Source organism: Drosophila teissieri, chromosome 2L, assembly GCF_016746235.2.
Source record: "Drosophila teissieri strain GT53w chromosome 2L, Prin_Dtei_1.1, whole genome shotgun sequence".
Taxonomy (NCBI): Eukaryota; Metazoa; Arthropoda; class Insecta; order Diptera; family Drosophilidae; genus Drosophila; species Drosophila teissieri.
In genome coordinates this window covers 20,145,259-20,631,050 of record NC_053029.1, presented here as the reverse complement: position 1 = coordinate 20,631,050, position 485,792 = coordinate 20,145,259, and the positions used below count along the sequence as shown (strand labels likewise).

The following is a 485,792-nucleotide window of genomic DNA, read 5'->3' as shown; positions in this document are numbered from 1 at the left end:
AACTTCAAATCTCAGCATCAATACCAAATCCCCCGGTCAAACCATCCGCACACCACTGTGTGTTCACATACACAGCACGCAGGGAATGCGTGAAACATTTGAAATGAGTGTTTTCATTTGTGAGAATTGCTTGGACGCATTCGCATCTATAGAAATGCATTTCAATATTTGGAGACACCTATTACTATTACACTACTGGAAAAAAACACTTTAAATAATATTGTTTCTGTTATATGTTTTGGATAATTTCTGATAGCAATCTAAAAATCCTTTGGCCTTTAGAGCTTCTGTCATTAATGTGCACATATCCTACAGGCGCACATAGTTGCCCCAATTTTCTAGCAGTGTACTACAACGAGTTTATTGTTTATCTTTTGTTTACACATTCGAATTAACACTGAGGACGCAGAAAAACAAGCCACAAGCACAGCAATCAAAACAATTTAATAAAGAACAACAAATGCATTACTCCAACGCGTGCGACAGATTTATGGCCAAAACAAAGTCCAGGTGCTGGCCAAATCTCTCTGAGAACAAGAACGGAAGCCATATCTAGACCTCGTTGCCGGGTGGTCATCGGACCCGATTATAGAACTTTCGATGACAAAATGTTCTAAGAAAGCTGCGACGCGGGTCGGTGGATGCCCCATTAGTCACGTCACGATTCTCGGCGGCTAGTAACAGATAGTCTAGTCGCAAGCAAAGCGATGGGCTTCAGTGGAAAGTGGAAATTTATGAAATGCCTCCAAAATACAATTAAAATCCGTCGTGCGGCCTTCACTTGAAAGCAAAGTAAACAAACAACTTACATATGCGTTGCATGGATAAATAGAAACAGTGCTACCTATTCACTTTTTATCGACTTTTGGGGACTGAGATAAGCCTTTTATTTGGTATCTTTATCTTAATCAGTGATCACTCTAATCCCAATGCGCTCCGCGGTGAAGTGCATCAAACGGTGAGCGTGCTGTATCCATGTGTATATGTATCTATGTATCTTTGTAAATATGTACCTATGTGTGCACCTCTAACCGCTTGCGATAGGCTGTGGTTGTTTGTGTTTGCGAAGCGAGGAACGGTGGATGTTTGCATGGTAATGAAACGGTGAGAAGAAACTGATAGGGGAGGGGGCAGGGGCAAACAAAACAAATCCAAAGTCATGTGCACGTGCTCGCTGCATGATAATCACGCACTCGCTGAGTGGCATGTCTTTCTGTCTCACTCGCTCCTTGGCGCAGCAGAAATTCATAAAATGCAACGCAAGATGGAATTGGGCATCCTTCCTGCGTTTTGTTGTTGTTCTTTGTCCGACCCACACAAAAATAATGCGTAAATAGGCCGCTATTAATACACCGCATATTTACGCAGTTACGTTTTACACTTTACATCCTGACACCAACAAAATCATGTGTAAATACTTTTTGCTGTCAATTAACGGCCACAAACACTGAGGAAAATTATTTTCATAACAAGCCACAACTTCTTCAAACGGTCAAAACTAGATATTTATTAGGTTTAGCTACTCATTTATCTATCAATTTATATAAATATCACTCTTTATAGTATGTTCTCATTAAGAAAAGCACGGCAAGAAACCGCAAATAATGATAATAATGATAATGAAACAAATTATTTTATGTATGTATATATATGACTTATAGATGCTATAACATGTGCATCGTTTAACTTTACATTTTACATTTACATTTAAAGAGTTCGTAGAGATATTTCAGTATTAACCATCTGGTCGAAGGTGAAAGCGAAAGTGGCATAACACTCGTTAAGCAAAATGCCATAATTAAAAACAATATGTGTTCAATTAAAAGCTGCGACTGGACTCTTGTTCGACCAATTAATATCAGTCCCTCGAAAATATGTACAATATCTCCGACCCCCCGGTTCGCCATCGCATGATCAAAAGATCATCGAGCAAGCAAAATATTTACTGAATTATTTATTTATTAATTTTTTGTTGGCCAAGAGCAGCGAAAACATTCGTTGCTCAATTCCAGTCAATTGTATTTAATAGCGGAATCAATAAAGTCTAATGATGCATTGGAAATGCAAATGAAGTGGCACTGTCGCGCCAAGGAAATGTGAACCACTGTCGTTTTCCCATCCCGGGTCGAAAAATGTCGCCAATTATGCAGCAATGACACATAAAATTTAATTGAGTGAACTCTCTGTGTAAAAAGAAGCAGGGACAGGGCTATTTTTAGACCCTTTGTGTGAGTGGAAATAATGGCTTCGATCGCAATCCAGATCTGAGTTCCGACTTTGTTTTTCTTATTTTCCTCTTGTCCTCAGCCACACGACGCGTGTGGTATACAAATTTACAATCGCCGATTGCGTTTAAATGGTTTTTAATGCGAACCATGTACATACATACATATGTATAACTGTAGGAGCATGTGGGAGTAATTTCGACTGTAAATGAAACAACGCCACACTTAATTTCAACATTACATGTACTCCTTGTTTGAATACTATTCTAACACAATACGCCTACCTCAAGAACTACCCATATAGCTGGCCATAATGGACACATAAATCGCTTTTATATCGGTTATTGGGTCGAGCTGTGGTCCTAACACTTAATCACAGGTATCCCCCCGCCTGGTAAGTGTTTACTGCCCAGTCAACTCTCCAGGTGCTGATAACCCAGCAGAAGCGTGATACGGGAGCCTATTTTGATACTTGTGAAGACACAAACAATCTGAATGATTTACAGACCACTCGACTGAGTTTTGGATTGTCCCCCATAAGAGTTGTTTACCCTCGGGGCTCCAAAGCACGCGTACATTGGGCTTCAAGGGCATGATTGAAGTTGGAAAAAACTTTAAAATAACTCGTTTCTCAACTCTGTTTGGTCTGCGTAAATTGCAGCACTTACGCATCAGAGCAAAAGGAGAGGAATGCGAAGAGGATGTATAACCCCAAAAGGAAGTCGGACCCAAGAAAATGGCTACCGCACGTAGGCCGCTCCAGGATGACAATTGCGTAATAAGGACTCGTCTGAAACTTACCCTTGTAAAAAAGCTAAAAGGGCAGCGTATCAAAAGCACTCCCGCCGTCACTTATCAATATATTTATGTTTAGTTTGCTGTTAACTTTAATTATGGTAGTTGAAAACGCCTGGACAGCGCTGTAGCTTTTGGATAACTCTTCACGATGCGTGTCTACTGTTTTTATTGAAGGAGCACCGCAGCCGCACGGCTTACAGCAGGATACGTTTGACTTTGAAGTCTCCTTTGCCGAGTATGAAATAAAGGCAGGGCTCAAGTGTAAATATAAGATCTGAGTCTGCGCACTCGTCGCTGGTAGAGAAAATGATTTTTTTTGTTGCGGCTGAACCAGTTTGCTGGGGTAGCTCTTTAAATACAGTTTTATTAAGTGAATGGTATACAAAATTATTTTCGCTCTCGAATTTTGTTCGTAAATTACGTTGCAATCGATTGTTTGTTTTACCTAAGGGGTTTCCTACATTTTCAAATGGGCGCCAAAATAAATAAGGTATTTGTGAGCACTGGTACTATCGCACCCAAAATTATGCAGCATTTTCTGCATGTCGATAGGCAAATAGCGGGGATCCACTATATAGTCATCGCGTATCTACCGCTTGAAATCCGCGGTTTTTGGGTGGTGCAAACAAATTATAAGCTAGATAAATAAAAACACTAATCAAGTAATTAATCTATTATGTATTGCAGTAAATACAAGTTCATACCACAAACACTCTGCCTAGTCTAAACGGCCTCTGTGCGATATTGTTAGGCAGTCGATATCAATATGCATTGGTGTAAACAATCCATCTTGCTTCGCGCCAGTGTGACCGCCGGCCACCACTTTTGTGAGACCGTGCGCCGTAGAGAAAGAGTGCGAGGCTGGACAGATAGTTTTTCCGTGACGCAAATCAAACGCGCAGTAGAAATCAACAAGTGATCACCATGTCGAGCGAGGAAACAAAGACTTTCACGCGGGCCGAGGTCGCCAAGCACAACACGAACAAGGACACCTGGCTGCTCATCCACAACAACATCTACGACGTCACCGCCTTCCTGAACGAGGTGAGAATCGCACGAAACACGTCGCAGCTGAATGCCACCGCTCCGCACCCGCTCCTGCTCCGTCCCTAAATGGGGGTCATCGGGTGTTATTAGGCGTTATCTGGGTTCCACTTCTCCCGCTGAGCTCATGGCGGCGATGGGCCCAGCCCAGCCCAGCCCAAGCCCACGTAGCCACATGTAGCGGCTCTACTCGCGTGTGAAACTTGCATCGCAGGGCAATTAGGTCTGTACTTTGACCCTCGGAGAGTAGTTTGACCTGCGTCCGGATTTCGCAGATTCACTGCGACGTCGCAACTTCCAGCAGCCACTTTCGCCTGTCGAAACTGTCGAAAGAGCTCCACATGGCGAAACTATCCATTTGCATACATACATATGTAGGTACGCATGTGTGTGTATGGGCGACGAGGGTCAAGTGTTAAGCAAAATTCGCGTCTGCATTTGCATCTCATTTGATTTATGGACTCCGATTTGAATTTTGATTCTTATGCAAGTGCACCGAGTGCCGCTGGCTCTGAAAAGTGGATCACCCTGACGCAGCAGTAGGGTCATCACCAAATCTATATATGTATTCATATGTATGCTACGGCGGAATCGCGTACTCTTATAAGATAAGCTCCGTGAAAATTCCGTTCTAACGATGACGTTGCACTTTCGGTACCTGAAAATAACAATAGTGAGGGTGACCAAGCGTCTCATTTATAATACCATTCCAAAGTTTCAGTCGCCTATCGACCGAAGCCATCCAGTCCATGTTTTAAACATGCCCCTAATCTTATCCGCTTGGTCTTCTGTCTTTTTAAGAATATCATTAGGTACTGCTACCTTGCTATCTGCGTACAGCATCACCAGACAAATCGCAAATTAGACTTCCAGATTTAAGAGTGTTTGCTGGATCTAAAGAGATTTTAGCGGTTTATACTGCTCAATATGACCAGTATATTTTGAAGAATGTTTTTTCAATGAGGCAATATTTTTCTACATATGTATATTCTGATTTGGCATATAGTGAGTTATTCGTCTAAATAAGAACAGCAATAACCAAATAACCCTAAAAAATGTTATAGAGCTTAGTAACACTATGTATAAGATTAAAGAATTGTCATCGATTCAATTGCACTCGACAATCTTTCAAAGGCCGGTTAAAATTATTTTGTCTTATTATTCAGCACATAGTTTGCGTTTAGAAGTAGTTAATAACAATAATTACACCATACTTGGCTCGCGTCCATAGTACAATGTTTCTACAAATTTTATTGGTACACCAAAAACGTAATTGAGCTCGACTTTTTAAGATCAAAGCTTCTGTAACTTTATTTGCTTATAAAAGCGAAAATATATCTGTAACTAGAATTAGTTGTGATATTTTCAGTACTCTTGTTAGAACTTTAACTATATTATTTTTACTTTCAACGTAACGGAAGTACAAAATATTACCATGTAGCTTCCGCATTTACGGATCTTTCGAATACTACAAAGCACTCCCGACCTCATACCTTGAACAAACTTCCTTCGCTGTCTGGTGCATAAAATTCAGGGTCAGACGTCCATTAGCATTCTTTCAATCAAAGCCAACAGTTATTTATGCGAATATTTATCTGGTTCTTTTCCTTCACAACAGCATCCCGGTGGCGAAGAGGTGCTCATCGAGCAGGCCGGCAAGGATGCCACGGAGAACTTTGAGGACGTTGGCCACAGCAACGATGCCCGCGACATGATGAAGAAGTACAAAATCGGCGAGCTGGTGGAGAGCGAAAGGACAAGCGTGGCCCAGAAGTCTGAGCCGACCTGGAGCACGGACCAGCAAACCGAGGAGAGCTCTGTGAAGTCGTGGCTGGTGCCCCTAGTGTTGTGCTTGGTGGCCACGCTCTTTTATAAGTTCTTCTTTGGCGGTGCCAAGCAGTAGGAGGAGCCCCAATGCCCAGCAAAGACTTTCCAACTCGCCCCGGAGTCACTTAGTTAATGTACGAAAGCTCAAAAGTCACATGAGGAGCGGGACAGTGGAGCGGGAAAGATTTTTATAGTGCTAAGTTTTAACGATAATTTTGGCATTTGGCGTTTTTGTACAACCCTCTACACTTGTAATTCCTTCAGACGGCGGGTCTAGACTCTAAAGTAATTTATCCCATTGATATTCCAACATTTGAGGCACGAACGAAAACAGAAAGTTTTTATTCACATGTATGTACATTAAACATATTTCCAAAAGCAAGCAAACTCGTTCAAATTTTTTTGGTTCCGTCAGATGTCAGATATATTGTCTGCCAACGCAGATATAGTCCAAATTCGTTGTGTATAGCAGGGGGTAATACCATGGCCAAGGTCCTTCAGATGGCGGTGATGCTGGGCAGCTCCAAGCTAGGCCACGGCGCCTTTGGATTTGATGAAAGGCAAACGGACTCGACTCCAGTGCCGCAGATGAAGCGGGAGCTGCCCACGCGAAAGATGTGCCTGGAGGCCCTTAAGCGGACCCACTACGACATCCTCATCATTGGCGGCGGTGCCGTGGGTTCCGGTTGTGCTCTTGATGCTGCTACGCGGGGCTTAAAGACCGCCCTGGTGGAAGCGAATGACTTCGGCAGCGGCACTTCCTCCAAATCGAGCAAACTGTTGCACGGCGGCCTAAGGGATCTGGAGCAGGCTATCTCGCGTCTGGACGTGGCTGCATTTCGGAGGGTTCGCAGATCCTTGCTGGAGCGCAGCCACATTGGCAATCTGGCGCCGCATCTCAGCCAGCCAGTTCCCATCCTGCTGCCCGTTCACCACTGGTGGGAGGCCCCGCTTTACTACATGAAGCTAAAGATTTACCACCTGATGGCGCCCAAGACCACAAGGAGTTTTCAGTATCTGAGTGCGAACGAGGCGTTGGAAGTATTTCCAATGTTGCGACGCCAGGAACTGTTTGGCGCCTTCGTCTTTTACGAAGGCCAGCACGATGATGCCAGGATGTGCCTGTCGGTTGCTCTTACAGCGGCTCGTTACGGAGCAGATATCTGCAACCACATGAAGGTCTCGAGACTTATCAAGAACAAGGAGGGCAATGTGGCGGGTGCGGAGGCGGTGGACCAGCTGACGGGCAAGAAGTACAGTATCCGGGCGAAGGTGGTGGTGAACGCCACTGGCCACATGAGCGACAGCCTCCGCCAGATGGAAGATTCGGAAGCCAAGCCACTCTGCACGCGCAGCTGGTCCTCGATCATCGTCATGCCCCGCTTCTACTGTCCTGAGGAGGTGGGTGTCTTTGATCCACACACGCCCAGTGGCCGATCGATCTTTTTCCTGCCCTGGCAGGGCCATACGCTAGTGGGATCCAGTGATGAGCCTCTTAATCTGCCTGAACAGGACACGGAGCCCACGGAGACGGATGTCCAGTCTCTACTAGATTGCGTTAAGCACTTTGTAACGCCAAATTTCGATGTGCGAAGATGCGATGTACTGGCCGTTTGGGGTGGTTACAAACCTCTGCCCGTGCAATCCGATTCCCTGCACCATACTCTTTTCAAGAACCATGTAATCCAGCTAGGGCCCCGAAATATGCTTTCCATTGTTGGTGGCACCTGGTCGTCGTTTCGGGTTCTGGCTGAGAAAACCGTCAACGCAGCCATACGGTATGGAGATCTTTCACCGCTGCGCAGAGAATCAGTGACCGCCGAGTCCTGCAAACTGGATGGAGCCATTGGCTGGGGTCCGAAGATGTTTATCCGGCTGGTGCAGGACTTTGGAATAGAGCGGGACGTGGCTGAGCACCTGTCCAACACGTACGGATCAAATGCCTTCAAAGTGGCTGTGAGTGCGGACAGCAGTGGAAAGGCATGGCCCATTGTGGGCAAGCGACTTCATTCGGAGTTCCCGTACATCGAGGCGGAGATAAAGCAGGGCGTTCGGGACTTCGCTTGCACTTTGGAGGACATGGTGGCTCGCCGACTACGAGTGGCCTTTCTAAATGTCCAGGTGGCCGAGGAGATACTACCGCAAGTGGCAAACATTATGGCCAAGGAGCTAAGCTGGTCGCGAGACCAAATTAAAAAGCAGATCCGCAAGACGCGAACTTTTCTAAGCTCCCAGATGGGCCAGCTGACCAAAGAGAGTGCCTCGCAATTGAACATTCCCATCAGGATGAGTGTGGGCCAAGTGCGAAAGTTTGCTGGGCAGTTTAGGCAAATGGATAAGAACAAAACGGGGTACGTGTCGATTGCAGACTGTTGCAGGGCCATGAAAACGATGGGCGTAAAGGAGGTGCCTGTCGACCTGATGCACAACGTCTTGCGAGACATTGATGTCCATGCCCAGGGCAAGGTCAACCTGTACGAGTTCCTTTTGCTCATGTCGGCTATTGTGCAGGGCAACACCGAGTACCTGCGGTACGCACGGCTGTATTTGGACCACAAAAAGCAGATGAAAGGCAGTAACTTTCCTATCGTAATGCAAATGGAGCGGGCCGGGGGCGGCCTTTGAAAATAGTCTTCGTTGTCACCCTCTCTTTGGAATACAGCATCCGCTATCGTCTACGCATTACACGTCGAAGCAGTTTCCTTCGGGGAACGCTACCTCAACTTTAATTTATTTTACGCACTTTCTGTTTACACAAGGACTAAGGAAGAAACTTACAAACGGATGGGTAAAGGGTTGGGCGGTCTATCCTATTTCTTGGGCTTTCCCTTTGGCTCGTAGGGCTTCATAAGGTTCTCGGAGAAGGAACGGATGCTCTCTGGACCGCGCACCTCTTTCTCGAGGAGCGGCAACTTGGTTACATGGAAGTCTTCATACAGGTCGGCAATCTGGTCCAGGTACTTCTCCTGAATCTTAAAGCGGGAGGCGCACATGCTGCACGAGTCGTGTGAGTTCTGCAAAAACAGCAACTGGTTTACAATTATGTTATGGACGTCGATCCCGCACTTGGTTAGCTCTTGGACCAGCCGTTCTGTCTCGTACAGCGAGAAGAACTCTGCTATGCAAACGCAGACAAATGTGGTTTGATCCTGTCAAAGAAATAATGCCGATTAGGAGTTGTAAGAGCTAAATAAATGTTTCTACGCACAGGGTTTTTGAACTGCTCGTTGACCTGGGTTATTACGCGCAGCATGTCGTCTAGCTTCTGGGAGAGTGTGTCCGCGTTTACATCAGCCATGCCCAGCATGGAGACGAACTGTGACAGCAGAGGAGCCACCTTCATCTTAAGCCGCAGCAGCTTGCCCAGCCCCTTTTCCACCACTTGGGGAAACGCAATCAGACGCAGCGTGTGTCCTGTGGGCGCCGTGTCGAAGACGACTACCGAGAAGTTCATGCCCTTGACCAGCTTCATCACCTCCGCATAGCTCATCGCCTCGTCGATACCGGGTAGGGCGTTAATCATCTCCTGCATGACGCCCTTGCTCACGCGCAGCGCCTCGTTTTCGCCCTCGAAGTACTCCTCGGGCAGCTCGTTAAGACCGGCATTGGGGTCGATTTCCATGGCGAACAGGTTGTCGAAGCCATTAACCTGGGTGTGAAAAAGGAATTCGGATGTTTTAGCTCAGTTTACCCAATGGTAAATGACTTCATTTTGGGAGTCTTCCACCAACCTTTGTGGGCACCTTGGTGAACTTTTGATCGAATGCATCCGATATGTTGTGGGCCGGATCTGTGGAAATGATCAGAACCGATTCGCGCACTTTCGACAGCTGAACGGCCAGGCTGGAACTATAAAACAGACATTAACAGAGATCGGCCAAGAAAGCGGCCTTGTTGTTGCTGTATCACCTGCAAGTCGTCTTGCCCACGCCGCCTTTTCCGCCAACAAAGATCCACTTCAGGGAGTCCTGCTCAACGAGATTCTGCAGGCTGGGCTCCAAGGGCTCCAAATTGTCGACCATAATGCCCACTAATGTGAGACACGTAGGAAATTAGTTGAAATTATAAGCAATGAATATGAACTCTGGCGAGCAGAGTGACCGTCCAATGCCAATATGCTGAAAAAGCGCCAAAGCTGTAATCGATAGACATGTAAGTGGATGGGCACTCGAATCAGCTGATCACGGGGCACTACTAGGGATGGATTGGTCATTTGGCGCCAAAAGAAGTTTATTTAAAGTGGAAATTTTGCACATCTAAATAAATATGGTCCAATGAGTCCAAACTGCTTATGCTGCGTTTTCACTAATTGTATAGCAACAGCAAAATATCGCTTTATTGTTGTTGCTGCGTAAATGCTCAAAGCTCCACTGTATCGTGCCTATTAAATGCACAAAGCGCGCTCGCAACCCAAGAAAATCACAATAAGTGCCGCGGATGCTTGACCCGTCTCCGCGTCTCCCGTGCCGTCACAGCCCGCCACTGTTAATTCTGCAAATCGCAAGCTTATCAAAGCCCAAGTGTCGGCGAGAAAATGCGAGCAACAAGGGAACACAAAACCGTATGGCTATGGACTACTAAAAATAGTTGTGAAAACCCCTCCGTCGTTGGGCGTCCGCGTTAAATAGCTTCGATTTTCGGTATCTTCGTTTCATTGTGTTGCACCCCAAAACCCCACCGATTTCCGTCCATTACTAAGTTTTGTCGTTTACTGAACTCCTATATTTCTTCTTATCGCGGAATACGGAAGCTGTGCTGTAAACTAACTTATTCGAAGAGCTAGACCATTTTTTAGTGTCTGTCAATTATTGTGAGTGGAGTGCTTATTAGATAAAACAAATTCAAAATAAATTTCTTCTGTATTTTAATCAAGTATGTTTAATGTTGGTACAAAAACGATATTTCAATTGATTTAATAAGCCTAGTATTGCATATATGTATGTACACTGATAATGGATAAAAACAGTTTTCTAATATATCCTTAAAAATGAGTAGTATTTAAATTAATATTCAGTTGGAAGAGATTTTGTATATATTACATAGGCTTGTGCAAAGACATTAGAATAGTGAATTATAGTGAATTGGTCTCTGGTTTGTTCCTAATTATGTACATTAAAAGAGAATACAAGATTCGTTGAAAAGTTTGTAATATTGGAAAGGACGTTTTTCTAATCCTATTAATTGTATACATAGCCGAGTCGATGCATTCATGTCCGTCTGTCAGTTTAATGAATGTTGAGGTCTTAGGAGCTATTTAAATAACCTAGGAATTTGTGTAGGTCTGTGTAAACCGTCAACACTTTTTAAAAATATTTAGGTTTGCAAATATAAATATACACCTACAGATGTGTGAAAAAAAACAAGAGAGAACGCTATAGTCGAGTTCCCCGACTATCTGATACCCGTTACTCAGCTAGTGGAAGTGCGAAGGAGAAATTTCAACACTGACAGTTTTTGGTGTTTTGTGGGCGTTAGAGTGGGCGTGGCAAAAAGATTTTTGGCAAATCGAGAGATTTATACAAGACTTACAAAAATGTAGAAAAATATCAAAACCATTTTCAAAAGAGTGGCCGTGGGAGCTTTGGGCGGTTTGTGGGCGTTAGAGTGGGCGTGACAAAAAGATTTTGGGAAATCGAGAGATATTTATAACTCTTACAAGAAAATGAAAAAATATCGTAACATTTTTCAAAAGCGTGGGCGTGACAGTTTTGGGCAGTTTGTGGGCGTTAGAGTAGGCGTGGCAACATGAATCGACAAACTTGCGCTGTTTCTATGTATGTCTCTGGAGACTGCATGCTGAATCTCAACATTCTAGCTTTTGTAGTTCCTGAGATCTCGACGTTCATATGGACGGACAGACGGACAGACGGACGGACAGACGGACAGTCGGACGGACAGACGGACAGTCGGACGGACAGACGGACAGTCGGACGGACAGACGGACATGGCCAGATCGACTCGGCTATTGATCCTGATCAAGAATATATATACTTTATATGGTCGGAAACGCTTCGTTCTGCCTGTTACATACTTTTCAACGAATCTAGTATACCCTTTTACTCTACGAGTAACGGGCATAAATATGGGCTATACATAACTGTAATCGCCGCCAGGTGGAAAAAAATCATTTTATCGCTTTGCTGCTGTATATTAAAGGGTATCTAACGGTCGGGACAGTTAACTGTATCATTTGTGGGCCCTGACGCGTATAGAGTTTATTATAATCGATATGGAATGCGAAAAATATTATCAATGTTATCTATCGCCGTTTAAGCAGCTAAATTAGAAACAGATTAATTATCGGAAAAGTGACACACGCTTGACGGTTTTAAGATATCAACTTATCGCCAAGCTGAAAATAAATTGTACAACCAAAATTACCTTTTATTTTGATACAGAAAAGCTTATTGAAATCCCATTTATGGCTGTAAAAAGTTTAACTGAATAAATGGAAAACCAATCGCTTCGGGAAACAACAAGAGTGTTTTTGCTTCATATGAGTGTAAACCCGTTTCAGGCGACTAAAACGTTTTAATCATTCTGGCAGGGCGTTTAAAAATAAAGCGATAAAGTTGGCTGGATGATTTATTTATTTGCCCAGCCCTGGGTTTTCGAGATCCGCTTTTTGCAAGTCTGTGCGTGCGTGCGTTTGTTGGCTCATGAAATATGAGCGCATTAAATATTATTATATTGTTTGGGCCATTCTCGGCTTTGGTCCAAAGCACACACCCACACACACACTGTCACTGGCGCAAGGACAGCAAACAAGCGGAAAGTTCAAAGTCAAACAATAACACTTTCCATAAACAAAAAACCCAGCTCACACACACTGGCACACACATGGACGGCCAATTTGCTTGAAATCTGCGATGGCAACGTTTCAGTTACCGTTACCTGAGTTTCCCCGCCCCCGGCACCTATTCACACAATTTCCCATACGAAAATTCAACGGGAAACTTTGCTCTGCGATGGGGAAAAGAGAGGAAAAGACATTTCGCTTTTGTTTATGCGGTTTTAAATCTGGAAACTGATTTATTGTCCAAGACATGGGTTACGGCTCTACGCTGGTTGGAGATTTTAATTTTTAATATTATAAATATTATATTAATATAAAAGGTAATATTGGTTATTTTCTTGTATTGTAAACATATAAATGGTGTCAAATTAAGTTCGTTTTTGATAACAATGTGTTAGAAATGCATTCATACGTGTAACTAAATCAAATATTAATTCCAAAGACATCGTTTTTTATTAAAAAAATTTTCAAAGTTCATGCAACGACGTATTAGCAATTGTCTTAGAATTCATTTAAATTTATTTACTGGCACCATGTTTAAAGGGTATATTTTTTTGCTATTGTCTTGTGCATTGTCATTTTAATCAAAAACAGATTGAGGTACATACATATGTAGAAAGTGCTATCTATAAACTTTATTTATATTATCTCAAAATCAGTCTTCGCATAAACGTAGAATGTATGTTTTTGCATGCGAAGAAAAACAAACATTGAAAGGAGCACTCCCGGGGCGCGTTTAATAAATGTTTCTGTCTGCATTTGGCTTGGGCTTTTTCCCCGAATTTCACCTGGCCGAGCTTAGCTTTTTATTCATTGTCCTTCAAGTCCTCCGAGTCCTTCGAGGGCGCACTTTATCAAAGCTTAGCACCTGACAATTTGCCGCGCGACATGCGGCTATCTGCCCACTTGTTCTGACAAAATGTAATGAAAAAGTACTTTGTCTTTGCACTTCTTGCAACTTTCGTCGCCGCCGGTGTTTTCCACTTTCCGCAGCTCGCTGCCTTTGAGCAACTAATTAAATTAAATCCGATTAGTTTGGCGTGGAAAGTGGAAAGTTTTGGAGTCCTTATGGCATTTATCGTTGCCTGCTGCACTCTCAACAAGCCGGAGCTCCAAAATGAGAGAAAGAAAAAAGGATTTACTTGAGTCCTAAAATTCTCTACGGAACATTACACTAGGGACATTCTAAAAACCAAGTTTCAAATAATAAGGTCATTACCATAAAGCCTTCAATATCACATGCTATTTCAAAAGGACTGGAACTTATAAATAAAATTAGTAATAAAACTTAACAAGAAACACAAAAAAAGAAAAAAAAAAAATTAATTAAAACATTTTTCAAAATAGTTTGCGTGGCAGATTATGGACGACTTGCGGGCAATGCGTTACTAGAATCTGTCTGTTTATCTCAACTTTCTAGCTTTTTAATAGTTCCGAAAATTACAGCTGATAGTAGAGGATTTCTATAAACGAAAATCCCAATACGTCAATTTTAAAAATATCTGTGACGGATAATTAAATCCATTGTATTAGAAAACCTTTTCATTTGTGGTCTAAAATGCAAAGTACCGCTTTAAATGAATTATTCTCTATAAAATATATTAAATGATTAATTTGTCCAAAATCTGAGCTGTAAACTCAAAATACATATTTCTCCAACCGTAAAGAATATATTTAAAAATTTGATTTGAAACTTTGTTTGAAAATAGTTAGAACTTAAATAGTTAGTTAGAATAGTTAGAACTATTACGTGAGAAATAATGCTTGAAACAACCTACAAATGTACAAAAAGGTACAAAATTAAAAGAGGCCTGAAGCGCTCACTGTGCTTTAAGGCCGAGTAATTTGGTCTCTTGTGCTGGGCCGTTTGGGTTTTTCAACGGTCAAAACGTTTGCTTAGACTCAAACCTAATGGACATCCTGTGATGAAAGCTTTCATTAAACAACAGCATAGTGGGCACTCCTGATTCAAGTGGCTCTTGGGGGGATTTGCGTGGGAAATGGCGCTTATTAACGCCACGCCGAGCTGCCACTCATCCGAAGTGGGTTGTGGGTGCTGGGCTGTGGGTGGTCGTCGGGTGGCATGCAACAGGCTGTCCTGCCAACGGAGTTTTCCGAGCTCCGCCGACAGCGCGTCACACAGTTTTCCCTCGCAGAAATCCCGCTGACTCACAGCTCGCATTTCTGCATAAATTTTCACTGTAAGCGACACTCCGTTGCAGAATTTCGATTAGCGGCCGCTCTGGGCCGTCGCTTTTAGCCGTGACTTTGAATTGGACCCTAACCGTCGAGCTGTGCACTTCGAGGACCTCGGCGCTCCTGTTGCAGCAGAATTGCAAGGATTTGGCGGTGAGTAGGCCCCGTCTTGATAAATTGAGCAAGGTTCGGCGGAAGGTATAGCTGCTGCCGTTGCGTTGAATATGATTGATCTGCTGGGGATATTTACCGCATTAGTAGATAAGTAAAAAAATCAGACAAGATCCGTCCACCGTTTCAGGAATAAGTTTTCCGGGTATCTCGATGCTATATAACCATTAGATAACTTTTTTCTAGGACTCTTGTACTTTGTAGCGCAAGCCTGTGCATTTATCTGCCTCTAAAGGCGAACATTTCAATTGCACCTGTTAACCGCTGGCTAAATTTATGACTTTCTTACTTGTTGTTGCGTTCTCCTTTGTCTTTAGTTGTTGCTCAGCTGGAAGTGCGATACTAGAAAGAGAGGACGAGTGAAAGAGAGGGTTAAGCGCATTAAGGGAAGCAAACAAAACAAAATGCAAAGAAAAAAAAAAAAAAAAAAAAAAAAAAAAAAAAAAAAAAAAAAAAAAAAAAAAAAAAAAAAAAAAAAAAAAAAAAAAAAAAAAAAAAAAAAAAAAAAAAAAAAAAAAAAAAAACACACAAATGCAAAGAAAATACACCACACAGTAGTAGGAGCCAACAACATGGAATCTTAATTCGCACTCAAATCGCATTATTGGAGCAGAAGTGAAGGGGGAATGGTAACCCCGCAAGCCACCTCATCACCGACTTGCTTATTCACCTTGACAGGGGGTGGTGGGCGGAGATTCTGAGGAGGGGAGGAGGGGAGCTGTCAGCCGGCAAATGGCTTTCACTTTCCTTTCACAGCAATCCGAGTGTGGTGAGTTCCGTGCTCGCTTTCTATCTCTTCGCCTTTAACTCTCTTTTGCTTCAAGAGAGAATATTAAGGAAATCTATCTTTGGTAAATAATATATACCAGATGAGGTTTTAGAAAATGATCTTGTAATGTTTCAGTGAAATAGATGCGTCTTCAGACAAATTTTTAAATCATAAAGATGTTTACAAAAAAATGTCTTGCATGTAGAGCTGTATTAAAATATTTCATGATATGTTCATATGTACATACATATGTATGTATATATCTATGTATATGTACATATATCATAATTCTGAAATTTTCGTAATTATGTTGAAGACTTTACTTCAACATATTATAACCGTTGATAATAGTCTTCAATAGTCTTTATGAATACCTTTAAGGTTACCTAGACTTCATGTCATTATTATTTAGCTAGACTGCAAGGTGCAACTAGTCGTATACTTAATTTTGCAAAATATTTAATGTTCTTTCATAAGGAAAGCATGACATTCCATTTTTTTAAATCAGTTTACACATTTACTATTAATATTAATAAAAGTATTAATATTTTTAAATAACTAAAAACCTTCAAAATGCAATAATGTACAAAAGGTAAAATTTTGTGGATGTTACCTCGAGTATAGCTTTCTTTAAAGGTACTTAACCAAAACATTTGGCAATTACTTTTAACTGTAAGTGAAAGTAATAAGCTTTTAAGTAATCCACTTATCTGTTGCAAAAACTTCGGATGCCTTGGAAATTAAGCTACATGCTCAGCTTAAAGTGCTCTCTTTCTACCGGCAAACTCACCACGCCCCAAGAGCGGGACATATAGCCAAAGAGAGAGAGAGGCTGTCTGAGTCTGTGAAAATTGTAATTGAAATTCCAGCGTCGCTGATTCGGCGCCTGCAGTGCGTAGGCGGTTGTCGTTGACTGACGTCGTGGCCAACAGCACGTGCTAACCGAGGCGGCGCGTGCAGCAAAAAGGAGTAGCAGCAGCTGTAGTGGCCCACAACAACAACAACGACGGCAGCAGAAGCATCAGCAGCCAAGCACCCAGTTGAAAAGCTACACACAGAGTATACAACACACAGCGCTAGTATCACAACAACAAGCTCTTTGGGCTAGGCCGAGAGAAGGGAGGTGACGAGCGGGGAGAGATTTTAACTTGAGTGAAATACAAGCAGCTGAAGAAGAAGCAGCAGGACAATCCACCAAATTGCAAATGTGTAAGCAAAATGTGTGAGCAAGAGGGATGGAGAAAGGAACTGGGATAGAGAGTGAGTTAGTGGGAATGACAATGAAAACGCGACAATAAATTAGCTGTAAACTGCACCTTGTTATTTGCACATGAATCGAAAGTGGATTATATATTTTGCTATTATATTAATAACAACACACAAAAGGATACCAGAACAAGCAGCAGTAATCAAAGTTAATTTACCAACACAAGAAACGTAAACGTGAGTTCTATTTACGCAAATAATGTTCCGCAATTGACGCGGAGGAGGAAGAAGATCGGGCGAATAAGTAGGCAACATAAGAATTAGGGGCAGCAGCCGGAGAAGCAAGCAGCGCGCAAACAGGATACTTAAAATATCAAGGCAAACTTACACACAAACACGAGTACCCACACACACGCACTTGCCTGAAGGAGGTTCATATTTTTGGCGAAAAAACACAAAACCACTGCACGAAATAAATAGAATATAAACCCAACCAACCCAACGCTGAGGTGTATGGCCCAAAGGCAAGGCAAACAAACAGAGCCCAAAAAAAGGAAAAGAAGAAGCGAAACATAAAGATGCCAAAATGCTGGACGGAGATTGATGCTGGCTGCCAACGAACAGCACCCACTACAACAACCACAGCAGCAGCAGCAGCAACAACTGCAACACAAATAATAAGGCCGAGACAAACGACAACCAAGAACAACAGCAACAAGAGCAACAGCAGCAGTGACAACCGCCAAATGTGAGCAGACAAACGTCAGCAATTGAGATATGTAAGTAACGCATACAGACACACGTCCGACAGTGAAGCTTCCATAAATGCCACCTTTAAAGCTTTTACTTAATAAATACATAAATACATAACGTTGACATCCTATTTTTTTACAAATTAGTGCATTCTTTTATGTGGCAATTGTGCCGAGAAATTTTCAAAGCTGTAAGGATTATTTGCAAATATGAAAGAATATAATCGTAACATTCTTTAATACTTATACCACAATCGATTTTTTGATTTATTAAATACTGTTGCGCCCGTTCGTGCACGTTTTGTAGGGGGTGTACAAGATTCGTTAAAAAGTATGTAACAGGCAGAAGAAAGCGTTTCCGACCATATAAAGTATATCCGTCCGTCTGTCTGTCCGTATGAACGTCGAGATCTCAGGAACTATAAATGCTAGAAAATTGAGATGGAGCATGCAGACTCCAGAGACATAGACGTAGCGCAAGTTTGTTGCCACGCCCACTCCAACGCAAATAAAACCGCCCACACTTTTGAAAAATGTATTGATATTTTTTCACATTTTTGTTAGTCTTGTAAATTTCTATCGGATTGCGAAAAAATTCTTTTGATACGCCCACTCTAACGCCAAAAACTGTCAGTGTTGAAGTTTCTCTTCGCACTTCCACTAGCTGAGTAAAGGGTATCACATAGTCGAAGAACTCGGCTATAAAGTTCTCTCTTGTTTTATTTTATATTAGGTGCCCTTTTTTTGCGATGTGTAAGATTTTGCAGGGCATAAGGTTTACTAATCTGAAGGGGAATTCTACTCTACTTGTATAGTTTGCTTATAGACAAGAGCTTGGACCAAGAGCTTTATGCTTCTTTTTACAGCATTTAAGTGTGAAATGATGTGTTAGCGAATTATTTGACTTAGGCACGAACATTCTAAGCTTCCAGGAGGAGAGAGAGGAGGAGCGCAAGAGACAACGGGAAAAAAGAGAAAAAAGGACGAAGAGTGAGGTGAGAGAATAAATTGGTTGAACCTTAGACCCAGGCGAGTTGAAGTGGAAAACAAACAGGACAACAAGGCAGATACACACACACTGACTCACTATACACACTCACACACCTATGTGTGTCTCTGCCGCACGCACACACACACAGCCTACAGGGAATCACACTTAAGCGCCACGTTGCTCGCTACCCAAGTTGTATCAACTTGTGCTATCCCAAGAACCTCGGCCAGTCGCGCAGCATTTGAACTCAATTTGGAAGGACCAAATACCAACACACTAGCACTCACACTCACACTCACACTTACAATCCCACTCACACCCGCACATAGGACAAAAATCGATGGGACGAAAAGAACTGCGAAAAGCGGACAGAGGCAAATACAACAATTTCCCTATTCGGGCCTTGGCTGGCATTAGCTCATCAGGTTTTCCTCTGTATGCCTCAAATCTGAATGGTGTTATACGGGCACTCGGGCTTGGGGTCTTAAATACTAAATAACTAAGCAACGCTTTGACCAAGCTCTGAATAATAATTTTTCGCATAAATTCCGATTCACGGTAATGAGAAATCAATTAAAAGAGTCTGTATCCTGAAAAAAAATGAAAAGAAGACAGTGGATTTTGGAGTTCAGCGGACGGGCCAAATTGCATTTAAATGAGTCATACGACATTTTATTAATTCATAAATCGTGGGTTATCATCACAACAGTTTTAGGATACTCAGTCAGGAATTTTCTTAAAAACAATAAAATTTAGGTACTTATTAAACATAAATCACGCCACTAACCAAAAACTTGTATAAAAAGTTGTCTACATAAATTTGTTGTACTTTAATTTGCTTTGCATCCCAAAAGAACAGATAATACAATTAAATTGGGAAACGATATCTTACTGGAAACTGGTTTAACCTTATTTGTGTTTAGCAATAAACACACTTTGCATACATGTAGTATTTTTTTCGTGAACTCGCTTTTTTGCAATTAACACAAAAGCTTTATTAATTTTTGCTAAATTTTTCTATGTTCATCAAAGTTTTGTTTTATTACATTTAATTGTTTAACTTGGACTCCTATTAATATGCAAATATTTTATCTTTTGCCTACGCAAAAGGTAAATTGCCGAGGAATTTACAACAAATGTATTATCCTGGCAGCCCAGATGCAGGGAATGTTCCCTGTCGTGCGGAGCGTGAAATCGCCCCAATCTAATGGCACAGATAAATTGCTGAATTCGACTGCTTTGATATGATTTTAATGAATCTGAATCTTAGGCACCAGTCTGGTAGATTTTAATTCAAAATGGGGTGGTATAATTAAATGCCTCCGAACAACCGACTTCTTCTTGAAGAAGCAGCTGCAGCTGCTCTGTGGCTTGTATGTGTCCTTGAAAAGTGAACCCAGTTGCCACCCAGCCACCTCCCTTTTTAAAGGCTTCACTAGGATGTCAACTGATTGCTTTTGCAATTTCAAAGACGTTGGTCGAAGCATTAATTGAAAGGCGGTGCGAGTGCAGTCCCCAGTTGGATAACACACAAACATGTGTGGAGGTTGGAGGTTGTCTGCCGAGAAACACTCATAAATTACTACCCACAGGTAGGGAGGTATGCCGGTTGAGGCGTCGAAGTACGAAAATCAATTTCCGCTTAAACCGTCGACAATTCAGACAGTCGGACAGCAAAACGGCTAGCTGGATTCAAAAGGGGCTGGCTCCACGATTGTGAATTGTTTCTCCGTTTCACTACATTGCCCGTCCTTCCTTATGATAACTACGGACAGCATATGGCCCCTGCTGTGTGGCTGCTCCACTGCTTCACTGTACGGCTGCTCCTCTACGCGACTGTCTGCCGTAAACGGTTTGATGCACACGATACGGGGGTTAGGTACCCACTCCCAGCTAGGGACCTTCTACACTTAACTAAAAGTGCGATGATTAAAACTTATTCTTATTTTAAATTTACTGTTAATTATCACTGTGGACGGCAGTCCACGTAGAGCATCAGGAGAGATGTGCCAAAAGCGAACAAAAAATAAGCGGTGTGGTTGTCCGATCGGAATACAGCAAAACTATAATTGTTGATCTAGAAGAATGAGCGGACAAAAATCCTAAAGTAATAATGAAATATCCCCACAGAAAAACGTTCGATAAATATAATAACAAGTTAAGTCTATACATAGAAACTCTCAAACGGTACAATGAAATATTTTGATAAAGCGTGCTGAATGAGTAAACGTGGTTTTAATTAGGTCTAATATAAAAACAAGAGAGAACGCTATAGTCAAGTTTCCCGACTATATGATACCCGTTACTCAGCTATTCGAAGTGCAAAGTCGAGTCTTCAGCACATACAGTTTTTGGCGGTTTTGTGGGCGTTAGAGTGGGCGTGGCAAAAAGTTGTTTGCCAAATCGATAGAAATTTACAAAACTAATACAAAAATAAAAAAATATCAAAACATTTTTCAAAAGTGTGGGCGTGGCAGCTTTGGGCGGTTTTTGGGCGTTAGAGAGGGCGTGGCATCATGAATCGACAAACTTGCGCTGCGTCTATGTCCCTGGAGTCTGTATGCTTAGTCTGAACTTTCTAGCTTTTGTAGTTCCTGAGATCTCGACGTTCATACGGACGGACAGACGGACGGACAGACGGACGGACAGACGGACGTGGCCAGATCGACTCGGCTACTGATCCTGATCAAGAATATATATACTTTATATGGTCGGAAACGTTTCCTTCTGCCTGTTACATACTTTTCAACGAATCTAGTATACCCTTTTACTCTACGAGTAACGGGTATAACAATCTCATCTTGATCTGAATATTCTTCCTTTGGTGGCCTTAAGTTATCGGGAAGGTAGTAAACAACGAACGTAGTAAAAACCTTTTAAAACTCTCTATCATCTTTAATTTCGTTAACGAACTTGTATTTTGTCAAAGTTCAATAGTCAAAGTTCCATCTAGGCCCAAAACTTAAAATTTCCGTCTAACCATAGTGATTATATGTACACCCTGCCCTGCTTTATTTAAATTTCTGAGAGAAAAGACGGACATGGTTAAGTAGATTCGGCTAGTGGTTCTAAGCAAGAAAGTATACTTCTTGTACTTATTATTACTTATTCTTTTCGGCGAGTATGTTGATACTTTCACAATTGTTCAAAAGTTAATATTTTTGCACTAGCTTTGTATCAAAGATTAAGTGAGAAAAAGAATTAGTAAATGTTAATAATTAATTTTCTCTATCAATCAGATAAAAATTTTACAATTTCTCAGAAATTTCACTTTATAGATATTTTTAAATATGGGACTATCCTCCAAAGCCCGATTTAAAATAAGCTAGTCATGATTTTTTTGAATGCCTGGAAGCAGTCCCAACCTCCGCTGTACTTCCGCTTGCGTGGTTCCATCTATTTGCACACACATCGCCAGCACCACTGGCTGACAGACAGGCAGCCATCAGTGCTCGGCCAGGCATCATAAGCCGCACCACATCGCATGACGCCACATCTGCTGGCCTCCACACCCGTTGCCCACCGAGGACATTGCGAGGAACGCCACGTGCGCCCATTGGGATGTCAGAAACAAAGCGCCAGCACTGGCGCATTGACTAATGAAAGTGGGGCTGGCGACCCAGCTCCACACCAGACCAGACTTGGGCAACCAGAGGCTGGATGGAGCAGGCTCTGGCTCTGGCTCTGGCGGACAGGGGGACAGGGGGACAGGGGCCGACCATCCTTGATCGGAACGTAAGTTGACAAAGAGGACAATGGCGTTGACGATGACAGTAAATCCTGTTCGTTCAATGTATCCGTACACAAATACTCGTACAGAGAATTGAGCGAACGCACCCAGCAAATTGCTCAATGCCCACCATTGTTATCGCCTATGGGGCTGTGAGTTGTGGCAGTTGCAATCCTGATTGACTGACTAACTCAGTGACATACTAACTGACAATTTGACTGACAGAATATGCATGTAAGCGAAAAAACTGTGTATAACTTTCATTTATATATGTCATGTTTAGTACACAGAAGAAAAGTGTCTAACAGCTGGTATCGAATTAATATTTATTTTATTAATATTATTTATTTTTCTTAATATAATATTTATTATTTTGGGGTTCAGGAATACTCGTGAGTGGAGACAACTGGGCAAGCATGTGCACATTTTGGAATTTACTTGCAGATTTATGCAAAGCTGTGTCACTTCAGTTTAGTTGAGCCTTGCAAATTCAGAAGACTAGAACTGGAGGGCATTATTCAAACAGGGAATCTGATTGGCTGGCAAGCCCGCTATTTGATTACCAGAGTCCCAATGCAGTTTTTTTCTTTTCTAGTGCCAAGTGCTATTTGAGTGTTGATATATTATACAATTAACTGAAAGAACTTCGTACAACTGAAAATCATGAAAATATTGTCTCGAACCAAATAAAAGGACATGTTATCGAACATTTGTTTTCTATTCTGGCTGCATTGCATGTGACCGATTGACTGGTGCCGGAAATGAGACTCAATGAAGTGGATGCGAAGAGATTGGACTGCGGTGCCTCGCTGGCACCGCCGATAAGCAGGCAATAGTAAACAGACACCCATCGCTGATGATTGTCAGTCGACGGAACGCCCTATGAATGTGAGATGGAAATGGAAATCGAATCGGGCGTCGAGCGGAAGTGGGCAAAGCTGGAGGCCCTCCTGCGCGTAACCAGCTTAAGCTCTTGCGCTGCCCCCAGCTCCGCCTTTTTATGTTCCCCTCTCAGCCTTTCACTTACTTTAAAGCCATTCGGAGCACGCGCTGGCTAACACACACGCACTCACGGCACACAATCGCATTATGGCGCAGACTATCGCATTGCTGATTGCACAATTACCAACAATGGCACTCTTGTTCTGCGCGAGTGTGTGTGTAGGTCTCTAATATTTTGTTTGTTAATTGTATGGGCGTGCCAGTCGCCACGCCCTTCGCCCAACATCTTCTTTGTTCCTGCCTTAGGAACAACAATTCTGCATCTAACTCCCTCGAATGTGTTCTGAGTGCGTTACGCAAGACCAGTGGAAAAATCCAAGAAGGTCGGATGTACGTGCATGGGAGATATTATTATGTAGTCCTTTTTAACAAATCAGGTGTGGAGCCTTTATTCATCATTCTATGTCAAATTTGCATAGGCTGTTTGTTTTTTTTTTAGGAATCAGAAAACATAAATGACTATAAACAAATGGGAATCTAGTGTTGGTAATTTTTCTGGACTATATTTACGTTTATCTTGTTAAAGTTCTTATATCTAATTATTATACCCGTTACTCGTAGAGTAAAAGGGTATACTAGATTCGTTGAAAAGTATGTAACAGGCAGAAGGAAGCGTTTCCGACCATATAAAGTATATATATTCTTGATCAGGATCAATAGCCGAGTCGATCTGGCCATGTCCGTCTGTCCGTCCGTCTGTCCGTCCGTCTGTCCGTCTGTCTGTCCGTATGAACGTCGAGATCTCAGGAACTACAAAAGGTAGAAAGTTGAGATTAAGCATACTGACTCCTGAGACATAGACGCAGCGCAAGTTTGTCGATTCATGTTGCCACGCCACTCTAACGCCCACAAACCGCCAAAGCTGCTACGCCCACACTTTTGAAAATGTTTTGATATTTTTTCATTTTTGTATTAGTCTTATAAATTTCTATCGATTTGCCAAAAAACTTTTTGCCACGCCCACTCTAGCGCCCACAAACCGCCAAAAACTGTCAGTGCTGAAGACTCCTTCGCACTTTCACTAGCTGAGTAACGGGTATCAGATAGTCGGGGAACTCGACTATAGCGTTCTCTCTTGCTATAATATCTACACTCGTAGTATTTGTTTACTTAGTTACGATTGGTTGTAAAATTTGTAACTATTTTATGTTTTAGCTAATAAGAAGGTTAAAGTGCCTTTTTCGTAATCTTCTTAAGGGGATTATGTTGTGTAGATATCAGGCAAGTCTGCTTCAATGGGACTTTAATCTTTCGTTGTATCTGCTGGAATGGAACAATATCTGTTCTTCGACAGCAGACAGACTGAAATCATGGTGCAGCGCTTTATTACTGACTTTCCATTCACAGCCAGTAATAAGCCTCATGGTCTTGTTTTGTACCGTTTGGAATTTTTTGCGATGTGACGCTGCGGCAATGCCCCATATTTGGGCTCCAATATCGCCAAGTTTGAGCAATAATTTGCTGGTAAGTTAGAAGCCTGCATCGGAGCGGTAGCTTGCTTCTCTTATTGAGCAGGTAGTATATGTAGCTTCCTTCGTTCCGCGTTGCACATCGCGACAATATTAGCTAAGTGGTCGCAGGAATCTACCGTGAGGCCAAGGTATTTAGTTTTCGTTGACTGCTCATTAGAAATGCATGAATGCCGTCAGCTGCCTCGTATTCGCATTCTGACGCGTGTGGTACGTTGTACGTACATCGGTTGATTGTTGTTAGCTCGTAGTAATGCTGTCTCCGAGAACGCAAGGAAGTATGCTACACAACTAGAAATCTAACTGGCCTGACGATGCACTTTTTATGCCCGTTACTCGTAGAGTAAAAGGGTATACTGCATTCTTTGAAGAGTATGTAACCGGCAGAAGGAAGCGTTTCCGACCATATAAAGTACATATATCCTTGATCAGAATCAATAGCCGAGTCGATCTGGTCATGTCCGTCTGTTCGTATGAACGGCGAGATCTCAGAACATAAGAGCCGTTAGCAAATTAACTTCACATTCTAACGCGGGTTTGCGACCGATCCCGTTTTCGCCGCTAAGACCTTCCGACCCAACAATGACCTTCCTCAGGTCCTTTTTTGTTAGGCTCATAATTTCTGAGATCCTATAAATAAATAAATAATAAAAAAAGAAAGCAAACTTATATAAAAAAAAGACGTAATTTATGTGTGCGACAGACAAATGTGGACGCAACCGGTGAGGGGCCATAAATTTAAATTATACCCGCCTAAAAGTGAATGCGCAATATGGAAGGCCAAGTGCGTGCAATAATTGCCGCCAACAAAAATTTAAGGAAGCAGCTCGAGGGTCTCACACGCTCCTTTTACTTCTGCCTGACCAGAATGTTTTGGTAATGAAATTCCTAGGACTCCGTCTTGGAATTTGAATTTGGCCGGCACCATACCATGGGGCTGATTGGGTGACTGGAAAGAGCGAAAGATGTCCGGCAGACGTACTGTAATTGGCTCAAGCCTTATATAACTAGGACTCATGTGGCGCATTTTTAATGATTTCCTTTCAATTTAGTATGTGTGTGCCTGGGCTACATCGACTTATAAAAGATTGATTATGCCCAATCCTCTATTTTTGATATTGACGGGGGAGGCCAAGTGGTTGCCTAGCTGAATTCATTGCGTAATGCGAGGAATTCAAAAGCAAACTGCTTAAGGGGAGTGCCAGCCGCAAGTTCAGGAATCTAGAATGGTCTTTGACTGTCCAGTTCAAATTGACTGTGCTAATCTTGTGGGAAAACTCTGAAGTCCTGAAGGCCTGTATTTAACTGTGTCCTGATTAACTCGAAATGTCAATGCCATTGCTATTGCCATTTCCATTGCCATACGCAATGTGTAGGTAATTTTGTGCGCCAGCATTGGACAAATATTTATATGGACCACCGGTCGTATATATATAATACTGTTTACCAAAGCAATCAGCAGGCGTACACGGGAACCAGTACTCGGACTGGACAGGATTGGAATTCTAACCTTTTTTTCCATGTGACAGGGCCGAGATTTCAGATTTGTGATTGGAATTTGAGCGGCTGACACTTGGCAAATGCGCCAACAATTTAGGTAATAACCTTAAATTCAAATGCTGTTGCCGGGACTACTCGGCGACGGCCTTCGACCTAATACAATTTAAAAGCGCCGTAGACCCATTTTTGATTTCCCCATTCCTGTACCCGAGTGGGTTTGCTTTTGCGTTGCGAATTTGCTGCTGAATTTGCTGGCGAAGCGAAGATGGGGATTGGGCCGACACAAAAGCAAACAATTTATGGTTCATATGAGTTTGGAATTGGTGTTCAGCATACAAATGCCGAGCAAATAGAATTTGTGTGTTTATTCAGTCCTCGACGGTCCCCCGGAAACGTGGACCCTAATAGGAGCACTCTATGCATAACCATCTGCGGCTGGATATTTGCCCTGTTTAAGTGGTGGAAGGTCAAATGCCTGATTGTTAGCACAGTCGCGTAAGTATAATTGCCATAAACGATTATGATCTCGGCAAGAGGTTGAAAACAATTTAGGGCCATCGTTTGTTAACTGGCGAACGTGATTTTCTCTCCAATAATGTCAGTATTCAATTGTGATATGAATTGTTTAATAATAATTTTAAGTTTAATTATAAAAATTTATTTAATTCTCTTTCCATTTCTTATTACCGCGCATGTTCGTTCTCTGCAGATAATAGTTCATTTATATTTGAATCGAAACAATATGTAAGATTTTGCTCCTGAAGAAAAACCTTTAGGTAATCAAGGGCAATTATGTGGATTTGGCATGTGGTTCAGTTCCATAAGGTTACTGATGATTGAACACTCAAATTGACAAGACAAACCGTTTTCATATTGAATTAACTCTAGTGTAGAACTATACAAAAGTAATCGTTAAGGTTAATTTTACTGAAGAGCATTAATGTATGGAGAATTATTACAGAGGTGTCAAGAAAAATGTTACCAATAAATATACAACCTTAGTTAGCATTAGAAAATAAATTGAGTTCTCTCAAGTTAGAAGCCACTTAAGATCCGCTTTGGCCAACCTTACAGGATGATTGATATAGATATATATGTATATGTATATGTATATGTATATCCGCTTTTCTGGGAAACATGCTCACTTGCAAACCTGCCCTTATGCTCACAAGCCTCACCTCTCCGAACTGATTGGATAAGACTAGGGTCAATATACGTCCTTGACACATTGTGATCTCCGGTGCCTGACCTCTGTCCTCTGCCGCCGACCACGTGAGGTTCGTCGGTGGGCGTGGCGCTTGTGGGGGGTGAGAGCTTTTATTTTGCTCGGTAACTTTGCGATGCGGTTTTCAACCTGTTAGACAACAGCAGTCGCCTTCTCTCTCACGCCCGAAACATTACGCTCGCATCCATGCAGCCGATCGAAGTAGGTCATAGTAGCACGCTCTTGAATGTGACTCCATAAGCTGATAAGTTGCAGGCAAAATGCGTTTTAAAGTTGTTGATCAGCCCTCGCTTTAAAGTAATAAGAAAATTTATAGTGTTCTATTTATACCTTATCGTAAGTAAAAATATAATCGTTAAAAGTATGTAACAGCAGAAGAAGCGTTCGACATATAAAGTATATATATTTGATCAGATCAGTAGCGAGTCGATCTGCATGTCGTCGTCTGTCTGTCGTCCGTCTGTCCGTCTGTCCGTCTGTCTGTCCGTCCGTATGAACGTCGAGATCTCAGGAACTACAAAAGATAGAAAGTTGAGATTAAGCATACAGACTCCAGGGACATATAGACGCAGCGCAAGTTTGTCGATTCATGTTGCCACGCCCACTCTAACGCCCACAAACCGCCTAAAACTGCCACGCCCACACTTTTGAAAAAGGTTTTGATATTTTTTCATTTTTGTATTAGTCTTGTAATTTTCTATCGATTTGCTAAAAAACTTTTTGCCACGCCCACTATAACGCCTACAAACCGCCAAAAACTGCCACGCCTACACTTTTGAAAAATGTTTTGATATTTTTTCATTTTTGTATTAGTCTTGTAAATTTTTATCGATTTCCCGAAAAACTTTTTGCCACGCCCACTCTAACGCCCACAAACCGCCAAAAACTCTCCTTCGCACTTCCAGTAGCTGAGTAACGGGTATCAGATAGTCGGGGAACTCGACTATAGCGTTCTCTCTTGTTTAAACTAAACACAAAAACAACAGGAAGAGAACTAAGATCCAAAATCCGTGATGCTCATTTCATTGTATTCAGTACGGTTAATGTATATTATTTTAGTTAAGACTCAACGGTTTCTGCACAGTATTTACCACTTCTGATTCACTAACTTAATTTGACCGTGCAGGGAAACTCAGGGGTAGTCAACTCGCTTCCAATTGTCCCGTCTATGGTGCAGTGTGGCTAAGTTCGGTTCGAATCGGCTTTTGGACACATTTTATAAGCATTGGGATGGGGAGAGCCGCGCGCGGGGTCCATTGTGCTGTGAGCCGACTAATGGCATCCATTAGACACAAAAGACCAAATTGCTTGGCCCGATTCCGATGGCATCAATATGCCAACCACACATATTATACGCACGTATGTATATCCCGGCACAAAGGCACACAGACACACTGCATTTATTTCAACTTTTGTGGCATCTATTGTCACGTGCCGGACTGCGAGTGTGTGAGTGGGGGCCATTGAGCAATTGATTTGGATTCCTGTGGCCAATAGGCCCCGCAGCTATTTGCATCAACGGTATTATTCTGGTCTGTGGGAAATTTCATGTTCCGCATGGAGCAGTTCTCTTTCGATATGCATGGCATGTACAACGCCGGCGAAAAACAAAACCTGACAAATCCTATCCGGTTCTCCATTGCAGACTGACTTCGAAATACCTCGCGATTAAGCCATGAACGCACTCGATATGGATAAACAATTTCTGAGCGTCTCCCAGGACCATCATCATCAGACCTCGGTGGCGGACCAGCGGAGTCGCTCAAGGTGAGTTTGCCACACCATTCAAATGCCAGATGATGCATACTGAACCTTCTTTCCAGATCGGAGCGCGCCTCCAGCCTGGCGCTGCCGCTCAACTCGCTGTTGGACTTCTACGACAAGCAGCAGGAGCAGTGCAAGTCCGTTACCCTGCTGCCGTTGCCCAGCAACTCCGGCAGAATCAGTGAGAGCAGCGACCCCACCAGCAGCAACAGCATCGTGCGGCGACACTCCTCCCACTACTATCCAATGCTCGAGGACAAGCAGAAGCCGTCGCAGCTGCCCCAGGCAGCCACCGAAATGCTTGTGAGTAAGAGATTTATGTTGAAAGTCATAAAACTAAAAGGACTTCCCAAAAAATGGTCTATTCTAGTAATACTAGAATACTTTACCAGGATAGGGAACGATATGTTCCAAATTTAAGAACAAATACTTTAAGCCATAAAGATGATCCAGAGCATGTTTGGGGAAATTAGTCTTAAAATTAGTACTTCAAGCTTAGTTGAACAAGCAACACCGGAAGGTGATGGTTACATTTTTACTTGGCTCAGAATTCTTTAAGACAGATTTTTACGGAAAAAATTATATTTTGTAAGGAAGTGGAGAAGCAATCAGTTTAGATTTATATTCTTATTTACCAATATATTCACCGAAATTAAGATAAAAAGGTGGTGGCTGGAATAAAAAAGATTATAGCAGGTCTGTTGAATTCTTTTTCTACATTTCAAGCACACAGAACTTTTTAAGAATTTGGTACGTAAGGAAATAAAGATACTTTAACTTAAACTTCGAGTTTTTCCTTCACAATACCCTTTCATTTTTAAGAAAGTTAAGGAAATGCAGCACATTATAATTTGCTGTAGAAATGGGAGCTGCTGAAAGACAAAAGAAAATGGGACTATGTATTTACATAAAAATGATTTCAAATGAGAACTTTGCTCTTCTGCGTCTGCAAAAATAAATAATCCTGCTATTGCTCTTTTCACGGCAAAGTAAACAAAGCCAAAAGAGTCAATAGTTTTGCAACCTTCAAGGATACAGTATTCAGATTTAATTACATGCTCATCCATGTTTGGGTTATTCGACTGGCGGTCCACAGTAGGGCGTTTCGAGTGATGGGCAGGGGAGAGATTAGCTATAGTTGGGCTTTGCATGCCTCAGGAGATCGATGTGGACGGCAGCCAAAACCACTTGCCTCTAACTGATTCATTTTGAAGGAGAACCTGGCATAAAATCCCCCCGAGTTATTTCCTGCGCGTCAGAATTTCTGCGCTCGGCTTAGCGAGGGCTTAGTCCTCCCCCACTTCATCCTCAGCACCTGGATGAGGCTTAAGTTGCAGAATATTGCTGCTGGATAATATTGCCACAGAGGATGATCAAAGTGGTAAATGATTACCACAGTGGAAAATGGTTTCTACCACCATGGACCTGGAATATTATACTTGCTTTTAATTATTAGTTAACAAATTATATTTCCTTTATCCTTATAAGAGCATTTTTGAGTTACAGCATCGTTTGTTTTAACTATCTTACCTTAATATTTTATAATTTAATCGTCATAGAACATTTTTTACACACATTCATTATATTATATTATATTATATTATACACATTCACTCATGCGATTTTCCACTGTTTTCTGTGGGTCCTTTTACCTCGAATTTCCTCATTTTTCGCTGGCAGGTAAACATGACGGAGCTAAAATATGGCCAGTCAGCGCACCAGAGGGCCATCGCGGGAGGAAGGCAGGTTCATCAGCACCAGCAGCACTTAGTGCGGGTGGACACCCCAGTGACACCCCCGCCTCCCATTCCGAAGCGTCTTCTGCGCGGCAAGTCCTCCTGGCAGACGTCGAGTCACCCACTTCCACTCTCGGCTGGCGGACAGGATGGCGCCCACGGCACGGGCACAGTATTTGTTTATCCGCAGCCAGAAAACGTGACCGCAGAGGCAGTAGTCCGGGGATCAAGCGACGGACAAGGAGGAGGTGCCGGGCTGCAATCAGCACTGCTTGTTGACATAGCCACACGTCCGGCGTCCGGATATGCGGATGCCGATGGGATTTCCGATGATGACCGCATGAGTCTGGAGAACTCCGTGTTCGACGAGTCGCTAACATCCACGCCCGTCAAGGTCGCCGGCTATTTGACCGGGCGCTATACCGGGCTAAGTCACATGGCCAAGCGGGCGCAGCGCTCCTCCAGCAGCACAGTGGATTCCGCCTACGGCTCATCGCTGGGCGGCCACAGTGAGCGGTTCGCCAGCAGCTCGACTAGCGTGGACTTTCGTAGTCGCTTTTCCTCGGTGGACACCCAGTCCTCGCTCGATGAGAAGCCTCTGTCTAGTTCGATTGACACGCCAATGGCCAGAGATCCCAGGGAGGCGTACAGGGAACGTGCTGTGCTTAACGATGCCATGCATAAGCTAAATAACAATAACACCAGTCTGGGACTTGCCCTTTACACGGCCAGCAATAACAACAACAGCAGTAGTGTGGGAAGCGATGGTTCCAAGCTACCAGTGGTTCCCGTCCGGAAGCAGCCGCCGTCAGCGAAGGGCTGCAGCAACAGCAACCACTCGACCGGCGAAACTCAGTCCCAGAGCTCCAAAGAACCCAGCAGCGTCTCGGCCTCGGCCTCCACTTCGTCCGCCGCCTCAGCAGGATCCAGCACTATCTCCAGCGGCACCATGTCATCTTTGTCTGGGCCATGTCCAGCTGTTGTGCCGCCCACAGATTTTATTACCAAACGTCCAGGGCCCCCAGAACCACCATTGCGGCAGGCAAACGTATTTGATCCAGTGGAAGCGGGATCGCGGGTTCATCCGCCGCCTCCTTTAACTGTGCGGAATAAGCTCGTGCGCAATAAACCGCCTCCAATTACGTACCCTCGGATGCAACAGCGACAGGACTCCACGCTGTCCAGCGATAGCTACTCAATCAGCTCCAGTCCGGGCTACAACTCCAAGCTTATGGAAGCGCCACTGCTGGGTTCCCAGCAGGGGGGACGTAAGTCCAACGCACCCGGCACCGCGCAGCGCCAAACTCCGCTCATGGATTTGGCTCCCACTCGTTTTCTGGGCGGCGGCGGAGGACGCGGAAGTGGCAAGCAAGCTCCCGTAATGCCGCCACCAAGGAGCAAGATCAACTTTCGCCAGGACTCGACTATCTCGAGCGACAGCTTTAGCCAGACCTCCAGTCCGGGATACAATTCCAAGCAAATGGAGGCGCCGCTGCTGCCCTCGTTGTCCGCCAAGCGACTGTGCAGTGGTGAGTACAAGTCCTTCCAATTCCCCGGGCTTTGTCACAGGGCTCCTCTGCCTTTTCAGCGCCAGCCCCGATCGTGTGCCGTCAGGGAGTACAGCACGAGCCCATCGAGGAGCTAGAACCGCCGCAGACGATCTCTCCGCTTCATAAGGCGGCTGGCCAGCCCAGCAGTCTGCAGACCATCGTCCGCTTTCAAAATGGAGCACCGCACACCATGTCCTTACAGCATCAGGTAAAACTTTCATTTTACAAAAATATTGCATAATATTGTAATGATTACATCCTACCTACCATTACAGATTATTAACCGGCGCAAAAGCTCCAATCCGTACATCACGAACGGCCGCTTAAAGTTCCGCCTGTTTCAGATCCTTATCAACGCCTTTGCCCTGCTGGCTATCGCCGGAGGTTTGGCTGCCTACTTTAATGCATATCCGACTATAAAGTTCGTAAACAAGACTATCATCAACACTATTCACGTGGAGGACACCACTAGTTTTGGCAAGAATCCAGCCCCAGGCACATGCCTTCCAATTATTGTGCGATTTTGCCAAGGCCCCCAGATTCCCTACAACTACACCGTGTTCCCCAACTATATCGGGCACTTCGGCCAGTTGGAAACGCAAACGGTAATTATGTGGGTATACAGAATAGCCCTTTATTTCACTAACTTCAATCGATTGCAGGACTTGGATTCCTATGAGGCCCTGGTGGATGTGAGATGCTACGAGCTGGTGTCCCTGTTTCTCTGCACGCTTTTCGTGCCCAAGTGCGGACAGAGCGGGTAGGCTCTACTACATTTTTCTCCTTTTTTCTTTTTACTCATTAATGATGGTCACAAATAAATACGCATAGGGCCACCGTGCCACCTTGCAAAACCCTCTGTACGGAGACGATGCGCCGCTGCGGCTTCTTCTTCGACGTTTTCGGACTGAGTCTGCCCGAGTACCTAAACTGCAAGCTCTTCAAGGACTTTCCGAGTTCCGAGGACTGTGTGGGGTTGGATGAGGTTCGTGAGGTGATGAGAGCCGCTACGCATCCTAAGTGCGATGGCTTCCAGTGCGACCAGAACCGTTGTCTGCCGCAGGAGTACGTGTGCGATGGCCATCTGGACTGTATGGACCAGGCAGACGAGGCCAAGTGCGAGCGGTGCGGACCAGACGAGATCTACTGCGGCGACAGCCAGTGCATTGGAACCAAGCACATATGCGACGGTATCACTGACTGTCCCTATGGCCAGGATGAGCGCAACTGCTGTAAGTAAAGGGTTATTGGTTCTTGCTATGACCTAACTAGTTTCACCAATCACTTTTAGTGAGGCTAAGTGAGCGGAACGGCGATGTGGGCACCGGGGTTCTGGAGGTCTACCGCATCGGTCAGCGGCAGTGGATGCCCGCGTGTGTAAAGAACTGGGATCGAGCAGTATCGCCCAGCGCAGTGTGTTCCATTCTGGGCTACTCGGCCGTGAATGCCACCAGTGTCCTGACCCAACTTACTCACCGCCCACTACTAGCCACGGTAAATGTGTCCACAGACATTTGGAAAATGTACGCCAAAAGAAAGTCGACATTGATGCAAGAGTTTGCCAACTGCAAGAAGACGGAGGATTATCCTATGGCCGATCTAACGTGCTCCAATTATGGTGAGTGGCTCTGGGTGGAAAATCCGCATCAGGCTTTTACTATTTCATTATCTATTTCAGAGTGCGGCCGAGTAAAGCGGGGTAGACACAAGCCATCAAGACGCATCATTGGAGGAACCCAAGCCAATCCCGGCAACTGGCCATTCCTGGCTGCAATTTTGGGCGGTCCGGAGAAAATTTTCTACTGCGCAGGCGTCCTAATATCGGATCAATGGGTGCTCACAGCCTCACACTGCGTGGGAAAGTTAGTTTAATTTTAGGCATGATAATATGTTGGCCACTAATTGAGCTACTTGTCTGACAGCTATAGCGTGATCGACTTGGAGGACTGGACTATTCAGCTGGGCGTAACGCGTCGTAATTCTTTCACCTACTCGGGTCAGAAGGTCAAGGTCAAGGCTGTAATTCCGCATCCGCAATACAACATGGCTATTGCCCACGACAATGACATAGCTCTCTTCCAAGTGAGGAAATCTAAAATCTGAATGTGTCCTTTCTCTAATATATTTATATACATTTTCAGCTTGCCACGCGCGTTGCCTTTCATGAACACCTATTGCCCGTATGTTTGCCGCCGCCGAGCGTGAGGAATCTGCATCCTGGCACCATGTGCACCGTCATCGGATGGGGAAAGCGGGAGGACAAGGACCGTGAGTCTACTTGACGTAATTTCCGGGTTCCGCAAGATAGATCAGTTTACTTTGTTTCACAGCCAAGTCGACGTATGAGTACATAGTAAACGAGGTGCAAGTGCCCATCATCACGCGTAATCAGTGCGACGAATGGCTGGACAACCTGACGGTGTCGGAGGGCATGATCTGTGCCGGGTTCGATGACGGAGGCAAGGATGCCTGTCAGGTAAGCGATATTATTCCCTATACTGACCGTATATTTGAGAGGAACTGTAACCCAAACACCAGGGAGATTCGGGCGGTCCGCTGCTGTGTCCGTATCCAGGGGAGAAGAATCGCTGGTTCGTGGGCGGCATAGTCTCCTGGGGCATTATGTGTGCGCATCCCCGTCTGCCGGGAGTATATGCGAACGTGGTGCAATATGTGCCTTGGATACAGGAGCAGATCGCGAAGCATTCACGTCCCATTAAAGAGGACCGCGTTAACAAGTACGACCTGCATCCAGGAGGACCCGACATACTATCCAAAATAGCCACTGATCCAATGCGTGAGGGTACTCACCACTACACTCATTCCAGGACGTCGTCCAAAAATTAATCCCTACCACGGCTCTGAAAGACTCTACAAAAAGAGCCACAGTCAGACCTAACTGGAAAAGAGCATATCCATGAAACGATTGCACAAATTACGAAATCCACATGGAACCCATGGATCCTGTAGGATACATACATATATTTTGCTATTGAACTTACGGTATTAGCCAACCGACTATTACCGATTTGGGCAACATAATCATATGTCAATTTGCCGAATTTATTTGTCAATTTTTTTACAAAAAAAATTTGTATGAGCATAAACCCCAGACAATTTATAATCCAGACAAACCGAAAAGAGGGTGCGAACATATGTCAATACATATTGCAAACGCGATTTATATATTAACAAGTAAAAGGAAAATAGCTGTCATGTACCCGATATCTAACTATTTCATAATTGTGTCTAAATACCCCGAAACCCAGAATAGAATTCAATTCTGTAGCTGAATTTTGTGTTGAAAGGTTCCGGTCAAAATGAATCCTTTACTATTATAAGTATTACTCGCAACAGGAAAAATTATGATTATCGAAGAAGAATGCAGAAAAATATTGTGAAGTATTGCTATTGAGTGTTGAAAATTAAAACAGGAAATAAGCAAATCAATTGTAGAAAATGTAACTATAACCGAACAAAAGAAAACAAGGAATCATTGCTGATCTTGGGCATTTGATAGATGTAGCAGTAGACTCTTCACCAAACCCAAATATGCTGTCTTACAACAATGAATCTAAAAAAAACAACAATAAGAAAGTGCAGTTGACAATAATGAGAAATGCACAATAAGCACCTAAATGCGTTTAGATATAAGTCATGAAAATAATAACTACAATGCGTGGGTTTCAGCTTTAAAGAACACAAACGAAAGGAAGAAAACGAATGGAAAATCGTTTCGTCTGACAGATGTCAGATTACAGAGGGGAGTGGAAGGAATATACTTATACACATAGCATACGAATCGACTATTTACGTGGTGATCTACAGAAGGTATACACCCTTCTATAGTAGAAATGTCAATGTAACTTAATATTTAGAACTATTTACACGCCAACGCACCTCGTTTGTCAAGCCCACTTAGACTGGCCGCTCAAGTCGAAGCTCGAGGTATTGCCCTGATTTCGATATCTACTCATCCATAACCCAGGTGTGTCATCTGGAAGATATAATGCTTGAGTGCAGACATTCGTAGGCACGACTGTTTTGCAAAGGAATCGCTCCTAAGAAATGTAAAATACGCGTAACAAAAGACTCAAAATCGGTTGTTTCAACACACAAAACACATAAACACACCGGAGCATCGTGATGTGTACAGCTTTGATATTGTTTTTGAGTCGGAACCGCAACAGCAACCCGAAGTGGATCGGAATTCCAGGAGCTCCATGTTATTGACTTATCGTTTCTAGTTTCTAGCTAAAACCTGTTGAAATGCTTTAAGAGATTGCAAATGTATAACCGATCACTACTAGATCTAGTTGGACATATTATGCCTATCAATATATATGCATGTTTTGTACAATCAGTTTACAAGTGGAAAAGTATTATTAGTCTTAATGGGGGGGTTAAATGAAGCGCATATTACACAAGGCACACAATGTTTTAGGCGGAACATGAACACAAACCAATATGTAACTGAATTATATACAAGAAATATACATATAACGGATACATACATATATTCTATATATATATTGTAGTGCTAGCTTTTAAGCAGATGTGATGGTGTCTAAATTTATACATGCATATTATCAAGCGAAAAGTGGAAAGCTTAGATTATACTCGAGACAAATCTGTGGGCTGTTGTAGATCGAGCATACTAGCTATAATAGCAGAGGACAGATCCAGGACAATAAAAACTTAAAAAGATATACCCATATCATAGAAACTATGCTTACTTCGATATCGTACAGTGCATCAAGACATGTCCGTCTTTTCCTGGAACTCGCAGAGGTTTTACTACCAAACGAGTCTGAAATAGTAAAGTAAAGTTTTTTATAAGCTTCAGATGCAATGGCGTGAAATCACTGCAGATTTCAGGATCGCATCGGATAAATATAGTTTGTGTTTGAACTCAGGCAAGACTCTTTTTGCTGTTGCCTTGAACAGTAAGCAACCCTTTCACCCTTTCAGTTTTCTGGTGTTCACTCTCCCTGAGCATTTACGATCACACGGATCATGGCGAGCTATTTTTATACACCCCATGCTCCGGGCTACTATCAAAACGCTTAGCTTTATGTACATTTAGACTAAATCGAAACACAACCCATATATTATATATATTGTAGATGTAAAATGCTTAGCATTGGCGATTGGAGTGAGTGAAATAATTTACACGCGTCATAAATAGCAGACTAGATAATTACTAAGTACAATACGCAAACAGTTGATACTCAAACTCAGAATCGCACATCCTAGTTGAAATTCTGCGCTTAACGGGGATCGCCCCCAAGGATTCGATTCAGTTTCTCATGCTCCATGTGAATGGAGGGACACTACATAAAAACAAGCCCTAAAAAACAAAGAACACAAGAATTTGTAGCGAAAATGTTATGTGTAGCAAAACCAAAAAACCAGGAGCTGATTAAAAAACTAGTTGAATTTATATGTTTCGCGCATAATCAGGCATGAATAATGAATCATAGTATATGTACTCACGTATCAGAATATTATATGTAAATGTTTAAAGACGATCATTTGATGAAAAGCACTTGTTATCTATGCACAGACGAAACTTTGTGAAGAATTTACAATAACAAACTTTGACAATAAAGACAAACTGAATCTTTTCCTGTGGCTGGACCAGCGCATCGGAGGCATTGAGAATTTATGAAAAGTTTTACATTCAGATCTTAAAGTTTTGACGCGAATCGAATATTGTTACAAATTTATTTTTGAAAACACAGGGAGGAATACCATGACAATAAAGCCGGCATTTGACCAATGTCCGACAATAACTGGGGAAGTGCAGTAACCTTAATGTAACTACATAACGTACATGCAGACACGTATAACCAACTAAAAGCTAAAAGCAACATGTCATACCAAACATGATATATACCTACAAACATATATTATATAAATGTTAATAAATAAATGTATAAAACCATATACGGTTGTAAATTTGTTTTATTAGAAGTATTCTGAAGGAACTGCAATCAATTATTTTCTCAAAACTTTTCGCCTATCTAATAAATTCTTCGTTAAGCTATCGATCGTTAAGCTGGTAAATGCACCTCTATTTGAGGTAGGTGTGCACCACATCGCGCATCTCCTTGATCACCTGCGCCTGATCGGAGGCACCCACCACGGCGGTTCCCGAGACGATCATGTTGGCTCCGGCCTCGGCACAGCAGTGTATGGTCTTGGGTCCCACACCTCCGTCTACCTCGATGTCCAGGCTAGGGTAGTTATCGCGCAGCCACTTTACCTTGGGCATCATATCGTCCATGAAGGATTGTCCGCCAAAACCAGGCTCAACGGTCATCACCAGCACAACGTCGGCAATGCTCACGTACTTCTCCAGCTCTTGTACCTATAAGGTAAGTGCATCATGTGGTTAATCATTTAATATTTTGAAAATTATTTTAGAAAAACAGACCTAGCTTGTGTTAACATTAAAGTGTAGCTAGTAGAATTATCAAAATTATGTATATTTTAAAATAAATAAAATTAGGCAAGCCAACATATGAAAGGAAGTACATACCAAGTAGCAAAAGTGATATAACTCTAACCTTAACTTACCTCAGTGCCCGGCTTAATGGCAAGGCCCACCTTCATACCGGACTCCTGCACTTGGCGACAGACCCTGACCACATCCTGCACCGGCTCGACGTGAAAGGTGTAGAGATTGACACCAGCATCGGCCATGGGCTCTATCCACTGCTCCGGTTTCTGGACCATCATGTGCGTCTCGAAAAAAGCCGTCTATATGAGGTAGTGGAATGGGTAATCGGATATCTGGCTCAGAGGACCGCAAACTCACCTTGATCTTGTTGCGCAAGCTCTTGACCATGGGGTGACCAAAGGTAAGATTCGGCACGAAAGTGCCGTCCATCACGTCCAGATGCAGGTAGTCTGCTCCATTATCCAGTAGCTTTTGGGACTCCGCCGCTAGGTTGGAGAGATCCGCGTTGAGAATGCTGGGACCGATCTTGGCTTGAACGGGCATCTTCTTGGAACAGCTACTCAGCAGGCGGAGCAAGTGGAGCACGTCGCGGTTCGCTGGCGGCGTCTTGTTGACTTAAGGTCACACAGAGGGGAGCTGGAGCTCGGAACATTTGAAAGGCGATACGATAACTCTGCAGATGGCACCGTGAGTCTTCGTGTTTGTTAGCACAACACTTAGATGTCGTTTAATTTAGGGTCTTGTTAAAATTGATAATTTATTTTGTGTTGGGTTTGACAAAAAAAAACAGGGTAAATAAATCCTTTAATAAAAATAAAAATTCTATATATATTTTATGTTCATAAAAATATTCATAATCTTACAAGTCACGTTTTTTTTTTCCATCCCTAGTTATTGGCAAAAAGAAGCGCCGTTTCTATGTGAATGGCCAAGCGAAATAACTTCTTAAATAAGTTCGTTTTATTTGATTTTGTTCAACTTTGAGCTTAATTAGTGAATACTTGAGAGCATGAGAATGTTTTGAAGAAGTTGTGCAACTGGCCTACAGTTCGTCCTTCTTGGCGTGGACGCCCGGGTACTCCTTGTTCTCGATGGTTACGCCCTTGCAGCGTTCCTGTTCGATGAGAAAGTCCTTGGCGTCCCAGGCTTGTGTGCCATCCTTGAAGAGGAAGATGGCGCGGTTATCATCGACCATATAGCGCTCCGCCTGAATGTGGTTGTTCCAGAGACTGGTCTGCCACAGCTTGGTTATGGTGTCACTCTCCTCCCGGGTTGGATTGCCGGTCACCGAAACGAAGGTCATCAGAGTGCGTCCTTTTTTGGATACCTTGAGCAGGTCTTCGGGGCTCTTGCTGTCCAGATTGTTCAGATCTAATTTGGTCGGGCGCAGGTGCTCAGGCAGCTCATCATCTTCAAGGGGCTCTTCATCTTCCTGACAGATTTAAATAGGGGTTTTTAATTGTCTGTCTCCACAAATGATAAAGAATAATTTCTTTGATAGGAGGGAGGGTTGGGTTTAAAGTGTCGCTTCCCGATCGCAGTGCTACCCACCTCCCACTGATCCAGCAGGCGCTCCAGGTCCGCCTCGCTGTAGTCTCGTATATCCTTCTTGGCCCAAGCCGGTTTTTCCTCCTCCTTGAACTTCTTGGCAAGGACGAGCGGAGCCAGGGCTAGCAGTACCAAAACAAGACGTGTTTGCATGTTTTATAAATATTCGTTTTATAGCTCAGTTTGCACGGCCAAACACGTCACCTAACAATTTGCCATTCGCCCGGAAACGCAAGCAAACAGCTGATTCAGCGTCCAGGTGATGAACGTAAACTCAAAACACAACAGCTGTTAGTTTCGGGCGAGCATTCAAAGAACGCGCATCGCACGAGTTACTTCTTTTCGTTGGGTGGAAATGCCGCTGGTAATTGGGTGCAGTAAATAAAGATAAGACCAGGCGATGCACACGTGCACCGGAGTGGAGTTATAAATTAATCTGAACAACTGCAGTTCGCCCTGGACAGTGGTTTTGCTTCTTTGTTTTTTGAAACAATGATTAAAACACAATGCAGATTGTGCCAAAACATACGAACTGCGTTCTACGATGACATCATCGACATTGTGTTTTAATTTGATTCTCCGTTCCATCTGTTTGGTTTCTGTGTTTACATGTGCATGTATTTTAGAACAACTATAGACCGCACAGCGAACGCCAGATTGTTTGAAGCACACACTACGACCACATCAATTGGAATAACCACCACAAACTTGGAGGAAAATCAATAGGAGCAACTTCTAGGACACAATGGTCTTCGAGGCGGTGGTTGCGGATGTGCTGAACAAGGTGCTTGGTGACTACATCGAGAACTTGGATCGCAACCAGCTAAAGATTGGCATTTGGGGAGGTGAGTTCCAGTTCCCCGGAGAGGATGACACCATTCTGCTCCACCCTTACGCATTGCGTGCAAATAGCCAAAAAAAATATGATGGCGGTGACCTTATCCTTGGCATTTTACTATTAATGACCTAATTCCGTCGAGGCAATCGTATAAGTACTTTTCTAAATAAGACATTCGCAAGCTTATGCGAACCCAATGAATTCTTCGGAGAGAGAAAAGCGAGGAGTATTCGCGTGGGACAACTGTTGCATCTTGCTGTGCGATAGAGCAATTCGTGTGGTTACTCTTTGCTCACCATGAGCTCATTTCCTCACTGCCCTAAATGGGGCCCTAAATGGGGCATGTATAAATTTACATACATATGTATATGTATTACATAGATGTCTGTGGAAAACGTAAACAATTCTACGGTCTTTAATCTTCAAGTACTCACATTACTTCAGACTTCGCACCAATGGAATCTCGGCATTTCATATCATATGTACAAGTGTATACCCCTTTTTAAATACGAAGACGAAGACGGACTTGGGACAAACCAAGTAAACGGGTTTGTTCAGAGATAACTGACTGAGGTCGCGGTTGACACTCGGCAACAAAAGCCTGTTTTATATTGCCTGATCGTGAACTTGGTGACATAATGCTTCGCGTTCAAAAATCATATTAATTAGCATTTTGTTTTAGACCATTTCATTCAGATAAGGTTTAGGTAAGGAAGACTGGGCTCATTCTTCGTTAGATGCATATATGTACATATACATATACATATAAGCATTTGTTTACTATTTTTATACCTGTTACTCGTAGAGTAAAAGGGTATACCAGATTCGTTGAAAAGTATGTAACAGGCAGAAGGAAGCGTTTCCGACCATATAAAGTATATATATTCTTGATCAGGATCAATAGCCGATTCGATCTGGCCATGTCCGTCTGTCCGTCCGTATGAACGTCGAGATCTCAGGAACTACAAAAGCTAGAAAGTTCAGATTAAGCATACAGACTCCAGAGACATAGAAGCAGCGCAAGTTTGTCGATTCATGTTGCCACGCCCACAAACCGCCCAAAACTGTCACGCCCACATTTTTTAAAAATGTGTTGATATTTTTTCATTTTTGTTTTAGTCTTGTAAATTTCTATCGATTTGCCAAAAAACTTTTTGTCACGCCCACTTTAACGCCCACAAACCGCACAAAGCTGCCACGCCCACATTTTTAAAAAATGTTTTGATATTTTTTCATTTTTTAATTAGTCTTGAAAGTTTCTATTGATTTGCCAAAAAACTTTTTGCCACGCCCACAAACCGCCAACAACTGTCAGTGCTGAAATTTCTCCTTCGCACTTCCACTAGCTGAGTAACGGGTATCAGATAGTCGGGGAACTCGACTATAGCGTTCTCTCTTGTTTATACTATTAGATTACATGAACATATACATATATATATAATTATTTGTTTTGTTTTTGTTTACTTAGAATAAGGTGCGATATTCTAAGTAATGATTCATATTTGTCTTCACTTTGCATCCGATAACGTGTTATATACATATTTGCAATTTAATGTCACAATTTAAAATACAATCAGGTGAATGACTCTACTTGTTAATTAAAGCTATCTATTTTAATCAGTTGTTACAACACTGTTATCAGAGAGACTTATAATAAATACTATTGTATTAAATGTTGATAATTGAACACCACTTGTCGAATTTCTTATTATTGGCCCGATATGAAGTTCGCAAAGTAAGGCCAGTGCCATGAGTCAACTTTCCTAAAATGTTAATGGGGTGACTTTGTCGTTAAACTATTGACCCACATGCGTAATTCAATATATATTTACTAATTGTGATGCCCATTTTGCATTCCAAGCATAACAAACACTTAACAACTAAAAGGCCGCATGCCCAAAATGCCAAACGCTTGTAAACAGTACTGACATATTGCTGCGCCTGCTGCTTTTTCCCTTTGTGTACTCAATACAGTGCTTTCCAAAGCCAGCAGACTTCGTCATATAAAAATTTTGCTATTGCGCTCTCCTTTTGTAATTAATCAACAATTAATTAATGGGCATTTGCGCACACTTCTGCAAATGACTGATTACTGAAACTGATAAGACTAATGGAAGCAACTTCTGTCTTTGTTTGGCAGGCGATGTGGTCTTGCAGAACCTCAAAATACGGGAGAATGCCCTGGACAAGTTGGACCTGCCTGTACAGCTTATCTACGGTTACCTGGGTAAGTAAAGCATTAGTTTTCAATAGAATTGGATTCTCATACAGTGTCAATTTAATCAATTTGCAGGAAAACTAGTGCTTAAGATCCCCTGGAAGAATCTGTACAGCCAGCCGGTAATTGTCAACATCGAGGATCTTTATGTCTTAGTTTCACCCAACAACAATGTCCAGTACGACGCCGAAAAGGAGGCCAAATATGAGATGGACCTCAAGAAGGCGGCTCTTGATGCCCTGGAGGCAGCTCGCAAGAAGGAGTTGGAAAAGGGTAAACGAAACTTCCTTTGTATTCTTTGAATTATCTATAATATTTTTTTATTTTACAGATCAGCCCAAGGCAGATGCAGGGTTTGCGGAAAAGCTAACGGCACAGATCGTTAACAATCTGCAGGTGCAGATAACGAATGTTCACCTGCGATACGAGGACACCACAACTACGGGCAGTCCCTTCTCCTTCGGCATATCCCTACATGAGCTGGAACTTTACACTACCAATTGCGACTGGGAGAAGAGCTACATGGCCCAGCAGGCGTCAGAGGTCTTCAAAATAGCGAATCTCTCATGTCTCTCCGCATATTTGAACTGTGGTGGACAACTGTACGCAAACAATAAAAGTGACCTTTCAAATCAGTTCCAAACGAATATTGCTCGCAAGGAGTCGAAACCCAACTACAACTATGGTAATATTTTACAACTCTGTACGGGAAACCGCTAAATCTTTTCTTGTGGTTATAGTGCTGGGTCCTATTTCATGCAATGCCAAGCTAAAGCTAAACATGAACCCGGAGCTCGATGATCCGCCATTTGAAAAGCCTAAAATCGATCTCACGCTGGAAATGGAAAAGCTTAATGTCGGCATGACAAACACACAGTTCGACAATCTTATGAAGCTTGGAGATGCTATGAACCGTCAGCAGTTAGGCATACCCTACCGGAAATATCGTCCCCACAATATACGTAAGTATTGTTCACCATCTGATTTTTGCTGTAGGTATTATAAATTGATGTATTATTTTATAGCCTACAAAGGCCACGCCAAGGACTGGTGGCACTTTGCAATAAATTCTGTTCTAGAGGAGGAAGTAAGAAAACCCAGAGAGAGCTGGACTTGGGGACACATAAAAACCCACAGAGAACGATGCAACACTTATGCACAGGTGTGTAGAATGTCTTAACCAAAGAAACTAGAAACTTCACAATTCCCATTCTTTTTAGAAATATAAAGAGCAGTGCTTAAGCAAAAAACCTTCAGCTGTGCTTACGGAAACATGCCGTTTGCTAGAAACGGAGCTGGACATATTTAACTTGCTTCTGATCCGGCAGAGGGTCAACATCGAGATTGCCAAGCATCGGGAGGCAGTGCCTGAACAAAAGTCGGGTTGGTTCAGCGGTTGGGGATGGGGTGGCGGAGCCAAGAAGGATGACCAAACTGCAAGTCAAAAGCTGGGCAAGTAATTAATTATTTTACTGAGGAATGATTTTTCAATTCGATTTTTCAGTTGAGAAGTTCGAAGCGGCAATGACTAGCGAAGAGAAAGAGAAGATGTACAGAGCCATTGGTTACCAAGAGAACGCAAAGCCCACAGACCTTCCTGAAAGCTACGAGGCAATCAGGATGAACTTTAAACTAATAGCTTTAGAAGTCGGCCTTTACAAGGATGAGCGTGATAGTTCCGCTGCAAAGAACGACTTCCATGACCTGCCGTCGCTGGTCCTTCTTAACTTTTCCATGGCCACCGCGTCGGTCACCCAACGACCGGCTGCCGAAGCCATTAGCATAAACGCTGGTATGAAGGAGCTCAAGGTGACAGGGCTTTCGCGCAAAGAATACACGCCTTTGTTGGTGGAGTCAAAAATCACTGACGAGTTTAACCTGCTGGAAGTGTTTTTCGAGACAAACCCACTGGACAAGTTGTGTGACCAGCGAGTAAAGGTTGTTGCGCGCCCGTTGCAAATAACGTATGATGCGCCAACCATACTGGCCCTGATCAGTGCATTCCAGCCGCCTGGTGATGTCACGCTCTCCAAGTTTGAGGATGCGGCCAGTACGAAAATCTCGAACTTCAAGGAGCGCTCAGCCACTGGAATGCAGTACATGATCGACAAGAAGGCAGTGCTGGATGTGGACATCCTGTTAATGCCAAACATCCTAGTCGTACCCCATAAGGGAGTCTACGAGGCGGACAATACATCCCTGCTAGTAGTAAGCATGGGTCAGGTTCACCTCTCCAGCCAATCACGTACGGAGGCGACTAAGCTGCATAATCTTTTCTCAGCCGGCGAGGATAAGGAAGAGATTCTCAAGACGGTGATGGAAAATGCCTATGACAGGTTTACAGTGGCAGTTGACGATGTGCAGATGCTAGTGGTGCGAGCTGGAGAGCCATGGCAAAATGCGCTAACAGAAGTAAACTCAACAGAGATGCACGTCTTGCGCCCCGTCTCCTTGAAAGTAACTGCCGCACTTTGTGTGGTTGACAATGATCCGCGTCTTCCAAATGTTAAGGTGGACATCGACTTGCCTGCGATCCTGGTAAATGTCTCAGAGGATCGCATTTTCCTCGCCATAAGGGTGGCCACAAGTATTCCCCTGCCGGAGCAAAAGGAACCGGCGGCTAGACTTACACAGACGAACTCGCGCAGCTCAATGTCCATATCCAATTTCATCAACAAGGAAGTGAAAAAGATTGGGTCTGCGGCATCGGCGAGCTCTACCACTAAGGACCCGCTGCTGGACGAGATCATCCAGTACACCAGTGTCGATGTAAATTTCTCTCTTGGAGAAATATACTTCGTTTTGTTCCAGTCTAGTAAAAATTGCGAAACAAACTCCGATGTTTCTATTGAATTTCTCACTCCTGATGGTGATGTCGCTACTTCTCAGTTGCTAGAGAGAATTCAAGAGCCTATTGAACAGCTTCCGCGAACGCCACCTCATCAGATTCTCTCAATCGACATTCGTCGTCTAGAGGCCCATTTTGTATCCAAAACCTATGAATCGGTGGCCACGATCAAGTACGGATATTACAAAATCTATCTTTAAACTATCTTTTTACCATACTTTCTTTGTTTTTAGACTTGGAGATATCAACCTGCGACAGTATGGCTGCCAGGACATTGACATGGATGTACTAGATGTTATCTACACACCGAAACAGGAGAACAGTTCTAATTACCTGTTCACCGTCTCGTGCACAATTGCAGACAAGGCGTCGCCAGAGTTCAGCACCAAGTACAACTCCACCGAGCAGTTGGTCGTGGCTAATTTCGAGGTACTTCAAATCGTGCTGCACCAGGAATGCCTACAAAGGATTTTGGAGGTCGTAAACAATTTTCAAAGAAGTCTGGATGTTGTACTATCAAGTAGCCGACCACGGGATCGGGTGGGCTCCATTGGGGGAGGAGATGGCATTAAACGAACGCTTAATGTTATTCTTGAAGACACAGAGGAAATAATGACCACCAAACAGATGAATCGGCGCAAGAAGACGCGCCGCACTCACGTCGTAGAGACTGTAAAAGTTCGTGTTATCGCTAATTTGGACCAAGTGGGTCTGGTGCTGACCAGCCGAAGCCGACCGATAGCAGAAATGAATGTGAAAAAATTCGTGACCAGTCTAATCATAAAGTCATCCTACACGGAAGTCAACATTGGCCTTAAAGATATACAGGTGTTGGACCTAAATCCTCACACTATTCACAAGAATGTAAGTAATTTAAGCGGCCAAGAACCAGAACTAAAAATGTTATTTCTCCTCAGACTCTGAGTATTGTTGGCAAGGACGCATTTAACTGCCAGGTAGTGCTCTACAACAAGGAGGAGACCCAAGACTACAATTCCGATGATATGAAAATAACTGTGGATATTGGCTGCATGAAGATCATTTTTCTTAATTGGTTTGTGGCAGGTGTTATGGTAAGAACTATTACTGTGAAATAGATTTGTATGTTTTAATACCTGACGCCTTTGCAGAACTTCCTGAACAACTTCACAGCGGCCCAAGCAACCATATCGCAGGCTAGTGCTGCGGCTGCAGAGTCCGCTCGCCAGAAGGCAATGGATGCATACGAAACGGCAACGCGTATGAAACTAAATATCCGCATCAAGGCGCCCATTATCATTGTGCCAATAGGCTCACAGGACAGAAATGCCCTGCTGCTCGATTTGGGCTTGCTGGAGCTAACAAATAACACGGTGGAGGTGGCGGTGACCGATGAGGAACGGTTAGCTGTCATAGACGAGATTAAGTTGCAAATATGCGATGTGAAGATTTCCAAAATTGTCTTATTAGATGGCAACGAGTCAACAGTTGATGGTAAGATAAATAATTTCAACATATTTCAAATGTTCAACATATTTCAAACATCTAATTAAACACTAATTTAGAAGTGGACGCTGAAGTGGGTTTCCTCTCTAAATTCAATATGATGAATCCCATGAGTTGCACCTTATCAATCACGCGTAATTTGTCATACACTTGGTACCGAGATGTGCCCGAACTTAATCTTTCTGGTCGATTAAAGTCCATTGAGGTGAGATATAATCGTAATAATAATTTTTAAAATAATAATTTTATCTTTTCCTATAGCTCACTCTCTTCTCTGATGATTATGCGTTGGTAATGCTTGTTCTCAATCGCAATTTGAACGAGGGCTTGGAGGAGTTCCCTCCAAGCGAAGAGGCACCGCAGGAGCCACATACCAGATCCGAAAGGCGTAACTCTCGTGTGGGACGTTCACCTCGTACCGTTCAAGCTTCTCCAAAAAGGGAAAAGATTCATGAATCGATCAAGTTTAACTTTCAGTTTGACGGTGTGGTCATAAATTTAATGGAGGGTAAGTAACTACACGGAGATAAGCTGAGCTTAGGATTAACCAGCTTTGCCCTTAGCTGAAGGCGCAGGACTCGCCAGGTTTGGAATATATTTTCTCTCCGTGAAGGGCACCAAACTTGACAACGGCACACTGAGCACATCAGTTGTTTTGTGCAATATCCAGATGGATGACATGCGGAGAAATTCCAAAAGCCAAATCCGACAGTACTTAAGTCGCAAAGATTGGGTTCAGCCCAAGTTGGATACAGACGAGATCATCGATGCCTGTTACAACGAACGCAACTTTATGGTCGATGTGACAGCTATAATAAAAGAAGATGATACGTTTGGTAGGTGATACCATTTCCTTATAAGCTCTGCCAAATACAACACTAAACCACTATTGCAGCTGAGATCCGAGTGCGCGGCTTCGATCTGATCGTCTGCATCGACTTCCTGCTTAAGCTGACTACGTTTCTTACTTTGCCGCCTGAGGAGACGCCTCGCGAGTCTGTTATTATAAGGCCCGCACCTGTTTCGGAAACAGTTCGGGATACCAAACACTCTATTCGTTCCTCCGCCTTGTTAGCTGCCCGCGAGCTTGTTCCTGTCGAGATACCCAGTAAGTCCCAAATGTAATTAAATCTTACCGACTTCATGACGCACCTATGTTCATTTCAGGTCATGAAGTTCCAAACCGAAAAATGAATTTAATACTGCACATCGACGAACCAGATATAATATTAGTGGAAAATCTCGATGACCTTAATACCAGTTGTATTATTTTCAATGTAAGTAATCCAAAAAGTTATAATCATAATTCCTATCGGAGTAATTGTTCTCAATTTTTATTCAGGCTCAAGTCCATTTGAATTACCGCAGCATAAACGACAAACAGATTGTAAACGGACAGATCGATGCTCTCAAGATGTACATGTGTGCTTTTCTACCAGAGCGCCGGGAGATGACGCGTCATTACATCCTTCACCCCTGTGTTATTAGTCTGCAAGGATCCACTCCTGAGGAAGAGGGCATGCACATTAGCCTAAAGCTGAGTGATATTATCATCAACGTGTCGCCAGCCACCATCGAGCTGCTGAACAAGGCAATGCTGAGCGTCACCAGTGGCACCATGACCAAGTGCGCTATTGCCGAGGAGTCGCGAAACTATTCGAATCTGTGGCATCAGCACCACTTTCATAGCCGGAGCTATTGGTTCACCAAGGTGGAGCAGGGCGTCGATGCCTTGGAGGCTGAGCAGATAAACATCAGCACCGACATCGAAAAGCAAAAGACAGAAAAGTGTGTAATTGAAATTCCCAGCATTACGCTCGTGATCGAGTCCGGTGTAGGCTACTACACGAAACCACTAATATCACTAGACACCCGCATTACTGCTGTTTTCAACAATTGGAGTCGCAGTCTCACCGCTCATGGCTCCTTGACACTAAATATGGTAAGTTACAAAATGTTGATATAGATTAATATACGCTTTTTTTTTTGAGAGTTCTGACAATCCCAAATGGATACGTTTTTTTCTTCTAATTTTTAAATGTAATATTTTACTTATTTTGTAGAATTATTATAACCAAGCCCTTGCCGAATGGGAGCCTATTATTGAGCTGAACGAGGTCGTTGGTCGCAACGGAGTTCGTGAGTACACGCCATGGGAGCTTAAGTTTGAAATGGGCATGGAGAAGGTGCAGAGCGAAGTGGAAGACGATATTGAACAGCAGGCAATGCACATGAACATCCACTCGGCAGAGACGCTTGAAATTACGTTGAGCAAGACGTGCCTGGGTCTACTGAGCGAACTAGCCGAGGCTTTCTCGCAGGCTATTGACCAGAACGGTTTGACCAAGCCAGACATCGTGGCTCCTTACGTGTTGGAGAACGACACTGGCTTCGATGTTAATCTGAATCTGCGGAAGGGCATCTTTACACTGCACGAAGTACACCGCGGCGGCACACCTGCGGGTACGAGTAGTACCCTACTTTTGTTTACCCAATCCGAAGAGGTCAATCCCAGCGTAATAAAAACATGCACAATTTCTTCGGGCGGAAAGGCGTATCTGCAGACTAAGGATCTGAGCACGTTATCAGAGGAGGACTCCGAGGACTACACTCTTTATGTGACGGTAGGAGAAAATGTTGTTCTGTCCTCAGTTCTTTTAAACTGTTTCTTTTATAGATTGGGGATATCAACAAGGAGATTGCACTGCCTGTTTCCAAGTCGGATACGCGTTTCTTCAACCTGATGCGTAGTACTTCTCATGAGGCTTGGGGAATTATTTCGGAAGTAAAGCAGGAGTATGGCACAACAAAAGTCAATATACACGGTGTTGTTAGTGTAAGTACTAGCTTAAAACTTCGGTACCATATTCTAAATTCCATTTCCATTCATCGCAGGTTCATAATCACTTTACGACTGGAGTGAATATTTATCGACGCAATCCTGCACCTACTGCAGAGTGTTTTGAGGATATTTTCGTCGGACGGGTACGTCCCGGTGATGTGTTCCATATACCTCTGCACGCCATCTACGCGGAATCCAAGGAGCTATATTTTTCAATGCACGGATACAGAAGATCGGTGCAGGGCATTTCGTGGGCTTCCAATCCCTCGGACCTTAATTATTCGCATCAGTTGCATTGTGATCCGACACAGACGTTTGAGCCGCTTATCATAAACGCTCGACGAACAAAATCGGAGGTGTACTTCGAAAACACCAACAAGTATACATTGCTAAGCGCTTTCTACACGATTCACCTGCGCCCGCCACTCTATCTGCGCAACTCTCTGCCAATTAATATCCAAGTATCAGTTGCTGGCTGCTCTGTCCGAAAAGAGGATGGATTGGATGCTCAATCGTCGCAGCGCATGGTTGACAGAGGGTACAGTAAGGAAGATTTTCTGGACTACGGAGAAAAGCCTGTAGATTCCGGTGATGTGCTTCACCTGCCGACCGTTCGATTGGCCTCAAAAGGCAAGGAATCCAAAAGTTTTCTAGTTGTGCGGGTAAGTATCTCTCAATTTATAAAAATTAATCACAACCAAAAAACACTTGTCTACTTAGCTGGTTCAATATCTTGAAAAAGACTGGTCTTGCGCTACCGAGATCTGGGATTACCCTGATGATGTTATTACCTGGACGTTTTCATCCTATGACTCGGAAATGAAGGTGGACATGGATCTATATGTGAAGTAAGTACTAATTTTCACATTTTCAAATTCACATTGACACTCAAGATATTTCTCAGGACAGAAAACCGACATGGCAGCTTAATGCTTACGCTTTTTAGCCCTTTTTGGATGATAAATAAGACCGGAATGATGCTTACTTACAAGTCGGACACGACCTCTGTGGAAGTTCTGTACCATCCTCCCGAATATTCTGGACCCATTTTGTTCACTTTTCGGGATAAGTTGTTCTTCGACAAGAAAAAAGCTTCAATTCGCATAGATAATGGTCAATGGAGTGAAAAGATCCCATTGGATGTGGCGGGTTCCGTAGGCGAAGTGATCTGCTTCGCGAACAATCAGAAATACCCTGTCGGTGTTCACAACCACTTGACTCAGAACTCTTTGACCAAGCAGATCACGTTCATCCCCTTTTATATTGTGTGCAACAAGTGTCACTTTGACATAGAGCTGCAGGAGCAGAGTCGTCCAGCCGACCCATGGCTCCACCTCGAGCCAAATCAGATGGAACCTCTCTGGCCGAGGAACGACACCAAGAACAATTTAGTGGTGCGCGTGGATGGCAAGATGACTCCGGCCTTTGACTTCACAGAGGTGATCTGTACACTCCTCAAACTGGAGGACAGCAAGTATGGCGGCATCAATGTAGACGTTCAGACAACGGAGGGCGGTGTCTATATCACTTTTACGGATTATAAGCCAGCCGATGCTCCCGGCCTGCTGATTAATCACACTGGCAAGCAGATTGTTTACTACGAGAAGGGAAGTAAAATCGAGCATACCCTGAATGCAAAGAGCACTATAATGTATGCCTGGGATGACCCTACAGGTCCAAAAATTCTTGTCTTTGGCACAAACAAAGAAGAGACGGATCTGAAACGAGACGGAATTGGCGAAGTAATGTAAGTATCTTCTAAAAGCAAGTCAATTACTTACAATATCTATTTCATAATTAACAATTCAAACTCATAGAATGCAAGACGGCGAAAAGGTTTTGTGGGTATCTTTTCTCGACGGTCTGCAACGTATGCTGCTTTTTACGGAAAATGAATCGATCGCCAATCGTACGGAGAGCACTGCCTCGTTACAGTCTATTACCCAAAGCATTGATCTGCGTATTCACGGTATTGGCTTGTCAGTGATTAACAATGAGACGGGCCTAGACATACTTTATTTGGGAGTTACCAGCTCTGGCATTATATGGGAGTCAAAGAAAGTGTCCAAGAATCGCTTTAAGGAGTTCACCATTAACGAGAACGCACTTATGGAAATTGAGTATCAGAAATATCTAGTTCACAAGAGTGTCAACGATCTGCAGACCTATAAGCTTGATAACAAGTTCCCGGTAAGAAAAATCGAAAAGGAGATCCTAAGAATTCGGAGATTTTATCGTATTTTTTTAGATCGACTTTGACCTTATGATCCTTAAAAAGACGGTGGAGAGGAACATTAGACGCAGCTTCTATCCAGCGATTTGGCTGTCCCGCAACTCGTCACCATTCCAAAACCAGCTGCATGTGAAAATTAATCGTATTCAGGTGGATAATCAGTTCCTGGATCCAATATTTCCCGTAGTTTTGGCGCCAATTCCGCCGCCGAAGAGTGTGGCGAGTACCACCAGTCTGAAACCATTTATCGAGTGTAGCATGGTGCAACGCATTATGCCAAACTCAACTGTGCGTCAGTTTAAATACGCTAGGATACTGATCCAAGAGTTCCTTTTCAAAGTCGATTTGAACTTCCTTACTGCTATCGCAGATATGTTTGCCAAGGAAGTCTCAGACGAGACAGCAGCTAAACAGTTTCGCCAGGACGTAGAATCTATTGAGCTACCGCTTTCAGCCTTCTTTGAAGAGCACTCGTTGGAGGAGCAGAAGAGCTTTTACGATAACCTGCATTTGGGTCCGCTCAAGATCCATGTCAGCTTCTCAATGGCCGGGTCTGACACAAAGGCGCTGCCCGGTTTCTTGGGCTCATTGGTCCAGGGCGTAGGTGTGACTCTAACGGACGTAAACGATGTCGTTTTTCGACTAGCTTTCTTTGAGCGCGAGTATCAATTCTTCACCCAGCAGCAGTTAATCAATGAGATTACCTCACATTACACTGGCCAAGCGTTAAAGCAGCTGTATGTTCTCGTCCTCGGACTTGATGTCCTTGGAAATCCCTATGGCCTAGTGGTTGGTCTTAAAAAGGGCGTCGAAGACTTGTTCTACGAACCGTTCCAGGTAAATCAAACTTCATTATTTTTATTTAATTATGTATATCACTCACCTATTTGGTTTATCATTTTAAAGGGGGCAATCCAAGGTCCTGGAGAATTCGCTGAGGGTTTGGTTCTGGGCGTAAAGTCTCTTTTCGGTCATACTGTAGGTGGTGCTGCTGGAGCTGTGTCCAAGTAAGCTGTGCCATATTCAAAATGTGGTCAGCCTTTTAATATAAAGTTTTCCTTTAACCATTAGAATAACTGGGGCTATGGGAAAGGGTTTGGCTGCGCTGACCTTTGACGAGGACTATCAAAAGAAAAGACGACAAGGTATTCAAAACAAACCGAAGAACTTCCACGAAGGATTGGCCCGCAGCAGTAAGGGCTTAGTAATGGTAAATAGGACTCCTCAAATTTGAATCCTTATTACTTATAATTTTCTCAGGGCTTCGTGGACGGTGTCACCGGCGTTGTAACCAAACCAGTGACTGGGGCTCGCGATAACGGAGTCGAGGGCTTCTTCAAGGGCCTGGGTAAAGGTGCAATTGGCCTGGTTGCTCGCCCCACCGCTGGCGTGGTTGACTTTGCCAGTGGCAGCTTCGAGGCTGTGAAACGGGCGGCGGATGCAAGCGAGGATGTGAAGCGTATGCGACCGCCGCGTTTCCAGCATTACGACTTCGTGTTGAGGCCCTATTGCTTTATGGAGGCGACAGGAAATAAAATAATGAAGTAAGTGTCTATAGCTACTCAATATTTAGCACAAATACAATTACTAACAAATCTTCTCGTTTCGCAGGGAGACCGACAAGGGTAAATTTGCCACCACAGACAACTTTATTCACTGTGAGGAGATTATCCAGAAGTGCGAGTACTTGGTGGTGACCAATTACCGGGTGATGTACGTGCAACGTAACGAGATGTTTGGCGTTTGGACGGTGAGTTTCACTGTTAACTTTTAGTGGTTGGATTTTACTTATAAGTCTTTTGCACACAGTCTCTTTGGTCCTACCTATGGAACGAAATTAGCTCCGTGGCTGCAACTGCTCGCGGTATTCAGTTCACCGTAAAGACGGAAGGCAAGAAGGTACTTGGTCTATTTAGTAGTAAGGAGTCACCTCGAAAGTTAGTACTCGTGGCAGATGAGCGCAAACGTACGGCTCTCGTGGACATTATAGAATCTCAGCGCTCCGATCCTAATCCTTTAAGGACCACCATCGCCTATCCGGCTAATAATTGACAATAGAACTGAATTTATTTCCCCACTGTATTATAATCCAATCACATCCCCACGACACTGGCAACGACATGGAAATCTACCTCGATCATCAAGATTTTTTCTGTCCAAGCACCATGCGCCCAATTGAAAAACTCACACTCACGTGTCGAACTTTTACGTATGTTAACAACCATTGTTTTGATATTAAAACTTTTTCATAGTTATGTGACATCCGGAGAGTGGTTTTCACTAGCCTAAGGATTAAATCTACAATACAGAGACGAACGAGCTCTCCAAGACGTCGGATGTAAAATAGCAGATGACGGATGTGCGGCAGTCTACACCTTCTTCAGAAAACTGCTGGGAGTCGTGGCTAGGGGCATGATTGGCTCGTAATTGTTGCAACCATCATTTTCGCAAAAGGATGTCAGCGAGGCGAGTGCATTGGCGGCCAACGCTTCCACGCTAAACATGGTGGACAAGTGACCGCTGCTCTCAAACTGGTTGATAATCATGTTCACCTTGCTCTTGGTCTCCGCCTTCAGGCACGGCGACGTTGGCGGGCTGCCCGGCAGGCCGTGATCCCGATCACCCGGACTTGCATCATAACCCTCGCCAAGCTCCGTTTCCGTCAGCAGGTTCTCCTTCTCGCTCTGCTTGCACTTGACGTTGTTGGGTGATGCACTGCCTGCGTTGGTCGCTTTCAATCCGGTGGTCTTGTTCAGGCGACTGAGGAACCAGTTTCGAGCCAGCTTGTCGCAGTCCTTGCTGGCCGGACTGGATTGCGGTGAGGTGGTTGACTTGCGCTGCTTCTTCTGATCCTTGGTGGGCGTATAGGCGGGGCTGGTCAGGGGAGAGAGCATTTCCGGTTCAGTGCCATTCGAGTAGCTCTTTTTCAATGCCTTTTTCAGACGATCCGGACTGGGACCGGCCGTTGACAACTGAGTGGAGAGCTCGCTGTGCACTGATTTCACCCTTGCCTGAAAGTCCATCGATATGTTTCCGTGCAAGCTGGAAGGCTGCGGTTGCACCTTAATATCTCCCTCGTGGAGAAGTCCCAGGGATTCCAACTCACCACTTACAGTTAATACTCCGGCGGAGGCGTCTTGCAGCGGCTGAGCCGGACATTTGGGCACATCGTACTCGAGACGCCGGGCGAGGGCGCTTGGACTGTTGTTCTTCTCCGGCAGCTTTGGTAGAGCCATGGAGGAGGAGTCCATGAGGCCATACACAGGCGAGGGCTCCTCGTAGATGATATCCGCTGCTGTATAGGTGGTTTTTTTCTGGACCGGTGGCGTGGGCAATTTCCGGGGCGGTGGACTTTTCAGGGCTGACTGAGCACCGGCATCTCCGCGGATGGCCGCCTCAATGGCATGTATCCACTCTTTGGCATCGACTTCGTTGTTGGCCTGGTACACAAACTTCTTGTTGGGATCGTCTGTGGTGATCTGGAAGCAGATATCACGCCGCTTTCCCTCTCCAAAATGCTCTATCTCGATGGAGGAGCTCTTCAAGTAGAGAGTGCTGCTGGGTCGACAGGCGGTCGGGCCGTCGGCATAGCACAGCATCCAGTCGTTCAGGATGCCACAGTAGCACTTGCGGGTCTGGTCGAAGAACAGACGTTTTGGAACAATCCTCTGCAGCTGTCCGTATTTTGTGGATTTCTGCAGGGACAAGTGGCCAGCTGGCAGATCAGCGTAAGGACAATCAATGAACACCTCGTGCGTGAAGGTTATCGCCTGATGCGCCTCGTCCTCGTCCTGACTCGATCCCTGGCCTTGGCCCTGGCAAATCTCGTAGAGCTGCTGATTTGGCTCCTTGTCCTTCGCTCCCGGAATCGGTTGATTAACAGAGCAACGATCCTGGGATCCGCTGCTGCCCAAATCAATGTACTCCCGCGAAGCGGACACTGCAATTACGGGTAATAAGTGCGAATAGTATACATTAGGTACAGCTGTTCATTTAAAGTCTGGCTATTTCAACAATAAAACTTACTAATAGAAGTTAACTTTTAGCTTAAAGTTACGATACGCAAACTAGCATCGAGATATAAGCGGTCAAAAAGATGTAAGAATTTTTTGACGTTTTTATTGTCCAAGGGACCAGAACTATCTTTTAGGATTTTGAATATTCTAAACATATACGATAATAAAGTTTTACATCCTCTCTTATTGTTGTATTGTGGATTTGAGTTAGGGACGCATGACTGTTTATAATATTTATGAGTAGTGTTCAGCACTCACGGGAGCTTTTTGAGGGAGACGAGGAGGCAATCATCTCCAGATAGCCGCTGGGACCGGTATCCGCGCCCACCTTGCTGTCGACGCAGTCTACCAGGCAGGAACGGTGGTTTACTGCCGCCTGCTCGTCTGCGCATCCCAAGCCCGATCGCAGTTCCAGTCCCGATCCAGAACTGGCTGCAGCCAGCAGGATCTCGCAGCGGGCCAGAAGCGCAGCGGTCTGCTCGGCGGCCGTCACGTGGAATAGGTTCGAGGTGTTCTCGTACTCCGAGGTCTCCAACGAGGCTCGGAAGTGGGCGCGGACATCTGAAATGCAAGCAGAGGGGAGGATCGTAAGTTCTAATGTTCGCTCTTGGCTCTTCAGCTGGCTAAAAAAGGCGGCGGGCCCATCAGCTATTATTTTTAAACGCCTCATTGGGCTTAATGGCGGGACAGTTGAGCAACAGAGTAACTTTCTTGGGGACAATTAGTGGGACAGTGGAGCGGTAGTGTTTCTTCTGCAGCCGTGACTCACTGGTCGGGAAGTGAAGTGCTGGTTCTGCCGTTCCCAGTCAGAAGTCCGGCCACAAACGCATGTACATGTATACATACATACATAAGTGACCTCATAAGCTCTCGCTCAAGAGTCAACTGCGAATTGACCGGGGCAATTAAAAATAATTTCACTGGCCAAGAAAGTTAACTCTGGTGTCTGCTACTCTGTTTCCCCGCCCTCTGCCAGTAGTGCCCACATCCACAGAAAATCAGAAGATACTGAAATTTGCCCGAAATCTTGTTAAAACTTAAGCACGCAAAGCTCCGGAGAATTGCTCTTGAAGGTAAGATGTCCGAATATGGAAATAAGCAAAATATCCAAAAGTCGTGCTGGCAAATGCGAACTGGAAATGCCCTTAAAAATGCGAAGGCGCTCTAAAGAACTTGACAAGAGTCTATGAGCAGAAAAGCTTGATCACTAGGGATTTTTTTACTATTTTGGCTTTTTAACAACGCCGTGGAAGCCCAATTTTAATTAGATATAGTTGTTTGTTTTTGCTAAAAATTTTACCTGTTGCCATTTAAATTTTAATTTTCTTGAAATAAGCTTTCTACGTTCTAAGGAAATGTAAACAAAACTAATTCAGTACATCGTTTTGTATTTATGGATAATTGGGGGTCTTGACAGTGCATATCTTACTACCCAAATGAATAAAAGAAAAGGGCATTAAAAGTACATATTTGTTTTTTCAGTATGCAAAATCAGCACTAGGTCTTCGGCTCTTAGGTCTACAGCCGGGGAAAGATAGTTAGGTTCAAAATAACACTACGGCATTTTATCTAGCATTATATATTTATATATATATATATTTTCTTAAAAAGCTTGGCTCACTGTAAAAAAATAAACGTTAAAGAAAGCATCTGGTAAATTGATAACTGTAGCTTAATCAGGATCGTTGGAAACTCCCCAGCAACTCATTCGTAAAATATTTCAATATGAGGCCTACCAAAGAAAACAAGAGTCATCGGAGGAGGGTAGACATATATGCTCCTATTCCCGTCATCTTGCCCAGAGCCACTGAACCGCGACCTGAGAAAGTTAAACCAACTAAGGAAGGGCCAAGATGGGCTGAAACATGCGCTTTGGGCTAAGTTTTGCGGCATGTCCAATTCTCTGTTTAATATCTACCCTGTCCACATACACACATAGAACGATTTAACGACATACTACATATACATACATATGTGTATAAACGATTCGGGAGAACAGCGTTTCAAAGAGGAGCCCATTTTGGACTCGATAAAGTGTACGAAATATACGCGGGACAGAGGAGGAGGGCCACTAAAATAACCAGAAGAGTCCGATGGTCTGGGCTTAAGCCAGAACCAGAACAAAAGAGTATTAAGCTTGAACGCCTGCGGAATGAGTCAATAATACTCGGGCACTGTGTTATTGTTAATGGTTATGTTTCGGAACGGAGGCTCCTCAGCTTCGAATCGGATTGTAATATTTTGTTGGCGCTGTTTGCCTGGCGAAATTAACAAAGTTTCTGTTGATCTATCTCACACTAACTGGCACCAATATTGCTGTTTTGATTTTAGCAACACGCAGAAAAATAGGTATGAAAATCAAGTAAACTGCCATAAATAAAGTTTTGCTTGTATGAAAATGTTTTCTTTATGAGATAGGAGCATTTTTAATTGAAAAATACGAATTTTTTGGGAAATATCGGATTGAATATTGTAAACTAAAGATTTATAATTTAAAAACCAATTGCTATTTTTGAGTTTTGATTTAGGGGCTACGAACCAACGGCTTTTAAACAGTTGTCATAAACAAACATCCCATAAGCACTTGTATCGATTTAAATAGCTACTTAGATGATTAGCACCCACGATCGTTTCATTGTGTTACTAGGCATAGAAAAAAACCAGGCTTACCCAACAAAAACTGCTCAATTTCGGCCAGCTTGGTAGTTGGCTTCGAATTCATGGCTTGTAGATCGTATTATATCCGCACTTTTGTATTCTGATTTAAGTGTTCAGTGTTAATTTGAGGCGATTTGCGTTAATGTGCGTTGAGAGCTAGTTGTTGTTTCGCCGATCGCTCGATTTCTCGGGCTTTATTGTGGCTTCTCTCCGATCTGGATCTGAATAGTCATCTGTATCTGGCATATCCACCAACTGCACACACGGTGTTTTGCCTTAGAAATTAACAGTTTGCTGTCAAAAGTGGATAACACATTTGTATTTTTATTAGATCACATGCACAACAGATACCGGGATGCACTGTCTTTGATTGGAGAGTGGAGCGCGGGATACGACCGGAGTGCTACTAAAGATATTCCCATACCCGGGCTATCAGATGGCCGACGCCGTGTCACGGCAACAACCTCCCCCGCTGAGGAGCCGTCCTATAAATAGATGGGCCATCGATGCAGCACGGATATCCAGACACCAAGATATCCAGACATTAGTACACGTCGAATTACGATGCAATCTCTATTGCGCTCTACTCGTTTTGTTTTTACTACTGTCTGCTATGTATTTTCGCTTTTTCGGTTGCACGCTTCGTTTGGCGCCCCATGGAAAATCAAGCGATGACGTTATGTACATATCTGGGTATCTGACGGCTAGTGTATCTAGATTCGCTGTTGGGGAAACAGTGTGTGTTTGCCATTAAGCGTCATTACGAAATACCCGTCCTTCGGCCTCTGCACTTGTCGGGTGTCTCCGTTTTTGTTTATAATTTTCATTTTTCGCTCCTCTGGGGTGTCTGTCATTTGCGGTTTCCACTGTTTCCACTGTGTTGCGGCCGAGAACCGCATACAAATCGGGGGCCACACGCAGAGGAGCTCGGACCCGGGACTTGGGACCTGTGCCTTCGACTGGGCCCATGGTTTTGGGCCAAGCCTTTTAATTATGACTCATCTGCAGGCGACGCGTGTCACCACAAAGAACCGACCGTATGTCCGGCGAGATGCAAAACACTATCGAGCTTCTGCTACACAAATTGTATCTGCTGCAAAGAATATTTGCTTAAGCTGACCTTTCTGAATAACTGCCTAATTGGATATGATTTCAATCCCCATATATGTATGTACCAATGTGTACTATCTAACAACTTCTATTATTGTCGGTTTTCGAAATCCGCTAGTCAGCGAGCTTTTCGAACTTAAGAAGAAGTTCTACTGTATATCCAAACTGCTGACCATTTCTCTGGGCCCCATTATACACCTGCCATATGTACGTGTCCAGAGATTGCTTTTACTTTTCGGTTCTTTATTTTTTATCGTGACCATAAAACAGAAATGTAATTTGATTTGCACCGAGCGCCCTGGCTATTTGCTTCCTTTATGCCTGCCGTTGAAAATATTTATATTTATTGATTTAGAACATTTGCAATTCGACACTGAGACACCTTTGTTTGCAATTGATAAACGAATGGCGAGTTTCCAACTGGCCGTCGTTCCGCGGAAAAGCCAAACAAACTGTTCACCAGCTGCTTTGGCCGCGCAAAACTTTTCCGGCAACGAAAAATTTGTGCGCAGGCGTATCCGACACCTCACGGCCATCGTTCTACCCGCCCTCCCCGATCTCCTTGCGCACTTCCGGTCATTTCCGCCACGACTGCCTGGCTTCCTACCCCAGAGGAGCCCACAATTACGAATAACGAAATTACGAATGCATCCACGCACCGAGTTCGGTCTTGCATCCGGTTTTCCACTGCGTTCTGACTACGTTGACACCTTTTCGCTCGCGGGCGAACTTTTCATCGCCGGAGCCAACAAGCGAGCGCGACTTTCCGGCTGGTGCGCCACCATGAATCACTCGAGCTTAACTGCCCGACTTGGGGCTCTGCCGCTCTGGGAGCTCCAGCTTGGGCAGCCAGCCGAAGGCCACCCGAATGCAACCGAAGTGCCCTCGGATTTTTGCTCTCTCTACACGGCGCGAAAATATAGCCCCAAACATGGTACTCAAAATTTATATGAAGTATATTACTTATTCACGAATAATATGAAAAGCCAAAACAATTTTGCTTAATATGATTACCATCCAAAAATGATTCGCTTAGAAGTACTGCGATTTGTATGACCAACTGCTATCCTGTTCATGTAGTCCTATCAAAATGTAAATGATATTTTTTATCGTGTAATGGGCTATGTGTTGCAGTGAAAGATTATACGTTTTCACTGTGCTTTTTCGGAAGAATAAACAGCCGGCCGGCTTGGTGAAGTAGGGGCCCACGCCCAACCGGCGTGTCCCATTCGGATGCCCCATCCTTCAGTTGGCACCCGAAAATTGTATCGCTCTTGCCACATTTAGAGAGCCGATCACGCTGCTGATATCATATTTTAGAGAGCATGATGCCCATTTTGGCAATGGCAAAACAGGCCGATCAACTACGGTCGAGCTTCCATAAGAAGAACGTCTTACAGATATTATATGTGCCATCAAATACATTGTTGTGTACAATATAAACTCGCTAGTCGATATTCTGACTCCACTATATTCGACATTTATAATATTATTCGAGTTAATAATCAGTTTATTCTATTCTGTTTCAATGAAATTGACGAATTATTGTACATATTAATATTATATTATAACTTTTCTTAATGTAGACAAGCAATTCTTAAAAATTACATCATTTATGTAAACTAAACTTCCTTTTGCTCACTCTGAATATGACACAAGAAGTTCGTGCCCAGAGGCTAGTCTGTGGAACCAGAAATCTTCTAACGTGGCAGACAGATGTTGTTGCCGCAGCTGCCGAGAAATCTGAGTCTTCCGCGCAGAAGGGGAGAAGTAGAGGCATGGGTCGAAGACGAAGACAATCCGAGACTGGAGACTTCTCCTGTGCGTGTGCTCTTTGCTATCCGCGGCAGATAAAGCAGGCTGTCCAGAGCCGATCGGCTGCCCTTTTTGGGGGCAGCTTTGAAGGACGCGTACATAGGACACTGTGGCAAACAACTCAATTTTAATTAAACGTTGCGCTCCGAGAAATAAATTAAGCATGCTGACCAGGTTGGCTGCGCAATATCTGGACAACCTTGAATCCCCCCGCCTGGTCTTGTCTCGGGAAGCTGTGATAAGTGCATGCCCGTTGCGTGTTTCGACCCAGAAGACCGGGCGACTGGATAACAGGTTCCCACCTTGGCTGCCTTTATCAAGCGGCACAAAGAGTCTGTTTCTAGTATTGTGCTAACGCTTAATTATGTGCCATAACAAGTATTTTCATTCTTTGTACTTTAATGCATGGCCGGGGCTGTTTACGCCGCTACTTGAGGAACTCTTGCAGGCGGTTGTGCTGCGATTTGCTGGCGTCTTTAAACGCGTTCGACTTTAGCTGGGCGGCTAGTTGCAATAGTACGTTCTGTTTCTGGGTTTTGGACTGAGTTTTGGGTGCGGCTGGCTTCTTCTTTTTCTTATTCGACGTCTGACTTGGGTTTTGGGCAACTATTCCGACTGGTTGGGATGCCTTTTTAGACGGCGCTGACGATTTGGGAGGCTGTTGCTGCGGTGCTTTTTGCTGCAGCCGAATTTTCAGGCCTGCATTAATATCTTTATTCGGCGCCTGAGACTTCTTCCTTTTAGCTTTCTTATCATTTTGGACCGCTGGCGCAAGTTGTGTGGCTGCCATTGTCCTCTCCGTGTCTTTAACTTTGGCGCGTTTTCGACCCTTCTCCAAATCCAACATCGTCTTGTGATGGCAAACGTCACAGTCCACGGCCTGCAAAAAGAAATTGGGCTATGGTTACAGTGGAAGGATTGGGTTCATATGGTCATACCAAAGACATTAGAATGTTTCAGATTCCTTTGTTTTCATTTACATATATTGATCATTCACCCAGAAACTGAATTCTTATTTTCATTTTCTCTAATAATGAACTAAACTATCCATTTATACTGGAACCATAAATATTTTATATGAAAAATAGGTAATAATGGTTTAAGTGTCTAAGGTTTAGCAATATATTTGGAATTAATAAGAATGTAAATTAGTTTAAGCCCTCGAAACAAATTTTTGTACTATATTTACATTTCTTCTATAAGATGCTAGCTCTCACCATTTTGCTGGCCATTCGCTTTTTCAGCCACTTGCCCCGTTTCCTGGCTCCGCTTGTCATCTCGCCCTTTGCTAGCTTGCTATTCACGGCTTCTAGCCGTGCAATAAGTCTCCGGTTTTTGGCACTTTGCTTCAGTTCTTGTGGCTGGAGGTGGAGTTGGTAGCGACCATCCGTCCACTGGTTCCCGCAGCGGGAGCACATGCGTGCGGATCCAAAGCTGTCATCGGGCAACTGGACATTGTGCCGGGCCAGTTTCTTGCAGGTGGTTCTGTGTTGTTTTATAAACGCAAGTTTAGTAGGTGTATGAGGAATTCACAGCGGACTCACATGTAATAAGATTTGAGAATCCGTACTGTGTGGGCTTGGTCGGTTAGTTTGGAGGCACAGTTCCACAGCAAATCAACTGTTTTTTGATCACCCATGACGAAATCCTACAAATGTCTGGAAAAACAAATTCTATGTCTTAAAGTATATTGTATTGTATTTTAAAATACAATTCAATTTAAAATAAAAACTAGACTAAAAACAAACGAAACACTAACCTTTAAATAAAAATAAACATGACAAAATTCAAGCCAAAACAGACAGCACTGACGGCACAACGTGCACAGCTCACCAGTAAAACAAAGGTGAATTTTATGCTTAATTCCAGGATTTTAACTTACCAAAAATGTTAGTTAAATATTGAATGTGATACGTGGTATATTAAACTATGATTTTAATTTAAAACAATAATAAATATGTCCTTTTTTTTATAATCTTTTAAGAAACGTAAACAGCTGTCAGACTAAATTTATTCGGTAAATATGCGCGATTGGTGAACCGGTTTAACAATCGATGTGACAGAGCTGCCACCCTGCGAAATCCGATAGGGTGGCAGCTAATGGAAACTCACCACGAGCATTTTCTACCCAAATTCGGTATTTCACCGTGGTCAGTTGAGGGTCCTACGGCATTTGCGCGTCGTTTTAAAATTATTCAACACATCTGAAAAGCCAACCGCCGAAACGGGCAGAAGCGACGCGCATAATTTCGAATGCAAACGGACGCGAAGCCCGCCAGTAATAAACAAACACCCGTCGAATATTGCCAACGTTGAGTGTGGAGCTGTACAGTGAATTTAATAGCATAGTGCGCGCAATAACGATTCGCATTTGCATTTGCAGCTGCAGCAAGAACAATGGACCCGTTTACTCAGGTACGATTCAGGCCAATTCGCACACAACGAAGCCCTTTGTCTGGGATTGCAAAGTTATTAGTGCTGGCACACGCGGATTTTCATTGGCATTTCCCATGTTCACTTGCAGCACATGCTTGAGAAGGCGGAACAGCGCAGTCGCGCCCTCGGCATCAGCAACGCCAGTAAATTTCCGCTCGCCGAGTGTAGCGTTCCGAGCTCCTCCGCCGCCTCCTCTTCAGGCGGGGATGCTGGGGTCCAGGCCCCGAGGAGCCGGTCGCCTGGAGCCCAGAGCACGGCCAGCGGCGGCGGAAAGGTTATAATGTTGGGGAAGGCCACGCTGGAGGCTTCGCCGGCCAAGCCGCTGCGTCATTATACAGCGGTAAACAAGGAAAACTTGGACATGGGCATCGAAATAAACATAACCACGGACAAGCCAATTGGTGTAAGTTCTCTCTCTTGAACTTAGTTTTTTCCTCTTGTTTATCCTTGCTGCACATCCTTCAGGTGCAAGTTGAAATCCAAGAGCAGGAGGTGACGGATGACGAAGAGCAGGAGGAAGGAGGTGCTCTAAATCCTCTTCTGGAGGCGGAACCAATAAACCAGCCCCTAGCCAGACTAAGGGACACTTCCCGCAGCAGACTGCAACGCATGGGTGCCCTGTACTCAAACACGGATGATCTATCGTCGCCAATCCACCGAACCGAGGGGCAGTTCCATGTGACAACGGGTGAGGAAGATGACTGTGGTAACCGTAGCAGCAGACAACCCAAACAACGGTTGGGCAAACTGGCCGCCTTGGCGGACACCATTAACCAGTGGGAGGATGACACGTCGCACCACGAAGTGCACAGACCCCTCGAAGCACCTCCACCGAAACCGCATTTGTCCAGCCGTAGGGCCGAGAAGGGTCCAGCTCCACTGCCACCCAAGAAGGACGAAGTCGACGAGGCTACCAGGACCAAGCAGCTGAAGTGGGATCCCAAGGTATTAAGCTCTCTGGAGGCACAAGGTTTTCAACGCCGCGAATCATCAACCATTAAACACACATATGATTATGCCAAACAGGAAGAGGCTGCACCAGCCTCCAAAGTGGAAGTGGCGGTAATAACTGCCAAGCCACCAGTGCTGCAGAAATCAACTACGGTCAGCCAGGTCGCCAAGAATTTTGTCTCTTCTGCACCAGCGCCCAAGCCAACACCAGCGCCTGCGGTTAGTGTAAAATCCGGCTTGGTTTCCGGACGGGCGGCTCTTTTTGAAAACAAGGGAACCGGTGGACAGTCGCAAGGCCTGCGCAACCAAAAGGATCCTTGTGAGCTGTCGCTGAAGGAGCGCATGAAGCTATTCGAAACGGGCAATAACAAAGCGATGTTGCCGATGGCGCCCATAGGATCTGGTCCCAGTATTACACAAATCCGAGCGGAAGAGGTGAAACGTAAGTTTAGCGGGCCTTTCCTTTTTTAATAATAGCGACAATACTAATTTTCCTTTGTTAACAGAACATTTAGCTGCAGTACATCCGGTGACAGCTGCCGCTGCTACTAACGTGGTTGCATCGACCAAGCCAAAACCTGAAAGCAAGTTGCGTGACAAGGTGGCCGCTTTGGTGGCAAATGCGCAATCAAGTGCAGAGACGCGAATCAAGGACATTGATCGCCAACGGCAGGAAGACATGCAGATTATTTCAAATCGCTTTAACAAACAAAAGGAGCTCTTTGACATTCAACCATCCGTCAGTTCGGGGGCTGTTCAAGCTCGACCTCCCGCTCCAGCTCCTAGCAAAGTAGTGCGGCCCATGCCACCGCCTCCACCGCCGCCTATCGCTGGTCTCTCACCCGCCAGCAGCAAGAGGCGATCACGTAAGAAATAACTAAACCCTTATTCTAAGGACTTGTCCTTATACATCGGCAATTTCAGCTGGTGATGCGCCCATCACTGACGAGGATTCGAAGCGAGCCCGCAAATCGCATTCGGATCGACTCTATCCAGCCCTGTCCGACCTCGACTCCAGCGGTGACAACTGCTGCGCCGCGGAAACTGCCTCAGCTACGGATAACAGCCATCAACTGGATGAGGAGGAAACCGAAAGGTGCGCTGACAAATGTTACTCCTGCTTGCTATTTCTACTTTGCATCGAGTAGCACTCTAAGACTGATAGGCATATGACACATAGCTTTAAACCCAATCCCCTAGACAAGACCAACAATAAAATCGCTTTTTTAACTAACCGTTTATCTTTGATTCGTGCAGTTGCATGGATGAGTCCGAAGACCAGTCGCAGACTGAGGACAGTAGCGCCGGCATGTGCAATGGCAGTCTTGGCCGCGAGATAATGAGTGCAGTGCAGCGCAACGAAGCGGAGATGCAACAGCAGCCGGGCAAGAAGGTAAGTGCAGGTAGAAACTGGCAACACAGGGGGTGGTCTCCATTAACAAGATTTCACACCTTTCTAGACTGTGCGCTATGCGGACCAGGACATGTATTACGACGACAGCTCTTTGAACTCGTCGCAGGTCTCTGCGGGCATCGATGATTATCTGGATGAAGCACTTGTCGAGGATTACGGCAGCACTCAGGATGACCAGAGCGACAGCGGGGATGAGCCAAATGGCAGTCGTCTGTCCTTGGGCGTGAGTACTTACTAAATCAGTTTCTTTGCCTATCAATTCAATAAAATTATACATACGTCTTTTCTTAAATTAAATTGGCAGAGCAAAGGAACCACGGCCTCAAACAGCTTTTCCTTCCGAAAGAATCCTGCCTCTTCTTGCACGCCTATCGATGAGCATCATGAGATGATAGACCTGCAGACGCCGCTGCTCAGTGGTGCCCAGCCGGTCAAGTCGGAATTAAGTGTTAACCAGGACAACGACAACCTCGTTACCCTGGTGCACACGGTCAGCTTCTATCGCCGCCAGCAGAGCGCCAACGTAAGTTAACTAATTATATTTAAAAAAAATTCTAAGTAATAGTTTATTATAGAGCTCCAGCTCCACACCGGTTCGCAAGATCTGTCGAGAGCAGCAGGTAATGCGATCAGCCCTAGCTGGCGATTGTCATGCCAAGCACAGACTGGAGTACGACTCTCCTCAGCAGGTTGGTTACGCCGGTGCAGCAACTGACATAGATGACCAGACCGACGAGGACGATGCAGAGATGCAAAATGCGCGGGAAGTAAACGATGCCTCACAGGCACAAGACAAGATCAAAAAGCTGTTGAGCGAGGTGTGCAAGCAGCAGCAGGTGATAGGGCAAGCGAGTCAGGCCCTGAACCTTTGCGCTGCCACCGTAGAGTTCTCCGGCTCCACAGAGTCCGTGGAGGGAGAGCGATATCTGCTTCTTGCAAGTAAGTTTGTTACGTTCATTTGTCCGTATTGTATTCGAGTATTTTGCCTGGAAATATATTAAATTTTACACGTGCTCATGCTCGTTGATTTCCAAACCGAATTGGCAATTTGAAATAGGACCCTAAAGTCCCAATGTCAAATGTAGCTTATATCTCATACCCTTGCAGCCCATCGACGCCAGGCATGTTTAGATGAAGTTCAGCGTTTAAGAGTTGAGAACAGTATTCGTCCGGTGGGTGCACCAAAAGAAAAGGGCCTACTGACGGTCAAGGACATAACCATTCCTTTGCGTCAGGAGTACGTGCGTAAAATGGCCTCTAACAACATTAACGGCCATCATCTTGTGTGCCTTCTGAAGTACAATGAGCACGTGCTGGCCACCAAGACGGTACCCACAATGCCTGGTTTGCTATCAGTCAAGTTTCCCGATGTCTTGCAAATAAATAATGTATATGCTGACTTCAGGGTAAATATTGAAACACTTTTTAAAGCAAATATTCTTTCTAATTGTAAAAAATTCGCCTGCAGATCACACTAGAAATTTATGGCATGTTAGCCCAACGCGATCAGCTGCCGCACGAGCTTAAGTACCACATCAACTTGAACAAGAAGGGAGTCATTAAGACCCCAAAGAAAAAGGGAGGCGAGAATCGACTGGTGATGCCACCAGTACAAAGTCCGGCGGGACCACATGTGGTACGGACGCCGCAGCTGGTGCAATACGGCTTTGCAATTTTCTCCCTGCGTGAAATTCAACGCACTACGTGGACGCTGACCCAGGTGCTGGGCGTTAGTCCCCTGGAGGGTGTGGTTCATATGAAGGTCAACTGTGAACTATCCGTTAGTGTGGAGTACAAAGGATTCCTTACCATGTTCGAAGACATCTCTGGATTTGGCGCATGGCATCGTCGTTGGTGCTATCTGAATGGCTCCGTAATCAACTACTGGAAGTACCCGGATGATGAGAAGCGCAAGACGCCAATGGGCAGCATAGATCTGAATTCTTGCAGTTCCCAAAAGGTGACCACTGCACCGCGGGACATTTGCGCCCGTCTCAACACCATGCTGCTGGAGTGTGAACGACCGGCGCTGGAGACGGACCAAGAGTCATTAATAATTGTACCCAACGGACGTACCACCACGGTACGCCATCTTCTCTCAGCCGACACAAAGGAGGAGCGCGAGGAATGGTGCGCCTACCTAAACAAGGCACTGACACTGCTGCGCGCTTGGGGAACCACCCACTGACATGCTGACCCATTGCAATCTTGTCAGCAGAACGGACAATGACAACAAACGGGAGGGTTGTTAAAAGTTTTCTCTTTTTAAGTTACTCAATTTACTATTTTAATCGCGTTCGCATTGGCATTAATTTTGTTTTGTTTCCGATTCAAATTATTCGTGTCCATCTTGGAGTGGGACACGTTCGTGTTCGTCTATATCGACAAAGTATTGTCTAAATAACTTTTTACATATGTACATTAAATTTAGGATGTCACGCTAAATATATAATATGTGTAAAACCCATTAGAAAACTAACGCCAGTTCGACACTGATTATTTAATATTTTATTGAATACTTTTATACACGTACACATTTACATACACATATATCGATTTGCAAGAACTCATGGTTATGAAGAAATCGCTACGTGGCTTCCGCATGTTAACTATCTTTCTATCTCTGACCATTCGAAATCTAACAACAAGTGAGAGTTAAAGCTTGCGTGTTATCACGACGCCGGTTGTTCTAGTGCTTATCTCGGCTTCGGCGCCAGGTTGTTCCGCATCCGTTTCAGATAAACGTCTCGCGCGGTTTTCTGTACTGTGTAGGTGGTTCATGTCAGGTAGTTCAGTGTGTCTGCTCCTTGGCCATCTGAATTGACTTTAAGTCGAAGATAACTTCCTTACGTTTGTCACTTGGCCGTCGGCCTAAAGGCTATCTACAAAAGTGGATTACGCATTGCCGTCGGCGGAGTGTTTAGTGTGGGTTTCCTCTAGTTCACAACGCTATCAAATGTATAGATATATATATTTCGTATAGGTATGTATATATTTTGACTTGAATCTGCTGTTTGTTGTAAATCCTCCAAAATATTACAGTTTGCCAGATATGCAGGATATACTTGTGCTTTGTACAACAGTAGCAGCGCCCTCGGTGGATCAGGTTCGAAATACAATTATGTATATTATGTACACACTCTGTTGCGGAAGGAGGGAACAATCGAAGACGAGAGCAGCTACTGTTCGGTAATGCATTCGCTGGATTCGGATACACTGCCTCAAACTGCTTTGGATACTCCGTTTAGCAATAAAACTGTCAACGTTCTCTAGAATATTAGGGGTATAATACTGGGCATATTTCCATATAACACTTGTCTGTACTGTGTGACTTGGCTGTGGTTGGTGGTGCAGTAGCAACACAAAGATAAAGCTCAATTTCGATGCAAGTTTCGGGGCTGCTGAATTTAAATTCATCTAACCTAAAGACTAAACCGTAATCGGTGGCCAATATAAAATTGAAAAAATAACTGCTTAAGCTTACTCATATTGGTATGTGGTGTGCGTGTCGTGTTCGTGTGTATGTTGCTATGCACCTTTAATGAACATTTTAAAATTCAACACTTAAGACTACAACGGAATGTACAGTAAACAATCAAATAAATTAATCAGTAAAACGATATGCGTAGAATACTATACATAAAAGACTGTCGCCGGATCGGCCTAAGTTTTCTATGGGTTTCCAGCCCCGTTGGCCGGCACCTGGGCGTTCTGGCGCCGCAGATCCGACTGGGTGATGGCCGTGATTATCGTGCCCACAATCAGCATTACGGCCATGGTTATGTTGGCGGCGATGTCGCCAAACGTGGTGAACAGCTCCGAGTAAAAGAGCGTGAAGCATATGCCGAAGGTTTGGGCAGAGGCGTTAAGCAGTCCGGAGGAGGTGCCCTCAGGCTCCGGGAAGGTCAGCTCGGCTCCGAACTCAAAGCCCACAGGCAGGTAACCAGTCATAAAGAAGCTGTGAGGGATTAAGCCACAGAGTAATCATTAAGAGTTGTCTGCGTGTAGTTTGATCACAATTATATAATATATAATATACAAATTGAAACAACTACTGATCTCAATTCCTCTTCCAAAAGGAAATCAAGGAGAAATATGAAACCTAGCTAAACCTATTTGCCTGACTGGACTTACCCCAGCAGCGATGCCGTCAGATAGACCACCGCGATGTGACCTGTGTCCAAGGTGAAGGTGAAGATCCACATGCCCACCATTGATAGCGCGTAAACCGCCAGCGTCGTTTCCCTGGATGAAATGGAGGTTAACCGCATAGAGTTTCGCATATTAAGCATTGAGAGCCCCTCATTCAATTAATAACAACTTCTGCAAGTGCTATGCTAAAGTTTTCTTAAGCAGCCCCTTCTCAGCGGGGCCACAATTCGTATGCTTAATGAGTTTCGAACATGCTCAGGAAAGCCCTCGAAAGCTGCTTGCGGCTATACTCACTTGAACTTGTGCGTCTTATCCAGCACAATGCCCGATACCACGGAGCCCAGCATCCCGGCTAGCACAATGCTAAGGCCAATACGTCCGGCGTCCACCTCGTGGCCGGGATAATACTTCAGCACCACCTGGAAACAAATCGCAGAAATAAGACCCCATTAGCTGTTCATTAATCGAGTGAGAGTATACGCTCGTACCGGATTCAGGAGCGTGGAAATGGCGTAAAAGACGCCCACATTGATGCCGTAGGAGAGGAGCAGGAAGATGAAGTTTCGGTTGGTCATCAGGTTCTTCAGCGACTGCATGAAGCTGACTTGCTCCGCTCCGGAACTTTCCAAGAGTTGGGCTGCCTCCTGTGCGGCGGATGGAGGAGTGGGTGGTTTGTCCTGGAAAACTGACGAAAGTAGAGATTTATTATGGGATTATTATTTTGTATGAGTAAAGATCGAATGATAACGATGGTAAATATTTTGAAGGCACTTTAGCCGTTTAAAGTGTTTAGCGCATTGAAGACTTAAACTTACATATCACCATTAGGACGAGCAGGATGGAGGTGAGTCCGGCCACCAAGTAGAACATCATCTGCAGATCACTGCCCACCGTCTCGAGATCCGGTGAATTTGGCACCAGCATAGGGGGCAGCACGAAGCCCACGGCCACACCCAGCTGGAAAAAAGAGGGCGAGTTTCTCGATAGTACGGAAGTTGCTCAAAGGGAAATCTGTTTCCGGTTCCGACGCTGTCTCTAAATCCGCTCATTTTTTTGCCCCGCTTCCGTACTTTCCTCTCCGCCCCAACCCTTTGGACTGGTGTTATTTACGCTGCAACTGTGAAATTGATTTATGGTGGGCCTGGCCCGGATAGATGCATACTACTGCCCTTATGGTATGGTGGATTCCCTAGTAACTGCTTTTCGGTTGCCTCTCTGTTTTTGCTTGCGTCAAAGTTTGTGCTGTTCCAGGGGAAAAAATAGATGTACACCCGGGTCGGCTGCGACAGCTCCGTTTTTTCCGCACACACCAATGCACAAACGTTGAGCCATGCTATTTTTTGTTTGTTTCCAGGACTGACGGGGTATCATGTGGGTTATGTAACGGATGAGAAACGAGCATTTTCTTTATCACAAAATGTATTCGCTCAAGTAGTTTGAAATGAATAAAACCGTTTTTAACGCCAAGAAGCTACTACTTCTTATTTATTTTCGAAAGGATACTCATGATTTTAGGGTGTCCTCCAGTCGAGCTCCTCAGGTGATAATGGTATTTTATTAAACATTTTTTTCATTTCCTTAAATCGGTTTAGGCGGTGAACTATAAATCGGCAGTGGCGGTATGTAACATTTGACAGTCAGGAAAATAAATTGGACCGTAAAAGCGCTATTAGTGGCGTAAAATTAAATTAATATGTCCTCGAAACTGAAGATTAAATCCAGTCGCATATCAGGATTATTTTATTAGCGAAAGCCTTCGGCGAATGTTTATATTTTAATTGAATTGAAACATCAGACTTCTGTACAAAAATAATCACCTGACTCCCGATTGTTTTCATTTGGAAGACAAAGGAAATGTCAGCCGGTTGAACTGCTCAGCTCCACACACAATAAACTCAGCAGAGCTTTACTTTTTGGCAATAGCTTTTGGTTTTCCCAAACAAAGAAAAACCTATGGTGGTTAGGGGAAAACTCAATTCCCACTGACCTTTGGCTTTATCGTGGCCAAACAGACACCGATTCCGAAGCTGCAGGTGGTCCGTGTTTCGGATGGGGACACCGTTTAATGGAGCACGCAAACATAATCAGTTTTTCCTGTGCCAACTTTACTTATGAGATTGCCATTCTACTTTATGGCAGCGCAACTATAAGAATCAAGATTATTCCGGGTAAGCCAAATATTTCGCATTAATCTGGGTTTACCTCGGAAAATTTTCGCAAATTACGTTGCAATTGGTGGGACTTATCTTTATGGAAACCCTTTTCAGGTAGAAAATCATAGTTTGCCGTCCTGCAACTTCTTAAAAGGAGTTCCAGATGTATATTTAATATGACATGGCAATTCAAACGTTATGAAGAGAAATGTAAGTCCAATTTTTCAATGAAAATTTTCCCGCGATAAATGTTAAGGTTCCAGTTTGTTGGGACGTATAAATTTATTCAGGTCCGCTTGATTCGGCAATGAAACTATGGATTGGTATAATCAAGTGAAAAATAAATGTGATTTTGAAATACTTTGCTAAAGTGAGTCCGAGCAAATTCATAGAATTGCAGCCATTTGCATAAATGTATTCGAGAGGTTGGCCATAAACCAGACAGATGCCAAGAGCTCATCTCCATCTCCATCGCCCAGTGCCCGCCCGTTCCATATACCCTTTGTTTCGGCCATTTGGGATTTTACGAGTGAACGCAAAAGGACATTCAATTGGGACCCTAGGCTGCAGTCTGAGCCCCTCCATGGCATCGGGAGTAAATATTTGATACGGCTGGAGACAGATCGAACGTCTGAGCCTCGTTTGGAGGAACTGCCGGTTCGCCAATCCGGCGAAATGTTCGCTGGCGGCCCTGGAGAACGTTATTTTCGACTTGGTGGCACAACTTGTTCCGGCCGTGCTTACATGGCCATCCGGAAAAAAAGCAGCGTGAGGGGATAAAAAAGCGGAGGGATAAGAAACTGTGTTTGCTCAGCACTCTTGCAACAATGCTCCTCATTCCGTCAAATCCGTTTCAGCTCGGCTCAGCCAGTCAGAAATCAGAGATTTGGGGTGACGGGATGCTCCAAGAGCGTGTGGTGCGTCGTCCTTGCCAGATAAGGCTGCCAAGGCGATTGAGTGGGTGGCTGGGCGTTCGCTTTCAATGTCACTCGGTATGTGGGCCATCTACGTGGCCCCACGCTGCGTTTTTTAGAAGGCTCTTCTTTTCGGGCACAAGTTTGGCTTGGCATTTCGGCAAGAGATTACCCGGACTGGCTTTAAGTCCTTCGCCTTCCGGCCCACTGTTCCACATCATCGCCCCATCCTCGTCATCATCACGTAGCCCCACAATGGCACATCCCATTGTGACTTCCTACCTGGGAACGGAAATTATAAGCCTTTTCATCTGCATTCGAGTGAAAGACAAATATGACACACAGGTGCGTTTAGGATGCAATGTGTCTTGTCGGGATGTCAGTGGATGTTGAGGTGGAGGAGGAAGTGGAGGTGGAGGTGGGTGCAAGCCAGCTCTGGATATTTGAACCCCATATTTGCACTTTCAGTCCTCCTGCCCGACGCGCTCGTAAATCAACATAAAAGCAAACTGCTCCACATCCTTCATACCCTCCACTTTTCCATTCCCATTTCCAGGCACCCTCTTCCGTCCTTCACGCAGCAGCGCCATTGTCATTCATCACCGGCGCACCTGACACTGTTGGCTGATGGCTAAGCAAGCGGCCTAATTGTTTTGCGGTGTTTAAGCCCATAACCGGCCGAAACAAAAAGTACACCCAATCTGCCATGCCGTGGCATGTGCATGTTCAGTTTTGTGTAAATAATAATTCAAATTTTAAATCACACTATCTAAGGTATACAAAATTTTACATTTTACAATTAAATTATTATACCCGTTACACCTATAGTAAATGGGCTTACTATCATATAAAGTAATATCTATTCCTAAACAGGATTAATAGCCGAGTTGATCTGGCCAAGTTCGTCTGTCTGTCCGTATGAATAGCAAGATCTCAGAAATTATAAAAGCTAGGAAGTTAAGATAAAACATGCAGACATAGATTTAGATTTAGGTTTTTTTTCGTTTTATTATTTGCCTGTCCAATTTCTTTCGATATGCCAAAAGGAATGTTGAAATTTCTCTTTCGTACTCCCAATAGCTGAGTAACGGGTATCTGATAGTCGGGGAACTCGACTATAGGAAACGCTTTAGTTTATATCTAAAATTGACGTTACTTTTTGAGCCAATGTAGCTTTAAATAAAACAAATGAATAAATAATTATCTTTAAAAACGTCCTTGATTTTAAAACGGTTCAGTTTATACATAACACTACTTCTGATCCAAAAAAAATAGTTGTACATTTGAACTGGGAATTTGCAGTGGAACGAGGAAAATGCATCTAATGGCTGCAACTACAGATTGGCCTTAATTCGGGAAACATCTAAATAAATATCGTTTCCAGACACATTCCCAATTCGTTTTTGGTTAATAAAAAAGTCCTCGTCACTGGTTTACGGAATTCGCTTTCCCGTTATCATGCAGTTCAAAAGTCAAGAACTCGGTTGGCCACTAGCTCGAATTGTGCACTTGCAACCGCATAATGCATGTTACCCCACCGCAGTCTAACCCACCTTAGTCCACCCCAGCCCATCTCGTCCAGCCTCCTCCTCCCCTTACGGCGACATTTCAATTGTCAAGTCCCATTGGAAGATGACGACAATGAAGGTACTCAGGCAATCACTTAAGCTCGGCGAATTTCGGTGAGGTAATTTCGTTTGTTTGTCGCTGCTGAATAAATTGAACCTCTTGCCGCTGGCCAGAGATGCGGATGCAGTGCGCCAAATTGCATCCACTCAAAGAGTCTTGCGCATGCATCACCAACGGGAGCCATTGAGGCGGAAAGAGGCGTGGCACGGGTCGTCCCTGCCGTTGTCGGTTTTGTTTAACTTGTGCGGCAGTTCGCAACTCTTTTGGGCAATTTCATGATTGACTGGCCAGGATTCACAGGCCAGCCGACTCGAAAATGTCCGAGTGAGCCACTTTCGCCTCTCCGGAAGTGGGCTAGGCCCTCGCCCCAACTTGGCCTTGCCCGACTTGCTGCATCAATCCAGCAAAATGGGTCGGAGGCGGGCCACTGCCTTTTCGGTGTTAATGCAAATTCAACGGCTCACTAAATCACAAGACAATGCTGAAGCGGCTTACATGGCATTACAGTATCCTATAGATAACGACGGCAACGCGTCGTATGCGTGTTCCGGGTGCCCACTCACCTGGTTGCCAAAAACTCCCACGCTGGTGGCCGAGGACACCTGGTCCGGACCGAACCACACGGCAGCCAATCGCGCGGGTAGCGACAGGATGCACACCTGGGCCAAGGCCACGATCGACTGGCCGATGAAGCTCACATAGAAGAGCGACGGGTCCACCGAGAACACCTTGATCCAGGCCCCCACACAAGTGCCCACGATTCCAACTAGGGCGGTGATGCGAAGACCCTGTTGATGAAACGCAAATGAAACAGTGGGGGTATTACTAACAGGAATCGCAACTGCTAGGGTACTTTTAAGTGTGATTGAGACCTTACAAATTGTAGAACGCGCTAAACCTTTCTATAATTGCATCAGCAGCTCCGCACTTACCACTTTATCCAAAAACCAACTGCCGGGGAAAATGAGCGGTATGTACAGGATCATATAAATCATGGACGTCCAGTCCACCCACTTGTCGCTGATGCCATAGTAGCTGCAGGATAGGACCAAATGACTATTATAGGGGCATTTCATGGGCGAGAGAAGCTAATTTAAGCAGCCCCAAAGTCAAGTGGTTAAATGGGCTTTTCGAAAACTTTTAACGAAAGATGCCGGAACCGCACGACCCGCCCTCGCAACCCGTTTACTCACCGGGTTATTATGTTGTTGATGATGGTGTATTGTATCCACTGCATGGCATTCGAGGATGAGTAGAACACAAAGAGGATGAGCACCGCCCAGCGTCGGGCGTATACTTTGTAGCCTGAGAAATAGAAAGTGGAAATTGAATGCCAGCCAGGTGAAAGCCACTTCAGAGTGCTCGTGACGCGGCCCAAGGCTTCCCATCCCACCATTAAGCACCGGAGGACCCCGTGTAGCTGCAGCGGATTAACTGGATCAGAGGACAGGATTACACTACTCACTAGTTCACTTCCTCCACTCCGGCCTAAGGTCTACTCCGAAGCTAATATCCATGCAAATGATGGTGCCCACCTTCGCCCCATTATCGTAACAAGTTAATCCGCCCTTTCTGCTTTGTTAGTGACAGCGCTGCCTTGAATCTTTTTCGGTACTTCTCTAAATGTGGATCTTAAAGGCCTCCAGTGTCAGTTTTGTAAGTCATACCATACGGTCTATAAGTTTATACGGGGTGTAAAATCTTTGGTATATAGAAATAGCTGTTGAATTCATAAATTACTTCCCATTAACTGTCGAGCTTAATAAATATTTTTTTTTCGTTATTTCCGATTCGTGGACTCCATGATTTTTGCAAATGACGTTCATTTAACGAACTATTTTTGCTTTGACCTAAATGAAACTTGAACAACACGAAAAGTTGTGTTTAAATTAGGTTTGGATATAAAGACTATTCACGCACTCGTGACACTCGCTTTTAATTCGTTCATTTTTAAGAACTTTTAGTTTTTCCAGGAGATCCACGAAACACCAGCAAATACTTATGATTAAAATGTTTGATTATAAATAGAACGGGCAAACTACATACACCGCTAGCGAAATGTACTTGGTTTGCACCTCGAATTAAATGGCTTTTTGCAGTATATCGTATGCATCGGCTTTTGTATATATATACATAGACTTCGGTTCTATTTATATTCATCTTTTTTGTTCCAATTTGTGACAATTCAGAGGGGACGTCACTAACTTTTCGGCTTGCATGGCATTGAAAGTACAAAACGCTTTGATGCCGTGCTTTGTTTGTATTTTTCAGTTAAAGCACGTGTATGCACAAACACATTCAGGTACAATGGCCACACATATGTATGTTTACAGTGCACCGGAAAAATATGAAGGAATATATTACAACAATAATTATTCAATGTGTTTTTGTATTTAAAAATGAAAAGGGTAATAAACAATTATTTTGGTTCAAACAAGAGTCAGAGCTCGATTTTAAATAAATTATTTCTTTTTGTAATTATTTTATTTTAAAGATCATAGTTTAATTAAAAAAAGGTGTATCTTATATAAGGTAACAGTTTTTTCTTGCTGTGCTTGCAGCAGGCTTGCTTTTAAGTGAATGTGCGGCTGTGGCTTTGGCAGGCTTGCCAGGTGCATTTGGGTGTGGTGGTTGTGAGATGCCTCGATTGCAATGCATACAAATGCCAGCTCTGCGCACAGCCTTTCCACTCTTCATACGCCCACACACCCACTCACACACCCACAATCACAATCCACCCGCACCACAATCACAAACACGGCGATACTATTGCCTACCTGGAGGCGCAGTTAGGCCAAAATGCTCGTTCGTGTCCGACATGCAAAGTGCAGGTGCACATTCAGCTGCAGCGGCAAGGCAACTGCGCGACTGTCTGGCATGAAATGCCAACTAGGCAAGTGCTTAAGTAATGCCAGGTTGCTCCCACATTGTCTCAGATGAGCGAGCGGACTGCAGGACTTATAAGATTGGGCTCAGATTGCGATCGCAGGTATGCAAATTGTTGCCAAAAATAAATACGCAGAAGGTACAGGAATTTATTCGAAAGTATATAATATCTATGAAGCACGTCAAGTGATCTTTTAAAGCATATTACTAGTCACTAGTAGGATTCGCAGAAAAACTGATTTCATTTTGACGTTTTCAAGTGCTTGAGAGATCGAACTATTTTGATTCGAAACTATCTGTATTTGAGTTCTCAAGTTCTCAAGTACATAGCCATACCTTAGTCTTGCAAGTTTAACTTTTCCACCGATCAGTGTTGCTACCTTTCCTCTGCCAAAGCACATTTTTTGATCCGTTTCTAAAAAACGTTATAGCATACGGTATTGATAACTGACCTAGTTGCTAAGATGACTAATCTGTTTGGGGATATCTTAAATTTAATATAGTTTTGCTTCCTTTTGAAAACATGCTTCTTTGTCAAAAACATATTGAGCTAAGTAAAGGTACCATTTGTGAAAGAATGGTATCTGAAGTGAGGATAGAGGATGAGGATATGCGAATGTGAATGCAATGGGATCCTTTGCATAAAAGACTTTGTGGATAAAGAGAATTGCATATGACTTACCTTCGGCTGGAGGGTTTTGCCCACCCACCGCCTTGACCCCCTTGCCTTCCTTCTCCTTGGGCGTGATCATTTCTGTGGACTTGCTGGTTGCAATGAAGGTCTCGCTGTTCTCGCCAGCTCCACCCGCACTGTGCTTCAGATCCATCTAGCGGGCGCTGGTGGTTTGTGTGCGTTGGGTGGTGGAGGGAGGTGTTGCTTGCAGCTGGGACAGGAGGTGGTTGTGGGCGGTGGTTCTGTGGCAGAGATTTCCTGATCGGTGGTGTCGTTGAGCTTCTGGGTGGATAGCTCTCTGTTCTTTCGGGCAGTTGTGATAGCTTACAGCTGATGTTCAAAAGCGGTTCTGCAAGCGGGCAAAAAAAATTAATATTCAGGAGTCAGCGCGAAAGCGGGCAGCAAATTCAGTTAAATTGTGGCATCAACAGGCTTAATTTGGAAATTAGCTAACCACCGGTGTTTGTATAGAACATGCATGTTCTTTGCGGTCGAAATAAGTTACTTAGCATTGTGGCTTACAATCCGTTTGCTTTTATGGATTAGCGTGAAATGATACTGCTAACGAGGCTATTGTGTGTCGACCATGAACTTGAATGTTCTGGTTTTCGCATCACAAAAGACAGAGACATGTCTTTAATGTGAGATTGTTTTGAGCTAGAACAGCTGGCATTCAATTTAAGTTCAGTTGACACCAGACATCACCAGAACAGCACATTCTACTAAAATAATAACCAGATGTGTGGAATAGTTCAGATTAAACTGCTTAGGTAAATGGGAAAACAAATTAATAAATTGTAGTGTAATGTATAACCTTTCAGCTATAAATCATATGACTACACTCGTATCGTTTTTTGTCACCAATCTACTTAAATTTGATGTCCCATTTTATTGGTTAACCAGTTGTTAAGCAAGCAAAAAGCTCCATAAATTAAAATCTATACCCTTTAGCACCAGGCACTTTGAATAATTTCCATTGGATTTCGGTGGCCGATATCTTTCAGCCCCAACCAAAATGCTGTGGTTGTGGATAAACCAAACAAACGTAAAGCCCGATATTAATATGCCTTAATTAGCTTGTTGACTGGAATGATTACACGCGAATTTCCATCTGCTGCTGTTGTGACATTGCAATTTGCTTTAATAAAGCCATTGAGTTAAATTTAAGCACGGCATTCACCCACAATGCCACTTGTTGCTCTGCCCTGACTTTCAAGCACGGATTTTCAAATTTTTTAGCTTTAGCTTTGCTTGAGCTTTGGGCTTAACGACGGATTTAGCTTTGGATTTGGCTTCGAATTCGGCGTCGGGCCTTGGCAAATGCAATCTGCCTCAGTTGACTGACTGTGAGTGAGTGCGTCGCTAAATAATTTGAGTGGATGGGCGAATTGGAATGCCGGATTCCGGTTCGGATTCCGATTGCATTTGGGCCACTATTTTGGGGCTTTATATACCGCTGATAGTTTCGCCGCCTCATTTGGCACGTGCTTTTCGATGGCTTATTGCCATTTGCCGCACCGAGATGAAACTGATTTTCGTAAAAAACATGTCGTGTGCAAACAGTTTTTCCTCATTTCCATATCGGCTAATTAGATCGCTCGTTCTGGCGCTGATAGCGCATGCCAGCCAATTGAATTTAAAATGCCTAATCACTGCTTTTAAATCAATTTGCCTCTTTAAGTGCAAATTACGGGAGATTTCCCATTGAGTTTTGGTTTCGCACAACCGGAGGTCGTTTGGCACAACCGCCAGTGATAATGGCCGACAGTCGAAGACCCCGATCTTTCCGAGCACCACGGATCGCAATGAATCGCAAGAACTTGATTATCCGAGGGCCTCTCAAACACTCGAGATTGGCGTCACAGTTGCTGGTTGCCCAACACAATCGACGGGGGGTGGGTGTTTCTTAGTCCAGATAAATACTTGTTAATGGAGAGGGTATATCGCTTTATTCGATGAGTGTTCAAACTGCGATAAGACGAGTTCTAGACAGCGGTTTCACAGCTCATTTAAAAGCAGCCACATAATTGTGGGAGCTCACAGCTTTAAAGAAAATGTTTCATTGAATGGTTTGCTCAAGACTCATTAACGTTGAAAATGTATTCATGCATTGATTTTTGTTTCGGACTTTTATAATATTATTAAAATTGTACGGTAATACAAATTTTAAATCAATTTTGGTGATTTCTACATAAATAAGTTGAATGATATAAAATTGCATTGACATACTAATACAACATTTTATAATTTGGTGTCAGTAACCTTCAAAGCAGCATGTGATTAATTTAAAAATGCAAGCTAATAATTATGGAGAAATATTCTTCTTTTTATATTTTTCTAATTATAAGTTGTTAGTTTCAAAGGAAGGCCAGATACAGCAGCCCATTACTAAATATTTGAAATGTCTGTAATTCTGTTTTTGTTAAAGTAGCTTGCTACAAATGTTGTTCATTTACTAATCTGTTTTTCACGCACTTCACCTTTATAGTGATCGTTTTTAAAGATTAACACCACTCCGATGCTTCTAGCATCGTTTATTAGGAACTTGCAGTTGGGTTGGTTACGAGTATTTCCCTCAGTGCACCTGCAAATTCAGCGGTTCCGAATCACCGTAAATAACTTCCCGAATTGCCTGGCATCGGAAATTGACTTTCAACCGCCCCCGCTCTTAAAGACACGCACGTATGTACATTTCGAAGAGGATTTCTACGGAGCCAATAGTTGGGGCCGAAACCGATGGCCTTAACGTGGGTCGGCGCCCGCTTTGAACCACCGCTGTACGAGCACACTTCACCCACTTGGACACAACCACGGAGGCTTCCGAGCCGAGCAGCTGATGGAGGTGGTGTTGCTGGGCCGCCGGAGAGAAGACTACGGAGCACGCAATCGCGAACGGACAAAGTGGTACTGAAAGTGATTTCGAAACGCTTGACGCTCCGCCAAGAGCGCAAATGTTGGTGTGCAAAACGCTTTCGGCTCGTTCACTTGTTATTGATGCCAACAGCTGATTCGACTTCACCATGTCGATGACAACTAAGTAACCCAAACACACTCGCCTCGAGTGCCCTGCGCTTCGGGCCCGGAGTGATAAATGATTGCGAACTGGTTAAGAACAGCGACTCGCAGGCGTTTGATTGTTTTACGAGGGCCTAGCCCGCCACGCAGGGCATTTCGCAGTCAGAGTTTACGAGTATTGCTGTTTTCTTTTCGAATTATCGCCGAATCGAGTGACACATTTGAAACACGTTTGCCAGACCTCAGCTGTAAATCCGCAGTCAAGCAGGTGACCGACTTTTGGCGGGCACCGTGGGATCTACGTCTGTGCCCGGCGCACGGACACTCATTTCTGGCATCGCCTCCTCATCGAAAACAAGTCCAGCTGTCGTGATTCAGCGCAGCACAGGGAACGTCCGCTGGATTGAACCGACAATCCCACACATACATATGTATGTACATATGTACATACATGAGCACTTTGCTTTCTAAATGGAACTTTCTCAATATATTGAGATATATTGATATTGATATATATTGTCTGATTAGAATAAAAAATTGTTAAAAGAATAATTTATTATTACAAGTAAAAAAAAACTAGGGTAGCGAAAACAAATTAACCCATTTATTTTAATAAGTAATGTAGTTGTATTGGATGGAACACATTTAGAATGTATTGTTGACAGCTTTAGAATTTTAAATACTTATAAAAACACATTTTAACAAAAGGTAGTTTTTATTTATCCAACTAATTCCGCCTAAGCTGAAGAGTATTATTAGAACGGCTTAAGTATGCAAAAAGGCCTAATACGCTGTGGACAAACCGTAAACAATTAGTTATTCCTCAATGCCAAATGCTCCGCTTTGCAGTTCACCTTACCGCTGTCCCCCTGTACCTGGCACACAATTGCATTTGCAATACATTTTAAATTGTCTGTTATTCGCTGGCGCAACCCGCTCCTCTGGTGAGCTCCCCACTTTTTTTTAGCGACTGAAGCACGTGGATTTCTGGCTACCCTCTACTACGTATGCACCTCTCTTCTTTCGGGGGACAGGTCTCCATATTTTTCACTTTGCTCTTATTGTGGCTTTTATTGAATAATTTGCCTGCGAGAACTTCCACTTCCCACTTACCACATCCCCGGTTCACGTCGGCGTCTCCGTCCCCCGCTCTCCATACTGGTCTTGAAGTCCGGACGACGGAACTGGCGGATCTGGCGGATCCGACGGTGCCCGCAGCGTGGTGACGACGCCATCGCCGTGGTTGGGGGTCATTATTCGATTAAGGAAAATTATTATGTTTTATTATTTATAATGCAAATATCAGCACAGACACGGCGGTGCGGTGGACAGAGATTCGCTGTGAGGGTGGTCTGGAAGCCCGTTCATTTGTTTTGAGTGGCTATAATCAGACCATTCACTGGGAGAAAAAACCACTGGCTGTCATATAATTAATGTGTTTTAGAAAATGTATTATTGCTTATACTTTTGTATACCTTCCGAATTTCATTAAAAGTTTAAAGAAAATAGTAAGAGGTCATTATAATACATCATCTTCTTTGATTGAAACCTTTCGAAAAATATGTTCTAAATCTTTACTGGTACCTTTTCAGTGAACATTATTTGTGATAGTCATAAAGCATTTATGCATTTATATATGCATGCTCAAAACCCCCTAATCGAATATAGCCAGGTATTATGGATAAAGAGTTTAATTATGTTTAGGTGTTCTTGAAGATTTAAAACTTTAAAAACCTTCATTTAATTTATTGCAGTGCCACGTTCGGATTCCGGACTTATCACCGATTTGTACTTTGTCACCCGGCTATGCGAATATTTTGTGCGGCCCCATCAGTTTCTTCAACTCATTCGCCGATGATAAGCTCGTAATTTAAGTGCTGATAAAAATTTAACGAGATATTAGGCCGATTAGTGTATTAGGGGATTACTATTATTGACATATATCAGCGCCTCTGTGCTCGTACATCCCGTTGATCGGATGATTTCCACCGATTTCCCTGTCATGTGGAGTGGTCACGATTCATTGCCTTCATGACCTTACGAGTATGGAAAACCATCCAAGGTTTTGCCCCAACCAGTCCGGGTACCCATTAACATATATTAACGTGTTTACTTAGAGCCTTTAATGGATGAATCTTAATCGGGTATTAAAACTGTAATTTATTTACCTACTCTATAAATAAACTACATCTCCACTAAAAAAAAATTTACATCACATTATACTTAGAATACAGATAGTAGGTTTTCTTTATCTGAATGGGTTTGATTTGATTAAAAAGAATTGTAGTTAAGAATATGGTTTAAATTTTTCCTAGCACTTTCCTTTTTTAAGAACATAACGACAAGACGTTATTCTGTCATTATTCACAAAAAAGGAAAAGGGCAAGAAAAGGGCAGGGGAATACGTATCTGCAAACGAGCTAACAAGTTCTTTCAATTCCACGTAGAGCTTAAGTCAATCTTTTTTCTGCTGACGATCGGCCAATAAAATAGATGATATGGCCAACTGTGAACAGAAGAGTTCACGTTAGATTCCCCACCACCCAGCTGGTCGCTGCTCACACAGTGGCACCTGGCTGTTGCGAGAAGGCGTGAGTGCGAGCCACACTCTTTGGCGGAATCAACAACCGTATACGCTACTAATGGATTCTCACTGCGCCGCCCGCCCGTAATCCTTTTAAGTCCCACCCACCACCTAACCCACTTCCACCCGTCCAGTTGCTCCCAGTTCCACCCACTTACCCACTTGAGAAGTGTGCAAAGCTGCGCCCGAGGGGCGATTGCAACATTTCTCATGCGACTCGCTGGAAACAATTGCATTCGAGTTCCGCCGGCTTTTGTCTCGATTTCACTTTAGTCGGCCAGCTGAATTCGAAATGCAATTTGTTGCTGACAAGTGGCCGGCGGACACAATGAATCGCAAATTCCAGCGCAATCCTTGGGCCAATTAGGCAAAGGACCCAGGGAAAGGGAAATATTTATGCACCCAATTTGAGCGTAAGCGCGAACGCGAAGGCAAACGCGTCCCACACCTTTGGGCCATTTGTGGCCGAGCTCATCTAATGTCGGTCTTCAAATCATAAGCATATTCAACATCCCTCCGAGGATTACGTTTTCACGCTTCCATGAAACGGAAGTGACAGGAAGAATCATGGCCCAATATTAAGGGTTCACGGTGAAGGCCCCTCGAAATGAATCTTAGATTAAGTTATTTCGTTTTTGTTGTGGAATCTTGGAATACTACTAACTTTTAACATTTTTAGAATATTTCAATACTATAACAAGATAGAACGCTATAGTCGGGTTCCCCGACTATCTGATACCCGTTACTCAGCTGGTAAAAGTGCGAAGAGAAATTACAACAATGACCGTTATTGGCGGTTTGTGGGCGTTAGAGTGGGCGTGGCAAAAAGTTTTTTGGTATAGAGAGTTAAATTTACAAGACGAACAAAAATGTGAAAAAAAATTCACAACATTTTTCAAAGGTATGGGCGTGGCAGTTTTGGGCGGTTTGTGGGCTTTGGAGTGGGCGTGGCAACATGAATCGACAAACTTGCGCTGCGTCTATGTCTCTGGAGTCTGTATGCTTATTCTCAACTTTCTAGCTTTTATAGTTCCTGAGATCTCGACGTTCATACGGACGGACAGACAGACAGACAGACGGACAGACAGACGGACAGACAGACGGACAGACAGACGGACGGACAGACGGACATGGTCAGATCGACTCGGCTATTGATCCTGATCAAGAATATATACTTTTATGGTCGGAACTCTTCTGCTGTTACATACTTTTCAACGAATTAGTATATTTACTCTACATAACGGTATAAAAATATAAAAATTAAAGCTGCTTTTAGAATGCCTTTTGCTGATATTAGAGTCATTAAAACTATTGTGCTTTTGTGTTTCCCTGTAAAACAAGTTGCCGTTTTCCTCAAAATGCACATTAATTTCGATTAGGGCCACTGCCGTTTAGTTCCTTCAAGTTTAGAATACTAACGACTTGGGAAGCCTCACTGTATTCGTTCTTGTGTCTGTATGTGTGCTCGCTTTGAGGAATAAGTGGTATCCGGGAATCCTGGTGCTTTGTGAGACCAAATCGCTCATTAATGCCTCCTCGGTGGGGCAGGCACAGCATTTGTCAGGCCCACTTAATCCTCGGTAAATCGCGTAATTATGTATGTACGTGCACAATGGCAGCGCCTAGCTGCGATATAATTTCCGCAACATTTATTTATTAATTAAAAAATTTGTGCCATTGATGACGGGGCTTTGGAGTAAGCTAGATAAATTACCATAAATTGTATTTTATTGCCTCAGTTCTGTTCACAAAGAGAATGGACGACGAGCTTTAGCAGCAGGCCGCCGAGTACCGAAAAGACCGAAAATTTGTAGCATACTTTCCAACGCTCTGCGATTTTGCCATTATCAGGGAAAAAGTTTCGGCCGCAGCAGCTGGAGCAAGTCTGGTACCCTTTTTTATGCCCAAGCAACCACATTCTGTGGCTGGTCCTTTATACGATTAGGGGAGGAATGGGGTCTAGTTGCGGCCCAGTTATGCAATTCTCGGCTGCCTCCTGCGATTAGTATGCAGTTTTGTTCGGCTTTCGCTCACTGCGGGCAGATGCGTTTTTAATTGCATCAAAGAGGACTTCCGCTCCTGGACAGCCCGGCCTTGTCAGCTTCCTAATTGGACATTTGTAATTAACTTCACTGGCAGTCTCTGGCGCTTCATTTTTTGTTCCTTCCGCCTCGCACTTGGCTCATTTCTCACCATGCAGTTAGTATTTAATGCAGTTGACCCTTTTGCACCGTTTTTTCTGGGTTATTTATGTATCGCTCGTTAGTTTTCGGCGGACGCTTATTTATCGGCTGCCCTGGAGATTTGGACAAGGTCGGATTTAGTTTACCCAAGTCCAGCGTGGGAGTGGTCTGCGGGGGCACCCCCTGACCACCTGACAAATGGCTGGCAACAAAGGGGCTTAATTGCCAGGGCGAGTGTCTCCGGTTTGTCATAATTAACCCAGCTCGAGCACACTGCAAATGCATTTGCTGGCCAAATGGCGACTTTCGAATTCATTTGTGCAGCCCGCAGGAAGTGGCCTACTTTCCTCCCGATCCAAATCAATAATTTTCTTGGGCGCCCTGCTGGCCATTAAAGTTGCATGTCTTCGGCTGTGGCGCAGCTCTCGAGCACTCAATTAGGTCTTGGAAAGGTCGGACCCTCTCCGGTTTACCTTAGTTTCAGTTCTAAGTTACGGCCTTGAACGTTGGCAATTGACCTATGCGAGCGATAAATAGTTTGCGGCTGGCTGGAGAGACTGATAAATGCACGTTGTCAAGTCTGGCAAATAAAACTCGACCACGCAGTTAACTAATATTTTGAAATTGAGTGCAAAAAATAATTGGCATTTTTAATCTATGTAATATGCCAATGCTTTTATATTAAGCTAGCGAATTGAACTGGCCGACACTTCTACTTTAATAGAGCTGGTTGTAAGGAAAAATACTTCAGCGAATGGTGAACTTTAAACTGATAGTTTTGGAAATTACAAGTAATTTATAAAAAAGCTTGGTGCAACATTACACAAAACCCCTAAAGAAATGTATACTTTGAATGCAGCCACTCTTGACAAGGACTGAATTCATCCGCCAAATCAAGAGGTCGGCACATTATTTAAGACGAGTTCACAAAAATATTATTTGAGCATTGAACAATGCGTTAACTAGGATCTGCATGCCAGCCAGTTTACTTGGAGTCCTTTCCGTTAAAAGTCAGAATAGATGGCCCTGGGCAAAGTGGCAATTAAAGCTGAAGCTGTAATGGGCTTAAGCATTCAATGCTTTTGGTTCTGGGGCATGGGTGTACCTGTGTGCGTGCCCGCGTGTTTGTGAGAGTGCTTCAGTTCAAAAACCTCCAAACATTACGTCACAAGCTGGAATCCACACAGACGGGGAGGTAGTGGCACACATTGAAAAGTGCTGCGGGCCAGACACCAACACACCGACACGGTGGTGTGGCATGGCATTCAAGTTGCTCTCGTACATCCTTGCCGCGCCGGAGCTTTGGATAGGGCTAGCTGTGTGGGTTAAGAGCGGGAACCGGGGTTAAGAATGATGTCTCTGCGTCTGTGTTTTGCAATTGTCTAGCTCTGTTCAACTGGGGTTGGCTTGGCTGGCCAAAGTGGAAAGGAGAAAAATGTTAAGACACCTGGACCCGGATCTGGGCAACACTTTTGTCTGTTGTTGCAGTCGTTTTCTGCTCTTGCTGGCGAAAAAATCAATTTATGGATTTTAGTTTCGTTCACGTTTGTTTTTATTTGCCTCAGCCTCATCTCTCATATCTCTTTGGCACGTTTGCAGCTCTCAAGTCTTTCAGAGCGTCTGGCAGCTTGTTGATGCCTCGGCGAATCGGAATCCATCAAATGTAAGGTCCCTGCTCGGGCGCCATCGCACCACTTACCACTCACAACTCGCAATTACAGCAATTTTTTTAATTGCAATCAAATGAGACGAAAAAGCTTGCCGCATTACTTACCCTTGCCTCAAGCCCCTTTCTTCGCGTTTTTCAATCTACCTTGGCAGGATGCAGGATATAGCGGATATCTTCGGTTGGCGCGCCAAAATGAGTTACCGTCGTTTACAGCCAGAGCCTTCAGCTGCGATTGTGCGTTTGCTTTTGTTTGTGTTTGCGTTAGTTTTAGCGCAAGGGACAGCAGTGCGAAACGTAATTAATTTATTAGAAGGGGAGGGAAACTGGTACAATTCACGGCACTGCCAGAACACTTTCGATTCGAGCTAAGCTTGGAACCACACTGGAACCACGTACTTGGTCACTTTAAATATTTGCTCTGCACTGCAAAAGTTCCCTCCTCTTCTGCGGATACTGCTGCTGCTACCTCGGCCTTTGCTTCTCTAAGGACCAATACTTTGGGGAGGAATCGCTGAACAGGACTACTGGAATCCTATTGCCTCGGTCCCTTTTATACGTGGTGCGCTTGCGATCCACTCGCAGCAATCAGCTGGCGCGGATGCTGTGGATGCTGGTGGCTCTCCGGGATTTCCACTGCGCAGGTACAAACAAGAAGCGGTTGCAGGCAACTGACCGAATCATAATTAATATTTAGTGGTAATTTTGGTAACTAATTGAATTTCATTTTCAATAAGAAGCCTTTCCTTATTCAGTACATACATCAGCTGCCTCCTGAAAGTGTGCAACGTTTTCTGTCTGCAGTTGCCGCTGAATTGGGGTGGCCCGTGCTCAGCTGCGGAATTTTAAGTCAGCCACTTGTTGCTTTTTTAAAGATGCGTGCCAGGATTGAACTGAAGTTTACAAAGCTTTTACAGAATTATATGATTATTTGTAAACACTTTTACAAAATATTTGAGTAGTTGGTAACGTCTGTATAAATATTTTAATGTTTCTATGTAATGACAAAATATATTATTGTTAGAAAATGTCAACAATCTAAAGTCGTTATAATAATTCACCAATGTTTTGATAGTTTTGATAATTATAAACTCTTGCAGTTTTGGGGAACCATTAATTTATTACAACTTAGCTCCGTTAATGTTTAAGGCAATTCTATTAGAGTGAAAACTTAAATCGTAAATATTGTCGTATCAATTCTCTAGACCTAATTCTCAAGGCTGAAAGTTTAGAAATTTGCATGAAAGCAACAAATTAGCTGCCACATTTGATTGATGCAAAGAAATAAATCAACGGGGCCCTGTTCAACGAAAGTAGTTGAAGAAATGCTTTCACCGATGGAAGCGCCAGCTAATTTAATTGGCCACTGAATAAACTTCTTTGACATGGCAGATTGGTCCCACACTTGGTCCAAAAAAGAACTGAATCCATGCGATACAAACAACGGAAAGCGAGGTGCCGAACTGTTTATTCGCTCAATTCAACACATTCACCCATTCGCGCATTCATTGATGATTATCTTAACGGTTTACAGAGGTTCTGCGCATTTTATCACCTGGGATGATGGCGAGGAATTTTGATGTGAATGTTGAGCAGAACGGAAAGACATCTGGTAATGCTGCATTATTTCCCCTTCCTGTCCTCGCTGGCCTATCCATAGCAGAACTCAAAGAGTGCGAAAAATGAGAAACATAAACCAAGTGTACAAAACGCTGGAGATAAGACTTACAGGTCTATTGTTATGCTATACACTTAAAATAAATATTATATATCTAATTTATCGTGCAACTACTTATGTCTACAATAAAATGTTACCTATTTGTCAATCTATCGGCGTATCTAATGACAGCAGAATTTTAAAATATTTATATACACATTTGAAATTAGAAGCTCTTGAGTTCAAGTTGTCTCACCATGGAGATGTCTTACTGAGATGGAAACCCCTTTTCCAGTGCACCGCATGTTGTTCCTCCATCTTAGGTGAGTGTGTCAGGTGCATGGGGCTGCTTTGGATGGCATGGTGGCGGAGCGCGATAGTCGGCGAAAAGCACATAAAGCGAAAAGAAAACGCAGACGAAAATAAACTCCGCAAAACTCGACTTCGCCATGTATCAAATGTCTTTCAAAGGTAGTTAAATGCTTCCTACTCCACGCAGAGCCAAGTACCACGTCGTATACCTGGTTGGGTCAGAGTGAGGCAATAAACATAAACCAGGCCCAGCACTCCTCTTTCTCTCTTTCTCACTACAAAGCCACCGAGGTAGGGTACTATCAAAACCGACTGGCCGGCCCATAAACTATTTATAGCTGTTGCTGTCCGTCGCTGCTTTCGCGAGACTTCCTTCTAGCTGAATTCGTGTAACCGAATCTTCAGTGGTCAGTCCCAGTCACCAGTCCTCCTCAGTCTCCTCTATCTTCTGCCTCTTTCTCCGGCTGCCAGTCCCTCTCTTTCGCGCAATCTCCCACCTCCAATCGCTTCCCTATGCATACAAATTAACGATTTAGCACACATCGCGTTAAGTGGATAAGTTTTGAGAGAGCAAAAAGGATGACATGAAGAAAGAATCAAAGAGCCGGAGAGCAGAAGACAAAACAAATGGAAAGAAAGCAGGAAAAAGTTAAGTACTTGGGACAACAATTCTAAGTAATGCAAATGGTTAACCCATTTAGACCGGGAAAAGCTTAAAAATGATTATATTGAACTTGAAATGGTATTAGAACAGAATTATTATTAAAGTTTTACAGTGTAGAGGAAAAAGTTGTATTACAATTTTTAATTAAAATGTTATTTTGTATCAGTTGCGTCGGAAAAAGGTTGCTACCTTTCGATAATTGCTTTTTTAAAAAATTCCATGACATATTAACCCTTTCTGGGGTTAATATTGCACTTTCCATGCCCTAGACTAAACCCTAGTCGAACTTGGAATCGGAACCCGTTTGCCAACCCCTCCCGAAAACAAGTTCTACCCCCAAAAGCCGACGCAAAATGTGGAAGACGACGACTGGCGAAGAGTGCAGAACAAAATTTTGCCGCTAAATTTTCGTGACAGCTGTTGAGCAGCAACAATAAAGAGAGCAGCGAGAGATAATGCCAGTAAGAGAACCGGAGAGAACCGACAACAAACGGTAAAGCTAAAACAGCACAACTTCGGCAAACCAGACTCAGACTCGCGGCTCAAAGCATGCGACTCTCCTCTCATTCGCGTTTCAACCTTCTGCACAAGCGGAGTGGCGCTCGAAATCGAGGAGTACGTGAACACCACCGTTTGGTGTACGAACATACAAACGTCGGCGATAAACTCGACCCCGATCCCCGCTTCCCGATCTCCAAACCCCTAATCACGAACCTCGAATCACAAAATACGAACCTCGAACCGTTGAAGCGGGACCTCGAAGGGCAGCCCTTTGAGCCTTGTCTAAAAACCCGAAACATTTAGTGCGATTGTGTTGGTGGGAGCCCTGCACTCCTGCCATACTTAACAGACTTTATATGCATATATTCGTGTGTATATAATGGGTCACTGGAGCGTGCGATATGCCCAAAGTGACAGAAGCACCAACTACGGCGACTAAACGTGCGACTCATGCGCAAAGCAACTGACAGAAGCACAAAGGCGACAAACGAAAAACGGAAAGAACGAACGGCAGTGGGGGCCAAAGGGGTGATAGGTGCCAGGGTGCACAGGTGAACAGGTGTCAATGTCAGCCAAAACTAAACAAGGCTGATACAGTGCGAGATCCAAAAAGGGAAGCATTAGGTGAACATTAGGTTAACCATCTCGCCTCGCCGTTCAATCGAAAGAGAAAAACATAATACAAAATAAAGGGCTGAAATTTCTGTTGATAATATTGAAAGTTTAAGTAAAGATCTCTTGGGACCCTAAAAAATAATGTAATGGCGAACTAAGCAATATAATAATGATTAAGCTAAATTAAAGCGTTGGTAAAAATTTTAATCAGTCTAGAATTTGTGACTAATTACTAAAACTATTACTATTAATCAACAATATGCTGAGTGGATGATGGAAAAAGAAAACAAAATACAAAACAAATGACGTAGAATATTATGTACTACATGAACTTATAACGATCTTATGTTTAAGTGAACCTCTAAAATATTTAAAACAATCAAAATTAAATGAAAATAGAGATAAATAATATCAAGTGTACCCGCCACATACTACTTTCTAACATATTATGCATGTGAAATTACAGACTCGAACATTCACCTAAATCCCGAGTCCGCTCTTTCGATTGAACACTGTAGTTAACATGCACTTGGAATCGAACCCTGTGCAACCCCCTATTGTGAGGAATGGCCACAGGTTGCACTTCCGCTGGCGACCAATCGTTGCCATTGATTTTCTTCGTGTGTGCTTTAATGTGTTTGTTCATTATTTTCTAGTTATTCATGGCTGTGAAAACAACTTTTACAAACCAAAAAAAAAGGGGAAAATAAATATCAGAAATAACAGCCATTTCACCCGTAAATTGAAAACGAACAAAAGTGAGCAAGTAACAGCGGGAAATTGAGAAAACTGAGATAACCGAAACCAATCGGACAGCATCGGTTAACAGTATTAACCAGCGACCGGCGTCTTACTGCCGACTTCCGTTCATTTAAGCAGATTTTTGTTGCAGTCCCAAGGGGCAAGAGGCCCCCCTTTTGAGGGGGACAGCAGCTCAATTTACCACAAAAAGAAACTCTACAAAACGCATCATTGGCGTGGAGTTGCGTTGACTAATTTCCCAATGAATCGGCAGATGCGGTTGCGCCCTGTGGCTGCAATATATACACATATGTATACATATTTATGGGCTCATGTGTGTGGCATGGCTATTAAAGTTGGCCGGGAAGAGTGTGTGAAACCGTTAGTAAGAGCTACTCTGACTGCGGGTCACCCGCTTCTCACCCGCAGCTTGATAAATAGTTTCCCTTCAGATACTCGCAAATGTGCACTGAGGAAAAATAGTATCAGACTTGCCCCACTTTCGGCCGCAACATGGTCTACTTTAGTGTCATATCATAGAAATCAATTGATTATAGAAAGAATCATGAGAATCTTTAAGGTTCAATGATACAGTATTACCAAAGTACAGCGATTTGTAAATTTATAACATTACTTGACTGTTATAAATAAATCAATTCAATGAACTTAACTGTGTCTTAACGCAAATTTCAAATGCGTTTAATCAATAATTTGAATTCCGCGACATGTCTTGACTTTATATTTTGATGTGCAAATTTTCGAGGTGTTGCAAATATTGTCAATGTAAAACTTAACACTATTTTTCCCTCTGTACAAATGAGCTGTCATAATTAATTGAGCTATCAGGCAGGCAAAGCTTAAGCGCGGCCTTCTGGTCAGCTCGCCGGATGGAGTTGACCCATTTTACGGCGACCCAATTGCATCTGAAATTGTTGTCTACTTAATCATCAGATTAGTTACTGTAACAACTTAATTCGACATGCCATGCGAATGCCGCAAACAATTGTGTGAAAATTGCACAAATCCAACTTGCAGATACAAAAACCGGCACACTAAAAATATGTGCAGGTAAATCTGATGCATGTTGGGTAACACACTTGGAATGGAAATCAATTTCAATTGACCAACCTCAACGAAAATGATATGCAAAACGCCGGATTTAGTTTGATATGCATGCAAATGCACTTTTAATTGCCGCATTGTTTGGGGAACTGCATATCATGCTGTTGCACAGCCTAAATTATCTTTCAAATCCCAGCAAATCCAATTCAGAGAATTTCCACACATCCACCCGGGCTTCACTCAAAACTCAAAAGAAATGACTTCGGAGGCCCGCAGGCCTTTCTTTTTGTTTCCCTTGTCCAAAACCATCAACAATCACTGAACACTGAACAACGAACTTTGAAAACCGAACAACAAGTGCGTCGAATACGAAATCGTAGTCATCTTGGTACCTCGACCATCCATCCATCTATCCACGTATCTGTCTATCCATAGATACTTCGCCAGACGCACTGTCAGCGTTTCAAGTCTACCATTTAACTGGGAAAGAGAAGAAATGCTGGCGACCGAGAATTTCTCTTTTCCAATTTGTGCGCATTTTTGTTTCGGCCAGTTTCGCTTGCCTATATTTGCCAAATTGTGTTTGGGAGCCTGGGGCCTTTGGCTTCTTCCAAAATTTACCACTGAGCCACTTAACCCATTGCGAGCCAAATGGGTTAACCGGCCTGAGTCGAAGCACTCTGCGTAATTACGTGCCAGAAATTAACATATTTGGGCGTGCGAACTGAGGCTGCAAGTGCACATTTCACTGTGGGTGCAGCAACACAGAACCCGAAGCCAGACACAATCATGTACCTCGTGAATATATGAAGTCGAAGGTGACAGACCAACGCAGCGAAGTCGCAGAGCTTTCTTAAGATGTGTAGCGATGAGACATTGCCAGATTCTGGTTATCTGGACCTGGGCGGGGTTCGTTATCTGCCGCCGCATTTGTTTATGGGTCTCTGCCGTAAAAATAAACCAAAATTCCTTTCATTGCAGTACGAAAGCAAACGCTCCCAGGCACAAAAACACCATACCAACACCACCAGCACCCCGCATGGGAAGTCTTGAATTTGTGTATCACGCCGTCTGATAAGCTGCTCCGTAAGCGATTTTTATTTTCGGTGGCCCAAGTGGAGGCAGTGCGGCAGTGCGGCAGTGCTCGCTTCCAGAGGCAAAACAATGCTCGTAACTGGCGCGTAATTAACACACAAAAGCTAAATAACCAAAAACAAGCAGTAAGGCGAATTTGTTTGCCAAAAGTGTTTCATGTGCGTGAGAGTAAAACAGTGCCTGCATAAGACACTCAGTGCGAAATGGAAATGGCCAAGGGCCGCTCACAATTCACAAGCAAACTACACACACCGCCCATCGGCGACAGCAGCAACATGGCAAGTGAAGTGCCAGCAGCAACACCGCCAGCAGGATGCAACGCCATCAACGTCGACAACAACAGCCAGGATAGCAGTCCCGATCCCGCCCAGCAGCAGCTGAACTCCAGCGTGGACAGCGGGATTGCGGTGCTCGAGGCGGAATCTCCCACCATGAGGAGGCGCCAGCGACTGCACCAGTGCCAGAGGATCCTCCAGGTGTTGAAGCGGGACCAGCTTACCCACCAGCAGCTGCGCGATAGATTAAGGTGAGTGAAGCTAGAGGTGATGTAAATTCCTGAGCTCTTTCGTGTCATAACTTTTATTGGTCATATTGGTCACATTGTCTTAACATTTTATTTTACCCAAACTAGCACTTTTTTCTCTCTTCAATTTGATTTGAAAGTACAGGGGAACACCCATATTTCGATCTTTTAATTAATTCAATGGGTTTAATTTTAATGACAATAAATCAAAGCCGTGGAAATTTGACAGTATATGGACGCTGATTTCGCCATGCGGCCAGAACGGAAGCCACTGGCATCTGGGATTGGCCTGAACCGAATTGAGTGCCCATAAAGCCCACAATCTTACTGCACACTGCACTGGGTACATGCATCTGCATCTCCCAGACTGCGGGCGGATATCAATTTATGCAAATGTGCCGACCTCAAAATGGAAATGACAATATCTCGGGCGCAGTCAGTCACTGAGCCATGTCATTCGTACAGCCAGAAGTCATTCCGTGAGCAGTCTGAGTCTTCTGGGAATTCTTTTCGACAATTGCCATAGAGAAACCCGCTGAAATAACCGTTCGATTTGGACACATTTAGTTACCATTAGAGCACTGGAATCTACTCGCTATGGAGCCCCAAAATCTCGAACCCATTCCATGATAATTTCATGTTTCCATACAAGCTTCGTTGGCTGGGGAGTGGAGCGGCAATCTTATCGAATATTTCATAATTAAGTTGATTAATGCCAATTAATTGCCGTAAGCTTTGCCATTGGCATGGCCATTGGCAGGGCCAATCGATTTCGGACGTTTTTTCTTTTGGCCACCAACTCTTGCACCCATTCAAGCGGCGGACATGTGACTGGCAGCTGCCAAGTGGCGTTTGCAATTGCATTTGCAAAAGGTCCGTTGGACAATGTGGAATGCCAGAGAATATTGGACGGGGTGTGGTTATAAGTGTCCATATTTCTGGGGCTCAATGGGGATTTGCCTTCCACCACCTAGTTGCATAGCCATCAATGCTCTGACCCAGTGCGACACTAGGGGCCAGTTCCATTTTGGTTACTCGCCCGCAACGCACACAAATCCTAAAACAAAAGCAACACAAATATTAACAAAATAAAAAAATCGGGAAACATTTGGCCGTATAGTAAACCCAATCGAAAAAAGTGTACACCCGTTTGCAACCTCACATCCCAAATAGTCTTGACACTTATCTGCGAGTTTTTCGTCGCATACCGAGATATATATTTATATGTACATCTTATCAAATCAACGCTCGGTCGGCTATATACGCGATCCGCCATAACGAAGTGGGCAAACAAAATCCAATATAATGCCCATATACCTCAGTTATATATTGTGCAAAAAAGTAAACAAAACCGAATACAATTTTGCTAAAACAAACCTGTCGGCGCTCCAGTCGCAGTCGGAGTCAGCTGCTCCATTCGTTAAGTTAACTTGAAGATCGTTGGCTCTGGAGGCCCTTATCCACGTGATTTTAATCAGCTTGGTGTATGTTCCGGCGAATATATAGCCAAGACTTGTTTCAATTTGTGCGTCATGCATTCGGGATTGTTTTCGGTGTTGACGGTTTGGGTTTTTTAAAGATGGAGTAAGGTTATCGGCTGAACGGACGATGGCAATTAGCGGCCTCAGTTCGTGTGGCAGACACCCCAGAAGCATATTGCTTACAAACTTAACGAAAAATCAAATTTTGCGGTAATTATTTATTCAGATATTCCGCCGGTGAGGTTCAGTTCGATTCAGTGGGAAGATTCCACAACTACTAAAAATAAATTCATAAATAAATCCCACACCTTAAATGCCAACTGAAGTGAATAGCACGATAATTAAATACATATTTCTTAGAACCACACACACACACACACACACAACGGAAGCTAAAATTTTTGTAAATAATAAATGCAAAATCAAAAGAAATTATGCAACTAACAACTACATGTATATCTATTGAAGATCTCGCTAGAAAAAATACATACTGTCGATAGGAGCTTTGCAAAAAGCACATACTGACATTTATCAAGTTTAATTAGTGCTAATCGCAATGTGCAAAAATAAACACAAAGGAAAACACTTAAGCAAATAAATTAATGAATAAATAACTGCCAGTACGTGATTCAAACAGTAGACAACGTATTCTAAGTTTTTCTAAGTTTCTCTAAAGTGATTGCATCTAAACTACGAGATTTGCATACTTAAATGAATAATGTTCTTGAAGTGATATATGACAGCAATTTCAGTTATCGTTCTTTGCATTATGTTGGAAATTATTTACCTCTAATAGTCACGAATTGAAGTGTGACCAATTGCAATGAGTTGTACTTAAAAATATTAATTTACGTAATTTACGTTTTCTCTGGGAACTAACTGTATTACAGTCATACCTATTTCCAATTTGACTAAAAATTCGAAACTTTAATGCCCTGCAAAGGCTATTCACCCATACAAGTTCAGGTCAAAATCTAGGCAATTTAAACTGAACAAACAAAAAAATGTTTGATAAGGCTAAGGCCAAAGTATGTATTGGCCGAAACCTACTGAGTAGGCACATGGGGAATTTTTGGTTCTGATAAGTAGTAAAAAATAGTTAAGTGGAGTATTGTTCTGGCGATTTTATTGATTTAGTCTAGTTGGGGGTTTCACTTGAGGTGGAATTAAATCAGAGGTGCTTCCGATAAGTGTGTGTGTTTGTGTGCTTCTAATGCGAATGCCACGGAATCAAAATCAATATCGAAATCGATATCGTAATTGAATTCAATGCGAACTCCACAGTGCCTGAAGCGCTGGATGCGCCCCTACATCTGCCTCATGGAGTTGCCAATCAACCGACCTGGAAGCGGGAACCTGCTGCTGGGACTTACCTCCGTGGTGGGTCTTATTGGAAGCGCCTATCTGCTGCAGTGTGGCGCCCAGCAACTCTTAGGGTGAGTTAATCAAATGGAGATAAATCAAAATATGGCATCCGATGGATACAAGTTCGGATACGTGAGCTAAGCTCCGGACCCGCACGTGCAGATGCACTTTCATATATGTACATATATGCTGCAGTGGCAGATACAAATGCAGCGCGAGATAAATCCGAATAGAAACTGAAACTAAACTTTCTTGACTGCAGCTCCAGCCTGGTTACGTGGCCATCGTTTCGCATGACTTGATTGCGTTTGCGTGTGGGAAATGGCCAAGCTGAGGAGATTTGACATAATTGTTGCCATTTCTCCAGTCGCCGTTTTCCAACTGCTATTTTGCCACTTGTTTCTTGCCCCGAAAATGGCGATGGCGATGCAGTTACTCACTTTGGGCATCGAGTGCGTAGCTTCGCCTTAATTAAGGATTGCGCAATCTCCGCCACCTGCCTCCAATTTATGCGGCACCTGTTGAGCCTCGCCGATGGCCCCCCGGTCCGTTAGACGTTTTATAACATTCTCAGTCCAGACAAACTGTCATTGACTTATCGCGAATCCGGTCACAAGCACAATAGAATCTCAAAGAATGGCCAGCGGAAGTCGTTGGCCAACAAAGGGAACGACTTTCCACCGCCCCCTCCACCAGTTTTTTCCTTAAAAAGCGTCACAAATTGGCAATAACAATTGGCCATGCCTAACAACGCCCCTCATTTGTTTTCCTTTCGTCACCTTTTCAATGGCAACTTAATTAGCCGCTTTGTTGACAATATTATTTGTATTATTACTGCGGCGGCAGTTACACATAACTTTTCAGTGTATTAGGGAACTATGCGTATCGAAACTATAAGACTTAAAGTTATGCAAAAATAATGCAATTTTTTAATTTTATATTTAGAAAGTCTTCTTACATATTTTATATTTAAAAAAGACAAAAACAAGAACAGGTAAAATGGAGCTTACTGTTTGAAGTCACATATGTATATGTCAATTTCTAAGTACACAAAAGAGAATTTCACTTCGCTTTTAATTCAGTTCTTAAATTCTGGGTCTAAAAGACGACATTTTATAAACGTCTCTGAAAAGCCAAACGAGTTGTGGAATTATGGAAAGTCAGCTAAATGCAATTAACTCTGGCCGATGGCACAGCTCAGATATGCACAGAAATTCTGGGTTTTATACGCTATTAAAGTGTGAACAAACCAGTTATGTTGGCTTTATGGCAAGTGAAAAGCCGCAAAAAGTTATGACCGAAGTATTTTCAGTGTTTAAAAGTGCGATTAAAAGCCGATTGTGAGAACAATATCAAGTTGTGGAAATGGTTTAAACAAGCATGATGGCCAATACAGTTTTCTAATTTGTTTGTGGAAATAGCTGTTTAAATATGGGCATAGGAAATATCCCCATATTAAAGCATGCTTTTAGGCTTACGTGTTAAATTGTATTGTTAAACAAATTAAATATTTTGCCAGGTGAATCAAGACATTCAAGAAAATTCATAAATCCTCTTAGATACGGTTAGTGATGATCTCACAAAAGTCGGATAGTAAACTCGGAGATAATCAAAATATTAGTACTCTCATATCAATAAAACCATTTACGATGCCACTTACTTGATTCCACGAAGAATTTATTAATCTCCGGCTTGAAGTTCTAGGAAATTCTGGAGATTATGTTATCAATGGCGCGTTTGTGAAAGCTATTGGCCCGGTTGGGATATTAATAACGACGGAACCTGAGGGCTTGACGCTTTCTTGTGCGGGAATATGCTAATGAGACACATGATACGCACATACATATGTATGTACATTCATATATTAGCCCAGATTTCCAGCACGGATTTCTAGGGAATCTCGGCCACTCGAGACATGAGATCGCTGTTTGAAAAGCATTATGCCGATGAAAGTGTTGCCGCTCCGTGGCGCCATTTGTTGCCAAAATAGTAATTAAAACTCAAATCCAGGCAGCAGTCGATTGATTAGTTAATAAACCGCTCGCAGCATGCATACATTATATTTTGTCAAACAAGAACCAAGCTAACTCGTTTGCGGAATGTTTCTCACAATTATCATTTGGAAATTAATGAAGTTCAGGCCAAGACGGCGAGCGGGAAAAATATTGCCAAAAATAAATTAGTCGACAAATGAATGCAGCAGACAGCCGATGATGCGGACTGCTGACTGCTGATTTTCGACCACGTATCTCCCCCAAAACGGTTCCTGCTCGACCAGCTTTCCAGCTCTCGCATCAAACAGATCGGAGAAGAAAGGCGATAAATCTGCATGGAAATGTGCGCAGTCATGGCTCCCATTCCGCTATATACCTATGTAGACCTGTTCGACGGGATCGTGTGCAGGGGGACTCCAACTTACGTCATTGACGAGTTTGTTTAGCGCTTAGAGAGGCAGTGGATTCCCGCTCTCCACGATTGAAACCGGCGTGGAATACAGCTGTGGCTTTGTGGGGCTATGGAGAGGCTATAGCGCTATTGCTGTGGAGCCATAGAGACACGATCTCAGCTGTTGACCGCCGACTCTCAAAGCCAACTGCGCATAACAAAGGCGAACCTTGTGCGAGAAAGTTGTCAGTGTCGTGGGACGCGGATCGCTATTTGATAGCGAATTGGCATTAAGTGCTTCTATTGGCGAAATCGGTTCAACGCGAGTGCCATGCCAAATCCCAGCAAGCCCAACGGCGCTAATCAGTCGACAAACATTTCGAATACCTGAAAACCCGATCCCACCTGGAGCCAGCCCAACAACCAGCAAGAATCCACCACAGATCCAGGTCCAGATAGAGATCCAGGGAGCATGCTGTTCTCCGCGGTGGTGTTGTGCCAGGTGGAGCGGCTGATGTGCCTGCCCATCAGCTTCGCGGTGCTTGGCTTCCTTTTCATGGCCTGCACCATGGAGGTGGTGTTGCTCAAGCTGACTACCACCGATCTGGTCCTCGGACCTCCCGTCGAGGATTGGGAGGAGAACGGAGGCCCGGATGGGGAGGAGCAGATCTACTACGAGAATTTGGAGAACAACTACGAGCACTGGGCGCGGAGGAGGATGCGATTCCACCGACAGCGACAGCAGCATCATTTGCCCACTTCGACTTAGGCTAGAATATATGTATATTTTAAATAAGATTGGTTTAAGCGGGTATATTGACTGATCTTCTCCTTCACCTTTTGTTTTCCACTATTTTTGGCGGCCTATGCCAGTTATTTGAATCTTTCGCAAGCGTATTGTTTTTGATGGCTGTTAACGGTTGACTTTTTCCTTAAATAATATTTGTTTGTTTGTAAGCGAAATTGCGAATTTTGCCATTTGAATAAGTTGTGCAGCAATCCGCTGGCCGATTTCTCATTTCGAGCACGTACAAGACACCCAGGAATTCCCTTCTCTCTTGTGTAAGAACTGTAAGTGACTGACATAATCCGAATACCTATCGAGGCAGTGCGTCCCTTAGATTGTAAGATGTGTGATAGAGCTACATGTATACTTTAAGCCGCGCCATTTCGCCTAAGTTGATTAAACTCGGCTTCGAAACCCCATTGCCTTTTTGTTTGCCTGGTCCAACGGGTTTGCGTTGTTATGCAATTTATGGGGTCTAACAGCCGGGAGAAAGTCAATTGCCCCATGCAATTGTGATTGGGTGGACTGCCCACTATTTGCTGGGGGAAGTACTGGACTGGACTGGACTGGTCCAAAAGTTCGCAGCACGATCAATAGCTACCGACTAATTGAGTTGAGTTTAAGCCAACGACCTTCTGGCCGTTGAATAACCCCAGCTAATCGTTAGAACCGACCTGACTAATCATCTGGTTTCCACCATCCAACACTCTCGAAATAACGCGCGATTCCTTCCGCCTTCTCTCTTCCAGCAAACTAGCCAATAAGAAGTGGAGGAAGGAGGAGTCGAGCGAGGATCACGCCTGCAACGTCTGCTGTGCGGACCTGGATCTGGGCAGTGCCAAAAAGTGAGTACAATTCGTTTCTCCAGGCCAGAGGAATGCGAAATACCTGTTTGACATCGTTGATATTACTGATATTAGCGTTTTGGAATGTATTCGAATGCTTGCTTCTTCATAGAAATATAATAAATTAATCAAACATACACCTTTGCAAAATATAATTTGGAAAGGACTTTTATACTTTCTTCTGCATCGGTTGAGGTATTTACTCCTATCAAACTGAAAATAAATCAAAATAAAGTATATAAAAATAACGAGAACTGAAACATTTCATTCTAATTAATAAATAGTATATAAATTCCATTCTATAAATGGCTAAATGGTTCAAGATTTACGTACTAGCTTATTAAATATCTTTTTAAGTGACCTACAAAAGTATCGACGAGTATATTGTAAAAGTAATGATCTGGGAAAACCTTTTCCAGCTACGTGACATGTTGCACCTGCGGAAAATCGGTTTGCCGCGGGCCCAAATGCTCTGACTGGCGGCCCAAGGACGCCAAGTGGGAGTGCCAGCTATGCCAAAGCTCCAAGGAGTCGCTCGCCCACACCTCCTCGTGGGTAGCCGAGCAAATGTCCTTCAACCACCACAAGTTTGTCTATCCGACGAGGGCCAGGAGTGAGGTGTATATACCGATTGTGCGCGATGGCAACGACAGCAGCATTCGTGAGTGCAGTTCCAGGAAAGGAGTACTTGGAATATCTAGTCTATATTTGCAGAATTCGAAAGCGTTAGCCAGATTGGTCATACCGCCCACATGGACGAACGGGCCAAGATCCGAGAGTACGTGGAGCAGATTGTGGCCGAAATGCTGGGCGACAATTTGGACCACGTCAAAGTGGGGCAGCTGTCCAAAAGTGAGAACTGTAAGTACCCAGATTGCCTGAGATTCGATTAGAGCGAATGCAATTCATGCAATTTGTGCAAATCAAATTCAATTGGTGCTGCAACATTTTTTAAATCTTGCTACATATATGTGTTGCCAAGCGTTTAGCAACATTTGTTGCTGGCTGATGATCTATAAGTCCAAGCACACTTTTAGGCAAGCTTTCAAGTGAGAGCTTGCTGAAAAGACTTTCTGTCTATTTTGTTTTGTCTGCTCATTAACCGATATTTGCACCCCACACACACATGACACAAAATCAGACTTGCAACTCTTTGATAAATTCCATGCGAAGCTGAGTAACCTGCTTATCAATTTGGAAAACAGTTTTTGCGCGCTTGCGCTCAGGGGAGGTAAGTAATCGGTAATCGATAGTGACTAATCGATCGAGCACGTTGTAATCGTCTGTTTTGTACGCTAACCTTTGTAACGTCGATTACTAGTTTTTGAAGGCAGTATTATTATTGAATTTAATTTATTATGTATTTTTAGAAAAAAAAAAGTTAATTTCCATACAGTTTTTAAATTTGAGGCTATTATTGCTATTTAATTTTTATTTATTTTAATTCATCTATATAACAAATTTCACCAAAATATGGTAGCAAGAAAGCTTTACTTGAAATGTTTTAATTAAAAAAAGTTTACCAAATTTAACCTTGAATATTAAAAACTTGTATTCCCCTAAAAATAAACTTTTTTTAATATATATACATATATATGTATATAGTTCAGCAACAAATAACTTGATAATCGTTGAACTTATCAAAAAGTTTTTGTTAAAAAAAGCCTATTTTTAGTCGTAACCCAGTAATATGTATTTCCTACCCTTGGTATACGGCTGTATGTTGCGGCTCTCCACCAAAAACCCTAAAACAAATCTATGATTGCGTCTGTAGTAAAGCTCCTATCTCCTATCAGTGGGCCATAACCAGAGTCCAATTAAAAAGGCAAAATCAACAACCTGCAGCGCTCTCACTCCTTACAATCTGTGCCTCTCTGTTCAACCTGCTGAAATCGCGGTCAATGCTGGTTGATAAGAAGCGCCAGAGAGTCAGTGATAAGACCGCTTTGATAAGGCTTTTTAGCTATTGAAGTGCCGATGGCAGCGAGAACATCATGATATTCCGCCTTGCAGGTACTTTTTCGAGTGCTACGCTACCCATAGTCCGAACCTAAGATCAAATGACAGACAGTGATAGGCATTAATCATACGCACCGTTGGTGGGTTGCTCACCAGCAGGTTTCGTAATTGGAAAATTGGCGTAAATGTCTAACTTACAAGACCACTCAAGATGTTGTGTCTGAACAGTCGATTGATTTGGTCACGCTTCCAGCTTAGTTCGGCGATCTGGGCTGTAAAACGCCTGAAAATTGCAAAACCAATCTGCGCCACTCGACCAAATCTCCCAACCAGGCCCACTGTACCCATACAAAATATGAACTTGAGTGTGTGAGTGAGCGTTTAGACGCTCGCCGCTTACCGCTCGGCAATCGCACCGAACGTAACTTCAGTTGCCAGAAGCGACGCGTCGCGATCGTAACGCCAATTCCGCTCCGGCCCAGAAATTCCGTCCGAAACGCGTGTGATAACATGGTATAGGCCAACATACATTGCGTACTCATCCATAGAACAAGCAGATAAAGGAACTTCTCCAGCTGCCAGATTAGGCCCTAAGTCAAACAGACCAAGACACCGCATTAAGTGACGAGTTATCAACAACCTTGACCCGACACTAAGTTGGCAAAATATATAATGAGCAAAAATTGAAATCAATAATCGTGAGGTAAAACAAACCGGCAGATGAGGAAGCGGCCTTAATCAACGCTAATACATATTAATGATCTTCATCCCCGATATCCACGCTTGAAGCTCCGAATGTGTAATCCCTAGATAAACAGCGAATTATGATCGTGAAAAGATGATCGACGGCTTTCAACACGCTTCCGTAACCCAATTCACTCGGTAGTTTATCATTGACCTTAACTAAATAAAGTAGCTCTGGGCCAAGTAAGCCTTGTGCACCCAACTTATCGCGGGCCAGTGAACCGATCGAAGACGGAGCAGTCGGAAGGGCCATTATCGAGCACTTGAACCCACTGGCTGGGCGGTGAAATTAAAAATAAAGTAAAAAACAGCGAGTGATAATTGCCCGAGTGATTTCGCCTGAACCCTGAACTTTGGAGTCGCACAATAGACTCAGAGATCGAGAAGTGATCCGATCCGGTTGGTTCTGTCCGTCCTAGGGGCCAGTTTCTGGGCTATTTCTGGCTATTTCCATTGATGACTCGTTCTGGATACAAAAGTGTGGGTCTGTGACACTTTTTACACACCTTTTTGCAATGACTAACGGGGGACTAGCTGTTTGGGCAGCTAGACATCACTAGATAAAGAAATATAGGCGGCATTGTAACGCAAAATAGATAACTCGGGGTTATTCATTATGCGATGTGGTATTTACCGCAATACGTTAATAGACTTAGCATGTCAAAGGAAAATGATAAATATGCGAACCGAAGTCGCGATTTTCAGCCTGACTGGAGTCTCTCGAAGTTCGGGGAGCTACGGTTGTTCAAGCGTTTAGGGGAGGCGGTGACAAATTTATGTTTTCAGCTCAATTAGGAGAACAAAGCCAACAAAAAAACCAAACTCAAATATGTGCTCAATATAATTAGCAGCCCTGCCGACCGTTATATCAATGAATGCTCCAAACAAAAACGAAACACAAACGTAAATAAACAAATAGGCGAGATATCCACGGTTCAGCGGTATCAGACGTATACGATATTTGCGTGTATATCTATGTATATATGCATGCAGCATGGACTTTACTTTGGGCCTAGTCACTGGCATGTATGCCGTTTTGGCCGTAATTGTCTTTTACGTGGTTTACGTCATTGAGGTGAAATTAGGTATGGCCAAAACACTCACTCAATCATTTACTTTCTTCGCCTTTCACACACTCATAATCACTAGTCTAGAAGTAACCGAGTTTTCACTTTTATTGTATCGATCTCTGCTAACCAAGCATATCTTGTAGTGTGTGGTTTTGGCTGGTTCTTGTTTCTTGGTCTTGTAAATACTGCTAACAAAGCTCGACACTTGCTTTCAGATCTTCCGGCCATCGTAAATGGCCATACAAACAATAATAATAATAACACCAATGCCGATTCCAAACTGGCCGACCTTTCGCAAACCCGACTACGCAGTCTCATCGAGACGATCATAGCGGAGACCTTGCGGAGTTCCTCCCTGAGCGTCAGCGGAGCCGTCTCGGAGATCAGCCTGGATACCAGATCCCACGTATCCGAGCTGGCCAACGGAAACGGGCTGAAGCGGCGCCATCGCACCGAGCACTACTTCGAGCCGAAGATCTATCAGGATCTGCTGGCCACAGCGGTGCTAAATAAGGTAAGCTTTCTGGAACCCCACTATTCACTCACCACCTGTGGAACTACCCTATTGTCCAACCCCCCCTTCTTCCCCGTGAATAGCCGCCCATATCCGCCATTTTAACTGACCAATTCCGCCCATTCGACTTTCATTCGACCTGCACTTGCGAGGCTTCGATATTCCAGTTGGCACATCGCCGAAACAGACCAGGCTAATTAGTTGCAGTCCATTGTCTTGCCCGTGCAGACGTTTTAGCCAACTACCTGGTGTACATTGCGGATGAATAGCGGAATCAATTCCAAAGATAATTGGATAATTCAATTTGTTGGAAAGTCGCATACGCTTCATAAGCCCACTCAGGATCATGGCTGATCCAGATGATCAAGTAAATATATGAAATTGCTGAAGTACAAACGTGGGCAACTGGTGAAATGATTTAGCGAGCCATATCAGCAGTGGTATTCCGATCTTATCACAGCGTCACTAATCCAGTCAGCATTAAACTGCCCAATTGCCTTATCAAATTCTTCTTTTGCAACTTGGCCAGTAATTGACTTCGTAACGGCACTCAATCAATTTGGGCTGGTAATCGATGACGAAACGAGGGTCTGGTTGTCAAGTGTCGTAGTAGCTAAATATTGCCGGGTATAATCAGCTTAAGGGCTTTTTTTCTTACAAGCAGTTGACCCACAACAAATCGAGAACTCTGGGGTTCAACAACACTGCCATTGCTATTGCACAATGCCAAGGCCGATGGTCTAAAATGTTGATATTTTTCCTTTACGGTTTCTTTGCCAGATTGCGGATAAGGAAGGGAATACAAGGCTGGTTGCGGAGAGTACTCCGGACTTGAGTGGTCGCCACATTGACGAGAATTTCAATGCCGAAGCGCAGAGCACCACGTCCGGAAGCTCCATTGAACCACGAAGTGATTGCAGCCTCACCGATCATGAAATCGGACTGGATGTAAGTGACTAATTGCTTGTAGTTTAAACCCACTGGTCAAACCTTCATATTTGATTACAGAATGGCAAATCCCAATCCCTGCAAACGGACTTGGAAAGGGAATCTGTCCTTAGTGATTATATAGCCGCACACATGGTGCCACTGCCAGACTTTTCAGCATCCGTGACAGAATCCGAGGATGGTAAGTGGTTAAATACATTTTCCTGGGTATACAAGGGTAGCTTTATTTCCCATCTAGATATTGGATCCATCACCTCGGGCATGATCGGGGATGGAAACTGGGAGGACAACTGGCTGTTCAAGAAGAAACGCAGCTCGGCGACTCACAGCAGCATTGGCATGCTAGTGCCGGCACCAAGGGAGAATGTACGTGCCCAGATTGGGGATAAGACCACCGATGAGGTGAGCGATCTCTCGGAGATGGGTTCGGACATCGACGAGAGCTCTTTGGATCTGCTGCGATGCAACGATCTCAACGATCGTCTCCTGAGCAAGCACCTTATAGGTGGCCAAAACACTAAGCTGGTCCTCGACGAGCTCGTCGATCGCACCAGTCTCACGTCCAACACATTGCTGGAAGAGAATGAGCCCGCATTCACAGAGACAACCAATGAGTTCGTGGTGTCCCCGATGGCAGTGCCTTCTGATATTAAGGCGCCATCTCCGACGCCACCTCCTCCACCAATGATATTCCAGGACGACTTGTTGAACGAGGAGCCAGACCACACTCCCATTGCAGGTAACTTTATCCTCATCTTATGTACCTCCAACTGTAGAAGCTCGTTGTTATTGCTATAAGTTAACTAACCCTTTACCTAGATCATTAGCTCGCTAGACCGTTGATAGCTTCTTAGGTGTAGACAGCCCGGAATCCCTCCTTTAGTAACTCAGTCCACTTGTGTATGATCTTTAAGTACCGGAATTTAGCAGTCGTTTGTGTTACAGCCCAAGGCGAATCCGACGAGCTGGCCAGCCTCGATAGCTGTACTGGCTTTAGCACAGTCGAGTACATCGATGAAGAACAGATGCACGAAACTGTGCCATCGGTGATCGAGATCTTGGCGGCCATGGCGCTGGGACCTATGCTAGCTGTTCCAGCATCTGAACAACCTGGTGGAATGACACCCAGTGAGATGCACACCCTCAAAGAACTGAGTGACTTGGCCCTCGCCGAGATCAACGCTCGCACAGTGGACCTGGTGCACGCCCACTCACTGGACATAATTGAAGAGGAGAACACAGAGTCTTCAGAAGGTGGCCCAGAGCAGCACTTCGACTTTGTCCAACCGCCACCGCTCGAAGAGATTACTGACCCATTAACCCCAGGAGAGCAGGAGTGCGTTGTTAAGACGGATGTGCTACCACATCCTCCACAATTAAAGCTTATATCTGAGATTGAACCGCCGCCGCCAATAGAACTGGTCGAAGATATTGCGACTGCTACGGATTCTCTGTATCCTGCAGAAGTTGTCCTCAAACTAGCGCCTGTAGAAATTCGTTTTGAGATGAAAACCGATGATGTTACTGCTGTGGAGTCCGTGGAGATTGTCCCAGAAATAACATCTACCTTGGATATTGTCTCAGAAGACCAATCTTACGTGGAAGCAATAATAGCTCCAACAACAGAATCTGAAGTTGTCCATGTGGAAACTGTTCCAAAAATATCAGTGCCCTTTGAAATTTTCCTAAATACCGTTGTAACTGCATATTCTGAGCTTCACTCCGTGGATCCATCAGAAGTAATACACTTGGATTCGCTGAACTTGGAACCGCCAGATCCATTGGAAAGGGATCCTGAAACTGTGCAAACTCAAGAACATCAATCTGTGGACCTACAATCACCTATAAAGTTTAATCACAGCCTTGAAACCGACTTCGTGACAGGGGATTCGACAGAAAATTTATCAGAACAAGTTCCGGAAATGATTGCAGAGCCCATAGCAGCACTCTCAGAGCCTAATTCCATACCTGTGCCAATAGACAGTGGTACACAATTGGATAAATTCGGAACTATTGAAGTTGATTCACTTACGACATCTGTCCCAATAGAAACCGTTTCAGAACCTAAAATAGTGGACCCCCAATTGTCTGTGGAAGCTGATGTCCTTACTCAATCTGCTCCTGTGAACTCACCAGAGCCGTTGAATAATGGTTCAGACACTCATCCTTCATTAATGCCAATAGACTCTGAGCCCCAAAATATTGCAATCGATTCATCACCACCCGTGGAATCAACTCCTATAGGAGGTGCTACAGTGGATTCACTACAATCTGTATACACAGAGATACCAGCGACCGGGGAAAATTCTATCTCTGAAGGGATGCTAAGAGAGGCCACTTCTGGCGATGCGAATGGCTCTGAAGCTGATGATTTCATAATAGGCACAGACTCTATCGCAGGAAAGCAGCCGCAAACTGATGAAACTGCTAACGTATCAGCTTCTGTGGAAAAAATTTCAGAAAATCAAGCAGTTGCATTCGTTGTCAATGTTCCAGAATCGCCGCAATACATTTTAGAAGAAGACGTATCGACAATTGAAACGATAACTCTACCATATTCTTCCAAAGTTCACGTGGTGACTTCAGTGTCTTCAGGAGTTACAGAAACTGCCCCAGTTGAACCATCAGAGCCCGTCAATATTGTTTCGCAAATACACAATGTCCCAGTTAATTCACCTGAGATCCGTGAATCAGTTCCGCAAACGAAAATTGTGAATCTTGAACTCGAAAATAACCCGTTAATTAAGCTTCAAGATGATTTACTTACAACGTCGCAATTGATTCCAAAGTCGGAATCTTGTGCAATTGATAACCAAGCAGCACAGCCTGTTGCAGTGGATCCCTTACCGGTTGTAGAATTTGATACGGACGTAGTTGCTTTGGAACCCCCATCGCTTGTGGAAACTGACCCAGAAACACAAACCATGACCATTGATCCTATAGAAATGATACCAGAACCAGAATCCATTATAATAGAAAAACTTGCACCTATCGGAAGATTGGCTGAAGCGGAGTCCATCGATGAGGAAAACCAAATTAATCCGGAAAATCATATTGAGCACCAAACCATGTCAGATCGACAACCGACAGTACCAATGGATGCTATACAGCCTATCGAAATCGTTCAAGTAACACCATGCAATACCTTCGATTTGATGGCCACCACTGAAGCTGTCGATGTTGAACACTCAGAGCCTGGCGAAGATGCTTTCTTAGCTATAAGCGAAGGACTGGAATCCGTTATTTTTGGAACGGATCTGCATAAGTCGGATTCACACGTGGGCTTTCCATTACCATTCGAGTTATCTCTACCGGCGGAGGCGGTCGATATAGAACTCCCAGTGTCTGTAGAATCGCTGACTCAATCTGAACCTTTTGAGGCAGTTTTTCCAACTGTCTTTTTGTTGGATATCCAATCACAATCAATGGAACAACCAGTGCACGTGGAAAATCCGGCTCAAATGGAAATTAAGGAACTAGTATCCACTGCACCTGTGGAGATTGTTTTAATCACAACAGAAGATTTTCGCCAAGCTGAATCCATAGTGGAATCCGTTAAACCCATGTCAGCAGCAGAAGAAATCCAAACCATGGTAGATTCAACAGCAGATCTAGAGATTACACCTTTTCTAGAACGCCCGCAACGTTTGGAAACTTATTCTGAGCATGCAGAAAAAGAAACCCCCGAGTCAGTGGAAATGGGTTTGAACACACAAAATGTAGCTGTCAAAATAACAACGTCCGTTGATGTAACTTCTACGGCTACGGAAACTCCCAAAATAGATTATGTAACTGCACCCCCTGCAGCTGAAGAAAGAGAACTAAACGAAGCTGTAGAGATGCTATCGGTCACTGCTGATACCACTCTCCCAGAAGAAACTCTTTCCCAAGATAGTACTGTTGAAGCCTTAGAACCGCCAACATCAATAGAGGTTAAATCACAGGTAAATGGCGATACGGGATCTAAAGGAAATGTAGAGGTCGCTGTACCACAATTTAAAGAAGATAAAATACTTATAAAGCCCATCTCAATGGATGTTACAGAACATGTAGAAGTCGATCTCGAATGTGTAGGCATCAGAGTAAATGTACCAGAACAGGTGGATCTTATTCAAGAATCAATAGCTGCGACAACAAAATTAACTTTAGAATCCTTAGAAAAAGATTCACAAAAAATGACTGATGCAGTGGACTTGCAAGAAGATAATACGGAAGCCGAAGAAAAAGTGGATACGTTATCGACTACAGAAGTTGTTCCAGATATAATTGTCCTGAACCCCTCATCGCTTGTGGAACTTAGCCCAGAAATACAAGCAATGACAATAGCAACCCGTGTTCCTTTGCAAATTGTTCCAGAAGCAGAATTAATCGCAATAGAACAACCAGTACCTGTGAAAAAACTGGAGTCTATCGTTGTGGATAGTCAGGCTGTAGTAATTGATCACCTAATGGAACCTATTACACCTGCAGATATGGTGTCTGAGCAAAATTCTCGCGTTGTGGAACCATTAACTTCTACTCAAGCCACGCCAGTTGAAGTAATAGCTTGTGACCCATTCGATACCGTTGTTGAACCAGTTGCAGTAGCTCATTCGCCAACTATAGAAAATACAACGCCGGAGGAAATAACACAATCTGTTGCATTGGATTCAACAGAATCTATGAAAATGTACCTAGATATCGAGATTGTTTCTGAGAACCTTATCCAAGTTGATCCAAAGGAACTATCTGGTCATGTTGAACTCGTTTCTCAAATTGAAGCTAGCGCTAGGGATCCAGAAGAACCAGCTAAAGATGCGACGCAGGTCGAAGATACTTTAGTCGTTCAGGCAACCCTTACTCAAGTTTCAGTGACTGATTATATCGCAGTGAAACCATCTGTTCCTGTCAAACAAACCGAAGATTCCCTAGGGGACCCACCAGAAAGTGCACAGAATGTGTCATATGTTGTACCTCTTAAAGTGAATCAACCGGCCTCTGCGGAAATTTCTGTGACTGATTCTGTCGCAGTGGAACTAAATGATCCAGTGGAGCGAACCATAAATCTCGTAGGAAACACAGAATTTGTGGCAGATACAGAATCATCGGGCGGAGATAATGAAATCGGTGTGGACCCAAACCATCCTGCAGAATTTGTGCCAGTGAATGTAGGCCCGGAAACCAATCAACTGGAAATAGAAACTTTAAAGTTAAAGGAGGAGCTGTTTACTGTGTTAACAATGGAAGCATTGATGACCATCGATGGAAAACAATCCGCAGTTTTGAAGCCCTTAGCATCCGTAAACACGATTTACCAAGAGGAATCAACCAATCTGAATAGTGCACTACAAGAAGAGGTTGTTCCTCAAGAACAATCCTTTTCTAAATCGTTACCAACCAATGTAACCATACATACAAGCCCTACGGACTTGGAGACCCAACCGTCTTTGAAACCTATTCTAGAAACTGAAACTGTGGACGTAGTAGGGGTGAAACCAGTTGCCGTGGGAACTTCAGCGGAGGACAAGTCGCTTGAAAGTGAGAAAATGGTTTTGAAAGTGGAGAGCACCAATGGGCAACCCTTGACAGGAGCTGAGTCCGTCATATTGGAGCCAGTATTGCCAGAAGAACCTATTTCCGTAACGGAATATATCAGTGTGGATTCCGGTAACTTTGTTTCTCATTTGGGCTCAGTACCTTTGTCGGCACCAGCCGCGGTGAGAATACCACCAGAACCAAAGGATTTGGAGCCGCAAGCTTTTGAGAAGCTTATTCCAGAATCAGTCGCATGCACTGATGATTTACTAGATCCTGCACAAGGTCTTTTACAAGAAGCTCCTGTCGATATGGAAGACTTATCGGGCATGCCAATTGTTGCTGATGTATATGCCCATGAATTTGAACCCTCTCCGGTGGAAATCGTTCTACAGCATTCAGATGCAAACACCACAGCTCCTGTGGAACCTAACACGAAACCAGAAACGGAAGGCCCATCGCCTATGGGTGCAAAAAGTACTGCAGATCTACAAGTTGTAGCATCGGAACCTCTAGATTTAGTGCCTGCTTCACCAGTAGTGCCAGTGGAATTTGTTTCTAAAAAAGATGATCTCTCTGAGGAAACCAATGATCAGACGGAAAAAAATATCTCAGTACCACATGGTGTGCCTGTGAATGCTGCAATTGTCAAAGGCGCACCACCAATCCCAGGGAAAATTATTCAGAAAGAACAACATTTATTATTGGGAAATAATGATCCGCTGGGAAAAGATATTACATACGCGCCTGTTGAAGCTCCTTCCTGTACAGCATCTACCCCAGTGAGTTTGGGCCACGTGGAGCAAGAGCAGAGTAACGCTAATGAAGAACCGCCACATGGTGAAGATAATTTAACGAGCGATGATGCAATATTAAAATCAGTAGCTGCGATTTCGAATTTATCAAGTGATGTCCAACTAGCTTGTATAGACCAAGAAATACAGGAAATCGCATTGGATCCTGCTACAGAAGGTATACACAAAAATACATCGGTAGACTCCACCGATGGCGATTGGTTTGCTTTAGGGAAAGCTACCCACAAGTATCTGCGAAGACAGCCGAACATTCTAGACACACCACCGAGCGATGCAGATTCACCCAAAAGATCCAAGCCAGTCAACCTCTTCGGGACCATTTGCAAGTTTTACATAAAAGACAAGCGACTGCAGGCCACAATCGAACGAAGGCGCCGCCGCTCCTTGATCATGCACAAGTACCTTAGCTCCTTTGATTCCCTGGATGACAACATTGACGAAGTTGCGTATGATTCCCCCCATTCTAGCCTTCTTAATGAACTGAATGAAAATAGCTTATATTCCTCCCCGGACATTCAGCCCCCAACAGGCAGGGCGGCAACTCCAGTCTCTGAAGTTGACCCTATTCGCTTTGTAGACAATTGCTTTGCATTTGAGACCGATAAGACTGAAACTACTTTGGTAGATGATCCTAGCGTAGATACTGATATTTTTAATATGAAAAATATGCTTAAGAGTGATTTTGATTCCAAAATTGAATGTGATAATGTGGATAGTATAGATACATTGAGATCTCCGTGCATTGTTAGTACAAAAAACAGAGATATTTCGCTGGACTTCCAAAGTAAAACTGATATCGCGCATGCCGCTTGTTCTGATAAAGACGCTTCAGATAGGCTTGAAGATCATTTAAGGCATTTAGAAGACGATGCCACTGTAGGTAGTAATGTAATCTTAAGACTAGATATGGCCAGCCAAACGTCCTGTGATATGGTTGATGAACAAGAAGTAGAAGCTGACTCTACCATTGCGATTAGTTTGAGCGAAATCACATATAACTTTATCAACAAAATTCTTTTCTCAGATCAATTAAGTTCAGAGTCCATTCAAAGCGATGAGAGTGAACCCTCCACTGCCTGCGAGACATTCAATGCAGATGGTGACTCTGAACAGGAGTTTGTTAGCCAGAGGGTCTTAGTCCTAGACGATCAGCGATCCCTTAATACTAACACAAGCTCTAACAACAATGTGCACACCCACCTGCTTCTTCCACTAACCCAAACTAACAACCCTACATCGAGAAGTAGACGCACCAATGGAAAACTAACAAATGGTTCCCTTCGATGGTCGGGTAGCTATGCTAACGAGCTCTCTACTGACGGATCCACGGGTGCTCAGTCAGACGATGTTGCCGATGACGATGTTGTACTCTTGCGGCGCTTCGTGCCAGGTAACACTCGGTTGTGGCCATAACTGTCATCTCTCGGTGTTTGCTGTCCTCACACTTCGTTTGCTTAGATACGTGTTTATGTTTACCAGACTCTTGTGTCCCTTGTGTGTTGTGACCCATCGGCGGCTGATCCTTGGCTTTCAGATCAGCCGACCTGTTTACCCATGAAACGTAAGGAACTGAAAGTAATTAATAGCCGTCTAATGAAATCTCTTTAGTCTCTAAATATCTATATATTAAATGAAACACTAAATGAAAGGCGGACAGACGGACATGGCCAGAACGACTCGGCTATTGATCCTGATCTTGAATATATATACTTTATATGGTCGGAAACGCTTCCTTCTGCCTGTTACTACTGTTCGAGTAACGGGTAAAAGTTAAAGTGAGCGTGGTTTTCCAAAATCAATATGGCTAATTTTATTTACAAGTTTTTGTTTGATTTCACAAAACTTAGCCATTCAAATTCACACTTTCTTGTAATCATAATAGTTTTTAGTAACACCAAATATTTATTCCTTTTAAATGCTGTAATAAAGAAGTTAATTTCGAATTTTAATAGAAATCAAACAAAAAGAGTTTTACTGGAAAAAATTAAAGTTTTTCATTTGTAATTGGGAAGATCAAAATTGATTACTATACCAAAACTTTTAAGAGAGAATAGCTTAGACCTAGTTTGTTAATAACTTTCCGTTCACTGCAAATTGTTCATGCTCGTTCAAGTTCGGTGAAATGCACTGTTTAGGAGCAAACCCATAACTTTCTAAACGATGTTGATCCTATTCATTCCCAGGTTCCATTGCGGAGCGCGAGGTGAAGAAATGGTACAACGCCGTTGAGATGCCAAATAATCCGTACTCCCCGGAGGCCCTTAAGCAGCGCATCAGTGGCACCCAGGAGCGCTACATGGATGTGCCCAACATAAGTCCGAGTGCTGAGCAAAAGGCACTGGCATCTGCGCTGACGGAAAATCCGGATCCTCCAGCGCCAAAAACGGATTACAAACGGTAAGTTTGGGAGATAGACACCTGCAAGTTTGCTAAATTCAAATAACTTTTGTAAATTTCTTATCTTCAGCTATAGCCGCGACTACTACATCAACAATGCTCCCACAGTCACTGACAGCACGGGTGGTGGAAAAGCCGCGACGTCCAGCGCACTTGAGGATGTGGAGGACATCGTGATCAACGAGGTAAATCAAGAACCAGAACAACATCCACCGCATGACCGCATTTCAAGTTGCGCTCAAAGCACCGCTGCCGACCTCTCTCATTGGACCCTATCCACGCCAGTGCGCCGCAGTAGTTCACTAAAGTTCATTAACAGTCGCCCCTTCCACTCCCCCTCCCATTCGATGGGCTACGAAAGATCGGTGCCCCTCGCAAGACCTTCGACCTCGGCGTCCCATTACCGCGAATCCAGTCTGGGGTTGGGTGACGACGAAGACTTTGACCTGAGATCCCAGCTCTCTTGGCGAAGCAGCTACAGTTCACTGCCCAAGCGACACACACAGTCCTCGTTGAGCCTGCACAGTAATGGTAGCGGGGTGTCCTTCGGCTCGTCCGTGTCCAAGAGACGTCAAACGGCAGGGGGGCCCGCCGCCGGCGTCCTTACTCAGTTTGAAAAGCAGCTTCTGCACAAGGACCTCAAGCGGAATAGCTTCCGAGCGGTGTCCGCCACCTCGAAGGACTTTGTCGTAAATCCGCTCTTCGAGAGCGAGTCGATTGGCGGGAAGCCGGCCCTGCGGCCGGAGACGGAGGACCAGGGCGACTCGGGGGTGGACAGCTGCCTGAACGGCATCAGCGGTGCGGACACCAAGTACAGCAACAATAGTCTGCTATTCTAGGAACTCTAGGGATTGTTTGGGTCTTAACCCCAATGGATATTTGCCAAATTATGCATAGCTTAGTCAAACAGACGTTAAACACTAGTCAGTATAGCATAAATAGAAATAAGATGGGCATCGGAGGGAATACAAATTACAAAAATACCATAATATTGAAAACTGGGAACAAGGGCAGGCACAGAATCTCCCGCAATGGATGGCCATACGATGACCTTTCCACTGCACCGCTACCTGTTGCACAAACCACGAATGAGAGGGTCGAGCTACTGTTCTGATCGTATATTTAGTTAATACCACTTACGAAATGCTAACTCCCTAGTGTATGCAACGTTTGTTTTTAATCACTATACTTGCTGTAATTTTATGAAATAATATGATAAATCCTGTACCGTATCTGTATGCACACCGCTAACGCTCTTTCTTACGAAACACCACACACATATGCGTAGCGATATCTAGAAATCTATAATGCAGTAATTCCAAATAAAGCCAAACAATAAACCAACCAACAAACAAAGCATATACTGAACCACTGAAACAAATGTTTTTAGTATCCGTATCCCAATAATTCTGCGAATTGGTGAGTACAAAACCAAGAACTAGCCGTAAAAGTAATTTATATTTGACTAACAGCATTTGTTTCGAAGTCAAGTAATTCTGTAAATGATAATCTTGCCTGCATGCTGCCTTAGCGTTCTCACCCACAAAAGTCCACCACATCTGCTAAACTCTAGATCCAATCCACGCCTACACTAATATTCAATACTAAAACGCCCACACTTCTTATTTCCAACGAATCCTAAACACGTACAATTACCTAAAAAAACCAACTGTCAACTACCAAACCGATAATGTTTTACCAAAAGGCTCAAAAGGCAAACAAGCCTGCCACTGAGCGGGATCCGCCGCAGGAATCGGTGTACAAAGCCACGCCCGTTCAAGTCCTGGATGAGTCCCTGGACTCGCAATCGAATCCCTCTCTGTACTCCCTGCAAACTACGACCACAAACTCAAGCGATGAATCCAACACGGTTCGCATATACGACTTTAACAAGCAGGAAACAACGGTTATCAGGGCAGCTCCAGCGGATCAGCAGCCAAGCGACTCAACCACTTCATCCATGGAGTCCGCCCAGAGTGCTCTACCTTCGGCATCTTCATCTAATGACTCAACAGTGTCCAATAAGCGAGAGCGTCCTTTGGTTCTTCAGTTCGGTCCAGGCGATTCGGTGCCCACAATAGGATCACCTGCTAGTACACCCACGCGGGGATCTACTCCTCCTGCTTTTAGATTCTTGCAGCCTAAACGTCGCCTTATTGATCCCAGTCAGGTGCTATCCGTCGACGAAGATGATGTGGTAAGAGTAGCTCGGTGAATGGTTTATTTGGTTATGTATGGTAATGCACTGTCCTATCGTTAGCCTGAAACAACGACTCCCTCGGCAGAAAAGCCCGTCATCGAAGATGAGGTGGCTCATTCCATGCCATCTGTTAAGGCTCTGGCGCAGGCGTTCCTCCTGACCAGCAAGCACACACAACCCCAACGAAGATGGCGTGCCAAGGTAAGGAAATTTAAATAAATCTCTCCCATTAAAGGGTAATTTTATCAAGTAAAATGATCACCTTTATAGGTTAGAATAGCAGCCCCGCCAGAGACACCAGATAAGCCAAACACGTCACTGGCCAAGCGGCACAAACTGGTGCACGCTGTCTCTATGGCAGAAGTAGCCGATGAGTCTACGATCGCCTCCGACTTATCATCACTCGAAACGTTAGATCTTTACAGAACCTAAGTTGAGTTATTACTATTCTACATTGCACCTCATTTCAGGGATCCTTCCATCCATTCCGAGGCCAATCCACCTGTAGCATCTCCGGCGAGTCCTGTGCCCGTTCGCCACGGCTTCCTCCGGAGCAATATTGCTTTCTTTGAGAATTTAAAGTTCAAGTGAATATACGAATGCAGTTTTGTTGGTGTGCGACCATTGGTTGATCTTCCCGTTGGGGAAAATGCACGACAATGGCAAAGCACCCAGCCTATTATCCAAACCAAATCCTCGCCAAATACCATGTGCCATGGCCTCCATTTCCCAGTCGAAACATCACGGAAACATAGTACTTAACATAAATTTGCGTTAGCATGCGCCATTGTTAATTCTAGTTCGTATTTACTATTATATGATTATTTTATCCGTGGATACTATTTATTTAGTTCTAAGATATGTATTATGTACTTTTTAGGTGTAAGAGAAACTATTCCCAAATTCAGCTGAATGTTTCCCTTTACCCGAACGAGTTAAAACGTTACATAATTGTACTCAATAAAACATATAGAAAAGCAAAACTAGCGGGGTTACGATAAAAATTCACATCACAATCGGACCCTAAGATCTTGGAATTCTTGTGCCAGAAGTGATGTGGGGCATAGACAAGCCCACGCATCTTTGAAGCATCAAAATCGTGGTAATTCAAAAGTTCTGTCCACAAAAACCTTATTATTTTTAACAAGAGTCAATACAAAGTTACGCGTATAGTTATAAAAATAAATTCCGTCGCCAGGGATTGCATTTTAAATGCGCCAGGCTCATCTGAGTGAGGGCCAGTTGAGGAGGTGTCGTTTGGAATGATGCACACAATACCCAACTACTGGGCACTGTGGTTGTGATGTGGATGCTCTGCCAGGTAGATAACGTAGACCAAGGGGATGACGACACACAAGGCGAGTATGAAGATCAGCAGACATATCCAAGACAAGTCGCAATCTGAACCCGACCAGTCGATAGCACTCAAAGAGGGTCCAGGAATGGGACGCACCAACGGAGCGTGTCTGTCCACCATGTGGTTAAGCAGAGTGGTACTTTCCTCGTAGGGTTGCTCCATATTGGCTGTAGACAAATTTAAGAGATCATGATTTATTACACAATTATAAGACATTGCCAACAATTTTTATAAAATATATATTAAACCTCAGCTTTTAGTTCGTGGAGGTATAGATTTCGCTTTATTTCATAAATTGCCAGCTGCATGTGTTACAGTTTGCAGAGGATACAAAATAGTGCCAATAAATTTAACTTAGTTGTAGGTCATATAGCGGGGAGTGGCGCTGAACTTAGCGTAGCTCTTGATAACCTTGTTGACGGCTTCGAGAAAGTCCTTCTCTGTGGCCACCTTGCGACGCGCCCGAATGGCGAACATGCCCGCCTCCGTGCACACTGACCGAATCTCAGCACCCGTCGAGTTGGGACATAGACGCGCCAGCAGATCGAAGCGAATATCGCGCTCCACGGACATGGAACGGGCGTGAATCTTAAAGATGTGCGAGCGACCGTCCTGGTCAGGCAGGCCGAACTCCACCTTTCGGTCTAGACGTCCGGGTCGCATAAGCGCCGGATCCAGGGTGTCGGGTCGGTTGGTTGCCATCAGCACCTTGATATTTCCGCGCGGATCGAAGCCATCCAGTTGATTAATAAGCTCCAACATGGTGCGCTGCACCTCGTTGTCGCCTCCGGCACCATCGTCAAAACGGGCTCCACCGATAGCATCTATTTCGTCGAAGAAGATGAGACAAGCCTTCTTGGAACGAGCCATTTCGAACAGTTCGCGTACCATGCGGGCGCCCTCACCTACGTATTTTTGCACCAGCTCAGAGCCAATCACGCGGATAAAGCAGGCGTCGGTGCGGTTAGCAACGGCGCGCGCACAAAGGGTCTTTCCCGTTCCAGGTGGGCCAAACAAAAGCACACCCTTAGGAGGCTCAATACCCAGATTGACGAACTTTTCCGGGTGTAGAAGTGGCGTCTCTACCACCTCGCGCAGCTTTTCAATCTGTTCCTTGCAGCCGCCCACATCGCTGTAGGTGACGTCTGGTTTGTCCTCAACCTGCATCATGGTTACCGTAGGATCAATCTTGGGAGGCAGCGGAATGTGGATCTGGTACTTGTTGCGGTCGACTCCTACACGCATTCCCTCTTCTATATCGGTGGGAGCCACCGAGTCGGCCAGGTCCACCACGAATTTGGCGAATTGCTTAACATTGATTATATACTTGGGGTCGTCCGAATCCGCGTTAATTATCTTGGTGCAGCGGGCCACCTGCAGCGGTTGCTCGTTTTGCAGGATCTGTTTGTCGGCGGCCAAATCCCATAAGGCTGGTGGCGCCAGACCCGTATCGCTTTCCTTGATTCCAGTAAGCTCGTTCACCTGCTTCACAGCCTTCTGAATGTCCTCCTCAATGCTCTTGATGGATTTGTGATACTGGCTCTGGCCATAAGTCTTCAGAAGCTCAATGTCGCCTTCATCCAGGGACTTGATCTCCTTGTCCTCCTTCTCATCATGCTTCACCTTGCGCTGGTCGTCGCCCAGGTAATCCGGCATCTTGTTTGATGGCAATTGTACGGTTTTCAAGGCAAAAAAAGAATTTATTCGATGTTTTCCTTTTGTTTTACGGCGAGAATGACTGAACAATTTGGCATAAAGATGGGAGAAGCACCGCTGGAGCTATCGACGTATCGATACATATTTTCTCAGCACTGACTTTATTACTGCAAACTATCGATACTTAATCATTTTTTACTTCTACTGTTAGAATACAAACCTTTAACTTAATAAAAAAAACAATTTTTCGGTGATAAACTTTTTAGTGACTGAAGACTAAATATTTATAGCTATATCTATATTATACCTATCTCAGCTTATAGCATGTTGCAAGTGTGTGGTTTAGTTGAAATTTGTAGATATTAAAATTGAACTAGATAAATAATATTCTGGCATTATTAGGCACTGATTTTTTTTATCAATCATGGAAAAGCTCCCATTTTCATATACGTTACCTGTATTTTTATTTGCAAATTTTAATGTATATAAACTCATACTTTAATCAGCACTAACCCTTCTTCACCAAGAATGTATTTTAAGTAAAAATAAAAACCGCGACGAATTATGGGCTATTCTTTCCCAACTGCAGCTTCTGAACTCACCTTCGTCATTGGGGGCACCCTGGGCTCCCTCATAAAATTGTCCAGCCGCTCTGCTCGTCGATGGTTGGTCGTGATCCACGGCACCTGAAGCGTTTACCGCTGCCACCAGGAGTCGCTCATCCAGCATTTGGCGCGCATCTTCGAGGGGATTGCGTTCGGGAGCTGGTTCACGCTCCATATTGTGCCTAGGACTGTTGTTCCCGCTCCGGTGGACGGCGGGAAGAGCTTCAAGGCCCCCGCTGCCCAGCAGGACGTTGTGCACTGTGACCGGAATGCGAATAACCCGATGTGCGTGGATTTCGTTTTCGCGGTCGATCTTATTTAGCCGCTTGATGTCCGCCACAGAGGAGTGGAAGCGCAAGGCAAGCGCCTGGAGTGTGTCTCCCTCTTGGACCTTCACCTCCAGTGTGTTCTCGTAGCGCCCGAGGCGTGCGTGACCATTGGGCCTCCTGGCCAGAGGGAGCAGGTCTTCGAACTCGTCGTCATCGTAGGCGGGACGTGCAAAGATGTCTTCCACGTCGTCGGGGCCGATTTCTTCCTGAATGTGCTGTTGCTGACGCCTAAAGATGAGATGAGAACACCGATCACATTCGGATCTCTTGGAAAAGCAACAGTCGAGTTGGCGCTGACTTACGCATTGCGTCGCATTGTTGTCCTGATTGCCTTGTCGGGATTTCCTGGGTCAGATCTCGCCTATGTTCCTTCTCTCGATCAAATCGCACCTCTTTATTTAGCTCAAGTCAGTTAATTAACGCAATTAGATTATTTACGTGTAAAGTTTGTTCTCAACAGCAGCCCACGAACAACAACAAATGGAAAGCTCCGTCACAGATGACCAAAAATATCGATAACACTCTCTTAACGAGTGCTGTTAGCCTTAACAGAGTAAACACAGCTGTTTTCGCTTACCAGTTATTTTATATATTTTTTTGTGTTTCTAAAATGTCACTATTTGCGTTTTTGAGAAACCGCACTGTGTTCTGGATGAGCCTCACCGGTACGACGACGGGACTGGCCTTCTTCGTCAAGTGTGTGCTCTGCTTCTCACACAGGATTCCGTAGTTTTGACAAAACATTTTATACCGCCTTACAGGGACCTTATGCAAGGCGGTCAGTTCACCAAAGAAACGAACGAAACCGGCAAGGTGTTCATTGTCACCGGTGCCAACACGGGGATCGGCAAGGAAACGGTGAGAGAGATTGCGAAACGGGGTGGCACCGTCTATATGGCATGCCGGAACCTAAAGAAATGTGAAGAGGTACGAACTTTATTGAGATTATTGCTTAAAACACGACTAAATACTTCTCGCATACAGGCTCGCGAGGAAATTGTGTTGGAAACGAAGAACAAATACGTGTACTGCCGGCAATGTGACCTGGCTTCCCAAGAGTCCATACGTCACTTTGTGGCTGCGTAAGTCTACCTAAGAGCAAAGTTGCGTTTGATTGGCATTCAATATCCGCAGCTTCAAGAGGGAACAGGAACACCTGCACGTACTGATCAATAACGCCGGTGTAATGCGCTGCCCCAGATCTCTAACCTCAGATGGCATCGAACTTCAGCTGGGGGTGAATCACATGGGTCACTTCCTGCTTACCAATTTGCTGTTGGAACTACTCAAGGTACCTCACAGCTTTTCTAGATCTTAAATTGAATTAATTTCAATTTTATTCCTAGAAATCCTCACCCAGTCGGATTGTAAATGTATCCAGCCTGGCGCACACTCGAGGAGAAATTAATACTGGCGATCTGAATAGCGACAAATCCTACGATGAAGGAAAGGCTTATAGCCAGAGCAAATTGGCCAATGTACTCTTTACAAGAGAGCTGGCCAAAAGATTAGAGGGCACCAACGTAACGGCGAATGCCCTGCATCCAGGTGTTGTAGACACAGAAATAATCAGGCACATGGGTTTCTTCAATAATTTCTTTGCTGGGTTGGTAGAGAAATAATTCCATTAAAATACTTTTTACGAAATATTTATCTTTCCAGACTCTTTGTTAAGCCTTTATTTTGGCCTTTTGTTAAGACTCCAAGGAACGGTGCTCAGACCTCGTTGTATGTGGCTCTGGATCCCGAACTAGAAAAGGTGACAGGACAATATTTTAGCGACTGTAAGCTCAAGGAAATGTCGCCGGCTGCCACCGACACCCAAACGGCAAAGTGGCTCTGGGCAGTCAGTGAAAAGTGGACGAAGCCAACAATGATTAAGATACAATAGTTCGTATTGTGAAAAATGTTTTAGAGGGTATCTTTGTTACTCCGCATAAATTTTCTGTTTCTTACAGTCTACAAATCTCCCATTTATCTTGTCTTAGTTATTTTAACGTTGCCAACTAATAAGAGTTGAAAGCTCAAGGCTTGTATGCGTTCGAACTTACGTACCCCGAAACCGGTTAGGGGCAATTTCTACATCATTTGTTTAAAATATATATGTATATCCATTACATTTTAACGTGAGCCTTCGGTCCAAAAGTTTAGGTTCATTTCAGCAGTATGAAAAAATTTCGGTCTTGGGACAGTAAGACGGTTTTCGGCTTCTTGTCGCTATAAGCTATTGTTGATGTGTTGAGTAGTGGTTCCCTGATTAAAGAACACTCATAGAAGCCCGCACTATCAATTTTATCAGTTGTTGTCCGATAATCGCTGCGGCGATCACTTAAAAAACCACCAAATTTCGCCCGCGGTGGCACTTTGAAATAGACCACGAAAAGGGGCGGACCGCTTAGCCAGTATGGAAATTGTTATAAGGTTTCTGCAAAGCATAGCCCCCGTTTTCTTGGCCCATGGGATTGTCGGCATTATCGCCTTCTGTGTGAGGTAAGTGAGGCGCCAATTTAAAATGTAACGCTGAGAAGCGTTATCGACGACGTATAAAAGTGACGACTAAGTAGTTATCACCGATTAACTTGCATTATTTTAACCCGCATCAGGCTGTATATGCAGGGCGGAAAGTTCAGGAAGCATACCGATGAGACTGGAAAAGTGGCCATCGTTACTGGCGGAAACGCGGGCCTTGGAAGGGAGACAGTGCTGGAGTTGGCTAGGAGAGGAGCCACCGTTTACATGGCCTGCCGCAATAAAGAAAAGGGGGAAAGAGCTCGAAGGGAAATCGTCAAGGTGACCGGAAACCCCAACGTCTTCTCACGGGTGTGTGACTTGTCGTCCCTGGATTCCATTCGCAATTTTGCAGAAAAGTGAGTCATACCATTACGAAGTGCCTTTCCATTGAACTAATAATTTATTCATATACAGCTTCAAGAAAGAGCAAAGGGAGCTGCACATCCTTATCAACAATGCTGGTGTGTTTTGGGAACCGCATAGATTGACGAAAGAGGGATTCGAAATGCACCTCGGAGTAAACCACATCGGTCACTTCCTGCTAACCAACCTATTGCTCGATGTGCTAAAGAGGTCAGCTCCTAGTCGGGTGGTGGTAGTCGCCAGCAGGGCCCACGGACGGGGTCATATTAAAGTAGATGACATCAACAGCTCTGATTCTTACGACGAGGGAGTGGCCTACTGTCAAAGTAAGCTGGCCAACATACTATTCACCCGTGAATTGGCCAAGCGGCTGGAGGGAACGCGTGTCACGGTCAACGCCCTTAATCCTGGAATAGCAGACACGGAGATAGCCAGAAACATGATATTTTTCCAAACAAAGTTTGCTCAGTATGTGGTAGAGTGTGTCCTCTTTCAATACAATTTTTATTCAATTGATAATTTTTGGTCTTTTTAGAACAATGCTAAGGCCGCTTCTTTGGTCCGTAATGAAGTCACCTAAGAACGGGGCCCAGACCACATTGTATGCTGCCTTGGATCCTGATCTCGAAAAAGTATCGGGTCAATACTTCAGCGACTGCACTCTGGCTCCTGTAGCTCCCGCTGCCCTCGACGACCAGATGGCCGAGTGGTTGTGGGCGCAGTCTGAAAAGTGGTCGGCAATTGCGCTGTAACTACATCACTCCTAGTATTGTGATTTCGCTAGTCGCAATTAAAACCACTTTTATATCACAACAGCCATGGTTTCTGCACAACGCACACTTAGAATAATAGGGTATACTGGATTTAAAATTACTAGTATAGGATATACGAGGTATCGTGTACCTGATTGATGTTAATGTAGGTAATACTTATTTATGTTAGACGGCCACAAGTGTCATATTCAAATCAATCGATGAAAACATAAGTTTACTACTACTGAACAGTAAATAATTCCATAATTCTGTATAAAAACAGTTCAACCACTTTTAATGCGATAATATATTAACCATTTAGTTATTTATGATTTCGAGTATACTTCTTTTGAATGGTTTTTTATTGGGTATTGATTTCAAACAAAACCCTGTTTTTTGATTTGTCCAGGATTGGCTACCTATAAGATCTAGTGCTTTACCTACACGGCTATGACTAGGAATATTAATTTTCTCTTCGCCCAAATATGTATGGTTGAGTATGTATATGTACGCATGAGTAGCTATTTATGGGTCACACACTCGCTTATATATCCGCCAGTTGATATGGTGTACTGCACAAGCGATAATGCTGTAAAGATCACCGTAACAATGTAATCCAAGACGAACTCCCTGTCACAAGTGATGTCCAAAATGATCTTGTTTTGGAGCGGCTTCAACTTCTGGTGAATTATTAAGGAGGTGTGCTGCGGAAATGTTATTCGAATTAAGAAATCGGGCAGCTGGAACCAGATCTCACCTCGTTGTCAAGAACCATTGTGATTAGAAGGAGTGACTTTCCTTTTCTCATAAACAAGCCTTGAACTATTACAAACAATTGTTGTAGCTGTACTTCTGCTTCGCGAAATCGATCGGTGCACATGCCCAGGATTAGCACATATAGTATCGGAGTGCAGACGGGTCCCAAGCAATCATCCGAAATGATGTAGATCTTGTTCTCCAGCTCGTCTCCTGCGAACAGACTGCATTCAATGAGCATTTCGGCGTTATAGATGCAGGTGAAGATCATTAGGTAAACAGAGGTCGAGAGCCAGGAGACGTTGTCCCTAACGTATTTATGCAGATTGTTGATGCGCAGATGCAGCTCGAAAAGCAGGATCAAGCGGCGATTGTAGCGACCCTCAATGTCCGCCCGATTCTCATGGTCCTCGATAAAGTGCTGGAGGAACAAGATAATGGTGTGGTACCAGCTGAGCAGGATCAGTTGGTAAACGAAGTACCCTGCAAAGCAGTACTCCAACAGCACCCAGTATAGAAAGATGGACGAGAGGAAGTAGGGCTTGTTCCATAAGGAATCCAGCAGGACGATGAGTATCCAAAGCTTAACCAAGTATACCACTAGCAATATGACGTCGCACTTAAATTGCATACCGAACTTTTGCTCGAGCGCCCTGGTGATTTGCAGGATCTCGTTGACAATATGCTTCACAAACCTGCGATCTCTTTTCAGGTGCAGAAAGATTAGTAGACGCCGAAGGACGCCTACCACGATTCCGAGCACCATAACACTAATCAGGAGGCTTTGGGCGTTGCTATTCTGCACCAGTGTACTGTGGATATATATGAACAGTCCGAGCACGAAGTAGTGTAGATAGGGGCTTGCCAGCAATATCACCTTGAGGGCAACCACGATCTTGGACCATATTCGATGATACTGGGTCTCCTCCACTTGATTAGTGCGCTCATTGTAGTGCAGCTTAAAGAAGTGGAATCCGCAGGCGATTGCGTAAAGGGTCCAGACACAGCTCTTGAAAAACCAACGATGGAGAACTTGGTTGGGCTTCCTTTGATGCCGGCGGAAATAGGTCGCGCGCAACATGGCTCCGGGTGAGTGTGAGTAAAACTCATTGGGTTACGGCCAGTTCGTTAATCGAATCGAATTCAGGTGTTAGTATTATTCGCATTAACGAAAATGACCAAAATAAAGTAAAAAGTCAAGAAAAACCCTAAAAAGGAAGGATACAGACCGAAAATAATGAATATATTACACGATATTAATTAAGTATTGCTTAATCCAAAAATACACCGCACCCATATTATTATTCATATTTACAGAAACGAAGCGGTTTAGAGAGAAACCATCATTTAAATTATGCAAGGGCATAAAATTGAAGACTTACTACTTCCCCTGGCCATCGCAAAAGTTAGTCGTTATATTTAAAATTAAATTTATAAATTTTTATAAATCGATATGCGTAAAAACTGTACCTTAAATTGTGTATATTCATTAAACGCTTTCTTATCACATTCAAGACGATCTGAAAGCTTAGGTCTGAAATTCATTCTAGTTAGACACCTATTGTGTTAGCATTTGCACTAGCCATTTCTACAACACCCTTTGATTGATGGTTATTATGACTTTATATACTCTACATATCAAACTTTGGCCAGGCGATAAAAACTTACGGAAGCGTTCAGTTCTCTTGGCGAGTCGCCAATCGTAAACCCTCCAACCTTATACTTAAAACAATGTTTTATACCGGTTCACGTTAATGTTTCAAGTATGCACATTCCAAGATTTTGATATTGCTCGTATAAAAAAATGTGTAAGTTTGCCTGATCTTTTCATTCGCCACTTGAAGCTGGTAGCATCCAGATCGGAGGGATGAGTTCACCTACGGATTACCTCTTTAGCCCGCTGGCATATGGGTCAGCTCTTTCGGCCATTGGAATATATCTTCTCCGGTGAGTTTTCCTGCCTTTCGGAGATAGCCCTGTAACCTCAGATCTCCAGACAATATATGCAGGGAGGTCAGTTCACAACGAAAACTGATGAGACCGGCAGAGTGGCGATTGTAACCGGCTGCAACCAGGGGATTGGGAAGGAGACCGTTCTAGAGCTGGCTCGCAGGGGAGCCACCGTATACATGGCTTGTCGGGACATGAAAAAGTGCGAGAATGCTCGTCGAGAGATCATCGAAGCGACCAACAATCAGAACATCTTTGCCTGCGAATTGGACTTGTGTTCTATGAAGTCTATTAGGAACTTCGCTTCTGGGTAAGCATTTCGCTTTTAACGTTTATAGATATCTTAAAGGTACTAAATTGAATACGTTTAGCTTTAAGCGAGATCAAAACAAGCTCCATATTCTTATCAACAACGCCGGCATCATGGACTGCCCCAAAATGCTAACGGAGGACGGCTTTGAAATGCAAATCGGAGTTAATCACATGGGCCACTTCCTACTCACGCTTCTGCTCCTCGACCTCCTAAAGAGTTCCGCCCCCAGTCGCGTTGTGGTCCTATCTAGCATAGCCCACCGGTTCGGAAGGATTAAGCGTGACGATCTGAACAGCGAAAAGTCTTACGATAGAAAGATGGCCTATTGTCAGAGCAAATTGGCCAACATCCTCTTCACGAGGGAGTTGGCCAAACGACTGGGGGGAACTAGTGTGACGGTAAATGCTCTACATCCCGGAGTAGTGAACACGGAGCTATTCCGCAACACGCCGTTTTTGGGATCGAGGTTTGGAAAGTAAGTGAGCTAATTGCATAATTCACCCCCCAGCTATTAACTTTTCGCTCACTTTTAGATGCATTATAGCCCCCTTTATATGGATTTTTATAAAGACGGCTAGGAATGGCGCACAGACGACCCTGTATACTGCTCTGGATCCCAGTTTGGAAAACGTGTCTGGAAGATACTTCAGCGATTGCAAGCCGAAGCACGTGGGCTCGGCCGCCCAATATGATGATGATGCTGAATTTCTATGGGCAGAAAGCGAAAAGTGGACTGGAGTAAATATTTGACTGACTTTATGACTCCTTTAACTATTACCCTTTATCGTATATAGTACATTTAATGGGCTAATCTAAATGAGTTCAGCTTTTGTACAATTATTAAAAATTTTAAACACATTTGTCCAGGGGTCCTTTGAATCCATTTGTCTAGGGAGTCAATAATAGACTGCTTTAGAAATTGCACATGTGACATTACAAGATAATATAATTTCAAATAACTTTTAGCTCACTTTAAAGCAGCTCCGTTGCGAAGGCGTTGCTAGAATAAGCAATTTTTTTGATTATCGGATTTAATTTGATAAAAATCGGACGACATTAGCTGCCATAGAGCAGGTGAAAAATTCATAGGAAATAATAGAAAAAAAAACATCGTTTTTTGGTTATTTATAAAGTTTTCAGATTCGATACACACGTCTTGTTTTCACTGCATCCTCGGACTCCGTTTAGCTGAGTGACGGGTATCTCATAGTCGACTATTTCAGTTTTTCTTGCTTATATTGGCATAAAGGTTAATATTATGACTTTAAAAGTTGTCTTTAGGTAGTTATTTGCAGATATTTAATTTGATTTTCATGCATTTGCTCGACTTGCAGTAATTACTTATGAGGTTTATAAACTAAAAGCTAAAAGCTCTCCCCAAGATATTTCGTTCTCTTCTCGCAGTTTCGAATTATACTCATCGTGAGTAAGCGTTTTGTGGCTGTCGTGTATTTTGGAGCAGATAGTGCCCAGTCATATAAAAGGCAGCTCCAGCCGGCGTGAGCTTACATTCAGTGAAAGAACCTCCAAGTGATACGAACTGCGGCGAGATCTACACTGTATCCAAACAAAATGGGCTGCCTGACCGATTGCTTGTGCTGCCCCCTTCTTTTTTGGCCGTCCATCATTGGACTGGCTGCCTATTTCCTAAGGTATTTAGCATGAAATAGTTCTACTTTGTATGAGTAATAAGCTCTAGAATTACGGATTGTGTTGAAATAGTGTGATATTCGCCAATAAATTTCAGAAAATACATGCAGGGCGGTCAGTTCACCAAGCAGACTGATGAAACGGGCAAGGTATTCATTGTCCCCGCGCCAACACGGGCATTGGTAAAGAGACGGTCCTGGAGATTGCCAAGCGTGGAGGCACCGTGTACATGGCTTGCAGGGATATACCGCGGTGTGAGAAGGCGCGCCTAGATATTGTCAAGGAGACAAATAACCAGAACATATTCTCTCGGGAACTGGACTTGAGTTCGCTGGAGTCCATTCGGAAATTCGCTACTGAGTAAGCACACATAACAGCTCGATAAATGCGTCAAATGCGATAAATTTCTGTCGTTTATCAGATTCAAGAAAGAGCAGGATAAGCTCCATGTCCTAGTCAACAATGCAGGAGTTATGCACTGTCCCAAAACACTGACGAAGGACGGCTTCGAACTGCAGTTGGGAGTCAACCATATGGGACACTTCCTGCTCACCCACTTACTTCTGGACGTATTAAAGGTACTTTCGGTACTTAGGACTTTTAGAGCGCTTTGTTAACCATAATCCCACCCTAGAAATCCGGACCCAGTAGAATCGTGAACGTCTCAAGCCTGGCGCACAGCCATGGTTCCATCAACACTTGTGACCTAAACAGTGAAAAATCGTACAGCAGAATCGGTGCCTATAGTCAGAGCAAACTGGCCAACGTCCTGTTCACCCGGGAATTGGCCAAGCGCCTGGAGGGAACTGGGGTCACAACCAACTCCCTACATCCCGGAGCCGTGGATACGGAGCTGTTGAGAAATTGGAAATTCCTGGAACATCCCCTTGCTCAGTAAGATAGAAAACACAAGTGGGCATTACTTGAGTTTGGTATTAATTCGTACCCTTTAGGCTATTGATTAGGCCCCTCCAATGGGTCCTCTTCAAAACCCCTCGCAACGGAGCACAGACCACTCTTTACGCAGCCCTGGATCCTGCACTAAAAGAGGTTTCCGGACTCTACTTCAGCGACTGCAAGCCGAAGGACGTTTCTGCAGCTGCACAGGACGACAAGACTGGAAAGTTCCTCTGGGCGGAGAGCGAGAAGTGGACAGGCGTGAATTTAGCCAAAGTGGATTAAGCAACCCTTTGTACATTACTCGCCATTTCATAATTTATTATTTTAATAATAAAAAAAACAAAAGAGAACGCTATGATCGAGTTCCCCGACGAGTACCCGTTACTCAGATAGTGGAAGTGCGAAGGAGAAATTTCAACACTGACATTTTTTTTTAGTTTTTTAGTTAGCGTGGGTGTAGCAAAAAGATCTTTGGCAAATCGAGGGAAAGTGACAAGATTAACAAACATTTTTAAGTTTTTGGCGGTTTGTGGGCGTTAGGGTGGGGGTGTCAAACAGTTTTTTGACAAATCGATCAAAATTTACAGGACTAACAAAAAAATGAAAAAATATCCAAAAATTTTTTTAAAGTGTGGGCGTGGCAGTTTTGGGCGGTTTGTGGGCGTTAGAGTGGGCGGGGCAACATGGGTCAACAATCTTGCGCTGCGTCTCTGTCTCTGGAATCTACATGCTTAATCTCACGCTTTGTAGCTTTTAAAGTTCCTGAGATCTCGACGTTCATACGGACGGACAGACAGGCGGACAGACGGACATGGCCAGATCGACTCGGCTACTGATCCTGATCAATAATTTATATACTTTATATGGGCGGAACCGCTCCCTTCTGCATGTTACATACTTTTCAACGAATCTTGTATACCCTTTTACTCTACGAGCAACGGGTATATAAAGAAGTGCTCATAAAAAGCTTTAACTAATCTATAATTTTGTGATTTGATATTAACATCTCTTCAATTCTATATTTCGTGTTAGGTAAAAATAAATTTGTATTTAATACCCAAATTGAATTACTCGAAAATAAAAATGGCTGATAAAAAATTAATAGAAAAAAATAATCCATTTTTCTTTGTTGAATATATAATATATAATAAAGTATTTAGGTGTTCATTTCAATAAAAAATATAACTTTATAATTTTTATTTGACGGATTTATTTGTAGTTCATCACACCAGTCACTTAATAACTAATTATGAAAATTATTCTTATGTTCTTGCAAACCTTAAATATGGAAAATTAATATATATGTATATATATTTATGATGTACAGTTGCGGTCAAAATAATAGTAGTGCCGGTGAAGCAACACGTTATTTCTCATTATTTCCTCTATGCCTTCACATATTCAAATAATTTTTTCACACAAGTGACGTTAATTCTTTGCTCTCTAAGAACGTAAAGTTATTTTCGGTTCTCTCTTCGTTTTACATTCTTTTTCGGCTTTAATTGCAAGGATGCACTTGTTTGACCCAGTCAAAATAATAGTAGTGCCAGCTAAATTGACAAGAATAATTAAATTTAATCGCTTTTTAGCCAGGTTTGTGGTATTTTACAATACTCTTGCGTGTTTTTTAACAGTTTCTATCATTTTTAGACTCTTCTTTGAAATTAGGTACAGAATATATGGGGCGTGGCAAACACTGTAATGCCGAGAGCCGGTAACTCATTAAAAAACTGATTTTTTCTGGAAAGACTTATGTCAGGGTGCAAAATATTATCGGATGCTCTTCTACAATGATTAGAAATGCAATTAAATATGAACCAACAAATGAAACTCGTGGTCGGTTCAAGTTATTGACCAAAAGGTCAGTAGATCGCTTAACAAGACAGGCAAGAAGCAATCCTTTTGAGTCCACTGCAGCCCTAAAAAAAATCTTGTAAAATTAATTTTAGTTTGGAAACAATAAGATGTCTCGGAGATGAAAACCTCATTTCAAGAAGTCCACGAAAAGTGCCGTTACTAACAAAAAAACATGCAGCAAGTTATGCAACATTCCGTTTGAAGTTTGCAAGAAAGCACTTGAATTGGCCTTTGGAGAAGTGGAGGAATATTTTGTGGTCGGATGAGTCCAAGATAGTTTTGTTTGGAGGCCATGGCTCTCGGGAGTTTGTTAGACGACCACCCTTATCTGGCTTTTTCCCGAAATATACATTAAAAACGGTTAAGCACGGTGGTTCAGCGATTATGATTTGGGCGAGTTTTTCGTATTATGGAGTTGGGCCAGTGTATTGGGTAAAATACATCATGGATCGTTATTTATATGTAAAAATTTTAAACGAGATGATGCTCCTATATGCCTTCGAGGACATGCCACTTGTTTGGACTTTTCAACAGGACATTGATCCAATATATACAAGTAAACTCGCCAAAGAGTGGTTCGCAGCCCATCAAGTCGAAGTCATACAGTGGCCCGCAGAGTCACCCGATCTCAATCCAAGTGAGAATTTGTGGTGTGACGTTAAGAGAGCAATCTCAGAAATAAAACCGAGTAATAGCTTTAAACTCTGGAAAGCTGTACAAAGGTCATGGGACTCTGTTCCTGTGCAAAGATGCCAGAATTTAGTTGATTCCAGGCATAAGCGCTGTGCGTCTGTTATAGCCAACAAAGGCTATTCAACAAAATACTAAAATAAACATTAAATATAGGGCTATTACATAGTTTTTATCATTTAAACTTAAAATGTTTTATTTGGCTGTGATGCTGTTTGAAAAAATGCACTACTATTATTTTGACCGATCAAATATCAAATTTAGGTCCATTTTAACATTTTCATTTCTTTCTGAAAAGTCTTATGCATTTTTCAAAGTCAATTTTCATTATTATCACCTACTATGAGTTAACTTTCATTGAAAATTAAAAAAAATTTTCTGAACACGTTTTGAAAGGTGTTTTTTTGGATTGTTTGAAAACCTCTGTGAGCACTACTATTATTTTGACTGCAGCTGTATGTTACATACTGTTCAGCGAATCTAGTATACCCATTTATTCTACACGTAGTGGGTATAAAATAATCAATCAATGGAATAGCTTTTATTTTTATTTATTATAACTCAAAAAATGATTGCTATTCTCTTGACCATCGCCGTTCACTTTCTCGTTTTCGTCAGGTTCTCACTGCGAATTTGCGATATAATATATTTGTGTTGAGCTAGCGCTGCTCAGTAGTATTTTAACAGCTGTGCTGTTCGTACCATACACATTCAACGATTGAACCAAGATCTGACAACACCCTAAAAACAAAAAATAGTACAAAGTTATTCAAAATGTGCATTCTCATAGATTGTTTATTAAGCCCATTAATTGTGTTGCCAGCTATTATCGGCGTGGGCATATACTTCTTGAAGTGAGTTGCGTGAATTTGTTCATGTAATTGTAAAATGTACCATTGTGACTACGGGTTCATGACTGGCAACTATGAATACCGGGTAATAGATAACAGCTTTTCAGGTAATTCCTGTTGATAATTTCAGAGAGTACATGCAAGGTGGAAAGTTTACGAAGGACACCGATGAGACCGGAAAGGTATTTATTGTCACCGGTGCCAACACTGGAATTGGCAAGGAGACGGCTCTGGAGATCGCCAGACGTGGGGGAACTGTGTACATGGCCTGCAGGGATATGAACCGATGTGAAAAGGCGCGCAAGGACATCATCAAGGAGACAAATAATCAGAATATATTCTCTAGAGAGCTGGACTTGAGTTCCCAAGACTCCATTCGCAAATTTGTAGATGGGTAAGATTCGCGTCAGTAAACTTCCCTTAACTTTGTACAATTTAAGAACTACTTCTATAAATAAGCTTTAAGAAGGAGCAACCAAAGCTCCATGTCCTGATCAACAATGCCGGCGTGATGCGCTGTCCCAAGACCTTGACTAAGGATGGCTACGAACTGCAATTGGGAGTAAACCACATTGGCCACTTTTTGCTAACTAACTTGTTGCTCAACGTGCTGAAGGTAATTGTGCTATATACAATTCAAGTGCGTAAGATAATGGTCTTACAAAATTTCAGGACTCCACTCCCAGTCGCATTGTCGTAGTTTCCAGTCTGGCACATACACGTGGCTCTATTAACGTGGCTGACCTGAACAGCGAGAAGTCGTATGATGAGGGCTTAGCCTATAGCCAGAGCAAGCTGGCCAACGTCCTGTTCACCCGGGAATTGGCCAAGCGTTTGGAGGGTAGCGGCGTCACAGTAAATGCACTTCACCCTGGTGTGGTAGATACTGAGCTGGGCCGGAACTGGGCGTTCTTTCAGACAAACCTTGCGAAGTAAGTAAAGTTAAGTTAACTGTACTAGGACCCTCTTAGTAATATCTTTTCCAACCTTTAGGTTCGTTTTGAAGCCTATGATTTGGCCGCTTTTAAAGACACCGCAAAGTGGAGCACAAACCTCGATCTATGCTGCTCTGGATCCGGAACTGAAGGACATCTCCGGCCTGTACTTCAGCGACTGCAAGCCAAAGCCTGTGGCTCCTGGTGCCTTGGACGATAAGCTTGGAAAGTTCCTGTGGACCGAGAGTGAGAAATGGACCGGCTTAGATAAGCCAGAAGCTAAAGAAGTAAAGAAGTCCGAGTAGTGTAAGAACAAGCCGTTTATTATACTGTAATACTAGCTGCTGTTTTACGAATGGATTAATAAATAAATACATATTTTTCTAGCTTTCATAAAGCATATTTTATGATTCTCAAAAGACGATTAGTATGCCTGTTGGCTAATTAGTTTCCAATTCAGTTGGCTTTCTGCTCAGTTGCCCCAGCTGTAATAAACACTCTGGAGTGGAGAGCATGGGTTGTGGGCTCTCTCTTCTCTGGCGTATTGTTTACGGTGTTAACGTATGTGTACTGCATGTAGAAGCCCAGAACGACGTCTGTTGATCCGGTCAGCTTCTCTGCCGGGGTAAACTGAAGCCGCAAAAGCACCTTATTGCCCTTTCGCCAGACAATAAACTTGGGCTCCTCGGTGGGCAGCTGCACGTCCTCGTCGAACTCCTTGGAGTCATCGCGCTGGCTCAGAACGAAATCGCTTTCCAACGGGACAATCTCGGCATTTGATACGTCTATCACGGCTCTTTTTACCTCCCGTGTCGAGTTTTGACGCGACAAGGTGATGCCCACTGTTTTTAGAAGTGGGGAAGAAGTAATTGATTCCTCATTGACAACACGAATGGCCTCCGTTAACAGCTGCGGATCCTCAGGAGGAGATGTAGTCAGCAGTCGAATTGTCATATCGTACATAGTTGGATTTGTGAGCTTCAGCAAAATGGCGTTGCTTTTTCCTGCAACTAGTGGCTGCTCGCAGCGTACCATAACCACTTCAGGTACATGGTAGCTGGCAAAGAGCTGGATGCGGTACTTTATGGACGTGGGATGGTACTCCGGTTTAATTAAATTGTGCTCGCACTGGCGACAACGTAGCGACCGCTTGATCCACAGCGACCTGCGCTGCGGATAAAGGCTTACAACGGCCGTGGGCTGCTCCGCCGGCTGACTATGTCGCTGGGTGATGGTTGTGACATTCCGCAAGTTCAATGGTTCCGTGAATATGTTCGCCGGTAGACCCTCCACCTCCGCCGTGGCCTCCACCGGCGTTATTACGGCTTTGGCCTTGGGAGCCTTGTCGTTCCAGCCGATCTGGCGTCGAATAAGTGATACGGTTAGACCAGTGCGATCCGTCAAGCTGGGAAACTTGTGCTGCTTCGGCGCCTTGCGCCGCATGAACTCCAGTTTCTCCTGCTTCTCCTGCAGCACCACCGCCTGGAAGTACTCGACCAGAGCATTGAATCGCGCCTGGTACAAGCACTCGTTATCCGGCCAGGTGCCTGTGGCCACGCCTTGATCGGGAATACCCACATCTCGCGTTGTCCATCGGCAGGACAAGCACGACAGATAGTACATCTTCTTAGTGGTGGGCACCGCAGAGGGCTTGCTGTTCGCCGCGACTGGGGGCGTGGCGTCGCCCTTGGAGTCCCCATCCTTTGGTTCCCTTGCCTCCTCCGACTTGCGCACCACCGGAACAGTGGAGGCTCTGGCGGATAGGGTGTGCTGGCAGCAAGGACAGTCAAAGCAGTTCGCACAGCAGTTCTTTTTGTGGCGCGCCTCTGTGGATGGAATGTTTTCCAGGCAGTTGGAGCAGAAGTGCGACTCGATCTCATGCGTCACGCAGAAGCCACAACGCAGTTTGGGGCAGTGGCGGCAGAAGAAGAGTTTGTTGATCGGGTTTAGTATGCCGCAGGAGCACGCGTACTTAACGGGACTCGGTTGCATGAAGCTCATCTTGGCGACGCTGGTTTTCTCCTGGTTTCTTTGTAAATTTGCTAATCTCTCTTCTTCTTTCAGAAATGACGACAGCTGTTATATCGATAGATCGATGACTCGCAATGTAGTTATCGATTAATGTACCATGCTTTGCAGCACTGATTGATTGTCGGTAATTTTTTGACGTTATACCGCCAAGATTCCTGGAGGGAATGGTTTAACTATTAATCGTTAACAAGTCAAACACAAAGCCGTTTAAAGATCAACGGTAGGATTTAAATATGTTTTCGGGATTGTTTTTCATAGGAAATAAAAAACAATATTCTTTGCACTGCGGGGAAACTTTCAAGGGGCATTTTATGTGTTTAAAAGTAATTGGATTTTCGCCGCTTTGATCTAAAAAATTCCGATTTTGGAGGCAATAGAGACTAAATATTTTACATATTTATGTTTATTATAAGTGTATCATCTATGTAAGTAAAAACAAGACCGAACGCTTTATTCGGGTTCCCCGACTATCAGATACTCGTTACTCAGCAAGTGGAAGTGCAAACGGTAACAAAAATAATAATATGAAAATAATGTATAGATTTTTCCAATTTGTAGGATCTCGACGATTGTGGGAAAAAATCAAATATAAATTCCAAAATTGTGGGCGTGGAGTGGGTTGTGAACGTTACACTGGGCATGGCAACAAACCTGCGCTGCGGGTATCCTGAACAATATTAAATACACTTTATAGGGTCGGAAACGCTTTCTTTTACCTGCATCTTAAATTGTGCTTTGTCAAAATATATAATTTAATTTAATTTAATATAATTTCTCTCAATATTCATTTTTTATTGAGTTAAGTATAATTTAGATTTTAGGGCTAGATATGTGCTAAATAATTAACAAATTTGAATTCTTTTACAATTTATTGCACAATTTGTTATTCAACGACACAATTCGAATTCCCAAGGGGAACAAATATATTTTCGGTTTACATATTTTTTATTTTGAACGATCACATCATCAGAAAAAGTTTATTATACGTCATCGTCATAGCAACAATGTTATTTTGAGTTAATGAAATCTCCTAAGGGGCCAATTAGCACCAATTTGCCAAACTAGATATAGTATATACACTTTACGGTTCATAAAATTCTTTACGAGTCTTTTCATACAAAAGTGGGTACGCTTGTTGGCGGACTAATAAAACTTTATATTTTGAAGAAATTTTAAGTCTCGACTTGTGTGTCGTGATGTGTTCTAAAAATAAAATGTAATTTTCATTTCACGGCTCATATTCGTTTTGAAAGGTAGTTAGTTGGCAACCGCAGAAGTATATATTCAGAGAATATATGTTTTCAACATTTCAATATTTTTATTTAGGAGCTTTGCGTATATAAATATAATTTGGCCAAACATGTGACCAAGTATAAAATAGGTAAACGTACATGTAGGTATAAGGTACTTTTTGGTGTGGGAGCCACGCGACTAATGCTAATGCTAAAGCCTATGCTATCATCCTCAGTCTGTAGTCTCAATCCCGGCAGGAGGAGAACAAGTAAAAGCCCCTCTAGCCGAAGAAGTTGGGCACGAAAAGCTTCTTGCGCTTGGTCTTGGTCTGGCGGACGCGCACGATGGGAGTGAACTTGACATTGTGGGGCAAGGAGTCACTATCGGAGGGGGAGGCGCCCTCGCGGCGAGTGTAGCCGGCATTGGAGGCCACCGGGGCGATGTACCCATCGTCCACGTAGTAGTAGCCCGCACTCAGCTTCTTCAGGCGGTTGTCTGTGAGCGGTTTCCCATAGGTCAGGGCGTACGAGGAGCCCCCGTAGCTGTCATAGCGATCGGTGTCGTAGTTCTCGTAGCTATCCACGTCGTAGTAGGTGGGCTTGGCCTCTGCCACTTTGCAGATGATGATGCTGATCAGCAGGCAGATCCACGAGTACAATTGCTGAGGAGAAGATGGAGGGATGGGTGAGCTAAATTCCCATTGGGACCGTGCTTAATGATGCTTACCTTAAGATCCATTGTGCTGGGATTGGTTCGGTTTAAACTAGTTATGATTTGGTAAATCCTGGTTGGGCTGTTGTGGATTATCCTTTGATTTCTTTCTGGCTGCTCCGAATGCTTTGAACGTCTGGCGAGTTCTGTATGCTTTGGTGTGAAGAACCCTTTCCTTATATACGCACCGGCCAACACATTCGCACCCAAATGTGAAAATTTGTTTTCGGGCCGAGCCGATGCTCCGGCTGTGACGCAAGTCCGAAGGAAACGCAGCGATATTTTTGCGTTTGCGAATGTAGCCAAACTCTCTTTGGTTGACGGCTTGGGTTTTGTTTTGAGCATGCGCGGTGTCTGTGACTTGAACCCGGTCTCATCTCCATGGGATTGGCCAAAGACAAAGGCTCTAATTGCCGGGTGCACTGTTTCGCTTAGCGGGGATCCAGTTTGGTTCGGAAAAGTTTTTACAATGCGGAAAGATACGGTCCCCCGGAATTCTGCCATTGTCTGCGACTATTTGGTTTCGATTTGGATCAATTAAATTGAATAATCTAGATTTTGATGCTGAGCGCTCTGACGTCGGTGTGCGATCGGACGAAAGTAATTAGGGCTTTAGCTTTTGGCACTCGGCTTGCGGCTTGAAAGGTTCGCGGCGCACTGAGCGTATGAGTAATATGTGTACCAGGCGCTGTGGTCGCCGGGTGGTAATTTTTGTGTGGTCACACGCTAAATCTAAATCCAGACCTCGAATATCGTTGTAACGAAACTCGGTGATTTTATTATTTTATCATAAATCAGCATAGACACGCAAATGGGCCGGCGTCTAAAAATACGGATCAGCCTTTATAAATATCTAACCGCAGTGGCTCATGCGGCGCCTAATCAATTTGTCGTGAAAATGTGGCCGGCTGACTCAGGAAGTGCTAAACACCGCGATTTTCTAGAAGTAAAGCAAAGCATCTAACAAACAAACTCCACACGACAGCGGAATGCGCTTTGAGTATGAAACAGACTTCAAAAAGGGGCATGACTTCCGTTTTCGAGGCCTGCATTCGAAGAAGTGATGAATCAGAAGCCAGATAGTCATCTGTAACCCATAGTTAGACGAAATTGAGGAATGAACATAAGTTGCGACCCAGACTAATTTGCGCTTCATTATCGCCGACTGTTTCGAAAAGATTCGGCTGTAAATATAAACCCGCTAATTTTATAAATTTATACAATTATATAAATATAAATTGCTGGCTGCCGCGGGGCAATAACAAAATTCAGTTGTTTTCCACAACTTCGCGGTTTTTCATGCCTCCCAATGGGGGTAAATATTTTTGCACACCCGAACCGTCGTCAACAACAACAGAAAGGTGTGAGATTTGCCCGCGATAAAGGAAACATAAACATCCAGTTGAATTTAGATCGCATTACGTATACGCACGATTGGTTGCATCGGAGACAAGCGCAGTGACTTCTGCTTGATTGATTGAAAGCTCCGGAGGAGGCCTGGTTATTTTAGTCGCACCGGAAACGTGAAAGACGGTGCAAAATTTCATACGCCTCGGCTAATTTCCGCAAGAAGTGCGACCAACTTCTGCACATCATGTCGTCTCCAAGTGGAGACTCAGCTGCTTAGAAAATTTCCTTCGACTTGATTTCTTTGTTAGCCGAATGTGCGAACGTAAACAGCTAAATTTGCACCCTGCAATATTTGTGTATTTACAGTGGCACATTGTCCGCTTATTTAATTCACTTTTACCGATTTTACCCTGGTGCGAGTTACTATTAACAAAGGGCTATGGAAATTTTATGTCTGCCACCTAGGGGATCAGTGGATCTTCTGATTTGTTTCTGTTTTTCGGGAAGTGTGAGAGCAGCCAAGTCGAATGCTTTCAGTAATAATATAAATCCAGAATGATATCATACAGTTATTGCTATTAAATAGGTTCAACGGGCTCTGTAAAAATCATACCAAAGTGGAGCACGTTCCTGTGGGTTTTATGATGGGCTTTATGGGCAGCAGATCAACCAAATCGTAAACAAACATTGCTGGCCGTGCAAAATTCTTGATATCCTAACCGAAAAGTCAAACACTTGGAGAAACAAGGGAGCCGGACTGGCAAGGTGTGCAAATATTTGGCTGTTAAACAATGGTACATATTTACCGAGAAAGGCAAACAGTAGGGATAATATTTGTCATGCTTGGTTGGATTCGCCAACACGATCAATTTGTTAATCTCTCCAGGCTGCTCCACCGCGGTCTGGAGCAAATTGCGCAGGCCGGAAGAGATTCTGCTTGTAACTGGCCTTGGGCAACCCCATACCAATAAACAATAAGAGAGCCGGCGACTTCCTTGTTGACAGTAATAGTTTGAAGAGATACTCGAATGCGCGAGCGTAAGCCTCTTATTAGCAGCTAATGTGTGAATGGCAGCTCACTCCCTCCTGAAGAGCTGCTCTTGGAGCGCTCGGAAAAGCGGGCAGCGCTTTCATCTCGCCTAAATGCCAGGACACGCTACTCCGGCGAGTGCGTCACTGGCCTTTTAACACAATTAAGATGCGGCAGGCGTGTCGCACAGCTGCAATTAAAAGCTCATTATCGGCGCGTCTAATGAACCATCGACTGCGCCACGCTTGCTGTTTGGGAACGTTTTTGAAACGTGTTTTGGGCAAACATGTGTCCACATAAAAAGACCATCGTATAATTTCGTCTCAATTCACTAAGTGACTTATGATAGCTTATACTGGCTAAGATTAGGGCGCTATTTCTTGAGCAGCAAATGGCCCTTCGGCTTCAGTTTGCTTCGGATGAGGCGCTGTTTCTCGGACTCGGCCTTCTCCTTAAGGCGTTCATGTCGCTGCTTGGCAAACTCAAGCTCTCCACTTAGCTCCACGATCCTGGTCGCTATCTCCTGCTGCTTAAGCAAGCGTCTTTTCTGGTTGGCCTAAAAAATGGGAAAACAATTAATGATTAGGCTGATGTTTGAGGCGTTTCGGGGAATTACTTACACCCAGCGGGGTGGGCCTGCCATCTAAGTAAGTGTAGTCGGGCATATTGGTGAGTGGGCCAAAGGCATTTGGGTTTTCCGGCAATCCTTTGGATGCACGCCATTTCTGATCTATGGCACGGGTGGCCGTAAGAGCAATGCTTCGTTGCGCTGTGTAAGTACAAACAGCTTATGAATTATAAAGGGCTTGTAACAAAGGGTATTGCTTACCTGTAGTTGTGGCGAAGGGGGCCAACCAGATCTTTGTTATTTTCAGCATTATTTATCGAACACCAACCAGTACTTATGAAAATACGTAATTCACATAATCAATCAGCTGGTTGCAGGGTTGTCACCATTAAATAAATAAGCCTAACAACACTAAAGTGGTATAGGCTCAGTATTTTGTTATCGAAAACGCTGGCGCTTGGGGTTTTCATTACGCCAAAACGCGTTAGTCATTTGATAGTGAAAAAATTAATTAACAAAATAATTTAAAGAGATTTGGGTCAGATCTGAATTAAGTTATGGCCACGAAAACGAGTACCATCGAGCGCAACGGCCACTCGGCCAAAACCTCCACACTGCGGGAAATTTGCGCGCGCGCCATCACAAAATCGGAGTGGGAGGACAAGGTGAGCAAAGTTCCCGGCGCTAAATCTTGCATGCTAATCCAATTCTCCCGCAGGAGGAGTTCCTAGACGTTATTTACTGGTCTCGTCAGGTGTTCGGCATCTTTCTGGGCGTCATCTGGGGCATTGTTCCGCTAAAGGGCTTTCTTGGACTTGTACTGTGAGTAGCCACCTATAACCTATAAATAGCCGGAGTCACTCCACTTGATCCATCCAATGTGCCCCCAGATTCGCCGGCATCAGCTGCGGGATCGTCTACCTGTACGCCATCAACTTTCAAAACGTGGACGAGGACGCCTACGGAGGAGTTTGGGAGCTGATCAAGGAAGGTTTCATGACGTCGTTTGCCGGATTCCTGGTGACGTGGATAATCTTCTATACGGGCCTGCACTACGATGCCATAATGGCGGCGAAAGGATCTTAACAACACTCCCAAGCAATACCAGATTACAGGAGCCAGGTCCGCACCACGCCGCTCTCCACATAACACAGCAGCTCCTCTCGTTTTGTCCCCTTTGTACTTGCTGTAGATTGTTAAACTTTTAGCCAATTACGTTCATGTAAATGCATTTCTGATGTGGCCGATTGTCCCAATCTTTCCGTGAAAGATCTTTCGGCCTGCGATCCTAGTTGAGAACAGAAGTTTCCATGTGTATTTGAGTTTTCGAAATGCAGAATGCAATGAATCAACTTTTGGCTTTTTATTACAAAATATTGGTCTACGGTTATAAGGTAGCTGACAGTTAATCGGGGGATTCTAATCCTAGTAATCCATGGCCACGGCCCCCGAACCGTTGTGCCCCGCCCCGTTTTGCGCCACCGCCTCCTTCTCGTGCTGAAACTTATCCGGCAGCTGACCACTTTGCAGGATCTGCGATAGACGCTCCACCTCTGCCAGCGAGCTGGCCCGCTTGATGGCCTCGCGGATGCGCTGCATATCCTCCGGATTGGCCAGTCGTCCGCCTTCCGCTCCCCTTCCCTTGCCATTCCCCGCCTCTGCAGCTATGTTGGCTGCGGAGCTCATCTTGGACTTACGACTGATCTCCTTAAGCATGTCCTTGCCCTGCTTGGTGCGAAAGAACTCTTGCGCCGCCTGGCGGTCCTTCTGCTTGATCTTTCTGAAGTCGAGCAGACGCAGCTGCGGGAACTTGTAGGCCATGTACTCGCGGTAGTTGGGCTTCGTGGATACCGGGTTGATGAGCAGGCAGATGGTGTCCAGCTTAGTGAATCCGGCTAGGGGCTCTAAGTCGCTCAGCTCCTGCAGGTTGTTCCCGGTAAGAATGATGGAGCCCAGGTTGGGCACCGCCTCCTCAAGTCCCTCGCTGATGCGCAGGATGCGGTTGTTGTTCAGCAGTAGGCACTTAAGGCGCGGGAGATGCGGCAGGTTGTCCAGCTTGCGCAAATCGTTGTCGGACAGATCGATGGTGTCGAACTGGTCCAGAGTGGCGCCCAGGTTCTCGATCTGTGGAATCTTGTAGCCGCGCAAATCCAGCTCGCGCTCCCGGCATGGGTTTATGTATTGCATCGACTGATTTATCAGCTCCGGCGTTAGTTTCACCATCTTGGCAATCGCAGTGTGCTAACGATTGGTCTGGATCCGGTTTTTATATTATTTTAACGTTTATTTTCCGAAATGCAGAAAAACAATTCGCTGCCGACGCGAGTTGGAGATGAACACTTTTTCGATAGCAGGCAATGCCGGTATCGATATCATAAATTGTAATGGTAACAGTGTTTTTGGTATTTTTTGTGACTGCCGGTCGCCCACCATTCAGTATACTAATACTAGAAAAACTCCCATGCTGCCATTGGGGCGCCCACCCCTTTAAATTTAAAAATAAATAACACGGCTGTCCAATATCGTTACCGTTTAATTTGAATTTCAATAGATTACAATGAAGTTTTAATTGCTTAACTTTAATGAACACGTTAAGTTTTTCTTATTTCGTTTCGGGGACTTGAATTTGAATTAGAACGGGATACACTCAGAACTCGAAGTGTGTGGTCGGTGGTGGGCTGGTTTAAAGTTTAAACGCCTCTTAACATTTCCTTTGTCGTTGGTGCAAACTACTAGATCTTCAAAATTTAAATTAATCGTTTTGCGATAATGGGTATTAGGTTTCAGTAGTTTTCGGTTTTCTGTCGTTTACTGGCTTAGTAATTTTATATCGGTTTTGTTTTCGCCTACTTTCTTAGCGTATATTGTTAACTTTTAGAAAATAATCAATAAGATCGTTGGTGTTCGCTCGGTTTCAAAATAAATGCATTTGTTTCTGGCGACATGACGCGCTCTAAAATTTGAAAACGGATTGTCGCTTAAATACTATAACTATATGAATAGGCAAGGTAACCAAAAAAGGGGAAATAATAAAGCATATAGTTTGTATGTGGAAGCAGTTATAAAAAATATTATATTTCATTCAGATTTGTTTATGTTTAGGCCATTAAAATAGTTCTTATACACGCAATCGAATTACATAATATGTATAGTGTATCATATTCATTGCGTTATCTTCGTTAGTTTCATTGAAATTGTTGTATAGCACACGCTAAAAATATATGTAGATAAGTTCTGTATATAATTGGCACTTAAATCATTTAAATACATAAAAATATAAAATATAGTACACAAAACATTTTTAAAAATATGCAAAGGTTAATTTGGATAAAAGTAAACCCTGATTATATCAATAAATAAATCACGTTCATTCTAAATTGCCAAATCAAAACAACACACACGCGGCATTGCACATAAATTAATGGTTCAGTACGATAAGTTGCAACCTTGTTTTCATCTATCCTTCTGTCTCCACCATCTCATCATCACTTAACGTTATCATCAACCTTACTATCTATCACGTGAAACTGTGGCAGGTTGGGTGAAGGACTAGGGGTCGATGTAAGGGAATGTTGAGCATATAACTAGAACACTTATAAATCAACGACATCCTCCTTGGTGTAGGGCGAGTCTCTAAAACCGCGTCTGGTCGCCATGCTTTGCTGCAATTCTTCAACTAATGTCTCCTGTGGGGAAGCGAAAGAGTGATTCCATTAGACAGCTCCATTAAAAAGGGGCCAAACAGGCAACCACAAACTAGATGGAATTACAAGCAAAATGCGGCATACTAGCTAATAGACACAACTTAAGGATTATGCAACAAATGCAAATGCAAGACGCACAGGATGAAAACCGTAATCAACGAAGAACACCAAAAATTTGAATGGTGATGAATAGAATTTATCGCATTGCAGCTCCGGCCTCGGAGATCAAACCTCAAATAGCGCAGAGATCTCCTTGCCGGCGATCCGCTTTACGCCACCACTTTCCTCGCAGCTACCAGACTTTGCGCCCAACTGTCCGTTGCGCATATTGAGGATCTCGTTGCTGATTAAATTGGCACAAGCCTTGGCATGATGCTTCTCTTGGCTGTTGGAAGAGTGCTCTGTGATGGTCTCGGTGCTGCCAGTGCTGCTGGTCAAGCTCACGATCCTTGATCGAGTCTGGCTCTGGTTTAATACTGTCATCGATGTGTTGGCGGTCATGGAGGAGCTGACTGATACACTATTTGAGGTGGAGCCTGTGGAGGACGTGCTCGTGCGGGCACTCACCGCGTTCAGTAAGGTTCTTGGCATAACGGGCGGCTTTAGGGGAAGTTCTTTACGGGTAACGAGTACAACAAATCAAAATATGAAAATAAATAAAATACAAAACAAAGAAAGTCAAAAGAGGTTGCATTACTTTTACTAACAGAGCAGGTAAGTGCTGGGCAGGCATTTTTAAACTACTATTCGTGCGCATGCATTGTCAACAACTTACCCATTCTGTTGAGACCTGCAGCAAGTTCTCGCACAGACTTCTTTTCAAGGGCACCTCCTGAAAAAAAACCGAATTAAATTGATTCATAAATAAGAATTTCGAAATGACTTACCTGGTGTAATGCCCACAATGCTTCCACCGCCACTGGTGGATAAAGCTATTCCCGGCGTAATGCCAACAATGGAGCCGCAGGTCGATCCAAATGTCACAACCTCGACGTCATCTAAACGAAAAAAGAAACATTAATTGCTTAATCCTAAATCATTTATAATTTCTTTACCACCTTCTTCTAGTTTTTCCGGCGAGGTCTTGTTGGAGTCGGCATTCCCATTGCCTGTAATAAGGTCTCCGCTTGCCTTTGGCTCGCTGCCCACAACTGACCATGGTCGCGGTTTCTGCAGAACTATGGGCGTTCGCAGGATGCCGTTGGCAGTTTTCACAATAACACTACCCTCGCCTGTGGCATGACTTTTAATTGAATCGCTGCTGGGCGAACGCGTTTTGTCCTCTCGAGCGGTTGCCTTAAGAAGATTACAACTGGGCATGGGCGTCTCGTCAGCGCCGCCTGCAGATCCCGAGCCGGGACCACCTTCTGTTCTCATCTTTACCAGCGGGGACTTACGACCCACCAGTGGCGAATACTTCTCTAGATTGTCCGTGGATCGGGAGCGGGTGGCCCATGACGCACCTTCAGTTTTTTTTTTTTTTTAACAAGTAAACAATTTAAAGCTGGTTATCATATCCGAAGGGAGTTTTCCACTTACTTTTGAGCAATGGCGACTGGCGCTCCAATTTAATAGGTCGGCGCTCCTCCAGAATGGGAGTGGTCTCCTCAGAGGTCATGTGTCCATTCCCATCGCGGCTCATCGTAGGGCTGTCCACAAACGATAAGGAGCTGCATTCCTCAGACGTAGGTGAAACTAACGGAGTCAGGGTGGTGGGCGTAGCAGAACCGGGCCGGAAGAAGTGTTCCAAACCTTCGCCGATTTCCCTGCTGCCCCCGGCACACTCAGTGGCGACCAACGGTCGAGTGGGCGCACGCGTTTTGGCCCGCTTTGGCCGACCTTTGACTAGGTGTTGCAGCTGGAACGAGGCGCTGGGCAGCTCCGTGATGGAATCGCAACACTCATCCACTCCTCCGTCGTCCACAACGATGCTGTCGTTCATATTGACGGCTCCCACCAAGGCGGCGGCACCTGCAGCTGCACGGGAAGACAACTGGGAGCTGGAGCGGTGCGAGGAGGGTGACTCCAGGAGGTCAGGGAAGTGGCCCAGGCTGAGATTCTCCACCACGGACTGGGGACGTACCTTCTTTGCAAGACTGCGTCGCTTGGTGGGTAAATGTGGTGTGGCCTGTGGTAGATCAAACAGGATTAATATGTGTGTGATGTAGATGTATGTATATTACGAGATGCTTATGATTTATTGAGTGTATTAAATAATGAAGATTGTTTTAGGTTTCTTGAGGGACTCTACAAGGACTACAAATAAAAACTATTAAAGAGATACGATAGATAGTCTACAGATACAAACTTTCTACAGAGGGATAGTACAAAGGAATTCTTTATCGCATTCCCCAAAAACAGTGACCAAAACTACTAAAGAAGCCAAAAGAAATTCTGATTCTTTAAATTTTTGAAAATCATTGCCTTAGGGAAGAATTTATAGATTGATAAATAGACTTAAGGACAAGACAAAAACTACTTACAAGGTTGAGATATTCCAATTTCTTTTTGTGTTTGTTTGGATTTTTAAATGTAGTTATGTAAATGAGTTGGAGACAAGGTTTAATTAAAGTAAGTTTAGAGAACGAGTACGAGTACGAGTTCGAGTATTTGCGATTTTGTACATTTGGTTTTGGTTCGTTTTCGGTTTTGGTTGACAGTGATGGTGATGATGATGATCAGATCAGGGCAGGAAGACACGAGAAAAATAATGGGCATGAGCATTTGGTATACACATTTAAGAAATTTATTTATGTTGGGAAGTTTGTGATGCGAGTGTTGTTCTTTCAGTTTGCATGTGTCAACTACATCCACCTAGTTGGGTATGGAATAAGTGCTTTGTTTTACACATGAATGTACTAAGCATATATGCATGTATGTGGTAGCGTGTGATTGGATAATTGTGGAGTGTATATGAATAATATATCTCTTTTTATAAGTTTTGGCACTCTACTGTTCGCATATACTCTTTAAAGTATGATGTGGTTATGGACTAATTCGTTTGAGCTGATTTCGGTAGCGTTTATTGCATCCACTTGGGTAGCGACAGATTTTCAACACTTACAGTGGGCGATTCCAAGCCCAGTTTGGGCAATATCGAGCCTCGTCCACCCGGTCGTATGATCAAACCATCCGCATCCTAGAAAAGAAGCGTACAATATATTCGTTAGTGTCTAGGTCCACTCTAAATAGTTCTTTCATTCGGCAACTCCTCAAAGTGAAGGAAATATTTGTAATCGAATGCGCTGATAAGCAGAGCCAAAGCAGCAGCACCGACGATCAAAATAACAACTGCCTCAATTTTGTGGGTCGAAGCGAAAGTGAACCCAGCCGATGGGCTTAGGACCATGACATCACATTTCTCATTAGCTGGGGCTGATAAGAGCCACCCACTCGATACGGTTGCTCGCAGCCCGTATCGAATGTAGCACTTACATGACTGGAGCGACTGCGCACGATATCCGGCGTCTGCGGTTCGTCCAGCAGCACCGATGGCGACTCCGCGATGCCCATGCCTCGGCGGTAGCGGGTCAGTGCCTCCAGCACCTCATCTGTAGCCCGATCTGAGATGGCGGCTGCCAAGGATTGTTCAATCTCACTGTGGGCAGAGCGGAAATAAACAAAATAAAAATCAATAGACAAGGCTTTGGAAAATCTACTTCTTATTAGAACAATCCGCCCTTTCTGGATCTGCGGCCAACTCCTCTAAATGTTCCTCGTCGGGACACTCTATATAAGCGGGACTTGCGCCAGAAAACTGGCTGCTCTGCCCACCAAAGCAGCAGCACAAAGTGCGCATGAGACTCATCTCTTCCCAACAGCTGGAAGTAAACTGAAGGGTTGATCGCTGGTCTGATTCAATAAGCACAGATAAACCTACTATGTATTTTTAGCGAAACCCACAATCGAAACGTTTGGCTCCGAAATCCCGACGACAGTGAAAATGCATTCAGCTGTTTCTGGTTTTTGGTCTGTTGTTTTTAATCTTATCTAAGCAGTAGCTCTCCCACTCATGTGTATATGGGAATACGTAAACAAACAGACATTTTAACTTTCGGTGGAGCGAAATGAGCGCGCAGAGAGTTCCACATAGATGTGGTTTTGGAAGTCTAGTATTAAAAAAAAAATACAAAATCATCTGTATGTTTTTTGCTTCTCATTTTTTGCGATGTGCGAATTCTATTGCGAATAGCCAGAATTAACAAGTTCACGTTTTCGAGAATATTACTCATAATACTTAGATATTTATTTGTGTATCTCTATACTCTTATATCATTTTAATAATTCTTCAGCAAAAAAAATTATATTTATTTTCACGTATTTCGCATATATCATTATAAAGTTTAATTAGTAACTATAAATATTAATAATCTAAATTTTATTACCCCTGTTAGCCGTATAAATAAGTTTGTATATAATTTGTTGTTACATTTTCATATTCGCTATTCGCATTTAATTGGTCAAAAACTCGATTTCTCTCCTAACTCACCTATTACTTTTTGTATAGTTGGTTAATAATGCTATATACTGTTGTCATGCTCCCAATTTGTTAACTTGGTCGAAACTCACCCAACTTTGTTCATGATCTCACTGCCGGCGTTGTTGAGCAGACAGATCTGCAGGAATTCTTCGGGGACCACCAAACGCTCGGCAAGAGCCTTTCGAAGATCCTGAACTACAATCTGGTTGCCCAGAGTTTTGGGGCACTGCTCGATTCCAGTGCGCATCATCGTCTCCAGTGTCTCCTCCAGATAACTCTTAATCGTGTAGCTCAGTTCACTGGCCACTCGGGTCAGCTTCATTTCGATGGGATGACTGTCGTTGCGAACGGCCTCTTGCAGCTTTGGCATCAGTTGCTTGCAGTTTTCGGCGTCGGTAATCAGGCGCTGCACCGCCGAGGCGGATTCACTGCCTCCCTTAGCCAGGGAAATTGTGTCCTGAGTCTCGGCCACCAACTTATCCACCAGCTGGTGTGTGGACGAGAGCATGAAGCCGTGCTGTAGCCGGAATCCTTGCCCGGTGGCCCGTTTTAATCCATTGCAGTTGCGCTGCAGCAGCTCCTGCATCTTCCGCATTACCGCATCCGTCTTATCCGGGTGGCTTTTCAGATGCGGAGCAATATCGAAAATAGGAAAGGGAATAGTGCGCATGCTGTGGTTGTGTTCTAATGCGTAAACGATATCCGCATAGCCCTGCAACGTCACTCCGTTCTTATCCATATATATGGTACGCAGCCGGTTGTTAATCTGCAGAGCTTTGGCCAGGAGTCGGGCGCCCACATCCCCCATAAAGTTGCCACTGATGTCCAGCTTCTGAAGGCTTTGGTTGCTGCCCAGAGCGTTGATAAAGTCGTGCAGGTCGTGCTTCAGTTTATTCTCCGATAGTACCAGCTCGACCAGCGGGAAGTCGTCCTTTTGAATGAGGTTCACCAGGGCGTCCATAACGGGCGGAATGTGCTTTGGCTTCATGCCCGTAAGGCTGCGGGTCAGGTGAAGTGTCCGAATCGAGGGGTTCTTGGAAATGGCTGTCAACACGGGCGCTAGCTCAGCATCGAGATCTGAAAAAATTCAAGAAATTAAATTTTGAAGACAATGGTTATCGTCATTTTCGCTTACTATTATCGCTAATGTCTAGGCTTTGCAGAACTCGCACTCCATGGATGCAGGATTCAAGCACATGGGCACCTTGGGCGCCCAGCGTGTTACTGCTGAGATCCAGATAAAGCCCGGCTGTAGACTCGTTGCAGGCCAGACCAAGCAGCAGGTTTTTCAGTGCCTCCATGGGAAGTTTGCATCCGGCGATGTTGAGGTGCTTTAAACTGAAGGTGCTGGTGAAAAACTGCTTGAACGAGGGCGGGATTTCCTTGCCCTTCTTGGTGCTGAACGAGTTGTGCGACACGTTCAGATGGGCCAAATGCGTGGCGCAGCCGCGCAACAGAGCTCCAAACAACTGCAAAGCATATAAACCAAACATGAGTTCTGGGACTTCTATGGGCTTGGAATAGCTTACATTTTCCAGCGTGATGTCAGTCGAGGCCAGATCCAAGTGCTCCAGTACATTGGGTTGAGCCAGAAAATTGTGCAAGTTCTGCAATAAATTAAATATTTTATTGACATATAGAATGTTTCGCTTTCCAGCTACTTACGGTTATATCATCTTTGAGACTATTACCACTTAGGTCTAGATACGTGAGCGAGTTGGAAATACTCTGATTAAGCGTGAGCGAGTGCGACATCTGGTTGACTCCCTTTGAAGTTAGTCCACAATGGGCCAAGGCCAGTTTGCACAGGCCCTTGGATACCTTGGCTATTGGTCCAGCCAAATGAATGGCACCTAGTTCAAAGAAAAACGATATATTATTAGATTCAGAGCAATATGTTGACCTCACAACGACTGTAGGATGAATAAAAAGCATGATTTTATTTGCCAATTAAAAAAAATTACAGATTTGTTTGTCTATTAGATAAATTTGGTTCACATAGAGCAGAAGGCTTGAAGACCAGAATGAAGAAATCTTGTGGGTAAACCTGTGTGGCCATCGTCAATGACAATGTGAGAAATGGTCTCAAGAATCAATTTGGTGGCTTAACAATGGCCACACATGTCGCCAAATAATTTGCAAACTTAGAGAAAACAACATGAACGTTAACAGCAATATAGCAGTAACACAAAACCAATACAATGTCTATGTTTTGTTTAGATGGCTGTGGTGCTTTGGTGTCTAATAATGGCTGCAAACCTTGTACAATCTTTCCAAATAGGGCGCACAATGAACTTGCTCCTACACAAATCGCAAATGAAAATGGCAAACCGATAAACGACAATACATGGTAACGGCGGGAAGAGAAACGATAGCAGAGAGGTAGACAAGAATTGGATTAATTGGATTACACGAAGCTGGTCTCTCAGTTTGGGGCAAGCATTGTCACCGGGGGCAGGGCAGTTGATTGGCATCCGGGGATTTGACTACGCACCTTTATCCTCAATTATATTGTGGCTTAGATCGATGGTGCGAATGGCGGGATTGCTATTCGTTATCACAGATATAGATAACTTGTTCAGGAAATCCCATCTACAAGAAAGATCACCAACAAATTATCAATCAAAGTTTTATCAATTTATCCTAATAACTTATACCACACCCTACCTTAAGCCCAATGCCTCCAGGTGCAGCTCTTCCAGCCACATCGAACGCTTAAGGACGTGCAGGATGCGTTCCAGGGTCTCGTGGGACAATCGCATGTGGGCTGCCTTCAGGCCACGAAAGAACGTGTTGTATTCCAGAGCCGAAACGATGGCCATCAAGTCTCTGAAATCAATTACCAAGGAAATTATACTTCAATTACCTAGAACAATTTTGTGTGACAACTCACTTTGGTTCCAGGTGGTCAAAGTCGCGCAAGTTGAGGACTCGCGTGTCGTGGGAAAGATAGATGGTGTCCACATCCCAAGCCACTTCCTCGCGATAGGGAACGCCATGGAAATCGCACATGCAGGCATACTGGGCACTGAATCCCCCACAGGGACCCACATTTCGGGGATCAGAGGGTCTGAATTCCTCGGAGAATATGGTCTCCCGCTCCGGTGGCTGTATATCAATCTGGAATTGAGGGCACAAAAATACCAGTTCATTGACCTGATGCGAAATTTGGTTAAACAAGTTCTCTAGGAGGGCATTCAAAGGTCTCAAGAGTACGCCTTTGTTGTGCTGAAGCGACCAACTTGAAGAACAATGCAAAGTTTTGGACTGCCTGCTTAACTCCTCGAAAACTGTTTATCTGTGCTTCCTTCTTTTGCCATCTGCATTAACTTAATCTCGCATTTAACACTCTTGTTGAATGTGAGTTTTGATAGTTACACTTCCAGGCGTCATCACGATGACGCCTGTGTCGCGTGCCCTGCGGCAATTATCCAAGCCATGTAGCTTCAATTGTTGTTACTAGACGAATCGCTAGATAAAAGTCGCTAAACAACAACATCTATGGGTTGGGCGTGCTACGGAATGGTGGGCGTGGGTGACTCGTGGGCGAATCTCAGGCGATTTGCATAAACATACCGGGCATAATTTACGACGTACTGGGGCCATGAGCATTACAAATGCATTGAATTTATAACCCCATCTTGCGCAAATGACGACGCTTATGCACTTATGGCCTAATTGGGCAGTGGTCGGGGGTGGCATGCTGACACAGTGGGTGACATACCACATACATACATACATGTACCTTCGACAGATACACACAATTGCTCACTAATATTTAATTAAACATTAATTAAATCCAGACGTGAGTCAGAAGCGGTCGGTACTGAACCGGCAAACCACACAGAGTGTGTTTAAGAGATGGGAAAACATTTTTAATGGATACATACAACTGTAACAAGAATTTTGGCAAAAGTGAATAACTGCATTGATTACTGTTTACTAACGAAACCATACTAACAGTAATATTCAAAGAGTCCTATGCCCTGGTTGCTTTCTAATAAATAAGTCCTTCAATATTGTTATTACTTACCTTCCGGATGATGTACTTTAAAGGAACTGTTGGGAATATCTGCTTGATGGCCGAGGCTAGATCGGTAAGAATGACATCAGCGTTCTGCAGAATGAACACCATAAAATAGAGATAATTACATAGAGAACACTGCGCATAATGACCAGTAAGTTGTTTTGCCTTACCGAGCTGAAATTGCCCGCATCGCCGGTGGTAACGAACGAGTAGGGCCGATCGTTGGTCACAATGGAGAAATGGGTGGACTTCTTGCTCTCGACCCCCACAATATCTAGGTAGTGGAAATGGCATTCGATCTGTTTGGGGATATGAATTCATGTTGAAGTTATGATAATAAAGAATATCAGATAGCTAACTCACTTTGGTGGGCACTTTGGCACTGAGCAAATAGACCCTCACTGGAGTGAAGACCTGCGAAAAGAAAGGAGTTTCAAAATACGGGTGAAAAGTGTTGTAATTGGCAAAGAAAACACACTAGACACGCGTGCTAACATGTCTGGCTGATAATGCACGGCAACGGGGCAGATGGAGACCATTCCTGAGGCATTCAAGAGAACCAGAGACTCAAAACTCAATTTGGCCGGCATTTGTCTAGCGAGCATTGATTGAGAAAAGTTCGCTGCTTTTAATGGCAAAAGCGACGCAAAGTGCGTCGGGTAATTCGTTTAGCTCTTTTAATGCAGAAGCCCAGAGCTCTTGGAGTCGGAGATAATGGAGAAGAGTTGGCCCCATCGACTTTGGTAATTGGACACTTTGTCTCTGCCACCTTGTAAGCCGCTTCCACAAATCAATTTTCCGGCTGTGCGCGCTCTCCAAGCGGCCGTACAAGTGGCCAGGAATGAAATTAGCATAGTCCGGCCTACAGGGATAGCCCAGGTGGAAAAAAAGTCGTGCCCCTGCGCCGCTAAGTATGCTATAAAATATCAATTACTGTTCTGGGTCATATTATTATTACGTGCCTACGGGCAGCTACAAATCGGATACCCTATTGGAATTTTCAAGAGGTTTAACTAAGTGAGCAGTTTTACAGACCGATTAGACTCTGTAGTACTGCGCACTTTTATACATATGTATGTACTAAGTGTTTTCATGGTTATACATTTTCCATTATTTTATGTTAGATACAAATATAAAGAAAAGAAGAATCTAAGGTTTTTACTAGATACAAACAACTTTAAGCTAAAATTTAAAAGTTGAAAATCAAAAGTTTTAAACAAATACTTTATAACAGTTTAGGATAAGAACTTTGACACTCAAATATTACAATTTATGAAAAGTTTTTCTGTTTAACCTGATTCCGTTACGTTTAAACGACATTTAACTACTTTAGTTAAATACTACTGAGTCTACTACAATTGCCTCAAAACCCTTCTTGAAAGTCCAACCTGACACACAATTATGCATAATTCGCGGGCTAAATCTGCAGATATTCATTACATTAATGGCACTTCAGGCGAAACGGTAGTTTCCTTCGAATTTGAGGCATTTAGGCTGGGGATGCAATCTGCTAGCACTTATTGGAATGCTGGCTGTCCGCAGATGCGGCAATTTGAATTTGTGCCGCTGACAGACGGCGTCTGCAGGCCGTCGTCGGATCGGAGGCCAAAAGAACTGAAGTAGCTGGCCTGGCAGAAGGCCGATAGCCAGGCCAATTAACCAGCTAGCCAAGAAGGCGCTTTACTTACCAGAACACGATTCTCCGTCTTATCGCCTTTCGTCTCCAATTTGACCATATACTTGACGAGTATCTTTGTGTGGCGACCCAGAATAGACTTGACGCTTTCTGCAAAGAGATAATGGAGGGGAGGAGCTTGAGAATCGGAATAAGAACGAAGATCGCTTGGACACCAAACGGAAATGCAATTAAGAGCCCCAATGGCAGTTTCGTTTGCCGATTAATTAGTCACATCCGAGGCCGACTCAAGTCGCTCTCGTAACTGCGAATCGCGATAACAAAACGATTAAAACCACTCAAAAACAAGGAAATTTCAACTGGCATTACTCATTAAATCCAATGGCATATGTGTAAAATTTCTATGTTTTATGTTATTTATTTGACAACTTTTTTTGTTATTATACACTTGTTTGTAACTGTAATTACAAATACAAAGACTATTATCCTTTCATCTCTTTTTAGTTTCAGTTTAATTTTTTCTCCCTGTGTACAATTGCATACATTATACAGATATCTGTATGGATGAATGACATTATTATAGACCCAACTTTGGGGCTTTGTTGTGCATGCCAAACTCGAGTATTATATCACTACCTGCCAGTAAAACGAATTGATTCAAACGTATTCAAACGAAGCACGTAGACATAGCAATTTTCAGGCGATAACACCCTTGAAGCCTCCTCCTCTTAGACACCCACCCGATTCCCTGATTCCCCGGTTCATAGCGACAGCTACTTAGCATATAACCCAACAACAAAGAATACTCTCTTTTCTTTGTGCACACGCCAGCGATGACGAATTATTTAGAGGGAGATATGTGAGTGTATGGGGATGTGGAGAAGGAGGTGGGCCGAGGGAACCTCTACTGGGGGTGACCATATTATGTCATGCCAGGGCATGCCAGATTCCCAAGCACCTCCGCCATAAAGCCGGCAGTTATGACTCCCCGTCTGGGCACGCCACCGTAAAGGAATGGGAAAGGACCAGGAGCACCCGAAATAAAAGGCATATGCCAAAGGGGAATCGGAATTAAGATGTCGAAAATGCATGCATAACTGCCACGCCCACCGCCCACAAACTCCTCAAAACTAAGGGAAATGCTTTTATCTTAGGAGAGGTTACATTACCCATGGCCAACCCAGTTCTTATCTGATGAGGTTACGCAATCAACCTGGTGTCTCTTTCTAGAGGTCTGTGGTTAATTTACAACAAAGTGACTACAAGTATCTGTATTAGTAAGCGGAATGTAATTATTGAATCGCATCAATAATATATCCTTCAAAGACCATTCAAAGATCAAGAACTAACAAGAGCATGTCGAAAACCATTTACTTTCAAGGCATATAACGGGTGTTTTTTTTAGAGGTATAGAACTTTAAGTTGGCATTACTGTTCAAGATGGCGACCGATTTAACAGCTGTCAAGTGATTTATTCTCAGTTTGGTTTGGCAATTCGTCATGAATAGACTCACGCCTGAACAACGCTTGCAAATAGTGCAATTTTATTTCGAAAATAATGGTTCTGTGCGGAATACGTATCGCGCACTACGTCCATTTTATCGTCGACAAAATCGTCCATCAGAGCAGTTAATTCGATTAACCATGGACCGTTTTCGCACCGCGTTTACTCTTATTGATAACTCGCATCCCCAGAGACGCCGTACGGTGCGTACAGAAGAAGCTATTGCTGCTGTAGAGCGTAGCATTGAGGAAGACCCGAATGTATGGGCTGGTGGAATCATTGGTCCGTACTTCTTCAAAAACGATGATGGCCAGAACGTTACAGTCAATGGTGATCGGTATAGAGCCATGATTACTAACTTTTTCATTCCTGAATTGAACGACCATAATGTCCAGGAGCTGTGGTTCCAACAAGACGGCGCAACGTGTCACACAGCTCGTGCCACAATCGATTTATTGAAAGACACGTTTGGTGACCGCCTAATTTCACGTTTTGGACCTGTGAATTGGCCTCCAAGATCTTGTGATTTAACACCGCTAGACTACTTTTTGTGGGGCTATGTAAAGTCATTGGTCTATGCGGATAAGCCACAAACGCTAAACCATTTGGAAGACAACATTCGCCGTGTTATTGCCGATATACGGCCAAATATGTTGGAAAAAGTCATTGCAAATTGGACGTCCAGATTGGACTACATCCGAGCCAGCCGTGGCGGTCATATGCCAGAAATCATATTTAAAATGTAATGTAATCTTTCATGTCAATAAAATTCATGTCAATCGAATAATCCATCGTTGTTTTATTGCAATTTAAAGTTCTATACCTCTAAAAAAAACACCCGTTATAAAAAAATGAATCAGAACGAGGAATTTCTTCAGTAATTACCGAAACGCTTCGAGGGTGAAAAGATAGACGGAGAAATACAGCCGTTAGCTTAGCAATGGATTTGCATAAAGTGGGCCATAAACAGAGCTGCGGGGCTCCCTCGATCCTGACCACACTCAAGCGGCGGAAACTCAGAGTGGGGCCAAAATAAATAAAGTGACAGTTTGTCTTTATGGCCCCTCACAACAGACAGCGGGGCAGGAGGAGTGGGTGTGGGTGCCTATGATAATGAGTGCCAATTGCGCGTTATGACCGAAATAGATTGTTAAGACGGTTGGGCACGCACTATACACACACGCACACTAAGTGTGTGATACAAATCATACAAATCAGCTCACTGATTCTCTCTTAATTATGGTGCTCAAGCGCGTCGAATGCCAACGAACTTGGGCAGAGAAAAAGCCACCGGAGATGACTGTGTCAATATCATGTGGAATAGAAAGAACTCGCAGTTAGTTGCGCACCCAAACGAAAACAAGAGAGAACGCTATAGTCGAGTTCCCCGACTATCTGATACCCGTTACTCAGCTATTCGAAGTGCGAAGGAGAGTCTTCAGCACATACAGTTTTTGGCGGTTTTGTGGGCGTTAGAGTGGGCGTGGCAAAAAGTTTTTTGGCAAATCGATAGAAATTTACAAGACTAATACAAAAATGGAAAAATATCAAAACATTTTTCAAAATTGTGGACGTGACAGTTTTAGGCGGTTTGTGGGCGTTAGAGTGGGCGTGGCAACATGAATCGACAAACTTGCGCTGCGTCTATGTCCCTGGAGTCTGTATGCTTAATCTCAACTTTCTAGCTTTTGTAGTTCCTGAGATCTCGACGTTCATACGGACAGACGGACATGGCCAGATCGACTCGGCTACTGATCCTGATCAAGAATATATATACTTCATATGGTCGGAAACACTTCCTTCTGCCTGTTACATACTTTTCAACGAATCTAGTATACCCTTTTACTCTACGAGTAACGGGTATAATTACCGAAGTTTCCATGATTTTCTTCTTTGGGGTGTCAACTGTATTTGCTTTGTTATCTGATGGCTGAGTCAACTGCATAAACACCCAATCCCAATTTTTTTCCTGAAATAAAGCCACAATCCACACACAAATGCGGTCAGAAGTTTTTTTTAAGGAACCAATGAATTCTAGGTTTCCTGAAAGTATTTGAGCGCTCTTACATTGGACATTTCTATTATAAATATGGATTAGGTTACATTTATTTTAAATAGAAAGATAGAAAGAAATAGAAACAATTTCAAATATATTCTTTAGTTGTCCCCAACATTAAATTGCAAAAATATTTGGAGAAATGACTCAGTTATTCTGGGAATAATTTAGACACATTGGATAACATTTCTACTTCCGATTGATGTGTCAAATTCGGTCATAGTTTGGGAACTGATTTCCAAGCGTTATATATTGCTGAAAGAGCCAACATTGGACGCCAACGAGTTCGTGGATGTTTATCTGGGATATATATAAAAAAGAGAACGCTATAGTCGAGTTCCCGACTATCTGATACCGTTACCAGCTAGTGAAGGGTGAAGAAGATTCTTCATCACTGACAGCTTTGGGTTTGTGGCACTAGAGTGGCGTGGCAAAAGTTTTTGCAATCGATAGAAATTTATAAGACTAATGCAAAATGAAAAATATCAAACATTTTCAAAGTGTGGCGTAGCAGCTTTGGGCGGTTTGTGGGCGTTAGAGTGGGCGTGGCAAACAGTTTTTTGGCAAATCGTTAGAAATTTATAAGACTAATACAAAAATGAAAAAATATCAAAACATTTTTCAAAAGTGTGGGCGTGGCAGTTTTTGGCGGTTTGTGGGCGTTAGAGTGGGCGTGGCAACATGAATCGACAAACTTGCGCTGCGTCTATGTCCTAGGAGTCAGTATGCTTAATCTCAACTTTCTACCTTTTGTAGTTCCTGAGATCTCGACGTTCATACGGACAGACAGACGGACAGACGGACAGACGGACGGACGGACAGACGGACAGACGGACAGACGGACGGACAGACGGACATGGCCAGATCGACTCGGCTATTGATCCTGATCAAGAATATATATACTTTATATGGTCGGAAACGCTTCCTTCTGCCTGTTACATACTTTTCAACGAATCTAGTATACCCTTTTACTCTACGAGTAACGGGTATAAAAACACCTGAGCATGTATCTCAGCTTGGTATTTGTCTTTGGCCTGGGTCACAATTTGTCTGCCATTTGAGTGCTGCATTGGATTGCAACTTTTGGGCCATGATTAGCTGTCTGTCCCGGACATGGCCAGTCCGTTTCAGTCGCGACTCTATTTCCTACTGAAGGAAATTGGATTTTAATTGGCTCTTGTGGTTATTTCACTCAGTTGGCAGGTTGAATAGGCTAATATGTAGCATCTAAAAACGAAAAGTCATTTTTGGGAAAGTACTCTAATTGATACATTTGGTGGACAGGAACTTATGTATTTCACGAGTGTCTTTATTTGAATAGTCATATAATTTAATCTACATATGACCTAATCGGTTTAAATCGATGTACGTTTTAATATATAAACTGACTTGAACAAATTGTAACTTATTAAGGGGGTCTTCTACCTTCGCGGTTTGAAAAAATCGTTTTTTTTTTTGCATATTTCTAAAGTAGACATAACTAAAACAATGCCCTGTGAAGGATTTGATCGAAAACATGCTGTACGGTCCTGGCATAGCTGATTAAATTGGTACGTTTTGCCATCATGTAATTGTAACATTTATCTTTAAACGCGTTTTCCCGAAAGTTTGACGAAATCATAGAATATATCCTAGATCTGTAAAGCGTTACTTATTCACAAAACATCTCGCTAGGTCTACCAACACGCTTTTTTCCAACATTTTTTCGTAGAGTAAAAGGGTATACTAGATTCGTTGAAAAGTATGTAACAGGCAGAAGGAATCACTTCCGACCATATAAAGTATATATATTCTTGATCAGGATCAATAGCCGAGTCATGTCCTTCTGTCTGTCCGTATGAACGTCGAGATCTCAGAAACTACAAAAGGTAGAAAGTTGAGACTGAGCATACAGACTCCAGAGCCATAGACGCAGCGCAAGTTTGTCGATTCATATTGCCACGCCCACTCTAACGCCCACAAACCGCCCAAAACTGCCACGCCCACACTTTTGAAAAATGTTTTGATATTTTTTCATTTTTGTGTTAGTCTTGTAAATTTCTAACGATTTGTCAAAACTCTTTTTGCCACGCCCACTCTAACGTCCACAAACCGCCCAAAGCTGCCACGCCCACACTTTTGAAAAATGTTTTGATATTTTTTCATTTTTGTATTAGTCTTGTAAATTTCTATCGATTTGCCTAAAAACTTTTGCCACGCCCACTCTAGCGCCCATAAACCGCCAAAAACTGTCAGTGCTGAAGACTCTTTCGCACTTTTACTAGCTGAGTAACGGGTATCAGATAGTCGGGGAACTCGACTATAGCGTTCTTTCTTGTTTTTAGATTGAAAAACATGGTCAAAAAATTAAACTGTTTTTCAAGTCGCTGTCATTTTATGAAATTTGCAAATATTAAAAAAAGCTTGTGTCTAGACCTAATCGACGTTCTTAAAATTAAGTTAAAAAATTTTTTTTTTTGTTTGCAGGTCCTGAAGCTGAGATGTCTTGCCAGCCGTTTGACTCTGTCGCGCTGGCAGTGGTTTATTCAACGACGCGCCAATGGCAAATTTTATGATAAATTTATGTGGTTTTTTTTTCAAGTTCAAGCATTAATTAATCAAATCATGTGTAGTTTTTTTGCAATCCATCCTTGAAAAATAGGCCCCAAATTTGAGCGCGAAGGTAGAAGACCCCCTTAAAAGAGTAATTTATCTATATTGCTTTCCAACGATTAATTCAAATGTATTTTAAAACAGTAAAAATAAAAACTTTAGACGGGAAAATTATTGGTTTAATAACCTATATTCAGGTCCTTAATTCTTAATCAACTTTCTTCGATGGTCCGTTTATATGCCACCCTGGAGTTCAAGGAACTGATTCTCAAAAGTTTGTCAAAAGTTTGCGCTCGGCTGGGAAACCTGCAGGCGGCATGGGGATCCATCGACGGCAATCTACGCTGGCATAAAAGCCAACGAGTGTGACCCAATTCGGCGCATTTTCCACTTTTTTCACATTTTGCAGCTGCACAGCTCAGCACAATGCCAGAGATTACACGAGTTCAAAATACTCCACTGCCAGACACAATGTGTATCTGTATCTGAGACCGTAAATGTATCTGCATTTGTATCTGCGAGTGCGGGCGGGGGGCTGTGTAGGTGCATGTGTCATCTGTTCACAGCGCCTTTTCGTTCAACACCGTGTTTTTAGTTTGTGTTTCCTATCTGTAGTCCGCATCGTGTGCAGCAAAGTGTACGCTTTCCATACGCTGCAGGTTCTAATGGACGTCATCGTAGCCTGTGCAAATACAAAGGCTGTCAAAACTAGTCGACAAACAAATAAATAAGAGCACCGAAGTGGACAGGGAGCCATTTCCCAGTTTGACAGCAATTGACCAGGAGGCTGTGAATTCATGGGGGGATTTATGACAATGAGAAAGGCGCTTCTACACTTAGAAATTCAGGAAGAAATTGTCTAACAATAATCGCAACGGGAAACTGTAAGATTGAGATACAGATACATACAGCATCCCAGATAATATCAGCTATATGAATAAGTCGCATTTTCTGGTCATGTCTATTTTGCCTCTGTTATTTTTAATGAAATTACAATTCTTATATTATTAAACAAATTTGTATAACTAAGCACATGCTATTGGCTTTAAGATACGCTTTTGGTATATGAATACGGAGTCTAATAGTGTCAACAATCGTTCAATGAACGACAATTGGGTTGAAATTACGGAAAATGTGTGTTTGGGAAGTCAGTCTGCAATAATAACCCAAAATACGAGTACGACCGAAAAGTCCAGCAACAGCAACACTTTAATGCCATTTTATTCGAAGAAGAAACCAAAGGGAAACCAAACAATGGCAAGGCCTCTGTCTCGTTTGGCGTCTCTGCCTGCACAAAAGAAAGTTAAACGAAGATCGTTATTTTCGTTTTCTTGGCTCAAAAGTTGCGATTACTTTACGTTATGTTAATTATATTTGCACAATGAAGCGGACAGTCACAAAAAGGTAGAAAGGCAGAAGAGACAATGGGCAGTGGCTGCATTTATTGAGCGATAACAGAAATGCAAATTACAAACTTTAGCAGCTGCTTTGAGATTCCAGCCCGAAATTCAGGCCACTTCCCATTAAATGCTGCTGCATTAAAACTGTATTGAACCCCGTGCGTAGAAGTAAACAAATAAATGGCCCCAATTTGTTGCCTGTGAGTCACAGTTGTTGATCTATTTGCTGTTAACAAGTGGCGACGACCAATTGTGGGCGTGGCATGTGGCGGGTTTAATTCGCTTGACCTCAAAACGCAATTTATTGTGCGAAATTTTCGTTCGAGCAATAGAAAGCGACAGGTTCAGGTTCTCCTACGACTCGAGAGCTCTCTTTTTCTCTCTCTTTCTCTAACAGGCCATTCCCCCGCCGTTTGCCCGAAAAAGAAGTGGGCCAAAAGCAACTGTCCGAAAGACGGAGGCGAGGGGGCTTAAAGCCAGGTCAGGGATGCGAGCGGGCGTCATTAACGTCACTTCTTGGGTGACACAATTTCGCCAAACACCAGAGATGCAGAACGAGAACGAGAAGGGTAGACACCTGGCTGGCGAGAGAGAGGGGAGATATTCGCATTTGTCTATTTGAAAATGGAGCACATGAGCGTGTTTCGGCTTTTCGGCTTTTGTGGATGCCGCGTGCGTTCTTTCTTTTTTATTATCGTTTTTTGTGGCTCTTCAAGATGTGACCAAACTAGTTGCCAAATCACGCGAAAAATGTCTATGCGCCACTAATGAGCAGCGAGGATACATATGTGGAGCGGAGCACAGGTATCAGTAAAATGGAGCAGCTCTAAAAGCGAGAGTGAAACGGTGGCGGAGAACATTAATAGGTCACTGGAAATAAAAACAGAAGCTGGTGGAGCTGGAGTGGATAAAGTATAGTAAGTATGTATATATACAGCGATTAAGTATGCGCGCTAATTGTGAGCAATTTGCCACTTAGTTGGATGGCAAATGGCCAGCAGTTAATTGCTGGCATAAATTATCGACCGGCGTATTGATATCCACGGGATATGCTCTCCATAACTAGGTCACCCAGAGGTCAGCGATGGCATCGGCTTCTGGCAGACCTGCAAATTGGGGCATTCCCATTCGAGAGCTTTTGTTTCGAGCGTTTGCTTTAAATATACATATCATTTGAATAGCTTTGCATTTCGCACTTTGGTCTGGGAATTTTCTCACACACATCTCGGAGGGGCAATCAATTTTATTGCGTCCACTTGGGGAAGGTCAAACGATTTGAGACCGCTTTTGCCATTTTTCAGCCACAAGCAACAGAGCTTTGTGGGCCCTACTTTAAATTCAGGTTATTGGAAGGATGCTTCAGGGTTATGTAAGGGTAATACTGGATTGAATAAGTGTGAACATCTATTTATAGTTTACTATTTATGTTATTCTGCTGGTTAATAACAAAGGAGTGAAATTCTATACATCTAATGGAAATATTATTCTTTTTGCAATATTCTACCCTACCATTCAATGGGCAACCGCTCCTCCAACTCATTAAATTATTTTTATTTACGATTTTAGTGGATCACGAGGACGGCTCACAAAGCACACTCATTTTATTTGTTTATATGCCCTATTGCATATACATTGCGTATGTACTTATGTTCATACTCAAATGTGGGATTGCAAAACAACGATTGGGGTCTCGGGGGCTTTACAATGTGCGCGCTTGGGGAATTGTCTTCTGGATGAGTAAATGCAGTCGAACCGCTCGAGATAAGCCTTTGAAGGCAGGCCAAACAAATGCGTAAACAAACAAAGAGAGTTCGCCGCAACAGGCAAAACCAAAACAACAACAGCCACCCAAGCCATCAATAAACTTTCATCAAGTCAATTTTCGTCGAGTAAGGTGCGGTCAGGGGCGTGGGCCCACAGGAGAGGGGTTGGTACCAACTATATGAAGTGCAAAATGGCCTGAGCAATCACACCTGACCGAAAACCAAACCAAACGGAACTCGAGATCGATCGCCGGCGAACAGCGATGTCGAGGTTTCGAAAGGGAACAATATTAGTCACAAACTTCGGAAACCAAAAACATATGATATATGTACACATTGATAACAGATAGTTATACCCGTAATCGTAGAGTACAACTGTATACTAGATTCCTTGAAAAGTATGTAACAGGAAGAAGGAAGCGTTGCCGACCATATATATTCCTGATCAAAATCAATAGCCGAATATCAATGTTTTGATATATTATTTTATTAGTCTTGTAAGATGTTATCGATTTGCCAATAAACTTTATGCCACGCCTACAAATCGCCCAAAACGGCCACGCCTCCAGATTTAAAAAATCTTTTAAATTTTTTCACATTTTTGTTAGTCTCGATTTGCCAAAAATCTTTTTCCTTGCCAACTCTAACGCTACAAACCGCAAAAAACTGATAGTGTTGAAATTTCTCCTTCGCACTTCCACTAGCTGAGTAACGGGTATCAGATAGTCGGGGAACTTGACTATAGCATTCTCTCTTGTTTTATAATAAGTTTAGCTGAACGCCAAACAAGCATTTTATAGCATTTATTCGTCACCCACTAATGAATACATTCTGTGAATATCTGTTTATAAATCCCTATTTCTACGCTGCATTCTGGACCCTTAAGAATAAAAGTATATAATATGCAAGCATTTAGATTCATAAATTGAAGGGCTTATTTCTGAAGCAATTGAATACAGAATTCGTGGAAAATAAAGTCAAAATAGCTTAAATGGAATCTCTGATTGCGAGTGAGCAGTTGGGGAGTGGTGCTGATATGTAACATGTGCATGGCCCAATGACTCACACGGTAAACAAATGAAGCTATAGCACTAGCACCACCCATTCCATCCGCCCGTTTCGAGGTGATCTTCCATTGCTCACCTTTGTCGCGATTCTGCTTGACCACGTCCCGTATCTGCAGCTCGATGATGCGGCGCAGGTACTGGTCGATGTGAGTCATCATCTCCATGGTGCGCATTTCACCCATTCCAGCACTAACGGTGCTCAATAATACGAACAATGGTAGTTGCACCTATGGGGCTATGATGCGATGATATGTGGCTATAAGTCGGAAGGCAGGCGGCGCGTTTTTAGAGGATTTGCAAGGCCAATTAGTCTTGGTAGTGCGCTGCCACTTTGCAAAGGCAGGCCAAGCACCGAGCGCGGCGATTTCAGCACTGAGCGCTGATAACCACGATCGGTCTTATCGGCCAACTCTGGACTTATCAGTAGCGGGAGAGTGGAGGAATTTGAGCGAACAGAGGGTAAACTTAAGATAGCTTTACAGGGTGATAGAAAACTGCTGTAAACTTTGAAAGTGTTTTATTTTATAACATAAATACGTAAAGGCGTCTAGAATTAAAGCCATTGTTATACCTGTTAATCTAAAAGGACTTAGTGGTTTCGTTGAATAATATGTAGAGGATATGTAAAGAAGCGATTCCGACCTTTTTAAGTAAATAAACATAGCCATGTCCGTTCGTCCGTCCGTATAAATAACTGGAACCCAACTTTATAGAAGTAATACCTTCCGAAACCATTCTTTTTTTGCTGAAATATTTTTTTACATTTTCTTATCATTTTGTATCAAAGACGATTTGGCTCTTTGTCGCCTTTACGAGAGAGCAGCGCACACTTGGTGACTTATTTATAAGAACCGATGCTGCCGACAGGTGTCCAAACATTAAAATTTAATTAAATAAACAAGAAGGGAAGCAAGAGAAAAAAAAGGACGGGGAGATCACAAACAACAGAACCCGGACCAAGTTGCATAAATCAGACAGCCGATCGCGACCATTATATAATGTCCAAATCGGATTCGGGTGCAGCCGCCGCATTGAAGCGGAATGAAGTTTATTTTGGACCGGCAACTGGAACCGCAGTAGCGGCAGCCAGCGCTAAGATCATAAATAAAATTGTCAATGCTCCATTTGGAGTGAGTGCTCCAGATTCGGCGGACTCCCCTGCTGTTGCAGCTGCCGTGGAAATTAAAGTATTTTATAAATGATGGGCATTGAGGCGATGGCGCAACACCCCGCCCACTTAATCAGAGTACGTTAATTGGCAGACGGGAAGCAAGCCCCGTGCCGACGTGGAAATAGGATAAAACAACAAGTCGGAGATGGATGGCCTTGTTAGGTGTAGCATACAGACAGGCAACACAAACAAGTCAGGCAGTGAGCAAACAAACAGCGAAGGTGTCAACGCCCACGACTGAGCACAGGACTCGCGAACGGAATACTTGGAGCTGCTGTCAATGCACTCAAATTAAATTACTTAGCCCGGCGGCGAGTTGGGTCCAAATTCCTAGGGACCGGCACAGTGGTTTGGCCAAGGTAGGATACTATTGCGAGCAAAAAGGGTGAGTTGCATCAACGAAATCAGTGCTACTGGCCCACAAAAGCTAACCATTTAGGTGCACTATTTGTTTATAAACATGACACACCTTGTTTCTGTATGTACGTTACTTGATTTTGTTATTGTTTTTTGAGGAGTAAAATACCTATTTAATAGAACGAATAGATCTAATGGATATAATCATAACTAATTACCTCTTAGATTCTTTAAGTTCATTGAACAGTATATTTTGTTTGAAACTTTAGACATTTTTCACTGGAAACACGATCGCTTTGAGCCTGGTTTATTCTGAACTCTTGAAGAAGAAGTACTTCTGTTTCTGTTATCAGTGGTTGTATAGGAAACTCGAAGAACATTCAGCTCGAAAAAGAGTAAGTGGGGCATAGCTCTTTCCGGGTTTCCCTCTGAATTCGAAACCAATGTGGATGTGCTTCACGGATGACTGCGCTTAGAGCAGACACCTGTCATGGGGCATTACCCGGTCTGCATGCCGCCGCTGAGTGATTCGGCTTTTGTCAGATCGGTTTTCACGCCCCGGAGATGCCAACGGGCAAGCGATTTCCGTAGTACTCAAACTTAAATGGTAACCAGGCTTGTTTGTGGAACCATATTGCTCATTAGCTGCAATTGAACAATGAGTTCGTTTATTTTTAGGGCTTACCCATGCACTGATATCAATATATCGCGCTTTGAATGTCATTTATATGGAAACTCTCGCTGATTTACTGTTATTTATCGAATGCGTATATGCATGTATATATGTACATATATAATTACACATGTATGTAGTGCTTCTTGTTTTCATAATTATTTATCGCTCGCGGTCTGATGGGATTTACACTTTCTGACTTTGCGTTGCTTTTCAGCTTAATTAACTAGCACGGAATCTAACTTCGAACTTTCTTGCATGTGCCCCCAAAAATAAATTTGGAAAATGAATTATATATTTATTTATTATTTAGTAGCTATTGGAAGCACAATGGAGATATGTATAAGGAAAATATATAGACGCAGCGCAAGGTTGTTGAACCATGTTGCCCCGCCTACTCTAACGCCCACAAATGCAAAATTATATTTTTTTTCCATTATACATTTTTTTTCCCAATTTCTACCGATATTCCAGAAAATGTGGAAATTTCTCCTTCGCACTTCCATTAGCTGAGTATCAGATAGTCGGGGAACTCGAATATACCGTTCTCTCTTGTTTCCAAATTTAAATGTTAAAAATGTTCCTCCAGTGTCAGTGTCCAGGGAGTCAGTGCTTCGATAACTGTGAATGGGTGGGATTTTCCCGGTGGGTTGGTGGGTGGCAATGTCGCTCTGCTTGTGGGCATGTGGTGGGTATGGGTTGTGTGTGCGGGTGGGTGTCTGTTGTTGGGGGTGTCACATCTTAGAAAAATGAAGCCGGCGGCCCAAACAGAAGAGTGAAGAGCGAAAACAAAACCTCAACGCTACGGAGGGGATGCATCTGCATTTGTTTTTGTTCATGCGTTTTCCAAAACAAAGAACGGTGATAGGGGGTGGGGCGATCGAAGAGAGCAGGGAGTAAGGGGAAAGAGAGAGCGAGAGCATTACTCACCGTTGAGGTCCTTGGTTAATTGCGAGCGCGTCGACATTTTGTCTTCCGAAATGCGAAATTCTGCGGCGAAAGTTGGGCGAAAATGAAGTCAAACAGGAATGACCAGGAAAAAAGGGCCAACGAAATTGGCTCAAAGCGGCTGATTTCACTGTTGTTGTTGCTGCTGTTGGTTGGTGTGTTGGTGGTGGTTCGATTTCAATCCTGACACGCCTTGCAGCCCGAAACTGGATTTTTGAGCTGCTCCCGCATTAACAACCGCGATTCGGACATTGCGCCTTTTTGCCCATCTTTTCGTGTCAACTATTTAAATTTATTATTTGGCCAACTTGTTTTTATAGGCAATTTACATTATTTGCACACACATTAAGGATTTTCGTTTCTGTTTTTCACGCGTTTCCACCCTCGTCGCGGGGTCGGAAAACGGAAAATTCACTGAGTCGCCGCCGCACAGACAACAGATTATTTCCACTGACACTTGGGCTTAAATTATGTTGTTTTAATCGTGAATCTAGCACTTTAGCACCGAGTTCACCAGAATATTTGTGTATATTCGCTTTTCTTTTCACTTCGTCTTCGGCATTTCGATGTTTCCTTTTGGGAGCCAAAATAGCAATATTTGAGAGAAATACTGATCGGACCGGCGCGCCTTTAATTTATAACTAACTAAACCCGGCAAGTAAAGTTAGTCTGCGAAAATGGCTAACTAATTAATAAATACACGATCCGCAAATACAACCAGTTTCAGTTTCAGTTTCGACTCAGTGTGACCAGAGAGATGCCCATATTTCAGGCCTACTGTGGCGTTTACAGCAACCGTTTTTGACATTCGCAGCTAACAGTAATATTAGCTAAAGTTTAGCTTGTAAAATGTCTAGACCCTCCACTTTTGGACTCATAGTTAACATTTTGGTTCACGACAGTAATGAACCAACAAATAGGTATTGATGGTGATGGTGAATCACATTTTGTGATGCAATAAGTGGGCAATTGATGTACAATGGTAACAGAATATTGTTGTACATTCGAATTGGAAATCAGTTTTAGCTTTTATAGTTAATCGCCAAAATATTAGTGGTAATCACTGGAGAGCAAGAAAATACCAAAACTATTACAGCACCAATAGGTGACGCCGCTTTCTAACACTACGAAAGTGGCTTCCTGGTGAATGCCAAACAAACCGATTTCAATTGCCTAAACGATTTCAAGACGCTTAAATGGCAAACGTGCGCTGTTTATACAAGCTGATTCGCCTGCAGAAGCTCCTGCTGCCGCTCAGTAAGTATTGCCCATTGCAGCTGTTAGCCTCGAATTCACTGCGTGCGCTCATTACGAAAGAGAGCCCGCAACCCGACAATCAGCTGTTCGATCGAGTTGTGCGTGCGTGCGAAAGAGAGGGTGTGAAAGAGAGAACGAGTAGAGGGAAGTGTAAAATGCTGACTGCTAAATGCCGGCGGCCTTAGATTTATCGACTACTTTCAACAAAATTGTGAAATACCAGTGATAATATAAAGCAAAATAAATAAAATGCAGGAACAGGAGATGGAGGTGGATGTGGGGGACCCGGTGAAGGCGTCCAATTTGCTGCGGCTCATCAAGCAGCTGCTGCTGGAAAAAGCTTACGATGGCGTGCGGATGCTGTTCCAAAGTGCCCAGGAATCGGAGAGGAACACCCAGCTGCTGCCCCACATAGCCATGGAACTCTACCATGACGTGTGCTCGGAAAACCTTTCCGACGAGGTCAACTCCCAGGAGCCAGAGCTATTCGACTGCTCTGATGAGCTGCTCAAGCTGCTGGCTAAGTACGCCCCACTGCAGGAGCTAATGCTGGAACTGATGGAGCGCTTGGAGGAGAGCAGCAGTATCAATGTGTTCGGTGCCTACTTAAGGGCCCTCCAAGTGGTACTGCAGCGGCAAGGACGCGACAAACCGCAGGCCGTAGAGTGGAGCCTCCAGAGCATCTTCACCCGGCTAAAGGATTTGCCCCTGCCACAATACCTCTCCGAGGGCTATGACGAGGCCCAGGCGCGACTCATAGAGCAAAACGAGCAGGTTGAGGACTTTTTGGCTCACTACATCACCGTGGGACTTTTTCGGCAGCCGCTCAGAGATGAAATCCTGCAGGATTTGCGGCCTCCCAGCCAAACATTCAGAGATTGCGGACTCAACCGGCGCAACATATTTACTTGCTTCTTCATCCAGCTGTTGGGTCGTCCTTTTGCCCTGCTGGAGATGAGTCACGTTAAGAAGGACCTTACCAGAACCTATGTGCAGCAGGTTACGGAGAGCCTGACTCAGGATGCCAACCAGTGCCTGGGGGATCCCTTCTACCTGCTCAATCTCGTAGAACAGCGTGCCAGATGGCTAAGGAAACTAGATCCCTCGAAAGGTGTCTACGAGATGAGTTGCCGTAATGTTTTCCTCATCGAGGAGAAACTTCCACTACATGCTGTAGCCATGTACTATCACTCGCTCTTCGTGGGTAACCAACTGCCCCCCAATGCACCAAGGATATATGCACCTTTATTCCTATTTGAAACGATTGTTTATCTGGCAGAAGTGCTTCTTAGGCAGCAGGAGCCTGCCCTACAGTATTGTGGTCTACGACTAGTGGAGCATCTTTTGAGTACCTTGCAGGACTCAGTTCCCACCAGCTCCCTCCAACTGGATGTCCACAAGCGCTTTTGCGAGGCACTTTGCAAGATTGTGGGCTACTCCCCGCAGGTTTCACTTCGGCAGTTGGGACTTCATGTGCTTAGGCAATTTATTCTGGCCTTTGATGATAATGGAAAGTACCTCATCCTTAAAAATCTGCTGGGGACCCTGCAGCACGACGGACTAATGGGCTACCTCGGAGGGATGTACAAGGATCTGGTGGACAAGGCGCTAGAGGAATCCGGTCCCCTACCGGAAGTTTTTAGCGGAAAGCTCTTCCACGAGATGTTGCTGCTATGCGTCTGTGTGCTGCCACATGACGTAAAATCCGATCTTCTTCTGCACTCGGATCGCCTTTGTCATGCTCTAAATATCCTACGCTACTTTGCGGCGAAAGACAAAAAAGATGTGACTGGCTTCTGGCAGGCTCTGCCGGAAATCGAAAAGGGATTGCTAGATCCCCTGGGAAAAGCGCTTAACTTTTCGATGGCCCATTACAAGGCGTACAAGGAGCGCGTTGAAAAAGGTCAGAGTGCTTCGGATGATGAACTAATGCAGCGCCAACTCAATATGCTTGCCGTAAACATAAGCAACAGCGGAATGGCCGGCGGCGACGCGGAGAGCAAGCTGCCCGATATTGGACGCCAGGAGAAGCTCGATGTGCTGGCCAGCTCCATTACCAGTTTGGAAACACTGCAATCCTTATATCTGCGCGCCAGCGAGATCATCGAACAGTCCACTCGCCTGCGACGGATCGCAAATCCATCGAATGCTTAGCTTATATTTTGGCCACAATGAAAGCGAAATGACAACGTAAACTTTGTTTGTAAACAGAACCGAAAACGAAATCGAAACTTAAACTTCTCTATGTTGTTTGGGGGTTCTTAGCAGGGGCGATAATTAACTGACTAATTGAGCCACTTGTGGTGTGCTAATTAACTGGTTAGCGATACGGGTTTTGCATTGCGATCTGCGTACTGAAACCAAGTTTCACGTAGTTGCGTACCTTACAACATTTAAATATTATTTTGTATTCCATATATATTATTTAGCTAGGTAATAAAAGCATTTTCCAGCCTTTAATTTACTACAAAGGTTCGCCTTTTTACAGATGCGACCAGCTCCCGGTTAACCCCGATGCAGCCAAGACCATTGACTTTTTTGATAGCAAGAAGTTATGGAAAGGATGAAAAAGCAGCCAATCTAGAAGATTTTAGAGCCCGCGAGGAGCAGCGCGAAAGGGAGAGGGATGCGGCTGATAAAGCTGCTGAACAGGCTTCACAAAAACCAGCAGGAGGGGTTGGTGGGCTGGGTGCAACAGGGTCAGAATCAAAAGATGACGCAAAGCAAGCCAAGGTGGATGCCATAAGGGCAAAGATCCTGGACGCCGCCCTGCAGCATGTGCCCCAGCAAGGATGGACCCGCCAAACCATCATTCTGGGTGCCGAGGAAAGTGGCTATCCTAGCGTGGTGCATGGCATGTTCCCCGAGGGTGGCTTCGCATTGGTCTCCTACTTCAACGGCAAATGCAACGCCCAGTTGGTGGAGAGCCTGCAGCAAATGACAGATGGCGGCAAGCAAGAGGTGGAGGATCCTCTAGACTTTCTGGTGCAAGCAGTGCGGCAGCGTCTGGAGATGGTTACCCCCTATAAGACGCATTGGCCCCAGGCGATGGCTCTCTTAGCCCAGCCTCAGCATGCACCGACAGCCCTGGCCCAGGTGCTCACTCTGGTGGATGACATCTGCTACTACTCCGGCGATCGATCTGTGGATGTGAGTAACGTATGATCTCGTATGTACAATGTCTGACTTAATCAATGACCTTCCTATAGTTTGGTTGGTACACGAGACGTGTGGGTCTGGCAACCATCATGAAGATGACCGAGTTGTACTTCCTGCAGGACAAGTCTCCAGGTCATGCGCAGACCTGGGAGTTCCTGAAGAGCCGTATGGACGAAGCTGTGCAACTACAAATGATTCTATCCCAAACAGAGGGGATGACGCACACGTTCCAACGCTCTTTCAACTCGGCGTTCATCACGGTAAGTTTTCAAACATTTATCGTATTTGTGATCCCCTAAATCTTCATTTTAATTTTAGGCGCGTAATATTCTCGGTCTGGGATATAATCGTAACTAGCACGAAAGTAAAACCATCCCGGTATCCGATGCCTTGAGTGCCACCCGCAGTCCAAAGATTAATAATTCTAGTGGGAACGGTTCTACTAGCCCTTAAAGATCTACACCTATGTTTACCTTAGATCCATATGTATATATGTGCATATAAGTACACCCTATACAACGCAATGAGTGCTTTAAGCTTATTTGTATTTTCTGGGAAGGGTTTTGTAAAATTTTGTTAGATTTTCCATTTGTCTCACTTTGCTTTTATTCGCATCCTCAAACTGCAAATAAAAGGGAAACGGGAATGTGTCCATAATTTTTTAAGTTTGTGTTCGGTTATTTTCGTATCCCATTAACGTTTCTCATTTTCTGAATAGTTGGCTTTGTCCTATCGCTGACTAATAGAGCTCATGACCTTCGGGCCTTCGAGCTTGCAGTTGTAACGCTTAAGTGATTTTGCATAGATGAAGCTCACGGAAATTAAAGGTTTACTTAAAGGTTGTGTAAATAAATTTAAGATTAAACTAGCGGTTGCGCTTTTTTCTATTCTTTATTTTGCTTAAGGTTAATCACAGTTGTAGGTAATTGTTCATTTAAAGCCTTCCTGCAATGATGAGGTTCATAAAAGTTATTTGCTAATTTGAGAAGTTCAACTGTTTTTCTAGCTCAACCAATGGATCGGACAACTCCTCCAATGAAAACTTTTGGTTCAGCTGCCCTATTAATTGGTTGACTGCCTTAAATTGCCTAATGATTTGTTGTGTACCGGTGACCAGATAATAATGCTTGGTATTGTTTATGGCTTTGGTAGGCTTCCGTAAATGGGCGATTTGTCGCTGTTGGCCGATAACCTTCTCAGCAAATTGAACAGACTCATCCTGATTTTTTATAGTAGTGGACCCGTCTTTCGGCAACCCGGCCATTCGTTATCAATCGATGTGAGTCTGTGTGGCGGGGGATCCAGGAGTTCTTCTGGGCATCGAAGGGTTCATAAATAGATTGTTTTGTTTTGGTGGAAGTGGCTTTGACGTGGATGATATCTTTTTGTACGTTCTTGGAAGGGGTATTTAAAATCCCAGTACTGTTTGCTGGTTGCTTGATGTTGGTTTTTTGAAGGCATTGTATGCTGCTTGAGATTAAATTTGTCTTTGATGTTAAAATACATTTTTCACTTTTACTTCCTATAGGGTGTGAATTTTTACCTATCATAGGCAAGAACTTTGTACTGAAATTTGAGATGTTTTTTAGATAACTCGGCCCATAATTTCTGTAATGTGTATCCCCAAATGATGCCGGGGAAACTGCTTTGTTGGCTATGTTCGCAAATGATATCAGAATTGGACTTTTTGGTTCCGTCACTTCAGAGTAGAGATCGGATATACTTCTGACCATCAAGGGCACGGTTTTTTTCTTCCACTTTCCAAATAAATTATTAATTTCCAGTTCGCTGAGGGCGCCTAGGAGCTTTGGAATGGACACAACATCGCTGTCTCCAAAGAGATCTCTAAACAATCTTACCAGTTCGTCTTGCTCTCCCAATAAGAGCAATACATCCCCAAAGTCCTCGCCGTTTCCGCACCACTTGTACTTGTGATTTAGCGCTCTCAACCTAAGAATATAGTCCTGCATCATGTGGAGAAGCTTTCCAAGAGTTTCGGGAGCCATGGGATCGGAGAGGTAACCATTGCTATCGAAAAGTGCGCTAGCGGAGAACAAATCCTGATCTGGAAAGCCACTTAATGGTACCCTGTATCTCCTTCGTTTTCGAGATATCATCATCACTTTTCTATAGTTGGCATAAAGTAGGCGAAGCAAAATATAATGAGCAGCCTCTGGAGATCGATATAATTTATTCGCCAAGGCGTAAATGACCTGTCGATTGACCTCCAGCCAGCGGGGTGGCAAGGTGTCACAGGGATCAGGGGTTGGCCCCCGATCCTGACCTCCAATAAAAGGATTCTCGGTGAAGTGCTGACTGCCCAATGGGCAACAGCTAGATATGGTGCGCACCGGGCAGTGTGGACAGCTGTAGGGAATCGGTGGACATGGTGTCCGGCGGAGGCGACAACAGTGGATGCACATCGATCGAGGTGGTCAGAAGTAGAATTGAAGCAGTGTAAATAAGCTAGCTTGGACAGACTTTCAATTTGGAATTTTCGAAAATTATGCTGATTAAGGTTCAAATAAACGACATTCTTTCAAAACTTAGGCAGCAAGAAGGCACAAACCTTTTGAAATGGCTATCTTTAATGTTTATTGCTATGTCAAGTTATCTGCCGCCTAGCATTGTCTGAATTGGAACTCGAATTTATAATGCTTTGCACTCTTCCAGTATCCTCTTAAAGTTCCAGTATTGCTTTACAATAAAGATTAATTCAAAGGTTCTAGGTACAGCTCTTCCTCGCAGAGAAATTGTCCCCTTTTACTAAAGTGTAAGACGTGAAAATGTAAATGTAAATGTTGTTTAAGGATTACTGACCTGTTTATAACGTCACATGACTTTAATTTTGACTCAGTTTCTGCTTGCAGCTGTTTCAACCTTTCTGGAACATCGTTAGTAGCCAAGATCATGACACCAAGTCTGCGCCTAAGACTGGAAAATGTTGGTCTGTGTGATGGCATGGAGCTCCAGCAACTTTCCATCAGAGAAAACCTGAGTTAGGCACATATTTTCAACAATTCTGTACTACTTTAAGCACTGCTACCCACATTTCCTGCGTACATCCATCCGGTCGCTGCATCCGATGACCTTGTCGTAGTAACTGCAAGAGATCACTGGGTGACACCGATGGGTACGGCATTCCACCGAGAGTAGTAATCTCATAGAGCAGTACACCAAATGACCACCTAAGAGGGTAGCATATCATCTAAAAAAAACGCTTCGGCTTTAACACAAAAATATCCTTACACATCGCTCTGGCTAGTGTACACCTGATGAGTGAGGGACTCCAGCGCTAGCCACTTGATGGGCAGTTTGCCACTTCCTCCGGACTTTCGATACACGTTCTCATGATACACATCTCGACTCAGCCTTTTGAAATACAAAATAACATCAAGAATCACGAAACTTCCGGAGATACCCACCCAAAATCTGCTATCTTGATGCTGCGATCTACGGAGATTAGAACATTGCGGGCAGCCAGATCTCGATGCACTACTTTGTTCTGTGCTAGAAATTCCTAAAATGGCAAATGACACATGTTACACATTTACATTACATTTAAGAATCAAGCAGGAGTAATCTACCATTCCCACCGCCACCTGTTGGGCGATGTCTAGCAAATCTGCGTATTTTAGTGGTACTCTGGGTTTTGTATCCGAAGAATCTAGGCAATCAAAGTATTCCTTGTTCTCAAAGATTCTTTTCTTGCTATCCAATTTTAAATCCTGCTTCTGGTCTTCCTTAAGCTCCGGCCTTAGCTTCTGTTTTGACTGGTCCATTGGAGCTTCTGCTGCTTTCGGAATGAGACTGCCACCAATGTTTTCAATATACTCCATGCCATAGCCCTTGTTGTCGGCTGCATTGGTGATTCGAGTGAGGGTGTAGGTCTCACATCGACTTGAATGTGTCCGATCCGATTCACTCTCCTCTTCCACAGTGGACAGCATCGAGTTGTTGATATCCTCTATGCGATCATGGATGGAATTTCGAGGGGGTCGTTGAAACCGTCGGTTGTCCACGTTCCGCTGAAGGTTGTTCATAAGTCCTATTGCATTTTGCTCCTGCCTAAACTTCCACTCCTCACTATTAAATTTTAGGATAATTATTTGTCGAATATGTATAAGAACAGGTTACCGTAAAAAGTTCTGCAGGCTTCCAAGGCTGCAGTATTCAATTAGCAGCATCATCTGGTTGCTAAACCGAGTGGAGTATCCCACGATACCCACAATATTTGGGTGCTTGCCCACGGCCTTGAGCATCTGAATTTCGCACTTGAACGCATATACGTCCTCTTCATTTGGTTCATCTGTGAGAACAGAAATAAACAAACCATTCAACGATTCATTCAAGGGCTTCGATACTAAAAGGTACTACCTTTCAGCAACTTGACGGCCACTTGGCGTTTCTTGTAAACTCCACGTCGCACCAAGCCAAAGGCTCCCTCGCCGAGGACATCCTGGAGGAGCACCGAGTGTGGCTCTACCTCCAGCTCGTCCATTACTTCCATGCTTTCGTTGGCCGAGAGGGTGACTAGCAATCCACTGCTTTCCATCAGGGAGATATGAAATTCACTGGCCTTGGCGTCCTTAGGCTCCATTTGCAGCGCCTGAGCCTCCATTCGATTTCGTCTGCAAAAAGTCAGGGAGCACAGCATCAAAATGCAGCAAATTGGCACTATTATGAAGAGTACCAGCTTGACCATGTTGCCCTCTGTTCAAAAGAAAGAAGGGAAATGGATGTCTAAATATTTCAGTTTTATCAGCGTACATACCGCTCAGCAACACACCTCGAGGAACCTTGTCTAAGGTCAAACCGGATACGTTTTTTCCGCCTGCCGACTGGGCCACCAAATGTACTTCGAAATGGGAACCCAGTATCGTGATCTTGGGTACATAAAAGTGGCTCCTGTTTTTGTTAAGTGTATAGTTAAGCTCCATACCTCCTTTAAACAGATCAAATATGTGCAGTGTATAGCTATCCGGCAGGTAACTGGGTCGCGACCAGGTGATGTTAAGAGCCAACGTATTTGGCAGATAATGCTTCTGTGTCACAGTAAGATTCTCGGGCTTATGGGGAGCTATTAAAGGGTGAAACAATATAATTATTTGTATTAATGACTGTCGAGAAACCTACGGCAGAGTGTGTAGTTATAAGGATACCAATCCAAGCAGCTTGGAGCTACAATTGGCAGCCATTGCAGATCGCTCTCCAGTCGATTCATTATGTTCACCGTTCTAACGCCTACATGATATTGTTTGTCAAACTCCAAGTTGTCCACCGTGTGCCTGTACAGCTTTTTGCGCTGCAAGAAAAGATTATGGTTTGTCTACCTCTGCGGGAACGTCAGGGCATACTTACATCCCGGAACTGCACCTCCTGTGGCTCGTCCATGTTCACACTGTTAGTTGAATACGACACCATGTCGAAATAGCAGTTGCTTTCTGGAATATGAATGTAGTGGATAGTTCGTTGATTTCCCCAACTGATGGAGTTACTCACCTGCAGATGGCTTCCACTCAATTTCGGCAGCAATGTGATGCAGGTCTTCAACCTGAGGCACAAACCGCAACAGATTCACCGCTCCCATTTTGCTGGGCTGATAGCCTCGGATGAGGGTGGCGAAGGTCTGGTCCTTCGCTATCAGGGAGTAGCTTCCATCTCCGTGCATCGCCAGGACGGTGATATTGTGGCTGGAGTTGGACTCCAAGCCCGGAAGGATGAGAAAGTTATCATCAGACTAAAAACGAAGAGAATAGAGAAGCGTTCCAGTAAGTAAATCGACCTATAAAACGTATTATTAGGTCTTGATAAATACATAGTTGAACTTCCTTCCTTGGAAATGCCTCAAATAAAATGGTAAATTCGAGTCGAAGGCCCCCGTAGCTAGTACTCATTAAATTTATTAGGTTTAGTATTGTATACTAGATTTAATTTTGTTAAATAAATAAATAAAAAAATGGTAAATATATTTAAACAAAAACTATAAGTAGTTTACATCTAATATCTGACCAGGTATAGCGTAGTTTCTTTGTTTTCGTCCTTGACAGCATCCAACCTGATTATGTAAGTGGCATTTGGAGCCGGCTCGTTTCCCCTGCTGTGCTGCACCCAATCTATTTGGAAAACGATTTCGGACTCCGTGTGGCACAGCATGTTCAACTGGTAGTTATCCTGCACCTTGCGTAAAGCCCCGGGAAATGTGCCATTAATCCTGCAGTCCTTGAAGCAGCTTTGGAAATCCTGCCATAGGAAGAAACAAGCATTATTCGATATGGAGTGTTTGAACTTTCCAAGTGGGACGTTCTTTTCCATCAGTGTAGGCTTTTTGAAGTTGTGCTTCAATCACAGCCGTATTTTACTGTATTGCAGATAATAAACTTACCTTCTTTCCACTTTCCAGGAAATTCTGGGTGCAGGCGGTGATGTTGAGGAGGAGATCGTGCGAGATTTTGTCCATTAGCAACATTTCACCTTGATTGCTTCCCACGAAAAACCAGAAGAAAAATGCGTACTTCGCATAGAAAATCAGCATTTTCCTTGTTCTGCTTCCAAAGAACCTTCTTTAGATTTCGTTGTGTGTGTGCTGGAATGAAATGTGTATTTCTTTATTTCCGACTTAAAGTTTATTTCACTTTTGCCGCGCACTTTGATACGAGCATTCGGTGTCCCCTAAGCATTTAACACTTTATAATACACAGAAATTTCAAATACTTAGTTTCTAGATCCTAGTTTTCGAGATTAGTACCGTCCTTCTCGGATTATCTTGCTGAACTGAGGAACTGAGAAACGGAGGCCCAAAATGCGATGGTGGAAAGCGACGAAGAAGAAATGATGAGAAACCGCGGACTCGCTGAATATATTTTGCGCTATTTTGTTTTGATTTGATTTTCACCGCTTCACTGCATCGTATTGTACTGGATCGTGTTGGATGGTATTGGACTAGGGGTCATTTGAAATGCAAAATTTTGATCGCTACTCCGTCATTGTAGCGCCAAGGCGGATTGGCCATTGCTTGGCATTCCGTTGGGCGAATGGTAAAAGTAGATCATTGAATTCAGATTCCTCCTTAAACTTTTCATTAGAGGTATCACTAACAATGTATTTCAATCTTTAATAATCTGTTGCGCCAAAAGAGCGTACACTGCAATAACCCGATAACCCAGAATGCAGTGCTAGTCGTTCCATCCCTAAAAACCTCGATATTGGGCGGCAATATTCGAACTTGGGCAAAAAAAAAACACTATGCAAATTTTACTCACTTTGTAGCTTTTGCATAAGCACGCTATCTCTGATTATATTTCAATTAGAACAGAGCTGCTATTTCATATATTTCCTTATAGAGACTTGTAAATGCACTTGACCTCAGCTGCTTTTGATTCAGGTTATTCGTGTAGAGAACGCTCGATTACGTTGGTGACTCAATTGTTGCATCGCATTCGAGTACCCGAAACACTCACATGGGAATTTCGAGCATTGCTCTCTGACTTTTCAGTGTCACTCGCCTGTTTAGTTAAATATTGCACGCTCGCGTCGTCGGTTCTGCTCTTAAAACGCGATAACGATCCATTACGTATGTAAACATTTGAAAGGCCCTCTCCCCTTTAAAACAAATAATAATACTACATTTCTATTAGAGCGTCTTGCTTATTAAAGCTTTAAAAGTATTGAATAATTTGCCTGTGATAATACATAGGTAAATTGTGGATCTGATCGAAAGCAATACGAGCAACTCCCAGCTAGTTTAATTGCCATTGAATTAAAGTGAGGAGGTTATCGTGCAAACAGTTTTGTACTCTTTCTGAAGGCATACAAACCAGTTGCAATTAAGATTTCAAAACATACACATAATAGTTTGCAAGTATTGGGCAAATGTAAAAGCCCGCTGTTGTTGGCAATGATAAGATCATATCATATAAGATCATATCGCTGTTCTAGCCAGACGTCCATATAGAGCAAGTTATTATCTTGATTGCTCGAATTGTTAAACACCCCAAGCGAATAGCCATTAAGTCGGAGGTATTTTTTAACAACGGTTACCGATAGCCACGAACTCGCGCCATCGGCGGATAATGATAAGGATAAGAAATGGCAACTAAACATTCGACATTTTTCAGTCGCTGGAGGACTGTGCTATCAAGTAGTTCGACTGTTCGGAGTTCGAGAGCATTGATACCATGAAAATTGAGTGGGCTCCCATTGGGGTTCCCATGGAACGGCGCCGCCAGACGTTTGCCATGGCCTTCCTAATTCTCTCCTTTATGATACTCTCCTTTGGATCTTATTTTTTTGTTGCTGCCGTGCTGGTAAATATTATTTAATAGTGTACCAATATGTTTCGAAGTAAAGTATTCTCTTTCAGTTTTATGGTAGTCTTTTGTGGCGTTCCTTAATGGTCATCTACTTGGTCTACGTCTATGCGAATCACAGGAGAACCCACTCCATTATGGATGGCAATGGGTAGGCGTCAATAAGACTCTACAAGAACATTAAAAGCTGAAATAACCCATTATAGCTGGAAGATTAACCGCAACAATTGGCTGTTCCGGCACTATCGGGACTACTTTCCCGTGCAGCTGGTCAAAACCGCAGAACTACCTCCAAATAAGAACTACATTTTGGCCAGCTTTCCGCACGGAATTTTGGGGTAAGCTCTTTGACTGATAGTCAATCTTATCACTGGTTGCTTAGGTGACGAAACATTTGTATACCTACTTATGCACATATTGAAACCCTGATAGAACCGGCATTTCCATCAACATGGGTCTTGACATCTCCAAGTGGTTAAAACTGTTCCCGCAGGTAAGGCCCAAGGTTGCCACTTTGGATCAAAACTTCCTGACGCCCATTGTGCGTGGTCTCCTGAGATCTTGGGGCCTGGTATCGGTTTCCAAGGAAGCCTTAGTATACCTGTTAACCAAATCAAACGATCCCAAGCACAATGACAATCGGGATGGGTTCACCTCCAATGCGGTGGCTATTCTGGTGGGTGGTGCCCAGGAGGCACTGGACTCGCACCCTGGCAAATATATATTGACCCTGAAGAACCGCAAGGGGTTCGTAAAAATGGCCATTAGGACAGGGTAGGTATTTTCGGATATAACTAAAAGTAAGATTTAATAGTTTTCTGTCATCACTTTAGGTCTTCAATTGTGCCCACGTTTTCGTTTGGGGAGGTGGACATTCTGGATCAGGTGGCTAATCCACCGAACTCTCCAGTTCGTCGTTTTCAAGATTTTGTAAAGAGGATTACTGGGATATCTCCGCTTATTCCCGTTGGGCGGGGCATCTTTAACTACTCCTTTGGTTTTCTACCCAACCGCCGACGCATTGTCCAAGTTGGTGAGTCCCCAGCTTATTCAAATGTCTCATACTTCCGAGACTAACATAAATGTTTAAATATTTCAGTTGGCGCCCCCATCGATGTGGTTCAGAACGATCAACCAGACGCATCCTATGTGGATAAAATACACAAACAGGTCATTGATGACCTCGAGAAGATGTTTGCCAAGTATAAGGATCAGTACATACCGAACTCCAAACAGGACAAGCTGATTATTCACTAGTTGAAAAGTTATTGTCTAAACAATGTGATCAAATTAGTGCTTTATAAGCATTTAATATAATACAATTACTTATTTTATGAAGGTTTTTATTATATTCGCATAAAAAGCTTTTTAAATCGACCGGTAGGGATCGAAATTTTGAAGCACTTATCGATAACAATAAGTAGTGTTAATCAACGATCAGTACACCTTGTCGTTCAATTTAAAACACACTGACCGCAGAATTTTCAGCAAAGTCTTTACAGCGCAAATGTACAAATAACAGCCTTATGATTAAATTCTAAAAATGCCTGCTAATCCAGTTTTACAGCCTTCAGTTCAAAAGGCCATTATTTCATCATACTAATGTTAATAATTCGATAATCGATTTTCGTTTAATGTAGTTTAAAAATAACCCATCTTATCACTTAACTAACTGAAGAAATACAGCCCAGAGCATAAAGTGCTATTTGAATCATACTGCTCTTGAAAGCGGGCAATCTCTAGGAATCGGCGCATACCTTTGCACCCAGGCGGCGATTACATGCCGACCTTATAATCTTCATCACTCCAATCGCGAATTTCCATCAGCCCCACACAAAGAACTACTGGCTAGTTGGTTTGCGATTAGAAGGATTAGCAGGTAATGCGGGCTCCCTGCATGAAGTCGAAAACCGATAAGGATAAGTATAAGTCTAATACAGGGCAATCTGACCGTCACTGGTTTCATATCATTCAGTCGTGGGAGAACCGCCGAAAGAGCAGCTGGTGGAATTTGTTGACCTTTTTGGGACACAGCAGACATGAAAATCGAGTGGGCACCGCTTCGAGTTCCTCTGGAACGTCGAATACAGATACTGGTCACGGCCTTTTTCACCTCCATGCTTCTGATATTATTATCTGTTTCCTTTCTTTTAGTAGCTGGATCACTGGTAAAATAAAATCATTTAGTAATATGCATGAGTATTACATAACATAAGTTTCCTTTTAGATATATGGAGGTCTTTTGGTGCGCAGCTTGATGGTAACTTACTTGGCATATGTCTTTGTACATCACAAGAAAACCCAATCTGTGGTGGATGGTAATGGGTAAATAGAATATATATGAAAGTCTCTGTAAGATTATATCGCTGTGTACCTCGCTCAGCTGGATGATAACCCGCACCAACCCCTTACATCGACACTATCGCGATTACTTTCCCGTGAAGCTGGTGAAAACAGCCGAACTGCCAGCTACTAAGAACTACATCTTGGCCAGCTTTCCCCACGGAATTCTAGGGTAAGTGCTTTGACAGATAGCCAATCTAATCGTTCAAATATAAATAGACACTGATTTGTATTGTAGCACAGGCATTGGCATAAACATGGGCTTGGAAATCTCCAAGTGGCTGGAACTTTTCCCACAAGTGCGACCCAAGCTGGGCACTCTTGATCAGCATTTCCATGTTCCTTTCATGCGTGAGGTCCTCCGCTGCTGGGGTCTGGTGTCAGTGTCCAAGGAGGCTCTGATCCGTATGCTCAGCAAATCAAATGATCCTAAACACAAGGATAATCGCGATGGTTTTACATCCAATGCAGTGGCCATACTGGTTGGAGGAGCCCAGGAAGCCATGGACTCTCATCCTGGGCAGTACATTTTAACCCTGAAGAATAGGAAGGGCTTCGTGAGAATGGCCATTCGAACGGGGTAAGTAATGCGTTTGAGCATAATTAGAATTCCTATTTACATATCCTGATTTCAGTTCATCGATTGTTCCTTCATTTTCCTTCGGAGAGGTAGACATTTTCGATCAGGTAGCCAATCCTCCCAGCTCCTTGCTCCGCAAGTTTCAGGACTTTGTAAAAAAACTGACCGGCGTTTCTCCGCTGATTCCTGTGGGTCGAGGATTCTTCAACTACACCTTTGGCTTCCTGCCATTCCGACGACGCATTGTCCAAGTTGGTAAGTAATATTTGGAATATCTTTAATAGATAAGCGGTAATAATATTGAAATTCCCAGTTGGTGCTCCAATCGATGTCGTAATGAGCGACCAACCAGACTCGCAGTATGTGGACAAAGTGCATGGACAGGTCATTGAGGCCCTGGAGAAGTTATTCGATCAGTACAAAGACAAATATTTGGAGAATTCGAAGAGTGCTACTCTAGTTGTACACTAATTTTAGAGATTACTAGACAGTAGTACTATTCCATCGACTGCTTTAAATAATTATACCCGTTACTCGTAGAGTAAAAGGGTATACTAGATTCGTTGAAAAGTATGTAACAGGCAGAAGGAAGCGTTTCCGACCATATAAAGTATGTGTATTCTTGATCAGGATCAATAGCCATGTCCGTCTGTCCGTCCGTCTGTCTGTCCGTCTGTCTGTCCGTCCGTATGCCCGTCGAGATCTCAGGAACTATAAAAGCTAGAAAGTTGATAATAAGCATACCGACTCCATAGACATAGACGCAGCGCAAGTTTGTCGATGCATGTTGCCACGCCCACTCAAACGCCCACAAACCGCCCAAAACTGCCACGCCCACACTTTTGAAAAATGTTTTGACATTTATTCATTTTCTTATTAGTATTGTAAATTTCTATTGATCTACAGAAAAACTTTTTGCCACGCCAAACCGCCAAAAACGGTCAATGCCGTAATTTCTCTTCGCACTCTTACCAGCTGAGTAACGGGTATCAGATAGTCGGGGAACACGACTATAGCGTTCTATCTTGTTTTTAATACAAATATTCCAAGTTTTTGAATGTAAGCCCCTTTTCAAGAAAGCAATGCAGTGTATAGAAATAAAAACGAGATCTTTAATTTAATTTAAATTAATTTAATTTAATCTCTTTGCAAATTGATTACAGATTTTAATCTTTTTAATATAGATTTGCAAATGAAGAAATCGTTTAAGTTTGATGTAACTATGTCTGCGTGAATCAGCACTAATGTGAATGAAGCACTCGGCTGATAAGGGCGACACAGATCTCTAGTAAACTACGACAAAATCGGGTGGATTCCTTATCGATGACGGCAACAATGGGGCACGCACAATGGAATGAGTGTTTTGACTGTTGCGAAGCACTGCTAAAACGTGAGACCTATCGAGTAAAGGTTAATAATGGATCGTGATAGGAGTGACTTTTGCCGGCATACCCATATATACATTAGTGTAGTAGTCGAATACAAAGATATGATTTAGCTCCCGTCGATTAAAAGCAATCAGTTAAGATCGAATGAATATTTACAGCCACTTAAGATCCGTTATCAGACTGATTTGACTGTAATTTGGGCAAATAAATCTAAGAATATCTGGCTAGTTAGCAGAGTATCTGAATAGTGACCTAATCTTATATTATGCCCACCTAGTGTGTATAGTCTAGTGTCTGGATTTAGGCAATTATCAATGGCTTATCACTTAAGTGTGGTTCTCAAACTGTTAACGACTCTTACGGATCGCTCCAAAGAGGCGGATCGTCGTTGATAAGGATAAGTACCCCATGTTACACCAATTGTGTGTGCTGACACCCGAACGCTCAGTCGCTGGAAACTCGTCGAAATAGTCGCTTCTTGTGTTGAAGATCGGTTGAATTGAACATGAAAATCGAATGGGTTCCTCTCCGAGTTCCGATGAACCGGCGGCTGCAGACCCTGGTTACGGCGTTCTTTACCTATACTTTCTTCACGCTGCCCATCTCATCCTGCCTCGCAGTTGCTATCCTGCTGGTAATCCTTCTGTGCAAATGGCTGATTAGTAAATTCAATAAGCTCAACTTATAGAAGCAACTCTAAGTGTGTTGAAATTAGAGGGAATAGCTCGAGTTAGGGAATAGGTTAAAATAGTTATAATAGAGTTCCTAAAACTCTTTTAGTCAATTACTCTCAGAATAAGCTTACGTAAAGGATACGAATTTCATGACCACCATTTCAATATATTATATATACCATTTAAATTAGCTACTTATTCTGAAATAATAACAACTGTACTTTTACTTTTATATTCTCAAGTATTACGGCGAAATGTTCGTGCGTAGTCTACTTCTTATTTATTTTGTAAAAATTTATTTGGATTATAAAAGAAACTACGGCATTATGGAAGGTAATGGGTAAGTGCTAAATGTGGAGTATCCCGACCGCTGAAGAGATTATAGCCCCACTAATTTTTCACATTCCCCAGCTGGTTATTCTATCGCCGTATTCGGAGATATCGAGACTATTTCCCCGTCGAACTTGTGAAAACCGCTGAGCTGCCTCCCAACAAAAACTATATCATAGCAAGCTTTCCACACGGAATACTTGGGTAATTACACAACAACAGCTCACTATATCTTATCGTATGTTAATTGCACCCCTAGAACTGGGACTTGTATTAACATGAGCCTGGACATCGGGAACTGGCTATCCCAATTTCCCCAAGTTCGACCCAAGATCGCCACCCTTGATCATCACTTTAAAACGCCTTTTCTGCGGGACATATTGCGCTGGTGGGGTATGGTATCGGTTTCCAAGGAGTCTCTGGCCTATTTACTTAGCAAGTCAAATGATCCGAAGCACAAGGACAACCGGGATGGTTTCACATCCAATGCGGTGGCCGTACTTGTTGGTGGTGCCAAGGAAGCCATGGATTCGCATCCGGGACAGTACATTTTGACCCTCAAGAATAGGAAGGGTTTCGTTAAAATGGCCACTCGAACTGGGTTAGTGAGAAGCTTATAAATTGTTAGGATTTTTTGGTACATTACTTTGCTTGTAGATCGTCGATTGTGCCCTCGCTGTCCTTTGGCGAGGTGGACATATTTGATCAGGTGTCTAATCCTCCGGATTCCTTGCTCCGTCGCTTCCAGAATGTGGTCAAGAAACTCACAGGCATTTCACCGCTTCTTCCCAAAGGTCGTGGTATCTTCAACTACAACTATGGCATCCTGCCCCATCGCCGACGTATTGTCCAAGTTGGTGAGTGCCAAACAATCGTCCTTTTACTTATAATTTATAACCCCAATACCATCCGCACCATACCATCAGTTGGGTCCCCCATCGATGTGGCAAAATGTGAAACTCCCGATCCCGAATATGTGGACAAGATTCATGGGCAGGTGATGAGAGCGCTGGAGAAGATGTTCGATGAATACAAAGAGAAGTACACCCCAAACTCAAAGCAGACCAAACTGATAATACAGTAAAATAACTCAGACTGTGATTTTTCAACGGAACAAAGTTGTAGACTATTTTAAAGAAGGAGAATGTTTTGTTTTGTTTGTTTGTTGTTTTCTTTTATTAGTTACCAATTAAATTTGTTACCTTGTATGTACTTATATACACAAAAAGAACAAGGAGCTGGATTCTCGAATTTTGGAAAAGCTTAACATAATTTCGCATTTCGTGCCACGACGATCATTCTTAATCTCGTTTACGATTTAACAACTATAAGGAATTGGTGCTACGCTAGAAAGAATCGATCGCAAAATTCCTTTCGAAGGTACAATTTTATTAATTTAGCAACAAATCAGTTTTCATCGATATTTTAGTTTTCTTTCGGTTTTGTTTAGTTTTCGAATTTTAACGCTAAAGCAATAGCAATATTAGAAGGAAAAGTTGGGGAAATATTAAGATTCAATAAGATTACTAGTTACTTGTGGCTGGCTTTACGATTTACCTACAAATACTGAAATATTACGAAAAGTATTCGTCTAAATATATACTCTTTAGAAAGGAACACTTGGCATAACTTGGATTCTCGATGTGGAACTCTGTTTAGTAATATTTAGTTTTTGAATTTTCAATAACAGTTGAGTAAGCTATAGGATTGGCCACCATATCTGGGTGAGTCCCGATTGTTGTACTCCTGTAAGGTGGTTCTCATGCAAGCATAACGATTGAGTACACTATTTCGCGTAATTCCCGTAATTCTGATTATTGTTAGAGCTGGGAACTTAACTTACCCATAAAACTCTGGTTAATTTTCCTAAATTCTGCTGGTGAGGCAATACAAAATATGTAATTGGCATAATTGTCGGACGAATTGCCTACGACATATAGTACATATGTAGGTGCCTATAAGAGCATGTCCAAAAACTATCTCACTTTGGTGTTTCGCTATAACTCTACTTGATTTCTCATTTTAGGTACTAGCCAGGCTGCCGATTGTGGTTCGAGGAAAGCGCATTTGTCGTTTATCTAAATTTCATTCCGTTCTTAATTTTTGGTTTTGGGTATTCATTTTGTTTTCGGTTTGGTTTTTAGTTTTAAATCAATCCCTGAGTGCATTTTACTTTGCATGTAATTGCGTAGTTGCTAAATCAACTGCTGGTGTTGGCTGTGGCTGTCTTTTGCTCTTCAACTGTTGGTGCGCAGTGGTTTGAGTGTGGCTCTGGTTTTTGATTACTGCCAGCGAGTGCCATAATTGAATCGACTAATTACAATACCTATATACTTCATTATTACAAATATATATGTACGTATAGCAGTGGCGTGCTATTGGCTTTGATTCTGGGGCTTTTTTTCTTTGAGCGCAAACGGTGCATGGAAGATAAAGGGACGTGTCTCGAGTTGGAAATCTCCACGCGTAAACATATCATATCAAAGTTTAACATTTAACATTCAGTATACAGTATTCATTACTTGTTACTCGTTAGGTTCTTTATTGGTGTTTCGATTGCTGGGAGGGCCTTACGGTGAGCTCTAGTAAGTATCTACAAAAGGTTCTGCAGGCTCCTGCTGCACTTCTCAGCTTCTCAGAGCTTTAAAATATATGCTTCTCTGCGAGTCGAGTTCTCCTCCGTGGTTGGTTTGGTTAGGTTTAATTTATTAATTGTGTATATTTAGTATATAGTTATGTATAAATACAATTGAATTATAGTACGTATGTGTGTGTATATGTATATCGGGGGATCAAACTGCATACGCGTTAGTTCTAGTATTAATACATTAATAATACAATTTGTAATTGCAAAGATAACTAACAATATTTATACTTATTCATATATACTTTCCCTTCCGTAATTAAATACAATTTATCAATTTCATATTTAGAATAATATTGTATATCCGTACATGCAGGTTCACTAATCAAATTTTATTTTGTTTAGCAATGCTAACGTTTTGGTTTCTCTTCTTATCCCACTTACAAATCCTCCTCATTCATATTATCGATTTCCTACCAAAATATTAACTTTTCAACTATTTATAGCGAAATAACAAGGTTTTGTTCTGCCGATGCCAACTAATCAACTAATTTCCATGCAATTCATAAGAATGTTTTACACAATTATCTCGTTTTTGGGGCTGCCGATTTATATTTTAGCTAATTGGTTTTGGGCTACCAGGCGACTCGGAACCTCCCATAAAAGTATGCTACACAATGTTCAACAAAACTTGCGGCAAGTCAATCGATAAACGACAACATCGAAAGTTATGCGCAAGTAAACAAATATTACTTATCACGAAAATAAAATATGTTCTATAAAATCTATAAAAACTTCACAAATGTATCTGTGATTTATATATATGTATCTATATGCTATGGTGGCTGCCAGCTGTCCTAGACAGCAACGATGGCCGCCATCTACGAGGCAGTCGGCACAGGATTGAAGTAATGCAGGCCATTGGTCTGTAGAAAGGTCGAAAACATATATTGTAATCGTATATACATACATATGGTAACTGTGTTCGATTCGACTTACCGCCATGTCGTACTCGGTAATGTAGGCGGGAATTTCCAGCTGATCCTTTGTGATGGCCGAGTACAGGTGTTCCACACCCGGAAGCGAGTGCACTTTGGCCTTGATGGCCGGCGCCATGAACGTGGTGAACCACCAGGTCATCATCTTAGTCCAGAAAGTGGGGTGCACGATGTAGAAGGCCTTCAGATTCTTCTTGTACCTATCCGAATATAAGTAGAATTTAGCACAATGTCTTTTTGCGAGGGGTCTTGAGATAGGAACTCACTTGTAAGGCAACACACTGTATACCTCACGCAGCCAGTGCAGCGATGGATAGTTGTTCGTGGATGTCAGCGTGTGGAAGTACGAGATCACATAGTCTCCTTTAACGATGGGATCCAGTAGCTTAATCAGATATAGCAAGGCCTGCGGTTCAATAGTGTTAGTACTTGTAAATAGGAATATCTGATTCAAAACTTCTACCTTTTCCAGGTCAATGTTCTGGGCGGGGAACCATTTGCCGCAGAACACAATCACAGGCCGACCCAGGCGGTCCACGCCGCTCTGGTAAAGGCAGCCGATGCCGGACACTTCCGTCAAATCCTCGACTTGGGCGCGACGCAGGAGGCGCTCGTATCTAGAAGAAAATAAAACACAGCGGTTAATCCCATAGAACTAATCCTATAGAACTAATGTTTCAGGCTTTAAGCTTTTAAACACTTTAATCGGTAAAAGTTGCACAAAGAGTTTAATGATTTATTGACTTATGGTGCTAATTCTGTAAGACGTATTAGCATACACATATAAATATTTATATATATACATATACTGATATAATTTGTATTTTCAGAAATTTAATATCATCCACCTAAGATCAATTGCAAAATGGATTACACGCACGACTGCTTCTACTTAAAATTGCTTTCATTTTGTTTACTCTCTGGCCTCTGACTTTTCGAGTACTAGGCATATAACGATTATGTGAAACCCATATTGATTGGGTGGGTTGTTTTGGGAGGGTAGTTCGATCGATTATTATGTGGTGTCACGCAATTCCAGGCCATATAAGCATACAAATATATTGACACAGTCACCAGAAGCTATTGTAGAGGCGCCTTGGCCGACTGCTTAAAATTTATTTCGCTAAAAATAAAGCCGCTGAACATCATGTTTAACCGCCTGGCGAATTACAAATGCGAAAAGCGTGCTATACTCATGTTTTAGCTGGCTTGCTCTCTTTAGCTAAGTTGCTAAGTTTTGGCAAATATTTGCGATTTTAAAGTATAAAATTAAAATGGGCATGGGCAGGAGAAATGGTTCACCCAATTCAGGTTCGAATTTAATGTTCATTCAATTAGCCAGAGAATGAGTGCCCACTTTGTTATTAAGTATGACGCATTCATACCGTTTCAGAATAGATGTATCTATATATTCATATGTGTGCAAAAGGTGGGTTAAAGTGATTAACAGCTTTCGAAGCCACACGCCAAAATACAAACTTTAGATCTGGCTAATTGAATGCCTCAGCCTCCGCCCAATGCGGACAAATATGAGTCAATTTCAGCTGACTTAGTGATGTGATTAAATCGGGCTTAAATGTGATGTTTTTTCACCTCCTGCCGCAGCAACCGATAACCGTTTACGACTGCGGAGAGATGGCCAGATAATGGGCCAGATAGTGCCCAAATGTGACGCATTGTGACGCAGTGCTAGCCGATTTAATCTCGATCATAATCTTATTATCGGTGTTTGCCCAGCTAAAGATACAGATACAGCTGCGGATGCGGATGCAGGTAGATTTGGCGGGTGGTGCCCCCTGAATGTGATTATCGTGCGAAATATACAATGAATTTTAAAGCGCAATGCTAATCCGCAGAATAAATCTCACACTTTAACAAGTCAGTGCCGCAGAAAAGTAAAAACATTATTATTAGATCACATTTCATGCCATCACACACATTGCATGTTAATATTCGCTGGCACGTACGGAAAAACAAGGCCGAAAGGTTCTGGGGTTCTGCTTAGGTTCACTTGCGGTGGGCGAACGGGTGAAGGTTGCTGGGGCGCAACAACCAGTCAGGGCCAAGCTGCACGGCAAACTAAAGGATGCACGAGTCTAAAAATAGACTTTGTGGCCACTGGAAAGAGTAGTGTTCAACTACTTAATTAACTGCGAATAGTGAATAATGCAATGGTGCAACCTGAACTAATTCAACTGAAACACTGTATTAGATGTTCATATTCGGTAAACGGAACCTGCTAAGCGCAGGATACATATCTATTTATTTCCCACTCATATCATTTTTATTTATACAGTCTTTAGAGGCATTAAAACGAAGCGAATTTATCAAAAATTTATATATTTACATGTAGTTCTGATCTTCGAACCATCAAATGACTAATTTTGATCAAAGCATTAGGTATTTCGATGTAGACTATCATATAGTAAGTGGCCATAGCTGCATAAGTGGCTTTCAGCTTTATGTATCTGACAGTTATTGAATCGAACTAGAGCGCTAAGGCCGTAATGCACTCCTGCCCACCGCTGACGTCATTAAACCCTTGCCAAGGAGCAATCGTTTACGGCCAGGAGGCGCGGGTGAGGGTCTCGATAGCCCGTTCGACTCCGTGACAGACACATCGCAATGCCCTGAACCCCATAACGCCGACTGGCGAGGCCCTTACCTTTCCTCCGGTGACTCCATGAGGTCATCGGGGAGGACGGCGTTCATGTCGCCCGTGGTTTCTTGCATGGGACTGGAGCCCAGGTCAATCGACGTCATGCCTTCTAGCATTGTCATAGTTTACTGAGTTTCTGATGGATTATATTTGTGGATGTTGTTGTAGTTGTTGCTGGTTTCCCTGGTGGGTGGTGACTTCTTGCTGTTCCCTTTAAGTTCGTCGTTCGCCTCTCGCGCACAATTACGGTATATCGATTTGAAGTCAAAATAGAAATTCGCTTTTTTTCAACGGTTAACTGTACGTTTTGATTTGCTAGCTGCTGCTTTCAAACCGATTTAGCATTCAATTGACGCAAAATAGACTATTTCTGTTTTGCCAGATACTTATAAATAGTTCAGGGTGTTTTTCTCCGTTAAATAAAATGTATGTGCGGGCAGCGAAGTGGCCAGACTTTTGCGTTGTACGGAAGCGGCTCGTGGAAATGCGAAAATGTAAATAGTTTTTCCTTATATTTTCAGCTTTTAGGTCGATGCGATTTTATGGATTTATCACCGATTCCTATATAGAATTGGCGCCCTCATGGATATATATATCTCAGTGCACGTCCGTTCGCCGCGAGTAAAGCTTTTCGAATGAGCGAGTTTGCGGCGAGTGGGGCTACTCTTGAATCTTTTTCGCCGCCCCAGCAGCCGCGAAGGAGCGGGGGAAAGGTGGAAAGAGAGAGACGCAGTGGCGACGTCGCCGCAAACGTTTGCTCCCGTTCTCTCCCACGCGATGATGCTGCACAGAAAGAAAAGCTGACACGTCTTGCTAAATCATATTACTTCGAAATAGCTTAGTCGAGATTGCCTTACAAATCAAAGCCAAATATAACCAAAATAAACCCCTGTGTGAATTGCGCTGAACATAAAATACCTTAAGTATAATCGTGATAATAGTTAAAAAGAAAATATATATATATATATATTGCAAAATTTGTTCCAACACAATCATATTAAAAATGAGTTTCCTTGTTTGACCTGCGCATTTATTATCAAACTCGCTTTTTCTATCAGTGTACGTTGCTCGCGAGAGAGTGTGTTCTCTTATTTTTGGAGCGTGCGCCCTTTTCGCCTCTCCAATGGCAATTAGTTACAACACCAATGCCCAGAAGAGCAAGAACCGTTAGAGGCAGGGAAGCACCAACAACAACCCAAGGACATCATGCTAGCGGCTTTATTTGCACTAATGTCAGTCGGGCTAAAACAAAACTGTCCAAAAATGAAATCAGTTCAAATGTTTGCGTTGTCAGTTGGCAGCTAAATGCGCAGAAAACGAACACACGAATGCTATTTCGGTTCATCCACCCACCACTCACCCACACTTGCACATTCAGTGGGAATTACGGGCGTATGCGTGCAATGTGCAACATTTCCATCAGAATGGATTGTTGAAACAACGCGGCATAAACAACAACACCCCTGACTCATTAATGTGCGTATAAAATCGTACAACTGTACACGATAAGATCAAAACGATTTCAACTTGTACGGTGTATGGGATCATTACTCAGAACACAAATTGAAATGTATTATGAAATAAAAAAAAACCTTAGCACATGGACATTATAGAAAAAATTGACCTCAAATTTAAATTAAAGTCTGTTCTATTAAGAAAGCATTAACTGTATAGCTCAATTATAAATTATTGCTAATAAGGCTTAGGTTTTATTAGTTTTATATCTCATCTACATATGTATACTTGCTAGCAAACTTCATATTAATGTTTACGTCAATGTGAGACTGGATGACCTCAGAATGTAATCGATAAAAATGAACTGCGAATAAAAAACCCTTAACAGTGAATAATTATTTACCCCGAAAGCTAAATAACAGGGCTTTAGTAAAATAATTAGTTGTAGGAAAGTAATAATAAATTGAAATCATATTTTCTGCATGTGCCTGAATGACCTCAGACTGAATTTTATTGAACGCGGCAGAGAAGAGGCGCCTGCACAGTGGGGTGCATTCCCCCCGCACGCACACAAAAAAGGCGAGTGACAACGGAAAACTGGTCCAGGAAGCGGCGTCCAGTTGTCACTACCCCACTGAATGCACATACAGCTCCCCTGAAATCGGTTGAATAAATTAAGTTGCCTGGGAGATGTTGCATTTAAATGTTTACAAAATGTGTGCGAGGCATTTGTGCGGTTTCATTCAATGAACTGCAACGGTTCGATATTCTGATTATATAGCCACCGTCCGATCCGGTTACCAGCGGACTCACGAGATTTCCACTTCGATCGAGGTGTCACTTGTAATTGTTTTAATTCGGGTAGTCGGCAATATTTGGAACAAGTATGCATCAATTTAACGAGGGATTCGAATGGTTTACGTTTACATTAATTTTCGTTTCCATATTCCTTTTTCGTTTTTTTTTCATCTCTTTAATATTATATATTGGCCTCCTTCTTCTTCTGCTTCGAATTTCATCCATATTTAATTTAATAGGGTAACCCTAAGACGTTCCAAGTGAACACAAATTATCTCCGCTAATAAGAGTATATAACTTATAAATATTCATAAATATTTACCTCTAATCTTTTTCTACAAATAAAACGGCAAAATAAATATTTTTGATGCGATTATCTTACGAGTATCTTAGAGGGATCCCAAATGAAAGTATATATATATCAAGGAATAATGAAATATAAAGCCTTAGTTTGGTAGAAAATATGTTACAGTATTTCCAAGTGACACACCATTTTGTTAGACCCTCCGCTGGCCAAAGAAATAGTGAACTCTTTCTGAAGACCACCTACAAAGTTGTAAATATTCATTTGCAGGCGGCTGTGAAAATTTCACGCAAACTATGACGCCACAGTGCTTCATATTTATACGTCAGAAAAAGGTCACAAAACCCTTGGCCAGTCCAATTAGCATTGTGCAGGACGATGGGCAAGCACTTTCCGCTCTCCAGTCCATTTAAACCGCTCCAATTTAATTTTAGCCATAAACTGAGCCGAGCTAACGGATTGCGTGCCTGGAGCCTCTAAAATTTCGACAAGCGGAGGAATTTACATAGGGGAAAGGCATTTTCTAGACGGTTAAGATATTTCCGGCATGCTCCTGTAATAAAAAATGGAGGAAGGCTCGCTGACAAGGTGTTTATTGAAGGGGCAGGAGCGGGAGGGCCATTTGTGGGGCAACTTCTACTAGCGCGTGCCACACACACTCCAGGAAATTATTATTTCTATGGATGTTGCTTATTAATCAGAATATTCACTTTTAATCAACATTTGACCCAATAATATCCACATATTTTGGTACAGAAATGTGTTTATGTGTTTATAAAATTACAATGACTCACTCATTAAACGAATATCAAGAAATTTTACTCCTATTAAAAAAAAGCAATATGACTAACCAGAATTTTCCATGCTAATATATTAAAGCAATAATTGCCAACAATAATAGCTAATATTGAACTAGTCGCCTGGACGCTAATCTATCTGGAATTTCGTTTGGTAACAAGTAACAAAAAAAAGCTTACCTTTCCTGGTGCTCAATGCCCTCGACTCCCTCGGAAATTACATTCTCGTAAACTCCAGTGCGTGGGCGATCACTGAGCAGGTGCTGCCGGTCCAGATCGCGCTGTTTTGGGGACCGAAGCCATCAATGAATTAGTAAATCAACTTCAGCTCGGGTTTTCAAAGACGACTCACCTGCAGCTGAGCCTGCAATCCGCTGCTGTACGAGTTTAGGCTGAGACCGTTCATATCCCGTGCTCCGTACTCCAGATCTGAGCTATTGCCCTCCATGTCGTGTGGACTCACGTCTGAATCGTCGTCGGCTGAAACAGATAAAAGATGGTTAACGCGTGTGATAAGTTATTATAAGAAAAACCGTTAAGGTTCAGGCATAAAATACTTCCAACTATTATATAGAAATACTAAAACTATACGATCATTTAATTATATTTATTAAATTACAAGTTTGCATGTATATTATATAATAATGTTTTTTTCCTTGTCCATAAATCGGGTAAACGTTTTAACAGATGAGGTATGTAATATTTTCGTAACTAATGAATTTGAAGCTATTTTCATTGAACCGAAACTTGGAGCATAGGCATTTTTCTTTGTATTTCATTTCGGGCGTCTGGGCTTATGGTCTTTACACGAGAACTCAAATGAGTTGTTTATCATTCTGCGCTGGATTTTGGTTTCGATTTGGATTTCGATTAACCCCGCAGAGCAAACGCTTTCTGTAATCTGCGAACTTCAGTGCTGCGGAATGTGAGTTGAACTGAATGCCAGCTCTGGGCGGTTGATGCGATACAGCAGCGGAGCGGATAAAGGCACGAGCGTTGAGTAAAACTGGATGCTGCCCCTGCTCTTCCCTTACTCTCGCTTAAGCTCTCGCTGTGCATCGCTCCCGGCAGCTTACTGATAATGCTGATAACACGACTGCTACGACATGATTTAGACCCAGGACGGAACTTGGCCAGGCCAAAACACTTGAGTGACACTCCTCATGATAAACGGGCCAGAGTAAGTTAAATAACTTGGCCTGATTAGCCAACGTAAGACGAATGCAAAATGTTATTAGCTTTCGCTTACATGTTTAAATAAAAAGATTTAGTCCAAGATTACCTAATCAACTAAGATTACTTAATTATATGAAGAAACTCAATCCACAATTCTGATTGAAACTTATTATAAATGTAAGCGCAATCTGCGATCTACTAAAAAGTAATACAGAAATGGAATATTTAGCAATACAAATCGGATCAGACAATATGGTTAACAAAAATTATATTTGTAAACGTAACAAAAAACAAGAGAGAACGCTATAGTCGAGTTCCCCAACTATCTGATACCCGTTACTCAGCTAGTGGAAGTGCGAAGGAGAGTCTTCAACACTGACAGGATTTTGGCGGTTTGTGGGCGTTAGAGTGGGCGTGGAAAAAAGTTTTTTTACAAGACTAATACAAAAATGAAAAAATATTAAAACATTTTTTAAAAGTGTGGGCTTGGCAGTTTTATGCGGTTTGTAGGCGTTAGAGTGGGCGTGGCAACATGAATCAACAAACTTGCGCTGCGTCTATGTCTCTGAAGTCTGTATGTTTAATCTCATTTTTCTAGCTTTTGTAGTTCCTGAGATCTCGACGGTTATACGGACAGACGGACGGACGGACGGACATGGCCAGATCGACTCGGCTACTGATCCTGATCAAGAATATATATACTTTATATGGTCGGAAACGCTTCCTTCTGCCTTTTACATACTTTTCAAGGAATATAATATACCCTTTTACTCTACGAGTAACGGGTATAATAAATAATTAAAACGATAGTTGTGACAGAAAACTTAAGCAGTTATTTAAAAATGGTTACCAGCGAACAATAATCCAAATGAAATGTATTTTTCCTTTCAAATATGTACTTGTAGAAATTTATGTACAAGAGAATTTACACGTTCACAAACGGAAATATATCCCGAAAGTATGCAAGGGAATCTATTTCGATTCCCAGCAATTAGCTTTATGTCACCTAGTAGAGTAAATATCTAAAGATACTTTTTACTCTTGGCTGGATTTATGACACATATTCAAGGTAAGCCTTGTCAGTTTCTGCGTCGAAACACTTACAAACACGTTAAATGGTATTATAGAAACTGTATTATGGGTAGGGTGGCCCAAATATCGAAAACTGGCGACTTTTCCCTGACCAATCGAATGCAACAACTGCCAAGTGACCCGCACTCGACCGACTTTGCAGCGTAACTGAATCCATAGAAGTCGAAAGGCCAGTCAACATAGCAGACCAGCGAATTTCTCGTATCTTGCGCTAGTATTTCACGCGTTATTCACTTGTTCAACTGCTGTGTTTCTATCTTATCGACAGGCAACAAAGGAACTGTATATATCTCATGTAGAATCATTGCCATGATGATAGCCGCCTTTATCATCGACAGCCGATTGATAAGCCGCCAGTGAGAAAGCAGTGACGCAAGCAACAATCGCAAAGCTACAGTCATAAATGCGCTATGTGATCCATAAAAATGATCTTAACTACCAGATACTACCGCTACAAGATACACTATTATGTATGAAATACACTCTGTTTGTTTTATGCATTCAGTACTATAACAAAATATATATGTTTTACATACATTATCAGACTTCTGGGATCAAAGGCCCAAAATGTTCATATATTTGTTATTGTGTTACTCACCTAAACGGTGACGCATGTGGACACTGTGCTGGGGATTGCGGATGATCCGTATCTGGCGATCGGGATCCGGATGTTGCGGCTCCCCAAACTCGCCGCCAATGTCCTTGGGCAGCTGCCACAGGGCACTGCGCTCCTCCAGCTGATCCCTGGGGAAGTACAGTGGAGCCAGAACCTCGTAGGTGCCGCGCTCGCTACTGCCCACGCACAATATCACAACCTGGAGGGTGCACTTGTCCAGATAGCGACGGATGGTACCTGCATATTGGGTTTATAGATTTTGATCAGTTGGAGATTTTGGTGATCAATGTACATCATTAAGTACTAACGCAGGGCAATGTGGGCTGCCACATCCGCGGGAAAGCTTTTCTGGTGGGCACTGATGTTGCACAAGGCGATGGTGTGCAGGTTCAGTTCCTTCGCCTTGCACAGGACGTTTCTGTAAAGAGGTAACCACATATTTAATTAAAACTGAAGTTTATTTATAATTAAATATAATACATCCAATATGCCATTAGTAAATATTTGGTCCTGTTCAACACAATAAGTACAAGCTCACTAGTTCCAAATAAATGTATTAATGTAAATGTAATAATGTATTACAAATTTGATATTTATTGCAATAATTGGGGGTTTTATGCTTTCCCTAAACCTAAAACTTAACCTAGAACAATTAGCCATACAAATCCGTAAAAATAACTTGCTAATGTGATTATAAACAGTCGGTTATGCACTACCAATTTTTAATTTCCAACATTTTAAACTTTTGATTAAATCATAAATATATAAAATTATAAAGCTACAGTACCTGTAGCAGCAGTGCAGCGTATTCTCGGCGGCAGTCTTGAACTTTTCCCTGTAGGCAGGTGCCACTGTGTGCAGCACGTACTTGGCGGGCAGATTGTATCCACGCGTGATGCGCACATCCCCAGTGCGGCATTCTAAGTGGGAGACATTTCAGATATTATATGGTGTTTAATGCTTGCTGCAGACCCAACTTACCTTTAACCGTGATGCTCAGCTCCTCGCGCAGCTGGTTACCAGCCACTGCAAAGATGCGCTCCGATATGCTATTGCTTTCAGTCAGAGTCTCATCGCTGGTGTTTGTGATGGCGTCCACCTCCAGAGTGGTCATGTCACCATCCCTGGTAAAATAAAATAACAAACGTTATAAAGGATTTATGAAAGAAGTTTTATCGCTGAAGTGTTATCGCTGACATTGCATTGAAACGGATTCAACATAATCGATATACATAAGTATACATATTTAGGTATCTCCATATGTATACAGTTTTATCATTGACAAGTACCTAATCTGCGTTGTAACTTCTCGTTTAATTAATGCTTACACAAATTAGGCAAATATGTATATAATTTTGAAAGATTTTTTGTGGTGGTTAAAGCCATTAAATTAAATCATGATTTTTTTTAAATTATTTCTCAGAGGGGTCTAGATTTTATCGGAGCTAACATTTTGTGTGGTACTAACCAGATTACAAAGCGATTGTTGACCTCTTTGCACAGTGGAAAGGGACTTCGATTGTGCCGGGGTCCGCCCAGATTGGAGTAGTCCGTGATCGGCAGCCGTGTGTCTGTTTTCTGTGAGCCCCCCCAGGTGGCCAGATTATCCAATTTGACAGGCTAAAGGTGTGAATATTGAGAGCCGCTGTTCAGGGCATTTACTTTGGAGCACTTACACATGAGCTTGAGCTGGATTCGAATGCTTTAAAGTCCACGTTTGAGTTCGTGTCGAGACGCATTGCTCTATAATAAATAAACCAATAGTTATAGTTAGTTTTATGCGCACCAGTAATTCGACCATCAATCAGTCTTCAACTGGCTAAATTTAGTTGTCCCCAACATAACCTGTTCTCCGCCGTTCCCATTACGGTCGCGGAATTTGTTTACAATCAACTCGTTGTCCGGCTTTAGCCAGTTCCATCTCGTGTGCGTGGGTATGGTGATTATAAAGCTATCTGCCCAGAACTCCGCGGATGAATCACCAATGGTACCGAGCGACACCTCGCATTCACCCAAACCCATTTGGCTACTTCTGAAAGCGAGGGCACTGAATGAAATCTATAAATATTTGCATTCTAATTGTCATTGCTAGTTGTCATCACGTAGAAGGAAGATCTTAATTCGCGGGTAAACACAAAAACCCTGAAAAAGCTGAAAAGGTATTCTGTGGAGGGTGCGAGCTGCAGTAGTGAAAGAAGCCTATTATGTTTTTAAAGTAAGAAGCTATGATAGATAAACCAAGCTTGTTTTCTGTTCATATTAAATATAACCAAATTATTTGAGGAATATTTAAATAAGCTATTTGGAATGCAACTTGCTGTACGAATGCTAGTCGTCGATGACATTCTAACCAGACCCTCTGATGTGTTGGGCCATATTTTATGATAGCATATCAAAGGCAGTTGCTTCCCATCTCTGACTAAACAACGTCGTAATGCAAGGACGGCTGCAACGAAAGCCCCCCACCTCCCTCTGTTTCTCACCTGCTGCGTGTGCGTCACGAGCCAAGTGAATGGTGAAAGCAACAGCAAAAACAAAAACAAAAACGACAACAGCAGCAACTAAAACGCTGGCGAATGCAAACTGCAGCTGCGGCTAATTGCCATATCAAAACGCTCCAGGGGCGGACCCACTGCCATGCCCACCAGTTGAGCCCATCGAACTTTGCCCTTTATTCCAGGTAAACAGAAGAGCAAAGAAGAGGACCGGACCCACCTCCAAACGCACGCCCAGGTGGGAGATGTGACCCAAATTGGCCCTCGAGCGGCTATATATAGCGACACCCAGATCGCGGCTATTGTCTTTTTGATGTGTGTCGAGTGCGGCTATCGTCACACAATGCAAAACTTTCCACAGCCACTACCACTTGAGTAAACATCGTCGATTTCAAGGAAATATCTGTTATCTGGGATGAATGACGGTTATCTAGAAATATATACTGATCTCAACGTCCCACGAAAAGGAGAATCTAATTTTTTACAAATAGTTTTCACAAAGTGTAAGGAATAGGAAATGCAAGGCTAGTAATATTTGTATGTTCTAACATATGTATTTAATTCAGACTCGCTTAAGTATATTGTGTCTTTTAAATCAGGTGTCTCTTCTCGAAATAAACTCTTTTCACTTAATGAGAAAAAATACGATTAGTAATAAGCAAACCAGTTTTTTGCACTTAACTTCAGTGGCTTACTTTATTTCCTATATATTATTTTTACGATGTGTGTTATACGCTATTATAACTATTCATCATACATCGTTGTTGGATTACAAACTGCTTCACGAAACTATTTAACACCTAAAACGCAGATTGAGAAGTACATGTCCAATCTAAATTGGCATCTTAAACCCACACCAGAATCTTAAACCAGATAAGAAGTCTGGTAAACAAAGAATAGATATTGCTGTGGCTTCCATAGTGCTGGATGAGTTCCATTGGGGGTGTTCCGTATATGGAACCCCTATAACGTCATTCTAATTGCCGGATCATCCAGCAAATAACAATTAGCCACACATTCAAATGTTCCTAGTGGGAAGGAAAGTGATAGAGCTTACGTGATCGTGTGTTGTTTATGGGGTTGCATAAGTTTTTTCTTCTTATATGTTTCGTTTTGTGGAAGGAAAACACCCTGTATACAAGTCCGACGGGTCTAACCAGTAATCAGAATTGACGAATATTTTACAGCTTGTTTGCTTATGGTCGTTTCTGTTGTTTTTGCTCTAAGGTATAATGGCCAACAGAAATACGTAAATTACGTCTCAGCTCAGTTGGCACTTGATTAGCTTCGCCGGCCAACCACCCACTTCCTCCCGGTCTCGCTTATTTTAGCATTATGTATGCCTACAAACAAAGTGCTATAAAGTTGACATACAGTGACAGAATATAGCCGAAATTGGTCATCCCGGGGTGCTTTTATTGTCCTAACCCTCTCATTAAATAAATATTTTGAACGTGGCGAAGTTAAGGTATTTTATAAAAACGTAATTATTATTGTGCTTTTTAATCAAAAATGCATTTAAATGATTACAAATCAGTATGATACATAAATAAGTGCCACAAATAAATATTGAATAATTATATCATAAAACAAGAGAGAATGCTATAGTCAAGTTCCCCCACTATCTGATACCCGTACTCAGCTCGGAACTCTGAGAGTCTTCAACACTGACAGATTTTGGCGGTTTGTGGGCGTTAGAGTGGGCGTGGCAAAAAGTTTTTTGGCAAATCGATAGAAATTTACAAGTCTAATACAAAAATGAAAAAATATCAAAACATTTTTCAAAAGTGTGGGCGTGGCAGTTTTGGGCGGTTTGTGGGCGTTGTGTTTTGGCGGCAAATGACAATGCCAACCAACCCAGAATCGATTCGCTTCCATTAAAAAAAACGGTGCCCAATTGTGTGATGAAAATTCTGGAGAGAAAACAGCTCGCATTGGTTGCAAAAGATCTACATTCGATTTCCTTAACTGAAGGTTAGTACAACAAAAATAGTCGGATGTTGTGAATGATTCATTTTTTCAATTGGCAATCAATAAGTATATTGGACTTAACTAAATTTCTTTGTATATGACATACTATAAATTAAAAAAAATTGCATTGGTTTTTTTTGTTGAAATTTTCGTGTTTGGCTTGGGCCGGGCCGTGCTTTTTCAAAAAAAGTCGTGCGGGCCTCGTGCTTTTTTTTTGGGGACTAGGATACCCGATACTCATCTAGTGGAATTACAAACGTGAAATTTCAACATTCTTGGAGTATTGCTAGAAATTGGGAAAAAAATAATTCAATGAAAAAAAGTTTACAACTTTTTTAAAAGTGTGAGCATGGCAGTTTTAGGCGGTGTGTGGGCATTATGGCTTTATACTTAAATAAACCTAAAAACCTTTTAAATTTGTTTGGCAAAGCTTTTTATCACATAGAAGTCATAGGAATACTTTTGCACTATGCTAACTAAGCAATTTAACACAATTCAATATACCTCTTTTTGTCTTACACTGGCAAATCTTAGATCAGAACCAATGACTTCCCAGGCTGGCACTTTTGAATGGTTTTTCACGTCTGCTGTCAAGAGATTCGTTTTAAGCTGCAGCATGTTGTTGCAAGTGGCAGCGTGGGTTCTGGCCGATAACTGGCTTTGCAGTTATTCCTCGAATTGCATTCAGGCTGAGCTATCACAGCCAAACCACCTACACAACCCACCAACCACCACCCACCACCCACTGGCTAAAGTCCAATGGGCGCACATGTGACTCCCAACTTTTCCTTCGCCTCGCCTTGATTTGTCTTGCCAGTTTGCGTGCCCAAGTCAATTACATTATTTCAACTGTGCTGCATGACATGAGTTCCACCTCTCCACATGATTTTCGGCGGGGTGGGTTCAGGGGGAAATTGTGAAAAGTTGCAGGGGAGGCAAACAACTTAAATGTAAATATCGCAGGGGCCAAGGGTCATCCGCATATGTATATTGGTTCAATGATACGAAAATATGCGAAGGTTCTTGTCTTTGTATTAAACCAAATGCAGAAAATTAATAAGGCACTAAAGAATACAGGAGCCAAGCAAATTGCCTTTAAGTTAGGCGACAGTTTAAGATCGTTAAGAGGTAACATCTACATAACTCAAATTGTTTATTATTGAAATGCAGTATGTTTTGCCAACAACGCAGTATACATATGTGACATTATTGATTTGATAGTACATATGTACATACTATATATTGTTCTAGATAAAAGCAATTAAATATAGCATATTTTTATACACAGGAACAGAATTCGGTCGTCATGCATTATGAGTCAATGTATCTGCCTCGTCCTCCAGGGTACTTTCCATTCGGACCCCGAAAATTTCTAGAATAAATGCGACTCCCCCTTTGCCACCCGCTCCAATGTGGGCCAAGAAATGCTGGCAGCAATTTTGTTTACGCTACACGCTCAATCCGCCAAACTGTTGCATAATAAATGCGAAATTGTCGCCCACATGCCAAGGCCTTTGCCGAGTCGGGCAGGTTCCAAAAAACAAGGCAGAAACAGCCGAAAATACATACAAAATACTTGGCTTCAGTTGGCGTCGGGGGCATGTAAAACTACAGGAGCCCAGTAGCATTGGCATTACATCGCATAGGTGGGCAATGAATCCAACTGGGCTGCGCTTGGCACGGACCGAAACCGAACATTCAGATTCCCTGCATTGAGTATACGCCGTGTGTGCGCTCCGTACGGGCTGTACGAGGTTGTTGGCATTGTCCTTTGCCTTCTGATCTCTGGCCCGGAGAACAAGCCGAACGAGGTCCCCAATCCCAGAGGTAGCAAACAGTGCCAGGCGGGAAGCGTTCCGCTTTCCGATTTGTGTATCTTCCAGTCAACGTCGCCCAAATATTTGCTGTTTATATTTATTTCGGATGCGTCATAGGCGAGGTCTAACCTCGAGCTATAGCTTCCCAATCATTGGCTATTAGACCGGGCGACTCTGGGCCTAGTTTCACCTGACGTCAGCCGGATTATTTCCCTCGGCCATTGTTGAGCGCAAATTGCAGCAATTTTTCCGGCATTATCTTCGAATAAATTGTGCCGAACTGTCGCGCAGGCCCCAAATAATAAATATAATCTGCAGTAGTGAGCTGCGTTCTTCTTCTGACGAAACAGCAAAGCGAATGCATTTATATAATGGCCGGTTCGCTGAAGTATTAAGTGAATGGCCAAAAGCCCTGACAATGGACTCATTCTGCTCATTCGGATTGTTGTTCTTGTCGTGCCTGGCCAGCTCTAATGACCCCAATAAGCTGGCCGACTGCCCGAACAATAACTCCAGTTTGATGCCGCTTGGTTTGGGGGAAATTACATTTCTAATAGGGAAGTTCCACACACAACTGTGTGTTTATGTGTGCACATATTGTGCGGCGGCAAATGCTAAAACGCTTATTAATAATTGTCAGTTTCAGCGGGTACGCACAGTGGGGCAAAATATGTTCATACAGGCTAGAAATTTCATTAGTCTAGTATATGGCAAAAATTAACAGGTCTATCACGATATTTGACTCTATCAAGCTAAAAAAGATTCTACTTCTTGGGTGATTTTTAAATCTGCATCATTATACGGGAATTCCTCAGCCAGATAGATCGCAAGATAGATAGACGCAATATGTGTAGTTAAAATTGATCCAATATTTTGTGCCTCTTTAGGTTTAACAACTTAATGCTCTGCAGTAATGTATAATTTTGGTAACCCAGTTATTGCATAATATCTCTCAGTGCTTTTAAAGCAAAAGATTGTTAAGTAAACACACAAAGCAGCCCCAATTGCTGGTCGTAAATATTTAACAGCTTATTTGAAACTTTAGGAACGACTTTGCCTAGTTTGTGGGATTTCGACTGGCGACTGCGCCGGGTCATTTCAATATCGCCTGATAATTGGGCTGTGCTGGCAAATAACTGCGACCCCGAGGGATCCAATGGGCTATGGAGCTGGTTTCGATGATGACTTGAGTGGCTGACGGGCGGGAAACCCGTTGAAACTGCAATCATATTTGATATTCAGCACAGAAATCCATGGAAGAGGAAAATCCAGTTTTTGGCGTCCGGTCAAATGCTTCGCCACTCGCTTATTTATGTATTTTCGCATAAATTTCTAATGCATTCGCAGCCGATGTTGCAGCACGTACAAAGTTGTGGAGCAGCGGGTGGGAAAATGGTTGGGACATGCTCGGGAAATGGGGGGCGCTCGTTAGGGTGGCTCGAGGTAAGTGTTCTTGGTGAATAAACCTGTCACTGAATAAACCGAACGGAGCTCGCTACTAAACCGAAATCATAAATAATTAGTGGTATGGCCGAGAAGTGGAAGTTGCACAAGCTCGGCACTTAAAGGTTATTTCACTTTATTCTTTGTTTCTTATTTTGTGAGTGTGTGCGCGTGTCTCTTCGTAATTGTCTTTGCATTTGTGTTTATATTCACCCTCTCGTTAAAAAAGAACGCTTTACGTTTTCCACAGAAATAAAATCAAAATTTTGGTTATTGTATAATCGAGACCTTGTTTTGCCTCCTTTTTTCTTTCTTTCGTTAATTCAGTGATTATTCTTTCTCTTGTTTTGGAAAATGTACACACAACTTTTTCGAAACGAAAACACCAAAAGACAACACACGCTCACTGGCGGATGCGTAGGCAAACACTCACAGATACTGCGCACACACACACACAAATACTCCGTTTACCGTTAAACGAGCGAGGGGCGGTGGGAGTGAGATAAAGGGAAACGCGGTTGTTGGTCGACGGTGGTAGGCGCGGCGGTTATTCAGGTAACTCTCAGTGAGAGTGTGTATGTCTGACGGTGTGTTCGTTTGAGTGAGTGAGTGAGTGTGTGCTTGCCTGGCTGCGCCTGTATGCGTGTATGTATATTTGCAATCCTAAGTTTACGGGCTTTACGCACTCGGTTCGTCGATCAATGAATCAAACTCCAACTCCAGGTAGCAGCTTTTATCACTTCCCTCGCACGTTTCGCTCAGTGTTCTCGGCGTTCAATTTCAGCTCCAAGGGTATTGTGTGTGTTGGTGTGCCGTGTACGTGTGTGTGTTTTTGGTGTGTTGCAAGCTTTAGTTTCTCGGCACAAATTACTTCTTCTCTTTCTCGGCCACCGCTCGTCTGAAATCCGCGTTCGACACTGAAGTTGGAGAAAGCTTTCGGCCCAGCTTTACACTTTTGACTGCTTCAAGTAGTGGGACCAAACAAAATTAACGCGGTGGGGCTTATTTAGCCTGCAATATTTTTAGGTAACAGGAAAGGTAATTGTTATTAAAAATTAACCAAACAACTTTCAAATATAACTAATTTTCATTTAATATTTTGAAAAATTTAGCACAGATTAATATTTTTTGCTTACGCCAAACTTTTATTTGTTTAATTTTTGTTTAGCAGACATTAAAAACAAATTTAACTGGGTTTGAAATTTAAATATCTGCTGAATGTAATCTTCTTTAATAAAAGGGTTACAAGAAACATTGAAACAATTTACAGCTAATCTTAGCATTTCAGTTGAAAAAATTACATTTTGGTATCTAGTTATTTTTAGAAATATATTCACACAATTGTTATAGTATGTCAATAAAGAACCGAAAATACGTAAGCTAGGTCAATTCAATACCAACATGTAAAATAAATGTAGTTACAGGCACCTTCAAAAGCTGGCTGATGTAAAGCTCAAAGCTTTCCTAAAGTTATTCGAATGTCATGGCGCGAATACTATATATTGGATACCTTTCATACGTATACTTGATATTTAATAAACTAAACGCTTATACTTGATTTCTGATATCTTTAATGCCCATTTAAGAAAATAGTTACAAAGTGTGTTTTTGAGACACCATTGCTTTATCTATCTTGGTGCCAGCAAATAAAATTAGACGGGCTTAAAAGCATTATTTTTTAGCTAGGCAAGTACTCTTTAAGCTATTGGCTCATCTATTTTCGACTAGCTTAGTATCTTCTCGGGCACGCGAAAAACTCTTTGGGCCATTAACACGTTAATCAAAATGCATAAATCTCCAATATACACATTCCCTCTACAAAGTTGCTGCCATTCACCTGTGGCCTATGTGTACTTGTCATAGTTACCACTTATCAACAACTTCATGGACCCGCTCCGGGTCATATAACATGGATGCTGAAGACGCTACACGAGTGCAATTGGTAGAAAACTCATACATTTTACCCGAAAAACACATGCGAATTAAATTGTACAAAAAGTGAAACCAGCTCGAGAAGCGAAAGCCAGCCGGCTGCAGATGAAAATGAAGATGAAGTTGTCGAGGTTGAGACTGTCTTAAGTCGTTATCGGAGTCGGGACTCCATCCCACTCCCAAGATGCATTTCGGCGGACCCCCAGCTCCGCTCGCTCATAATCGGCAGATGTTAGCCATAAAATTGGAAAGGAGGAAACAAACAGTTGACCATTTTATTCCATTCCATTGGCCAACTGGTTATGGACATGGACGGCGAATCTGCCAACGAATTTCTCGAACTCCAGCCCCTAGGTCCCATGCCCCATGTTCAACACCGAGAGTAATAAATGCTCAAACGGATTTATATTTTTGTTTTTTGTATATTTTTTTGTATTTTTCGTCGGTTTTATACTTTTTAGGTATTTTTCTTTGTTTTTATTGAAATTCCTTAGATCGCAAGAAGCGCAAAGAAGTAATATATATGGTAATTGTTGTATATGGTATAGATATAGATACATTATTATTATTATCTTTTATATATATAATGTAATATGTAAGTAATATTTATATATTGTTTGTGTGTGGTGTATGTGTGTGTGGTGTCTGCTTGTGGTGTATGTGTGTGCTGGTATAATAATTAGATATACGTAATTAAGTATATATATTATATACAAATCTCAATAGATTGTTGATTGATTTGCTTGAATTTACAATTATATCTGGTATCTGTATCTGGTATCTTTATCTGTATATGTAGATATATAAATTTAATATTACACGCTAGAGATATTTCAAAATATGTTCTCTTCTCTACAGGCTTATCCAACTATTTTACAGCTTATTAATATATATATATATATATATATATATATATGTGTATATATCTATATATTGTATTTTATTTTATTATATTGTGTAAAAACACTATCCGCCCAGCCCAGGCTTTAACTAAGGGACCCAAACATGAAATAAACCTCTTCATTGCAGTTGGCAAAACCAAAGAATTCCGACCGAACAAATCGTACTTCATTCCTGTTTTTTTTTTTTTGTTAGTTTTCGGTTTTTGGTTTAGATTTTAATTCAGTTATATAATTCGGTATCAGTTTCAGTATCAGGTTAACTCGTTTTAAAGTTTGCACTAAGTAAAATGTTTTGCAGATTGCAGATTTGCAGATTGCAAATTGGAATACGTTGGCTTTGGACCTTGTCGAATATGCAAATAATAATCTGGATATATACACATACATACAGCGTAGATCGTACATTATGTCACAATGTTTAAACTAAAGTTAATACATAAATTCAAAACAAGTTCAAGGTTAACATTATACAAAAATGTGTAGTTGGTAGACAATTCTCAAAGTTATGGAAGAATGCACACAGAGAGGAAACATCGTAAACTAACCATCATCCATTGTTATTGACATCCACTCATCTTCGACTCGTTTTGTTTTGTGGAACATTTGTCTTTCATTTGTTGTGGATATAAATATATATTTATGGTTGCATATAAGTATATATTTCTTAGTCGCTTGTGGTATTTTGTTCCAATTGCAAAAAGAGAATTACACAATAATCTAACATTTCTTGATGGTTTTTCAAGAAATATTATGTTTCGAACTATTAATGTTGTCTAGAGCATATCTATATCATGTCTATATCAGTTAACCATTCATAAATTATCACCCACCTGGATTTAAGAATTCACTCAATCAATTATTCACATACATATGTTGCTGTTGTCAGGACACACCGAAAATATTCTACAAAATATGACATTTCTCATTGTTTCGATCAGAGATTTAGTTTTTACACTTTCTACACATTAAAGTAAACGTTATTTCGTTTAACTTCGTTTTGTGGATTGAATTTCATTGAGCAACTTCTGGTACACCATAAAAATATATACCTTCTACACTTTCGAATCCTCGTCCACATATTAATTTGACTAATATTTACATATCATCGCTTTAAATTATCATTTCAGCCTGCAATTAGATTGTTGCTTGGAATTTCTAGACTGGAACCCAAAACGCCGCCTTCGTCTGTTGCAGTCGACATACAAAAAGGTCAATTCGAAATTAACGTGCTATATGCATGCCGTATTTTTTGATCACTTTTGTAGGTTTTGTGTGTCTGTTTATTAAAAAATACAATGATAGTGTGGTGGATATGTGGGTTGGCAAATCCAAAATTACATTACAGCTTTGGGTTTTTGGGTAGGTTTATTACAAAAAAAATGAATGTTGGAAAAGATGAAAACGACTTTCGACCGAGCAAACAGATTAAATTTTGGCTTTAAATTATCTTTTTTTTTTGTTTTTTTTTTTACTTTCTATACGTTTTTCAAATTAAAATTTAGTTTTCTTAAGCAAAGGAAAATACACAACGAACGTAAATATGATGTAAAAGGATTCATATAGCCAAATTAATGATGATACGCAATTGTTTTCGTCCTTTTCGTGGGTCAGTGATTTAGGTGGTGTCCCTGTTCAACATCTAACAGCGGCTGAAGTTCAGTCTGCGGTAGTTACATTATTAAAGTAGGAGCGCGTGTATGCCAAGTGTCGTAGACAGGCTTTTAAGTCGCCAGACACATTGAATTAGAGATATAGAAAAGGAACAGTTAAATAGACCTCTGATCATACAGTTAACGAAGAAAGTAGCCAACCGAATATATGAATTATGAATCAACAGTAATCGTAAAGTGCAAAGGGGCACGGCTAGCGAGCATAAACCGTTTTCCACATATTCTTCTCCACATCCTAAACAAACTGATGATCATGGTGCTGCTCCTGCTGTTCGGTAACATTGAGGTAGGAATCCTTGCCCAGCAGAAACATACTGGGCGCCGAGCCGTCGTGCGGATAGAAGTAGGCAAACTGTCCGCTGTACGTTCCCGCCGCCGATCGGCCGCCATCCTCTAGTTGGTTGTAAACGGGCAGTCCGTTGATCTGCTGAGGTATCAGCACTAAGCTGCCCTTAATTCCACCGGCTCCTCCTTGGGCTGCACATACTTCCATTGATTCTGCTGCCGTTTGCTTGGTCCCTCTGCTCTTTGTTGTTCTTGTCATGGATGCTGTGGTCGTCGTCTCGTTGCTATTGCTTTCTGCTTTTATTGCTGTCTGCTGCTTGGCCTTGTTCTTCTTCTTTCTGCTGCTGCTGATGGTCGTGGATCTGATCTGGTTTTGGAGTTGGGTTCTGGGTGCTGTTGGTGACGGTGATGATGGTGGTTGAGATGGTGATAGTTGAGATGGTGGTGCTATCGGTGCTGTTTCTAGTGGTGGTTCAGTTTCAGTTTCAGCCAAAAGCGTCGCTCCCAATGCATTCTCTGACCACTGTTGCTGTTGGAACTGTTGCTGCTCGTACTGGTGCTGCTGCTCCTGCTCCTGCCGTCCTAATCACGTGCTCAGCCAGGTGGAGTTGCACGTGCAGATGGTGCTGGGGATCACAGGTGCATAGTAGACGCCGTTGGCATAGATGAGTCCCGGCGGACCGGCCTGTATCTGTATGGTCTGTGGGGCCGCTGCCGGCGTCTGATCTGCGCTGCTCGTACAGCACACGGCGGCTGGTGCGGCTTGTTGCACATAAATGGTCTGCGCCTGACCCGTGGGCGACGCTTGCGGAACAAGGGTCAGGGTAGCGGCCTGCTGCGGCTGCTGCTGTTGCGTCTGTGTCTGCTGCTGCTGTTGCTGCTGCGCTGTGTCCAGGAACTGATGCTGACGTTGTTGCTGTTGCTGCTGCTGCTGTTGGTGCTGCTGATTTTGCTGATGCTGCTGCTGTTGCTGCTGCTGTTGCTGCTGCTGTTGCTGCTGGTACTTCTCTTGAGCCTGCTGCTGCTGTTTCTCCTGCTTGTTAAAGAGCACCTGAGCGGCCAACGACTGGATTAGATGGAGCGACTGGCGCCGCTCGTGGCCCATCAGACAGACCGTCGACATCTCGACCACCTCCCGTAAATGCATCAGGTACTGATACTGCAGCGGTTCCTCATCGACGCCCCAGAAATGGTTACGCAAGTAGGCCTCCAGCTTGGTAGTCTGCGTATTGATGTCCGGGAAATCGATGAAGAAGCGCGAGCACATGTATCGCTCCAGGGTCTTGATGAGCTGCGAGTCGACGGCCTTGTAGTTGCGCACCAATAGATTGCAGTACTTGAGCAGGCCGCCGCCTCGTATCTCCTCCGGCTGACGCGTTGAGATCAGTTTCTTTTGCAAGTGGTAGAGTGCCTCCTGAAAGTCCCCGTAAACCGACTCGCCGACCACCGTTGGATAGAAGTTCTCCGAGATGGGCAGAGCGGCGCAGTCGTAGAAGAGCAGTAGAGAATCCAGCACAATCTGGAACGAGTCCACCGAGAACTCGAACTGGCGTCTCATCGTGTCCACGAACTTTAGCTCGACGTTCTTGTGGCCCGGCGAGTTGCCCAGCGAAATGAGCGACCAGCGGTCGCCGTCATTGTTGTTGTTCACCTTCACCATCTTGCCCACGTAGGCCTCCTTCAGAGAGCACGTGTAGATGCGGCGCTTGCAGACGCCCTCGGGCATCAAGTCCAGCAGGGTGTTGAGCACCGCCACCTTGACACGGTCAAAGACGCGTGGCGAACTAAGCTCGATGGCGAATATCAGGTCCAGGTCATTGTACGGCTGATCCTCGCTGGCTAAAACATGACTAGCTGCCCCGCCGTTGAGACGGATGTCCTTAACTAACACCCCGGCGCCGCCGGCGTTCACCTCCGCCTCCAGCTTGCGGCGCACCAGGTTGACCAGATCCTTTAGCGTTACCTCCAGCGTAGGAAAGTTTCCGCGTCCGTGGATGGCCACCTTCTCGTCCATGACGTCGTGCAGCTTGCTCACCTGCTCGAACGATAGAACGGCCAGCCGCTGCGTCCCCCCGGTATCCACGCTCTCCAGCGATCCGTGGTCCGAGGTCGAGGCGATCGATGACCCAGAACTGGGAGACGGCGGCGGAGTCTCGGTGCCGCCGTCCGAGTGGAATCCATCGTCGATCTGATAGACGTCCATTCTGTTGCTGCGCTGTTGATGATACAACGGTTCGGCTCCGTCTAGTGTCCCGCACTGCAAAGGAAGAGAGTCCCAAGTTAGTAGGGCGTCGTGGGAATCTTAGGCTTAACTACTACCAATAATCTAATGCTATGGCTTTGGTTGCTACTGGTTCGATTCCTCCACTGATCTAAACTACCATCGTTATTGTAATTGTGGCGTATGTGGTTGGCTTGCTTTCGGGGTTTTCAACAAACCGAATTTTGTATTAGGAATTTTGGGTGGATGTGGAAATGTCGAGGTCTAACGAATGAGTACTGGTTAGAAAGCAAATGTTTGATTACATTTCGAGAGCCACGTTGTTGGATTTTAACAGGGAAAATTCGAAAAGTCCGTTTTTGGAAAGAGAATTATCAAAATATTACAAATAAATTACAAATGTTCAGCATGCAAGGCCGATACATTGTTTTGTTTTTATATGATAGTATTCAGCTGCCTTGATATTAATTGGTTTGCTTTGCAGAGGGAGCGGACACATACATATACAGCTTATATGTATTGCTGTTCTATTCCATTATCTCGGCACTGTGGCTCTTTTCGATTGTTTTCATGTCGCTGTATCATCATGATATTGTCGCCACTGTTATTTATTTATTTATTTTGCCAGTTTATCTGGCCAATGCCAAACGCTGCCCGGGGCTTCTTCTTTTAATTAATTAATTTGCTTTAAATTCGCTAAATTCGACTGTTGCTGTGCGCTAGAGCGGCCTACGCGGCAAACACTAAATGCCGAGCTATTTATTGCTTATTTTATTTCACTTTTCGCGTCCTCGCCCAAACGAGAAGCCACCAGAGTTTTGGCATCACATCGAATGGGATAGAATCGGATCTACATAGCCCAGTCGAAAGTTCCGCGTTCTTATCGGGGCGACGTTGGAGCCCCCAAAATTCCCTATACGTTATCCCACTCCCCGACTTTTCGCCTTCTGTTTTGTGCTCCTGTTCTACATGGACTGGCTATTATATCGTTTAGCTCTATCTTCTGCATGAGTTTTATCTGCGTGTGTGTGTGTGTGTGCGCGTTTGTGAGTGTGGGTTTGGGTTTGGGTTCTCTTTTTATCATTTTGTTTGTGCACAAAAAAAAATTTATTTTCTGGCATAACCGACCGGCGACCGCACCAAATACATATTACATATATAAAAATATAGGAGGCGGACGAATAATACCGAGCGCCGATTAGCGAGGTGGGGTGATGAACGAGTGAGGAAGCGTAAACGGAATTTTAATCCCATGCAAATGCATTTCTGCCTCGAATGATTCACAGTGCGGTCGCCCAGTTCCGAAGACAGCTTAGTCGCATGCAAATCTATCCGCAGACCTCTTCACATCCCAATGATATCATTCACGCCGCCAAACGAGCAAGATCACTTTGGAGCGCTAACTTTCAGCACAGGATTTTGTACCTTCGGTTTTATTGTTTCCAATATTTTCTTTTTGCGGCTGATGCAATAATTTTACCGTATCGCTGCCGTAACTTTTAGATAAGTACTTTTTGTTTCTGGCAAAAGCTGGTAAAATTCTAGTATTATTTGCAAAGATCTTGTACTGAGTACTCAATGTGTATATCTTTAGCTTTTTTGGGAAACTTCGCGCAACTCTGTGGAATGGGACTTCGGGCGTATTAATATGTGCTCAGGTTTCGTGTGAATTGGGTAATATAACTAAATTTTGTTTCGGGTCCCCGGGGTCGGTGCGATTTCGCTTTGGATCTTAGTATCTTGAGAACTGCCGCGTGGCTCTGTTCACACTTTATATGGCTGAGAATGGGTGATAGAGGGGAAGGGGCGGCTAGAGGGCGGCGGAAAACACGGTATTGTTATTCACTCAGTTCCAGTTAAGTTAGCCTTCTTGTTGTTTTTGCCCAGCCGGACAATTAGTTATTTATTAATTGCCATTGACGTCGCGCACAAGCACAAATTGCCGCTGTCATGTATTTATTGTAATTGCTTAAACTGCATTTTCATGAGACGACAATCGTTTTGAGGAGAATTCGCCCTTGGGGAATTGCAGGCAGAAACTTCAATTCGGCTACGACATTCAGATGCGCCCCTCTTTGGTTTAATAAACACCTTTGCACTAGTTAATGGTTAGACAACGTGTGAAATCAAATCAAATTTGATTATTTTCCTGTTAGTTACTTTCTATATTTTTCGACTGCCTCGGTGCTTCCGAAACACATTTAACAAATACAGTCTACCGTTAGGTTATTTGAAAGTAATAGAATTATGAGGCTGTAATAGTCATCCATGAAGTCAATGCGATAATGCTTTGTAGCATTAAGCTAGTTCACACACTGTTCTTAGTGAATCACACCACAATTTTACAATTTTGAATACATTATCCACCTAATTTTCACCAATTTACGTACGATTCGTAAATGCACAATTCCAAATGCATTATCTTTGGCTTCATCATTATCACAACGGTTTCTCGGTGGCAGTGCAGGTGCTTCACTCAAACATGCAAACAGGTGTATAGTTTCTGCTTGTGTGTGTTTGTGAGTGTTTGTTTGTGTGTGTTGGCCTAGACTGGTCTCAAATAAAAGTGAAAATCGTTGTTTTTTGCCCTCCTTCTCTCCCATCTTTCGCGGCTAAGGAAAGCAGCAAATGCCCAACAATGGCAGAAAGTCTATTATAGAAAAAAATAAATGACGAGAAAAACTCGAAAAATCAAAGCCTACACTCACGAAGAAATGCTATACTAATTTTAATTGGATACATAACAAATTTGTAGCATTATTTATAAAAATTAAGGGTATTTGAGGCAGTATGTTGATGTTAAAATAAATCGCAAAGCGCTTCAATTAGTTTCCAACCTTTTCGTTAGAACAATTTGATCAATCAATTTGATCTATTTTCCAATTTCATCACACATGCGTACATATTTTCTGGTTTGCCATTTTCTATTTTGACATACCTAGTGTAAGCAGAGGCTTCAACAAATATGGACTCCGTGTAGATTTTGTTTTAGCACCGCATTACCGTCGAAGAAAGAGGAAAACAAGCGGAGGACACGGTGAGTGGTGCCCACAATTGGCGCCTACTCAAGGCGACTAAGCGAATCAAACTGCTTTTGCGATTCGATTTACTCGCGTGTTTGTATGTGAATTAAATACAATCTGCTTGCAATGGCACATAAAACACTTTTGTTTTTTCTTTTTCTTTCAGCAATGTACACTTTTTTATTCGTATGGTTTTTAATTTAAATTTCGGCTCTCACACTCTCGATTGCTTCTAATCTTTCTAGTTCGCGCAGAGAAGAACGACCGTTTAGTTGTACGCTCGAAAACCAAATGAATTGACGTCGACGCTGCCGCTTGCTCTGAAAAATAACTCCAATTTGAATCGCGAACAAGAAACTATAGAGACAAAACGCAAGTGGAAAAAGCTCCTTCCCACTCGCTCTCTCTCAGCTGACGTCACGAGGCGCTTGAGTGGAATGCCGTTTGAGTGAGTTTTATGCTTTTGGGGCTTTTTTAGAAGGGGACACACACACATAAGCGCACACACTACAACTACAACTTTGGGTTAGTCGGTCGATCTCGCTTCCCCTCTCACATTCTCTCTTCGCCAATTTTTTTGTCCAATGCACTGCAACATGCGGGTGTTGCTCGCTCAGCTGATAAAGAGAAGAAGAAGCACGGGGTCTTCTAGGTGAGTGACTGTCTGTGTGTGCGTGTGGGCCGCTTTTATCCATAATTGCAATGCATTTTTTGATTTCATTATTATTCCTTTGCTCTGGGATGAAAACCTATAGTTCCATGAAATTGTATATCAAATCACGGGTTTATATGCTATGAATTGATTGCCAAATTGCTAAGCAAGTCCACTACGCAAGTCTAATACAGTACATTCTTTTTAGTGGCAATGCAGAAAAATTACTAACTTATTTACGAACTAAGCAGCAAAACAACAAACCAAGAACCATTTTCAAATAAGCGGAAAAAAAACTGTCCTCTGCCGATAAGACGGAATTCTCCTGCGTCCCATGAGGATTGGAATTAGTATTATGTATGGTATTGGGAGACGACGATAGCCAAAAATAAACACAACTTATATGAATAATCATTTGGTACTGACATATACAAAGCCTAGCAACCGTAATCTCATGATATACTATATGGAATATTTATCTGATGAATACTTATTATACAGACGTAAAGGAATTAATCCCGTTTCGACTGCTTATGAATATCGAGTAATGAGATTAGCACAGCAATTCGATGCCATAATATATGCAGAGCACTTCATTATAATTAAGCTTCATTAGCCTTACCGTTATTAGAATAACTGTCGGCCGGCTCAAAGATATAATTTAACCAACATTTTGCAACGCTATTTGTGATTTGCTGGTTTTGTATTTCGCTTATCTTTTTGAAAGGTTGTTTTCGGATATCGCTTGATTAATGCCTATACGCTCGTGATGGAAGCCTGAAAAAGCACAGTAACATTGAGATTGAGGCAAGCGTTAATGTATCTTGCAGATACGAAACCATCTAGCACTGCAGCGCCAGCACACGAGAAATATAATATAAAACGCTGGGAGCTGAGGTCGCAGTGGAGCCAAGCTTGTTGCCATTATGAATGCTATTGTTGTTGCCAGTTAGTTGTTAGCCGTATACCCTGCACCGTATACCGCAGCTCACAATATCTGTATCTGTATCTGTGGCCGATGGATGAGGTCTTGGTGCGACGCGGTCGCTTGTTTGGCAAGACGCAGACTCATTTATGGCGACCCTGACCCAATAAGCCGTGTCCATTGCAAATATATCTGTATCTCACGCTTGGCTTTAGATACCTCGAGTTCCGCCATTCCATCCATTCAACATAGGGCTTGGCCAACAGGCCGAAACGAAAGTGTGGCGGCCAATTCTAGCTGCCCCATCCCTGCCCATCGATCCACAAATGCAAGTCGCGGCTAATTGTTATGCCAGGCGACGGGTATTCAAAAACCTCATGCCTCAGGCCCCGAACCACCAAACCGGTTCGACCGACATTTCAAATACGCACTCTATTCGATCCAACAAAATCAGCTTCGTACACGCGCTCGAAATCAGATTCAGATACACTTGCGTTTTTGGCATAGTTTCACATACTTCCAACCAGACAGAAAATGAAAGTGCCGACACCGAAGTGGTTTTCCTATGGAAATATTATATGATTATTAGACCCAAATCCAAAAATTTCCTAGATTTAAAGAACGTTTTGTAGCTTTGAGCTTTGATCAAGGCTTTTTAGTATAATAAATGTTGAATCTGCAAACCCTTCTCTGACAGATCGATCCCAATTAGTATTTAAACTGCTATTAAATGAATGTAAGCTAGCTTTGATAAAAGATTCCATTAATTTATTTCGTGACTAATGAGTGCACATATAATTTTTGAACTTTGCGGTGTACGACAAAGCGGTAAATTTTTTTAGGCAGCATTTCCTTCCATTCCTTTTGAATCATTTCTATCTACCTTTAATTGATTTTGACTTCAGCTTTCAGCACTTTTCCGCTTCTTAACATTCGGTTTCTTGTCAGACTTTGGTCGGGTTTCATTTTCCTTATTTATTTTCTGTGTCCAAAAATGTGGAACCTAGTCGAAACGTGACACCGTAGTGGGTAAGTGAGAGGGATAGTCATTTAAGTTTGATTTGATTTGGATTTGTCTGGCTTGATTTGACTTTATTGGACAATTGGCACTCGGGTAATATATTTTATTCGTAGGCTGGTCGGTTGGGTTTCCCTTTCCCGATTTGCTATTATGCAATCAAATAGGCCCATTTCCGACTCTTGCTTAAATTAATCATAAAAAGTAAATACTGGAGCCAAAAAATGTATAACCTAATTATTAATAAAAAAAAAGTCAATTGCAGTCCAAATTGTGATAGGCTGTATTTATATTGAGCCATTTAATAGAAAATCATTAAAATGGAAGCAAATTCAAAAGCTGCCCCACAAATAAGGGAGATTATTAAATAGATGGAAAATTGGAAAACCTAATACTCTGCTATATAATCTATATCTATATCATTCAATATGTTTATAACGCAACTGATTCTGGACAAACACAAAATTACTGTTCAGCAGTCAGCATTTGTGCAAATATTATTGTCAACAAGAAATGGTAGGCGAATTTGTATAATTTTTTTGTTTTCCATGTCATAATTATTCGTTGCTTTAACGCTCGACGCCTGAGTGGCAAATATTTACCTGAAATATACAAATATTTAGGTCGTTGTTTTACGCGATTTTTATTATGCTGGAGAGTTCAGATATTTATTTCGAGTGATTTACCAAAGGTTTTTAGTTATCTTCAATGTTTACGATACTATTTTTTATTGCCATTTTCATTCGCTTTAAAACTAACGACTATTCCGACTCTAAATGAGTTTAAGTTCACTTCCCTTTGCGTATCAACTGATTCTAATTTGGCGATTGAGTCGACGGATAAACAAACTTTCCATTGCAAATGGTGTTTTTGTTTTCGTTACTCGTCTCCGTGGCTTTTGCGTAGTTCTTATATTTACTTTTTATTGGCTTTGGAAATGGCGAATTGCTGTTCGCCTAGTTTGATATCAATTTTATGTTCTTTAGTGTCTGGAGTGTTGTTCTGCGACTGTTACTTTTGTTTTGGATACTCATTGTTTTCTAGCGTGACTTACAATCATGCAACTTATAATTACAGCAATGTGACGATGAGTATCTGTGTATCCATGGGATACACATACAAACACTCGGTCGAATAGGAAAAATAGTAAAAAGTTTCGGCATGCGGATTTAGCAGTCGTTATCGAGGGGTAGCGAGTGATATCAGGGGTATCAGAGGTTCTGGAGAGGCCCAAATGTGTGTGTGCTGGTTTTTTCTCTACCTGTCTGTCGACGTGTCTTCCATCTATCAGTTAATGGCAATTTGACTTGAAATCAATTAAAATCGCTTACATCGAAACTCCGAGATACTTTCGACGTGTACTTTCGGGCGACCTTGAAACCTATACTATACCACATACTCCCTTCGTTCTGGCCTCCACCGTTTCAATAAACGTTTAAAATTTCGATGCCTCTAAGTAATTAAAATTGATAAATGACATCGTGTCATTAAAAGTGATCTTTAGCCACTATCAATTGCTTCCTGGGCACTGAGAAAGTGTCATCTGTGTGCTCGAATAAAGTTAGGATATTCATGTATCCATATAAGCAACGACAGCCGGGAAAATGTGGAATCTCCTGAAAAAGTGGCCACTCCAAACTCATTATTCTCCGGAACCTTGGGAGTACACAAACGTATTTACTTATGGCATTCAAAAATTTAAAAACATTTTGTGGACACCTAATCTAATTATTACTTATATACATCAATCGAAATCTTTACACGGAAATTTGTATTAGACTTTATTTACTTCTTTGTTCTACTTGAAGCTGTGGCTGAATTTGTTTCCTAGCATTTACTTCCGCCTTCGAAACCAAAGAAGTAGTACCGCAACAGATATATTTCCGCTGGCAAAATGATAAGAACGAAATCGGCGAAACAAAAACCGAGCAACCAAGTAGAACATGCCAGGTAAGCTGAAAAAATGCCAACTGAAACAATCTGTATCTATATATATGAATGCGAGTGATATATATAAATAGGGTAAAAACAGTTGTACCTACAGTCGGCACTTGTGCCAGATTCAGGTGCGGATTAGTTGTCTTGTTTAGCACGAATAAAAGTATCTTTTTGACTGTTGCCTCCTCCACTGTTTTCTGTTTTTCTTTTTTGGCATGCGCGGAACGATAAAGATGCTGGCTGATTAATTGCGAATTGCACATCTTGACCCATAAACGAATTGATCAGAAGTATTTACGCCAACGTGGGTTGTCCCGACATCAGGGGCTGGGACTACTGGATGGTGACTAAGCCAGTTGGGATTTGCCTGTGATGTCGGTGGATGGGTTGATTCACTGCTAATGCTAACTGGGATCGAAAACAAGGCAATTAAGTGACCGTGCGCTGGGCCAAACAAGTCCAACAGCTGATTTATGTTGCTTGCGCTAAGTGTCCCTTAAGTGCTCAAGATTTGGGCCATGCTTAAATAAATTTAAATAACAATTTAATAATCGTGTTTTTGCTTGATTTAAGTTCACTTTTCCCTCATCACATCGGCCTGCAAAAGTCGACCAGGGTTTATTGCCCCGCGAAGACGCTTACATACTTTATTTGTATAGTAGGTATGCAGCCGAGTAAGCACAATAAAAATAAAACGAGATGGCGGAGAGAAGACGACTCGGCAACAAATAAAACGAAATTAAACTGCTTGCACAAACAAAAATTCCGAAAATGATTGCTTATTACATCTCATACATAAGCACACCGGCGGACAGGAATCCACAATCATATATAGTCGGACTTATCACCACATCAAACGCCACTCAGATGCTCAGATGATGTTCCAGATGATTGACATCCTCTGCTGTAGCCAGCACGTGCAGGCCCAATCGGTTAATGGCCCGAACCAATCACGATCGCACTGATCTGTAATCAACTGCAATCTCCAATCGAAATCCATAGATTGTACACGATCCGTTTTCTATCTATATACACCCATTATGAGCTTTCATTCAGCCAGTGGAAGTGGTGCAGCAAATCTGGACTATTGGAATTCGCTGGTCGATTAGTTGACCCAACGGCCGGTGTCTGGCCCTTGCGTCAACCAACTTTTGGGTTTGTGGTTGATTTTTAAAATTTTGTAATTTCACTTTCTTCGACGTGACAACAACTCCCGGCAGCTACGTGGCTGCCATTTCAAGTAGATCGTTAAAAAGAGCGGTTACGCAATTGGGAAAGATATAAAACAGATATAAAAGAAAATTGTAAATCGTACCACAAAATATGCACGCTCTAAATCTCTTTGACTTTTGCTTGAATTGCTTCCTCGAATCAAAAGGCATTATTTATCCAGGCGGGATCGTCTTTTGGAGGATGAAAGATAAACGGCATTTTAAATGTCCCAAATCGTATTTGAATTGAAATAATAATAACAATAACAATAAATCAACTAAATTGAACTTTGCGGATAAGAAAAGTGTATCTCCAATTATAATCCATCAGAAATTACGTCACGAAGCATGAATATCTTTTGGTTTGTTCGAGCATTTTTGTTTCCATTTTTTTGGCGTATTCTTAAGCTTGGAGTGCCCTGTTGATTTGCACCGATGTGTGGGCATTCAAGTGCGAGCTGCGTAATCTGCTTATTAGACATGAGTCGATGCCTTCGGTTTTTTTCTGCTGTGCTCCACTCGAGTGCGCTGCCATCGGGCAGTCGTCAAATAATTAAATGGCAATCAAAATAGAAACCCGATTTCAATTATAGTTCTCTCTCGCCGCCGAGATACATTTGATGCGCTTGGCCGGGCCAGCAGAATCGTCTGCAGCAGTGCTGGATCATCAGGGAATGTACTCGTATTTAGTGTGAGCGGCAGATACATATATGCATGTGTGTATGGCTGAAAGGTTAGTGGCAGCCACTAAAAGTTCGTTCAACGCTGCATTATGTCTGTATCTGTATCTGCTTCGGTAAGTGAATTTGTATCTGACAGGCTCTCGTACTTCGGCTCGATTCGCGATTCGTTTCGCTTCGCGTTGCGAATTTGCGTTGCGCTTTAGTTGGTCTCTGTGTCAGTGGAACTCTGAAATGCCACCTTGCCTCGTGTATCTGTGGCAATGTGGCAAATATTCTGCGAAGTTGCGGCTGCGGGCAATGCTTCGTTGCACGACTGCAACACAGCAATACAGCAACAACGACGGATTGGTCTCAACTTTTCAAAAAAGTGAAAGGAGTTTTCAAACATTTGTGTATGTGTTATTAATATTATTCGCTGCAAAATGTAACTTGACATTTGCGTTGAAAGGAAACACATCACAGGATTTTAAATGAACCAAACTTAATGGGCTGCCTGCCCTGTTAAACTGGAGAGGAAATCCCCCGGCTAATGGTGAAAATGTCTGGAAAACAAAACAAGGCTTTTCACTTAGCAAACAGCGGCTACCAATGCAATCCAAATGCCCAACCCAGAGCCCAAACAAGCCGCAAATTGTTGCTGCTAATGTTGTGGCAATTGTTCATGTGTTTGCCTTTGTGTGTTGTACAATGCACTCGAGTCATGCACATGAACATGCACATGCCGAAGCGTTGCGCCACCGCAAAAACTCCACCACCACCACCGAGTAGTGGCTTTATGGCCATACTGTATGCAGCAGCACCAGAAAACATAAAGGCTGAAATCAAAACAAGCACCTGAGAACCCAAAGACGCGACTTAATCTGAGACCGTCACTGAGGCAACTCTATCTGCGTTTGCACCTTAAAAAGAAGTTGAAAACGAAATTTAAGCCAGCTGCTGAAAGATGAAACTACAGTCTTTTCTCAATTTATGAAATCAGGATTAAGAGCAATAATGCTTAAATTTAATTTTAATTGCAGGATAGTTCTAGAATCCCTTTTCATTTTGGGCAGCATCAACTTATGCAAATGCAATTAAATGCAATATAGTCAAAATCTCCCAAATAGACCGTAACTTGTTCATTTGGAGTTGCCTCCTTGTGTAAAAGCCGCAGAGAGCCGTCACTGATGAAACTGCAACCAAAGCCGCAGCAAACAGAAATTTCATCTTCGCTTTTGCGGATGGTGGAACTTCTATGTGCGACTGCAATGGCCATTGCCACAGCAAGTACAACTGCAACAAATGCAACAAGTGCAACTGGCATTGCGAGTGCAACAAAGTATCAGCGACTGGCTGCGATTTGCCGTTTAAAGCGCGAAAGTGAAATCTTGTTAGCCATTTTTACTTTTTGTTTGGATTTTGTGCAAACGCTCCTTTCTTTGGTTTCTCTGTGTGGTCAAACAGAAATGTTTTTCGGTACCTTCCTCTGGTCAGTGAACCTATTGGAAAAGCAGTACATACTTACACAATACAGAGGTTGCAGGGCAGATATCAAAGTTAGATTGGATATGGCAGCTTACCTGCAAACAAAAGAAATATGTGAAAAGGTCAATAAAGAGAATAAATTTATTATGCATGCGACAGATAAAAGTGTCGCCACTAAAAAGCTGCAGAAAATAGAAAAATGTATTTAAAACTATACAACAGGGAAAAATTCGACGGCGCTTGGCAGTCAAACAAGAATAAATTAGAGCAAGAAACCACATTCGAATGGGATTTTGCCAAGGCGCACCATTTCGTTCAATTTATTTGGCCCATAAAGTGACCACCGCAGCAAGAGTAACCCATCGTAATGTGAAGATTTCAACCGCACTAATGGACCCTTCACTGTACCCCAAACCAGAATTGTCGCATTCTTTCGGCCAATCTAGGACAGCATTTGTGCTCTACATACGGCCAGGCCAGTCGGATCTGTATCTATATTTATATTTGTATTTGTATCCGAACTATACCCAATTTCTTTTCTTCATATTTAATTTGGGCTTTCGCATGATATTTAAACAGCTGAAAGTTGCTCGTGTTTACCTTGCTTGCCATTGTTTAAAGCCAAACAAAGCGAAGCTCTCGAAGTGGGAAACTATGGCAACGTGGATATGCAGTTTACACCCAACCCATTAACCGCGGTTACGTTCAATAATTTCGGGCCCTAAAATAGCCAACATCTTTACAGGTGTAAAGGTGTGCAGAGGTGTGCAAACTTGTAGGAACTCGTACCTATCCAATTCATTTGTAAACGAGCATTCTCGCCCTAATTCAATTAGCTGCGTCCGTCCTTAACTTGAACGTATCCATTTTTAATTAGAACAGTGCAAATTTCGCAATCGCACTAGCGCACACTCGGGCCAATCTATATATAATCAAAGTCAAAGATATATAGTCATAGGCATATGTGCGTCTCGTATCCAAATGCATGTAAATGCATATAGCTCAAAGCTCGTTCGGATCGGATCGGTTCAGTTCAGTGTTTCAGTTTTAGTTTTGGTTTGGGTTTTGTGCATGAAATAAATGCCGATAGGCCGCCGTCCAACAACAACTAAAACAACAACACTACAGCAACAACACCAACGGCAAAAACACCAACAGCGAATGCGACGGACAACGAACGCAGTGGCCGACCTTCGCCGTGTGCGGCATACAACGTTGTTCGCTGAAGGTTGACAATCAATAGCAACAGAAACAACAACAATATAACAACAATAATATAATGTAGTAGTAGCGACCACAATATCACCAGCTGCAGCAGCAAAAACAACATTAACTAGAGCACAACACAACTTATCAAAAGTTGATTGCATTTAAAAAAGGGTTTAGTTTTACCGTCTTGAAGTTGCCCAATGCAACTTTGATTAGGCGACTCATGCAAAATGGAAAAAATGGTAAAAACCCGTGCGCCAAATGCAAACGAAAACTGATAAGTCCGCTGCCCCCCCTCAAAATATACAAAATGGGTTGATATGCAAATGGCTCAATGATGAAAATAGGTTACAAAATACAAACAGCTTTATCGATATGTAGGTCAAGGAGATCGGCATGAAAGTGGAAAGCCTTACGTGCAAATTCAAAGAAATCAATGTTAAGTAGAACGATATATTATTATACCCCTTACTTGTAGAGTATACAACTAGATCCTAGATTCGTTGAAAAGTATGTAACAGGCAGAAAGAAGCGTTGCCGGTCATATGAAGTATATATATTCTTGATCAGGATCAATAGCCGAGTTGATCTGGGCATGTCCGTCTGTCTGTCCGTATGAACGTCGATATCTCAGGAACTACAAAAGCTAGAAAGTTAAGACTAAGCATGCAGATCTTTGAAACAATAAAAGCTAGAAGCTATTAAGCACGCAGATTCAAGAGACAAAAACGCAGCACAAGTTTGTTTTCATGCCCATTCTAACGCTCACAAACCGATTTTTTTGTTGCTTTATTATTTGTCTTGCCTATTTCTATCGCTAAACTATAACATTTTGGCCACGCCCATTCAAAGTGCCCAACACTGTCCTGCCCAAATTTTTTAAAGAATTTGACAATTGTTTTAAAGGTATTAATTTTGTTCTCAATTTCTATAAATATGCCAGGATTGGCATATATTAAATTGGTCGTCCGCATTTCCAGCAGGTATCTGTATCTGATAGTCGGGCGATTATAGCCTTCTCTTTTGTTAATTTGGGGGATTAGCTTGTAGTTTTCCTATCAAAGCCTAATTTTCGCCAAATTTCTTACACATGTACTAAATGATAATTGGATTTAAATTCAAGATCCTTCTTAAGCAAAATGTTTCAGTGTACGGAAGAAATGCGATCTTTATTTCATATGATTACTCAAAAACTCGAGTTCTACGCCCAGTCATAGAAGGCAACTTTCCTACTTAGCGGCAATCACAGAATTACTCAGCACGCAGTTTTATTACATGTTTGCTTGTATATCTGCATCATTAGGCCAAAACGCTTTGGCTGTTTTTCTGTTATTTACAAGTCACGAAGTCGGGCCACGCAAACTGCAATTAGGCTGTGGCAAAAGCTCACCTGCTCAGGGGGGAAACAGTCTGCTAGCTGGAGAGATCCTCTTCGAAAGACCACAGAGATCACGTATCTGGGGGATAAATTAAACGCCCCCACAGACAGAGAGAAGGAGGAAAAGGCCAAGCTCCCGGGTTGCATAATTAAACTTCTGAGGATCTGATTGTAAATAGACAAGCGAGGCATAATCAGCTTACGTTCTGTGAGCCACGTTCTGGGCTTGGCCCTGGTAATTAATATCTCCAAGATAAACACACTTCACAGCTCTGCCCTGGAGCGGCACGGCATTATTATTTATTCGGATTTTGATTTGGATCGGATTCGGATTGAAGCTGCCCGCATCTGAATGGGGTCAGAAGCTATCAAACTTGGTAACGGAGAACGACGAAGCCGAGATACACATACATCAGCAACTCAGGTAGACTGCGGCAGAGCTTGGATAATTTAAATTCAGGTTATTAACCTCTGCAAACAAAAAAATCATAAATCAAGAGAAAACCAGAGGCTTGCGTGGTCAATAGGCAAATATGAGCCTGATATTTGCATGTGCGCACAAGTACAACCAACAAACACCATTCGATTGAACAACAAGTGCAGTGGATCACCACATGCGGAGGATTAGATGGCTACATGGTGGCCATAGTCAAATAAACACGGGACAGGCACAAATAATAACAAACCCCAAACTGTTTAAACACGAAACAAAAACAGAAGTTCCACATGTTCCACTCTATTCAACTACGTATTGAAGTGTCTCCTGTTTACCTTCCCCACCACTGTTTACATAATTTCTTTCTTCGAGGCTGGTATCAAATGCCTCTTTTGCCATGTGGATAAAGACGAAAATTTAAATTCAAATTCAGGTGAGACAACGTGAACAAACTGCAAACCAAGCAAACAAACAAAGACATTGTTATATATAATGTAATGTAATTAGTGAGGGTTGCTTCAGTGGTAGCTACATACGTACGTCAAATGTAATTTGCGTTTGTTGGCCTACCCTACACGTGACCAGACGTGGAATCGCTAGCCTAGTCCAGACCAGCGAAAGAAACACGAAAAACAGACCAAGACCAAGTCGACCAAGTCGCCTAGGTGAGGTTTCACCTGCAGCCACTGAAAATCTAAGGCCGCCACCGAAACTGACGTAGCTGGGGTGAACCCGGATATGTGCTTCGATATGGGCAGCTTGGTATAGGTATGGGCGCTCCTCCTATGTACCCCCAAGTATATATCACACATAACGCTTGTGAGCGCAGACATTATGTATTGGAAATCGAATTTGAATACCAATTCCGAATTCCGATTCCAATTTGAAATTCGGAGCCAAAGGCAGCCATATGCATTGCATTCATTTGAATGTCGTACGCGAAACCTGGGTTTTCTATGCCAACAATATTTCAGAGCACTGCGCGGTTTGTCCGCTCAAGGAGTTTTGTAATTGATCTTTTCATAAGCTGCATTATTGCCGAAATAATTTGCCAGATCTTTTTGTAAAGATTCTTGGCTATATTAATAGGACCATACAAATGATCAAAAACAAATCGGTTTAAGTAAATAATTGCTAATAAGGAATAAGTCCTATATCATTTTAACACAGCACAAAATGAATACTTTAAACCTGCTGAGAAATTGACGAAAATATGCAACCTATCGTATTACTGTACAGACTGCCAAATTAAATGTAACTTTTATTTTGGAGTGTGGGTTTAATAATAATAATTATTGAGAATATTGCTTTAATTTATTTGAAAGTACCTATTCTGTCGAATAGTGACAATTCACGATGCATTGTTATTTTCAAACAAAACACTCTTTATTGTCCCCTTTTTACAAATCCAGCACTTCAAATTCACTTTGATTCTGATCAACATCTGCGGATTCTTCTATTTCCAGTCAAACATCTGTTGCTGCTTCTTATTTTCATACAATGAAATTCAATACCAGAATAACATCATGATAATCATTTCGAATTCTTCAAACTTAATGAGCCAAAACCAAACTACGACAGTGAACAGTTGAGAGAGTCCAATGCCATAAACGCACTTAAAGATACATAAAACGAAATAAAAAATAAAAAAACACTAACGAGATTCGTCGGCGACAGAGGCGCAATACAGATACATTTAGAGAGAGAGATACAGATAGGATGGATATATGCGCATTTAAGTTTCGCCATATGCTACATGCAACATGAAAGGGGCAGGCAGAGAAATGGATTATACTGGAGTAATGTGGAGTGCACTGGGAGTGGGCGTGGTCTTGACATTTACCTTTGCATTGTACGACTCATGCCGATTTTCCGGTTTCATAAGAATGCTGGATGCGACGAGCGACAGGATATATGGGCGAAAAAATAACAGCACTCCAGATGGTTCTGGTTTTAGCGAGAGTTGGCTGCTGTGCTGCTGGCAATTAACTCGGCTCTTCCCCTCGTTTTCGTTTTCAATTGCACTTTTTGCTTGATTTTTCTTATTTTTTTCTTGCTATGTTTCAGACACACTAGACACACGCGCACTCGGGAAATTTCTCTTGTTTGGCTATGGCTATGGCTATATATATGTTATTTGGTTCACACACGAAACAACAACGTTACAACGTTAACAACATATGGTCCAAAGACAGTTCAGCTTGGGTGTAGCCAGGCGAACATATGTTGGTACTGCCACTCGATGTGGGCGCAGTTGAGAAGGTGGTGGTGGTGATGGAGAAGCAACAGTCCTGTTGCTAGAATGTTCCCTCGAATTTTCCGCTTGGGCTTTCGGAATTTCCTTTGCTCTTTTTAGACTTTTCGATGGACACCTCGGTCGGTGCTTATACTATGAGTATAGAATAAAGAGCCGATTCAATTTTGCTTAGCAAGACGATGGCTTGTCTTCTGTAGCTTGTTTTGTCAGTTGTCAGCTGCCTTTTTTGAATTTAATGCTGTATTTAGTACAGTGGATGTGCGTTGTCTTGATTCTGGCTTTCGCACGCGGTCACTCTCGTTGAACGACTGATTTCAACGGCAATCTGCGTCGGCATGAAACTTGACTACGCGGCCATTCCACCGTTCGAGTTGAGTGGGAAAAGCTCTGGCGGCGGCGGAAAGCTCGCTCAATTGAGTGAAAATCAAACAAAATGAAACTGCAGGCCGAGCTGATCCCATTCGAAAGTTTAATTATATTTTGCGCCACCGACACTAGTTGCTATGCTGTTATTTTATTTATTTGGTTTTTTTTCTTCTGTTTTTCGCTTTTTCGAAACCGGCAAAGCGAGCAAACTTCGATCAGAAGACAACAATAAACACACTCACACACACACATACACACACACACACACACATGGCGTTGAGTACTTTGTTTGTGGCCTGCTAACGGCACAATTACGTCAGAAAAAAAAAGCTTTTTCGGTTTTCTGGCAGCTCCTAAGAATTTAATTAATTAAAATTTAAAGTATCGCAAAAATGCCTTATTTAAAACTCATAGAAAAACTAAAAACCTGCCTTTTGGCGTTTCAGCTCGAGCACTTAATTGCTTTTTGTTGCCTTTGCTCTTTCTTCGTTTGGTCAACGTTTTGCTCGACTTTATTTATTTTTAGAAATAAACAACTTATTTTTACTCACATCTCTGTCTATTTGTTCTGCTCTTCAATTAGTTATTTATTTTTGTACAATCACTTAAGATCATGTGTACGACAGACATGTGGGCTAAAAATTTGGAGGAAACAATTGCCAGGTTAAACCAATCAATAAATGCCAAAACGTGATTAAAACAACGCATTCTATAAACAGAAAACTAGTCCAGAACAAAAAAATATAATTCTAATAAATGCTAATGCGCCTTATCATTAACAAACAAACAATTTCAGCTCCCTTTTCTTTTGCAAAGTTTTTGTAACGTAACAAACTGTATAGTATTAGATACAACAAAAATTTTACAAAATATAATACGCATACGCAGTGAGACGAACATATGGAACATTTTTATAAAAACTTTCAAATCAATAAAGAATTAATGAGCTGCATTTCGGTGCTAAACATATGAATTCAAATGGATTTAAACTATGTTTTAAATGTTTTGACAACGCATACAATACGGTAAAAAAAAATAAAGCAATCTCCCCATTTAAATTACCATACATTATTGATGCAGATAATGATCTTGGCTGACAAATGCTGCACAATCTGGTTTCGGATGTGAAATGCTGTTGGTGTTACTTTTGCTTCAGCTATCAGCAAAAGCTGCATTATTGGGAGTAGGAAATATAACCCTAGGGGGGCTTCGCTTATCGCACGTCTGCTCCTGACAACGTCAAACAAAAAGAAGCAATTTCTAATGCCGCTGCTGTTTTGGCCCTGCTAATTGCAATTAGTGGCCGGTGACGTCGAGGGGTTGACAGACACGTGCCAAAGCACCCTTTCTGCCTTAAAGTGGCTGTTTCTTGTTTCGCTATCTCAAACATATGCATTTGCAATTTTTTCCATTGCCTGCATCTAGTTTGTTTGTTTGTTGGCTCGTGTAAAAATAGTTTAAAGCCCTACAAAACAAACCTAAACCACGACAACGAAAAATAATGGTTAGTACGTTAGATAGGATCGCAGGCGAAGCGCTCGAATTCGTGGCTCAAACATGTGACTATGACCAATAATTAATTTACAAATTACGTTCTAAACGAAAAGTCCGAACTTAAGGTACACCAGCAACAGCAGCAGTAACAACAAAAAGCAATCTTGTCTGCAGAAAAGACCTTGCTTTCGATTTTCAAAATGTGTTTACTACACTCTGAGGCGAACACACACACAGCGCCTCGACGCAAAACAAGAAACGTTTAAATTGCTATTTATACCCGTTACTCGTAGAGTAAAAGGGTATATTAGATTCGTTAAAAAGTATGTAACAGGCAGAAGGAAGCTTTTCCGACCACATAAAGTGTATATATTCTTGATTAGAATAATAGCCGAGTCGATATGACCATGTCCGTCTGTCCGTCTGTCTGTCCGTCCGTATGAACGTCGAGATCTCAGGAACTACGAAAGCTAAAAAGTTGAGATTAAGCATACAGACTCCAGAGACATAGGCGCAACGCAAGTTTGTTGATTCATGTTGCCACGCCCACTTTAACGCCCACAAACCGCCCAAAGCTGCCACGCCCACACTTTTGAAAAATGTTTTGAGATTTTTTTTATTTTTGTATTAGTCTTGTAAATTTCTATCGATTTGCCAAAAAACTTTTTTCCACGCCCCCTTTTACGCCCACAAACCGCTAAAAACTGTCAGTGTTGAAGACTCTCCTGCGCACTTCCAATAGCTGAGTAACGGGTATCAAATAGTCGGGGAACTCGACTATAGCGTTCTCTCTTGTTTATTAACTGAAATCCGCGACGCGGATTACCAAACGAACAAGAATAAATAAAATATGAATATCGAAAAAAACAGAGAATTACCGAACTGAGAGCACTTAGGACCAGACTATTGTATTTTGTAATTAATATTTTAAATTAGCATAACTTTGAACCCAACCAAAAAACCTGAAGAGCAATTTACTAAACTAAAAAGAGTTACTAATTGTTCTGCAATATCTTCATGATTAATTGGTATTAAAAATAAATCAACTTGTGGCAGATACAAAAAATCAAAAGTAATTTAAACTAATTAAATTGAAAATTGGTTTAAAAGGGTACACAGAAATGAAAACGCCAAACTAGGATTACTTTCTCATTAAAAAATGTTTTGGCAATTAAAGTTAATTATCAAATCAGTGGTAAATGGTTTCTGAGCGAAACCAAGTAAATTGAAATAAAATGCCAAAATAATTTGCAAACTTCATCTGGGCAATAGGATTCGCCTTTTTCATTCCACCTGCTGCCAACCTGGATTTAGTGGACCCAAATTGTTCCTATTTCTGCCGATTTTCAGTCGGAATGGGCTGACTTTTGAATGTGATAGCAGAAAAGACAATACCAGCAAGAGCAAAGACAAATACAAGTAGTATAAAAAACCAAAGGCAAAGGCAGCCGATAGCCAACAACAAGTTCTGGCTGGAACTTGTTGACGACTTCACTTTTGCTCGGCCGTCCAAAAAGTGTTTTGCCTTAAATTTGTGTGTGTATCTGTGGACCAGTGCCAGGTTAGTACAGATAGATATATAAAAGACACCTTTCAAGACTGGTTTAGTTTGCCCAGCTCACTTTGCTGCTTCTGTTACACTTATTCTCCCCCACTAGCCTACCCCTTCCAACTGTAGCGCCTCTACTCTAATGCAATCAAATCGGTCTTTGAGTGCCTGTGTGTGTTAGCAGTATTGGGTGTTGGCCAGCAGCTGTTGCCAGTTGTTGCTGTTTGTTGTTTGTGTTCTTTAGTCGCTTTGAAAAAAATGTCGTTTGATTATGGCTGGCCGAGAGAATGCAAAGTGAATTGTTGAAATATTGAATTAAGACCAAAGTCTGTGTCGCAGAATCGCACGCTCACTGCCAATTTATTTAACTATCCATCAACTCTGGCCGCATGGTTAACCCACTTTCAGGGCCACTTTTTACCTTATCTGTTTGCTAGCTCTTTTGCCAGCATTTCAGTCGCTTATTGCCTTCGCTTTTATGCAAGAATTTTAAATTGCAGGCGCAACAGCACAAACAGCCAAATAAAAAGTGAAAGTCATCCAGCAACGAGCACAAACCTCCAAGCTCGAATATTACGTATACGCAGCGTTGATCACCGTTGAAAGCGCAACAGGCTGAGAAGCAGAAGATTGGCCAGAACGCTACCGAGTTGGCATCCTGGATGCCGGCCACGTTCTTGCCGCCGGCGGATTGCAGATTAACGATCTCCTCATCCCCACACGCCCACGCAGAAACGACCTTAATTGTGTCGGTGACGGAGTTTCTGAAAGTGTGTGTTTGTTTTTTCTCTTCTTTTATGTTTTTTATTGCAGCACGTCAAGAAACGACTCCAAGGGCAGTCGCAGTAATAGCAGCCGCAACAGCAGCAATGCAACGCATGCACTCCACATAAATTGCATATAGTCAAGTCTCGATGGAAGGACCAACGAAATAGAGCATAACTCTGGCTTCTAAAAGTTTGCCGAATCCAAAAGCGAGTCGAATATACCGATGAATGGATAATTTTGTCCTGTTTCCGCAACTCTGGAGGTGATTTATAGAAATGTATTGTGCCTTTGACAGCATTTCCCTACTCAAAAATTTGCTTCTACCAAAAAAAAAAATTAATCATTACCCTAAAATAAATGAAACTTATTTGAAATGTACTATCCACATAAGAATTTGATCTCTGCCCTGTTGCTCTGCATAGAGTGCCCACCGTGGCAACGCTCACTTTGCAGACACGGACACATTAGAATGGCCTGAGGCTGGAACTGGTTGCAGCAGCTGTGTCCTAACACTCTTCAGTCGTCGGGTAACAGAGTAAATGCGTCCCCAAGTCACCAAGTCGCGAGTAAGCAACAACGCCTCCATGGAGGCAACAGCCTCCGCTAACGAGCTCGTGCAGCTCTGCGGCTCCGTCTCTGATTTAAACTCCAATCGCAAAAGCAACTGCAACTGCAACTGACGACGGTACAACAACGCACAAGAATTGCCATGAACCAATTTGATAATACAAAGCACCCCCGGCCACAGCACTCACACACACGCACAACAATTATTATTATTCGGTTTGCCATTTTTTTAGACGTTTTCGGTTTGAAATTGAAAGTTGTCTGGTCGTCGCCGGTAGCGAGTGAAGCGTGAAACGGCGACACATTGCTAGCACCTAAGCCCCAAGGATGATATCCTGTCGCCCGAATGTCGCTGGTGAGTCGAGGACACCATAAGGGCAGGATCAACGGCATGGTCAGGGATTGGATGGCTAAATCTCTCCCGCTTTCGTTGGCTTACTTCCCATGGAAAATTATAATTGTGTTCCAAAATTAGGGTAATCTTGAAACATTCGTTTGGAATAAAATACGAGGAGGAAGAACTCTCAAGAACTGTCAACTCTCTTGCTCTTATAATTCCCGAGATCCCGAGATTTGTTCATATGAACAAACATACGGACAAACGGAATTCTTAAAATCGACTCGGCTAGTGAACCTGTAGGACATACATATGTATATATTCTATTGACCGTGACGATATCTTTTACCAGCATTCTTTACACCGAATAAAAAATATTCAATTAATGCAATACAATTCAAGCCCTTTCAACGCATACCCAAAATCATTCCCAGTGTTTTCATGTGGAAGTCGCGGGCGAAATAATCGCAAATTGCTGCTAAGCACTTACACTTTTTATCACAAAGACCCTCACAAACCCACGACAGCAGGCCAAAAGGCTCCAGACCGCAGATTAACCCGTGCTACAATCTTACACTTCCGCCAAACGCATGATGCTCCATGCTCCGTGCTCCGAGCTCCGAGCTCCACCCCCATTTAGTGGAATTCGATTCCGATTTCTGAGTGCGAAGGTATTATTCTTAACTGAATGACTACCTTTTTTGCAATTTAGTTAGCTAAAAATAGAATTCCATTGACGCCGGCGCATCGAAAAACAACGGCAAGCAGATAAAAAGGAAATTAAATAAGGGAAAGCAAAAGAGGAAAAAGACAAAACAAAACAGGGGGGAACGCTATAGTCGAGTTCCCCGACTATCTGATACCCGCTACTCAGCTAGTGAAAGTGCGAAGGAGGCTCTTCAACACTGAACGTTTTTGGCGGTTTGTGGGCGTTAGAGTGGGCATGGCAAAAAGTTTTTTGGCAAAACGATAGAAATTTACAAGACTAATACAAAAATGAAAAAAATATCAAACATTTTTCAAAAGTGTGGGCGTGGCAGATTTGGGCGGTATGTGGGCGTTAGAGTGGGCGTGGCAAAAAGTTTTTTGGCAAAACGATAGAAATTTACGAGACTAATACAAAAATGAAAAAATATCAAAACATTTTTTAAGTGTTGGCGTGGCAGTTTTAGGTGGTTTGTGGGCGTTAGAGTGGGCGTGGCAACATGAATCTACAAACTTGCGCTGCGTCTATGTCTCTGGAGTCTGTATGCTGATCTCGACGTTTATACGGACGGACAGACAGACAGACGGAAATGGCCAGAGCGACTCGGCTAATGATCCTGATCAAGAATATATATTCTTTATATGGTCGGAAACGCTTCCTTCTGCCTGTTACATACTTTTCAACGAATCTAGTTACCCTTTTACTCTACGAGTAACGGGTATAAAAAAAAGAAAGAAAATGCGAAAAATGTAGGAAAATATTTTCCTCGGAGAAATTACTGATTATTAAATACTCTTAGACAGAAAAATAAGTACATTTCTCCTTTTAAGGGGATCGTCTCGTTCTTAAAAAGTTTCTATTGCAAAAGCTTGAGGTTTGAAAAAACTTGTATTAAAAGTACAATCACACATTAAAGGATTTGTTAAGCCACTCAACTATTTTTTAACCAACAAACTAAAAGTCACAAGGACAACTTTCCACGGTAACCACAAGAGATATTATCATCAAAAGGTATAACTTCCACCTTCAGTTTAATTGTCGGCGTTGGAAAACTTTTAAACGCATCTAGCGATAAGCCCAGCCATTCTCCTTAAAGCGCCAACGCAGAAAGGCAGATGCCAAAGGCGGGAAAAAATCCAGGGTGGCGAGCAAGAACGAGAAAAAGAGCAAGAACAAGGACCGTAAATTCGCACATCCTTGCAGCAGCCTGCCACAGATCCCTAAACGACGTCAGAGTTAAATTGAGTAAGTAATGAAAAATCGATAAGCCGGTTCGCAACTGGCTTCCATACGGAGCCCTTTGGGAGTAGGGCGACTGGGAGGTTAGGAGATTTGAGGGTTGTGTTGACCAGGGGCGGAGGCGGAGGCGGAGGCAGAGAAGCTCCCCTAGTCAACAGGAGGTTGGCAGCCAACAGGCGCCTGTTGTCCCTTGTGGCTTGTAGGCCACTCAAATAAATATTTAAATACTTATTTTATTTTATGACACCTTATATTTTTTACTTCACAGCCACACTATTTTAACTTACACTCAAGATTGAAATTAATAGATTTAAAAAAAGCTTTAACAAAAATAAGTCAATTTATGTTGATCAACTACTTTCTCGGATACTATAGCCAAATATTTTGCCGAGTGTGTTCCAAACGGAGCTCCCACTCAGACGGACTTTGCAGGCTGCTGGCGCCTGCTACCAGCATGAAAAAGCGCCAAGAAACGGGGACGGAAGGGAAAATGACCACAGGGGGTGGGAGGTGACCAGTAGAGGGCGGAAGACGGGTGGGCGTGTCTTTTTACCGTACATGGCGCCGGAGTACCGTCATGGGCGTGGGCTTGGTCGTGGGCGTGCGCATTACCAGCAATATAACATTCAATTAAGTGCAATTTAAGCTTAACTAGTGCATTACGTAAGTCCTCCAACGGAACAAGACAGGATTGGCAATGGAATTGGCCGACTGAGCGACACATATAATTATCGTTAAGGCTATTTTTGCCGTTCTTGCCTTAAGGACTACTGGTGAAATCATAAATGAGACTGTTCCCCTGGGCAGCGGTTGTATATTAAATTTTAGGCGCAACAATTCAGGAAACCCAAAATTTACGAGATTCGGCCGATATATGAAGTTTAAATGTGCATATATTATATCATTTATACATTTTGTTATGTTATGTTATGTTATTTAGTAAACTTAAATTAATTAATTAGTAAATTAATTATGTTATTTAGTAAAGAGTTCTTAAAACTAGTATACCAATTACATAACATTTATTTGAATACACTATGCACATTTTTATATGCTTTATTTATATACAAATTCTTTACAAGGCAATAAGGAATTAAGTGGTTTCTTACTTTACCCAGGGGAATTAAGCAACTGAGGTCTACGATCTTAAATAAGAGACCCCACTATCCATAATCGATCATGGTAGAGAAAAAGTCCATAATCTCTTTTATCTTCGGCCCACATCCGCTCGGATACCAAGCCACCCACTTCACTGTACGACCATCCATTTTTCTCGTACTCCCTTCGTGGGGTGGGTGAATGTTATCTGATGTAGTCAGTCGGCGCAACATACGCGAATAATGTCATATCACTCCCGCTTTGCCGCTCTTTTACGTAAGTTACACGGCTTGCAGGCCTGGACCATGCCCACGCGTTTGCGCCCGCCCACGCCTTTGGGAATTACGCATGCTGACGTCACCGTGAATGGCCAAAAAGGAGAGTTCCGGCGGGGTCGTGGGGCATTAGGGTGGGAACGAGACAGTAGAACCTTCCAGCAGACGCCAGAAACTGCGTCATTCATTCATGGAGACGGCGTCGACGATAGAAAAAGAGGCAAACTGGGGGCAGTGTGGGTGGTGTGGGAGGCATAGGTGTACCGGGCTTCGTGCATTTCATTCATAAAATTCAATCGAGTAGGACCGACAGAGCAAGTCCTTCGATGACCTTCGTCACTGCGCAGGTCTTGAGCGGAATTCGCAGCTTTGAGTGAAAGCTTCTAAGCAAATAAGTTGTAAAAAACAACCATCCGACCTTTCCACACTATAGCTATAGCCGGCTTAGCATATGGTCAGAATCGGTATTACATTCGGCCAAACCCTCAAAACATATCGCCATAAACTGATGGATTTATGGCTAAAACTGAGAGGTTTTGGCGGGTGGATGCGAGAAAATCTCACTCGCGCATTCGATTTGAATTCAAGGTTGATTCGAAATGTCAAAATTGCAGATGCGACGTCTTCGAATCAAGTTTACACTTGGCTGCGAATCGAAACGAGTTATCCAATCCAATCGCAAAGAGCATTGGAGCAATATAATACTAATGATCGGCATTATGATGACGACGATAATGGGGAAGCAGGTGGGGCAGTGGGTGCTAAAGCAGGCGAAACCTTTTGGATTCCACAGCAAACCCGTATTATAATTTATTGTGTAATGAATGCAGCAAATGCTCGAGCTCGATCAAATGTTAAAGTCGATGGGGGAATACCCAGCAATGCTGATATCATTGAAGATTATCAAACCCTTATCTATTTTTAGTCAAAAATTATGATTTTAAGCAGAATTAGTTTCGCCATTCTGACATTTGTGAGACTTTTTTAATTATGCAGATTTTCTTAACGGAAAATAATTTTACAATAGAACTACACTTTCTATAATTTACTCTTGGTAGAGTTCTTCGTCACTTTCTTAGCCATAACTAGGCTTAAAAAAAATTAATTAAGCTGGTTATCAGAAATGACAAAATAAAACAAATACCTCTTACATTTAGGTAAATCACTACTATTTTTTAAAAAACAAAGAACCTAGAATTCTGGAGAGCAGGGCAGAGCCATAGTTGATGGACCCTCTCGCTCTCCTAGGGCAAAAGCAACAACGAATAAAAAGAGACAAGTGAATGTTTGCGTCTCCCTCCCCCTCGGCAGCACACCTACCGCTCTTTAATGCAGTTGGCATGCAAAACAGATAAGCAAATACAATGTACCGTTGCTTTATTGAGCGGTTGCGGATTCAGCAGACAAAATAATTGAAAGGCAAGTTGAAAGCTTTGGGGCGAGGCCTTACATATGGTTTATTGGGATTTCTTTCGATCCCATCCGAAACGATCCGATCCGATTTGATCGAACGAGAAGCGGTGGAAAACTCCAGTGCTTGCATCTGATCGCGATTCGCAAAAATGCAGTTCAACTCAAGAGTTTTATTTCTGCGTCTTTGGTTTTTCATTTTTCGAGTGGTTCTGTACGAAAATTCATATACATGCTTATAAGTATAGGCAAAAGTGAATGTCCACCGAAAAGTCCTTGAAACCTGAAACCGATCTTTCCAGTTTGGCAAACAGAGACACAGTGAACTGTTGCTATAACTGGTGCTTTGTGGCGGTATCTGCATGTCCTACACTGACAGAAAATGCAATGCAATGCAACTTATTAAAGTAGACTAGATGGTATTTAAAATTAACCGTACTTTTAATTTCTCTATTAGCATGACACGTCTTTAACAAATGTTTCCACATATTAATATACGATGGGCATAATTTCGCTCAGTGCAGAACTAGCTGTATTGCTACTGCTGCCGTCACGTCAGTTTTCAGCTTGAAGCTGTAGACAAGCTCCACTTGGCTCAAAAACTTGGACTGGGTGTCGGTACTGGGTGTTTTTGCTTGGGTTTGGGTTTGGGTAATCCTTCATTCACCTGATCAGATCTGGAGGGTGGGCACGAGATGGCGCGGGAAGGCCAAGAAGTATTTGGGTTGCCAGTAGGTGTGGTTTTGTTTGGATATAAATCAAATACAATAACCGTTTCATACGTCGAATGCAAAAGCTGATATACTATTAACCGATCAGTGTAGTGACAGGCAGGCTAAGCGGATGTACATAAATATGTACATTGAAACACCTGAATTGAATCAGCGAGTATTAAGGAATATAATTCTATCGGCTTTAGTAGAAATTGGTCTTCTCAAAAATGTTGGGCGGCAAATGGTTAATTTGATTTGTAATATCTTAGGTAATGCGTAATTGGTCTGTTGAGTTATGACTACAAGAACTGGAATTCCCAGCACCTAACCGTTTCCCCCCAATTTCTCTTTGCCCCATAATAAGACATAATGCTATTACATAACCATTTTTATCCGAGCAAAACAATTAAACGGACGCAGCACAGCATCCAGCGATCGAGTTTGTTTGCGAGCGTTAAAGATAAATCAATAAGCCCAATAGTTTTGCCCAAAACCAAGAGCTTAAGGCTGAAAATAAAAATGAAACTGAAGCTGACTCTGACTCTGGCTGAAACTGAAACTGAATCGAGTTAAGCCAACTGAAGTGAACTTAACTCGGCTGAGTCGAATATAGCTGGGGCGCAGCCGTAGCCACCTGCATTGAATTGACATTGAATGCAGTTGTTGTTAATGCTGTTGTTAACTATAGTGCTCGCCCGTTTAGCTTACTTTGCGGCAAAAGACCAAGAGACCAGGCCAAAGCTACCAATGTTTTTTGCTGCTGTAAATGCGTTCATTCCACGTTGCCTTTCATTTCTTGCAATTGGCGTTTTAATTTGCCTGTTTAACCACATCAGCACAAAGCAACAACAACCACGAGCAGTCAAATGAATATGCATGCAAAACAAAATCAGCTTATACAATGAGATTTATATTCATAAGTATTTATACGTGTAATAGTTGCGCACAAGTAAGTGTTGCCAGCAGTCCATAACCGACGGGCCGCAATCAAATTGAACCGATTATAGTTATACCCGTTACTCGTACAGTAAAAGGGTATACTAGATTCGTTGAAAAGTATGTAACAGGCAGAAGGAAGTGTTTCCGACCATATAAAGTATATATATTCTTGATCAGGATCAGTAGCCGAGTCGATCTGGCCATGTCCGTCTGTCCGTCCGTCTGCCTGTCCGTCTGTCCGTATGAACGTCGAGATCTCAGGAACTACGAAAGCTACAAAGTTGAGATTAAGCATACAGACTCCAGAGACATAGACGCAGCCGCCAAGTTTGTCGATTCATATTGCCACGCCCACTCTAACGCCACAAACCGCCCAAAACTGCCACGCCCACACTTTTAAAAATGTTTTGATATTTTTTCATTTTCTTATTAGTATTGTCAATTTCTATTGATCTGCAGAAAAACTTTTTGCCACGCCCACGGTAACGCCCACAAACCGCACAAAACTGCCACGCCCATACTTTTGAAAAATGTTTTGATATTTTTTCACATTTTTGTGCGTCTTGTAAATTCAACTCTATATACCAAAAATCTTTTCGCCACGCCCACTCTAACACCCACAAACCGCCAAAAACAGTCAGTGTTGTAATTTCTCTTCGCTCTTTCACTAGCTGAGTAACGGGTATCAGATAGTCGGGGAACCCGACTATAGCGTTCTCTCTTGTTTTAATCATAAAATCTTTTAAAATCTTTCTTAAGATTTGTATGTATGTAAGTACCATGTAAAACAACAAAATTTGCCTTTGTTTCCATTTCGAAAATAACAACACAATTAGGAGGAGCCTTTAAATTCCAACCTTAAGCCAATTTAAAATATGTAAATTAAGTGGAGCATTAATTACTCTAGCTACACTTAAAACAACAATTACAGCTAAAGCCAAAGTAATTGGTATAAGGTCTCTTGTCTGACGATGTGTTTGAGCAAATACCGCACTCAAGTGTTGAAACCCTTCAAAATAACTCAAAAAAAACTTGATACAAAGTGTTTGGCTCTTCTTGAATTTTCGCTTTATTTTTTGCGCATTTGCAGCGAAACGGAGTTGGCAAATGGCCGTAAGCCAAAACGCCGAAAGAAAAAATTAAAAATGAACAAATAAGTAACAATAGCTGCGCAAAAATAGATATATGTATGTATGTATGTACATATTCATATTTAGCATTCGACATTCCAGCACCTGTTAACTACGGTTTGCGTGAAGTCGCTTTGAAAATTCCAAGAAATCATCAGGCACAAATGCAGAAACGGTTTCTTCCACTAGCTATAAAATAAATACAAACGAACATAAGATATACATATGTACGATATTAATGATTGACCTTGCCGAAGGCAATCATCATCTTAAAGCGGAGTAAAAAAAATGACTTTTCGAATTTGGCAATAAAAGAATTAGCAGCTCCTAATACCCAAGCGTAATTGAAAAATTGGCAACGAAATGGGAATGGGAAAAAAACACAGCGTATTGTTGGCTATTTGCCTACACTGCTTCTTTAATAACAAAAGCGGAACCGTAATCGATTTGGAGCAAAGTGGGTTTGGGCACACAAATAGATTTCGTTATAAAATAACGCCCGTTTCAACATATCCGCATTCTAATTTACACTCCAAATCGCAAAAACTTTACAATTTGATAAATTAAGGTGGACAGAGAAAAACTCAAAGGGGTTATATTGGTATTTTTCAATGCTAACAGTCGCAGCACGTGATGTTGACTCACTCGAGATCCGCTGCAAACAAACTGAATATTCAAGTGTTCACTTATTTCGATATCGCGCAACTGACAAGTGAGTGTCGGAGCAATTATAAATCTGAATTTTGATGTTACATGAGTTGCAAATTATTTAGCAGCAGATGCCATTACAAATTGGAGTCTGTAATGATCACCACAAGTGCTTCCTAAAACAAATTCACCATTTCTAGATATAACTTCTTAAAACAGCATTGGGATATACATACAAGGGATATATTGAAATGCATTTCATTTTTAAATACAATATTCATTTGCCACGTTTCTTTGAAGAGATAAATATTTTTTAATAAAAAAAATGATTTAATTACTTTAATTCGAATAAATTACGACCGTTTAAGCATTGTAACAAGGTTTTTAAATAGTTAATCTGTATTAATATGTACCTGCGGCTAGCAAATATGTTTTTCTCCGTGATTTTAAGGTTCTCTAAAGAACATAATCTATTAAATTCTTAATTGTCCAGGTATTTCACACCAATAAAATAAATGCCTTTGGTTTTAATTGGGGCACCTTCAGACCAAAGTTCAAAAATTGTTTCATCATTTCGCATGACAATTTTGGCATAAGAATTTATTTTTGCCTCGTCATAAATGCGGGAAAATTGGTATAAATACTGTTTCTACATTTGTTGATTTTTTTGTTTTGAAAAGTCACAATTAAGCGTAAACAAAAACATTTTACAAATATCACATCAAATCCGATACAGCCCACTTATTATTGTTCAAAAATTTGATTTAACCTTACTATATATGTACATACATATGTGATTGAGTGTGTTGAGTGTTTGAACAACAAAAGCGAAGACAGCCCAAAAATGTTGATAATTGCCGGAAGTAAGTTGTGTCACGCACAGACAGACAAAACACATACAGACAATAGATAATTTATATTTTTATCAGAAGGCATTTGGCAACAATTAAACCAATTTCCAGGCTTTATTTCTTGGAATCGCAATTACACTGTTGAAAAAGTACTTTATTGGCTAAACGATCTCAAAATATTTCAAGGAAATCGATTCTACTTAGGATTTCAATTTCCCATCAACCGCTTAACAGAATGCTTAAATTAAATGTCAGAAAAGCCGGCTATAAGGCGCTAGTCAAGCATAAATGTTAGATGTCTTTTAAATACCAAAAAGAGGAGGTCGCAAATAAAAACACACATACCACTGTAAAACAACAAAATCTGAACAAAAAAATCTATATAGATTGATTGTTACTTAACTATAATTATAGTACACCTTAAACTGCATCTGTAATTTAATTTATAAATTTAATATATAAATTTACTTATAAATAAATTTAATTTATAAAATAACTTACAGAGCAACCAATATTTTTAAGTGTACAACTGTTTTAAAATTAAAAGTCTGATATTTGCAAACAGATAATTTTTTAATAGCTACCACTAAAACCATAAAAAATAAGAAAAACAGTCATTATTTACAGATGACAGCTGAACAATAAAAATATATAAACAACGTGCAAATCAAAATAACAGAAACTAAATTCCATAAAGTTTAAATACGTTTTTAAGTAACACTTAAATAACACTCAAATGCTCTGTCTTTCAATTTCAATTGGAATTTTCGCGATAAAACAAAAAATTCATTTTGTCTTTTTAAAATATTCCAATGTTTATTTTGGCAGCAAATGGTGCGATGGTACCAATCAAATGAAACAAAAACGAAAAGATGATTGTTTTTAAACCACCTGGAATGATTGATTGATTGATTTATTATGCGAACTAAAACATTCTGACAATAAATGCATAATACCTTTTGGCAGTGTATAACAATAACAATAACACCGAACAAAACTGCAACAGCCACGGCGGCAAAATGCCGATTGCAAGTCAAACTCAGAGATTAGGTGAAGCTGAAAAAAATTTGAAAGGTGCACGCGAATGCATTGCAGGCATTTTGTTGCATTTGCAACAAAGGAATGCAAGTGGCAGCGACTAACCAGTAATTTACGTACACAATCCGAAGTACAGACTCGCAGTAACGTGCTTATACATGTATGTGTGTATACCTAGCGTCTGTTTGTCCACAAAAACCAACAGACTTCCAAGTGGCCAGCCGATTGTCATCAGAGACCTTAAGAAAACCCTAACGGGCGGATTTATATCTATGAGATTGGAAACTTGAAAAGAAAAGCAAAAGCGTTGCACCCAACCACCTGATACCCTTTGACCAAATCCTTTCCGAATGCTCTGTTTGCCCTGAATTTATTAATGTATTGATCATGTTGACTAGTTCTAGCAAATATCTAACTCTGAGCAGTCTAACCATCCTTTTCATACCAGAACTAATTTACCTGCTTCAATCTTATGAAGATATATATAAAATCCACTGTAACCCAAAAAGGAAAGTGATATAAATACCAATCATTTCTGTTTGACACAAAGTAAGCAAGCAGCAGTTATTGTTTTCTGCACATTGCTCAAATATTTGAATGTACGAGCAGATTGTTACGACATCACATGAGTTTATAAAGATCGGGTCCAACCAACTTTCGGTCAAAGCAAGTGCACCCACTGCACTACTTGTTCCAGAGATTCATTGATGATCGGTGCACTGACAAGCGATGTCTACTTCTGAGCCATGGTTATCAGTTACAACCTCTAGGCCCAAACATTGCAGTGCGATTTGCTTTTACGATTCGCTTTTAGTCGAGTGGACTCTGCGGTATCAGGAATAAATGCAATCTCGGATCTGTTGGAGTGCGCCTCAAAAATAAACACAATTTCGTTGATTGGAGTGCAAGAGTGTCTCTGCCTTATCACCATCGAATGAACCTGCTTTTCAACGCTCAACTCGCATTTCTCTCTCAGCTTTTCTCGCTTTCTTATCACGACGGCAACAGGCAGCTCCCGGGCAAAATATACAAATATAGACACATAGAAATAAATGGACATATGGGAATGCATTTGCTCAAGTGGCAACCGCAAACATTTCGATCTCCTCCGCATTTCTTTCCTTCTTATCGGTGTGCTGACAATTTCGATGATTTTGTTTTTACTTTTATTTAAAAGTTATTATGCTGTCACACTACTGCGTCCCACCACACGCACACACGTTCCCCACAGATATGCTGTGATGTCAGGTTGGGGGTCATCGCCATCCCAACAGACTTTGCCTCTGCCGACGATTTCCGTCGCCTCTGATTTCGCAGGCGCCAGCTATTATTCCCGTGTCATTATCGGGTGTCTCCCTAATTACAGGGTCCATTGTCGTCCCTAATTAGCGACAGCGACTCCAAATCGCAAAAACTTTACAATTTGATAAATTAAGGTGGACAGAGAAAAACTCAAAGGGGTTATATTGGTATTTTTCAATGCTAACAGTCGCAGCACGTGATGTTGACTCACTCGAGATCCGCTGCAAACAAACTGAATATTCAAGTGTTCACTTATTTCGATATCGCGCAACTGACAAGTGAGTGTCGGAGCAATTATAAATCTGAATTTTGATGTTACATGAGTTGCAAATTATTTAGCAGCAGATGCCATTACAAATTGGAGTCTGTAATGATCACCACAAGTGCTTCCTAAAACAAATTCACCATTTCTAGATATAACTTCTTAAAACAGCATTGGGATATACATACAAGGGATATATTGAAATGCATTTCATTTTTAAATACAATAATAATTTCATTTGCCACGTTTCTTTGAAGAGATAAATATTTTTTAATAAAAAAATGATTTAATTACTTTAATTCGAATAAATTACGACCGTTTAAGCATTGTAACAAGGTTTTTAAATAGTTAATCTGTATTAATATGTACCTGCGGCTAGCAAATATGTTTTTCTCCGTGATTTTAAGCTTCTCTAAAGAACATAATCTATTAAATTCTTAATTGTCCAGGTATTTCACACCAATAAAATAAATGCCTTTGGTTTTAATTGGGGCACCTTCAGACCAAAGTTCAAAAATTGTTTCATCATTTCGCATGACAATTTTGGCATAAGAATTTATTTTTGCCTCGTCATAAATGCGGGAAAATTGGTATAAATACTGTTTCTACATTTGTTGATTTTTTTGTTTTGAAAAGTCACAATTAAGCGTAAACAAAAACATTTTACAAATATCACATCAAATCCGATACAGCCCACTTATTATTGTTCAAAAATTTGATTTAACCTTACTATATATGTACATACATATGTGATTGAGTGTGTTGAGTGTGTTGAACAACAAAAGCGAAGACAGCCCAAAAATGTTGATAATTGCCGGAAGTAAGTTGTGTCACGCACAGACAGACAAAACACATACAGACAATAGATAATTTATATTTTTATCAGAAGGCATTTGGCAACAATTAAACCAATTTCCAGGCTTTATTTCTTGGAATCGCAATTACACTGTTGAAAAAGTACTTTATTGGCTAAACGATCTCAAAATATTTCAAGGAAATCGATTCTACTTAGGATTTCAATTTCCCATCAACCGCTTAACAGAATGCTTAAATTAAATGTCAGAAAAGCCGGCTATAAGGCGCTAGTCAAGCATAAATGTTAGATGTCTTTTAAATACCAAAAAGAGGAGGTCGCAAATAAAAACACACATACCACTGTAAAACAACAAAATCTGAACAAAAAAATCTATATAGATTGATTGTTACTTAACTATAATTATAGTACACCTTAAACTGCATCTGTAATTTAATTTATAAATTTAATATATAAATTTACTTATAAATAAATTTAATTTATAAAATAACTTACAGAGCAACCAATATTTTTAAGTGTACAACTGTTTTAAAATTAAAAGTCTGATATTTGCAAACAGATAAATTTTTTAATAGCTACCACTAAAACCATAAAAAATAAGAAAAACAGTCATTATTTACAGATGACAGCTGAACAATAAAAATATATAAACAACGTGCAAATCAAAATAACAGAAACTAAATTCCATAAAGTTTAAATACGTTTTTAAGTAACACTTAAATAAACACTCAAAATGCCTCTGTCTTTCAATTTCAATTGGAAGTTTTCGCGATAAAACAAAAAAATTTCATTTTGTCTTTTTAAAATATTCCAATGTTTATTTTGGCAGCAAATGGTGCGATGGTGGTACCATCAAATGAAACAAAAACGAAAAGATGATTGTTTTTAAACCACCTGGAATGATTGATTGATTGATTTATTATGCGAACTAAAACATTCTGACAATAAATGCATAATACCTTTTGGCAGTGTATAACAATAACAATAACACCGAACAAAACTGCAACAGCCACGGCGGCAAAATGCCGATTGCAAGTCAAACTCAGAGATTAGGTGAAGCTGAAAAAAATTTGAAAGGTGCACGCGAATGCATTGCAGGCATTTTGTTGCATTTGCAACAAAGGAATGCAAGTGGCAGCGACTAACCAGTAATTTACGTACACAATCCGAAGTACACACTCACAGTAACGTGCTTATACATGTATGTGTGTATACCTGGCGTCTGTTTGTCCACAAAAACCAACAGACTTCCAAGTGGCCAGCCGATTGTCATCAGAGACCTTAAGAAACCCCTAACGGGCGGATTTATATCTATGAGATTGGAAACTTGAAAAGAAAAGCAAAAGCGTTGCACCCAACCACCTGATACCCTTTGACCAAATCCTTACCGAATGCTCTGTTTGCCCTGAATTTATTAATGTATTGATCATGTTGACTAGTTCTAGCAAATATCTAACTCTGAGCAGTCTAACCATCCTTTTCATACCACAACTAATTTACCTGCTTCAATCTTATGAAGATATATATAAAATCCACTGTAACCCAAAAAGGAAAGTGATATAAATACCAATCATTTCTGTTTGACACAAAGTAAGCAAGCAGCAGTTATTGTTTTCTGCACATTGCTCAAATATTTGTATGTACGAGCAGATTGTTACGACATCACATGAGTTTATAAAGATCGGGTCCAACCAACTTTCGGTCAAATCAAGTGCACCCACTGCACTACTTGTTCCAGAGATTCATTGATGATCGGTGCACTGACAAGCGATGTCTACTTCTGAGCCATGGTTATCAGTTACAACCTCTAGGCCCAAACATTGCAGTGCGATTTGCTTTTACGATTCGCTTTTAGTCGAGTGGACTCTGCGGTATCAGGAATAAATGCAATCTCGGATCTGTTGGAGTGCGCCTCAAAAATAAACACAATTTCGTTGATTGGAGTGCAAGAGTGTCTCTGCCTTATCACCATCGAATGAACCTGCTTTTTCAACGCTCAACTCGCATTTCTCTCTCAGCTTTTCTCGCTTTCTTATCACGACGGCAACAGGCAGCTCCCGGGCAAAATATACAAATATAGACACATAGAAATAAATGGACATATGGGAATGCATTTGCTCAAGTGGCAACCGCAAACATTTCGATCTCCTCCGCATTTCTTTCCTTCTTATCGGTGTGCTGACAATTTCGATGATTTTGTTTTTACTTTTATTTAAAAGTTATTATGCTGTCACACTACTGCGTCCCACCACACGCACACACGTTCCCCACAGATATGCTGTGATGTCAGGTTGGGGGTCATCGCCATCCCAACAGACTTTGCCTCTGCCGACGATTTCCGTCGCCTCTGATTTCGCAGGCGCCAGCTATTATTCCCGTGTCATTATCGGGTGTCTCCCTAATTACAGGGTCCATTGTCGTCCCTAATTAGCGACAGGCGGAGTGGAAGTGAGCCTACCTTTCGTCGCCAGCGCCTAAGTACTGGCCCGATCAGAATTATACACGACTTTAGGTGGTATGTCTAGTTGGTATATATCTAAAAACATCTACTAAATGCCCTCCAAAATTCATACCCGAAACATAATAAATAAATTTGTTGTTTAACAATATTGTATATTTATTTACGATTGTTTGAATCCTCTTTTTGTTAATTTTATACCTTTTTCCAAATAACGTTCATTCATTTTGAGAACCTTACAATTATAATTTATAATACAGCAAACTGTTTAAAGGGCACGCATACACGCATTTTACTTTTATGAAATGTGTATTACAATTCAAAACGTAGTTTATATTGCCTATTTTCAGGCTGGGCTCAAAAGTAGGTACAACTCGTTATTCAACATCTTCAGCCTTGCGAAAAGTTAGCCTAGATGAAACAGAATTGCTTTTAGTACTTTTGCCCGGGGATCCGGCGGTATGAAGAGTGATAAATCTCAAAATTTGAATTATCATGCAACTTTTCTAGCCACGTTTATGGAGACCCTCTCCTTTGTGGCTAACGCAATTGAATTTATTATATTTTGCACGCTTTCTGGCATCCACGATAAGCGTGTGAAATCTCAAGCACACGTGATTAGGAGCTCCTGACAATCCGAGTCATTTTATTTTTAATTTGTTCTGCCACATATTTCCATAATCAAAGAACCCGCACACACAGTTTTGGCTCTCACCCCATTTTTTTTTTTTAAATTTTTGATCGCTAATCGACAATTTTTTGCCAACAAAATCATATTTATAAATGATTTTTACTACGCAGTTGAGTTGGTGGAAGCCAACTGAAGCAAAAGTTGGCCACACACAGCTGTAGCAATTCGCGAAAACAATATGCAATTTGTAGCGTAATATTTACGGACTCAAATAATAATAGAAGAGTATAATAATTAAGAAAAAATATAGAAAGCTTTGCACGCCTTAGATATTCTGATATATATCTGCGATAAATACAGAAATATACATACTTTTTAAATATATTTATCGGAGTAAATGGGGATCGCCGTAAAAAGAATCGACTGGAAAAGCTAAATGCCAGGGGTAGAGTTATATCAGTTGCCACTGCTCCAATAGAAAGTTCATAACTCAGACGGTTCTTTGTAAACATTTCCACCTGTCCATATAGCACATTAGCATTCACAAACAGAATCAAGTGAGGCTTGACGTAAGCAGAAGAGTTGATATATTTCAATATATGTACAAACCCATATGTACATACTTGTACAATCACCGTGCCTGCCAGATAAGGTTCAGAATATTTCCAAATCTTCGAATCTGACTGGAAATCCCCGCGTGATGAGTTAAATTCTCCATATGCGTTTCAAAAATGTAAGGCGAGCTGCAAATTTGCCTTACAAACATGTTCAAAATGAATATGTAATTACATGTAGAAAAGTTGTAAAAGCAGTTCTAAAACATTTCGAGTTGTAGAACAGTAACGGCACATTTACTTTATATTTACGAAATCATTTATTTATAGTTCCTAAGTAAATGATCTGTCACGATCGTTTTATCACAATATTTGGTTTCCTAATTCCTGCGATCATTATTCAATATCGCTGGACAATTTTACTCTATTATAGAAAATATTTTTTTCGATGATTATACAAACCGCCCAAAATTATCATAAAATGTGATGATATTGTTTTGTTATACCCGTTACTCGTAGAGTAAAAGGGTATACTAGATTCGTTGAAAAGTATGTAACAGGCAGAAGGAAGCGTTTCCGACCATATAAAGTATATATATTCTTGATCAGGATCAGTAGCCGAGTCGATCTGGCCATGTCCGTCTGTCCGTTCGTCTGTCCGTCTGTCCGTATGAACGTCGAGATCTCAGGAACCACAAAAGCTAGAAAGTTGAGATTAAACAGACTCCAGAGACATAGACGCAGCGCAAGTTTGTTGATTCATGTTGCCACGCCCACTATTTTTTCATTGTTGTATTAGTCTCGTAAATTTCTATCGATTTGCCAAAAAACTTTTTGCCACGCCCACTTTAACGCCCACAAACCGCCAAAACTGTCAGTGTTAAAAACTCGCCTGCGCACTTCCACCAGCTGAGTAACGGGTATCAGATAGTCGGGGAATACGACTACAGCGTTCTCTTTGGTTTTTATTATACATTTTTTCTAAAAACTAAACCCTTTTTTCTTCTATTTATTAAACATTAATACCGATTTAAAAAATATAATAGGGTAGCATAAATAGAAATAAGCATTTTTGACTTATGCTATATTAAATATCAAAACATGAGCTTATTTACTTTCTAAAGACTTTCAGACAAGGGGAGCAGGTTTCTCCTCCCGGTTAGATTGCACATATGTCAAACGGAGCTTTCAGAGTGACAACTTTTACACTTATCTTATCAATGGGCTCGCTTCCGTTGTCCAAGTGGTGGCCACGTGTGAAGAGATTTGTTTCCAAACCAAAACAATTTTACCAGTCAGTGGAGCAACCTGTCCCACTGTGCTTTAAACAAATTCACGTGGGACGAATTAATGTATCTTTGTTTTCGTGTACATACATACATATGTATGCGCCCAAAAAGTAAGCATCAACAGGCGGCGAGAGAATCAATTCTAATGATTCATTAGAAAATGTATTGTTTTTCTCAAATTTTCAATGTTTTCGTCTAGTTTTTATTTGACCAATTGGAGGCCAAAAAATTCAATGCTAAGGCTAAGCAGATTGTTGAAACAGTTGGTAAGGCGGTTTGAAACGAAGGTAACTCGCCAAAAAATGCCGGTAACTGAGAAACCTTACGACTGGATTAGATCTTAAGAGTTTGTAAATGAGTCCCTTTGTCTGCGCCGAGCTTTCTAAATCAGCCCATTTTATTAGCAGTGTTTGGCAAAACACAAGCAAGTTTCACTTTTCGCATTAGTTTTTAGTTTTTTTTCCGAGTATAGGTTCGTTTAGAACTAGTTTTGGTAACTAGCTAAGTGCCATGGCACATGCTAATCAAACCACTTTCGGCTAATATTTTTCCACAATAAAATTAAACTCAAAAGTCAGAGACGTCAGCGGGGAATTTGCATAAAATACCTGAGACTCGACTTCTGGTAGAGATTTGGTTACCATATTATGGGGATCTTGAGTTGTTGGGGCCAGAATATACATACGTATATGCATAAGCAGCTAGCGATTAAGAGTGACGGAGATTCAAGGCGAGACATCGATATTTCCGTATATTAGCATCGCATTTGCCTCTCTCAATTGCACAAAATCGGTGGCACAAAATTTCCGCTGTCTGTCAGGGCGTATACGTAATATTTTGCCAAGTGCATAACCGTAAATAACAAACAAAATGAATTTACAAAGAAAAGAGATAACCAGCTGCAAAACAATAAGAAAAAAAAACACAAATCAGGGGGGAGAAGTCTTTGATTGCTCGTTTCAAGTTGTGCAGTATAGTTTGGGCTCCATTTCGCAACTCCCGAAATAAAATCAGCTTATCAAAAACATATGGATGACTAAGTATTGCCTTTCTGTCTCTTTTTCCTTATCAAAAGTTCTTGTTTGTGTGCCATTAAATATGGCTGCTTCCTTCGGTAGCTGCTTTAGCTGATTAGAGCGCAAACTTCTCGAAAGGTGACAACAGTTCACGTATGGAAAGTTATGAAAGTTTGGGGCCATCTAGCTTACGTTTATGATTTTAAATCTTTCTATTCCATCATTACTTCGAAGCATCTTTTGATGGTATTTCATGCCGTATTATAAATGTAAAGTATAACTTGAAAAGGGAAAGAGTTATTATTGAATCGTATACAATTTCAGTATTTCGATTATTTCTATTATATGCATTCTCTAAATTACTCAACTTTATCATGTTTCAAAAGGCGTTTTTATCGTATTATTTCCTGTTCTAAAGTCATAATTGGGGAATTTCCGTTTTAAGAATATATGAATATAAATCAATACATTTTAAAAGAAATGCGGTGATTTCTTGTTCTGTAACTCACGAGTCAGAGGTTTTTCCCTTTGTTTTGGATTTAAGCTAAAATCCACTATTTAAGTTTACCTATCGGCAGGTTTTCAGGCTCTATTTCCTAAAGATAGCAGATACAGAGACGATAAAGTCAAACTACCAACTGTGCCAATAAAAAAGTTCATCAACGTAAATAACTAGCACACACCCATCGAATATTTTTAACTTTAACTTACTTATACACAATATACATATGTGGTATCCATTCTGGACTCACCTGCATTATGGGATACGCGACACGTCCTTTGCCGAACCGCTCTATGATCGTAAGCTTGGTGGTACTGGCCATGACTCCGGCGATGTTGGAGGAGGACAGAACCGGACGCGGCGGAGGAACGATGGGCACAAAGTCGCGATTCCTTTCTGCGAAGGTGCGATCAAAAGAGTTGCGCCGGTCGCTGTGGGAGCGTCTGTAGGCCACGTGGTTGCCATTACCACCGCTAGCGGTATTGTTCCCCCGACCCGCTTGATGACCGTTTTGTGAACTGTTGTACTGTTGTACGCCCATGTAGGACTTTGACTTGCGATACTGCTTGGCGGAGTAGACAATCGGCTCTGGGTAGTGGAGATCGCTGTGATTGCTGGCGGTCTCCGATCCGGAACTGGTTGAAGACGACGAGAAGAAGGAGGCGGAAGTGGAGGAGGTGGACGTGGACGTGGAAACCGTGGAGGCGGATACGGCGGTGGTCAGGCCGGAGATCATCGATGGCTTGGAGCATTTGGCACAGGGCACGGCCAAGGCGGCTGTCAACAGCTCAGTGGGATTCATTTTTCCGACTCCACTGTCCAATGTTGCCGGTGTGTCCGAGATGTTGCTGCTGATGTTGCTACTACTGCTGTTTATGTCGATGCTGCTCCTGTAGCTGTTGCTTCTGTAGTTGCTGCTGTCGCGTGGCAGCGACTGCAGGAATATCTGTTGGCGTTGTGGTTTCGCTTTTTTGCCGCTGCGCTGGTGTTGCTGCGGCTGCTGCTGATGTCCTTTGCCTGCATTCTTTTTGTTGTTAGCGCTGTTGTTATTGCTGTTGGGTTTTGCGTTTTGACCCTTGTTTGCAGCTGGTTTGATTACTGCTTTGTTGATTTTGCTCAGGTCGCTGTTTTCAATGTCGCTGCTGTTCTTGCCCGCCGCCGGCAACATTGCCACTTGCTGCCTCTCCTTGTCCTTGTCCGCCTTCTTGCCATTTACCTTGTTTACCATTTTCGGATTGCCCCTGTTAACTGTTATCCGTGTTGCGATTCTATAGTTCCGTTAGTTCTCTTCGTTCTACGTTCCGTGCGCAATTGGCTTTTGGCTCGTGCTTGCGCTTGTGTTTTGTTGTTGTCGCTCTTGGCTCTCTCTCAATGTCTCTGCTTATCGGCTATCTCACTCGCGCGCGCGCATTCGCTCTCGTTTTCGTTGAGCTTTTTTGTGTTTTTAGTTGATGCCACGTTTTGTTGTTGGCGTGTTGCTATACTATATTTTGTATATTTCGCTTGTGTTCTTTTTATTTTTATATTAAATGAGCTTTTGTTATACACCTTTTGAAATGTTTTTAATCACGAAATTCACGAATGTTGTTTCCCACTTGCTAACACTTTTTTAACTGCGTCTTTTCGGCAAAATTGCCGTTCTTCGTTTTGCTACCCCTTTTGGTTTAAATGGCATTTACCGCAAGATAAGAAGGGGAGAGAGAGAGTGGCAGCGCATCACCATATAAAGAGAGCAAAGAAAAAAGAGAGAAAACAAAATTAGTTATTGGTTATTTGCTTTCTCAAATAATTATTTTCGCCATTCCGTACGGGACCTTAGTTTATTTGTTCTAAATGCATTTGATTTATCAAACCAAAATCACTTATGTATAAACCGATATGCCTCACATTTGCCCACCCGTCCCCCTTTTTGGTTAGTCTTTATCACACATTTTGTTTTTGATTAACTGCTGTTGGTTTCTAAAGGAGCTAAACGTATAAAAGTACCCAACATTTTCAAACGCGCAATTTGTATTACTTATTTGTTGCGTCCATTAAAAAAAATAACAACAAAAAGCCGAAAAATAGCACATAATATATAATAATATGTATGTCTGTTACTAAGTGTGTCAGTATGTAAATGCTTGCCATCTGGTTCTCACTCTTTCTATCCCCCAGTCCGATGATGTAAGTTTTCGTTTCGGAATGCTTTATTTCATGTTCCCTTGCTCTTCCTTTTGGCGGCGAGTAGCCGAATAAATGTGTGATGATCAGTAAACTGATCGATCACAATATCAATAACTTTGAATCCCCATTAACTGCTAAGTTTCCTATTTAAGCTCTTTAGAAGTGAACGAAACCCATGTTAAACCCACAAAAACCCATGTATTTCATACTGATGTTATTCGTATAGTCAGTTTATTGCACTTGAAATCGTCCTAATATCTAAATTCAAATAACATTTACTATAGTAACAATATAATATGATACGTACATACATTCATACATACATATACAAGGGTCAGACCCAATCAGACTACCTGCGTTATAAAATAAATTGCTGAGCAATATCACTATACCCTCTGTAATGGTATAAAAAGTAATATGCCCCCTTACAAAATTAAACAGTTATACTTTTATTGTTGTTTACCAGACTTTATGACTCAATCTCAATGGGAGAAATTCGAACTGATCTCTTACAAATCAGTTAATTGCTTTTTCAGAATTGTCAAACACTAACCGTTCTTGAACCCAAAAGTGATGGATGAACGTAGGAACGACGATAATGATTCTTTTCTAACGAGCAAACGTATTAGTTTTTGTGGCATATAAATACTAAACAACATTAGGGGTTTCCCACGTGCGTTAAATTGCATTGTTACTGCAAGTGTTTCACGAAGTTCATTTATTCAAAAGGCTACAAAAGTTATATATTTAAATGCTAAATGCTCATTTGTTGACTGTAAGAACAAAAAAAGACGAATTGCTATAAGGTTATATTAGAATTTAAATATGCATATGTACACAAAATGTTCAAATTGTTTCTTCACCCTCTTTAAATGCAGAACTTTGGTTCCGAATATGATCCATTGTTTTCAAATTTTTTTTTGCATTAAAATGTTTAAAGACGCTCTCAACATATGTATGGTAATCAAAGCATACGAAACCATACGAAATCACAGAGGACTTCGGGTTGAATAATATCTGAAGGTGTTTTCATCTACATATCGTAAATACATATGTATTCTACACCGACAAAAAATAGCGAAACCGGAAATGCCAGATGCCAAGACTACCCGAGAACCAAAAGTAGTGATGCCGGGGGTGGAAGGGGGAGGAAATGGTGTGGTGTGTGCCTAGATCGTTATCCGCATTTCTGGTTTGTTTTTCATTATAGGCAGAACTGAACGCCATGCACGATGCGATCTGCGAATACCCCGGACCCTAAGAATCGGCGATGCAGTCACGTAGACCCACTAATTGAGCGAGATCAATAACGGTGATTGTGTGTGCACCTTATACGTATGTATGTATGTACGTATTTACCTGAACAATTTGGACAGCTCGTGGATAGTCGCGTATTATCCAAAATAATGGAGAACGGCTCCGGGTTTTGCTAAGTGGATGCCGCTGGGTGCTCCTTCTTCGGAGGGTTGAAACCGAACAGAATCCTAGCTAATGTTGGGCTTGGATTCCTGAATTTCTAAAGTAGTCGGCTATCGGTATCGCTATCGGCGGTGGGCTATCGGTATGCTATCGACGACGGGCAGCAGGGTGTGGGTGAAGTTTACCGTTCCGGCGAACCGCTGGCAGAGCGCCTCAAACTAAAGTCAAAGGGAGGGCCAGGATGGCGATTGGTGAATCCGGTATTCGGTTTTGATTTTGGATTACTACGGCAAGGTAACAAGCCAAAACTTTCGGTTTTCTCTGCGCTCAGTTTCTGACAGCTAACACCACAATTGCTCGACTACCGTTACTTTTCGTCTTACAATACCATTGCACTGCACACATTCAGAGACACTAACACAAACACCCGCGTTCGCTTACTGAACTCCAAACTTTACGAATTTTATGTTGATTTCGATTTATGTATTTTAATTTTACTTTTTTCGCTCGCCTCTTGCCGTATTTGCCTTGTTGTTTTCGGACCACGCGTTTCGATCGTTTCGTTTTGCGGAAGCTTGCCCAAAAGCTTCGAGAATGTGGTTTTTCGATTTGACAGCAAAAAGGGCTGAATAAACTTGCACTTGCACCTGGCTGAAAAGATCGATATTCCGTTGAGCAGAATTAATAGTTTCTGATAAATTAACTGCACTGCTGGTGAGTTCCTACAGTCAATAGTCTGTCTAACGGCTGCTCTGCGTTCGATCGGATCTCGGTGGGCACTGTACTGCTCCCTGTTTGGTCTACTTGAGTGTCGAACATGTGACGAGCAACTGATGGCGCTGGCCCGCTCCACTGGTCCGCCGGCCAGGCGAAGACGCGCGACGGCGACGGCAGCAGCGGTATAGCGGGTACAGTAGAGCCTGCCTATCACTTTCACCGTTAAAAGGCAACTTCTTTAGGGTTTTGGCCTTTATTCGCACCGTTCATTTTATTATGGACATTAGAATATTTATATGTACGTTAGAGTACTGTATAACACTATCTAGAGTTTAAATGAGTTTTCTATATTTATGTGAAGGCACATAGTGGAGAGGGTTATGTTTGTCATTATCTGCATATTATTAAACACTTATGAATCTCATGTCTCGACAATTTAACATTTTGATTTGGTTTGGCCGCCGCCGTTCCACTGTAGTGAGTGTGGGCAAAGCGGAGGCGCCGACAATTCTAGAGATTGCCATCGAAAAGTTCGCGAAACGGAATTAGCAACAACAATTAAGTCAAAATGAGCATACTGTCTCTCTCGCTCTCTGACCACACTAAGCTCTCCTTCTTCATACGTTCGGAACCATCCATGTCTTTCTACCTTCGGCGAAGAAAAGCTTTTAGAGCTTTTGAGAGTAGGTCAAGAAATGCCTTGAAAATATTGTTTTTACTCGGTTTTCACTTTTTAAGCCTTGTTTCTAACTGATCTGTCAGTGCTTAAAAGAGAAGCCCTACTCAAAGGCGGGGTGGCAAAGTGTGAATGAGAGAGAGGAGAGAGGAGTAGTGAAGACGAGGTAGCTTTTTACGATCACTTTGTTGTAATAACGAAATACCGGCCGGCGTTGGCGTTTCGAAATTGAGAAAGCGCCGACCTTGTGCTCTCTTTATGTCTTTCCCTTCTTCCTTCACCCTTCGAACGGGTGGGTGTCTGAAACAGCGTGAGGGTTGGGGTGGCAACCGAATGCTAATTATTTAAGAGCTTTCTCTGTCACTGTCGCAGCAAAAAAGCTTGCGAGTTATTACCATTTATACATATGAATTATGTATGTATGTATTTGTACATATGTATAGGATCTAGCCCACTGATCCTTCAGAATCTGTAGAAAAACAAGTTTGCAAGTGCAACTGCCGGGCGCTCGGAATCACGATCACGTGACCAAGGCTGCAAAACTACGACTAGAAATACATAATTGGCGAAGCAGCTAAAATCACATTGGGCGGTATTCTTGGCTGTCGCCGTTTCAATAGCTAAAGCGATGAAACAGACCCAAAAATATCTTAACACGTCCACCGATTGAAAATCTCTTAGACCAAATGCGATGCGTAGTAGCCACGCGGCCAATAAGACATTTCAATTATTTTGCCAACATACAGAACGGGCATGTGCACGTATGTATAAACAAAAACTGCGTGAATCCACAGTAAACAATAGTTAAACCGTTATTTCGTCGATTATAAATTCCTCCAACCTTGTTGGTATGATATTGGAAATGGAGCCTATCACCTAATCCATACGTATGATTAATTAGTATTATTAAAAGTTATATTAATAAACAAATATATATGTATGTTAATACACTTAAAACCCTGTCCTGGATATTTAAATATAATAGAGACAAATGAAAAACCCTTTGAAATTGCATTTTGTAAGTGTTAGCTTTGTAATTTTATTTTTTTTTTTTTTTTTTTTTTTTTTTTTTTTTTTTTTTTTTTTTTTTTTTTTTTTTTTTTTTTTTTTTTTTTTTTTTTTTTTTTTTTTTTTGTTTTTAAAAAAAAAAAAAAAAAAAAAAAAAAAAAAAAAAAAAAAAAAAAAAAAAAAAAAAAAAAAAAAAAAAAAAAAAAAAAAAAAAAAAAAAAAAAAAAAAAAAAAAAAAAAAAAAAAAAAAAAAAAAAAAAAAAAAAAAAATACATACATACATACATACATCGTGCCTCATGTTAACAAAGTTTTCCATTGAAAAATGTTTTATTTAATAGGGAAAACGCATAACATTTATTAGGCATATGAACACATCAGTAGTAACTTTCTAAATGGTCAGTGATACACAAATATGGCTTTTTATAAACCCAATCCACTTTGAAATGTTGTTCTGTTATTATCTTTTAACGCAAGATTTGCGTAATTTAACCATAAGATATTTTATCATCAGAATTGGGATGTCCACACTTTTCATTTCCCATAATAGTTACGTAAAAGTTTTACATTTTAGTCAAATTTTTGTGTGCTATTGGTTAAAAAAGTAACTAGTATACAAACATTTTTAAAACATATTCTCTCGATTAACTTTATAATATATTTAATTTAAAAAAATCGCTGTGCAAATATAGCTGCTCCAGTTACTATGGCAGCAAAAATAGTGGCGCCGAAAATTCGATTCAGCAGCTGATCCTGCCACTTCCGGTTTGCAATGCACTGACGATAAGGCATACTGGAAAAGGAGACGCTGTTATAGAGAGGAATCCAACCAGGAAACAGACGGAAGAGCAGTGTGTCTAGCGATTTCCGGAGCCGGAAGGTCCAGCGTTTGGTCAAGTCTCGCATCTGCAAAGTAGGGAATACACATATTTTATTCATATTTATTCTAGCTCCGAAACCCACCTCCACATAATTGTACATAGCCAGATCGCAAATGGCGAAGGCGTCTTGCCAGCGAGATTCGGTAAACAGGGTCAACGTCTCGTCCATTGGCAGCTGCTTGGCCAAAATGTCGGTGAGTAGCGTGACATCCTCCATTCCAGCATTCATTCCCTGGCCGTAGTACGGAACCATTGCATGGGCGGCATCGCCCAGGATCAGTGCCTTATCCGCATAGTGATACGGTCTGCACTTGATGGACACCAGGAACTGTGGCCTGGTCTTAAAGAAATCCTTTATGAGCTGTTGCTCTCCAATCAGGGGGAGTGCGTCCCGGAAGTTTATCTTAAAGAATTCCAGGAGATCGTTTTGATTATGAATTCTAGCAAAGACATCAAAGGGCATGGACAAGGTGACCGTGAAAGATTTATCCTGATTCGGTAGAGCAATCATCATAAATGTGTCACGCGGCCATATGTGCAGGTAGTTGGCAGGCATCTGGAAGTCCCCCGATTTCGAGGGTATACAGAGCTCCAGATACCCCGTTTCTATGTACTCTTGGGAGTAGTTGAAACCCGGCAAGCGGACCAAGTGCTGGCGCACGCTGCTGAAGGCCCCATCACAGCCTACTATAAGATCTGCATGGGCAGCTACAGATTTCTTGGCTGGATTCTGGAACTCCAAGGTTCCCTCTTTTAGATTAGCACTTGTTAATTTATGCTCAAAGTGGCAGCGAATATTGGGTAGCTTATCGCAGGCATCTAAAAGGACTTCGTTGAGCTGACGGCGTCCCACGGAGTACAGGCATTGATTGTTAATGGGATCGTATAGGACCACACTGGAGTTTCCTCTCACATCGTGGAGCATCCTACCCAGCATTGGTATGGCGGTGGCCAGCACCTCTTGCTCGAGACCTACGGCGGCCAACGCCTTCCGGCCACGCTGGGAAAGTGCCAGGTTGATACTCCTGCCCTGAACAACTAGGGCATGGCGGATATCCTCTCGAAACTCGTACAAGTCCACGTGGTTGCCCATGCGAGCAAAGTTCAAGGCTGCCAGAGAACCCACCTATTGTTATGGAGAATGAGATGCGCAGAAAGTGTGATAAGAGCACTATATCTGGAACCAGGGATTTGAAAACACTAAAGATAAGGCTTCAAACTATGTATGTATGTAAAGACACATAAAACTCATTAGCATATTTGGAAGATTTTGAAAATGATGAGGAAAATATTTAAAGTATTAAAGTATTTTAATACTATTATAATTATTACGATGGGCATTTCATTATGATCAACTGCTTAGCAAAGCATTGTTTTAAAAAACATGAACCTGAATTAGAATCATTCACTCTGAACATAGTTATAACCATATTTAAATTAGATTTGTAAATTCTCTTAAGTCTGAGCACGTATTAATCTAATTTAAATATAGAACATATTATGTAAGTGGTGATATACTCTAAATTTGATTCACTATATTTATAAACATGCAATCTGTACATGATATCGTAGCGTGTTTAAAACATGTAGGAATGTCTTCAGACATTCAACTTATAAGACTTTATCACACTTACTAGACCTGCTCCGACAACCGCCACCCTACGCCGTGGTCCATGTCTCTCGGTTCCCCGAGCTTCTGTAGACTCCTGGCGGCCGTTCACCTCCTGTCTGATGATTCCTGGGCTCATGACTGTTCTGGTGGTTCGTTGGCAGCGAAATGAAGATGGGATCGAAATGGAAGCCAGTCAACTGGCTGGGGAAATGTTTAACCAAGAGATTATTTCAGATGGCCAGTAAATGGTATCTATGGTTGTTTGATGTTGCTGCGGGAAGCCAACCAAATGCAGCGGCGTAGCCACAAACATTTATCTTGGGGTCTCCTTCCTATATCTATGTTAGGATAGACAAGGAGAAAATATATGATTAAGCCTACACAGAATTCTCGATAAGAAAACATTAGATTAGGCCAGCCCAGATTACATGATATAATTCAACATCTTAAACCGATAAGAACTGTAAATGGTGAGTCAACATTAATGATTGCTTATGAAACGGAAAACGGTTTGAATAAATATTATTTTACCACTAAACTAAAGACGGAAAGTACTTCTCAAAAAATGCTTAATGGGTAAGATTAAGATTTTGCATAAAAAAAGTGAGATGTTTTCGATACAGTAAGTAGATTATTCATTCAAGAATAAAACACAAATTCACAATTTATGTCTCGGAATTAAAAACCGCTCCAATTTAAATTAAAATGCAAACCAGCCATGCCATCGCGTTGCCAACGCTAAGCTTTCTGGTATTTTTGCCTGCGCTGCAAGGTATTATTTGTCGGTAAAATCACGGTCACACCGAAAGCTGCTGTGGAAAAACTCATGCACAATAGAAAATCGAATATTTTCACAACAAAACCGTAATTCCTCGCCCAAAAAACCCTAGTAGCATGTGCAGGATACCACTCGACGTAGGACTTTAAAGGAACTAGAGGAAAACCAAAAGCGGACCGACGAAAAAAGCGAACTCTATTTTTACTCTATAGATAGCATCCAAGGCGAACCACAAAAGGCGAAACCAAAATGGTAATAAAATGCCACCAAAATAAGCGAAGAACAAGTGCAAAAGGGGAAGACGCGGACAACGGGAAAGGGCAAACAAGAGAGCGCAGGAAGGCTGTGGGAGCTTGTACCGTTATAAAGTCAAATTCCGTTCTGTGTTTCTTTTCACCCCCAACTCTTCCTCTCTTTTGGCATTGCAAAATAATAAAATTCCCCAATTAACATATACATTTTTGCCTGCAGGGAAATGAAACATCACTGCCCATGGAAATGTGTTCCAATTGTAAGTACGAAATAGTTCACTCAATGTCATTTTAACAGAATGGCAGCTGTTTATGAATATGCAAACATGGGAATATATATACACATATGTATGTAGGAGTGTACGTTTAGATACGGTATGCATGTACGTATGTACGCACGAATGTATATACATATGTCAATACGCGAATGGCCAACAAAAGTGGAATGTAAACTAAACGTGGCGTAGAAATACAATTTTAAATTCCCAATTTTTTATTCCGCACCATCACGAGATCTTACACCTGATCATTCCATTTCAAAATTGGCATTCTAGAATGTGTCTTTGTCACAAATATTATCTGACGATCGACAGACAACCGGATGCTAAATATAAATCGCCAACAATCTCAACCAGAATCTCGAAATCTGGGCTTACATCTACTAACAGGATGTATAAATATGCAGATATTTGCAAATTATTTTCAACTATTTACAGCAGTTTAGCTTGAATAATAACTGAATATCTTTTGTTTGAATTTAGTCAATTATATTTGTGACAAGGTAGAACTTATACATATACAGCTGTGTTCAAAAAAATAGCAGTGCTTATGAGCTGCAACTTTAAACTTAATTTTATATATCAAAAAGTAAATGAATGTTCACAAACTTATTTTTGTTTCAACTTTGTGAATATTTTTAACAAAAACAAATCAATTTTGTATTAAAAATGTTGTTAGTTTTTTTAAATAATTCATTTAAAAAAAAAAGTGCTGTTTACAGCTGTTCATAAAAATAGCAGTGGCCAATGAAAACAGTGGAATTAGTTGAAAAAAACATTGTAGAACTCCAAAAACTATTTTAATTTGTTTGCTTGGGTTAGTACTAAGTCGTGTACCGATTATTTTTTATTACGTCCTGGCATCTGCGAGGCCGTCCTGTCCTGCGCGTCCTGGCAGCGCTTGACAGGGATCCGCTCTCATGATTTTTGAACATTTTTAATACAAAATTGATTTGTTTTTGTTAAAAATAATCACAAAGTTGAAACAAAATTAAGTTTGTGAACATTCATTTACTTTTTGATATATAAAATTAAGTTTAAAGTTGCAGCTCATGAGCACTGCTATTTTTATGAACACAGCTGTATATAAATTTACTTTCAAGTGTAAAAAGTAGTCTTTAAAACTTAAAAAATTTTAAAACAATTTTTAAAATATAAAAAAAAAAGTAAGAATAGGCTTATGGTAGCTCCACTATAATCATACCCTAAGCGCTCTTGACACTGAAGTGCACAAGGAATTCGAATTTCTAACAGAATCTTTTCCGATATTTCCCGTCTTTCTACAGTCGACGCAGACGAGATCCGGCGGTTGGGAAAACGCTTCCGGAAACTGGATCTGGACAATTCGGGCGCGCTGAGCGTGGATGAATTCATGTCGCTGCCGGAGCTTCAACAGAATCCGCTGGTGCAGCGCGTGATCGACATTTTCGACGCGGACGGCAACGGCGAGGTAGACTTCAAAGAGTTTATTCAGGGTGTGTCGCAGTTCAGCGTCAAGGGCGACAAGCTTTCTAAGCTGCGGTTTGCCTTTCGCATCTACGACATGGACAACGATGGCTACATTTCCAATGGCGAACTGTTTCAGGCAAGACCCACGAATTTCACTATAAGCATATCGCACTGAAAAGTTGTTTTAAAGGTTTTAAAAATGATGGTGGGCAACAATCTGAAGGACACGCAACTGCAGCAGATTGTGGACAAGACGATCGGCTTCGCGGATAAGGATGAGGATGGCAAGATCTCGTTTGATGAGTTCTGTTCTGTGGTCGGCAACACGGACATTCACAAGAAGATGGTAGTCGATGTCTAAAATAGGTTTAACGCAAATCCTTTTCTACGCGATGTTATTTATTTATTTTATACACGTCGGCATCCTTCGATTGTCACTATCAACACTATTTATATGGTTATTATTTTTGATCGGCAAGTCGCTAGTTAAATATTGTTATAAGCCTTTGGCGCGCCAGTTCAGTCAGTCAGTACAGCGATTGAAGGCTTAGAAAGAAATCGTAAATGCAATGTTGTTATCCTAAGTTGAAAAGTGGAATAATGCGCCTCCTACTTACTTCTTAAATATATACATCTATATACTTATATATAAATGCATATATAGTCATAATTTATTATACAATTATACATTTAATGAATTCAAAACCCCTAGAAGCAAAACTAAACTAAAGCGAAAACTAACTTCGTGCAAGTAAAGGCAAATAAAGCAAACCAAGTTGAACCAATGCTCTTTCGAATCGGTAAATGAGAGTTTTTCACTTTCGCTCTATCATGTTAATGTTATATTTCTAATTCTCCTGTGATTTTGCCAAAAAACAAAACAAAACAAATCAAAATATGAAGTATGATGAGAAGAACACAAGCACGGGGCAGCTAAGCAATCTGCCCGAAGGAGCTCTTCTCTATTGACTTAGTCTAATTTACACGTTGTGTACTTTTTATATATTTATACATACCTACTTGTACTAATCGAATGTTACAACCTACGTATTTTTATATATCTTGACTAACTTGATAACACCAGGGGAAGGCGAAGTTTGCCGTTTCTAAAGTCTACCTTAACTAATCTACCGCCACTTAACTCAAATTAAACAATTCTCACGCAGAATTACGCCTCGAAAGTTTTCTAAAATATGCTACATTTTGCAGTTTATAAAGCGAGTTAACTGAAAATCGAATAATTATACATCAATACATATGAAGCAATGCCGTGGGGTGCATGGCGCTATTGCAGTAACATTTTTTTATACCTAATTATACTAGTTAAAGATGCAAGAAAACCAAATAGTAAAAATGCATGTTACAAATTTTACAATTTACAAATTTTAGCACACTCGCCACTCAATTTGTTAGCTAATCAATTTCATTGCATTATTTAAAATAATCGACTCGAGATCATATATCATTGTAAAATGGTGTAGCCAACTAGCTGGGACCCCATCGAAAAGCCCGCGTGGAAGGCTCAGCTTGCTGGCCAGTCGAAGCAATAATAAGCAAATCCTTCAATAAAAATAAAATTATACACTAACGAACAAATTTTCTAACGAATTTTCAATTGTTGCGATGGTGGAGCTACAGCAAGATAAGATAAGGTCTGCGGCAAAAGCTTGCTCACCCAACACTACCACGAGTAGTCCCATTCAATTGTGAAATAATCAGCAGACTGCAAGGTTCTCTATGGGATCGGAAATATGTTGAAGCTGGATACCAAAGGAGGAATCATCTGCTCGGGCTGCTTGTCCATAGCCTTTGCCATAACCTATTTGGCTTTGATGGACGATTACTTCTGGAGACGTAGGCGTATATACACCCTATTCTGAGAGATCTTTGCGATGCATAGTGCTATTTCGTTTTAGAGGGACTCTACGAACTGGGAATTCACATTTCGTCTCTGCAGATATTGGGCAGCCTTGTTCTCATAGTAGGAGCTGTAAAGGTAAGTGAAGTAGACAATGCACAGGACCCAACACTCTTATCTCTTTGCGCAATACAGCAAAGGCACAAGTTTCTTGTGCCGTGGATGATAACCACAGGATTCTTTATGTACTTGATGGTTTACCTGCTCATTATACTGATAGTCCAGGGAAGATCGTGGATATTTATACCGGCGATGGTGGTTCCGTTCACAGGTAGGTTGCTAGCACACAGAAATTAAGCAGCTATTTAAACAAAATCCTGCACTTTCAGCCTATCTTGGCTGCGCTTTGTACTCCGTGCAAAAGGCCTTCGACAGGATGCGCAAGGAGGAGCCACCAGCATATACCACCTTGTCCGCCAAGAAGGATTTCATTAATCACATATAGATATATAAAGATTGTTATCACTTAAAATATAAAAACAAACAAGATTAAAGGAAGATTAGATAGCTTGAATGTAAAAGCTTATTAAGCGCTTTTTGAATCCAACCTAGAACGATGCAATTTCTTATCATTACTTCAGGGTAAATTATACCTTTTCTACAGTTCATTAAAATTTCCAATGGGACTTATAATCAGGCAAGTTATGGTAAGTAATATATACATATGTAGTAAGCTGCACTGCCCTGCACCACCTTAAAAACTTCCGCAACTGAAACGAGTTAAAAGTTCAAAAACGGGCACAACTAATGCGAACCTCGCTGCAGAGTTATCCTACAGTTTTGGAATTCACATTGCGGCCATACACATCATCACTAGCGCAGTCCTCATCCTCGGTGCCACAAGGGTAGGCCACGTTCCCCAATCCGCTTACCCTATTTTTAATAACTTTCCCTCATCGTAGGAAAAGGACATGCTTTATGTTCCCTGTCCGATGTTCTTGATGGGTACTCGTGCATTGGCCATGGGCGATGTGTATATCGTTATGTGTTTCGCAGCGCCAATGATAGGTGCATGTGTAATTGAGTTATATATTATATATACTGTCGTTGACAAACCTTTTTTTTAAATTAAAAACTACTTTCAGGCTGCCTTGGAAGGTCGATAAATGCGGGGCAGAAGGCCTTTCGAAGGATGATCAAGGATGTGCTTCCACCGACGTATCCCGACATGCAAATCAAAAGTATTTTTGTAAATCCCATATGATGCATTTGCAATGGGATTTGGTTTGTGCCTATCGTGAGTTTATTAAAAACACGTAAACATCTACGATTGGGTTATATGTATATTGTCTTTATTAACGCAAATCGCTTTGTTAAATCTGCAATAATTATATTTAATATTGTGGACTACAGCTTCAACGGTCTTATTATATTTCTAAAATATTTTGAAGGTCATAAAAATGAAAACTGACAGAACGATATGTTGAAATCAGTTTTTAATTTGGTTTATCATCATTATATAGCCGTTTAACTCCCACAAACTGCCAAAACGTCCACGCCCACAATGTTTAGATTTTTTTTCATTTTATTAATTGTCTTGCCAATTTCTATCGGTTCGCCCAAAATTGTATTGCCACGACCACTCCAACGCCTACACTTTTAAAAAAATGTGTGAAAGTTTGTTTTCATTTTACTATTTGTTTTTCCAATTTGTATTCTATTTTGATAGTGGAGTGTTTGATAACTATAGTGTTTGAAATGACAGCATTTTCAAATATCCCGCTCTTTGCATCCCTGGCTGATACTAATCGATTTGAATCTGAAATGCGGAAAAGCTATGTACCAAACAGCATATAACCTTCCATGACCTTGGTTATACTCATAAGAAAGCGGCTTTGTATTAGAATGCAGGTCGATATATGACAACAAACCATCCTTCCACAAAAAAAAAAGGAAAACATTTTTTGGTATATATAGGCTGAGTTCAATTATACGTTTTATGTACATATGTATGTATGTTGTTTTTAAAGTCAAACAAACAGGATCCGCACAGGTTTCGAAGTGCAGCGATAAGAAAATATGTATATGTTTGTTATCTGTGAATTTCAGACTCCCAGAATTGGCAACCACATTTGTACATAAATAGAAACGTCGTTTCTTTGAGTTTTGCGTGGCTCCCAGGCGAAGCAGAGATACTTTTTACGTATATATTGCATATCTCAGCAAGTCTACTCGTCGATGCCCTTCACACGCCCTTGGGCTTACACAAGCAAAGTTAATTCTATGCACAAGTTTTATTTTTTAAATAGCTGGCATTTAAATACAGTAACAGGGCGATACTTTATTTGACAACAATAAATAGATTTGCGTAGTTATGGCTATTTTGTGCATTTGAATGGTAACTTTAAGAGCTAACCAAGAAAAGCAATTGAATTGAATTGCGCGCCTTTTGGATTATGCAACAGTGATTCCTGACCAGCTGCTGCGCCCCGGATTTGTACGATAGTGGCGTTTAGTCCTTGCTCTGCATATACTTGATGAGGTCGATGACGCGGTTGGAGTAACCGAACTCGTTGTCGTACCATGAGATAAGCTTGACGAACTTGTCGTTCAGCGAAATGCCAGCCTTGGCGTCGAAGACCGACGAATGGGTGTCGCTGAGGAAGTCGGTGGAGACCACCTCCTCGTCGGTGTAGCCCAGAATTCCCTTCAGGGGTCCCTTGGAGGCCTCCTCGACCTTAGCCTTGATTTCGTCATAGGTGGCTCCCTTGCCAAGGCGGACAGTAAGGTCCACCACAGAGACATTGGGAGTGGGAACGCGGAAAGCCATGCCGGTCAGCTTTCCATTCAGGGCCGGGATGACCTTGCCCACAGCCTTGGCGGCTCCGGTGGCGGCCGGGATGATGTTCTGGGCGGCGCCACGTCCATCGCGCCACAGTTTGCCAGAGGGACCGTCAACGGTCTTCTGGGTGGCAGTGGTGGCGTGCACGGTGGTCATCAGGCCCTCGACGATCTCGAAGTTGTCATTGATGACCTTGGCCAGGGGAGCCAGGCAGTTGGTGGTGCACGAGGCGTTGGAGACCACCTTCATGTCGGGGCTGTAGGCGTCCAGGTTCACGCCGCACACGAACATGGGCGCATCGGCGGATGGGGCCGAGATGATGACCTTCTTGGCACCGCCCTTCAAGTGGGTTGACGCCTTGTCGATGGTGGTGAACACTCCGGTGGACTCCACCACATACTCGGCCCCTGCGCTGGCCCAGTTGATGTTGGCCGGGTCGCGCTCGCTGAACACGGTGATCTTCTGGCCGTTCACCACCAGGAATCCGCCCTCAGCCGCAACGGTGCCCTTGAAACGACCGTGAGTGGAGTCGAATTTGAAGAGATACACCATGTAGTTGACATCGATGAAGGGATCGTTGACGGCCACCACGGAGGCGCCCTTATCGATGGCGGCGCGGAGCACCAGACGGCCGATGCGGCCAAATCCGTTAATTCCAATCTTCGACATGGTTGAGTTTCTGCTGTCTTTTCACTTTTCCTCTCGTTCAGTTTCAGTTCGCTATTACGACTGCCGCTTTTTCCTTTTTCCGGAGCTTTTTTCGCAAACTATGAGTTGGTTCCTGCGGGGGTGACGGTGGGTAGATGGGTATTTCGCCAGCGGCCTGCGAAGGTCACACTTCAATTAAGTTAAGCCTGAAATAAATCGATTAGAATCGAATTTAAAACTTTTAATTATTTTTGAAAATTATAATAAAGCATTCATATAAAAGGATTGATTGCTTTAAGGTCCCATGTACAAAACAACTGGAGATATGCATTGATTGCAAGTCTTAGTAAGAGGATAACTTTTTAAAATTTCGGAATAGTTTATAAAAAAGTAAAAGTATAAAACTACTTCATTTTGCATTAGGGCTTTAAGATGCTATTTCTTTTCAACAAATTTTGTCTTAAGTAGTTTAATTCTAAATATATTCTTCTAAATTACAAATTTTTTTAAATATTATTTTATGATTAAATGTATTCAGTTTGAATTCATATAGCAACAATCGAAAGACCGATGTTTTCGAATCAGGGTCACTCTAATTTGAATCGAATTGAAAACTAATATCTCCGCGAAAACCAATCTATGTCTGGTCCGAAATGGCAGTCTCTGCAGAGGGAATCGATGGAATCTACTCCGTCCGCCTCGTCATCGCGGATTTCTATATGGAGAAGCCACAGTTCGGCATGGATCCTTGCTATTCGGAGCTGCGCGGCAAAGAGATCAAGCGGGTATGCTGTTTTATTTCACCACTCTTGAAAACTGGGATAACGATCTATTTCATTACAGGTGCCAGTGATTCGGGTTTTTGGCGGCAACTCCAGAGGCCAGAAAACCTGCATGCATGTACACGGCGTGTTCCCCTATTTCTACATTCCGTACGACAAGAAAGATTTTGAGTGCCTGGAGCGGGCCATTCTGCAGTTAGCCATGCACCTAGACAAGGCCATCAACATATCCCTGGGTCAAGGCAGCTCCAACGCCCAGCATGTGTTCAAAATTCAGTTGGTCAAAGGCATGTGAGTTTTTCCTAAACGTCTTTTTGGTGTAAATCTTTAGCCGACATACCTTAACAGACCCTTCTATGGCTACCATCGCGTGGAACATCAGTTCCTCAAGATCTACTTGTTCAATCCGCGGTTCGTTCGCCGCGCCGCCAACCTTCTCCAAAGCGGTGCTATCCTGAGCAAAAACTTCAGTCCGCATGAGTCACATGTGCCCTATATCTTGCAGTTTATGATTGACTACAATCTGTACGGGATGAGCTATGTGCATGTTCCGCTGGAGGTTCTCAAGTTTCGACGCAGCCATGATGATGAGGGTAAGCTGGGTACAGAATCTCTTCAAGTTGCTAACTAGCCTTTCTACCCTTAGAAATTCCTTATGCGAATGTCAAGCCAGCGCAGCTGCTGGACCTCATAAGCGCGAAGAAAATGGCCTGCAGTGCCTTAGAGGTGGATGTCAGCTCAAACTTCATACTGAATCGGTTCCAGCTGGTGGCAAAGAGCAAGAGCAACCACACTAACCCAGGCATTGAGGCCATCTGGAATGATGAGAAACTGCGCCGACAAAAACTTGTGGAGAAGCACACCGATGCAGACGATGCGGAGAAGGTTCAAGCGGTAATCCGGAAATCCATGTTGTATTGATAGATCCTACAGCCTTGTTTCCATTGTAGGTGCCAATTTTGCAATTACCGCCAACACAAGAGCGTCATCAGATTGAAATTGCCGAGAGCGATATATTTTACCGCACCGCTTTGGAGAGAAAGCTGATGACACTGGAGCAGTCCACGCTGTCCGAGCAAACGTTGTCAGATCAGACAACCCTTGCCAATGTAACCATACAGACCACATTGCCCGGCACAAAGGCCCAGAAACGCACGTTCAACTTGCAAAAACTTCTAGCCAACTCCGTTTATCCGGAGGAGTGCTCACAGGATCAGCAGCAACTGTTGGTTAATGCTTCCTTTATACAAAACCATGTTAGCTGCAGCTACAGCAGCAATGTCAGCCTGTCAACCCCAAAGGATGAGTCCGATTACATGGACGAAACTGTAGTGGATGAGGAACTAATTCTAAGCCTTACACAGCCTCATGGAGCGATACCCCATGATGCCACCTGTGGGTAAACGGTTGACAAAACTGAAACATACTTTTTGATAATAAACGAATCAATATTTTTTCTTCAGTGAGGGAGGAGGACTTGGAACTTTTGGATGCGTTGCAGCTGCTAGAGGAGCAGAATGAAAATGAATCCCATGTGGATCTAGACAGTTCATTGGCTCCTTTGTCGCAACATAAAAATTGTGAGTGCTTTATGGAGTTTTTTGTTCTGAATTGTATATACTGATCTTTTTTTTTTTTAGTCGAACTGAAACCCGAGCTGTTGGACAAGGAGACTGCAGCTGCTGCAGGTCTCTTCGACGAAGATTGTGACACCGACGAGGATGCAGACCAAGAAACCCGACATGACTACTCCACCGTCCTCGACGATGTGGATGAGCTGTTGCTTAAGCTAACTCAAAGTCAATTGGAACTTGCGGAGTCAAAGGAACTAAAAGCATATACTAAATTGCCGCAAGTCGATGGTGCTGATGATCGCTTACAGAGAACACCCATTAAATCCATCAGTTCTAAGCCAAAGTCGAGTCCTCCAAAGACTCCAACAACCCCAAAAGGTCAGAAAAGCCTTCCCAAATCACCACGTACTCCGAAAACTAGTGCGGCAAAGAAATATGCCCCGCTGGCTTTGACTATTGAAAGCAGTTCAGCAATGAGTGCGTAGAATTTTTAGAAGATAGAACTTCTACTTAGAAGTAGACTTTTAAAAATCATAACTAATTGCAGAAAGCAACGATGACTTCACAGGGAGATCGTCTAATCCACGCCTTAGTTTGCAGCTAGACCAAGGACCAGAATCGGAAAAACTTCGGTAATCAAATTCTTTGTTTTCTTCATATGTAGGGCTTATAGTGACGAACATTTTGTTTCTAGTCCAGAAATCTCTTTGCGCAAGAAAGTAGCCATGTCGGAGCTACGACGAAAAAGTGTTGAGGACAGTTTTGTGCTCTTAAAGAACGAGTATGGTTAACTTATATTCTATACGGCAAGACATTTTATATTATTGTTTTCCTGATAGCTGTACTCCTGTTAGTAGTAGGAGACGATCTACTCGCAATCTGGATAAAACACACATTATTTGTTCCCTTACGCCGAGGGACAGAACTCCTTGCTTGTCCGTCATGTTCGAATCACCTGACGGCAAGCAACTACCACCAGAAGAAGAGGTTAAGAAGCCTCGAAGGAGTACTTGTCATCAAGTTAAAGATAATCTATACATGGTTGGGTGTGAGGGTTCCCATAAGATAGAGTCCCACAGGTCAGAAGGAAGTGGTTTCATTGAGCTTAAGCCATGCCAAGGTCCCGATGAGTGTTTCAGCGAAATAGAAAAGACTAAGCCACAAGTACTGACGACTTCATATCGTGGTAAACCTCTAACAAGAGCAAGACTATCACTCAGTCCCCAACAAAATACTAAAACTAGTTTGAAAGTAACTGTTGCATTAGAACAAACAACAAAAGTTTTTTCCACTAACTCAAAAAGTCCCCAGCAGCAGCTAAACTGTGTTTCTAAAAAGTTTGATGATCTCAAAACTAAACGGAAAACGGCTGATGAAAATCAAATAAGCAGTGATGAAAAGTTACAAAGTGGACTTTTTCCACAGGAACAATTTGTTATTTCTTCTGGAGATCCGGCAAACTCCAGTGAGAAGAACCCATATCCTACAAGCGATGATGAGGCCATCGAATCCGACACGGAAAGCGATAATATAGTCAACAAACTTCGTAAAACACCCAACTTGAAACGCTTGCGAAGGAGCTTTCGGTCGGAGTTGCTAACCAAACAATTAACTCCTAGTTCAGCAATAAGACCCCCTGAGATTCTGACCACGCCTCAGCTGAGTCCTAAAAGCAATGAAAGCCACACACCAGAGCTAATGAGAAGTTTCTATGAACATTCGCTGATTGTGAACAGTCCGTCGGTCTTCAGTGACGTGCTAGATAGTCCCGAAATAAATATAGATTCTCTTAAAACTGCTCCACCTTCTCCCGATAGTAACTCCTTCGTGATTACTCCCTTGGAGCTGCCTCCATCCTACGATGAGGTAATTCGCGGTAGCCGCAAAATGGACATCCCCGAGTACGAGTTCCAGAAGCCCTACTACAGCAATCCCTCCGATGTGAGCAAGGTAACGGAGGTGGGCTTCCTGGTACTCCACATCCAAGGAAACAAGCTAAATGATTGTGAACCCTTCCAGAGCGTACTGGGAAATGATCGTGGATTGGCCTCCTGGCGTCGTCAACAACTGATAGCCATCGGTGGTCCGGCAATGTTGCAGCGGCATCGGGGAGAACAACAAATACGGGAGTACTTCAGCACTAAACAAAGAATAGCAATCGAGCCTGCACAGCTACCACCCACCTGGCAAGAAGCCCAGATGTGGTTAAAAGCCAAAGAACTTTTTCGTCAACGGGAGGAACCCAAAAAGTCTTCCGATGACTCAGACAGCCCCATCAAGATCAAACGGCAGAAAATCACTATGATGCTGCCGGCTGAGGAAGGCGGCAGTGGGAATGAAGATGCTGGTGAGGAATTCGACTGTAGTCTGAGCCTTACACCTTTGTCCCAAGCTAAGAATAATTGTAAGGCAACCCCGATAAGTAGCAAAACTAAAGAAACCGGAAAGAATCGCCTTCAGCATGGAACCAGACTCAACTTTAAAGAAATCCAGGAGGAAGAACCAACAAGCTCGCAGTCTAACGAACAAAGCGTCTCCAGTAGCGCGACCCAGTCGGAGCTAGATCGTAGTTCCTTTCTGCGACAACTAGAGTGTAGTAGCCAGGAGAGGCAGCACGACGTCAGCTTTGGACTTAGCCACGCCACCTTGGACAACACGTTCGGGTTTAAGGTTAATTTGGAGAACCTGCAGCAGGCGAAAGCCGACATTGATTGCAACCACCTGACAATCATAACCTTAGAGGTGTTTGTGTCCACGCGGGGTGATCTACAAGCAGATCCCATGCACGACGAGATTCGTTGTTTATTTTATGCTATCGAGCACAGTTTACCGGATGAAAATCTCCCTAGCAAAGCCTGCGGCTATATAATGGTTAATACAGCCCAGGATTTGCTGAGTGAAGGCCCTTTACATGGTATAGATCGGGATATTGAGGTGCAAGTTGTGACCAATGAAGCGGAGGCGTTTGAGGCATTGTTGGCTTTGTGTGGACGGTGGGATGCGGATATATTTGCAGGTTACGAAATCGAGATGTGTTCTTGGGGCTATGTGATTGATCGTGCCAAGCATCTGTGCTTTAACATCGCTCCCTTGTTGTCCCGAGTGCCCACACAGAAGGTCCGAGACTTTGTGGACGAGGATCGGGAGCAGTTCACTGATTTGGATGTTGAAATGAAACTCTGCGGTCGCATTCTGCTGGACGTATGGCGTCTGATGCGATCTGAGATCGCATTGACGTCGTACACATTCGAAAACGTAATATATCACATCTTGCATAAACGATGTCCCTGGCACACTCCCAAATCCCTCACCGAATGGTTCGCCTCGCCCTGCACCCGCTGGCTAGTAATGGATTATTACTTGGAGCGAGTGCGTGGCACTTTGGCTCTTTTGGATCAGCTGGACTTACTGGGACGGACTAGCGAAATGGCCAAGCTCATTGGTATTCAGTTCTACGAGGTGCTATCGCGCGGCTCGCAGTTTCGCGTGGAAAGCATGATGTTGAGGTGAGTGTAACCAAAGACATTATAATATTCGAATGTCTTTGGTGTATCACTGAGAAGGAAAAAATATTTTACTCTTATGATCTCTCTGTCTTCATAGAATCGCCAAACCAAAGAATCTGGTGCCACTTTCACCTAGCGTCCAGGCACGTGCTCATATGAGAGCCCCCGAGTATTTGGCACTAATAATGGAGCCGCAGTCACGATTCTATGCTGATCCACTAATCGTGCTTGACTTTCAGAGCTTATATCCCAGCATGATCATTGCCTACAACTACTGCTTCTCCACATGCTTGGGTAGAGTAGAGCACTTGGGCGGTAGTTCGCCCTTCGAATTTGGGGCATCGCAGCTTCGAGTTTCACGGCAGATGCTGCAGAAGCTACTGGAGCACGATCTAGTTACTGTTTCGCCATGCGGCGTTGTATTTGTGAAGCGCGAAGTGCGCGAGGGTATCTTGCCGCGCATGCTCACCGAGATCTTGGACACTCGCCAAATGGTCAAACAGTCGATGAAGCTCCATAAGGATAGCTCTGCACTTCAACGGATCCTTCACTCAAGACAGTTGGGCCTTAAACTGATGGCCAATGTCACCTATGGCTACACTGCCGCTAACTTCAGTGGCAGAATGCCTGCAGTGGAAGTGGGAGATACTGTAGTTTCCAAAGGACGGGAGACCCTGGAGCGTGCTATCAAACTAGTGGAGAACAACGAGGAGTGGAAGGTGCGTGTCGTTTATGGCGATACGGATTCGATGTTCGTTCTTGTCCCTGGTCGAAATCGAGCTGAAGCCTTTCGAATCGGTGAGGAGATCGCTAAGGCCGTCACCGAAATGAATCCACAGCCAGTGAAGCTTAAACTGGAGAAGGTCTACCAACCTTGCATTCTGCAGACCAAGAAGCGTTATGTGGGATATATGTACGAGACAGCCGACCAGGCGCATCCCGTTTACGAAGCAAAGGGCATAGAAACTGTGCGGCGAGATGGGTGTCCGGCGGTGGCCAAAATGCTGGAAAAGGTGCTACGCATATTGTTTGAGACGCAAGACGTCAGCAAGATTAAGGCGTACGTTTGCCGGCAGTTCACAAAGCTACTGTCGGGCAGGGCCAACCTACAGGACCTGATTTTCGCAAAAGAATTCAGGGGCCTTAATGGCTACAAGCCTACGGCTTGTGTGCCAGCACTAGAACTCACGCGGTAAATTAGACGATATTTCTGTGCAATTCCCAAATTGTGTCATAGCCCTTTTTTTCAGAAAATGGATGCAAAAAGACCCACGACATGTGCCGCGCCGGGGTGAACGCGTCCCTTTCATAATAGTCAACGGCCCGCCAGGCATGCAACTAATCCGCCTGGTGCGTAGCCCGCACGACATCCTGGGCAACGAGGGTCATAAGATAAACGCCATCTACTACATCACCAAGGCAATCATTCCGCCGCTGAATCGCTGCCTGCTGCTCATAGGCGCCAATGTCCATGATTGGTTTGCCTGTCTGCCAAGGAAGTTACTCTTGACGCCAGCTGTAGGAAATGCCAACGAATTAGCGGGTGCACGAGGTGCCAAGTCCACCATTTCCCAGTATTTCTCTACCACCAGCTGCGTGATTGATTGTGGCCGTCAAACCAAGGCAGGCATTTGTACAAGCTGCATAAAAAACGCCACCAAATGCGTAGTTGTGCTATCAGATAAGACAGCGCGCCTGGAGAGAGGTTACCAACTAACCAGACAGATCTGTCAGGCTTGTTGCGGACGGCTGGGAAGCCTTCAGTGTGATTCCCTCGACTGCCCAGTTCTGTACGTCTTGGAAGGAAAGCGAAGAGAACTCCACCAAGTCGAGCACTGGCACAAACTTCTTGAATACCACTTCTAGTGCCGATATACCGGATTTCTCATTCATTAGGGATGTATATGTATTTTAACTTTCAGCTTGCTTATACAAGTTAAAATTACATGCATAGCTTTAGCCACTGCATCTAAACATTTACAAAGCTTATAATCTACTTATGCATTGGGTGATTCTGTTGTGTTTAATACTAGAGGAATTGTTAACTATTGATATTGTTTAGGTTTATCATGTTATGATTGTTATGTGAGCTGAGCATGGAGCCAATAAATTAGCACTTAATGTTCACTTAAAACTTTCAGTTTGCTAACTTGTAAGACATCAATTGTGTTCCTCAATGAGAATGAATATGAAATCTATAATAATAGGTTTTTCAGTTCAGCGTAGGATTTCATCTTTCAAATTAACAGTTTCAACGATTAACCGAATTACATAACACTTAGTACTTGATGTTCATTAATATTTTGATTTCTGATTTAGCCCTGATTCGTGTTGCCTAATACAATTTTGTATATTTCCAATTGAGCAATTTGCTTCGATACAAAAGGAATTACAGCATACATATTAAAAAACGTAGCGTTAGATAACATATAGGTAGCATTTAAAAACTCTGAAAACATGCCTCTAAATTACTCAAAAAATATGAATATATTTATGGTTTAAATAACATCTTAATCATCCATTTCAAACATCAGGGCGTTCTTAGCTTCCGATTCTTTGTTGTTGCTGTGGGCACCTGGTGCTCCAGTGAGATCCAGTCCGCTGTCGTGGAGCACGGACCCGCCATTTGGCTTGTTACAGTTTCTTGATTGATTTTCTTGTAGCTGTAAATTTGAGTACACGTTATTAGTATTATGCGAAGGTACATATTTAATATCTAATACCAGACTGCCAAATAATAAAGTTCCATTTCTACACTAATTGTCTATATTGTCTTAGATTTGATCAGTATTAATGTCTGGTGTGACGAAAATAAAGCCAAACTGCCCGATTTCGCTGATCGCCTCTAATTCAATTAGCAAGCTAACAACCCAACTGCCTAACGGCGGGGATATTCGCTCAATTAACTAGATCTTGATCTCACCTTGAGGGCAGAGCCCCGTGTTTCTTCGTAGTCGACGGAATCCCCTTCGCTGAGGCGACGCTGCTGAGCCCGCAGCTTGAGATCGCGTCGCTTCTGGTTCTTCTTACGTTGACCCAGGATGCTGGAGTCGAGTCTGAGCGATTGAGTAAATTATAAAATTACGAACCATTTTCAGGGGTTATAACTGGTACTTACCGGAACACTTGCTTCATGATGTGATCATTAAACCTAACAGTCTTCTTGCAGCTCTCCGAGAGCCCGGCATCCGAACGGTCCTCCTCGGGAATGCCGCCGAATGAATGAGAAAACAGAGAGGTTCCGGATGCATCCACGGAACACGAGTACGAGGAGCAGTCGTCAATGGAGGAGCAGCTGTCCGACATCGAGGGTCGGGGTCCATAGCGGCTGAATCGCTTAAGGATGCCGCGATGGGAGCCACCGGTGCTATCGTTACACTCCGAGTAGCTGCGTTGCTTACGCTGCGACGGAAACTTAAACATAGTCTTCGGTTGAAGCTCAGGATTTTTAGCCAGTGGCTCCTGGAAGATCATATCTGCGCAGGCAGATTCGGATAGGGAGCGCTCCTTCTTGTTCCTCTTCCGTTGCTTCTTACCGGGCTTCTTATTCTGCGACTGTTGCTGGTGCTGCATATCGCTTTCGGGCTCTTGATCCTGGTTTCCCTTCTCTTCCTCCTCCTTTGTGCCGGGGCGAATGGTAACCTTCAGGGCCTGGCCCTCCTGATTGTGCACGAATTTAACATCGAGAGGAGCATTCTCCTTTGCGTTAGCTTTTCCGCTGTTTTTTACATTGTACTGCCCATGGACTGAGTACTCTTTGAGCTCCGTGGCATCCAGACCGGCCAGATAGCTAGCAGGAGTCTCGCTCTGCGAACTCAGACACAGCTTGAGCACTACATTGTTGTCCCAGGCCTCCGCCTCCACGCTCTCGATGCTGGAAACCTCATGCTCCGCCGGCAGTTCAACGTAAAAAGCGTAGTGGGTGGGATAGTAGCCACTGCCGATGGTAGCGAACTGTAGGTGCAGGCTTCGCTGCTCTCTCAACTGCTCAATGGAGTCCGGTTGAACGTTGGGCACGTGCAGCACGAATGCCATCACATTGTCCAGCACGTTGCAATCAAACTTGCTTGGCAGTTGGTAGTGCACGGAGTTCTTCAGGAACGGACGTTTAGCGTGGCACACAGGCGCAGTAGTGGGCGAGGCTAAGAGAGCACATAAATTTAATTCATATTAATAATCAACGATCACCCTGTTGTTGAACCATTGATTTATTTGTAAGAGTATCCAAGCAAAAGAAAACTAATAACTTTGAACAATGACAACTTAATGTACATATATTTAGAGGATGGCAGTAATTATACCCGTTACTCGTAGAGTAAAAGGGTATACTAGATTCGTTGAAAAGTATGTAACAGGCAGAAGGAAGCGTTTCCGACCATATAAAGTATATATATTCTTGATCAGGCCATGCCCGTCTGTCCGTCCGTATGAACGCTGAGATCTCAGGAACTAAGCTAGAAAGTTGAGATGAGCAAACAGACTCCACAGACAGACGCAGCGCAAGTTTGTCGATTCATGTTGACACGCCCACTCTAACGCCCACAAACCGCTCAAAGCTGCCACGCCCACACTTTTGAAAAATGTTTTGAAATATTTTTATTTTTGTATTAGTGTTGTAAATTTCTATCGATTTTCCAAAAACCTTTTTGCCACGCACCTTCCTGTTCAGTTTATCAGATCTGAAACCTATTACTAACAAATCAAAAAAAGGTCGAGTCATATGGAATAATCTTCATAACCAAATTGCGATAAAATATAATAATAACCCTATTGGGGTTGACTTTTAAATAAGTTATTAATAATGGTAAACTTACAAATTTCGGAGATATCCGGCTTGGAATCGCTGAGCTCGCCATCAGGATCCTCCTCCACGGGCGATTCGCTGTTGGAGTGCAGCTCCACGCCGCTGTCCTCGCGGCTGAAGTGGCGCAAGGTGTCGTGCATCTGGGCTTCCTCCTTGGTGCTTTTCCGGACCACAGGTAACGTGATGCTCAAACGACGCAGGTCCGTGTCAAAGCGGGCTTGGCCCGCCTTGTCGTCCACAGAGAAGGGCAGGTCCAGCTTCAGGCGGTACTTTGCTCCCTGCCGCTCGCTGAAAAGGTATACGGACTTAGAAGTGACGTCCAGTTGGCACTCGGCTGTCGAACGGAGCAGGGGGAGCTCGATCTCCACGACAAGAGAGCGAGGAACGGTCACATGCAGCTTCGCATCCAACTCGTCCGTGTACTCGGACAAATCAACGTCGTGGCTGTGCTTAATAGAATATCTGGGCACCGTGAACTCTGGCACCGGAGTGGGCTTTGTTTTCATGGGCAGAACGCGGGGCTCCGGTATCCCGGGAGCGGGTGGCTTTGTGGGGAACATGTGCGCTAGAGGATGTGGCTCTTGTTCTTCGGCCGTGGGATTGTCGGCCAGCTTGCGTATCACAGTAGGACGGGGAATACCCTTGTAGTCCAGCTTGGGGAATTTGAGGTTGGCGCGATCCAGGGAGACCTTGTACTCGCGCTCTACTGCGTCCAGTGCAGTATCGATGAGGCATTGCCGGAACTGCTTGTTCCGCTTGGCCAGGAAAAGGGCTTCGGGATGGAAGACCACGTCAAACACCTTGCAGTGGTTATTTTTCGCGTCGCAGTCATCCCGTGACGAGGTCTGGGCCATCGGAATGGACCAGTTTAGGCCACGACTGCCACTCGATGGATCCGTGGCCACCTCGTTTTTGGGCCTCTCGATCTCCTCAGAGCCAGCGATGTTGATGAAGCACTTGAGCTCGCCATCTAAGGCGGTCTTGATCACGAATCCCGGCTTCGGGTGGATGAACCTCACCTCCACGCCACGCTCCTTTTCCAGCTCAGTGATCTCCTTCTCGTAGATCTTGCGATTCTCTGGGTCCTGGATCTCCTCCACGTAGTCGAAGAACAGCTTACGGAACTCCTCTTGGCCAAAGGCCTCCTGGATGCGGTTGAACTCGTCCTTGCTTATGTCGAGCCGCTCATCGTCACGAAGTTTGGATTGTTTATTACGCGATCGGGCAGCGGATGCGGACATAGCTTTCTCACAGGGGCACTTCACTCACGGAGGGATCTCTTCGGGTCTCCTCTTCTTTGCACTTTTACTACACAAATAACAATTTTCTTATCACTTCGGCGGCTTTGTTTTTGTATGTTTTTATTTGTTTGGGTTGCTCAGTTTTGGGTTACGAATCCTCGGCAAATGCGTTTTGTGTCTATTTCTGGAAGGTTCTGAAATTACAAATGTACATATAAGTATGGACGATCTTGAAATATAGCCGATTATTACGTATGTATAACTGCAATAAGAACTAGAAAATAAGTCGATTGAAACGTTTGACTAGTTTTTTTGTTCCGACTACATATATGTACATAAATGTATAACTGGGTATTTTATCGTTTTGTAAATAAACCTACAGGGCATGCCTGAATCTTATGAAACCTGGCGAAACTCTGGAAACTTTCCAATCGAAACCGAGATAAGCCAAGAACCAAGGTTGCCCTAGGTCCTGACTAAATCGTAACCAAACACCGCTGAATATAATGAAATTCCTATCGGCAGATAAGCAAATAAAAATTAAATCAATGACGCAGTAAGGTCGCTGAAAATCGCCGGCTAGCCGCCGGAATTATGGGCGGTATGTAAGTAGGTACAGATGTGTGTAGATTCTACATGACTACAAACTGACCACGAGTTGTGTTATAAGTCAGCAAATAAATAAACCAACTGCGTAGTTTCTAAAATTCAAGAACGCGTAAATGTTTTCTATTTTTTTATTCTGTTTTTTCGTGCTTTGGTCCGATGCTTTCCCGACGAGCGTGTTTATAAGAATGAGAGCGCACCGCCCGAAACGCCGGCAAATATTGTAGGCTCTCGCGAGTCAAAAAAGAGAGCGTCCTCTGCGCAGTGGAGGGCTTTTTGATAAGCGCGAAGAAAACCACTTGCCCCCAATTGTTTTTGTTTAGCGAGAATCTGCCCTCCGCCCCTGCGCCACTACACATTATCCGATTTCTGGCGCAACCCAACTAATTGTACAATAAACGACCGCATCTCTACACACAGACTATGTATGTATGCATACACATATTGCGTGTGCCAACTGATATTATAAACTTAAATATATATGTATGTATATATGTGCTGGGTGGGCGGCGAATAGGGGGTCAGTTAGATGTTTCTCTACGGCGTGTGTATCCCCACTCCGGGGAAAACGAGGAAAATTATAACAGTTACGTGACCAAACACATGTCTGCGCTGTGGGAGGGGAAAAACTGTCGTTTGATCGATGCGAGCTGAAACTTATTTATTTCCTGGACAAACCGGTCGCAGTAGAGATGAAAACGCCAACTATACCAATGGTTAGTGTTATTCTATAGCACCGGGCAGATAAATCAGTTAATTTCACACAGGACACCAGCCTAATGGACCGATAACTACTCACAGTCATTTCACTGCTTAATTACACACTATTCACTCACCTGAATTGGAAATACTTTTGCTCTTGTGGGCACAACGGCACTAAATACTATATTTGTCTGTTAAATGGGCTTTTTTTCAATAGACGCTTTCACGAAGTTCGAGTTTGACGTTCTAGAAATTTTTCCTCTGGACCGGCTGCTCGTGTTTGTGTGTGTGCAGTGCTTTGGTATTTTTACTCATGGGTTTTGGAAAATGTAGGGCCTAGTATTTTTGTTTAATATGTTATGTGCAGACGTTGACCCTGGTCACACTGCCCTGTCGTATATCGATAGGCCCCGATAGGTTCGGACTTGAATCATTTCTAGCAATGGAGTCCAATATATTTTTAGTTTTTCTATTGACATTTCTGCTATACAACAATGCCAGAGGTGGGCCTTAATTAGTGTTAGGCCATTATTGAGTGCTTTGAAAAGAGAGTGCGCAAGAGAAACTCCGATTGTAAGGGGTTTTAAAGCCAGACGGAATGGCTTGAAAAGTCACAGTGTTTTCGATTTGTTTTCATATGCTGTGGTTCTGCCCAACTGTGCTGCGTACTTGGCCAGGCTAAATCGAAAAAGTTTTCTCGGGATGTTGATTAGTAACAGAAGCTTCTGATGGATCCTACAGAACGGATTATATAAACGGATGTCGTGGGCGTTTGCAGCATAAGTGCATTTTTTCAATGATTTACCCACGCACACCATAGTTCCGTGTGTGTATACAGAACTTGCTGGGGCGCCTGTGTGTGTTTTAGTGCTAGTGGTATTGGTGGGGCTTTCAATGTGTGTACATATTTGATATATGCATGTGTTTTAATGTGCATTTGTTGTGTTTCAGCTGAAATTAGCGATCATCTGCGGGAGGACATTCCGAGTTTAGACATGGAACCATCCTCCGCCTCATCCGCCCATCTCAATGGCAAAGAGTTACCGGCCGTGCCACAGAACTCGGTGCAGACGCATCCCAGGTAATTATATCTTAAGTCCTGAACCCCTAGCTTGTAACCCCCGCTTTTGTACAAAAGACAATGTATTGCTAATCTCTGCTACCTCCCAATTGCCATGCTGCTAATCCCTAATTAGGAGACACATTAAGAGTAAGCGCCGCATGAAGAGAAGGTACAACTTTTACGTCAACAAAAAAATGGTTATATTTAAATACAAAATTCGAAAATATTCATAGTTTTACTTGTTTAATCGATATTGATACATATTTTTATACCCGAATATTAACCGAGTTCGTGTAAAATCATATTAAACACTATCTTTTACCAGATACAAATGCTTTTCTTGCGAGCCGCCCTGCCGGGATCCGTATGAGTTTACCCACACCTGCCAGAACGCGATTCAGGTGAGTTCCTCACTTTAAACTTAATTAAACTTAAAAGTAACTAGGTTTCCGTGTTTTAACAGTGCTGGAAGTCGCGCACCCGCGATGCCGATGGTCAAGTGCAGGAGTCTCGCGGTTGCAGCACTTCGCCGGATCAACTGCCCATGATCTGCAGTCAAAACTCCTTAAAGATCAATGGACCCAGTAAACGCAATACGGGGAAGTTCGTTAATGTGGTATGCTGTGCCGGTGATTACTGCAATGAAGGAGACTTTCCAGAACTGCTGCCCTTCGACAGCAATGACGTGACGGTAATAACCGCGGATACCAGTAGTATAAGCAAGATGTCTGTCGCCATTCTGGGTCCTTTTTTGGTTATCGCTCTGCTGGGCGCCGTGACCATCTTCTTTATTCGTCGTAGCCATCGCAAGCGTTTGGCTGCCTCGCGAACCAAACAGGACCCGGAAGCGTATCTAGTCAATGATGAGCTGCTCCGCGCCACCAGCGCCGGTGACAGTACGTTGAGGGAGTATCTTCAGCACTCGGTGACCTCCGGATCGGGCAGCGGATTGCCGCTGCTGGTGCAGCGTACGCTAGCTAAACAGGTCACCCTTATCGAGTGCATAGGTCGAGGCAAGTACGGTGAGGTTTGGCGCGGCCACTGGCATGGCGAAAGCATCGCCGTCAAAATATTCTTTAGTCGCGACGAAGAGTCCTGGAAGCGGGAAACAGAGATCTACAGGTAAGGACAAAATTACTTTATAGGTATATTGTATAATTTTATACAAGGAATTCCTATATTAGCTTTTATACATTAGTTTTTAATTTCATGAAAATCAGTCTACAAAATCCCCTAAAAATACTCTGTAATGCTTCCCACCATAAAATGTGCCCTATAGAGTATAATATTTATTGCTACCTCTAAATGCTCTATGAATCATTTAGTAATCGCACTTTTTTCAGCACCATATTGCTTCGACATGAAAATATTCTCGGATTCATCGGCTCCGACATGACGTCGCGCAACTCGTGTACCCAACTTTGGTTAATGACACACTACTATCCACTGGGCTCGCTGTTTGATCACCTTAACCGTAACGCCCTAAGCCACAACGATATGGTATGGATTTGCCTGTCTATAGCTAATGGGCTGGTGCACTTGCACACAGAGATATTCGGCAAGCAAGGAAAGCCAGCTATGGCCCATCGTGATTTGAAGTCAAAAAATATACTCGTCACCTCTAACGGCTCGTGCGTGATAGCCGACTTCGGACTGGCCGTTACCCATTCGCACGTCACAGGACAACTGGACCTGGGCAACAACCCTAAAGTGGGCACCAAGCGATACATGGCCCCAGAGGTTCTGGATGAAAGGTATGTGCTTATTGGCTTTACCATAAACGACAATATCACATTAAAATTTAATTGCAGCATTGATTTAGAATGCTTCGAAGCACTGCGCCGCACAGATATATACGCATTTGGACTTGTCCTCTGGGAGGTTTGTCGTCGCACCATTTCTTGCGGCATAGCAGAGGAGTACAAGGTGCCCTTCTACGATGTGGTACCAATGGATCCCAGCTTTGAGGATATGCGCAAGGTGGTCTGTATCGACAACTACAGGCCCTCCATCCCCAATCGTTGGAGTTCGGATTCGGTAAGCCGCTGTTGTATGTCATTGTCATGATTTTCAATCTAAAAGTTCTCATTATTTAGTTACTGGCTGGCATGTCCAAGCTCATGAGGGAGTGCTGGCACCAAAACCCCAACGTGCGCTTGCCAGCGCTGCGCATAAAAAAGACTATACATAAGCTAGCTTCCGCCGACGAGAAGATACGTTTGGACTTTGACGAGGTCTGCGTTTAGTGGTTGTAGTCGAGCCCTAGCAGTAAGCGATAATTTAGGTGTAGTCTAAGATTCATTCATTGACATACCCTTGCATTTCATACTATTAGTTCGTAGGTATATTATTCAAAGATCCTTCGTGTTGAATTAACTAATCCAAGTACAAGACCCTTGGGAACTTATACATAGAAGACTATAACATATTTATTTATGTTTGAATTTACATTATCGTTTCTGTTACACCGTGAGCCTAGCCTAATTAGGGTGCCTTGAAAATTGCCTTAAGTTAATGTTAGCATCGACTCTAATGAATGTTCTTGGGAAATCATCATGTAAAGTTGTAATTTCACTATTTACCATTATTCATCGTTCATCAAGTGCCATTTGCAATTGAGAATTGTAAACGCCCTAACTTTAAGCTCACTCTTTGAACTTTACACTAAATTCATAACTCTAGAACTTGTCCATGCTATGATAGAACCATAAGCGACACCACCAATTGACTTGCTATCTTAGTTAGTTAAGCCTTTAGGACTTAGTTCCCCACGCATAGAAGCATACACACCTACTTGTATATTGTACAAAGGGCAAGCTATTTAAGTTTTGTATAGTCTAAACGAAATGAAATACACGACTAAGCATTTAACATTAGAAAATCTGGTTTATTGGCTGGGCTTATGTCAATTGTCTGATGTCAGTACCCGGAAGCTCTCGTCATTTGCTTCGTCTAGAAAGAGCAGACGAAAGATGTCGTTGAAGAAATCGGGGTAATAGTCGCAGGCGCGTTTGCAGTCGGGAGTCCAGTTGATTTCTAGCAACTGGGGCTCCATCACCTTCTCCTTATCGTCCTTCCACCGAAGCATAATGTCAGCTGCGTAAAGAGCTCGTGATTGGGCACAAGGAGCCAGGCCGCAGGGTGGATCTGCTTGACGGGCGCACTGAAGCACCTCGAGAAGCATGTTACAGATTTGCTGCTCCAGAGCCAGCCAACTATTTTCCGGATACTGATCCTGCCAAAGGGTCAGGAAGTCGTCGCACTTGACGTGATGCAGCTGCGCCTCCGTCTGGTAGTTCATCACCGTGTAGTGTTTCTCGTAGTCATCGAAGTGATCCAGCGAGAAGGGGTGATTTGCGAAACGCAGGAAGAACTTCCGGTGTATATATGCTTTCAGCGGTTTGACGCTCTTCAAGAGAATTACATAGCGAATATCAAACTTAACGCGTCCTTCCAGTTCCTCTCGACTAAAGAGAACTGGTCGCTCGATGTACTTTTGTGCAATCTTTGGACCAGTGGCCGGTAGGCGTACGATCTGCTTGATGTTGTCCGTGATGTGTGTGTCCAGTCCGCGAGCCAAATTCCAGGGCTTGATAATCCAGTGGTTGTCTAGGCCCTTGGCTACTCTCGCTTGGTAGTAAGCAGCGAACTCCTTTAGTTCGGTGGACAGATTATAGGTGGTGGGAAGCCATGTCGGAAACGTTTCCAGCGTAAGGCTATTGTGGTGTTCTTTGGCCGCCCGGCGGCCCACAATGCTTAGGAGGTCTTTGATGGTGATTACGTACTCGAAGGGAAACTGATTGATGAACTTGCCGGGCGACCTATCGGCAAAGTCCTCAAAATCCTTGAAGTGATGTGTGAGCCAAAGGACATCCGCTTCGTCTGCGTTGTTAACTAGGATGAACTCAGGCGAAGTTAGATGACGGCGCACCACCTCGTACTCTGCATACACCTTTAACGGGCCGCAACGTGACCTGGCTGGTAGTGGATCGATATTGCTTTTGGGATAGGTTTCGGGGATGTGACCGCTGGTAAAGTAGTCTACCCTTGGTTCAACTTGCAAGAAGCTTTCGCCCGTGAGGTCGGAATCGCGCCAAGGTAAAAGCAGGGCATCCCGCTGGGGCGCCTCCTTGGCCACGTACTCCACCACATTGCGGGTCACTGAATCTCCGACATCGCAGTCCCGAATCGGAAAGAGCACACTGTACGTAGTTCGGGTGTTTATGTAGAGCAGAGGGACAAGACGAAAGTTGGGATCGTCCGAATGGTTCACCGCTGACCCGACTTCGTCCATCACGTACCAGATGGGCTGGCGCTCCTCGTCCGACAAGCCATCGCTGCCGATGGAGTAGGCGTGGCAGTACTTCCATAGGCGGCGCAGTATTTTATCGACCCGATTCTCCAGCTCGAGATCAACGCCAGTGATGGCCGAAAGTCGGTCCGCCAGTTGCGGATACTGCTCCAATTGCTGCCGGGCTCCGTTCAACCTGAATGTCCAAGCGTGATCGACCAAAAAGATGGCCTGAGGATCACTGGCTTTTATTCCCTGCTCTAGGGCCACGCCCAGTGCAAACACCGGGTTGGGACTGTCGTCGTTCTCGGCAGGATTTTGCTCCTCATCCTCATCGTAGTCAATCAGCATCAACTGGAGAGCCTCGCCGGCGTCGAATGTTTCCGTGGTCAGTTTTTGGTACAGCGCCGGCCAAAAGATCAACGGAACAGCCGAGGACTCCAGCTGCGGCTTGTGCAGCGCCACAAACTCGTTGTACTTGTTTATGCCGTCCATGTGCAGGAAATAGCGCAAAAAGGAATACTCTTGGAGCACGACCGAGTTAAAGTGACCGTATACGCCCAGGTCCAGTGATGCGTATCTCTTCTTCTTTGAGGAAGTTTGTACTCTTAGGACTTGGTTTCGTTCCCGCAATCTTTAATTGGATCTGGTGTGAATATACAACTATATAAGCCATATTCGAGTTAAAAAAAATGCCCTCAACTTTTGTATTTCTGTCATGGTAAACACTTATATTTTTTTAAATAAAAAATTGAACGCAAACCGCAAAATAATTCAACAAATGCTTTAAAATATTGCTCTTCCTTGTTAATCCAAGTAGAAGTACAACATAAGCATATGAATATTAGTTCTGTCTCATTACGTTAAGCTTTCCCAGAAACAAGTTCCCTTTGCTTAAATGTTCTTATTTTAGAGAGTAAATAGTACACCGTTTATCGTTCACAACGTAATGGATTTATAACTTGTGCTTAACAGGATGGATATGAGCTTAAATATTATATTATAAAGGCCGATAAAGGCTCATAAACCTTTTTGACGCCCGTGCTAACCGTTAACCAGCACTGTTTGCGGCCAGCTGATCAGCCCAGCTGATGGTGTGACCGAACTCGCTTGGTTATTGCGCCTGTATTTGTTAGTGGCTCTTCCCACTGGATTAGCAACAACAACCAGTATTTCACCATTAGAATAGATAACATGTAATTGCGACACGGAACTTAAATCAGACCAAACCAGGCCACTTTCCGCGGAGCATTAGCAGAAGTTAAAAGTCATCCCAGCTCGGCAGTTCTAAGGGGTACAAATCTAAATTTATTTTCGAGTCAGTATTCATGAAACTCTCGACTTTCGACGGGTACGAACGTAGCGCGCAAATGGTGGCGGAATATTATTGTTAGGATACCAGACCCCCGCACACACCTGCACACAGCCGCCCATTGTACCCACACAAATCAGCAGTGAGAGATCAGATCGAGATGAGCGAACCGCTGGCACTGGCGAGCGGCGGCGTGGTGGTTCCAACGCCAGCATCCACAGACGTCTCTATTTCGAACCTCCCGCAGCCTACACTGGGATCGGTATCCAATCAGGGCATGGACCTAGAGGTAAGCAGGGCGACCAGGTCCAGGCCCAGGCCCAGTTCACCATCATAGTAGGCCCTGCCTTGTGAATTCACGATAATACCCAAAAGATATACCCATTTTTATTGCCACATTTTGCAAACAACTGCGCAATTAACTGACAGCCGCTGGTTAAGTAATTTTCGGGACGGACCACCTGGCATGGATCACATAGCCAGCGGCTAGAGGTGCCCACCGAACCCACAACGCTCAGTCACCTCAGCAACTCCCCAAATTCACTCGTCACTTTCATCTCTCACCTGCAGGATCCCCGAAACAATAGATTCTTTCTCTGGAAATGGTTGTGTAACTGGACATCAAGCTCACCGACAATGCTGCGTGCCGTGGAGAAGAAAATACTGTCATACGTCAAGCTGCCCTACCGTGGCTTCTTTGTGGACATCGGGCCTGCGGTGGGCGAAGCGGATAAGATCTGGACCATCAGCATGAATACCGAGTCCAAGGAGGTGCCCCTGGTGCTCTTGCATGGCCTGGGAGCAGGTATTGCCCTGTGGGTGATGAACCTGGATGCCTTTGCCAAGGGTCGTCCAGTATACGCAATGGACATCCTCGGTTTCGGACGCAGCTCCCGGCCGCAGTTCGCCAAGGATGCGCTGGTGTGCGAGAAGCAATTTGTCAAATCAGTGGAGGAGTGGCGTCGCGAAATGAACATTAACGACATGATCCTGTTGGGCCACTCGATGGGCGGCTTCATTGCCTCCAGCTACGCTCTTTCACACCCGGAGCGTGTGAAACACCTCATACTGGCCGATCCCTGGGGCTTCCCCGAGAAGCCCTCGGACTCGACCAACGGCAAAACAATTCCGCTCTGGGTGCGGGCCATAGCTAGAGTACTGACCCCGCTTAATCCGTTGTGGGCTCTACGCGCCGCCGGCCCCTTTGGCCAGTGGGTGGTGCAAAAGACACGTCCAGATATTATGCGGAAGTTCCAGAGCACCATCGAGGAGGATATCAACTTGCTGCCGCAGTACATACATCAGTGCAACGCCCAGAGCCCCAGCGGTGAGTCCGCCTTCCACACAATGATGCAATCCTTCGGATGGGCCAAGCATCCCATGATTCACCGCATCAAAGACGTGCGCAGCAACATACCAATCACGTTCATCTATGGCTCCCGGTCGTGGATCGACTCGTCGTCTGGGGAGAAGATCAAGTCGCAGCGCGGCAGCAACATGGTGGACATCAAGATAGTGACGGGCGCCGGCCACCACGTATATGCCGACAAGCCGGACGTGTTCAACCGCTATGTGAACGAGACCTGTGATATGTATAAGGTGGCCGGTGGCAAGCTGATAACGCCCTTGCAGCTAATCCGCGAGTCTACGGAGTCCGACGAGGAGCGCGAGCCCAGCCTGAGCACAGCAAAGACGGTAGAGGTCCAGCCCGAAGTGCAGCCGGTGTCCGAACCAGTCACTGCAGCTGACACATCCACGCCGACCACCGACGAACTGGCGGCGAACATTAAACCGAAGTGAGCAGAAGCTGCGGGATACGCTGAGAACCAAACAAATCACAGCTCGCCTGCCAGCCTGTATCTAATAGCTTAGTGTCATTGCCTAGTATTAAATGATCATCTTATCCAATTAGCCGTTATTTTTAATCTACAGTCAAAACTGGCCAAACTGAAATAACTCCCAAGACGGGCGTATTCTTATTTATATTTTTTGAGATTTCAAGTTATACGCAGTTTTTAAATAGCTTAAATATATATCTATTTTTGTTAGAAAATCAACTTAGTCAAAAACTCCTTTTTTCAAGTGACCTAGGTATACAAGTTTCATTAAAATATGTAAAGTCCATGGATTGTGCTGGCAACCAAGTGCTTTTGTAGCAGCTATCGTTCGTTTGTGCTGATTCAGTCCGAGTACAAAGGTCACTTCAGGGGCACTGTCAACGCGCATGGAGTTCCATTGATAACTTGGTTGATAAGCAATGGAGGAATTCGAAGCTCCGCCGAAAAGTTTTCTACGAATGCAATCGGTGCCCAACATGCGTCAGACATCGATCCGGAAGATCCCACACGCGCCGCTTGTTTTCAATTCTTTTGGTTTGGGTCTAAGGCTATCTTAAGTTAGCTGATAGCCAGCAAAACAATGGAATTATATAGTTGAAAACGGGAGCGGCTCTTTATACTAGGCGCCTGATTTTGTTAGTAAGTGATTCATTGGCTTAATTTCTTATTTAAGAGAACGGATCTCTTATAAATAAAGTCTTATTAAAATGCGGCGTTGAACTGGCCCCTGACTTAAATCATAAGCAAGTCGCTTTTTATTGCCTTTTTAATAAATTCGCTTATCATTTGTCAACATTTTCGTTGTCTATTTAAATTAAAGAGTTAACAAACTGAAAATATCCAAAAAACTATGTTTCCTTCAGGCACATCCGGCAATTCGTTAGCTACCGGCTTGTTTTAATAAATTCTTTACGTATGTCTCATTAAAATCGGTTGTATATAAGTGGAAGTAAACTCTTTCGTGTAAACTCTTTAATTATCCATTCATAACTATTAGGGGAATTTCACAATTTAAAACTATAAATTGAAATTCAAAAAGAAAGGGGAAATTACATTTCTTGAATCTGCAATTTTCAATATATGTATAACAGCTGAGAAAGTCGTTGATCCCCAGAGATTTGTTATCAACTGGCTGGGCACAAGATCTTTTCACTGTATAGAAAAGTATATTATATAAATTAATTGAGTGAAAAAGCTTTACAAGCAATCATATACATTCGTTTTCAATTAGACTCTCCACTAATCATGACAAATGCCATATACACATTCACCTACATAATACTTTATAAAGCTTTGTGCCCTATCACAAAGAGTAGAGCCAGCAAAAACAGTCTGCTGATTTCGCATAAACAACTCGCCATCAAACAAAGAAACATTATAGCTATTACATATATATTCCATAGGTTCTTCGGAGAAATCCGCAAGGGTATCGATAATGTTTACAATTTAAATTTTAAGTATACTTTTCTTTGTTCGATTATTTGGCATCGGCGAAGCCCACACGATCGTTGCCCATGTCAAATTCGGTGTAGTATTTTCCAATAAAAACGTCACCCAGGATCCACAAAGGTCCGTTTGGAGGGGGGATGTCCATGCCCATGAAACCGGACAAACAGATGGTCTTGCCCATCTGGGCCACACGGAGAATATAGTCCTTGCCCTCAAGTTCGAAGGTCTTTCCGCCCAGCACAAACTTAATTACCGGCAGTTTGGGGATGAGATCGCAAGATACCACATACTAGAGTAGGTTATTATACGGATTAGCAGTAATTCGGGTAATAACTTAGAGCTTGGTACTCGCCTGACCACCGATGATGGGAGTTCCACCGATCTTCTGGTTAATAGAAGTGGCCTCCTCCAACGGAGCAGCAATTAGTGACGTGCCGGTGTCAGCAATTACCTGGCAACCACCCTTGCACAGCTGCAAATCACCAATGGAAGCGGCATCCATCTTAATTTGCCAGTAGGCCTTGCGGGTAACAGGCAAGTAGGTGAATTCACCAGTGTAGTGGTTGGGATCGGAGCCGCCAAAGATGATCTCACCGCCCTCGGGGGAGGCGGGATCGCGGTTCAGGTAAAATGAGAACACCGGAGCGGAGATCAAACCCTGCTCGTACATGGCGTAGAATGGCGGCTTCACCTTGTCAACAGAAATGGAGCTGTAGCCCAGGCCCAGAATGCCGTCAAACTTGGCAGCCACGAAGACTAGACCCGGCTCACTCAGCGCCTCGGCGAATGTCTGATCCTTGATGTCCAGACCGGCAATGGAAACCGTATCGGTGGACAGGTATCCGGACAAGCTGCCCGAACCGTACTGGATGGCGAACTCAGTGCCGTTCTTGGTATAGGTCTTCGACTTGGAGGCATCGTACTTGTTGTGCATCAAACATGCGATATTGGTCAGGTGACACTTCTTGGACGGCACCCACAAGTTCGAGGAGCCAGTGTCGAAAACCACACGGAAGTTCTGCGGCGGCGAGCCAATGGCAATGGGTCCATAGTACTGGGCGTCCATGTAGTTGGACAGAGGTTCCGGCACATCACCTCCGCCGTACCTAATGCGCAATTGCTGCAGTTCTGTGCCCACATCCGCGAAGTGTCGGCGGGCCGACTGAAATTTGTGGAGTGGTACTCGCAGCAATCTGGGTTTCTCCTGTGGATTTGAGTCGGCCACGGCCGCAGCAAGGAAGGCAACTAGCAGAAGTGCAACCTTCTGCATTTCGAGTTCAATGTTTCTCTTCACTGGTGGCTAAAACTGTAATGATCGCTGCAGTTAATTAAATATTGCGGCACAGCGAAAATGATTCAGCACAGAAAATGTACTAAATTTGACTTGGCGCGACGTTTGACCAGAGAGATTCGATAGTTCTCTTAAAAAATAATGGAATTACCTCATTTTCCTTCTTATATGTACTACAAATAAATAATCAATTCCTTTAGGAAGAGGATAAAATATTTTACAGAGAAATTAAGTAAGAGTTTAAACATGTCCCCATCTCTTTTATTTTTAGAAGTCTTAATTATCAAACTTTAAACATTAAAATTAATTAAAATTTGGAAATAATACAAATCGGTTGTTCAATTTTGTGGTTTTTCAAACATATTGACGCCGTGGACTGCATATAATAATCTTCATTTTAGAGAAACAAATATATGATGTTTAATTAATTATCAGCCAATAAAAGTGTAAAATAAATTATAGTTTCATTATAAAATGTTATAAACCGTTTTTTCTCAGAGCTTAAAGATAAATTTATGCACAAAAACAAGACTTTCGTAATAGTCAGTTGGTTTTCAAATATCATAAAGCGCACATATTACTTATCCTTTCTAATACTTTTTACAATCACTTATAACTCGGCAAAGTTTAGATTTAACCTTAGCACAGACATCCAAATTGTAGATTAGGTCGTCAATGTTCATTCGGTACGGAGTAACTTTGGCAGTATCTTCAAATGACTGTTTGGCGCGCCGCAGTCGTTCGTGAATCTCAGTCATATCGAGCATCTTCCCAATAGAAAGCTCATGATTGGTGGATAACAGAACCGAGAACAGAACGGCGGACTCCAGGGTGACCTTGCTTCGGTACCCAACGCAGGTCTTGTGCTCCACTTCATCACTTTTTATAAGCACGGTTTGACATCTTTTCAGGGAATCGCTATTCTATATAAATAAAAAAAAAATTTATTGAACTTTGTTTGAATTAAATTAGTCATATAAGATTATAAATGTGTAAGTGCCTTGTATAAACTATATTAAGTACTTAGTGGCAGCAGTAAAAACCGAACTTTTAGTAGCCAAATCGTTACCTAGTCTTCGAAATCATAATAACTTTATTTAAACTTTCTATTTGAATTAAGTACTAAAAATTTTAAAGTGTACATGGTATTTGCCTTTTGTTTAAGAACATCTTTATCTTTAAATAATAAATCCTTATATTTGATTATTAATGTAAGCAAATATCAATACATACATATGTACAATTGTACTTTTCTTCGTCTTCATCGTCTTCTTCAGTCGTAACAAAGAAATTAGAATAATAGTTATTATAATGTCTTTGGCCGTATCCAAGATGGGGGATCCGAGGGCAGCTAAATCATACCACTATTAATACCGTACCCCCGGACCCAAATACGTGATTATAACCAGATCCAGCCCAGTACTCGACTTCGCAAACGTTTTTCCATTTCTAATCAAAAAACAAATTTATTTCGTAATATTGAAACCATTTAAACCCATACAAAACCATTTTTAAAATATTATTTATATAGAAACGGAACATGCAATGCAATGGAACCACATCCCTTCTTTGTTTCCATAAACAATAAAATATACTGCCGCTTCTGTTCAAATGCATTCGGTGGCACAGCCGTTTTAGTGCATATCCCACACACAGCACCAACTGAACTCTCGCTTTAAAGAGATCGGTACATCGATCAATTCCACCACAAACTTTTCCTTGATTTTTACCTACCATCAATTCTGTCTTAGCAACCTTCAAAACGTCCTTTTCCGAAATAACTTACCCATCCTATTTCTAGGAGACCAAAGCAGCTGGCAACCCCAGAGCCAACTCAAAAGGCAATACCATCGCCAAATTTATAGATCGTTCAGACTATATTAATCCCCTAACCACAACTCACAACACCTTTATGCATGTAGATTTTTTGCTTGTTTGCCCCGGAAACTAATGGATGGGACTTTCCCATCCTTATTGCAATGTGCCCTAGCACTTAATCCTTTGTACGGACGAACGGACGGACATGGCCGGTTCGACTCAGATGTTAATCCTGATTAAGAACGGTCAGAAACGCTTGTTACTTACTCTCAACGAATCTAGTATACCAATGGGTATAACCACCCACCATACCAATAACCACCTTAAAATCTCCTAAAGGTGTTATGGACCGTACCGGGTATGGACCGTATCTCCTACTCCATGGTCCTGAACACTCCGATCACCTTTAAACGCAGAGTCCTAAGACATTTCAACGATATCCTAAAAGTTAACCTAGTCCTTCCTATATTATAGCCTAGCACCATAGACCAAATAATAGACATATGTCGGAAGCTTTATGTCTCTTTTTCACCAATAACAACCATCCCAGGTAAAAAAATAAATCTACCAACACATCACTATCAAAATACAACAAAATTAGCATACCCGCCATAACCCTCAAACAACTTTTTCAATCCCTAAGGAATTCCATTTCCAACCTCAAATTTCACTACACATATGTCTCGCAATAAACGAAGCAGTTAAGATTGCTCTAAAAAATACATGCAAACATGCTCCGATTTTAACTACTGAAAATGAAAAACATGGGTCATTTACATACTAGTAATTTGACTTAATAAATATACTAACTAGTTAAAACATACAAAGCAAGTTATTATAATTACTGTAATTTTAAAATAAGATTTTCAAATAAGAAAATAAATTTAAAAAAAAACAAGAGAACGCTATAGTCGAGTTCCCCGACTATCTGATACCCGGTACTTAGCTGGTGGAAGTGCGAAGGAGACAGTTTTTGGAGGTTTTTGGGAATTGCAAAAAGTTGTTTGGCAGATCGAGAGATATTTACAAGACTAACAAAAATGTGAAAATATATCAAAACATTTTCAAGAGTGTGGGCGTGGCAGCTTTGGGCGGTTTGCGGGCGTTAGAGTGGGCGTGGCAAACAAATTTTTTGCAAATAGATAGAAATTTACCAGACTAATAAAATAATGTCAAAACATTTTCACAAATGTGGGCGTGGCAGTTTGTGGGCGTGGCAGCATGGGTCAACAAACTTGCGCTGCGTCTATGTCTCTGGAGTATGCTTAATGTCAACTTTGTAGCTTTTGTAGTTCCTGAGATCTAGACGTTCACACGGACAGACGGAAATGGCCAGATCGACTCGGCTATTGATCCTGATCAAGAATATACGTAGAATCCGGTTATACGTCGGTATATCCGGAAAACGCACTAACAGAAAGGTGCAAAAAAAATGTTTTTTGTTTATTTTATGGTTTTTATGTTTGTAATATGTTTTAACATAAAAACAAATTAATTTTTTAATCAAACAAAAAATTTAATAAATTTAATATAATAACATGGATATTTCATAAATCGTATACATATAATGAGTATTCATAAGCATAATATAACAAGATTAATTTCATATGTGGTTTTTTAGTTTTTGTTTATAGAAACAGTCGCGCACAACATTATTTAAACGAGATACGCTGTGCTTTAAACTCTCGTCATTAAAATTAGAGTGGACAAATCTATTCCGAATTTCTGCAACCTCGAATGCCTCCAAAACGCTAGGTGCTGACACAGCTTCATTTTGATCTTCAACGTTGTCCTGTCCGTCATCTAATACATTATGAACAAATCTGTCTTCGAAAGGTTCCTCACAAATCGCCACACCATTGTCATTAAGAACATTTTGGAACCATTTTGGTCGGGTAAACTCCAGGCTAATCCATTAAAAATAAAATTATACTCTCTCTCACACTGTATAAACCATTGTCACCCTAGACGGGCGGAACGCCTTAGCTGTTAATGCTACTAGATCTCAGTTTGCTTCTAAATAGTTTTATACTCTAAGTTAGCTTTAAACGATCTTCTTACCTTGATTTTTTGGATATCGTTAATCGATCTTCTTACCTTGATTTTTTTAATATCGTTAGGCATGATAAAATTCTTCTGCGGCTGTACTACGAATCGAGCTGCAAGGTCGCAATCTGGAGTATACTGATAGCCTTGGCAAACGCGTTTAAAAAATGGATGCAGATCCAGAAGCTTGAGACGTTGTTTGGCCATCTCCGGAAGCTGAAAGGTGTCTAGTTGGGGCAAAACGTCGGTCAGGAATAAAAAGCACACTTCTTTAGCAGTGAGATCCCTGAAAGCCTCATTGCTGGTTTCCCATTCCTTCCAGGCTGAAGCATCCTGGATGTAAAACAGTCGGCACGACGCTACTGCGTAGTCGATCAGCTCTCTATGAATCGACTGTTCAGCATCGCGCAAAAGCGTGGATCGAGCAATACGGCCGATATTGGCATTAAACGCCGTTTCGTCCACAGTTTCGTCCATTTCCTTTCCGAATTTATTAAATTTTAAAATAAAATATTAACAGTAATAAGTAGCTTTAATTTCTACGTGCGCATTCAGAGATGCACTCTTTCTGTAATCGAAATCGATGCTGTATATCGTATGCAATACTGAGACTTTTGAAATCTTATGGAGTATTCATGAATTAAAAACATCTAAAACTAACAGTATTTTAAAATATATTTTGCCATTTATTATTAGATCAAGTCAATATTCCTATTTATTTTGTCTGTTGGTATCTTTAAAATATTTCCCATACAACAAAATCCTCCCCCTAGAAATTTGAATTCGAGGCAATAGTGATAATATCTTAGAAAGCGTTTAAAAAGAAAAGAACGTACCTTATGGAAGAGCACTCAGAGTGCGGCTATTTGCTTAAACTCCAGTTTTATTGAACAGCTGATAGAGTTGCCGTATTGTTGAACAGTTATGTTGACAAATGCATCATATTGGCGCGAATTATTTAAGATCGTAAGTTAAATCGAATTAGTACAAATCAAATCAAGATATATCATTCATGTTTATTTTCCGCCGCTGCAGGCGATGAAGCGTACGAAAGCGCAGAAGGCCGGTCCTTCCAAAAAGGCTGCAAAAAGCGAGGAAGGCAGCTTTAAGCCCAAAAGTGATCAAGAAAGCAACGATGAGGAGGCCTCCACATCAAAGACTTCGTTGGTTTCTAAGCCGGAATACCAAAACTTTGAGCAGTTTCTCACCCACTTGGAACACCAGCGAATCTGCACGGCAGCAAACATCCAGGAATTCCCTTTCAGGAAGAAACGAGTGCGCGTTCTGTCCAAAACCGACGATGTAAAAGAATCCAGCCTAGGCGGCGTCGTCTACTGGATGTCCCGCGACGGGCGCGTCCAGGACAACTGGGCCTTGCTCTTTGCTCAGCGTCTGGCTTTCAAGCTGGAATTACCCTTATCGGTGGTATTTTGCCTAGTTCCCAAATTCCTAGATGCCACCATCAGGCACTACAAGTTCATGATGGGCGGCCTGCAGGAGGTGGAGCAGCAGTGTCGCGCCCTGGACATACCCTTCCACCTGCTAATGGGTCCCGCCGTGGAAAAATTGCCAGAATTTGTGAAATCCAAAGATATTGGAGCCGTAGTCTGCGACTTTGCCCCGCTGCGTTTGCCCCTCCAATGGGTCGAGAATGTAAGCAAGGCCCTACCTAAGAGCGTGCCGATGGTGCAAGTCGATGCCCATAATGTGGTTCCGTTGTGGGTGACCTCCGACAAACAGGAGTATGCTGCCCGCACCATTCGCAACAAAATCAACTCCAAGCTAGGGGAGTTCCTCAGCGAATTCCCACCAGTTGTGCGGCATCCCTTTGGAACGGGCTGCAAAAATGTAAATGCCGTGGATTGGTTAGCTGCCTATGCTTCACTGCAGTGCGACATGGAAGTGGATGAGGTACAGTGGGCGAAGCCCGGTTATAAGGCGGCCTGCCAGCAGCTCTACGAATTCTGCAGTCGTCGTTTACGCCATTTTAATGACAAACGAAACGATCCCACGGCAGACGCCTTGTCCGGACTCTCGCCTTGGCTGCACTTTGGTCACATCTCGGCTCAGCGGTGTGCTCTGGAGGTGCAGCGGTTTCGAGGACAATACAAAGCCTCGGCGGATTCGTTTTGCGAGGAGGCCATTGTGCGCCGAGAACTGGCGGATAACTTTTGCTTCTACAACGAGCACTATGATAGTCTTAAAGGTATAAGTTCTTGGGCATATCAAACCCTAGATGCACATCGCAAGGACAAGCGGGATCCCTGCTACAGATTAGAGGAACTAGAGAAGGTTCACCATAAACTAATTTCTTTGGATTTGCTACTACAATGATTTTATTATTTTTCCCTAGTCTCTCACCTATGACGACCTATGGAACTCGGCGCAACTGCAGCTGGTGCGCGAGGGAAAAATGCACGGCTTTTTGCGCATGTACTGGGCCAAAAAGATTCTGGAATGGACTGCAACCCCAGAGCAGGCTTTGGAGTACGCGATCCTGCTGAACGACAAATACAGTCTGGATGGACGCGATCCCAACGGCTATGTGGGCTGCATGTGGTCAATTGGCGGCGTCCATGATATGGGTTGGAAGGAGCGGGCTATTTTCGGCAAGGTTCGGTACATGAATTATCAGGGATGCCGTCGCAAATTCGATGTAAATGCCTTTGTCATGAGATACGGCGGTAAGGTGCACAAGAAGAAATAAAACGTTTTTGGAATTTGCCTTTGTTTTGAATGCAAGCCAAGAGCATTTTTTATTTAACCATAGATCCAAGAAGAGGCTTTATAAAATGACAAAATTACACTTAGCGGAACAAATCTTAGTCCTTCTCGGCGATTTTGGTGAGGTGTTCCTCTACCTCCCTCTCATCCAAAATACGGAAAGTTGGATCGGTCTTGCTGACCACGCCGATCTCAATGCCGTTCGGCTTGAAGTCAATAGCGAGCACGCTGGACAGACAGGTGATGGCCAGCTGGATCGCCTTCTCCTCGGACAAGTTGTTTTTGTACTTCTTTTCCAGATAGCTGTTGGCCTCCAAAGTTTTGGCACCCACGGAGCAGGCCTTGAATCCGCTGAAGTAGCCAGCCGGGTCCGTCTTGTAAACGCTGGGTCCAATTTCATTGTCGTACGCGATCAGCACCATGCTACAGCCGAGCGGACGCATTTCGGCATTCTGTGTGTACACCTGGTTGATATCCGCAATTCGCCGACACAACACATCCACGGGCATATCGTAGCCGTACTTGTAGCGGAAGTTGGCGGCCTCGTACCTGGCCTTCTGCACCTGTGAGCGGGAATCAGCTAGGGAAGAAAAACAATTTTAAGTATTCAGTGTAATTTCTTGGTCTGATATACGAATTTTTAAGTTGGAATTGGAACCGCGCTATACACCTATGCTTTGCCTTTGGCAAGCTATAGTTATAGATTTTATTGGAATTGAAAAACTGTTCGAAAGAGCCGACTCTACTTCTATTGAGTTTCAACCGAATGAATAAATGAATTAGACTAGAGGGCTAATAGGACATATAAAAAATGTTCTGACTTTTTACAGAATACTATTTACGAGAATATGAATCAAATCATGCCGGGATTAACAAGAATTGAAAGTATCTATTGTTCGTACCCATGCGTCCGGTCATTGCGCACCCAATGTCCTTGGTGATGCGGAACAGGTGGGTCACTGTTTCAGGCACAATATTCTTCTCGGTGACCTTTTTTTGGGTGGCCACCACGGCACAGTCGCCACTCTTCAGCGCCACCGTGGTGATGTTCTCCTGGGCGATAGCCTTAAAGGCGTACTCTGGCGGGAATAAGCTAAAGTCAGAGGGGATGCTATAGAGCTGCAAGTGCAAGGATACTAACCCACTTGGTAGAGGCGTCCCTCCGGAGAGAAGATTGTAATGTGTCTGTCAAAGCCGGCTGAACTTCCGCGAGACATGTTGTTTTCCTCTTGGTTCGGTAGCTGCAATAAATAATGCCGGTTAAAGTGTATTTCCTAAGTTAGTCGTATACAACACACCTTTTGAACAAAAAGAATTTACAAATTTGTTATAGCAGGGAAAATGTCGCTTTAAATCGAACCTGTGCAAAATTCAGATTGTCATTCTCAACATAAAAATGAACCTAAAAAATACCAAAAAAGCAACGCGCGCTGGCACTTTTTGTTTATCGTTGAAATCGAATATGTGTATAAAACCTTATTAAAGTGAAGCTACGCTTACAAGATAGGCTGAATTGTAAGTTTTTGTTTTATAAAAATATTCTTAAATATGTAAACGAAAGCTATGTGATTTGTAAAAAATATTCTATTCTTAACAACATTAGTAAATTTAAGACAAACCATCTACTGCATATTAATGGGTTCTTTTTCAATTTCTTTTTAGAGGCTTACATCGAAATTTCGTAAGTAAATGTTTATAAACAAGGATCAAAGGGGAAGCCAGATCTAACTCGAAATAAGGCCAGTACCAATACCAATACAGTTAAACCTATCGGCAATCGATAACGTCGCGGTGCCGTGCGTAAGTGATGGCCAACTCTAGCTGGATGTAACCATTGAGAATCAAGGTAAATATTGGTCAGAGACAGCATAGAACGGTGAAATTACGGATTTTTGGAAGCCAAGTGCGCGTTGGCGGCAGCGAAAATGCACGAGGATGATTTAAAGAGTCAGTTGACCATTGCGCGGAACGAGATCAACAATCTCAGGTTCGTTTGAGACAAGCAAATTGCCATGAGTGTTCTTTTGCTACTAATAGTTCAAGTTCACACCGATTTTGCCTTGACCATGATGCAGGCAGCAAGTGCGCAACCTGCAGCATGTGCAGCGCAAGGACATTGAGACGATAACCCGCCTGCTGCAGGACTTCCGCTGCGAGGGGTGTGCGAGCAACAACAAGAGCGCCAAGGACAAGGTCACCGGCGAGAAGCAGGAGCACCAGCAGCAGACGCCAGACCACCAGACGGGTCAAGGTCAGGTGCGTTTGACCCTCCCACACACTGAAAGATACATACAAACCTCGCAACCAATCCTTAGAGCAACCATACCAATGGAGGGAACAGCTTTGGAGAGGATTACGCCCACTTTAGACCCATCGGAGTGATTCGGACAGCCTTCCCAGAGAAACGGGCCGTGCCCAGGCAGTCAATTGTGGGCAGTCGCCTGCGCGGTATTATCCAACTGAACGACGGTGTGTTCACCAATCCGGAGCACTCTTTGGAGGGACTGGCCGACTTCTCTCATCTGTGGGTCATCTACCATTTCCACCGCAACAATGCCCACCCCAAGGCTAAAGTGGCGCCCCCTCGTCTCGGGGGCGAGCGGGTGGGTGTGTTTTCCACTCGATCACCACACCGCCCGTGTCCAATTGGCCTATCATTGGTGGAGATTGAGAAGATCGAAAACGCCACCATCAGTTTCTTTGGTACGGACATGGTAGACGGCACACCGGTGTTAGACATTAAGCCCTACATTCCACATTACGATGCACCATCCTTGAGTGTTGACTCAGGTACGTTGGACGTACATCAAGCAGAAATGCAACATAAGTTCTTGTTCCGGACAGGAAGAACCTCTGTTGGTCCGCATGACAGCAGCCTGGACTTCTACGATTCCAGACAGGAGCCTGACGGAGAGGAATCGGACCTGGAGCTGTACGGAGCAGCTGGATACAGCGGGAATTCGGGCATTGGAGCTGATGCCATTCTGCCGCCACCAAGCGCTGTGCGAGTGCCCAATTGGGTAGTGGCCAGCAATAGACTTAGCGTGACTTTTAACGAACATGCCGAGGCGCAGCTAATGGAGCTGCAGGTGAAGAAGCAGTGCATCGTGGACATTCTGGAGGCGGATCCGCGCTCCGTTTACTTGCGCACAAAATACGGCTCGCAAATATTTACCTTCCAGCTGCGGGAGGTCACGGTGACGTGCAAATTCGATGACAAGGCCGGCACGGTAACCGTGGTTCAGGTTCGGCGTAACGAGAATGTGCAGGTTACCGCCCTCGACGGCGACCTGCGCAGCGCCTAACTTATGGATTATTGCAATTGATATTCGTTAATTGACGATTTGTGTTAAGCTTAAATATATTGTGTTGAGGAGCTTTTGCCTTTGGCGTTTAAATTTTGCTCTAGAAAACAGCACATTCTTAAATATATGTTTGAGGCTTGCTTCCCACGCAAATAAATTGTTTTCTTCCAAGTATCTTAGCGCGAGGGGGTAGTATTTAAAGATTTTATTAAGCGTATTTATATACTTTATTTTCAGCGTAATGGGCGACTTGAGCTGGAAAGATTTCTTGAGCCAGGCTAAGCAGTTCCTTGAAATTTCTCAGAAGCTGGGTGATAATTGGGTGCTGGAGCAAAAGGTATCACGCCGTGCAGATTTTATAATTCGAGCTAATTAATTAATATTTTTTTACGTAATTAAGGACTCGAATGAACCAAACATCTATCTCAAATGTAGTCAAAAGATTAAAGGCCAAAGCGGCAAAGATAACGCGGGGGAGTTGGTTAGTGTGGAGTATCACGTGGTCTTCAGTGTTTCCTATCAAGTACCAATGTTGTTTTTCCAAGCACACAGATCAGGTATTTATGTATATCAAAAAATCGTACTAGATGTGCCAATAAACCCACTTTTCATAGATGGAAGTCTTCTGGATGTCGAGGCCACCTGGAAACTGTTCATGCCCAAATCGAAGGCCAGCGATCTCCACCAGATACTCACACAGATGGATCATCCTGTGCTTTTCAGACCTTACATGGCACTGCATCCATGCCGCACAGCTGAAGTGCTAAAGCAGTTCGGAAAGCCCAGCTGCAACCAGGTTCTTTCCTTCATCAGCCTGTACGGACCACATGTGCAGTTGCACCTGCAAAATGCCTACGGCTTAAGCCAAGAGTATACGTAACTTGAATTTATTGGTGGTTGTTTTAAACACTGGTAATAGAAGTATACATGTGTGGATTATAATGGCTTTTACAGTTTTACATTTCATTCCCTATTTTAAAGTGGTTACACCTTTGCATTATTCTTAACTTTAGAAAATTATGGAACCCATTCGGCACCAGTACTTGGCACATTTGAAGATCTAAATAGCACAATGCACAGGGGTGATCTGCTGTGGGACATAGGGCTATAGCATGTGATACCTAAAGCAGCACATCGGTGGATAATTTAAGTTGAAAATTAAAAACTAATGAACCTACGAATAGAACCTAGCTTTGTACATATATTATTAATCCGCTCAGGGGATACATTCATCGAATTAGTCATTATATATCATCTCTTTACGTAGAGTATAGTTTTCAAGTTGCACTTGCTATTTTCCTTTATTTCTCTGGTAATATCAACTAGAATCTACTTTTCGATTACTTCGATTTAATTTTAGACAGGTATACGCTTACATCTAATTGTACTGTACACAAGCGTGGCCATAGTTGAGCCGCTTCGCTTTGCATTTTACTAATATTAACTGGTTCATTTATAATTAATGTTAACTGGCTACTGTGTGGCATTAGCGGCGTCCCGGCGCTGGCACCAAATCCCTATGTTCCTGGCGAAACCAAGGACTCGAGGGCGCGGGGAATCGCATTGAAAATGTTTATTTGCAAAATTAAATCGACTTTTATGTATATTAGGTTGGTTTGCAATATTAGTACGACAGTATACTGGTTCACGTACATAAAGGATTTATGGTGTGCAGTACGGATATCCTGCTGAGGAAGTCCAAGGGTGGTTTGGATGGCACGTACTAGGAGAACTCAAATTGGACTCGGAAAATGACTAGTATAACTCGACGCGTTCCATAACATTAGGTGTGAATTGTTAAACTATGGTTAGTCTTTGAAATTATCATTAATTTTCCGAACTTCTAAGGGGAGTAACGATTCAAGGGACACATATTCTATTGCGAGTATATCCAATTAACATTCCATCTGAGTCTCCTTCAACAGAAGTGTCGCTCATATTACCTAATAGTTCAAAAATAGTGCTCTTTGGTTTTGTGTTATTAAATAACTACTAGCTAAACACTTTCTAGGGGTACTACATTTAACAATAGAGCTTTTTTAATGATTTCACTTTACCAGATTTGCACTATTTCGTGCTTTGCGTTTAAAAGTGTACTTGTGGAATCGGAAATGTTTGGAATGTGGATTTTCGATCTGAAATTTGCTTTGGAGGGTAAAGTTGCCCCTCCAGATGTGTTAAATGTACTAAAGGCGAAAAGGTTTTCGGTATTCTTTTATGAGTATTGTATTTGTGAGGACCTTATTACACTAAACATACATATACGACTATATGAAATATACATGCTTGTAGTATTGTTCAACATCCGATTCGTGTCATCTCAATATATGTATTCATATATAAAATTTCGTTTAAAGCTGCACCATTTAGTTGACATTTGCATATCAAGTTACATTTGTTTTGCTATTTACAATATAAATTACCAAAAAAAAAACTAAAGTTCAGAGGTCAGTGGCGAGTGCTGCTCAAATGCAATATCTCGAGTCGGAAATCAATGATATGTGTTTAGTTTGACGTCGGTATACATATGTATATCTTGTTGATCCCAGCAACACTCACCACTGGTAATGACGGAATAAATTACTTAGCCTAAGGCATAAAATTCGCACTGCTATGCTGTTTGTTTGGTTTGTTGTTCTTGTTGCTTTGTTGGTCTCATTTCAGTTGCATCTTTGGACAATTTTCGCTATGTTATCGTTTTTAAAGTGTTCTTAAAATATCCTGTGGCCTTAAGCCGTAGCAGTATTGCTATATACAGCCACTGCACTCGGATCCCATTGGAATGGACTTGACTGGGTTGTATATTTGGCTAATCTAACACTAAATATAAAGCTCTGTAACTCACTCGACATCCATGCATACAAGAATACATATATACATATAGCATATCTAGACATATCATAAGGGAAGCCTTAACCTAGGGTAAACCAATTCGATGCGGTCGCAGGTGGACAGGGGCTAAAGCTATTGACGCTAGGCTATGTTATGGACGGTGGTGCTTCTAGTAACGATCCGAAAGTCATCATCCAGCTCATCGGCCGACTCCCGGGCGGTCCGACCCATGAAGTCGCTTGATGCGCTGCGCCTGAATCAGCTGCACAGCAAGTTGAAGAACCCGCGTCCCTTCTCCGATCGCGGTGCCATCAGCATGGGCACCTGGTTCTTGTGTGTCACCTTGATCTGCAGCAGGAAAATCGACAGTGATTATGAAACTGTTAGGTCACCAAATTTATTTGTTGGGTACGCACCGTGCAGGGCATTTGCATCCAGGGCTCGCCATCTATCTGCATGGGAAATGTTTTCTTCGTCTTGATGATCACCTCGCTGCACTGAGCCAGGCGGCGTCCCGAGGCGCGGAGTCCAGTCCTCACCTGGCCCATGTGTAGGCAGTTCTCCAGCCCAATCACCTCGATTAGCCGATCTCCAAAGTCTACAAAAAAGATGTGTGGCAGCTAATTAGTGGTGGTTTTATTCTTAATTTGTAAGTAATAAAAACCATTTTGAAGTTGTTCTACTAAATATTGGAAAAATAATATTTTTTAAGATTAAATGACTTTTTCAAAAGAATGAACAGTAATGACTTCTTAAATCATTTGAACTTTACTTGTACTTGTTCCGCTCATTAGTGCTCTTGTTTGTATACATAAGTTTTGGATTATAATGAGCCATATACGAAAGTTATTAATTATATTGTTTCGTAAACAAGTTTCGAATTAACATTTTTAAAAAGTACTGAACGCTTAAATCGAAATTGGCAAACTCTGACATAGTTAACTCACCCTGAATGGCCACCGAAAGGTCAACGGAATTGAAGCTAGTGGCGGAGAACTCCTTGTCGCCCGCCCGCAGCTTCTTGCTCTTGCCGAACGGCCCGGCGCTCTTGCGGATCCGCTTCTGGGACAGGTGTTCGCCCCATAGATTGGAGCCGCCGTGTGTGTACGGGATGTTGAGGAGAGCTACTCCCTGCAGGTGGGGTCCATTGGCCAAGTCCAGGGCCACGCCATCGCACTGCAAATATGGAGCGAAGGTTACACGCTGCGCAGCTCTCGGTCCAACATCCGTTATTGAATCACGGACGACGGGTGACCTCTTCGACTGTATATCTCCACTTTGCAGTCCAATGCAACCCATCCACTTACCACAATCTCGATGCTTTCGTGGAGATTCTTGCAGGATGCCGCAAATGTCTCGGATGTTGCATACTCGAAGTACCACAGCTTGTTTTTCATGCGACTGTTGAATTTGTGCGGGTTTTTCTCCCGCTCCAGGTGAAACTTGACGCAGATGGCGGCGTCCTGGGGAAACAGATTCAGAGTGGTGTGGGATGAGATGAGATGGGAGCAAGGCCAGTCAAAAGGTCAGCTGGGAAGCGTTCCATTCCAGGTCACGTTCGGATTGCGTTCGAACGCGATTACTATTTGCCATTCAGACCTCCCCAGAAATCTCAATTAGATTGACAGTCCTGCCACGGCTGCCATGGCAATGCACTTGGATTGAATCGGATTGGCTCAACCGCAGAAAAGCTAATTAATCTTGTGGTCGAGCCTTGGACACGGCTCCTAATTTATATTAGCAATGGGCGGGTGGGATTACAGCTTTTTATCTCAGGTGTTTCTCGAAAACATTTGCAAGTCCCAAGAATTTGTCAAGAAGCTTAAGGGTTTACGGTTCGTCATAGACTACAACGGCAATCAATTTATATGGAATGTCTAATATTCAGCTTGCAAAAGAAATGCTATGCAGTCAAAAGCTTGATTGAGTTGATTTTGGAAGAGGTGTAAACCAAGTTCTCCACCACAAATGTCATTCAGCATTAGCCGGCTTTTCTCATAACCCCGTAAGGAGCTGTACTATTTACCCAGCCTGCTATGTACTGGATAAGCTCACGTGCCAGATGCTCGCTTCCCGTGCAAAAGTGTTTGCTTTGCGGAGCCGCAGGCGCTTGCAAACTGGCAACTGGTAACTCCATTTCACGAAAGACGAAGGGAGGATGAAGGGGGATTCTTATCGGGAGGGTTGCATTTTAATTTCTTAAGCGGGTATTTGGTTGCGTGCCCGCCCTGTGGGCCTGCGTTGCTCATACGACACGTTGCACTGGTTGCCAACGCATTTGTTATGCATGTCGCTTGGCAAATACACACAGGCACGCGCGCCTCTGGTCCCTTTGTCCGCCGGATTGAGGGCACGTGGTGGCGGCAGGTCTTCCAATTACGGCCTGCTGGTTGCACAGCAAATAAGATTTATTACCGCTCGACGTCAAATTGAATTGTCAACATGAGCGAGCGCCTGCCAGAGCTTAAAATCAAAAATGAACGAAAAACTTTTTAATTAGCTCCATCCGCATCCCGCTTCCTCGTGTTCCCGCCTCCGCATCTGCAATGGCACTTTATGCACGGCCTGTGCGGTAAACTAATTTAGTGACAGCCCAGCTTATTAGCATGCCTCGACCGCACCATACCCATTATTCCTTGTCGGAGGAGGTGGGGAGACCACACGGGCTGACAGCTTGTTTGCATTGGGGAAAGTTTGCCGATGGTGCCGGACAATTTAGCAATACATAGAAGGCAGCACGTTGCCCAGGGATGGCCCAAAAAAGGCCTTAGAGGTGTGAGGTTAATGAAATAATTTGTGTACCCAAACTGGAAGGCAAAATGCGAGCAGTAATAGATAAGACAAAATCCCATTCAAGGCAACGGGGCGTATGCGCCACTCAGGTACAAAAGCCCTTCCTTAAAATGCGCATCCAGCCTCCTATCTCTGCCTCCTGGCACATAAAACTTGAGCCAACGTCAAAGCCAAAGCTCAGACAATTACACATCAACTCCATGTCAGCCTCCAGTTGCAATAGTCCCTGTTCTCAAACAGTGCTGACGACCCTTCGAAGAAAACCCACTTTTCCACGCAAGAGTAAGCCGAAAACAAGCTAGATCTAGGACAGAATTTGACTAAACTAGTCTAGCTTATACCATTTATTTAAATGTATATTTCATTTATATTTGGATGGTCCAAGAATTGCTAGTTGCCAGTACAATTAATTAATTTGCGACACAATAGAAATGTACATAAATCTATAATTTTAGCAATAGATCGTAATAAAAATGATAGTCGCACCAACTTATTCAATCAAACGAAGGTGCCAGCTCTCTTGTACCATCCGCATTAAGTTGCCGAAAAGACAGATTCATCGGCTATATGCTGGGCAGAACTCCCAAAACTGCTTGGAACTCGCACTTTTATTATCGTCGCACAAGTTGGCGCTCAACGTCAATTGTTTGACGTTAAACCCAGGCATCAGCGTGAAATACTTTTCATGCTGTATTACCCGAGCAGAGTGCTCCTGCTCTGCCCGTTTTCCCCAAGGATGCTCGCTGGTGCCCAAGGAGCTGGGCCACTTGAGCCGGAGCGCTCCCTGGCAGACCAGACACATGTTCATGTACAAGAGTGTTAAATGGATTTCGTGATGGGCCCAGGACAAAGAGCTCTCCGTGTGAAATGTGTCCGACAAGTGAAATCCCGGCAGCTTTAGCAGGAGCAGGAGCAGAAACGGCAATAACATCATCGCCATCACTTCGCCTGTAGACGCCTACTGTTTAAACAGACGCACATCAAGTCATAAATAAACTAACACGCCACACGCACACAGAAATATGGGCTTGGGGAAACCCAAGCCCAAATCCACACCCTAACATGGCGGCGTATCCAAGGGATCCAGCCCACACGGGCGCACATTTTTATTTTGGCTCTGGTGCGGATTTTGTGGGATCTGATGTGCAATTGTTGGGGCTCTGTGGCAGGAGCATTAGGCTGAATTCTGTGGCGCTGGGGAGCGCAAAATGTTTGCACAAAAAGGATTTTGGCTTTAGCCGCCACTTGACAAATGGTGTGACCTTATGCAGGACCCACACCTCCACATCCTGCCACATATCCTGCTTGTACACAGCGAACCGCAAAACGATTAGAATTTGTGCTTTTAGCAGCAACATACTTTGTGAGTAGTGCAGATCGTGTAGGTATTTGCGATTTTTATTAATCAAAAACGCATTTGGAGTTGATTTCACTTTAGTATTAAATTGTATTAAATTGTGATCTGTGGATTTGAGTGTAAGGCTAAGTCAAAGGTATTTGAATTGAAGTTTAAATTCAATTTATGAAGCAATTAGGTGGATGTGACCTTGTTTCGCTTATCGAGTATTAGATATTAAATAAATATTGTTACTTTTCAAGATAATAAGCGGAAGAAGCTGGTAATAAAACGTGTGAGGGCTGGACCCTATATACCCTTTATTTGCTGTGTACATTGAGCGGCCAATGGCCAATGGGCGTGTTTGCACTCTGCCACGAAACAGAAACGGGGGGCAGGACATGGTCGGTCTGATTTGTACGACTTCCCGTTTCATTTGGCCTTCGTTCCGCTTCATTTCTGTGGTTAGGCCGAGCTGTAAAGTTGTCACTTAACTTTACTTTATGGCTCTACTAAATCGTGGCCTGATAAGCAGAGTGCAGGCTGCTGAAAGTGCGAGTATCTGTGATTTTGATGTTGGTTTCACTGCTCCTTGGCCGTTTTCATATCTCACATCATACTAAATTATTCAAAGAGCCCATACGAAGCTGGGCAAAGTTCTATCCATCCTCCTATTTATATGCACATGTTGGTCCCTGGGGCGCAATCTGTTTCTTTCCCTGAATTTGCGGTCTTTGGCGTCGCCTTGAGCTGTTACTAATTTAACACTTGCTGGAAATTATAATGACACAAGTTTCGTTCTGCCTAAAGCCTGGGCATTCATTAATCTAAACGCTCTCGGCTATTTTGAGTTTTTCGGGAATTCCGGTTGGCTGGACTCTCGAGTTAAGTGAATTCAAATTGCAGAAGAGTGTTGCCTACCTTTCGGGGCCGTTTGGTCTCGAAAGCTGGAAAAAGTGCAAGCAAACAGTGCAAATTGCACCTGCCAATCGAAAGCATTGCAGCATCAATGATGCAAATGCGCAGCTGATGATTGTGTGCCACTACGTTTGCATGTTCCCGATCCCCCAGATCAAGATGCGAAAGTATCTGCATCTGTGTCTGCTATCCTACACCGGCACCGTATCTGTATCTGCATCTGCATCTGTATCTGCATCTATCTGTATCAGTAATTGTATCTGCACCTGAGCCACGGGCGTGTGGCATTCGACTTTTGTGGAAATCAGCCACTTTGCATGCAAAATGTTCTGCAATGTCTTTGAATAATCGCCAGGCACGATTCAAGGTTCCACGGGATACGGAGCCATCTCCACTCTTTATTGAAGCGCCTTTGTTTGAGCTTAGCTCGCTCCTCGGTTATGAAAGTATCTAGCTGAACTGCGTTCCTCGCAAATTTGCATCTGAAAAACCATTGCCTGCCCCAAAGGATATTCATTTGCGGGCTATAAGGGCTGAATTTTGGGCTGTGTGCGCCGGAAATATGCGGCCTCCTGTCCTAAACGCTGAATAAATGAATTATCGAGCAGCCACGCCAGTCGCTTCACTTAGCCATCAGCGGTAATCAAGATTGCAAGGCTTGTGTGTTTTAACCAACACGTTCGCAGTGTACTTTTACTGAATGAAACGAGTTTTCAAAACCGAATTTAATTGCCTTAGAATGCACCAACAATGTCTGCTGACAACATAATCAAAACTAAATACAATCTTGATGAACTAGATAATTCATAAATTCCAGTTAAGCTCTTTTGTTGAAGCTAAATAAATAACATAGTAATACAGGGAAAAGACCATGACTCACTTGACAAAGTTTCGGAAATTTCCAATTAAGAATTCTGTTTTGATTGCTTTACACCTACACAAGCCAAATTTTCCGGCAATCAGTTCAAGACAAAGCCTTTGCAAAGGCTAAAGACTTGTGATGCGATTTCCTCGGATAATCAAATTAAGACTGGCTAGCGAGCTTGTCAACTGCAAATCCCATGTCAACAGCCACGACAGCTCGTCCTCACTAATTATGAAAATTGCGCCATAGCTGCTCTTGTTACGACGGATGTGGCCACTGCTGATGACACGGACATGGACCTGGATGTGGATGTGGATGTGGACCTGAAACCGGATGGGCAACACGAGCAACGGAGTGAGATCGAATGGAAATGGAAATGGCATGACAACCGCCGGCTTAGCATCTGACATGTGACGGAGTCAATCTGGATCCGGAATGGCTGGCATTAGTGGATGCAACTAAGGAGGCACAGTCACAGCAGGAACAGCAGGGCAAGGAATGCATTCTAGGGATTCTATTACGTACACTTTAAGTAGTTCAGCAGATAGTCATTTACACAAAATTTGATGTACATTTTTTAATGGTGTGTCACGATATTTTAAATATTTCCCTATGGGAACTGTTTTTTATCAATAATCTTATTTGCAAGCCCCTTTTTGGCGTCTTGTTTACTTGAAACACCCTTGTAAAACAAATAGCCACTAAGTTGAAAAATTATCGGTTCCAAGTTTTTAACATTATTTTTCTACCAAGTTTTCATAAAGGATACCGAGAGAGTGCAGCAATGTATGGTAAATTCGCTGCCATACAACTGTTTCTTAATATAGAATGGGAAAGATTTCTTTCAAGTGCATGTATAGATGAGTACTCACCACGCCGACGGAGAAATAATTGTTGATTATGTTGTAGGGCACCGTGCAGTCTTTGTCGGATTGCACTTTGATGGGCTTCTGTTGCTGCTCGAACTGGAGATGCTGCTGCTGTTGCTGCTGCTGTGGCTGCTGCTGTTGCTGCTGCTGGTGCTGCTGCTGCGGCGGCACGCTTGATGTGGCATTCGGAGTGGTGGGTGTGATTGGTGTGACCGGCGTGACTGGTGTTGCCGGAATGCTGTTGTCGTTGCTCTTCGTGCCATCGCCTCGGCCATCGCCTTCCACGGCGTTCTTGGGCTCATCATCATGGTCGGACAAGTCCAATGACAATGTAATTTGCTGTTTAAGGATGTTGTTTTGCTTATTGCACTGGCTATTACTATCGCTTTGATTATTTCCGACTGGCGTTGCTGTTGCAGCTTCCTTGGCAGCCAGCGGTGTGGCTCCTTGCTGCTGCTGCTGCTGCTGCATCTGTTGTTTGTGTTGCACTAGCAGAGTCTCAAGTGATTGCTTTTCCGTTTCACCCGACCTCCTGTGCACGGACTTTTCCCGAACTTGGTCAACCGTAACGGTATGGGGATCGACTTCCGTTTTCGCATCCTGGTTGCCGTTGCAAGGACTATCGCAGCTCGTGTTGCTGCTGCTGCTGCTCATCGCTCTACGCAGGGTCTGTTGCAGGCACTGCGTCTCAAACGTGGACATCGAAATGCTCTTGGTCGTGGTCGTCCTGTTGGCTGTGGTGGCGCAGCTGCCGAACTTCATTGTGGCCATTGTTTCCATTTCCGTTTCCGTTTTGCTGGCCATCATAATCGATGTGCTGGATGCCGCCGTGCCCATGGTCGTAGCCACCTGCTTGCTCTGCCGCTGGATTTCCTCGAAGCGCTCCATTAGCGATTTGTCGACCACAACACTTTGCGACAGCTCAATCACCTTCTGCATGTTCGAGTGCAGCGTCACCTGCGGCGGGAAAAGAAGCGAAAACTTGACTTAGCAATTGCCGGTTTGCAGCGTCAGCAACACGCCTTCCAACCAGTAAAATTAGATTGTGTAATCGTTTTCCTCCCAAGAGGCAGAGTAAGGTTGGTGTTCAGGGCGAGGATGGGAATGATGTGCGTGGTAAGCGCTTTGTGGCCAATAATTGGATTTACCAGCTGGTAAGGGCAGGTCACGCCCACAAACGCCTATTTCGGGCGGGTTATGGGCGATTCGATTTGATACGTAAGGAGATATACCCAGCACTAGGCTAAATAAAGCAATAAATAAAACAGTACCGCCTAAAATGTTACATATTAATGGGATTTTCTATCTTAAAATGTCACTCCATTAACTCCAATCTGAAACTGGGAAGTGGGTCTTTCCGGCATATATGGATTTATATGGATTTGCATATGCATTTATTTCTTTACATATTCAAAGAAGAATTTCATTTATTTGAATTACTCGTCATCGTTTTTAAGGATATACATACATATATCTTAAAAATTTTAAAATTTGAAATATACCTTTCGCTTATAGTCGGGAAAAATGTTTTTCTATTTATTTCACGAACTTTTAGTTCTACTTGGTTTGTATTTACACTCACCTTGGGCCGCAATTCATCGCTGTGCGGAGTGTTGGTCACCTCGATGCTCCAGCGGTCCAGCATAACGGTGGACGCTCTTCGGAACTTGTCCATCAGTTTCGGGATGTTCTCGCCCTCGTAGCCGCCGCCCCAGCGGAGGCAGCGGGCCAGGTCGTTGCCCGTTCCCAGGGGAATCACTCCAATGGCCGGCTGGCTGGCCAACTCTATGGAATCTGCAGGAAAATCGGGGACACATTACTAATATTTGTATATTTCGATTTATTTTTAATTTTGTGTATATTATAGTTTATTTATTTCAAGGCGGCTTTTTTTTAGGGCGGTTTGTGAGCGTCAGAGTGGGTGTGGCAAACAAACTTACAAGGCTAATACAAAAATGAAAAAATATCAAAACATTTGTGACAGTGCGACACTGTCGGTGTGGGCGTTAGAGTGGGCGCGCCAACATGGATCAACACTTGGGCTGCGTCTATGTCCATAGAATCTGTATGCTTAATCTCAACTTTCTAGCTATTATAGTTCCTGAGATCTGAGAGTTTATACGGACGGACAGACAAATAGACGGATGGACAGACTGACAGACGGGCTATGGATCCTGATCAAGAATATATATACATTATATGGTCGGCAATGCTTCCTTCTGCCTGTTTCACACTTTTCAACGAATCTAGTATACCCTCTACGAGTAACGGGAATAAATATATTTAAGAGTCCAGCCGCAACACTTACCCATGGCTTCCAGAACCCAGCCGACGGTGCCGTCGCCGCCACAGCAAATGACCCTGAAGCGGGGCAGGTCCTTGAAGAGCGTGAGTCCTGGCAACGAGAGCGGAAATCAATCACCGTGCTTGAACGGCCATCACTCACACACACACCCTCCTTGGGCCCGCCCTTGGACAGGTCGTACACCTGGCGCGGATTGAGCATGTACTGGAACTTCCGCAGGATGCGATCCCCCTGGCGACCGCCGCTCTTCGGATTGACGAACACCAGCAGCGGGCAGCTCAGCTCGTCCGGCGGAGTGATTTGGAAGTGCGTGGCCTGGTGGTGATGCATTTGGGATTTCTGGTTACGATTTCAGCGAATGTCAAGGGAATGGGTGGTAGGCACAGAGCAGCAGTTCCAATTGTTAGGTTTGGCATTATTTTTTTTTAATTTTGAAGCGGAAGGTCAATTTTGAAAGGGGTTAGTTCGTTTCAGTTTGCAGCAGGATGATGTTCAAATTACTTAACAAAATTAGGCTGTTGTGGGAAATGATTCTAAAGTTAAATAGCTTATCTTTTCATTGCACATGGAATATTATTATACATAGTTTTTCAGTTAGCAACAATGTAATATTAAAAAGTTTATCAAGTGTCAAATGATGCACAAAATGGTTGGCGGTGCGGTATTTTGAATGGGGTTTCATTTTTCATCTTCTCCCTCAAAAAATAAGACCTTTTCCTGTCCAGGAACAAATAAATTCTTTTGACCAAATCTTGTATATCAATTGTATAGGAATGCATTTCTGGCGTAATTTCTTTTAACACCAAAGACTGGTTTACTTTAATTAAAATAGTGGTACAAATAATAATATAAAAATGTGCAAATGAAACTCATTTGTTCATGTTTAATACTGAACCTATTATAAATCATCTATGAAAAATATCTTAGTTTAATCCTTAAAGTTTCACATTTATTTGCTACGTTTTCGGATGATTAAAGTGGGAGAGGATCTATAAAGATATAAGGTAAAACACATGCAATCTCACCTTGTGAGCCTGGTTTACGGAACGTTGGCGGTCGAGAACCGCTGGGCAGATGGCCGTGGGCGGGACAATCAGCTCGGCATATTCGCCCAAGGTGCACTCCTTCTTCACCGACGAGGCGCAGCGGTTGTGGAGCTATCCATGGGATGAGATGGGGGACAAATCAAATTAATCAGAGTACATTGCCAGATATCGCGGTCTTGTAGAAAATCTACGCTGTTAAATTCAATTTTCACTTCATTGCCGGCCAAAGGCCACTTATGGCAGCAATGGTAGAAAAGGGGGAGGGAGCCGACTCTCAAGCGTTCATTTCGCCCTAATGAATCCGATTAAAAGTTTGTTAGCGCCTGTAAGCGACTGCCCGACCCGTGATGCAGAAAAAATGGTTAATTTTGGCCTAAATTAGATTTTTGCGCGGATTTTCATTTTAATACCAATTTGGCTGGAGCGTAGTCTTGCCTCTTTTGCTAATGGCCACGCGGCTTCCTTTTTTCGCATTACTTTTTCACAGCTGCGGCCTCTAAAATTGATTTCGAGTTGGTAATACACTGATGACCAGGCCAAAAGTTTTTTGTTTCTAGTTAAGCGAATCTTGTCTTGTATACAGAATCTTTAGTTTTATCCGTGTCTGTCTATGAAGAGTAAAACGTGGTGAACAGCGTTTTAAAACTCTACTATAATTTTGAACTCTTTTTCTTAAAGAGTTTTTTACAGAGTTTTGGGAAAGTATCAAAATTATGCGTTGCAAAACTGACTAAAGTATGAGGGTCTAAATGCCGTAGTTGTGTAGTATATGTTCACTTTAAATTGGTCTGAAAGTTCATCTTACTATAAACGGCAGTAGGTAGAGTATATGTATCTGTGATGAGGAATTTCATGCCGGTGGAAGCCTGACAACCACATTCCACTTTTATGTGGGCAAAACTAGAAGCCCACACAGAGACATCCACTCAAAATGCGAAGTTATTGACTGTCAAAAGCGTCGGCTACATTTGGCTTACAAAGTATTTGCCGATGCAGCAGCATCCGGCTCGAAGGACCAAGTTTTCCGACCTTCGCTCCCGCCGAAGACCCTCTGGCAAAAAGGAATTCGGCATTATCTCCGCTGCACTTGTCAAAGACACAGGACACAAAAGTTGGTGGCATGCAACGGCGGCAGCAGTAGCGCAATTGGTTTGGAACGTGACAATTTGCCAGCCATAACGAAGTTGCTGTCTCATGTGTGCCGGGATCGGATCGGGACGGATCCGAGTCCCGGTTTGGTGCGGGAATTCGGGGGATTTCGCTACTGGAAGTGTTGGTGCTCCTGCCTGCTGCGAGTCACAGCTCCAACGAAACTACAGAGGGAGTGCTGTGCCAAAGGCTGCTTTGTTTTTCCGGATAATTGGAATTTTTGTTTCGAAACAATGCCGGCAATGTTTCTGGCAATCTCTGCCAGAACTGATCTGATTTGGTCTTCTTACTGATTGATTATGCGGCATTAGAAACCGAGTCGGCCATCCGATCTAACTCGAACTATCATTATAAAATACTTTTTAATACCTAATAAGACCAAATAGAAATTCCTTAGAATATACTATTGAAATTTGTATACTTGAAGTGTCTGATTAGTTTTATATAGTTCAAATTTAAACTACGACCAATACTCTTTTTTCCCGATTCAGTTAATAATATTACTAATATCAGGAAAATTTACATTTTATTATTTATATTTAATAATATTTAATATTTCCAGCCCTTACCCATCACTCACCATCATGTGGCACCAACGGCAGGTAAGTCCGGTGATTCCGTGGTAGGCCTTTATTCTTTTGCGGCACTTGGAGCACCGTCCATAGCAGTTGCCCTCAACCCAGTGATGCAGAAGGTCTCCGCCACACTTTGGTTTTTTCGACTTCACGTAGGTGGTGATGCATGACGCGGGGGCATGTTGCACGCATCGTTCGTGAACCGTGTACTTGCAAACTGTAAGAGAAAATGATACAATTTACTTTGCTTCGCAAACATAATTAACATAATTAAATAATTCAAGTTAATACAAAAAAGTTTATGTGTAAATGGTAAATGTGTTGACTGAGTAAATTATAAAAGCAGTTTTACATACAATAGTTATTGCACAGTTTTATTTAATATAATCCTGCAGTAAGGCAAACCTATTTAAAGTGTTGTTGTTTCTCTAACGTTGGAAATTACATTTTATTAAGATTAATATATGTAAGTCTGACTAAATCCGTCCAATCAGCCATGAGTAATAAATATTTCCAACCAAACTAACGTTTAATCAGCTTGATGCCAAGTCTAAACAATAAAATGACTAATTTTTATGTTGACAAATTTTGTTTTTATGTTTGCTTTAAGTAAAGTTGAATAATAGATTAAACTAAAAATAATGAGACACACATTTTAAAAACGAGTATGAAAACAACATTGTAACTATTTTCAGAGAAACGGTTTATATTGAAAAGAACTTAATTATGAATGGGATAAATGTAAACTCTTGGCGATATTGTGGATAGTAAAATGACCTTAAAGTTGACCCTAACCATGATCATTTGGATAGACAATTTCCTGACTTCAGGCCCCCACACAGATACTCACGCACACAGCAGAGACCCTTCTTGCCGAGACCGACCAACATGTTGAGGCAGAGGTTGCAGTACGCCGGCTTGCTGAAGTGCTTCAGGCGCCACACGTGGATGCCATCCTCCTTGAGAGTGGTGCTGTCGACACCTGGGGAAGATTGAGAGGTGAAGAGATTGGGGTGTGTTGCGTGCAGGTGGCAGAGAGGAGTCGGGCGAGATAGAGTTGTCACTTTGCATAAACGTATCAAGAGGCGCCTGCAGTAGCTCCCCTCCCCCCTGCGGCAACTGTGCAAATGACTTGATTATTACGGCAGCAGCCAACCAGTCACAGATCAAGGCATTCAGCCAGCAAAGGCGCACTTAGCAGGAGAACGGGGAGCTGCCACACAGAGAGAAAATATCAACCACTTCTGGGAAGTACGTGTATCTGAAGCATTACCGAATATATGTATACCCTGGTTATTCGGTTATGAATTTAATTTCTTGTGAGTTCAGGTGTTTACTAAAATATATTTCTGATTTCTGTATACAGAATTATATTTTATATTTCGTTTAAAATTCGACTTGAAGAAGATGGTGATATTTTCTTGCCGTGCTAAATGGAAAATTACCCACCTAGCAGCACCAGCAGTGGAATCGTAGTCATCCCGCCTCGCTGCCACTCGTCCAAGGACACTGTGCCATCGGCATCGTAGTCGATTTCAACCATCATCTCTTGCAGTATCTGTGAGTACGAGAAGCGATTGCGGATTGCAGTGAGTGGAGTGAAACCGAAAAATTGGTAATTCTTAGATGGAATGAAACTTAACGGAAAGGTAACTTCCTGTGTGGAATGCACTTCTCTCGGTTGGGGGAAAGTAAACTTATTACACTGGGTTGGTTGGGCAAATGCATTTCCTGCTGAAATGTACAAATATTTTTTGCGTCTCTACCAACGTACTTTTTACGTTACGCAGCGACCTCGTCTCTCCTACGGTTTTAAAATATCTCAAGCTAAATAAATATGATGGTTTTTCAACCACTAGATTGTGGTAGTTGAAGAAGACGAAGACTTCAAGAGATTTTCTTCATTCTGTCTTTTATTGCACACAATGTTCCAAATCCAAACAAATCGATGAGGTACGATGAGGTTCCTGAGCTCTATAAATTATTCAGGATGGAGGGAAAATTTCACTCTCAAATTTATTCAACTTCCTATTCCTTTTTGTTTTTTCTGAGGAATTTCATATTCGCCCGGAAACGAATGCCAGAATTATGCAACTCATTAAGTACTTTGATTATTTGTGTGGCGCAACCGGAGAGCGAAAAGGATAATGGGCCAAAGGGCTGACCCCAACTTGGCTTCTTGGCGGAACTTGGCTAAAAATATTTCGATTAAAATATTTTCTGGGTCTGCCTAGAATTTAAAGTATGCGGCAGTCATAAAGTCGTGATGGCAACGCAACTGGAACTCGGGCTCCTCGGATCTCGAGCAGCGGAAAAGGAAGTCCTTCGAGGACAGCGAACGGCGGACAGGCGGGAAATGTGGCTGGAATCATTCCGCCATAGCCAGGGGTATTTTGTTAATTGAGTTTTGTGGCGCTTTGACTTTATTTGCGGTCGCAGTTCTTTCTTGTTTTTATATTCCTTTCATTTCTGGGTATATTTTTTTGCTTTGCCTGTCAGCGTGGCGGGTTTGTGAGGGGAAGGAGGTTTAAGGCTGTTCTTTTTGCTGTTGCCGAAACTATTAAGTTGCCTATGCGATGTGGTAGCTGTGGCAGCTCCACAAATTCGCGGTTGAAATGGAAACACGGGGAACACGACACGAAAAAGAGGCCTTTTAATTGATTTCAACGCAGTCTGATAATACTTGAAATCAACCAGAAGCTGTAACAATATAGCATTTATTAGGGAAATAATAAATGTATCTGCATTTGAAAGCACTGTAATAGTAACAGTAATATCGAGAATATAAATACATTGATTATTTCAAATAATGATTTAATTAAGAATAAATTGCAATCAAATCAGTGAAACTTTCGAAAGTTATATGATTCTTTTGTATATTAAATTAAATTAATTTATATATTTCTTCAAGTGTAGCTAAGCTGGGACTAACGCCGAGTTGAATGCTCAAACAATAATGGCAAAATTAATTTCAAGTGTTTTTTCCACTGTGTTTTGTTTGGCGCTTTGTTGTGTTGGCTGCTGAAAATGTTGGTAAGTAATTGAAAAAGTTTTATTGGATTGGATTGGGTCAATGAGTAGTCGAACGGGTTTCGGGATTCGTGACCACCAACCGGACGTAGGACGACTGATAGAGTGTGGGAGATATGGTCGGATTTTCCGAGCATCGATTGCAGTGGCAATCGCGTAATGAGTTTTTAATGTAAGTCGGATTTGGTGGCACTCACCGGACGCAGTTCGCTGACATCCCAGCCGAGATATTCGGCCACGGCCATCATCTGGTTGACAATGGCGTCCATTTCGGCCGTGTCCAGGACTCCGTTGCTATCCGTGTCGTACAGCCGGAACATGACTGCAACGCAATGAATAAGTAACCGGTCAAGTAGCAGGCGAAGGAGCGAAGGTGGCCGCTCGCACTTACACTCCAGCTTGTCCTCCGGACGTCCTGCCTCGAGCAGTGATAAATAGCAGACGACATCCTTCAGCGGGACCTTGAGTGTCAGCGGATCGAAATGGGAGAGTTTTCGCGCGAGGAGCTTAATGTCAGCTGCAAATGAAAGAGCCGATGAGTGGGTGGGTGGTTACTGGGGGATTGAAGGACTGCATGTGCCAGTGCATTTATAAAGTGACAGAGTGGCCGCCGCCCCTCTTTATCCTTAATGCCATCGACAGATGACAAGTCAGGCGCCATTATGCTTAATGTTAATTGCCTACATTTGACCGGGCCAAAGGGCAGCACCCTGCGTTTTGTTATGGCTCTTAATGAACATGAGTTTCGGAGATTGCGGCCTCGATTCGTTTTCTAATGCTTCGAGTCTGCGACCCAAAACTTTTTCCCCGAGCTCCTTTAACGTTGTTTTTCCATAATTACAAATCTATTCATCTATTTCTGGCTCCCTGCAGCATTTCCCCATGGATGGGTGGCAGTCAAGTCCTGCGCAATTACATAATGCATTAAAATCAAAGCGCCCCGAGTGGCGTGGCAACTTGTTTGGGAATTTACAAAGGAGAATGGACAAAGAAGAAAGGCTCTTTGTTTGCGCGGGAGGATGAATGATTTCTATCCTTGGTGCTTTGACAGGCCATTTATGTGTGCCGTTGATGTGCTAATTTATATGTTAATGCGGAGTTTCCATCTGAGCCAGACAAACACCCGAAAAAGACATGGAGATGATTGTACTCTAGCTAATTATGTTTGCCCACTGCGGGATCGTTTGTTGGCAATAAATTAAGATATACATGCGCGCATACAATGCCAATATTTACCCGACTTCTTAACAACTAAATGAGGCTGTCGGCTCCGCGAGGAGTGCAGGAAGTTTTGCAAACACGCTGAGTGTGTGTGCAGGATCAATGTCAACTTATTTGCCGGCCTACATTCCGACTAATAAATTTAATTCACGCACACACAGGAAGTCGGAATACAAAAAGCAAAGCAAAACTAATCCAATTAGCGCTTAAGGCGCTCGAACACACAGACACACACGCACACAAGAGGTGCTTTGTCCTGGTTGTACCTAATATCTAATGCTAATGGGTAACTCCTGGCTGGGCCTTTTCCGTAAATTACTGCAGAGCAAAAAATCGCCTGCAATCGTGATCAATTTGTTGGGTAATTATTCTTAATGTTACTAGGCAAATGATGCCAAAAGCAACAGCACGCATTACATTTAATTTAATTATTAGAGGAATAATCACTCTGATATTTGCCTATTTTTGAAGGCAGATACAAAGAGTTATGCACGTTTAAATTAATTAAGAAGGATATCTCGCAGAAACTCAAGCCTGTTTTCTGGCTGTGTACTCCCACTCTCCAAACTGCCACGACAATGCCGTCCAATTGCTGGCAAAATGCGTGAAACTGCTGGCCAGCGACAAAGGCAAAAAAACGAGAAAAAAAGAAATTTACGTTCATTAATCATTCTCGTGAACATTTCAAACGAACCGAAATGAATGAAGGCAAAAAGGAAAACAAGGCGAGGGCGCAAAAAGCGAAAAATTGTGCTGCATACTTTCAGGCCGCAAGTGCGCCTCGCTTTGTCTGTGTGCGTGAGAGTGTCCTGATGCCGCTTGTCTGTGTGTGTAAGCAATAAATGTTAATTTAACGCAGGCCTCGCTTTTTACGAGTTGCGTTGCGACTTCGTGAAATGCAGAAATGTTTCTAATTGGGCGTTGATTTACGACACGATCTCAGAGACAAGAGACCCTTGGCTTTTTGTTTTTTAGCTGTCCTTTGTTGTTTTCGGAAACGGAAGAGGGGCGGCTGACTTCCGGTGCCAAGTTTCGTCTTTTCCAGGGAATGCAATTCGCACGGCGGTCCTGGGCGCATAATTTATGAACTCATGAATTAGCGAATGTCTGCCTTGTTTTTCTTCCGCGCTGATATTTGCTTTTTCCACTCGCTCGACTAATTAGCAAGTTCGCGAAGAAGTTAACTAAGTAAATGGCAAATAAGTGGGGTTTTTGCTTAGTCTGCCATCCTGTTCCACTACACCAATTGTTTTAATGATATCACCATTCACTTTATCAATCCGAACATCAGGAAATTTAACTTAACACTTTAAATGAATAGTATAGATTTAAACATGCTTGCTTACTTATGAAAACCCTCTCCCAACCTCACATCGCAATTTTCGCATTTTAAATTTGCCCATTTAACCACTTTTCGAATGCACAACTATTGTAACAAATGTTGCTCTCCATTCACAAAGCAATCACAATAGTTCGTTTTCCCGAACAAGTGGAGCACATAGACGGGTAATTTTTGCATTTAAATTGTTCGCCGGTTCCATATGTTGGCTGGCCAATCAGCTGGATGTGCAATTTCAACCCGAGTCCCTGTCCCAATTCTACATTACTTGCTGATTGCACAATAGGCGTCTTAATTGGAAGTCGCATGCACTTCGTAATTCGGATGGGCGCACTCTGTGGCGGAGATGCCTAATTAATGCTCACCATCAATTTTGCAATTAACCGAATTGCTGCTCTTCTTCGAGGAGTTGCGGGACATCTGCGAGTGGTTGGTGGCCGAGTGCGAGGGACTGGAGTCCACGGAGCGACGTGCCGGATTGCTCGCCTGGAACATGCTGGGTCCGCTGGCCAAGGGACTCGGCGTCACCGTGAGCATCGGATGGACACTGCCTGTTAATGAAGCGTGCGATGAAATAGACACACATATTAAGTAGGATTTTATAGGCGAAAATATATTCGAAAGTATAGTAACTAAATGCTTTAACGAATAAATGAATAAACGATTCTTTAAAAACGAGAAACGAATCCCTTGTTTGAGCTATCGAGAGTGGAAATTGTATTTTAATTTTAAACCGATGTAAGCGTCACACTATTAAGCCTTGATTTTTTATCAGTTATTTGGTTAATTGGAAGCAAGTTTGTTCGAATAAAACATAACGAAGTTTTCAATTCCCTTTTTATTACAACATTACATATCTTTAAACAGAAATAAGTAGTCTAGAGCCAAGTTCAATGAAACCCAAATCCTCTTTAAGGATCAAAACCGTACATTCCCTTAAAAAACACAGTTCTGTAAACTCATCCCCTGTTACTTACCCGTCTTGCTGGGATCATGGGATAGATGTCCGCCCAGCGAGTGTTGTAATTTATCCGTGATGCCATGGATTTTGTCCACAAAGCTGCTGCGGGCTTGTGCGTGTCCCTCTGCCCCGGCCACGCCCCCCGTGCCGCCGATGCCGCCTCCGCCTCCGCTGCACTGCGGCATCAGCTCGGCAATGCTATTGATGTTTGGTATGGAGCCTAATTACAGGCGGTCGGGATGCGAGTGGGGCAATGTGGGTGCGGGGTGTGCCAAAAGAAATGTTCAGCGATTATTCACATGCACACGAGAGTGGGTGGGCTGGGTAGCATGGGTAGAATGGGTAGTATGGGGAGCTGGGTGGTGAGGTGGTGAGGTGGTGAGGAGGATCTCTTACCCTTCGTGTGCGACGTGACCGGCGCACAGGCGGCCGTGCTGCTGATGGCGGCCATTTGATTAAGTGCCCGGCCATGCAGCTGGGCCTGGGTGACATTCGGCTTGAGAAAGGACACAAACAAATGTTTGGCCAGGTCCAGCGGCGCCTCGCAGTCGAGAAAAGCGTCCAGGAAGCGCCGGAACCCGTCGAAATCAATGTCCTGTAGAAAGTGTTGGAACATATAAATAAAGCGAGTCCAGTCAAAGACTTATGGTGAGCTTTGTTGTGAAAGTATATAATAAGTCTTTAGGGTGCACATAACTTTTTCCTCATGCGAAATGTTAGAAAATGTACTTAATGACTCTTTCTTACTTATCTCTTGCTATACCACCATATGTGCACTGTTTTTCATCCAATTGAATATTTGGCACTTATGTAACTTAACTACGTAGATTCTAAAGCAACTAGTTTGAGTATTCGCCATTAGAAAGTATAGAAAAATGTATCTGCGATGAAGAATCCTCGCAGTTCTGCTCCCTCATTAGATAATATTGAGAACTCTTAGCGTTTTGAGGGAAAACCAACCTATTACTCATTTCTCTTACTGCAAGAGTGTGTAATAAATCTGACACAGGCCATTCACGAGTGACAAGTTGAAATGTGTGCAAAACACTCGTCGTTGCATCGCTCCTTCCCACTGCCCTCTTTTCCCGGGAAAGTTTCACGAGTTTGTTGTGGCAGGGAGTGGAGGGGAGGATACAATAACATAATATGCTGACGTTATTATGGCGAAAAACATTTTGCAGTTGCCTTCAATGAGATCCTCGTATTTCTCATGTTTTCGGGTGGGTAGGGAAGGGAGGGAGGAGCGACCGCCGTCATCGACTTTATTAACGTTGACAACGGAGCGTATGATTAATAAGTACTCGCCATATTGTGACATATTCGGAGACGATTTTCTGCGTGCCAAGTGAAGCGAAAGTACATTTATCTCCGAGTAAATGATGGTGCTGATGTACGAGGAAGCTGTTGAGTTTGTGGCCTAATTGAAGGTCAAATATCAGTGGAGCAAATGCGCGAATCTAAGCTGGGATTTCTGCTTTAAAATTCCCGCTTTACGCGTGTGGAATACATAATTCTCCTGTGGGCGAGTGCAGGCCATTTTATTTACATTTGTCCACTGCACAATATTCCCACATAAATACGTGCCGGGGAATGTCCCCCAAAGATCTGGCGCCTCTTTATTTGCCATTTGGCAAGGGGTTCGGCAACGAGTAAGCGAATAACCGAGTACTGGGCCAGTTTTATGGATGCGGAATGGAATGGAACCTGGCTGAATGGGAATCGGGGCAAATTACATGTCAACACCACGTGTAATGTCAACACATTGACAGCTGCCGCGCGATTCGTGAATCAACAATGCGACATTGATCGACGCTGGCATCCGCTGGCATTGATAGACGTACTCCCGGGGCTCCACACAACTCCACACAGTTCCACACAGCAGCTTTTCGGATTTTACAGTCGCAGGTTGTGAAGCTCGAGTTGCAGCCTCCCTTCCAGGATAACAGCTAATCAAGGATGACAGCACGAGGGGAATGGGTGCGTTGGGTGCGATTAATTGCGCAAGAGGCCGTCAGTGGTGGCGCAAGTAACGATATAATCAGCGAGAGCTGGGCTGCCAGGACCACGGCACGTGTATCTATTCTTCCAAATTTACTTCTGCCTTTATTATCAGACTCCTCACGAGCGGCTGCTTCTTTGGCTGCTGTTTTGCATCGTTTTTAATTTCGAAACATAAAACAAAGTAAACGAGCCAGAGCTGCCAGCATCAAGAGGGCGCTGAGGTTTGGACTCACACGAAAAACAAAGTGCTTTACAAATTGTTTTGATTAAATACAATACATAAAAAAATACATAGAAAGTAATATAAATATGAATGTGAAATTCATCCGCAAAGTTCAGACTTCCTTAGCAATCCATTTATCAGGTAGGACTAGATTATGTAGGCAGAAAGAATTTATTCATAAATTAAACAATTTCTTTCTGTAAGGCAATTAACTCGAACTGGAAATTTCAATCCGCTTTATTTATTATGAACATCATCAACTTATAAATCAAAAATGTCCCAAGAATGGAAGATTGTTAAAATATATTACACGCTGATACTGTTTTCTCTCTGTGTGCCCAACCACTTGCTAGCTGTTTCGCCGGCTGCTGGATGCTCGGCCATAATGAAACCGAATACAGGCAAATGGAAGTTTATGCTCGTGTCGTCGTGGAAACTGGCACTACACCACAACAGTATCTATGTGCTATGAGCAAACTGCTTGAAGCCAGTGAAAGCAAATGGCTGCGTCTCGCCTGGGTGGAGAAACATCGGCATATTGTAAACCCGGGCCCAGATACGCAGATACGCACACTCTGGCAGGCACACACATAAATTGCAAACGAGTCACACACACCAGCACTATAATAATGGCGTGAATTGCGTTAGCAAAATTTATTTAGCCAACAAGGAGCAACGAGATACGCGTGCGAAGGTTCCTCCCTCTCTCCGCTACTCTTTATCTACATTTTGGGGTAGGGGTCCTGCTTCAACTTTTGCTTATAGACAGTGAACGGCGCAATAATAAGACAGTTTCCGAAATATTCAATGGCTTCGAATTGATTATATATTATTTTATATATCTAATTGTATAATTATTAAGCAAACTGGGGGTATACAATTTAAAGTATATTTAATTTTATTAATATGTTGAATTGGAATAGTATTATCTGTTTTATTTGCTTTTAAGAAACTGGAAATGGTATGTGCTTAAGGGCAATGAACTCAATGGAAATATTATCATGAAAATGTCAAGTGGCACAGTGTTCGGCAGTATTTCACCGACCTCTGCTGTAATTCTGGCCTCAATCTGGGCTGGTATTCCCATGGATGCGTTATGTGACGCTATGCGTGAGCGCGTGGCTTAATGAATAAATATTCAAGCACATTTCGGGCCTTCGGTGCGTATGCGCGATATTCATTAAGCTCCTAATCACACACACGCACACAGGGTTGTGGCGCACATACGGGCCATTTGGCACTCGTTTCACTTCTCTACGGCGAACATAGTCTGCGCTCTGCATTCATTATGCATCGCAATGTCCGGGGCATAAGTTACGACCATCTGAGCGCTATTTCAATTTCTCGTCCTGCTGTTTTTTAGTTTTTCACACTGAGTGACCAATTGCCACGGGAGCAGCGGGAATCATTTGATTTTTGTTTGCCAAGCTGATCTGAGGACAAGCGGCTCTTAATGAACCTAATTAAAAATCCTCGGCTTTAGGCCGATCCTTGGTTGAAAGTTAAGGCAAAAGGAAAGTTAAAGGAGGACGGGCCGTGTAAGCCGCTTATTGGGAATAGGAAATTGTTGCCAGGCAGCGCACAATTCGTGGCATGTCAATTCATTTCGCTAACTGAAATATTTACGGGAATTACTTTTGTTCGGAAAATGCTGGCAATAAGAAACAGCGAGTGCCTGAAGTACCCGAACATTCCCGGCAGGCAGGGTGTTCGATATCAAAGTGAATTCCGATGAAATCATTCACTCACGTTCGAGTCCAGTTCCATGTGGAAGGAAGCCAGGAGTTAAGCCAGAGTGACGGAAACTTAATTATACTTTTTCCATTTCGTTACGCTGGCAAAACAAATGATAGACCGGAAAACAAAGGGAGAGTCGAGAATGATTTCGTTTGCATACATGCTTCTGGCTCGAACGATTTCAAATTCCGGAATTAAAAATGTATATTACTGTGCAAACTGCACGTCCTTCGCTTGTCTCCCTGGTAACCCCATGGTGATCTGGGTAGCTGGATCCGCTTGTCCCCATTGGGAGAGTAACAATTTATGCAGCTCCAACGGCTCCTGGTCTAACCAAATTGATGGCGATGCAGGCAGTTTTAAATTAATTCTGTATGTATAAACTTGTCAGGATATTCATTCGGAAACAAGGGTGGCCGGGCAGCTCAGCGTCGGTTCTGTCTCTGTTGGGATTCAATTTCAATTTGGCATTCAGGCGTAAACTTGAAAAGTCTGTGATTTATTGTACGTATAAGAAGATTTACTTTCAATCTTTCGCCCCACCTGCATGCCCTTTCCCCTGGCCCCATTTCTATTCAGAGTGCTTCTTCTCCTTGTCTGTCCAACCATACTACTGGAAAATCTATTTTACTCCAGGAACACATTTGGAAAATCGAATCGTTTTTGAGCAATCAAGAGGAAGATCTAACTAGCCTGTTAGACTGTTTGTGAAGATCTGGACTTCAAAACCTTTTCTAAAGAATAAATAGCTTGCATATTATTAACGAGGAATAATTATATACAAATGTTAAATTTAAATGTTTATATTCAATCTGTAATTCAATTCTCGGTTTTTCTCAGTGCACACACGTGAGTTTCCGTAAGCTTAGCTGAATCGCTTTCATCGGTCTTCCCCAGTCGCCAGGCTGAGGATTAGAGCGTAAGAAGCAACCCGAACCAAAGCCAGCGAAGCCCTTGACTTGTGCCCTGAGCAGGGTCTGCCCTCCACTCCTCAACACTCCAGCACGGTAGCACTCTCATCCGCTTTCAATTAATTGCAGGAGCAGAGCAGGACATTTTGGGAATACTTACCCCATCCGGAATGCACTTGGGCGTGGTGGCGGCACTTGGCGAGCTGAACTCCCGCAGTACATCCTGCAGCTTTCGGGTGGAATCTGCAAGACACACGAGGAACAAGAGGAGTTAGAGGACACAGGTGAGTGGTGTAAGTCCGGGATTATGCAAAGTTCAGTTCGGCTGCGTGCGGGGCAGGACACACGTCAATCGCTCGACTGGCGCCAGGTGAACTAAATCGACGTCTTAAGTGGGCCAGCCCAGGTGGACAGCTGTGTGTCTCTCCAGGTGACTCAGGTGGCTGAACTGCAGCGCAGTGGGATAATTAACTAATGGAAGGCGAGTGGTTCGTGCTGGTGGGTGCGGGTGAGCCGAACGACTTGGACGGGACGGGACGGGCTGGCATGCTCCAAGTGTATAAACTCAGAATTAACTACACGGGGAGTCTTCCGTCCAAAATGTTGCGCCCACAGCTTTATTAAACTAATGAGAGTTTTGTCTGCACCTGAATACAGTCGCAGTCGCAGTCCCATTTTCAGTTTCCGTTCTGTTCCTGGGCAACACCAGCTGGCACTGACACTTCTGATGGCTTCGTACGGGGATGCACCGCAGACTAACAACATTGGACCGCACTCTAATAAGCACCTGCAGCCGCACCCATATATCCTGTGCTGCACGGGATACACACAGGACTCCTGAATGGGCACTGTCTCAAACTGCAACTACTTCCAGACGGAATTGAAGCTCTCCTCAAATTGCTACATAAGAGCTAGTACTCTCCGATTATTTTAAATGGAATTAAGTCCCAGTTGACATGGTTTCGATTATTTTTCTCTCAAACTAATTATGAAAGGGAACTGTACTGCACTGTACTGTCTTTATTACGTATATGATATATGATGGCTCTTTGTCTCATTAAGACTACATTTTATGATGTTAAATAAGTACGAAGTAAATATCAAAAGAGTTCCTTTTGAAGACCTACCGTTCTAAGTTTAAGGGATTACAAAGTAATATTTTTGTCTGGCTGCGCCCCTCTGGTTTCGAGGGGATCATTGCGCTGCAAGCTGTTCTGGCTTAAACGCGGAGCTTCCCATCACCAAAGTGGAGCTTGAAAGTGCTCCAAGTTCAGCATCTTGACGCAGTGTATGTTCCGTGTAACATCCCATAATCTATAAGCTCAACATTCCCATTTGCCGTATCCGGTAATGCCCTCCGCCGGGCAGCCGGCGAGATGAAGTGAAGCGAAGTGCTCACCCAAAGGTAAACTACTTTACCATGTCAAACAGCTTTGCTGCTGCAGCAAAGAATGCAAACAGTGTCAGACATAACTGAAGGCGATGGGAGCAGATGTGTGGAAAGGATGGTGCTCGAAATCGTTTTTTAAGTTGCCCTTCTTAAGCTCTGAGTTGCTAGTCCCAACCAAGCGAAAAAAAGCTACAGTTTGCAGGTTATATGGACCTCTTAATCGATTTGAATAGATCGGATATGTTCTCTAAGTGTAAAGACAGTTAACTGAATTTGATGCGTTCTATCATTATCTAACGCATTGATCATAAAGAAATGAAAAAAAGTCTTTATGTATTTTTTCAGGTTTTGATAGGATAATGTATAATTGCTGGTTGTTCTGATTTTGTACGACCAATTGCAGTGTGCAAGTTAAAGGGAAACGGGGAAGCTTTAATTGGCCCAACTGCTAGGCAACAACACGAAAAGCACTAAAAGGTCAAATAAGCAAGCGTGTGATTTTGATTAGTGCGATTTGATTTACTGCTTTCCACTTACATGAGGCCAACTCCTGCAGCTGCAAAAACTCGCGTGGCGACAGTTTATCCCATTTCGGTGCTGCGATGCCAATATTCATTTTGCCTGAAAGTAAGCAATACATAACAAATGGTGACAAATTGTAATTTCCATCATAATGCGGGGTAATCCGGGGGGCAAAGGGGGGCGCATAATTAATGGCATTTGCATTACGAGCTCACAATGCAAGTGCCAAACAATCGACAAAACGCACACATTGCCACGAAAATACGTGGGTCCTGCGTACGTGATTGGGCATCGACAATCAATACTTTCTGCTGAATGTGTGCGATAAAAACTAAATTGCTTTAAAATGTTATCTCCCACCTCCCCACACATGCACACACAAGCCCCCTTCTTCCACCCTCGCACATATCCTGGATATTTTCAGACATTTCAAGTGGGCAATGCGAATAGGTCCTGTGATGGCTGTCTAAAACAGCAGTAAAGCACTCGTAAGGGCTCTCCATAATAGAAGAGCAAAGTAAATAATGTAGCACAAACAGATTTAATATTAAATAAATATATAACAGTTTATGAAGTTATTTATTAATAATTCCCTTAACTTCACAATACATCTTTGGTGTTCAATAGGAATTTATTCCATTATCTGTTTATCATATGAGGCCCTATATCATCCTAAATGATTGTGTTTGCACTTCGAATATTGTAAAGTTGTGAAAATAACAATTTTTCCAGTTTATATGCGTGACATTAAATTGTCAAATTGATGCGAAGTGAAATGGAATTTCCCACGGGTCTTAGGACTGTAATGCCCGGAAAATGAACCACTTTCCAAACTTGCCAGAGGAATGGATGCAAGAGGCTATTAGCCAAAGTTGCTCTCTGCCATATGCCCTATGTGCGTGTGTGCATGCGTGTGTCGCCAGTCGTTTGACACGTCATTACTGGAATCATCATCATCATCATCATCAGTATCAGCATCGTCATCATCATTGCCTTCGTCACCACCATCATTATCATCGGCGTCGTCAACCTTATCGTTAGGATGGACGTAATCGCGAGCCGCTGGCTAATCAATGGCATAATTTCCCTGCGGTATCTCTGTCACAGTTGTGACGTCACACGAGCTGGTGGCATTTCGGGCATCAAAAGCCCACGCACTCACACACAAACAGGCCGAGGCAAAGGTATGTGTCAGTCACAGACAGCCAGCTAGCCAGCCAGCCAGACAGACAGACAGACAGACAGGCAGGGACATATGTATATGTTTGTGCAGCACGTATATCTTATGGAATAGAGGGGGCATGGTATTTGATATATATGTGCCTATACTTGTTGGCTTGGCTCTTCTGCGTTCCCAATTCGCTTGGCGTTTATTTTTACTCTCTGGCCATTTAGCGTTTTTATTTATTCATTTCACAAATCTTCTCTAAAGCTTTTGTCTTGCCGAGTTTATATTTAGATGGTTATAATCAACTGATTGGCCAAGTTATCATTTTATCCACCGCCGAGCACTTGTCATTTCAGAATTAGAAATGTTAAAGTGGAAAATGGAGAATGATATTTCACGAGCGATTTCCGCATACTGCAATCATAGTTTGTCCCTTTTTGCTCGTAAAACTTTAATGGAGCCCCATATTGCCATTATTTGCAGCTTATTTGGCTTAAATGGCCGGAGCGCGTTAATAGTTCCTTCAATGCTCGGATAATAAACTAATGAAAATGCAAATGAAGCGCCCAAAAATAAATAGTGCAGCTTACACGGCGTATACGCAATCTGAATGCTAATTGCGCCGTTAATGGCGGGGTGTGTGTGTCTTCGAGTGTGTTTTTTCAAGGCATCATCATGGAACTCGCATTTTGGGAAACTGGATATCTGGATATCTGGGTATCTGAGTAGCTGGACATCCGCCTGCTTTCTGCTCGTAATGGTCCTTGGCCAGAGTCAAAAACTTCAATAAATTGGCTTGGATTTCTCAGTCTTTGTTAGTCATCCTGCCGCCCCTTGACATTGGGGTAAAAAAAGGACGGACATGGATAGATGTGGAGTTCAACGGACTGGCAAGTGTCGTGCTTTTTATGCTGTCCACATAAAATATTATTAGATTATGCGTCCGCTCCACTCGCACACAATGAGCACCAGATTCCGATTCAGCTTGTCCTCGCGCGTTTAGATGTTTATGTGCATGTTGGTCCTCTTATTGTTTTAGCCGAAACAAAATTGCCATAAAACCGGGCACATAAATGTCCGACACAGAACCATTTTCGTGTTGCCTTCTTTTTACGCTTAAAATTGGACCGCCAAATCATTATACTCGTACTTCGGTAAGGCGGTCCAGCGTCCTCTATCTTTGGGTAGAGCAATAATAAAAGTAAATCAAATAAAACAGCAGCATATTGCGTTTTTTATGGCCTTTAGCTTGTGGCCCTGTTTAATGGCCAACTCTGATCGCGGACCAAAAAATCATTTTCTCCAGCACATCAATACCCATTTCATTTATTTAAATGTAGGGGCCCTACCCACCTATGCTCGCCTTTGAATTTTAATTAGTAAAACAAAATTTATGTTTGTAAAAAACGCTCCATTAAGACAGATTTTTATTTATATCGGGAAAGTGTTTTGTTTTTATATCACGCAAATGCCGTATAAATATGATTTAATGGGTATAATCAGGCGAACAAATAATCATTAATCGTTTAATAAAAGCGGGAATACAATCCATAAATCGAAGTGTTTTTATGTTTATTACAAACGAGAAACGTTTGTTAGCTCAGCAAGGATTTAATTCATTTTTCTCGCAAGCAATCAAGCAAGCAACCAGTTTCTTAGTAATACTTTTAGATGTGCATTTTTCTTGACTGAACTACAATTAGCACTCATAAATTATAAATTGTTTCAGACTCTTGACTGATTAAATTTCATTCCTTTGATAAATCGCCAATTGGGAGATATTTTCGCCATGAATGATTGAGGAGTGCATACAAGTGGGCATTAAATAAATAATTGCAAATCAATTGATGTCAGCCATACATAATTTATTTAGATGCCTGCTGGACCAGCTCGTCGCCATTTAATCGCAATCGCAATGTTCAGACTTAAATGCATACGCATATGCTAAGGACACACGTCCGTGTGCAAACAGGACTCCAAAAAAGGCCAAGACGAACAACGCTTTAATTAACGTGCCTGATTTGATCGGCAGATATAAATCCATCAGTATAGCCAAGCCATGCATAAATTCGAATATCGAATCAATCAATCGACTGCTCGTCCCTTTGGCATTTAGGGCGTCGAGTGCGGAAAAGGTTTATCCCGCCGAATTTGAATAGCAACCAGAGTTTGCTTTTATGAAACTGACATTATTGTTTATCTGATGCGTGGGCCTTCCGCGCAGTAACTCCTCGATTGTTTTCGCCTTCCACAATAATACAAACAGCCAGCGAATTTCGAAAAAAACGCTATGCATGATTGTCAATAAGCAGTGCACACAACTCACTAGTCTCCGTTTTATTTTTTTAGCTGAGTGCACAGCAGCCGTCGGCAATCTGAGTCCTGGATGTTGAGCCCTAAAGCCCGTGGCCTGTCAGCAGCAATGCATTGCAATGCTCGTATTTCAGGCACTTATTCCGCACATTTTTGGGACACGCCGAGGTAAAGAGGTGGTCTGCCGTGCCGGAGATACCGGGATAGCAAGGGATAGCAAATCAAATGTACTGTTCACAAGCTGCTACAAATAGATACATTTTCAGACTCTCCAATAATCAGTAAATGTGAGCTTAAAGTGATTTCCAAGCACGTTGCATTTGCCCTTAAACAGCGCTTATCACATTAAACTGGTTTAGTTCAAATAAAGTGTCTGTTAAGTCTTTAATTCATTATTTTAATCTTGTTTCCCTGTTGACAGCACTTCTTGTCAATTCATTTGTCAGCATTGATATAAGTTTAGATTTCGAGTTTTTGCCAATGGGAAAGTCCCCTTTTAATACCCCAGTTTTTTGCTCCAAACAGATGTGTTAGCATACTTTTTGGGGAATGTGTGAACGGAGCTGCGGGGCTTACATCCATGTTGCATGCAACATGGTACCCGATGACGCATGTGGCGTGTGTGCGGTATGCACGCTCGCCAATCAATACGGCTCCGTCGTAAGCTGCCAGCTTGCCACACCCGCATCGATGGTCAGTGTAAATAGTGCACAAAAAGGGAAACAATTGCAATATACTCGCTTCTATTCATACACCCATTGAGCATTCATTCATGTCGGTTGAACCAATTTAGCAAAGGACTTTTTTTCCGTGTAACCCCGACCCCGCAAGCAAATGTCACACACCATGCCCGGGGAGTAGAGCTGCCTGCGGATCGGACATGTGCTGCACTAAATAAAATACGGGGATAAAGGACAGAAATACCGCAGTGGGAGGGGAGCCTCGATGGGAAGCCCCGGAGCAATTAAAACTGGAAATATGGCAGGGCGCGGCTGCGGAGTAAAATGCAATTGTGTTGCGCTGACTTTGACAGAGGCCGTCGAGAAAGTCTACTGGTCAGGCACGGTCCCAGCTGCACTGAAAGAAACAGGCATAGCACATCCAAGGAATACCTATTATACTGCAGTATTACAGAGATAACAAAAAAGGTTCGGTTGATTACATTCTCCTTAGTAAGAATCCAAAGAAAAGCATTATAAACTTATATCGAATAATGCATATGAAAGCTGAAACGTAAATCATTCAGAATTGCTGACCATATTCCAAAGAATATGCTCAAACGGAAATAACGTTATTCATGCTACATTCACTCATAAAGTTTTTTAAGATGTTAAATTATACTTAGAGTTATAATAAAAGATAAACAAGGAATGATGTACCTCTTGTACTTAAAACTAATGCATTTGAGTTTCCGTTCAACCATAACGCATTTCAACGCATTTGCCTAATCCTCCAGACACTGGTCTCGGACTACAGGAAGCGCGCTTTAATCATGGCGCCTGGTCGCGTCCTTTTCGCCTTCCTTGCACACTTCCGCTTGTCAACTGGGGGACCGGATATGGGGGCGGGTAATCACAGGGCGGAGAAAGCGACGGAGAAAGCGAAAAGCGCGCTGTCATTGTTGTTTCGCTTCAGTTCGGTTCGATTTAGTTCAGAACGGCGGTATTTGTCGGCGCGACTCTATAGTTCCATAGTTCCCCTGTTATGGCCATGGCTGCAGCTCCTTTATCAAATGCTGGCCAGGCACTATCAGACGCGAGACTGGAGGCGCTGGCAACAAAGGAAGATGACAACTGTTTCTGGAGGGCACGAGACTGGGACTCAATACACAGCGCTCTTCGCTTTTGTGACAGCAATTGAATCAAATTTATTGTCTGCATCCGATGCCATGCAGTTTCCACTCGACGTCCTAGCAGCGAACCCATTGTCAGCGCTGCTTGTAATGTCACGTCCTGTTTTTACGAGGATCAAGTGCATAAAGTATGACGCCGGAGCGGTTTGAAATGAAAAAATTATATATAAATGAGATTTGCGCGTGGATTTGGCTCTAAGCTTTCGAACACCACTCGAGCGATAAAAAATATCAATAGCCCGCGGAAAATGGCATTAGAAGCATCCATCGGAACAAAAATATTGTTGGGTGGAAAAAAAAATTATATCTACATAAATATATATACAAAATGGTTAACAGATTCGTGTAGTTAAATCGGTTTTTAAAAAAATATATGGAATCCAAATGCATATGGACTGAGTTCCTTCTGTCTGGTTATAAGGAACCTGATTAAAACTATCGCAGGTTTAAGACAAATGTCAGCTGATACAACCCTCCACTGACGTCGATTTAAAGGGCACTGCCTCGCCCCATTGGCCTTTGTTTGCGTTCAGTTTTCCAGCAGCATGGTCATGAAAAATGGTTTTTCATTACCCCCTCCCCGCCAGCTCACCCATTTCACTTTAAACTGGCCAACCGAGTGATGCAGACATTTCGTTCTTTGTACTTCTGCGCGATTTAATTGCTGTTAATTGGCCAGCTAAACAGTTGATGTTACTTAGTTTTATTGCCAGCGTGAGGGGCGCCATATAAAGGAAAAGGGAGCTGGGCGTTCGGGCAACTTTTAATTTTATTTACACCAAAAGACCGACAAGTACGTGCCGTGAATTCGTAATTAATGCTCGAACATGTTTTATGCCAAAATTAACTCCGGCAGCAAAGGCTTCTACTACGAGCAGCGCAGGATGTGGAGGCCACGTTCAAAGAGGAAGCCTGCGAAAATTCCCAGCAATGCCATGTCATAACCATGAAAGTAGGCACCATAACCGAACTTTCTCCGACACTCCTACTTTAACCCATTTTCCACCTGATTCCTAGGCGGAATCCGCGGTGTGAAAACATGAAGGATTGAAGGGTAGAAAAGTATCTAAAGTTGGAAAAAACCATGCAGATTAAATTATATAGATACAGCTCTTGAACACTGCACAAAGCATTACAAAATTAAACAACAGAGAATGGCAAAGTTTCCATATAATAATGTAGATAAATAAATAATTCTTGTACTGTTGCTGGCGATTATCTTATCTGTTTACATTAACTTTATGTTAACTAGGAAGCAACCCATAATTAATTGAGTTCCTCGTTCATTGAGCAGTTTTCTCCCCAGAGTTCCAATGTGCTAAAATACATTTCCGCCCGGGCTTCTGGAGAGATTTCCCTCCGGCGAGCTCGCCCTCTGACTTTTCACTTTGATCGACGGCCGGACAGCCTTCAATGGAAATTGATGACGCCACACCTCGGCTGCCCCATTTCCCCGGGGGCATGTTGTATTGGGAGGTGTGTTCATGTTCATGTGCTGCCGAATATAATTTCTTGAACAATAAAAACTGTTTTGTCTTCGATAAACAGAAGCGTGCTGGAGGAGCTTGGCCGTGCATGCCGGCGATCTATAAAAATAGACAGCCAAACAAACAAATCGATGCCTGAATGGAGGGACGCCGCGTCTTTCCGCACATATAAAAATACGCAGTGATCTTATGGCCGACCTTACACATTTGCAGCACCTGGCCAACTAACCGCTTCCCTCCAACATGGCAATCAGGAGCCAGCCTGGCCAACAGAGATGACAGTTTTCGCTATGGCAGCCATGGCTTGCCTTGGACATGTACCTAGAGAAGGATAACTCTACTATTTACATTTTGGATACGAAATCCTACTCTACTATCAATGGATTCATGCTGGAAACTTGGAATCATTTGTATTTTTTACTGGGAAATGAAGAATTTCTTATCAACAACAGTACTAATTGAGTCAAATTATTTACTCAAGCTTAAATTTCCATAGAAATTAAGTATTTTAAACAATTTATTATGTTACTATAACTAAGTTATGTCTTGTGGGGGCTTTGAATAATTTCAAAAGAGATCTGCGCTAGTAATCAAAAATCAAGCCGACAAAACACGAAAATCCTAGCGGAAAGCGAAACAAGAGGCTCGCGAGGGAGAGGAAGGCGATTTGATTGAATTGCCACAATTAGAAAGATTTCCAGATTTGCTCGCCTTGTTTGAGTTTGTTTTGGCTGCGGTTTTAGCCGCTTCCCGAACTCGTGGATGTTTACACGGATGCCACGGCTCCTCATTTCCCCTGCGGTTAAATATTTGATGAACTAAAGTGGAACATTTTCTCCCTCAAAAAAACAAGGAGCTGCAAGGAGCGGGAAATCAAGTGCCTGAGCTCGGACCTCTTTTAAGCCGAATTTCGCTGGATTTCCTTTCGTGCTTCTTATTTTTTTTGCGCTATTTGAGTATATTTAAGCTTGGCCACGCCCCTCCGGTCAGCGTGACAGATGAGAAATGAAAGCACTTCCTGGGCCAGTGGCCAAATCGATTCTGATTCGGATTCGCAGCCGGAGCCGGAGTCGGAGTCGGATTCGCTTTGGCCTGCAGCAATGGCCGCACTTACAACACACAACCTAAAATAGCAAACGCTTTCTGGCTGCCCCAGATTACAAACGCACATGTATAGGGAATATAAATCTGTGGGGTATCTCGTAACCAAGTGAACACAGTGAGAGAAATGTAGTTTATACAAAACTAAATAAATTATATCTATTAAAATGATTGTTAATTGGACGATTTAATAATTGTGTGTCATTTGGACTTTGGACTTGTGAAACCCTGAACGAGCTGAAGTTAATGACAAGATTGTCGGATGATTTACTCTACATGGGAGTCTAATCCATGGGAATATAAATCACTTATGGTGTACCATAGGTGTTTGTTTTCTCAGTGCAGCGCACAGCGCGTAGCACTCACCACCCGATTGGCCTCTGACGTCAGAGCCCCTTTCGACCGCTGCGAAAATGGCCATTGAAATGTTGACGTCGACGGCGTTGCGAGTAACGGATTTGTCTCTGCCCTGTTATTGTTTAACTCACAGATACTCCTGCGGTCGCCAGTGTGGGTGTGAGTATTAGTGTGTTTGGTATCTGTGCGGTTTATTGACATTCAGCGGCGAGTGAGTGTGTGTGAGTATTTGTTTTGGTCAGAGCCATAGTCGGAGATAGATGAAAAATTGATTGTGCTTCACCTCAACAATTTGGCAAGCTGAAAAAATACACGTCCAGTGTAGCCAGCCATCAATAATGTGTGTCAATTAAGGATTTCAAAATGCAGTGAATGCACCCGTAAACAAAGTTATAATCTTCAGATACTCTCAGAAGTCTCAAAAGGAGGCTGGGATTATGCTCGGCATGTTACTTGCTACTGTCGACAGTTGGCCAGCATGGAAATGGAATGCCTGACACATGTAACGAATTTCGATCACTCGAAAGTCGAATAAATCAAAGACATGACAAAAAGTTGAAGGCATTTGTCGCTTAATTGGGGTGCCACGCGTTGCCAGCAACGAATACAAAGACCAAGGACACTCAGCAGAAGAGGGAATGCAAAGGAGGAGGCGACTTTGACTGGCAGTTTCGACAGGCCAAATGCGAAACGATATCTGTCGTGCTATTAACGAAGGAAGTGAACATCCCTCGTGCAAAAATAATGACGTATTTTCAGGCATACCAAAAAATATTTCAGTTACAAGACTGAAAGTCGAGCTTCACGCCATCAGATGGATCCCATGTGTGACTTAGATTCTGTATTTGGCGTAAAACTGATGGAACTTATAATGGAAAAGGTCTTTTGAAATTATTTTTTTAATTTAATCTTTTAGGCATAAGTACTTTAGAGATTATAACTTAATGGCCTCATAAATGGAGTGATAATCGGAATAAAATTAAAATAAATGTATGATAGGGGAAATAAATACCTTTGTTATAAGAAGGTGGTTTTTCTCAACATCGTAGGAACACCACATTTTGTGTCCTTCTTTGCGCCCTCACTCATTCTTCTAGGACGATTCTTTACAGCACGTTACCCCTGAATGGCACATCCCGAAACGAACTTTGGATTAGAAGCGTCCTTGTGGGCCGCTCATATGCGAGGCAGCGACAGCACTTTCCTTGCACAGAACCAGGCACCCACACACACTCACACACGCACTGGCACACTCACACTCTTGCACATTCTTGACAGGGCTGTCAGACGCCATTATCACATATTGCCGTCACTTTGCGTTCGCCAATGCCGCTGTTTTTGTGGTCGTAATGCGCAAATACCCAAACACTCGTATGCCAAAGGTCCTGTCCGAGTCCTTATTCGCATTGTCGCATATCCGCATATCCGCATCTGGGACATATGCAAATGGTAAATGGTGGATGGCAAATGGTAAATGGTAAATGCTGAAAGGCAAATGCCAAGTCGGTCAAATCGCTTTTGCACATGAGCCTTATTTGCATCTCATTAACATCCGGAGCTCTCGGGCTCCAACAATGGACGACGTGTCATTTCCGCTGCTATTTCTATTACCATTCCCATACATATCCTATTTCTATTTCTATTTCTATTTCCATTTCTATTTCCGTTTTCCAATATGCCAAGGGTCGGATAATTATTGCACTGAAAACGGAGTATTGGCGGTCCACGCCTAATGAGCATGTCCTGCGATGACTGACGTGATGTGATGTGATGTGCTGTGATGAGTGTTCGCGCGGGGTATTTAATGTCACATATTTTGATAAATTGTTTTACGACCATAATTTGTGCAGCTTTTATCGCCTTTTTGTAATGGCTTTCTATTAGTGTTTTATGCGCCGTAAAAGTAGCTCCACAAAACACGCATTCATCATTATGCTGATAGTTGATGGCAGTGGCAACAAAATGAAATTAAATTATTTACAAGGCTCTCGACGGGCGTCTTTTGCATTTTATGGCAGCGCAAACAGGCCACACTCTTATTTATTCAGCATTCTGTTGAACACGCGCTCAAATAATTTGTATTTGGCGTAACCTTTGGGGCCGACGGCAAACAGGGCCAAACAAGGGTTAACAGCCATGTCCCAGACAGATACAGATACATATTTAGATACAGATACGCTGAAAAAACAACTGCCACGAAACCGTTCCTAAAGAGTTTACCTTTGCATACAAAGAATAACCTGGTAACCTCTTGCCTCAGTAGTTGGAAAATCCATCTCAGATAGTATAATATGTGCATACAATGTACAAGCTATGTAAGGTACTTTATAAAGGTAATTTCGTACCAACCTCAATCACACTTTTTTCCCTGTGCACAGATACAAGATACTAGAGTGATGTTACCCGTGGATAGGGACTGTTTACATTTTGATGAGCCCGAAGAAGCGAAATATTTGACTATTTATACGTGTTTACATACCTCTGTGCTGCTTCTTCCGAGCTGGTTCTTCAATAGAAAAAGACGGCGACAGTGGAGCGTGCCGGAAAGAGACGGGGGATGAGTGGGCTCCTCCTCGGGCTTAGTGCATTCTACAAAGAAATTAGCGCACAGAAAGTCAGCGGAAGTTGTGAGGAAATCTTTTGCGCAAACATTCAGATAAGGCTAAACAAACCATCCATGTTTGCGCCGCAAATATTGTTGTTCATACTCAATCGCATACTCAATCTTAATCGCAAATTAACACGACTGGTGTTTGACGTCTAGTTGAACGAATTAAATAACTTATTCAACGGGTTTGCTTTTAATCAAGGCACCCAACTTGGCCAACAAATAGTGCGCAGACTTCCGTTGCTTTACACAGTGCTTTTTTGGCCAAGTCCTGAACCGGTGGTTGTGACCTTGAAGTTTCTCTGTGAGTTTCAGAATTTGCCACGCAATAAATTCATCTTAATATCCAAGCAATGTGGAAGTTTCGGTCCTCTGAGCGCATTTTTCATTCTAATGGAATGGAGTCGTCTGCACGATGCAAGCGAACTTTTCTTCCTAGCGCCACCGCAAACAATGCCAAATTATATTATATGTACATAAGTAACATATGGGATAGAGTCAAATCCCTGTACGTAAGCTCAGAAAGTAGTACGAAAGCAGATAAATTATATCATTTTAAATATTTCACTTAGTCCTCTCCTTTCTTTTTTAAGATTTTAGTGAAAGGACAATAATTCAAAATCATAAATGTTAAGCTTTATTTTATTAAATATTGGAGCTATTGTCCCATCCGGAACTGTAACTATAGACACTCGGCTCGCATTCAGACCTCCATCCCATGGCGTGGAACACATGTTAAATACTGTGAATAGTGCAAAACTTTGACATCAAAGTTTGTTGCTGAAATTATTTCTGCGTTGTACTTGTGTGAAATGGAAATTAATTCGGCTCGTAGCCCCCAAATAGCTTGGACCAATGGGATATGGGGTTTCAATCAAGTTTAAGGGAAGTTCATTAGCACGGAAAGGCAAACAGGGCGTATGCGTAATCTAGCTGTTCCGAGCGGTTCAATAGTAAAGCCAAACTTCGGTTGGGATCACTTGGCGTGGCGATAAGTCGCTACCATTAAATGCTCGTTAGTAGTCATTGCCATATCTGTATTTGTAGTATTTGGCAAATTATCAGCCAGCGACTCGTTTGCATTGCTCATCTAATCAGCGCTGGGCAAACAAAAAACTGACATGAATGAAATTTACAGAGTACCGAATGGCTCTTTTCCATTACACTGGCTAACAGCATATTTGTAAAATTTTCGAAAAAAAGGTCAGCTGTTGTTCTGATTCTTTTACATTTGAAAATTCAAAAGAAAGGTACAATCTTAAAAAATGTATACATACTCCAGAAATGCAATCAGCTTACTTTTGCCTTTATTTATTAGAGATTATTGATTGATATTAATATTTATTAATAATAATAAACAGACTGTTAAATTATTTTGTTTAAGAACAGATGAAATGGAAATGCCCATTGAAAGCCAGGGATTTTGAAATAGAAATGTCCACAATGGAGAAAAATGTTCGAGGACCTTGTCATTTCCTCCAATACGGGGGAAAATATTAAGGTATATATATTTTTTTCGTTGGAAATTCAAGGCCATCTTATGACTCCCCGAAAACTGTAAAAGTAATTTATTATTGTCTGCAAAGCCATTGTTACGCGATCTTTGTTGCCTAGTGTTATGAGTTGGTCTGCGTATCTTTCTTGCGTATCGCGCATCAAACCGCGGGCAGGAATACTTGGGGGGGAAACGGGGAAAACTTCAGTGGGAGCGCCCTGGGCAAAACGCTTGCCTCACAGATTTGCGTGCAGCACACACAACAAAATGTAAATAATGAACACAACAAAAAAACGACTGGGTGTGGGCTCGCGGATATTTGGGATACTTGGGTGCTGTGTCACATTTCTGTTGCGAGCTTCGTGTTATTTTGCCATTTTGTTTGCTTGGTTGGCTGTGCGACGCTGCGGCTTATCACATAATTTGAATAAAGTAGCTGCAATCTTGTGTCAGATTATCGCAAATTAGAGCGGCAACGGACAGGGGTGCAGATAAAAACATCAGCTAAGTAGCAGCAGGAGTAGCACAAGCAGAGGCACGACAAATTGTTTGGGTGAGTTCGGGTGTAGAGCAATGTAGCTTTAAGAACATTATCAAGCGTACGCCCTGGTGTCTGATGCACTTTCTGCCCCGCAGTTTGCTTACTTTGTGCGGCAAAATCGAATTATGCACGTGGGGCGCAAAGGTGAGCAAAGGGCAGAAGTGAATGGGCGATATAATTGAATCAGGAGCAAATTGCAGGATATGTCGCCCGCCAGCCTGCTGGCAACTGTCTGCTCCTTTTTCCACGTCACGGATGTTAACCGATGTTACCCGCCTGATGCTGACTTTTCCCGGACGTTAAGCAAATTGCTTGACACTTTTAATTATGGAAATCGACTAACGCTCTGATGGGTCGCGAGGATATATGGGCTTATATATGAATTGCGATTGCAGTGCGGAACATAAGTTAAGCAGTCACCATCCGTCACTTTTCCTGGTAAACAGTAATTTAAATGTGAAAACATCAACAGCCCAGTCAGAGGCAATGAAACGGCTAAACTAAATCTAAACTGCTTTGGACGGAAAAAAACGAATTCGAGCGCGGAGTGAAGCAAACATTAATCCACCAGGAATAGGCATCTTCCCCTTTCGCACAATGCCAAAAATACGCAATACAAATTTCTGCGAATTGCGAGGAGCGCTGTTAATCAAAAAGCCGTTTTTCTTCCAGCAGTAAAAAGCTAATGAAAGGGGAAATCAAATCGAAAATTCAGCGTCACGCGAATTATGACCGCTGCTCGATAATTGTTGTATACAAAGAGAGATAATCAAACATTTTTTATTGCAGAGTAAATATTTTCGCAAATGTAAAATAGGAATAGGATCTTTTACAACGGACAAAACAAAATTATTTCCATTTCTTTTTATCCGACTGCTTAATGACTGATCGTTTAAATATAAAGTACTAAACAGTTAGAATTAGAAAGATAAAAATCACCGTCAAATGTAATATACATACATGCTAAACATTTTTTTTACTTTATTCACCCCATTATTATTATTATTATTGAGAGCAATAATAAGAGACAAGGCGAATACATTTGGTTTACAACTTTTATAAATAAAAATCAAAATTAAAGATTTCTAGAGCCATATCTATTAAAATTAACATCAAGTTTAAAAAAAAAATTTACACGAAGGAAACGTGGTCTTTTGAAGACGTTAATGTAATGTTCAGCTAAAAAGTTATATTGACATTTTTATACCCGTTACTCGTAGAGTAAAAGGGTATACTAGATTCGTTGAAAAGTATGTAACAGGAAGAAGGAAGCGTTTCCGATCATATAAAGTATATATATTCTTGATCAGGATCAATAGCCGAGTCGATATGACCATGTCCGTCTGTCCTTCTGTCCGTCCGTCCGTCCGTCTGTCCGTCTGTCTGTCCGTCCGTATGAACGCTGAGATCTCAGGAACTACAAAAGCTAGAAAGTTGAGACTAAGCATACAGACTCCAGAGACATAGACGCAGCGCAAGTTGGTCGATTCATGTTGCCACGCCCACTCTAACGCCCACAAACCGCCCAAATCTGCCACGCCCACACTTTTGAAAAATGTTTTGCCACGCCCACTCTAACGCCTACAAACCGCCAAAAACTGTCAGTGTTTAAGACTCTCCTTCGCACTTCGAATAGCTGAGTAACGGGTATCAGATAGTCGGGGAACTCGACTATAGCGTTCTCTCTTGTTTAATATGTAACGCAGCAACTTTGTTTAGAGCATGAGTTTACTTTTGCGAGATGTTTCCATCTGCAAAGGAATCCCCCTGGCTTCCGCGGTTTTCACGGAAATGTGTCGGAAATCATTTGCCTGTCAACGGGGTCATAATCGAACACGGGTGTATATGGTATACATATGTACTTTGCGGGATGGGGGCTTGGGAATATTTGGTAATTGCACTTCGGGATGCTTAACATGATGCACTGGCACCGCGAAATATTAAGTCTGCCGCGGCCGTGGCCATATCGGCCATTATTTATTACACACGGTGCTCCCGGTTCTTTATGTCATCATAGTGGCCTGGCTTTCCATCGGCATTTTCGTCGAGTGCTTTCTTTCCCCGCCGACTGCTGCTCTTTTCCGCTCTGACTCATGATGAAATGGATTTTCCGACCAGCCCAACACCGAAGGTTTCCCAAAATTTACATATTCCGGGCCAGAAACTTGTTCGCACCAGTCTTTGGTTAATTTGAGGGCACCCCACGTGCACTCACACCCACGGACTTGCCTCACCTTTTTGCTGGATGGAGTTTTCCTGGTTGTCCTCGCTTTTCCTGCTTTCCCCGCTTTCGCTTAAATTAATGCTGCAGCCGAGGCTCTGGAAAGTGCGGTTCCTTTTGCTGTTGTGGCACTTTTCACTAGCATATTTTGCTGCGCAGTTTGACGCGTGTAATTGTAATTTATTCACGCTTAAACCCGGCACATGGCGTTTGCTGAACAGTTTCTGTTTACACTCACTTTGAAATCATTTAAAAGGTGTTTTCCTGCGATATCTCTATATCTTCGCGATGGGGCGAAGACAAAGCACCTTGTAGTTTCTTTGTTAGCGTTTTTAGCTTCTTTTTTTGTTTTTTTTTTATGTTTACTACAAAAATTTATGTTTTGTTTCGGGGGATTTCCTGATGAACTCAAGACCGTTTCTTAATTTTCGGGGAGCTTTCTCCAGCTTGTTTCCCAGATGCGATCGCCGGCACGTCCACTAACGAAGTGAGAGCTACGGCCACTGGGGCTTTCTTTTATAGCTGCCCGCTCTTTTCGCCGCTCTCTTACTCACCTCTGTTTCTGTTATCAGTGGCTTCGCTCTCTTCCGCCAATCTCTTAAACAGCTGAGCGACTCTCTTAGCGGACATCAAAATGCACTTTCTTATCAGCACCTCTCGCATCTTGTGACGTCACTGTGAAGCCCTTGCCCAATTGCACGTTTTATGTATGTTTGTGTGTATATAGTGCATAATGGTCATGGACTTTGGTGACTTTAGGCTATAAATTAACCAATAACCTTTGTACTTGTCCAGATTTTAGCTGCTCTTCTGCCTTATTTACACTTCTCTCCTTCAACAATTTTTGCTCTCCGCCAGTTGTTCTTTTGTTATTTTTATTGTTATTCTTATTGTTATTCTTGCTGTTGTGCCTTTTGCATCTGGGCTCTCTGTTGATTTATCTGAAAATATGTTATCCTGGAATGGCGCATAACTTAAACTCCCCCGGGAATTTAATATGAATAAATGCTTGCAGGAAAAGTTTTGAATATGTCTGTGTACTTTTCCGGTTCTCTTGATAAGCAGCCTCTAGACTTTAGACAAAGTTTCGGCGTTTTTAAATCACGAAAGTTTATTCTTGGCAATGTTTAATTGTTTCCAGTTGTGCTGCATTCGGGCAGAATTTGAATTGGGAAAGGGCATTCTGAAATGTTAAATTGCTAAATGAGTTAATGTGCCGAATATAGATAATGAGGCCAAACTAAAATAATTACCAGCAACATAAAAAAGAAGTACTGGTAATAAAATAATACAAATAATTGGTTGAGATGCACTTTAAACTTAATAGTTTCTAATAAGATATAGATAAATTATAGCAAGTAGCAAGGAATTTTCCTTTAGGAACTGCTGAATTCCCTTGAAAAATCACTTATTTGGAGCTTATCTTGCCGATTTCATCACGAAAAACCCTGTGAAGCGAGATATGATCCATATGAAGCATAGATTAAGCCGGAATATGCCACGAGAATTGCTCATGTACTGCCGAAAAAAGGACTTCCTCCGGTTCCTTTGCTCCGCATTTACGCATAAAAATTCGCTTCAATTTTTTGCGCTTTACAGCAGATTGCCACTTCTGGGCCCCATCTCGCCACTTGCTTTTTCTACAGGCAGTCCAGAGTCCTGATTCGCATACACACACAGACGCACGCACACAGTCGCACACAGTCGCACACAGTAGCACTCAGTGAGATGGGCATGCAAAAGCGTTGCCATTTTATCGTTGCCTACTTCCAGCCGCCATCAAGCTGTGCCAGAAATTGGAACTCGGCGTCCCTCCACTCTCACTCGCCGGCTGTCCCCACCCCACCCCACTGCCTACTGCCTCCGCCTACTCTCCTTTATTTTTAGCAGTAGCATAATTTTTTATTGATTGGATTTCAGTGAAAATCACTTCCGGCGATAAATTTGTTATGCAGGCAGCGATTCGTTCGGTTATGCCCTGGCTTTCAGCTTTCCTTTGACTTCGCACAAAAAAACAGGAAGGACTTCCCTGCTGGCGGAGGAATTTCTGAAGACCGGCTGACATTTTACAGGAACACTGTGTGTGTTTTGATTTATTTTACTCCTGCGTCAATGTCAATCGAATCTGCAGACTTCGAGGGGGATATCCTTGCTTGTTTAACTCGGAATTTGTTTGTTTGGCTTTCCTCATGGCTTTCACCATGCACTAATGGCCAATGGGGGCTGGCAAATGGGAATGGAAATGGCAACCGGCAAATGGCTACGAGTATTGACAAAGAAAATTTGCAAACTGTTTGCCTTACATTACATATGATGGCCGTGAGCGGAGGGGTAGAGGAAAGCCTTTGGGCCAAATCAAATACGAGCACGAATTCCCACAAATTACTGCAAAATGTTATCAAAAAGCCAGCAACGATGGCTGGTAATTTAATATTTCAATCCCCGGCTCCATGGGGTCATTGATCCGGGCTATGACCACGCTGTCCTGCCAACCAGTAATGGGGCTTTGAGGATAAACATTCAGCATCGGGCGGCGTAAAATCGTGGCAAATGAGCCACTAAAGGCATGTCCATAACAACAGCTGCTGACCCACACACACACACACACACACACATACATGCACTTACACAGAAGCAGTCCGAGGACATTGGGCCTGCCCTAAGAGAGTCGTGACGTCACATGTCCTTTGCCAAGAGATTCAGCAAAGCGGATGAAGAGCGCCCTGTGGAGAGCGTCTGCGCGGAGCAGGACTCTTTCTGACTTCCGGCTAGCGCAGCGACCATATGACATCATTGAAAACAAACCCCGAGCTCCAAGCTTTGGTAATGAAATTATGCGTTTCTTTGCCATCTTTGCCACCGCCTTCGGTTGCAAGCAGGAGTGTGTGTGTGCCGCGTCGGTGTGAATAGTTTTGGCTTCTGCTGTGGCGCCTATGGGAGCGCTGACGTCACTGCTGCCTGTGAACTCGAATGTAAAATTGGCAAATAAATAGGATTTGATATTTAACGTCCCGCTGCAAGGAAGCCATGCGCAGACGATGGTGACATAAGACGGAGAGACGGAGAGACGGAGAGTCGGAGCAGCCAAACAAAATTCCATCGCCGACTGCAGTGATGCCATCGGTTTTGGGGGACACAAATCTGGCTAGCGTGGCAGTACTAATGTAATACTTAGAGTTCACACTTACACCTCTACGAATACTTTAAGTAAGTTACTTTAAAAAAAGTTTCGCTGCATAGCCTTCACTTGTATCTGCATGCTTAATAATAGTGGGCTAGCTAGTCCCGAGATATTAGGACGAACAGATGGACGGAGCGACTATTCTAGTGATGCTGATTAAGAATATATACATACATATGTATACTTGATAGGATCGGACAATTTTAAAGGCGTCTAGGAAACCCTTTTACCTTACAAGTAGCGCGTGAAAGTGCGGGTGAAAAAACGGACGATTTCGTTTCAAAGGACCTTTAGCCATAAAACGGCTAAGAAAACACAACTTGTCAAGTGACCGTTGGGTGTGAAAAGGTCACCAAAGCCGAAGGAAGACAATGACATTTCGGTGGCCTAATTGAATCATGAGCACGTGCATCGTTTCCCGGCTTATGCGACTTTTCAATCATTGCCCTGCCCCCAGGTAAAAAGGCAATGAATCTCGCCCTGCCGCACTAGAGCCCTTCGCCATTTTGGTTGTTATTGTTTTATGCGCTATTACTTCCACTTTGATGAAGGGCTCGGCCCGAAGGATGCTGCACTCAATGCGCCGCCCCGGCCCGATCCCCTCGTCCATGCCCCAGTTCAGTGACGTCAATGACTAAATGACTGAGTGGCCAAATAGCAGAATGCTGCTTTTTGTGGCTGTTCCTTTTTTATGGACACGCCTGTGAGTGCGGTTAAGCGGCGAGACGTTGCGCCATTAATTCGAAGCGCACTTTCGGGCGCTCTTTAAAATTGCAAGTTGGCAGTAGGATGGCTGAAGTGCGGCATTTTGGCCATAAACGGAAGTCAACAGCCAGACATTAGGATTTGGCTTTAAAAGTTAAATGAATGTCTATATTAGTGTTATAATGCAGTTCTTGATGAATGCGGGCACTCTCAATGTGAATGAAAATATTGAGCAATAAGCCCATAGATTCCATTTATATTTCTATTTATTACAAGATTATGTTTTCATGAATAATTCTTTCATCATTATTTAAAAAATGGAACAACGCTGAATATTGCAAATACTTTTTGTTCTAGGTAAGCTGTGTTCTTTGAACTTAGACCCATACCAAATTTCGAAAGATTGCCATCTCTATAAACTTGGATATTGACGATTATAGCCAAACCTATTTAAATTCATCAGCCGAAAAGTATGCCAGCCAATAGATCTGTCTGAATACCGTTTGTCGTAATCGAGGCAATAACCGCATGTGCCGCCCAACAAAAACAAGAAGCAACCGACTGACCGAGTCTGGCAGACTCAACTCTTCGCCTTGTCTTCGCAGCGCTCAGTTTCTTTCAGCCAGTCGTTCGCGTCGGTTGTCCGTTGTTAGTTGTCCGTTGTTGGTTGTCCGTTGTCGGTAGTCCGTTGTCGGTTGTTGGTTGCTGCACGTTCGGTGTTGCGTGTTGTCGGCGGGTCGTGGTTGCAGGTTGCCGTAGGGTGCCGCGGCGATTCTTCCGCCCTGCACGCAGCCTCCGTGCGACACTCGAACTGAAGAGGCGGACACGCGAACTGTGGGCCAAAAATCGAAATAAGAAAACACTCCAGTCTTTTGCTATTCTGACACAATTTCGCGGCGAATAACAAAGAGTGCAGAAACCGCAAGAGCAGTGAGCAGTGAGCGCAAAACAGCGAGAAACGTGTGTGTAAAACATAAATGTGCATTCGACAACAATAGCGGAGAAAAGTGAGGAAAGAAACAAAAGCGAAGAGGTGGCCAGGCAGAAATTGGAAATAAACAAAAAGAAATTGCATAAGTCGGATTTTGGCGTGCGCTTTGCGCATCTTCTTCTGGCTAGCTGCTGCAATATTTGAGTGGCTTCTGCTGTTTATCCCGCGAGAAAAACAGAAAAACAAAAAAACTAAAAAACACTTAACAACTAAACAACTAAAAAAAAGCGAGTTAAAACCAAGAGACTTTTTACAACATTTTAATCAACTCCGCTGGGCCTTCGCTTGACCATTTGACTTTTTTCGAACAAGTTTGCAGTCAAGTTTGTGGCTCGCTGTGTGTGCGTTTTCGGCAACTAAAGCCCATTAATGCAATTGTTGCCATCCAATTTCTATATTTCTACGAACGTGTGCGCGCCTTTTCGCCGTTAAAGTCAAACATTTATGCAACTCGGCCGAAAGCAGCAGCAGCAGCAGCAACAGCAGCAAAAGCAACATCTGGCCAAGGGACGTACTCCATCCGCAATTGAAGTCTATGTGAGGTGAGGCAATTAACATAAACCAATTACGGCTAATTACAATTAAACAAATTAGTCGCCGCAAATCGTGGTTCTGCCATTAAAGTGATATGGCATTTGCATAAATTAGATAAGGATTAACAGCAAATAGTGCAAAAACCCATGAGGGCTAAAAAACGGATGTGGCCTTTTTCCTTTTTTATATTGCCCTGGCCTTTAATTATACGAGGTCATAAACAGAGAGCAAGAAAATAAAATTAGGAACAAAGTGTACGTAATTGGTGCAGATTAATACCGTGCAATTGGCACAAAGTGCATCTACAAAATATTAGTGGGGTCATACATTTAATGGATTATGACTTAAGTTTTTAACATTACAAATTAAATGTATCCACCAATTTTGCTTAAAAATATTTTTTTTGTATAATGATATATATCGTATAATGATATTCTCGAAAGTGAGAAGAACTCAATACTATATTATTCAAATATTTAAATTCCACAAATAAATGGCAAATCACTAATAAATGTAGTAACTAAGAATTATTAAATAAGCCTTATGGAGAAAACGAAGTTTTTACACGGTTTTGGGTACGCTGTACTTGCTCATGTGACCAACCAATCAAAATAGTGCATATTCCCCTCCCAGTTGAAGGATATGTTGTAATCAGCCCTCAAATCTCTTTGCACTCTTAATTGCAAAGTATTCGGCTCAGCAAACACTTAATTTCAGCAATTTCAATGGCAAATAAATTGAAATTGCGGTGCATTTATTTACAAATTACATTTACATACTTCAGTGTTAATTAAATTTCCCAATTTTCCAACTGCACTCCGCCCACCAGCCACTAGAATACTGAAAGTGGTCCGCTGATGATTTAATTTGGCCGCAGCCTTAAATTGGTTTTTTGGTTGGGCTTTTGGCTAATCATAAATAGAAATGCCTGTCACAGCAAATGAACGTCTTTTGGTCTGCGGTGTGTCCAAAAAAAGGCCGGTGGATGCGATTCATTAGCCCCATAGGCCAATAAATATCCACAGTGTTTCCCTTATCGGCCGTAAATTGATTCGACGTCGATCTTCTAGTTCGAACTAGAGTTCTTTTCCCAGTACGACTCCCACTAAGATGTGTGCATTATTTGCTTGACTGGGCATCGTCAAAAGCTCATAACGAGTTTGATTCACCAAATTTAGAGATGCCAAACCAGTTGAATGGCTGAAAACACAAAAACTCAGATAAAACACATATAAAATCATCGTCATGCAAAAAACCCCAAACACCCAAAACAAACGGCTCAAACGAAGCTGGAATTAGATAATATTTAATGTGATGGGCGCCCCTCCTCGTTTACATTTATAGTGGTTCGAACGTGCGGTGTGTATGGGCATGTCGGCAATCCAAAGATGCAGTGGAAATACATTTCAATTATCACCCCGGTGTTTGCAGTGAAAACTGCTAAGTGGTGTTCAAGTGTCCATCCGAAGACGATAATTAATCATATTACACATACGCCCATTGCGCCTATTGCGCCACAGATGCGCATCTCCCACAATTATGATGTCTATAAATAGAGAAGAAAAACCAAACCAAATGGATTACAACAATTGTGGGTGTTGCTCGGGGCTCAGCTTTGGCTCAGCTTTAGCTCAGCTTAATGAGGCAACCAACTTAAAATATATGAATGAATGAATGCGGTCATTGACAAACACACTATGAACACACACCGAGACGGGGGCATTTTCAATAAATATAATATTTAAAACCAAGAGCACACATTTGCACAGTAGGCAAATAAATATTCCAATTTCATGATGTGGTTTGGGCTGTTCATTGCAAGTCGAACCCCAGGCTGGCAACAATTACTAATTGCGGTTTTCTAAATTGTTCATGACCAGAAAGATACCGAAGCTTTTGAGGCTTTCGAGAGGCTAAAGTTCACAGACGCATTTCTGAAGAGATTGAAGAATATTTCTAATTGAATTAGAGCATTATGAAGTTGCAGTGAGATTTCCTCTGCAAATCAATTAAGCTGCCGACTTTGTATAGGTGCTACAAGCAACTATAGCTTTTCTGAAACATATAAAAATGTCAAATCAACAAAGCACGTCATGTCGATTATTTAACAGTTTGTGGAACTATGGAATTCGCTCAGCTCCGGCAAGTGAAAGGTTCGTCGAACCGGAATTAGCTGCGGCCAGATTCGGGCATTATTTAGGCGAATTTGGCTCCGAAGGCGATAAACCAGTCAAGACTGATAAGCTCGTGCATAGAACATGGCCACAAACACGTTTGGATCGGACGACAGACAGCCTAAAATAAGTATTAAGCTAATATTTAAAAATAAACAACGCCAAATAATAACCCAGTCTTTACTCCAAGCGAATGATACGGATCGAGCGAATATGTTGGCATTATCTGGTGATAACGAACCCGACTCGCTGACAAACAATCGCGTTGATAGCTTTTGTGATCCATTTATTAGAACGTCCCACCGGCAAGAGGCAGTGAGATATCGAGCTCTGATCCGAGCAAAGCAGATCGAAGTTGATATATAATTTATTGACCACCGCTGGGCACTTATTTTCGGTCTTGTTGGGCTGTTTTGTTCCGAGCGTGTCAACTAATTAAGCAAAAATAACGCTGAAACTCAATTGGAAACAAGTTCCAGCAAACACTCGTCGTGCTATCCACATCCATTAGCATTCGGATAATCGGGTTTGGATCGCTTTTGCGATCTGGAGACATTAAAATCGAATTAATAATTCGCATCGCCCATAAAAACAAAACGCATTGAGCTGGCGCATTAAATGGTAATTTTTCAAGATCAGGGTATCCGGTGACATCGATACATCAGCTTTCAATTGATTTAAATGGTCTTAATTGTTTGCGATTTGGCTCACAGCCCCATCTCACACAATAGCCAATGGCCATTGGCCAGTGACCAGTGGCCACCACGGCAGACTTGAACCCGAAACCCACTATTACGATTATGAAGCTAATTTCCATCATAATGGATCTCGGCCTGGCCAAGTGCCATAAACCCGTTTCCACACACATTAGCATAGAGACACACACCACACACAGCTTCGAAATAGCGAGGCATTCGGTGCAAGTGCATTCAAGCCGTCCAAACAAATGCCCCCTAATTGGCGGCCAGGCCCCAAATTGATTGGGTTACTGGTTGCGGGCCTCTGGGTTTTTCCTCTGTCGCTTACGGCCAATTAATTGGCCATTTCTCGCTGGCCCAAATACACGGACATCCGGCCCCTTTGACTGCCTGCCTGCCTTGCTCAACTTTCAAGTTCAGAGCGCGGTCAATAAATCGCACTTGTTGCACTTGCTGCGCCGCACTTGTTGCTGCTGCTGCTGCTGCTGATGCTCCTGCTCTTGCTGCTGCGGCGATTTAATTATGACAGCTCTTTATTGTGTTAACAAAAACCAAATGTCAAATGCTGACTTGGCCACTGCTATTGACCTTGACTGAGCTGCTGTGCTTTGTTCAACTTCAATAAGATTATTCATATGAGAGTGTATTCAAATGGAGCAGGCAGCCCATCATGGATTTCGTTATTTTTGCGGGCATTAGGCGAGTTCAAATTGATTTTAGGCGTATTTCGAATCACTCATAATCTGAAAAATGGCACAGTTACATATGTTTGTTGTGCTATAAGGTAATTAAACACAATTGGGGGAGGATCATTCCTTTAACCGTGCCAGTACTTAAAATAGTATACATCACACGCTGTCCTGGCCCATCCAGAAAACCCTAAAAGCAATGAATCGAGTTCACCAAAACTCATCCTGACAACAAAAAAGATTTTTCGCTGGAATACGAAAAATTACAATATTATACGGTTATAAAATAATATCTATATAGTAGTACCAGGAAAGTTTTAAGAAGGCTTGCAAAGTCGTACAACAAAAGCCACCGTCAGCACATCTCGTCAAATCCGTTCCTCCGAGGGTAGGAAAGCCTTGAGCCCACTAACATTCGTATCTGGCACGATGATAAACCTTTTGGTTGGCTTGCCAGTTTGCCAGCGGGTTCTATTCGCCATGTTTGCGCAGTTGTCGGTGCTCAACAGGCCAAAAGCCACCCACTCCCACGCCTACTCCCAGTGACGCAGTGCGTCAAGTGGCACATGGCAACCTACAACCTGCAACAAGCCGCAAAGCCGGTTCATCTCGCATTTCGCAGGGCAAGCCCGAGTATTTAAGCCCCTGAACATCCTTTTCAATGGCTCTTGGACGCCCGGGAAAAATGTAAGAGGCAAAAACTAGTTTAACATCCACAAACGCAATCGCACTATATGCAGCTGCCTTCCTAACATTTTTTCAAATTTCATTTTAGTGCCAGGCTGCCAGCTTGTGTGTTTATTTGGATTACGCTGGAAATGATTTTTATGGGGGCAAGGACCATGGAAAGAGACTTATGAACAACTTGTGTCTATATGCCTTTGCTCCCATATTTGGCTGGGTTTTTTTTTAACTTTTCGCCTTTAATTGAAGTCGGAACATTAATTTGATGCAGCTTGAAGAGTTAGTTAGTTCTCTCCGTCACTTTCTTGCCAGTGTCGCATTCAGGACTCCTCCTTCTCCACTACGTTGGTGAGGTAAGGACAACTTATTGGCTTTGCTTTGAATAATAAAACTAAATTTAAATGCTGGTAATGTTTGAATAATATAATATTTAAGCTTTCTATACTGCAGGTCATAAATCTAAGATTCTTCGAACGCCTTTCAAACGTCTAGTTCCTATATTCTCTTCTCCTTTGGCTTAATAACATTCTTGTATTTTCCACTTTTTTAATTAACGTCAGTGAACATTTTTTGGCCTGAGAGCGAAAGTTGGGAAATGAGAAAAGCTGGAAAAATAAACTTCAAACACCGGCAACAAAAACAAGATTGCCTGCAACTCGGCTTTGAATAAACAGAAAGGAAAAGCAAACGGCAAGTGCAATGAAAAATACCCGAAAGGGGGTGCTGGGAGTTGCTGGGTGGGTGAGTCAAGTGATTGCCGCTTGACTGATCCGGTCGGCGGGATTAGCTCCAGTGGAGGGCAGGGAAGCTCAGTGGAGCAGCTGTTGGCAGCGCGTCGAGTTCCTCTTGATGTGCATGCATAATTGGCGGCCGTCCATCGCACGTTTGTTTATAAACAAAATATTATATGTGTGGTGTGCCTGTAGCTCTCGTTTTTTTTTGTTCAATGTCTATTCCATTCTATTTCGGGCCGGAGCTTCTGCTCTTCGACCGAATTTTTTTGGAGCGTCGTTGATGGCCAATGCGACCAGGCAAGGTTAACTTGAAACCAGCGTTCTCCTACAAGCAAAGCAATCGAGTGGCTGAAAAACTGCCTGGTTATTACAGCACACTGAAAAAAATGATCAAACCAAAATTCCCCAGTTGACAGGGTATACGGGAAAAGTAGACTTGTCATCTGACTATAAAAAGTACCTACTAATAAACGCGCATTAAAAACTCATGGATTATTTGCCACAGCTATAGAAATCAATTAAAAGACTTTAAATGAAGTAAGTGGAATATGTTTTATTACCAGTCAAAATGTTCTCTGTGTAAACTGCTTTTAAAAATGAAAATATTTTTTACTGTGTTTTCATTGACAAGAAGATTTCGTTGAGTATCCGATGATGAACGGAACTACGCCAAGTATCTGACGCCCCAAGGGCAAGGTTTGACTTTGCATAAATTTACGGCCCTCGGCATTATCTATTGTCAACACGGCGGCCACCGTTCTAATGGAGACCGGTTCGAGTTCGATCCGAGACTGCACACAATCGCACGGAAATTCGCCCGGCCAAGTGGCTGTGGGCCATTTACATAATCTTTGGCCAGCACCACGAGTCTCACTGCCACTCGCGATTTATTGGCCAAAAGACCAGCCGGCCCACTCCCATGGCTTGCACTTAATTATGCTCGTTAAATTTTATAACTTATTTACTATGAGCCGGGAGATGGCGTCAGTTATCTAACTATGCGCGTTGGTTTGATGGCTCACACTTGGATAAATCTCAATTTAATAATAGCGCTCTAGCAGCCAAGAGATTCTTTGGGTGAATTTAACAATCAATCATCACAAGTAGTTTTGTAAGATTTTTAATAATTAATTAGATGTTTAGTAATTAACTAACTATTAGGTCAGCTGAATATATGAATACTTTTAAAACATAAAGAAGTCCACTTCAACAACTATATGGCAAGGAAAATCTGCAAGACTTAATTTAAAAATGGTTTGAATATTTGTTCACCTGAATAAAAAAGCATCTTATGAGAACACCTTACATTTTAATTTTTGTAACTCTTTCAAACGTTTTTTTATAAAAACTCAAATCATCAGGGCAATAGTTCTCCCCTGAGCTGTTTACTAGGATTACCCTGTTATACGCCAGTGGCAGCTTTCACAAAGCCTCCATTCGAGGCAAAGCCCCTAATTAGATGGCTTCCAAGAGCGGGAAAAAGGCAGACATGTACAACAGGCTAATGCGTGTGCAATTAGCATTAACCCAGTGCGTTTTTATCACACTGAAACGCAATTATGGGTTCAGTTCAGCGGCCAGTGCAGCGCATTAATTGCCACCGACTCGCCGCAATCATCATTGCAAAATGTCTCTTTGAGTCCAACTAATTAGAGGTTTTGCGCCAGTTGGCGGCTCCAGCCTCAATGACAAACGGCGGCAGTTGACGGGGAAACCACCGGTGGGTGGTTGAGGAGGTGGTGGTGCGGTGGTTCGGCGGAGTGGGTGGTGTAACGAACCGTGAACGTTCAAAAAGCCAGCACCTCCTGGCCAAAAAAGAAGGCGAGTGGCCAAAAGCATCGGACATAATGAGTAGGAGGGCGTAAAGTGTTAAAAACAATATAACTAAGGGCTTAAAGCACCCTAAAAGTCAAACGTACTTGCTTAATTTATTTTTTGTGCCGAGTTGTTTTGACTTTATTTCCCTTTCAAAGCAATTTTGAATGTTTAGTACCAGATCCAATATCTTGATGTTTTAATTACTTTCTTCTCATTTATTAAATTATTCTACCTAAAGAGTAGATAAAAATATAAAAAATTCTCTCCACTTTTGAGTGTACACTAAGAGAAAAACTTTTCATTTTTGCCAACAGAATGAAAACACTTTTAAGTTTTAGTAGCGTTAAAAAGAAAATTTGTTCTCTCTGCATGTTCCATCTTGCATGCAGATAAACCTGATAAGCATTTTGGGTATCTCATTTTAGACTTTTTTTTTTCGTTTGTGCAAATGCAGTTTGATGTTGCCGCATGGCATATGAAGGTGTTACCAGCTGATGTTGCGATGTTGTGCCCTGTAGGGTAGTGTAAACTATCAACAAAAAAGCAAATTTTGCAATGCGGCTGGAAAACAATGCAGATTTTGTGTTGCGGTTTTACATCAACCACATTTGCGGAGATTTCTTTGCGGATTGGCTTGACTTGCTTGGGCAATCCGGGTTTGTCGCTTAAGTCTTTTGTTTAGCCCGCCGCGATGATAAATTCATGGCAAATAAGTCAAGGCGGAGGCATCGCTTGGCAACACAATCGATATAGTCGATTCCGATGCCCCTCCGTTTTTAGACTGGTACTCGGACGTGCTGGGGCAATTGACTCATTAAAATATCAAAAGCCACCGCAGGCATTCTGATTGAAGAGCAAACTATAAATAAAACCCTCACGTCCCCATACCCACTATTTTAATTCGCATTTCCATAACTCAAGTGGCGGTCATTTCACCAGTCGATTTTTTCGCCAGCAAATAGAAGAAGAACCCGTCGAAATTCAATTAAGTATATCTCCAACCGACACTTTTGTTTTTCGGCTAAAGTTGTGCAACATTTGCACTCGAGTAGCTGCGGTATGCCCAGACCCAGTGAATGGAATGGAGGCCCAGCTCGTCCGATTTGACGGACTGCTCCAGTTTGATGGGTTTGTCGCCATGATTTGTGGAGGCAACGGAAATCAACTCAGCGTTTGAAGTTGCCAACTGCTGTTTAAGTTTTTCCTTCGGAGTTGTTTATTTGCAGTCAGTGCTTTGGAAGACGACAAAGTTACTTTGAGTTGTCACTTGGGCAATAGAACTAGAAAAACTCAGTGCTCGCACGTTTGTCACTGTACGTTTGTCTTGACCATGGCACACAAATGCATGTGGCATGTCATCAGCAACTGCAGCGGTGTGTTATAAAGCATATGGTAACACGATCGGCGATTAATCCACCACCATTATTATCTCCGCGATTATGGCGTTTGCTGGCACAAAAATCCGTCAATCGAGGCGTCTCATCAGCCCCTTTAAGTGTTGACGGCCATGTCAACCACAAAGTTACCGAGAAACCCATCAGATTCAATATCACTGGTCTCCCAAATCATAGTAATTACACTTTTCAAAGAATTTGACTGAGTTAAGATAAAAAGTATGTGCACAGATATACAACAGATGAAAATCACTTTTCGTTAGTCCTTAAGGACTACCTAAGACTTAAATCACATAAATGCGAAATAACTTATAGTTGCAAATGAAAAAACAACCAACACGTATTAATAAAGCGATCAAAAAATTCAATAATAAAACAAAAAAGATTTGAAAGAAAAAGGAAGTAGTCAGTAACTTCCTAATAAGCTTGTGGCTCTTAAAGCTACTTCAACAAATGACTGTTTCGACAGAGGGGCAGTTATGTAAAGTTCGATTTTGCTTGCCCACATATTACCAATCAGATGCATAGGAAAAGGGGCCATTAGCGAAAATGCCATTTCGGATTTGCACTCACCCACCCATTCCCATCGTCAATGGGCAGCTTGCATAGGTGGGCAATCATTCCGGCTTTCGGCGGGTGGCTGGTATCACTTAACGCTTTCTGCGGGGTCTGCAATCTGCGCGGCTTGAAAACTGCTGATTACCGCACTAGCGACTAAAACTGAAACCGCAGAAACAGCAGTCTGGGCAGCTCTTTGTCGATAACGCGGAACCTATTGCACGACGATGAGCCCACTGGCCACTTTTGGCTGCGATGATGAAGCTGTCAGCACGGCGCAGTTATCTATCGATCACACACATAACTGCCTACGAAACGCCTTCCCGTAAATGCATTTGGGTGCATCATCGGTTTAAGGGGTGTGCTGTGCACTATCGGCGTGCATTTAGACACGTTACCATAAATTATGCCTGGGGGAGGCAACGCGCGTTGCACAAAAATTATGCAATTGCGCAAAACCCTTTTTGGCTAATTAATGCAAAGTCATGAGCGAGGCAAAAACGCTTGCATCAGCGAAACCCGACTGCAATGTGGCCACCAAGTGCATTCTTTGCGAGCGCCAAACCAGTGGCACTTCCACTAACAGCTCCACTTGGAGCTCTACTTGGAGCTTTACTTGGAGCTCTACTCGCAGCTCCAGTTGGCCAAAGCGGATGCATTGGAGACGCCGCTGGCAAAGAGCCGTAGCGCCGGAGCGTAAAATTGTGCAAGCTCCTGCTCGTGCTGCTAGCCCCTCTTTAAGACAGCCACGATAATGTGTTCAAGTTCGCAGCATTTAGAATTTATATAGCTTGTCTTTAAAAAGACTGTATCTTTAAATTTGTAGTGTAAATTGTTTTCATAAAAACGTATAATATTACAAGTGGTTATATGATGAAATTTTTAGCTTTGAAGTAATTGCTAGAATTATTCCAGACATTTAAAAAACCAAAATAACATAACTATGTGCACCAAGTCCTATTGCGTTACATCAACTGTTGTATACATGAAATGCATATCTACGAACTCCCATAAAATCAATGCCATGGCCTCAATAGCATTTATTTATGTGGAGTGTCTATGGCATATTAACAATATATTTTTACCTCAGGACCCATGCTTTGTTCGTAATTTGAATATTTTTATGTAAGCCTTAAGCCTTAAACGGATTTTAAAATAGTTCCTGCATTTTACAGACGACCATGCCTATTTGCAAAAGTTCACCGGGCACGGCTAGCAAGAAAACAGCCACGGATATATCCGCCGACCACGTGACGGAAGCGGCCCAGGTGAAGCGGACGCGGGAGCAGGCCTACTTCAACTCCTACGACTTCGATGCAATCGAGGTGCTGCCCTACGAGGAGGAGGGCGACGAGGAGCGCAGCAGGAGCAGAAGCAGAAGCCAAAGCCGGAGCGCAAGCAGCCGGAGCAGAAGCAGCAGCACCAGGAGCTACTCCGCTGCCAAAGATCCTGGTGCCGGCAACAAGTTCGCCTATCTGCAGCGCCTGGGGGCTTTTTTTGCTCGCAACGGAGGTGGAGCAGGCGAATCGGGATTAGGAGAAGCCGCTAGTATCGTTGCTCCAAGTGGGGCAGGTGCATCCAACGCGGCGACCAAGGGCAGAAGCGACAATTTTCTACTGCCACGAGCCATGCTTAAATATCAAAGGTGAGGATACAGGACTAATTAAACAAAAAAATTGCAGAATATCCAAAACGGAAATATGCAATTACAAGTTAGGATTTTATATTACGTACTCAAAATCAGCGTAATTATACCCGTTACTCGTAGAGTTAAAGGGTATACTAGATTCGTTGAAAAGTATGTAACAGGCAGAAGGAAGCGTTTCCGACCATATCAAGTATATATATTCTTGATCAGCATCAATAGCGGAGTCGATCTGGGCATGTCCCTCTCTCCGTCCGTTTGTCCGTCTGTCTGTCCGTCCGTATGAAGGTCGATATCTCAGGAACTATGAAGTGAGATTAAGCATGCAGATTGCAGATACGCCCAAAACGAACATAATAAAGTCGTTTGAAATAATAAGTGATATTTTCTGTCATGCACAAAAATTAAAAACTGATGCCCACCGCCGTCCATTGACCCTCGGCGCTCCGGCAGCGACCTTGACTTCAGTGATAGGGGTGGGAGGAGGTGAAGAAAACCCTATTCGCTGGTAATGCAATTACGGACGCAACACTTCACGGTTCCAGCCACTTCAGCAGCCATCATAAGCCAGCATCAGCCAGCGATATTTTGTAATTATGTTGTTGCTAACCAATTAGCGCGGCATTAAGCCGGATAGCAATCAGCGCCGGAGTGTTGCACTAAATGGAGCTTATGATTGCCAGAACCATCTTCTGAGATCGGCAAGATTTGATGGGCAACCTTTCATACGGCAGCAGCTATGTAAATCATGTCTGCAGCGGCGGCGAAGTTCAAGTTGCCGCTGCAGTTGCTGCTGCATCGAACAATGCGGTTTTTGGCGCCTGTTGTCAGCCTTCACCTCTTTTTCTCTTCGAACGCTTGCGCATGAGTGTAGATATACAAGTGCACATATCTCGTTGCCTTTGGAGAAGCTTGGCAAACACTTGACGGCGGTCATTGCTGCACCAGCAACATCAGCCACAGCAACAACAGCAACAACGGCAGACAGCTGCAACAATTACGTTTATTAATTGAAATTAAAGAAGCCACCAGCAGCAGCAGCAGCTCATGATCTCCGAATAGCCGAAGGTCAGAAGCTGAGAGCCCGTTTTGGTTTGAAATATTTATCAAAAATACAAAATAAATACTCAAATACACATGTGCATATACAGATGGATATATGAGTATGCATATGCATTAAGTCGTGCCGTGTATTGACAGCAATTTCAATTAATTTGCGGATAGTTTCGGTTTCCAACTCGTTTCAGCTATTTTGGTCATTGCATGGGGCAGAATATGGAAATCAGGCATTGACACGATAGCCATGATAAGATAATCCGGCAGATACGCTGTTAAAATAGCAAACGATTCGCAGCGGATCAAGGAAAGAGCCGAGTTTCCCATCAAGGTCACAGTGTACCCATCCACGCCCTTTAACGAACCCAAATCGATTTGCGATTGGGACTATATACATACATACTCATATATGTTTGCGTCAACTGCTCACGCATGCTAACTAAAAACCCGGGGGGGTGAGGTGACTTCGCACAGTAGCTCTTCCAAGGCGACCTTGGCCAAGTGCGATTCCATTGTCCCATTAGCCCCCATCAATGCAGTTAGACGGTGCGGCGATCAATTGTTGATACTCGTCGCTAATTTGTATTCAATCTTTGAGACTGCCTCGGCCATAGTCATATCTCTGGCTTATGCCAAGGTCGGCGTTTAGCCAGTCCAACCGACCAAAGCCAGCACATCCATCTCGAGTGCTAAGCATGTACGAAATCGCCGATATAATCGCTGCAATAAAAACGCGTTGGCCCATTGATTGATTTGCAATTGATAGACGGGCAGATCGCGGCTTAGATGCCCAACTTCCAGTTGCCTGTAATTTGTCTTGGCAAGCAGTCAACAGAAATTAGCGCCACACGATGGTATTTGCTAACGGTCCATAATCGTCCGCTCGTCCGCATGTCCGCGAGTTCCCTCGTCCGCCAAATCAGCTTGTCCGCCGATCTGCAAGTCCAGCAGTGCTCGCCAGTGTTCCGTGCATGCAAACGAGGCTGAACATTTTAATTAACACAGTTCGAACAAACAAAATAAACATATGCCCCGAGATTGCAAAATATTTCATGAGCGAAAAAGGTAACCTTGCCTCTTCTGTTGGTGCGATATATATGCCCCGCCGCCACTACGCATCGCTGGCCGCGCTGCCAAAAGAGATATAACAACACCTCGCCAATCAACTGGCCCAAACTTATCAATTTTTGGGTGCGTAACGCTCCGACTTACCGTACAAGAACCGTCCGACAAGCTGCAGCCACAGTATCTGGTAGCAACAGCCGCTATTACGCAATTCCCAGCACTCATTCCGCTTGGCCAAAAGCCAGCGTTGACCTAGTGCCAATCGCACAATCGAGTGCATATAGAACCGAATCTCGGACTTGTTACCGATCGTAAGTGAGTTATTAAAGCAGTGCCACTGGCGCCAGGCGGTCAAAAATGCAAATCCGCCGCAGAGAAAATGCAAATGCCGTGCGATTAGAATTTCGAATAATTCTACTTGCGTGAAGGAGCAATCAATCAGTGCAGCTTTGGCAAAATAAGTCCCTTAGGGGACCAGTCGACGTTGTTGACTTTTAGAGTCTTATGGCCATAGCGAAAAATATACATTGCCTTCGATTTCTAATCTGAAAACCAGATTAATAGAAAACTGTTCAAAAGACAACGAATGGCTAATTCGAAAGCCTTACACAATTTGTGATGGGGTAAAACTTGCTCAAGTGATTGATGATACGATTGAGAGCGAAGAGGGAACGTAAAGTTAATTCATTCAATAAGAGATACGGATCCGAATAAATAATGTCTTTTGCAGGTTCGACTAATCGGAAAGTCATACCAAAAACTTGGTAAAAAGGGAACATTTGGAAGATTTAAATATCAGTTGAAATCAGTATATCAGAAGCAACAGCCAACTTGCAACACTTGTGCCTTAGAATATTTATAACTATATACATTTATAACTAAGACTGAGATATTGCAGGACTTTGATTTGAAGTAACTTTACTTTAACAGACTTGGCTACAAAGCGATTCGCAAAAAGTGACCCCGTAAATTTACCCAAAAGCTGGCGGTAGCCATCTGTAAAGAGTCCGGCGAAGTTTAGTGCCCTCCACAGTGGGATGCTTCCGTTCCATTCAATTAAGTTTCCATTTCATTTCGCTGCACTTAGCAGGCCACTGCTCACCATCCTGTGCCCTCCAAGTCATCAGGCACCGGCGGATTTCATGGTTCGCCAAAAAGTTGGCCCAAACTTACCCACACACGCTGGCAGAGAGAAGCAGAAACTCGGCCAAAAGCGACCCAAAGCAGCAGACTTCACTTGCATACCCAACTTCACAGTTAGGCAGTGAAATAAAACCGAAAAGCAGACAAAAATCAAACAAACCGAAAGCTAACCGAATTGCAACAGTAAGTGAAGCCGAAAGCCTGTTTAGAACGAGTTTATTTGAATTGAAATCGAATTTGTATGTGGATTTGTGGATGCTGAATTTCTAAAACACGCTTTGCTCATATAGTACAAGCAGAGCCAGAACCAAATATGATTACCGAGTAAGTATCTTATGAATATCCGGGACATGTCCGTGGAAAATCCCAGACTGATTCCTTCGATATTTTCATGTCAGCTGGTGGAGTAGAAATGGAAAATGTAAACAAAACCACTAACCTAGTTAACCAGTTTTCGCTTTCGGCTGTGAAGTTTTTAATAGCTTACACCATGGGATAGAAAGAAACTACACTGTTTTTATCGCTTAAAAATATTTCACAGCAAAGTGTTTCAAGTAAACTTGATTAGCTAAATTGAGTTATTTTCTTTTTTGGATATTTCAAAGATGTATGAAATTGTAAGATAAGCAAGCTGTAATAAACCAAAGATAGTTAGCGAGAAAAAATAGGGTATTGCCCATGGTACATTAGTCGTTTCCCAGTTGGCGACGTATAAACAAAACGGCGATTGCGAAAAACCAACAAAAACCGCTTTCCAACGTCAGGTTTCCCTTTCATCCGACTGTTTTTCACAGCTTTTTATGGCTCTTTCTTTCGCTTTCCCGCTCTCATTGCAGCACGGCGACAGCCTCAGCCTCAGACCCGCCATCGTCCACATCCACATCCACGGCAGCGGCCACAATGCCTCTAAAGAATGGACTGGTCAATGGAATGGGGAATGCAATTGGTCACGACCAACAGCTGGAGGCGTCCGCCGTCGTGGGGGAGCGCAGCAAGAAGTGCTCAAGTGCGTCCAATGTCAGCAGCACGCATTCCACGGATTCCGGACTGCCAGTCGCAGCAGCAGCAGCAGCATCAGCAACAGCATCAGCGGCCACATCTGTGACTGCAGCAACATCAGCTGCAGCAGCAGCGCAAGCGGCTGAGGCGTCGCGCGGCGTTGGTGGTGGTGGCTCACACTATTCGACGGACAAAAGTGGCTCGTCCGGTTATTACAGCTCCAATGTGTGCTCCACTTACTCGCTGGACGAGCACATCTATTGCGAACCGGTCATCGATGTCCAGGAGAAGATCAAGAGTGTGGCCGCCAGGCAGCGGCAGAGACCACCGCTCCAGCTACCAACGAAAGTGGGCGCTCCGCAGGAGGCGCCATCGATAGACCCACTGGAAGACTCGCCTGAAAAGTTGTCCGCAGTGAAGAGTCAGCGCTCGGACATGCAAGATGCAGCTGAAGCTGCCGCATCGAATGGCCATCAAACGCAGTCGAAGGCCGAGGCGGCCGAGGGGCAGCATCACTACAGCAAAAAGCTGCGAGTTCTGGAGACGAGCATCGAGAATCTGGACCGCCACCTGAAGACTTTTCCCAGCCTATATGCCAAGGAGCATATAGTGAGCTTCATGCAAGTGGCCGGAGGAAGAAACGAAGGCCCTCCGCATACTCTGGATATTGGAGAGAAGCTGAGGGCCTACAACCAGTTGCCCACCATCATGGAGCAGCAGCAGCAGCAGCAGCAACAGGAGCAGATGGTGGATGATTCATTGCTGGATATTGACCTAGATGCCTTTCTTTTGGCGCCCAATGCGAGGCAGCGTGGCGTCGACAATCCCAGCTTTCTGAACGACGAGCAGCTGGCAGAGAACAACTACAAGTGCGCAAAGTACATCAACTCCTGTCCCGAGGATGCCTACCGCCTGGAGAGCGAAAGGGGTGGAGCTGGGCGACCTGATGTGGGCGTGGTAGAGGAGACATATGTCAAGCGCTATGAGGATCAGTTACACTTCCAAAACACTCGTGAGCTCTTGGAGGACGTCCGTGATAAAATCCGCCTCCTATCGCGTGCCACACCCCAGGCTTCGGCCTCGCCCACACCAGCCAGCACGCCGCCCACCGATGTGCCCAAGGAGCTGGAGGGGATGATCCACACGCTGAAGAACGAACTGGAGTCGTACCTGCAGCGCATGAACCAGCACAGTGAGCTGGAGCTCCGGCAGTTGTGCAGCGGTTTGGGTCGCCAGCAGCACGTGGTTCGCCTGCAAAACGCCCTGGAACGAAGACGCAGTTGCGCCGATCTTCAGCTAAATGCCTACGAGTCAGTACGGGATGGAGTCCTGATCTCCGCCAACGGCCGACCTCTCAGTGTTCGCGAGCAGATCATGACCATTCGTTGCGCCAGCGATCCCAACTTCAAGATGAAGCGCAAGTCCATAGCGGAGATCTTCCCCGCCGCCGAATGCTATGTGGAATCGGAGGTCACCACCACCAGTCTCTCGCGCAGTGCCACGCCCCCGCCCGCGTCCACAACTCAGTTGGAGCTTGAGGCGCTTCATCCAGGCCTTGCTATGACCACGATCGTTACGCAAATGCAGCGAAATCTCACCTTCCACAAGCCCATCCTCACGGTGTCCAACAGCAATCCTGCAGGTGGAAATGTGACGGTCGACGGAGCTGGCGGGGATAAGGCCGAACGGGGACGGGATCGGGAGAGGGAAAGTCTCGCCGAGTGGCACCGCAAGAAGCCCAGCATCTGGGAGATGTACTACGGCACCAACCGGCTTCATCAGTCACTCCTCGGCAAGCAGCGAGGTGGAGGCGAACTGGTCATCAGCAATGCACAACCCACTCTGTCCTATGTGAGTATCGGGGGTACCTGGGGAAATGGGATATGTGGAATATGTGGTTTTACAAAGCACTTTGTAATAATTCGAGACATGAGGTCCCTTATGTATAAAATTGCTTTTAAGATAGTAGTAACAATTGCTTTAAAATTACAAAATGGTACATTCATATATTGTTGAGCTGAAATGTAATCAAATTGATAATTAAGTTAATTTGAACAGGTAACTGAATTATTATTACACGTTACTCGTAGAGTAAAAGGGTATACTAGATTCGAATTGAGAATGTTCTTAAAATAATATTTATATACTTTTTCAAGAATAATCGATAATCAATAATACGTTTTATAGTTTCTAATAAAAACAAGAGAGAACGCTATAGTCGAGTTCCCCGACTATCTGATACCCGTTACTCAGCTAGTGGAAGTGCGAAGGAGAGTCTTAAACACTGACAGTTTTTGGCGGCTTGTGGGCGTTAGAGTGGGCGTGGCAAAAAGTTTATTGGCAAATCTATAGAAATTTACAAGTCTAATACAAAAATGAAAAAATATCAAAACATTTTTCAAAAGTGTGGGCGTGGCAGTTTTGGGCGGTTTGTGGGCGGTTGAGTGGGCGTGGCAAAAAGTTTTTTGATAAATCGATAGAAATTTACAAGACTAATATAAAAATGAAAAATATCAAAACCTTTTTCAAAAGTGTGGGCATGGCAGTTTTAGGCGGTTTGTGGGCGTTAGAGTGGGCGTGGCGACATGAATCGACAAACTTGCGCTGCGTCGGACAGACGGACGGACAGACGGACAGACGGACGGACAGACGGACATGGCCAGATCGACTCGGCTATTGATCCTGATCAAGAATATATATACTTTATATGGTCGGAAACGCTTCCTTCTGCCTGTTACATACTTTTCAACGAATCTAGTATACCCTTTTACTCTACGAGTAACGGGTATAATTATACTCCATTTTTAACTCCTCCTCAAAAGAGAAAACTTAATAAACATGGACAAAAAGAGCAGTATAGTGCCCGATTCCATTAATATTTATCTCTCCAATTCAATAAATAAAATTCATCCCACGGATAATTTGATGGAGGAGTATTCACATTACTTTGGTTGAGATTCATGCAACCGCATAATAATTCCACAATTCAATTCACCCCGTAACGAGTGAATTGCTTAATGATAATTTACTTAATTAAATTTGCATTTCAATGGGATTCTATGCGAACAAGATCCACTTCCGTTCACTGAATTAATCAAACTGAAACTGAAACTGAAACTAGTACCCAAAAAGATCAATTAAGGGTTTCTTAAAATTGGTTCAGTATAGGGTAAATGCCTGATGGAAAAACAATTACACACGTGATTAATCCTTTTAGTTTGAGGATGAGCTTAAATGCTTGATGGACCTTGGATTTCCTCGGATTGTATCAAATAATACATCATTAGCAATGCTCGGGTCAAGTGTGTTTCGAAATGATAGCCGTATTTAGATCGACAGCCGCATGCAGACATAATTATGAGCTGGCCTGGCCAACGAGGCGTATGATTAATGCCCTGGCTAATTGCAGCCAAGCTAGGTTGCAGCCCGAGGTCGGGCAGCCCAATGAAAATTAAACAGTCGACTAGCCAAACTATCTCAAGTTTGTAAATCGATTTGCATAGCTTCAGATGTTTTCTGCGCTCAGCTCATTAGCCCGGCTAATTCCTCGTCTAATTCGCATTCTAAGCCGCTTCGTGGCACCACAGTTGATCAGCCTCATCCTTGGCCGCAATGCCAGCCGTTTTGGTAGCATCGTGATGCCCGTAATGCCAACTCCCGCGCACTTTTAGCCAGAACTCGAGCCACTTCATTCGGAATTCGCATGCCCGTCATCATTCCCCACGTCAGAGATTGTTATGCGCAAGGTGGTGCCATCGATAGCACCGATATATTCGCAAATGTATATATAAACTGCAAAGAGCCAGTTTCAGAGTCAGGGTCCCTGCTATGCGGCAGTTTGATTAATAAATCCGCCCGGCTACTGATCCCCTTTCGGCCAAAGATCTCGATAATTACATCTAATACTGGTAGTACTCCAATCCAAAAAGCTACCTTGCCTTGCCATCCAACTCAATGGCCCTTCAGGTAATGCCAGATTAAGTCATAATGCTAGTAAGTGACTTCAAATCGAGAGCAACAACATTGAGAATCGGGTAACCATATCAATGAGCATAGCGTCTAGTCGGAATAATTACTTAGTATGGGTTAATCAAACTAAGACTTCAGTGACATTTATTTCACTTCTGAAAGGGTATTTCACCGCCTGATATCCGCTTAAAAAATGTGTTCTCCTCAGACGGGTACTCAAAAAATTCCGTTACCAATTTTGGCTTCCGTTCTACGCCTTCCGTTTTCGGCCAGCCGCTTATGCAATATCCGCAGCCGCGATTCAAGCGATTCAAGCGATTCGAGTGATTCTGGCCAGCTACTGAACGGCCGAGCTCACGCCCGGCATCCCAATGAGTTTTCACTCTCGGCGAAGGTTTGTTCACCTTTGCGGATCAGATAACCGATCTATCGCGGGCGATTTGAACTTGAGAGCTGTGGGGTAATTGTGCGAGAGATACGGTTAAGCGACACTGTACCAGTTAACCTTTAAATTCCGTTAAGACGGCGGCAGTGGCAGCCGCATCTCGGCCAACTGGCCATCGATTGTGGCCGCGATAACCGGACAGCCGGTTGGCTGCCGTGCAACAAGTGGCAAGAAGTTGCCCTACAACTCAAATGACCTTTAAGGACGTTGGCTGAAATTCCGCGAGCACAGAAGCCTCAGAAGACCCATCCTGCAGCTGCGGCCTCCTCGAAAGCCCGCTCGAAACTCGTCCCACGGCAATTGGCCGGCAGCAATCGAAACTGAAAACCAAACGGGTTTGCTGTCATGAATGCCAAAACGACAACGAATCGAAACTGAAACCCAAAATGAAAATGAAAATGAAAATGAAACGAAACGAAACTGAAAACGCAGAGAGATGTAAGGCGATCTGGTCCAAAAGCGGCCAAAAGTTGCACGCGTTTTAGTTGCCACAAAGTGTTGCAATCGCAATCGCCACTGGACAGTGGATAGTGGATAGTGGACAGAGGACAGAGAACGGGTGCCACCACTGCCACCCAAACGTTAACTAGGTTATGGCGGATTCCATTTGGGGGGCAGGCCTCAAGAGCAGTCGCTGGTCATGGAGTCGTCAACCTTCTGCGTTTGTCATTTTGTGTATTTAATTGGGGCAAATGGTCCATCTATTCTAAGTAAGCTTTTGTAAATTAAATGGTTTTTAAATATGGCTGTTTCTGGTACTATTATTAATATTTGTATAGAAAGATTTGAATTTTTCATTTGGAAGGCAGATTTAATTTATGGAAAAATCATTTTATTAGGCTAAAGTTTGAGCACAGCCAGTGGTTATAATACACGAATATACTTAATTACCTATCTCCAGGATTAATTACTTTTATATCGCCTGACAACATATATATATATATATATATATATATATATATAAATATCTAAAACTGTTACAAGATGAATCAGATGATAAATGAATCTGATAGTTCATTGAACTATTTCTCCCTATGCAATGGCCGCCATGAACTCCCTCGGAGTACATGCACATGAATATTGGCCGTTGGTGGCCCAGGGGTATTTGGTTCCACTTCCACGGAAGCTGCCCGCAATTATGGTATCAAATTTCCAGCTATTCCATACGCCGTGTGCGCCGAGGGAAAGGCAGCAACTAATTAGACAGCCACTGCCACCTGGATTTCGCAATTCTGGCACGCCCACCCGGAGGCATAGCCGCCCTGTCCGGCGATGTTGCCTCCACCAGCCAGCCTCCAATAGCAATTTCCCCACCGCCTGCGGTACAAAGCGACGAAGCAGGCGAAAGAAGAAAATTCATTTGCAATTGCATAAATGTTTGCACACTTTTAAATTGAATTAAATCCGCGCCCAGGCCGGCGACTCGTGGACTTATTGCCACACTTGCTGGAGTTAGCATAGGCCCGCTAATTGGCGAAGACAAAATACGGCAAATGTTTGTAGAAGTGCCCCTTGAAGACATTCACCTGGGATTGGGCCAGACGTCGGATCAGTTGTTGACTTCAGCTCACCGCATTTGGATCAGTGATTTGTGTCGCGAACAATGAACAAGTGAACAAGTGGGAACGGTTCCCAAAAATGGTACACATCCAGTGAACTTGAACTACTTTCAGTCAAATTGGCATTATAGCTGCCAAAGCTAGCTTTAAAAAGTTAAAGCTAAGGTCAGATACCAGTATGCGAAAGAATATATCAGTAAACCGATTCCCGAAAAATGGTACATACCCAATAAACTCGAACCAAAACAGTTTAATAGGGCAAATACTTGAGTAGATATGCACAACAAATATTATTTTAGTTATTTCACTATTTAAAGTGATCGGCTCTTAAATCAATATTATCCCAAAAACAATACAAAAAGAAGCAACTAACACAAATTTAGGAAAAGTTTCATTCCAATAATGATACAGAATCAATTTACCATCGTGCTGAGTGCTCAGCAAGTTGACCCTAACAAATATGTGGAAATATTCTGGGAAAATACCTAGTCTCTTGTGTATGCAGATAACACGAAGTACAAGATAACACCTCGAAGCATACAATCCAAGGTGCATTAAGTGGGATCCATTGCCGCGACGTGAGCAAAGATACGGAATCCCCCATCCGGCGGAGATTACGATGGTCATCCAGTGGTTCGTGGACGTGTTAAATGTTGTTTTCTCTGGGAGTGACTTTTCAAACGTGATGTACTGGCTCGTGGGGCAGCCGCACTAGACTTGGCCAACTTCCAGGGGGGAAACGGCACACAGAAGCACCTTCAATGTCAGCGGCGGAAAACGTGTGCCGCAAATTAAAACGCCCAGCCGATCGATGGATTTTCTTTCAGAAATTAGCACACACCCAAAAGCTGAACCCGTATTTGGGGGGCACACGGCGTATGCGATATGTTTGCATGTGATGAGTTTCAAGGCCGGACTGACTGGGAATTTATAGCCAAGTCGATTTCTCATCGTTTTGCATATCTTTGCCGAATTTATGGTTTTTTTCTGTATATAATTTATTTATTTATTATTTGTTGCGTGTGCGTGCTGGTGTGCGGCATCATTTGCAAATTAGCTTAGAGACAGGCGTCTCCCCTGGCGTCAAAATCGGCAAGATATCCCGGCACCTCTGGGCTTGGGGCCCAAGTTTCAATTCATATCCGCCCACGGCGATTTACACCACAATTGCACTTCATTTGGCTCGGCAAGCCAATAAAACCGTTACACTCCAGCTCCCACAAGCTGGGGAAGTAATAGTACACTAGAAGAAATAATGAGCCTAATGTTGTAAAATCACAAAAAGATATGTGCACATGTCATCACACCGCGGGGAATCACATCGGCCCATTAATTACATAATCAATCTTGAGTCGTTTTATTGGTGCTATTGAACTCCCGAACCGATCTAAGTGGGAGCTTGCTAAAATATAATTATCGGATGGCAGATATTTTAAGATCAATTTTGCTTCTAATGGGAAGCATCCAATCCATCATTGGTTAGAAGTTTGGGGGAAGTAGGCAGGCAATCGAAAAATTGCCATCTCAATTTGACTATGAATATTAAACCCCACTGTAATTATATGAGAGGTCACAATACGCCTATTTCCATTTCCACTGAAACTGACAGAACCACGTTTTAGGTAAAGATTAAATATCCAATCAATCAATATGAACTTACATATTTTTCGCTGTGCACCGCTAGTAGCCAATACACTTGCAAATGGCGGAATGCGGTAATTGCCCCGCAGCCTCCGACTCCGTCATCTTTGGCCGATTACGTCTTGCCTTTTCACAGTACTTTATCAGCCAAAGCAGCCAAACAGCAGCGGTAATCATGAATACACAGATCTATATACATATGTACATATATACAGATATTCGTTCATACTCGCCGACTTTGGACGGCATCACTAACCTCAGACAAGCGAATCATCAGAAAAGGAGAGAAAAGAAGCCGGAAGGCACAAATGTACCGCAAAGCTGAGTTCATTTCAATTTCACATTTCGATTGTGTGTGTCGCTGGTCGAGCTGCACGTACAGTAGATGTTCGCTAAGGTAGACGGTTAATGGAAGTTAAGGGCAAATAGGAATGCAAGATAAGTTAGATATCATATACAAAAAGTAAATGGCTGGGGAAACCATTTATGCCATTCATTGTATAGAATGATCATAAATACTGTATACTGAGTATGTTTAACATTTTTCTAAGAGTGCATCAAGTTTTTAAGAAAATAGAAATACTTTCTTGCCACGCAATATGCACTGTAATGGGTGAGCAGAAAAAGAGTTGATCTCCCCGATCGAAAACAATGCAGCTTAAAACGAACCGCAAAAAAGTTAAGAAAAATGCCAACAAAAACAATAATATGCAAAAATAGGTGTGCACAAATTGTTGCAGGCAAAATTGTTTGTTCGCCTTGTTCGCCACAGCTCAATTACACACATGCCGAGTGAGTGTGTGCGCGAGTGTATGTTGAAAGCACTCCAGACACACCAAAAACTTCACTTGAATGCCCTTTTAATAACCGCATTGCGTATACGCCGCTTTCTCTTGATATTCGATAAGCGATCCCATCTGTCGCTCGGCACAAGCCCATTTGAGTTTGCAAACATTTTGGACAGCAGAATTAGCTCCCTGCCCAATTGAAAGCGGTATTCAGCGGGGAAATGACCTAACTTCCGCCGGAAGTCGCTGCTGAATGTGACGCATTTTTCGAGCGCAATTGATCCTTTGCCGTTGGGATATAGAAGTTAGCCTAAATAATGCATCTTTTGCGAAGCCTGCATCTGCTGGGTGAAATTTCCGAAAGGGTTTCATAACTTTTGACGTGCTCAGCGAGAATCGAAAAAAAAAATTACGAACAAAAAAGATCAGCAAAAACAAAAACTGTTAACGTTTTGTTTCAAGTCTGTATTTTGACTTTTTTCGCTGTTACTGGAAAGATTCAAGGTTGCGGCGCTAAAAGTGAGGCGAGCGGGAAAAAATTAAGATGAGCACAGGCAAAGCGACAAAAGCGAAGAAAACAAAGCTTAGTGGGTCAAATTGTTGTGCGTTGGGAGCCCTTTTCGTTTATTTTCGGTTTATGTTTTGAGTTTTTAGCACACAGCCACGCCCTGCTCTACCTGCAAATATTGGCAGGCGCGCGACGCTGTTTGCACTGGGCCGTGATTTATGGCCAAACATTTAGTGACCTAAAACGATGGACGCGACTAGCTCTATCTTGACTCAAAATGGATCGGTGCATCTATGCGCGATTAAAGTGGTCATAATCAATGTCAAGAGAAGATCGTCAGCGGTCGTTGATGGTCAGTGATTTACATAAAAGCGAAGCGCTTATATCATCAAACATTAATTAACTTAATTGCAGACCCAAGAGGCATTTACAGTGGTACCTCTTCATCTCGAACTGCCGCACGATGCCTATTTTTGTTAACGAAATGAATAGTATAGTGCAAATGTGTGTAGAAAAATGGGATGGTTTTCTCTTTAATTGTTAAAAAACCAAATCGCAAATACAGAATTCCAATTCAACTCAAAATTTCAACAGCATTACATTGTACTTATATGAAATCAACAATAGTTCCTAAGCCACATCGATTTGGAACTTTTATACAGTCTCCATCTATTCTTAAGCTACCCTACATTCTTGATAGTAAATTAAAAGGAAAAATGCGTGAATTAAAAAATGTAGGAATTTAACATTTGCCCTGCTCTTGAAAAATAAATAAAGATGACATCTTACTTTTCGCAGCCATCCTCGCGACCCGAATCGGACTTCACACTCGACCTGCCGCGGGCGGAGCAGCTGCGTCTAAAAATGGAGAAGGAGAAGAAGTTCCGCCAAAGATGTCGCTTCATCACCACGTTCCTCAGCCTGGTCTTCTTCCTGCTGACTGTGATGGTGGTCAGCCTGGTTCTGACGCGCGGCAAACGGATGTTCGGCAGCATGATTTGAGCATTCCCGATCGCCGACCAACGCCGATGACTATATAGCCACACTAGTTAGCCCCTAAGTCCGACTCTTGGGAGAATGGGTCGGCGGAATAATAAAAACTACAGTGCCAACCACAAATGTAAAACGTTAGCGAAGCTCAAGTTTAGTGTTAGCGGTAGTCGTAAGCTCCTGTGGCTGCCAAGGCAGGGCAGGGCCGCCACAGCTACAGCCGTAGTCGCAGTATTGTTAATAAATTATTTATGTGATCATAGTTAATAAGTACTAGTTAGTGCATTTGTTTCCATGCGTACGCGTATACTGCCTGTATCCAGTCTATGTATCCTTTGTCAAAGCTATTTGTAAGCCCATCAATCTGTATTAAGTCTACGTTTGTAACAAATAACAGTTAGAGTCCTGTGAAAGTGTGAAGAATAAAAAGAAGCGAGTACATTTAATATAACATTTATTAATATTGAACATCGATGCAGAGGCGAGTTGAAAGCATCGGTACTTTTGAGATTTTTAATGCCTTCGGGGCTCCAGCGACATCTTCGTACATAAAGACATACATATCATGGTAATCGTTATCACAAGTTTTCCTTTTGATTCGTTAAACCTGAACCAACTGCGAGTAGGAGAAATGCACAGAACTTAGTTATTAGTAAGCTTAGTCGGCTATTGGCTGACAACTACAGCGCAAATCTACAAAGCATTAAATAGCTACGAAACAAGGCAAGTTCTGCTGAGAAGTGTCTGAAATGGCGGTGCGACCAAACGTATCTGTAGCGTGTGCTTGTTTTTGCTATTTCATAATATGCGTATGTTCTGTCGATTGACCTCGAACAAGGTGTGGTCCTCTTCGTCACTATTCACGTCCTCTATGGCCATGGGCAGTGGTGTCAGCTCCTGATTAGCCCGGTCGCCTTGCACGCCGTACTTACGCTCCGCCCGGGAGAGTCGCAGCCTGCAATGGTTTGCAATTTAATTACTCTTATCACCACTAATCGATAGTACAATTATTTAAAAACGTGCAATAATATAACAAAAACAGAGAGAATGGTATAGTCGAGTTGCCCGAGTGGGCGTGGTAACCTCATTAGCAAGCTTGTCTATATCTCTAGAATCTGCATACCTTTCTAGCTTCTATTTTTTTTGCAAATAATGTACCGATAAGAACACTTATAACAAACCACATAATCAAATACTACGCTTAAATTTAAATAACTTTTTAAATTTTAATAATATTTTCTTTTAATTTTAATTCTAAAAAATCTAGAAATTTTTATTCTTTAGGATTTTTATGTTGATATCTGAAGCATCAGTCCCCCAAGAGTATATAAGAGTATAGAGGACATACATACATAGATACGCTTATGATGAAAAATCACAGTGCTTATTTGAAAATCCCAAAATAAACCTATTCTTTGCTATTTTCGGATTCACCATTCTTAAATATCTTATTGCATGCGAAGTTACTAATAGTTATGAAAATCTTATTACACGCTGTCCAGAACAAACGGTTCAAGGATATGGCCTCCATGAACTCACCTATAAACCCTCATTACGAGCAGAAGTATTGCCGTACTAGTAATTCCCACTAGGATGTAGACAACAGCCTGGCCCGGAAAGTCCACATCGGGTGACATGGGAGACCGTTCCACATGGACATCATCCGCCGAAAGACTTTCGGGGGACTGAGCCACATCCGGTGCCTTGGCATCTACTGGTGGGGCGGCCGGGACACTTGGTGCAACCGGAGCAGGTTCACCCTTGTCGACGACCACCATAGAAGGATTCCCAGCTTGTGATTTCTTTACGACTGGCTTCTTGGCTTCTTCCTCGACAGCCGGCGCACTCTGCTCCGCAATTACCACCGTGTTTTGGGGAGTCTGGGTGGCTGCGTCACATTGCTGGTGAAAAAGTAGCAGCAGCAGTGCTGCAGCCACTAAGCAGAAGCAGCGACAGGACATTTTCTCGAATCCAATTATAAAAATTACTTAATTTAGCCGCTTCTTAGGATAAACAATGACCTTTTAAATTTGTTTGCTGTACTGTTTTTGTTTTGCTTAGCGTCAGAGTTGCCACATACGTCAAAGCGAACGAAATAAGAATGAAATGTATGGGTAAATGTACACGGTCACATTGGTTTAAGTCCTAGATGAGTTGTGGGGGGGGTGTACCTATATTAGGGTGAACCTGTATTGAACTATTCATGACCTAACTATCTGAAAAGGCTTTTATATGGATATGCAGTTCACTTGACTGCATAAGACCAAGCAATTATTCAAAAATATTTATTCTTTTCAGGTTTCAGGAACTGTGCCCTTAAAAATGTCATCTATTAGAAGGTGGCTGTAACCAACAACGAATTTGTAAAATTTGAGATATAAACAAGCATTTTCGATATTTTATAAACCGTCATGTAGCACCTGAGTACTATAAAATTTTTTTAATATTTCGGCTTCTTATGGGAGGTATTAAATTATTTTGCAACTACAATACGTACAAAGAATTTTCTGAAGTCAAGAAAATATCAGATCGCCACCTATAGTGGCCAAACAATTGATACGACTGTGGACGGATTTGCATCTTAATGGCCGCGCGGTCACTCTATTTTAATAGTTAGGAATAAACGAAAGTTAGTAATTTTCACAGAAAAAAAGTTGATTTACTTATAAGCACAATAGCGAAAAAAAGTTTTAATTTAGTTTAGTTTTAATTTGAAGAGCAACTATCAACAGGTAATTTCAGCCAAATGAGGGAAAATTCAACGACAGACGATATTTCAGACTGTGAAAATGGCGAACAAAAGAAAAAGTGTGTGTGCTCCAAGGGGAAATCAAATCACGACGTCACGAAAAGAAAAAACTTAGGCGCACAGCTCAATTTTCTAGGAAAATTGATTTCATTTCAGGGAGCTATTTGAAAAATCGGAACAAAAAAACTATTTAGTTGTGAAATGGTTATGTGCGCTATCTTTTCTCTTGGCTTTATATGCCTTTGTGTGTGTTTGTGAAGGCGAGGGCGACTGCATTTGTGTGTATGTGAGTGTTTATTTAACCAGGAAGTTGGGTTTTCGAACACGATCTATCGATAAGCGGGGCGGTGGTGGGGCTTTACCTGCCATCCGATTGGCCAATACCCTACATTGCAGGGCATGTCCGACCACCTCGCATTGCATTACAGCTTGAGCTCGGTGCGTGCATGTGTGTATTCCGCAAGCCTCTCTTTTATTGCTGTGACATTGGATCATAATAGGCGACCTTCGGGTCGTCGCTTTTTACGTGGCGAGGCCTACCACATTCCCACTCCTATTCCGTTTCTGTACCGATTCGTCTCGTCTGCAGATTGACACTTTAAATTCCAAAATTGGAACACTGATTCGCCAAGATTCCGGCCACAGCTCCCAGGACGAGAGCCGCGAAACGACGCCACCTGGAAAGCAGCAGCAATACCCTGTCGCCCGCGCAGCAATCACCACCTAGGGTCATTGCCTCCTTCAGCCCAGCACCACTGCAGGGACAGCATCCTCCAGTGGAAGAAGGCAGAAGGCTATTGCCACCACCCACCGCCACCACGATGAACCGCTCCGGCAATTCCCAGACCACACAGAAACTCGTCAACCTGGACGATATCTGGAGCGAATTGGTCGAGGGCATTCTGCAGGTGTTTGAGCACGAGAAGTCCCTCACTCGCAGCCAGTACATGCGTTTCTACACGCACGTTTACGACTACTGCACCAGTGTGAATGCAGCTCCAAGCGGACGAAGCAGCGGGAAGACCGGCGGAGCCCAGTTAGTGGGCAAGAAGCTGTACGACCGGCTGGAACAATTTCTGAAGTCATACCTGAGCGAGCTGCTCACCAAGTTTAAGGCCATCAGCGGCGAAGAGGTGCTCCTGTCGCGCTACACCAAACAGTGGAAGTCGTACCAGTTCTCCAGCACTGTTCTGGACGGCATCTGCAATTACCTGAACCGCAATTGGGTGAAGCGCGAGTGCGAGGAAGGGCAGAAGGGTATCTACAAGATCTACCGACTGGCCCTCGTCGCCTGGAAGGGTCATTTGTTTCAAGTGCTAAACGAGCCGGTCACCAAGGCAGTGCTCAAGTCCATTGAGGAGGAGCGCCAAGGCAAGCTCATCAACCGGTCGCTGGTTCGCGACGTTATAGAGTGCTACGTGGAGCTCAGCTTTAACGAGGAGGATACCGAAGCCGAGCAGCAAAAGTTATCCGTCTACAAGGACAACTTTGAGAGCAAGTTTATCGCAGACACGTATGCCTTCTACGAGAAGGAGTCGGACGCCTTTTTGTCCACCAACACGGTCACCGAGTATCTGAAGCACGTCGAAAACAGGCTGGAGGAGGAAACGCAGCGCGTTCGCGGCTTTAATTCAAAGAACGGTCTTTCCTATCTGCATGAGACCACGGCGGATGCGCTAAAGTCTACATGCGAACAGGTGGGATTGCCTTCCGTGTGGAACTTTAAAGCAGCCTACTAATCGAATTAATGTCTTGCAGGTTCTTATCGAAAAACATCTGAAAATATTTCATACCGAGTTTCAGAATCTGCTCAATGCAGACCGAAACGATGATCTGAAACGGATGTACTCCTTGGTCGCCCTCTCGCCCAAAAACCTGACAGATCTCAAGTCCATCCTTGAGAACCATATACTCCACCAGGGCACGGAGGCCATTGCAAAATGTTGCACTACCGACGCGGCCAACGATCCCAAGACGTACGTCCAGACCATCCTGGACGTGCACAAGAAGTACAACGCCCTAGTTCTGACGGCGTTCAACAATGACAACGGATTTGTGGCTGCCTTGGATAAGGCGTGCGGAAAGTTTATAAACTCGAACGTGGTCACGATCGTAAACAGTGCTAGCAAGTCGCCCGAGCTGCTGGCCAAGTACTGCGATCTGTTGTTGAAAAAGTCATCAAAGAATCCAGAGGACAAGGAGCTCGAGGACAATCTTAACCAGGTGATGGTTGTGTTCAAGTATATCGAGGATAAGGACGTCTTCCAAAAATATTACTCCAAGATGCTTGCTAAGCGCTTGGTTAACCACACATCGGCTTCGGATGACGCCGAGGCTATGATGATCTCCAAGCTCAAGCAGACTTGTGGCTACGAGTACACCGTTAAGCTGCAGCGGATGTTCCAGGACATTGGCGTCTCGAAAGACTTGAACTCGAACTTTAAGCAGTACCTGGCCGAGAAGAACGTGACCATGGAAATTGACTTTGGAATCGAGGTCCTGTCCTCAGGCTCATGGCCTTTCCAGCTGAGTAACACCTTCCTGCTTCCATCCGAGCTGGAGCGATCAGTTCGACAGTTCAATGAGTTCTATGCCGCCCGCCATTCTGGTCGCAAGCTCAACTGGTTGTATCAGATGTGCAAGGGCGAGCTGATAATGAACGTCAACCGCAATAATTCCTCCACCTACACCCTGCAGGCCAGCACCTTCCAAATGTCAGTGCTGCTCCAGTTCAACGATCAGCTCAGTTTTACAGTCCAGCAACTGCAGGATAACACACAAACGCAGCAGGAGAACTTGATTCAGGTGACATGGAGTCGTGTCAATCGCTAGATATGTACTTAACGTCTTCTTCTTACAGGTATTGCAAATACTGCTCAAGGCGAAAGTGCTGACCTCCAGCGACAATGAGAACTCGCTGACGCCCGAGTCGACGGTGGAGTTGTTCCTAGATTACAAGAACAAGAAGCGCCGAATTAACATCAACCAGCCTCTGAAGACTGAACTTAAAGTGGAGCAGGAGACTGTACATAAGCACATAGAGGAGGACCGAAAATTACTGATCCAGGCGGCGATCGTCCGCATCATGAAGATGCGCAAACGACTCAACCATACCAATCTCATTTCGGAGGTGCTCAATCAGCTGTCAACGCGCTTCAAGCCTAAGGTGCCCGTAATCAAGAAGTGCATAGACATCCTGATCGAGAAGGAGTATCTAGAGCGAATGGAGGGACACAAAGACACATATAGTTATCTCGCCTAAGTTTATGTTAATTGTAAAACTTTCGCTGTTTCATCTATGCCAGCCATTAAAAATATCATCAATATACTTAGAATCGTGTGGACCCTACGCTAACCTCCCATCCCGAAATAAACTGCCGCCGAAACATTCGAACTGTTAGCGAGCTAAAAATACTCCATGCTTCGCATAATATGTGCAATTCTCGCCAACGTCACTAACTTCATCTTCCGTCTCCCAGCACCTCATATAAAGAAAATGCCAGTCGCAGGGATCAAGTGAACCCATTGACCAGATTACAGTTCATGAGTCTGGCATTTGTAATTTTAATTTCCGATGACATCCCAGGTTCCCAGCCGGCAATAGACTTCTGCAGGGGCTGTGCGGTATACATATGTATGTGGCGATTTTCTTTAATACCCATTGTTCGATCAATATTTGTTTTAACTAGCTTACGTTTATTCATAATTCGCTGTATGCATATACGATTATTATAATTCTACGAAGCAAAAAAGTGTTAAGTTCATAAAACTATGTACGTTTACCTTTGGTGCGGTCATTTTATTGAGTATTTTTTTCTATTCCTGAATGTTATACTTTTGGTTCAGGTTCATCCCGCTCGCGAAGGCGTAGACGGTGAAGGCGAACTTTGCTACCTGCAAGGATTGAAGTTCGGAGTTTGTCTCCCTGTTCTATCCGAAAGCAGCGGACTTACATTGATGTTAGTGGCCAGATTAATGTTGAATATGTTCATGGCTGTGAAGGTCATAGGCTGCTGCAGTTTCTGCAGGAACTGAATGACTGTCCGCTGGTACCGCCTGTCCTGCACCCACCAGGAGGAATGGAAAAGAGCGTCGGCCAGCTTTTTGCAGTCATCCACGATGGCGTTGCAGTAAAAGCAAAGCGGAAAAGTCTGCAGAAGGACGGCCATAACGTAGGTGACAATGCCAAATTGGGTCGATTGATCAGCGAACAACAACATGTTGATCATAGTGATCCCCAGAACCGATCCGCATATGACGAATTGAGCAAATATCGTGCCAGAGATGATGGGTTGTATGGCATCACAAAAACTGGATTTATTTGAAATAAAATAGTTATATGTCAAATCGTTTGATATGCCAATTATTTTATCCTGAATGTAAATATATACTCTTATATTCAGAAAGTTATAGTATTATAGGATATTTCTATTAAAAAATATCACTTTGTAGGGGAGTTCGTATAAAAATTATACTTTTCTTTATTTTCTGTTTAAATTCAAATCGGTTACTGACTTACTTTATCATGGTTCTGTGAGCCTTAATACAATCCACCAACGATTTAAACATGTAGCTTGGGTCGGTGCTACCCTCGTTACTGGAATCGCCCAAGTACATAATACGGTCCTTGAGCAACAGAATATGAGTTCGCAGGGCTGCCACGTAAATGACAGGATAGGAATCCGTGGCCGTGGCGACATATATGGCAAAACCCACGGTGATGTACTCCACAAAACTCTGTATGTACAGCTGGGTCCGATTAACTCGCCAGTTTATGAACGGATAGTACGTATTGTAAGGTACACGGTGGTGCAAAAGTCCGTCCAGTAGCGCGGAGGTGGCGTAGAAGCCGTAAACCACGACAAAGGTTAGATTCAGCCTGGTAATGGCAGCCACCATGTCGCGTATCTTGCGCTTCTCCGCCGGCTTAACGCAGTATTCATCCAGTTTGTCTAAGTGCTTGTTGGCCCATTCCAAACGGTGCATATACATTATCAAAACGAAGAACTTCAGAGAGAAACACCATGTGTTGAGGCACAGTTGCAGGGATTGCAGCAACAGCTCCGGGGGGAACTCCGCCAAATGAATCATGTAGTTAATTGGGAAACTTACGGGAAGTATCACCATATTGTAGATGAAAGAAAAAACCCTCCAAATCTTGCGGCCTATACCGAAATCGTTGTCCACGTTTAAACCCGAATTTCGGAGCGTCACCATAAGAAATGCATTCGAGTCCCTAGATCTTATAGGCTCCGATAGAGGAGCCGGATAGATAAGCTTAAAATTTCCGAACATCTATAATTTCAAATGTTTGAGGCTTTAAAGTAACTGTCGATAGGAGGAGTTTGGAGGGCTTTTATAGTCCACGATTTCTAGTTCTTAATTACTGGTTGCCAATTTGGTAGGCGGTTCTCTTTCTGTTGCAAAGAATTTTACACATGTCATAACATATCAAATTATTAAGCGATACTTTTGTTTGATTATAGACATCGACCCTCAGGGCGTTTCTTTTAAAAGTGATTTTGGTTTTATCCGATTTAAATTGTAATGCAATACTTCTTTCGGTGGGAACAGACACTTGTTTAAACAAAATGTAAACGGTCAAATTCAGTCTGTCCTATTTACAGTCTAAAGATTTATACATATTTGATTCAACGAATTGCAAAAATTTGCTTGTCTCCTAAATTCTATACACATATCTGCTTAGTGATGGCGTCATGACCGCTTAAAATGTATAACAATTTACAAAAGAATATCAATACTAGATCTTTGATTGCTGCGGTGCGAAAATCTAACAAGGAGATCAAAAAACTGCCATAAAGCATTGTCATATCTGGAATCCTCAATCCTCGTCGTCAAGAGTGAGTACTTTTGTCTGGAAGCGCATTCGTTTGGTGTTCTTTACTACACCATTGGTGAGCAGGTTAACCCCAGGATTAGGACAGGGCAGTTCATTCCAAAGGCGCTTTACGCGCACCACAGCCTCAGAGTTGAAGTCGTATCTCCTAGGCGCCGAAGATGGTTCAGGTACAGACGCAGTGGGTGGGAGTTTTCGTAGTTTGACAACTGGCTGCAGCTGGCGGCAGCTGTTATAGCTGCTTACACTGGTCCTATCGTCGACATCCTCGGCGGAACCCTCGTTTGACTCGCATCCATTGCCAGCCAGCGAGCAACCCCGCTTTTGTGGAGATTCTTCCTTGGATTTGGAAGCACGTAAACTGAAGTATGCGGTTATCTTAGTAAAAAAAGTCAACTTTGATCTTTAATGTAATACCTTTTCTGTTTTTCATACTCATTCAAAGTGGGGGGGGCTGCAGCGCATATTTTGTCCGGCTCCTCGGGGTGACTGCCAATGTCCTGACCTCTTAACCAATTATCGTATCGCTCTGGCTGGAAACGGCGTACGAAGGTCTCCATCGAGATCTTAACCATGTCGCTTCGGCATCGGCAGATACTTGCCCGCTTGCCGTACTCTATCCAACGTTTCGATGCAAAGTTGGTTGACTCGGCGCCGTTGAAGCCATGATTAAATCCGGCATGGTACCCGAAGGGAAATGTGATCATGATTTCACCCGCCTCCTGAGTGATCTTGTTGTAAGGAATGTTGTGCTGGCGGAGCACCTTCGGACTGATCATGGTCATCTTATGGCGAAGATAGGCATTGCACTCCTGGTAGTTCTCAGTGAATGTTTCGTTTGCCAGCTTCTCCAGTCGTCGGCCATACGCGGGCGGGATGGCGTACCAAGTTTTGGGTGCTCCAAAATGCAGATAGTTAATGGAATACAGATCCATATCCTCGGTATGCCATGCAAAAGAGCTCTTCCACATGCCAAAATAGAGGTAGGCCGTGTTCACGCCATCGATGATTATGTTGTAGTCGGTATTGACCAGGTTTAATATGGTGTCCAGTCGCCCAATGTTCCACACGTCGAGTTCTTCGTCACTCAGCGATCCCTTGACATCGGCTGCGTATAGTGGCGATATGTAGGTGATGTTCTTCCAGTACTTGCGCTCCAGATCCTCGTAGTCGAAGTGCCTCGGTGTCTGGTGAAGCTCGGAATTGGCCTTTTCCATAAACTGGCGCAAGGTCATCTGCCGGCGCTGCTGGATGTTGATTTGCTGGTACACCCCGTGGGCCCTGCGTTTCAAATGGGTTTCCTTGTTTGGGGCATTGAGTCGTATATGATAACCACTTACCCTGTGACCACTTGGCAGATCGGTGCCGGAATGGTCATGTTAATGTTCTCTATGTCGTATCCCGACTTTCGTGGCACCCATTCCGCAGGTGGCTGTAGGTCAAAAATAACAAATTGATGACATATATGTGCAAAAAGTTGGGAGCTTGGCCACCTTACCTGGATTTTGGCCAAGCCGGCTAAGTGTGCTCCGCGGGACTCAATGTACTCTATGTAGGCGGAAAAATTTTTGAACTCCTCGTAGCTGGGACGGAAGGTCATAATGCGGGGCACTTTGTTCTGCTCTTCATCGCCGAATGAAGATCTCGTGGACATATTGAAGGAACAACAAAAAAATAATCAAGTGAAACTATTCTCCTTTGTCTAGTGTGACCAGTTAACAAGAAGTATAAGTTGCCAAAGAAAAAAATTCCAAGATTCCGATACAAAATTGTTTTGAAAGATAATAAAAAAGGTTTTATCTTTAAACAATTTACAAAATGTATAGATAAAAAAACAATAAGCAGATGGTTAATACCTAATCGAATACTAATAAGTTATGTATATAAATTTCTGTGTAAAATATTTTTCAAGATTTCAAGCCCAGTACTTAAGTCACAATGAACCAACACACAAAATATAAGGATGTAAAACAAAACTACTATTTATAAAAATATAATAATAATAATTTTTTTTTTTTGGTTAATTTGGTGTGTTTTTTTTTTACGTTTCTCATTAAATAAGTCAAGGAAGAATGCTATAGTCGAGTTCCCTGATTATCAGATATCTGTTACTCAGCTAGTGGAAGTGCGATATACAGTTATATACCGTTATATTTCTTATATATGATAACTCAAATTTAACGAGGACGTTGAAACTTGTTAAGAGGGGAAGAGAAATATATCTAGACATAAATATAAAATATTTTCCAGTGTAGTTTGGTTTATTTTGACCATTTTCGCTTTTGGATAATATGGTTATCGGATAAACGCAAAAGATCTTGAAACTTTAATAAGATACACAACGTTATCAGCGTTCTGATCACTAGGTGAAGCCCACGGCTTGTTTGATTCTCTTTTTACCAATAAAAAAGTCTTAATATATACATAAAGAGGTTAAATAAATTATTATTATAATAAAATGAGTATTTTGAAACAATAAAGTTACATAAAACATATGTTTTAGCGGCCACAATTTAAAAACTTTTAAATCATGGTAAGCACCACCTTATTAACTTTGGATAGACGTATTATCTTTTTTGCGCCATATCACATAAAGTGATTTTAATTTTCCAAACGTGTTTGTTTGATTTATAATAACTTGGAACTTTCTCCTTACATAATATTTGATTACCCTGAGGAAAGCCTTGAAGGCTGACACACGGCATATCTTAGCTATTAAGGCTTTCCCCAGAATCTACTTGGGAGCAAAAGTGTTGACAGCTCTAATCGGAAGCTATAAAACAATTAGACTAGGTTAATCAACAAATCTTTCTCGGCACAATTCTGTGAAAAAGTTCACACAACAAGAGATAACAATTGAATCATAGGCTTTAAAAGGGATTTCGAGTGCAGGCCAGTAACATCCGATATATGTATATGTATGTACATAAGTGATTACCCTTCCTACAATAATGACTGATCCAATATTTGTAACTACCAGACAGATGCGATCGGTTGGGTTCAATCGGTTACAGCACGTAAAAGAAAATCAAAGCAAAGACATAATGTAATTTGCATTGGATTGGACGCGGGGCAAGTGCCGAGCACTTTGGTGGAGGTTTATGGGTTTATGATTATTGTCGCGATAATGACGGACGATCTGCGTAGCCACGCGGGTACTTGAGACCTGGAGGCGGAGGCCCTGTAATCAGGAGAATGAGTTTTTGTAGTATCAGTATAAAAGCGAAAGGTACAACAATCGCTTCGCAGTTTACCATCGTTTTCGGGGCCAGGCACTTCGTCCAATTTCCACTTCTCCGAGTTATAATAAATAAATCAGTGATACACTTGAAATGGGTTTCGAACCCTCTGAGGATAAGGCAAGGCGTAAGTGTCGGATCGAAGAGAAAATCACTGTTGCTTAAGATAGTGAGAGTGTGAAATTTGAGAAGTTTGAGAATCAGTGCAAAAACGATTACTCGAATACTTCTAAATTGTAGTGAATTATAAACACTAGAGTTTTCATTAAAATCTTTCATCACAATACATGAGATTCCATGGTATTACATTCTTAAAGAGAGAGTTAATAGTTTTATACTTTATGGATCAGGTTGGAGCTTTGCAGAATTTTATAATTTTTATAATTGTTATAATTGTGTTGTATTATAACTAATGCCATCTTACAAGAAAATATTAAGAATCAATCAACGAAAGTTGATACACCTTCGATCCATATGAAATCGCGAATACTTGCCACAACTCGGTTAAATTTAATCACTGTGGATTGTGGACGTTACATAGTGGCGCAGCGCATCAGGAAAATGTGCTAAGACGACTACTATCTATATATAATATGTATACAAGAAGAAACAAAATGAAATGGCCGTGGGGCCAATCAATTATTTGTATAAAGCGTGGCGATTTTGTAAATTAAGTTTACAAAAATATTCAAAAATTGTATTTTTTAAGTGCAAAATGTTTCGTCACAAAAGTTAATATCAGAACTTTTGTAAGTTGAGGGTGCGCTAGTCACTTGTTTGATCTTAAAGGCAAAACTAACTTATAGAACACTATCAGTTATACCGCTGCTCTCTTAATCTTACCATGGCTGCTCTTCACAAATCACTAGACCTACCCTAAGAGTTTATTCAAAGTTATTACACTCCAGACGTCTGGCTATATTTGCAAACCATATCTTGATTAATCATTTATCAGACATTTGCCGAGACTTACGACTTTATGAAGATCAACAGAGATAAATATGTATGAGACAAAGAAAATATTTATTATCTGCGCGAAGGTTGGAAATCGTGTTCATCTGCAGGGCTGGAATTTCGGGGGACCTAATCTGAAGATCCATCCAGTTCATAGAAGGGCAATCAAAGTTTACGACTATATTCACATGTTATGTCCCACGGTGGAATCTCCTCCACTACGGGAACTTTTCCATTGAGAGCAGAGCTGCTTTTGTTTTCCTCATTGGCAGGCGTTAATGATAATGAAAATATTATTATAATAAAACCCAAAGAGTTCCGTCGGACCCGTAATTAATGAAATCATCACTATCAGAGCATTGTTAAACGGCAATAAACCGTAGATTGAGGTCCCAGAAAATATCGACCAAGTGACAACAATTTGCACCGTGCATTTATAATAGTGCAATCAATAAATTGGATGACCAGACGCTAGTTAAATCCGAAACTGATCAGACATGGTTTATTATTCCACTGGAGAGAGAAGACCCCTGCTAGTCAGGGTAGTTCCGAGTCCGCTTAGGAAATTAGCCTGTAACAACACCTAAATAAGTGTATTTTCAATCTCTAAACTAAATACATCATTTACATTTCTATCTCAGCTAGAGGTCTTGGCGTGCGACACTGGCAGGCGGTTCTACTATTCTTGGGCATGATGATAAACTACTTCCAGCGGGTAAACATCTCGGCTGGCATTGTTCCCATGACGCTGTCCACCGCGGGTGCTCCATACTACAGTTGGGGTACGTCGGAAAAGTCGCTGATCCTCAGCAGCTTTTTCTGGGGCTATGTGGTCTCCCAGGTACCGGCAGGTGAGTAGCTAGAATTTTGACCAAGATCTACTCACCACCTCTCTCACAATTTTTTTAGGACTCCTTGCCAAACGATTTGGGGCCAAGTTAGTACTGGGCTTTGCGACTGCAATCGGCGGTATTTTATGCTTCTTCCATCCCATTGCAGCCAAAAGTGGGTGGCAGAGTATCTGCGTTTTGCGCGTCCTTACAGGATTGGTCCAGGGAACAGTTTATCCGTGTGTCCACACACTACTGGCTAAGTGGGTGCCCCGCACGGAGCGGGGACTCCTAACGACTGGCGTTTATTCGGGAGCACAGTTCGGAACTGCTGTTATCCTGGTTACCAGTGGCTTTATCTTCGAATCCATCATGGGATGGCCAGGGTTGTTTTACCTTTCCGGAGGTCTGAGCCTGGCTTGGGCGCTGCTTTTCTTCTGGCAGGCGGCTAACGAGCCCGCTACAGCCATCAGGATTAGCAAAGGCGAGGTGGAGTATATCGAAAGCCTTACGGGCAGCACCAGCGCCGGTCAGGTAAGTGAGGATGTGAAAGAACCATTGAAAAGCAATTGTAATGGTGCAACCTTTTATTTCAGTCAATGCCTGTGCCCTGGATGTCGATCTTTAGATCCCCAGCCTTCTACGGTCTCCTGGCAGCACATTGTGGATTCACATGGGGCTTCTACACGCTGCTCACTGAAATGCCCACATACATGAGCAAGGTTCTGCAGCTTGATGTCAAATCCAATGCCTTCCTTTCCTCGCTGCCGTACTTTGCTATGGGCCTGCTCTGCTTTGTGGTCAGCCCCATATCGGATTTGCTCATCAACCGAGGGACAATATCGATCACCACGGCTCGAAAGCTGTTTAATTCGATTGGACAGTGGGGACCAATGGCTTGTTTGATTGGACTGGGGTACATGACAGCCGAAGAGAAAACGTGGGCCATTCTTCTGCTGACGCTGGCGGTGGGTATCAATGCTGGCTGTTCCTGCGGATATCTAATTAATCATATCGACCTGTCGCCCAACTTTGCCGGTCCTATGATGGGAGTTACCAATGGGATTGCAGGAGTGACCTCCATAATAGCTCCTTTAGTGGTGGGAGCGATCGTATCGGATGAGGAGGATCCCAGCCAGTGGCGAATGGTGTTCTTTATTACAGGAGGAATTTATTTAGTGTGCAACACTATTTTTGTGATATTTGGCAAGGCCACTATTCAGACGTGGAACGAACCGCCATCGACGTCTAGCACGATGACGCTCCGCAACCACCAGGAGAACGATTCAAAGTCCATTGTTCCCACATCAGATAAAGACATTCAGTTCTGATCCCACGTCCTGCACCTGGACGCCATGTACATTCTTGTTAAGTGTAGTAATTATAAGTTATTCCTATTTAAACTTGCCACTTAGACGATATTTGGATATGCCTAGCTATAACTAAAGATAAAGGTTTATGTACTGCTTATGCTTAGGGAAGCCTAATATGACTTAGTTGTGTGATAATATGACTTTACTATGTGTGGCACGTTTCGAAGGTGCTTAAGTCGCTTTAACTATGTCAATAAGTGAGTGGTGTATGCATGCAGCATACTCATAAATATTTACAGCTCTGTGCTATCGCCTGAATGTATTGTTTAATTAGCCATTGCTGACTTTAAATCGTACCGACTTCGTCGCCTGTTACTTGACTTTTTGCTGCAGAAGTCGCTGCTCGTTGAGGCGCTGATTAATGCGTCGCGTATTGGTCATCGAGTGTATGATTGTCCATAGGGCCAAAGACCAACCTAGCAGGATGGTGCCGCACAGAACCGGACCGTAGGCGTTAGCCTGGCCTACCGGAATCTCGGCACGCAGCGGCATCTTCAGCTGGCAGTCCACGTGCACCCGCCGCCAGTTGCAACGCTCCAGATTATCCATGGTCGTTGGCTGGCCATCCTTGACGTGGTTCTCGTCAAAACGGCTTTCCGGCGCATTCAGGCAGTAAAGCTTATCGGGCCGGGCAATCAACTCGTTTTCGATGAGCGCACTATCAGCCATCGGGCAGTTAAGATAGAGCTCGGGTAAGGGTATGGCCACCGTGGCCACCGATCTGTTAGGATTATTTGATTAGTCTAGGGGACGAATGCAATTTGGAATTCAAGATCACCACACCGCTTATCACTGGGGGCATGGTAGCGAAAATGCACGGGCAGAGCCAGCGATTCCGTTATCTTTGGTGTACCGAGCAGTAAAACCGAGAAGGGCTGCGCCCGTTCCGTGGCCACTTCAATGTTGACGAACTTGGGGTAGATGGCATTCAACTGGAAAGGAAAACCTGCATAGTAATCGTTGTAACTTAATTCCGAAACAAACGCACCCTTTTCAAACGCTGCAGGTCATCCAGTTCGTCTGTGCTTATATAAACGGATGCGGGGAAATCTTGCAGCAGCGCATACTCACAGTCCTTGCCTACCAGCGGAATGTCGAATCGTATACGGTAGTTAAGGGTCCTGCATAAACAATTATCACTTTAATTTAGGTAGTCCATAGACCGATCTCCATTAGAAAAACCTGTGCATGCCGGCTTTGTCCATTTCTACGTGAACAATCGGTGGTTCGACTACATAACATAGGCCCGCCCCTCCCAGTGACCACAAAACCAAGGTAAGCAATAAACACTTTTTATTTTTCTTGGAATGCATTTTTTAAACTGACTTTACTTAAACGCGACTCAAGTAAATTGTAAATAAAAACATTTGGGCCAGGGCTGTCGAGTAACTTCAATTTATTTTAGCGTTGCCAAATCAATTACATACTACAAAGGCGGTAAATTTAAAAATGCTTATTACCCATTTCTATCCTTATACATGGCGGATCCTTGGCGCGCCAATTTGTCTGCCATTTCATTGCCCTCTATGCCCTTATGGGCCTCCACGTAGTTCTGAGGATAAAAACATAAGACAGGTATAATCAAGAACTTTTTTTTAATTAAGTTACGCACCCATTTCACGGTAATGTTGTTGTTCTGAAGCAGTTTATCTAGTTCCTTAAAGTCCACAACGTTTTTAACAGGCTGATTGTTCTTTAGCTTCCAACCCCTTTTTTTCCAACCCTCAACCCACAGGGTTATGGAGTTGATCAAAAACTGGGAGTCTGTCCTGACGCACAGCTTCTGTATTCCCAAATCAATGGCTGTTTTTATGGCATGAATGGCCGCTTGTATTTCACCAACATTATTTGTAACGCGTCCTTCCACGGGCTTGCCTGCGTTTCTTCAAAGAATTAAAAGCTTATAAGTACAGTTAGTAATATTTTTAGTTACCACTTACAGCTGATGATTTTTGCCAAAATAAACTCCATAGCCGGCACAGGCGCCGGGTTGTCCATTGCCTATGCAGGAGCCATCTGTATACACAATCACATAGCCTTCGGCATCGATTTCAAACTGGAAGGCACCCACTTGTTTGAGTCCTTTGGCTTCTGAGACCTGGGAGACATGTCGTGGGATCTTGTTCCGCTTATAGCTGCTATCCGTGGCCTTTCGCTTGCGATTTAGAATGTCTACCTAAAAAAAGATATGTTTAACTCTCTCTAGAGAATGTACTTTCGTCTCGTACTAAATTGATACTATTAGGATCTCCCTCCACCTCGTTCATGGCAGCATTCTGAAAGGAGAAGTCAGGATTCATGAGTTGCACATATGTATGTATGTATATCCAAGCTTACCAGATCATCCTCTGCTAAGTCTTGATCCTCTTCGGGCCACTCCTCTGTGTACTTGGGGTTCCCAATCACTTTGGAACTGTTCTTCCAACTGGCCAGTGCTGCCTGTCTCTTGCCCAGCGGCACGGCCACATCCTGCGGTGCATACGACTTACAGCCATTTACGAACTGATCTGCTTCCTGCCGCGTTTTAAACTTCTTGTATTTGGCGTTATTAAAACCCTTGACCTGCTCCTCGCACTCTGCCCACGAGTCGTAGACTCCAGTCCTCCGCCCTCTGGCTACAGCGTAAAAGGCCATCGTGCAGCGTTGGAGGTTCGAGCAAAAATACCGCGGGAGGAACATAATTTTGTTGCGTCGTCTATCGAAACATATGTGGCACGGCCTTGCCGGATGTACGAGTGTAAACAAACCCGGCGAGTTGCCAGATCAATCGAATCGCTGTGAAAAGTGTGGGTGGAAAAAATTACAATTGTCGATTTTGCCGGAGGTTCTTCTAAAACACCGCCATGTACCAGCCGCCCTTGCCGCCGCCTCCAGTCCAGCCTCCTCCTCCTCCTCCACCGCCTCCACCTCCGCCAGAAGAAGATCTATCTCCGCCGGGAGTAGGTGTTTCCTCTCACAATTATTCGTCAAATGAATCACATTCTCACAGCTCAAAACCTTTGGATTACGTCTATCCGGAGACACCAGCTCCCTATGCCAGCTTCAGCCCCGGCTATGATCCGTACCAGCAACCAGCAGCGTACGGCTACGAGGGATATGCTTATAACGAACCAGCACAGAAGTATGGTGGCCAGGAGTCCCCTTACCAATACCAGTACCCGACATCCGGATCATCCTTCCCATATGAAAGCTATAAATACCCAGACCGCTATCCTTCCTACGCGTCCAACTACCGACCTCCATCCGAAAGGCAGAGGTATAATTCCCACAGCTCCAGTCAAGGCTACCACCATTATCCCGGCTATAGCTCGGGAAGGCGGTATGAACAGAGACATGACCAGGAACACCGTCATATTCAGGAGGCCCGATATACCCACGAGCCAAGACACGGACAATATGCCCACAGGCCGCCAAAGGGGTCGCAACACGTCTACTATGGTTCTGCCAGGAACCCAGCTAGTGAGGATTATTCCCCACGCAGCTATCACGATAGGGAGAGAAGTGAACCCTTAGAGAAATCTAGACTCAAACCGAAGGTAGAGACCGAAAGGGACCGTCTGTTGAGACAGTGGTGTTCTAATTTCTGCGAAAAACCAGAGGACTATGTGAAAAAGATGAACGCCCTCAGCGAGGCGGATGCCCCTGTCGAATCCTGGGTGCGATCTTCGCCAGCGGAGCTCTACTACGAGCGCACCAAAAGTGAAAACGAGGTTAGAGGTCGGGCGCGGCTGCAAAAGCTGTGCAGCCTGTTCGAAGAGGAGCTACTGCAAAGAGCGGAACGCGTGCGCGAAAAGCTACCCGCTTACGTGCCGCCTCCAAGAAAGGCTCGTCGGCGAGTTTGCAAGCACAAGCACAAGTCGGAGGCCTGCTCCTCGTCCTCCTCCTCCGATGACGACTCCGACGAAGACGCTTTTAAGATCGAACAGGACTGCTGCATGGAGGAGCTTTCCCGCAAGGTGCAACATCCGCAGCGTGTGCACGCGGATCTCTGGCACAACGACGCCGGTGAGATGAACGACGGTCCTCTCTGCCGGTGCTCAGCCAAGTCTCGACGTATTGGCATACGGCACGGCATATATCCTGGCGAGACTGGCTACAAGGTGTGCGATCCTAACAGCAACAATGCTGGCAAGCTGTTCCACTACAGGATCAGCATCTCACCGCCCACTAACTTCCTGACAAAGACACCCACTATTATCAAGCATGATGAGCACGAGTTTCTATTCGAGGGCTTCTCACTTCTTTCGCATGTGCGCCTCACTGATCTTCCCGTCTGCAAGGTGATCCGCTTCAACATCGAGTACACCATTGAGTACGAGGAAGAGAAGATGCCAGAGAACTTCACTATCCATGAGCTAGACCTTTTTTGTAAGTAAAACTGAGATTTACTGTAAAGGCATTATTTACATCTCATCTCAAATTCAGTCAAGTACCTGTTTCATGAACTGCTGGAGCTGGTGGACTTCAATCTAATGCCCAACTTAGCGTCCGGAAGCGTCGATGAATCCTGTCCAGCTTTTCACTTCTTTCCGCGTTTCGTCCGCGACCTCCCCGATAATGGAAAGGAGGTTTTGGCCATGGTCGAGGTACTCCGCTACTTGCTGGATAATTCCGCACAGCTAGTAGAACGGCAGCAGCTTCTGCATCTTAACCAGATTAGTCAGAGCGAGTGGCAAAACTACGTGGACTTCATAAAGGGAATGCTGGTCACAAAGCCGGGTTATAAGCCGTGTTCGCTGCGTGTTGACCAACTGGACAGGAATAACTCCGATTTGCCCGAGTGCGTAGATCGCGAGACTGGAATTTCCCACCCCGCGATCGTACACTTCGGCATTCGTCCGCCGCAGCTAAGCTACGCGGGAAATCCGGAGTATCAAAAGGCGTGGCGAGAGTACGTTAAGTTCCGTCATCTGATGGCCAACATGTCGAAGCCCTCTTTCAAAGATAAACGCAAGCTAGAGGAGAAGGAGCAACGCCTTCAGGAGATGCGAACTCAGGGGCGCATGAAACGTAATATAACGGTGGCGATCAGCTCAGAGGGCTTTTATCGCACTGGCATTATGTGCGATGTTGTGCAGCATGCCATGTTGATTCCTGTCCTAACAGGTCACCTTCGATTTCACAAGTCACTGGACCTGCTAGAGGAGAGTATTGGATACCGTTTTAAAAATCGGTATCTGCTCCAATTGGCGCTGACTCATCCATCCTACAAGGAGAACTACGGTACCAATCCCGATCATGCCCGCAACTCACTGACGAACTGCGGAATTCGACAGCCGGAGTACGGAGATCGCAAGATCCATTACATGAACACACGCAAGCGGGGAATCAACACCTTAGTGAGCATTATGTCCCGATTTGGCAAGGATCATGAAACTGTTTCGAACATAACCCACAACGAGAGACTGGAGTTCCTCGGTGACGCTGTGGTAGAATTCCTTAGCTCAATTCATCTGTTTTTTATGTTCCCCGAACTGGAGGAGGGTGGTTTGGCTACTTATCGAGCGGCTATTGTCCAAAACCAGCATTTGGCTCTGTTGGCCAAAAAGCTACAACTGGAAGAGTTTATGTTGTACGCACACGGATCCGATCTGTGCCACGAGTTGGAACTGCGCCACGCCATGGCCAACTGTTTTGAAGCCCTAATGGGTGCTCTTCTGTTGGATGGTGGAATCAAGGTGGCAGATGAGGTGTTTACGGATGCTCTATTTCGGCAGGACGATAAACTGCTGAGTATCTGGAAGAATCTGCCGGAGCACCCGTTACAGGAACAAGAGCCACTTGGGGATCGCAGCTGTATTGATTCCTACCGGGTGCTTAAGGAGTTAACCAAATTCGAGGACTCTATTGGAATCAAATTCAAACATATTCGACTGTTGGCTCGCGCGTTTACCGATCGTTCCATTGGATTCACCCATTTGACCCTTGGGTCCAATCAGCGATTAGAGTTCTTGGGCGACACGGTACTGCAGCTTATTTGCTCGGAGTACCTGTATCGTCACTTCCCTGAACACCACGAGGGCCACTTGTCCTTGCTACGTTCCTCATTGGTCAATAACCGCACACAGGCGGTGGTCTGCGATGATTTGGGAATGCCCAAATATGCCGTGTATGCAAATCCAAAGGCTGATTTGAAGACCAAAGATCGTGCCGATCTGCTAGAGGCATTCCTCGGCGCCCTGTACGTGGACAAGGGTCTCCTGTACTGTGAGCAGTTTTGCCACGTATGTTTGTTCCCGCGACTTCAGTTGTTTATCATGAATCAGGACTGGAACGATCCTAAGTCGAAGCTGCAGCAGTGCTGCCTCACCCTTCGCACAATGGATGGCGGCGAGCCGGATATCCCCTACTACAAGGTGGTGGAAGCCAGTGGTCCAACCAATACGCGGGTATACAAGGTGGCCGTTTATTTCCGCTCAAAGCGGCTGGCCACTTCAAGTGGCTCCTCAATTCAACAGGCGGAGATGAATGCTGCTAAGCAGGCGCTAGAGAATTCGAGGGACCTGTTTCCCCAGCTGGATCACCAAAAGCGCGTGATCGCCAAGAGCATAAAGAAACAAACGGGCAACGAGTTGGACAACGACAGTGATCGGCAGCAACAAGAGGAAAAGATCAAACGGCCTAAGTATGCGGCTCCGCTTCAGGATGAGAGCCATCTTCCTAAGCAATATCGCATGCACGAGAATATTTCCAGCGACGAGTTGCCGGAAGATGAAGAGTTTGAAAGCACCGCTCCCAAGAGCCCATCAGGTAAGTTAATAAATTCAGTGTGCAGTGATACAAAGCTCTATATGTATCCTTTTTCGTGTCTAGGGCCCTTAAAAAGTAACAGAAGTGGTAGTAGCAGCAGCACCACCACCAGTGATAGCGATGGCTCAACCTCTTCTCCAAAGTGCAAACGGCGATTAAAGAAGAGTTCCTCGGTATCTTCACCAACTTCATTGGGATGAACAGCTTCGTGGATGCTACAGAAGTAGGGTCCCAAATTTAGTAAGAATATTGTGGGGTCGGGGCAAAAATTTTATGGGTTATCTTAATAAATCGCTCATATTGAACATTCAATTTTTTTGATGGTTCAAATATATTACTTACCAAAAATTCTCCCCTTTCCTACCAGGCTATTTAACTTACTTTGTATCTGACGTTTTTTTCTAATCAAAAACATAATTAAAGCTACAAATAAAATACGCGAGTCGAATTTTGGTAAATATTTAGCCAATTTAAACTTAACACGGTTGCCCTTAGTACAATATTGTGAAAAAAGCAAAATGATATCCGATGGTGGCGGTCTCACACCCAGCGTTATTTGAACAAGGAAAGCCGACGTCCCAGTCCGGAACGTCCAGAACCACTGACCGCGTTGGTAATGTGGCTCATCTCAGGAAGATTGTGGATGTCACCGCGCGCGGCCACAGAAGGCGGGGAGCTCAGGAGACGTTGGGCAACGCGTTGGATGTCGGCGGCAGTTACACTTTCTACAAAAAAAATGCCGAGTTAATTGAAATGAATTAATTAAGTCATAGATGCTTTTACCAATTTCCTGGATAAAATGCTGCGGTCGTTTGCGCTGCCCCGTTACCAACACTTGACGACCCACGTCTTCGAACACAACTGGTCTCGACTCAAGATTCATCAGCAGCATAGACTGAAGCTGAATCTTTGAGCGCATAAGCTCTTCACGACCTGGCTCTGCGACCATGCCCATCATCTCTCGAGTCAACACCTCGACCATGTCGTTCATGTGCTGTGGCGGTGCGCTACCGTGAACACAGAAGAGTCCAGAGTCGGCGTAAGCGTGATTGTAGGCGGTGGCGCTGTACATCCAGTGGTAGCGGTTTAGCACCTTGGTATACAGGCGCGAGTACATTCCCTTGCCAGGTCCGCCTGCGGAGAAGGATCCACCACCGCCCATCATTATATTCAGAACGCACAGGGGAACGAAGTCCTTGTCCTGGTGGGAACAGCCCTCAAATCCAAGAACCACGTGGGCCAGCTCTGGTAACCCAGCGGCTGCATAGATTGGGATTTCGCATTGTTCCTATGGGCAATTGATGTTAAAGAGTTAATCAAAGTATTATTGCACCCACCTTTACTAATCCGCCAGTGTATTGTGCAATAGACGAATCTACTTGCTTGGGTCCCGAGTTCTCTAGGGCTTCCGTCTCCCAGATGGCTTTGTCCTCCACAAAGTATCTTTGCACATGGTTAACCAGCTCATCGTGATCCACCTGTAAGGATATTCTTTAACTAAAATGTATATTTAATAGGGATTTTGCAGACTTACGCCTACACCAGCGATGACCATGCGCGTAGGAGAATGATGGTATTTAAGATAGTTCATCAGCACCTTGCGGTCTATGTGGTCCAGGTTCTCAAGTGGACATAGCTTGGGCAGGCCCAAGGTATTGTCCCTGAACGCTGCTGCGTGAATCATGTCCATCAGTATAGGCTCCTGCTCCGGCCGCATGCCCAAAGTCTCCAGCTCAAAGTTGACGGCACGCCTGGCCAGACTCACCTCCTGGTCGCTAAGTGTGGGTCGCAATGTGACGTCCGCCAGCAGACGCGTTACGGAATCAATGGCGCGACTGTCGATGCTGGCGGCATAAATGAGCGTGTCCCGAGAGCTCTGGCAGTCGCAAATGCCACCGTTCTTCTCCAGCTCCTTGAGAATGGCGTCCTTGTTGGGAAAATTGACTGTGGACTTTGGAATGGGTAGCCGAGTTAGCCGAGATCCTACATTACATAAGCGTAACTTGACTCACATTAAAGGCTAGCTTTTCGAGAAAGTGCGACACGCCGCTAGGGTACGCTACTTCGTAGCGCGGGCCGGAGTCGATAACCAGGCCTACAGTGCAGAACTGCCCGTACCGCGGTTCCGAAGCTATCCGCAGGCCGTTTGGCAACGTTGTTACTTTCGTGATGGCGCTCTCCGCCAATGGAGCTGCATAAACGGCCTCTGGCAGGTTGGGCAGTGGGTCGGTAAGGGGCGGCAGGTGGGTGACAATTTCCTTGGAAGGCGTGTTCACCTTCTGTGGCCCATCACTCGTACGCACGCCGCCGGTGATCTGGCCTATTCCGGTGCCACTGCCCACCTCGTCACCGCCCAGACTGGTCACTTTGGTGGCCATGCGTCGTGGAAACCTGCATTGTGTTTGAGTAAAGGGCCCTTATTAGATTTGCCGGCTCCATAACAGCCCACTTTTCACCATCCCGTGAGATTCTTACGTGCGCCAGGTGTGCCTGAGCTTTTTCAGCATGCCAATGCTACGCCCGTTCATCATGTGTTGGTGATTTGGCTTTGGTAACGGTATTTACAGAATTATGTGAATTATATTTGAATTTGATTCAGAAACACATTTTTTTTTACGCTTTTAAACGAATAAATTTCGAAGTAAAAAATTGACGACTTCTTCTTCTTCTGCTCTTGACATAAGTGTCAGTCACACGGAAATTTAGGGACGCACGCATGGCAGGGTTGCCAACTTTCTGGCGCTTCGATTTACCGTTGAAAAAATATATCGTTTTTTAACGTTTACAGTAAGGGACTTTATTTGCGAATATTACAGATTACAGATTTGTGGCCGGAACTAATCGAAGTTGAAACGTCTCTTGCCATCGAACCTATAGCCATAGGCCGCCGCGTTCTTGGTGTCCACCAGCGCTGGGTTCCGGTGCTTGAAGAAGCTGCCATGCCCGTGTGCGGGTCGCGAGGCGCTATTGGGGATTCCCTCCACCTCGCGGGGGTAAAAAGCCTCGAACATCCCATCTGGAGGCAGGCAGCACTCGGCTATCTTGGGATCATTGGGATCGTAAGCAGCCACCCTTCCTGGTCCCAAAAGCACGCCAAATCCGAGCACAACCAAAGTCTTCAGCAATAGCGTAATTACGTTCATTATCTCACAATTGCTCTGACACGCGGGCAGGTAACTTTTACTTTTGGCTGACTGAACCCGTTTAAGTCCGACTTCGTGCGCCCGGTGTCATCTATGAACTGAAGTGATATTGACCAAACGATGGTGAATATACACATATTGCACCTACATATGTACGCATGAAGACAGTTGTTTAAGTCACCACATGCAAAATTCAGCCGCTCTTTCGCGCCATTCGCGAAAACTCTGGCACCGCTGACCCGAAATAAAACCGGCATCTCAGTTTCCATTCCTCACGCTTATCCTTTAGTTTGAGATACGGATACATACACTATTTATTTTTCTTATTAGTTCTCTAATTGAGCTCCTAAGATTGCCAGTTATCCTTAGAAAAAGTCCAGTCGTGAGGGCCATGGATTTACCTAAAGAAGAAACAGGATTCCCAGATAAGGTCTCACTGTACGGTAAGTTCTTGAAGTTAATAATAGAATTGGAAAATGAAAGTGTTTTTTCTGTGTAAAAGGGCTACCCAGCTAAATTTTCATAATGAAAAAGGGACTTCAATATGTATCTAGCTATAAGACCCTTTTATTCTTTATGCGTATGTGTTAGAACATAAAATTGTCTCAGTTGAACTGATAACTCATTTATGTAAGAATTAAATGCATTTCATGTCTCAGCTTCAAGCTGGGACTCTTTCATTGAATTCAGTTACATTCAAAGTGTTAAGTGAGCTTTAATTAACTTACAAAATATATGTATAATTTTTCAATTGATTTAAAAACTTGCTAATTGCTTGTGCTGTAGACGAATGTCTGCACCTTTGATTTGTAGCAATTATAAAATATTTTAAAAAATATTTTTAAATATTAAAAATTTACACAACTTTCCTACCGATATGCCAAAAATGAAACGTAAAGGCCAAGATTTTAATATAATTATTCTATTTCTTCTACACTCTAAAAAGTAATAAGAAATTATACAACAGTCGCTAGTTGGAGCCTGTGTGCACTTCAGTCTCTTTGCTGCTGTCATATTCGAATTCCGACCGCCGCAATTCAATTGACTGTCTTATAACAATGGTTGGGGTACTCGACTATAGCGCACTTATTGGTTATTATATTCCCGGCCCACAGTAAAAATTCTTTTAAAATATTTTATAATATTCTTGCTTTGCATTTTTGTACTCTTTTATTACAAGACATTCTATAGTATTTCAAGGCAGTTTAAAATATTAATTTACTCAAGTAAGCGTGCATTATTGATTTGTAAGATGTATTCCCTTCAATAGGCTCACGTTGATTGTATCTACAACTTCAATTCATCTACATACGTTGCGCAAGTTTAATTTTAAGCGATAACTTATAGTCATGTCACGATTATACATATTAAAGTTCAAAATTGTTTTTTTTATTCGTATGTTTTGATTTCAGCGTTGTTTAATTTTCTCCCTTTACCTGGAAACTCTGAACCTTACCCACCAATTTCATTGCCAGCCCCTCCTACGGAAAACGAGTCCCAAGCCACGAATTCCGCTCCAAAAGATGGCAAACACTTGATCGAAAATGGGATTATTACCCAAGATCTGATCATTAAAAGCAATGTATTCGAGGATCCCACTATACGCATGGGATTCGTCCGAAAGGTTTTTGGAATCCTTTTGGTGAGCTAGATCTATTTAGTGGAACATTTTATAAATATGTGGTTCTTGCAGGTTCAATTACTATTCACATTGGTTGTGATAGCAATATTTGCTTACCACCAACCCACCAAGGACTTCATGCAGGATAATTTCCTCTTAGTTTTGGTCGCCATGATCGTTAACATAATGGTTCTAACCACAATCGTTTGTGTGGAGAACGTGCGGCGAAAGCATCCCGTCAATCTGATTTGCCTGGCTCTTTATACCTTCACCATGTCGCTGCTCCTGGGAACCGCATCGAGCTTAATGGATTCCAACGTTGTAATCTCGGCAGTGGCTATTACCACAGTCCTTGTCATCGCTCTTTGCATCTACGCCGTGCAAACCAAGTACGATTACACAGCTGCGGGAGGGGTCATATTAACCTTTGTGATAATCCTCCTCGTCCTATCAGTGTGTGGTTTTTGGATGCCCGACTTCGTAGACAGCTTGCCAATAACTTGCCTATGCACTTTTATTGGCTGTTTTTTTTTAATCTGCGATATGCAGTCGATAGTGGGCGGCAATCGTTCGGAACAGTTGGATCCCGAGGAATATGTGTTTGCAGCTCTCACTCTGTATGTCGATGTGGTTCGCATATTCATTTATATCCTTCGAATTTTACAGAAATTTAATTAGTAGAACTAATCCTAGTCACAGCCCCTGAAAACAACGTATGCCTTTCTTCTCGTAAAGCTTTTGCAGACTTAACCACATTCAGCTTTACAAATAATGTCAAAAAGTGCCGTTTACAAACCAAAGTTTTATCTGATATTAACAACTGACGGAGTCAGATTAAGAGTGTTATTTGATATTCGTAATACAGAATTTTATTAACTTACTTTTTGGCTCGTCTTGTTCTATGATAGTTACATTACATTTATATTTATATACTGTATATGTTTGTCTACGCGTGAGAAACTATAAAATACAATCACAAAATGTATGCCATTTGATGTTTTTATGTATTTACATTTGGGACAGTTAACTAAACAGGAGGGTTTACAATTATCGACTCTCGCAGCAAAAACTCGGGGACATTATATTTTTCATTAAATAATTAATAAGTGCTGCACTAAATTGTTATAAGTATTGATAATCTGCACATTTTTACGCTACGCTTAATTACTGTGCTGTGGTCTGTTCATTAGATGACGCCAAGTCATCTGTCTATATCTGCTTAAGTGGGAATCGGCTTCCCTTTATCTAATTTATATCAAGAACTCTCATTTTCTTCAAAATACCTAGTAATCTGTATTGGCTCCGTCGGCTCCTGAGTTCAAGTTTTAGGTTTCCCAGTTCAGTCGTCCGTAAACGGATGGTCAGATGTCTCGCTGCTGTTGCGCCGCCTGCTCTCCAGTATACGGCTCGCCTGCTCCAGGGTCTCCTTGTAGAAAATGTTACGCGGACTGTCGCCAGGCAGCGAGTATTCGGAGGTATCCATTTGGAAAGTGAGGCCCAAAACGATGTTGAAGGCGGACGCATCGTAGCCGTGGCATCCAGAGTATCGGAACATGGGCTTCTTATTGAATTTGCAGCCATTCGATTGGGCACCTAGCAATAAAACGAAGTTATTATAAAATTTTCCTTGCTCCGCTAAGGTACATAGAATATAAGCATGAGAAACGAAACATTTTAGACTCCAAGTTTCCTAAATATAAACAAGAGGGAAAAGTAAAGTTGACTGCCGCGACCAATAGTCTTAACATAAAATTATCGACCGCTCTGATATATGAGTAATAAAGGTACTCAATTTAAAGCAATAATTTTATTATTAATTTAACTGACCTCTTTTTTACACAGCGCATTTCACAGCAATTCATAAAAAAGACTTTTGTAATAATGGCTAATCAATATATAATCGAAATATTTTAACAACTTTTTCTTTGTGTGGTGTGGGGTATTTATGGAAACAGAAATGAAAATGGGGTAAATTAGATAAACGATTAACTGGAAAACTGGCCTTATCAAATAGAAAAATATAAATGGGCAATAGGCGGCGGTAGTGTCACTTCTGTATGATGATGAAATGGACGCGGTATTGGAAGTGGAAAATTCGGAAGTCCCGGGCATCGCTGTACAATGTGACCTGCTGTTGCCCAACGGTCATTTGCAAAGGAACTATGAATTCGACATAACCGATATTGGTCTTCGACGGCGCCTAGTGCGCCGATTCTATGGTATACTAATCGTAGGTTATCTAAGCTTCACTTTCAATTTAAAAAGTAATCTAGTAAACCCAATATTGCAGCTACAGGTTGCCTGCACCTTGCCCTGCCTTGAGTTGTTTCTCAAATATCCTTTGCCTTACAACTTTGTCGTGCCATTATCCATGGTACTCACTGTGTTTCTGTATACGTGTTTTTACATTTGGAGAGATTGGAGAAGACATGGGCCCTTCAACTACTTTGTACTGCTTCTGAGCACATTGATGGGATCCTTTAATAGGAGCGTATATCTACTTAACCTGGTGGAAACACATTGGGTAAGTCAGAATTAATCATTTTGGATCAACACATTTTGTTAAAGTGAATAAACATGAGTCATGTATGGAGATAAAATAACTCTGTTTCATTTGAAAAGAATTTATATCAAAATACTTTGACTAAATACCCAATGCATTTAACTGGTACATACTTCATTACTAGCCTTTCTTATTACAGGTATATATTTATCCAGGCATTCTTATTTTTGAAATCTTGGGCCTAATGCTGTACTCTTCCCAGGAGCGTTTTCGTTTTACACAGATTCGCGGTATTTCTATAATCTGCCTCATCTTTGGGTTATTTCTCCTGCTGGCCTACCGATTGAACCGGATGATGGAGGTCTTCTCAGCAATGGCCTGCACCGTAGAAGCGTGGTATATAATCTACGACACCCACTACATGCTGTGCGGTCGTCATGGCTACAACATTGGACCCGAGGAGTTCGTCTATGCAGCTTGCAACATACACTGCGATCTGCCTAAGGGAATGTGGCGCCTGATGAAGATGCTCTTCTTCAGCAAAATTGTAGAGGCCGTTCGCATGTTCCGCGAATGCTTCAGGACCGAGGTTTGCTGATGGAAACTTGGTTGGCTTGAAAATTGTTTATTTTTCGGTTAAGTATAAGCTGTCAAAATTATTTAATAAAGCCATTCTATCTCAAAAAATGCCACTACTTATTCAAGGCCTATCAAAATCAACGCCTAATCAAGCGCTTGGGCTTAAGCAGAAAGGGTGGTTGACGCAGGCTCGCATATATTCTAGCAGGACTAGAATAAACGCTGGGTCAGAAAACTATGAAAAAGTCTTAAGACTCATTGAAGAATCCCCAAAACCAGTGAACGGAAAACTGAAACATCTTGCGAAGTCTTTGGGCAATCCTAAAAGGGCCCTGCACTTACAAAATACAAAGATTCCGAAGTGGAAGAACTTCAAGACTCACATCCGCCAGCTTACACACATGTATACCCCTTACAAGCAGCTGTTGCAGAATTCAAAATCAAGAAAAAATGTCCCTAGAGTAAGGGGAAAGCAATTCATTGAGCTGAGGAGATTTCCGAATAAGAAATTTTTCCCAATTAACTCAATTAAAACCAAAAAATACAAAATCAAACCACTATCGAATCCGATACCTAGAGCAACACCTTTAAGCTTAAGGTTACCTGTCTTAGGCCTTAAACAGCTTCTTAATGGACTAATTAGCAGGTATGTCTTCACCAAAAAACGGGCAAAAAAACTTAAGAAAAGAAGTCAATTTAATCGCAAGCCCAAGAAAACGTATAAAAGGGACACTATGAACAAATCTAAGCTCTTCAAATTATCCTTACAACATCAAAAACAAAGGAGAAATGAAATGAAAAATAAACTAATTGAAGTGGCTTCTGTGATGCAGGAGCTTGGCGAGCTAAAAGGTATACAAAATCTAAAAAAGCTAACGGAGAAAATGCACAGAACGATTTTGAAGAAGTTATCACGAAGTGCTATTAATTTGCAAACCGAGTATGGAGATCTATTAAAGTACAAGTTTCAAAAAAGAGAAATAAAACGCGATAAAACATCATTTCCTGAACCACCGAAGACAACAGCGAAGAGAAACAAGACTAACGAAATTAAGATGACCAAATCCATTGGGACCAAAGGATTTAATTTCAAGCTAGGCAAAGGACTAAAAGTCCACGACTATGGTTTCAAGCATCTCAAGAGGAAAGTTTCAAAACAAGACGCTATCAATGATTCCAAAACACACTCACCAAGGGAGGCAGAAATTATTTCTAACCGTAAGGCCTTCCGTACAATGGACACGAATCTGAGAACTTCCACTAGACAAACTGCTACTAACATATTCCTTAACGTAAACAGACTTAGTGACAAGAAAATGAACTCAAAGCTAGAACTTTTGGACCAACTAAATCGATTAGAAACTTTAAGACATATGAAAAGTGACAATTTTGAGTACTTTGAGGAATCTGTTTCGCCGTTGGGCTATGAGATTTCTGAAAATCTAAATAGAACATTTGCATCGATTAAAAGAATAAATCAGTCCAGGGCGAATGCAACGCAGTTAATTTCAGACGGGAGAGATTTGCCCTTCGACTTTTTGACTTACGATGATTATCATGTAAATGTTCCCTTTGCCGAAAAGAAACCCCAACCTCTTCATAACCGAAGAAAGAAACGATCTAAAAGAGTTTTCGTTCCCCAAACTGACGCAGGTACACAGACTGAATACGAGTGTGAAATTTGCAGTTCAATGCAAAAACATAGGACCGAAAATATATCACCTTTGATTGTGGAAATGGGAATGAAAAGAAATTTCTTAAATCAACGGCAATACTACATGGAAAATCTTAAGAATAGAAAATCTAAGGCGCCAGGGGAATCGAGCTCTATAACTAAATCCAATCAAAATCTGTGCATTAACAAGAATACACATTTTTATTCTCGTTACCCCCAAATCATTTCCGAAACGTATGAGAACGTTACTTCTCCCCTCCGGTTTGATGACTACACACGAGAACTATTCGAGGCTTACCGAACACTCGATGTGACAAAAATTCTATCCCGATGTTATCAAACACTTTTTGAAGCCGAGCAACGAACGAACGGACTATTTTCTAATATTTTTCGACCATAAAGTATTAAAATGTTCTGCAAATGTAGTCAATCAATGAAAATCAGAAATTAGCATTTGACTGTATATAACATATCCGAGAAAATTAATGAAATCAGAAATTAGCATGTTCTTTGTTTGAATGAACCAATTGAAAATGAGCTCTGTGTTTAATTCGCAGAAGTTCCAGGAAGTGAACACAGAGTTCAGTTTAAATGAATTCAAGGAAATGAAGGCTTTTTTGTATTACAATTTCACTTATACTTGGTGAACATTATAATCACCAGCCACAAAGTGAGTATTGTTGACTACTAAGTTTGGGAAATGGCGGTCAAATAAAAATAAATTGTTCGTTAAGAAAAGCAATGTCACGTTTGCCATCAATCCCAATTCAGATGGTAATTACATAAATTTTCCTGATGTGAGTTCCATCAACGGAATGCCGTGCAAATGACAGTTATTAGTAGACGAGCCCAGTCCCAAAGGAGTGATTGGGGTGGTGGTTTGAACGTATGTTTGATTGATTTATACTGGGGGTAGTATGATGAACATTTCTAATGACAGTTTTCCATATCCCGAAGCCACCACCTATCGCCGACTCACCGATTGGATCGATGCACTCAAAGGTGAGACAGCACTTCAGCCAGGGAAGCATGATCTTCTCGGTCACTAAGGAACTGTCCGAGAAAAAGACAGCATCCAGGTCGACCATCCGAAGAAAGTTAAACTCCTCAGCTTTCGACTCAAAATAGTCGAACATTTTGGGATGAGTCAGAGAGGATACCGCCGTCGCTGTGTTCCATCCAAGGACTCCAGCGGACTTGACCTTAGCTTCTCCCACTCCTGGATTCATAACGATGCTCTGCAGATTTCGCAGTTGGGTGGAACCTCCGCGTACACGCATATAGTTTTCCAAGAAAAGAACTGATCGGGCACGCATAAGACCGTCCTTAATTACAATGGGACGATAGGCGTGCGTCCGCTGATCAGCGACGAAGGAGGGGAACTCTGATAGATCGTAGGTTATCACCGAGCATCGGCTGTTATTGCAGTAGGCGCCCAAATCCCGTAGATGCTCCTCGGAAACGCCCAAATCGTAGATTAGCAGGTACTCGCTCGGAAGCTTTGCGGCAATATTCTGGGCGAGCAGGATAGCCGATGCGGCCTGCCCCTCAAGCACATAGCTGACGATTGTGAAATTGCTCTTTGTACCGTTGTACGGCGTAGTGATTCGCTTCCGCTGGCCCCTTTGACTACCGAAGGCATCAGCATCCTGTGGACGCCGCAGTCCTCGCAATTCGCTAAGCTCCAGTTCCGCTTTTGTAGCCGGCGCAGAAAAATCTGTCTTTGGCAGTTGCTGACCTGATGACCCTATGTCCACCAGCTGCTGCTGTTGGCCGGCAGCGTCATTCGGCGAGGTGAAACCCAGAAGAAGTAAATACTTTGGGTCTATTTCGAGCTTTTTTCTTTCCAAGCCAACGCGAAGATTCTCCTGCAAAAAATAAATTACATTTTTATTAAAATAATATTTTTAAAATAATATTTTTATGTTGCGACAAAAGATTCCCAAAACCCATTCTTAAAAAATTATTAACGTTAGGCCACACGGCGTTAATGTTAAAACAAGATAGAACGCTATAGTCGGGTTCCCCGACTATCTGATACCCGTTACTGGTGAAAGTGCGAAGAAAAATTACAACACTGACCGTTTTGGGCGGTTTGTGGGCGTTAGAGTGGGCGTGACAAAAAGATTTTTGGTATATAGAGTTAAATTTACAAGACGAACAAAAATGTGAAAAAATTTCACATTTTTCAAAAGTATGGGCGTGGCCGTTTTTGGCGGTTTGTGGGCGTTATAGTGGGCGTGGCAACAAGTTTTTCTGCAGATCGATAGAAATTTACATTACTAATAAGAAAAAGAAAAAATATCAAAACATTTTTCAAAAGTGTGGGCGTGGCAGTTTTGGGCGGTTTGTGGGCGTGGCAACATGAATCGACAAACTTGCGCTGCGTCTATGTCTCTGGAGTCTGTATGCTTATTCTCAACTTTTTAGCTTTAATAGTTCCTGAGTTCTCGACGTTCATACGGACGGACAGACAGACGGACGGACAGACAGACATGGTCAGATCGACTCGGCTATTGATCCTGATCAAGAATATATATACTTTATATAATCGGAAACGCTTCCTTCTGCCTGTTACATACTTTTCAACGAATCTAGTTACCCTTTTACTCTACGAGTAACGGGTATAAAAATATGACAAGAATTTGCCTCGTCATAGGAGCAATTCCGAAACACACATGTGAGACACATTTCCATTATGGCCCTTTAGCACACTTCCTCTGTTCCCTAGAAACTAGCCCAACAAAAACCCAAGCACAACCCAAAAATCAAATGAGTCGCCGAATGGAACCCTCTCTTGCCGATGTCAAATTCTTGTCTATTATTTGTTTTGACTGTGGCCAGAGTGCCACATTTTCTGCCCCTTCTTTGCCAGCCTAAAACTGGTGTAAGGTGTGCCCCACTCGGACAGGTGACAGGGCCGAAGGGGAAAAACACTGGAATTAACCTGCGGCAAAAGGCAGCCGCCAAAGCTGCAGGCTAGGCGCCAAACCCAAATCGCATGACAACCTCTTGCTCTGCCGATAGCAAACACTACCCTTGTATGGCAGTACACTCAAAACCAAAGTAGTGTTTCGTTTTTATATAGTATGGATGGTGTCATATTGTTCGAGACTATGCAGATTCATATATTGATTTTTTAATATAAAGCAACATACAACAAAATTATTGCTAACACAAAATATACGAGATTTTTAAAAGGTTCTCGAAATTTTTAAAAGGATCACCAGCCGAGCCGACCTGACCATGTCCGTGCGTCCGCTTGTGAACGTCGAGATCTTGGGAACAATAGGAACTCATCTTTGAAAAATGTTTGGATTTTGTTGCTAATTTCAAATAATAAGCCAAAAGAAATATTCCAAGCGAAATAGGGGTCCTAGATTAGTCGAGGAACTCGATTATAGCGTTCTACGTTGCTTATTAAAAATTTCTTGCTGTAATTTTATTTTGAGTGTAGTTTGGGACAATGACTGCGATTGTGCACATTTTTACTTCTGAACCCTCAAAAGCTACTCTCCTTCTGTTAACGAACAACGAAAGATACTAGCTGACGTCTGTTGCTGAGCCGCAATAGAAACCGATCAGCTGCAAGGCCTCCTGGCGCAAGGACATTGGAATCAATCAACTCTGTCCGTGCGGCACAGTGCTTATATAACGAGTATATTGATTTTGTGCAGTGATGCAACAGAGGGATGTTAATTTAAACATTTTTCATATTTCACCGCTTTCCCACTGAGTAAGAACTGAATTCAGTGTCAGGACCCTTGTTTGGGCAAAACACCAGTTGACACCCAAAAACCGAAATATACAACTCTACCAATAAACTCTAAAATACCATTTAAGATGGAGGATATTACACAAGAGGAGCACGTCCTGATCCTTGACACCTTCCGCATTTTGGACAAGGAGAACGAGGGCGCTATAACTTCTAAAGAGATGGCGGTGGTGATTCGCGCCCTGGGTCGCCAGCCCAACGACGCCGAGGTTCAGTCCATGATCAATGAGGTCGACTCGGAGGGAAACGGATCCATCGAGGCTCCGGAGTTCTGCAACGTGATACTGCGCAAGATGCGCGACACGAACCACGAGGACGAGCTGCGCGAAGCTTTTAGGATTTTCGACAAGGAGAACAACGGCTACATTACCTCCACCGAGTTAAAAAATGTGTTCACTGCGCTGGGCGTGAAGCCTAGCGACGAAGAGTTGGAAGAAATGATACGAGAGTACGATCTGGATCAGGACAATCACATCAATTACGAGGAGTTTGTTAACATGATGACAATGCGATAATAGCCTCCATGTGAGTATTGTAGCATAATCATTCAGTTTATATAACATCTCTTCATATTATCTACACAGCTTAATTATACCCGTTACTCGTAGATTCGTTGAAAAGTATGTAACAGGCAGAAGGAAGCACTTCCGACCATATAAAGTATATATTCTTGATCAGGATCAATAGCCGAGTCGATCTGGCCATGTCCGTCTGTCCGTCCGTCTGTCTGTCCGTATGAACGTCGAGATCTCAGAAACTACAAAAGGTAGAAAGTTAAGATTAAGCATACAGACTCCAGAGACATAGACGCAGCGCAAGTTTTCGTGTTGCCACGCCCACTATAACGCCTACAAACCGCCCAAAACTGCCACGCTCACACTTTTTAAAGATGTTTTGATATTTTTTCATTTTTGACACGCCCACTCTAGCGCCCATAAACCGCCAAAAACTGTCAGTGCTGAAGACTCCTTCGCACTTTTACTAGCTGAGTAACGGGTATCAGATAGTCGGGGAACTCGACTATAGCGTTCTTTCTTGTTTTTGGATAATAACGAGTTCCACTGCCACTTACAATTTTGTAACAATATTTTTATCATTCTATTGAACTCTTCTTTACAAATTGTATGATCATAATGTACTTTTCTCCCAGTAGGCGTTTTGTCGGCATTCAGTTTATATTCTCTGTTTATTGTTGTAGGAGTTCACACCAAAAAACAAAAACTCCTACACACAAAATTAAACAAATTACTTTTGAAACAATGAGCAGTTTGACCGAAGCCCAGATTGAAGAGATCCGAGAAGCATTCAGTCTGTATGATACGGGAAAGTCAGGATGGGTTTCCGTCCGACAGCTCGGCGGAGTAATGCGGGCCCTTGGAGAGAGTCTCACCGAGGCAGAGATCTACGACCTGGCCAACGAAAGCGACGTGGACTTCGGTGGCCAAGTACAGTTCAAGGACTTCCTATACGTGATGGCCAAACGACTGGAGGAGCAGAACAGTGTGGTGTGCCTAAAGCAGGCCTTCAAGATCTTTGATCGCAACGAAGTGAACAGCTTTACAATTAACGAAATCAGAATGGTGATGACCAACCTGGGCGAGAAGATGTCCGAAGATGACTTGCGCGAGTTGTTCCAGGACATTGATCAGGATAAAGATGGAAAAATCTCCTTTAACGAATTTGTGGCTGCCATGCGAAGCTAGGCATTCGAAATTAAAGGCACAAATTAACCACGAACCCCTTACGAAGGAGCCCATCCCAGTCGCGTTTTCTATACGCCTAGACGGCACCACTTGAAATTCCCACCAAATTCCTTTGGGTACCTCAGCACAGCGCCAGAAAGTCGGCTGTTAAACCTTTTCCCACAAAGTCTAGTTGTGTGTGTCCATGTGGCGTGACTCCAAAACGGTCGCATGTGCCTAATGGTCTCTGGGGAGTGCCAAGCAATTCGAAAGGGTGATGGCGATGGGCCAGAGCAATCATAAAAATAAGCCACATTGATTACGATGCCAATTTAAATATTTGACCATGCACTGGACTCAGTGGTTCTCTGTTTGTCTGACCAAGTTTACAAGTGGAATGATTTTGGGTTCAAGTCTTATCGCAACTAGCTCTTTAAATTACCTTGGCACCCTTAATACGCATACAACATAAATTGTTCTTGACTCATGTAACTACTTTAAAAGCACGCCTTGCTAATAAATTAATTTTTAGTATTGACAAATAATTTCTAAGGTGTAACGTTTTTTTTGACCCCATTTAAAAATTTAAATGCGCCCTCATGCTAATGTTTATTTGTAAAAGGGAACCTACAAAAAACATAAAAATATTTTCATATTAATATTAAGTTACAGCATAAATAAACAAATAAATAAATAAGCTCCTTTGTTTTATGTCGAACCTCAAACCTCGAATTACAGACAACCTACGACTTATTCATATTGCTAATCAAAAGTCGATAGGTCAGTCTGACATCCACATTTTTCTATCGCCAAATATGGATAATTTAAATAGGTTATCATTCAGCTACAGTTTAATTGCATTACTCTGCATGCGAGTGGCGGTGCGACATTGAACCGATGGCTGTAGGCAATCAATAGCGCTTGTTTACTCCTCACAAAGCTTAATATGAAATATGGGTAATCGCTGTGCAAGCGTATTGATAAAGCCTGCGGTATTTTCTGTAATTTAAGTCCATTAAGAAAGTTGACACAAATTGTCACAAATAAGGTAGCATTATTTGAAATTATATAAAAAAAAATCAACTTATTTTCTAGAAATATTCCATAATTGGCTAATTGACTAAATAAATGTCTGCTACACATACATATAGATTTTCCATATGCCCACAGTTTTAATTCAAATTGTTTTTTCAATCCCAGCACCTGTTTAATTCCCACGAAGCGAACCCTAACAATATGAACTATAAGGGTGGGCTTTAGCTATACTGTACTCGTGTTTCCTCATGGAAATTTGATACTACTTTTAGGTAGTCTCCGGTGTAGTTATTAATACACAAGCACTGTTTTAAAAATATATAGTTCATAATAGAATAGCTAATGCAAAAAACCGTAGCTGTGCTATGAATATGTTACAGAAATAATTGTGCAATAACATTCTGGAAGTGTTTGACATGCATCAAGTACTGGCAGTCGAACACTCCATCACGTTAATGGTAAATCTATATGCCTGCCTATATAAGCATGAAGTGGAAATTTAATCAAACACATATCGTAATTTGAGTTAAATATGTATAGGTAGCAGTACTGCTGCGAACCAGTTAGGTAAAGAATGCATTTTAAGCTCCATGCAAGTGTAGGAACTTTATATGCGTTGAACCTCTTTTCGGGTGGAGAATGATTTTTATAAGATAAGTTGATTCCTATCAAAACAGCGGCATTACTAATTAATGCTTTCATTATCTCAGTTTGCCATGATAGCAACATCGTAGGTTTCTGTTTACCAGACTGAGATAACGCCAGTTGTAAACTCAAAGCAAAGCCTCATTCTTACGGCTCTATTAAAATTGCTTCTTTGAATAAGTGATGGAAATAGAACCTCTTTGCTCAGCTAAACATGCAATGCAAAGCAATGAATTATAACAATCTTGCTATGCAATCTATAGTTTTCCTGAGAAAACCCCCAGCGGCGATGTTTTGGAGAAGTGGTTAACCGCAGTCCCCCCAGGTTACCCAGTAGCTCATCTGTGCTGTGCAACCGGACTCCGGCCGGATCTAATTAGTGTAAACAGTAAACGCTCTGGCAGGCGAAACGTAAATACAGCCAGCACTGGCCTCGAGTCTTTGGTTGCCACCACGAAATAAACCCGAACCTGGTCAACACCAGCTCCTCTGCTTCCCCGTCTTACAGACGCTTATGTGAGTGATGCTGATGACTTTCGGATGGCTACCGGCTGTTTGATTTACCCAAATGTGCCAGACAGCCTGGCGTATCAAGCTTTTGACCAGACCAACAGGACGTGCCTTAATATGGCTAAGAGCACAGAGTGAGGAAAATAAGCTACATGACTAGTTGTTGGCCGGGGGCGGAACACAGTTCAAGGCCAAGTGTGTCAAAAGCCAGACGCTGCCAAAAGCAATTGCCACAAAAGTGGATGTACATAGTCTCTTCACTATCAACTGATAATGAACACTATGAATCATGGCTGATGTGCTTGTAAACCATTTTTTTCAAGCAACACCATAGCGATAATTTCAAGCGCTTCGAATCAAAGAACAACAAATGACAAACAGTGCACTGGGGTTTCACTTTTCCCGATTTATCTGTGACAGTTTCAACGCACCAGCGCCAGATACGACCAGATAATTGTTATTTAATACCCTTATCTTAGTCATTCAGCATAATTTGGGGCGCGGAGTGTCCGTATCAGGGCCGGGAACTTAAGACCCCCCAAACGTGAGTCAACTCACCTGGAACTCTTTGAACTGCTGGTGCGTCTGGACAACGATGTTCTTGAATGAGTCGTTAGGCTCTCCGGCTGGACCGAATGCGATGAAAACGATCGTGGCGATTATCACTCCGATCAGTATAAGGATCAGGTGTTTTGTGCGCATGGCCGCTAAAATTGACTTCGACTTCGCCTTGTAGCCAATTTTGCGGGCAAAGATGCGCTTCAGCGTGAGTGAGGCCTCCAGTCTGAAGGCTTTTGGCTTTGCCTTTTGGCCGAGTGGCAGAGTTGGTCTATTACACTGCGTTAGACACTAAACCATCTTTCGATTTTATGTTTACTTGTTTATTTCGTCTTCTTCATTATGGCTGTTGTTTCCCGTTGTCAACATTATTGGGTGTCCTGCTAATGAAAAGTAAAAGCAGGCATCATAGAATTGTTAATTTTTCGTGGGTTTGGTCTTCGATACTTTAAGTAAAGTCAGCTTAATTCTGCATACTCTCAATAAACGATTATTTATGAGGATTTATTATCCACCTATACATACATATATGAGAAATTCGAATCAAATATTTTATTTAAAATATTCTATATGGTTGAACTTTTATTAGTTTTATTCTGCACGCACCCAATAAACACTTATTTGTGGGGATTTAATATTAATAATATTAATACTAGTCAAAATATTCCTTATATTTCAGGAATTATAATCAATACATTATTAAAACCATTTTACTATTTTTTGTTGATGTCAACTTTAAAAAATTTGTAATGTATAGTAATTTAACAACTTATAATTCTACATGCAAGAATATAGTCGAACTACACAAACTCGAACCATCCTCCCAAATGCTTCACTTACAAAGACTTTGATTTACAAAGTTCAAGTGCATTTGGCTTGCATTGGTTTTTTTGCAATCAAAAAAAATATAATTCAAATGGTTGGTAATTGCATTTAATGTATGTACATACATGGCATTTTTTCTTAATATGCAAAAGTATAGAAATGACGATTATGAACTATACTTGTGCACTTCGAATATTTACTTCTTAAGTATTTATACTTATTGCACTTGTTTTACACCTTATTAGAATTTCTTTCAGTGTACTTATTACTAAATGTAACACACTTGATTTCTTTATAGCCTTGAAATGTGAAAAAGATGAAATCGATTTTGATCACAAACATTTTTTAGAAAAACATTTAGTTTTTAGAACCATTATTATCCATGATCTGGGGTACGAATAACTGCATCTGCTAAAAACTCGTCGGCTTCATGGGGTTAATTTCTTGGCGCAGTGCCCAAAAGCGTGATGACGAGGGCAAGGTGAGGGCAACATGACGATGTACGTATGTATGCACACGTGTATCTACATGCATATATTACAACGATGCGGCGGCAATGATATGCAATTTGCGCCGACTTACAGTTTTTAATAGTGCACTCATCAAAGGGCATCGGTTACTTACAGTTGCTTTTGTTGATCGCCGCGTGTTGTTGTTGCTGCAGACTGGGGTGGTGAAAAGGAGAAATTACCGGCGCAGCTTCCATTAAACTTTTCTGATAAGCTCACTCAATGCACGCACTCATACTGATGCACAGAACGACTTGTTGTTAGCCAAACACTTTTACATAATTTACAGTTTCTGCGGCTTGCGGATTTTACTTTCGGTTTCACCTTTGCAACGGTAAATAAGACGTGCGGTGCGGACAGCAAACAAAACACTTGGATTTGCAGTTCAAAAGACAACTTATTTAGCGCTCGTTGTCGTTGCCAATAAAAGGAAACTGCGTTTGGCGTTTACACCAGCTCCCAAAGTGGACACAGTGCAACTCGTCATTACAGGACAAATTAATACGAAAAAGTTAGCAGCTGCATAAAAATCGGTAACTCCGTGCGCGCTTTTTGCTCGATGAAAGTTTTTTATGCAAATTAGTTGGGCGATAGAGGTGGGAATGCGAGCTGCAGGAACATCGATACCGGGTGATTCGATGTTTTTAAGGCTTATCGAATAATCGGATGAGTGTGAAGTCAGCCTGGGTTTTCTGGTTCCACAATATTCTAAATTTAAATTTGGGCTTAAGATATTTTGCTGTGAGATTGGATTCTTATCTCTCTTAATCTCTCCTAAGATTGAAACCAGTTATTTTCCTCATGTTTACTAATAATAGGAATACCTTCATGTTTAGCATGGTTATCATAATCATAATGGTATGATCTGAATTTATCTAAGTACACCGGGCTTAAATAGAAGTGAAGTATCGCGTTTTGGGAAGAAAACTTTGAAGTCAATTTATCGGCCATTTTTAAATTTTGTTGTCGACTATCGGAAATTGAGCAGCACATGGTTGGCAACTCCAGGGAGGGTAATGTTTTGATGTACAAATATCTAGTATACCTTTGTTAAAAATGTTGGTTGTAAGAGAAAAACTTGAAAAAAGCCTGGAGTTGTTAAAGAAATATGAATGGTTGTTGAATGCCTATGTACTGGTAAGTTAATTTATATCATTTTAAATATTAAGATGCTAGCTTTGTGTTCTACAATATCCCTGTGGGTTCCTCAAGTTATAGTTTCTCCCCATTAACTCAATATCTAGCGATTGCACATTTTGGGGAATTCGTTGTTGCTATTGGTGCGCCTGCTGAAGGGACTTACCGCCGAACTGAATGTTATCTTTGTTTCGTGGGCACCATATCTTTTGTACGTCTATGTTTGCCTCAGTTGATCCTGCAATTTCGTCTCCTAGTTTGTTGCTGTGCGTCGTTCTCCATTATGAAGTCATTACTATATTGATGTAATAATTTTTATTCATAGGACTTTTTCATAGACGATCATTGGGGTAAACTTCCAGGGAATTGGCAGAAGCACTTGGAAAGCGTTCCGCTGGAAAACCTTGGAGAGTTGCTTCAAAATGAGAATACCCAGCTGACATTACCATTGGATCTGAAGGACCTGCAACATGAGCTAAGGAAACTCTGCATCAGCCGAGTACCAAAGGACCCCCCTGATGTTGGTAAAATCCCGTTAGTATTTAAACCAAAATCAGTTTATATATCTTTCTTCACTTAGACCTCCTTCCCTTGCTTACTTCTGGATCACCCAAAGCTGAAACACGTATTCCTAAAACGGGTTAAGCCAAAAAAGCACCATGAAATCATTCGAATGGCCGAAATTTGTGCCCTAAGTCAAAAAAATACTCCTGTCGACTTTATTGTGGATTTTGGGGCTGGTGTCGGTCACCTGGCTCGTGTTTTGGGCTACGGATATGGACTGCGAGTGTGCTGCTATGAGATGCAACCCCATCTCAATCAGCAAGCAACCGAAATTGATTTAAAGCTGGAGTCCATGGCAGCCAAACACCTGTCACAGGATGAGACCAGACACTTTCAGCGACCAGTGCACCTCACACATCGTTTGGAGAGCACCACTAAACCAGAGCAGTTCCTGTCCAGCATTCGGCTGACCCTCAAACTAACAGACGACAATTTCCGATTTGGTGTAATAGGCCTGCATCCCTGTGGCAATCTTGGACCGATACTGATGCGCATGTTTGTCGCCTGTCCGCAGGCCAAGTTTCTTAACTTTGTGGGCTGTTGCTACCAAAAAATGACCACCCAGGCAACCCATCCCAGGGAGCCAGTGCATGGGTACCCATTGAGCAGAGTACTCAAAGATAAAAGCGGGTGCCAACTGAGTTACGAGGCCCGTGAGATCTCCTGCCACGCCATGGAGGTGTATCACGATCGTCTGCTGATTGGGGATTACCAACATCTCCGCATACACTCCCTTAGAGCCGCAGCCGAGCGAATAATAGTGCATCAGTTTCCAGAGCTTCGGCACTGTGCGCTGCGAAATGTAAAGTACTCACCCGGCATGACGTTTCACCAGTAAGATGACCAATTCCAAAGACATATATACAAATCTAATCCATGTTATGCAGATATTTCCAGAAAGCGGTACAGGGTACTCGCTTTGAAGCTCTGGACAGCCGTATTCTAAAGAAAGAACAGACGGAAACAGATTTGGCCAACTGGCAACAAATAGTTTCATTTTACACACTTCGATTAATGATGGCTCCGCTGGTGGAGAGTATTATTCTTTACGATCGCTGCCTGTTTCTAATGGAAAATGGTATAAATCATGTTTTAAAGGCAAACTATATCAATTACTCAAAGCATTTATCTTGCAGAATGTCAAGTACAGATAGAGGCCATATTCGACCCTCGCCTGTCGCCTAGAAACCACATCACCAGGGCCTTGAAGCCGTAACTTTAGTAGGGTAGAATTACCCTAATCTGACCATATATCACGCAAAAGCGTGATCCTTATCGTTTAATGCTATAAGTGTAACCACAACACAGACTTTTGCTTTTATGTCTGTTTATTTTTATAAAGATAAGGTTTATAAAACGTTGAACGTACAAAATGATTACTTCCGAACATTATTGTGCTTACTTGTAGTAGCCCTTCTCTGCTGCCGCCTCCACGATGGTACGAATGGCAGTGAAGGCTTCGCTGGCCGTGGGCTGGATTTCCACAGCGGGCAGGATGAACAAGTCTTGGCTATCTGGTGGACCACGCAGCTCGAAGGTGTAGGCAATCGGAATACCGGCTTCGGCATGCGCCCAATCCATGCTGCCGCCACTCGACGGGTATATGGTCTCATACAGGCTACCACTCACGTAATCCCTACCGCTCTCGGCCTTGATTGCTGCTGATGCCTTCTTGCCAAACTCCTGCAGGTCATCGTAATTGGACACCCGCTCTTTGGTGTAACCATATGGGAACATTAGCATTTGAGAGTAGGAGTGAAGAGCAATGTATGTCTTTATTTGCTCTTTGCCCACATTTGCCCGAATGAACTCAATCAAACGCTGGGTCTCCAGTTCGCTTCCAGCGGAGGGTCCAGCAAAATCGTAGCGGGTGGGGTCACTGCTGGATCCCGTAGAGTTCCAGTGGTCTGGGTAGTTCCTGTTCAGATCCACCCCACGGCAGGTTCCAAACAGCTGACGGTTCTTGCGCCACATTCTGTCGTGCTCAAATGTGTACTTGTAGCCATCTGGATTGACGCAGGGGAAGATAATCCAGTTGTACTCGTTGGCCAGTTTCTGCACGTTCGGATCTTGGGAGGTCAGAAGCTGGTTGATTATATAGGTGGCAGCGGCTGGGGCAATCCACTCCCTGGCATGAATTCCACTCTCAATGAAGATGGCCTTGTTATTATTATTGCTGGTCAGCTTGACGCCCTTGATTGCGTTGCCCTGAGTGCTGCTGCCCATATCCAGTACGGTCACACGTGCTGGGTACTTCTCGGCCATTTTATCCAGCCACTCGTAGATGGTCTTCAGGTGAAAGAAGTGCTGCCAGTCGAGCTGCGAGGCATCAATGCTTTCCGGTAAAACTTCGCCCAGATTGCGATCGATCTTCTCTTGAAAGTTGTAGGTCTGACAAGGAAATTCTCGTTTAGTACACATACAAGTAATTTATTGCTTACTATTTCCAAGAACTCACCAGAATTCGATGTTTAACTTTGTAGGTCTTCAGCAGATCTGCAATATCTGCCACGCGATGCGCAGCAACCAGAATGGACAACTTTTGGCCAACCTCGCGAGCATGGCCGATGAATGTGAGGCTGTCACTCTGCTCCTCCAGCTTCTGGAAAAGTTCAATCTGCTCTTGGTTCTCAAACTCCACGTTGTAAATGCGGTAGTTGTCGTAGCGGGCCTGGTCTGGAGGAGTTTCGTGGCAGCCAGAGTCCGTAGCCACCGGGCACATTCCACTATTCAAATTAGTACCGCTCGCTGCCATCGCCACACACAGAATGACTAACCATTGCGTTCCGATCTGCGGTGCTAGCATATTTATAATTTTGTTTCCAATTTTTCCACTTAGCGTGACAGAGAACGAGTGAGAGGCGGCGAGAGGTAGATATTGCTATCGCTATCAGCGAAGTCCAAAGAAGGGGCACCTAACGGGAGGGGCAGGAAAACCTGATGTTCATCCACAGCTGTGCGTATAATCCAGGGTTTTAGGCAAGCAAATTTCGCAGAGGCATTGGCATTATGTCCGTCATAAAACAATTCCGTGAAAAGTATCCTATTTCGATCATAAGCACGGAAAATACAGTCTGGAATGTACGATAATACGACTGGATTACAGAGAATGCTGGCCAAAAATTACCGTAAATATGTACATATATGTATATGTACATATACATATGTGTAACTTTGTATATTTTACAACTATGTATACTTCTTTCCATAATTTGGTATTTTTAAATAACTGTAAACTGTATACTCTTATCATATGCTACACATATATCGTACTTAATATTATATTTCATATTTTTATTGTATTTAATTATACAACTAAAAACTGTACATTAAATATTCTTTGTAATTGTTGAGTTGGAAATCATAGTATTTTTAAATCTTGATGGTATTACTTTGAAATAAAATATCAAAATTAGTATATATCTTAGTATAGGTACGTATGTACATATGTACATACGGTGAAGGCTAAAGTATTATTTGTAGAAATTCGGTAGTTTTATAAAAGTGAATGTCTGTTAAGACTCCCAAAGTCGAACAAAGACTTTAAAGATGAACTACTTCTTTTTGCCCCTGCCCAAGGTGAGAGTGTGCGAACCATTGGCCAGCTGGAGCCTACGACGCTGCAGCTCTTGGCATTCCTCCTCCAGCTGGCGACGGGACTCCTCAAGTTGGGCCTTTTCCTCCAGATGCTCCCGCTTTAGCCGGTCGAACTTGGTGTGCAATTCCTTTTCGTTGTCCTTTAGCTCGTTCTCCTTCAGCTTGACCCGCTGAACAAACATTTGGCGCACTTCCTCCTCTTTGGCCTGCAGGCAAGCCAGATGGTCGGATCGCTTCAACTCAAAGGTCTGCTGGAAGGACACCGGCTGGTTGTTGCTGTCTACATCTACAAATCCTATTTGTTGTAGGCGCCGCTGGCGGAAAAGCTCATAATGGCGTGTGTGAGTCAGTTCGCGCAGATCCTCCATATTAGTGCGTATGAGCATCTCGCGCAGTTTCACAAAGTCGCAGTGCGACTCGTTTTCTATGTGCACCGCTCCCCAAGGATATTGACGGGCACGAACCTGCTTACCGGCAACCTTCACGAACTCCGTACTGCCAACAACGGCAAAGGGAAGATGACCGTTCATCGAGGCATTGGTTTCGGACGCAGTTTCGTCGTCCATGGGAAACTGGTAGATACACACATTGTTCCGCCGTAGTTCGTGCATTATACGTTCCTTAAAGCCTGGTAGCTCCGACTTGGAGATTGTGTCGGCCTTCGCGATCACGGGAATGATGTTTACCCGGGTGTCCAGTTGCTTCATGCACACCAAATCCATCGCTTTCAGACCATGGCCCGTGGGGCAGATAAAGTACAGGCAGGCGTGAACGCGTCCATCATGAGCACTGGCCATCGCACGCTGAATCTTGAGCTCTTCCTGCAAATACGCTTCAAATTGGCTATCTATGTACTCCACCAATGCCTTGTAGCTGTCCGCTTTATTAACCTGATCGCCGTATCCGATCGTGTCACAAACGGTCAGCTTCAAGCGAACGTTGCTCTCCTGCAGCTCGTAGGTATTTGCCTTCAGCTTCACATTGGGTAGGCTGTGCGGGCTGGGTGTAGATCCAAAGTTGGTATTGAACAGTGTGTCCATGAGCGTGGATTTCCCGAGTGCGGTCTCGCCGATGCACAGAATGTTGAAGCTAAAGCCATTCTGGACGCTTTTGTTGACCAGCTGGTCCGGTAGCGTGTCGAACCCCACGTGACCGCCCAATTGAAGCTGCCTGGGGGCTTTGGTCACCACCTCCTGCGTTTTCTTTTCGGTTAAAAGATGAACCATTTCGCTATTGCTTTCGTTATTACAATGCCAATACCTAGCCGCAGGCGCATCTCTTTATACCCGAAAATCTCGTATGTGCAGCCTGTGTAAAGCCCAGTCCTTTTTTTTAATAATCCGTTTGGGTTTTCGTACATCTGGTGGTATACCGAGAATTGAACTGCATCTAACAGTTTTCTACCTGCGATTCCTTTTACCTGAAGCCTTGACGGTTTTAAATGCAGTGCCGCCTTAGTTGCTTATCGAGGCAGTTCTGCCCGATTGCATTGACTAAAAACAGCCAACTTTTATAGCCATAAACACTTACACAACCAGTATACGTCGTGTACATGTATCGCGTTGTTGTTATCTCGCATTCAAAGGTTCAGAACAGAAAATATTTGAGAGCTGGTACTTAAGCCGATGCAACTCTTATTTTTATTCTTAAGTTCACAGAAATGTATTACCGAAAATATAAACGTATTAAAACTACTTTGAGAATTTATATTATTTTAACTATTGTATTATAACAAACCTACCTTTTGGCTATAAAATGGGCCAAACTGGCTCGATAACATGAGCGGGACCAGCACACCGATAGCCAACACTTATAGTTATCGATAGCGCTTTCCACTTTCGACGCATACAGAATTATAAAAGCCGGAGAAAATTTATGAATCTGTGGATTATCCACTATTTAATAGTAATCTAGCACTTAAAAAACATCAAAAAGAGCCGGAAGTGGTAAGAACTCTAAAAACGATCTGAAGTGCTCGGATTTTTTAATATTTTCGCTTAAAGCGATTTTCTTTGTCTTGGGGGCACCGCCATTTTCTTTTCACCTGGCCGCCGCTTGCCTTCTTCCCCTTCGCCAGTACTTTCACAAAGTAACTCAAATTTTTCGCAGAATCCCCGGAACTAAATTGCCAGAAAGTTCTTCGGCAGCACAACCCGAGTTAAAGCGCCCCGGAATAGCCGCCCATGAGTAGTCATCGAGACGGAGCCGGAGCCGATCGAATCACAATCAAAATTCACAACATGAAGCGTAGCGCCTCGCGCTCCCCGGGCCCGGCCTCCAGGAGCAGTTTGTCGCGCAACTCCCGGAGCATGGGTCGTGGGTACGACAACGGCAGCGGTGTGCCTGGCGATTCACCGGAGCGCCTGTCGCCGGACCGTATGCGACGTCGATTAGACCGCTCGCCGAGCCGTTATGGCTCTCCGCACCGGGAGCCCTACATGCGTGGTCCTCCGCCCGCAGAACGACCAGCTGGTTACAAGGTACTTTGCGTCAGCGCACTGCCGCCGAAGGCTCCGGACGATTTCATCGAAGAGACACTGTACCGCGAGTACAAGAAGTTTGGTGATTTTAGCGTGCGACTGGCGCACGACTTGGATGAACGGGTTGCTTACGTTTGCTTTCGAACCCCTGAAGATGCACGAGAAGCGAAACATCATAAGCCGCGCCTGATCATCTACGACAAGATGGCCATTGTGGAGCCGGTGTACAAGTCCACAACCAGACCGGAGTATAGGTGGGATTATTTTACATTTTTTTTTGGTAGCCTTGCCTAATCTTAGATGCCTTGCAGACCACGCGGGCACTCAATGTCCCCACCGGACTACGAACGTTACCACTACTCACGGTCCCCCATGGGCCAAGGCGTTCCTTTGGATCACCGTCGACCTCCGATTGATCCCTACGACCGCTACGGTCCTCCCCATATGCATCCGCACGCAGTCCATCCACGTGATTACCGCCCATTGCACCATGATTATCCTCATCCGCCACGCGGACCACCTCTACATCGAGGCGGCCATCCGCATCACCTTCACGGCCATGCGCCGCCGCATCAGTATGCTCCAATGAGGCCATTGGCACCCCGCCCACACGCTCCTTATGAAAAGCCTGAGAGCAAGAAGGACAAATTCCCCAATTACTTACACCATGTGCAGCCTGAAGATGATCCCCTTTCTACGCGCACACTATTTGCAGGAAATCTGGAGGTTACCATCGCCGACGACGAACTGCGTCGTATCTTTGGCAAATACGGAGTTGTAGATGACATTGACATCAAACGCCCGCCGCCGGGTACGGGGAACGCGTTCGCGTTTGTACGTTACCAGAACTTGGATATGGCTCACCGTGCGAAAATCGAATTGTCCGGCCAGTACATTGGCAAGTTTCAGTGCAAGATCGGGTATGGCAAAGTGACTCCGGCAACTCGTATGTGGATCGGAGGCTTAGGTGCCTGGACCTCTGTCACTCAGCTGGAGCGAGAGTTTGATCGTTTCGGCGCGATCAAGAAGATTGAATATCAGAAGGGCGAGCCGTACGCTTATATTCAGTACGAGACGGTGGAGGCAGCCACGGCGGCGGTAAAGGAGATGCGAGGATTCCCATTGGGTGGACCCGAGCGTCGACTTCGTACGGACTTCGCTGAGTTGCCCGGCGCCACACCGGCAACACCTTTCAAGAGCTCAAAGCCGCCATATGATGAAAGTGCGTTGGAGTACAGACGTCCGGAATATGATCCGTATTATGAAGAGTCCGCGGCCTACGCTCCGCGTGGTGGCTATTCACCGTATCCACCTAGGGGTGGTTACCGTGGACGTGGTGGATATCGTGGACGAGGAAGAGGCATGTACCACTACCACAACGATGTGCATAGGCCACCGCATCCTGGGTCCTTGGCAGGTTCCTCTTCATCGGTTCCTCCTCCCGGTGGAGTGGACGATGAGTGGCGACGCCCTCCAGGAGAATCCTACGACAGGGGAGCCCGCTCCAGCTCTCGCGAACCCGGTGTTGAACGTTCTCGTTCTAGATCCCCATTAAAGCGGGCTCGCTCCCCCGGATCCGACTCTGACAGCTCGACTCGTCGCAACGATGCCCTTGGATCAGCTAGTACGGTTCCAGAGGTGGCGCGCAAGTGCAGCACAGTGTGGACCGGAGCTCTGATCCTTAAGAGCTCATTGTTCCCAGCCAAGTTCCATTTGACGGACGGGGATACGGATATTGTGGAGTCGCTGATGCGCGATGAGGAAGGCAAGCACAATCTACGTATCACCCAGCGACTGCGTTTGGATCCGCCAAAGCTGGACGACGTGCAAAAACGTATTGCATCCTCATCGTCACACGCCATTTTCATGGGCCTGGCCGGCTCCACAATCGACACAAATTGCGACGATGCCAGTGTGCAGACGCGACCACTAAGGAACCTGGTTTCCTATTTAAAGCAGAAGGAGGCGGCTGGCGTGATCTCGCTGCTAAACAAGGAGACGGAGGCTACTGGGGTGTTGTATGCCTTTCCGCCCTGCGACTTTTCTACAGAGCTGCTAAAGCGCACCTGTCACAGTCTAACGGAGGAGGGTCTGAAGGAGGACCACCTGGTGATTGTGGTGGTGCGCGGCGGAACGGCATAAGCTGGAGAGGTTGGCGATGGTGGGGATGGGAAGCAAGTGCTGGACAAACTGGAGGTAATAACTAGCCACGGTGCTCAAGAAAAAACTCCGCCACATTTAATTATAACATAGCAGCCGTAGTCATATCTTAGCTCGCCCTCTTTCAAGAGGAGGATAAACGGGGGCCACATACATGCAAGGGACGTGTATGTGGCACCTCCTAGCACCGCACACACACACACACATGATGCACACATACAGAGAAAGAAGCAGAACCGAGGAGACTTCACCCACACCTCATGACCAAATCCCGAATTAACCAACCATTAATCAACCTTCTTTTGCAGACAGGATCTCTCTTTTGGTTTTATTTCAAGTTCTCGATGTGTTAGTGACAGTGAAGTTTATACACATTTTTCTTTATTGTGCTAAAAAGTTTTAATTGTATCTAAAGCTACCCATACAAATTTCCCAATTTTATTATGATAAAGTGTACAATAGAATGAAAACAACACGAGTAAAAACCAAACATTTTCTAAAAAGCTCCACTCGAGTGTCCGCATATGATCAACAACTAGTGCCAAATAATGTCGATGAAACGTTTTTGTGTTCCTTAATAATGATTTTTCATTTTGATTTGTGTTACGCTGATTTCGTTCTTTCGTTTGTGATCGATGACGAAAATGCAGAGCGACCGAAAGTGCGCCCAGTAGTGGTCTGATTGTCCAGTTGAGTCCAAAATAAGATTGCGAAGTGGCTCCAGAAGTTGTTTGCAGTGCGATTTTCCATCAGTGCGAAGTGCTTAATTCCAGCTGAGTTTCAGTTTCCCCCGATCTGCAAGAGTTTCTTTGGTGTTTATGGCCTCTGGGTGCGTGAAAGTGGCTGGCAATTCCAAATCGTGTTCCGATCCCTGATCAATATCCGTCTTCCATCCGAAGAGAGAACGTCGTGTAGCATTTGCTCCAAAATGTCTATGCTGTTTGATTTGGTTTGGCAATTGTTACATTGGTTTTCTTGTGGCTGCGCTCAACAGAATAGTGTTTTGTTTATAATTTATAAATGCGTTCATGCTACATTTGTTTCAGTGAGTTCAAGTGTCATTCCTCGGACCGAGATCAGTTTATACACAATAATAATCCGAGGAGTTCCCCCAGTGCATGTGCTGTGTATGCGTGTGTTCTCAAATATATTATTTATATATACCAATCGTAATCTATACACTCAGAGGTAGTAATAACGATCAAACGCAGTTATCTTGCATTCGAGTAATTTATGCTTCAAAAAAATATTATATCAAACTATTGTACTGATATTCAAATAAACGACAGCTGTCGAATCCTACGTGTTATACAATCTAGTGTTAAAATTTGTGAGTTATAGTGCAACCAAGTGTGTAAGACAGTGAACCATCTGCTGACCAAGGAAGGTAAAGAAATTAAGCACCAATGCTAGCACCAACTTCAATTTTATTAACAACTGGAACGCGTCGAGGACCTGGAATCTCGATTTCAATCGTAGTACAGGTAAAAGGTGGTGCAGACCGCAAAGTACGAGGGTCTCTCTACGCTATAGGTCACAAATCCGTCCTTTTCAGCATCCCACAGGAAGTTGACCATGGAGTAGAGGCCCTGCATCAGAAACTCGCCCACAGTGACCAGCACTATGTATCGATATCTGGATAGAAATGGTGGTTAGTCGCATAAAGCTTACCATCGAACCAGTCACCTGTCGTAGTTGTCGAGTTTGATGCGGTTTTTGATTTCCTCGCTAACTTGCGCTGCCATGTGCAGCGAGTGCTTGGGATGGAACATGTACTCATCGTTGTAGTGTCGGTTCATTACCGCCTTTATGATGTTCTCCACGCGCTCCTTGTTGAGCGGATTCTTGGACTCCAGGCGGTAAGTGGGCATGAACCGCATGGTGGGCTAGAAATTAGGCAGATTTCAGGGTATAAAGACAGCTGCATGGACATTTAACGGACTCACCTTGGCTGCCGGAGCACCCATCGTCAAGGGAACGCCCATATGGGACTTGGTCAGCGATCCGCGCTGGCTGCTCGCCGGCCTCTGCATGTCGATGAAATGGGAAACCAAATATGTATGTTAGTTAGGCCACAGCCGCGATACCCATACCCACAATAGAATCCCCACAAGATATAGCGTGACTTAGCCAAATTTTAGACGAACCGTGTGGTTCCCGTGTTCACATCCAGTTACAAGCATCAATTTATTAAAAACACATCAATATCCCATTGTAACCATAATGGCAAAATCAATCGTATACCTTCTCACGCTCCTGGCCCAGGCAAAGATTCACTAGCCCCGACCAGTTCTTCGCTGCTGCGGCTGCCATTCTTTATGAATTAATGGAATTGACTCGGCTCGAGTGCGTAGAGGCTACCCATAAAACCACAAATGATTATGCCATTAAGTCATTCCCTGCCAGATAACCTGACGGCCTGTCGCCGTGGCAATTCGTGGCGTTTGGATTTGTTGAATCAATACCAGTGAAATTATGCGCCACTTGTCAGCCCAACTTACCGGCTTACTGCCCTCGGCCGACTTTTCCTTTTTCTCCTTTTTTCCCTTTCCAGTTTCCGCCTCCTTGGCGGAGGGCTCTGGCACGGCATCCTTGCTACGCCGCTCTTCCGGAGAGTCGCCCATGATCACAATGTTTAACTTAAAATGCTTTATAGAACTAGACTGGAGTAAAAATATACTACCTGAAGCTACGATGAAAAATAAGAGCCTTCTTAGATTGTCAGAAATTGAAAGATGAGCTTACAACAATTAGTTTACACTTTATTTGGTTTGCAATATGTGTGGGAATATACTTCACATTTCGAGTCGGTCTTGCATTTAAAGTATATATATCAAACATATACACAGTCAGTAGACAATAATACACATCCAAGTTACGATATTTACGTTATTACTGGGTGCTCTTGTGGCCACAAAACACCAATTACATATATATACACATATTAATATAAATATACTCGATACGTTTGGATTCGGTTAAATACACACCTAATAAATTATCTATAAGAAGTTAAACAATAACAGTGCGAGTTCTTTGCCACATATTCTTTTCTTTGTCTGTTGCTTTAATTTTTTTGAGTCCAGGACTCCGTGTATGTCTGTAACGAACAGTTGAGTGTTTTTGAAACATTCGTGGCTCTTCGAAATATTAAAACTCAAACTCAGTTACAAAACCTGCAGTACAACTACTACAAATTGGCGATAATACCGCGGTGGTGGAGATAGCACAACACCGAGGAACGATTTCTTAAGACATCTAACATCCATGTATTATGTTGGCCAGTGGGCCATATAAAAGAATAGTGTTTCGTCTAGTGCAAATTTTGGTGCAGACTTATGTAAATATTGGAAAGTTCTAATTTCTCTTTATGTCGTTTCATTCGTATTGTTTTTTGTTTTAAGATTTAGATTCTTTGTTTCCAATTAAGATATTCGTACCAAAGTTAGTTTCAGTCGTGTAGTGGACACATAGGTAAAGCTTTAGTTGCGATCGGAAATCTGCTCGCAAGTGAGTGACATGTAACTTGTTTACATAAATAGACACATTCTTTTTAGCCGATAAATCGTATGCAATGTATGGTGGACACGTATAATATGCAATAATTATAATCAGTGGGTTTCGTTAGTACATATAGTAATTGCTGGATTGTTTTGGGTATATGCTATACTCAGCGGTGTCTTCGATCTGCTGGTTTTCTGTTTCTTACTATGTAAAATGTAGCTTTTGGAATTCGATTAGCTCAAGTTATTTTTGATGGTATCGTTATTTCATAACGCCACATTTGGTCCAAAAATTGTAATGTTTATTAATCTCTCAGTTCCTCAGCTAGTCGTTAGATCGCACTTTGCGCAGCGATCCACGGTTAAACTTGCAGATGGACTCGAGAAGAGCGGTGCGGGTTGGTTCTTCGCCATCGCCGCCTTCAACATCCTCAGACAGCATGTTTGGTGTCGAGGACTGCCGTTCCACCGGTGCGCCAGTCGACGACGGTAATTCCTGATATATGCCGCCTAATTGGGGCCCCGGAGTAAGCGGTGGTGCTGAAAGGAAGACGAAATCGGAAGTGAGTCGTGTAAATTCAAGCAAACGAGCCAACAAACTAATAATTTGAAGCTGTGATCTGATTTGAATAACTACATTTGATGCCGGCCAGTGTGGGCTCCTCGGGAGTGCTGTCGGAGCGGTTGAAGGAGTCGGTCCCACATAACCCACCTATCACCGCGGTGCTGGATGAAGCTGCCGCTGCAGTCGCAGCCACAAGCGACAAGCGTCCATTGTTTGTTTGGATTGAACTTTGCTGCTTTAGCTTCGACTGTTTGTGCTCTAGTTTCTATACGAAAGCATTAAAATAAACGAAAAAAGAAACCAAAAATGAGCTGTGTATGACTGAACTACGTGAAATGTTCGGGCTTTGGGTAACTAACTGCTTTCTGCTTAGACTTCCGCTTTTCCTCCTCAGAGCTCATCAGTTCCTGGACCCGCACAATCCGCTTTTGGTTTTTTACAGACTTTTGTTCGTCCCGGAGCCGGTTCTCGCTCTTGATAGCCGCCTGCTTTAGCAGCTCTTTGGCATTCAATGATAGCTTAAAGTACGGCTTTTCAGCAGTGGTAGCGACGCCGGCGCTCTCAGTTGAAGCATATTGCAAAAAAAATCTGTGACCCAACAATTGCTCCAGCGTCGGCAGGCCAGCTTTGCAAGCTTCCTTGGAAAGAATGCTCTCCAGAAGACATTCTAGAACAACAACAATATTAAAAATTAATGCGTTAGTTATCCAAAAAAAAAAGACTTACTTAGCGCTTCGGGACATTCGGAAATCTGGCGCACAACAGACTCCTGCAGCGGATAACCCATGGCCATTTCGAAAAGGACATGACCAAAACAGTAAACATCTATGGTTTCGATAGCATGGATTTTACTGTGCTGCATGAAAAATGGCCTGTAGAACGCGGGTACGCCCAGCAAAAAGTTCTCGATGTCCAGCAGCTTAACACAATCGTCGACTATCACTATGTTTCCGGAATGTAGGTGACCTTAAAATGTTTTCATTTTTTAAATAAATAGTAGCTTTCAATAGTTTCCTCTTACCATATGCATATCCCTTTGAGTGCAAAAATATTAGAGCCTCTAGAATTTGCTTCCCATATGTAGCCACTTGTTTCATTGAAAGCGCAGTGCGCCCCTTGGGATTGCCGTACTTGCTAAGAAAGGGATTCTTTGGATTCGCGGCCATGCACAAAACATCCTTTAAAGTACCATGCTTGTGAAATCTACGTGGAGACACAAATTCAGTTATATTCTGCGACGGATAACGTGAAATACTGACTTTCTTATGACCAGGCAACCGTTTTCGGTGTGTGCTGCCAGGAGAACCGGCTCGATGTGCGGATGCTGCAGGCCCATTAAGCTTTTCATTATGCCCCCGATTTCTTTTTCGTCGATAAACTTGTCGGGTCCGTACTCCAGCCACTCAGCTATCACCTCTGACCCGGGATCTAAGGTTCCGGCGTCGATGGAGTGACCGCTGCCATTGCTGCTCCCAGCGGCAAAATGTTTGCTCTGGTGCGTCTGTGAGCCGCTCTTAACCAGTTGTTTGTTGCTGCTTTTCTCAGGCGGCTTTGTAGTAACCTTAAAGTAGTGCTTTCGAAGGCGCCAGCCTATGGCGCCCATACTTCCACCCAGCAACCATGTAGCGTCGTTGCGCAGGCAGAGCATGGCATTCTGCACGGCATGGTCTGTAAAGGAATGGATGATATTGATTATAAGGCCTTTTTCATTAGCATATGAACTCACCGTGAAAGGACTGCGAGTAACTCTCGGGATCCACAAAGCGCTTGGCTGGCAGCGAGGAGGCCAATATGGGATTCATTAGTACGGCGTTTATGTACTCTTGTAGGGCTTGCTTCCGTTCAGCTATGAACTCCGGGCGCATGTTACCAAAGATGCGTTTGCGAGGCAGCGGCAGCTTGATGCCGGAGACGCGGAGAGACTTGTCCAGTTGGTCAAAGTCATTGTAGCGGCGCAGAACGGTCCAGTAGTCTTTGTTGCTGGCGCCCCTCCACACGCGCAGCAGGTACTCCTGCAAGCAGACACATACACAGTCACATTCGCCGCTTGCATGAAATCATCAACAATTATTGATTTTTCGCTGGGCTCAGCAGGTCTTCCCCTCGCGATCTAATTACCGTATGTCCGGTGACCTCCTGGACTGCGGTTATCTCGCAGCTCAGCGCCTGGGTGTCGTCAATTGGCAATTTTCGTTCATATCTGCTCGCAAATACGGCCATTGGACTCCTTTGGATACATTTTCCACTTCACTCGTCAAGCTGCGCTGCTGTTGAAAGTGTATGTATGTGTGGGCCTGGCCTCCACCCTTTTCGAAAAGAAGTGGAATGGAATGGTCTTTGCAATGAATATCTTGAGTTTCTAAATGAAACTCCAGCTATTAGCACCTGCAGATTGTCTTTGTACCGAGTTTAATACAGTTTTCGCAGCCCAATTGGACCCCACTCAGATATATTTTTCACTGTTTACTGCAGCGCACTGTCATTTTCATATCGATATTTCCATGTATGTAGGTATCGATAGTCTGCAGCACAACGGTTCCGCCAGAAGCCAGGCGCAAATTTTAAAAAGAAGTGTGTTGCTTATCGCGTAAAATTATAGAAATGAATTATTTCATTGGGACAATATTTGCAAGCTGATGCATTAAGTAGAATTAAAAACCTTACTGAATCTTCTTAAGGCTTTCTTTACCAATGCCATAATTTGGTAATACTGTCATTCATAAACATTTTATTTGGGGATTAAAACAGTAATGCAAATGTAAACCTTGTTAAGACACCTTTAAATTTTTAATTTTACTTTTAAAATGTCATGTTCTTAATTATATCGTTTATCCTCCTCAGGTTACAAATTTTTCGATATATGTATATTTAAATGTCTAACTTTTGGCTATAGCCGAAACCGTAATATGGACGGCTATAACCTCTGTTTAAGAATTCACACATAAGTAATAATAAGTTAAAAAAAAGTATAAAAAAGGAATGCGCTGAGTATCACCATCGAAAATTATCCAACACCAGCTAGATAAAAGCTGAGCGTCCTGCACTATCCCGGCCTGATTTGCGAGCTATCGATAACTGGGATGAGCTTGCGTTGTTGTTCTTAGCTAGTGCGAAGTAATTGGGAAAACAAGTGAACATGGCCGCAAACTATGCAAAAACGATCAAGGGCATCTCGACGGGGGCTCTGCGCAACCAGCTGATGGGCCTGATCAACTTCACTGGCACCCACAAAGACCAAGCGGACAAGTATCGCCAGCTGCTGAAGACTGTGCTGGCGAACACCGGCCAAGAGTTGATCGATGGGCTCCGGCTCTTTGTGGAGGCCATTGTGAACGAGCACGTCAGCCTTGTAATTTCGCGGCAGATCCTTAACGATGTGGGCAGCGAGCTGAGCAAGTTACCTGACGACCTGTCCAAGCAGCTCTCTCATTTCACTCTGGAAAAGGTCAATCCGCGCGTCATCTCCTTCGAGGAGCAAGTGGCCGGCATTCGTTTCCACCTGGCCAACATCTATGAGCGAAACCAGCAGTGGCGCGATGCGGCCACAGTGCTAGTTGGCATTCCTTTAGAGACAGGCCAGAAGCAGTACTCTGTGGAGTGCAAGTTGGGCACCTACTTAAAGATCGCTCGACTCTATCTGGAGGACAACGATTCTGTGCAGGCGGAGCTGTTCATCAACCGGGCATCGCTCCTCCAGGCCGAAACTAATTCCGAGGAGTTGCAGGTAAATTGGTTCTTAAAGCCATTTTGGATGGGTAGTCTATTAAAAATCATATTTTTAAGGTACTATACAAAGTCTGTTATGCCAGAGTCCTGGATTATAGGCGCAAGTTCATCGAGGCCGCCCAGCGATATAACGAACTCTCTTACCGCAAGATAGTCGACCAAGGCGAGAGAATGACGGCACTGAAGAAAGCGCTCATCTGTACAGTCCTTGCCTCTGCCGGGCAGCAGCGTTCCCGCATGCTGGCTACTCTTTTTAAGGACGAACGCTGTCAGCACTTGCCGGCCTACGGAATTTTGGAAAAGATGTACTTGGAGCGCATCATTCGGCGCTCCGAGCTACAGGAGTTCGAGGCACTGCTGCAGGACCACCAAAAGGCTGCCACTCCCGATGGCTCCTCGATTCTGGATCGCGCTGTTTTCGAACACAATCTGTTGTCGGCAAGTAAGCTGTACAACAATATAACTTTTGAGGAGCTAGGCGCTCTGCTGGATATACCCGCAGCTAAGGCAGAGAAGATTGCCTCCCAGATGATAACCGAAGGTCGCATGAACGGGCACATCGATCAGATCTCGGGCATTGTCCACTTCGAAAACCGAGAACTACTGCCTCAGTGGGATAGACAGATACAGTCGCTATGCTATCAAGTTAATTCCATAATAGAGAAGATAAGTGTCGCCGAGCCCGATTGGCTGGATAACCTGAACTGAATCAGGCTCTCACCATCCCATCTTCCCCCACTCATCTTCATTTTCCTTTGAGACGGCATATAGGAACGCAGTAAATCGGAGGATAAAACCCGCGACTGCGATAGAATTCATTTTTGAATTATAAAAATAAATGAAATTATGTACATTATCGATCCTGTGGAACCAAAAAGAAAAAGAACAAAACGAAAAACCCTTGTTGCCATCCAGCAAGTTTTGTAAATTTAGTGTACCATACATATATATTTCAGTAACTCGTATAATTCAAAAAGCTCTGTGTACAAAGGACTTTAGTTCTTAGACAACTAATGGAATGATTTGTATTCAGGGGATATACATAATCAAATATGTACACGATACAGCTAGTTTATCGGGCCACTTAGGCAACAAATTAACCCATGCCTACAACTCCAATACATAGCTAGATTTACGCTAATTACTTTTAAACAAATTCAACTAAACAAAATGCACATCATGCACGCTTTGCGATATCTTACAAGCACAAAGCGAGACTGAGAAATGTGGTGAAGGGCGGGAACGGGAAGGATGAAATAGAGGGTCTAAAAAGAACTTAGAACAAAGCGTAGAATCATCCCTGGTTGCTGTTAGAGGTCTCCTCATTTAGTTGCATCTGGGCTAATGTGCGTACGACCACGCCACGATTTACGGGCGTCAGACCTTGGCAAAGACCAACTACAGCGTCCAGCGCTACGTCGGGACAGTCCTGCAAAGATATAAAATCAGAGGAGTTAGTTCTCGATTTATCAGAATCAAGATTGCGATGCTGTTACCTCGAGCATTTTCGAAATGGTAGAAATAATGGCATCCCGTCTTACTGAGTTCACGTTGCGCGAAACGATAGATTCGGCATTGCTCTGCTCCTCATACCAAGACACCATTTCCTCGTTTTTGTCCCACAGATAAGCCTAAAATTATAAAGAGAATAATTTAGAAGTCTCCTGGAGTGGATAGCCAAATATCTCACCTCTGTGGCACCCTTCTCCTCTACCAGCCAGCGGCGCAGCATCTGCTTGGCCTGACCTACAGATAAGTTATCCTGAGCACGCAGGATCTTCTTTATATACGCGTCCTCTAACAGAAGACGTCGCAGACGCCAGTACAGCCAGCGGCGGGAGTCGCGCCAAGGCACAATCTCACTGATACACTCCTTTTCTAGCATTCGCTCCGGCGTGTCGTGCAGGTCAGCAAAGTGAACTGCCACCGTGTGGTAGACATGTATAAGCACAGCGATGCGGGCCTTAATCTTTTCGTCCACCTGAGCAGCCCTGACCTTGTCACCAGACGCGTTTGCCTCATCGAACTCCTTTTTCAGCTGTCATGCATAACATACATAAATTAAGTAAGAACTTTTTCGGGTTTTTTTAATTCTCATTTAAAACCTACCGCAATGGTGGTCGGATCCAATCGATGAATCGTCTTCACTAAGTCCTTCTCTTTGTACTTTATTTCCACAATGCCCTCTGGCTCGAGAACTCCACCCCTGGCCTCCGGATCGGCATACGTTTCCATGTAGCGCGGGTTAATGAGGGAATCCAGCACGGCCCAGGCCCCACCTCTCAGCTCGGCATTGGGCGGCAGGTAGATGAGCACAGGCTTCTTGTACTCCCGCAGACCGTCGACAATGTATGCTCCGAACTTGACGATTTGCTCGTACATGTCCTTCATGCCACCGGAGAAGCCTCGCCAATTTGCGAAAACAATCAGCGGCAACTCCTCTCGTCCAAAATCTTTGATTGCTTGAGCAGTTTTGTACGAGGAATCAGGGTACCACACCTGCCCTGCTTGCTGCAGGGTCTTCGCTTCCGAATCGAGATTGGCGGGATCTGCGGGCATCTCCACTTCTACGGTGCGGGTCTCAACGGCTATTACGCCCACGGGAACACCACCTAGACGGGCGCGACCAGTGACCACCGTCTTGGCCCACGCGGCCATGATTTCGCTCCAGGAGTCCCGGTCAAAGAAACCGTTCTCCCAGTCATTCGCGTTAACGGGATTCACACGGCCGCCTAGCATCCAGCGCGGATCGTACGGCGACTTAGTGGGCATGAAGTCCACAGGGCGATCGATACGATCGCTGGGCAGAATAATGGGCAGGTCACAACCAATGTACGCGGGAATGTACGAGAGCCAGTCGAGGATGGTGTAGACACCGTCCAAGTCAATTGCCTCTGTTTTGTGGGTAACTCCGTTGTTAAACATAATCTGCGTGCCACCCAACTGATTATTGGAGGCATACACCTTGCGTCCAAGCAGCTTAAAATGAAGATAATAAATAAATGAATCGTTAGGTTGATAGTTTTGAAATAATTTATAAGTCAAAATAATCTGCGTAGTGCAGATCAGCAAACGGTTTAGAAATTCAACTGTAATTAGCTTACCTTGTTGAGCGCAGCATAGCCTGTGAGTATAATGTGTGAATTATCGATCTGGATAACGCGCTGGCCTAGGCGCACCACATAGGATCCAATGCCAATAGTACGGCAGGTAACCATGGCGATGGTAACTATCTCCTCGTAGGCCTGCGACGTTTCACCGGCAATTAAGCCGGCGTACCGTAGGTTCTCCACGCCCAGACCGTCGTCCTTGCCGATAATGTCGGTAATCTTGTAACGCTGCTCGCCCTCGTCCTCAATCAGGATAGCCCTCACCGAATTCAGGTTGGCCACCTGTGCGTAGTCCTCGGTGGTCAAGTAGAGGTACTTAAAACCCTTATCTGGCTCCTCTGGATCCTCCCATGCGATCTTAAACATAGCTTTAACCTCCTCAGCCAGTCCGATGCGAGCACCGCTGTTAACGGAGATGTATATCTGAAGGAAAGCACATAGGATTTAGTAATTATAGGGAATAAGTCAGAAAAAACCCAAACTTACCCTTGGTACTTTGAGTTGACGAGCTAATTGGGAAGCCTTGGCAAACAGAACGTCCTCCTTAATTCCAAAGGAACCAATCAAGTAGGTGAGGTCGTTGGCTATAACAATAATCTCACGACCATTCGGATATTCGGGAGTAGCCAAGACAATGCGCCAAGCCACCATGCCGCACTGAAACAAATAAATAGAACATTACAGTTCATTCGATTGCGTCAGAAATTAAGTCCGCTTACATTGTTTTCGCCAGGCAGACGCTGCATCTCTACAAGGTTGTCGCCCTCGAGGACCAGCTCTTTGCACTCGATTAAAATCTTGTCGGGAGTGCGAATATCTACGGTGGGACGCGCCTTGGAGAATTCTCTCCAGTGACGCTCGGTCATCTGGCGGAACATGTCGGGCACATCATAGACATAGGTGGTACCGTTGGACTGCGCCTGGAATCGTTTTTGCTGCAGGAAGTCTTTGGTCATGTAGGGCGTGGAAATGGGATGGCCGTGCAGAGATCCCTGCTTCTCACCGTAGGCCTTAAATTTAATCTGGAATTGAAGGAATGTTAAAACAAGTTTTAAACGGTTCAAGAAGAGATCAATTTCCACTTACGATTCCTGTCTCTGGTTCCGTTTGCTCCGTGTACATCGAAATATCCAGGAAGTAGCCGGAGTCATTTGCAATGCACAGACGCACTGCCTGAGTGGGTGACTGTGGTGACTGGCGGATGACCATCTTAAGCTCAGCCTGTAGTACACGCAGCTTCCACAATCGCGGACCGTATCGCATAATCATCTTTGTCACAGACTCCTCGATCTTAGCCGGATCCATGATGACAGTGGGGACAAAGTTAAGGAAGATGTGGTTGCAGTCGGTGCGTTTTGCGTGAGGATGCGAGAATGCCACCTCCAGCTCATCCATGGCCTCGAGAAGCACGCGCTCTCCTTCGTTTTGCAGATACTCGAAAGAGGCTTCCTTGGTAATTAGATCTGAATGACGGATAATCGAGCGAATGAAAAAGCGGTAGTCCGTGACCTCTTGACCTTTCGACACCTTGGCCTTGCCAAGGTACAGGTGCATCTTCTGGTTAGCTGTGGGCAGAGCCTCAAGATCGTACGTCTTCATGCGATTCAGCTCTAGATGGAAAGCAGATGCTGGCTCCAGATGGCGGTAAATACGATCCTCTGTGAACTTATCTCTGGCTCTGAACGTGAAAAACTTGGGAAATTGCCGCTTTTTCAGAGCAGCAAAAGTAATTCTACGAATGCGTCGCTGGAAGAGCTCCTCGTTATGTTCTTGGCAATAGTTTCCAAAGATCTGTGCCATTTGAAGGTCATCCAACTCGCCCGTTTCTCTCACAGCCACACTAACAATGTGAATCGGTTCCGTGGACTTTGCCTCTTCTGCAGCATTCGCCCGAGTTACGGGATCCGACAACGACACATTGATCGAGGTGCTGTGTCGACTGTCCGAGATGGAATCTGCCGCCTCCACGGCCTCCAGTACCTTAGCATTAACCATGGCCGGCGAGACAAAGTCTTCGAGCAGATCCAGAATCTCGTCCGAGTACATTTCAAAGTGTTCAAAAGAGTCAAAGGCTGCTATCGCTCCGGTGCGCACGAATGAGCTTCCCAAGCACTCTGCCGCTGCCTGATCCAATCCATCGGGGGAGGACATGCGCGAAAACAGCCTGTTCGGGTGAGCTGTGGGTAGGAGGAACTGGAAGTGCACCAGCGGCAGGCCACCGGAGAGTTCCAAATGCTGCAAGCATGTCAGCTCGTAGGATGTGTAAGCTCTCCTCACATAGACTTCCAGAGCAGCATTGCACACTGCCCGGTTAGAGTGGTAAAAGAAGTCGTGTAGAATGTCGAAGATTGAGGTCTCCGACAGAATCAGGCGCTGCAGGTTCTCGGGGTGGAAGTCATGACCGTACATGTCAACGGCGGAGAGGAAGATAGACTCCATTTGGTTGTGGCGCAGTTCATAGGCCGGCTGGTGGGCTGCGATCAGAACTTGACGGGACCGCAGAGCCACCCTAGAGTGCTCAGCTCGATTTAAAGAGGTCAATTCACTCAGCGTGTTGGCCAATTCGTCTGTTAGTCCAGGTTCGTTGGCCCACAGGTGATCTATAAGCAGAGTAACTAGCAGATTCTTCTTGGCCACCTGAGAGTGCGAGAAGATGGTGTTGACCACCGTCTGCATGTCGTCCTTGTTGTGCTCTCGCACCAGTCCCACGCATTTGTCGTAGTGCCCATGCTGAAACTGCGACTCTACGTCGTAGTACTGACGCAGCAGCTCATGAACGGCGGCCTTCATTCTGCCGCGGATTCCATTCCTATAGCGCTGCACCAGCTGCACAATGCTCTGGGTGGTCAGGAAAAAGACATCTCTGTCAGCGCGCTTCTGCAGTGTGGCCGCATGGCTGTCAATAACACTGGCGATCTGCTGCGATGGGAATTGAGCCAGGACACTAGTTATGTTTCGCTCGTACAGCGTCATCAGTTTTCGGATCTTCTTCTCCACGGAGATGGGTATGCGACCTGAGATGGAGGCGATAACTTCTTGCAGCTCCAGCAGCGGTAACGAGGGATCCCGCAAACTTTGCATGAATTTTTCGATAATGTCTCTCAGTCGCTGCGCATTGAATGGTTCCGGCAGGCAGTAACCAGCTAGAGTGTTTTCAAGGATGCTCTTGTACGTATTGTGCACCCTATTCAGTTTTTCGGGCACCGGTGCATTCTCTGGCTGCAGGAACTGACCTTTGAACGGTTGCGCTTTCGTCACCAGCGATGGATCATCCAGCTCTAAATGGCCCAAAAGGGATCCTGCATCCAGAACCGCTCCTGGGCGACGCACAAATGTCACTGTGCCTGCCTCCTGGGATGTTAAAGTCATCACCATCTTCATCACCTCAATCTCAGCATAGGCCTGCCCCTTGCTTACATGTGCGCCATCTTCTACAATCATGTTGATGAGCTTTCCCGCAGAGGGACTGCGCAGCAGCGAAGGATCGTTCTCCTTTTCGAAGACACATGTCTGGTTGCCAATCACAATGCGGTAGCGATCCACCTCCTCCTTCATGTACGTGGTGTAGGAGGCGCCCTCCAAAGAGATGAGCAAGCCTCCGTCGGAAAGGCGATGCACCTCGATTTCCTTAAACGAGTTGTTCATCAGCAGGAAGTACGAGTTGGCTCCGCTCTTGGCGGCCTGAACCTTGTAACGGATGCCATCGTTGATTAGCTCAACATCCACCACGTTTGTTAGCGTGTTAGCTGCTTGGATCTGCCCTTTTTCCAGAGAAGTCTGAAAGCTGGAGAAGCTTTCAGTGATTTCACGATCTGCGATGTGCAACGATCCGCACATTACGCCCAACAATATATCCGGTTTCTCGGATTGCACACGTTCTGCGATCAAGGCATCTAACCAAGCGGTGTCGATGCTGTTGTCCAGGAATCGATTCGTCTCCAACAGAGTGATCAGGTACTCCACTGTGGTTCGGAAATCACCCCGAATAGACAGCTCTTTCAGTGCAATTACCAGGTTCTCTCGAGCCTGCTGACGGTTCTCGCCCCAGGAGAAACAATGGCCAAACTGTGAGTCCGCGAACTCGTGCAATCCTCCACTGGCAGCCACACTGAAGTAGCCCCACACATTTTTGCTCGACCGGAAGTTAAGCTCCTGAACGGTTCCTGAACTGGGCTTAAAGCCCTCGTCGGGATTCTCTGAGGTGATACGGGCGGCGATAACATGTCCGGAGGGACGCGGTTTGTTCGGTGGATTTTCAAAGTCAATGACAGAGGAGCCCCACGGAGACTCTCCGTACAGCAGGCGGATGTCCTTGAGGCGGTAAAGGGGAATTCCCATTCCAATCTGCAGTTGAGCAGCGGGAAGATTCACATCGGCCACCATCTCCGTACAAGGATGCTCCACCTGCAGACGGGGGTTCAGCTCCAGGAAGAAGTAGCGACCCTCCGGATCATAAAGATACTCCACGGTTCCCGCGCTGACGTAACCCACCATCTTGGCCAGCCGCACTGCGGCCTTCTCCATGTCCTCGAACACTTCTGGCTGGGCCACGATGGCAGGGGCTTCCTCAATAATTTTTTGATGACGGCGCTGGATGGAGCAGTCACGACCAAACAAGCTAATGGCATTGCCGTACTGATCCGCCAACAGTTGCACCTCCAAGTGGCGAGCTCCGCGGGCCAGCTTCATCACGAAAATCGGTGACCCAGGCACCTCAGCTTGAACCTGGCGGAACAATCCGGGGAACTCCTCAGTGGTGTCCACACGGCGAATGCCCTTGCCACCACCTCCTTCTGAGGCCTTGATCATTACGGGGAAGCCTGGGTGAAACAACAACTTGAACAACTTTTTCAAACCTATATTTTTACAGATTCACTTACCAATCTTGTTAACTGCGGCCAGACCCTGTTCCACATTGGTCACACAACCGCGGGCGAAGAGTTCACTGGAAATCTTGATCTTCTTGCCACTGTACTGGGCCTTCAGTTCCGAACCTGACCACGGCAGGGTGGGAATTTCGGCTGTTTGGGCCACAATCGAGGAGGCCACCTTGTCGCCCAGTGCCCACATGGCACGTTCCGGAGGACCAAGGAACACCAGACCCTCTTTGTGGAGGAGCTCCGGCAGCTTCGGGTTCTCGGAGGCATGACCCCAACCAGCCCACACGGCCTGCAATCAGAAAGGGATTGCACACAGGATAATAATAAGTTCATTTTGATTTAATAAGCCCAATACCCCAAGGACAGCGCACTCGTCGTGGGTGTGGGGAAAATTATGGGGCTTTATTGTGAGTAAAAATCGTGACGTCATTGCGACGTTCATTGGCTACACCCGGATACCAACACAAAATAGATAATTCACACTGTGCAACAAGATGTCGTCGCGTCTGCTAATTAACCCCAAGTGCCCTGCTATATCTAAGGGAAAGTAAACACCTTAGACTGAATTTCCACTTGAAAGTGTTTCGAATGCATTGCAATCAAACCGCCCAGTGCCTTGCTTTCCAGGCTGTTGGGAGAGCTTCGTAGGGAGGTGGAAGGTGGAAGGAGGGTTTTGGATTACAGGTGTGCTATGTTGTTTTAAAGGCAATCTTTTGACACTTGAACAACTCTTAAAATGCAACAAGCATACACAATTGTATTACTTACAGTTGTTACCTCTTATACTCAACAGGGTTTTTATATACATATAAGAAAATAATTAGTTGGTTGTCGCAGTTATTTTTACGGCTTGCTTTTTTTACACTTTGCTAAAAATCAAGCATTGAATCATGGATAGACAATTAAATATTAAAAGAAATATACGTAGTAAAGTATAAACACACTGCGTATTTGGAAGCTCTTAGATACTTAAACTCTACACTTTTAACGAATCTTAATTGTTTCTAACCTGTATGTCAGCCTGTTCAAAAACATGTAATTATATTTGCCTATTGGTAATTGACACGTACAATCGTTTACACTGTCGATGATTTGTTTAAAATACATTTAAATTGTACTCGAGCATACATTATATTTCGGAATGAGCCAGGACTGTAAATAGCACAAATGAAGGCGATAAACTTCTATACCCAAGGGAATTTAGTCAAATTTTGTAGCACAGTGTTGACTGACACACACAGTCATCTTCATAGTCTGCTGTCTCGTAGACACACGAATACGAATAGGGGTCTCTTTATTGGTATGCAGGCGATCGCTTGACTTTGCCAGTTCGATTGACGAAGTGCAAATACAAATCGTACGATGCGTTTTGGGTGGAGCTGGCCAAGGCAAATAGACAACCCGGACCGACACTGGCCACTTCTACGGCGGTGTCCCCTAGATTCCGGACTCACCTGCACTTGGGTACGAAGAGCAATGTCCACGATTAGTTCAACATTGGCGTAGTTGTTGTTGTTGGATCCGCCGGGCACGGGCACATAGTGATCCGCCATCTTGATGTATTCGGCATTCGCCTTCAGATCCTCCGGAGTGACCATTACCACGAACCTTATGGCCCGCTCGTTCTTGAACATTTCGTAAGCCCATCTCCTGATGGATCGCATACACTTGACGGCCGCGATACCGTTGTTGGCAATTAGGACTTTGTTGATCACACGGGTGCCGCCGAAGCGCTTTACGAACTCCTCGGTGGTGGCGATGTGGAAGTCGCGGTCCTGATGTCGGTCCTGGCCCAGCCCAGTGCCACGCGACATACTCGGCCTGAAATAGGTCAGTTAGAATGTTAGTAAGTTGCTAATGGATATAATCTAGAAAAAAACTAACCTAAAATATCAAATGAGATAGCTACATAAGAAACTGCTTCATAAATGAAGTCGGGAAGTTCGAAGAAAGTCAATATCATAATATTACTCTCACCGTACTTTTAAAAACATTTTTTGGGCTTTAAATACTAAGGGATGCATAGATTCCTAGATTCCAAAGTTTGCTTAGATCTTTTACTCTGTGGCCTCGCCAAAAGTAATGTGTTACCTGTATCAACTGAATCAAACCTTTTTTATGCTGGTCAGTGTAAGTAATGGCACGACGGGACAGGTGGTGCAGAAAAAGAAGGCACAATAAGATTTGACAAAACCGGTTTGGCTGACATTATCAAAAGTTCTGCACATAATTCGCGTTTGTTTACATCTTGTCAACGAGTGTCGCATTGCAATAAACAAATGGGGAATTAAAAATGGAATTTACTTGAGGGTTCCCACCACGGGGACGCTGAGCAGCGATGGCGACGACTGGTTATTGACATTATTGTGATTGGTGATGCTGGCACTCATCTCGCCGACATTGTTGTTGTTGCTCTCGTTCTGCCCACAATCCACTGCCACAAATTGGGGTATAACCGCACCTGAGACCGTTCCCACTCCAGATCCAGAGCTGGATCCATTGGTATTATCTTCACCGGACTCAACAAGTACGAAACGCTTGCTGGCGCGACGCTTCAACATTCTAATGAGCTCCACGAGGGCTAATAGCATTCAAAGGGAACTGTGGCAAGGGGATCGTCGTGGTGCTTTAGCGGCTCCTCGTAATTATGCAAGTGTGACTAGTAAGCAAGCCGCTCACAAAATATTTTAATGCCACTGCACCACTTTCACCGCGCTCCGCTGGCCGAAATATCCACACACAAAAATCAATGTCGAACGATGTCCGCACACGCGAGAAACTTATTTGGGAAACGGGCTGGGTCTTGGGGTATATCTGTCGTGTTTCTGGGGTTTGCGGAAAGCGGATTGCGGACCGACGGAGCCGACGAATGCCAGGGAACTGAACCACAGAGCGTTGTTGGCCACCATCGTGCATACGCCTCGTGGGCCGGAGAATCGGAGAGAGCCACTGAGCGAGCCAGTCGCTGGCCAAACGAGTTTTGAATATAATATGAATGAAAACAAAATGCGGCGTCCCCACATGGAACTCTCTATTGTCGCCACTTCTCGTTTTTCTCTCCATGTTTGCGCACCTCAAAAGTTCTCGGAAAGCTGGCTGGGAGACTGTCTCCCACTCGCACACACGGTCCCGAGCTTTGTGCCGTCTCTTTTCCCTAAACTCACGCGATATGTTTGGCAGCGTTTGCCTCTGACGCACCCACCTGTTTTTGTTTTGTTCGCTACACTGAGCGCAAATTTGGGCTATTGAGGTGCATTGCATATCTTGAGCTTATAGCGCACTTTTCAAGTGTCTTAATGAAGGAATAGCTTTCATTGAAGTGGATGGTTGCCAGATTCAAAGAACCCTAGTCTGATACTGCTACGACTCAAAGCATTTTGAAGATAAGATTGGGAGAATATACTGAACTTAATCAATTACACAAATCACATTTTTAAGTTTATTGGAAAAGGACCGGATAATATAGCTTTCTTAAGATATTAAAATCATATCCAAATTGATATTTATAAAATATATTACGAACTCGCAGTTTAACCTTTGTTTGTGTCCTTTTATATATCGTTTTGCTATGTTCAATGAATTTAATTTCAGTATCAAGATTCTGCAATCATATTTCATCCACAATGATAATGTACTTCTGATGTTGTCTGTCCCCTTTTGATTGGGTTAAACCCAAATCGGCTTACCTTAACCGCTTGCGCCGCTCGGAAATATCCCCATTCTGCCGGACATCGTTCTGCATCTTCTGGGGAAACTCGTCGCAGGCCTCGCCCGCCTCGGCGGCCCTCTCGTCGATCTCATCGCCCACCTGTGGGAGGGAAATGAAAGCTGACTGGTGGTGCCAAGATATTGGGAATATAATTACGTACCAAAAAGCTGGGCCGCTCGCCCTCGGCGGATTGGGCGGCCGTGTCATTGGACTCATTTGTTTCGCTCATCTTACTGATTTTGATGTCGATGTTGTTGTTGTTTTGGTTCTTGTTGATGCTGTTGTTGTTTTGGTGGCAGGCAATGCGGATGTTGTCGTTGCTTAGGTCGGTGAGTGCGCTTTCCTTCAGCTGGTCACACAGCTCCTCCACTTCGGAACGAAGGCTCTCGCTGGAGAACTTGACCTTCTTAATGCAGGCCTTGGGAAATCGCTTGTCACCCGCCTTAACCGCCGGAGGAGGTGCTGCTGGTGCAGTGGGAGGTTTGCTGGTGGGGGTTGTTGCTGTTGCTGTAGCTGTAGCTGCAATCACGCTGGAGTTGTCTGAAAGCACAGATAACACAAACAATGTACGTGTTAGTCGTGGTCAAAAGTCGTATACACATAATGGACTAATTAAACTGGGTTATCAGCTAGGTGTGCGATTTGTGTGCCCTTCAAGTGTTTCGGTTTAGCAAAGTGGAGGATTCTTACGATTGGTGTTGCCGTTGTCGCTGTCGCCAGTTGTTGCTGTCGTGGCGGATGTTGCTGAAGACGATTGGACAAGTTTGACTCTTTTCTGGCCGCGGCCAAAGATAAATGTCAAGAGGAGTGCGAGAAAAACAGCCAGATTGCCTAATATCGTGATCAACATCGGCTAAATCCAAAAAGCTGCTTTAGATCGGTGAATGCAAATCGGATTAGATTATCGTATTTGGTTGCTAGCTGGGTTAGTTTACATTGAGAGGACAGTGAAAGTGTCTGTGCATCATCTCGTTTTGGATACTTTTCAAGTTCAAAAACCTTGCCACGAAATTGTAGGCCAAAGCAGCGAAACAAAACAAAATGAAAATGCTAATTTATGCATAAACTAGTTTGCGAGATACAATTAAGAAACCGAAATACAACCATATGAGACCCAAAAATAAATCGTTGCCAGGTCAATGAGGCTTTGATAAGAGATATGTTCAACGAACAAGGTATACTCTAGGGGAATTTCAAACCGATTTATAGAGCAAGTGGGTGACATCAAAAGTATGCAATGAGTATTTTAAAGTTCGTTGTAAAGATATTCAAGATCAAGCACATTTATAAGGTTTACTAAATATCTATACGTGTATATTATATTATTATACAACTACGAAATTACTGACAGATATCGAATTACGATTTAATCAAGACTGTACATATATTACATAATAGTTCTAACCTAATTATTAACCTAATACACAATTAGTTTTCAATATACTATACGGTAATACAGGAGCTCAAACCGTTTCCGGGTCAAAGAGGGCTCAATTACTGAACAACCCACAACAAATACCCTTTGAAAAGACGATAAAACTTAAAAACACGAAAATTTATTTCGGATATGGGGTTCAATGTGCAGCGCATTTAAAATTAAAACAAAACGCAGAAGAGTGCGAAGGGGAAATGGAAGAAACTTAAGCTGACAGAAACAAAAACCCCAGTTGGTGTGTGGAAATGCAAATTGGTATGGCCAGCAGAAGAGGTCAATGATTTTGGCATTACAGTGTGTAAGTGTGCCAGCCAGGCGGGCTTTGAAAGGTACGGAAAGTCGGATTGGACACCGGAATAGATCTCTGGCAACCAGCGGGGTGTTATGTAACGGCTTACTCGGAAATCGCGCAGGGAACTGTGACTTGGGTTACACTTCGCGCTGGAAACGACTCCACAGGTGTGGCCCCGCACCTAAATAGTTCCGTAAACACTCTCGCAATGGAATCTAATGTTTTATTTTCCACCGATCCTGCGATAAGAACTCTGTTGCCATTACTTAACAGCCAAAAATCCAAAAATCTTACTCGCCGAACGATTATCTCTAGGGCAGCACTTTTCGGGACCTTGGCTGGGTATTATACGGTTGTGTTTTGGGTTTGGTTTGTCTTAGGTTTTACTATAGGTCTACGGTTTCAGCTCGCTTTACCACTCTGCGTGTGCCTTTGTCTAGTTAATGATGGGAGTTTCGAAGACGATTTCGGATGGGTTCGAACAAGACCGTGTAGGATCGGATTCAACTTCCTAGACTGATTGGTTCCGCACAATTTCTAGATGGCTACTGCAGTGACCGACACTTGGAACTCAACTGGGCCATGCTCGTCCGAAAAGCACTATCGATGCCTGAACGACGCTTCTCCGTCCGCGCAGCGCCGACTTCGTCGTCGCCACTATCAATATCAACTATAGCTGTAGCTATAGCTATAGCTTCGGCTACGGCCAGGTTTTCGTGCGCGGACCTGTGTTTGTGCGTGTTCAGGTTGTTGCGCTCGTATGTTAATCGCCGGCGGGTCTCGCGGGTCGCCAAGCCGATTGTTGTTGTTATTGTTTCGGTTATAGCTGGCTCACTCAGCGCCAAGTGACCAGGAGGAACATATGTGTACTACATGTATATATTATGTACATACATCCATATATACACATGTACATATATACAAGGATCGCCACTAATTCAAACAGAAAGGCGGTCGAATTAAGCAGCGAAACCTCTGGGATTAATAACAATTTTTATTAAGGTGGCTCAATTAATGACGAATAGTGTGCTTCGTCGGTTCCAGTGATCTTTGTGCAGACCAATTATGCCATAACAATTTCGAAATGAAAACATGTTTGGTACAGTGACACTCCGAGTGAGCAGTTACGTTACAAAATCATTTCTTTATTGTCGCTGATAAATACGGTTTCCATTTTTGCCGGTTTAATAAGTTCTGGAATGAAGACCATTGTCATTCGTTTTGAATTAAAATTAAATTTTTTTACATAGTACTTCTATTTCCAAACTTTGGTGAGCAACGTTCAGGAACAGAGGAGCATAAAAACATGTCCTTCTAGCGGCAATTGCAATCAGCTTAACATTATATAATTCCAACATAGGAAAGTTTCACTGTTGCAGAGCAATTACTCCTTAACGGTCTGCCGTTGATAAAAGATAAGAACGACAGGTTGATGGCGATCAGCTGTTGCCAACAACTGTCTACCCCTCTCTGTCTCTATCAGTCCGTCCCTCTCTTTTCTCTTCAATGTATTTGTGCCTCATGGGCGGGAGCTTTTCAATGTCAAGGTCGGCGGTGGAATTCAGCAATGTTGTTGTGGTTGCGCCAGCTGGACTTAATCTGGGAGTTGACCCATCCGCTGACGGTAATGCACTCTGCTGCTGGGAACAACAACAACGACCATAATTTCTCAATTTGCTGGCGTAAGTGGCGAGCGATGCTGATTAGGGTTAAATGAGCGAAAACGACAGGAATTGATTAGCACGATGCACTCGAATCGAATTATTAACGAATTCAGTCCGCTGCCACGAGCAGAACACGCGAATGCCGCTGATTTGTTTTCATTTGGTGCTGCTCGCTGCTCCCGGCATCACCAGAGGTTTTTTAAAAGTCATAAAAGAAATTCCCGAACCAACGCGACGCCAGCTTTAATCTCAGATAGGCGGGTGCCTGAAAAATCTTCCGATTTCGGCATTGGCCTTGGCGACCGATTATGATTAATACTTAACGGTGACGGGTCTTCACGGGCTCAAGCTCAAATCTTTCCCGACATCTTATCGCGCGGAAATTTTTGTATTTCGGTGTTCGATTCTGGTCGAATTATTCATGTTTGGCGCGTGGCCAGAAAGAAACCGTCTACTGATATCACCACCAAATAATAATAGAACCGAAAGTCGGTCGCGTGTGAAACGCCTGATTTCGATGGGCTTATCACTAGGATTTCTACAGAGGAACAAACAACCTGTGCCTTCGGTTGAACCAATTTGTGCGTGATAACACTTGTAAACTTGTTGACATAAATAGTTTCTTACTATCAAGTGCAATGTTTACAGTTAAATAGTTTTACATTTCTTAAGAAAATACTACGAATTTAGTGACTGCGTCAGATTGAATTTTCGTTTTGAGTTATTCTGAAATTCTCTTATATCATAATGATATATTTATCATATTTTTGCAATTCAATAGCAACAATTAATGCAGTATCCAATTTAGTTCTTATTAGGTAATTGATGCCGGCCGAAACACACACACGCTGGCAGATATGCTTCTCTCTCGCCTACACTCGCACACACATACGTTACGGGCATCGCGCGATGTGTAAAATCCAATAGGAATCAAGGTCAGCAACGAGTGCGAGAGCGAGAGGGCGAGCGAGGAAAGACGAGCATATTGCAGATGGAAGTAATTGGAATTTATGTTGTCCATTGCACTTTGGTTGAAATCCGCACTTTATCCAGCGAATAGCGAATTCAAATGCTAAACAAACGCGGGTCCCGATCTACGTCTATGCTATGGGGTTATTCACCCCGCTCATTTGCATACACATATGCGCATACATTTCGCTCGGATCGGGCCGTAATTACCCGTTTAGCGCTTAGATTACCGCACTTACTCTTCTCCATCGCACTGCGCTTCGCACGTTTCTTTCGGTTGGCAATTTTGTTGTGTGTAACTGTTCTTTTCCGGGTGCAAAACGGCCTCTTTTTGGCTATTTGAGCCCTGAATCCCCGATTTGTGTGGTTCTCGCGAGTCCCAGATGGGCTTGTGGCACGGCTGATAAGTTATCAGCTTGTGACCGTCTGAAGTACTGTGTTTTGTTATTTTTCGCTCGATTTTTTATTCGTATTTCACGCGTAATTCGGACCACTTAGCCGGTGTGACCGTTCGCCTCAGAGGAATGAAAAAATACTGAGCGGGGTAATCAACAGCTGTTCGGCGGGTGCCAGCCAACCCTGTCCTTGCAGGGCTGCATTACCGGCGCAGATTTTTCGGCGCGTGCATTTTATAAACAACATTTACGGAAATAACGAGAGTTTCAAGCATGTTTGACGTGGAACCTATTATTGCCGATCACAAGGATGTGATACACGACGTGGTCTTTGATTATTACGGCCGCAGAATGGCCACCTGCTCCAGCGATCAGACGGTCAAGGTAGGGACTCGAGTTTCTCTGCGATAAACAACTAAGGCGATTCGGATTTTCTGCTTGCAGATTTGGGATGAGGACGGGCAAGGCAAGTGGAATGTCACAAGCAGCTGGAAAGCGCACTCCGGTTCCATTTGGCGCGTTTCCTGGGCTCACCCGGAATTTGGCCAGGTTGTGGCCACTTGCTCCTTCGATCGCACCGCCTCCGTTTGGGAGGAGGTGATTGGCGACAAGGTGTCCGCGACCAATGCCCCCATACGCCGCTGGGTGCGCCGCACCACCCTTGTGGACTCGCGGACCAGTGTCACGGATGTGGAGTTTGCGCCCAAGTACCTGGGACTCCTGTTGGCCACTGCATCCGCAGACGGCATTATCCGCATCTATGAGGCCCCCGACATCATGAACCTATCGCAGTGGCCTGTGCAGCACGAGATTGCCAACAAACTGCCGCTAAGCTGTTTATCCTGGAACACTTCCACTTACATGGTCACTCAGCTGATAGCGGTGAGCGTATTTTTAAAAATTCATAAGACAGCGCTTTATTTTACCCTATTAAAGATCTGTTAATAAGCAGTATAGATGAATCTATCTCTGCGGTGTGGAAAGAAATCTAATATTTACCTAATTAATTTGCAGGCTGGCAGCGACGAAGCAGCCACGCCTACTGGCAAGGTGTTCTTGTTTGCGTATAGCGAGAATACCCGAAAGTGCGTCAAAATCGAGACTGTCAACGATATAACCGATCCAGTCACGGATGTGGCCTTTGCTCCAAATGCCGGACGGACTTTCCACATGCTGGCAGTGGCCAGCAAGGATCTTTATATTGTAAACTTGCGGGGTGTGACGTAAGATCGACATTTTGAAGACAAAAAAAAAACCATCTTACAATAATAATATGTATAATTTAAGGGACGCTACTGACATCTCCAAACTGGATATCCAAACTATTAAGTTTAGCGAGCACAATTGCCCTGTGTGGCGCGTCTGCTGGAATATGCTGGCCACGATGCTGATCTCCACGGGCGATGACGGTTGCGTGCGTCTGTGGCGGATGAACTACAACAGGCAATGGCGATGTGCCGCCGTATTGAAGGCAGAGGGCAGCGGACCCACTTACGAGCCTGCTCCGCCCACTCCCACACTGGCTACTACCGCCTCGGCCACGGCCAAGTTCTACAAGAAGGGCACAATCGGCAACCAGGTGCCGTGGCACTGATCTTGTTCTTAATTGTAAGAGTCCCGAATAAATTCATAAGTTAAACCTCAGCCGCATTCTTTTCATTATGAGTAGTTTTTCTTTAGTTAAGTTTAGAGTTAAAGTTATTAATGTTAAAATCATTTTGTAAATTAATGCTTTGCAAAAAATGTAACTTTTTGTTATGAACTTTAAATAGGTTTGAGCATTTTTCGTAGTTTTCCTGTTTACCTGGAAAAAGAATTGAATTTAAAAAAAAAAATTTTTTGATCAAACGTTATTTTAGTAACTCAATAAAATTTTAAAAGTCAAATATATAAATATTTGTATAAGCAACATATAATCACTGGGAACGATAGTCCACGTAGTGACGAAGCGTACGTACCATGGGAGTGTGCGAGGGCTACATATGTATATGTACATATTCGCAAGCAAATAACAATCTATCAAGCCAATTTGAAAAAAAAGTACTTTTCATTCAACAAAATAAAAAATAAATCGTAGTAGGCCAGAAATACTAATCATTTAATAGGAAGTTTTGCGTAATTCGGATACTTCACATACGAATGGGGCTTACAAACATTCTACCGAGTATTCGGAAGACCTGTGTTGAAACCACTTACATCTGGGATTAGGAGCCGGCATTCTCACGAATCCAATAATTAGCTTTCTGGTCCACATTTCCCTGGTTCAGTGTTTTTCAGATCGCTTTTCCTAGGGCATTTTTGCGTTACATCACACAACGTGGGGGTATCAATGCACCAGAGTACCAGAACCAGACACTAACGAATCGAATGGGATGTTACTTAAACTTCTGCCGGCAAACTAGCAACGAACAAGCAACGATTGATTTTGGACAATAAATAATTAAAAAAGAATAAAAGTTCACACGACGAGAAAGAGCGAGCACTAAATAATAATAGGAAACACTCTCCTTATGGTCGCATGCGTGTGTGAGTGAGAGCGGCAGATCTGATGTGCTAGCTATTTTTAAACCCCTATGACGTTGGCCAAATCCGAGATAGATTCGAGTGGGTTGGGGCCATAAGTGAGGAGGAAAACGCATTTTCGGGCTCAGTGGTTGCATTCAAACCAAATTTATTGAGCTTTATTTATGGGTTATGTATTTTCGATTAACTCCTCATATGGGAACAATATGAATGGATCATAAATCCCTTTCAAGTGCATTTCCATTTACATTCCATCCACATGTGCATAAATTAAATATGACGCCAACAAGTGCCCGAAACAGGGTTTTTATACCCGTTATTATTATGTTTAACAAGGAAAACCATTCAGAAATGTCGCGAAATATTCCACTTAATTGACTCGAACCGCAATAAAAACGGAATCATCTCACTCTCGATGACACCACACAAACATAATGATTATAATGATATGCAACCACCCCTCCACGGGCTTCGTCCTTCCGATCCTGTCGCTGTGCTGGTAATCCGAGGAATGAAATCCCGTCCGACCAGCCCGATGCTTTTTGTAGTCACCGTAGAGCCGAGCGATGAAACCACCCCGCATCGATATCACAAGTTCGTTTCCCTGTCCCAGATCCGAATGATTGTCTCTAATTGGAAGTTTTGACGTGTGTATTATGTTGAAGGCGATGGTGTTGACGCCGATCTCTGGGTCGAACCACCCCTATGTGGCATATTTTAATCGTTGGTGGGTGGTGGTTAGCTCACCGCGTGGGAAGTCAAAGCTCAGGGGTCTCTCACATGATTGAGAACGTGGTAGGTCCCGAGTCGTTTATATGTGCTTAACCGGCAAAAAGAAATTAATGCGCAAAAGATTGTTTCTTGTTTTTTGTCAGGGGTGGTTCGGAATGTTCCCACATTCCACAGGCAGCAATTTCGCCCGGTTGCCTGGTTTCAATGTGATTTCGGTTCAAGTGATTTTTTGCTGTGGGCCAAGGGGTTTTATTGCAAGTATCTATATTGTGTTAAATTAAATTAAACTATGCGCTCGGGAAATTGGTCCTGTGGGATCCGCGAGAATTATTTCAAGTGTCCATCTCTGCTTTGAATAGAGTAGTCTTAGGCATGAGAATGGAAAAGTGCACTAAATATATGTACTGTAATTATGTGTGCAATTTTTGGGTAAAGCTTTCCAGACTAGGTTTACTCACAAACTTAAGATTGCATATCTTTAATCAATTTCTCATTCTAATGCTTGTAAGTTAACCATCTTAGGATTGCGTTGTTTTTATCAGATTCTCCTTCTAATTTCTAATTCTCCTTCTAATCTTTGAAACATCCATTAAGCCACAACCGAATATTGCCATTAAAAACCCCCTTTAGACAACATGTTGAGCAGTTTAGGTACCTAGTCCCAAGAAACACATGTGGCCTACGAAAGCACCCTAAACTAAACTAAACTAATATGTCATAGCATATTACAATTTTTTAACCCTGCTACCTTTGTGGCATAGTTTCCCTTTGGAGGATTATGTTTCTGGAGCAGGGACAAGATACTGGGCGCGCCAGGTTTCCAGTTTTTCACGATAATTTCCCGTTTCACGCGCGGTTGCGGTTTAGAACTTGGAGTTCTGGGTTGCGACCCTTGCACCTTGCTAACCCCGCTCCCTAATTATGAGCAGCGAGTGTGCAGCCGGCTTAGCTAACCACCGCGGATTGGGTGCTCACGTGGTTAGTGGGTATGCAAATTTCATAAACTGTGAGCGGCTTTCGTTGACCCCCAGAGCTCGCTGACCAGCGGTTAGTGGGCAGTGGTCAGCGGTCCGCTATCCAGAGGTCCAAAGGCCCTGCGGTCCAGCAGTGCTAATGAGCACAGTGGCAGCCGATTAGGTCCGGATTATTTCCGATTCAATGACCATTTACGAAAGATTCTTTATTCCTTAATCATGAGTATAAAATATAATTTAAGTATGTATTCGAAAGGAATATAGATTTGGGAGCATTACTATTTCTCAGGCGGTAGATATCCAAATCGCATTCGCGCCTGCTCGTACAAAACGAAGGTGATGATCGTATTGGGACTAACCCGTATCAGGGCCGGAATAAATCCCTTGTAGAACGCCAAGGGACCCTGTCTGGCGATACTGAGAAAGGCTCCTCCAATCCCAGAGAATTCCCCCGGCTTGGCGTTCATAAAAGTGGTCTTGATCACATCGAGCGGTTGCGTTATCACTACAGCAATGCAGCCAGCAATCGTGGAAGTGGCAAAGTGCAGTGGGACTCCTTCGGCTGCTCCGGTTGCGGTCCTGAGCATCTGCTTCACCTGGTCATAAGCCGCATTCGTTCCGATGGTCAGCAGGACTGCCCTGGAAACAGCTGGCAATGTGCCGCGAAAGAGACTGGACATGCCCTCCTCTTTGTAGATGCGGAAAAGGCCGTCAAAAACGTGCTTGTAGCTGCGGAATTCGGCTTAATTATATTGTCTATATGTAGAGAGGGAAGGAGTTGGCAATCATCATTCGCAATCTGAATATTTTCAAAACAAACTAATAGCAAACCAAACAAGCACGTGGACATGAAGATTGACAAACAGACGAATAAAGCTTGGGAGATTTCTAGTAAAGGAGACCGTCGTAGTACTCACTTACGTCGCTTCTCCTCCGGCAATTTAATGTCGTTCTGGAGTCGCACTGTGACCACGTCCCCGGGCACGCCCACAACCCCACCCACGAGTCCTGCAAAGGTGGCCAGCGCCATCTTGGAAGCTACGTTTTTGGTGTCGACGTAATCCTTTCCCGCCTCGTACAAGGCGAATCGGGTGGTGGTGTAGGTCAGCTGCCGAAACCAGGATGCCGAAATGCCACTATAAAAACCCAACAAGCCGTTCCGCTGGTGTATGCTTTTAAGGATCTCCCCCACGGTCTTCTTGTTCGTTTGTGTTTGGGTCTGCAGCTGCACCTTGATGAGATCCAGCGGATGGGTAACGGTCACTGCGATTGCCGCACAAACCCCACCAAACCACCAACGCGGGAGGCGCCTCGAACTGTCTTCTCCCATAGATCAAAGTCAATTAATTCTTTAAGTAATTTTTTTTTTAGAAAACTTATACTAACTGACGTGTAATACTTATAAGGAGTGTTCACATTTACATACGGATAATGTAGTCCACGTAGTGACAATGCGCACCTTAATAATGTGCGATAAAGTTAATATGTGATCTGATCATCGGAAAATAATACTAATCAAAGTTTTCGCAATATACAAAAGTATGCGCCATTAATAACGATGTTATTGTACATATGCTTGTCGTCACCAGTTGTTTTTTGTTCGATTCTAATAATTTTTAATTTATAATAACCGTATTTGAGTTCTTTATATACCACGTGTTTTTTTAAATCCATCGTGCGTGAAAGATGTTAACCCCTTTCCCTGATAAAGGGATAAAAAATATCAATTATTGACAGCGTTTCAACATTTTCTCTTATAAACTCATGCGTTTATTTACAATAGATTCACAAAATGTTCCAAACTATAGGTATCATAATGAATAACTTATGTTTATATGCTAACGGCACTAGCTAATCTCACTGCGTTGTTTCTCTTTTTTTTCTCTGTGTAGGATGCGAAACTTAAGACTATCACACTTGGTCTGCTCTGACTAGAGGTTGAAATATTTCTTCGTAGGCTACCTTTTCCAATCAATAGGCCATCTCGGCACCCCAAGGACGATAGGGCTTGGCTCCGTTGGGAGTGGCATACTGTAGGACGCTGGAGTTGTTGTAATCCTGGCCTGGCAGTCCACTGACCGGGTACTGAGGAGCGGCACTGTAGCTGAGACTCTCGGAACCCAAGGCCGCAGGGCGATTGCTGTTGGTGAGTTCTATGTAGGTGGGCACCTGCTGCTCGGGATGCACTGCGCTGTGGTCGTGGGTGTAGTGTTGCTGCTGCGCCGGTTGAGGTGTTGTCTGCGTCCGTTGCTGTTGCTGCTGATGTTGCTGCTGGTGTTGCTGTTGCTGTTGTTGCTGCTGCTGTTGCTGTTGCTGCTGCTGGCTGCTGCTCTCAGAGTGGAGATCATGGCTGGGCAGCGATTCATTTACGGCAGTTCCACTAGTCCGCGAGACACTGGTGCGTCCTCCCAGTTGCTGAGCCTGCTGCGAGGGCGAGGCGCTTAAAGTGGGGTAGCTGGATACATAGGCACCCGGGTTCGCTGGCGCCGCATAGCTCTGGTAGGGAGCAGCTGCACAGTTTGGTTGGTAGCCGGAGGAACTGGGAGCAGCCGGTGTCCAACCGCTCGGACTGGCGCAGCTCTTTGCCGAGAGTTCGCGCTGCTGCACGAAGTACTGGAGGTGAGACATAAGGCGCAGGCGCAGAGGATCCTGGATGTCCATGCCCTCGATGGTGACCAGATAGCGGGCCACCTCCGCGGCGCACTCGCGGAACCCGATGATGTGGTAGTCCATGGCCACTCGCTGCGGATCGTAGCTCAGCGAGTCGAGAGCTGCAACAAGATAAGAGGAGGTGGAGAAAGTCAATAAGCTGTCTAATCCCAGTTCAGGCAAACAATTAAAATTGCTGTTCCCACGCGACGAGCATAAAGAACTACCCCCATGTCCTTCGGCGGGATGGCTCGTTGTGAGGTGGTTATCAGGGGGTGAAAGCCCGCTCCTGGCTACAAGTTTGCCGGCGTGGTGGTACCGCTTCTGAGCGTGGGAAGCCCCGAGATTCGAGATTCACTTGAGCGCTAGGGTGGTGGTGGTGGTGGTGGTGGTCCTGCTTTGCTTATGGCAATCATATTTTTCCCACCATTCGACCCTGTACGGGACAACAGGTCAGGATTGTTTACCCAGATTTGTGATAATTTGCCGCATATTGTATTTAATTTCGTGCCCTAATTGTTTCCCACAGCGGGTTCTGTATAGGGATTCTGGCTGCAGTTTTCCCATCGAATGTTTTTTTTACTGGGATTGTAGTTCATATGTCAGTGGGAGAGTAGTGCATTAATAAATTGCCGGTGTCGCCCCACTAGGCCGTAATGTTATTTGAACTGGAGAAATACAAAATGTCCTTAATATTTCCAAACCTGATGTGACATATGACCCTATGTCGCTTTTAACTTCAGTTCTAGCTGACAGCTGACTCTTGACTTCCAGCTAGCCAAGTCGCTCCCTACTCACTACTCGCTCACTAATTTTAAGGTAGCTCAAGTTGGCGTAGTACACTTACTTTTAGACTGCAAGCTCTTGAGGTGCTCCACGGTCAGCTGAAGGATTTCGGCCTTCTCCAACTTGGCGGATCCCTGCTTCTCATAGGCGGAGGGCACCAGGCGCTTGAGTTCGGTGAGTGAGGAGTTGATCCGATCCCGGCGCTTCTTTTCGATCACTCCTCGTCGCTTTTTGCGGCTCATTAGTTGGCAGCTGCCCGGCTCACTGGGCGAGATTCTAAAAGCACAGAGCAAAGGGTTTATATTAGGTATGGATTGAATATAAGGAGGGATTACAAATATAACTTTCATTAAGCTTTGATAAATTCTTATGTCGAATCACACTCAATGGTGCTACTAACTGTATAGCTATGAAAATCATGGAGTTACTGAACCAATCTATCTATTCTTGGCTTAAGTGGAGTTATCCATTTTTTCGATTCACTAAGTCGCACAGTTTTCTAGAAGTGTTCTTTTACAAGAAAACTCCTAAGCCGCCTTAAGCTCCTTTAGAAAAACTCTTCATGCTGTAAATTGGAAACACTTTTGTAAGAAGTCACGAATACGCACTGTTCCTTAGAGGACTCCTCGGAGTACAGATCGTCGCAGTCGCTCTCGGAGAGCGTCCGCTTCAGGCTGCCGATTCCGTGGCTGTGGCTCTGGCTGTGCCCATGGCTGTGGTTGCTGTGGGCGCTGTGGTGGCTCTGCGGCGGCGGCACCCAATGGCTTTGGGGGGTTGTGACGCTGGCGCCGGGCATGACAACTCCGGGTCCGGCGGCGTAGCCCCAGTGGTGCAGCGACGGCGCGTTCACGTGCATGTTGTGATCCATTGTGTGTGGTGACTAGTGTTTACTCGCTGCTCCTGCGCACTTGACACTAGTGTGTTGCTGTAGCTGTAGCTGTAGCTGTTGTCGCTGGGCGAGTGCTGCGTGTTGCGTGTTGCTAGTGGCACTGGCAGCAAGTTGCAGATGCAGTAGGCGACCGGGCTGGCGGAGCTAGTTTGAGCACGTGACTTATCGTGTGCGCGAACGGCGTTCGACTGATTCTGCAGCACACGTCGAGCGGACGACCTGCCCTCCGCTGCCGCCGCTCAACCCCTTTTTACCGCCTGCGGCAGCCGTCCAATAAGATGCAGCAGCAACCACCCCCGGGCAACGTGTAGCGCGTGCTGGCCGAGATTGGGGTAGGAAACGGGGAATAAACATATTCGCCGCGCGGCGATCGCAGCCAAGTGAGCAAGGGAGTGTGCGACAAGGAGAGACAAGCCGGCAAATGAGCAAGCCTCTGTCATCGATTCATCCGATTGTATCGCCCGAGCATCTGATACAGCCTTTCAGCAGCATCTAAAGTATCTAAAGCATCTGCAGCACGGCCTCTAATCGGCGCCGTGGGCGACAAACTGGCGACGTCCGCCGTCCGCCGTCCACTTGTTCGCTGCTGGAGCGGCTGCACCCGACCATGGAACTCAAACTGGAGCACGCGCCGGTCGTGTGGCATTGCGTGGCGCCGGGAAAGCCCCAACAAGTGCAACAGCCGTCGTTGACCTCTATCTGAGCAGTGGGACGCGTGCTGGTGGGTGGCCCACACAATTCTAGGTCAGTGCCGGCTCAAGGTTGCGGCATCAGGAATCCAATAGAAACGGGAACATCGGCAGGAGCAGTAGCCGAAATAATGGCGACGACGACGGAAGGTGACCAAGGTTGATTTAGAAATTGCCAGAGGTAAACTCGATTTGTTTACCTAGAGCTATGCTTATTCGCAAATAATACCCTTTTATATTTTTGTGCGCTTTAATGTAAAATCCTAAGCAGAATTGGAGAAAATCACAAAAGGAATATAAGTTAAATTAACTGCGACGGTAAAAACTTAAATTTACTTTTCATTTTTTACGTAAAAGCAGACGTAATATTTGGAGGAATCCCAATTCTCTATCTCTTAAAGTAGCCTTTTAAACTCTCAGTTGCGCATGATATGAATATCCATTCTAAATTGTGTTTGCTGAAAAGGTTAAGCTCTTTAATTCTAAAACGGTAATACTTTTATACCCTATAGAGACAATCTGGCCTTGTCCGACTGTCCGTCCGTATGAACGCAGAGCGCTGGATCGTTACAGAAGACCCAGCAAAAGTGTCATAATTTTAAATTCTTTTTAGATTTTGTTTATAAAAATGTCGTGAGATTTTTATTTTACTATTTGTTTGGCCAATTTGAATAAGTATGCCAACAAAATATTGAAATCCCTAGTATTTATACACAGTACTCCTTTCATCTTATTTATAAAGGTATCAAAAATGGTTTCCCTTTTATATAACCCTGAGTTATGGGACCATCTAAATACATTGATAATACTCTCTGCATTTGTCCGCTATATCAAATAATCGCTTCGCAAACTTTGTGGCCAGTTGCTTGATATTATTATTAATTCCAATGTTACCTTTACATTTTTATATAATAAATTATTTCCAATAAATTATTTCATCTCAAGATTGCACGCCTATTACTACTGAAAGCTAGCAGTAGATTAAAAATGATTTAAATATAAATACAAAACAAGAGAGAACGCTATAGTCGAGTTCCCCGACTATCTGATACCCGTTACTCAGCTAGTGGAAGTGCGAAGAGAAATGTTAACACTGACCGTTTTTGCCGGTTTGTGGGCGTTAGAGTGGGCGTGGCAAAATAATTTTTGGCAAATCGAGAAAAAAATTTACAAGACCAACAAAAATGTGAAAAAATATCGAAACATTTGGCCGTTTTAGACAGTTTTTGGGCGTTAGGGTGGGCGTGGCAACATTAATCGACAAACTTGAGCTGCGTATATGGCTCTGGAGTCTGTATGGTTAATCTCAAACTTCTAGCTATTATAGTTCATTAGATCTCGTTACTCGTAGAGTAAAAGGGTAACTAGATTCGTTGAAAAGTATGTAACAGGCAGAAGGAAGCGCTTCCGACCATATAGAGTATATATATTCTTGATCAGGATCAATAGCCGAGTCGATCTGGCCATGTCCGTCTGTCCGTCCGTCCGTCTGTCCGTCTGTCCGTCTGTCCGTCTGTCCGTCTGTCCGTCTGTCTGTCCGTCCGTATGAACGTCGAGATCTCAGGAACTATAAAAGCTAGAAAGTTGAGAATAAGCATACCGACTCCAGAGACATAGATGCAGCGCAAGTTTGTCGATTCATGTTGCCACGCCCACTCTAACGCCCACAAACCGCCCAAAACTGACACGCCTACACTTTTGAAAAATGTTTAGATATTTTTTCATTTCCTTATTAGTATTGCAATTTTCTATCGATCTGCAGAAAAACTTGTTGCCACGCCCACCCTAACGCCACAAACCGGCCCAAACTGCCACGCCCACACCTTTGAAAAATGTTTTAATATTTTTTCATTTTTGTATTAGTCTTGTAAATTTTTATCGACTTGCTAAAAAACTTTTTGCCACGCCCACTCTAACGCCCACAAACCGTCAAAAACTGTCAGTGATGAAGACTCTTCTTCACACTTCCACTAGCTGAGTAACGGGTATCAGATAGTCGGGGAGTTCGACTATAGCGTTCTCTCTTGTTTTTACATTAGAAAAATTCAAACAAGAGAAAATGTGTAAATTATTATTTTAAAAAATAATGCATCTGTGGATATCTGCGTAAAAATGTTCAGTACAATCCCCTTAGTCCTGCGTCTCTAAAAGTATCTAAGTATCTCACTTTGCCAAGGTCTATGTGTTTTTGCCTGTTAAAGAAACTGAAAAGATCATTATTTTTCTCCCCCACAACGTGATTTAGAGTAGCCTTTTTCCCATTTTCTCGATTAATCAGGCCTTGATTACAATGGCGCTCCATATCAATTTCAAAAAAGTACATCGAAATCGAAAATTATAAAAAGTGCTTTTCATTTGATTCGGCATGCTGTCGCTCAGGTTTTGACCGCGGCAAGCAGCAAAGTGGAAATGCCTAATGGCCAATGCCAGTGGCAATGGCAGTGCCAGCGTGGGACAAACTCGCTCCGGATTGCCAGAACCCACCCCGAATCAAGTGGATGAATAGTGCCGGGCTGAAGCGGTATAGCGACAAGGAGGCTAGGCTAGTTGCACCACCGACGACGGTACGAACCCACGAAATCGCAGCCGTGGCTCGTGGGAAAGCCAAAGGTCTACGGATTCTCACGAGCGTCCAGCACGTGCGGGTCGTGCGCCGGAATGGATCGATGGATGGGTGGGCGACGAACTTACTCCCTCCCACAGGGCAAAGGGCAATCGCATTCGCTTTCGCATTCGCATTCGCATTTACGTTCGCATTCTGAAGTGCATTACTCAAGGTATGGAGCCAAAGGAGCGCCGCACACACAAACACACTTTATTGTTAATGGATATTCTCGAAAACAACTTTCTATAATGAAAATTGCGGTCTGCCGACTCAAATACTCGAATACATATATAAATGTAGGTAATTCTCACAAGACTGGTTTTCGTGCTCTATCGCTGGACGCAAAGTGGAGGTTACAAAGCCGCTGAGTGTCCGTTTCCGGACTCAGAAGCTCCTAAGGCAAAGATTACAGTTGTTTCCGGCTACGGCGTTGTCGTGTCGGTGCAGCTCCAGGCTGAGAGGCTCCGTGTCGTCCACCCAGGTCTCTAGGGTGCAGGAGCTTGACTGGTGGCTGGACTTTTGGGACTGGGAGAGGGATCTGGTGGCCACCGCCGCCTGCCGCCACCTGGCGTCGAAGTCATCCCAGCGATCGCAGGTGTCGTCATCCAGGGAGTTCCCGTTGATGTCCCACCTAACAATGGGGAAGTCGTCGTGCGGCGGCTCCATGATCACCACGCTGTGGTAGTTGCCCTCCAGCTTGGAGCCCAGGCTGATGCTGCAGGGATGGTAGCGGCTGGGCGTGGGAATCCTCTGCTGCACTTGCTGTTTCCTCGGAGTTGCCTGCTGCTGCACTTGCTGTTTTCGCGGGGTGGCTTGCTGATGCGCTGGCTGCTCCTCCTTCTGCTCCTCCTTCTGCTCCTCCAGCTGCAGATCCAGGCTGGAATTGGAGGGCGTGTGCCGCAGGTAGCGGACATTCTCCTTGTACTTCACCCGCTCGAACTCGATGGTCGTTGGCGGGGTGGCCAATACTTCGTAGTTGCCGCAGCTCATGAAGTATTTGGTGCGCAGATCATGCTTGACTGCGGGCTGAAGTTCCTCCTCCTCCTTGGCCAAGTCCATGGCATGGTTGCACTCACTTAGCTGCAGCTCTTCGTAGATAGCCTCCGTCACCGGGCAATTGCTGTTTACATCCAGCTCCAGATCCCGCTGCAGGTTCAACTCCTCCTCCACATCCTCGTCGTCCCCGTCCTCCTCGTCCAGCCGCTGGACAAAGAGTTGCTTTGAAGTCGATATCTTGCGCAGGAACTGCAAGGACACAAATCGATACGTATAAACATAGCGGGCAACGCGGCGTATGATTAACGTGCCAAAAGCACTGGCATACAAACTTTACTGATTATTTTCATGCGGCGCTGGTCGCCATCGATTTCCTATAGATTGCCACCCACTAGGGTGCCTTACGAGGACTAACCTTCAGACAGGACTTCTTGGTGCGCCTCAGCAAATACGACATGCTGGCGATGTCTTTGTGTCGCTGCCGCTTTATCCTCCCTACTTGAATGCTGCAATTACAGTGGCTATTGTTGCCCTTCCATCGGAGTTGCGCCCGTCAGCCGGGGCATTTGCCTCATCACCGCTGCAGCCCGTTGGGCTATCCAAACAAAACTGAACGAGGAAGCGTCGCGGCGAACACTCGCAGGTGGAGCAAGGACCTCCCATGCCGCGCTCCTGCCAAATGACTCATCCTCGCGGCAGCGGATCGAAACACGCAGGAAAATGAAGTGTTCGCCATCAATTGAAAGTACCTTTAAGTTTTATTCAAGTGATTCAAGTGATGCAATAATGTTAGGAAGTCCTTGATTGTATATAATTGATCTTTCGATTAACCCCAACTTGGTTTTAAATCGTTCCTGCCCCTACCAGTCCCCGTAGAGCTAACGTAGATGTAGATACCGAAATAATTGCGAAATATTCTGAAATACTATTGCGCGTTTTTGTCCAGTGCACTGGGGAGCAGTGCACGCGCCAGCTGAGAGCCTCTGCTCGCACAGGCGCAGTGTGATCCTGGCGCACAGATTGGGAATCTCGAGTGGGTCGTCGCTAATGCGGTAATGGCCCGGCCTAGAGCCCAGACCCCCCTCCAGACCCCCTCCGGAGCTCCTTCCAGAGCCCCTGAACCGACGGCCCTCGAATGGCCAGCCGGTCAAGTGCCTGGGGTGCTCCGAAGGGCCAAAGGTGAGTCCGGCTCCCTGATTATTTCGATTCGTGTGCCGATGTGGGCGCCAACTTGGCGCTGCCTTCCGTGGCAGGTTTGTTATGAAACTATTTACGAAGAGGGTCGCCGCTAAACTTGCGGGAGGCGTTCATGTAACTATGGGAATTTGTATACCACGCGAATTGCGTTATAAATAGTGTGCCAATGCCATGAATGCTGAAGTGGAAGGGATTTTTCCTGCGAACAGCATATACATGGTGGAGAAAAAAACCTCAAAATAACTTCTTGTTTCGCATGCAAACATCGCACTTTAGGTTTGAAAACAACTGCTGGTGGGGCTTAGAGTCTGATCAAAAAAATGTGAAATATGTTTTTACTTCTCAGCTTACACCGATTGCATTGCCCGTCTACAGTGTCTAAGTGTCCGCGGCAAAATGTTTATGATTCATGTTTGTCTACTTTTACAAATCCGTTCAGGGCCTTTTGGCAATGATTTCGGAAGCTAACACTGAATAATGCTACATGTTAGGAACAAGAACAAGTATTGCATTTTGCAAAGACAATTGTGTTATCATCCAGTGAAGTTTATTCAGTTAATCTAGCAACTCGAGATGCGAATTCGTCTCAAAGTTCTCTTATAAAAAAGAGTATTTTGCTTGGCTTATCACTGGACTCATACAAATTTGTGTAATCAACTTGTTGCCCAGACATAACCGAGTATGGTGACCCCAATTCTTTCTTTGCATTTGCTGAAATCTGATATTTTCAGGGGCCGAATACTTTAATACGGGGTTTAAAAAAGCAAAGAGTTTTCTTATGTTTTTCATTTGACTTTCCCATCGACGAGCGTAGTTGCAATGGATACATTCAAATCAATTGCCATGGGAAAAGGTGGGACTGACGACTGAACTAATGACGTTCGCATGTAAATTTCCAGCAATTTGGGCAAATGATTTAAACGCATTTAGTTGTAAAAAAGGCGAAACCAGTTTTACAATTCAGCATGGTACGAGTGCCTGGCATTCCGTTTCCTATTCTTATTTCTATTCCTATTCCGAATTCGAATTTTTTTGTGAGCACTTTTCGGCCTGTCGTCGATTTGTCACATCACTCAAAGTGGGGAGTGCCTGCCTGCTGTGGTTTCGGGTTAGTTTTGAATCGCATCGGAGCTGGAAAACCGAATTCAAGTGAATGATGACACTCGCAGCAAATTGCAATCAAATCGCAATGATTCGGGTGAACGCGGATCGCCTCGATTTTTGAGCATGACAAGATACGTTTCGCGGCCATCGCTCAATACTCGGAACTTTTGTCCGCGCCTTTTGACAGTTATCATTCTGGGGATTCCAACTCCTTTCGCTGGCAACATCTTCGCCGAAGGCCAAAGGGTGTGCGAAAAAATATTGATGGGTTTCGCCAATTAAAGGTTGATTGATAGGACACTCCAGCAAGAAGGGCCATTGCCAATTGCCAGTATCGATTACGAAAGTTTGATTTTAATTTTTAATTGCCAGTTCGGACCCAGTCGAGGGTTGCTAAATTGGCCGGGACACAGACCACAACAACCCTCCTCTTTCCGCCGCCGCGCACACTTCTATTATTACTATTATTATTATTACCATTGTCATTGCCGTGCAATTTCCTAGGGGTGTGTAGGGGTTTGATGCGATTCCATTTCCGACTGAGATCGCGAACCAAAGGCGGTGGGCGGTGTGAAGTGTCCCGCCCCTTGTCCGCGGGGCAAGGGCAAGTGTCGATTATGCGCGACTCGATGGCCACTCGGGCAGTTGCCGTTCAAAATTTACATTTTATTACTTTTACATGCCCGTGCAGCCGGGCAGGGGCATTAAAATTATTTACGATGCCAAATATTGTTGGTTGTAAATAACGCGTTCTGGCAAATATCGCAGGGCTGGAGCGGAGAGAAAGGAGAGAGCGGGGAGAACGGGGAGGGGAGTGTAACGTCCAATCGCTTGACCTTTGCCGCTAATTAGAGCCTCATTGTTTCCCGCCGAGAGGAACGTTTTCGGAGCGTGTTCCTAAATGTTTCGCAAGTCTGTTGCGATTCGAGCCCAAGTAGTTGACTGATAACAGCTATACTGTGGCTTTAGCGCGAGTGCCCCACTTGTGATCAGTTGTGATCTTTTCGAGATGGCGGGCGGTTACCCAGAAGTCCAGTTCTACGAGCGCGAGCTCAACATCCGCCGGGTGATCGAGGAGTGCGACCTGCAGCGCCTGGACCAGGCCCTCAACATCTGCGACCTGTCCAGCGTTGAGCGCAAGCTGCGCCTCTGGCAGCAGCTCCTGCCCAGGATTAAGCCCTTCTACGCCGTCAAGTGCAATGACGACCCCATGGTGGTCAGGTTGCTGGCCGAGCTGGGAGCCGGATTCGACTGCGCCTCCAAAAACGAAGTCAAGCTGGTGGGTGGAATCGTAACTCTTATGCTGCACATACAAGTTCTTCCGGTTCAGGTTGCAAGTCCCAAACAACAACAAACAGCAAATGATATAAGGAATTAGGTTTTTGATGCCACTCTTATATATATTTTTGTACAATAGATGTTGTGAGGGACTGAACGTATTTGTAGTGAACGACTGCGTCTTATCAATTCCTCAATGTATTTATTCATTTTTAATGCGATTTACGATTCCACATGTTATTCTAGATTTAGACATAAGTATTTTATAGTTTTTTTTCGGACTTCCATTATGTATTTAATTTTTATTTAATTCAAAGGTCTTGGGCTTCGGTGTCCCACCCGAGCGTATTATCTTCGCCAATCCCTGTCGCCCTGTCAGCCATCTGGAGTACGCCAAGGAGCACCAGGTGTCCAACGGAACGGTGGACAATGAGTTCGAGGTGTATAAGCTGCACACGCACTACCCCAACTCCAAGTATGTGAATGACTCTCGGGGCCGCTCATTAGTATACATTTACATTGTAATCCAGCCTGATCGTGAGATTCAAGAGCGAGGCAAAGGAGGCGCAGTGCCCACTGGGCGACAAGTTTGGCTGTGATGCGGATGTGGATGCCGCGGCCCTGATGCTACTGGCCAAATCCTTGGACCTGAAGGTGACCGGCACCAGTTTCCACGTGGGCTCCGGGTGCAGTGAGCTGGAGGCCTACGATCGGGCCATCAAGAAGGCCAAGAACCTCTTCAAGTTCGGCGCCCTTCTGGGCTATGACATGGACTTTCTGGACATAGGCGGTGGGTTCCCCGGCAGCGATGACGGAAAGTTTGGGAAGGTATATTGCAGTAAGCAAAGGAATTTGATGAAAAGGTCTCTATAGGAATCTTTTTACAGATAGCCGAGAGTGTGAATACCTCGGTGCAGCGTCATTTCCCCAACGAACGCGTTCACATAATCGCCGAACCAGGACGCTTCTTTGTGGCAGCAGCTTGCACCTTGGTGTGCAAGATCCACGCCAAGCGGGAGATCAGGAATGAAGCTGGGAAGCTGGACACCGTGATGTACTATCTGAATGATGGCGTCTATGGGTCCTTCAACTGCATTCTGTACGACCACCAAGTGGTGACAGCAGAGCATTATCTGGTGAGATTGCCCGATATCACTAAAATGACATATACATTCCGTGTATGCCCACACAAACCACCCTCACCTATTACATATTTATACCCGTTACTCGTAGAGTAAAAGGGTATACTAGATTCGTTGAAAAGTATGTAACAGGCAGAAGAAAGCGTTTCCGACCATATAAAGTATATATATTCTTGATCAGGATCAATAGCCGAGTCGATCTGGCCATGTCCGTCTGTCCGTCCGTCTGTCCGTCCGTCTGTCCGTCTGTCCGTCCGTATGAACGTCGAGATCTCAGGAACTACAAAAGCTACAAAGTTGAGATTCAGCATGCAGACTCCAGGGACATAGACGCAGCGCAAGTTTGTCGATTCATGTTGCCACGCCCACTCTAACGCCCAAAAACCGCCCAAAACTGCCACGCCCACACTTTTGAAAAATGTTTCGATATTTTTTCATTTTTGTATTAGTCTTGTAAATTTCTATCGGTTTGCCAAAAAAATATTTGCCACGCCCACCCTAACGCCCACAAACCGCCAAAAGCTGCCACGCCCACACTTTTGAAAAATAATTTGATATTTTTTCATTTTTGTATTAATCTTGTAAAATTCTATCGATTTGCCAAAAAACTTTTTGCCACGCCCACTTTAACGCCCACAAACCGCAAAAACTGTGAGTGTTGTGTGTCCTGCGCACTTTCACCATCTGAGTAACGGGTATCAGATAGTCGGGGAACTCGACAATAGCGTTCTCTCTTGTTTTTTATATTTTTTATTGAACCATGTTTCTTTTTTTAAACTAATCCACTTTTTATCCCAAAGGACGATGCAGACTCTTTGCCCCAGTTAAAGTCCTTAATTTGGGGGCCAAGTTGTGACGCTCTAGATAAGGTGAGATAATTGTTGTCTTAAACTTGGCAAAACCATGTAATGTGTGCCCCTGTCCTCAGATTTCGGAGGACCTGCACTTGCCCAACCTAAACCGAGGAGATCTTTTGGGATTCCGAAACATGGGAGCCTACACAATGCCCATTGCCAGTCCATTTAATGGATTCGAGGTGCCTAAGACGCTGTATTTCCAAGCGATTTGACTAAAACACTTTCTCAATCCAATAAAACCAGCATCTTGTGGACTCACTTGTTTACTTGCTTGCAGCTTTCAAATGTAGTGAACTTGGGTATATAATAGACACTCATTGGGTATTTATTCTTAAAATATTTTGGAATATTACTGACGGTAATGTTACTATGAAAGCAAGTATATCAGTCCCAGTTCTGCCCCTATACTTCGAAGTCACACACAATGGGAAAGTGTCAAACACGAAATAAAAGATCATCCACTTTCGAATATTATTCGAGCTCTATCTTCTAAAAGAATTAATTTTCGTAAACTCTTGGCTTGTAGCATATTTTTCGGATGCGCAGACTTTAAATAAACCGAAAAGCAATTCATCCAATGTCCAAAGTCGTTATGGTTTGGGTACAAATAATGTTTTTGTCAGTCCCATATAGATAATCCTAAAGATTGACCTTTTTGGGTGTAGGCACATCAACTCAGTATCATTGTCAGTCTAATCGGGATGGTGATGGTGAACGGAGGCATGCGAATTCAATACTATAAGAAAGACCTTGACATCCGCAGGGTTATCGAGCAGGCAGACTTACAAAATCTCGACCAGGCCCTCAACATCTGTGACTTGTCCAGTCTGGAGCGTAAACTCCGCCTGTGGCACAAACTAATGCCCAGGATTGAGCCCCACTATGCTGTCAAGTGCAACGACGATCCGGTGGTGGTCAAGTTTCTAGCGGATCTTGGAACTGGATTCGACTGCGCCTCCAAAAACGAGCTCAAACTGGTAGGTACAGATGTGTGTGGTCATTGAAGGCTTGCGAATTTGGGATCGACCTTGGATCGATCGAGTATTCCATTTTGAAATTGAATTGCCAAATCAACAAATTTCAAGGTATAGGTCAAAATTACAATTATTATTATTTTGATTATGTTTATCCATATTCCCATTTCCCATTTCCTATTTCATTTATTATGATCATCGATGTACTTATTTAGGTTCTAGGACTTGGCGTTTCGCCTGAGCGTATTATCTTCGCACATCCTTGTCGTCCTGCAAGCCACTTGAAGTACGCCAGGGAGCAGCAGGTGGTCAACGGTACGGTGGATAACGAGTACGAGGTTTACAAGCTGAAGAAACACTATCCAGGCTCCAAGTAAGTACATATATACAAATGTGAGCTTATGGCAGCTTAGTGATATGTTTCTTTTTTCCAGCCTTATAGTCAGGTTCAAAAGTGAGGCCAAGAAGGCGCTGTGCCCATTGGGAGACAAGTATGGGTGCGATGCGGAGTCGGATGCCGCAGCCCTAATGCTTCTTGCCAAGGCCTTGGATCTGAAGGTAACCGGTACCAGTTTCCATGTGGGTTCCGGTTGCAGCGAGGTGGAGGCCTACGATCGTGCCATCGAGAGGGCGGAAAACATATTTAAGGTCGGCGGGCTGGTAGGTCATAAGATGGAGATGTTGGATGTCGGCGGTGGCTTTCCTGGCACTGATGATGAGATGTTCGAGGAAGTGGGTGCAAAAATGGCTTGAAACATAAGCTATAATTGATGGTCACATATTTCTTATATGTAGATAGCACAGGCTGTAAACATGTCGGTGGAGCTCCGTTTCCCCGATGAGCGTGTCCGAATAATTTCCGAGCCAGGACGCTTCTTTGTGGAGGCCGCCTACACATTGATCTGCAAGGTTCATGCCAAGCGGGAAGTCCGCAGCAAGGATGACAAGCTGGACACTATGATGTACTACCTGAATGATGGAATCTTCGGAGCGTTCGCGGGAATGTTTTACTACCCTGAGAAGGTGACCCCCGAGCTTTACTTGGTAAGAAAACAAGGAACCCCCGGAATTTTTAACCTTTTCCACAAATAATACGAGATTCTGTATTTTTCTCCCATGTTGGAGATGTAGTATCGACTATCAAGAATGAGCAAACGAGATCAGGAGATAAGATCCACGAATTTCCACGATACTGATAACTTTTTAACGAGTCGTTAAAGAGTATTTGTAGTTTACCTTGGATTTTAGTAGTTATAGTAGTAATAATCGAACATATTGTTCCCCAATTCCAGGATGCAGCCGAGAGCTTGCCAAAGCTTAAATCTGTAATTTGGGGACCCAGCTGCGATGCTTTGGATAAGGTAAGTTCGTTTTGAAAGACAATAGAAAAGGCAATCGAATAATTTGCTTCGCTTCACCTTCAGATATCGGGGGACCTGCTATTGCCCAACTTGAACCCGGGCGACCTTTTGGGCTTTCGCAGCATGGGAGCCTACACCATGCCCATTGCCAGCCCCTTTAATGGATTCGATGTGCCTGAGACCAGGTACTTCAAGGCAAAGTAACTCTACAGTACTCTAAGAGCAATACTAGTTATGCTCAACTTATAATTAAAAACGAATTTTCAAACTGTTCCTGGATTCAAGTATGCAATCAGCATTACAGCTGATAAATAAGTTATTGGTAAATAAGTTATTGGTGTTTTTCGCGACAACGAAATCTCAAGCACAATTGGGAAACAGATCAGCTTAATATTCGCAATTAAGCAACTTGCTAAGAATTGGGGGAACTGCAAAGATCAAAGGACTTTGGGGAGTTATCTTCAGTTCTGAAAGTAGCAATATAACGTTTTTCGGCCATTCGTCGGATTTGAAGCAGTAAAGAAAACTCGTGCTTGCATTTGTAACCAACATGGATTCTTTATTAGACAGATTCTCAGAGTGCTCACATGGAGAGCATCATGCAAGCCCAGCTTTCGATGGGGTTCATTGTTAGCAATATTTTGAAAAGAACAGCTCTAGCCAAAGGAAACTGACCCGAATCGGTGGTGCGGCGCATTCTCTTGAAAATATTTCCGGCCCCGAACCCGCTCCCGCTGCACCACCGCCCACCAGTGGGTGGCTACTGACCTAAGCCACCGCGTGGTTGGAGTGGCGGAGGGAGGGGGTCGGGCGGATTGGGGTGTCAGTGTCTATAGCTAATCGAATTACAACTTAGTTTGCGTAGACATAATCGAAAAGGTACGTATGTATGTGTGTATAAAAGTATATGTATAAAAAATTTCAAAAATTCCACTCTGCATACGCATTTGCTTAATTCACTTCTTGCATAAATATCAAACTGTTCAGATGCCTCAAAAATGTAAGTAAATTCTATAAAATGTCACTATAATAGCTGTGCCGAGCTTTCCGAGTGTCTTACTACTGGGAGCTCTTGATATGTCACGATATAATATAACAATATAACGATATGCATTCTCGATTTTTGTGGGTTGCCCCTTCTGGATTCTGGGTTCTGGGTTCTGGGTTCTGGGTTCTGGATGTGGGTTTTGGAGTGGGGATCGGGATGTGGATGGGGATTACTTGGGAGTTTGCCCTTGTTCGCGGCAAATAAAGAGTACAAACTACTTATTCCATAATCAGTTCTTGGTGATTGATGCAAATGAAATTTCTTACTTTCTCTTGTGTTTTCCCTCCGTTTCGCCTGCCTCTGGCACCCAAAGTGGAACCACAATTGGCCATGCTTGCTTAAAGTTGGATAACAGGCACATGGGCTCGAGGAGCTGGCGGATCGATTCGACTGGGGATCGGTTGGGTGCAGAAGGTAGGTCGGGAAACGGGTGGAGGGACTACGAAACGCGTTAGTAATGATTGTATCTCACAACACCGACGACAAGACGACGATAGACTACACATAATAGATGGGCATACGGAGCCCTAAGCTGCACAAATAAGCTCGTACAGATTAACGCAAGTAACAACAAAATCCCACGCTTAAACGTAACAATATTCCGATATGCTTGGGTTTTGATTTTGGTTTGGGTTGCCTCCGCAGGTGCACTGGTGCCAAAATCAAGCCTTACATCTAAGCTACGTCCGCAGACAAGTGAATATCATCCCAGCATTCCCCTTCTCGTCGAGCTACTGTGCACGTCTGGAGCGGAGTGCAGTGTGTGGACCGGATAGTGGTGGTGTTGCCTCTCCAGGGGCGTCATCTCAATAAGTTTCGGGGTGGGGAAGCCTGCTGCTGGTTCGAAAAGCGTGCTTTCTGAGTCTAATTACTGGCAGAGTTGCATAATTCACGGATTCCCTATAATCTATAAGAAAACATACAATACAACAACACAGAAATGGCTTGTGGGCGTACGAGAGGTCTGTGATCTGGGGTCTGGGATAGCTTTTTGCATTTTTGGGTGGTTCGTTATGTGGCAACCGAATCAAACCGAATGGAACTGGAGGGGCGACCGCTCTGTTGGATTCTATCACTGATCACGGGGGTGGAACTGAAACTGAAGCTGAAACTGACCCACATGGAACATCGCGTCTAGCTGGACAGAGGCTAGATGCTTAGACGCTAGTCAGAAAGGCCACGCTACACACGGCAATCTGGGCCAGGATGTTCACTTGCAGGATCCGCATTAGACCGCCGCTGGTGGGCGAGGGACTCACATTGAGGCCGGCGCAGTGCATCTTCTCGGTGGGCATGGCCTGCACGAAGTACTCGCGGTTGTCCAGCGACATGTGGCACAGCGGCTTCTTCTTCTGCGACATTTCGTCGTCCTTGTTCTTCAGGTCCTCCAGCAGCTTGGGGAACCAGGTCAGCTCGCAGGAGCAGTTCAGCGGGTTATCTGCGCGGGTATTTCGGATTGGGATTAGCTCGGTTAGTTCGGTTAGGTGCGTTGCTGGGCAGAAGTGCCCATGACTTGCCGGTTATGTCGATGATGCGGAGTGTGTCGATTACGGGCTCCATTATGTCCTGCGGTATGCGCTGCAGCTTGTTGTTCTGCAAGTTCAGCGTTTCCAGAGAGTTCAGATTCTCGAACAGAAGACTGGGCAAAACCTTGATGCTAAGTAATGGAGAATATAATTGGAATTCTTATATCAAAAGGAAAATAAATCTTTAAAAGGGTTTAAGGGTTATAAGGGATTTTGAATTGGCGCTTTTGATATTATAAAGTACCCAATTTTGTCGATCTAAAGCTAGGGGAGAATCTTACTCGTTCTTCTGCAGGTTGAGGAAAGTTAGGGAATCTCCAAAGCCAGTGAAGGCATCCTCGGCTAAAACATTGATATTGTTGTTGCGCAAGTCCAAGTGGCGAAGGCGGTGCAGTGGTCGCAGTGCCTCGCTGGGAATAGTGTGGATCTGGTTATCACCCAGGCGCAGATATTGCAGGTTCTCTGTGGGTTTAGAAAACCGTTTAGAAAGTGGATGGGAAAATGCAAAGGACAACACACCCTCCAGGCCCTTGAAGGCATCCTTGTCAATCGCACTGATCTTATTGCCCTCCAGCTCCAAGGAGTTTAGCAGGGTTAGGTGACTAAAAACATTGGCAGGCACGGTGGTGATCATGTTGTGGGCCAAAATCAATGAGTCCAAGCTCTGCAATCCTGCCGAAATATAAAATACAATCGTTGGCAACTGCATAGCCCATGGAAGTTTTCCAATAACCACCTTCAAAATCGCCTTCACTGATAGTCCGTATCTTGTTCTCCTGAATCTCTAGTTTCTTTAAGGTGCTCAAAATGGAAAGAGCTTTCTGCGGGATACTGGTAAGATCGTTGCCACCCAGATTCAGGCGTTTAATATGACTAAAAGAAGGGTTTCGATAAGTGCAAAGGAAACTACAAAAAATCATTTAAACTTACTCCTCTAGTCCTCGGAAAGCCTCGGGATCGATTTGCGTGATCTTATTCTCGTAGAGCGTCAGAATCTCCAGGGTCTCCAGTCCCTCGAAGGCATTGTTGTGGATCACGGTGATTTTGTTGTGGTTTAGATTAAGGATCAACAGGTGAAACAGGTGTTGCAGAGCCTGCGAGGGCACCGTCTTCATTTGGTTTAGAGACACATCCAGCTGTGTGAGCCCCGCACCTGTGAATGGGACAAAGAGAAAAGATTAGGTAACCCATCGCCAACTGGTGTCCAACTAGTTACCCAGCGAGCTGAGGGCGTTCTCCTCGATGGCCGCCAGGCTGCTATTGTGGATGGTCAGGTGGCGGATGTCCAGGGCCAGGAAGACGAAGCCCTGCAGCTTGGGCAAATTGTTGTGGCGCAGCTTCAGGTAGAAGATGATGGGACTCTTGCCCTTCAGCGTGCCCATCGACTTGGTGATGTGCGCGAGATCGGTGGTCTCGCACAGGATGTCCAGCCCGTTCTTCTTCACCGTGCAGATGCAGGGCGCGATCTCGCTCTGCTCCGGGCACACCTGGGCCTGTGGTGGACCCTGGCCGAGCACCTGGCCCATCACGAGTACCTGCAGCAGGAGCACCACCACCACGGCCATCGTGCATCCTGGTTGCAGCTGAATTCCCGCCATGCTGAACACCTGCTGGTGGCTTGCGATTTCCTTGGGGCGACTGTGAGATGGGGTGAAGGATTCCTTATTCCGCGGTAGAAAGCGTCACTGTCGTGACTGGTCGCGGATACCGATGCTGGTGAATGCTACCTACAATGGCTATTGCCGTAGCCCTGTGGGCGAAAGGAGAAGAGGTTAGGGGATTTTAATTGGGCGCACAATGCGCGCTTTTATTTGGGTTGTGTGCCCGCGGATTAAATATAAATTGCCCGCAATTGAGCTGTCCGTCCGGCCACTGTTGCTACTGCTGCTCCTCTCCGTCCCCAGGGTTCTCTCACCTAAATGGTTTGTCCGTCCGCTGCTGGCGAGTGCCAAATGAAACATGCCTCCAGTGGCTGCGGGATGCAACAAAGCCAGTCCGCCAGTCCACCAGTCCGATAGTCCGCCAGGCTCTCCCTCTCTCTTCGCAGAGTGGGATGGAGTGGAGCAGCTGGAGCTGCACGCTCTTCTCGCTTTCTGGGGTGGCTATGGGGCGTATGCGTAATGGCTGAGTGCCAACTGGGTTAGTGTGTGTGTATAACGATGTAACGGAAAATCGATACGGCGACGTCGGGAGGTTGTTGAATGGCCCCTTTGTTTGTATTTGTTGCTTCGCCTCTAACTAATTCAACAGTCCTCGAAGGGTTCGTTGCTCGCCTCAGCCTTTACTGCCCAGTTAGCCCAGTATCGAGTCGGACCGAATCAAATCGAATTGAATCGAATTAAATGGAATCGAAGGCGCTTTTTCCAGGGCTTTTCCACTGGATTCCGTTACATCCGCTGAAAATGGCGAGCCAGGATCCGTCTAGTCAGGCTATAATCGCTCTGTCAGCCCTCCGTTCAAGGTATCAATCCTGTTGCATCCTCTGCCGAATCCCACTGGCAAGCCCCCGAATCCTGAATCCAGAATCGGAAAATATTTGAAACGGTTCGAAGCGACAATTGATGGAAAATGAAGCACGTTTGGTTGGCAAAACCGACGATTGCGGACTGAGTCTCTCAGCGTGAAATTGAATACCAGCACCAGAGTTGTCTGTCGGGGGTGGCTTGAGCTTTTCCAAGCTCGGCGAAAGCTCCAATCAGCGCTCATAGCAATCGCGAAGTGACTCCTACTTGGGAGCTCAGTGCTGTTATCAATCGTTAGGTGCAGTCGCTGCAGTTGCATCATCTAAACAATAAGGTCATAAAGTCAGACCATTGGCTATTTGATTGGAAAAATATTTGCAGTAAAAAGCATTATGCGCAATTTGAAATTTATATTCGATATTTTCAGTTAATTCTATATTTTAGTATCATCAGTATCAATTGCATTAGATTGCAGTATTGAGGTGCCTTCATATCAATTATATTTCATTTTCATGTATATTTGTTAAGATTCTAAAAGTACAAACTTATACATTTTGAAATCTTAAGAAGTCTAAAGCCTGCCGTATAATGGCATATATGAATAAATAAATTAGGAATGTTATGTTGTTGTTTAATGGTTTTGCACTGTCAGTAATGCAGCTAGTAAGTTTTGGTTCTTTCATTCATAGGCCAAAAAACATTATTTTTGCGAGAATTGTAAAACCAAAACAAAATAACGGTATGTCGGTATTGACGGTATTAACAAACCCTTTATTTTTGTTTTGCTATTCCGCATATGTAAAGTGCCACCTATGGTATTTTACACGAACTGAACCAAAGATTTCAGCACGCTGCTTGTTGAACAGCTTATTTCCGGTAAGTGCCAATGCTCTCTTATAACTAATGTCATTAAAGCACGTCATAAACTGCTCGTTCAACTGCTTCATGCTATAAAACTAAATCTGCTTCAGTCAAAGCAGTGTTAGTGCACACTGCTTTCTCGACAGCTTTTATAAATTATGGTATGGATGCAATACTAGCAATAACATACATCGCTAACATTTTACCTTTAAATTGAATTTAAATTAATAGATTTGCAAAATTGTTGTTGTTTAATTGTTTTGCAAACAACAAAGTTCCATCTACACTGTCAGTAATGGATAGCTCTATGATGTAGATGGTATGTTTTGGTTATTTTATTCATAAGCCAAAAAACAGTATTTTTGGCAGAATTGTAAAACCAATACAAAATAACGGTATTCTCCGTAATGACGGTATTAACAAACTCTTTATTTTTGTTTTGCAATTCCGCATTTGTAAAGCGCCACCTATGGAATTTGACATGAACTGAACCAAACATTTCAGCGCGCTGTTTGTTGAACAGCTTATTTCCGGTAAGTGCCAATGGTCTGTTATAACTAATGTCATTAAAGCAGTTATCTGCTCGTCATAAACTGCTCGTCATAAACTGCTCGTTAAACTGTTTCATGCTATAAATCTAAAACTGCTACAGTCAAAGCAGGGTTCGTGTCTACTGTTTTCTCGAAGGCTGTTATAATTTATTTATAATTTATACATCGCTACTTTAACATTTTAAATTGAATTTAAATTAATAGATTTGCAAAATTGTATTTCTCCAACTATTTTTAAGAGAACTTAAACATACTAAAACTTGTAGGAAAGACAAATATCAATGTATTTGTTATGTCAAAAGCATGTTTCGAATATACATATTGACATTGTAACATGTTTAATTCAACAAAATAATAACCAATAATAAATATTTATAAAGAAAATTCTGTTTCATCTCGGTGCAGCTACAATGAATAATCATTTATTTCAATTACCAAGAAAACAGCAACCGAATTGGCCACCGTCAATAGGTCTGCGAATTCAATATAGTATCTCCCAGATGAGCGAGTGAAAGGGTCATGTTCGAGCCCGACTTTCACTGCGCCAGCGGACTGCTCCACCAGCAGCGTATCCTTTGATGGCACTCCTGATCGGGTTACAGCAGCACGTGGGCGTAATTTTCTCGCAATTAGGATGCGATTATCATAATACGAGCGACGTCGTCGTCGTCGTCGAAAGGGTAATTGAAGAAGCGAAAACCTGGGATATCCCTGCCACATGGCCACGTGCCTGCAAGACGCCTTCGACCGGCGCAAAGTTTCAATTTGATATTCCTTGGCCGGTCGAGCGTCTTGGGGTTGTTTCGGGATTACGTTCGATTCCGATTCTGTGGCACAGTGGCTTTTCTCGCCGACAGGCGGCTGCGAAGTGCGCTGGGCGATGTGCGGGTGGAGTCCACCGCCACATCAGCATATGGTCGGACTTTGCCTGCGTCAAAGTGCAAAATCCTTCACACTTTGAAGACTGATTGACTTCTTATCCTCGAATGGATTTGAATGGAAATTGTGTTTCACTTCCCTGCGTGGCTAATGGGGGTGTGCTATGCTGCGAGGAGGCAGCAGGACTGTGAGTCCTGAATAAACAAGCGGAAGATAATCAAGATGTAAAACACAATCCGGCGGGGAGGGCGAGGTGGTTGTAATTCAAAACCAAACAAAACCGTTGAGGAATCAAAAGCCAAAGCGATGGCAAATTACAGCGTTACAGTTGCAGTAGCCCCACGAAAATCGCTGGGGGAGGAGGAGGGGGCGGAAGGCGCTGGGAAAGCGTTGCTGAAAAATTGTGAAGCGGAATTTCGCAATTTCACTTTGTACTTGGAAAACTGTTATTAACTTAATGAAGGAGTGTTGTGTGCCACATTTACCTGACACGTGATTCGGAGTAAACCGGAAGCTGAGCGGCCCACAAAGGAGCTGCGCCCCTCCGCTCTTCCACTCTTCCACACCAACTCGCTTTTTTCGGCATTTTCCTGATCTGTAAGTGCGTTAAGGTGACTACTCAACCTACTGGGAATCGTGCTTGGCGTCTGAAAATGGTGTTATCGCCTTACCCAATTATTTGAATTAATGGTATTTATCCGCATCGAATAAAAAATGTAATACGAGGGAACGCTATAGTTTCACAGCTAGTGGAAGTGCGAACGAGAAATTTCAACATTTTTTTGAAAAATCGGTAAATTTTAACAATTTAAAGTGTTTGGTTAAAAATGTGGGCGTTAGACGGGCGTTTATTTGTGGCAAAGAATATACAAAAGAAGCCCTAGAGTAGGCGTGGCAACTTCCGAAAACAAACTGGAATGCTTAACCTGAAGTTTATACTTTTTAAGTTTCTAAGATCTCGACGTTCATACGGACGGACAGACAAACGGATGGGGTCGGACATGGCCAGCTCGACTCGGCTAGTGATTCTGATCAAGAATATACATATATACTTTATATTGTTGTAATCGCTTCCTTAGACCTGTTTCATTCTTTTCAACGAATCTAGTATACCCTTTAACTCTACGAGCGCGTAACGGGTAAATTAATGGTATTTTTAAATCTATTTATAACTATTTCAATCATGTTGTCGAGAAGGAATACTAAAAGAACAATTTATATAAGATTTGAACTGTTGCAGCAGCTTGGTGTTCTGAAATACAATACAACTTATCAAAATATTTTACGGAAATTAAGTATACTGACTTGAATGTATGGTAAATACTTTTCACTCCGAACGAGATAACAAAATGAACAATAAATTATTGCGGTAAGTATCCGAGATGGCGGCTTATCGACGGAATGAGCTTTTTGAGTCACTTTTGAGTAGGAGCCTAATTGGGTTAGATGCTCAAAGTATCTCTATTCTGTAGACTTTCAGCTGCCTTCCTGCAGATTTAACAGCAGCTAACAAACCGAATCCGTCGGCTGCTGTAATTAAAACAAAAGTGCGTTCAACACACAGGACCTCATCCCGCGCAACTCCTTCTTCACAGCCCCTCACGGTTGCGGGGGGTTGCAACGCATATACAGCGCAGGAGCGTTGGCCATCCACTGTATGCGGCAGCCTTGTAACCGTATCTTTGCATTGGCGCTCAGATGAAGCTCATCTGGCAAAGTGGCAGGTTAAGTAAACAGTTTCATTGTGCGAATTCAATTAAAATTTATTCAAAATACGTCAACG

The 485,792-nt window shown here is 43.3% G+C and overlaps 85 protein-coding genes across 172 annotated transcripts; 42 read left to right on the top strand and 43 right to left on the bottom strand.

Annotated features, from left to right (window-relative positions):
* Window positions 1–3,876: 3,876 nt before the first annotated feature.
* Window positions 3,877–6,276, top strand: LOC122620882 (cytochrome b5). Its single transcript, XM_043798557.1, has 2 exons — window positions 3,877–4,067; window positions 5,686–6,276. Exons 1-2 carry the CDS (start codon window positions 3,948–3,950, stop codon window positions 5,968–5,970), a joined length of 405 nt encoding a protein of 134 aa, XP_043654492.1. The 5' UTR covers window positions 3,877–3,947; the 3' UTR covers window positions 5,971–6,276.
* An 85-nt stretch (window positions 6,277–6,361) lies between these two features.
* Window positions 6,362–8,623, top strand: LOC122620864 (glycerol-3-phosphate dehydrogenase, mitochondrial). Its single transcript, XM_043798537.1, has one exon. It carries the CDS (start codon window positions 6,378–6,380, stop codon window positions 8,517–8,519), a length of 2,142 nt encoding a protein of 713 aa, XP_043654472.1. The 5' UTR covers window positions 6,362–6,377; the 3' UTR covers window positions 8,520–8,623.
* Window positions 8,566–10,007, bottom strand: LOC122620872 (ATPase ASNA1 homolog). The gene is made up of 4 exons (XM_043798548.1): window positions 9,804–10,007; window positions 9,626–9,743; window positions 9,103–9,543; window positions 8,566–9,043 (listed from the first exon to the last, which is right to left on the bottom strand). The coding sequence occupies exons 1-4, from the start codon at window positions 9,914–9,916 to the stop codon at window positions 8,705–8,707; spliced, it is 1,011 nt and encodes a 336-aa protein (XP_043654483.1). The 5' UTR covers window positions 9,917–10,007; the 3' UTR covers window positions 8,566–8,704.
* A 7,581-nt stretch (window positions 10,008–17,588) lies between these two features.
* Window positions 17,589–38,645, top strand: LOC122615275. The gene is made up of 14 exons (XM_043790275.1): window positions 17,589–17,811; window positions 29,347–29,468; window positions 29,525–29,768; window positions 31,146–32,730; window positions 32,790–32,959; window positions 33,027–33,356; window positions 33,414–33,511; window positions 33,583–33,983; window positions 34,043–34,369; window positions 34,430–34,613; window positions 34,674–34,833; window positions 34,893–35,019; window positions 35,082–35,227; window positions 35,290–38,645. The coding sequence occupies exons 2-14, from the start codon at window positions 29,377–29,379 to the stop codon at window positions 35,596–35,598; spliced, it is 4,173 nt and encodes a 1,390-aa protein (XP_043646210.1). The 5' UTR covers window positions 17,589–17,811; window positions 29,347–29,376; the 3' UTR covers window positions 35,599–38,645.
* Window positions 38,646–38,700: 55 nt separating this feature from the next.
* On the bottom strand, window positions 38,701–39,985 carry LOC122611402 (ribulose-phosphate 3-epimerase). 2 transcript variants are annotated; one of them, XM_043784446.1, is made up of 3 exons: window positions 39,575–39,985; window positions 39,334–39,516; window positions 38,701–39,124 (listed from the first exon to the last, which is right to left on the bottom strand). In XM_043784446.1, exons 1-3 carry the CDS (start codon window positions 39,758–39,760, stop codon window positions 38,828–38,830), a joined length of 666 nt encoding a protein of 221 aa, XP_043640381.1. In that variant the 5' UTR covers window positions 39,761–39,985; the 3' UTR covers window positions 38,701–38,827. The 2 variants fall into 2 exon arrangements, with proteins under 2 accessions (XP_043640381.1, XP_043640382.1); XM_043784447.1 differs by having other exon boundaries at window positions 38,986–39,124; window positions 39,324–39,516.
* Window positions 39,986–40,155: 170 nt separating this feature from the next.
* Window positions 40,156–40,992, bottom strand: LOC122611403 (LDLR chaperone boca). The gene is made up of 2 exons (XM_043784448.1): window positions 40,769–40,992; window positions 40,156–40,649 (listed from the first exon to the last, which is right to left on the bottom strand). Exons 1-2 carry the CDS (start codon window positions 40,916–40,918, stop codon window positions 40,260–40,262), a joined length of 540 nt encoding a protein of 179 aa, XP_043640383.1. The 5' UTR covers window positions 40,919–40,992; the 3' UTR covers window positions 40,156–40,259.
* On the top strand, window positions 40,988–55,460 carry LOC122611400 (vacuolar protein sorting-associated protein 13). Its single transcript, XM_043784442.1, has 30 exons — window positions 40,988–41,129; window positions 41,392–41,610; window positions 43,744–43,830; window positions 43,897–44,094; window positions 44,153–44,506; window positions 44,562–44,783; window positions 44,847–44,983; window positions 45,042–45,273; window positions 45,326–46,841; window positions 46,903–47,533; window positions 47,587–47,742; window positions 47,800–48,142; window positions 48,214–48,359; window positions 48,416–48,662; window positions 48,718–48,990; window positions 49,050–49,262; window positions 49,322–49,431; window positions 49,497–50,096; window positions 50,218–50,778; window positions 50,832–50,990; window positions 51,050–51,658; window positions 51,717–51,844; window positions 51,901–52,743; window positions 52,814–53,186; window positions 53,245–54,066; window positions 54,136–54,236; window positions 54,301–54,439; window positions 54,490–54,773; window positions 54,841–54,979; window positions 55,039–55,460. The coding sequence occupies exons 2-30, from the start codon at window positions 41,511–41,513 to the stop codon at window positions 55,279–55,281; spliced, it is 9,966 nt and encodes a 3,321-aa protein (XP_043640377.1). The 5' UTR covers window positions 40,988–41,129; window positions 41,392–41,510; the 3' UTR covers window positions 55,282–55,460.
* Window positions 55,433–61,811, bottom strand: LOC122611401. Its single transcript, XM_043784443.1, has 4 exons — window positions 61,673–61,811; window positions 59,916–60,197; window positions 57,504–57,806; window positions 55,433–57,169 (listed from the first exon to the last, which is right to left on the bottom strand). Exons 2-4 carry the CDS (start codon window positions 59,965–59,967, stop codon window positions 55,599–55,601), a joined length of 1,926 nt encoding a protein of 641 aa, XP_043640378.1. The 5' UTR covers window positions 59,968–60,197; window positions 61,673–61,811; the 3' UTR covers window positions 55,433–55,598.
* A 760-nt stretch (window positions 61,812–62,571) lies between these two features.
* LOC122611614 lies at window positions 62,572–64,863 on the bottom strand. Of its 3 annotated transcripts, XR_006325545.1 has the most exons (5): window positions 64,711–64,863; window positions 64,373–64,486; window positions 64,046–64,313; window positions 63,000–63,708; window positions 62,572–62,935 (listed from the first exon to the last, which is right to left on the bottom strand). XR_006325545.1 is itself a non-coding variant. In XM_043784819.1 (4 exons), the coding sequence occupies exons 2-4, from the start codon at window positions 64,465–64,467 to the stop codon at window positions 63,256–63,258; spliced, it is 816 nt and encodes a 271-aa protein (XP_043640754.1). In that variant the 5' UTR covers window positions 64,468–64,501; window positions 64,711–64,842; the 3' UTR covers window positions 62,572–63,255. The 3 variants fall into 3 exon arrangements, 2 of the variants coding, with proteins under 2 accessions (XP_043640754.1, XP_043640753.1); XM_043784819.1 differs by having other exon boundaries at window positions 62,572–63,708; window positions 64,373–64,501; window positions 64,711–64,842; XM_043784818.1 differs by having other exon boundaries at window positions 62,575–63,708.
* A 156-nt stretch (window positions 64,864–65,019) lies between these two features.
* Window positions 65,020–70,119, top strand: LOC122611612 (anillin). Of its 2 annotated transcripts, XM_043784812.1 has the most exons (12): window positions 65,020–65,243; window positions 65,353–65,667; window positions 65,730–66,209; window positions 66,291–66,657; window positions 66,722–67,081; window positions 67,140–67,311; window positions 67,473–67,608; window positions 67,676–67,852; window positions 67,934–68,152; window positions 68,205–68,568; window positions 68,737–69,035; window positions 69,098–70,119. In XM_043784812.1, the coding sequence occupies exons 1-12, from the start codon at window positions 65,226–65,228 to the stop codon at window positions 69,815–69,817; spliced, it is 3,627 nt and encodes a 1,208-aa protein (XP_043640747.1). In that variant the 5' UTR covers window positions 65,020–65,225; the 3' UTR covers window positions 69,818–70,119. The 2 variants fall into 2 exon arrangements, with proteins under 2 accessions (XP_043640747.1, XP_043640746.1); XM_043784811.1 differs by having other exon boundaries at window positions 65,730–66,657.
* Window positions 70,120–71,118: 999 nt separating this feature from the next.
* Window positions 71,119–83,490, bottom strand: LOC122611613 (feline leukemia virus subgroup C receptor-related protein 2). 5 transcript variants are annotated; one of them, XM_043784814.1, is made up of 10 exons: window positions 83,293–83,490; window positions 80,046–80,385; window positions 77,671–77,782; window positions 77,410–77,512; window positions 77,041–77,265; window positions 72,597–72,738; window positions 72,270–72,466; window positions 72,076–72,200; window positions 71,764–71,874; window positions 71,119–71,587 (listed from the first exon to the last, which is right to left on the bottom strand). In XM_043784814.1, the coding sequence occupies exons 2-10, from the start codon at window positions 80,188–80,190 to the stop codon at window positions 71,302–71,304; spliced, it is 1,446 nt and encodes a 481-aa protein (XP_043640749.1). In that variant the 5' UTR covers window positions 80,191–80,385; window positions 83,293–83,490; the 3' UTR covers window positions 71,119–71,301. The 5 variants fall into 5 exon arrangements, with proteins under 5 accessions (XP_043640749.1, XP_043640748.1, XP_043640750.1 ...); XM_043784813.1 differs by lacking the exon at window positions 83,293–83,490 and adding an exon at window positions 82,517–83,051; XM_043784815.1 differs by lacking the exon at window positions 83,293–83,490 and adding an exon at window positions 82,621–83,051.
* Window positions 83,491–92,646: 9,156 nt separating this feature from the next.
* On the top strand, window positions 92,647–120,661 carry LOC122612501 (titin homolog). Of its 15 annotated transcripts, none has more exons than XM_043786178.1 (17): window positions 92,647–92,732; window positions 96,018–96,657; window positions 103,422–103,517; window positions 103,937–104,178; window positions 104,232–104,378; window positions 104,659–104,748; window positions 107,506–107,804; window positions 108,585–108,752; window positions 108,813–108,933; window positions 108,991–109,491; window positions 116,106–116,471; window positions 117,265–117,478; window positions 117,549–117,663; window positions 119,184–119,675; window positions 119,739–119,879; window positions 119,949–120,088; window positions 120,149–120,661. In XM_043786178.1, the coding sequence occupies exons 2-17, from the start codon at window positions 96,335–96,337 to the stop codon at window positions 120,267–120,269; spliced, it is 3,576 nt and encodes a 1,191-aa protein (XP_043642113.1). In that variant the 5' UTR covers window positions 92,647–92,732; window positions 96,018–96,334; the 3' UTR covers window positions 120,270–120,661. The 15 variants fall into 15 exon arrangements, with proteins under 15 accessions (XP_043642113.1, XP_043642121.1, XP_043642129.1 ...); XM_043786186.1 differs by having other exon boundaries at window positions 92,694–92,755; XM_043786194.1 differs by lacking the exon at window positions 92,647–92,732 and adding an exon at window positions 92,755–92,771.
* On the top strand, window positions 101,905–102,681 carry LOC122612626. Its single transcript, XM_043786370.1, has one exon. The coding sequence runs from the start codon at window positions 102,358–102,360 to the stop codon at window positions 102,652–102,654; it is 297 nt and encodes a 98-aa protein (XP_043642305.1). The 5' UTR covers window positions 101,905–102,357; the 3' UTR covers window positions 102,655–102,681.
* Window positions 120,662–120,801: 140 nt separating the features above from the next.
* On the bottom strand, window positions 120,802–124,099 carry LOC122612617 (lysM and putative peptidoglycan-binding domain-containing protein 3). The gene is made up of 3 exons (XM_043786360.1): window positions 123,928–124,099; window positions 123,294–123,853; window positions 120,802–121,202 (listed from the first exon to the last, which is right to left on the bottom strand). The coding sequence occupies exons 1-3, from the start codon at window positions 123,939–123,941 to the stop codon at window positions 120,961–120,963; spliced, it is 816 nt and encodes a 271-aa protein (XP_043642295.1). The 5' UTR covers window positions 123,942–124,099; the 3' UTR covers window positions 120,802–120,960.
* On the bottom strand, window positions 121,290–122,815 carry LOC122612584 (26S proteasome regulatory subunit 7). The gene has a single exon (XM_043786299.1). The coding sequence runs from the start codon at window positions 122,689–122,691 to the stop codon at window positions 121,390–121,392; it is 1,302 nt and encodes a 433-aa protein (XP_043642234.1). The 5' UTR covers window positions 122,692–122,815; the 3' UTR covers window positions 121,290–121,389.
* Window positions 124,100–124,160: 61 nt separating the features above from the next.
* On the top strand, window positions 124,161–125,784 carry LOC122612593 (retinol dehydrogenase 12). Of its 3 annotated transcripts, XM_043786311.1 has the most exons (7): window positions 124,161–124,321; window positions 124,387–124,552; window positions 124,610–124,707; window positions 124,760–124,916; window positions 124,972–125,231; window positions 125,288–125,515; window positions 125,584–125,784. In XM_043786311.1, exons 1-7 carry the CDS (start codon window positions 124,236–124,238, stop codon window positions 125,633–125,635), a joined length of 1,047 nt encoding a protein of 348 aa, XP_043642246.1. In that variant the 5' UTR covers window positions 124,161–124,235; the 3' UTR covers window positions 125,636–125,784. The 3 variants fall into 3 exon arrangements, with proteins under 3 accessions (XP_043642246.1, XP_043642252.1, XP_043642261.1); XM_043786317.1 differs by having other exon boundaries at window positions 125,288–125,598; XM_043786326.1 differs by lacking the exons at window positions 124,161–124,321; window positions 124,387–124,552 and having other exon boundaries at window positions 124,621–124,707; window positions 124,767–124,916.
* A 192-nt stretch (window positions 125,785–125,976) lies between these two features.
* LOC122612604 (retinol dehydrogenase 12) lies at window positions 125,977–127,580 on the top strand. 2 transcript variants are annotated; one of them, XM_043786340.1, is made up of 4 exons: window positions 125,977–126,115; window positions 126,229–126,492; window positions 126,551–126,967; window positions 127,035–127,580. In XM_043786340.1, exons 1-4 carry the CDS (start codon window positions 126,030–126,032, stop codon window positions 127,249–127,251), a joined length of 984 nt encoding a protein of 327 aa, XP_043642275.1. In that variant the 5' UTR covers window positions 125,977–126,029; the 3' UTR covers window positions 127,252–127,580. The 2 variants fall into 2 exon arrangements, with proteins under 2 accessions (XP_043642275.1, XP_043642282.1); XM_043786347.1 differs by having other exon boundaries at window positions 126,551–126,974; window positions 127,035–127,214.
* A 192-nt stretch (window positions 127,581–127,772) lies between these two features.
* LOC122612184 (uncharacterized protein CG1339) lies at window positions 127,773–131,484 on the bottom strand. Its single transcript, XM_043785630.1, has 3 exons — window positions 131,424–131,484; window positions 128,009–129,215; window positions 127,773–127,955 (listed from the first exon to the last, which is right to left on the bottom strand). The coding sequence occupies exons 2-3, from the start codon at window positions 129,086–129,088 to the stop codon at window positions 127,773–127,775; spliced, it is 1,263 nt and encodes a 420-aa protein (XP_043641565.1). The 5' UTR covers window positions 129,089–129,215; window positions 131,424–131,484.
* LOC122612204 (retinol dehydrogenase 12) lies at window positions 129,851–131,442 on the top strand. The gene is made up of 4 exons (XM_043785654.1): window positions 129,851–129,954; window positions 130,004–130,267; window positions 130,329–130,745; window positions 130,804–131,442. Exons 1-4 carry the CDS (start codon window positions 129,875–129,877, stop codon window positions 131,018–131,020), a joined length of 978 nt encoding a protein of 325 aa, XP_043641589.1. The 5' UTR covers window positions 129,851–129,874; the 3' UTR covers window positions 131,021–131,442.
* Window positions 131,485–132,017: 533 nt separating the features above from the next.
* Window positions 132,018–133,141, top strand: LOC122612195 (retinol dehydrogenase 13). The gene is given in 5 exon segments (XM_043785642.1): window positions 132,018–132,082; window positions 132,085–132,280; window positions 132,342–132,498; window positions 132,555–132,814; window positions 132,874–133,141. Coding segments are annotated over 5 exon segments (900 nt in total). The 5' UTR covers window positions 132,018–132,024; the 3' UTR covers window positions 133,103–133,141.
* A 2,892-nt stretch (window positions 133,142–136,033) lies between these two features.
* On the top strand, window positions 136,034–137,497 carry LOC122612978 (retinol dehydrogenase 13). Its single transcript, XM_043786914.1, has 5 exons — window positions 136,034–136,221; window positions 136,349–136,612; window positions 136,678–136,834; window positions 136,891–137,150; window positions 137,212–137,497. The coding sequence occupies exons 1-5, from the start codon at window positions 136,142–136,144 to the stop codon at window positions 137,456–137,458; spliced, it is 1,008 nt and encodes a 335-aa protein (XP_043642849.1). The 5' UTR covers window positions 136,034–136,141; the 3' UTR covers window positions 137,459–137,497.
* LOC122612968 (dynactin subunit 4) lies at window positions 137,456–139,219 on the bottom strand. The gene has a single exon (XM_043786901.1). It carries the CDS (start codon window positions 139,152–139,154, stop codon window positions 137,610–137,612), a length of 1,545 nt encoding a protein of 514 aa, XP_043642836.1. The 5' UTR covers window positions 139,155–139,219; the 3' UTR covers window positions 137,456–137,609.
* Window positions 139,220–140,518: 1,299 nt separating this feature from the next.
* LOC122626455 lies at window positions 140,519–141,268 on the bottom strand. The gene is made up of 2 exons (XM_043806728.1): window positions 141,144–141,268; window positions 140,519–141,078 (listed from the first exon to the last, which is right to left on the bottom strand). The coding sequence occupies exons 1-2, from the start codon at window positions 141,153–141,155 to the stop codon at window positions 140,698–140,700; spliced, it is 393 nt and encodes a 130-aa protein (XP_043662663.1). The 5' UTR covers window positions 141,156–141,268; the 3' UTR covers window positions 140,519–140,697.
* Window positions 141,269–143,799: 2,531 nt separating this feature from the next.
* LOC122618929 (39S ribosomal protein L52, mitochondrial) lies at window positions 143,800–144,494 on the bottom strand. Its single transcript, XM_043795525.1, has 3 exons — window positions 144,338–144,494; window positions 144,129–144,277; window positions 143,800–144,064 (listed from the first exon to the last, which is right to left on the bottom strand). Exons 1-3 carry the CDS (start codon window positions 144,384–144,386, stop codon window positions 143,882–143,884), a joined length of 381 nt encoding a protein of 126 aa, XP_043651460.1. The 5' UTR covers window positions 144,387–144,494; the 3' UTR covers window positions 143,800–143,881.
* A 31-nt stretch (window positions 144,495–144,525) lies between these two features.
* On the top strand, window positions 144,526–145,428 carry LOC122618919 (respirasome Complex Assembly Factor 1). Its single transcript, XM_043795516.1, has 3 exons — window positions 144,526–144,741; window positions 144,795–144,898; window positions 144,967–145,428. The coding sequence occupies exons 1-3, from the start codon at window positions 144,634–144,636 to the stop codon at window positions 145,160–145,162; spliced, it is 408 nt and encodes a 135-aa protein (XP_043651451.1). The 5' UTR covers window positions 144,526–144,633; the 3' UTR covers window positions 145,163–145,428.
* LOC122618908 (probable U2 small nuclear ribonucleoprotein A') lies at window positions 145,416–146,415 on the bottom strand. The gene has a single exon (XM_043795506.1). The coding sequence runs from the start codon at window positions 146,297–146,299 to the stop codon at window positions 145,502–145,504; it is 798 nt and encodes a 265-aa protein (XP_043651441.1). The 5' UTR covers window positions 146,300–146,415; the 3' UTR covers window positions 145,416–145,501.
* Window positions 146,416–147,298: 883 nt separating this feature from the next.
* On the bottom strand, window positions 147,299–172,217 carry LOC122626655 (F-actin-uncapping protein LRRC16A). 9 transcript variants are annotated; one of them, XR_006326723.1, is made up of 21 exons: window positions 168,382–168,631; window positions 157,976–158,073; window positions 156,651–156,701; window positions 156,458–156,586; window positions 156,294–156,377; window positions 155,154–155,380; window positions 154,928–155,089; window positions 154,755–154,852; window positions 153,926–154,113; window positions 153,790–153,867; window positions 153,396–153,729; window positions 152,350–153,337; window positions 151,216–151,378; window positions 150,845–150,919; window positions 150,264–150,284; window positions 149,320–149,908; window positions 148,836–149,243; window positions 148,668–148,778; window positions 148,556–148,612; window positions 147,919–148,394; window positions 147,299–147,762 (listed from the first exon to the last, which is right to left on the bottom strand). XR_006326723.1 is itself a non-coding variant. In XM_043806988.1 (21 exons), exons 1-21 carry the CDS (start codon window positions 171,471–171,473, stop codon window positions 147,670–147,672), a joined length of 4,374 nt encoding a protein of 1,457 aa, XP_043662923.1. In that variant the 5' UTR covers window positions 171,474–172,217; the 3' UTR covers window positions 147,299–147,669. The 9 variants fall into 9 exon arrangements, 8 of the variants coding, with proteins under 8 accessions (XP_043662923.1, XP_043662926.1, XP_043662918.1 ...); XM_043806988.1 differs by lacking the exon at window positions 168,382–168,631 and adding an exon at window positions 171,437–172,217 and having other exon boundaries at window positions 148,012–148,394; XM_043806991.1 differs by lacking the exon at window positions 168,382–168,631 and adding an exon at window positions 171,437–172,217 and having other exon boundaries at window positions 148,012–148,394; window positions 148,839–149,243.
* Window positions 172,218–172,409: 192 nt separating this feature from the next.
* LOC122626659 (ubiquinone biosynthesis protein COQ9, mitochondrial) lies at window positions 172,410–176,406 on the top strand. Its single transcript, XM_043807000.1, has 4 exons — window positions 172,410–172,711; window positions 175,200–175,861; window positions 175,921–176,130; window positions 176,189–176,406. The coding sequence occupies exons 1-4, from the start codon at window positions 172,651–172,653 to the stop codon at window positions 176,225–176,227; spliced, it is 972 nt and encodes a 323-aa protein (XP_043662935.1). The 5' UTR covers window positions 172,410–172,650; the 3' UTR covers window positions 176,228–176,406.
* Window positions 172,823–174,950, top strand: LOC122626657. Its single transcript, XM_043806998.1, has one exon. It carries the CDS (start codon window positions 172,961–172,963, stop codon window positions 174,863–174,865), a length of 1,905 nt encoding a protein of 634 aa, XP_043662933.1. The 5' UTR covers window positions 172,823–172,960; the 3' UTR covers window positions 174,866–174,950.
* Window positions 176,407–176,742: 336 nt separating the features above from the next.
* LOC122626658 lies at window positions 176,743–178,306 on the bottom strand. Its single transcript, XM_043806999.1, has one exon. The coding sequence runs from the start codon at window positions 178,291–178,293 to the stop codon at window positions 177,085–177,087; it is 1,209 nt and encodes a 402-aa protein (XP_043662934.1). The 5' UTR covers window positions 178,294–178,306; the 3' UTR covers window positions 176,743–177,084.
* Window positions 178,307–178,430: 124 nt separating this feature from the next.
* On the bottom strand, window positions 178,431–182,755 carry LOC122626656 (tyrosine-protein kinase receptor torso). Of its 5 annotated transcripts, none has more exons than XM_043806997.1 (15): window positions 182,585–182,755; window positions 182,256–182,456; window positions 181,883–182,113; window positions 181,373–181,610; window positions 181,232–181,314; window positions 181,007–181,175; window positions 180,645–180,950; window positions 180,248–180,583; window positions 180,008–180,179; window positions 179,458–179,956; window positions 179,296–179,390; window positions 179,120–179,242; window positions 178,921–179,058; window positions 178,691–178,846; window positions 178,431–178,636 (listed from the first exon to the last, which is right to left on the bottom strand). In XM_043806997.1, the coding sequence occupies exons 2-15, from the start codon at window positions 182,403–182,405 to the stop codon at window positions 178,582–178,584; spliced, it is 2,751 nt and encodes a 916-aa protein (XP_043662932.1). In that variant the 5' UTR covers window positions 182,406–182,456; window positions 182,585–182,755; the 3' UTR covers window positions 178,431–178,581. The 5 variants fall into 5 exon arrangements, with proteins under 5 accessions (XP_043662932.1, XP_043662928.1, XP_043662930.1 ...); XM_043806993.1 differs by having other exon boundaries at window positions 178,434–178,636; window positions 178,691–178,864; window positions 182,519–182,752; XM_043806995.1 differs by having other exon boundaries at window positions 178,434–178,636; window positions 178,691–178,864; window positions 182,619–182,728.
* Window positions 182,756–183,306: 551 nt separating this feature from the next.
* Window positions 183,307–185,536, top strand: LOC122625517 (diacylglycerol O-acyltransferase 2). Its single transcript, XM_043805612.1, has 7 exons — window positions 183,307–183,443; window positions 183,988–184,176; window positions 184,233–184,330; window positions 184,386–184,517; window positions 184,612–184,953; window positions 185,013–185,212; window positions 185,279–185,536. Exons 2-7 carry the CDS (start codon window positions 184,048–184,050, stop codon window positions 185,434–185,436), a joined length of 1,059 nt encoding a protein of 352 aa, XP_043661547.1. The 5' UTR covers window positions 183,307–183,443; window positions 183,988–184,047; the 3' UTR covers window positions 185,437–185,536.
* A 583-nt stretch (window positions 185,537–186,119) lies between these two features.
* LOC122625996 (diacylglycerol O-acyltransferase 2) lies at window positions 186,120–187,975 on the top strand. Of its 2 annotated transcripts, XM_043806091.1 has the most exons (6): window positions 186,120–186,347; window positions 186,407–186,504; window positions 186,563–186,694; window positions 186,761–187,102; window positions 187,158–187,357; window positions 187,416–187,975. In XM_043806091.1, the coding sequence occupies exons 1-6, from the start codon at window positions 186,219–186,221 to the stop codon at window positions 187,571–187,573; spliced, it is 1,059 nt and encodes a 352-aa protein (XP_043662026.1). In that variant the 5' UTR covers window positions 186,120–186,218; the 3' UTR covers window positions 187,574–187,975. The 2 variants fall into 2 exon arrangements, with proteins under 2 accessions (XP_043662026.1, XP_043662027.1); XM_043806092.1 differs by lacking the exons at window positions 186,120–186,347; window positions 186,407–186,504 and having other exon boundaries at window positions 186,630–186,694; window positions 186,766–187,102.
* A 570-nt stretch (window positions 187,976–188,545) lies between these two features.
* LOC122611537 (diacylglycerol O-acyltransferase 2) lies at window positions 188,546–191,876 on the top strand. The gene is made up of 6 exons (XM_043784698.1): window positions 188,546–189,124; window positions 189,407–189,504; window positions 189,576–189,698; window positions 189,754–190,095; window positions 190,152–190,351; window positions 190,421–191,876. The coding sequence occupies exons 1-6, from the start codon at window positions 188,996–188,998 to the stop codon at window positions 190,576–190,578; spliced, it is 1,050 nt and encodes a 349-aa protein (XP_043640633.1). The 5' UTR covers window positions 188,546–188,995; the 3' UTR covers window positions 190,579–191,876.
* Window positions 191,877–192,178: 302 nt separating this feature from the next.
* On the bottom strand, window positions 192,179–210,636 carry LOC122611536 (protein GDAP2 homolog). 10 transcript variants are annotated; one of them, XM_043784688.1, is made up of 13 exons: window positions 210,386–210,627; window positions 203,650–203,716; window positions 203,442–203,593; window positions 202,955–203,097; window positions 202,761–202,893; window positions 202,282–202,391; window positions 201,956–202,210; window positions 199,442–199,569; window positions 199,270–199,370; window positions 193,540–193,693; window positions 193,343–193,482; window positions 193,078–193,276; window positions 192,179–193,004 (listed from the first exon to the last, which is right to left on the bottom strand). In XM_043784688.1, exons 2-13 carry the CDS (start codon window positions 203,710–203,712, stop codon window positions 192,960–192,962), a joined length of 1,623 nt encoding a protein of 540 aa, XP_043640623.1. In that variant the 5' UTR covers window positions 203,713–203,716; window positions 210,386–210,627; the 3' UTR covers window positions 192,179–192,959. The 10 variants fall into 10 exon arrangements, 8 of the variants coding, with proteins under 8 accessions (XP_043640623.1, XP_043640624.1, XP_043640625.1 ...); XM_043784689.1 differs by lacking the exon at window positions 210,386–210,627 and adding an exon at window positions 210,325–210,342; XM_043784690.1 differs by lacking the exons at window positions 203,442–203,593; window positions 203,650–203,716; window positions 210,386–210,627 and adding an exon at window positions 203,302–203,319.
* Window positions 210,637–213,879: 3,243 nt separating this feature from the next.
* On the bottom strand, window positions 213,880–261,277 carry LOC122611632 (terminal nucleotidyltransferase 5C). 5 transcript variants are annotated; one of them, XM_043784852.1, is made up of 3 exons: window positions 260,385–261,277; window positions 257,110–258,515; window positions 213,880–216,745 (listed from the first exon to the last, which is right to left on the bottom strand). In XM_043784852.1, exons 2-3 carry the CDS (start codon window positions 258,085–258,087, stop codon window positions 215,075–215,077), a joined length of 2,649 nt encoding a protein of 882 aa, XP_043640787.1. In that variant the 5' UTR covers window positions 258,088–258,515; window positions 260,385–261,277; the 3' UTR covers window positions 213,880–215,074. The 5 variants fall into 5 exon arrangements, with proteins under 5 accessions (XP_043640787.1, XP_043640788.1, XP_043640789.1 ...); XM_043784853.1 differs by having other exon boundaries at window positions 261,092–261,277; XM_043784854.1 differs by lacking the exons at window positions 257,110–258,515; window positions 260,385–261,277 and adding an exon at window positions 232,490–233,166.
* A 2,134-nt stretch (window positions 261,278–263,411) lies between these two features.
* LOC122626715 (kynurenine 3-monooxygenase) lies at window positions 263,412–265,704 on the bottom strand. Its single transcript, XM_043807082.1, has 3 exons — window positions 265,361–265,704; window positions 263,809–264,852; window positions 263,412–263,751 (listed from the first exon to the last, which is right to left on the bottom strand). Exons 1-3 carry the CDS (start codon window positions 265,472–265,474, stop codon window positions 263,512–263,514), a joined length of 1,398 nt encoding a protein of 465 aa, XP_043663017.1. The 5' UTR covers window positions 265,475–265,704; the 3' UTR covers window positions 263,412–263,511.
* Window positions 265,705–266,122: 418 nt separating this feature from the next.
* Window positions 266,123–268,899, top strand: LOC122626717 (calcineurin subunit B type 2). The gene is made up of 4 exons (XM_043807084.1): window positions 266,123–266,368; window positions 266,588–266,627; window positions 267,932–268,230; window positions 268,285–268,899. The coding sequence occupies exons 1-4, from the start codon at window positions 266,366–266,368 to the stop codon at window positions 268,453–268,455; spliced, it is 513 nt and encodes a 170-aa protein (XP_043663019.1). The 5' UTR covers window positions 266,123–266,365; the 3' UTR covers window positions 268,456–268,899.
* An 888-nt stretch (window positions 268,900–269,787) lies between these two features.
* Window positions 269,788–270,529, top strand: LOC122626718. Its single transcript, XM_043807085.1, has 4 exons — window positions 269,788–269,948; window positions 270,011–270,090; window positions 270,148–270,283; window positions 270,342–270,529. Exons 1-4 carry the CDS (start codon window positions 269,846–269,848, stop codon window positions 270,455–270,457), a joined length of 435 nt encoding a protein of 144 aa, XP_043663020.1. The 5' UTR covers window positions 269,788–269,845; the 3' UTR covers window positions 270,458–270,529.
* Window positions 270,530–270,710: 181 nt separating this feature from the next.
* Window positions 270,711–271,279, top strand: LOC122611440 (the record flags this gene model as incomplete). Its single annotated transcript, XM_043784542.1, has 3 exons — window positions 270,711–270,857; window positions 270,915–271,020; window positions 271,098–271,279. Coding segments are annotated over 3 exons (372 nt in total), but the record flags the coding sequence as incomplete, so codon positions are not given.
* A 948-nt stretch (window positions 271,280–272,227) lies between these two features.
* Window positions 272,228–273,539, bottom strand: LOC122626716 (glyceraldehyde-3-phosphate dehydrogenase 1). Its single transcript, XM_043807083.1, has one exon. It carries the CDS (start codon window positions 273,461–273,463, stop codon window positions 272,465–272,467), a length of 999 nt encoding a protein of 332 aa, XP_043663018.1. The 5' UTR covers window positions 273,464–273,539; the 3' UTR covers window positions 272,228–272,464.
* A 512-nt stretch (window positions 273,540–274,051) lies between these two features.
* Window positions 274,052–281,187, top strand: LOC122617767 (DNA polymerase zeta catalytic subunit). 5 transcript variants are annotated; one of them, XM_043793763.1, is made up of 13 exons: window positions 274,052–274,227; window positions 274,286–274,515; window positions 274,573–274,817; window positions 274,871–275,118; window positions 275,175–275,619; window positions 275,688–275,804; window positions 275,865–276,275; window positions 276,346–276,430; window positions 276,493–276,579; window positions 276,638–277,748; window positions 277,818–279,304; window positions 279,402–280,496; window positions 280,555–281,187. In XM_043793763.1, the coding sequence occupies exons 1-13, from the start codon at window positions 274,096–274,098 to the stop codon at window positions 281,168–281,170; spliced, it is 6,309 nt and encodes a 2,102-aa protein (XP_043649698.1). In that variant the 5' UTR covers window positions 274,052–274,095; the 3' UTR covers window positions 281,171–281,187. The 5 variants fall into 5 exon arrangements, with proteins under 5 accessions (XP_043649698.1, XP_043649705.1, XP_043649690.1 ...); XM_043793770.1 differs by having other exon boundaries at window positions 275,865–276,176; window positions 276,638–279,304; XM_043793755.1 differs by having other exon boundaries at window positions 276,638–279,304.
* On the bottom strand, window positions 281,186–286,948 carry LOC122617805 (protein kintoun). Of its 2 annotated transcripts, none has more exons than XM_043793795.1 (5): window positions 286,792–286,948; window positions 284,119–285,543; window positions 282,423–283,446; window positions 282,228–282,360; window positions 281,186–281,967 (listed from the first exon to the last, which is right to left on the bottom strand). In XM_043793795.1, the coding sequence occupies exons 2-5, from the start codon at window positions 285,347–285,349 to the stop codon at window positions 281,815–281,817; spliced, it is 2,541 nt and encodes an 846-aa protein (XP_043649730.1). In that variant the 5' UTR covers window positions 285,350–285,543; window positions 286,792–286,948; the 3' UTR covers window positions 281,186–281,814. The 2 variants fall into 2 exon arrangements, with proteins under 2 accessions (XP_043649730.1, XP_043649738.1); XM_043793803.1 differs by lacking the exon at window positions 286,792–286,948 and adding an exon at window positions 286,002–286,151.
* Window positions 286,949–287,063: 115 nt separating this feature from the next.
* On the top strand, window positions 287,064–290,596 carry LOC122617825 (activin receptor type-1). The gene is made up of 7 exons (XM_043793831.1): window positions 287,064–287,160; window positions 287,609–287,738; window positions 288,046–288,121; window positions 288,184–288,842; window positions 289,064–289,474; window positions 289,532–289,757; window positions 289,817–290,596. The coding sequence occupies exons 1-7, from the start codon at window positions 287,100–287,102 to the stop codon at window positions 289,964–289,966; spliced, it is 1,713 nt and encodes a 570-aa protein (XP_043649766.1). The 5' UTR covers window positions 287,064–287,099; the 3' UTR covers window positions 289,967–290,596.
* On the bottom strand, window positions 290,587–292,862 carry LOC122617821 (tubulin--tyrosine ligase-like protein 12). Its single transcript, XM_043793814.1, has one exon. The coding sequence runs from the start codon at window positions 292,504–292,506 to the stop codon at window positions 290,626–290,628; it is 1,881 nt and encodes a 626-aa protein (XP_043649749.1). The 5' UTR covers window positions 292,507–292,862; the 3' UTR covers window positions 290,587–290,625.
* A 295-nt stretch (window positions 292,863–293,157) lies between these two features.
* Window positions 293,158–295,380, top strand: LOC122617830 ((Lyso)-N-acylphosphatidylethanolamine lipase). Of its 3 annotated transcripts, none has more exons than XM_043793858.1 (2): window positions 293,158–293,305; window positions 293,894–295,380. In XM_043793858.1, the coding sequence occupies exon 2, from the start codon at window positions 293,960–293,962 to the stop codon at window positions 295,121–295,123; it is 1,164 nt and encodes a 387-aa protein (XP_043649793.1). In that variant the 5' UTR covers window positions 293,158–293,305; window positions 293,894–293,959; the 3' UTR covers window positions 295,124–295,380. The 3 variants fall into 3 exon arrangements, with proteins under 3 accessions (XP_043649793.1, XP_043649777.1, XP_043649785.1); XM_043793842.1 differs by having other exon boundaries at window positions 293,178–293,612; XM_043793850.1 differs by lacking the exon at window positions 293,158–293,305 and adding an exon at window positions 293,670–293,815.
* A 1,156-nt stretch (window positions 295,381–296,536) lies between these two features.
* On the bottom strand, window positions 296,537–297,967 carry LOC122617848 (lysosomal aspartic protease). Its single transcript, XM_043793870.1, has 2 exons — window positions 296,963–297,967; window positions 296,537–296,899 (listed from the first exon to the last, which is right to left on the bottom strand). Exons 1-2 carry the CDS (start codon window positions 297,878–297,880, stop codon window positions 296,639–296,641), a joined length of 1,179 nt encoding a protein of 392 aa, XP_043649805.1. The 5' UTR covers window positions 297,881–297,967; the 3' UTR covers window positions 296,537–296,638.
* Window positions 297,968–298,452: 485 nt separating this feature from the next.
* On the bottom strand, window positions 298,453–302,316 carry LOC122626504. The gene is made up of 2 exons (XM_043806788.1): window positions 301,817–302,316; window positions 298,453–298,824 (listed from the first exon to the last, which is right to left on the bottom strand). The coding sequence occupies exons 1-2, from the start codon at window positions 302,240–302,242 to the stop codon at window positions 298,492–298,494; spliced, it is 759 nt and encodes a 252-aa protein (XP_043662723.1). The 5' UTR covers window positions 302,243–302,316; the 3' UTR covers window positions 298,453–298,491.
* A 296-nt stretch (window positions 302,317–302,612) lies between these two features.
* Window positions 302,613–304,484, top strand: LOC122611473 (deoxyribodipyrimidine photo-lyase-like). The gene is made up of 3 exons (XM_043784597.1): window positions 302,613–302,731; window positions 302,801–304,057; window positions 304,119–304,484. The coding sequence occupies exons 1-3, from the start codon at window positions 302,690–302,692 to the stop codon at window positions 304,470–304,472; spliced, it is 1,653 nt and encodes a 550-aa protein (XP_043640532.1). The 5' UTR covers window positions 302,613–302,689; the 3' UTR covers window positions 304,473–304,484.
* A 1-nt stretch (window position 304,485) lies between these two features.
* On the bottom strand, window positions 304,486–305,891 carry LOC122611475 (proteasome subunit alpha type-6). The gene is made up of 4 exons (XM_043784600.1): window positions 305,788–305,891; window positions 305,631–305,730; window positions 305,392–305,568; window positions 304,486–305,069 (listed from the first exon to the last, which is right to left on the bottom strand). Exons 2-4 carry the CDS (start codon window positions 305,704–305,706, stop codon window positions 304,588–304,590), a joined length of 735 nt encoding a protein of 244 aa, XP_043640535.1. The 5' UTR covers window positions 305,707–305,730; window positions 305,788–305,891; the 3' UTR covers window positions 304,486–304,587.
* A 43-nt stretch (window positions 305,892–305,934) lies between these two features.
* Window positions 305,935–308,767, top strand: LOC122611476 (ubiquitin-like-conjugating enzyme ATG10). 2 transcript variants are annotated; one of them, XM_043784602.1, is made up of 5 exons: window positions 305,935–306,004; window positions 306,152–306,335; window positions 308,032–308,131; window positions 308,195–308,351; window positions 308,409–308,767. In XM_043784602.1, the coding sequence occupies exons 3-5, from the start codon at window positions 308,036–308,038 to the stop codon at window positions 308,672–308,674; spliced, it is 519 nt and encodes a 172-aa protein (XP_043640537.1). In that variant the 5' UTR covers window positions 305,935–306,004; window positions 306,152–306,335; window positions 308,032–308,035; the 3' UTR covers window positions 308,675–308,767. The 2 variants fall into 2 exon arrangements, with proteins under 2 accessions (XP_043640537.1, XP_043640536.1); XM_043784601.1 differs by lacking the exons at window positions 305,935–306,004; window positions 306,152–306,335 and having other exon boundaries at window positions 308,016–308,131.
* On the top strand, window positions 306,276–307,947 carry LOC122611474 (tRNA (adenine(37)-N6)-methyltransferase). Of its 2 annotated transcripts, XM_043784599.1 has the most exons (4): window positions 306,276–306,476; window positions 306,565–306,745; window positions 306,805–307,279; window positions 307,334–307,947. In XM_043784599.1, the coding sequence occupies exons 1-4, from the start codon at window positions 306,415–306,417 to the stop codon at window positions 307,792–307,794; spliced, it is 1,179 nt and encodes a 392-aa protein (XP_043640534.1). In that variant the 5' UTR covers window positions 306,276–306,414; the 3' UTR covers window positions 307,795–307,947. The 2 variants fall into 2 exon arrangements, with proteins under 2 accessions (XP_043640534.1, XP_043640533.1); XM_043784598.1 differs by having other exon boundaries at window positions 306,805–307,947.
* A 142-nt stretch (window positions 308,768–308,909) lies between the features above and the next one.
* LOC122611472 (diacylglycerol kinase 1) lies at window positions 308,910–351,428 on the bottom strand. 5 transcript variants are annotated; one of them, XM_043784591.1, is made up of 21 exons: window positions 350,974–351,428; window positions 346,575–346,684; window positions 335,833–335,916; window positions 334,066–334,148; window positions 329,430–329,628; window positions 329,050–329,253; window positions 328,438–328,623; window positions 325,904–326,029; window positions 325,710–325,834; window positions 323,932–324,040; window positions 323,333–323,464; window positions 322,488–322,699; window positions 320,738–320,869; window positions 319,862–320,051; window positions 319,716–319,802; window positions 318,990–319,201; window positions 317,411–318,364; window positions 311,934–312,089; window positions 311,574–311,802; window positions 311,043–311,224; window positions 308,910–310,974 (listed from the first exon to the last, which is right to left on the bottom strand). In XM_043784591.1, the coding sequence occupies exons 3-21, from the start codon at window positions 335,909–335,911 to the stop codon at window positions 310,885–310,887; spliced, it is 3,687 nt and encodes a 1,228-aa protein (XP_043640526.1). In that variant the 5' UTR covers window positions 335,912–335,916; window positions 346,575–346,684; window positions 350,974–351,428; the 3' UTR covers window positions 308,910–310,884. The 5 variants fall into 5 exon arrangements, with proteins under 5 accessions (XP_043640526.1, XP_043640527.1, XP_043640528.1 ...); XM_043784592.1 differs by having other exon boundaries at window positions 319,862–320,027; XM_043784593.1 differs by lacking the exons at window positions 322,488–322,699; window positions 323,333–323,464; window positions 323,932–324,040; ... (7 more) ...; window positions 346,575–346,684; window positions 350,974–351,428 and adding an exon at window positions 321,736–322,088.
* A 4,019-nt stretch (window positions 351,429–355,447) lies between these two features.
* Window positions 355,448–381,374, top strand: LOC122626103. Its single transcript, XM_043806230.1, has 4 exons — window positions 355,448–356,379; window positions 366,296–366,765; window positions 370,866–372,879; window positions 380,737–381,374. Exons 2-4 carry the CDS (start codon window positions 366,302–366,304, stop codon window positions 380,938–380,940), a joined length of 2,682 nt encoding a protein of 893 aa, XP_043662165.1. The 5' UTR covers window positions 355,448–356,379; window positions 366,296–366,301; the 3' UTR covers window positions 380,941–381,374.
* Window positions 381,366–383,011, bottom strand: LOC122626121. 2 transcript variants are annotated; one of them, XM_043806264.1, is made up of 3 exons: window positions 382,468–383,011; window positions 381,757–381,883; window positions 381,366–381,544 (listed from the first exon to the last, which is right to left on the bottom strand). In XM_043806264.1, the coding sequence occupies exons 1-3, from the start codon at window positions 382,887–382,889 to the stop codon at window positions 381,530–381,532; spliced, it is 564 nt and encodes a 187-aa protein (XP_043662199.1). In that variant the 5' UTR covers window positions 382,890–383,011; the 3' UTR covers window positions 381,366–381,529. The 2 variants fall into 2 exon arrangements, with proteins under 2 accessions (XP_043662199.1, XP_043662198.1); XM_043806263.1 differs by having other exon boundaries at window positions 381,366–381,883; window positions 382,468–383,010.
* Window positions 383,012–383,503: 492 nt separating this feature from the next.
* On the top strand, window positions 383,504–387,091 carry LOC122626105 (cullin homolog 1). Its single transcript, XM_043806232.1, has 4 exons — window positions 383,504–383,660; window positions 384,267–385,374; window positions 385,436–386,482; window positions 386,538–387,091. Exons 2-4 carry the CDS (start codon window positions 384,499–384,501, stop codon window positions 386,937–386,939), a joined length of 2,325 nt encoding a protein of 774 aa, XP_043662167.1. The 5' UTR covers window positions 383,504–383,660; window positions 384,267–384,498; the 3' UTR covers window positions 386,940–387,091.
* A 372-nt stretch (window positions 387,092–387,463) lies between these two features.
* On the bottom strand, window positions 387,464–388,981 carry LOC122626117 (odorant receptor 43b). The gene is made up of 3 exons (XM_043806249.1): window positions 388,197–388,981; window positions 387,631–387,988; window positions 387,464–387,571 (listed from the first exon to the last, which is right to left on the bottom strand). Exons 1-3 carry the CDS (start codon window positions 388,970–388,972, stop codon window positions 387,494–387,496), a joined length of 1,212 nt encoding a protein of 403 aa, XP_043662184.1. The 5' UTR covers window positions 388,973–388,981; the 3' UTR covers window positions 387,464–387,493.
* Window positions 388,982–389,417: 436 nt separating this feature from the next.
* LOC122626111 (putative inorganic phosphate cotransporter) lies at window positions 389,418–396,188 on the top strand. Of its 5 annotated transcripts, none has more exons than XM_043806240.1 (4): window positions 389,418–389,538; window positions 394,369–394,578; window positions 394,637–395,091; window positions 395,154–396,188. In XM_043806240.1, exons 2-4 carry the CDS (start codon window positions 394,419–394,421, stop codon window positions 395,886–395,888), a joined length of 1,350 nt encoding a protein of 449 aa, XP_043662175.1. In that variant the 5' UTR covers window positions 389,418–389,538; window positions 394,369–394,418; the 3' UTR covers window positions 395,889–396,188. The 5 variants fall into 5 exon arrangements, with proteins under 5 accessions (XP_043662175.1, XP_043662173.1, XP_043662176.1 ...); XM_043806238.1 differs by lacking the exon at window positions 389,418–389,538 and adding an exon at window positions 392,771–392,900; XM_043806241.1 differs by lacking the exon at window positions 389,418–389,538 and adding an exon at window positions 393,693–393,776.
* Window positions 389,520–391,262, bottom strand: LOC122626110 (probable lysine-specific demethylase 4A). Its single transcript, XM_043806236.1, has 4 exons — window positions 391,033–391,262; window positions 390,875–390,966; window positions 389,952–390,815; window positions 389,520–389,895 (listed from the first exon to the last, which is right to left on the bottom strand). Exons 1-4 carry the CDS (start codon window positions 391,186–391,188, stop codon window positions 389,520–389,522), a joined length of 1,488 nt encoding a protein of 495 aa, XP_043662171.1. The 5' UTR covers window positions 391,189–391,262.
* A 42-nt stretch (window positions 396,189–396,230) lies between the features above and the next one.
* LOC122626120 lies at window positions 396,231–397,295 on the bottom strand. The gene is made up of 4 exons (XM_043806261.1): window positions 397,113–397,295; window positions 396,919–397,051; window positions 396,714–396,862; window positions 396,231–396,651 (listed from the first exon to the last, which is right to left on the bottom strand). Exons 1-4 carry the CDS (start codon window positions 397,241–397,243, stop codon window positions 396,243–396,245), a joined length of 822 nt encoding a protein of 273 aa, XP_043662196.1. The 5' UTR covers window positions 397,244–397,295; the 3' UTR covers window positions 396,231–396,242.
* Window positions 397,296–397,309: 14 nt separating this feature from the next.
* On the bottom strand, window positions 397,310–398,730 carry LOC122626118 (ribonuclease H1). 2 transcript variants are annotated; one of them, XM_043806250.1, is made up of 5 exons: window positions 398,268–398,709; window positions 398,159–398,206; window positions 397,871–398,106; window positions 397,543–397,813; window positions 397,310–397,482 (listed from the first exon to the last, which is right to left on the bottom strand). In XM_043806250.1, the coding sequence occupies exons 1-5, from the start codon at window positions 398,607–398,609 to the stop codon at window positions 397,387–397,389; spliced, it is 993 nt and encodes a 330-aa protein (XP_043662185.1). In that variant the 5' UTR covers window positions 398,610–398,709; the 3' UTR covers window positions 397,310–397,386. The 2 variants fall into 2 exon arrangements, with proteins under 2 accessions (XP_043662185.1, XP_043662186.1); XM_043806251.1 differs by lacking the exon at window positions 397,310–397,482 and having other exon boundaries at window positions 397,640–397,805; window positions 398,268–398,730.
* Window positions 398,631–402,992, top strand: LOC122626102 (ribonuclease 3). Its single transcript, XM_043806229.1, has 3 exons — window positions 398,631–400,298; window positions 400,356–402,680; window positions 402,744–402,992. Exons 1-3 carry the CDS (start codon window positions 398,774–398,776, stop codon window positions 402,878–402,880), a joined length of 3,987 nt encoding a protein of 1,328 aa, XP_043662164.1. The 5' UTR covers window positions 398,631–398,773; the 3' UTR covers window positions 402,881–402,992.
* A 131-nt stretch (window positions 402,993–403,123) lies between these two features.
* Window positions 403,124–405,351, bottom strand: LOC122626109 (mitochondrial-processing peptidase subunit alpha). Its single transcript, XM_043806235.1, has 6 exons — window positions 405,156–405,351; window positions 404,693–405,071; window positions 404,215–404,631; window positions 404,018–404,158; window positions 403,464–403,968; window positions 403,124–403,405 (listed from the first exon to the last, which is right to left on the bottom strand). Exons 1-6 carry the CDS (start codon window positions 405,209–405,211, stop codon window positions 403,233–403,235), a joined length of 1,671 nt encoding a protein of 556 aa, XP_043662170.1. The 5' UTR covers window positions 405,212–405,351; the 3' UTR covers window positions 403,124–403,232.
* Window positions 405,352–405,462: 111 nt separating this feature from the next.
* On the bottom strand, window positions 405,463–406,173 carry LOC122626125. Its single transcript, XM_043806269.1, has one exon. It carries the CDS (start codon window positions 405,821–405,823, stop codon window positions 405,518–405,520), a length of 306 nt encoding a protein of 101 aa, XP_043662204.1. The 5' UTR covers window positions 405,824–406,173; the 3' UTR covers window positions 405,463–405,517.
* LOC122626119 (protein lifeguard 1) lies at window positions 405,710–408,239 on the top strand. 8 transcript variants are annotated; one of them, XM_043806259.1, is made up of 5 exons: window positions 406,167–406,266; window positions 407,236–407,465; window positions 407,517–407,833; window positions 407,899–408,061; window positions 408,111–408,239. In XM_043806259.1, exons 1-5 carry the CDS (start codon window positions 406,215–406,217, stop codon window positions 408,120–408,122), a joined length of 774 nt encoding a protein of 257 aa, XP_043662194.1. In that variant the 5' UTR covers window positions 406,167–406,214; the 3' UTR covers window positions 408,123–408,239. The 8 variants fall into 8 exon arrangements, with proteins under 8 accessions (XP_043662188.1, XP_043662191.1, XP_043662192.1 ...); XM_043806260.1 differs by having other exon boundaries at window positions 408,123–408,230; XM_043806253.1 differs by adding an exon at window positions 405,710–405,739 and having other exon boundaries at window positions 406,154–406,266; window positions 407,517–408,184.
* Window positions 408,240–408,295: 56 nt separating this feature from the next.
* LOC122626114 lies at window positions 408,296–422,343 on the bottom strand. 2 transcript variants are annotated; one of them, XM_043806246.1, is made up of 4 exons: window positions 421,856–422,343; window positions 420,407–420,789; window positions 413,181–414,069; window positions 408,296–409,037 (listed from the first exon to the last, which is right to left on the bottom strand). In XM_043806246.1, exons 2-4 carry the CDS (start codon window positions 420,548–420,550, stop codon window positions 408,784–408,786), a joined length of 1,287 nt encoding a protein of 428 aa, XP_043662181.1. In that variant the 5' UTR covers window positions 420,551–420,789; window positions 421,856–422,343; the 3' UTR covers window positions 408,296–408,783. The 2 variants fall into 2 exon arrangements, with proteins under 2 accessions (XP_043662181.1, XP_043662182.1); XM_043806247.1 differs by having other exon boundaries at window positions 420,407–420,786.
* Window positions 409,123–410,545, top strand: LOC122626126. The gene is made up of 2 exons (XM_043806271.1): window positions 409,123–409,968; window positions 410,147–410,545. The coding sequence occupies exons 1-2, from the start codon at window positions 409,513–409,515 to the stop codon at window positions 410,543–410,545; spliced, it is 855 nt and encodes a 284-aa protein (XP_043662206.1). The 5' UTR covers window positions 409,123–409,512.
* On the top strand, window positions 410,563–413,284 carry LOC122626106. Its single transcript, XM_043806233.1, has 2 exons — window positions 410,563–413,087; window positions 413,159–413,284. The coding sequence occupies exon 1, from the start codon at window positions 410,634–410,636 to the stop codon at window positions 412,599–412,601; it is 1,968 nt and encodes a 655-aa protein (XP_043662168.1). The 5' UTR covers window positions 410,563–410,633; the 3' UTR covers window positions 412,602–413,087; window positions 413,159–413,284.
* On the top strand, window positions 415,946–417,313 carry LOC122626123 (calmodulin-2/4). Of its 2 annotated transcripts, none has more exons than XM_043806266.1 (2): window positions 415,946–416,501; window positions 417,175–417,313. In XM_043806266.1, the coding sequence occupies exon 1, from the start codon at window positions 416,045–416,047 to the stop codon at window positions 416,489–416,491; it is 447 nt and encodes a 148-aa protein (XP_043662201.1). In that variant the 5' UTR covers window positions 415,946–416,044; the 3' UTR covers window positions 416,492–416,501; window positions 417,175–417,313. The 2 variants fall into 2 exon arrangements, with proteins under 2 accessions (XP_043662201.1, XP_043662202.1); XM_043806267.1 differs by having other exon boundaries at window positions 417,130–417,266.
* LOC122626124 (calmodulin) lies at window positions 416,376–418,203 on the top strand. The gene is made up of 2 exons (XM_043806268.1): window positions 416,376–416,501; window positions 417,127–418,203. Exon 2 carries the CDS (start codon window positions 417,236–417,238, stop codon window positions 417,677–417,679), a length of 444 nt encoding a protein of 147 aa, XP_043662203.1. The 5' UTR covers window positions 416,376–416,501; window positions 417,127–417,235; the 3' UTR covers window positions 417,680–418,203.
* A 119-nt stretch (window positions 422,344–422,462) lies between the features above and the next one.
* Window positions 422,463–424,817, top strand: LOC122626112 (protein RRNAD1). Of its 2 annotated transcripts, XM_043806244.1 has the most exons (6): window positions 422,726–422,877; window positions 422,985–423,143; window positions 423,203–423,401; window positions 423,458–424,275; window positions 424,329–424,519; window positions 424,578–424,817. In XM_043806244.1, exons 3-6 carry the CDS (start codon window positions 423,396–423,398, stop codon window positions 424,655–424,657), a joined length of 1,095 nt encoding a protein of 364 aa, XP_043662179.1. In that variant the 5' UTR covers window positions 422,726–422,877; window positions 422,985–423,143; window positions 423,203–423,395; the 3' UTR covers window positions 424,658–424,817. The 2 variants fall into 2 exon arrangements, with proteins under 2 accessions (XP_043662178.1, XP_043662179.1); XM_043806243.1 differs by lacking the exon at window positions 422,985–423,143 and having other exon boundaries at window positions 422,463–422,877; window positions 423,203–423,397.
* LOC122626113 (zinc carboxypeptidase) lies at window positions 424,752–426,543 on the bottom strand. The gene is made up of 2 exons (XM_043806245.1): window positions 425,900–426,543; window positions 424,752–425,832 (listed from the first exon to the last, which is right to left on the bottom strand). Exons 1-2 carry the CDS (start codon window positions 426,245–426,247, stop codon window positions 424,840–424,842), a joined length of 1,341 nt encoding a protein of 446 aa, XP_043662180.1. The 5' UTR covers window positions 426,248–426,543; the 3' UTR covers window positions 424,752–424,839.
* Window positions 426,544–426,796: 253 nt separating this feature from the next.
* LOC122626116 (septin-2) lies at window positions 426,797–428,387 on the bottom strand. The gene has a single exon (XM_043806248.1). It carries the CDS (start codon window positions 428,262–428,264, stop codon window positions 426,996–426,998), a length of 1,269 nt encoding a protein of 422 aa, XP_043662183.1. The 5' UTR covers window positions 428,265–428,387; the 3' UTR covers window positions 426,797–426,995.
* Window positions 428,388–428,824: 437 nt separating this feature from the next.
* LOC122626104 (RNA-binding protein spenito) lies at window positions 428,825–432,187 on the top strand. 2 transcript variants are annotated; one of them, XR_006326688.1, is made up of 4 exons: window positions 428,825–428,984; window positions 429,148–429,772; window positions 429,830–431,714; window positions 431,987–432,187. XR_006326688.1 is itself a non-coding variant. In XM_043806231.1 (3 exons), the coding sequence occupies exons 2-3, from the start codon at window positions 429,222–429,224 to the stop codon at window positions 431,658–431,660; spliced, it is 2,382 nt and encodes a 793-aa protein (XP_043662166.1). In that variant the 5' UTR covers window positions 428,825–428,984; window positions 429,148–429,221; the 3' UTR covers window positions 431,661–432,187. The 2 variants fall into 2 exon arrangements, 1 of the variants encoding a protein (XP_043662166.1); XM_043806231.1 differs by having other exon boundaries at window positions 429,830–432,187.
* Window positions 432,188–433,085: 898 nt separating this feature from the next.
* Window positions 433,086–434,388, bottom strand: LOC122626122 (dynein light chain Tctex-type protein 2B). The gene is made up of 4 exons (XM_043806265.1): window positions 434,180–434,388; window positions 433,625–433,705; window positions 433,365–433,564; window positions 433,086–433,313 (listed from the first exon to the last, which is right to left on the bottom strand). The coding sequence occupies exons 1-4, from the start codon at window positions 434,300–434,302 to the stop codon at window positions 433,148–433,150; spliced, it is 570 nt and encodes a 189-aa protein (XP_043662200.1). The 5' UTR covers window positions 434,303–434,388; the 3' UTR covers window positions 433,086–433,147.
* A 26-nt stretch (window positions 434,389–434,414) lies between these two features.
* On the bottom strand, window positions 434,415–438,239 carry LOC122626107 (PX domain-containing protein kinase-like protein). The gene is made up of 9 exons (XM_043806234.1): window positions 438,132–438,239; window positions 437,865–438,052; window positions 437,473–437,758; window positions 437,006–437,414; window positions 436,768–436,949; window positions 436,473–436,712; window positions 436,106–436,413; window positions 435,819–436,011; window positions 434,415–435,721 (listed from the first exon to the last, which is right to left on the bottom strand). The coding sequence occupies exons 2-9, from the start codon at window positions 437,964–437,966 to the stop codon at window positions 435,507–435,509; spliced, it is 1,935 nt and encodes a 644-aa protein (XP_043662169.1). The 5' UTR covers window positions 437,967–438,052; window positions 438,132–438,239; the 3' UTR covers window positions 434,415–435,506.
* A 563-nt stretch (window positions 438,240–438,802) lies between these two features.
* Window positions 438,803–440,328, top strand: LOC122626756 (COP9 signalosome complex subunit 4). The gene is made up of 2 exons (XM_043807129.1): window positions 438,803–439,470; window positions 439,530–440,328. The coding sequence occupies exons 1-2, from the start codon at window positions 438,883–438,885 to the stop codon at window positions 440,178–440,180; spliced, it is 1,239 nt and encodes a 412-aa protein (XP_043663064.1). The 5' UTR covers window positions 438,803–438,882; the 3' UTR covers window positions 440,181–440,328.
* A 72-nt stretch (window positions 440,329–440,400) lies between these two features.
* On the bottom strand, window positions 440,401–453,486 carry LOC122626753 (acetyl-CoA carboxylase). 2 transcript variants are annotated; one of them, XM_043807126.1, is made up of 14 exons: window positions 453,315–453,486; window positions 451,862–452,038; window positions 451,332–451,711; window positions 451,149–451,270; window positions 448,917–449,283; window positions 447,463–447,751; window positions 443,669–447,402; window positions 443,302–443,604; window positions 443,069–443,239; window positions 442,577–443,005; window positions 441,582–442,451; window positions 441,163–441,510; window positions 440,969–441,103; window positions 440,401–440,901 (listed from the first exon to the last, which is right to left on the bottom strand). In XM_043807126.1, exons 2-14 carry the CDS (start codon window positions 452,019–452,021, stop codon window positions 440,767–440,769), a joined length of 7,443 nt encoding a protein of 2,480 aa, XP_043663061.1. In that variant the 5' UTR covers window positions 452,022–452,038; window positions 453,315–453,486; the 3' UTR covers window positions 440,401–440,766. The 2 variants fall into 2 exon arrangements, with proteins under 2 accessions (XP_043663061.1, XP_043663062.1); XM_043807127.1 differs by lacking the exons at window positions 451,149–451,270; window positions 451,332–451,711; window positions 451,862–452,038; window positions 453,315–453,486 and adding an exon at window positions 449,767–450,038.
* A 1,046-nt stretch (window positions 453,487–454,532) lies between these two features.
* On the top strand, window positions 454,533–457,570 carry LOC122626757 (nucleoporin seh1). The gene is made up of 4 exons (XM_043807131.1): window positions 454,533–456,310; window positions 456,371–456,808; window positions 456,941–457,149; window positions 457,214–457,570. The coding sequence occupies exons 1-4, from the start codon at window positions 456,200–456,202 to the stop codon at window positions 457,518–457,520; spliced, it is 1,065 nt and encodes a 354-aa protein (XP_043663066.1). The 5' UTR covers window positions 454,533–456,199; the 3' UTR covers window positions 457,521–457,570.
* A 2,770-nt stretch (window positions 457,571–460,340) lies between these two features.
* Window positions 460,341–461,559, bottom strand: LOC122626758 (mitochondrial dicarboxylate carrier). Of its 3 annotated transcripts, none has more exons than XM_043807132.1 (2): window positions 461,073–461,556; window positions 460,341–460,884 (listed from the first exon to the last, which is right to left on the bottom strand). In XM_043807132.1, exons 1-2 carry the CDS (start codon window positions 461,483–461,485, stop codon window positions 460,434–460,436), a joined length of 864 nt encoding a protein of 287 aa, XP_043663067.1. In that variant the 5' UTR covers window positions 461,486–461,556; the 3' UTR covers window positions 460,341–460,433. The 3 variants fall into 3 exon arrangements, with proteins under 3 accessions (XP_043663067.1, XP_043663068.1, XP_043663069.1); XM_043807133.1 differs by having other exon boundaries at window positions 460,642–460,911; window positions 461,077–461,559; XM_043807134.1 differs by having other exon boundaries at window positions 460,642–460,884; window positions 461,077–461,559.
* A 567-nt stretch (window positions 461,560–462,126) lies between these two features.
* LOC122626755 (hairy/enhancer-of-split related with YRPW motif protein) lies at window positions 462,127–464,458 on the bottom strand. The gene is made up of 3 exons (XM_043807128.1): window positions 464,199–464,458; window positions 463,652–463,866; window positions 462,127–462,926 (listed from the first exon to the last, which is right to left on the bottom strand). Exons 1-3 carry the CDS (start codon window positions 464,456–464,458, stop codon window positions 462,127–462,129), a joined length of 1,275 nt encoding a protein of 424 aa, XP_043663063.1.
* A 2,991-nt stretch (window positions 464,459–467,449) lies between these two features.
* On the bottom strand, window positions 467,450–469,356 carry LOC122626142. Its single transcript, XM_043806290.1, has 2 exons — window positions 469,185–469,356; window positions 467,450–469,018 (listed from the first exon to the last, which is right to left on the bottom strand). Exons 1-2 carry the CDS (start codon window positions 469,224–469,226, stop codon window positions 468,158–468,160), a joined length of 903 nt encoding a protein of 300 aa, XP_043662225.1. The 5' UTR covers window positions 469,227–469,356; the 3' UTR covers window positions 467,450–468,157.
* A 2,697-nt stretch (window positions 469,357–472,053) lies between these two features.
* Window positions 472,054–474,636, top strand: LOC122614111 (ornithine decarboxylase 1). Its single transcript, XM_043788598.1, has 6 exons — window positions 472,054–472,349; window positions 472,666–472,823; window positions 472,879–473,176; window positions 473,236–473,484; window positions 474,291–474,359; window positions 474,419–474,636. The coding sequence occupies exons 1-6, from the start codon at window positions 472,080–472,082 to the stop codon at window positions 474,557–474,559; spliced, it is 1,185 nt and encodes a 394-aa protein (XP_043644533.1). The 5' UTR covers window positions 472,054–472,079; the 3' UTR covers window positions 474,560–474,636.
* A 145-nt stretch (window positions 474,637–474,781) lies between these two features.
* Window positions 474,782–476,971, top strand: LOC122614098 (ornithine decarboxylase 2). 2 transcript variants are annotated; one of them, XM_043788576.1, is made up of 6 exons: window positions 474,782–475,324; window positions 475,537–475,694; window positions 475,756–476,053; window positions 476,117–476,365; window positions 476,614–476,682; window positions 476,746–476,971. In XM_043788576.1, the coding sequence occupies exons 1-6, from the start codon at window positions 475,049–475,051 to the stop codon at window positions 476,884–476,886; spliced, it is 1,191 nt and encodes a 396-aa protein (XP_043644511.1). In that variant the 5' UTR covers window positions 474,782–475,048; the 3' UTR covers window positions 476,887–476,971. The 2 variants fall into 2 exon arrangements, with proteins under 2 accessions (XP_043644511.1, XP_043644519.1); XM_043788584.1 differs by lacking the exons at window positions 476,614–476,682; window positions 476,746–476,971 and adding an exon at window positions 476,453–476,605.
* Window positions 476,972–477,215: 244 nt separating this feature from the next.
* LOC122615762 (slit homolog 2 protein) lies at window positions 477,216–481,848 on the bottom strand. Of its 3 annotated transcripts, none has more exons than XM_043790866.1 (9): window positions 481,172–481,848; window positions 480,473–481,006; window positions 480,187–480,409; window positions 479,993–480,129; window positions 479,776–479,928; window positions 479,538–479,718; window positions 479,248–479,387; window positions 478,847–479,168; window positions 477,216–478,637 (listed from the first exon to the last, which is right to left on the bottom strand). In XM_043790866.1, exons 2-8 carry the CDS (start codon window positions 480,852–480,854, stop codon window positions 478,888–478,890), a joined length of 1,497 nt encoding a protein of 498 aa, XP_043646801.1. In that variant the 5' UTR covers window positions 480,855–481,006; window positions 481,172–481,848; the 3' UTR covers window positions 477,216–478,637; window positions 478,847–478,887. The 3 variants fall into 3 exon arrangements, with proteins under 3 accessions (XP_043646801.1, XP_043646810.1, XP_043646791.1); XM_043790875.1 differs by having other exon boundaries at window positions 478,990–479,168; XM_043790856.1 differs by having other exon boundaries at window positions 477,216–479,168.
* Between the last annotated feature and the right edge of the window lie 3,944 nt (window positions 481,849–485,792).

Excerpts from the sequence above, each read along its gene's own strand:
- LOC122618929 (XM_043795525.1), bottom strand. The coding sequence starts at position 144,386 with ATGCTGAAAATAACAAAGATCTGGTTGGCCCCCTTCGCCACAACTACA. Across the intron at positions 144,278-144,337 it reads CCCCTTCGCCACAACTACAG|CGCAACGAAGCATTGCTCTT; the intron begins GTAAGCAATACC and ends GTACTTACACAG. Across the intron at positions 144,065-144,128 it reads GCAGGCCCACCCCGCTGGGT|GCCAACCAGAAAAGACGCTT; the intron begins GTAAGTAATTCC and ends CCCATTTTTTAG.
- LOC122612968 (XM_043786901.1), bottom strand. The coding sequence starts at position 139,154 with ATGAGCTTCATGCAACCGAGTCCCGTTAAGTACGCGTGCTCCTGCGGC.
- LOC122626114 (XM_043806246.1), bottom strand. The coding sequence starts at position 420,550 with ATGCGCACAAAACACCTGATCCTTATACTGATCGGAGTGATAATCGCC. Across the intron at positions 414,070-420,406 it reads AGCAGTTCAAAGAGTTCCAG|GAGAATCTTCGCGTTGGCTT; the intron begins GTGAGTTGACTC and ends TATTTTTTGCAG. Across the intron at positions 409,038-413,180 it reads TGAGTGCATCGATCCAATCG|GTGCCCAATCGAATGGCTGC; the intron begins GTGAGTCGGCGA and ends TTTTATTGCTAG.
- LOC122612604 (XM_043786340.1), top strand. The coding sequence starts at position 126,030 with ATGGAAATTGTTATAAGGTTTCTGCAAAGCATAGCCCCCGTTTTCTTG. Across the intron at positions 126,116-126,228 it reads ATTATCGCCTTCTGTGTGAG|GCTGTATATGCAGGGCGGAA; the intron begins GTAAGTGAGGCG and ends AACCCGCATCAG. Across the intron at positions 126,968-127,034 it reads TTCCAAACAAAGTTTGCTCA|AACAATGCTAAGGCCGCTTC; the intron begins GTATGTGGTAGA and ends TGGTCTTTTTAG.
- LOC122626716 (XM_043807083.1), bottom strand. The coding sequence starts at position 273,463 with ATGTCGAAGATTGGAATTAACGGATTTGGCCGCATCGGCCGTCTGGTG.
- LOC122617805 (XM_043793795.1), bottom strand. The coding sequence starts at position 285,349 with ATGTCCGCATCCGCTGCCCGATCGCGTAATAAACAATCCAAACTTCGT. Across the intron at positions 283,447-284,118 it reads GCCGGATATCTCCGAAATTT|CCTCGCCCACTACTGCGCCT; the intron begins GTAAGTTTACCA and ends GTGCTCTCTTAG. Across the intron at positions 281,968-282,227 it reads CACGGGGCTCTGCCCTCAAG|CTACAAGAAAATCAATCAAG; the intron begins GTGAGATCAAGA and ends TCAAATTTACAG.
- LOC122612584 (XM_043786299.1), bottom strand. The coding sequence starts at position 122,691 with ATGCCGGATTACCTGGGCGACGACCAGCGCAAGGTGAAGCATGATGAG.
- LOC122611472 (XM_043784591.1), bottom strand. The coding sequence starts at position 335,911 with ATGAATATTGGCATCGCAGCACCGAAATGGGATAAACTGTCGCCACGC. Across the intron at positions 328,624-329,049 it reads CCATGATCCCAGCAAGACGG|GCAGTGTCCATCCGATGCTC; the intron begins GTAAGTAACAGG and ends CTTCATTAACAG. Across the intron at positions 310,975-311,042 it reads GGATGCAAATGCCCTGCACG|ATCAAGGTGACACACAAGAA; the intron begins GTGCGTACCCAA and ends TTCCTGCTGCAG.
- LOC122617830 (XM_043793842.1), top strand. The coding sequence starts at position 293,484 with ATGAGCGAACCGCTGGCACTGGCGAGCGGCGGCGTGGTGGTTCCAACG. Across the intron at positions 293,613-293,893 it reads ATCAGGGCATGGACCTAGAG|GATCCCCGAAACAATAGATT; the intron begins GTAAGCAGGGCG and ends TCTCACCTGCAG.
- LOC122611476 (XM_043784602.1), top strand. The coding sequence starts at position 308,036 with ATGGGCGACTTGAGCTGGAAAGATTTCTTGAGCCAGGCTAAGCAGTTC. Across the intron at positions 308,132-308,194 it reads ATTGGGTGCTGGAGCAAAAG|GACTCGAATGAACCAAACAT; the intron begins GTATCACGCCGT and ends TACGTAATTAAG. Across the intron at positions 308,352-308,408 it reads TTTCCAAGCACACAGATCAG|ATGGAAGTCTTCTGGATGTC; the intron begins GTATTTATGTAT and ends CACTTTTCATAG.
- LOC122626120 (XM_043806261.1), bottom strand. The coding sequence starts at position 397,243 with ATGCATTCCAAGAAAAATAAAAAGTGTTTATTGCTTACCTTGGTTTTG. Across the intron at positions 396,863-396,918 it reads ACCTGCAGCGTTTGAAAAGG|TTGAATGCCATCTACCCCAA; the intron begins GTGCGTTTGTTT and ends TTTCCTTTCCAG. Across the intron at positions 396,652-396,713 it reads CATGCCCCCAGTGATAAGCG|ATCGGTGGCCACGGTGGCCA; the intron begins GTGTGGTGATCT and ends TAATCCTAACAG.
- LOC122626117 (XM_043806249.1), bottom strand. The coding sequence starts at position 388,972 with ATGTTCGGAAATTTTAAGCTTATCTATCCGGCTCCTCTATCGGAGCCT. Across the intron at positions 387,989-388,196 it reads GCTCACAGAACCATGATAAA|TTTTTGTGATGCCATACAAC; the intron begins GTAAGTCAGTAA and ends AAATAAATCCAG. Across the intron at positions 387,572-387,630 it reads ATCTGGCCACTAACATCAAT|GTAGCAAAGTTCGCCTTCAC; the intron begins GTAAGTCCGCTG and ends CAATCCTTGCAG.
- LOC122620864 (XM_043798537.1), top strand. The coding sequence starts at position 6,378 with ATGGCCAAGGTCCTTCAGATGGCGGTGATGCTGGGCAGCTCCAAGCTA.
- LOC122617767 (XM_043793755.1), top strand. The coding sequence starts at position 274,096 with ATGGCAGTCTCTGCAGAGGGAATCGATGGAATCTACTCCGTCCGCCTC. Across the intron at positions 274,516-274,572 it reads ATTCAGTTGGTCAAAGGCAT|ACCCTTCTATGGCTACCATC; the intron begins GTGAGTTTTTCC and ends ATACCTTAACAG. Across the intron at positions 280,497-280,554 it reads CCAGCACTAGAACTCACGCG|AAAATGGATGCAAAAAGACC; the intron begins GTAAATTAGACG and ends CCTTTTTTTCAG.
- LOC122626757 (XM_043807131.1), top strand. The coding sequence starts at position 456,200 with ATGTTTGACGTGGAACCTATTATTGCCGATCACAAGGATGTGATACAC. Across the intron at positions 456,311-456,370 it reads CCAGCGATCAGACGGTCAAG|ATTTGGGATGAGGACGGGCA; the intron begins GTAGGGACTCGA and ends TTCTGCTTGCAG. Across the intron at positions 456,809-456,940 it reads TGGTCACTCAGCTGATAGCG|GCTGGCAGCGACGAAGCAGC; the intron begins GTGAGCGTATTT and ends ATTAATTTGCAG.
- LOC122615762 (XM_043790856.1), bottom strand. The coding sequence starts at position 480,854 with ATGGCGGGAATTCAGCTGCAACCAGGATGCACGATGGCCGTGGTGGTG. Across the intron at positions 480,410-480,472 it reads GAACGCCCTCAGCTCGCTGG|GTGCGGGGCTCACACAGCTG; the intron begins GTAACTAGTTGG and ends TCCCATTCACAG. Across the intron at positions 479,929-479,992 it reads CAGTGAAGGCGATTTTGAAG|GATTGCAGAGCTTGGACTCA; the intron begins GTGGTTATTGGA and ends ATATTTCGGCAG.
- LOC122626659 (XM_043807000.1), top strand. The coding sequence starts at position 172,651 with ATGGCAAACGTGCGCTGTTTATACAAGCTGATTCGCCTGCAGAAGCTC. Across the intron at positions 172,712-175,199 it reads GAAGCTCCTGCTGCCGCTCA|ATGCGACCAGCTCCCGGTTA; the intron begins GTAAGTATTGCC and ends GCCTTTTTACAG. Across the intron at positions 175,862-175,920 it reads CCGGCGATCGATCTGTGGAT|TTTGGTTGGTACACGAGACG; the intron begins GTGAGTAACGTA and ends ACCTTCCTATAG.
- LOC122626657 (XM_043806998.1), top strand. The coding sequence starts at position 172,961 with ATGCAGGAACAGGAGATGGAGGTGGATGTGGGGGACCCGGTGAAGGCG.
- LOC122626756 (XM_043807129.1), top strand. The coding sequence starts at position 438,883 with ATGGCCGCAAACTATGCAAAAACGATCAAGGGCATCTCGACGGGGGCT. Across the intron at positions 439,471-439,529 it reads CTAATTCCGAGGAGTTGCAG|GTACTATACAAAGTCTGTTA; the intron begins GTAAATTGGTTC and ends CATATTTTTAAG.
- LOC122612593 (XM_043786311.1), top strand. The coding sequence starts at position 124,236 with ATGTCACTATTTGCGTTTTTGAGAAACCGCACTGTGTTCTGGATGAGC. Across the intron at positions 124,553-124,609 it reads ACCTAAAGAAATGTGAAGAG|GCTCGCGAGGAAATTGTGTT; the intron begins GTACGAACTTTA and ends TCTCGCATACAG. Across the intron at positions 125,516-125,583 it reads ACAATGATTAAGATACAATA|TCTACAAATCTCCCATTTAT; the intron begins GTTCGTATTGTG and ends TGTTTCTTACAG.
- LOC122626717 (XM_043807084.1), top strand. Across the intron at positions 266,628-267,931 it reads CATGGAAATGTGTTCCAATT|TCGACGCAGACGAGATCCGG; the intron begins GTAAGTACGAAA and ends GTCTTTCTACAG. Across the intron at positions 268,231-268,284 it reads CCAATGGCGAACTGTTTCAG|GTTTTAAAAATGATGGTGGG; the intron begins GCAAGACCCACG and ends GTTGTTTTAAAG.
- LOC122611400 (XM_043784442.1), top strand. The coding sequence starts at position 41,511 with ATGGTCTTCGAGGCGGTGGTTGCGGATGTGCTGAACAAGGTGCTTGGT. Across the intron at positions 50,991-51,049 it reads ATATACACGGTGTTGTTAGT|GTTCATAATCACTTTACGAC; the intron begins GTAAGTACTAGC and ends CATTCATCGCAG. Across the intron at positions 54,774-54,840 it reads ACAGGAAATAAAATAATGAA|GGAGACCGACAAGGGTAAAT; the intron begins GTAAGTGTCTAT and ends CTCGTTTCGCAG.
- LOC122620872 (XM_043798548.1), bottom strand. The coding sequence starts at position 9,916 with ATGGTCGACAATTTGGAGCCCTTGGAGCCCAGCCTGCAGAATCTCGTT. Across the intron at positions 9,744-9,803 it reads GTGGGCAAGACGACTTGCAG|TTCCAGCCTGGCCGTTCAGC; the intron begins GTGATACAGCAA and ends TCTGTTTTATAG. Across the intron at positions 9,044-9,102 it reads ACGAGCAGTTCAAAAACCCT|GATCAAACCACATTTGTCTG; the intron begins GTGCGTAGAAAC and ends TTTCTTTGACAG.
- LOC122612626 (XM_043786370.1), top strand. The coding sequence starts at position 102,358 with ATGCTGTTCTCCGCGGTGGTGTTGTGCCAGGTGGAGCGGCTGATGTGC.
- LOC122617821 (XM_043793814.1), bottom strand. The coding sequence starts at position 292,506 with ATGGACGGCATAAACAAGTACAACGAGTTTGTGGCGCTGCACAAGCCG.
- LOC122615275 (XM_043790275.1), top strand. The coding sequence starts at position 29,377 with ATGAACGCACTCGATATGGATAAACAATTTCTGAGCGTCTCCCAGGAC. Across the intron at positions 29,469-29,524 it reads GACCAGCGGAGTCGCTCAAG|ATCGGAGCGCGCCTCCAGCC; the intron begins GTGAGTTTGCCA and ends CCTTCTTTCCAG. Across the intron at positions 33,984-34,042 it reads CCAGGATGAGCGCAACTGCT|TGAGGCTAAGTGAGCGGAAC; the intron begins GTAAGTAAAGGG and ends AATCACTTTTAG.
- LOC122611474 (XM_043784598.1), top strand. The coding sequence starts at position 306,415 with ATGCACGAGGATGATTTAAAGAGTCAGTTGACCATTGCGCGGAACGAG. Across the intron at positions 306,477-306,564 it reads AACGAGATCAACAATCTCAG|GCAGCAAGTGCGCAACCTGC; the intron begins GTTCGTTTGAGA and ends ACCATGATGCAG. Across the intron at positions 306,746-306,804 it reads ACCAGACGGGTCAAGGTCAG|AGCAACCATACCAATGGAGG; the intron begins GTGCGTTTGACC and ends ACCAATCCTTAG.
- LOC122614098 (XM_043788576.1), top strand. The coding sequence starts at position 475,049 with ATGGTGATGGTGAACGGAGGCATGCGAATTCAATACTATAAGAAAGAC. Across the intron at positions 475,695-475,755 it reads AAACACTATCCAGGCTCCAA|CCTTATAGTCAGGTTCAAAA; the intron begins GTAAGTACATAT and ends TCTTTTTTCCAG. Across the intron at positions 476,683-476,745 it reads GCTGCGATGCTTTGGATAAG|ATATCGGGGGACCTGCTATT; the intron begins GTAAGTTCGTTT and ends CTTCACCTTCAG.
- LOC122612184 (XM_043785630.1), bottom strand. The coding sequence starts at position 129,088 with ATGTTGCGCGCGACCTATTTCCGCCGGCATCAAAGGAAGCCCAACCAA. Across the intron at positions 127,956-128,008 it reads CAATGGTTCTTGACAACGAG|CACACCTCCTTAATAATTCA; the intron begins GTGAGATCTGGT and ends ACATTTCCGCAG.
- LOC122625996 (XM_043806091.1), top strand. The coding sequence starts at position 186,219 with ATGAAAATCGAGTGGGCACCGCTTCGAGTTCCTCTGGAACGTCGAATA. Across the intron at positions 186,348-186,406 it reads TTTTAGTAGCTGGATCACTG|ATATATGGAGGTCTTTTGGT; the intron begins GTAAAATAAAAT and ends GTTTCCTTTTAG. Across the intron at positions 187,103-187,157 it reads AGAATGGCCATTCGAACGGG|TTCATCGATTGTTCCTTCAT; the intron begins GTAAGTAATGCG and ends TCCTGATTTCAG.
- LOC122611402 (XM_043784446.1), bottom strand. The coding sequence starts at position 39,760 with ATGCCCGTTCAAGCCAAGATCGGTCCCAGCATTCTCAACGCGGATCTC. Across the intron at positions 39,517-39,574 it reads GCTTGCGCAACAAGATCAAG|ACGGCTTTTTTCGAGACGCA; the intron begins GTGAGTTTGCGG and ends TACCTCATATAG. Across the intron at positions 39,125-39,333 it reads CCATTAAGCCGGGCACTGAG|GTACAAGAGCTGGAGAAGTA; the intron begins GTAAGTTAAGGT and ends CTTACCTTATAG.
- LOC122614111 (XM_043788598.1), top strand. The coding sequence starts at position 472,080 with ATGGCGGGCGGTTACCCAGAAGTCCAGTTCTACGAGCGCGAGCTCAAC. Across the intron at positions 472,824-472,878 it reads ACGCACTACCCCAACTCCAA|CCTGATCGTGAGATTCAAGA; the intron begins GTATGTGAATGA and ends ATTGTAATCCAG. Across the intron at positions 473,485-474,290 it reads TGACAGCAGAGCATTATCTG|GACGATGCAGACTCTTTGCC; the intron begins GTGAGATTGCCC and ends TTTATCCCAAAG.
- LOC122626106 (XM_043806233.1), top strand. The coding sequence starts at position 410,634 with ATGCCACTACTTATTCAAGGCCTATCAAAATCAACGCCTAATCAAGCG.
- LOC122611632 (XM_043784852.1), bottom strand. The coding sequence starts at position 258,087 with ATGGTAAACAAGGTAAATGGCAAGAAGGCGGACAAGGACAAGGAGAGG. Across the intron at positions 216,746-257,109 it reads TCGCGTATCCCATAATGCAG|TGCGGGACACTAGACGGAGC; the intron begins GTGAGTCCAGAA and ends CTTCCTTTGCAG.
- LOC122612204 (XM_043785654.1), top strand. The coding sequence starts at position 129,875 with ATGAGTTCACCTACGGATTACCTCTTTAGCCCGCTGGCATATGGGTCA. Across the intron at positions 129,955-130,003 it reads ATTGGAATATATCTTCTCCG|ACAATATATGCAGGGAGGTC; the intron begins GTGAGTTTTCCT and ends TCAGATCTCCAG. Across the intron at positions 130,746-130,803 it reads TTGGGATCGAGGTTTGGAAA|ATGCATTATAGCCCCCTTTA; the intron begins GTAAGTGAGCTA and ends GCTCACTTTTAG.
- LOC122625517 (XM_043805612.1), top strand. The coding sequence starts at position 184,048 with ATGAAAATTGAGTGGGCTCCCATTGGGGTTCCCATGGAACGGCGCCGC. Across the intron at positions 184,177-184,232 it reads TTTTTGTTGCTGCCGTGCTG|TTTTATGGTAGTCTTTTGTG; the intron begins GTAAATATTATT and ends ATTCTCTTTCAG. Across the intron at positions 184,331-184,385 it reads TCCATTATGGATGGCAATGG|CTGGAAGATTAACCGCAACA; the intron begins GTAGGCGTCAAT and ends AACCCATTATAG.
- LOC122626126 (XM_043806271.1), top strand. The coding sequence starts at position 409,513 with ATGGACGCGGTATTGGAAGTGGAAAATTCGGAAGTCCCGGGCATCGCT. Across the intron at positions 409,969-410,146 it reads ACCTGGTGGAAACACATTGG|GTATATATTTATCCAGGCAT; the intron begins GTAAGTCAGAAT and ends TTCTTATTACAG.
- LOC122611473 (XM_043784597.1), top strand. The coding sequence starts at position 302,690 with ATGTTGACAAATGCATCATATTGGCGCGAATTATTTAAGATC. Across the intron at positions 302,732-302,800 it reads GGCGCGAATTATTTAAGATC|GCGATGAAGCGTACGAAAGC; the intron begins GTAAGTTAAATC and ends CCGCCGCTGCAG. Across the intron at positions 304,058-304,118 it reads GATTAGAGGAACTAGAGAAG|TCTCTCACCTATGACGACCT; the intron begins GTTCACCATAAA and ends ATTTTTCCCTAG.
- LOC122626758 (XM_043807132.1), bottom strand. The coding sequence starts at position 461,485 with ATGGGAGAAGACAGTTCGAGGCGCCTCCCGCGTTGGTGGTTTGGTGGG. Across the intron at positions 460,885-461,072 it reads CCGGAGGAGAAGCGACGTAA|CTACAAGCACGTTTTTGACG; the intron begins GTGAGTACTACG and ends CGAATTCCGCAG.
- LOC122626656 (XM_043806993.1), bottom strand. The coding sequence starts at position 182,405 with ATGCTGATTTTCTATGCGAAGTACGCATTTTTCTTCTGGTTTTTCGTG. Across the intron at positions 181,176-181,231 it reads AGGAGGTGCAGTTCCGGGAT|CGCAAAAAGCTGTACAGGCA; the intron begins GTAAGTATGCCC and ends CTTTTCTTGCAG. Across the intron at positions 179,243-179,295 it reads ATCAAGATAGCAGATTTTGG|GCTGAGTCGAGATGTGTATC; the intron begins GTGGGTATCTCC and ends GTATTTCAAAAG.
- LOC122611475 (XM_043784600.1), bottom strand. The coding sequence starts at position 305,706 with ATGTCTCGCGGAAGTTCAGCCGGCTTTGACAGACACATTACAATCTTC. Across the intron at positions 305,569-305,630 it reads GGGACGCCTCTACCAAGTGG|AGTACGCCTTTAAGGCTATC; the intron begins GTTAGTATCCTT and ends TATTCCCGCCAG. Across the intron at positions 305,070-305,391 it reads CGCAATGACCGGACGCATGG|CTGATTCCCGCTCACAGGTG; the intron begins GTACGAACAATA and ends TTTCTTCCCTAG.
- LOC122626123 (XM_043806266.1), top strand. The coding sequence starts at position 416,045 with ATGGAGGATATTACACAAGAGGAGCACGTCCTGATCCTTGACACCTTC.
- LOC122626111 (XM_043806237.1), top strand. The coding sequence starts at position 394,225 with ATGGTTTATTATTCCACTGGAGAGAGAAGACCCCTGCTAGTCAGGGTA. Across the intron at positions 394,301-394,368 it reads TCCGCTTAGGAAATTAGCCT|CTAGAGGTCTTGGCGTGCGA; the intron begins GTAACAACACCT and ends TTTCTATCTCAG. Across the intron at positions 394,579-394,636 it reads GGTCTCCCAGGTACCGGCAG|GACTCCTTGCCAAACGATTT; the intron begins GTGAGTAGCTAG and ends CAATTTTTTTAG.
- LOC122626103 (XM_043806230.1), top strand. The coding sequence starts at position 366,302 with ATGCCTATTTGCAAAAGTTCACCGGGCACGGCTAGCAAGAAAACAGCC. Across the intron at positions 366,766-370,865 it reads GCCATGCTTAAATATCAAAG|CACGGCGACAGCCTCAGCCT; the intron begins GTGAGGATACAG and ends CTCTCATTGCAG. Across the intron at positions 372,880-380,736 it reads CACAACCCACTCTGTCCTAT|CCATCCTCGCGACCCGAATC; the intron begins GTGAGTATCGGG and ends TACTTTTCGCAG.
- LOC122620882 (XM_043798557.1), top strand. The coding sequence starts at position 3,948 with ATGTCGAGCGAGGAAACAAAGACTTTCACGCGGGCCGAGGTCGCCAAG. Across the intron at positions 4,068-5,685 it reads TCACCGCCTTCCTGAACGAG|CATCCCGGTGGCGAAGAGGT; the intron begins GTGAGAATCGCA and ends CCTTCACAACAG.
- LOC122626715 (XM_043807082.1), bottom strand. The coding sequence starts at position 265,474 with ATGAGCCCAGGAATCATCAGACAGGAGGTGAACGGCCGCCAGGAGTCT. Across the intron at positions 264,853-265,360 it reads CGGTTGTCGGAGCAGGTCTA|GTGGGTTCTCTGGCAGCCTT; the intron begins GTAAGTGTGATA and ends CCATAACAATAG. Across the intron at positions 263,752-263,808 it reads CTATGTACAATTATGTGGAG|ATGCGAGACTTGACCAAACG; the intron begins GTGGGTTTCGGA and ends CCTACTTTGCAG.
- LOC122626718 (XM_043807085.1), top strand. The coding sequence starts at position 269,846 with ATGTTGAAGCTGGATACCAAAGGAGGAATCATCTGCTCGGGCTGCTTG. Across the intron at positions 269,949-270,010 it reads GGACGATTACTTCTGGAGAC|AGGGACTCTACGAACTGGGA; the intron begins GTAGGCGTATAT and ends ATTTCGTTTTAG. Across the intron at positions 270,284-270,341 it reads GATGGTGGTTCCGTTCACAG|CCTATCTTGGCTGCGCTTTG; the intron begins GTAGGTTGCTAG and ends CTGCACTTTCAG.
- LOC122611536 (XM_043784688.1), bottom strand. The coding sequence starts at position 203,712 with ATGCGTCTCGACACGAACTCAAACGTGGACTTTAAAGCATTCGAATCC. Across the intron at positions 202,211-202,281 it reads GGCAGCCCACATTGCCCTGC|GTACCATCCGTCGCTATCTG; the intron begins GTTAGTACTTAA and ends CCCAATATGCAG. Across the intron at positions 193,005-193,077 it reads TTACCGAGTACGACATGGCG|ACCAATGGCCTGCATTACTT; the intron begins GTAAGTCGAATC and ends ACCTTTCTACAG.
- LOC122626104 (XM_043806231.1), top strand. The coding sequence starts at position 429,222 with ATGAGTAGTCATCGAGACGGAGCCGGAGCCGATCGAATCACAATCAAA. Across the intron at positions 429,773-429,829 it reads ACAACCAGACCGGAGTATAG|ACCACGCGGGCACTCAATGT; the intron begins GTGGGATTATTT and ends GATGCCTTGCAG.
- LOC122626655 (XM_043806983.1), bottom strand. The coding sequence starts at position 168,487 with ATGGGTGAAATGCGCACCATGGAGATGATGACTCACATCGACCAGTAC. Across the intron at positions 156,378-156,457 it reads ATGCGGGCAATTTCAGCTCG|AACGCTGATGTCATTCTTAC; the intron begins GTAAGGCAAAAC and ends TTCATTCTGCAG. Across the intron at positions 148,779-148,835 it reads GGAAAAACTAGAAGAAGGTG|ATGACGTCGAGGTTGTGACA; the intron begins GTAAAGAAATTA and ends TTTTTCGTTTAG.
- LOC122626118 (XM_043806250.1), bottom strand. The coding sequence starts at position 398,609 with ATGTTCCTCCCGCGGTATTTTTGCTCGAACCTCCAACGCTGCACGATG. Across the intron at positions 397,814-397,870 it reads TTTGGCAAAAATCATCAGCT|AAACGCAGGCAAGCCCGTGG; the intron begins GTAAGTGGTAAC and ends AATTCTTTGAAG. Across the intron at positions 397,483-397,542 it reads ACAACATTACCGTGAAATGG|AACTACGTGGAGGCCCATAA; the intron begins GTGCGTAACTTA and ends TTTTATCCTCAG.
- LOC122626142 (XM_043806290.1), bottom strand. The coding sequence starts at position 469,226 with ATGTCGTATTTGCTGAGGCGCACCAAGAAGTCCTGTCTGAAG. Across the intron at positions 469,019-469,184 it reads CCAAGAAGTCCTGTCTGAAG|TTCCTGCGCAAGATATCGAC; the intron begins GTTAGTCCTCGT and ends GTGTCCTTGCAG.
- LOC122626119 (XM_043806253.1), top strand. The coding sequence starts at position 406,215 with ATGGATTTACCTAAAGAAGAAACAGGATTCCCAGATAAGGTCTCACTG. Across the intron at positions 406,267-407,235 it reads AGATAAGGTCTCACTGTACG|CGTTGTTTAATTTTCTCCCT; the intron begins GTAAGTTCTTGA and ends TTTTGATTTCAG. Across the intron at positions 407,466-407,516 it reads AGGTTTTTGGAATCCTTTTG|GTTCAATTACTATTCACATT; the intron begins GTGAGCTAGATC and ends TGGTTCTTGCAG.
- LOC122626105 (XM_043806232.1), top strand. The coding sequence starts at position 384,499 with ATGAACCGCTCCGGCAATTCCCAGACCACACAGAAACTCGTCAACCTG. Across the intron at positions 385,375-385,435 it reads TAAAGTCTACATGCGAACAG|GTTCTTATCGAAAAACATCT; the intron begins GTGGGATTGCCT and ends AATGTCTTGCAG. Across the intron at positions 386,483-386,537 it reads AGCAGGAGAACTTGATTCAG|GTATTGCAAATACTGCTCAA; the intron begins GTGACATGGAGT and ends TTCTTCTTACAG.
- LOC122611612 (XM_043784811.1), top strand. Across the intron at positions 65,668-65,729 it reads CCACGGACAAGCCAATTGGT|GTGCAAGTTGAAATCCAAGA; the intron begins GTAAGTTCTCTC and ends CACATCCTTCAG. Across the intron at positions 67,082-67,139 it reads CAGCAGCAAGAGGCGATCAC|CTGGTGATGCGCCCATCACT; the intron begins GTAAGAAATAAC and ends CGGCAATTTCAG.
- LOC122611401 (XM_043784443.1), bottom strand. The coding sequence starts at position 59,967 with ATGAATTCGAAGCCAACTACCAAGCTGGCCGAAATTGAGCAGTTTTTG. Across the intron at positions 57,807-59,915 it reads AATTGAGCAGTTTTTGTTGG|ATGTCCGCGCCCACTTCCGA; the intron begins GTAAGCCTGGTT and ends CTTGCATTTCAG. Across the intron at positions 57,170-57,503 it reads GTCTCCCTCAAAAAGCTCCC|TGTCCGCTTCGCGGGAGTAC; the intron begins GTGAGTGCTGAA and ends CCGTAATTGCAG.
- LOC122626107 (XM_043806234.1), bottom strand. The coding sequence starts at position 437,966 with ATGGCCGTATTTGCGAGCAGATATGAACGAAAATTGCCAATTGACGAC. Across the intron at positions 437,759-437,864 it reads AGGAGGTCACCGGACATACG|GAGTACCTGCTGCGCGTGTG; the intron begins GTAATTAGATCG and ends GTCTGCTTGCAG. Across the intron at positions 436,414-436,472 it reads CGAATGTCCCGAAGCGCTAA|AATGTCTTCTGGAGAGCATT; the intron begins GTAAGTCTTTTT and ends TTGTTGTTCTAG.
- LOC122611403 (XM_043784448.1), bottom strand. The coding sequence starts at position 40,918 with ATGCAAACACGTCTTGTTTTGGTACTGCTAGCCCTGGCTCCGCTCGTC. Across the intron at positions 40,650-40,768 it reads GCCTGCTGGATCAGTGGGAG|GAAGATGAAGAGCCCCTTGA; the intron begins GTGGGTAGCACT and ends TAAATCTGTCAG.
- LOC122626658 (XM_043806999.1), bottom strand. The coding sequence starts at position 178,293 with ATGTGCATCCACTGTTGTCGCCTCCGCCGGACACCATGTCCACCGATT.
- LOC122626504 (XM_043806788.1), bottom strand. The coding sequence starts at position 302,242 with ATGGACGAAACTGTGGACGAAACGGCGTTTAATGCCAATATCGGCCGT. Across the intron at positions 298,825-301,816 it reads ACGATATTAAAAAAATCAAG|AATAGCGATTCCCTGAAAAG; the intron begins GTAAGAAGATCG and ends TTATTTATATAG.
- LOC122626102 (XM_043806229.1), top strand. The coding sequence starts at position 398,774 with ATGTACCAGCCGCCCTTGCCGCCGCCTCCAGTCCAGCCTCCTCCTCCT. Across the intron at positions 400,299-400,355 it reads CCATGAGCTAGACCTTTTTT|TCAAGTACCTGTTTCATGAA; the intron begins GTAAGTAAAACT and ends TCTCAAATTCAG. Across the intron at positions 402,681-402,743 it reads CGCTCCCAAGAGCCCATCAG|GGCCCTTAAAAAGTAACAGA; the intron begins GTAAGTTAATAA and ends TTTCGTGTCTAG.
- LOC122626124 (XM_043806268.1), top strand. The coding sequence starts at position 417,236 with ATGAGCAGTTTGACCGAAGCCCAGATTGAAGAGATCCGAGAAGCATTC.
- LOC122626113 (XM_043806245.1), bottom strand. The coding sequence starts at position 426,247 with ATGCTAGCACCGCAGATCGGAACGCAATGGTTAGTCATTCTGTGTGTG. Across the intron at positions 425,833-425,899 it reads AAGTTAAACATCGAATTCTG|ACCTACAACTTTCAAGAGAA; the intron begins GTGAGTTCTTGG and ends TTTCCTTGTCAG.
- LOC122626753 (XM_043807126.1), bottom strand. The coding sequence starts at position 452,021 with ATGTTGATCACGATATTAGGCAATCTGGCTGTTTTTCTCGCACTCCTC. Across the intron at positions 447,403-447,462 it reads GGCCGCAGTTAACAAGATTG|GCTTCCCCGTAATGATCAAG; the intron begins GTAAGTGAATCT and ends TGTTTCACCCAG. Across the intron at positions 442,452-442,576 it reads GCTATGCTGCGCTCAACAAG|CTGCTTGGACGCAAGGTGTA; the intron begins GTAAGCTAATTA and ends CTTCATTTTAAG.
- LOC122611614 (XM_043784818.1), bottom strand. The coding sequence starts at position 64,467 with ATGGGTGATCAAAAAACAGTTGATTTGCTGTGGAACTGTGCCTCCAAA. Across the intron at positions 64,314-64,372 it reads ATTCTCAAATCTTATTACAT|AACCACCTGCAAGAAACTGG; the intron begins GTGAGTCCGCTG and ends AAAACAACACAG. Across the intron at positions 63,709-64,045 it reads AGCGAATGGCCAGCAAAATG|GCCGTGGACTGTGACGTTTG; the intron begins GTGAGAGCTAGC and ends TTCTTTTTGCAG.
- LOC122617825 (XM_043793831.1), top strand. The coding sequence starts at position 287,100 with ATGGAGTCCAATATATTTTTAGTTTTTCTATTGACATTTCTGCTATAC. Across the intron at positions 289,475-289,531 it reads CCAGAGGTTCTGGATGAAAG|CATTGATTTAGAATGCTTCG; the intron begins GTATGTGCTTAT and ends ATTTAATTGCAG. Across the intron at positions 289,758-289,816 it reads ATCGTTGGAGTTCGGATTCG|TTACTGGCTGGCATGTCCAA; the intron begins GTAAGCCGCTGT and ends CTCATTATTTAG.
- LOC122611537 (XM_043784698.1), top strand. The coding sequence starts at position 188,996 with ATGAAAATCGAATGGGTTCCTCTCCGAGTTCCGATGAACCGGCGGCTG. Across the intron at positions 189,125-189,406 it reads TCGCAGTTGCTATCCTGCTG|TATTACGGCGAAATGTTCGT; the intron begins GTAATCCTTCTG and ends TATATTCTCAAG. Across the intron at positions 190,352-190,420 it reads CCGACGTATTGTCCAAGTTG|TTGGGTCCCCCATCGATGTG; the intron begins GTGAGTGCCAAA and ends CCATACCATCAG.
- LOC122626125 (XM_043806269.1), bottom strand. The coding sequence starts at position 405,823 with ATGAACGTAATTACGCTATTGCTGAAGACTTTGGTTGTGCTCGGATTT.
- LOC122626122 (XM_043806265.1), bottom strand. The coding sequence starts at position 434,302 with ATGGGCGACTCTCCGGAAGAGCGGCGTAGCAAGGATGCCGTGCCAGAG. Across the intron at positions 433,706-434,179 it reads CGGCCGAGGGCAGTAAGCCG|AGGCCGGCGAGCAGCCAGCG; the intron begins GTAAGTTGGGCT and ends ATCGACATGCAG. Across the intron at positions 433,565-433,624 it reads TGGGTGCTCCGGCAGCCAAG|CCCACCATGCGGTTCATGCC; the intron begins GTGAGTCCGTTA and ends CCTAATTTCTAG.
- LOC122626755 (XM_043807128.1), bottom strand. The coding sequence starts at position 464,458 with ATGGATCACAACATGCACGTGAACGCGCCGTCGCTGCACCACTGGGGC. Across the intron at positions 463,867-464,198 it reads GAGGAGTCCTCTAAGGAACA|AATCTCGCCCAGTGAGCCGG; the intron begins GTGCGTATTCGT and ends CTGTGCTTTTAG. Across the intron at positions 462,927-463,651 it reads CAAGAGCTTGCAGTCTAAAA|CTCTCGACTCGCTGAGCTAC; the intron begins GTAAGTGTACTA and ends ATCTTGTTGCAG.
- LOC122626110 (XM_043806236.1), bottom strand. The coding sequence starts at position 391,188 with ATGTCCACGAGATCTTCATTCGGCGATGAAGAGCAGAACAAAGTGCCC. Across the intron at positions 390,967-391,032 it reads CCGGCTTGGCCAAAATCCAG|CCACCTGCGGAATGGGTGCC; the intron begins GTAAGGTGGCCA and ends TTTGACCTACAG. Across the intron at positions 390,816-390,874 it reads ATCTGCCAAGTGGTCACAGG|GGCCCACGGGGTGTACCAGC; the intron begins GTAAGTGGTTAT and ends TTTGAAACGCAG.
- LOC122618908 (XM_043795506.1), bottom strand. The coding sequence starts at position 146,299 with ATGGTGAAACTAACGCCGGAGCTGATAAATCAGTCGATGCAATACATA.
- LOC122612978 (XM_043786914.1), top strand. The coding sequence starts at position 136,142 with ATGTGCATTCTCATAGATTGTTTATTAAGCCCATTAATTGTGTTGCCA. Across the intron at positions 136,222-136,348 it reads GTGGGCATATACTTCTTGAA|AGAGTACATGCAAGGTGGAA; the intron begins GTGAGTTGCGTG and ends TGATAATTTCAG. Across the intron at positions 136,613-136,677 it reads ATTCGCAAATTTGTAGATGG|CTTTAAGAAGGAGCAACCAA; the intron begins GTAAGATTCGCG and ends TCTATAAATAAG.
- LOC122611613 (XM_043784814.1), bottom strand. The coding sequence starts at position 80,190 with ATGGATCTGAAGCACAGTGCGGGTGGAGCTGGCGAGAACAGCGAGACC. Across the intron at positions 77,266-77,409 it reads GTTGGTTTTTGGATAAAGTG|GGTCTTCGCATCACCGCCCT; the intron begins GTAAGTGCGGAG and ends TTTCATCAACAG. Across the intron at positions 71,875-72,075 it reads GATAAGACGCACAAGTTCAA|GGAAACGACGCTGGCGGTTT; the intron begins GTGAGTATAGCC and ends CATTTCATCCAG.
- LOC122626116 (XM_043806248.1), bottom strand. The coding sequence starts at position 428,264 with ATGGTTCATCTTTTAACCGAAAAGAAAACGCAGGAGGTGGTGACCAAA.
- LOC122626112 (XM_043806243.1), top strand. The coding sequence starts at position 422,797 with ATGTTGGTTGTAAGAGAAAAACTTGAAAAAAGCCTGGAGTTGTTAAAG. Across the intron at positions 422,878-423,202 it reads TGTTGAATGCCTATGTACTG|GACTTTTTCATAGACGATCA; the intron begins GTAAGTTAATTT and ends TTTTATTCATAG. Across the intron at positions 424,520-424,577 it reads CCTGTTTCTAATGGAAAATG|AATGTCAAGTACAGATAGAG; the intron begins GTATAAATCATG and ends TTTATCTTGCAG.
- LOC122618919 (XM_043795516.1), top strand. The coding sequence starts at position 144,634 with ATGGCCACGAAAACGAGTACCATCGAGCGCAACGGCCACTCGGCCAAA. Across the intron at positions 144,742-144,794 it reads AATCGGAGTGGGAGGACAAG|GAGGAGTTCCTAGACGTTAT; the intron begins GTGAGCAAAGTT and ends ATTCTCCCGCAG. Across the intron at positions 144,899-144,966 it reads GGCTTTCTTGGACTTGTACT|ATTCGCCGGCATCAGCTGCG; the intron begins GTGAGTAGCCAC and ends ATGTGCCCCCAG.
- LOC122626121 (XM_043806263.1), bottom strand. The coding sequence starts at position 382,889 with ATGTCCTGTCGCTGCTTCTGCTTAGTGGCTGCAGCACTGCTGCTGCTA. Across the intron at positions 381,884-382,467 it reads CTCGTAATGAGGGTTTATAG|GCTGCGACTCTCCCGGGCGG; the intron begins GTGAGTTCATGG and ends AAACCATTGCAG.
- LOC122626109 (XM_043806235.1), bottom strand. The coding sequence starts at position 405,211 with ATGATGAACGGGCGTAGCATTGGCATGCTGAAAAAGCTCAGGCACACC. Across the intron at positions 405,072-405,155 it reads CTCAGGCACACCTGGCGCAC|GTTTCCACGACGCATGGCCA; the intron begins GTAAGAATCTCA and ends AACACAATGCAG. Across the intron at positions 404,632-404,692 it reads TCGAAAAGCTAGCCTTTAAT|TCCACAGTCAATTTTCCCAA; the intron begins GTGAGTCAAGTT and ends CCCATTCCAAAG.
- LOC122612617 (XM_043786360.1), bottom strand. Across the intron at positions 121,203-123,293 it reads GGGTGCCCCCAATGACGAAG|CCAATATGGAGCAACCCTAC; the intron begins GTGAGTTCAGAA and ends ATTTGTCTACAG.
- LOC122612501 (XM_043786289.1), top strand. The coding sequence starts at position 96,335 with ATGGAAATGGCCAAGGGCCGCTCACAATTCACAAGCAAACTACACACA. Across the intron at positions 104,749-107,505 it reads CGCGCTTGCGCTCAGGGGAG|ATCTTCCGGCCATCGTAAAT; the intron begins GTAAGTAATCGG and ends ACTTGCTTTCAG. Across the intron at positions 108,753-108,812 it reads ATCATGAAATCGGACTGGAT|AATGGCAAATCCCAATCCCT; the intron begins GTAAGTGACTAA and ends ATTTGATTACAG.
- LOC122617848 (XM_043793870.1), bottom strand. The coding sequence starts at position 297,880 with ATGCAGAAGGTTGCACTTCTGCTAGTTGCCTTCCTTGCTGCGGCCGTG. Across the intron at positions 296,900-296,962 it reads CTCCCATCATCGGTGGTCAG|TATGTGGTATCTTGCGATCT; the intron begins GCGAGTACCAAG and ends AACCTACTCTAG.